A 466,863-nucleotide genomic window follows, 5' to 3' on the forward strand; every position below is an offset into this window, starting at 1 on the left:
AGATGGGTTTTACAAAGCTTAGGTATGGCATTTTCATTTAGCACTATTTTACCCTAGATATGTTTGAGTTTTCCAATGCTATCCTTGAACGCTGCTGTGGCATCATCCAGTGCCTTTCTTAATTTGCTTTCAGTTGACTCTGTTACAGGGGATGTGGATTAATCTATGAATCTGTAGTTCTCTCAGGTACAATGCTGGCCCTCCTGTTTTTTCCACATACAAGCACAATGTGGCTTGTCGATTGTTGTATTTCACTGTTACAAATGTCATTCACAAAGGAGTTATATTTCCTCCAGTTTAAGTTCTTAGTTTGACCCAGCAGCCTTCAGTTCAGTATCTTTGAAATGTCATTTAGAGTCATTTCGAGGGATGGCTGAAATAACTGAACCAGTGTCCAAAGCCATTTTATTTAATTTGCCAATCACTTCTGCTGTAAGTCATATTGCTTGTCTATTGTTAGTCTGTGACCTATTTTGTTCCATTTTCTGCAAGTTTCACATTTAAACCTGCACTGGTCTGATGTATATGAGCCACTGCCACAGCGGTACCATGACTTGTTCGGCTAGGCTGATTTCTGTTTAGACACTAAACTTTGTTCATGTTCACTTTCATTCCTGACTGCAACTCAATTGCATCTCTGTCAGCTGTTTCCATTGATACAGCTATTTCAACAGATTTTTAAATATGAATTGTGCTTCAGATCTCTCAGTGCATCATTAAGCCAATCACTGAACTGACACTGCTCAGATAATTTCTTCAATTTAGCCACATAGACAGAAATGGACTTCCCTTCCATATGATTTTGCTAATGCAACCCCAGTTGTTCAATCAGCAATGGTTTTGATTCTAGATGTTCCTGCATTACTTTCATGATACAGCAAGGCTCATCTTGGCTTGTTCAGTTGGAGTAGTTAAGTTTCTAAGCAAACTGTATGCCTTTAAAATCCAATGCGCTTAGCAAAATTGGCTCTTGCTTCTCCATAAACTTAGCTACAAAGCCATTAATTTTGTCATCCAAATCATTGTCATACAATGTAAGAAGAAGTGGTCCCAACACTGACCCCTGTGGAGCATCACTCTTCAGCGACAGCGAATCAGAAAGAGGTTCTATTTATTCCTTCTCTTTGCTTCTGCCAATCAGCCAATGCTAGTATTTCTCCTGTAATACCACGGGCTCTTCTTTTGTTAAGCAGCCTCATGAGTGGCACCCTGTCAAAATCACGTTCGTCAAAATCATATCCTTAACAATCAACTCCATCATCTTCCCCACCACCAAGGTCAGCTGACTGGCCTGTTCTTTCCTTTCTTCTGCCTCCTTCCCTTCTTGAAGAGTGGTGTGACATTTGCAATAGTCCATTCCCCTGGAACCATGCCAGAATCTATAGATTCTTGAGAGATCATTACTAATGCCTCTACAATCTCTTCAACTACCTCTTTCAGAACCCTGGGGTATAATCCATCTGGTCCAGGTGACTAATGTGTAGGTTCATCAGATGCACGGAGAGGGGGAGCTTGCTCTCCTTATTGTAATGCCAAGGCTTGCATATCTAGACAGTTAGGATGCAATATCTGTAGCCAACTCTGACTGATGGAGGCCTCAGCCATTATCTCGGTACCTACAAAAAACAAAGTCACACACCTTAATTACATCCCAGCGATACCCACCATCACGAAGGGCTCCGAGAGGCTCATGCATGCGTTAACCCCAGCTTCCCAGAAACCTCAATCCACTACAATTCAACCATTGTCGAAACAGCTCTACAGTAGATGCCATTATCAGGATGGCTCTCAGCCCAAAACATTTACTGTTTATTCCCCTCCATAGATACTGCCTGACCTGCTGAACTCTTCCAGCCTTTGATGTGTGCTGTGGAGGAATCCATTATGAATTCCAAAGCTCTACAATTCAGCCTATATGTAACTCCAAGCTCACCAACATACTACCTCATCAGAGGTAGATAGTCACTAAATGCCAGCATTGCTATCCACATCTAGTAAGTGAATTAATAAAGGATGGTATCAGACAACATCCCAGTGGTAGTTCTGAAGACTTCCACTGCAGAGCTTTCAGCACTCACAGCACTGGCACTAACACGTCAAGCTATGTCCTGCCTACAAAAAGTAAGACAAATTCAACCCCACTAATTACTAACCCAATCATCTGCAAAGCATCGAACACTGTCACCAACAGGGCTTTTATGAAACATCTATTCAGCAATAACTTGCACATTTATGCAGTAAGGGGTTTTTCCAGGACCTCTTCATTCCAGACTGCATCACAGCTTTGATCCAAAATGGACCAAAGAGCTGGATTCTTGAGGTGAGCTGAGAGTAACTGCTCTTAACATCAAGGCAACATCTGGCATCAAAGAGCTCTGGTAAAACTGTAGGCAGTGGGAATAAATGGGATAACACTCCAGTGGTTGCTCATCCCTTGCATCGAGGAAGATGTTTGTGGTTGTAGGAGGTCAATCACCTCAATCCCAGACATCCCTGTAGGGAATCTTAGGAGTGATGTCCCAAGCCAGCCATCTTCAACTGCCTTATCAATGATCTCCCTTCCATCAAAGGTCAGACATGGGGATTGCTGTTGATGACTGCACAACATTGAATTTTGGGTTGTAACTCCTCCACAGATAGGGTGACATGGTAGTTTAGCAGTTTACGCAATGCTATTATAATGCCAGCGACCTAGGCTTAATTCCAGCACTCTCTGTAAGGAGTTTGTACGTTCTTCCCATGTAAGTGTGGGCTTCCTCCAGGTGTCCTGGTTTCCTCCCACATCCCAAGGACGTACCGGTTGGTAGGTTAATTGGTCACGTGGGTGTAACTGGGCGGTGCAGGCTCATTGGGCCAGGAGAGCCTGTAACCATAAAAGTAAAAATAACCAAATATAAAGCACACCATCCAGCTCTCCAACCAGAGGGCACGCTTGTATAGACTGATAAGTGTCAAATAACATTTACACCACAGAAGTTCCGAACAGTGACATTCAATGGCATTACCACAGCTGAGTCCCCAACATCAACAAAATTAGTGTTAGCTTTGAAAAGGAACTCAACTGGACCATCAGCCACATAAACATCATAGTTACACGAGCATGTCAGGGCCCAAGTACCCTCAACTGGTGACTCATCTGACACCTAGAAGTCTATCTACCCTCTACAAACCTCATGTGAAGCACGTGATGGATTAGTTTCCATTTGCCAGGGTGAGTGATGCTACAATACTCATGTCGGAAGCTACCAGTTTCATCCATTCCATCCACCAAACTAAATATTCATTCGCCCCATTATAGCAGCACTGGGTGCCTCCTACAAAATGCAGATCAAACCATATCTTCAACCTCTACTGCAAGGTAGTACAGGGCAGCAGCACTCCGGAGACCTGTCACATGCAGGTCTTCCTCCAACAATCACATCTATTCTGATTTGGATATTACAAGATATTATTGCTGGTCGAAGTACTAGATCTCCTTATCCAACCAGGAGGAGGGCGGTGGTCCAAAACCTGGCTGATCACCACCTTCTCAACCATTAGGCAATATACACCAGCTTTGCCAGTGATGCCCACATCCCAAAATCCGATCTTACCAGTTATTCCCACAAATAGAAGCTGTTCCTGGAAAACTTTACCATCTGTAATGACTGTGAGGTGGCACATTGAAACAAATCTGGCTGAGCTCTAACCACTAGGGAGCAAGTTCAGAACTGCATCAGGAAATGGCAGAAAATGTGATGTGAAAGCTGTTTCCCTGCTAAAGAAATGTTTAGTGGAGATCAGCCGCGATCTCTCTGAACACCAGAGCAGTGTTTAGGGGTAAAGTGACTGCTCCTTTTTAGATTTTTAATGTTCAAACTCTGCAATTAGTCAGGCTCTAAAATTGCTCAAATTTGGGTCTCTATTGCTCCACTTTTCTGCTTAACCAATGCCTGACAACAGCCACCTTGTCCAAGTTACTTTAATTCCATGTGGAGCACGAAAACAATAAAAAAAGGAGATGCAATATTATCTGTTGTTAGTGATATTTTCAAATATGATGAAAAACACCAAAATATGCAAATTTATTTAATAATCTCAGTCTAATGTTATGAAGACCAAAGCCATTGTCTTGAGCTCGTAATCATGAAATCTGTTTTCACAACATCAGATCCATTCCTTCTCTGGCAACTGTCTATGACTGAATCAAACACTTTGCTACCTTAGTCATAAGGTGATTCTGATTTGAGGATTTTCCCACTATCTTCACCACCAGTAGAGCAGGCTGCCTTCATTTTCACCATTTTAGGCTACATCCACACTAGACCGGATAATTTTGAAAACGCCGGTTTCACGTAAAAATGATAGGCGTCCACACTATGTGTTTTTGAAAATATCTCTATCCACATTGAAACGGAGATTTTGGCGAATCTCCTCCTACTGCGCATGCGCAGGACACATCTACCAAAAACAAGCGACATGTTTGGTGCGTGTTTGTGTAGTTACAGACTTAAAAAACTTAAAATGACGGACAGCTGTTGGCTCTCACGCAGGAGAACTTAAAACTAAAAAAAAAACAAATACTGGAGCGTACAGAGGCAACTGACAGGGAGTTCATGGACAGATTGACCCGGCTGACAACGAACATTGAAAAACAAACTAACTCTGTTGCATTAATAAAGCACCTTGTTAAATGTATAAAACATGTCTGCATCAGTGTTAACTTGTATTTCCATACAATGTTACATTAGACTGTTACACATCTATTGTCAGAGAAGTACTTGCATAAATAGGCAAACCACCTTCATACGAGCAAGGGCAGAAAACAGGGCAAAGTGAGGACAGTATACTTAGTTATTCAGTAAGTTATGGGTCAAAGTATTTGGTGAGTACATTTCTAACTCTTCTGGCTTCAGTCTCTTTGCCGTCTGTTCTGAAATTGTTAGGTTGCGTTCAAGAAAACAATGAAATAACGCGCTACCGTCTGACAGCGTTTTCAAAAGTCTCCGGTTACCCCGTCCACACTGATCTGCCTGAGCAGTGTTTTCAAAAATACCCACCCTGGAAAGCGTTTCTATAAAGCTCCGGTTTTGGGGGACGAAAACGCCGTTTTAGTGTGGACGGAGGGTAAAAACAAAGAGAAAAAGCTTTGGTTATAGATTTATCCGGTGTAGTGTGGACGTAGCCTTGGTTCATCTACCACTCAAATACTCATTCACACCTGATTGCCTTCAGAACATAAACTCATTCACATCTCTGCTGTCAAGCTCTTAACAGGTATTATCCTATTCACCCAACAATGCAGTGCCATTGGCAATATTTATTTCCATTATATTCAAAAGAATGAGTTACCGAACAACATATAAACAGTGATGATACTGGAGTCCAGGGTGATTTGCAGACTAAGCCAAACCCATTCTCCTCTTTACACTGGCTATCTTCACTCTCCACCCTCAGTCCTGATATAGGGTTTCAACCAGAAACATCAATAATTCCTTTCCTCCCTCAAATGCCACTTAAGCCACTGAGTTTCTCTGGAAACACATACAAAATGCTGGTGGAATGCAGCAGGCCAGGCAGCATCTATAGGTAGAAGCACTGTTGCCGTTTCGTGCCGAGACCCTTCGTCAGGTCTCGAAGGGTCTCGGCCTGAAACATCAACAGTGCTTCTTCCTATAGATGCTGCCTGGTCTGCTGCGTTCCACCGGCATTTTGTGTGTGTTGCTTGAATTTCCAGCATCTGCAGAATTTCCTCGTGTTTGAGTTCCTCCGGCAGATTGTTTGATGTTCTCACAGGGAATAATTTGTTAAGTCATCTTTGATGCTAAGAAACTGACGAAGAAGAAGATTAATTATCACACACAAAGATAAATTCTCCCCACAGCTCAGAGTGTCAAATTATTGGCTACTATTGTCTTTGACATCAGCAATATCAAAATAAACAGAGTGATGATTTCTCTAGAAATATCACCTAAAGTATAAAGTTCATATTTTAAGCACCATACAGCACCTCCTCCTGTCAGATTTGCATTGTTTTTGTACTTATGCAACCAAGTTGCCTCCAAAATTCAATTTTTGATCACTTTCTCAATTTTCGCTTTAATAAACAAATTGTACATACAGAAGAATTTAATAAAAAATTAAGATTAAATTTTCAGGAATATTATTGTTGAGACCATATTTTGTGTGTATTATCTGAATCAACCAACTGAAATATATATTTGAATATTTTTCCAACCTTAACCACATCTTTAATGTGGACCTGAATTTCAATTGAAAGCAAGAAAATAATTGGCAACAAGTTCTAATTCTTGAGTAGGTCAGAGGACCTCTGGCTAAATTTATACTGTTGATCTTGGTTATAACAGACTGTCTGCTACCAAACTTTGCCAGCTTTGTATAATCAAATGTGAAGGGAATCAAACTTAAGACCATGTCTGGAAACAGCAGTGAGCTCAATAACAGTAAGTCCTGCATTGCCCCAGAGCCAGAATTTCCCTGTTGACTATCAAAGTACTTGCTTATAATTAAGAATATTAAATTGCATATAATTCTTAAGACTTCCAGAAAACTCATAATTTTGGAATCTTCATTTGGATTCAGCCCATAGCTTTCAGCATATTGGAAACATTTCAGGATTTATATACTACTCCATAATTACATTGCTGTCACTGTCCAGAGGAGCTTTTCAACTTATTAAAGTAAAAGTATTCTTTAAAGCCAATGGACTCATCAAAACAAGGTAATCATCTAATGTATGGGAACTCAGAGTTTAAGAGTCTAGAACCAGGATTTTTTTCCAAGTAAGGCTAAATAGTTAATCAAAATTTGGCCTAGCATTTTGAATTAAATTGGAACTAAGACTCCATTATATTCAACAAATTTTAAAAAGATGGAACTGGGCAACATTTTACAATATTGTGTACATTTAAAAACAGAAATGAATATCTGATTGAAAACAGACTTTAGAAAATATTAACCTCTGAATACTAAGCAAACTGAAATGGTGAAGCAACACACACAAAATGCCGGTGGAACGCAGCAGGCCAGGCAGCATCTATAGGGAGAAGCACTGTCGACGTTTCGGGCCGAGACCCTTCGTCAGGACTAACTGAAAGGAAAGATAGTAAGAGATTTGAAAGTAGGAGGAGGAGGGGAAAATGCAAAATGATAGGAGAAGACCGGAGGGGGTGGGGTGAAGCTGAGAGCCAGATGGGTGATTGGCGAAAGGGATACAGAGCTAGAGAAGGGAAAGGATGTGCAAGAAGGGAAGGGAAGGCAGAGTGATGGGCATTCTGATATGTCTATCCATGGCATCCTCTACTGTCAAGATGAAGCCAGACTAAGGTTGGAGGAACAACACCTTATATACCGGCTGGGTAGCCTCCAACCTGATGGCATGAACATTGACTTCTCTAACTTCCATTAATGCCCCTCCCCTTCTTACCCCATCCCTGATATATTTAGTTTTTTTTCTCTCTCTGCCCATCACTCTGCCTGTTCTCCATCTCCCTCTGGTGCTCCCCTCCCCCTTTCTTTCTCCATAGGCCTCCTGTCCCATGATCCTTTCCCTCCTCTAGCTCTGTATCCCTTTTGCCAATCACCTGTCTGGCTCTCAGCTTCACCCCACCCCCTCCGGTCTTCTCCTATCATTTTGCATTTTCCCCTCCCCCTCCTACTTTCAAATCTCTTAGTATCTTTCCTTTCAGTTAGTCCTGATGAAGGGTCTCGGCCCGAAACGTCAACAGCGCTTCTTATAGACGCTGCCTGGCCTGCTGCGTTCCACCAGCATTTTGTGTGTGTTGCTTGAATTTCCAGCGTCTGCGGATTTCCTCGTGTTTGCCTGAAATGGTGAATATGGTTTTAAAATCTGTTTACCATTGTGTACAAAATCCATGCTAATTGACTCACATTGTTTTCAGAATGATCAATGAAGACAAATAGTAAATGGAGGAGTATTATGTTCCCCATGAATATTTGATGCTTTGAGGAGTAATCACGAAGATGTTGCACAAACGAGGCAACTTCTTAACTATTATTCATCAAAGTTTTAGGAAATAAATGTCAATATAGGAATACTAAAGTAAATAAAAAATAAAGCAATTCTGTGGCATCCAAGATTGGTGATCAAGAACTCTACAAGAAGTCAAGGTATGACCTATGGAATGCTATTTTAAGAGCAAGAAAACTACTCTGATTGAAGTTAGAGACAGAATTGGGATGCACGTCAGCTCTGGCAGGGTTTGCAGGCCATTACATCCTACAAGACAAAACCTGACACCATGACAACAAAATTCTGGAGGAACTCAGCAGGCCAGGCAGCATCTATGGAAAAGAGTACGGTTGACATTTTGGGACGCGATCCTTCCACAGGACTGGAGAAAGAAAGATGAGGAGTAGAGTTAAAAGATGGGGGTGGGGGAGGGAGAAACACAAGGTGATAGGTGAAGCCAGGAGGGGGAGGGTGAAGTAAAGAGCTGGGAAGTTGATTGGTAAAAGAGATACAGGGCTGGAAAAGGGGGAATTAATAGGGGAGGTCAGAAGGCCATGGAAGAAAGAAAAGGGGGAGGAGCATGAGAGGGAGACAATAGGTAGGCAAGGAGATAAGGTGAGAGAGGGAAAAGCGGATGGGAAATGGTGAAGGGTTGGGGGGCAATTACTGGAAGTTTGAGTTCGAGATGACATCTCCTCCTCACTGACAATGAACACTGGTGCACCTTAAGGATGCGTGCTTAGCCCACTGTTCTACTCTCTCCACACCAATGACTGTGTGGTGAAGCACAGCTCAAATGCCATTTATAAATTTGCCAATGACACAACTATTGCTGGCAGAATTTCAGATGATGTTGTGGAGGCGTACAGAAGTGGGATAGATCATTTGATTGAATAGTGTCACAACAACAACCTGGCACTCAATGTCAGTAAAATCAAAGAAACTGATTGTGGTCTTCAGGAAGGGGAAGTTGAGAGAACTCATACCAGTCCTCATCGAGGGATCTGCAGTGGAAAGGGTGAGCAGTTTCAAGTTGTTGAGTGCCAACATCTCTGAACACCTATCTTGGTCCAAACATATTGATGCAATTACAAAGAAGGCATGACAGTGGCTATATTTTATTAGGAGTTTGAGGAGACTTGCTATGTTACCAAATATAAATTTCTATAGATGTACCATGGGGTACTTTCTAATGGGTTGTATCATTGTCTGATATGGTGGGGCTGCTTTAAAGAATTGGAAAAAGCTGCAGAGCATTGTAAAGTTAGCAAGCTCTGTCACTGCTATTAGCCTCCCCAGCATGAAGGCATCTTCAAAACACAATATTTCAAAAAGGCAGCATTGATCAGTAAGGACTCCCGTCACCCAGAACATACCCACATCTCATTGCTACCATCAAAGAGGAGGTACAGGAGTCTGAAGACACACACTGAATGTTTTAGGAACAGTTTCCTTCCCTCTGCGATCAGATTATCAAATGAACAATGAACTCATATGCACTATTTCACAGCCCATCTGCCCTCACTATTTTTCTTTTATTTTGCTCTCTTTTTGCACTACTTATTTAATTTATTTATAAAAACTATTTTCTTATTGTAATTTATAGTTATTTTTATTATTAGTGAATGCTGCAGCTGCACACCAACAGATTTCATGACATATTCTAGTGATACTAAACCTGATTCTGATTCTGGCAGAAGAAGGCTACAAAGGGAGTGTATCATAAATCATCAACCTATATTCATTTCTGCTCAAAATTCCGAATGAAGATGGTATAGGGAACAAGGTTCACACCTAGAACTCCTGGAATTGTATCTGGTAAACTACACAGGGTTTGCACCACTGTAGACTGTAATCATTTATAGGATACAAGATGCTGGAAATCCACAGCAGCACCTAGATCATTAATAGTAGATTTGTTGAGATATCCATTAGCGGTTATTCTGCGAGAGAGAACAGAGCTTCTATTCTGGGAGATGTTGGAACATTTCAGCCTCCCAAATCTGACTAAAAATTGCAGCAGGTGGGCAAGAAGGTTAGGAGGAAAGATTTTGGTCCCCTGACTTACGTAGTAGCATTGTTGTCATGGAAACTGCAAAGTAGGAAACAAACTGAAGCCTTCATGCTCACTATCAATATAAATACATGGACCAAGAAAAGATGCATGGATCTTTAGCTTGTACTACTTCATATTGCCCTTGTAACTTAGTGCATTGTGACAAAACCATTAAAAATTATGTAAGCAATGGCCTTTTGTGTTAATGTAAAATATATTTGATCCATAAGAATCAATCCATGTGACAAAAATACTGAAAGCATCAATGCACAATGCTCACGCATTAACCTGAGACATGAAGGGCTGTAATTGTAAAGACACTGTAATTGTTAATCTCCTGCATTTCTACACCACGGTGTTGCTGCCCAGATGGGGGAACTGCTGCATTGCAGGTATAAAAATAGAAACATTAATTCAGGAAACACTTAGTAGGCCAGACAACATCTGCAGAAAGAGAAACAGATAATGTTTCAGGTCAACGTCTCTTCATCTGAGTTGGGAAATAAATTGGCCTAAAGTTACAGAGAAGAATGTGGAAGGGAAGGAAAGCAGTATCTGTGATATAGTAAGATTGGGTTATCATTGGATTAAGTTGTAGACAAGGTCATCCTATTGATGCGGGTAGCTAGAGAGAAAGAGACACCTTGAACATAAATAGAGCAGTTGGAGAGTGGGAGCAAAAGCAAACAAAGGTACAAGTTGTGAATTGGAACCCCACAGGACATATTTGGTAGGTTATGCTTGGCAGAGAACATAATAAATGGACTGGCCAGTTCTGATACAGACAGCGAAAGTGAGTTACAATTTGGTATTGTATCCGAAAAACTGCAACACACCCAAATGGAAGATTAGGTCCTGTTTTGCAAGTTTACGCCAGTTTCTTTATGACAGCACAGGAGTCCATGTTGTAGATAGTGAAATCATCTTAAATCTTGACTCATTAAAGACCCATATAATATGATAAGGGGTACTTTGATTCAAGGAATTACAGCCGCTCAAAACCGCAAAAAGCAACATGGTGTCAAAAAGTTTGTTAGCACATTATACGAACATTAAGTTCATTGATTATTGAAGCAGAAAGGTTATGGTGAGGTTTGATAATGACAGACTGTGGACTCAGCTGCTAAAATGGGTTGCTGATAGCTGTGTGACAGCAATGGTTAATAAATTTACAGAACTACTTCAAAGTATAGGAATGCTTCAAAGGAAAATATCATTCCAAATTGGATGAGAGGTACCAGCCAGCCATATTTACTTCAAAAGCTAATGCGGTAGCTGCCAATGAAAAGCTACAGTAAACGGTAGGCTTGAATGGCTGAAGAAGGCAGAGATCACTGCATCACCGGACATTCCCGTCCTTGAGTATAAAGCTCGATGTGTGTGAATATGCCAGACAAGCTAAGGATCCATTTGGACTGAAAATGGTTCTGCAGATGAACCATTATCCAGTGAAGACAATTCGATATATCCTGCAAATCTGAGCAGAAGTGTTCTGAGTACATGATATTAAGAATGGGATTTAGCACTTAGAACTCAACAGCAAAGGAGTGTATCCTTTGAGATAAGTCGATGGAAGAAAAAATCCTTTGGATAAGCCCACACACAAAGATTGGACAAAACTGGTTATGGGCTTTCTGGTGTAAAGATCATATTGGAAAACATTATTGGCTTTGGAGAAGAAAATATTACAGAGGCGGGTGTAGAGCATGGCAAAAGGGTGAGAAACGCTGTAAAGAGTCAGAAGGTCATGGAGCTCTATTACACAGAAACAAGACCTTCAGTCCATCTAGTCCATGCCAACCTGGTTTTCTGCCTAATCCCATCTACCAGCACCAGGAAAATAGTCAGCCATGATTCTTTCATCCACTCGCCTATCCTAACTTCTCTTAAATATTGCAATTAATTCACATCCACCACTTCTGATAGTAGCTGATTCCATATTCACACCACCCTCAGGTTTCCCTTAAAAATTTCATCTTTCAATCTTAACCTACGACCACTAGTTCATGTCTCACCCATCCCCAGGGGGAAAAGCCTGCATGTATTTACGTCATCTATACCCCTCATAACTTTGTATACCTCTACAAGATCTCCCCTCATTCTCTTATGCTCCAGGCAATAAAGTCCTAACCTATTCAACCTTCCCTATAACTTGTGTCCTCAGTCCTAGCAAAAACAGTGTAAGTGTTATCTGCACTCTTTCAAACCTATTACTATCTTTCCTGTAGGTAGAGGGCCAGAAATGCACACAATAGTCCAGATTCAGCCTTAAAAACATCTTATAAAACTTCAATATAACATCCCAAGTATGTTGTGATTTGCGAAGACCAATATTCCAGAAGCTCTCTTCACAACCCTATATACGTGTGACACCACCATCAAGGAATGATGGAGGAGAGGCAGTTGAAAATGATTTTCACAGAAACTAAATGTCACAAGGAAGGAAGGAATATCCAATAGAGAGGCTCTAAGCAGATCCAGAGAAGGTAAAGGCAGTGGTCAAAAGTCAGAGCCAGACATGTGTTTCTGGAATCCATTGTTTCCCAGGATACATCAAACACAGAAGCAAATACCTGCTCCAGCCATGTGAGGTGCGTGAACCACTGAGACAGCTAATAATAAAAAACATGGCTCCAAGATTGAGGATGCAGTGGACAGCAAGGAAGACTACCAAAGCTTGCAGTTGGATCTGGACCAGCTGAAGTAAATGGGCTGAAAGTCACTTCACAAGTAGATAGGGTTGTAAAGAGAGCTTTTGGCACATTGGCCTTCTTAAATCAAAGTACAGAGTATCAGAGTATCAGGGATCTTATAATGGAGCTATATACGATGTTGGTGAGGCCTAAGTTGCAGGATTTTATTCCAAATGTAGGCAAGTGGGATTGTCTTAAACAGCAATTGTGGTTGGCATGGACCATTTGACCCAAAAAGGCCTATTTCCATACTGTATGTCTCTTTGACTCGATGCCAACCAGATGTCAGGAAAGAGCCAATGCTACAAACAGATGGCATAGGAAAGGGTCTTAGAGCAGCTACCAAGCAAGATCTCCAATCGATATTGTTCTAACATTTACTGAGCTGCTCAAACTGAAAAGGGGGCACATGGTTGTGATACTTGGACTTGAAACATTCATCAGTTTACATGTATTAATTTATTTACTTAGAATAAATCATTACTGTGTAGGTCACACTTGGGCTTGAAAGGTTCAATGTACACATGTAGGGGACATGAATGTGTGCGGTCTGAGCAGAAACTCTTTGACATGAATGCAAAGGAGAATTTTCACCAAAGCTCAATTGTCTAATTGGCTCCCTTAAGCACATCACAACACTCCCTGCAAGAACTGCCTGCCACTGTTAGTGAGAATGACCAAGCAGCTGGAGCTCCCTGATGGTCCTGCCCTGTATTTTCACTTTTCACCTGAGGGATTGATGTTCAGAGCTGAAGCAGCAGGAGTACAGAGTTCGAGGTACATTTATTACCAAAGTACATACGCATGCAGAATGCAACTCAAAGATTTGTCTTCTCCTGACAGCCACAAAACATAGAAAAGCCGGTCAAAGAGATACATCAGCATCAAGAACATCAATGCCTCCCCCCATGCGCAAAAAACAAATCTCCCAAACGGCAACAAGAAAGAACAAATGAAAACACAGAATATATAAACATAAAATCGAAAGTGCCCAATCAAAAGAGACCAACTGAGCTACAGTCCAATTCATAAACCGCAGACCTCCGACAGCATCAAGGGAGAGGGAGAGACCATTCGAATGTAGGCCATTCCCTCGGGAGCAGCAAGCGAGAGACCGCCTCAAGCAGACACCTTCCTCTTGCAGCAGCGAGCGAGAGGCTGGTAGATGGTGCTGAACACCCACTCGCCTTCCGCATAACACAATCTATGAGCAAAGAAACATCATCGCGTCTGGGGGGAGAGCTTGTCAGTCATTACACCGAACAGATCTGAATGCAAAACAGAAGGATTTCATGTAAAAATGTAATGTAAGGATGGCAATGGGGCAACGGTGTCAGTGCTTGAAGATGGGGTGCTGGTGGACCTCAGGTAAAGGTGGATGCAGAAACCCATCAGGCAATAGCTATCTGGTAACACTATATTATTCTCCCAACTTCCCGAAATGATGTGACTTTGATTTAACCACACCTTCTGCCATCCTGAAGCTTTTTTTTTTGTCCAGACTCTATACCCCAAATGTGGTTGCCAAGGCAATGGTTCACAACTCACATCAAGTGACATTGCAGGGTTTTGGATACGCGGGGATTCACTTAACCACTGTCCAGTGGAAAGCAACAGCATGCTGTAAAAATAGTCAAGTTGCCTCAGGGTGGAAGCAAAAGAAGGACAAGCAGATGCACACTTCGGCGGTCTGGGCAAATTGGAATGCATCAGCTCCGGGGTCCAGCCCAGAGGGCGATAGACCACCAAACCTGAACTGTATTGCTAACAACTGTAAGGTTGCTGAAGTTTAAATTTCCAGCAGGAGGAATCAGAGGAAGAAAGAGCGACAGCAAGCTTCAGACCAAAACAGAACATCTAAGGAGGTAGCAGCTTTTAACTCAAATCCAGCCATGACATCAACAAGAAACAATGCAGTTACCAAACAGTTGACATGACCTGGTTTTTATGTCAGTAGAGAGAATGGGTTTACATAGCACAGGGACAGGCATCATCTGAGGAAGGCTGGAGATTGAAGCCAATGATAAGCTCACAGAAAATATATCACAATCCCTTCTGTAGTTCAACCAGACCATGGGTGAACAATGACCACTGATAACCTGATCTGGGAGAATTGTGTATATATATTTTGCATCTGAAGCCATTGGAGATAATACTCAAGGGACGCAGCAGTATATGTTCAGAAATAGATTAAGTTGCATTGACACAAATATGGAATTTACTGGAATTCCCTATTCCAAAAATTATTGATTTCAGAAATATCCTGAAAGCAATAAAAGAGATGTTGCTAATTATATTCATATTGGTGTTGGTTTAATATTGCCATATGTACCAAGATTTCACGTCACATGCCAGTGATAATAAACCTGATTCTGATTCTGATTCTGAAGATACAAAGAAAAGCATGGCTTGCAAACTGTTCATACAGCCCAAAACATTGCATTAAGGTAGATCAAATTAAACAATAACAATACAAAATTAATTCTAAAAGGACATAACAAGAAGTACTACATTTAAAGAACAAATAGCCAATGGAGGCAGCATAACAAAACAGACAGAAGAGTTGAAAACCATTATCTCAAATAACATAGTTTAACAACTCTGTGTAAGCTCTTTCTATTTACCCATGTCCATAACTTATTGAAAGTGGCGTCACAGGGAGATAAGGTTGTAAAGAAAGCTTTCGGCACACTGGCCTTCATAAATGAAAGTATTGAGTACAGGAGATGGGATGTTATGATGAAGTTGTATAAGACGTTGGTGAGACCTAATTTGGAGTGTTGTGTACAGTTTTGGTCACCTACCTACAGGAAAGATGTAAATAAGGTTGAAAGAATACAGAGAAAATTTATGAGGATGTTGCGAGGATAGAAGGACCTGAGTTATAAGGAAAGATTGAACAGATTAGGACTATATTCTTTAGAATGAAGGAGATTGAGAGGAGCTTTGATAGAGGTATACAAAATTATGACGGCTATAGATAGGATAAATGCATGCAGGCTTTTTCTACTGAGGTCGGGTAGGACTACAACCAGAGGTCATGGGTTAAGGGTGAAAGTCAAAAAGTTTAAGGGGAACAGAGGGTTGTGAGAGTGAGCTGTCATCACAAGTGGTGCATGCGAGCTTGATTTCAACATTTAAGAAAAGTTTGAATAGATATGTGGCTGGTAGGGATATGGAGGGCTATGGTCCCAGTGCAGGTTATTGGTAGTAGGCGGTTTAAATGGTTTCTGCAATGACTAGATGGGCTGAAGGGCCTGTTTCTGTGCTGTACTTCTCTTTGACTCTATGAATGACCCCACACTGTGTGGAAATAAGTTAATTAGCAAATTACAATCCAGGTAATCAACTGCAGTTGCAATAATTATAATGGATTACACGTTACATTTCAGTAACCATGAAGTCACATTTCAGGTGGGAAAAACAGCACAATTTATTTTTCTGCACCTGTAATTGAAATTAGTCACCACATATTGACATGAAATACCTTATGCAATGAACAGACCCTGCAGACACAAAGCTGAATTTTCCAATACAGTGCATAGAACATAGAATATAGAGCAGTTCAGCACAGGGACAGACTCTGCTGCTCATGATGTCTCTGTCAACTATTATGCCAATCCATATCCCTTCCTTTCCTGCCTGTTCATGTGTCTGTCTAAGTACTTCCTAACTGTTACTATCATATCTGTCTTTAGCACTTGCCCTGGCAGCATGTTCCACTCACTTAACGCTCTCTGCGTAAAAGAATTTGCCTTGTGAACCTCCTTTAAATTTCCACCAGCCCTCACCTTAAAGGGATACCTTTTGACATTTGGCATTTCCACACAGTGAAGCAGAATCTGTCTATTTACTCTGCCTCCCATAATTTTACAAACGTCTATCGGATCGACCCTCAGCCTCTGACACTCCAGAGAAAACAGTCCAAGTCAGTCTACCCTCTCCTTTCAGATAGTACTTTTCTCCTTGTATGCACCCTTTCCAGGTCTGATGAAGACTTTGATTCTCTCATTCTATGTTGGGATGTTAATTTTTGGATTACAAACTATCTCTAACATTCAGTCATCAGGCCTTATCACAATGGATTCAATTAGCCATTCTTCCTTCAGTGACCCCAATAATCTTCATTTCAATCTAATTGGCTTGGGTAATATTCAGATATCCATGACAGTTGACATAATTGAGAATGAGGAACTTAGTCAGAGGAGGGATGTGCCTGTGGGCACCAAAACCCGATTTAGGAATTCTCCTCAGATAGTAAAGAGTTAGGCACTCTGCCTCAGTATTCAAGGAGCAGCTATTGGATGCTGAAGGCAAGATATGACACCTTGTAACTCATTGAATAAGAATCAAGGAAAATATGGGTCTCTTCCTGGTTCTATGCTAGTGCTGCTTGTGTCCATCCTCAACCACACTTTGGGAAAAGTAGAAAGAAGACAGAACAGAGGTGGAGGCAGGTCTGCAGCACCCTGCGGTTATGCACGAGCCAATTCTTCTCCGTTATTGCTACCACCAATAATTTACAGATAGCTTCTTTTACTTTTTTATCCTTTGATAGTCTCACAACTTATCATTCTTGGCCACTTGCCTAGATTTTTAAATTGACATACAGTCCACACAAACAATAGTGTTGTTTCATGTTGTCAAATCTTCCCATTTTGTCCCTATCATTCATTTATTACTATTCTCCTATTTATACAGTGTTGGCGTGCTTCCATGACCACCAACATCTGTAAATTAACCGTGGTAGATCTTAGCCTTGCCCCCCTGACTGCACAATTGAACTTGAGATCTTTCTTTGCACACTGCTCGGCTGTGGGTGTTTGGTGTGACTGTCTGACTGCAGTATCTATATTATTTATAAAGGGTCAGGGAGCAATCATTGTGCATATTGTCAGCCTAATAAGTACTTACTCTTGGCTCACTCACTGAGCACTTTAAGAAGCATTTCCAGTTTGGTTTGAACTTCTCTTGAACAACAACCCCGATGGCTGGTGTATGACAGTTTACAGTTTAGTTAATGTCCTTGCTGTACAGCAGGCAGATTATCTTGGATACAATATGAGATCCAAATCAGTTCCTTGCCAAAGAATTTTAATCCAAAATTATACATTTTTGCAGAAGGAAATATAAATGACATGCTGTTTACGTCAGACACTGTGTTCAGCATTAAAATAGAAATCTCTGCCCAGCACCTCAAACCATCAATAAACCTGTCCTGAGCAATTCACTTCCATTCTTCTGATTGCTTTGACTTCACCTACCATCATGTTTCTGTGAAGAACAATGATGATCAAACTGGTCTGAAATATACACGATTGTCATTATTTTATTCCTCTCTATTCAAACCACTTTATTAAAGAAGTTTTATTTTCATCTCTGTCCGGTCATTTCTGAGTATTGCTCAAAATAGGTGTAATGCTGGTGAGTTGGCTGCATGCATGGATCTGGCTGTTCCTAAGGTCAGTTCTCTCTGAAGTCCCAGAGAGCTGCTGGGAGGTAACTCTGGGAAGGCTGAGAACCAGTCCTCTACCTCAGGGAGTTAGCAAGGAGGCAGAGGCCAACATGAGAAGGGTAAAATCAGGCAGAGCAGTTGTGATTGGAGACTCGGTAGTTAAGGGGACAGACAGGAGATTCTGTGGCTGCAACAGAGACACCAGGATGGTGTGTCACCTCAAGGGTGCCAGAGAAGTTGCAGAACATTTTCAATGGGAAGGATGAGCAGCCAGAATTCATGGTTCACATTGGCCTCAATGACATAGGTAGGAAGGGGAAGACGTCCTGCACACTGAGCATAAGGAGTTGGGCTGAGAAGCAGGACCACGAAGGTACTAAACTCTGGATTATTCCAAGTGCAACATGCTAGTCAGGGTAGCAATAGAAATATGAATGTGTGGCTGTGGAACTGGTGCACGGTACATGGGTTTCAGGTCAGTGGATCATTGGAACCTCTTCTGGGGCAGGGGTGACTTGTACAGGATGGATGGCTTGCACCATGTTTGTAGGGAAACCAATATCCTGGCTGGGAAGTTTGCTACTGCCAGTTGATGGTTGAAACTAGTTTGGAAGGGGAATGAGAAGCAGAGCACCAGATCAGAAAGTAAAGGGATTGAGAGGAAGGTAGATGTCACGATCAGTAAGAATAGGCAAGACCTGGTGTTGGATACCCATTAAGGCCAGATACTGACCTTTCAGTGGGAGAAAGGTTAAGGAATGACCTGGATGAAAAGGTAGATGGTGGGGATAGTAAGTATGCAAATGATGCTGTCAACAGTGTAGAAGATTGGCAAAGGGTACAGCGGGGTATAGACCAATTGCAGATATGATTGGAGAAATGGCAGACGGTGTTTAATCCAGCCAAATATGGAGTATTGCACTTCAAGAGATCAATGTAAAGGAACAATACACTGTTTTTGGCAAAACCCTTAGCAGTGTTGATATGCAGAAGAATCTCGGAGTCCAAGTTCATAGTTCCCTGAAAGTGGCCTCTTAGGCTGATAGGGTGGTAAGGAAGGAATATGGCATGTTTGCCTTTGTTAGTCAAGGAACTTAGTTCAAGAGTCAAGAGGGGGCAGCTTTATAAAACTCTAGTTAGGCTGCATGTGGAGTATTGCATTCAATTCCGGTCGCCCCATTCCAGGGGAAACAGGTTGAAGCTTTAGAGACGGTATACAAGAGGCTTACGAGGATGCTAACTGGATCAGAGGACATGTGCTATAAGGAGAGGTTGAACACACTTGGGTTGTTTTCCTTGTTGAGGCAGAGGCTGAGAAGAGATGAGATCAGATAGAATTTTATAAGTTTAAGAGTGACATAGATAATGTTCTCAGTCAGTATCCGATTTTTCCCGAGAGTTGAAATGTCTGATATCAGAGAGCATACATTTAAGGTCATATGGGGCAAGTTCATAGGAGATGTGCTGGCTGAGGTTTTTTGACACAGAGTGGTGGATGCCTGGAATGCACTGCTTAGGATCGTGGTGGAGATGAATATGACAGAGGCATCCAAAGACTCTTAGATAGGTGAATGAATTTGCAGGAAGTGGAAGGACATGGACATAGAGTAGGCAACAGGGATTAATTAATTGGGTATTTGATTCCTGATTTAATTAGTTCAGCATAGCATTATGAGCCATTATGACTCTAAAGGCCATTTCCTGTGTTGTACTGCTCTATGCTTTTTGTTCTGTGTTCTATGTTCTATTGAATTATTTGCAGTGGAGGGAGTCAGTCTCACATGGACTACAATTGTTTTGGGAATTTTATGAGACCCCAATTGGACTATTAAAAACACTCGAGATTCCTGAGCTGAAATTTGACACTCATGATGAAACTATTACATTTTAATTATTTAGCTTTCAAAATCCGATAATCATGGCCAAAGTCAGCATTTATTATCCATGAACACTTGCCCTTGGGAAGGTGGTTGATGAGTTACCTTCGTGAATTATCTCATTCCTGGTGGCGAAGCTATTACACAATGCTCTTGGGATTTAGAACCAATAACAATGAAGGATCGGCAATATTTTTCTAAGTCAGAATGGCGTGTGACATGGAGGAGAATGGGCAAATGATGGTCACGTAGTCATAGAGCCGTAGAGTCATATGGCACGACAATAGGCAAATGGTCCATGCCAACCAAGATGCCTATCTAAGCCGGTCCCATTTGCACTCATTTGGCCCATAAATTTCTAAATCTTCCTTCTGCATGTACCCATCTACTTTTTAAATGCTGTTAACGTACCTACCTCAAATACTTCTTCTGGCAGCCTGTTCCTATACTGCCCACGCTCTGGCTGTGAATTTTCCCCTCAGGTTCTTACTAAATCTTCCTCAGTCCTGGGAAAAAGACTGTGCACATCCACCCTATCTAAGCTCCTCATAACTTATAAAACCTCTATAAGACCATTTTCTTATGGTTCAATGAATAAAATCGCAATATACTCAACCTCCCTCCATAACTCACTCAAGTCCTGGCAACATCCTCCTAAATCTCCTCTACATTCTTTACGGTTTAGTGGCATCTTTGCTGTATTAGGGCAATCAAAACTGAACACAATATTCCAGTTGTGGACTCGCAAGCATTTTGTGAAACTGTAACCCAACGTCCCAACTTCTATACCCAATGCCCTGCGGGCGATAGTATATTCAAAGATCTGTTAACCTGGTCCATATTGTTAGTAGAATTCACAGATTTGCGAGGTACTGCCAGAGGGACCAAGATGGTACATAATGCAGCTACTGTGTACTGTGTGTGGGGAGGGAATTCTTAGGGTGGTTGACTGGGTGCCAGTCAAGTGGGCTGCATTGTTGTTGAATGTGGAAAACTTCTTCATTGTTGTTGGAGCTGCACTGATCCAGGTGAGTGGAGAGTAATCCAGCGTTTTGCTTTGGGCTGTCAGGAGGTGAGTCTCTTGCTGCACGATACTCATTTCACAGTCAACCACATTAATACTCTTCCTCTATTCTACTAGATCTGACAAAGGGTCTTAGACCGAAGCATCGACTGTACTCTTTTCCATAGGTGCCGGCTGGCCTGCTGAGTTCCTTTAGCAGTTTGTCTGTGTTGCTTGGACTTGCAGATTCTGCAGATTCTCTTGTGTTTGTCATATTATTCCACCCATTGCTATAGAAAATTACAAGTAAGGAGAGTGGGAGCAAGCCACATAGATTATGATTGCCGTGGGAGTCCTATTTGGACATGTAAGCATATTCCAACATTTACCATCACCAGACAGGCACTGAGCGGACAAGCTGGACCACTGCCCTGATTTACAGGCTTTCTTGTTTTCTTGAACATCAGATAAGAAATAGACAACAAGCAGTTGAAAACAACCACCTGGTCATCATGGGCCCGACAACGTAGTTCTATGATATAATAAGTTAAAGAAGCAATGGGAAAAATCAGCCTGATATTTGTCTACTTTCTTACACAGTGGTACAGCACTTTGCTGCCTTTTGGCATTCAGCAGCCTGGATATGGATGGGGGAAATTTCACAAGAGCAAGGCAGAAGAATTGGATTTCTGCAGCTTGACCCCCAATATTCAGAATCCTGGATTAGCTTGGCTTTTGACCTTATATCCAAATTCAGAGAAGAGCAAATGTTAACACTGTCCCGTGTCTCAAAGGGACCTATAATGCCTCTTAGGACATGTAAGAAATCATGCTTTTTAATCCAGTGTATACAATAACTAAAACCAGATCATAAGTGAGAATAAAGAAACATTAGAATAACACATTTCTTGCCTATGCTCCTGGTCATTCACTTTCTTTGTATTAAGATCTACAGGAATGTGAGTTAATTGAAGGGAATAGAAGGCACTTGCTTGATAAATAATTATGTTCAAGGAAAGCAGCCCCACAGTGGTTTAAATATGACTCTAGAGCTCCACTGCTCTATCCTCATTAAACTTCATCACTTCCTCCGTCCCAAGGAGGGTGCATGCAGCTGTCTTTCAGACTCTTCAGGGTCTAATTATTGTGCCAGTGTTGTTCAGATGATTGGAGAACAAACTTATCCAGGACCAAAACCAATGAACGGACCTTCAGGAGATTATAAAATCAAAAATGAGAAACTACTGGAAATACTCATCAGGTCAATCCACATCTGGTGGAAGGGGAAAGCTTTACGACAAGGGCCCTTCATCAGGAGATGGCCATTTCTCACATGAGAGAAATTCTGCTTCAAGCATCCCCACCCGTCTATCACAACTCGTATCCCTGAAACTTTATCTCAGGATTAAGATGCCATCAGCACAGTGTCATAGAAACCTGGAGGGCTACAGCATGAAACAGGCCCTTCAGACCACTGAAACCACACAGACCATCGCACACCCATTGGGAATCACATAGACAGACCTTGCCAAATTGCATTCTGAAGGAATGTGATGGAACTGGTATAACTGTGAAAGAAGGGTCATTTATGAGAAGGTTATTTACGTGGGATGCAAAGCCTTGCTGCATCGGCGAGAAGCAAAGAAGAGAGCAGCAAGGCCTGATGTTGCAATTGATGTTAGGTGGGTGATGGCTGATAGCAGCCCTCCCCCCCTCACCCAATCCTGATGCAAGGTTTCAACCCGTAACATCGTCAGTTCCTCTGCCCTCTATGGGTGCTGCTTGACTCGCTTAGTTCCTCCAGCAGATTATTTGTTGTACTTCCCTGGGCCAGAGAGAACTTTCCCTTTCTGGTGCTACAGAATGAAAGAAAAACCTTGGGTCCCCTTCAACAAGACTACACTTGATGCTAATGAAGCCATGAACAAATGCATATTGACCAAGTCAGACCAAAAACAGCAATTCAACATCCTCTACCATTGTGTGTCCTGACCGTATAAAAGAGACTTGTGCATGACTCTGATAATTAATTAGGGGACCTACCGAACAACACCGAGGATGTAGTTATGTTGGGAATGGGGCAAGGCCAACTATTTTCCTGGAGTCAGGGCTACATTTCCACTAGCTTTGAGAAAAGATAGTTCAGTCCCAAATATCAGGCCTCCCCCATCTGGATCAATTCAGCCAAGAACTTAAGCTCTGGGCAAAAGACACCACCACACAGAGAAAGACATTTACCCTCATGGCTGTGTGATGTTTAAAATACATCATGCACTGGAAGGAGATTAATCCCCTATTAGTCCCAGCTCATTTATCAAGGCTGTCTTGCTTCAAATGGCCTGCTTGCATGTTCACCACACATAGCACACTGATATCATTCTCAGTTAATGTGGCCTCCAGCTGACCCCAGATTAGACTTCTTCAGCCTGAGTATTTAGTTATAGTCTTTCTAATTTAATGATTTCCAAGGCTGTATTTTTCAGTGCAGTATCAGAGGAGGAAGCAGCCTTTTCCAAAAGTTAATGATAAGAAAATAGGCCACCAGATAGAAAAGCAGCCCTACATCCTTCATGAAATGGAACGCCTATAGGTCTCATACGACCCAGCATAAATAATGCTCATGTGCTTGATGTCTCAGTGCAGACCATGGGCCTTGTTCTCTTTAAGGTATTTAAGCAGGACGAGCCAGAACATTTACAATAGAGATAAGTGGCTTATAACAACCAAGGCTCAAAGTAACATCACTTCTAAACATTTGTCTTGGACATGGCTTTTACTGCGAGGGAAGTTTCAACATAAACGATTAATGCACATGACCAGACTACATTTGCAAGGCAGGTTTGCTTTTCTCCAGAGACAAAGTACTTCTCCGATTATAATGTGGTTCAGTGTGGTTCCTCCCCAGCTGGAAATGTATGACAGTGCATCATCGCCTTCCTCATGATCTGCACTCCAGATCACTGTTGTAAAGCTACTTATTGAAACAACACCTCCCTGCTGCAACAGCAATCGATCTGAGTCATTTCCAAATTTTCTAATTGAGGTTGGTAAATATATGTCTTTGCCCCAAAGGATTTGGAGCAAAGACATACAAATGGAGTGAGGCAACTAATCAATGACTGAATAGTGGGGCAGGCAGAGTGACCCAGCAGTCCACATCTACTCCCAGCTTCTAACATCTCCAAATTTCTTCTCCATTGAGTCTGCTTTTATCGTTATGAGGAGAGAACTGAGAAAAATGATTTCGCTCAGTGAATGGAGAGGATCAAAGTCACTGCCTGAAAAGTGGACTCAGAAACTCTCACAATTTTTTAATAAATCCCCAGAAGAGCCTTAAACCACGGGATTATGGATCAAAAGCCAGCAAGTGAGATTAATCCAAGTTCAGTTTTGATAGGCATGCGACTGAAAGCTTCCTTCTGCACCATATCTTTCAGTGTTCCATGTTCTTAGCCTCCAGTTAGATGCCACATTAAAGTAAATGCATCTTCTGGTCAGTACTGGATCAAAGATATAAACTGAGATTTTGAGTGTGTTGGGATTCCCATTGCAATAGATTGACAGTATTTATCCACTTGATCGGGTTTATTTTACATATTTCAAATTAAATTTCAAATTCTTTTTAAATTAGCTTCATTTGTTCTGGGGTTAAAACAAATGGATTAGAATAACAAGATCCTTGTGTAATGTGACAAGATCCTTGTCTGATCAGACACTGGCAGGCTTTTTTTTTGGCTGGGAAACTTGGTGGATTTGCCTCAAGCCCTTCTGCCAAATATATTCTCCACAGCCAATTCAAGAAATGCCAGCAGCCCAGAGCTCTGTTACAGTGAAAAGGTCAAATAAGGCCTCATCAATTTCAGCATTCCCGCTGACAACTGGGAGCATTCTCTCTGCAAGAAATCGGACTGGGGAATTCAGTTAGGCTGGTGCAGTCAGCATGTAGGATTGGGAAGGGATCCAGACTGAAGCTGATGGATGAACCAGAAGGCAGAGTGTTGTCCAACTTTCATCTATCAATTGGTCTTGTGACTATTGTTGCAAATTCTGCCTCCCCTCACACATTGAACACTTCTCCATAACCATGCAAAGCACCATTGAACACTTGCCCCTAGGGGCAAGTCGACGTAATATGAACAAATTCATCCTGAAATTTAAGAAGGAGTGCCTAAAATCAGATGTATTGGTATTACAGTGGAATAAAGGGAATTACAGAGGCATGAGAGGGCAGTTGGCCAGAATAGATTGGAAAAGAACACTGGCAGGGATGATGGCAGAGGAGCAATGGCTGGAATTTCTGGAAATAATTGGGAAGGCACAGGATATATACATCCCAAAAAAGAAGAAGTATTCTAAAGAAAAGATGACAAAACCGTGGCTAACAAAAGAAGTCAAAGCCAACTTAAAAGACAAGGAGAGGGCATATAATAGAACAAAATGTAGTGGGAAGTTAGAGTAAACATGAGGAAATCTGCAGATGCTGGAAATTCAAGCAACACACACAAAATGCTGGTGGAACACAGCAGGCCAGGCAGCATCTATAGGGAGAAGCAATGTCGACGTTTCAGGCCGACATTGAAGGGTTCGAAGGGTCTTGGTCCGAAACGTCGACAGTGCTTCTCCCTATAGATGCTGCCTGGCCTGCTGTGTTCCACCAGCATTTTGTGTGTGTTGCTGGGAAGTTAAAGGATTGGGAAGCTTTCAAATACCAACAGAAGACAACTAAATGTCATTAAGAAGGTAAAGATGGAATAGAAAAGTAAGCTAACCAATAATATTAAGAGGATATCAAAAGTTTCCTCAGATACATAAAGTGTCAAAGAGAGGTGAGAGTGGATATTGGACCACTGGAACATGATGCTGGAGAGGTAGTAATGGGGGACAATGAAATGGCAGATGAACTGAATAAGTATTTTGCATCAGTCTTCACTGTGAAAGACTCAAGCAGTATGGTGGAAGTTCCAGGGTTCAGGGGCCATGAGGTGTGTGAAGCTACCACAACTAAAGAGAAGTTACCACAACTTGGGAAACTGAAAGGCATGAAGGTACTTAAATCACCTGGACCAGATGGTGTACTCCCCAGGATTCTGAAAGAGGTGGCTGAAGAGATTGTAGAGGCATTAGTAATGAACTTTCAGGAATCACTAGATTTTGGAATAGTTCTGGAAGATTGGAAAATTGCAAATGTCACCCCACTCTTCAAGAAGGGAGAGAGGCAGAAGAAAGGAAACTGTAGGCCAGTTATGCAGACCTCAATGTTGGAGTTGATTATTAAGGATATGGTCAAAGGGTACTTGGAGGGAAATAGTCAGCATGGTTTCCTCCAGGGAAAATCTTGCCTGACAAAGCTGTTGGAATTCTTTCAAGAAATAACCAGCAGGATAGACAAAGGAGATGTTGTGTAACTTGAATTTTCAGAAGACCTTTGATAAGGTGCCTCACATGAGGCTGCTTAACAAGCCACAAGCCAATGGTATTACAGGAAAGATTCTAGCATGGATAAAGCAGTGGCTGATTGGCAGGAGAGTGGGAGCAAAGGGAGCCTTTCCTAGTTGGCTGCTGGTGATCCACAGGGGCCTGAGTTGGAACCAATTCCTTTTATGTTGTATGTCAATGATTTGGGTGATTGAATTAACAGTGTTTTTACAAAGTTTGCAGACAATGTAAAGATAGGTAGAGGGGCAGGTATTTCTGAGAAAGTAGAGAGGCTACAGAAGGATTTAGACAGATTAGGAGAATGGGCAAAGAAGTGCCATATGAATACAAAGTCGGGAAGTGTATGGTCATGCAATTTGGTAGAGGAAATAAAACGATTGACGATTTTCTAAATGGAGAGAAAATACAAAAAAACTGCAGTGCAAAGGGACTTGGGAGACCTTGTGCAGGATTCCCTGAAGCTAATTTGCAGGTTGAGTCTGTGGTGAGGAAGGCAAATGCAATGCTAGCCTTCATTTCAAAAGAATATAAAAGCAAAAACGTAATGTTGAGACTTTATAAAACACTGGTGAGGCCTCACTTGGAGTATTGTGAGCAGGTTTGGCCCTCTTATCTTAGAAAGGACGTGCTGAATCTGGAAGGGGTCAAAAGGAGGTTCACAAAAATGATTCCAGGATTTAATGGCTGGTCATATGATGAGTATTTGATGGCTCCAGATCTGTATTCACTGGAATTCAGAAGAATGAGGGATGATCTCATTGAGACCTATCGAAAGTTGAAAGGCCTTGATAGAATGGATGTGGAGAGGATGTTTCCTACAGTGGGAGAGACTAAAACAAGAGGACACGACCTCACAATAGAGGGCATCCTTTTAGAACAGAGATGAGGAAGAACTTCTTCCGGCAGACAGTGGTGAATCTGTGGAATGCTTCGCCACTGGCAGCTGTGGAGGCAAAGTCTTTATGTATATTTAAGGCAGAGGTTGATAGATTCTTGATTGGTCAGGGTCTGAAGGCATATGGGGAGAAGGCAGGAGATTGGGTCTGAGGGGAAAATTGGATCAGCCATGATGAAAAGGTGGAGCACATTCAATGGGCCAAATGGCTTAATTTTGCTCCTACATCTTATGGTCTAACATCTCTTTCCACATATCCTTTCATCTTAAAGCCAGTAGGTTGTGAGTTTGAGTTGTTCTGAATTTGAATCTGCAAAGCACAGCATTATTAGTTATTTCATACTTAAATAAGATACTGACACAGTTTTTGATCTGGTGAAAGTAAATGAAAGTAACTGAAGAGCAAAACAGATCTCTCAATATCTTGGCCTATTTTTTCCTTAGTTAATAATATTAAAAACATAATCAATTATTTCCTCTTTGTAATTTGTAAGATATTGTTGTTTACAAAACGAAGGTCAAAATTACTTCATTAAAATGGAAATGCTAATTAGGCTTCCAAAAGAATCGATTGGATGAAAAGTTCCTGGGACATGACATAATCTGTTATTGGTAATTAGTTCCTGCAGCTGTCAGCATTTAGCCCAGCAGGTGTGATTTCTGTTACGGCTCTGAAAGGGACAATACAGCAAAACATATCCAGCCATTGGAAAGTGCTTTTTTTTAAGTTATTTGTATTTTAGGAGTTAGGCATGAATGGCAAGGACAGAAGTTATTGCTCAACCCTTAATTGTACTTGAGGAAGTGCTAGTCAGGTCAATCAAGAGTAACCCGCTATAATCCTGGCCTGTGTCTTATGAATGATGGAAAGTGTTCAGTGAATTGCTCAGCACAACGTGCCAACTTCACTTCTGCTATGACATCCATCTCTGAGATAGACATCATGATCTACTTGCATGGTAATTGCATTAATATAGCTGAGACTCCAAAGGGCAGGGACTAAGTGTGGTACTTCCGTGGCCACATGTAACTTGTCACTCATCATCATCATCAGCTCATGCCTAAGTATTGACTTTGCTGCAGGCAGGCAATGGAATGGTTCATTTTCAGAGGAGCTGAGAATGGAAACGAACACTGTTTAAACATCAGCAAAGACCTACACTTCTGATTTTATGATGGCAGGAAGGAGCTGAAAATGGTTGGGATAAGGACATACTCCTAGACCTAGTACAACAATGCACTGGGTCTGTGTGATTGACCTCCAGCAATCACAACCATCAACCTCTGTGTAATTTATGACTTCAACCAATGAGCATTGGCTACTGGTAGCAGCTCTACCGGAATTCATTGATGCCACACATAGTCAAATGCTGCCTTGATGTCAAAGACTTTTGCTCTCATTCACTTCAGGGACTGTGCTCTTTGATTTATGTTTGGATTGAAGCTGGGATGAAGTCTGTAATGGAGTGGGCTTGGAAAAACAAGGCACTGGGAAGCAAGTTTTTGTGAATGCATGACACCTAAAAGCACTTGTTGACTCCACCGCCACTTGGCTGATGATTCAGAATAGACTGACAAGGTGGTAATTAGCTAGTGTGGATTTGCCTGTTTTAATTTCTGAACTGGACATACCTAAGCAATTTTCTGTATAGCCAGGGACACAACAGTATATTGGTATGGATAACACAGTGCCATAGCAATGCTGGAAGACTGATGGAACAGTGCTGATTCCTTCCTTGAACAGCCATGACATGGTCTGAACCCAAGTATATCCAGCATTCAAAATCCTGAAGAAAGGTCTCAGCCCAAACCATTGACTGTTTATTCAGAAGGAAGACACAAGAGCAGCTGCGGATATCCTATCAGGATTTGCATTCCAAGGCAAGCATTAAGACACACAAAGTTCCTCTACTCTGGGTTAAGGCCAAGCAGCTGCAGAACACCATTGTGCTAGGAGCCATGCACGCAAACTTCTCGCAAGAACTATTAGTATTTCAAGACAAAGAAGCCCCTGGCTCATGCAGTGCACTTTCTATCATCTTGGTCATTATACTACTTATTTTTTAAATATATGTATTTCTTATTGTAATTTAAAGCCTTTGAATGGAAAATCCTACAGTAAGTGGTGGATACGACCGAGATCGTCATAGGTACAGCCCTGTCAACCATTGAGCACATCTACAAGAAAAGCTGTCGCAGGAAAGCGGCATCCATCATCAGGGACTCCCACCACCCAGAACATGCTGCCTTCTTACTGCTGCCATCGGGAAGAAGGTACAGGAGCCACGGGGCTCACCCCACCAGGTTCAGGAACAGTTACTACAACTCAACCATCAGACTCTTAAACCAAAAGGGATAACTTCACTTGCCCCATCATTGAAATGTTCCCCCAACCAATGGACTTACTTTTAAGAACTCTTCATCTCATGTTCTCAATATTTATTGCTTTATTTATTAATTATTATTTTTTTTGTATTTGTACAGTTTTGTTGTGTTCTGCACTCTGATTGAATGCACTAGTTGGGCAGTCTTTCATTGATTCTCTTATAGTTATTATTCTATAGATTTATTGAGAACGTCCACAAGAAAATGAATCCCAGGATTGAAGGTGGTGAGATAAATGTACTTTGATAATAAATTTACTCTAAACTTGGAACTTTAACAACTTTTTAATGTCTTGCACTGTACCTCTGCCACAATAAATTTCACGACATACAATATGTCAATGATAATAAGCCTGATTCTGATCCTAGCTCTGATTCCAACTTCTTGAACAATTAGAGAACTCGTACTCTAACTCAAGTTTGAGTCATACCCAGAATCTACCAACACCACATCTGCCAGTATTAACATGCGGCAGTTAGCATCGATCAGAGAATTTAATGGACCAACCACATCAAATTTATGATAGTGAGACCAATGACAGGTTGAGTATTCTGTAATGAGTATTTCACATCCTCACTGCCCTGTTACCCTTTAACTATCTAGCAGGCCCATTTCAGGACAACTCCAACTTGCTTGAAAGAGTGAAGCAATCAGCACTCAGCCCCAACCCTAACCTGTTCGGAATGCTATCTACTACCAGAAATCTGCTTTCATTCCATTTTTGGTACACCATGGTTATACACAATGCTTTGTAGCAACTTACCAAGTCTTCTTTGATAGCACCTCCCAACCCTGCAGCCTTGACCAGAAAGAAGCAGAAGAGCAGGGAGAACAACATACTGGGAGCTCCAGCCTGACTCAGATGGTCCTGATCTGGAAACATACTGCTGTTCATTCCTTGTCGCTGGGATTAAATTCGTGAAGTTCCTACCCAACAACACTCAGTGAGTACCATGACCCCAGGAGCTACAGAAGTTCACACTGCCTTCACACCTCCATCATAACATGTGGTACCATGAGAAAAGTGGCATACTCAGATGTAGTCTAGCAGATCAAACCTGGGCATCCGTGAGGGTCTGTGAGTGGTCAGCAGCAGCAGACCTCCACAGTCTGTACCTTCATGGACCTTGAATCTACTGGCTGCCATCAAACCAAGGAGCAACTGTGGTATGGTGAGAAATGCAGGAGGGTTTGACAGGAGCAGGATCAGTACACATGGATATGAAGTACCAGCCTTGCAAAGCAGCAACACACAGCTTCATGCACGTTGAGTGTACCACCAGACTGAAGGACAGCCTCTATCCCGCTTTTATAAGACTACTGAACGATCCCCCAATATGATAAGAATAAACTCTTGACCTCACAGTCTACCTTGTCATGAACTCGCACATTACTATCTACCTACTCTGTACTTCATCTGTAACTGTGACATCGTTCTGCAATTCTGTATTTTTCCCCTTATGCCTCCTCAATGCACTGATGTGATGAAATTATCTGCATGCATAACAAAGTCCAATGCAATTTTAATTTAGTCGCAGTCAATATCGGGAATGCATTCAGCATTATTGCCCCACAGACCTCGGTGAACAAACTCCTCATCCCTGGTCTAAATATGCAACTGTGCAATTGGGTGCATGACTTCTTAACAATCAGATCTCAGATCGTCAGGATGCTCCACCACCCCTCCCACCTCGTCATCCTCAACATGGATGCCAATGCAGGGCTGTATACGGAGCCCATTTCCGTACATTGTGCTCACGCACGACCAAATCACATTGCTAAGTTTGCCGAGGTGGGGCTCATCACCAACAATGTCGTGATGGCCTACAGACAGGAGGTGGAAGAGCTTGGGGCCTGGTGTCAGGCAAATAACCTCTCCCTTAATGTCAACAAGCCAAAGGTGGTGGTTATAGGCTTTGGGAGAACTCACATCGACAGCACAGCAGTGGAATCTGCCAGCATTTTCAAACTCCTGGGTATGCATATCTTGCACAGACCCAGAATGCATCTCACTCAATCAAGAAAGCTTACCAATGCCACTTCTTTCTGAGGAAGCTAAAGACACCTGGATTAATATCACCAGTACTCACGTCATTTTACAGATGAGCAAGAGAGAGCTCCCTAACAAGCTGCATCACTGTCTGGTACAGAAACTGCCCTGCCGTGGACAGGAAGGCTTTACAATGGATAGTGAAAATTGCACAAAACATCACCAGCACCAGCCTACCCACTTTCAAGAACATTAATACAGAAAGGTGTCGGAAAAGAGCCAGTAACACCATGAAGGTTCCCACCCACCCTGCTCGTGGACTGTTCATCCCACTTCCATCAGGGAGGAGGTTACACAGCATCCAGGCCAGGACCACAAGACTCAGAAACAGTTACTTTCCCCAAGCAGTAAGGCTGGTCAACACTCCACCCACTCACCCATCCCTCCACACCCCCATCCGCCACCACTTTAACATTTCCTGCCATTCATCTTACGTACAGTCACACCTGTGACTAGCGTCACTTTATCGACATACAGTCAATCTCTATGTAAGCTATCTTAATGTATTTATATTTATTGTGTTTTTTGACTATTATTGTGTTCTTTATCTTATTGTGGTTTTTTTCTGCTGCATCAGATCCAGAATAACAGTAATTCCATTCTCCTTTTCACTTGTGTGCTGGGAATGACATTAAACAATGTTGAATGTCGAATCATGAATCTTAATGCTGTTCTTTCATCCTCCTCCATATCTGTGCTTCTAACTTTCACTGATTATACTTTAAGTATGACCTATCCAAGTGACCCACCCCCTTTTCACCTAAATTCCACTCTTTGGTCACTTCTTATTGGATATCCTCCTTAGGTACTGCTCTGATGCTTTCCCTGAGCTGCAGTCAGCCACCCCCTCCTCATTTTCACACCATGCCCCTCATCCCTGAGACTTCTACGCCCCAGAACAGCGAGCTGCCAGTCACGCTCTTCCATCAACCACGTTTCCACAAATACAGCAGTTTAATCATCCCTTATGCTGAAACTCATTTATCTCATCCGTGACAACGGCAAGACCCCGCGTGCTGATTTCTAAGGAAAAGGCTGAAGAATTCACAACCATATGCAGCCAGGAGAATTGATAGAATGGTTCAGTTTGGCTTCCAATCCAAACTGATCACAGCAGGTAGCTTTCAGCCAACTTAGTTCCCTCATAATACGTCAAAAAGCTGATAAAGCAAAGGCTATTGGACCAAACAATATCATAACAGTTGTATTACTGTATCTGCTCCAGAACGAGCAGCGTCTCTTATCAAGCGGTTCTAGTACAGTCACAGTTACAACCCTGGCATCAAGCTGGAGAATTGTCCATATGTTCCCAAAAAACCCACAAATATGTCAATTTAAGATATTACTGCCCAGTCAGTCAGGCAAATCAGCAATATAACCAAGGCATCTTTAAACACCTTAACTATGGTTTTCAACCTCCTCATTCTCTGTCAATGGTCTGGTATTACAGAGCCTAGAATCCCACTCTAGGTTGTTACAAGAATAAGAAGTGAATTAAAATTGAGACACTCAGTCTCCTCAAGAGCTTCTATTGACTTCTACCCCCCCCCCCACCTGTTCAGTGTGAACTGCTGCACCACTCTTGAGTAAAACCAAAAGTTACAGCCAGGATTAATATTTAAGCTGATTTTACTTCATGCAACTTTTGTAGATTAAGAATTCTCAACAACTCTGTATTATTTTCCGTAAAATGTATTACATTCCTTCACTTTTGATTAATCCTAATGCTACAAACAATTGCTTGACTGATGGAAAATCACATGGTACCCTTGATTACCTGGGTCTGTATGAGAGCCATTGCTTCGCTTTATATTCCACACTGTGAAACGAAATGGATTTCACAGATGCTTATTGCACAGCAACTCATCCAGAGCAAAAAGGCAGAAAATTACTATTGAGTAACGTAAAGCTTGACGAGCAGAGCCAAACCAAATAGCAGAAGCTGCAGATGGCCAGGAATGTGAAGTAATGTAATAATAATGTATGATTTTACAAGCAGACTGCAACAAATACAACGTTTTGTGAGACCCAGCGTGAAGGCTCTCCAAGCCAGAACATGGAGTGGGACAAAGCGTTATTCTGGCCAAGCGATGCTGGCTGACACCTGACAAAACCAGCTTCTCCAAATATCAATCAAAGAAGCTAACAGCGTCCCCACCATTGAACTTTTCGTGAGAGGCAGCCACAGAGATTGGAGTTAAAATATTTTACAACGAAAGAAAAGCAGATTTAAGTATGTTTTTTAAATTCTGAAATTGGGCAAATAAAATCTGATTGGTTCAATGTAAAAAGACACATCTGTTCTTAGTGGTAACCTTTCCGTATATATTCCTCGAAATATTATACCTAGCTATATACGTACGTGCAGTTAAACTCAAACTCAGGCACACTCAGACTGCGAAAGATGAATTTAGGACGGTGGTCAGGAACGTGAGAGTTCATTGACTTGAAATGTTAACTCTCTCACTCTCCACAGATGGCACTTCACTTGCTGAGTATCTGCTGTGTTTACCTGAAATCTGAGATAACAGGAGACCAGCAGTCCACGGAGATTAGATAGGAAGAGGAGATGTGCTGCTTTTGCTGTGTGATCGGAGAAGGTCAACAGAGGTTTGGATATACAGGACTCCATAGTGGGCAGAGAGTAAACAATAGGGAAATGGAATAATTAAGCCTGGAGGTAATAAAAATAAAGGCAGAGCATTTTTGTAAAAGCTAGCTTTAGGGAGGGGCAAAGGTCACCAAATTTACAGAACATTATCCAGTTATCTATTATCAATCAACTGATAATAGATTGATTATCAGTGGCACGTTAAAGAGATAAACATTAAATGCTTAGAGAGCACACAGATGTCAAGAGAATGGAACTCACTGGATCTAAGCACTGAGGGATGCTTAACATTATCCTTATTTAATACATATCCTTTGCTGCATTAATGGAAATGTTTAGGATGGCAGCTGAGGCCCAACCTTTTCCTGGACTGTGGGGTCTTAATTCAGGATCAAAGGTCAGGATCTGGTGATGTCAGTCAGGTTGTGATGCTTTTTCAACTTGTTTGTTCACAAGAGCAGAAACCACAGGAAGAGGAGAGGTGGGCTTTGTCCGAATGGAGAGCCAAAGAGATCGCCAAGTTTTCCTGCATGGCATGATAAACAGAGGTATTCTTAGTTATACTTTCTTATAGAACAGGCAGCCAATCCACCGTCAATTCTTCGCCAAGTCTCGGAGCAATACCGATTTTTACAGATGCACCCCAGAAAGCATCCTTCCCAAATGCATCGTGGCTCAGTATTGCAACTAACCCGCACAAGACCGTGTTGGAAACCAGCCTGCCCTCTGTAGACTTTTCACTGCCGCAGCAAAGCAACCAGTGTAATCAAAGACCCCAACCACCCCTGACGTTCACTATTCCTCATGCCTGTCGGGAGAAGAGACAAAAGCCTGAACGCAGAGACAGGATAGCTTTCTGCCGCTCTTATAAGACTAATGAATGTTGTAGTATAATAGAGTAGACTACTGACCTCACAATCTACTTCATTCTGACCTTCTACCTTACCTTATAGTCTACCTGGACTGTATTTTCTGTGTAACTTTAAGACTTGCAATCTGTTAATATTTTACCTTGTACTATCTCAGTGCACTGCTTACTCATTTCAAGAAGTGACTTCTCTTAAAAAGATGTCCTCACAGACTAATGGGCAGGAAAAGACGATATGCTATTTCTCCCTGAATTCTAGATAAGTGTAGAGAGTAATATTGATGTACAAGTATAGCTTTAATCCAAGCTTGCAGATGACACTAAATTAGGAGAAAGAATATGTGGTGAAAATGGGTATCAGAAATTACAATGCATCATGGAGAGATTGAGCAGATGAACATAATTGTGGCAGAAGAAACTCAAGGTAAAGAATTGTGAGTTCATCCACTTTTGAGCTGTGGTGAACTACATATACTTGTCCGGATACGCCCCCTGCTGACTGCTCCTGTGGCTCCTCCCACAGACCCCGGTATAAAGGCGATTGAGGCCTAAGCCCGGCTCTCAGTCTCCAGGACGTAGTATGGTGGTCAACCACTGCTCGTTCCTTCTTCCAGTCAATAAAAGCCGATATCTTGCCTTTACATCTCAGAGAGAGTTATTGATGGTGCATCATGAACAAAGTAAGACAATTTGATTCTAAGTGCTGAGACCCTAGAAACCATACAACCATATATTCAAAACCGTAAAGGGTCTTGAATGGCAGAAACACAAATGATGTACAGGAACAAAATATTAATTTAATGGAATGTTAACCATTAATCCAAGTGGTTCAGTGAGGAGGAAGTTCAGCTTCAGTTGTACAGAGTTTTGTCATACCTCATCCAGAGTCTCCAGTTTGGTTCTGAATTCCACTAGAAGAATATGTAGAGCCTTAAGCCAAAGTAGCATAAGTTTACTGAAATGATACAACGTTAAAAAGGTAAGTTTTGTGGATGAGTTGTAGAATCTGAGTTTATTCCATCACAAATGGGGACAATTTTTATGGTGAGAGCTGAACGAATTGGGAATCAAATCTATAAACTTCACTTCACTCAAGTCACATAAAGTAAGAGGAATTCTCTCCCTAGGGGGTGAATGCTAGGCTATTTGAAGTTTTCAAGACCAAGATTAACAGATGAGGTAATCAGAGGATCTTGATCAAAGCTACATAATGAGATTAAGGTGCAATTCAGCTTTGATCTAATTTAATAGGCTCAAGGGGATGAATGCCTCACTCCTGTACCTATGTTCCATCGTCTTCACTCCTCTAACTTTGTTCAGTTCACCTTCAAAGATTTATTATTAGCTTATTTCTTTATATTTCATCACTGTAACTTTGATTGTAACTTCCGATATTAATGAAATGAAGAGAAATGTTTTCAATATTAGAACTAAATAGTATTAATATGTAGCTATGTGTAACAAGATAATATTCATCAGAACAGATCTAAACATTTTTTCAATCTGTATTTTTTCTGTCTATTGAACTTCAGCTAATTATTGCATAATACCAAAGATTCATTATGGTTGTAATTCAAAGAGAGTAACTAGAGGAAATTTAACATTGTATCTCCAAATATCACTGCTTCCATTACTTGTCAATTCTAGGAATGTCTGAAATTGGAAATGGTCAAATATGACTTTCTAATGTATGAACATATTCCAAATCATAAATTTAATGAAAGAGCATAGCTATAAACTTTTGATTGAAATGTTCAGAACTTTTTAGTGGAGGTGTTATAAGAAGTATTTTTGCATCATTAAAATTCTCACATGCTCCGGGAAGTGTTTGTGACTATATGATGTGTATCTTACTAAACATACACAAACTACCTCACATGGGCACTTGTGTTTGCAAATCTTTGATGATATTTTAGTTCACATGGTCTGAGCCAACTGTGTGGAACAATTCATGTGTTGCTCTCACAGTTGCCTTTTTGGCCCCCATGGGTCGCACACTGGAGCTGCTGGCTCACAGTGCCAAAGAAGTAGGTTCAGTGCTGACATCTAGAGCAGTGCGATGTTTGCACATTCTCCCTGTGACCCAGGTTTCATCCATGTTTCCACCCACATTCTAAAGGTTGCAGGTTGATAAGTTATCTGGCCATTGTAAAGTGCCCCTAGTGTGTGGGTGAGTGGTAGTGTCTGGGAAGATGATGAAAATGTGAAATTAACGTAGGATTGGTGTAAATGAGTTAATGGTCAGCATCGACTTGGTGGGTCAAAAGGCCTTTTTCCATGTTGTACCTTTCTTTGTCTCTATGAACATGAACAGCTTTCATTTTCTATTCTGAGTGAAAAGTAGTATTTAAACAACTGAATTAATACTATAGAAGTATAACAAACAAGATTACCATGCAGCTTTACAGCACCTCAAACATATTTTATATTGCACCCAAACTGACAACTGTTCCTTTGACTAGCTTTGGTTGACATTACATACAAGCCTAATCTTTTTATCCCAGAAGCTTTTGTACCTGCACAGGGGTACTAATTGAACCGTGAGCATATATACAATTATGAAAGCATCCTCTGTGGCTAACTGAAATTAGTGTAGAAATCAATGAAGTGGCAGTCTCTGACAAAAAAGACACGTTTTGTCTTTAGTCACAGATCCAGCCTGAGTCATTGCACAGTCCCATATCTGGAATAGACAAGAGACAGTAGGTGCAGGAGTAGGCCATTCGGCCCTTCTAGCCAGCACTGCCATTCACTGTGATCATGGCTGATCATACACAATCAGTACCCCGTTCCTGCCCTCTCCCCATATCCCTTGACCCCGCTATCTATAAGAGCTCTATCTAACTCTCTCTTGAATGCATCCAGAGACTTGGCCTCCACTGCCTTCTGGGGCAGAGCATTCCACATATCCACCACTCTCTGGGTGAAAAAGTTTTTCCGCATCTCTGTTCTAAATGGCCTACCCCTTATTCTTAAACTGTGGCCTCTGGTTCTGGACTCACCCATCAGTGGGAACATGCTTCCTGCCTCCAGCGTGTCCAATCCCTTAATAATCTTATATGTTTCAATCAGATCCCCTCTCATCCTTCTAAATTCCAGTGTATACAAGCCCAGTCGCTCCAATCTTTCAACATATGACAGTCCCGCCATTCCGGGAATTAACCTTGTGAACCTACGCTGCACTCCCTCAATTGCAAGAATGTCCTTCCTCAAATTTGGAGACCAAAACTGCACACAATACTCCAAGTGGGGTCTCACCAGGGCCCTGTACAGCTGCAGAAGGACCTCTTTATTCCTATACTCAATTCCTGTTGTTATAAGGGCCAGCATGCCATTAGCTTTCTTCACTGCCTGCTGTACCTGCATGCTTGCTTGCTTTCATTGACTGATGTACAAGAACACCTAGATCTCGTTGTACTTCCCCTTTTCCTAACTTGACTCCATTTAGATAGTAATCTGCCTTCCTGTTCTTGCCACCAAAGTGGATAACCTCACATTTATCCACATTAAACTGCATCTGCCATATATTTGCCCACTCACCCAACCTGTCCAAGTCACCCTGCATTCTCATAACATCCTCATGACATTTCACACTGCCACCCAGCTTTGTGTCATCGGCAAATTTGCTAATGTTACTTTTAATCCCTTCATCTAAATCATTAATGTATATTGTAAACAGCTGCAGTCCCAGCACCGAACCTTGCGGTACCCCACTGGTCACAGCCTGCCATTCCGAAAGGGACCCGTTAATTGCTACTCTTTGTTTCCTGTCAGCCAGCCAATTTTCAATCCATGTCAGTACTCTGCCCTCAATACCATGTGCCCTAATTTTGCCCACTAATCTCCTATGTGTGACTTTATCAAAAGCTTTCTGGAAGTCCAGGTACACTACATCCACTGGCTCTCCCTTGTCCATTTTCATAGTTACATCCTCAAAAAGCTCCAGAAGATTAGTCAAGTATGATTTTCCCCTCATAAATCCATGCTGACTTGGACTGATCCTTCTACTGCTATCCAAATGTGTCGTAATTTCCTCTTTTATAATTGACTCCAGCATCTTTCCCACCACTGACGTCAGGCTAACCGGTCTATAATTTCCTGGTTTCTCTCTCCCTCCTTTCTTGAAAAGTGGGACAACATTAGCCACCCTCCAATCAGCAGGAACTGTTCCTGAATCTATAGAACCTCGGAAAATGATTACTAATGCGTCCACGATTTCTAGAGCCACCTCTTTAAGTACCCTGGGATGCAGACCATCAGGTCCCAGGGACTTATCAGCCTTCAGACTCAACAGTCTATCCAACACCGTTTCTTGCCTAATATAAATTTCCTTCAGTTCATCCTTTACCCTAGTTCCTTTGGCCACTAACCCTCTACAGGACTGTCTTCCCTGGAACTTGTTCAACAATGGTACCTAATGATGTGGCATGTCTTCAAAAGAAAAGAATTAGCTTAATGGTGATATCAACATCACTTCCCTCATTCTCAGAGATGCCACAGTGTAAAGCAGGTTGACCACAGTGGAGATCAGCATGGTAGGAGTGTGAACAGGGGACTTTAAGTGATTGTTGTGCAGAAGCAAGTGAAGGTGGGAATGGATCTTCTCCAATTCCTTCTTAGTTGTCATTTCCCATCAGGAGGAATGTAGTTCAGGACTGGTTGGAGTCAAATGAGATAGATCCAGATAGTGTATACCATCAAATGTGGCTGCACAGTAAACAAGAGTGAAAATCCCTTTCCTAATCCAAAAAGCCAAGCCCAAAGTAATGCTTGGTTCCTCTCCTAACTCTGACTCCAGAGCATTAATTGAACCAGAGACATTACTGGGGTGATTTGCTCCAATAATGGGTAGGGCAATTTTCGAATGAGAGTTCTGAGAACCATTCTTAGTGACTGTTCTCTACATGTTCATGAATGTTGTAAAGTCAAACATGCACTTCCACAAGAAGATACATCTGCTTTAAATTCCTTCTGTTGTTATGTTGCTTCTTTGTCAAAAACATCTGGAAATTTGTCTTTGAACTCATTCCCCCTTCCTTTTGTGTTTACTTCCTGCCAGTTTGTTGCTGGTGTCTCACAGCCAGGCTGCAAATAATTCCAAGTGATTAAGTTTTTCTCTTCTGGGACTAAAGTCTCACACCCTATCTTTGAGTTGAATAGGAGAGGTTCCAATTTCTAATGCCAAATTGAGCCACTCTGATTACAGGCTAAGGATCATTTCAAGATTTTGCTTTTGATGTGCATATGTTATATCTTTAAAAATCTCTGTGTTATTTTATTGCTGGCTCTTTAAATACTCAGCACATCTTGCAAAAACAGCCGCAGGTGATGGTCTCGCCTGCAATGGTTTACCATGTGCAGTTTGTCTGGAGTGCTAATAAGTTCAAACTGTTCTGGATGCACTCAGTCAAAAACAGTAAGCTGCCCATCTCCTACAGTAAAGAGGAAAATCAAATGATAGTTTGCTGTAGGCGACTTCAGACAGACTGTAAATTTGATGAAAAGGCAGAGGATCATAAAAACATCATATAAAGACTGAATTACTCTTTTGTTGTTTTTTTTTAAAAATCTGCAATATCCTAATTCTGAATTTCTCTTTCTCCAAGCTAGTGTTGGTGCTGGCTTTGAAATGTAAACTGTGATTCCACTTATCAGAGGAGTGAGTTAAGAATGGGTAATTGATGTGTATTGCACAATAATGCATTGAGAATATCTGTATCCAGCACCAACTCCATACATTATATCGATCTAAACACATGCTTTGCAGGTTAGTCAGTTATACTGTACATATGCTACATTGCAGATGGGCACTTTTCTTGTACTGAATCTAGCCTTAAATTCCACACATGCCTTTGATTTACTTGAGAACACAGGAGTATGTTATCTTAGTGCTCTGGAATTTTCCACCATTACTTAGAATGTTGGCTTAGACATAATTGGACGAAGGAGAGCAGACTCTCAAAGTCGAATTGTGAGCAAGGGACTGCTTACATTGAGGTTTTTAACTGTTCTTTCCAACAGGCTCAAAAGAATCACATCACTACGACAACTTTAACCCACCCTTCAGTCCTCTTCCCTAACACTTGGACCTCCCTCCCCCCCCCCCCCTCCCCAAACCCTTCCCTAGTGCTTAAAGGCTGCAGTGTTCAGTATCAGTTTCTGTCAAATGCAGGCTTGGGATTTGTATGATGCACAACAGATAACGGCTGGGAGAACTTGCTCCAGCTGCTGCTGCCCCATCTGTGGAAGGAAGCAAGCAGTCATGGCTCCTAGTTTCATGTGAGGTAAGGCCTTGCTTATATCTGGTGCTCCTAATTGCACTCACATATGTTAATTGCTAAGTACACTGAAGATTTAAATAGGAGGGAAGCTCTCAGGTGTCCAGGGTTATTGACGTATCTCTGGATGGGCTGGCCTTTGAGTAGCCAGAACTGGTAAACAGATTCACAGCCCTACTGTGCTGGAACTCGAAATAATCACCTCATCAGGCATGTCACGCTGTGATTGGAGCAGTGCTAGATACACTCATGATTTGCTAATACAGTGATGAAAGAGTCGGCTGCCTTTGTCTGTGTGACAACCTCTGGTACTAATTGCAGTGAAGAAGCTCCATGGTAACAATTTCTTAATGTTGTTGTGTCTGTAACTTGTGAGTGTGTGAATGTAGTCTTCACTTACTGCTTCCAACATGTTCTTTCCCAGAGAATAAGATGGACATGGCTAATTATGATGCTTCAACATGCAGAATTATTGTTCCTTTATTCCTCTCCTTTTTTTCCCAATTCATTGAACATTTTGAGTTAATTATCTTGGCTCCCCCAGTGGCTGGCTGGGTCTAGGTGTCCTCTGGTGAGGTTCTCAGCCATCAGGAAAGCCACAGATTTCATCTTCTTAGGCAGTTGATCTCAGTGGGAGATGGCAATATGTTGGGGCAGTGTGGGGGAGAGGGGATGGAATACAGAGGTTATAAAATTCCATGCCTCTAAAAAGGGGAACCACGATTAGTCATGGTTCCTAAACTTTTGTCTATTCTTCAACTGTCTTACCCTTTCCAGCAATACAGTAACAAGCTCATTTATCTCACATAGTTCAGCAGAGACAGGCCTTTCAGTGCAGTGCCCCAATGTTGTCCATTATATTAATCCCAAATGTTGACAAACACATCACCACTACTTGGTATAAGCCGCTGTCAACAACTCTCCAGAGCCCTCTCTCCTGGGCCAGTCAGTCAAGTTATCCCCAGATGTGGTCCATCTTTAAGGATCCCTCTTCTCCAAGGGATGAGGTCTTTGGAGCTTCTGTTGGCATTTCTATAGCGCCGGGTTGCAGGATGGGGTTGCAAGCCCCATGTCCAACCCTCCTCCTTTTGCAGGCAGACTTGGGACCATCCATGGCAAAGTTACTAATTCCAATTGCCTGAGTTAATTCCATATCCTTCTGCGCCTTCCCCATTCAAGTACCTGCCCTGATGCCTCTTTAACATTTTTACTGCCCCTCCACCAATTCTTCTGGCAGTTCATTCCAGATACCAACTGCTCTTTAGAGGAAAATCTTATCCCTCAGGTCTTTGTTATATGGATGGATGGATTCCCTTGAGATAGATGGGGCATCTAAGTTAGCATGGAGCAGGGCCTATTTCTATGCTGTATGACTCTATAATTCTTTGACTCTAAACTCTCAGTCCAGATGAAGGACCTTACCTGAAACACTAACTATCCACTTCTGTTCACTGCCTGACTGGTGTTTCTCCAATATCTTATTTTCTCTTCCTTTAACCATTTTCCTTTCACCTTAAATCTGTGTCCTCTAGTTTTAGATATCCCTTGATTATTGCTAAAATATGAATGATAACTCATCATGAACATTAAAATCAAAGGATGTTATTGAATGACGTAGGCTAAAAATATTAGAGGGGACTCAACCTGCGATGCATTTTAAATATCATAATATGTTGTTTCTCTCATGTCATTTGCCCCTTGATTATCCCAATGGAATGCTTTAACTTTAAAACCAGAAACTACCACATGAGGCCTATCGACCTGTGTAAAGAGAGCGAGGGATTAGTTCATGTTTCAGGTGGGGGGTCCCTTTGACAGTTCTGATATAACGCCATGAATGGAGAGGGTAATCTTCAGCACATGAATGGACTCGCTGTCAACAGACCCAGAAATATCACGAGTAACATGTGAAACATGTGGCCCACAGTAATCCAGAGTGATGTCATTTATTTGACTACACACCAGGGACTGATCAGTTCCAGTGATAAAAATCCTCCGATCTCCCTGTTGGTACAAAACACAAGAAGCACCAAGATTTCGGGTGCTGACAACCATGACGGCTTTTTCAAATGCTGACCAGCTGAAGCATCCTGTTTTACACTTTGTGTTAACAGCATGCACAAGTTTGTCCTGCTTCTGAATATTTTTTTAAATTCCAGAAAATGAGTAGGTATTTTATAATACTTAGTAACTAGACTTCCTGAATGGTGTAAGGATATAATGGATATGTTGTCCTTGGAGGGATTTTGGATGAGCTTCCGTGAATGATTTAAGCTGGAATTCAGATACTAATTTGAGAAACAAACCAAGAAAGACAGACCCACTGAGGTTCGATTGGCTCCTCGTTGCCCAAACTATGTATTTGAATTGAGTCTTTCGTGTCCCCCCTCTAACCGGGTTGTAGTTTGCGATAGTTTCCAATCTGCTTTGATAGGTGGACACAAGCTCATCATGGAACTGATGTCTTCGGGCAGCCTGGAATTTCTATCCTCGCTATCAGCCACACCGTCAATGATTCACTGTTAATTTTAGGCATGAACTGTAATCATCCCTGGCGATGATCTATGCAAGTTAGCTTTTATCTCGTTTTATCCTCATTAATAGTTTAAATAACCTAACAGAAACAGAACCTTCCTCTGTCAGCCTAGAGAATGGGTTTCACTCCTCTTAGTCCAGTATATAACGTTAACACTCAGATGGAGTCTTTAAAAATTGTAAATTTAGACAAAATGTTAGAAGCACCCCAGAACTGTGTTCTGAAACAGGACTTGCATGACTCCTGTTGGTGACAGAGTCTGCTACATAATCAGTCCCACCGTATTTTCAGTGAGCTATTTATGTTAGAGCCCCAGCTCACCAAATAGATGTACAATGAAAGATGCATTATTTCAAAGAAGGGCAGGTAAATTATTCCTGATCAATCGTTTCCTCATGGAGCATTACCAAGAGAATATCACCGTTTCCTTACCGTATTTAACGTTTGCAGCAATTTGTTTATGCAAATTTGTTGCTGCTTTACTAAAGGATGATTACTATGATCGGTCACGTGGGCCACAGGTACAATTATTTTTTATTAATGCTTGTGATGTTTGACAATTTCCGTAAATTGTGCTTCTAGCGTAGGTGTAACTAGCTGGAGCTCTGTATTATGTGGCAGATTTTGCAAGAGTCTCAATTCCTTGGTTGCTGCTGCCACTGAATTTTCATTGTTCTCTTTGTACAGAGCTGTTTACAATCACGCATATGCTTCCCTTATATTTATTCTCCCTTTGTCAATTTTTCCATGATTTTGAGCACATTAACAATGACTGCTCCACAATCGCACTCAAACTTTCCATGAGGAAACCCTAGTTCAGGAGATTACACTTCCAAAAATGTTTCATTGGCTGCAAAGCAATTTGTGGCATCCTGCAATCCAGAAAAGTATTCCACAGATGTGATTTTTTTTTTTAAAAAACTTCCATAAGATCATCTTTCAGTTGTCTGTTTCAAGGTACTAAAAAGTACAACTTTTTCCAGCTCTTCTCCCTGACTCTGAGCTCAACAACTAAGCTTTCATAACCATCTAATGAAAAGAAATGCAGAAAAGAAGGGAGAAAATTTGCCTTGAACTCAGTCGGAAATAAGCCATCCTCTAATCTCAGATGGTAAACTGTAAATCAGATTGTTGAAAGCTGTTGATTTAGTGCTCGGTATTACAAAAAAAAGTTCAACATGAATCACATTAGCTTTTTGAGTCACTCTAGAAAATTGACTCAGCTTTCCTCCGCATGAGCCTCGCCTACATGCCCACTGGAATTTCTGCCTCATTTGGATCACTGAGGAAGAGATTAGTGCAACCTAACCCCCCAACCCTCTCCTCCAATGCTCCTGGGATAATGAGGCCTTCACAACAGTGCACCAGATTAGGTGTAACACACAGAGAAAATACTGGAGGAATTTAGCAAGATGGGCAGCATCTATGGAGGGAAATGAACAGCTGACCCTTCATCAAGACTGAAGATCCATACTCGCCTCTTAGGACAGGGCTCCCGTAGCACCCAGCATCTCAATCCCCACCGACGGATCTCACAATCAGTCTCCTCTCCACCTCTATTACACAGTTGCTGGTGCCTGTCACTACCACTGCACACCTTGGAGCCCAGCAGAATGTGTTTCCTGATTCAATACCACAACCCCAAGCGGGCAAAGCTGTTTCTCAATGTGTTTGTCTTTAAACTGTCTCACAATCTTAGAATCATGGAATCTTATAGCACAGAAATAGGCCCTTTTGGGCCCCCTCTTCCATGCCAACTGTGAATCTAATCGCATTTGACTGCATTGTGGTCATATTTCTCAACACCTTTCCTGTCCAAGCATCCATTCAGTTATTTTCTTTTAAGCTTTGTAATTGTATCTGCACGCAGCAACACCACTGGCAACACATGTATCAGTGAAATTATCTTCTTTTCACTCACAGAGAAATCATGCCCATGTCTTTTATCCTTGGAATATTTCACCTCAGAAATTAAACAGGTGTATCTGCACTGTATCAGCTGAAAGGAGATATATTCCTCATAGCATCCGCTCAGAACTCCATACTGTACTTCAGATCTTACTCTCTGCACAACTGCAACAAAGCTTTCTGTACTTCAAAGTCCTTGCAATAAAACCCAACATAACATTTGTCTTGCTGAATAGTGACTAATATATGGAGCTGTACAGGATGAAAGCAAGCTCTACAGCCCATCGTGTCTGTGGTGTCACTGACCATTGATCACTCATCTATCCCCATTTATTCTCCCCATATTACATCAGCATCCCCCCTGCCCAATTCCCAGTACATTAATTTTATGTTTTATATACAAGATGGCAAATTCCTCTAGATTGTAATATATAGTTTTATGCCAGTTAAAGAATCAGCTTTACCAATCTTCCTTTAAAGATGAAAAGGACTGCATTTTCCTAGAATACCTTCTGCTGCCTCATCAGAACCAAACTCCTGTCTGTGCAGGTACAACCTGTACAAAGGAACAGAATGATGGCTTCTGTCGATTGAAGTCAATAAGCAAGCCAGTACACAAGCCAGTGCAGTATGATCTGGAGAGTAAGCTGTTGCCTGTGCAGCAGGCTTCCTCTCCCCACTCAGCTGATGAATCCAAAAGAACTGCAAGGACCGATACAGATTGTTACAGGAGTCGCCAGTAAGCGACGTAGGACTGCTTTAGGGACCCAGCTCTGGATTTTTCTTCGGGATTTACTACTGAAGCCTTCCTCATGAGTAGTTATAGCTGTAAGGCAGCTCTGGTTTGAATTCAGAGTTTTCCTTCTCCTAGATGAGCTGCCAGTCATGGATGGCGAGCCCCATCTGCCCCTCCTCCAGTCAGTAGAAACAGCTCCACCAGGCCTAGTAGCTAAGCCACATGTGAAGGCCAGGAGCTGGACTTGGTTGTCAGAGGCTATGTGACATGTACACTGTTGGAAGCATTTAACACATAGTGGGAGTTTATCCACACTAGAATCAAACCCCCCACCACCACCCCAGGCCATGACAACTTTAAGGAATGAGGAACAGAATAGGTTCTATATAATGTCACCCTCTGGTGACTTATCACAGAATCACTTTAACCTTAAAAGTTAAGTAGCACTTTGCCTAGCAGTCTATGTGAAATGCAGAAAGATATTCCTTTCAAAATCTGTCAGTGTAAATCCAGACAAAAGTATAATTACATCAAAGCCTAAAGTTGCATTCTTACCCTTTATGGAATTGAATAGACTGGCTACCACAAATATTAATTTTATGTATAGTTATTTGTGTAGACTATAGCTCAGCATTTAATACCATCATTCCTACAATCCTGATTGAGAAGTTGCAAAACCAGGGCCTCTGCACCTCCCTCTGCAACTGGATCCTTGACTTGGAAGACCATAGTCTGTGCGGATTGATGATAACATATCCTCCTCACTGACGATCAACACTGGGGCACCTCAGGGCTGTGTGCTTAGCCCACTGCTCTACTCTCTATATACACGTAACTGTATGACTAGGCAGAGCTCAAATACCATCTATAAATTTGCTGACGATACAACCATTGTTGGTAGAATCTCAGGTGTTGACGAGAGGGTGTACAGGAGTGAGATATGCCAACTAGTAGAATGGTGCCGCAGCAACAACCTGGCACTCAGCGTCAGTAAGACGAAAGAGCTGAGTGTGGACTTCAGGAAGGGTAAGACAAAGGAACACATACCAATCCTCATAGAGGGATCAGAAGTGGAGAGAGTGAGCACCTTCAAGTTCCTGGCTGCCAAGATTTCTGAGGATCTACCCTGGTCCCAACATATCGATGTGATTATAAAGAAGGCAAGACATTCGGCTATACTTCACTAGGAGTTTGAAAAGATTTGGCAAGTCAACAAATGCACTCAAAGACTTCTATAGATGTACCGTGGAGAGCATTCTGACAGGCTGCATCACTGTCTGGTATGGAGGGGGGGGGGGGGGGTGGGGGGACTACTGCACAGGACTGAAAGAAGCTGCAGAAGGTTGTAAATCTAGTCAGCTCCATCTTGTGTACCAGCCTACAAGTACCCAGGACATCTTCAGGAAGCGGTGTCTCAGAAAGGCAGTGTTCATTATTAAGGACCTCCAGCACCCAGGGCATGCCCTTTTCTCACTGTTACCATCAGGTAGGAGATACAGAAGCCTGAAGGCACACACTCAGCGATTCAGGAACAGCTTCTTCCCCTCTGCCATCCAATTCCTAAATGGACATTGATCCCTTGGACATTACCTCACTTTTTTAATATGCAGTATTTCTGGTTTTTTTGCACTTTTTAAAATCTATTCAATATACATATACTGTAATTGATTTAGTTATTTATTATTATTATTTTTATATTTAAAAATTTTTTTTTTCTCTTCTAGATTATGTATTGCATTGAACTGCCACTGCTAAGTTAACAAAATTCACGTTAATAAACCTGATTCTGATTCTGAGTAGAAACTTATTGGTAAACTCTTCCACTGTACCAAAATTAAAATGACATTTTATTGGGTGAATGGCATTTTATTAGTTTTACTGCAAAAGCTATCTGCTCTTCCTCTATATTTCTCCTTCTATGTGTCAGAATCAGAATCAGGCTTAATACCACCAGCATAGAGTATGCCGTGAAATTTATAAATTACAATAAGAAGCATGTGCAAAAAAGAAAATTAAATTAAACAAATAGTACAAAACAAAAGGAAAAAAAGCTGTGGTAGTGTTCATGGGTTCATTGTCCACTCAGAATTCTGATGGCAGAGGGGAAGAAGCTGTTCTTGAAATGTTGAGTGTGTGTCTTCTGGCTCCTGTATCTCCTCCTTGATGGTAGCAATAAGAAGAGGGCATGGCTGGGTGATGGGGGTCATTAATGAAGGATGCCAACTTTTTAAGGCTTCGCCTTTTGAATGTGTCCTCGATGCTGAGGAGGCTAGAGGCCATAATGGAACTGGCAGAGTTTACAATTTACTGCAGCGACCTCTCCATACCAGTTAGAATGCTCTCCATGTTACATCTGTAGAAATTTTCTAGTGTCATTACTAACATACCAATTCTCCTCAAACTCCTAATAAAATATAGCTTCTTTGCAATTGCATCAACATGTTGGGCCCAGGATAGATCCTCAAAGATGTTGCCACCTAGGAACTTGAAAGTGCTCACCCTTTCCATTGTTGATCCGTCGATGAGGACTTCCTCGACTTCCCCTTTCTGAAGTCCACAATCAATTCCTTGGTGATACTGACGTTGAGCGCAAGGTTGTTCCTGCAACACCACTCAACCAGCAGATCTATCCTGCTCCTGTACGCCTCTTCATCACCATCTGAAATTCTGCCAACAGTAGTTGTGTTGTCGGCAAATTTATAGATGGCGTTTGTGCCACACCACTTGATCGTGGGTATAGAGAGAGTAGAGCAATGTGCTAAGCATGAATCCTTGAGGTGTGCCAGTGTTAATTGTCAGCGAGGAGGAGATGTTATTTCCGATCCGCGCAGATTGTGGTCTCCCAGTGAGGAAGTCAAGGATCCAGTTACAGAGGTCCAGGTTTTGAACCTTCTTGACTAGTACTAATTCTTAAAAAGATGTTGTTTTCTGAAGTACCCAGAGCTGTGACTGTGAGTCCTAACTGGGAATATCTGATGATTCCTGTTGGAGCTACACGCAAACAATAGCCTCTTAAAATTGCGCCATCTTAACTTTTTTTTTACCTCTTACATATTTACGTCCTCTCTTAAATTGTCCTGAATTCCACCTTGGTAACTATAGTAAATTATTGAGTCATCTTCTGTGTGAAAATTTTTCTTGAACTTCCTTTTTTGCTTTTATAGTGATAACTTGCATTCAATGTTATCGGCAAGTGGAAACAATTTTTCGTCATAGTGTAATGTTAGGAAGAGTTCCTTACTGATAAGGAAAATGTACCAATTCTGATTCTATCACTAGAGAATATACAGCATGGAAAGCTTTTACTAAAATTATTTCTTGGCAAATACTTCCTACTTTTGTATTTCACAGAAAAATGGTATACAGTGGATTCCAAATAATTGGATCACATTGGCACCAGTATATTTTGGCCCAATTAAGCGGCTATCCAATTAGCTGTTTCATGGAAATAGTTAAAAAGGTATAAAAAAAGACCATAAAGCTATGAGATATAGGAGAAGAATTAGGCCATTTGGTCCATCTAGCCTGCTCCGCTATTTCATCATGGCTGATCCATTTCCCTCTCAGCCCCGGTCACCTGCCTTCTCCCCGTATCCCTCCATGCCCTGACTAATTAAGAACCTATCAACCTCTACCTTAAATATACATAATGACTTGGCCTCTTCAGCTGCAGTGCGACCATGAATTCATCACTCTCTGGCTAAAGCAATTCCTCCTCATCTCTGTTCTAAATGGATGTCTCTCTATTCGGAGGCTGTGTCCTCTGGTCTACAACACCCCCATCATAGGAAACATCCTCTCCACAGGCACGATATCGAGGCCTTTCAATATTTGATAGGTTTCAATGAGATCCCTCCTCATTCTTCTGAGTTCCAACGAATACAGTTCCAGAGCCATCAAATGCTCTTCCTATGATAAGCTTTTCGATAAATTTCATGAACCTCCTTTGAACCCTCTCGAATGTCAGCACTTTCTTTCTTAGATAAGGGCCTAAAATTGCTCATAGTACTCCAAGTGAAGCCTCACCAGTGCTTTATAAAGCCTCAACATTACATGCTAACATTGTATTTGCCTTCCTCACCACTGACTCAACCTGCAAATTAACCTTTAGAGAATCCTGCATTAGGACTTCCAAGTCTGTTTGCACCTCAGATTTTTAAATTTTCTCTCCATTTAGAAAACAGTCTACACTTCTATCTTTTCTACCAAAGTGCATGACCACACACCCCCAACACTGTATTCCATCTGCCATTTCTTTGCCAATTGTCCTAATCTGTCTAAGTCCTTCTGTAGCTTCTCTGATTCCTCAACACTACCTGTCCCTCCACCTATCTTCACATCATCCTCAAACTTGGTCACAAAGCATCAACTCCATCATCCAAATCATTGACACATAATGTAAAAAGAATCAGTTCCAACATAGACTCCTGTGGAACACCACTAGCCACCTGTGCCAAACAGAAATGGTACCATTTAATCAGACTCTGCCTCCTACCAATCAGCCAATGCTCTATCAACACTAATATCTTTTCTGTAATACCATTCCCTCTTAGCTTATTAAGTAGCCTCATGTGTGGAACCTTGTCAATGGCCTTCTGAATATCCACGTAAACAACATACATTGATTCCCCTTTGTTTATCCTGCTTGTTATTTTTTCAAAGAATTCCAACAGATTTGTCAGGCAAGATTTTCCCTTAAGGAAACCATGTTGACTTCAGCCTATTTTGTCATGTGCCCTTAAGTGTCCTCAAATCACATCCTTAACAATCGATTCCAATATCTTCTCAACCACTGAGGTCAGACTAACTGGCCTAGAATTTCCTTTTACAAACTCTCTCCAAAGTGACATTTGCAATTATCCAGTCTTTCAGAACCATGCCAAAGTCTATTGATTCTTGAAAGACCATTGCTAATGTCTCTTCAGCCTCTTCTTTCAGAATACTGGGGAATAGGCTATCTTGTCCAGGTGACTTATTTACCTTTAGGCCTTTCTGTTTCCCAAGCACCTTCTCCCTGGTAATGCCAACTTCACTTACTTCTATCCCCTGATACTTTGAAACTTCTGCTATACTGCTAGAGTCTTCTACAGTGAAGACTCTTACGTAATTATTATTCAGTTTGGCCGCCATGTCCTTGTCCCCCATTACTACTTCTCCAGCATCATTTTCAGTGGTCCAATATCTACCCTCACCTCTCTTTTACACTTTATGTATCTGAAGAAATATTTGTATCCTCTTTAATATTATTGGCCTTTAGCTGTCTTCTGGTGGTTTTTAAAAGCTTCCCAATCTCTAAATGTCCATTAATTTTTACTCTACTATATGCCCTCCCTTTGGCTTTTATATTGGCTTTGACTTCTCCCCTTGTTAACCACAGTTGTATTATCCTGTCTTCAGAATACTTCTATATTTCTTCATTGGGATATAGCTATTCTGTGCCTTCCAAATTCTTCCTGAAACTCCAGCCATTGTTTATGTGCCATCATCCCTACTAGTGTTCCCTTCCAATCAATATCTATCTTCACCTCTCTCATGCCTTTGTAATTCCCTTTACTCCACTGTAATACTGATACATCTGACTTAATCAAAACCAGGTTTAATATCACTGGCATACATTTGTTGTTAACAAAACATAACAATCTGTTGTTATGTGGCCTTCTCTAATTGCAGGGTGAATGACATCATATTATGATCACTGGCCAATAAAGGTTCCATTACCTTATTAAGCTCTTTAATCAATACCAGTTCATTACACAACATCCAATCCAGAATAGCGGATCCCCTAGTGGGCTCAGACACAAGATGCTGTAAAAAGCCATCTCATAGGCATTCTACCAATTCTCCTTTTTGGGATTCAACAACCTAATTTTCCCAATCTATCTGCATATTGAAATTCTCCATGACTATTGTAATAATTACCCTTTTCACATACATTTTCTATCTCCCATTGCAATCTGTAGACCACATCTTTACTATTGTTTGGAGGTCTGTATATATAACCCCATCAGCATCTTATTACCCTTGCATTTCCATAGCTCTATCCAAAATGATTCTACACCTTCCAATCCTATGTCACCCATTTCTCATGATTTGATTTAATTGTTTACCAACAGAGCTTCCTAACCCTTCTGCCTACCTGCCTGTCCTTATGATACAATGTGTATCCTTGGACATTAAGCTCCAAGCTATAATCTTCTTTCAGCCATGATTCAGTGTTGCCCACAAAATACCATTCTATAATTGTATTATTAGTTCAACTGCATGCATTCAAATACCACACCTTCAGTCCTGTATTCATCACCCTTTTTGATTTTGTTCCCCTTTTACATTGAAACTCATCCCATTGACAACAATTTTGCCCCATCATCTGCCTCTCCTTGCTAGCAGTCTCACAACACAGTGCCTCTGTTTGTAAACCAACTACCCCATTATCAGCCCTATCACACCAGTTCCCACTCCCCTGCCAAATGAGTTTAAACCCTCCTGAAAAGCTGTAGCAAACCTACCTGCAAGGATATTGCCCCCCCCCCCCAGGTTCAGATGTAACCCATCCCTTTTGTAAAGTTTGTACTTTCCCCAGAAGACATCCCAATGATCCAGAAATCTGAACTCCTGCCGCCTGCACCAGTTCCGCAGCCACACATTCACCTGCCAAATCATCTGATTCTCACCCTCACTGGCGCGTGGCCCAGTCAGCAATCCAGAGATTACCACCCTGGAGGTCTTTCTACCTAGTTTCCTAAAACCTCTCTTTGGGAACTCCTCACCTTTCCTAATTACTGTATGTCATTGTTGCGAATATGTACCAAGACTTCTGGCTGCTCACCCTCCCCTTTTTAGAATGCCATGTCTGATCCAAGACATCCCTGATCCTGGCAACTAGGAGGCAACATACCATCCCGGTATCTCTATTGCTTCCACAGAATCTTGTCTCTATAACTATGGAAGCCTCTATCACTACTGCAGTCTTCTTCATCTCTCTTCTCTTTGAGAAACACGTCAAACTCAGTCCAGAGACCCGGTTGCTGCTAGTCCCTCCGGTAGTTCGTCCCCATCAATAGTATCCAAAGTGGTATACTTATCATGGAGGGGAACAGCCACAGTGGTCTTCTGCACTGGCTACCCATTTCCCCTCCAGTCACCCAGTTACCTGCCTCCTGCAAACTAGGGGTGACTAACTCCCTGTAGCTCCTACCTATCACCTCCTTATTCTTCCATATGAGTCGAAGGTCCAGTTCCTTAATGTGTTCAGGTGCAGCTCGGTGCACCTGGTGCAGGTGTGGTTATCCGGGAGGCTGGATGTCTCCCAGAATTCCCATGTCTCACATGCAGATCAAAACACAGCCCCTGGAGCCGTTCCCACTGCACTGACTCTGCCCTAACAGAAAACTACCATTTAACTGAGTTTCAAATTATGTATTTAAATGAAATACGGAACAAATACAGTACTTTAAAGCTGTCTATTATTTTCTAATAGTTACTAATGGAGGAATTCATCCAATGTACACTAGTGCATTATTTAAATTGACTGTAAATGAAGAAATCAGCACAGACACCTAATGCAGATAATAGACTGCCTCCAAATCTTCATTTTCAGGATGATCAGAATCCGAATCAGATTTAATTTCGCCGGCATATGTTGTGAAACTTGGTAACTTTACGGCATCAGTACAATGCAATACATGATAAATAAATATACAGAAAAAAACTCAGTTACATTAAGTATATACATACGTTTATTAAATAAAGTTAAAATAAGTAGTGCAAAATAACAGAAATAAAAAAGTGAGATAGTGTTCATGGGTTCAATGTCTATTTAGAAATAGGATGGCAGAGGGGAAGAAGCTGTTCCTGAATTGCTGAGTGCGTGCCTTCAGGCTTCTGTACCTCCTTTCTGACTGTAACAATGAGAAGAGGACATGTCCTGGGTGGTGGGGGTTCTCAATGATGGACGCTGCCTTCCTGAGGCACCGCTCCTTGAAGATGTCCTGGATACAACAGAGGCTGGTACCCATGATAGAGCTGACTAATTTTACAAGTTTCTGCAACTTATTTTGATTGTCAACACCTTCAAATTCTTCATAGTCATAACTTGCTGATGAAGCAAAATTGTTTCATTTTCACTCTCAGCCATTTCTTGCATCTCCAAGCCTCACTGCTTGAGACCACAGTGAGCAAAGCAGATCTGAATTATCTTACTGCTTATTTCTCTATTTTTTGAACACAAACACACAACAATTGATGCTTATTTAAAAACTGTTTTCTCTAAGCACAGTGTAATGGCTCATGTCCACACAAGAGCACATGTCTGATGATAGTTAGAAGCTGTTTGACCACAGTCCCCTGCACCAAATATGTGAATGGTATCCCAAATAAATGAAGGGAATCCTGGCTATTTTCTCGATTAGTTTTCATTCTTTAAGAGTTGTCCTAAATAAGTGCCTGCCCCAATTAAGCAGAATCCGCTGTATTTATGAATGGTGCAGTGACATCATCACAAAACCCCTGCCACAACCAAGCTCTTGCGAAGGCCTTGGAGAGTACTGTGAGTAAGGGTTATCAACTGGATTTCAAAGATCTACAATCCTTAAAGACATCCCAAAGTTCAAAGTAAATTTATTATCAAAGTACATATATGTCACCATATACAATCCTGACATGAAGAGTCCTTGAGAGTGAATCCATAGGTTGTGTGAAAATTTCAATAATGGGGGAAGAGAAACTGAGTGAAGTTATCCCCTTTGGTTCAAGCACCTGATATTTGAGGGGTAACAACTGTTCCTGAACCTGGTGGTGTGAGTCCTGAAGCTCTTTTACTTTTTTCCTGACGGCAGCAGCGAGAAGAGAGCATGTCCTGGGCAGTGGGGATCCCAGAAGATGGATGTTGCTTTCCTGCGACAGCATTTCATGGAGATGTGCTCAATAGTAGGGATGGCTTTACCTGTGATGAACTCGGCCATATCCACCCAGTTTTTGTAGGCTTTTCTGTTCAAGGGCATTGGTGTTTCCATACTAGGCTGTGATGCAGCCAGTCAGTATACTCTCTACCATAAATCTATAGAAGTCTGCCAAATCTTCGCAAGCTTCTAACAAAGTATAGGCACTGCCATGATTTCATTGTAATGGCACTTATATGCTGGGACAGATCCTCTGAAATGATAACACAAGGAATTCAAAACTGCTGACCCTCTCCACCTCTGATCCTCCTCTCCTTTTCTTCTCATTCCTCTCCTAAATGGACACTTACTCGGTCTTAATGCCCCTTATCCTAAATTCTCCATTTTGAGGGAGTAGTCTATTAGCATATTCAATTTTTTTAAATTACTTTTCATTCTGTTAAACTCCAGTAATTATAAAAAAAATCAAGAACTGCAGATGCTGGGAGGTTAAATTCCAAAGCAGAAATTGTGGAAATTGAGCAGGGCCTGTGGTATTTGTGAAGAAACAGAGCTGACATTTCAGCTCAATGAGCCTTCAAGTGAGTATCGGCTAGTCTCGCTTGAACCATTTGTTCCTGAATCATTCTAGTGAGACCATGGTGCACTGACTCTGGGCAAGTCTCCTCGAGTATGGAGATCAAACTAACTGGACCAACATTAAGGTTGAGTTTATTGTCATGTGCACAGGTGCAATGAAAACCCTACTCCCATCCCAGACATGCATCACAAAATACATAACATCCACAAAATTCCAACAACTTACTGTGAGAAGCTTGTGGAAGGCCACCCAAAATGTTTGACCCAAGTTGAACAATTTAAAGGGAATGCTACCAAATACTAACAAAGTGTATGTAAACTTCTGACCCACTGGGAAAGTGATGAAGGAAATAAAAGCTGAAATAAATCATTCTCTCTACTATTATTCTGACATTTCACATTCTTAAAATAAAGTAGTGATCCTAACTGTCCTAAGAAAGGTAATGTTTTCTGGGATTAAATGTCAGGAATTGTGAAAAACTGAGTTTAAATGTATTTGGCTAAGGTGTATGTAAACTTCTGACTTCAACTGTATATATAAAATTATATAAATTACTCACTTGAAGGGTCATAACCTGAAATGTTAGTATAGTTTCTCTCTTCACATATACTACTGGCCTGCTGAGTACTTAAGGCACATTTGTTTTTTAATTGTTTTAAAAGCCCGTCTTCATTGGCTTCAATGTACAGTATATGGGGATTCTAAAATATTGTGAAATACAAGAACATTTTGTTACTTCACTGAATTATCAGCTGAGTTTACACCAAAATCATAGAACGGGGTTTGAACACACAAACTTCTGGCTGAACGAGAGTGTTTCAAATTGAACCAAGCACTCTCTTACAATAGAATAGTGTTGCTGAATTTGACCATCAATCTTTATAAAAATAACTCACATGGTACACAAATATACTTCAGAATTCATTCAGGGGTAAAGCTCTATTCCTCATCAGCAGAATGTGCATGGATAGAAGTGATGGTCTAACTCATCCATTCTATGTGTCTGCATGTTCTAACAAAGTTTGCACTGTAGGTTAAGCCAAGCTGCTATTTTTAGAAATTCCTGCTAATATTGAGAACACACTGAACACAATGGGCACAGCGTCACTCTAGGGGAGGTGGCGTTGTGCCCAGGTTTCCATACAAACATACTGATTAATCAAATATATTATCTCCTAGGAATCAGAATCAAAATCAGGTTTATTACCCCTGGCATATTTGCCCTTTTGTGGCAGCAGTACACTGCAAGACACAAAAAAAAAATTACTATAGGTTACAAAAATAAGAAAGCAAACAAATAAATAAATGGATACATAGTGCGAAAGAAGAACTGCACAGTAGTGTTCATGGGATCATGGACCGTTCAGACATCTGACAACAGAAAGGCAGAAACTGTTCCTAAATTCTTAAGTATGGGTCTTCAGGCTCCTGTATCTCCTCATTGAGAGTATGTCCTGCTGGTGAGGGTCTTTATGATGAATACTGCCTTCTTAAGGCACCACCTCTTGAAGTTGTCCTTGATAGAGGGAAGGGATGGAACTGGCTTGGTCTGTAACCCTCTGCAACCCCTTTTGATCCTGAGCCTCCATATCAGGCAGTGATGCAACCAGTCAGAATGCTGCCCACGCTATATCTGTCAAAACATTCGAGTCTTTGGTGACAAACTGAGCAATAGACGGTTCTCTTAACAACTGCTGGTTGTTAACCAGCACGATTCAGCCAATAGCTCAACAGCTTTTAGTCAAACTGTGGTCCTTCCTAGACAAAAGGCCCATGTGAACTCAAGGCTACAGTCACCTGTTCTGCATTATCACCCTATGACCCTGGGCTCAATCAGCCTCTGAAGAAGGATTTCTTCACTTTGCTGGTATTCAACTGTTGTTATTCACTAATCAAATTTTGATTTACTTAGATTGCTAATTATGTGATTGAGAAGTTTTAAAGGATCATAGGTGCAAGGAAAACAAAGTTATCAAAAACAAAATAAATATTAACAAAAAGCACTGTCAGGCAACGTCTGTAAAGAGAATTGAAATTGAGAGATCAGCCAATTGCTCCCAATTTTACTGTTTTGTGTGCCTTTGTTGTTATAGGTGTGTTATGATTGGATAGCAGTTTTGCAAGGACTGAAACAAATCACTTTTGCATGAATTTGTTGATTCAAGAATATTCATGCTCTTGAATTTGTAACTATTTTTTCAGCAAAGAAAACATTGGCAAAAATCCATTTTTCATCAGAAGTACCTTCCCAGTTATTAAAGTGTGTCCGGACCTTTCTGTCTGCCCTCAGCCCTAACTGTGAACTATTCATTTATCAAGTATAGCAAATAAAAAAAGGTAATTTGTCTGACTTGGAGATACATTAGTAATTGAAAGAAGGGACATTTCAGGATGATTTGTTGATATTTATCTAATAAAATTTTGTCAACTGCTGTATAAATCATTAATGAATCTTAATGTGGATTATTAGGTAGGCCTTTATCTACCTTAATTTGAAAAATTCAGACATACTAATGCTGACTATTAAATCAGACCATAAGAGCATATTCACAAGAAACTGAGTCCAAAGTTAGTAAAGTTCAAGCCAGATAAGAGGTTAAAAGTACTTTTTTTCTTGCAGAATAAACTTGCACCAAATAGGCACAAACCCATTCTTTAAAATAACTCTGTAATAAGTGTCAAAGAACAGGATTGATGGGTTTCTGAAACAGTTTTCAGGACCTTGCCTGCAAAACAGAATGGCTTATAAGATGTTACATGAAACAGCAGTTTTCTGTCAGCTCTGAATATGTGGCGTGGGGAATGGATTAGAAAGGATATTGTTCGGCTAAGTTTAGGACAAAGGCACTGTGAGAAGTCCTCTAGATGCCGAGCCTGCTCCCCTTCAGATATGTTTCTGGCGCGACCATATTGTTGATTTTGATATGTGAAATCTAAGTACAGTAGAGGTGAACTTTGACAAAGTCAGCTGGGTCAGAATAGTCCATTTCAGCTCTTTGTAGAGCAAATTAATCTGTTCCCTTCTTCATTTCTCCCCCTTATGCCTCCACATTATTTTCCCTCAACTACCTGTCCAATTTCCTTTAAAAAACCATGACTCTATTCCCTTATACCAGATCACAATCACACTGTGAGTTAAAAAGCTTTCATTTGCATCTCACCTGGGCTTTTCCCTTTATGTCTGCTTCCCTTGGTCCTTGGTTTTTATGATAACAAGATAACTTCTACCATTTCTAAATCTCATTATTCTTTGTGTTTTTCTCAGATCTCTTTTCAAAGAGCTTCGTTCCAGTAACAACCATCCCAGCCTCTCCAGGTTAGCCTAATACATGATACCTGGAACCATTCTAGAAAATACCATCTGCCCTCTCTCACAGACATTCACACCCTTTCTACTAGAGCTGGAAGCAATTCATGCAAGAGCTCAGCCAAAACTGGTGTCCAGGGAATTATGGAGTGAGGTGAAGCCATTTACAATGGGTGGCTGGAGTTACCCGTCAGGCCAGAATGTAAACGATCCATGATTTCAACAGTATGAAAATGTACAAAAACCTTATCATCTTAAAATATTCCAATTATGTTGTTTTATACTCTTCACTTCAGCAGTAAAAAGGTTAAAATGAATATTTATAAATGACTTTAACTGAAGTCAGTTTGGACCTCGAATTCTATTCAGTATTTATGTTTGCCTTCTGTATTTGTCACACAATTGCTACATGCAGTATTTTTCCCCAATAGCCTTAAATGTCCTGGGTTGAATTTGCTTTGCCACCTTAAAATAGGATTAAAACAATGTTGTAGGATATTTTACTCTTCTGTATGAATGTAATAAAAAAACAAATTCTTTAGTTGTGAGGTCACGGTTCAGCATTGTGCCTCTCCTCGAGCAAAACTGTGCTAGTCAGCTTCAGCAGGGGCTGTTGTTTTGATCTGTGTCAGGATCTGCAGTTGCCATCATTTAGTCTAGTCAGTTCTTTTAAACAGTTGTACTGTAAGTAGCACTCCTCTGGCTACTGCGGAGTGTTGCTGTTTAACGAATGGAAGCAGTAGGTGAGAGAGTCTTCCAGGAGGCGCAAATGACGTTGGCAGATTGGTGAAGGACATTGGTCAGGAAAGCTATGTTCTTTTCTTTGGGTAAGGGGACAATGGAGACCCTACAGGAGTCCAGCTATGCTCTCCTGGCAGGAACTTTCCAAAGAGGAATTATACTACCTCAGAACTATCTGAGAGTTATCAGGATCCAGGACAAAAGAGGAGTTGAGGCTATTATAGAACAGCCATGATCATATTGAATGGTGAGATAGCAGGAGATGCCTATTTTCTTGTGTTCTTGACTTTAGTCTATCAATGGCCGGAGTGTTGGCAGAAGCCTTTAATGCAGGTAAATGCCTGTGCCCACTTTGTTTCCCCTTCTGGTCTAAAGGAAAGTAAGGTGAACTTGTCTCTCCTTAAATATGGAGTTTAGATGACTTCAGTAATGCACCAAGCAGCGAGATTTGCAGGAGATCAATTGAAGAGCCAGAAATTATCCGAAGGCTAGCAAGCTAAAAAATGGCCATAACCTTGACCTTCGCAGGTCAAAGATTGAGATTGGCTTTGAGGTCAAAGGACATACTGCTCAGAGTGACGATTAAGAATATAGTTAAGTGCTAAATAGCAGACTTTCAAGGGAAATGTCATGTGTAAAAGTTGGCTGTTCAGTGACTTAAAAAGAACTAATTTTTCAGATGTTGAGTTGAAAATCAGGTTGGAGATGAATCTTGGGCATAGCACTGCTGTTGTTGTAATTTTGGGGTTAGGTGTTCATCTAAGCCAGGCAGTAACTGTAAAGGCAAACCAAGATCCTACCAAAATTCAGGAGTCAGATTACCTCGCCCTTAAATTGACTTGATGAGCATGAAATTAATGACTCAATCCACCTCGGCTGATTTACTAATATGTGGATCTTGTCTTGGCCATTCTCCTGCATTTAGCTTCTATTCAGTGACAAGAATGCACAATAATTTTACTAAGCTATTTACTAAGCTACTTGGATAGCAAATCTGGTTATGGCAAGCAATCAAATCTTACTCCAACTCTTTAGAATCAAAGATAAAAATTAATTCTTGATCAGCCAATTGTTGGAAAATTCCAAATAGTTCATGCAGAAAAAAAATCATACAAATTCTTTTCCATAAAGTGTTGGCCACATTACTCACAACTAAAACCCACTGAAAATCGCATTTATATATCCCTACAATTATTGATCAATTTTGACCATAAATAAGTATGAAATATAAAGAAAAGCCCAAAGAAAAAATATGTGAGTTGCTCACAATCAAATCAAATTATCTTGCAAAATCAATTGCCATTTCAAGTTTAACTTCTGCAGTTGTTTCTACCCTTTGATTCCAGCAGTTATTACTGTGGGTGAGCAATAACCTTCAAGAACTTCCCACAGATACTGCTCGACCAGCAGAGCTCCTTCAGCAGATTATTTTGCACCAGATTCCAGCATCTGCAAATCTCCAATGTGTTCAAGAAAATAATCTGCTTTAAAAGTGTGACCAATTAAAAAGCTGGGGAAAAAGTCCCAAGAATTATCAAGGCATAACTTTGCCCCCACCCCACCACCTCAAATAGAGGAGCTGACTTAGAGTTCGTTTGCTATGCTGATAAAATTTGCTAGAAAAATCACAGAGGCTCCAATTTTCCAGGCTACCTGTGAGTCTACAGAAACTTAAGTGACTAAGGAGGACAATCTTTCAAGGAAATATCAGCCCCACAGATCTTAAAAATACAACAGGATGACAAGGGCCAGCAGCACATACAGTAGTGTGTCACTGTATGGCTGACACAGCCTTTGCATACAGGGCTCTTCAGAGAAGGGCGTGTGGTGTGGTGCAGATAACAGAACAATAGCAGTGTTTTGTTTAGGAAACAGCTGCAGGATGAAGGGGGAGTGCACTCTGAGAAGAGACTAGCTCGCAGCCTATTTTTCCAGACTCTGGTTTTATTCAGTTAGGTCACTTCAATGTGCAACAGCAGTTCCAATAGCAGAGTAAAGAACAACTCTTTCACCTCAGGTAAGGTTATCGTTGTTCAGTGTTTGCTAATTTGGGTAACAATTCTGACTGAACTTTCTCAGTCATTACAATATGACTTCATAACTTTATGAGGTTTCCTCAACTGTCTTCAACCAGAGAGTAAAGATCACTGAGGAACAGTAATAAGCCCTGTGCCAATGACAATGTATCATACTTTACACTGTGAGTGTCGTGAAAGCTCAGATAATCAGAATCCCATTAGTAGTCCCATTAATAGTCAGCAAAGAGGCGAGCACAGTTGCTTTGGACTCTGCAATGCACCCTGGTAATAAGAGAAACTAGACTCCCTTTGTCGTTGCAAATGAGCATCACTGATGCTTTGGTAAAAAGCATGGAAGAAATTATTTCTAAAAAAAATTGGCTCTGTTTGCATTGCATGAATTCGTTGAATTCTTTTATAATAACTGCTGATTTATTTATGTTTAATGGAATTATTATGAATATAATTCACTGTTAAAATTTACAGTAAAGTTTTCATAGCTTCCCTGTAGATACAGTGAACCATAATTTTATTTTATGGTTAAAGATGCCGCATGTTACTTTCATTGGCATCTATGCAGGGAAGCATTTCCACGGCTCACCTGCTCTGCTGAATCGTGATATTTCGTCCCTTGCGCTACCTTGTTATAGCCTTGCACCTTTTCTGTGACTGTAACACTTTATTCTGCAGTCTGTTTTTGTTTTCTCTTGTACTACCTCGATGCATTATTGTAATGAAATGGTCTGCATGGAAGTTTATCACTGTATCTCAGTGCATGAGGTAATAATAAATGAATTGAATTCCAACATATTTTGCTGATATTCCCACTCAAAAGAACATCTAAGTGATATTACAAGATGTTCTATTAAACGGTCTATGTGAAATGTTATCACTGTTTTCAGACAGTCCCTGCCCACTTACACTGGGGAATGATTCCACAACGGAGTCAATTTCCCCATTGCATGGTAACCAAAAATCTACCTCGTGTTTCCAGGCAGTTTATTCTACCCTGAAAATGTAAACTAGTGACTACTTTCTAGTGGTCACTGAGCAGGGCACCAACCCCATCTACATCATCCCGGCCTGGTACTGCAGTCACTGGATTGGATCAGGAAAATTATGCTCTTTAAATCAAATGTACAAGGATTGATAAAATTAGGCCTTGTTTATCTGGAGTTTATCACACTGATGGATATGGGATTAACTGGATTCTTCACAGAAGAACAGTTAAAATTCCATATGTGTGTAAATCACCAGGGAATAGGATTTGTGTTGTTTGTTTAACCCACCAGTGCAAGGGAAACTTCTAATCCTGGAGAAAATCAAATTCCATCCTTCTTTTCCACATGTATGCATTACCTTGAGTATCAAAGGTTCCACCTCTTCCAAACGCATATGATTACCTAACAAAGCCAAAAGAAACACAGAAACATCCCAGCTAACCTCTTGGAACTATATCCTCTACGTCCCCCCCATCAAGAGACCAAATACTTGTCCAGGAGATAACTCTGGCTCTGATTAACAGGGTGTCTGATGAATGATCTTGGCTCAAAACGTCGACTCTTTATTCCTCTCCAAAGATGCTGCCTGACCTTCTGAGTTCCTCCATGTGTTACCAGCATCTGCAGAATCTCTTGTGTTTATTCTGGCTCTGATAGTTCCCTTTCTCTATTCATTCTTCAAGTTGCTGATAAACTGCTCAGATCAAAGTGCCCTTGAGAGAGTTGTGTTATGTGGCCTTCTTGAATCAACACAGCCTTTTTAATTTGATAGTCGTTGCACGGCTGAATGGCTTACTTTGCTGGAATCACTTAAAGGCAGGCAGAGTTGATTAATTTAGTGAACCAATTGGATTAAGGCAACCTGATTGTTTCATAGAAAAGACTTGTTTTTAATAATTTCAAGTAACAGGGATTTTTGGAATGTTTGCTAAGGTTGGAAGGAGTGACACAGCAGTCTGTCTATCTCAGACTTTGTTTAAAAATGGTAGTGAGGTGCCCTGAGAAGGAAGATGGCAACACACACTTATGTGTGACTTTGGATTTGCCGTCATTCAATCTCTGCTGGAAAATGGAGCCGGAAAGATCAAAGCAGCTTGGATACCTCTGTCCTTGCTGGCTGGTGTGTGTGAAGTTGAATGCATAGAAATCTCTTTGATAAGACTTAGTCAGTTTTCCGAGTATTGCCTTTGGTTCATTGACCCATGGAAACAGCTTTATTGCAATAAACATACTTTTGTTGTGTATGTGACTTGTGCCAATAGAACTGACTCTGAGTTCCCCCCTCCCCCTGTTCACGGGGATTTTCTCTTTAACCTGGAAGGCCTTTTGTTCTGGTTTCCCCCACTTCCTTGGCTGTAAGAAGGTTATTAGTAACTCTAGTCAGTTGGTCTGACAGTCAGCACAAGTATTGTTCCTAGCATCTGAATTCATGTTCTTTTCCCCTGCTGTTTCCATGTTTCATATACTGTTCCCAGTTGAAAAGATAGGAAGCAGTCACTTTGCTCCAAGGAGTTGCTAAGGCGATCTCAGAATCTCTTTATTGTCAATGGACACTGGCTCTGTTGCTGTGCTGGCCATCAAATACCCATCAATACTAAATACAAAGGTCATCCCATCATCAACCTGATGCTGAGTTACCACCCATTCAGTGATAACTCTGTAGCTGTAGACACATTCCTCACCAGCCATGCCCGTCATAACTTTGTGTAGCTTAGTCAGATCTCCCCTCAGCATCTCCACTCCAAAGAAACAAAACAACTTACACAGTCCCCCCTCATAACTGAACTACTTCAATCCAGGCAGCATACTCATGAATGTTCTCTACACTCATCACATGTCTCATCACATCCAGACTGTGCTGTGGTAACCAGGACTATATGTAGTACCTTATCTGTTACATAACCAATGTTTTATAGAGATATACTATAATCTCCTTCATTTTAATTTTGTGCACCAGCTAATGAAGGGAAGCATTCTGTATACTATTTAATCCATTTTATGTACCTTTTCTGCTCCATTAGGAGATGTTTGGACATGTACACCAAGGGCCCTCTGTCTCTTAATGATCCTACCATTCTTTGTGTATGTCCTAGTCTATAAATTCTCCCATAAAATCTTACCACCTGCTGTGCTTCTTATCTTACCAACGGATCAATATAGTTTGGTAGTGAAAATTAATCTCTTCACTACACACACCAGCACCTTTCATGTTATAATCCAAATTACTCAACATACTTTCATTCAGATATTATAAAAAATAGCAAGGATCCCTCAACCAATCCCTGTAGCACACCTCAGGTGAAAGGCTTTCATTCACAAAGTTATTCCTTCACCATCACCCTCTGCTTCCCATCACCAGTTTCCCAAATTGCCAAGAAGCCCATAGGTTCTTAACCTTTGGACCAGTCTGAATACATTGGGACCCTAGATTAAGACCTTACCAAAGTCTGTAGAGAATTTATTAACATGCTACTCCCATCAACACAATTCAATATTCAATGAAATTAGACAAGGCTAACTTAGAGTCTTTTCAAAGCCCTGCTGACTATCTGTGATTTCTCCTCCAAGTGCCAAGTAATCTGAATTTTTCCATTTGTTTCTCAGTCACAGCTGGTAGACCCATGGGCTTGCAATTACCTGGCTGATCGCTACTGTCACACACGTGTGCATCTCACAGTAAACTCAACTCTGACTTTGACTGGACTGCCCTTCTCGAACAGAACAACTACATTTGCTGACCTCAAGTCATTTGGCTCCAATTATGTGGCCAGTGAATGTGGGAATATCTCTGTCAGAGCCTCAGCAATCTCTTCCCTTGTTTCCCCACTCATCTCCTGGGTCCTGGAGATTTATGCACCTTTAAACTGACTAAGACATCCAATACAACCTCTTTTCTTTTGTCGGTCCTAAGAGTATAGTACCACATTCTTTTAATATGAACTCATGTAATATTAATTAGGTATATTGTGATTATATGCAATACATTTTCAAAGGTTTTGGAAGGACTGGAGCATTTCAAGTCATCTAATCTGCACATGTTTGGCCTTACTCTGACAAATGGTGTAATGTCTAATAGTGTTTTATTCTATCTTCAGTGGTAGAAATCCAGAAGATGGCAGCTGTTGCCTCCTTCCTTTTGATGAGTGTTGTAAAATGTCACTGAATAGTGTTTATTTAGGTGTCTGTTCAAGGTATCAAGTTTATTGATGTGAGTGAAAGTGAAATAGGAATAAATAATCCACTTTTCTCCACCATTCCAGTTTGTGGCCTGCCTGAATCCAAATAAAGCTATTAAGGCACATTACAGCCTTCAAAACAAACTACGTTTTAATATACAACCCTCTGAAGCTTTCAGTTGTTGACCAATGCCAAACTACAGCCCAGTCAGAGCAGGATTGCTTTCTTTCGGGGATTTGAACCAGAGTTGTCTTCCAGCGGCATTTTATCTGATTGCAGTTTGTACTTTTCATCAGACTGCCAGCAAGAGAGCGAGATCAGAGGCAGGTTCATGTGTCTGCTGAGTGGAATGTGTGAGTTTGCAGATGCTGGGGGATGGGTCTATAGATATGGCACTGTAACTCCGAAAATGCATCTGCACATCTCTTTTAAAGGCAGCAAGCAAACTCCTTCCATATCAGCCTTCATCCTGCTCTGTGTTTGCAATTTTAGGAACAGCAATAGAGAAAGCAATTGAAGATGATGCAAATATTGGCATAGACTGCAAATTTTTATTTGATTTATTTTGAGATACAGCGCACAAGCCGCACTGCCCAGCAGCCCACCTATTTTACCTAGAAAATCAAGGGACAATTTACAATGACTAACCAGTACGTCTTGGGCCTGTGGGAGGAAACCAGAGCTCCCAGTGGAAACCCACGCATTCACAGGAAGGATGTATAAACTCCTTACAGACGAGGTTGGAGTTGAATTCCGGATTCTGATGCACCGAATGGTAATAACATCTTAGAACATAGAACATAGAACAATACAGCACAGTACAGGCCCTTTGGCCCACAATGTTGTACTGACCCTTAAACCCTGCCTCCCATATAACCCTCCACTTTAAATTCCTCCATATACCTGTCTAGTAGTCTCTTAAACTTCACTAGTGTATCTGCCTCTACCACTGACTCAGGTAGTGCATTCCACGCATCAACCACTCTCTGAGTAAAAAACATTCCTCTAATATCCCCCTTGAACTTTCCACCCCTTAACTTAAAGCCATGTCCTCGTGTATTGAGCAGTGGTGCCCTGGGGAAGAGATGCTGGCTGTCCACTCTATCTATTCCTCTTAATATCTTGTATGCTTCTATCATGTCCCCACTCATCCTCCTTCTCTCCAGAGAGTAAAGCCCTAGCTCCCTTAATCTCTGATCATAATCCATACTCTCTAAACCAGGCAGCATCCTGGTAAATCTCTTCTGTACCCTTTCCAGTGCTTCCACATCCTTCCTATAGTGAGGCGACCAGAACTGGACACAGTACTCTAAGTGTGGCCTAACCAGAGTTTTATAGAGCTGCATCATTACCTCACGACTCTTAAACTCTATCCCTCGATTTATGAAAGCTAACACTCCATAAGCTTTCTTAACTACCCTATCTACCTGTGAGGCAACTTTCAGGGATCTGTGGACATGTACCCCCAGATCCCTCTGCTCCTCCACACTTCCAAGTATCCTGCCATTTACTTTGTACTCTGCTTTGGAGTTTGTCCTTCCAAAGTGTACCACCTCACACTTCTCTGGGTTGAACTCCATCTGCCACTTCTCAGCCCACTTCTGCATCCTATCAATGTCTCTCTGCAATCTTCTACAATCCTCAACACTATCCACAACACCACCAATCTTTGAGTCATCTGCAAACTTGCCAACCCACCTTTCTACCCCACATCCAGGTCGTTAATAAAAATCACGAAAAGTAGAGGTCCCAGGACCGATCCTTGTGGGACACCACTAGTCACAACCCTCCAATCCAAATGTACTCCCTCCACCACGACCCTCTGCTTTCTACAGGCAAGCCAATTCTGAATTCACCTGGCCAAGCTTCCCTGGATCCCATGCCTTTTGACTTTCTGAATAATCCTACCTTGTGGTACCTTGTCAAATGTCTTACTAAAGTAGTCTTGCTAACTACTCAACAATGGCTGATGACGTGAAGATCTCTCATAGCCACTTACGTTTTTTTGTTCATATTTAAAGCTAATCCTGTGTTTTCCAACAGCAACCTGAGTGTAACTTTACAAGATTCTAGCTTGGATTAAACACCAACTCAGCTCATTAATAAGATGCAGTTGGTCCACTTTTTAAATAGCATTTGATTGAAGTGCTGAGTGCCCAGCAATGCAAATGAAGGCCAGTGAACAGCCATGGCCATTCCCCCACTATCAATAAGTAGCAACCTACTGTTAATAAAAGGGGAAACATCTGGGATTATTATGAACAGAATGACAAACGAATAAAAGAATACTTTTGAACATAGAACATAGAATATTCATGCACAGAGCAGGCCCATCATTCCGCGATGTTGTGCAAACTTTATAACCTACTCTAAGATAACACTTCCCTCCCACATAGCCCTGCATGTTTCTATCATCTATATGCCTATTTAAGAGTATCTGAAATGACTTTAATGTACCTGCCTCTACCACCACTTTTGCCAAGGTGTTTCACAAATCCACAACTCCTTGGATAAAAAACCTACCTCTGACATCCCCCATGTACTTTCCTCCTTAAAGTTATCCCCCCCTTCATGTTAGTCATTTCTGTCCTAGGAAAATGTCTCCAGCTATCTGCTCAAGTTATGCCTCTTATCAATTTATACACCTCTATCAAGTCACTTCTCATTCTCCTTCACTCCGAAGAGAAAATCCCTGGCTTGTTCAACCTGTTGTTATAAAATAAGATTGAAGTTAAATTAATATCCTGAGGAGTGTAGTAAGCAAAGGTTTGGTGGGGGAGTGGGCTCGTTACTTGAGAAGTGGTTAAGCAGACCGGGTCTATATTCTTGAGGGGAATGGGAGGCAATTTCATTGAAATATCCTTAATGTTATTAAGGTGCTTGACTGGGGGGACATTTCCTCTAAATTGGGTGTTTAGAACCAGGAGTCACAGCTTCAAAATCAAGGTTTGCTCAAGGCTGAGAGAAATAAAAATTGTTTACCCTGACAGAAGTGAATCTTTGGAAATCTCTACCCAAAATGGCTGTGGAGCATTTGTCATGGAATATGTTCAGGACAGATATCAATAAATGTGTGACTGAGAATAGCATGAGAATAGCATTAGTGCATGAGAATAACAAACTGATCTGAATGAACAGAGGATCAGACTCTTGGGAACAAATGCACTACTACTGCTTATACACAGTTCTCATGTTCTTATGTTATCAGCATGAGCCACAGAGCAGTATCGCCATCCGCCCACAAATGTGATATTGTTTTTTCCCCTTGTACTAAATCAATGCAATGATGTAAGGAGATGATCTGTGCGGATGGTATGCAAGCGAAGCTTTATTCACTATATCTTGGTACATGTGACAATAATAAACTAATTTTGACCAATTTATTTTATTTTCCTTTATCTCATTTTTTTGTGTCAGTCATAAAAATTCAATTGACCAAGTACGTCTCTAGTTATCCATTCTCCGTAAAAAAAAATGATTTGCTGATTTTACTCCCAAGTTACTAGTTCCCTTTTAAGATTAAATCCTTCACTTTCAGGTTTTCCCAGTAGAGGAAACAGACTATGGAATTTGTTAGCATTACAAACTCAACCGAATACAAACCAAGTTTGGTGAATAGGCACAGTAATCCTTCAAAACCAATACACCATCCTGAGGATCAAAATCCAAACCTAATCTCATGAGTGGTGGAGCGGGCACGAGGGTCAAAACAACCTACTTCTGCTTCTATTTCATGTGAACATGACTATTATAATAGAAGAGAGTGATAAAAACCATGTGAAGGAGCATTAGCTAAAATTAAGATCCATGAAATTGAAGGGAGCCTCAGGGAATGGTCAGAGAATCACAAGCCAGTGAGCCAGGATTATAAGGATGTTCATTTATTAATGTAGTGTGTCAAGAAGCAGGCTTTGAGAATACTGTTGGAGTTTAACATTATAAGACCATAAGACATAGGAGCAGTATTAGGCCATTTGGCCCATTGAGTCTGCTCGCCATTCAGTCATGGCTGATCCTCTTTTTTCCCTCTCCTCAGCCCCACTCCTCTGACCTCTCCTTTTAACCTTTAATGCCGTGGCCAATCAAGAACCTATCAATCTCCACCTTAAATACACCCAACGACCTGGCCTTTGATAGCAAATTCAACAAATTCACCTCCCTTTGGCTAAAGAAATTTCTCTGCATCTTTGTTTTAAATGGATGCCCCTCTATCCTGAGGCTGTGCCATCTTGTCCTCGAATCCCCCACCTTGGGAAACATGGCATTTCAACATTGAAAAGGTTTCAAAGAGTTTCAAACCTTTCATTCCCAGAAACATCATTGTGAACCTCCTCTGAAGCTCCTCCAATGCCAGCACATCATTTCTAAGATGAGGGGCCCAAAACTGTTCACGATACTCAAGGTGAGGCCTCACCAGTGCCTTATAAAGCCTCAGCATCACATCCCTGCTCTTGTATTCTAGACCTCTTGAAAAGAATGCTAACAGTGCATTTTCCTTCCTCACCACCAACTCAACCTGCAAGTTAACCTTTAGGTTGTTCTGCACAAAGACTCCCAAGTCTCTTTGCATCTCAGATTTTTGGATTTTCTCCCTGTATAGAAAATAGTTTGCACACTTATATCTTCTACCGAAGTGCATGACCACGCATTTTCCAACATCATATTTCATTAACCAATTACTTGCCCATTCTCCTAATCTGTCTAAATCCTTCTGCAACCTTCCTGTTTCCTCAACCATACCCACCCCTCCACCAATCTTTGTATCAACTGCAAACTTGGTAACAAAGCCAACTATTCCAACATCTAAACTATTGATATACAGCATAAAAAGAAACAGTCTTTATCAGGTGAGGTAGTCAATCTCAGAGATAAGAATGGCAGATGGAAATGCTGGAATATAAATGAACCTGGGTTTCAGCACCTAAATTACAGAGGAAGGTTGAACAAGTTAGGTCTTTATTCTTTGGAGCGTAGAAGGTTGAGGGGGGACTTGATAGAGGTATTTAAAATTATGAGGGGGATAGATAGATTTGACGTGGATAGGCTTTTTCCATTGAGAGTAGGGGAGATTCAAACATGAGGACATGAGTTGAGAGTTAGGGGGCAAAAGTTTAGGGGTAACACGAGGAGGAAGTTCTTTACTCAGAGAGTGGTAGCTGTGTGGAACGAGCTTCCAGTAGAAGTGGTAGAGGCAGGTTCGATATTGTCATTTAAAGTAAAATTGGATCAGTATATGGACAGGAAAGGAATGGAGGGTTATGGGCTGAGTGCGGGTCAGTGGCACTAGGTGAGAGTAAGCGTTCGGCACGGACTAGAAGGGCCGAGATGGCCTGTTTCTGTGCTGTAATTGTTATATGGTTATATGGTTAACTGAACATGGGGATTTGGACTTGAAAGCTCGACATTATTTACACACTGCAGTTACGTACTACAGTTAGATATCACAGGAATACTGTACTCAATTTCAGGCATCTTATTTTATAAGTTAATAGTAGATCTAAAGTGGAATCAATAGGAAAATGGTTCCATCGGAAGAGAGGTCTCAGCACATGAACAGCAGCTGGGACAATACAGTTTTGCGTCATTTCTGTAATGTTAAAAAATTAGATAATGAACTTTTTGTAGCCTTGAGCCACACAATCTTGGCCGCTGTGAAGACCATGACCTATACCTCAGCTTGACACCTCTATAACAGCTTTAGGTGTGACACAACCTTCTGTTCCACCAAGGTTACATTGCCCCCAACACTAACTCACTGGAAGCAGCTTCAACTTCACCTTGACGTACAGCTGGATTTCAAACTCTGCTCCATGGCTTTCCCCACAACGTTCACACAACTGTGTTACTTTCTCTCCCTGGATTGTGCTCTGCTTCCACTTGCTATGTTTTCATGCTGAACTCTGTTGTGAATTACCAGGTGTGTGATTCATCGGGGTTACTGAAACACCTTTTGTCAAAAGAGAACAGTCTACTCAACTCTATAAGAATACAACGGAATTATTTGAAATATGTGAAAACTCACTATAGTATACAGACCCCACCCTCCCACAGTCAAAATGGAGTATATAGGACTTTATAATCTCCTGTGTATAATATCCATATAAAACAATGGGGAAGATCATTCTTTCTAACAGCACACTGATTTTCTAAACTATGCACTTGCTAAGCATGCTTAATTCATTTATGCATGGGTGTCACAATTTCTGAAATGTCTCCTGGGTTTTGTAAGGTGCACCTGCATTGGAACACCAAAAGTGTGCAGCTTCTTGGGTGAAGCACTCTTGCAAGATCTATTTGCACACCTGTCACCTGTTCAAGGTCACACACCTGAAGAGTTATCACAATTAATCACTACCTACTCTTATCCTCTTAGACCTGTTTTCATTCCAGCAAGATAGCTGGTCAGATCCTATTTTAAAAGATGTTAATGAGTGCAAGTGAGATGTTTTCACAGAAAACCATTTCATGCCAGCCTGGCGCCAGCTGAATGGTTGCAAAAACACGTGATGTTGGATGAAGCATTGTGAAATCCTCACAGACCTAGTGTACATGTTAGCAATTGGATAGCAAGTGGCTGGGGCAGTTGGCACTGGCTTCACTCTATTTTTACTTTTTCTTCTGTTGTTTGTGAGTGAGCACTTGATATTCAGTGATAATAAAGGTAAATACTGTATATAATTTAGCACCACATCGAATATTCATGTGAGTCATTGTTTTCAGTAATGAGCAGGGTTAAATCTAATTATAGGAGCAGATTTACTGATGAAACTAGTGCTATGTGCATAGCTCTCAAAACAACCAAATACAAGCTGGATATAAAATGTTTGTCATCATTAGTGCAGCAGCAAAAGTTTTACTGAGAGCTAGGTGAGTTTATTTTCCTTTCCTTGATCTTTTATGAATATGCACAAAAGGTTATAATTTCACATTTACAGTGGCATGCAGAAGTTTGGGCACCCCTGGTCAAAATTCCTGTTACTGTGAATAGCTAAGCGAGTAAGAGATGACCTGATTTCCAAAAGGCATAAAGTTAAAGACGACACATTTCTTTAATATTTTAAGCAAGATTAATTTTTTATTTCCATCCCTTACAGTTTCAAAATAACAAAAAGGGCCCAAAGCAAAAGTTTGGGTACCCTGCATGGTCAGTACTTAGTAACACCCCCTTTGGTAAGTATCACAGCTTGTAAACGCTTTCTGTAGCCAGCCAAGTGTCTTTCAATTCTTGAAAAAGGCTTCTAGTTCTGTGAGATTCTTGGGCCGTCTTGCATGCACTGCTCTTTAGAAGTCTATCCACAGATTTTCGATGATGTTTAGCTCGGGGGACTGTGAGGACCATGGCAAAACCTTCAGCTTACGCCTCTTGAGGTAGTCCATTGTGGATTTTGAGGTGTGTTTAGTATCATTATCCTGTTGTAGAAGCCATCTTCTTTTCATCTTCAGCTTTTTTACAGACAGTGTGATGATTGCTTCCAGAATTTACTGGTATTTAATTGAGTTCATTCTTCCCTCTACCAGTGAAATGTTCCCCATGCCACTGGCTGTAAAAAAGCTGAAAGCCCAAAGCATGATTGATGCACTTCCATGCTTAACAGTTGGAGAGGTGTTCTTTTTATGAAATTCTGCACTCTTTTTCCTCCAAACATACCTTTGCTCATTGCGGCCAAAAAGTTCTATTTTAACTTCATCAGTCCACAGGACTTGTTTCCAAAATGCATCAGGCTTGTTTAGATGTTCCTTTGCAAACTTCTGATGCTGGATTTTGTGGTGAGGACGCAGGAAAGGTTTTCTGCTGATGACTCTTCCATGAAGGTCATATTTGTGCAGGTGTTGCTGCACAGTAGAACAGTGCACCATCATTCCAGAGTCTGCTAAATCTTCTTGAAGGTCTTTTGCAGTCAAACGGGGGTTTTCATTTGCCTTTCTAGCAATCCTACAAGCAGTTCTCTCGGAAAGTTTTCTTGGTCTTCCAGACCTCAACTTGACCTCCACCGTTCCTGTTAACTGCCATTTCTTAATTACAGTACGAACTCAGGAAACGGCTGCAGGAAACGCTTTTCTATCTTCTTATAGCCTTCTCCTGCTTTGTGGGCATCATTTATTTTAATTTTCAGAGTGCTAGGCTTAGAGGAGCCCATGGCTGCTGATTGTTGGGTCAAGGTTTGAGGAGTCAGGGTATTTATAAAGCTTTGAAATTTGCATCACCTGGCCTTTCTTAGTGATGACTGTGAACAAGCCATAGTTCTAACAAGCTAATTAAGGTCTGAGACCTTGGTAAAAGTTATCTGAGAGCTCAAATCTCTTGGGGTGCCCAAACGTTTGCATGGTGCTCCTTTCCTTTTTTCCACTCAAAAATTGCTCAAAAACAAAAATAATACACTAGCCTTGCTTAAAATATTGAAAAGAAGCTTTCATCTTTAACTTTATGACTTTTGGAGGTCAGTTCATCTTCTACTCACTTAACTATTCACAGTAACAGAGATTTTGATCATGGGTGCCCAAACTTTTGCATGACACTGCACCATGAAGTGCTTTGAATGGGTAGCAATGGCACACATCAAAATCTCCATCCCTGTCACATAGAACACACACCAGTCTGTGTCCACTCTATGACAAGACTCATTCTTTTTCCTTAAAAAGTCCATAATTATTGGTATTAATGTACTAATCAATGCTAATCCCTGCTCAGAAATTACCATGGCATGAGACACGAGAGAATATTTTAGAAGATTTGTGCATATGCTCTCAAAAAGGTTTGCCACTCCTGGCTTATGGGGAAAGTAGAATCTACTTTAAAGCTCTTTACTCACCATAAATAACTTACTTGTATTTCAATGGTTGATATTCTACAGGATTATAACCTGAATTTATCTTTTGTCTTTGATTTATCATTTCTCCATTAATGAACAAATTGACATCTGTGAATTTCTCTTCATGGAGTGGGCAAAGTTAAAACGAGAGGCTGGTAACTCCCTCTCAGCAAGTGTATTGACCAGCAGTTAGAATTCATGCTCACATTCTTTGCTGAAGGCACACAAGACAGGTGGTGGTGATAGGCAGGTGGTGGTGATAGGCGGGTGTTATTCTGAATCTAGGTCTGTGACCAGCGGTCTGCTAGGATCAGTATTGGGACCCACAGTGATTGCAACGTAAATTAATGATTTGGATGAAAATGGATTTTTAAGATTGCATATGTCATGGGAAATTGGTGGAGTTGTGGCTCTCAAATGCTGCAGCAGGATTTAAAACAATTGAAAATCTGGGCACAGGAACAAGGAGGAATCACCGAGGACTGTTACCACCCGGTACATGCCCTCTTCTCATTACTACCATCAGGGAGGAGGTGCAGGGGCATGATGACGCAAATTCAACATTTTAGAAACAGCTACTTCCCCTCCACCGCCAGGTTTCTGAACTGTTCATGACACCACCTCATTACTCTATTGTTTAATTATTCATATGAGGCAGTGATAATAAACCAAGGTGTGAGGGGTGATGCATTTTGGGGGTGTTCAAATGCAGGGAAATCTTGGAGTGCCAGGCCATAAGTGGAAGTGCTGAAGTCACTGAAGCATGAATCCAAAACATTCTGTTGCATCAGTTCCCAAAATGGAAATAAATTCTGAAGAACTAGTCTAATCTTGTCTGAGGAATATTAGCAATCATAAGGTCTGTTTATCATCAATGATAATGAAATGGAAATCTGGCACAAGTGCAGTTGGTCCAGCAGACAGTGAAGGTTCAGTCAGAAGAAATCACACTTGCCCTCAGAAAAGGATCTAAGCAGATTGTCATTCCAAAGGAGGGTATTAGGACATATCTAGCAGACTGAATTATTGAGGATATTATCACGTTTCAAGCTATTTTTAAAATAATAGTGCACAGACATATATTTCAGCTGAACAAATAGAAAAACATCCTTTGGATAAATGTTACTGTGATCCTAAGCAGGCAGAAGCTGCATTCATGAGGGAATTTGAATAAAGAGATACACTTTAACAAATTACTTTCAATGATTTCCAAAACAGTTTACTGTCAACAGAGTGTGATCACTCTGTCATATTCCTTGCTTGGGGAATTTCAGTGCTGGAGGACATGTTACATATGGGAATAACTGGAGGTACCAGGTTGCGTCCCATGTGGCACACTCAGTCATGAACTCATCACAATCCTCACTAATGACTAACAGCCTTGGATTACTGATAGACTCTGACAGTGTGAATCCCAGCCATAGCCACAGGTTCCTTTGCCTCCGTGTCCTGCATGAGACCCACGACAGGCCTTTCGGACTGGCCTCAATAGGCCGTGTCCTTCTCCAGGTCAGAGCACAGCTCACTGCCAGGGATACGTTCCCATCAGGTCATTCAGAGGAGCTGCACTGCATTGCCGTTGGGCACAGAACATGAGTGGAGGTGGACTCGGAGAAACCAGACCCTCACCCCTCAGGCCAGAGAGACTGCCGTTTATATGAAGTTCTATCAATATCTGTGTAAGAGTGAAACCAGCCGGGGCTTGCTCTCTTCACCCTGCTGTCATCAGGAAGGAGGAACAAGAGCCTTTTGTCCCACACCACCAGGTTCGGGAACAGTTACTATCAAAGTATGTGTATGTCACCATATACTACCTTGCGATTAATTTTCTTTCAGGCAAATAAAAAAATAGAATAAATTTGTGGAAAGTTCAAAGTAAATTTCAGTATCAAAGTACACACATGTCACCACACTCACCAAGATTTATTTTCCTTTGGGCATACTCAGCACGTTTATAGAATAGTAACTATGAAAGATCAGCCAGAGTGCAGAAGACAACAAACTGTGCAATTGCAAATATAAATAAATAGCAATAAATAACAAGAACATGAAATAAAACGATAAACAGTCCTTAAAGTGAGATCATTGGTTGTGGGAACATTTCAATGGATGGGCAAGTGAGTGTAGTTAACCTCTAATTCCCCACATTTTTAGTTAACTAGTTTATTTATAGTTAAAAACTATAAATAACAAAGACTGACAAACAACCAATGTGCAAAAGAAGACAAATCATACAATATAGAAAAAAATGTAAATAAATAATACAGAGAACATGAGTTGTAAAGTCCACGAAAGTGACTCCATAAGTTGTGGAGTCAGTTGCCTCACTTTCCCTTGTACAACTCCCAATAAATGTATTACTGTAACGTGTAACGGTTACTGTGCAATGCCAGCAAGTATTAACAGCTATTGTGAATGTTAGAGCCCAGTTCCTGTGTTCAAGGATTACAGCAGCTGCTGTGTTCATTTCCTACTGAGAGCAGTCTTATAATCAACAGGAACTGTCAGGCCGGCTCTTGCTGACCAGGAGCTTGTGCACACGAAGTGACCCTCCAGCTTTCTGAACACACATCTCATGCGCCTTAATCTCCCAGCTACTTAATGCCAAACGAACAGCTGTGCCTAGTTATTTCCTTCTGCGTTTCACTGACGCAAGTGTTCTTGATTCTGGACACCTGAGGCCAGCTACGTGAATTCAGCAGCGTGCAATCTCCCGATCTGTGGAATTACTCTGCAGTGTCCAGCGACCGCTGTAGAAGCCTCAGCGAAGTGGGTTAAACCTGGGGAATGAAATTTGCCCATTTGCCCGAGTGGCTGATGGATAACGAAGATGTGCTTCAGGGGATGTGAATTTAAAGTTCAAAGTAAATTTACTTCGAACTCTCACATCCCCTGAGGCATAAGGTGAGAGAGTGAAAGTCTGCCTTGGGCTGGACAATAAATCTGGTGAAGTCACTTCAGCTACCCATCAGATTCAGCTCCACTGACATCAGTTGACCTGCCTATGTAATGCTATTTGCCCAAGAATAGGTTAGAGCCAGTATAGTTCCACTCAGCCCTTTCTATCCAGAGCATTAGAACAGTCACTCAGCTTTCACCAGACCTGCTAGCTCACCTGCTTTTGCGCTCAGGAATCCATCTAGCTATGCTTCAGCTGAAGAATAAATCCACAGGACATCCTGCTTTTGTCCACAATGTCTGCAAGCCCAATTTCCCAGGAACTTGTTTAGGCCAACTTTCTTGCTTACGTCACCAGTTTCTAAAGGCAGAAATCACTTTGGATTTACCCTTGGAAACTTTTTCCAACATCCACACTAGAAAATCTATTCAATACCCACCCTCCCCTTCCCCAATGCCAGACTAATATTGAAAAGCATCTCCCAAAATGACAAAATCTGCAAGCAAGTTTAACTTTCTGGTGTCTTTACTTTAGCCTTATTTACAACCGGTGTCAAGCAGAATGAGGAATATCTCCCTTTGACAGAATTGGCCTTTGTTTTTCCATTGCAAGTATCAAGCATCGGCTTCTGGATCTCCCAGATCTTGTGAGGATCATGGACTCCAGCTCCAGTTTCTCTCTAAACCATTCCCACTGTATAATTATCACCCCTGGGCCAACATCTCTGAACTCCCTCATAAATACAGTAGTAGCATGGGCCCCCTTCGTCAGAAGGATTGTGTTGCTTTAGGTATGTGGCCCTCAGTGGGACATCACCCCAGTCTGAGCTGAGTGGGTTCTACTTCTCTGCTTTAAGCTTCCGCCACAGTGGTTGAGCAGTGAAGCAATTAGTTAGCTATGCAGATCATTCGAAGTGGCCACATAATCTGACTGATGTTATTGCTTATCGTGTTTGGACGGCTGCAGAACTGTAAATTAAAAGAATTTGCACTGTTGAAGCAGTAAGTTCAACATCAGCTTAGCACCATTTGCCGTTCATAAACAGAGAAGGAATTACACAAAGTTTCTTCTGTTACCTTATTGAGTGCAAATGAAAATCACTTCTCTTTCCATAATAAGATTGGCTGTACTCCAGAGGTAAACGGATTATTCACACTTGAGTTGAAATTGGCCCCTACTGCATCAGACTATGATTTCTGAAGTTATTAAAAAAATAACTTAAAATGGTAGACTGTGCAGTGAGGCTTAATTGCAGTGGAACAGAGGCAAGAACAGATTGGCTGAAGTGTGCAGCGTTTTGGAAAATGCCCAAAGCGTAGAACTTATGGAAGAAAAAGAACAATTTCAGATTCCAAAACGATTTAGAGTAAGCATTTGAAAGTTGAAATTGGATCAGATATAATATGCAGGTTGTCAACTGTGTGCAAATCTTGTGGTGTGTGTGTGTGTGTGTTCTGATTTAACTGCACGTTTTTTGTGTATTTGTGAAAAGCATTCAGAAAGCCTAGGTCAGTTTGATTACTTGGGCTATTTCCTGATGTATTTGGCAGTCACGCTTCATGTGGTTTTTCACTTTTTGTTTTATAAATGTAATTATCATAAAATAGTGCAGTGATTAATGAGGAGGATCATTGTGCCTGTCTCCATTTATGAACGAGCCGAAAGCTGGAAACTTAAAGTGAAAGAACTGAGTGAGGTGTGAAGTTGTGTGCACTGGATGGACTCAGTACACTCACCTTTAACTGGGTAATGAAGTGTATTCCAGTCTGATCTGCTGTGGCACCCATTGTGCCAGTGGCTTCCAATCCCTGCTCTTCCATTGGGCAGAGCAGCTGAGAATGGTGGCCAGGCTCTTAAGAATACTTCCAATGGGCTTTTAATAGAATACTACATAAAAACTGAATAAATGTAAAAAAAAAGACACATTTGTTAAAAGAAGCTTAAGCTAATGAACAGTCTGGCACAGAGTAAAGTAGTGGGATTAGCTGCACTGTCCTTCCAACCCCTTAGCTCCGTACAGTTCAGAAGAGCTTCAGTGATCAACAGTCTGAACTCCAGCAAGCTGAACTCTAGAGCTAAAACAAACTGCCAGAGGAACTCTAAGATCAAGGTGCTTCAGTAGAGGCAAAGGGGTAGTTGAGATTCCAGGTCAAAACCCTGCATCAGGATCCAAACCGAAATGTTGACTATCCCTTTGCCTCCGTAGATGCTGCTTGACCTGCTGAGCTCCTCCAGCAGATTGCTTTTAGCTCCAAGTCCCAGCGCCTGCAGTATCTTAATTCTCTCCATGCTGAACTTTGAAAATTGGAGGCTAGCTGGAGTCCACTCCTGATGAGATTCACTCATACTAAACGCATTCCTAATTTGCTTATGGGTCAGGAGAGCTGCTGGCATGACCAACATTTATCATCCATCCTTTATTCCCCTGAGAAAATACTGCCGCCCAGTGAGGTAACATTAGGAATTTGGACTGGCACTACTTTCAGCTGTACCTTAGTTGATTTTTATACACATTGACACAATCTATAATTGAAATTATACACAATAGATTTTCAATCAGCTGGTTTTCAAAAACATTAGTTATTTAAGTGCCTTTTCATTTCACTAGATTATCTTCATCGTGACAGCGACCAGGCTTCAAAACTGTTTTGTTTGTTGAAAGCACATTGAGGCATCATGAAACTACACAAGTGATGCAAAACATTTCTTACTAGAAGTTTAGTCTTGGTAGAGAAAACATGTATTGTATGTTTAAAAGAAGAGTACCCGTTGGGCCAAATAGCCCCGTTCTCAGTGATTTCTGTCCTTCCTTCTGACAAATCCATGCATCAATCTGTTGGCATTAGACTCAATGCATATGTGGCTGTGCCCATGACATTGGTCAGTCATTTCACTAATAGATCAGCAGATTCTATTAAGGATTGCATTGAAAGTACATACACCATGAAAGAAAAGGCTAAACCCAGAGGTTATTCATTTGAAACTTGGATTATGGCCTCAGCTGATCTCCTGATAATGTTAGTTGTCATTATCAACAAAATTAATCAGTGCGCTGATGTCTTGGAGTGAATAAGCTGACAGGATTTTATCCTGTACATCAGGATGTTCCAAATACAAAATCCTTCAGGATCATAGTACCAGGCAATGAACCTGGTCAAGTGACAGATCTCTCAGTGTGTGACAGTTCGGAGACAATGACTCCAACTCCCTGACCTTTGCCATGGCCGCAGTCAGCATAGGGGTAAAGAGCTTTGTTAGAGACAGATACATTAAAGAGACTCTTAGACAGACACATGGATGAAGGAAGAGTGGCGTGCTATATGGGAGAGAGGAGATTGATTACTCTTGGACATGAGATGCTGCAGATGCTGGAAATCCACAGCAACACACACAACAATGCTGCAGGAACTCAGAAGGCCAGGTAGCATCTATGGAAATCTGTGGAACTCTTTGGCACAGGAAGCCATGGAGGTCAGTTCTTTATGTATATTTAAGGCAGAGGTTGATAGATTCTTGATTGGTTAAGGCATGAAGGGATACGGGGAGAAGGTTGGAGATTGGGGTGAGAGGAAATTAGATCAGCCATGATGAAATGGCAGAGCAGACTCAATGGGCCAAATGGCCTAATTCTGTTCCTATATCTCATGGTCTTATGGAAAATAATAAACAGTCAACATTTCAGGCTGAGAAAAAGACTGGCACTACATCATAAACTAAAGGAACTGTACTGGGCTGTACATTTCTATGTTTTATGTTCTATGTTCTGAAGTGTCACAGCACAGAATCAGACCTTTCAATCCACTGTATCTAGTATACACAGTACCCCAAAAATGTTAGATAAGTTGTAGTGCATTTAAACATTGCCAGGTACAATGCTGTGGGCATCAGAGTCATGGCTGAAAGAAGATCACAGCTGGAAACTAAATAATCAATAGGATGCACAACCCATTGAAAAGACAGGCAGGTAGGCAGAGAAGCTGGGTGACTCCGTTAGTAAAAAATGAAATCAAATCCTCAGCAAGAAGTAACATTGAATTAGAAGGTGTAGAATCCTTGTAGATAGAGTTAAGAAACTGTACGGGTAAAAAGAACCTTACAGGAATTACTGTATATATTGGCCTCTCAATAGTAGGGAGAATGTAAAGTACAAATTACTACAGGAGATAGAAAAAGCATGAAAGAAAGGCAATGTTATATTGGTCATTGAAATTTTGATGTGCAGGTAGACTGGGGAAATTAGGTTGACACTGGATCCCAAGAGAAGGAATTTGTAGAATGCCTACTAGATATCTTTTTATCTAGTAGGAGATTTTGGTCAAGCTCATTAGGGAAAAATCAACTATAGATTTGGCATTGTGTAATGAACCAAATTTGATTAGGGAGCTTAAGGTAAAGGAACACTTAGGAGACAGTGATCATGATATGATAGAACTCGCCCTGCAGTTTCAGAGGGAGAAGCTAAAATCAGATGTATCAATGTTACAGATGATTAGAGGTAACTATAGACACATGAGAGAAGAGCTGGTGAAAGTTGATTGGAAGGGGACACTAACAGGGATGATCGTAGAACAGCAAAGGCTGAAGTTTCTGGGAGTCACAGACTAACTTCATCCCAAAGAAAAAGCATTGTAAAGAAATGACGAGGCTCCTGTGCCTGACAAGGGAAGACTGCATAAAAACAAAAGAGAGACCGTATAACATTGCAAAAAAAAATAGTGTGAAGCTATAGAATTGGGAAGCTTTTCAAAACCAACAACAGGCAACAAAAAACACAATAAAGGTAAAGAAAAGAGAAAACATGAAGGTAGGCTAGCCAAATTGAAAGAGAATACCAAAGGTTTTTTTTCAGATATATAACGAGTAAAAGAGACTTGAGAGTGGATCTTGAACTGCTGGAAGAAGATGCTGGAGAAGTAGTAATGGAGAACAAAGAAATGGTGAATGAAGTGCAGGAGAATGAGGGGAGATTTAAAGATGTAGACAAAATTATGAGGGGTATAGATAGGGTGAATGCATGTAGACCTTTTCCTTTCAAGTTGGGTGAGACTAGAACTAGAGGTCGTAGTTTAGGGTGAAAAGTGAAATAGTTAAAGGGAATTCTAAGGGGAACAACCTCACTCTGAGGGTGGTGCAAGGGTGGTATGTTCTGCCAATGGAAATGGTAAATGCAGGTTGAATAGTAACATTTGAAAGAAGTTTGTGTAGGTACGTGGATGAGAGAGATATGGAAAGTTATGATTCTGGGTGCAGGTAGGTGGGACTAGGCAGAAAACCTAACAGATACAGACTGTATGGGCTGAATGACCTGTTTATGTGCTGTAGTACTCTATGGCTCAATGATTCTATTATTCTACCTTTCCCTTCCCTGAATTCTCTAATAACAATGCCCTCCATAGTTAATACAGATAAGAAGCATTCATTGAAGACCTCACCTACATCCTCTGACTCCTTGTACGCATTGCCAGTATGGCCCTTAATGGTCCCTGATCCTTTCCTTGGTACTCCTCCTGTCTTTGTTATACTCACAAAATTCTTCAGGACTTTCCTTAATCTTGCCTGCCGTTGCCATTTTGTACCCATTTTTCACACTCTTAACTTCCGTTATAACTATCACCTTTCCTCTCCTTACACTTGTTTATACTCCTATAGGGTCTTTTCTGTTTTTAATAATCTGAAACCCTCACTAGTTCATTTTTGAATGCCTCCTACTGACTGCCTGTGGATAAATCTGCAAGTAGCTGCTTCCAGTTTACATTTACCAGGTCCTATTGAAATCATAGGACCCGAACTTAGGACTTCAATTTATGGTTCAATAAAAACCTTAAAACCTATAGAATTATGGTCACTATTTCTCCCACTGACACTTGATCCACTTGTCCAACTACATTCTCAAAGTGTAAATCCAAAATCAGCACTTTTCTAATCAATAGAAAATGCTTAACAGGTCAAACAGCATCTATGGAAAGAGTTCTGACAAAGGTTCTTCAACTTAAAATGCTTTCTCTTTCCACAGACGTTGCCTGACCTGTTGAGCATCATGCGGCCATGTCTGGAATGCCTTCCTTACATCACGCCACCTCTTCTTCACCCCTTTATCATGCTTCTTAAGATCTACTTCTTTCATTAATATCTAGAAATCTGCTGAGCTGTGTTCTGTATGAATCCAGTATCTGAGCCTTCAGAAGCCAAAGTTTCATCACTCTCTCACGTTTCAGTTCTAGATGGCCCATCCCTTATTGTCCACTAGTTCTGAGCTCAAAAGACCGGCAGGGAAAACATCCTCTCTATTTCAACACTATTAGACATTTCTGGAAATGTTATAGGTTTCTATGAGGTCCCTTCTCATTCTCCTGAATTCTAAAAACCATAGGTCCTTCCTGATCAATGCCTCCTCATATGACAGACCTGTCATGAATATTTTTTTTTTAATTACTGTATCTGTAAACCAGAAATAATAACAGAAACCCTAAGAAGTCATCTGTGAGAGGAGAAATTGTTAAAAGTTTCAGCTCCAGAATCCTTCATCAGAACTGGGAGAGAGAGAGAGCAACAAGTTTGTATTTTTTGAGGCAAAGAAGGTGGCCATGAAATGGATAGAAGGAAGTGAAGAGTAATTCCAAATAGGTTAATGAAAGCAGGTATGCATTATGCTTCTCTAACTGTGTAAAGTGGTGTTAAAAGTGAGGCTGTGGGACATGCCCAGCACCAGACTATACAGATAACATAAGAATAGCTGAGCTAAAATATGACCAGCAAAAATGGCCGGTTCTGATGCAGGCAGAAAGGAAGAGTGGGTTATTTACAGTTATAGAATTAAATTTTGAGTCCAGAAGGTGGCAACACACCCAGAAGGAAGAAGAGGTGTTGTTGCTTAAGCTTCCCTGGGCAGGAGGGCAAAGACAAATATGTCATAGTGGGAATGGGATCGTGGATTAAAGTGACAGGCACCAGAGAGCTCAGGGTCACTCTCCAAAGCCATTGCCCAGTATGTGTTTGGTTTCTCCAAAGTAGAGGAGATCATATTGTGAAAACCAAATACAAATCACTAGATTAGAGAAAGTGCAAGTGAATCGCTGCTTCATCTGGAAGGATTGTTTATATCCTTGGATGGTGGGAAGGGAAGATGTGAAATGACAAGTGTTTAATTCCCTGTGGTTGCATGGGAAATTGCCATAAGGTGAGAAGTGGTTGGTGAAGAATAGGGAGTGATCGCTTCAAAATGCTGAAAGGGGAGGAGAGGGAATATGTGTCTAGTTGGCACTGGTGGAAGTTGTTAAGGAAAACTGATTCAATGTGATGGCTGCTGGGAAAAGAACAGTGAAGTTCTGTCCTTGCTCTGCCCAGAAGGATAAGCTGTAAGACCAGAGATGTGAGAAACACTGAGATGTGACCAAGAGCTCTGTCTATTATGGTAGAGGGGAAGCTACAGTTTGGTAAGAACCATGAACGCAGCTGTTAACTATAGCTCATCTATTTCCCAGTCTAGTAAATCTTCACTCCCTCTATAGAACGAATGTAGTCTTTTATCCACAATATTCCAAATGTAGTCTCACCAAGATCCTACAGTATTATATTTAGATATCCTTACATTTGTACTTGTAAGTCCTTACATCACCTTTTCTCCTGTTTTGTTTTTACAGGTTTTTTGCACTTTTCAATGGCTGTACTTTTGCCCATAAAATGTCAAAGCATGCTGTTTTTGAAATTTGAAGTGGTACTAGAAATTTTAAAAACAAATGCAATTCCAAATAACAACCATTTGAAAAATTGCCGTCCCTATGAAACTTGCATCTAGACAATAATTGATGTCTTTGCACATGTAATAATGTGCATTCAGTATTTTTTAATTTAAAGGTATTTGCTTATTTGGACCGTTTGGGACCAGCACCTCTTCATGGACTGATGTTGCTGGTTTCAAGCGTAGTATGTTGAATCTGTCATTGCAGGTCCTGTATAACGCTGGTCAATGGACAGTGGCCAATCTGCACTACATTTCTAACTCTCCAGTCTACCTTAGCTATAGTGAATGAACTTGGGAACCAGCATTTGGTGTAGCACCCTGAAATGCACACTAATTGGCACAACAAAATCTCAGTAAGGAAAGGTCACTTAGCCAGGAGCGCTGGAATAAAGATGTCCAATAGTTTGAAAAAAAGGTATTTTCGCAAATTAGCACAAAGGTTCTGCTGGAGGTAAAGTCATATTCCTCCTAAATGGGGATAGTAAATTTTTCTGTCATTTTCTTGAGCCCTGCACTTTCATTCACAGAGACTCCAAACACGGGAGAAAAGGCCATAACAACTTTCTGTCTGGTTGAAGCTAGCAGCTCTGAATTCTTGTTCTACTGTGTTGGAGGCACAACAACAAGGAGATGTCATACTTGATTAGGGAAAACAACCTTAAACTTATTTCCAAGAAGCTTTATTCTTTCAGCCTTGGATTGTTTACAAGATTCACAAGCACTCTAAATGAACAGAGATATAGGATGCTGCTTCACTCCAACCACTGCTTAAAGGACCCTCTTTGCCTTCCAGTAATTTGACATCAACTATTGACCTCTGCACAACCTTTAGAAAGACAACCAAAGATTATTTGTCCCTGTTTGCTGTCACTTGCTTTCAAATGATAGAGCACTTTAAACGTTCGTCTAGTGAAATGCTAGATACTCCGTTGATCCCGCCCCCCTGCAACCGTCCAGTCTGATCCAAGTTAGCTTGTTATTTATGTCACAACCTGATCTTAAAATCTGAAAGAGACCATTCAGGAGTGGGATTAAGGAACACTTTCTCCACCCACCCCATGGAGTGGGAATCTGGAACTCTCTCCCCCACCAACAAAAGTCTGTGGATGCTGAGATAATTAAAACTCTTATGGACTGAAATTGACAGATTTCTGTTAGGAATGGAGAGAAGTGAAATTGCTTTCAGCTGTGGATCAGCCACAAGCACTTGAAAATATCCTTAAAGGAGTCACTGCATAAAGGGTAAGCAATACGTTTTGTGATTTTCTTTTTGAGAGAGAGGTGGCAGATAGTTTGTGAAAGAACTTCTAGTTCCACGGAAACCATGTTGGCAGAGCCCATTCCAAATGCTTACCGTACTCAGGATAACTGTCCTCTCTACCCTCTTAAAGATCATCTCAGCAGTAGAGACAACTGTTCTCCTGCATGTCCACAACACCACACCCTCTGCCAGCTCCTCCACTCAGCCCCCTGCCAGAAAGTTGTGCCAGTCGTCAGTCAAGAATTCCTGCTGCTGCCACAATTCCAGGCAAAGAAAAAACCTATGGGTCACACTGTCTCTGAGAGGGCATTGCACACACTGCCATCTCATCAGCTGCTGTAACAGCTCATTTTACCCTCCCAAGTGGCATCCTTTTAATTTTATCGATTACAATGAAGCAGTCATTTGATAGGCAAATATTTCACTTTTCCTTTCAATCAAGCTGATTTATTTTGCATAAATGATCCAGAAAATTGCCTTGTCAGTTGAGATAACATTGTAAATATGTAATTCCTACAAAGTTACCCATCTACACTGAAACGTTGAAGGTATTTATGTTGGTAACTATGACTATTGTAAGTGTATTTAGTCACCAATTGTTATCATTGCATGATGTTGTTCAGATATTGATGCACTATCAATAACTCTAAGAGACTGGAAGTGAACGATAGGCTTTTATTAACAGCGAGAACAGAGCATGACCATGTTGAAGACTGAGGGAGGAGCAGTGCCCCAATCGCCTTTATACAGGGGTCTGTGGGAGGAGCCACAGGAGCAGTCAACAGAGGGGCGTGTCCAGGCAGGTATACATGGTTTACCACAGATATACAGTACTGTGCAGAAATCCTAGGCACATATAGCTAGGGTGCCCAAGTCTTGTGCAGAGTACTGTATTTGCCAACATGGAGCAGAGAGAGAGCTTGTAAATCTGGCAGGAATGAAGGATGTTGGGAATGGCGAGGGTCGAGTGCCGTGGGAGGGGTGTGGGACAGGTGGCAGAGAAGATGTGCTTGGGGCATGGAGGATGGGGTTGGCACATACCCATCACTGAGAGATCAAGCAAAGGCATTTGAATCCAAACAATTAATTTATTGTTCATTGCACAATGTCTCTCTGGTGCTTCCCATTCCCTCCCCTCTCCCTTCCTCTTTTCCCAACCCTCATTCCCATCTCCCTGTCCCCTTCCCACTCTCAGTCCACAATAGAGACCTATATCAGAATCTGGTTTATGATCACTCAGAAATGTCTTGAAATTATTTTTTTTGCAGCAGTACAGTGCAATACATAAAATTACTACAGGACTGTGCAAAGGTTATAGTCGCTCTCTCTCTCTCTATATAATATATATATTCACCCAAGACTTTTGCACAGTACTGTAGTCACCAGAGAGTGACTGGATATAGATGTCTCAGCAGATGGTCATTGGTATTCAGCTTTACATGTATTCAGCTTTAAGTTTGGGATAAGATGGTCGCTGACACAATTCAAAGAAGGCCTGTGTATGGAAGTCATGATGCCCTACCTAGGAACAGACAGGTTCTGCAACATGAACATTCCCCTGTATAATATTGCACTGCTGTCCTGCCTTGTAGCAATAAGGAAATGTGTCTTCATAACTAACATGGTGGTTTCCAATTAGCTGATAACAAGACTGTCTGCAGACATGGTGTGGTGAACTACATATACCTGTCTGGACACGCCCCCTGCTGACTGCTCCTGTGGCCCCTCCCACTGACTGTGGCTCCTCCCACAGACCCTGGTATAAGGGCGATTGAGGCCTGAGCCCTGCCCTCAGTCTCCAGGATGTAGCATGGTAGTCAACTACTGCTTGTTCTTTCTTCCAGTCAATAAAAGCTGATATCTCGCCTCACATCTCAGAGAGTTATTGATGGTGCATCACATGGGCACTTCTTCACAATACCTAACTCACCTGTGCCCTTTCTGGAGAGATATTTGCCTCTTCCTGAAAATTCCAAGGCTGCACAGAGGCAGGTTAGAAAATTAGTCTCAACCATTGCTCTGTTGGCTGCACATGTGCCCTTTTATGAAAATTTTCTGATTCACTAAAATCAGAAAATGTTGGTGAAAATCTATTTCCCCTTCAGATATAGTATTTATATCTATGTCTGACTCTAATCCAGAAACTTGAGCAGCAAAATACAAGCTGACACACCAGGGCACTGTCAGGGGTGCTGTCTCTTAGGAGAGATAGATGCACAAAGAGCATCACTATTGTTGTTGGTGCCCTGAGCAACATTGTGTTTTTATTTAAACCAGCATCTTGACAAGTAGATTATCTAGTTGTTGCTGTGTGCAGGGAACTGTACAGAAAATAACGGTTAACATTCCTACTTTGCAATAGTGGATGCAATTCAAAACTTTACTGTTAGGTATTAAGAGCAACGAGGTATTCTAAGGCAGAGAAAGGAGCTCAATAAATGCAGGACTCTTGCCTTCTTCATTTTAGAACTGTTACTCCAGGCATCATATGTGAGTAGAGGTGAGATTGACGCACCAGTTATCTTCTCTCATATTTCCATTAGGTCACATGTAGGTTACACTTGTTCTCAATTATTTTGCACATAAGTTATTCTTTCATACAAAACAATGTTGTGTTTTCACTTCTGTGTTTGAGAGGACAGTGTAAGGTCCAGATATGGAGCAGCTCTTGGTGACATTAACTTTAGAGTTGCAGAATATGTCAGCCTAACAAAGCAGAGGGCCGCAATTAACATGGTTCTGTAATCCTTAGACCGCGATAACTTTTTTTTCTACCTTTGATGGAACATTAAAATACTTGGCAATGAAGAAACAAAGCAGGAAGTCTGCTTCTGAAAGTATTCGGCTGGAACTTGCCTCATTTTTCTGAGTATTTTTCGATTTCCCCAAGGAAAACATCAGTCAGCACTTTGTGCAGTGGGCTCTGACAGAAGCAGACTTAGGTCTACGTTTTTGCTTGCATTTTAGCCCAATGAAGATGCATACATCCAACTTATATTCTAAATGCCAGGATGTTTTCCTCAGGGAGCGTCTGCTAGCACGAAAACATGTAGGGCTCATGCACGTGGTAAAAATCATTTATATGCTTCAACCCATTTCCCATATATCTTTATAACGACTCAATAGATCCGAGGGAGAAATATATGTGCCTATCAGCATTGATTCTCCTGAAATGAAAAATTTTCTGTAAATTCTTGAATTGACATTTTTTATAAAAACATTTATTCAAAGGATTGCACAGGAACAGACCATTTGTCCCAACCAGTCTGCCAACATTTACAGTATGTTCCACTCATGCCTATGTTTTCTCCTCTAAACCCATCAGTGCAATCTTCTATTCCTATCACCTTAGCCTCTTGTTAAATGCATTTACACTGTTCACTTCAACCACTGCCAGAAGGTACATTACAACTACATTTTGAAAAACAAAGCACTTGTATCTAAATTCTCCATCTTACAATAATGGGCTCTTTCCTACAGGTGAAAATGATTCCCCTATCAAAAGCCTCCTCCGCTTTTGTCTCTCAAGAGCAAATAGCCCATTCTGTTCATCCTTTGCTGATATGCCCTTGCACTTCTAGTACTTTGGAAATCTTTTCTGTCACTTCTCACGCACCTCCACATCATTTTTATATGGTAACCAGAACAGTTATCAAAGCATAATCAAAACAAGGTTTGATATAGCATTATAATCCCTCTAAATTTTAATTCTTTACCTTTACTTAAACATCCTAGTGCTTAGTTTTCCTTTTTGCGGACTTGATAACTTGTGCGACAGCATGTGACCAGGGTACTTATACTCTACAATCTATTTGTTCCCATAATCTGAAACTTCTAAATAAGTGACCTGCCTATTCTTCCCATCAAAAATGTACAACATCTCATTTATTTCATCTGAATTTTATCTCCAATCAATTACCAATTGTATGAATTCATTAATGCCTCCTGACTTATTGAACTCTTCCTCAATATTGACTATCCTCAACTTCGGATATTGCACGGTTTTAGAATCGTAGGTTCACGCAGCACAGATACAGGCCCTTTGCCCTGCATTTGTCCGTGCTTAGCCCATATCCATCCAAACATTTCCTATCCATGTAAATGTCCAAGTACCTCTTTAAATGGTGTTAATGCATCTGCTTCAATTGCTTCCTCTAGCCCCAATTGTGTTTTTGAAGCCAGGGTCTAAATCATTGATATAAATGGTGGACAGCAGTTCTCCTAGCTTCAATCCCTGTACAACCCCACCAACCACCATTCCTCACTACAAATAGTCAAATCTGCACTTTCTACTGGTTTCTTTAAAGGCCAAGACAAAGTGCATTTGCTGCACTACCCTTATCTGCTCTCTCTGTTGCCTTCTGAAAAGAATTCATCAGTCATTAATTTACTGGGAGATTTAAGCATGTTGGCTGCAGGCTGCTTGTAGTGATTGTATTCACAAAATTTTATGTAGAAATTTCCAGACCCATAATCTTTGTCCTCCTGAATGCATTAGTTGACATGAAAAAAATCTCAGACATCTAGAATAAAATCTGCATGCCATCTATTTTATTATATTCTGAAAATAATTGCAGATGGGAGTGTACAGTAGGATTACATCACCTCTAGGTAACACAGAAATTACCTAAATATGATCTACTTGGATTTTTCACCTATAGCTGCACCTTCTGGCTCAGAATTGGAACCAGAATCAGGCTTATTATCACTGAATAAATTATCATGAATAAATGTTCTTCCCTTACCATCTCTAATGTGTGTAGGCCTCCGTTAGTCTCGATAGACCATGGATTTGCACCTTGGAAAGTTTCCAGGGCGCAAGCCTGGGCAAGGTTTTTTTTTTATGGAAGACTGGCAGTTGCCCAAGCTGCAAGTCTCCCCTCTCCATGCCACCAATGTTGTCCAAGGGAAGGGCATTAGGACCCATACAGCTTGGCACCGGTGTCGTCGCAGAGCAATGTGTGGTTAAGTGCCTTGCTCAAGGATACACACGCAAGCCTCAGCCAAGGCTTGAACTAGCGACCTTCAGATAACTAGACGAACGCCTTAACCACTTGACCACGCGCCAACACATCTCCAATACAACTACATCTAATAAAATAATCAAAGAGGATTAACACAACACATTTTCAATACATCTCAGACTTTCTTCCATGACATTATCCAGAAGGTTAGTTATTAACCTCATTGACACTTCCACAGTTCTGGTGAGATGGCAGCCCTGGTGAGAAAACAGGAAACCACTTGTCCTTTTGCAGCCAATTAAAACATTCCACCGAACAGGATCAGAGTTTGCCCAAATGGGTCAAATTACTGACAATATGCTACTTCCCTTTTCCTGCACTCAAGCAATTGCTCCAGCCCTGGTTTTTACATAGTTTATATAGTGTTACAAACACTGACTTTACAGAGAAGTACAGTTTTTGGTACAGCTTTACAGCCTTGTTGAAATGAAGCTTGTTATCACTGGATGTCCTGTAGATAGTTCAGGAATCTAGAATGTGTAGAGCATAAGAAAGCAGAAAGCCTGGCTGTCACTGTATAGTTTTTGATGTGTTTGTATTTGTCTACGTAAACTGACCTTACATTTTGGAGAAATTCATTAACACTGGTTTACCTCAGCTCGGTACCCAGGCTAATAAATGAGAAGATATTATTTCAATTCAAGAAAGTCTTTCAAATCTCAAAACACTTTTCAAGTGTAGCTCCACGTATTGGAGGAAACACAATACCCAGTTTTCCCAAGAAATGAATTTGGCCAAGGTGAATTGGATAATTACACTACACAAATAGAAATAGTGTCAGGATATTTAACTTCCAGCGGAAAAGACTTTTGGGGCCTCAGGTTAGGATCTCATTAGCAAAGTGGAGGGGGTGCAAAGATGAGAAGATGGATGCCAGCAATTCCCTCCTTCCTGAAAAGCATGTTCTTTCATCCATCCTTGATTGTGCGGGAATATAAAGCACACATTTGCTAAAATCAGTGTGCTTTGCACCCAAACATCCTTTAACACTGCTAATTAGGAGGGAAATCGTCCTAGTTGAACCTGTCTTTGCTGATTCCTGCCCTGTTCTTGAGGCTGCCATCCATCTTAAAAGATAAACTGCTGTTGTCAAAATACAAATTTATTTTTGACTTTTTTGAATTTTAAAAATAGTTTTGCCGCTTCCGCACTTAAAAACCAGGAAGCAGTAATTACTTTCCTCTCACTCATGTCCTGGTCAGATGTGGACTCCAATCAGCAGCCATTTGCCTGGGAAGCCTTTGTTCTCCCACCTCGTCTCTCTATTGGTGCAGTTCCTGCTGGCTGATCCTTTCACAGGGCTCCACACTCCCCCATCCATTCAAGCCTCCTTTATACCTACACAAACATATCTATTATCAGAATATGGCTATGTAAGAACTTGTCAAAATACAGCAGTAGTTCAACGGATCCTCAAGCCAGCCAATAAGACAGTGGCTGATCTGATTTTGACTTCAATTCCTATTTCCTATTCTCCTTGATTCCCCTAAAATGTAAAAACCTTTCTCAGCCTTGAACACGCTTCATGATTCAGACCTTTGGAATATAGAGTTCTTTGAGTCACAGCCTCTTCAGAAAAAAATAATTTCCCCTCATATCAGTCTTAATTATCAATCCTATCCTGAAATCACACCCATAATTCAAGATTCCCCTCTTGAGGAAACATCCTCCATACATTTCCGTTATCAAGCTACTCAGAGTCTTGGATATCTCGATCAGATCATTTTTTTGTGTTCCACAGAGTTCTGTCTCTGTTTAATCAGTCTTTCTGAACAAGACAGCCATTTCATGTTAGAAATCAGTTCAGTGAACTATCACCTGCACAGACAGTAAAGCACACAGCATCTAGATGAGTTAGCTGTAATGAGATTTCTCAACTTTTATCCTCTAGCCTGTCAGCAATAAAGGCCAATACCTCATTTCATGCAGTCTTAATGCAGGCAATTAGGATTAATATAAGTGGCAAATGGGATCAGGGCAAGGGAGCAGGTTTGGCAGTACGGCAGTGTAGCGGTTAGCAAAACACTTTACATTGCAAGCAGGAAGATCAGCGTCTGATTTCCATCTATATGGAAATTATGGATTTCCATTTATATGTCTATAAAGAGTTTATACGTTCTCACTGTGACCGTGTGGATTTCCGCTGGTTGCTCTATTTTTCTCCGACATTCCAAAGGCATTTGGCTAGGATTGGTGGATTGCAGACAGGCTAAGTTGGTGCCGGAACCGTGGTGACGCTTGTGGGCTGCCCAGTGCAACCCTCACTGATTTGATCAGATTTGACACAAATGCCATGTTCCAATGTGTGTTCTGACGTACGTGTAACAAATAAACCTAACCCTAATCTCTTTACCTTTATGCATGCAATGAGCAGTAGGGTGAGGTTCTGTGCTGTACAGTCCAATATCTCTTTAGCAAATAACTTTTGACATCAACATGTTAAGTTCCTCAGCTTTTTGTATGACGCCACAAAGTATCCAAGTGCAATTCTGTCCTTTCAAGACACAGTTGAGCCAAAATTTCCTTAAAGTAGGCCAATAAATGAATCTCAGGATTGTATGTGGTGACACAGATGATAAAATTTACTTTGAACTTTTGAAGGTGTGATGCCAGCATTTCTGCCAAGTAAACTAGTTTTGTCATTGATTCCATTCTCAACTTTGTTACGTTTTGTAACTCCAAAACATTAAACGAATTAAAAGAAGGACACAGGAGTCTTTGTGGTAGTGCCACAGCTTATGCAATTTATGTACTTCTACATACGAACTGCAAAGCATGATGTAGGCAACAAAGAATGCTTAATCAAGCAACATATTTACAATAGTACTCAAATATTACTGAAATATTAAATACATAACATTCCTTTCTGCTTAGCATTAAACACCATGCCCTGCTCACTTGAGGGGGACTTGTCATTTGACTAATTTGTGCCTGAGGAAAACAGCTGGGTTTACCATTGAAACATTGCAATCAGTATCTGTAAGTATTTGACTGTTAAGGCCCAAGGATAGAATGGATAGGTATAGCTCCAATTCAATAGAGAATGCATCTCAACTATATACATGGTACACACTACTATATACAGACATTCACAGTATACTAAATTTTAAATTGTACCATTCAGGCCTAAAGATTTAATCACTGTGGAGGATTTCTTACTCTTGTGGGATAATGTCTTTCCTGACAATGGGGCCACTCTGCTTGGCAGGTGAGACTTGTGGCTGTGAAATAACCTCAGGTTCTGGGGCTTCCTCCATGGTGGTTGTAGGAGTTGAATCTGAGACTGCAGGAAGTGGTTCTGATAGTGGTTTCTTCTCTAACGATCAGCTATGCTCTCCTCAACTGATCGATGTGCCGTCTCCAGATGATATCTCCCACAAACTCCACTGTGTAGGAGAGTGGCCCAGTTCTGTCCTGAATCTTTCCAACACCCTCTTTCGATCACCTCTGTAGTCCCTCACCAGAACTGCTTGTCCAGGAGTGAAACATCAAACCTGCTTGTTTGAGGAGCCTTCAATTCGTCTCATCCGTTGGTCCTGCATACTGTTTCTGAGATCGGGTTTGAGGAGATTCAAGTGCAAAACCAAGGCGGGGAGTAGCGGGACCGAGGAACAGCACAGCTGGTGAGTTGTTGGTTGTGGAGTGTGCTGCATTGTGATATACAAGGAGGAAATTGGCGAGCTTCAGGTTCAGTGTTAATGCGGAGTGTTCTGCTGGCATTGTTTATAGTGCACTCTTTAGACGCTGGACAAACTTTTCCACCAAACCATTTGCAGCTGGGTGAGATGGTGCAGATGTAATATGTCTTATTCCATTCATTTTTAGGAATGTCTGAAACTGCTTCCCTACAAACTGTGGTCCACTGGCACTGACTAAGTGCTCTGGAACACCAGTCTTTGCAAAGAGGCTTCTCAACATATCAACAGTGTGCGAGGTTGTAGTGGAGACTATTGCAAACACTTCTGGCCACTTTGTAGCTACATCCACTGCTACCAAGAAACTTACACCCATGAACGGTCCGGCAAAATTCACATGAATCTTCGGCCAGGGCAATGCAGGCCATTCCCAGGGATGGAAAGCACATTTCTAGGCATCTTTTGGACATGTTGTCATCCTGTCCAGCACATAGAAAGCTGCTTGATCTTCAGATTTATCAGGTCACCAGACAAAGCTTTGAGTCAACATTTTCATTTTAAACATGCCTAGATGACCAGCATAAACGTAGCTCCTCCCACACTTTATCTCTCAGCATGGCTGGTACAACAACTCTTAATCGCCACATAAGGCAAGTTCATCCCGGCGCTGGTAAAGATGGTGGAACTGAAGTTGCTACATTCCAACCATTTTGGGTGGCCGTGTAGACCTGAGACAGTGTAGGATCTGTTCTGGTTTCCCTCGGGGTCATCTCCGCCATGACAGAGAGACTTCCAATTTGTGTTAGGGAGAATATGTCAAGAGGAGTGTCCGTTTTTGTAAATTTTTTTCAGTATTACTTTCCCAAGGGCAAACGGGATAATCCATCTGCATTTCCATGATTAGTCATCCTCTTGAATTCAGTCTTGTAATTGTATCCACTGAGAAACAGAGCCCATTTGCTGCTGTTAGTGGAACTCCCTCCTGTGGATTGAAAACGGACACGAGCGGTTGATGATCAGTAATGAGGAATGGTGTCACAGAAAGGCAGTGTCCATTATTAAGGGCCCCTGGTATCCAGGGCATGTCCTTTTCTCACTATTACCATCAGGAAGGAGGTACAGAAGCCTGAAGGCACACACTCAGTGATTCAGGAACAGCTTCTTCACCTCTGCCATCTGATTCCTAAATGGACATTGAACCCATGAACACTACCTCACTCTTTTCATATATATTAGTTCTGTTTTGCACAATTTTTAATCTATTCAATATACATATGCTGTAATTGATTTACTTATTTATTTATGACCTCAGTCAGTCCGGATCAGAATCAGCATCTCCAACACCATCACACTGAGCACGATGGCCCCCCAGGGCTGTGTGCTCAGTCCACTGCTGTTCACTCTGCTGACCCACGACTGTGTTGCAACACACAGCTCGAACCACATCATCAAGTTCGCCGATGACATGACCGTGGTGGGTCTCATCAGCAAGAACGACGAGTCAGCTTACAGAGAGGAGGTGCAGCGGCTAATGGACTGGTGCAGAGTCAACAACCTGTCTCTGAATGTGGACAAAACAAAAGAGATGGTTGTTGACTTCAGGAGGGCACTGAGCGACCACTCTCCGCTGAACATCGACGGCTCCTCGGTAGAGATCGTTAAAAGCAGCAAATTTCTTGGTGTTCACCTGGCGGAGCATCTCACCTGGTCCCTCAACACCAGCTCCATAGCAAAGAAAGCCCAGCAGCGTCTCTACTTTCTGTGAAGTCTGAGGAAAGTCCATCTCCCATCCCCCATCCTCATCACATTCTACAGGGGTTGTATTGAGAACATCCTAAGCAGCTGCATCACTGCCTGGTTTGGAAATTGCACCATCTTGGATCGCAAGATCCTGCAGCAGATAGTGAGGTCAGCTGAGGAGATCATCAGGGTCTCTCTTCCCGCCATTATGGACATTTATACTATACGCTGCATCCGCAAAGCAAACAACATTATCAAGGACCCCACGCACCCCTCACACAAACTCTTCTCCCTCCTGCCATCTGGGAAAAGGCACCGAAGCATTCATGCTCTCATAACCAGACTGTGTAACAGTTTCTTCCCCCAAGCCATCAGACTCCTCAATGCCCAGAGTCTGGACTGACACCAACTTACTGCCCTCTACTGTGCCTATTGTCTTGTTTATTATTTATTGTAATACCTGCACTGTTTTGTGTACTTTATGCAGTCCTGGGTAGGTCTGTAGTCTAGTGTAGTTTTTTTTCTGTTTTGTTTTACGTCGTTCGGTGTAGTTTTTGTTCTGTTTCATGTAGCACCTTGGTCGTGAAAAACGTTGTCTCGGTTTTACTGTGTACTGTACCAGCAGCTATGGTCAAAATTACAATAAGAAAGTGACTTAACTTGAATATTTTTACCTTCTTTCTTCCATATTATGTATTGCATTGAACTGCTGCTGCTAAGTTAACAAATTTCACGACACGTGCCGGTGATAATAAACCTGATTCTGATTCTGATTCTGTTAAGGGTAAACCCTCTCATACAATTACTGGTGAAATGTTTTACACCCCAAACCAGACTCAAGGACTCTGTCAATCTGTGCATAATTTTTCTCTGCAATGGTAAAGGAACGTGATGCAAAGGCTGTGGGCCGTTCACTTCCATCACTCGTGTTTAATGACTGGACCAATACCATAAGGTGAGGCATCACAGACAAGCTTCACTGGATGTTGTGGATCATAATGTGTGAGTACGGTGTCTGATGTCACCATTTCCTTTGCCCTTTGGAAAGCCACCCCACACTGCTTTGTCCATCGCCATTTCTTCCCAATCTGCAGTAATGAGTTCAAATGGTGGAGCACAGTAGCCAGGTTTGGCAGGAACCTGTTACGGTAATTGACAAACCCTAAAAAAGCACTGCCACTGTGACACGTCCTTTGGCCTTGAGGCATCCACCACTGCTTGGATTTTCTCGGGACAATTGCATAATCCTTGTGCATCAGCACTGTGACCACAGTAAGTAATGCTTGGTTTAAAGAATTCACACTTGTTGCATCATGCTCTGAGCCAGCAATTTTCTATTTTTTTTTAAAGAATGTCTTGAGATTTTGGAGATGTTCCTTGTCATCCTCACCAGTAAAAATGATGTCATCAGCCTTGCAGCAGCTGGACCATTGCTTTCAGCCAGAGTGCAGGTGCACATGTTACTATAAAAATAAGCCTATTACAGTAATAAAGCCCTTTGTGAGTGTTTCTGGTGAGAAACACGTTGACTCTTCTTCCATCTCCTTAGTAGGCAGGCCTCAACTAAGTCCACTTTGCTGAAGTGTTTTCCTCCAGAAATGTTCGCAATGATACCCTCTACCCTGGGCAGGGGGTATTGAAAGGCTTTCAGTACTGGGTTGATGGTAGCCTTAAAATCACCACAGATTTTGACAGACACATTGTTGGAAAGGACGCCTTCAGCCTTCATATGATCTTAACTCACTGGCTACTTTATTATAGAAGGTATAAGGAACTGAACAGGCTTTGCAAAATTTGGGTGCAGCATATGCATTTAGCACTATTTTACCTTTGGTATGTTTGAGTTTTCCGATGCCATCCTTGAACACTGCTGTGGATTCACCCAGTATCTTTCTTAATTTGTTTTCAGTTGACTCTGTCGCAGGGGATGTGGCATGCAAATGGTGGATGGATCTCCAGTCGAGTTGCAATTGACTCAGAATGCTGGCCCTCCTATTTTTTTTTACCACATACAAGTCCAATGTGGCTTGTTGGTTGTTGTATTTCACAGTTACAAATGTCATTCCCATAGGAGATACCTTTTTCCTAGTATATGTTCTTAGCTGGAAATCTGTAGGCTTCAGTTTAATATCTTTGAAATGCCACTCAAAGTCACTTCATGGAATGACTGAAACATCCAGGCCAGTGTCCAATTCCACTTTAGTTAATTTGCTGTTCACTCCTAGTGTCTGAGGCCACAAACCAGGCACACCCGGGATCCTCTTCAGTTTGCGTATAAGGAGAAGGTGGGAGTGGAGGATGCTATCATGTATTTGCTGCACAAATCCCTCTCTCACCTGGATGGGGTCAGTGGTGCTGTGAGGATTACATTCCTGGACTTCTCTAGTGCCTTTAACACCATCCAGCCCAAGATCTTAAGGCACAAACTAACGGAGATGGGAGAAGACTCTCACATGGTGGATTGGATAGTGGACTACTTGACAGATAGACCTCAGTATGTGCGGTTGGGAGACAGGAGGTCTGACACGGTGGTCAGCAGCACAGGAGCGCCGCAGGGGACCGTGCTCTCTCCGGTCCTGTTCACCCTGTACACATCAGACTTCCAATATAACTCAGAGTCCTGCCATGTGCAGAAGTTCGCTGATGACACGGCCATAGTGGGGTGAGTCAGGAATGGACAGGAGGGAGAGTATAGGAAACTGATACAAGACTTTGTGATATGGTGCACCTCAAACTACCTGCGTCTCAATATCACCAAGACCAAGGAGATGGTGGTGGACTTTAGGAGATCTAGGTCTCATATGGAGCCAGTGATCATTAATGGAGAATGTGTGGAGCAGGTTAAGACCTACAAGTATCTGGGAGTACAGTTAGACGAGAAGCTAGACTGGACTGCCAACACAGATGCCTTGGGCAGGAAGGCACAGAGTCGACTGTACTTCCTTAGAAGGTTGGCGTCATTCAATGTTTGTAGTGAGATGCTGAAGATGTTCTATAGGTCAGTTGTGGAGAGCGCCCTCTTCTTTGTGGTGGCGTGTTGGGGAGGCAGCATTAAGAAGAGGGACGCCTCACGTCTTAATAAGCTGGTAAGGAAGGCGGGCTCTGTCGTGGGCAAAGTACTGGAGAGTATAACATCAGTAGCAGAGCGAAGGGCGCTGAGTAGGCTACGGTCAATTATGGAAAACCCTGAACATCCTCTACATAGCACCATCCAGAGACAGAGAAGCAGTTTCAGTGACAGGTTACTATCGATGCAATGCTCCTCAGACAGGATGAAGAGATCAATACTCCCCAATGCCATTCGGCTTTACAATTCAACCGCCAGGAGTAAGATATGTTAAAGTGCCGGGGTTAGGACTCAATGTATTTAAGTAAACTACTTAAGAACTTTTTAAAAGCTATTATTAATGCTTTTTGAGAGGGTGATTTTAGATGCATATCATATTTTTACTGAGTTAAGTATTGTATGTAATTAGTTTTGCTACAATAAGTGTATGGGACATTGGATAAAATGTTGAATTTCCCCATGGGGATGAATAAAGTATCTATCTATCTTTCTATCTAGTGCAAGTCATATTGCTTGCCTTTGTTAGATTTCATGTAGTAAATCTCAATGTGACCCAGCCCTGTGTCACTCCCATTATTATGGACAACGTGCAGCTTAGTGCTCCTTCTGAAACTGCCACTTGACTTTTTATCTATGTATCCAACTTAGTGGCATTTTCTGCAGTTTTCTCTTTTAAACCTGCATTGGTCTGGTGTATGTGAGCCACTGCTACAACGTTAACTTAATTTGTTTGTACAGGCTGTTTGCTGTTCAGACGTTGCAATTTTGTTTATGCTCACCTTCATTCCTCACTCCTACTCAATTACAGCTCTGTCTTCTGTTTCCATTAATACAGTAATTTCAACTGCTCTTTTAAATGGGTATGGTGCTTCAGTTAGGAGCCGGTTTTGAATGCTTTCTTGTAAGATTCTTCAAACTGAACTATCTCTCAGTTCATCATGAAGCCCATTGGTGAACTGACAATGCTCAGATAATCTCTTCAATTCAGCCACATACACTGAAATGGACTCCCCTTCCTTTTGATTCCACTTATGAAACCTAAAGTGTTCTGCAATCAACAATGGTTTTTGTTCTAAACATTCTTGCATGGCTTCCACAATATTAGCAAAGTTCATTTTGGCTGGTTTGGTTGAAGCAGTTAAACTTCGAAACAAACTGTATGCCTTTAAGCCCTATGCTCTCAGCAAATCTGGTACTCGCTTCCCATTGGCTATTCCATTTGCTCTCAAATACTGCTCAATTAGCTCCATATACATGAACCAGTTACATGATGAGCAATTGATTGCATCTATCTTTATAATCTAGCCAGCCATTTCGATGCTTTTTTTGTGATTATTATCACCTGGTACTCGCTGTTTATGAACTGGCGAATCCTTCCATTTTCTACCTTTTTTTAAACTCAGCCATGTCTTCCCTTCTGAAGAAACATGAAAAACAATTAACCGCTTGACTACACCTCTTAAAACTTGAGTATCTCACTGCACTTCCTGGATCAGTAGTCATCTCAGATTCATTTTTAAAATATTTTGTCACCACTATTATGTTTTATAACTCCAAAACATTAAACTAATAAAAGAGAGACACGGGAGTCCAAAATGTGAGTTTAACTTCTTGTTTACTTTAAGCAAGGCGCACACGCATCACGTGGTAGTGCCATAATGTATGCAATTTTCTTACTTTTACATATAACCCACAATGCAATATGTAAACAATAAGGAATGCTTAGTCAAGCAACATATTTACAACACTACTCAAATATTACTGGAATATTAAACACACAGCATTCCTGGCCACTTGTACCTGCAAAGCTAAACAGGAAAAACGGTCCAGTTGTGCAATCCAAACATACACCAAAAAAAAAACAAAGTTCAAAACCAGAGTTTCAAGGTGCACACTCCTTACACTGCCTGGAGCATTCCCTTATAGCTCAGCTTTCACTTCTACATGAACATCTGTCCATGTGTTCAGTGCCTTCAGCTGAGAGTAGCACACCTTAAGCAGAAATTTATGTGATGGTGAAGGGAACCAGTAGATTTAGTGAAAAGTAAAGAATCTCTCAAATAGAGATTGAAAGAAAGGACTATTACAGGACATAGGAATACAACATACAATTAGGAACCACAAATTGTGCGTCAATTTCTTTGAAACATAGTGATAAGAGTAAGTGAATAATATTTAGAAAGAGCACAATCTTCACCTCATTAGTAGATTATCACTACATCACAGTGCATGTTAAGGACAGCCAATGAAAATGACATCATGTTAAGATGATAAACAAAATATATATAATGATACAAGGCCCAGAATTCACTATTTGCTGATGCTGGGTCAGATCTGCCATCATCCAGTTACAATGTGTGTGGTCTCTTGAACCCTGAACTTCTCATGACGTTCAACACAACGATCACCAAATTGTGTCTCTGGGAATTTTCTCTGTATCAATGCTTTCTGCTATACTAGTTCTACTTTTTGGTATAGTAACTCATCCATACGCTGTTGTATAATTGGGTCAATAATGGAAAGCTTGGCCATTGGAAAGAAGCCTGTGCTTCCTTTTGTTGAAGCAGTATTTATGGAAGTGGAACCAGGGCATCACTATGACCTAACAGTGTATGACCCAATTACTATCATTGTCTTTGAGAAGCATCTCCCTAAAAATCATAGAGAAATCCCTCATGGATTCAAATTCGGATGCAGATTTATTTATCGCATGTACATTGAAACATACAGTGAAATGTGTTATTCGTGTTAACAACCAACATAACCTTGGGTTAGTCCGTAAGTGTCACCACATATTCTGGCACCAACACAGCATGCCCACAATGCTCAGCAGAAGATCTGACAGGGAAATCTATGCCTGTATAGAATGGGATTTGGCTGATGACTGTGTGACGTTGGTCTGAGTTTCTTCATGGAGATTCATTGATCTTGTTCCGTAACACTGTTTGGTTTGCTGGGGGAGGGACAGAACTTCTGAGAAGTTTTTTAAACCCACCACTGAAGGACGTGTAAATAGCTTAAGATAGTCACTGTTGGGCGAATTGCAATGGCAAATGTCACAGAGATAACTTAGCTTCAATGAAAAAGATTAACTGAGGCATTTGGGGGTTTTCAAACATTTGATCAAGTTGCAGGTTGACCCTGTTTAAGCTTCAAGGGACTGATAAAACTCTTGCTAATCTGTTGTCATTGGTTTTCTGCTGCACTGTTATGTGTCAGATGACACAGTTTAACACAGATCTGCTCTGAAAAAGCATATGGGACCTCTGTGAGGGATTTGTATTTGTGGTTGAGCTGAATACTTCTCTGTAAATTACTGAATTTGCATAGTCTGGTGATGGAACAAGGAGAAAGAATCTCCCATGTCACACTCCAAATTTCAAAACTCTGTGGCTTATTTTCTGCTCTAATCCAAAACAAGGCTGATTCAGCAGCCCAGATCCTGAAGCAGCCTCTCTATCACCCAAATCAAAGATTCCACATGATGATTACATCCCCCTGTTGAGACACAGCTGGACTCCACAGCTTAGTGAACTCCTGTTCACCTTACCCTGAATTAGGCAAACACTACAATTCCCCCAAAGATAAGTGCAAAAGCTTTAATTTGCACAGATCCACAAAGTGCTCATCAGCTTGTGGTTTGTCCAGAAAATCCCTGCTTTCTTTCAAGCAGAACGAAGATCAATGTCTTTACAAATCTGCCAGCCTCCATCGTGGTGGGCTGGATCTTGCTGGCGTGTGATGGCGAATCCAAATGGAACCGAAGCTGCTCAGCGATTTAAGCAGCTGGAAGTCCCAGGCTCTGATCCATGATACATGGAAATTGCATTGGGGAAGTAATTGTCAGGGCCTTCAGCTGGTTAGACCCTGGTCCAGGAGCCCTGTCCCATCAAGTTCAGTGGGGTTTTCACACTTCATGATTGGAAGCAAAAGAGTAGGTAAGATGCAATTGGTATTACTTCACTTTAATTTTTTTTAATCATTAGGAACTTCTTAATTTTTTATTTTTATAAATGTTTATTTATAAATGTTTATAAATGGACTAACAGACTGGTGCAGAGCCAACAACCTGTATCTTAATGTGAACAAAACAAAAGAGATGGTTATTGACTTCAGGAGGGCACAGAGCAACCACTCCCCGCTGAACGTCAACGACTCCTCGGTAGAGATCGTAAAGAGCACCAAATTTCTTGGTGTTCACCTGACAGAGAATCTCACCTGGTCCCTCAACACCAGCTCCATAGCAAAGAGAGCCCAGCAGCTTCTCTACTTTCTGCGAAGGCTGAGGAAAGTCCATCTCCCACCCCCCATCCTCATCACATTCTACAGGGGTTGTATTGAGAGCATCCTGAGCAGCTGCATCACTGCCTGGTTCGGAAATTGCACCATCTCGGATCGCAAGACCCTGCAGCGGATAGTGAGGTCAGCTGAGAAGATCATCGGGGTCTCTCTTCCCGCCATCACGGACATTTACACTACACGCTGCATCCGCAAAGGAAACAGCATTATGAAGGACCCCATGCACCCCTCATACAATCTTTTCTCCCTCCTGCCATCTGGGAAAAGGCTCCGAAGCATTCGGGCTCTCACGACCAGACTATGTAACAGTTTCTTCCCCCAAGCTATCAGACTCCTCAATACCCAGAGCCTGGACTGACCCCTTACTGCCCTATTGTCCTGTTTATTATTTATTGTAATGCCTGCACTGTTTTGTGCACTTTACGCAGTCCTGGGTAGGTCTGTAGTCTAGTGTAGCTTTCTCTGTGTTGTTTTTTTTATGTAGTTCAGTCTAGTTTTTGTACTGTGTCACGTAACACCATGGTTCTGAAAAACGTTCTCATTTTTACTATGTACTGTACCAGCAGTTATGGTCGAAATAACAATAAAAGTGACTTGACTTGACTTAAATTTTTCTCATTATTACTTTAAAATTGGATTCATTTAAAAATATCAAAATTTACAGCTTTTCCAAGTCAGTAAATTTGGGGCTGAGGCTGCAGGGCAATGCGATTGGTCCATTTGATCAGATCAATACTTTTTCCATGTAAATATGTGATGGACACTGCACTTGGATCAGGATGGTGGGCTACATTCCAAGCAGGGGCACTGAGCCAGTGAGTTCTATCCCAGCGAGTTCAGTGAGAGGGTGAATTTCTTCCTGGCTGCCTAATTCCTCATGCCTCCTCTAGCAGTAAAAACAGGAATTTTAACATCTTTGTGTTATTCTTACTGGTTAACAATAATAACAAAATGAAAATCCAAAAGCAATCAGCCTGGATTATGCTGTATATAATACTTGCAGTAAGTTCAAAGTTAAAAATTCAAGCTAAATTTATTTTCAAAGTACTTTTGTTACGATATACAACCTAGAGATTCAATTTTTTGCAGACATTTACAGGAAAAAGTAATAAAATTTACAAAAAAAAAGACATAAACAGATAAAGGTTGACAAACAGCCAGTGTGCAATGGTGGATCATGCTGAGAACATGAATTGTGGAGTCTTGAAAGTTAGTCTGTAGGTTCTGCATTCAGTCAGAGCAGTGGTGAGTGAAGTTACCTAGACCAGTTCAGGAGGCTGATGGTTGTGGGTAATGACTCTGCCTGAACCTGGGAGGTGTGGAACCTAAAGCTTCTGTACCTCTTGCCCGATGGTAGTAATGAGAATGGGACATGGCCTGCTGGAGGCTGGAGATCTTTGATGGATGCCGTTTCCTTGTGCAGTGCTCCATATAAATTTATTCAATGGTGGGGAGTGCTTTGCCTGTTATGGACGGGGTTGTGTCCACTGCCTTCTGTAGCCTTTTCCATTCCTGGGCATTGATGTTTCCATACAAGGCCGTGATGCATTAGATCTGTGACCCTAGAAATGACACACTGACACATCATAAGCAGTCAAGCCCTTCTGGTCATCAAAGGCCCTGCATAGATACAAAGCTTTCTTTCCTAGAAGTACTGACTCATGCTGGCACAAAATTCCAGGGCACTGGTAGCCTCCAGTACTTCACTTATTCAGCCGTTTCACAAGGATCTGCCTTTGTTCCAGTGGGACATTTGACAGGTGCAATCCAGATCCCACTAAAGTCACTGGATACAACATGAGTCTTTAACATGTTAGAGGGGAGGCAGTCTCTAGAATCTAGATAGTCTAGAATACCAGTGGCAGAGTCCTGGATTCCCCCTTCCACAGCTCTTAATCTCTTTCACCCTTTCACCTACCAGCTTCCCAGACCTTTACTTCATCCCTCCCCCCCCTCCCAGTTTCACCTATCACCTACCACCTTGCACATCTTCCTCCCCTCCCTCCAGCCTCTTGCTCTAACTTGTCATCTTTTTTCCTAGTCCTAATAAAGCGTCTCAGCCTGAAACATCGACTGTTTACTCATTTCCATAGATGCGGCCTGTCCTGCTGAGTTCACCCAGCATTTTGTGTGTGTTTCCCAGAGAAGCTAGTGTTTATGGTAATTAGTTATGGAGGCCAGTCTGAAGGTATTGTAGAAATCAAGCTAGACATCCATGCCAAGACTTTTGTGGAGGATTTCAGCAGCACTACTGGTAAAGATATTATTGAGGTGGTGACATCACTAAGATGACATTCAGTAACTCAGCTGAAGGGATGAATAGGAATGAGAAACTGCCCCAGCCTTATACAGCTTCCTCTTAAACTGGCTAACGTCCTGATTATAGCCTCTGAGTTGTCTCTCAATGAACAGTATGGAGTTCAACCTCAATGAAGACTGTCCAGAATGACATTTTACTTTAACATTCTTGTGTGAACAATTGTATATTTCTTAAGTACTTCATGATGTAAAAATAAGCCAGGATAACGTTAGGGTTAACAATAAGTCCTGCCACTTTTGACTGGAGGCTTTCCTCCTTTACTGAATGAAAGATGAAAGGCACAAAGACGAGGGGGAAATGCCTCCCACTAACTACTATTTCTGTCAGCTCTCATGTCACTTCAGAGCTATTAAGCTGGCAAGGATAGCAAATCCAGCCACAGTTTCCTTCATGAATGGCTGCCCATACTGAGCATGCTCAGCAGTCTCTTCATGCATTGCTTTACCACACACCCAAAAGGCAACAAGCAGGCAGGCAGGGTTTGAGCCGTACTCCTGGTAAGTAAGTAGCCCTTTTCCATTTACATCAGGAAATCAATCGCCAGTTGTATTGTACACAGTTGTGGAGCTGCTGCAAAGTTTAGCCAGGAACCTGAAAGCATCTGCTCACTTTGAAGGCACTGTAAATGAGTTAGTAAATACTTGCGTTAACTCAATATTTTATACCTTGCTGAACAGTTTGCTACTTAAAAGTAATAAAGACATTTTTAAACGAAGTATTTGTGTAGAACATTGCATTGTATTACAATTTGGTTTACTGTTGAATAAAAATGGAATGCTTTAGTATGCAAAATGATTTTATATTTAAAATCTGCTAGAGCTGAATCTGTTTAAAAGAAACAGATAGGATTTCATTCTGCCACACCATCAACAGCTGCAAAGGTAGTTTTCTTAGGGCTTAGTTTAAACCTGCCACTTACTTTGTTTATGATTTAAATGTCCATCACCAAAGGAAGCCCAGTGTGCAACTAATTAAGCCACTTTCTAATTTGGAGTGTGTACTTGTAAGGAGATTGCCAGGCTTGTGGTGATTTCCTGTCAAAAATATTGCTTGCTGGTTGAGCTACTCCATCAGGGCTAATACTTCAACCCCCTGGAAAACAATAAGATTGTCAGCAAGTTTGCCCTTTCTGCCAGTCCAGGTCAGAGATGTGTATGAAGAGAGGTGGAAGAGGCCAGGTGTGCAAGATTGTGTTAACTCCATGTTGCATGCTCTGAACGAAGGGTGATGTTGTGAGTACAGCAACAAATGAATATTTCAGAGAAAACTGGGAGAGACTAAAGCCTGGAAGTGGATGGCTTGCAGTTTTTTTCTTGGTTGAAGTACCCTTAATAATGCCCAAATCTCTGCAGCCCATTAAGGATGTGCCATTTAGCTTCTTCTCTGAATGTCTGTAAGCCTCAGCCCATCCAAGAGGACGTTTTTCCTCTTTTAGTATGCTCTTGGGTCAGGTGGCCAGCTTCATCATTGTTCGGATGACTGTGGACCTTCCATGTGCAAGATCTTGTCTCCGTCATGGGATTTCTGGGTTGAGTTTCTTTGCTCTCATAACAGAACAAACAAGTTAACTCAGATAATCATCATCTGCTTCATACAGTCACCTGGAACTAATACTTTCATTGTAGTTAACCACCTGCCTCTCACTATGGTCAAAACCAAATCAATTCTTATCAACCTGCTGACTTAAGTTAAAAGAAGCACCTAGAACAAAAAAAAATCAGATATCCCAATTCATCATTTTATTAGATATTAAGATACTGATTTGATTTGATGCAAACTCACTTCATTGTATGTTTCAATGTGCGTGACAATCTTTAATCTAATCTTTATCTCATTCCAATTCATTAGAATTTTAATTAGTATAAATAATTGTTCTTTTGCCTTTACAACCCGTCTCAATTAATTAATCTGCTGACAAAATGTAAGTCTTAAACCAAACTAACAAGTAGCAAGAGACCCTTTGTCTGGGCTCCGTCTATCCATTTCCCTCCACAGAGGCTGCCTGACCCATTGACTTCACCCAGCATCTTGTGTGTGTTGCTCAAAGTTTCCAGCAGTGTCCTGTGTCTCCAGCTTTTAAATGGAACTAACAAAAAGTGTTGAGACAGAGAATCACAGAAACATTGATCAATGCTGAAACCTGAACCCTCAGTGGTCAGAAAAGAAATCAGTGGTTTTCAAGGACAGAAAGAAAACAAAGCATTGTATTTAGTGCTGATGGTGGATGTGATTGGAATCATGTGACCAGTGATGTACTAGACCTGTTGGGAATGGTTTAAACTAATATGGTAGGGGAATGGGAACCAGTATGATCGAGCTGAGGATGAGCCAACAAGTTTGCAAGTAGATGATGGGTGTAACATGGACGTAAGGAAGGACAAGCTAATGACCAGGTACAAATGTAGACAGAGCAAAGAGTTAAATTGTACCACAGAAGCAAAATTCAAAAGGGTAAAGAATGCAGGACTGAAAATGCTATATTTAAATCCTCATAACATTTGGTAAAAGGTGGATGAACTGTTGGCGCAATTAGAGATTGGATGGTATGACATTGTGGGCGTCACTGAGTCGTGGCTGAAAGAAGGCCATAGATGGGAGCTTAACGTCAAAGAATATACTTTGTATCAAAAGGACAGGCAGGAAGGCATAGGCAGTTGATAAGAGATAGAATTCCATCTTTAGAAAGAGGTGACATAGGATCAGAGAATGTTGAATCTTTCTGGGTGGAGTTTAAGAAACTGCAAGGGTAAAAAACACATTATGGGAATCATATGGGGTTGAGTTTGAAAAGGGAGCTGGACTCAGAATCAGAATCAGGTTTATTATCACCGGCATGCGACGTGAAATTTGTTAACATAGCAGCAGCAGTTCAGTGCAATACATAAGAAAAAATAATAAATAAAATAAAAATAATAATAATAGTAAATATATAAGCGAATCAATTACAGTATATGTATATTGAATAGTTTACAAAACACGCAAAAAAACAGAAATACTGTATATTTTTTAAAAGGGAAGTAGTGTCCAAGGGTTCAATGTTCATTTAGGAATTGGATGGCAGAGGGGAAGAAACTGTTCCTGAATCACTGAGTGTGTGCCTCCTACCTGATGATAGCAATGAGAAAAGGGCATGCCCTGGGTGCTGGAGTCCTTAATAATGGATGCTGCCTTTCTGAGACGCCGCTCCCTGAGGATGTCCTGGGTACTTTGTAGGCTAGTACCCAAGATGGAGCTGAGTAGATTTACAACCTTCTGCAGCTTCTTTCGGTCCTGTGCAGTAGCCCCCCAATACCAGACCGTGATGCAGCCTGTCAGAATGCTCTCCACAGTACATCTATAGGGCATGTAATAAGGGTAATATCACGATTGTAATGGGGAACTTCAATATGCAAGAGGATTGGGAAAATCGGATTGGTGTCAGATCGTAAAAGAGGGAATTTGTTGATGCCTACAAGATGGCTTTGTAGAGCAGTTTGTGCTCGAGCCCACTCAGGGAAAGGCTATCTTAGATTGGGTGTTGTATAATAGCCCAGATCTTACTAGGGAGCTTAATGTAAAGGAATCCTTGGGAGGCAGTGATCATAAAATGATTGAATTCACACTGCAATTTGAGAGGGAGAGGCATAACTCACATGTATCCGTACCACAATGGAATAAAGGGAATTACAGAGGCATGAGAGAGGAGCTTGCCCATGTGGATTGGGGGAGGATGCTGGCGGAGGTGAAGCTTCCGGAAATAGTTCACAAGGCACAGGATAGATATGTCCCACAGAAGAAGAAGTTCTCAAATGGCAGGGCTAGGCAACCGTGGTTGACAAGTTAAGGACTACATAAAAGTCAAGGAAAGGGTATATGTGGTAGCAAAAGTGAGTGGGAGGTTGGATGATTGGGAAGCTTTTAAAATCCAACAAAAGCCAACTAAAAAATCTACAAGAAGGGAACAGATGAAATCTGAGGGCAAACTAGCCAATAATATAAAGCAGGATACTAAAAGTTTTTTTCAGTTCTATAAAGAGTAAAAGGGTGGTGAGAGTTGATATTGGACCACTGGAAAATGATGCTGGTGAGGTAGTAATGTGGGACAAAGATTAACTTAATGGGTACTTTGCAGCTATCTTCCCTGAGGAAGCCACTGAGGAACAGCCTCAGAATTTAGAGCAGAGATAAGGAGGAATTTTTTTAGCCAGAGAGTAGTGAATCTGTGGAATGTCCTGTCACAGACCATGGTGGAGGCCAAGTCCATGGGTATATTTAAAGTGGAAGTTGATAGTTTCCTGATTGGTCAAGGCATCAAAGGATATGGCAAGAAGGCAGGTGTATGGGGTTGAGTGGAATCTGGGATCAGCCATGATGGAATGGCAGAGCAGACTCGATGGACTGAATGGCCTAATTCTGCTCATATGTCTAATAGTCTTCTGGTCTTATAGTGTTATGTACTGAGACCTTCATCATTTACTACGTACTTCAACTACGTAAATATGAATGTAAGAGGAAAGTTTGCAGATCACATGAAAATTGACAAATTTTGACAAATTGACAAAGTTTTGTTGACAGTGAGAAAGGCAGTCTTAGGCTACAGGACAGTATTGGTCAGTTAATCAGGTGGACAGACAGACTTTAATGCTGCTAAGTGTGATGTGATACTCCTTGGAGCACTAATAATGATAGGATATACAAAATAAATGATGGGGTCTTGGGGATTATTGAGGAACAGAAGGATCCCTAAAGGTGGCAGTGACAGACAGATAAGGTGGTGAAACGAAGGCAGACGAGATACTTAACTGCATTAGCGAGGGCACAAAACTAGAGAAAGAGGTTATTGGCAATGGCCTCCCCACCATCAAGTACGTATATAGAAAAGGCCCGGAAAAGAGCCAGTAATATCATGAAGGATCCCATGCACACTGCTCATGGATTGTTTGTCCCACTCTCATCAGGGAGGAGTCGACATAACATCCACGCCAGGACAACCAGACTCAAAAATCGTTACTTTCCCCTAGCAGTAAGGTCGATGAACACCTCCTCCTATGAGCTCCACCACTATTATTTCCTGTCAGTCACCTTTGTACAGCCCAGTGTCACTTTATAGACATAAAGTTAATCTTGAACCTTCAAACATTTTAGGTCGTAGCTGGAAAACAGTGTACAGTTCAAGGACGGCACTAATTGAAGAATATAATTGTACTGGAGAGAGTGCAGAGGAAATTCACCGGGATGTTGCTTGAGATGGAGCATGAGGACAGACTGCACAGGCTGGCTTTGTTTTCCTTGGAGCAGTGGAGGTAGTGGGGCATCCTAATGCAAAATTATGAGGGGAAAAGATAGAATAGAAAGTAGCAAACTTTTCCCCACAGTAGAGAAGTCTAAAACTAAAAGGCATATGTTTAGGATGAAGAGTAAGATTTGCAGAGGGGATCTAAGGAAGAATTTGCTTCTGCTAAAGAGTGGTTGGAATCTAGCAAACAAATGTCTAAGTGGGTGGTGGAGGTAGGGACTCTTAAAGCATTTAAGAAGCATCTGGCTGAGCACTAGAATCACTAAGGCATGGAAGGCAGTAACTAACATGCCAGTGGTTGATACTAGAATGAATGGGAACTTGAGTTTAATGTGACATGGTGGTACTTCTTGTATTGTATGTGAGCCCATGATTTCTAGAGCACTCATCATAGAGTCGAACAGTATGGAAATGGGCCTTTCAGCCCAAATGGTCCATGCCAACCAGGATTCCTTTCTAAGCTAGCTCACCTGCCCTCATTTGGCCCACATCCCTCTAAATTTCTCCCATTCGTGTCCCTGTCCAAGTGCCTTTTAAATATTAACATCTCTGCCTCAGCCACTTCCTTTGGTAGCTCAATCGATATGCAGACCTTTCTCTTCATGAAAATATCACTCCTCAGGTTCCTATTAAATCTCTCCCTTCTCATCCTAGACCTATGCTGTCTAGTTCCTGATTCCGCAACTCTGGGGAAAATACTCTACCTATTCCCTCATGTGGTTATAGTACCTCCATAACATTATCCCTTATTTCCCTATGGTCCAAGGAAAATTATCCCTACTTGTTCAGCCTTTCTCCATAATTTTAGGCTTGGCAATATCCTCGTAAATTTCCTTTGCATTCTTTTCCCAACTTAATGGCCTCTTTCCTATAGCAGAGTGACCAAAACTGAATACAATATTCCAAATGTGGCCTCACCAACATGTTGCCCAATTGCAATACAACTTCTGTACTCAATGGCCTGACTGGTGAAGGCCTAAACACAAGAGATTCTGCAGATGCTGGAAATCCAAAGCAACACACACAAAATGCTGGGGGATCTCAGCAGGTCAGGCATCATCTGTGGAACGCTATACACACTTGATGTTTCGGGCTGAGACCTTTCAGGCCTGATGAAGGGTCTGGGCTTGAACCATTGACTGTTTATTCCATCGATGCTGCCTGACCTACTGAGTTCCTCCAGCATTTTATGTGATGAAGGTCTGTATGTCAAAAGTCTTCTTCATAACCCTGTCTGTTTGTGATGCCACTTTCTGGGAACCACGTAGATCATAAGACCAAAAGACATAAGAGCAGAATTTGGCCACTCAGCTGATTGAGTCTGCTCCACCATTCCATCATGGCAGATCCTGGATCCCATTGGACTCCACATACCTGCCTCCTCGCCATATCCTTTGATACCCTGACCGATCAGGAACTTATCAACTTCTGCTTTAAATATACCCACGGACTTGGCCTCCACTGCAGTCTGTGGCAGAGCGTTCCACAGATTCACTACTCTCTGGCTAAAAAAACTCCTCTGTAATTCAGTTCTAAAAGGTCGCTCCTCAATTTTGAGGTCGTACCTTCTAGTTCTGGATAGCCCCACCAGAGGAAACATCCTCTCCACATTCACCTTATCTAGTCCTTTCAATATTCGATAGGTTTCAATGAGATCCCCATGCATTCTTATAAATTCTCATGAGTACAGGCCAAAAGTTGGCAAACACTCTCATATGTTAAGCCTTTCATTCCCAGAATCATCCTCATGAACCTCCTCTCTCCAATGACAACACATACTTTCTGAGATATGGAACCCAAAACTGCTGACAATACTCCAAGTGTAGCATGACCAGTATCTTATAAAGGCTCAGCATTATCTCCTTGCTTTTATATTCTACTCCCCTTGAAATAAATGCCAACATTGCATTTGCCTTTTTTACCACAGATTCAACCTGTAAATTAAGCTTCTGGGAGTCTTGCATGAGGACTCCTAAGTCCCTCTGCACCTCTGATGTTTGAACCTTCTCCCTATTTAGATAATAACCTGCACTATTGTTCCTTTTACCAAAATGCATTATCATACATTTCTCAACACTGTATTCCATCTTCCAATTTTTTGTCCATTCTTCCAATTTGTCTAAGTCCTGCTGCAATCGCATTGCTTCCTCAGCCTATCTTCGTATCATCCACAAACTTTGCCACAAAGCCATCATTTCCATTATCCAAATCATTGACAAACAATGTGAAAAGTAGTAGTCCAAATGCAACAGTGACTAGTGGGGTACCGCAAGGCTCAGTGCTGGGACCCCAGTTGTTTACAATATATATTAATGATTTAGATGAGGGAATTAAATGCAGCATCTCCAGTTTTGCGGATGACACAAAGCTGGGCGGCGGTGTTAGCTGTGAGGAGGATGCTAAGAGGATGCAGGGTGACTTGGATAGGTTAGGTGAGTGGGAAAATTCATGGCAGATGCAATTTAATGTGGATAAATGTGAGGTAATCCACTTTGGTTGCAAGAACAGGAAAACAGATTATTATCTGAACGGTGGCCGATTAGGAAAAGGGGAGGTGCAACGAGACCTGGGTGTCATTGTACACCAGTCATTGAAAGTGGGCATGCAGGTACAGCAGGTGGTGAAAAAGGCAAATGATATGTTGCATTCATAGCAAAAGGATTTGAGTACAGGAGCAAGGAGGTTCTACTGCAGTTGTACAAGGCCTTGGTGAGACCGCACCTAGAATATTGTGTGTAGTTTTGGTCCCCTAATCTGAGGAAAGACATTCTCGCCATAGAGGGAGTACAGAGAAGGTTCACCAGATTGATTCCTGGGATGGCAGGACTTTCATATGAAGAAAGACTGGATCGACTAGGCTTATACTCACTGGAATTTAGAAGATTGAGGGGGGATCTTATTGAAACGTATAAAATTCTAAAGAGATTGGACAGGCTAGATGCAGGAAGATTGTTTCCGATGTTGGGGAAGTCCAGAACGAGGGGTCACAGTTTAAGGATAAAGGGGAAGCCTTTTAGGACCGAGATGAGGAAAAACTTCTTCACGCAGAGAGTGGTGAATCTGTGGAATTCTCTGCCGCAGGAAACAGTTCAGGCCGGTTCATTGGCTATATTTAAGAGAAAGTTAGATATGGCCCTTGTGGCTAAAGGGATCAGGGGGTATGGAGAGAAAGCAGGTACAGGGTTCTGAGTTGGATGATCAGCCATGATCATACTGAATGGCGGTGCAGGCTCGAAGGGCCGAATGGCCTACTCCTGCACCTATTTTCTATGTTTCTATGTACCTTGCACTTATCTGAAAACTATCAAACTTTTATAGCCAATGAAATATTATGTAACTTTCTTATTTTTGTAATTAAAAACAAGTCAATTAGATTTGTGCACTGCAAGTTTTGTCAAGTAACAAAGTAAAAAAAAGATGAGATTTTAGTGAAAATCAGAAATATGACAATATCTATAACAAAACCAGAAATGCTGAAATTACTCTGCAGATCAGGTGGTAACCATTCTGAGTGTTTCCAGCATTCTTTGTTTTCACCTATTTTAAACCTACTGAGTGATAATTAATTTCCTTGCATCCTCACAATAGTGCCACCGATCTCATGTACATCTCACAGAGCAGATGGGGGCATCATTTAATGTCACATCTGAAAGATATTACATCTGACAACACAGTACCTATTCGGCACTGCTCAGGAATGCAGCCCCAGATATTTGTTTTCAGATCTTTAACCTACAGCCATTTGATTTAGAAATGAGATTACTACTAACTGAGCCTCAGGTTGAATTGCAATTGAATCAATTCCAAGAAATAAACATAAGTTCAATTATCTAGGCTGTCACTTCTGTGCAATTCTGTGCGGGTGCTTCTCTATCAAAAGTAGCATCTTTCGAATGTGCATATCTGTTAAGTCCACAATGGGTTAATAATATATGAAGCTTTTCGTTGAGCATAAGACACGGGAGCAGGATTAGGCCATTTGGCCTGTAGAGTCTGTTCCACCATTTCATCATGGCCGATCCATTTTCCCTCTCAGCCCCAATCTCCTGTCTTCTCCTCATATCTCTTCCTACCCCGATTATTCAAGAATCTGTCAACTTCTGCCTTAAATATACATAACGACTTGGTCTCTGCAGCTGCCTGTGACAAAGAATTCCAGAGATTAACCACTCTCTGGTTCAAGAAATTCCTTCTCATCTCCATTCTAAAATGACTCCCCTCTATTCTGAAGCTGTGTCCTTTGGTCTTAGACTCTCCCACCATAGGAAACATCCTCTCCACATCCACTCTATCAAGGCCTTTCACCATTCGATAGGTTTCAATGAGGTCACTGCTCATTCTTCTGAATTGCAGTGAATGCAGGCCCAGAGGCTTCAAGCACTTTTCATAGGACAAGCCATTCAAACCTAGAATCACTTTCCTGAACTTCTTTTGAACCCTCTCCAGTCACAGCACATCCTTTCTAAGATAAAGGGCCCAAAACTGATCACAATACTCCAAGTGAGGCCTCACCAGCGCTTTATAAACATTACATCATTGCTTTCCTGCGAATGTGGTGAAGGTGTGGGATGTGGGGACTTCAAACAAATTCCCCACCATGATTTCTAGATTCCCTGGTTTGATAAACACAATGTCTTTTCTTTACCCTGAGTTTCCTTCTGTTCTTAAAATAAATGCAATAAATCTAGTCCATTGTATGTGAAGCTTCTTTTTCTTCTAAAATGTGTGACAGGAATTTGTTTCCTCTCCAACTCTGCTTTTGTATTCAATTCTCTAATTCAAAAACACCAAGAACAAAATATCACAGATTTGTTGCTTCATAATATCTGTAGTAAGTTATAATGGACACATGCTTCACTTTAAGTATCCATCCCATATCAGGACTTATTCTTTATACAAAGTATCTATTGGTTAGTGTTGACATACAGTTGGCCCCATACTCCTGTAGCATAAAGGACATTGGTGGACTCAACTATGTGTAGAAAAAATTAGCAAAATCAATATGACTGTTTCATACTCTTAATTATTGTAATACAAGAAACTCTAGAGTTGAATATTCACTAGGATGAACAGAAGTTAAAGTAAGGTCAAGTCCATTTTGCAATAGGATAATTTCATATTTCCTACCTACCTTGAGTATGATGGCAGCTCATCAGAACCCTTCACTATTCGTAGTGGAGTCAAACAAGGATGCGTGTTGGCCCCAACATTATTTGGCATCTTCTCTCTGCTACTGAAGCACGCGTTTGGGACGTCGACAGACATGCACACCAAGTCTGAAGGGCAGCTGTTCAACCCTGTGCACCTGAGAGCAAGAACAAAGGTGCAAGAGATCTTAATACGAGACATGCTTTTTGCTGATGACACTGCTATAACCTCACACACCAAACAGCAACTACAAACTCTCATGAACCGCTTCTCTAAGGCATGCAAGGACTTCGGGCTTACCATCAGCCTAAAGAAAACAAATGTTCTTGCCCAGAACGTAGTGGAGCCACCAGCCATTACCATTAACAATTACGATCTAGAAGTGGTCCACGAGTTCACATACTTGGGGTCGACCATTAGCGACACTCCCTCCCTCGATGCTGAAATCAACAGGCGTATCGGCAAAGCAGCATTGATCCTTGCTCGAATCTCCTTGCGGATCTGGGAGAATCCGAAACTCGCTACAAAGACCAAGACTGCCTTGTACAATGTATACGTTATCAGCACCCTCCTGTATGGTAACGAGACTTGGACCATCTACTCTAAGCCAGAGAGGAAACTCAATAGTTTTCACCTGCGTAGCCTTCGCCGCATCCTCAGCATCCCCTGGAGAGACAAAGTCCCAAACTCTGAGGTCCTCTCCCGCGCTGGACTTCCCACAATGTTCACACTTTTAAGACAATGCAGACAGTGCTGGCTGGGCCACATCCGTCATATGAAGAATGTCAGACTGCCAAAAGACATCCTCTACGGAGAGCTAGCAACAGGCAAGAGGAATATTGGTAGACCCCAGCTTCACTTCAAGGACCTCTGCCTTAAAAATCAACACAGAGTGCTGGGAGGTTACAGCAGATGACCGCAACAAATGGCGAGGTACTTTTCAGCAACACCTAGAGCAAGGCAAAGAGTGATCCTGAGTCAGTTTGAGGAGCGGAGAGCTAAACAGAGAGCACGGCGGACAGCGGACAACAATTCCACGATGCCCTACATGCAGCAACTGTGGCAGAGACTACCGTTCCAGGATTGGCCTCAATAGCCACAGTCAACGCTGCTCAACAAGCCAGTGACTACCAGAGGAGCAGTACCCATGGTTGACCACGACCAACAGAGGCCACACAACCTATTTTGGAAATCTAGTTGTCAAAACTATCCTTTCAAATAACTGAACTCTCCTGTTATATTCCTCCTCCTTTTCAAATCTGCTATTACTACACTGAAAGACTATCCAAGCCCACCTAGCCCTTCCTCCTACTCTTGCAAGCTTCAGTTTCAGCTTTTCTCTCCTCTCCATAGTCCCTGACCATGCTTTGGTCTCCAAATCTATCTCAATCTCCCCTGTAATTCTACATCTCTGCTTCTCCAACAACTTGTAATCCGAAGTAGTAATTTAAATAGCTGCGTCCTACCCACAAATCATTATCTTTAGTGAAATTGACACGTAAGTAGAGATACAAGTTATTATCAGGAAGCAGGAATGGTGGTGAAGAGCTGGGAAAGATTAAAAGGTGGAAATTCTAATTTTTATGGTCATAAACATTCTTAAAATCTTTGGTATAATAAAGAGACTAGATCAGGATTGTAATCTCATTTTGAGTTTTCTCTATTTTAGAAATGGTGTTTAAATTATAATCATTGTTTTATCAGGTATTAGTCTGATGCTTTTCCTTCAGACATGGTAGCAATTCAAATTCACACCTTATACATAGAAACATAGAAAACCTACAGCACAATACAGGCCCTTCGGCCCAAAAAGTTGTGCCAAACATGTCCCTACCTTAGAAATTATTAGGCTTACCTATAGCCCTCTATTTTTCTAAGCTCCATGTACCTATCCAAAAGTCTCTTAAAAGACCCCATTGTATTCGCCTCCACCACCATTGCCAGCAGCCCATTCCATGCACTCTCTGAGTAAAAAATTTACCCCTGACATCTCCTCTGTACCTACTCCCCAGCACCTTAAACTTGTGTCCTCTTGTGGCAACCATTTCACACCTGGGAAAAAGCTTCTGACTATCCACATGATCCACATGATCAACATATTGTGCTTTGTAATTATTTTTTGTCTATTTAATGTAATTAATTCTAATGATTATTATTATTCTTATGTAATAGAAATCTAAAATTCTTTCTAAAATATTAATTTGTTGAATAAATGAATGGAAATTTTTAATAAAATTATTCATACTGGAGGGTGAGATAATACTGCGCATCATGTGTTAAAATTAATTTTATATATATATACCACAAATAATTTAGGTATTCCTTATTGTAGTTTATGGCATTATTGTAGTTTTGAAACTATCAATATAATTTCAATTTATCAATACTAGTATAATCAAAGAGATCACAGTACTTTATAAAGTGCAAGAGATCATACAGTCTTGATGTGGTCTCTCTTCCAGGAGTCCTAGACACTTTTCACGGGAAGAAAGTGTCATGGGTTCTTTGTTCTGGAGTTGAATTTGTTTCTTTCTGCTGTTGCATTATTTTTGATGCAATTACATTGAATAAAAGGAAGTCACATGGAGTTCCTCTGCAAGAGCATAACCTGAGAAGCGGCCTAGATAGCACCAAACATTTGGAGAAGCTTGAAGTAAAGGAGGTTGAGAGGAAACTGAATGGAGGTAGAGAAGTTTGTAGCTGTTTTGGAAAGGAAAAGTGAAGAAGCGTATTTTCCTTATGGTCAATTGGTCCTTTTAATAAAGACCATAAGACACAGGAGCATAATTAGGCCATTTGGCCCATCTAGTCTGCTCAGCCATTCAATCATGGCTCCCCTCCATGTCCAATCAAGTACCAACCAAGCTCTGCCCAACAACCTGGCCTGCACAGCTGCCTGTGGTAAAAAAAAATTCCACAAATTCACCACCCTCTGTCTAAAAAAAATCATTAAGCAATTACCATCAACAGATCACTTGCAATACTAGAGGAAACAACACACTGGACCATTGTTACATCACCATCAAGAATGCCTACTGTGCTATTCCACGCCCTCACTTCGGGAAGTCTGATCACCTGGCTGTACTTCTACTCCCCGAGTATCGGCAGAGACTGAAGACAGCAGCACCAGTAGTGAGGACCAAGAAGGTATGGACAAGGAAAGCACAGGAATGCCTACAGGACTGCTTTGAATCGGTGGACTGGACTGTATTCAGGGATTCATCTTCGCACCTGGATGAGTTGCAGTTGTTACTGACTTCATTAAAACCTGAGTGGATGGCTGTGTGCCTGCAAAGACTTACTGTACATTCCCAAACCAAAAGCCGTAAATGAACCAGGAGGTACCTTGTCTGCTGACGACCTAATCTGTGGCACTCAAGTCAGGCAGCCCAGGGCCTCTTCAAAAAACCAGGTATGATTTGTGGAGGGCTATTTCAAGGGCAAAGAGACAATTTCGTACGAGGTTGGAGGCGACATCGGATGTACAACAACCCTGGCAGGGTCTGCGAGACATTACTTCCTACAAAGCAAAACCCAATAGCATGAATCGCAGCAAAGCTTCACTACCAGATGAACTCAATGCCTTCAAAGCCTACTTTGAAAGGGAGAATATAACTACAGCTGTGAAGATCCCTGCTGCACCTGATGACCCTATGATCTCTGTCTCAGAGGCCGATGTTAGGCTGTCTTTAAAGAGAGTGAACCCTCGCAAGGCGGAAGGTCCTGATGGAGTACCTGGTGAGGCTCTGAAAACCTGTGCCAACCAACTGGCGGGAGTATTCAAGGGCATTTTCAAATTTTCACTGCTACAGCCAGAAGTTCACCCTTGCTTCAAAAAGGCAACAGTTATACCAGTGTCCAAGAAGAATAATGTGAGTTGCCTTAATGACTATCACCCGGTAGCACTCACATCGACAGACAGACAGACATACTTTATTGATCCCAAGGGAAAATGGGTTTCGTTACAGTCACACCAACCAAGAATAGTGTAGGAATATAGCAATATAAAACCATAAATAATTAAATAATAATAAGTAAATTATGCCAAGTGGAAATAAGTCCAGGACCAGCCTATTGGCTCAGGGTGTCTGACACTCCGAGGGAGGAGTTGTAAAGTTTGATGGCCACAGGCAGGAATGACTTCCTATGATGCTCAGTGGTACATCTCAGTGGAATGAGTCTCTGGCTGAATGTACTCCTGTGCCTAACCAGTACATTATGGAGTGGATGGGAGACATTGTCCAAGATGGCATGCAACTTGGACAGCATCCTCTTTTCAGACACCACCATCAGAGAGTCCAGTTCCACCCCCACAACATCACTGGCCTTACGAATGAGTTTGTTGATTCTGTTGGTGTCTGCTACCCTCAGCCTACTGCCCCAGCACACAACAGCAAACATAATAGCACTGGCCACCACAGACTTGTACAACATCCTCAGCATCGTCTGGCAGATGTTAAAGGACCTCTGTCTCTTCAGAAAATAGAGATGGCTCTGACCCTTCTTGTAGACAGCCTCAGTGTACTTTGACCAGTCCAGTTTATTGTCAATTCATATCCCCAGGTATTTGTAATCCTCCACTATGTCCACACTGACCCCTTGGATGGAAACAGGGGTCACCAGTGCCTTAGCCCTCCTCAGGTCCACCACCAGCTCCTTAGTCTTTTTCACATTAAGCTGTAGATGATTCTGCTCGCACCATGTGACAAAGTTTCCCACTATAGCCCTGTACTCAGCCTCATCTCCCTTGCTGATGCATCCAACTATGGCAAAACTTTTGAAGATGGCAAGACTCTGTGCAGTAGTTGAAGCCCGAGGTGTAGATGGTGAAGAGAAAGGGAGACAGGACAGTCCCCTGTGGAGCCCCAGTGCTGCTGACCGCTCTGTCTGACACACAGTGATGAAATGCTTTGAGAGGTTGATCATGACTAGACTGAACTCCTGCCTCAGCAAGGACCTGGATCCATTTCAATTTGCCTATCGCCACGATAGGTCAACAGCAGATGCAATCTCAATGGCTCTCCACACGGCTTTAGACCACCTGGACAACACAAACACCAACATCAGGATGCTGTTCATTGACAATAGCTCAGTGTTTAAGACCATCATTTCACAATTCTGATTACGAAGTTACAGAACCTGGGCCTCTGTACCTCCCTCTGCAATTGGATCCTTGACTTCCTAACGGGAAGACCACAATCTGTGCGGATTGGTAATAACATATCCTCCTCACTGATGATCAACACTGGTGCACCTAAGGGGTGTGTGCTTAGCCCACTGCTCTACTCTCTATATACACATGACGGTGTGGCTAGGCATAGCTCAACTACCATCTATAAATTTGCTGATGATACAACCATTGTTGGTAGAATCTCAGGTGGTGACGAGAGGGTTACAGGAGTGAGATATGCCAACTAGTGGAGTGGTGCTGCAGCAACAACCTGGCACTCAATGTCAGTAAGACAAAAGAGTTGATTGTGGACTTCAGGAAGAGTAAGACAAAGGAACACATACCAATCCTCATAGAGGGATCAGAAGTGGAGAGAGTGAGCAGTTTCAATTACCTGGGTGTCAAGATCTTTGAGGACCTAACCTGGTCCCAACATATCAATGCAGTTATAAAGAAGGCAAGACAGCGACTGTACTTTATTAGGAGTTTGAAGAGAGTTGGTATGTCAACAAATACATTCAAAATCTTCTATAGATGTACCGTGGAGGCTGACAGGCTGGTATGGGAGGCTACTGCACAGGACCAAAAGAAGCTGCAGAGGGTTGTAAATTTAGTTGGCTCCATCTTGGGTATTAGCCTAAAAGTACCTCGGACATCTTCAAGGAGCAGTGTCTCAGAAAGGCACCATCCATAATTAAGGACCTCCAGCAACCAGGTCATGCCCTTTTCTCACTGTTACCATCAGGTAGGAGGTACAGAAGCCTGAAGGCACACACTCAGTGATTTAGGAACAGCTTCTTCCCCTCTGCCATCTGATTACATGGACATTGAATCCTTGGACACTACCCCACTTTTTAAATATAATTATTTCTGGCTTTTTTGCACAATTTTTAACCTATTCAATATACATATACTGCAATTGATTTACTTATTTATTTATATATTTTTCTTCTATATTATGTATTGCATTGAACTGCTGCTGCTAAGTTAACAAATTTCATGACACATGCCGGTGATAATAAACCTGAATCTGATTCTGATTCTGAAAGAAATTTCTCCGTATCTCTGTTTTAAATGGATGCATTTCTATCCTGAGGCTGTGCCCTCTTGTCCTAGACTCTCCACACCATGGGAAACATCCTTTCCACATCTACTCTGTCTAGGCCTTTCAACATTTTAAAGATTCATTGAGATTCCCCCTCACCCTTCTAAATTCCAACAAGTACAAATCCAGAGTTATCAAATGTTCTTCGTATGATAACTCTTCCTTAAGAACATAAAAATAGGAGCAAGAGTAGGCCATCTGGACCATTGAGTCAGCTCTGCCATTCAAAAAGATCATGGCTGTCTATATCTATCTATATCTCTCTGCAGATTCTCTATATCTTCTGCACAATTCCCAGAATCACTTCTGGACCCTCTCCAATGCCAGCACATCTTTTCTTAGATGAGGAGACCAAAACTGTTCACAGTACTCAAGGTGAGGCCTCACCAGTGCCTTATAAAGCCTCAGCATCACATCCCTGCTCTTATATTCAGGCCCTCTTGAAATGAATGTTTCATTGCATTTGCCTTCCTCACCACCAACTCTACCTGCATGTTAACCTTTAGGGTGTTCTGCACAAAGACTCCCAAGTGCTTTTGCATCTCAGATTTTTGTTTTTCTCCTCATTTAGAAAACAGTCTGCACATTTATTTCTTCTACCAATGTGCATGACCATGCATTTTTCAACATTGTAATTTAGTTGCCACTTTGTTGCCCATTCTCCTATTCTAAGTCCTCGTGCAGCCTTCCTGTTTCCTCAACACTACCTGCCCCTCCATCAATTCCAACAAAGCCATCTATTCCATCATCTAAATCATTGATATACAGCATAAAAAGAAGCTGTCCCAACACCGACCCCTGTGGAACAGCACTACTCACCAGCAGGGAACCAGAAAAGGATCCTTTTATTCCTACTCACAGCCTCTTACATTTATGCTGAAACAGACAGGATCTGCAAGTTACTGTAAATGGAAATCTGAAACAGAAAAGACTGGAAATATTCAGGTCACATATTATCTGAGGGAAGAGGAACAGATCCTTTGTTCAGGCATTCTCTTTGATTCCTCCTTCTCCCACTCTATCAGCAACTTAAAGCTAACTTGTTTTTTAATGTTTTCCCAGCTTTGATGAAAAAACTTCACCTGAAACATCAACTCTGTTTCTCTCTCCACAATTCTGCCTGACCCACTGGGTGGTTTTTTAAACTTTTGTCCTGAAACTCACTGCTTGGGCAAATGGTGATACGAGAATCGATTGGTACCATTGAAGTGAATTGTTTAGATACTTCAGAGAATAATCTGGAGAAAGGAGAATGGGCTGGGGATATTTCTGTATTAGGAGCCAGTACAGAATTGATGGGCTGAGTAGCCTCCTGTGCTTCAACAGTTCCATAATTCTCTCAGTATGAAGTGTAAACTTCTTACAGCCATCCTTTGAACATAGAGTTGAACTTTAGCTTTGATCCCTCCATGCCCTGCAGGGTGATTGAGGTAGTTTGGTTCTCTGGGTTTCTCATATTGCCCCTACATTTCACCAGCCATGTTACTGTTTGTACTGGATTTAGGATGATCTTCAGTCTCAGGATCATCATCATGATAGACCTACCAAAAATAAAAATCACAACCCATTTTCATCTGTCTACTCATAGACTGTGGTAAGTTGGTACCAATAAATATTGCAGCTGACTTTGCCAGGGTCAAAGTGGGACTGGACATCTACATCGGCACCTCCCTGAGGATGGAAGAAAAGAGAATGTTAGCACAGGTCACCTTTGGAAACGTTTCTTCAAAGTGCTTTTGGCTCCTTTAATAAATAGTCTAATAAATGGACTTAGGGAGTCAAAACAGTATTTGTAGTAGGGAGAACCTCTTGGAGCATCTGGGCTACTGAACCGTCTGGATGTGGTTTCATCTCTCAAATCATCATGCAGTTAATAAAAGAAGCTTGAATTTCACAATGCCCCAGGGTGTTTGACAACTAATTATATGTGGAAAAAATTATGATCACTCTTTTAACGCAGCAATCAATTTCCAGACAACAAGTTCCCCATACAACAGCAAGGCATTCAACTGGATAGCTGTTTGTGTTGGTTGCTGAAAGATTTGATCAAGTCACATGCCCTTTACAAATAGCAACATGGAATCTTTTGTGTCCATATAAGAAGACAAAGGCAACCACACTTTAAATGCTCACTCAGAAGTTGACTTGTCTGACAGCCAGAATATGGGTTCAGGTTCTTAGAATGAGATGCTTTTCTACCTTATAGGCAAGAGTACTGTTATTGAGTAACAATTCTAAATTCAAGATGGTGGTTGATGGAGAGGCTGGGGCCTTGCTGGAAGCTCCTGTCCGATGTTTATAGTTATTATCAGGTTCCCTGCAATTTTTCCATGGGTATACTGCCTTCACAAATAATTTATGTTGTGGGTTTCTTTCAAGCACAAAAAAAAATCAGGTTGAAATATCAGCCTGTCACTTGAGAAAGGAAGAAGACTATAGTTGCTGCTAATGTAGTTAAATCCCAGAGAGGGAGCCATGCCTTCAGGTGAAAAGAATAAGCAAAATAATCTGAAGAAATAATAAGTGCTAATTTTTTTATTATCAGTAGGGATCAAGCAGAATAGAACTACATGCTGGTTGATCTATTATAAATGCTATATGTCCAACAGAGTCAGAGAATCACACGGGTTATCAGAAAGTCTGGATCTAATCCACTGGCCTTCCATCTCCTCATGTCAGTGGTCCTAAATGCTGCCTGAAGAAACCCAGTGAATTCACTAAATACAAGATCCAGGCGATACTCTTCAAATCTTCCTGATGCTCCTGGAAGAGGCACTGAGATAAATATATATTAAGGCCAATTCAATCTGGCCCCTTGCTGTCTTTTGTGATTGGATTTCACAGAGCTGACTTGCAGCAGAGACATTTCTCTTGCAGTGCAGATTTGACCAACATTTAGAATCAGCACTGAAATAACTATCTTTTTTTTTAGTCTCCACTTATGCAGTTTAAAATTGTAATTGATTTAATTAGATATTTCCAAAAAAATCTATTTTTATACTTGTTCTATAAAGAAAATGTTGCAGCACAGAAAGATTATTCAGCCTGTTGTGACTGTGATCAAAGTCACTGCAGAGACACTGAATTTGCTGGTGTAGCTAAGTCTTTGTTCATCACAACAAGCAGGCATTGTTCTGGAGACCCTGTCTATAGAGTCTCCAAACTCAATACGACATCACATTTTAAACCCTTAAGATCAATGGTAACAGTAGGTGATTCAATAGAATTTATGCATATGCAAACATCTCATAGCCATTATTTTTCAGATCATATCTCTTAGTGTGTTTTTAACTTCAATTTACTGTTTGCAGCTTACAATAAGAACTGAAGACTGGTTCTTGCTTGAATTAATATCTGCTATATTCACATACAGTAACTCCAGAATACTTCCGAACACAGCCCATCTTTTTATTTTATTTAGGGATACAGCCCAGTAACATGTTCTTCCCATCCCAATCAGCCCATTACATCCATGTAACCGACTAACCTACTAACCCCTACAATGTGGGAAAGTGGGAGGAAACCTGGGCACCCAGAGGAAACCCACACAGTTACAGGGAGAACATACAAACTCCTTACAGAAAGCAACGGAATTAAACCTTTGTCGCTGGTGCTGTAGAGTGTTACGCACACTACAGCTCTTGCCCCTTCCAGCTTGCTGAAAGAGCTTTCTTATTAAACTCACTCTCATAAACTTTTTAATTAATTCTACTTTCTGATTTTCCCCCAACAGCCTGAAATGTCATTTTTAATTCAAGTATATGTCCAGTTTCGTTTTGAAAGTTGCTATTAAGTCTACTCCAGCACCCTTTCAAGTAGGACATACTAGATCATAAAAATCTGCTAGGAAAAAATAGTCATCTTAAGTCTTTCAAGATCCTTTTCCCACTCTCTTATACATAACTATGTTCATCGCTTCCTATTTCCATCAAACATCTTCATTGTTTTAAATGACACTGTAAAAGTTTCTCTGTTCTATCTAAGGTCATTGCAACTTCTCTGGATTCTCCATGCAACAAAAACTCTTCCTTTCTAGTAAATATCTTTTGCATCTTCTAATCAGATGCAATTTTTCAGCTGAGCTGTAAAAGACTTGACATGACTCCCTTTGTAATTTATATTTATATATAAAGCAAACAAATTGCATATTTTCATACTACTTTAGATTTCCAGCAAAAAGATACCTGCCCTCCAACCGTGACTCCATCAAACACTTACTCACACTAATCCTACATTAATGTCATTCCTCATTCTCCTGATGTGTTTTATCAACTCCTACACACCAAGGGCAACTTACAGTGACCAATTAACCTACCTATCCACACACCTCTGGGATATGGAGAAAAGCAGAGCACCTGGACGGAAGCAATGCTGTCATAGGAAAACCGTACAAACTATGTAGACAGCATCCAAGGTTAGGATTGAATGCAGGACTCGGACACTGTGAGGCAGCAGCTTTATTAGCACCTTCTGTGCCACACAGAAACGTTAAGCTTCCCGTTCCCTACGTTGTTCTTTTAAAAGTATACAGTTTTATTTATGTTTATACACTGGCAAATTAAAGGAGTTTAATCTCTCCTCCATTGTTGTATTAACTTTCAAAATATAATGCAGTCTTGCTTACTAAGTACAGGGCAATAATACACACAAGTATTTTTTTTGCAATTTGGCTTTAATCACTGTTGAAAATCTGCAACAATGCTGACAAACGGTGTGAATTCTGTAGAAAAGCTTTGATTATGGAAACCTGAAGAAGTTCAGAGACTTTTCAAGCAGAAGAAATGTACCTCAGACCCTTGATATCCGACCCTACTTTCTAAATGCAGCTTGGGTTTCTGTGCAATCGTCTCCTTGCTGACACATTCACTCATTCCATATATTCCATTATTTAACACCGACTTGTTCCAGAACTCTCTGAAACACCAATTTGAATCCTTGGAAGATGCTCACAAAACATTTGAAAATGACCACCTCAGCCCTCATTCCGTGAGCATGGAGGCCTTTTCTTAACACAGTTGGGTGGTCCCTGCATTACACTAGTTTGCAAATCCTCCCAGAGTGCTGTCAGAAACCAATCTGCCAGGGCAATCTGCCTAGAAAAATATGCCTCAACAAAAAGAAGCAGACAGAGTTTATAAACCAGAATTATAGTTCTCAAAGTACAAATTTATAATTATGTTATAGGAGACAGAATCACATGGCAAAAGTCAAATCCAGTTTAATTGCATTGTAAACAGAACTGGATAGACCCAGTTACATTGAAAATTGAGTAATCAAGTTAATTTATAACGGGGAAAAAATCCTCGTGTTTATCTCAGCAATATTTCAAAAGCTTCTGTTGATGCATGTTGGTCAATGTTTGTCACTGTACTGACTTAGTTACATTAGAATGAGTTTAATGAATTTGGCAGTCAATTCAATGAGAGAATTCATTGGTTATTCAGTTCTGTCGCCTGCAAGTTTGAGGAGTAGGCAGGCTCATGAGAACAAGAGCAATAATATATCAGAAACTGAGCAAAATTAAAGCTCCTGCCACAGAAACACCACGTGCAAAGTTGGGTATTTGCTGTTGAGGTTTCCAACTCTCATCCTTCTTTTGTATCAGACATTACCAGCTTTTTTAAGGGCAACTAAAGATACTCAAAATAGAGACACAAGAGAATGCAGATGCTGGAGTCTGGAGCAACACACAAAAAGATGGAGGAACTTCAGCAGCTGTAGAGGGAAATAGAATGTAGATGAAGGGTCTCGACCCAAAATGCCAACAGTCCATTTCTCCCTATAGATGCTGCCTGACCTCTGAGTATTTGCAACAGACACAAAATGCTGGAGGAGCTCAGCAGGCCAGACAGCATCTATAGAAAAAAGTGCAGTCAACGTTACAGGCCAAAACCCTTTAAAAAAGTCGACTGAGCTTCTTTTCTATAGGTGCTGCCTGGCTTGCTGAGTTCCTCCAACATTTTGTGTCTGTTGCTTGGATTTCCATCATCTGAAGATTTTCTCTTGCCGCTGACTCTTTGCAACTTTTTATGTGTTGCTCCAAAGATGTACACTTAGCTCTAGTCTTCCCGTGACACTCACAGTTTAATGCCCTTTATCAAGCTGAGTCTTGAAAAGATAAGATACAAAACATTACAGTGCCATCTTTTTGTCTGAAATGTTCACACACACAAGTATGTGTGTAGTTATAAATTTTCACACTGTATTCTCTTTTATAAATCTGGAAATTCTGATACTCTACTTGTAGAATCAGTAAAGTTTTCCTGTAAATGTCACATCTATTTCTCAACCACTCTTTCCAGGGTTCTGGAATTCACAAAAACTGACAGCAGTTTGCATGCATCAGTACATCAGGAAGCCAAGATTCACTTATAACACGTATCTTCATTTCAGTCCAGATTGAACACCACACTTTCAGCCGGTATAATGATTTTAAACCAATTTAGATTTTTTTTCCACCAAATTTATTGGCCCCTGTCATTCCTTTTCACTGAGATGAGAATTGTCCAGAATGCCTCCATTATCAGTGTGAAGAACCACAGGCCAGCCCTCAACCACCTTTATTCCAGCAATTTCTGTGATTATCACTGGCCAATCTCCAATCATTGACTTAACTAAAAAAAATATGAGGGCAATTCATTCTAAAGCACCCCTAGGTGTTCAGGAAGGATCGGCTAGGAAAGAGTACTGTGTCTTGAAGCACCTAAGTTATTGTTGGTCTAATATGAGTTTTATTTTGAAGTATGGCTTTCAGCATCAGTTCAAAACAGCTTCAGATTTTGTAAAGTGTCTAGCACTCACAGAGTTATTGCTCTATTTTCATCTTCAAAGTTCAAAGTAAAATTTATTATCAGAGTACCTGCATGTCACCACATACAACCCTGATATTCTTTTTTCTGCAGGCATACTTAACAAATCTATAGAACAGTAACTGTAAACAAGATCAATGAAAAACAAACTGCAACTGCAAATATAAGCAATAAATAACGAGAACATGAAACAACAAGCCAAAGGGTCCTTAAAGTGAGACCATCGGTTGTGGGAACACAGGAAATAGAATGAATGTAGCTACCCCCGTTTTTACAAGATCCTGATGGTTGAGAGGTAGTAATTGTTCTTGAACCTGGTTATATAAGTCCTACAGCACTTGTACCTCCTACCTGATGGCAGCAGTGAGAAAAGAACATGGCCTGGGTGGTGATGATCTTTGATGATGGGTGCTGCTTTTCTACTGCAACATTTCAGAAAAATGGTTCAGCACAGCCAAGAAGGGCCAAAAGGCCTGATTCTGTGCTGTAATGTTCTATGGTTCTATAGGTGTAGGTCAGTGGGTCTAGGCAGAAAAATGGTTCAGCACAGCCAAGAAGGGCCAAAAGGCCTGTTTCTGTGCTGTAATGTTCAATGGTTCTATAGGTGTAGGTCAGTGGGTCTAGGCAGAAAAATGGTTCAGCACAGCCAAGAAGGGCCAAAAGGCCTGTTTCTGTGCTGTAATGTTCAATGGTTCTATAGGTGTAGGTCAGTGGGTCTAGGCAGAAAAATGGTTCAGCACAGCCAAGAAGGGCCAAAAGGCCTGTTTCTGTGTTATAATGTTCTATGGTTCTATGTAGGTGTGCTCAATAGTTGGGAGGGCTTTACTTGTGATGTACTGGGCAGAATCCACTACCTTTTGTAGGATTTTCCACTTAAAGACATAGGTGTTCCTATTTCAGGCAGTAATGCAGCAAGTCAGTACACTTTTTACCACAAATCTATAGAAGTTTGCCAAGGTTTTTGATGACTTGCCAAATCTATGCAGACTTCTGAGGAAGCAGAGGCACTGCCACGCTTTCTTTCTGATTATATTCATATGATGAGTCCAGGACAGGTCCTCTGGGATAGTGACACCCAGGAATTTAATGATGCAGACTCTCCCCACCTCCAATGATCATCCGATGAATGGACCTCTGGTTTCCCCCTCTTGAAGTCTACAATCAGTTCCTTGTGGTCTTATTGACATTGAGTGAGAGTTTGTTGTTATCAAACCATTCAGCCAAATTTTCAATCGCCCTCCTGTATGCTGATCATCAGCACCTTTGATACGGCCCACAACAGTAGTGTCGTCAACAAACTTGTATATGGTGTTGGAGCTGTACTTAGCCATACAGTCAGAGGTGATAGGACATAGGCAAATTTTGGATTTATTGAATAATGATGCAACTCCAATGCTGTTAGAATATACAAACTAGACAGAATCAATAATGGAGATGATGGATTTGGAACACAGCAGAGGAGCAGGTCCTTTGGCTGATCATGTCTGTGATGCCAATTTAAACTAATCTCATCTGCCTGCACATGGCTGTACCTTCCTTCATAAATCTTCTTGAAACTTTCCCCTCTCACCTTAAAGTTATACATCTGAGAATCTGACATTCCCATCCTGTGAAGAGACTCTATCTACCCTATCTCTACTTCTTAAAAGTTTATATCCTTCTAATATGTCTCCCCCCAGCCCCCTTCACTCAGAGAAAACAATCCAAGTTTGTCCAACCTCTCCTTAGTGCTAATATTTTCTAATCCAGGCAACATTCTGGTGAATCTCTTCTGCAACCTTTCCAAAGCCTTCACACCCTTTCATAGAGTGGTAGCCAGAACTGGACACTATACTCCAAATGTGCCTAACATGACTTCACTAGAGGAACAACACTTCATATTCTACCTGGATAGTCTACAATCCAATGATATGAACACTGAGTTTTCCAATTTTAGGCAAACCTTCTCTCCAGTGGGTTGTTTACACCTTCCCTCATCCCTCCTTCCTCACTCCCTCTCTTTCCAAACATGTTCTGGTTCATTCATTTTCTTCCCTCTACATCAACCACCCCTTCCAGATCCCCATTACCCACCTAGTTCCCCTTTCCTTCCTGGTTTCATCCACCAGCCACATTTCACCAAAAGGCTCCGCCCACTGTGTCCAACCTTTACAATCCCATCCCCACACCTCACTCCATCTGTCTGTGATTGTTTCTCTCTCCCTTTGTCTGTCTCCAACTATCATTCACCTGCCACTGTCTCCCAACTTCAACCCCTCCCCTCCCCTACCTGCCTGTCATCTAGCATCCTCTGCAGTCCGCCAATCACCCGAGACTCCTGCCTCACCACCTCCTCTCTCTTCTTTACACCAGCCATCTTCCCACTCCACTTTTAGTCCTGATGCAGGGTTTCAACCTGTAACATGGACAATTATTTTCCTCTCACACATGTTGTGAATTCCTTCAGCAGATTGGTTTGTAGCTCCAGACCCTGCAGTTTTTTGTACCTTCCTTCCCCACTTTTATACCAAACGCCCTGACCAACGAAGGCAAGCTTGCCATGTGCTTTCTTCACCATTCACTTGTGTGAACACTTTCAGAGAGCTATGGATTTGCACCCCGAGATCCCTCTGTACATCAATGATCCTAATGGTCATTCCATTTACTGAATACTTTCCTCTTACACTTGACCTTCCAAACGTATTTGTCTAGACTAAACTCCATCTGCCATTTTTCAGCCCATATTTCTGACCTCCCCTACACAATACTGACTACCCCTATTAAGTCCATGCTTTTCCAGATGTGCCTAACAACCTTCTCCAATAATTTCCATACCATTGATATAAGCCTTGAGGGAAAGGAATGTCCTGTCCACATCTTGTCAGACCTCTGTGCACACCAACACCTGCCTGCCTCTTAAATGCCCCCTCATTCAGGCGCATCTAGGGATGGACAACAGCAGAAACATTGACCAGACAATTCAGCTCTTTGAACGTGCTCCACTACTCACTATGATCATGGCTGATCATCAGTCTCAATATAATATTCCTGGTCTTTCCCCATACCACTTAATCCCTTCAGGCTATGGAAATGCAACTATCCTTCTTAAATGAATTCAGTGACTTGGCTTCCACATCCCACTGTTGTAGTGAGTTCCACTGGTTCACCAGCATCTTTGTGAAGAATCTTCTCATTTTGTTCCAAAATATTTTGCCCTGTAGTCTGAGTCTATGACCTCTTGTTCTGGACACACCAGCCATGGAAACATCTTCTCCATATATAGTATGTCCAACCCTGCCAGATATTTTAAAGGTTCAATTCAACCTCCTCTCATTGTTCAAAACTCTAACAAATACAAATCTAATAGACATAACCTCTCCTCACACTGCTATCCTGCCATTCTTGGCAAGTGCATTCTTCCTCAAATAAAGAGACCAAAGTTGCTCATTGTGTCCCAGCTCCCATCAAGCCTATATAATCCAGCTGCATCAACTGTGTTACCATCCTGTGAGGAAGCAGCCAATACAGTATTTTTTTAAAAAGCCCATTTGGTGCATGCTAGCCTGCAATGGCATTTCCAGAAAGAACAGTAAAAAATAGCAAGCAGTCAGACATTTGTTTTGCATTTCATTGCTTGTGTGCTGATGTAACCAGCTGCCGTGCAAGCAGAGTGCTTTTTAAAAAATTGGGCAGCATGTTCAAAAAGTAAAAACATCACAGTGCTTCCAATGTGACTCCGCTGTGGCTGCAGATTACACTGCTTCAGCCAAAGCCTCATTTATTTTTATGCTGAACAAGTAATTCTGGTAGTTTCCTGACAATACTTTGCGAGTCATGTGCACATTGTGAGGTCCTGCTTTTGGTTCTGCTGTACTAATGACATTGGCTAGCATCCATACTAATTAACCTTGACGAGTGGGGGTCTGTTTAACCCAGTAGGAAACAATTGTTCTCTTGTATTTTGTTCAGACAAAGTCTTTTCCCAGTCCTACTGGCCTCACTGTGTCCTTCTTTCCCCTTCTTTGCACTGAAGGGCTCTGGGTTAAACAGATGGTTCCTCTTGAGCTCTTAGTGTCCATAATCTTCAAGGAGCATTTTTTTTTTCTCTTGCTCTCTCTTCAGAAATTCTACTGGAGCTACTTTTGTCTCATTCTAAGGCCAGGAAGAGAAATATGTAGGAAGTTTATGTTTAAACTGCAGCCACATTGAGGAAATGAGTAGATTGGTGGGGGTAGGGGCAGGTCTTGAGTCGATGGTCAGAAATACGATAATTAATTCTTACAATTTGGGATTCTTAGCAGTTCAGGAAGGACACGGACTTGGCATGTTTTTTTCTGTAATGTTTCCATGAAAGAGGCAGAGGCCATGAAAACACAGTGTGTGCTCCAGAATTCCTCACACGTTGCCAAACCAGAAGCATAATTCAGACTACGTCTGTGATCAATGATTACGTGTTCCTAGGCTAATGATATGTAGATAACCAAACACTTGCCTGATTTAATGCACTAAATAACAAGCGATTGGTTACAGTATTGTGTTTTGTGTCAGTCCTTCCAAAGCGGAACGATTAAATGAAGCGGCTGCTGGGAACCTCAGTTATCAGGCGCAAGCCTTTAAATGGGCACTCTGTTGAAATGAAGTGCTTTGCTGTAACATTTCATCCTTCACTCTGTGAACCATCTTGTTAATGCACCTAAGCCTTAACAAAATTATTTGAAGTTGCACAATGTTCAGTTGCTTGTAAGAAGGCAGTTTCAGTTAGTTGAGAGCTGAAGATTCAGGCCCAGTGTGGGTAGGGTTGAGTCATCTCTCTTTGCAAAAGGATTGCTTGAAGCTTTCGGGACAGGGCGTGGGGGATTTAGATGGTCATGTGAGCTTTGATGAAGTAGGTTATTGTACAGAAAACTGGAACATCATGATTGTTATTTACAGAGAAAAGCAAAGGTTATATCCAAATCTGTAAGGTACTTGGAAGACCATTAATAGCCATGAGAAGATCTCACAAAAAAAGTGCAAGACTGCAGTTAATCTAGCCAGGTTTGAAATGAGGGAACAGCAAGGAATCCAATTAACTCTTGACTGAAATTAGTTAAACAGTAGTTCCAAACTGTTGTAGCTGATTAAATATTATGTGGTTTCACTCTGTAATACTGCACATCAGCTTTTGACAGATTCTCCCCATTTCTCAACTGGTTAGTTAATCGTTCGAGAGTATGAAGACTTTTGTGGAACTGAACACTGAGCAGCTAAGAGAAGTTGGAGGAGCTGGGATCAAGAGAAATAAGTTTCTATTTGGGATATCATGAGTTTGGTTGCATTCATGTCATATTTAGAGAGTGCATTTGAACTGCCAGTCTTGAAAAATAAGTTTCATTGTAACACACCAATTTAAGACTGGCAGATTCACCAAGGACAGTGGCTGGACAGATCCCTAATGAGCTCTGTATACTGATAGCCAGGGGTTAATGGCACCAGCACAGCAAGTACACTATGATTTGATCAAAGCTCCATGATTGATATAAAGAAAGATACATTCTTTTGAAGCTTAACACAATGTATGGAAGGGCATCCACAGCTGAGTCACGAATCATAGATGTTAAGCAGTTCATGCCTGCTTTTAGCATACAGTTCCTTCAGAACCTAAATTACTGCCAGACGTATTACATGATCTGAAACAGGCTCATGTTGGGTTCCAATGTAACCACTACAGACCCCCCCAACCCTAAACAATCCAGACGCCAATCCTACTCATTACACAATTGTTGAGCTAGATGGAAATAAATAATTGTGTGCTCTGGTACCATAACTGCAGCTGAACAAATGATGGAAAGTTATCGCATACCTTTACCTCCTGCATGTTTGTAAACTTCTAACACACTATAAGTCATCTTCTTATGTATTAATTATGATACACCATGGTATTAACTTGTAAAGCTCTTTTTATTTTGTCATTATCTCATCTGAGATAATTACCCAACAACAAAGGGTATTAAATCAAGGAAGTAACTGACAGAAATGCAGAAATGCATTTAGTGGTCTACTTTATAATTCCGTTATAAATAAAAGGAAATTATTGATGATCAAAACAAGTGGATTAATAATCAACACACACACAAAGTTTTGGCAGAACTCAGCATCTATGCCGGGGAATAAACAGTCAATGTTTTGACCAAGACCCTGTTGAAGGGTCTCGGCCACTTGGACCAATGATCAAGACTGATGTTGCTCCAGATTCCAGCACCTTCAGTCCCTTGGATGAACAACGCAGGTGTGGCCAAGGTGGTCACTTTCATTTGTGGTTGGAGTACAGCTCTGTGAAACAGTATTTTACTTTCTCTTTCTTGTTTCCTTGAATCTTGGACAGAATATCTGGCAGGGATTGGCATGATTAGTTGAATGCCAGTGTGTACAATCCCTTTGATCTCAGTGTCCTTCCAGAGGAGCATCTGACACAATGACAAGCTCTAATTGGAGGCACTGACATACTGCACTGAAGGAAGTTAAAAAGTACAACATATTGTTTGTGAACTTTCAAAAACCAACATGACTGGTAACACTGTGAGTTAGCAAGCTTCCCTTCCATTTCCGCTGTCTGGCTTAGGTTTGAAATATGACTGATGAGACAGACATCTCTGGTGGCTGTCTGTCCTAGTTGACGTTAATTGGAGCAGCTTGTCTGAAAACATTTCTAATTGCACGTATTCACATCACAGAACTGAACAGGCTAAGCACTCCAAATTGTTCTCCCAACAAAGGGGAAGATGCCATTGGTTAAGGTGTTTGCTTGTGGCTTGTCAGCCTGGGCATTGCAAAGGGTACAGTAGCAAAGATGATAAGACCATAAAGATCATAAGACTATTGCAGCAGAATTAGGCTAGTCGGCCCATTGTGCCTGCTCTGTCATTCCATCATGGCTGATTTATTATTATTCTCAACCCCATGACTTTTGAAGCCCTTACTAATTAAGTTACTGCACTTGTATCCAGTGGAGTAATGTTAAGAGTCATAAGTTCAAATCCCAGTCAAACTGTAACTAGAGACTATAAATACAAGTACAGTGCATTCCAGTTAATTTGGCCGCTGGTTAATTGGGGCAACCGCTTATTTGGGACAATAGCCAGGATTCCCTTCATTTATTTAGAACACTAGGTCACTTAATTAGGACAGGAGACAGTTGCTAAACAGTTTCTAACTAGCATCAGTTATGTGCACTTGTGTGCCTATTAGACACTACACTGTGCTTAGAGTGAACAGTTTTTAAATAGCATCAGTTGCATGTGTTTGTGTCCAAAAAAGAGTGATTTTTGTCACTGATTGTTGCTGAGAAATAAGCAGTAAAACAATTCAGGTTTGTTTTGCTCACTGCGGTTTCAAGCATTCTGGCCTGGAGATGCAAGAAACAACCAGTGGTGATAATGAAACAATTTCACTACTTCAACAAGTTAGGAATTACAAAGAATTTTCGAAGCCATTGGCAATCACCTCGAATGTTACAATGAAAATGAAGATTTGGATGATGCAATGACTGAGAGCATTGTATGAAGGGAATCTGTTATCTGCACTAGGTGTCGGCAGTGATTTCCTTCAAATACAATCAATCAGAAGAACACGCCAGCATACATTGGATTAATTCCTCCATCAATAACTATTAAGAACTAATACTCAATTTCATAGTACTGTCGTAGTATTGGTAGTGTCCTAATTTGTTCTGTATTTAAGTACGTGATTTGTTACCAAGGTTAACAGTAATTTACCTTTTTGTATACCTTTTAAAGTATTTCCATGAAACTTTGGCTAACTGGGGCAGCTGCTTAATTGGGCCAAAATATACTAGGCCAGATGAGTCCCAAGTTAATTGTTATCCACTGTATTTAGGAAAATCTGAGGTGAGAAATTGACATCAGTAATGTTGACTGTGAAACTACTGCGTTGTCCTAAAAACCTACCTGGTCCAGGAAAGGAGTTATGTCATCTCCACGAGCTCAGATGACATATATGTCCCGGCAACCACCAGTTCAGGGGTTAATATGGACCGTGCTTGTCCTGTTGTTGGTCCACAACCTGTAGATAAGTAATGAAGACAATATACCTAGCATTTGGCTCTTTAGGATTCAGTCCAAATCTTAATAAACCAATGTCTCTTCCTTATTGAGAGAAAGCCCCATGCTGCCATATTTCCTTTCCTTTCCTTTCCTTTCCGTTAATCCAGCTGACTATTCTATTTTTGTGTCATCTCCAAGCACAGACACAATGGTCTCTCCACCTCGCACTCCATCAAAATAGCCAGACGCCGGCTTCCTCTGGAAAGCAGCATTTCCACTGGGAAAGGGTTAATGCACGTCTTGAGGAAACCAAATTGTCTTTCAGACAAAGGCTAAAACCAGGACATGGCTCAGATATTTTACAAAATATTTTTATTTCCTGATTACATAACACGCTTTTGGACCAGATCATCTTGTCATAATCGAGGAATCAGACTGGGGAAGAAGAAGGTTATTAGTGTTACACTAAGGCTGGAGGCTGATATCTGTACATCAAGCTACATGACTGCTACTGATGAAGAATCCTAGCAGTGGACTAGCTAAACTTGCTGTGCTTTGTGAAAATGGAATATAAACAAGATGCTTAACATTTAGTTCTTCTTGCTCCAGCTTGCAAATTTAATATTTTCTCTTTCATCTTTTATTCCTCAGAGAGTTAAATGCTACATATTACATTCTATGCACTTGATCTCACAGTCGTAATCTATGACATTTTTCTTTCTCTTTTCCATTGACATACAGACAGTGAGATGGGGGCATAATACAAGGGCATGAGAAGCAGATAAGATGACAAGGAGGCAGATACGATCAGTGGCCGCTTTATTAGATAGAGGAGTGGAAGCTGGTCCAATCTTCTGCTGCTGTCGCCCATCCACGTCAAGGTTTGGCATTCAGGGGTGCGCTTCTGCACACCGCTTTTGTAACACACGGTTATTTGAGTTATTGGCACCTTCCTGCCAGCTTGAACCAGTCTGGCCATTCTCCTCTGACCTCTCTCATCAACAAGGCATTTTCAGCCACAGAACTGCCGCTCACTGTTTTTTTTTTGTTTTTCCACAGCATTCTCTGTAAACTTTAGAGACTGTTGTGCGTGAAACTTCTAGGAGACAAGCAGTTTCTAAGATACTCAAACCACCCTGTCTGGCACCAGCAATCATTACATGATCAAAGTCACTTAGATTACATTTCTCTGCAATTGTAATGTTTGGTCTGAATAACAACTGAACCTTTTGACCATGTCTGCATGCTTTTATGCGTTTGAGTTGCTGCCACATGATTAGTTGATTAGATATTTGCATTAATGAGCAGGTGTACAGGTGTACCTAATGAAGTGTTCTGAGTGTAATTGGAAGGATTTGAAATGCCCTGGAACATTTGACAGTGTTAACTGCAGTTCGCTCTTGCTATATGTGATGGGAAGGCTTTGCCTTATGTTTCTTATATAACACAGAATTCTGAAATAATAGCATGCCTCACTCTAAATATAAAGATCAGCTTCCTCATCTTCTGCTAGATAAGGTTTTTCAAAGTAAGTTAATAATGAAATTAATCCACTTCTTTTACCGCAGTTTAACACTGTTGTTGAATTTTGACCATATTATTTGGAGAAAAATTATCAGTGCAAATGAATAGCAACAATATCTGTTAAATATTAGAACAATACTAATTTCAGTTTTAATCTTCTGTTCCTAACAGAGAATAGAAAAAGGGAAAGCAGGAATAGGTCTTTCTGCTCCTAACAGAGAAATGAAAACAGAAAAGCAGGAATAGCTCATTCGGTCCTTCATGCCTAACCTGCCAGTCAATGAGATTTTGGCTGATATTTTACCTCAGTGCCATTTTCCTGAACAAATCCATTACCTTAATTCCCTCAATATCCCCAAATCCATCATTCTCCATGAACTTACTTGGTTACTGAGGCTCCTTATCCTCGCTTTTGTTGGAAATTCCGAAGATCCACTACCCGCTGGGTGAAGAACTTCCTTCTCATCTCACTTTTCCTCCAAATCACTATTATCAATAGATGATAACAGATCATCTAACCTGGAACCACCTCTAAATAATCCTCATTAAAAGAATCTAGCAATCACTCAACTACAAATTCAAGCTAACTAGTCAATAGTTCCCAGTTTTATCTCTCCTTCTTTTCCTAAATAGTGGGATTATATTTGCTCTCTTCTCATCTGTGGGAACTCTTTTATAATGCATGCAATTTTGGAAGGAAACAACCAGAGCATCCATCATGTCTGCACTTTCCTACTTCCAAAACTTGGAGTGCAGGCTATCAGTATCTCAGGATTAATCACTTGTCAATCCTTTTCATCTTCCCAATACTGCTCTTCAAAATGAATACCATTTTCTTTCAATTATTTCTCTCTAGATCTGTTTCCACTGTTTCATGGAGACATTTTGCATTTTCTTCTCTGAAGAAAACAGACATAAAATAGGTGTTTAATTTTTCTCCCTATATCCTATTACCTGATTCTATAACAAACCACTAATCTTGTCATAGGGAATGTTTGCTGCTCCTATATCCCACTTCTTTTCTTCCCAATGTCTTTTCACCTGGAGTGACATAAGCCCCGGCTTTTTGAGCTTGAGTGACAGGTGATGTCACTGTGGTCCATCTGTGCGGCGACCGCCCCAGGGCTGAACAGAGTGCAGGCAGGGAGGGGCCAGGAGACAGATAAATAAAAGGGGGCAGCAATTATAGGATACCCTGAAGAAAAACTCACTCCTATTTCTTTACGTCAGTTCTGTGTACTGGTGGCAGATGAGATACCCTGAGTTCATTCAGAACCAGGACCAAAGGACTGGAGGTGTACAGCGCAGGCAGAGAAAGATCAGGTGGCCCTTAGCTTAAGAGGAATCTATATCTAGGGGAGAAAATGAATGTTTCTGTGAAGAAGTGATTCCACTTTGGTGTATTACCTATGGGTTGCCAGAGTCATGAATATCACTGAGAAAATAATGTAGAGCTGGAGGACATGGACTATCGCAGGCCCAATGGGACAGCTATAAAAAGGGACAAGGACCTGAGTTTGAGAAGCAGGATATTAAACATAGATATCTCCAAATTACCTTAGGTACCACTTGCTAGTGGGCACAGAAACAGGAGACAGCACAGAGGAAGGGTCTTGGATTCCTCAAGCACTGTGATGGGCTCTGAGGAAGGAGGGTCCTGTGTAATCTGCTGGAAGAGCTCAGCAGGTTGAGCAGCGTCTGTGTGTTGAAACCCTGTAGCAGTTTCCGAGCTGAAACGTGGACAATGCACTTCCTCCCACAGATGCTGTTTGACCAGCTGAGCTCCCCCAGCAGAATGCTTGTTGCTTCATTTGCCAGCATCTGTAGTTTGTGTCTGCTGTGTAAGCCAGATAGTCTGAAGTTCAACAGGGCTGGGATCATTGTCTTTGTTGTCTGGGAGAATTTAGCCTGGTAGGAGGTGGGAAACTGAGCATAGATCAAGTTCAAGTTCAGTTTATTGTCATTCAACCATACACATGTATACTGCCAAACGAAACAAGTTTCACAACACTGTACATGTATATAACTCACACACGTAACACAGAAAGTAATATTACCACAAATATTAACAAATAATAAGGTGTATTTATGACACAAGTTAATAAAGCAAACAGTATACCGTGACTGGTGCTTCATACACGTGATGAGACCTGGAAAGTGGCAGGGAGTTCAGAGGTCTTACAGCCTGGGGGAAGGAGTTGTTTCCCTTCCTAATAGTTCTGGTCCTAATGCTGATGATGGTGGTGGGGGGGGGGGGGGGGGGGGACACTGTTGGCCAGATGAGAGGGATCATTGACAATGCTAAGGGCCCTTCTTGTACCACACTCCTGATAAATATCTCTGACGGATGGAAGAGAGACCCCGATTATCCTCTCAGCAGTCCTCACAATCCTTTGTAGGGACTTGCAGTCAGATGCCTTGCAATTCCCATACCAGATGTTGATGCAGCTGGTCAGGACACTCTCAGTGGTGCTCCTGTACAAATGGTGAGAATGGAAGCTTGTTAGAACCTCTTAACTGAGGTTCTACACAGCTTTACATGAGTTAACCCTGGCTAGGGTCTTCCTCACATCAGCTGCAGCCAGACAGAGTGCCTGCTCCTCGGGAGGAATGAAAGCCTTCTGCACCAGCACATCGTTCCGTTTATCAACCTCAGCACAAAAGACATTCATTTTATAATTTACGCACAAAACAATTACCTCAATTTTCATTTCACCATGATAGATCTTTGCTCATTTCATGATCAGCAGCACCTGGGAACCTTCCCAGCACCTTGGGGAATTTTCCATTTGTGATGTCATGTCAGCACTAAAGAAAAAACAGATTTTGGAGGTTTTCAGATTTTGGAATTTCAGATAAGGGGTATTCAACCTGTAGTTGGTGTTCTTAACATCCAATGGAGTCTTGCAATCACAAGAAGTGTGTAAAGGATGAACAATTACACAATTAGCTGGAGCCAGAGTGGCTGCTGCAACCACCATCTTGAAGAAGATTCAAAAGTAGAAGAGATGGAAGTGAAAGGCAGAAAGTTACTGGGAGAATTTGAAAGGCAGAGGAATAGGCAACTGCAGCCAAGTGAATCGGTTGAGGAATATAGATTTGCAGGAGAATACTTAAGAAGGGGGCTCCAAAGGTATTCATAGCTGAAGGGTGGTAGTGGGGACGAGCTCCCATTGCTAAACAAATGCTCTTCATGGCGTGCGTCTCAAACAGCCTCTGACAACCAAGTCCAACTCCTGGCCTTCACGTGTGGCATAGTTCTTATGCCCGGCGGAGCTGTTCTCACTGACAGGAGAAGAGGCAAAGGCGGGCCACTGGCGCCTTAAAACCAGTTGCTCTGGGCAGATGAGGCTCGTTAACCATGGATGGTAGCTCATCTAGGAGAGGGAAACCACTGATTTCAAACCTCTGCTGCCTTGTGGCTATACCCGCTCACGGGAAAGACTTTGGGAGTAAACCCCAAGGAAAAATCCAGAGTCAGAGTCCCGAATGCGGCTGACTGCTGTACCCAGCACCGGCACGGCAGTTCCTGCGATGCTGCTGGCACCAAACTGTATCGACTTTCATTGTTCCTTTGGACCTGTCATCAGCATGGAGAGGGGGATCCCACTGCATGGGCAACAGACGGATCTTCTTATCAATTCTGCCCTGGCTTGCGCCCTGGAGAAGCCACTCCCAGTGACTACCAGGGGCACAGTACCCATGGTCGACCACAACCGACAGAGGCCACACACTTAAGAAGGGCCAAAAACAGTCATTAGATATCCTTGATAAGTAAAGTTAATTAAGAAGAAACATTATACAAGTGTATTAAGAGCAAAAGGGTAGGTTGGGGAAAGATTGGATTATCGATATAAAGGGGTATTGCTTCAATGGATAAGGACAAAACGGGTATTTTGGGGAACAAAGGGTAATTATTCTATGTGTAGAGCTCGGGGGTGTTGGCTAAGTAGTATATATTCACCCAGGGGAAGGATGTGAAGATGGTGAGGAATACATTCAATATCTGAACCATGTAACCCTTAAGAAGATGGAGGGAGTAAACACATAGAGGTAAATATATCCCCAGGGCCAGGTGTGATCAATAACAGAGAGCAATGGGGAATAAGAGAAGAGATTGCTGGGCCTTGTATGAGATTTTGACATCTTCATTTGCCAAAAGTGATCTAGCCAAAGTCCGGAGGAAAGCCAATAATGTTCCTTTATTTCAAACAGGAAATGAGGGAGGGGGGCAAATCACATAACTATTGGCAAAAATGCCTTGCATCAGTGGTAAGGAAAGTATTGGAAAAAATTCTATCGGATAGGATTTAGGTTCATTTGGAAAGATAGGGACTAATTATGGGAAGCCAGCATAGCGTTATGGGGGATAGGGGGGCAATACCTACTTCAATAATTTGACTAAGTTTTTTAAGGAGTTAATTAAGGAGATTGATGAAGGCAGTGTAGTAGATGTTAAAGCTATACTGACTTCCCCTAATCACTCCCTGTCTATGTGGACTTCAGGAAGGTATTTGATATACTTCCATATGCTAGGCTAAGTCAAGTCAAGTCAACTTTTATTGTCATTTTGACCATAACTGCTGGTACAGTGCATAGTAAAAATGAGACAACGTTTTTCAGGACCATGGTGTTACATGACACAGTACAAAAACTAGACTGAACTACGTAATAAAAAACAACACAGAGAAGGCTACACTAGACTACAAACCTACACTGGACTGCATAAAGTGCACAAAAACTTTACAATACACTTTACAAGTGCATTACAATAAATAATAAACAGGACAGTAGGGCAAGGTGTCAGTCCAGGCTTCGGGTACTGAGGAGTCTGATAGCTTGGGGGAAGAAACTGTTACATAGTCTGGTCGTGAGAGCCCAAATGCTTTGGAGCCTTTTCCCAGATGGCAGGAGGGAGAAGAGATTGTATGAGGGGTGCGTGGGGTCCTTCATAATGCTGCTTCCTTTCTGGATGCAGCGTGTAGTGTAAATGTCCATGATGGCGGGAAGAGAGACTCTGATGTTCTTCTCAGCTGACCTCACTATCCGCTGCAGGGTCTTGCGATCCGAGATGGTGCAATTTCCGAACCAGGCAGTGATGCAGCTGCTCAGGATGTTCTCAATACAACCCCTGTAGAATGTGATGAGGATGGGGGATGGGAGATGGACTTTCCTCAGCCTTCGCAGAAAGTAGAGACACTGCTGGGCTTTCTTTGCCATGGAGCTGGTGTTGAGCGACCAGGTGAGATTCTCCACCAGGTGAACACCAAGAAATTTGGTGCTGATTACGATCCCTACTGAGGAGCCGTCGATGTTCAGCGGGGAGTGGTCGCTCTGTGCCCTCCTGAAGTCAACAACCATCTCCTTTGTTTTGTAAGGTGGAGGGTACTGGCAGAAGGATGATTTTCTGATCGGAAATCTTTCACTAGTGGTGTACCCAGGACTGAAATTGGGATCTTTGCAGTCTGTGAAATGTAAAATTGACTTGGATGCTTATTTAAGTCACAAACTTTAATCATCTGGTGATCTCATAAGCTTATTTTAATTTAGAAAGAGTATGCAACAGTCAGACCTGTCCTAGGATGTAGTTCCTTTCTTATCATTAATTCGTAGAATGTACAATCTCCCGAGTTTTCAAAGGAGTTAAGTTCTGAAAGCTCTCTTGTTATGTAAAATTTAGTGCAGCAGAAGATAAAATAAACCTTTGACTATGCAGGGGAATATAATTTGGTGTTGATTATAAGAAATAAAATGACAGAAGTTAGTAAATCAATTCCCAATAAAATTGTAGTAAATTTTAGGCAAACCAAGCATGTTCTGACAGGCTGAAACTTGCACATCTTTCACCTAATCACCACTGCTGCCAGAGGTTTTTATATTTATTTTATATTGCTAAGTCAAAGGCTACTTCCCATTATCTTCATCAATAAGACAGCTAAATGTTTCTGTTTTTAGAACACAGAACTTAGGACAGTACAGGACAATATAGGGCCTTTGGCCAATGATATTATGCAGACCTTTTAACCTACGCCAAGATCAAATTAACTCTTCACTCCCACATCGTCCTCCATTTTTATTTCACCTATGTGCCATATTTTCTCAGATCTACGTTTGAAACACAATCTCCACATGTGTCCTCATCTCTTCATTGTAATAGATAAAACTTCTGTTAAGAAACAAATTAAATAAAGTAAAACCCTTCCCTTTAGTAAACTTTTATTTAGTGAATGCTTGCCATCCGGTGGGGACTTGTCACGCCTTCCATCAAATGCAGCTTAGGTTGTTGGGCTCGTATTAGAATATAGAACATAGAACATCAAACGATAGAGCAAAGGAACAGGCCTCTCAGCCCACAATATCTGCACCAAACACAATGCCAAAAGAAACTAAGAGTCTTCTGCTTGAACCTGAAACCTATCCCTCCATTCCTTGCATATTCACGTGTCTATCAAAACCTCTTAAACACCACAGTCATATCTGCCTCAACCATCATTTCTGGCACCAATCCCACTCTTTAACAAAAGTTGCTCAACACACCTCCTTTAAGCTTTTCCTCTGTCACCTTAAATGCATGTGTTCCAGTACCTGACCTTTCTACCCTGGGGAAAAGATTCTGACTGTCTCCCCTTTCCATGCCTCTCATTGTTATATAAACCTCTATCAGAACCAGTTAATAGTATACCTAGATAGATAGATAGATAGATAGATAGATACTTTATTCATCCCCATGGGGAAATTCAACTTTTTTCCAATGTCCCATACACTTGTTGTAGCAAAACTACCGTAGATTTCGCACTACAGAGCGCACCTGATTAAAAGCCGCTGGCTCTAATTTTAGAAATAAAATCAATTTTGTACTTGTACAAGCCGCACCGGATTTTAGGCCGCACTGGATTTTAGGCCACACCGGATTTTCGGCCGCAGGTGTCCCACATTGTAATATGAGATATTTACACAGAAAGATATTACACGTGAGGATTTTTTAACTTTTAATTAAATCCATATGGTAACATAAACAAATACATATTGCAAATGCCTTTTTTCGAACCGTGCCTGTAACGCGGCTACTTTTAAATATACGTTGCATATACTTTTTTACTGAACAACATTCCAATATCTCCTAACGACTGGTAAAAAATATATATACTGCAGCCTACCAGGAAAAGTTATTGATAGCCTTTAACTTAAAAGCAGCGTTTTGGCTCCGCCGCTCGCCCCCCGCCTTCCCGTTTATCGCAAACCGGCATTTTCCCACAAGACGCGGCGAAACCGGGTGTGACGTCATAGCATCCCGGGATGTAGTACAGAAAACAAATATAGTTAAAACACTTCTAACTTTAACTAACAAATGAATTACTAAGCAAAAATATTATAAACTAAATAACTGCCATAAAGGCAGCACAATGCTTTTCTTCGAGTGTTTTCCATGTTGATGAGGGTGAGTACAAATGACTGATTTACAATAATTTAATTGTGAAAATGCGCTTGATTTATCGTACAATTTCATTGGACTGTGAACTACTCATCAATTTTATTGGTCTACTGTTACGAGGCAAAATGTTTTTGGCGGCATGAAAAAAAATCATGCATTAGCCGCACCGTAGTAAAGGCCGCAGTGTTCAAAGCTGTTCAAAATGTGGGAAAAAAGTAGCGGCTTATAATCCGACATCTACGGTAATTACATACAATACTTAACTCAGTAAAAAATATAATATGCATCTAAATCACTATCTCAAAAAGCATTAATAATAGCTTTTAAAAAGTTCTTAAGTCCTGGCGGTAGAATTGTAAAGCCTAATGGCATTGGGGAGTATTGACCTCTTCATCCTGTCTGAGGAGCATTGCATCAATCCAATATTAACCAGGATATATGCAGTGAGAAAAGGTTTCAAGGGCACAACATTCTCTAATTGCACTCAAAAGGATTTTTTAGACCATATACACACAAAAATTGAAGGACATTAGTTTTTTTTGGGACTAAAGCTAATCCGGTGGAAGAAGTGCAGATTTAGCATCATTAAGGTAGTAACTTCCCCAACTTGAAAAACTATTTTAAAATGTTAGACTTCCATGGGGAAATTATGCAGGCAGTGGGAAAATGATCCCTCTTGTGTTTCTTGATCTCATTACTGGAGCTTCAATCGCACATGACCTGCCACTCTGATCTGGCCAACATCTTCACTAACCAGGTCCTACACCTGCCTTTATTGGGATCTCCCTCCTCCTTACACATTTTAATGGTTATGGGGTTATTACTTATGTTTGGTGGGGGGGTAGGCCAAGGTTGGTGGGGATGTGTGGGCTAGGGTCAGTAGAGGGTGTGTGGTAATCCCACTATGCATTAAAGAGATAAAAGGTACTAGACATGAGAGACTAAATGGCTTACTTTGTTTTTTCTTCCCGGGCTCATTCAGAATCAAAACAATAACCTATGTTTTGTGGCAGAAGGTGTGGTATGCTTCCTAATAAATAGCTGTGGGTAAAGATGGAGGTGGGAAATTATAGACAGCAGCAAGATGTAGATTAACTATCCTGAGGTCAGATGGATAGAACATCGATAGATGGAGTTTAATTCAGGGAAATGCGACGGTATGCAAATGGAAATATTCACTGAGGCAAGGGAAGGAGCAATAAATGAAATCATACTGAGAAGTACAGCTTACAGAGTGACATTGGAGTGCATGTCCACAAACCTTCAAGGATAACAGGATGGGTCAATGAGGCAGTTAAATGAAGATCATGAGCAAGCTTTCATTTAAAATAAGCAAGGGCATGGCATATAAGAACAGGAAGATTATAAACATTTCACTATAAAAATTTAACCACTGAACTTTCTTTTTCTTCAGGCCACAGATTAAGTGCAATTATGTAGTAATTAACTTACACCAAAAAATAAGCAGGGAACAGCATAAACTAATATACATTTGCCTTTCTGACATCACTAAGACATTTCACTCTGTCAGTCAGGAGGGAATGCGGAAAATCATCCTAAAATAGTAGATTTTCATCCTCATTTTCAGTCTGGCACATAATGATAAGCAGGCCATGGGAGTAACCAACAATATATTCAATCTCAGTGCAGACTGATGGAATCACAACATTGTACAGTGCAGAAATGGGCCCTGCAGCAAAATTCATCCATACTGACCATTCTACCTATATATGCTATTATCATTTGCCAACGTTAGAGACATTTCCCTCGACAGCTTTCCTATCTAAGTACTTGTCCAAGTGCCCTTTAAACACTGCAGTTGTACCTGCTTCCATCACTTCCTCTGGTAGTTCGTTCCAATTAACTACCACCCACTGTGTGAAAAACTTACCCCATAAATTTATTTACATTTCACCTTAACCCTATGACCTTCAGTTTTAGATTCACCACCAGGAAAGAAAAGACTCACAGTATCTATCCTATCTATAGCCCTCAAAATGTTTCAACCTCTGTAAAGTCATCCCTCAGCCTCCAACATTTCACTGTGAAGAAATGCAGCCTATCCAATCTCTCCTTATCAGTAGGGACACAAGACTGTGCAGATGCTGAAAGAAAGAGCTATTGGAGGAACTCAGCAAGTCAGGAAAAATCTGGAGTCAGCATTTTGGGTCGAGACCCTTTACCTGGGAGGTGTATGTAAGACTGCCTGACCACTGAATTCCTCCAATAGTTTGTTATTTTTCTCTCCTTATAAGTAAAGCCTTCCATTCCAGGCAACATCCCAGTGAACCTCTTCTGTACAGCGAATCAACACTGTACAACTGCAACATGAAGTCCCAACTCTTATACTCAATGCCTCAGTCTATGAAGGCAAGCATGACAAATGCCTCTTCACTACCTTATCCACTTGTGTTACCATTATCAGGGAGCTGTGAACTTGCATCCAAGCTCCCTCTGTAATTAACTACTGCCAAGGACTTTACCATTTACTCTTTATATCCTGTTAGTATTTTAAGTTCCAAGATGCATTACCTCACATTTGTCTGGATTAAGTTTCCATCAGCCAGTGCTTTGACCAACTTTCCAACTGATCTATGTTCCTCTCTATAGTTTCGGAGCCTCTTTTTATATTTACTACTCCAACAATGTTTGTGGTTTCAGCAAGCTTACTGATCAGTTCACGTACATTCTCATCCAAGCTATTTATATATATATGAAAAGTCCGAGCATCAAACTCTGCAGTACACCATTGGCTATAGACTTCCAGTAAGGAAAGCAAACTTCCACCACCACCCTCTGCCACCTATCACCAAGCCAATTTTGGATCCAGTTTGCCAACACCTAGGACCCCAACTTTGTGAACCAGCCTGCCATAAGGGTCTTTGTCAAAAGTGTTATGAGAGTCCATATTTACCATATCTACCACAGTGCCTTCATTAATTTTCTTAATTAACTCCTCCAAAAACTCAGTCACATTTGCGAGACAGGATTGATATCAAGCCTCAGCACTTTTTTCTGCGTTTATTACCACAATGCTGAAAGTCTGATTGCAGAAATAAGCTAATCTACAGGACAAATGGCATACTATGCAACTGCATTTTGCCTCCACTCCAAAACTAAGGTCACCCCAACTTGATCTGTAGAATGCAGATGGCACTTGTACATGCACCCATTTGGAGGTTGGACTCCAAGTCATCATCAATAAGAGAATGGGTACTACATAAAACGCGTTGAGTCTTCAATTAATCTGCCTCCACCAAACAACCTTCCACTTGACAAAATATGGACTGTTTTTTGGTTTCTCCAGAGTGACCTTTCAATAACTCGATTGAGGAAATGGATATATGAAGATCATGGTCATGTGATCCCTACTTATGAAGGGTCTCAGAGCACCGGAAGGATATAATCAATTCTCCTTCTGTGAAATCTTCCAAAACCTCTAACAAGATAAGCAACCTACATCAGCAACCGCTCCCAGGCCATCATTCCCAACACTGAAGTCCCAATTGCTCTCACCACTGGGCAGGCTACTCCACCACCATATCTAACATCAGCATCCTGAAACAGAATGTCCATTCTGAGCCCTGAGAGCTCACGGCACAACATTGCCAAATGGACTGAAACATTCTCAAAGTCTCCTTGAAACATCTCCAATGCTTCCTGAGAATCACTGTCTTACCAATAGCTCAAAATGATGAAGGAGCATTTGGAATGGCAGAAAGAACTTTGGGTCTATTCATCAGGAGAACAAAGAAACCCAGCATAAATAGTGGAACTATCACTTCATTATATAGCCACCCATCCCACTGACTACCTTCAGCCCATCTGTGGCAGGGTCTGTGGATTTCATATTGGTCTCACAAGTCACACCAGAACCCACCAAGTAGGATTGGGCTAAACATTCTTAAACCTGAGGGTTTCCCAGAAGAGGAAACAAAGAAAATACTGGCCATCAGTCAGAGTTGTCAACCATCAATCTCCAAGCATAAATTTAAATCCCACCATGGCAGCTGAGGAATTCAAGTAACAAAATAATTCTGCAATCCTAGCCTCAGTAATGGCAAACATAACATTGTGGGATTTTAGGAAAATCCCTTCAGATTCACGACTATCCTTGCCTGGTCTATACATATGAGATTCCAGATCTACCAGAGAGTTTGGTTCTAAACATTTTCTACAATTCAGCAGTAATTAACCTCTAACTTATTCTAATATCAATCTAATCCTTTCCTCCCACATAGACCCCTACTTTTCTTTCATCTATATGCATCTTAAATGTCCCTAATATACTGTACTTTCCTCTACCACACACCTGGCAGTGTAGAGGCAGATACAATCCCCACCACTCTTTGCGTAAAATATCTCTGACATCCCCATTATACCTTCCTTCAATCATCTTAAAATGATGACCCTTGTATTAGCCATATGCCCCTGAGAAAAGTCCCTGGATGTTCACTCTATCTATGCTCCTTATCACTGTGTATATTTTTAGCAAATCACCTCTCATCCTCCACTCCAGTGAGAAAAGTCCAAGCTTGTTCAATCTATCCTTATAAAACATTCATTCTAATCCAGACAGCATCCTGTTAAATCTCCACTGCATCCTCGCTAAAGCTTTCACGTCCTTCCTTTAACGAGGAGATACTCTAAGTGTGGTCTAGCCAGAGTTGCAACATTATCCGTGGCTCTTAAACTTATTCCCTTGACTAACGAAGGCCAACACATCATCTACCTTCTCAACCACCCTATCAACTTGCTCTGCATCTTGAGGGGATCTATGGTACCCAAGATTCCTCCATTTCTCAGTCTGCTAAGAACCCTGTATTCTGTCTTCAAGTTCGACTTTCCAAAGCGTATCACTGTAGACTTTACCAGATTGAACTCTATCTGCCACTTCACAACCAGTTCTGCATCCTATCGATGTGCTATCGTAACCTATGACAACCAGTACTCGAAAAATGTAGCTATGAGTAAGATAGGATAGGTCATGGTTATTTTCTTTGTAAATGAGGAGGTTGGGAGGAGCTTTTATTGATAGAATTTTCTAGAGTTATGAGGTCCTGATAATTGGTACTTGGTTTCTTATCATCATATGTACAGAGATATGATGAAAAGCTGTCTTTTGCATGCATCCAGGCAGATAGTTCCAAGCATAAATACATCAAAGTTGCACAAAAGGAAAAGCAGTAAGAGAATGCAAAATATAGTGTTACAGTAACGTAGCAAGTGCAGTGCAGGGGCATGAGGAGATGAAAAGTTCATCTTGCCCAATGGGACAAGGTAGGAGAGAGAAAGACTGGTGTGGGAGGGGGTCCTTGGATATACAGGAGGACTTACTTCCCTGAGTGAGAGCAAAAGCCAGGAGGCATACAGTACTATGCAAAAGTCTTGGGCACATATATATAGTTAGGGTGCCCAAGGATTTTGCACTGTACTGTGTTTCTCAACATGGAACGGACAGCAAGTTTGTAAATCTAGCATAACAAAGGATAAAGGAAGAGAAGATCTGCAGATGCTGGAAATCCAAGCAGCACACACAAAATGCTGGAGGAACTCAGCAGGAAAAAAAGTACAGTTGATGTTTTGGGCCGAGACCCTTCAGCAGGACTCCAGTCCTGACAAAGCATCTCAGTAATAAAGGATGCTGGGAATGGCAAGGGTGGAGACCCGCAGGAGGGGTGGGGGACAGGTGACACAGAAAGAATGCTGGGGTGGGGATAGCATGGGTGCAGACACACCCAGCCCTGAGACACCAGGCAAGGTCATTTGATTTCAAACATTTGGTTTATTGATCATTACAGAATGTCTCACTGGTGCTTCCCCTCTCCCTTACCCTTTTTCCAACCATGATTCCCCTCTCCCTGCTCCCTTCCCACTCTCAGTCCACAATAGAGACCCGTATCAAAATCAGGTTTATCATCACTCACATATGTCACAGAATTATTTTTTTTTTGCAGCAGTTCAGTGCAATACATAAAATTACTCCAGGACCGTGCAAAAGTATTAGGCACACTAACTATATACGTGCTTAAGACTTTTACACAGCACTGCAGATTTTAATATCTGGTCAAGGGATTAGAGGCTAGATTTGGAAATCTTTTCACCTAAATGATCAACGCAATATGCAAGTCACCGTCTGTAAAGAGCAGAAAATCTTCACCACATTTGAAACACGCTTGTCGAAATGATGGCCAAGTTATGATTTCAGGGCCATGGGCCTAGTGCAGAAAGGTGGTGTATCAGTGGATGGCTTTTCTTCAACTCACCATAATCCTTACAGACTGAAGGGTTTAATTCTGTCTTCGACAATTCTACGATATCACAGTAATCTGCACGGGAACTGCAATACAATGGAAAACTCAATTTTAACTCCAGGCCATGCTTAAATGAGCAACGTAAATCAGCAACTCACCCACTTCAACAGGGTTAACCATATTTTATAAAATCATATTGAGCAAGAGAGTCATTGAGTCATTCAATTGGCCAGAAACTCTCCTATTTTGGGTGGGAAGCAGGGAGAACTACATGGCTGGGAGGGACTCTGCCATCAGCAGTGAAGAAGCAGGATCATCTGTGACTGGGTTTCAGCAACAACATGTCAGGGGAAGTTTAAAACTCTGATGTCCTGCCCAGAGGATTACTTCTGCTAATTGCTTCCAATTAGTGAGTAATTTCAACTTGTGATTTATTTCCTGTTATTTATTCAAATTAAACAGACCAAATAATATTGATAGCTACTTTAAACTCAAATGTTGTCAGGAGTTTTGTCTTAAACTTGGAATAACTTCAAGTATATGCCCCGCAGTCCAGTAACTGTCATCTGCTCTCTGCTCCCCTAAAAGGATGAACATAAGGAAAATGGCACTTTTAAAGGTTGGGGGGGGGGGGGGGGGGTGCGAATGCCTGGTCTGTACTTTCAGTCCAGTAAGCCTCCAAATAATAGGCCTAAATAGTGATTTAGTCAATCTGTGCTGATGTATTGCAACTGAGCTAAGTGGAAATTGTGATCTTACTGTGTTCATGCCAAGTTTCATCACTGTTAGCACTGGTAATGTATACACAATGCATGTAATGGCTCAACAATAGCATGCATAGAACAAACCTCGCAGCAAAATCAGGAAAAATGATCCAGTTTGATTCAGGCCATAGTGTAGCTCAAATAACTCAACAGTAAATTATTAAACTTAATGCAGAAAACATCCCTCTACATTTCATGGAAAGAACACTGAGTAGTAATGGAAAAGTTAAGAAAGTCAGCCAAAGGTTGCCAAAACTGTGTTTTTATTAAAGAACCTTGGAGTTTTGGAACACAAGAGAAAGTGTGGACTCATTCAGCAGGTCCGGCAGCATCTGTGGAAATGTTTCAGGGCAGTGACCCTTTGTCATAACTAGGGGTGAGAGAAAATAGAGAAGGTGGGGGTGAAATGGATAGGACAAAAGAGAGGCCACGGTTGCCATGGGGATGTGTTGCAGAGGTGATTGGATTAATGGGAATAAGAACACAAACAAAGGACCCTGAAAAAAAGTTGTTAAAAGCAGGGTTGTGGGATATGGCCAATAGGTGAGACTGTGCTAACAGAGAAAGAAAATCTGATGCAACATCACAAACGGACACTTGTATAATGGACAGTTCTGATAAAGAGAGAATAAAGTTGTTGAATTTTATATCAAATACAGAAAGCTATAAAGTGCTCGGATAGAAAATAAGGTGTTGTTCTTCAAACTTACATTAGGCCTCATTACTACTTTGTTAGAGGCTACAAACATATGGGTCAGTGTGGGTGTTAAAAGGATTAAAGTGGCAGACAACAGTGAGTCACCCCAGTGGATTGATGCAGATGTTCTGCAGAACCAATCTGCAGTTCATTTCACCAGAGTAAAGACGGCCACGTTTTTTTAACACTGAATCCAGTACATTAGACTAGAAGAAATGCAAGTGAATCACTCCTTCACCTGAAAGGACTATTTGGGTCCCCAAATAAGAGTAGAGGTTTAAACAAAAGGTGTGCCTCTTCTGTACTTGCAAAGGAAAGTGGTGTTAAAAGGGGAGTGGGTAAGGAAGATCACACAGTGGATCATTTAGGATTGGTCCCAACCAAATGCTGAATGGGAGAAGAGGGGAAGATATGTCTGATGCAGACATCTTCCCAGAAGGTGGTGGAAATTGTGAAGGACAACTTTTGAACGTGGAGACTGGTAAGTATCTGGGGAGCTCTATCCAGGGGAGGACGGAATGAGAGCAAAAGTGCAGGGAAAATATGAGACATGATCAAAGATTGTTTAGATGTCTGTAGGCATCCTGAAGAGCCAATATAGAGTGGGTGCAGGGGGTGCTTTGTTAATGATCTCAGAGAATGAGCCCAGGGAATTCTTGTTTAATGATAGATAGATAGATAGATAGATAGATAGATAGATAGATAGATAGATAGATACTTTATTCATCCCCATGGGGAAATTCAACATTTTTTCCAATGTCCCATACACTTGTTGTAGCAAAAACTCATTACATACAATACTTAACTCAGTAATAATATGATATGCATCTAAATCACTAACTCAAAAAGCATTAATAATAGCTTTAAAAAAAAAGTTCTTAAGTCCTGGCAGTTGAATTGTAAAGCCTAATGGCATTGGGGAGTATTGACCTCTTCATCCTGTCTGAGGAGCATTGCATCGACAGTAACCTGTCGCTGAAACTGCTTCTCTGTCTCTGGATGGTGCTATGTAGAGGATGTTCAGGGTTTTCCATAATTGACCGTAGCCTACTCAGCGCCCTTCGCTCAGCTACCGATGTTAAACTCTCCAGTACTTTGCCCACGACAGAGCCCGCCTTCCTTATCAGCTTATTAAGACGTGAGGCGTCCTTCTTCTTAATGCTTCCTCCCCAACACGCCACCACAAAGAAGAGGGCGCTCTCAACAACTGACCTATAGAACATCTTCAGCATCTCACTGCAGACATTGAATGACGCCAACCTTCTAAGGAAGTACAGTCGACTCTGTGCCTTCCTGCACAAGGCATCTGTGTTGGCAGTCCAGTCTAGCTTCTCGTCCAACTGTACTCCCAGATACTTGTAGGTCTTAACCTGCTCCACACATTCTCCATTAATGATCACTGGCTCCATATGAGGCCTAGATCTCCTAAAGTCCACCACCATCTCCTTGGTCTTGGTGACATTGAGACGCAGGTAGTTTGAGTTGCACCATATCACAAAGTCCTGTATCAGTTTCCTATACTCCTCCTCCTGTCCATTCCTGACACACCCCACTATGGCCGTGTCATCAGCGAACTTCTGCACATGGCAGGACTCCGAGTTATATTGGAAGTCAGATGTGTACAGGGTGAACAGGACCGGAGAGAGTACGGTTCCCTGTGGCGCTCCTGTGCTGCTGACCACTGTGTCAGACCTACAGTCTCCCAACCGCACATACTGAGGTCTATCTGTCAAGTAGTCCACTATCCAATCCACCATGTGAGAGTCTACTCCCATCTCCGTTAGTTTGTGCTTTAAGATCTTGGGCTGGATGGTGTTAAAGGCACTAGGGAAGTCAAGGAATGTAATCCTCACAGCACAACTGACCCCATCTAGGTGAGAGAGTGATTTGTGCAGCAAATACGTGATAGCATCCTCCACTCCCACCTTCTCCTTATACGCAAACTGAAGCGGATCCCGGGCGTGCCTGGTTTGTGGCCTCAGATTCTGTATTATCAGCCGCTCCATGGTCTTCATCACGTGCGACGTCAAGGCAACAGGTCTGAAGTCATTCAACTCCTTTGGTTGTGGTTTCTTCGGTACCGGGACAATACAAGATGTTTTCCACTGTCTGGGTACTCTTCTCTGATCTAGACTCATGTTGAAGATGCGCTGTAGTGGTTCTCCCAGTTCAGTCGCACAGGCCCTCAGTAATCGTGGGGAAACTCCATCCGGTCCAGCCGCCTTGCTGGTACAGATCTTCCTCAGTTGACCTTCCACCTGTGCAGCCGTAAACCTGGGCGTGGGCCAGGTCTCCTGTGAGTGGATATTTTCCTGTGAGGGAAGTAAGCCTGGTGTGGAGTTCTGCAGTGAGGGTGAGATTGTGCTGTCGAACCTATTGAAGAAGTTGTTCAGCTGGTTCGCTTTCTCCACATCTCCACTTATGTTTGCCCCCCGCTTTGCACCACATCCGGTGATGATCTTCATCCCATCCCACACCTCCTTCATGCTTTTTTCCTGCAGCTTTTGTTCTAACTTTCTCCTATACTGCTCCTTTGCCCCCCTTATCTGTACTCTGAGTTCCTTCTGAACTCTTTTAAGCTCCAACCGATCACCATCTTTAAAGGCCCTCTTCTTCTGGTTTAGGAGGCCTTTGATGTGACTAGTGATCCAGGGCTTATTATTGGGATAGCAGCGAACAGTTCTAACAGGAACAACCGCATCCACACAAAAATTAATATAATGCCAATAATGCTTGGTTAAAGGGCTTAGTCTTGTCCACTACAGAGTAGCCCTGCGTGACTAAAGTTGCTCAGCCCAAGGAAACCAAGGTTTCACATTATTATGAATTTGTCGTGGTGTGTTGGCACAACATGCAACAAAAACACAACATTCAACAATTACAAATAGAGAATTATATAAAATTCAAGTTAGAAGTACGGATATGGAATAAATCTGCATAAATACATATAGTGCCTATAAAAAGTATTCACCCCCTTTGGAAGTTTTCATGTTTTATTGTTTTACATTGAATCACAGTGGATTTATTTGGCTTTTTTGACACTGATCAACAGGAAAGACTCTTCCATGTCATGGTGAAAGCAAATTTCTACAAATTAGTCTAAATTTATTACAATTATTAAACACAAAATAATTGATAGCGTAAGTATTCACCCTCTTCAAGTCGATGCTTAGTAGATGCACATTTGGCAGCAATTACAAACTTGAGTCTGTGTGGATCGGTTTCTGTCAGCTTTGCACATGTGGACACTGCCATTTTCCCCATTCATATTTGCAAAAACTGCTCAAGCTGTGTCAGATTGCACGAGGATTATGAGTGAACAGCCCTTTTCAAGTCCAGCCACAAAATCTCAATTTGATTGCAGTCTGGACTCTGACTTGGTCACTCCAGGACAATAACATTTATTCTTTTGGAGCCATTACTGTGTAACTTTTGGCTGTATGCTTAGGGTTATTGTCTTGCTGGAAAACAAATTTTTTCCCAAGTCGCAATTCTCTTGCAGAGTGCATCAGGTTTTTCTCCATGATTTGCCTGTATTTTGCTGCATTAATTTTATCCTTCACCTTCACAAACCTTCCAGGGCCTACTGTAGTGAAGCATCTCCACAGCATGATGCAGCCACCACCATGCTTCATGGTAGGGATGGTGTATTTTTGATGTTGTGCGGTGTTTGGCTTACACCAAACATAATGTTTAGTCTGGTGGCCAAAAAAGCTCAATTTTGGTTTCATCAGACCATAGAACCTTCTTCCAGCTGACTTCAGAATCTCTCACATGCCTTTTGGAAAACTCTAGCCGAGATTTCATTGGAGTTTTGTTTCAATTGTGGTTTTCTCTTTGCCACTCTCCCATAAATCTGTGACTGGTGAAGTACCCAGGCAATAGCTGTTATATGCGCAGTCTCTCCCATCTCAACCACTGAAGCATGTAACTCCGCCAGAGTTGTCATAGGCCTCCCTCACTAGTCACTTGCACAATCACTTAGTTTTTGAGGACAGCCTGCTGTAGGTAGATTTACAGCTGTGCCATATTCTTTCCATTTCTTGATGATTGACTTAACTGTACACCAAGGGATATTCAGCGACTTGGAAATTTTCTTGATTCCCACTCCTGATTTGTGCTTTTCAATAATCTTTTCGCATAGTTGTTTGAAGTGTTCTTTTGTCTTCATGGTGCAATTTTTACCAGGATACTGACTCAGCAGCAGTTGGAGCTTCCAGATACAGGTGTATTTTTTACTCAGTCAATTGAAACACACTTTGACTGCACACAGGTCTCCAAAAACAGATTTCCATTTAACTAATCGTGTGACTTCTAAAACCAGTTGGCTGCACTTGTGATGATTTGGTGTGTCATATTAAAAGGGGTGAATACTTATGCAATCAATTATTTTGTTTTATATTTGTAATTAATTTAGATTACATTGTAGAGATCTGCTTTCACTTTGACACAAAATAGTCATTTTCTGTTGATCAATGTTAAAAAAGCCAAGTTAAATCCCGTGATTCAATGTTGTAAAACAATAAAACATGAAAACTGCTGGGGGATGAATACTTTTTATGGGCACTGTAAATACCAGCATGGATTTATAACAGAGGCAGCATTATAGAAAGTAGTTTAGTGTTTACAGTGCAGTGAAGTGACTGAGGTAGTAAAGGGAGGTGTGTGTGTGTGTGTGTGTGGGGGGGGGGAGCTTGCTGGAATGATTGATCAGATTAACTGTCGGGGGAAGAAACTTGTAATGATGGCATGAAGTTTTTGTTTTAATAGCTTGACACTATTATTTAATGAATTCAATGAATTCATTAAATATTGCCCATTACGCCACATGTCTTCCATCTCTGGTGGTGTTCAGGGCTTCCTTCATCATGTCAGTAGCTTCCTCTTAGTTTTCACTTTTGTCAGCCATGCAGGTCCCAGGTGGAGGCGGGATTACTGCTGCACTCAGATGTAGAAGGAATCTTCATTGCTGTTTCTGCAACAATTTTGTTTTACCAGTCAGGGTTGACAACCCTGAACTGAACAGCCAAACCTGAAGGACCAGTGGACCACCTTTATTCTGGCCACTACCCTTTGACCTGTTTGACACGGGCGACCCTACCATGAGCCAAAGCATAAAACCCTGACGCCAGCCAACGTAGCTATCTGGATCACTGAGGCGTGAAAGCCTTCGAACCCTACAACAAAGTTGTGGTCCTCTTGGAGGGGTATTATCTAATATCTTGGCTATTGACAGTACTTTTTAGTAGCTTGTGTATAGACAGTAAGGACACAAAATCCATGGTCAACCCTGGCCAACAGAGGCCCACACCTTTACAGTGCTTTCCAGAAAGGAGTTTTTTGGAAAAGGCACTTTTGCTGGGTGGGTAGTAGATTTTGAGCAAAGACCCAAGGGATGGGCAGAAAAGTATAAACAACCCACTTCTGCCTGTCCACTGCCAATAATTCTCAAAAAAAAGACAATCCCAGCCTTTTCACACAATTGCATTCACAGTCACCCTCCTTACACCCTGCAAAATTATCAAACTTGATGTGCTTTGCCATTGCTAGGACTTCATATTAATTTGATTATGAATTTTCTTTAAAGTACGATCACAGTACTTTATTCTCCCACTTCACCAAGTTCCCCCACTTGAATGAATTCCAGCATCTGCACTCTGTTGAAATACACACAGTGTCAGGGCCTTGGTTAACAAGGGGTAGTTACATTGGAGGCAGCTTGGAGAAGGATCACTGCTCGCTGGATAAGGAGTTTGATCTGGGAGGAATATTTGGGCGTACTGGTGATATGTTCATTGGAGTTTAGAACAATGAGATGTTCCTGATGAAGGGCCTCAGCGTGAAACGTGGACTATTTACTCTTTTCCGTAGAAGCTGCCTGACCTGTTGAGTTCCTCCAGCATTTTGTGTGTGCGTTGCTTGGATTTCCAGCTCTGTAGATTTTCTCCTTTTTGTGAGAGGTCATTTATTGAAGGATCTCAAGAAGATAGGTATTAGAAGAATATTTACCTGTGGGGGAATCTAGAACTAGGGCAGAGTTTCAGACAATAGGTTGTATGTGCCCTTAATACAGTGCTAAAGGGAAGTTTCTTCTCTCATTGGTTTATCAATATTTGGAACTTTCTTCGTTGGAGAGTTGTGAGTTATATAGGGCTGAGAGAGACTTTTAGTCCATAGTCAAGGGTTATGTTCAATAAGCATGAAAGAGGAGATTAGACCAAGATTAGATCTTACTTAAACCATAGAACACTACAGCACAGTACAGGCCCTTCAGCCCTCCATGTTGTGCTGACCCATATAATCCTTTAAAAAAGTACTAAACCCACACTACATCCTAACCCTCCATTTTTCTTTCATCCATGTGCCTGTCCAAGAGGCTCTTAAATACCCCTAATGTTTTAGCCTCCACCACCATCCCTGGCAAGTCATACCAGGCACTCACAACCCTCTGTGTAAAAAACTTACCCCTGATGTCTCCCCTAAACTTTCCTCCCTTAATTTTGTACATATGCCCTCTGGTGTTTGCTATTGGTGCCCTGGGAAACAGGTACTGACTATCCACCCTATCTTTGCCTCCCATAATCTTGTAGACCTCTATCAAGTCCCCTCTCATTCTTCTACGCTCCAAAGAGAAAAGTCCCAGCTCTGCTAACCTTGCTTCATATGATTTGTTCTCCAATCCAGGCAACATCCTGGTAAATCTCCTCGGCACCCTCTCCATAGCTTCCACATCCTTCCTATAATGAGATGACCAGAATTGAACACAATACTCTTAAGTGCGGTCTCACCAGAGATTTGTAGAGTTGCAACATGACCTCTCTACTCTTGAACTCAATCCCCCTGTTAATGAAGCCTAGCATCCCATAGGCCTTCTTAACCACCCTATCAACCTGTGCAGTGACCTTGAGGGATGTATGGATTTGAACCCCAAGGTCCCTTTGTTCATCCATAATGGCAGAGCTAACTCAAGATGCCACTTGCCATCTCCTGTTCTTATCCCTCTTTTTATTCTTACTTGCATACTTACTTACTGCCCATTACACTGCTGGTGTTCAGGGCATCAGACCCCTCTCAGTCTGGCCTCTATTCTTTGACCTGTTTGATTGGATGACCCTATTAAGAGTCAAAGCACAAAGCCCTGACTCCAGCCAACATAGCTCTCTGGATCATTGAGGCACACAAGACTCCAAACCTTATGCCAAGGTTGTGGTCTTCTTGGATGCTTATTTGCATAGAAAGAAGGTAATTCAAGTGCCAGTGGGACTTGATTACATATTTAAGTAACTAGGAACCAGACTTCATCGGATAATTTATTTAAAATTTTCTTCTTCACCCTCATTTGTAAACACACAGTACACCACTTACATTTTCCCAAAGTCTTCCATGCTGTGAATCATTTTATCCAGTAACCCAAACAGATCAGCTGACCTCACCTCCAAGCACTTGTTGAGAGGATTCTATCAATAATGTTTTCTTTTACAAATTCCTTTTCATTGTTTCTGCCCAAATGTCAGTCACAAGCCTCCCTCACAAAGGAGCTGACTCAATTAACAGTCTCTGTACTGGTACTTCGCACCAGTTGCTCCTTGACTGGAATTTGAATGTATTAAATAACAAAGCCTCAGGCCTCAGCTGTATGCTGCACCCTCTGGAACGGCATCATGTTCCGTACTTTACACTGAGGTTACAATGTGCTTCGATCATTTGTATCATCTGGCACAGGAGGAGGGAGCTGACTGCTAAGTGACGCTTGCAGGAGAAGAAACACTGAGCTGTTAAATTTAGAGTGCAAACTGATTTGCTCTGTATTCTCCACACACCAGAAGAACTCAGCCAGTGGAGCCAGAGAGAGTTAAAACACAGAGGAGAGAATGCAGGTTGGCCTGGAAAAACATGTTCCTTGCTCCACTCCTCCAACGTTTAATACTAGCTATCTCCCTCCTACCTTTCAATCCATATGAAGGGCGTGCCTGACACACTGAGTTCCACATTGCTCCAGACTCGAGCATCTGCAGTCTCTTGTGTCTCCTCGGGTATGCTAAAGACAGTGGCTGACCTCAGTCTCAGAATCACGATGTGCGTATTTCACTTGGGTAAAACGGTTAATCGGTTATTCATTGTCACAGTTCCGAGACACAGTGAAAATCTTTGTCTTGGATGCCATCCGTACAGATTATTTCACTCCAACACTATGCTGTGGTAGTATATAAGGGAAAACAATAGCAGAATGCACGATAAAGTATTATAGTTCCAGAGAAAGAGCAGTTCAGACAGACAAGAAGGTGCAAGGCCATAATGTGGTAGAATATGAGGACAAGAGTGCATTCTGTCATACCAAGGAATTGTTCAGTACTCTTACAGCTGGGGGATAGTAACTGTCCTTGAGACTGGTGCTACATGCTTACAGGCTTTTGTACCTTTTGCCCAAGGGGAGAAGAGAGAACGTTTGGGTGGTCAGCTGCTTTACTGAGGTAGGAAGAACTGTAGGCAGAGTTCATGGGAGGAGGGGTGGTGGAGGCAGGCTGCTTTCTGTGAGCACACTTTCTGCATTTTTTTTTGCTGTCTCAGGCAGAGCAGTTGCTATACCAAGCCGCAATGCATCTGGATAGGATGCTGTCTATGGTGAGTCAATAAAAACTGTTGAGGTTCAAAGGGGACATCCCAGATTTCATTGGTGAACTTTCTTGGCTGCAACATCTAGATGGTGGGACCAAGGGAGGATATTGGTGATGCTCACTCTTAGGAATTTGAAGGACAATGATTTCTCTAATATTGAAATAGCCAAATATTTTCCATTTTTATGACTTTAATGCTGTCTTTGGTCCTTTACCTGTACTTCAGCAAAATACTGAGGCACAGAAAGTTTGCATAGAGCCCACTTATGTTGAAAGGCCCAGGCAGTCTTTTGCTGTGTTCCATTCTCTGTGTCTATAATTACTTCATTCCATTTTTAGGACCAATGCAACTCAGGATCTTTTGTCTTCTCTCATTAAAAACAAACTAAATCTTGCAGACAATCTACCAATTACAATGAAGTCAGATATCTTTCTCAGGCCATGCAATGATAGCACTGCACAATTCCATGGCAGATAGCATGGAATGGTGGATTTGTACAGCGCAGAAATAGCTTCTTTAGCCCATCATGTCCATGTCAACCTTTCTGCTCTTCTATACTCACCTCATTTGCTTGCATTAGGTCTATATCCTTCTATGGCTGTCCTATTTAAGTGTCTGTCTAAATATATCTTAAATGAAATATTTTCTGATTCCAACACAGCTCCTGGCAGTACAATTCAGATACCAACCATACTACGTATAAAATAAAAAGATCCCCACCAATCCCTTTTAAAACTCCTCCTTCTCAGCTTACACCTATGCCTTCTTCTAACTTTTTTTATATACACACACATACGTATGTATGTATGCATAGGAGATGATAAGAAAAAGGAGCAGAAGTAGGCCATTTGGCCCATCATGGCTGTCTATTTCCCTCTCAGCCCCAAACTCCTCCCTTCTCCGTATCCCTTCGTGCCCGGACTAATCATCAATCTATAAACCTTTGCCTTAAATAAATCCAGTGACCTGCCCTCCACAGCCACCTGTTTATTTATGTGTGTGAATATAAATAGACACACACACACACACACACACACACACACACACACACACACACACACACACACACACACACACACACACACACACACACACACACACACACACACACACACACACACACACACACACACACTTACTTTGAAGCCCCACACCAGGAAGCATCTAGCATCTGGGCTCCACGGCGTGGGGGTCTGGGATTCAGGTCCCAGTGATCAGTGATGGCAGCCCCAGGAGGGATGTTAGGCTGGACCCCTCACGCTTACACTACATCTGCCCATAAAGGAGAGTGAGATGAACACAAAGCGCCATGCTGGCTTGGACATCGCCCAGATTAACAAGATCCACGCCAATGGCTAGGGAACTGAGACCATCTGGTGAGAAATTGGCTACCGGAACAAACAATAAACCGACGAGACTGGGCAATGTGGAATTATTGGAATGCTGCTTTAACAGCAACCCACATGAGAGAGGATACATCAAGCACATTTGGGGATTCTGGCAACAGCGAAGACCATCATCTACATTCGCGGAAAAACAACCGGTTACCCAGCAATCAAACGTTGTCAACAGAGGATTGCTTTCACGTCTTTAACTGGATTGCCCAACCAACCAGACATAGTAATATTGGATAAGGAACAGAAGAAAGCAATAGTAATAAATGTAGCAATCCCAACTGAGGAATCCCAATTCTTCCATCAGGAAGAAAGAATACGAGAAGCTGGAGAAATACCAGGGCTTGGAAGATCAGATAGAAAGGATGTGGAATTTTAAAGCCAGAGTAATCCCAGGGGACACCTGAACTGGGAGAGTAGCTCCAACAAATCCTAGGAACAACATCTGAGATCTCGGTCCAGAAGAGCACATTACTAAGAACAGCAAGGATACAGTGTTGAACCCTCACGCTCCCAGGCCTCTGGTAGAGGACCCGAGATTGAGACATACATACTACCCGTAAGGGGTGAGGAGAAAATTATTTAGATATGTATATGCGTGTCTGTATATATCAGCAAAGGTCAACCCTCATCGTCCTTTGTTCCAGGAAAAGCAAGCCCAGCCTATCTGATCCCTCCCCATGGCCAAAGTCCACCAATCCAGATGACTTCCTGGTGCTTTGCACTCTCGACAACATCCTTCATCTCGTGCGGTGACCAAAAATGCACACAATACCAGTCGTATAAGGATATTGTCCTGATGTGGGTAAATAGGCAAAACACCATGGACTGGGTGGCCTGAGCAGGCTGTTTCTGTGCTATACAGCTCTATGACTCTGCTTAAAGTTCATTCTAACCAGTAAGTATAATATGCAACTTGCCATGCATGCAACTAAGCACAGGTAGCCCAAAGCTAAATTTAAATTGAAGGCTTTCTAGAGAATGTATCAGGTCTGTTATGCATGACCTCCAAACTTTGAAGACAGTTTTACTTGGAGATAGATAAGAGTCTAAGCTAATGAAGATTTTTCCCTTTGATCCTCACACGCTATCAGAATCAGTGAAGGCAGCAAGGAGTTGGCTACCCATTTACAAAAAAAACACAACGATGACATTGACATATCTGATAAGAGTGGAAAATATCTAAAAATATTGCAGCCTCATTTACCTATCACAACTTCACACTACTCTCTTCATTTGCTATTCAGAAAGTCTTGTGGTACAGCTTACTACATGGTAATAGCTTGCTGATATCCACTGCTGGTTAATATGTGAAGAATGCCTGGTTTATTCAGGATATTAGTAGATCCTTGATATCCGTGAATCTGGACCCCATCAACTTGCTCATTTCTTTTCTCTCCCAGACAGACAAATAATTACATGCATTTTTCTTTTACACAGATTTGTTTAAAGATTATACAACTCAAGAATGTAGAAAGGAGAATCTGAGTTTTTGCTCAACGTTGGAAATTCTACCAAACTATACTCCATGGATTAGAGTGCAGCCAAACATGCAGTCAGGTAAAGTTTGCAAACGGCGCTGGATTGGGTTTGGGGGGGGGGGGGGTGATGAAGGGTGGTTAATTTTCACATACACATAGTCCAAATGACAGCATCTACATAGCAGAGCAATTGCCACATTATACTTAGTCTGCCAGCTCTGAGGAATCTGAGCTAATTACACCCTACAACATGAAGGCTCCTGAACCAGCATGGAGAACATCCTTCACCACTGCTCTGAACTGATTCTATACCTACAGCCTACTTCCAAGGACTTCTTACGACCTATTTCCTCAGTATTAATTTCACATGTAGGTTGTTTTCTTTTGCACATTTCTTGTTTTTCAGCCTTTGTCTGTTTATAACAAAAGAGAAAATCTGCAGATGCTGGAAATCTAAAGCAACACACACAAAATGCTGGAGGAACTCAGCAGGCCGGGCAGCATCGATGGAAAAGAGCACAGTCGATGTTTCAGGCCGAGACCCTTCATTCGGACTGAAGAAGGATCTCAGCCCGAAATGTTGGCTGCACTCGTTTCCATAGATGCTTTCTAGCATGCTGAGTTCCTCCAGCATTTTGTGAGTGTTGCTTGTCTGTTTATTTATAGTTTTTCATTAAATTATCTTCTATTTCCTTCTTCTCCTGTAAATGTCTGCAAGAAAAAGGATCTCAAGGTAGTATATGGCAACAGATAATTTCTTTAATAATAAATTTACATTGACTTTAAACTTTGAACCCCAATGCTGAATGAAGACTAGGATCCTGGGGATACTAAATGATTATTTTAATAGAGTCATAGTGCTACAGTATGTAGCATGGAAATGGGTCTTTCAGCCTGGTCGTTTGTGCCAACCAAGTTGCCTGACTGGAACAGTATCAATTGCTTAACAATTATCCCAAATCCTCTCCATTCCATTTTCTTCCGTCAAATGGAAATCAAGTCACTCACACATCACTCCCAAACCTTGTCTTTCTTTTAAAAGGAAGCTGATTGTGATCTGAAGACTGATGAACCCTTCATTTCTGTTCTCTTCAATGGACAGTTATGTAGCACAAAGAAATGTACCAGGATAATATGTTTCTCCATCTATTTTTAATCTGTCCTTTCAGTCAGATTCAGATATAAACTCAGTGGCCACTTTATTAGGTACACCTGCTCATTTATGCAAATATCTGATCAGCTAATCAATGCATAAAAGCATGTAGATGTGGTCAAGAGGTTCACTAGTTGTTCAGAACAAACATCAGAATGGGGAAGAAATGTGATGTAGCTAACTTTGACCACGGTATGAGTGCTGGTGTCAGACAGGGTGGTTTGGGCATCTCAGAAACTGCTGATCTTCTGAGATCTTCAGTCTCGAGAGTTTACTGAGAATGGTGCAAACAAAAAACACCCAGTGAGCACTAGTTCTGTGGCATAAACAGCTTGTTAATGAGAGAGGACAGAAGACAATGTCTAGACTGATTCATACTGACAGGAAGGTGACAAGAGGTATCAAATAAAGAAGCCACGGAGTGTTATTGTCCACTAATTAGATGTTGGGCTTCAGAAAATATATTTAACATAAATAACAGTACGGTTAGCTCATGAATGGCAGTAAACTACACACATGAAAGCTGTCTTAGTCTCCACATAATTAGAAAACTGAAAATATGACTTTTTTTAGAATCATCATCAGTTCGTTTTCAAAAATTCTACGAATCCTATAGGGTTGTACAGTACAGAAAAAGGCCCTTCAGTGTCCATGTTCATGCTGACCACTGAGGCTATTTAGAATTAGAATAATCAGAACCAAAGTTATTACCACTGACCTAGTTAATGTGATATTTGCAGTAGTGGTATAGTGCAGATTTAAAATTGCTATTAATTACAAAGTATATCGTGCAAGAAACAAAGGAAAAATGAGGTAGTGTCCGTAGATTGAAGGACTACTCAGAAATCTGATGGTGTAGGGGAAGAAGCATTTTCTGAATTGTTGAATGTCGGTCTTTAGGTTCCTGATCTCTTCCACAATGGTAGTAATGAGGAGAGGTATGTACCAGAGGGTGAGGATCTTTGGTAATGGATGCCTCCTTTTTGAGGCGCTTGCTCCTGAAGACGTCCTCAATGGTGGGGAGGGTTATGACTGTGATGAAACTGGCTGAATCCTCAAACCTCTTCAGCCTCTTGTGATCCTGTGGATTAGGGCCTCTACACCAGGCTGTTACGCAACCAGACAGAATGCTCACCTATGAATCTTTGTTAACACACTAAATCTCCTCAAACTACTTACAAAGTAGAGCCAAGTGCCTTCGCCATGATTTCATCAATGTATTGGGCCCAGAATTGAGTTCCGAGATGTTGACACTCAGGAAGTTGAAATTGCTCACCCTTTCCACCACTACCTTCTCGACGAGGACTGCTGTGTGTTCTCCCAACTTCCTCTTCCTGAATTCCATAATAAATTCCCCGGTCTTGATGATGCTGACTGTGAGGTTGTTGTTGTGACATCACTCAACCAGCCAATCTAGCTTCATTCATCAATCCATTAAGTCCATTTTTAATAGCTGTCAACATTCTTGTCTTATCTATTTCCTCCTATCTTCCTCTCTCCCCTACCATTTTACTTAGCAATGCCAGCAAGTTGTCTTTATTAGTTTTATTGTTCTGATTGTGGATCTACACCCAGAATTCTAGCCAAGCCCTTTTCACGTGCATCTGTGTGTGTGTGTGTGTGTGCGTGCTTCCTGTTCTGTCTTAGTCACAACATCCTCAACATTTAATACCTCCACTTAAAGATAAGTCATCAAACTAATGCTGTGGTGCCTGTATCTGTGACCTCAGTACTGCGGACTACTGGGTACTATGCAGCATTGGGAAGAAGGAAGATCTGAAAGGCTGGTTCATCAGAAAGCCACCAGTGTTTTCTTTCCTTGACCACTCCTTCCGTGCCTTGCACCCCTTTTTCCTGAAGGTCTGCTCTTTGTCAAAGTAGAGACTTCACATGTTGCTTGCCCTAACCACGGAGATTCCTGTTCCTCTTGCCCTAACCACGGAGATTCCTGTTCCTCTCCATTGAAGGGCACCTCAGTCTTCAAAGGATATTCTGCCTGCTGTGAAAAGAAGGACAAAGGTCTGATAGTGATATGTCAATGAGATCACATGGTGAAGCTACATTAGCAAGAGGATGATTTTTCTCTGTGTTGAAGGTACATCTTGGGAGATTTAGAAGGGTTAAGAGGTGGTAGAGGCAGCTGAGAATTTTCTCAGTGCATTGAGAAATGAGTCACATTGTGAGCTGTATGCTTAACACGTGCTCAGTATACTCACCCTCTTTCAGCAGTCATCCCTTGTCATTTGCACTCTTCAAGTCAACTTCGACATTAAATGGATCTCCCTGTACAATTCCCTTCTCACGTTGACATTTTCTTTGAGGAACTCTATGTAAATCTATAATATATAAACCTATATAAAGTTATGAAGTTTTTTTTTGCTGATTGGGGATTCTTCCAGCCATCCTGTTGAGAGTTGCTGATTTTGCATCTTTTAAACCATTCAACATTTTAAGTTATGCAGGCATTCAAAATTGTGGGAGGGTTTGATGAGGAAGACGCTAAGAGGAATTATGGAAAATAAGATGATGTAAATGAATTGATAGCAAGAAATCTGGCAAGTTCAGACAGTCAGCCTGGTATGATCGGTTACTTGTTCCGGGTTAGACCACCCTTTACTCTTGGCATGCAATCAGCCCTAAAATTAGATAGTGAAGGAGATTTTATTTATATTGTTCTAACAAAGGTGCCTTTGTGTATTCTGATGCAGTACAAATAAATATTCTGCCACCTACATTTGCCACAGCGTGTTGCTGTTGAGTCATGCCTAGGGATGCATTAATATCGTACGCACATAACAGAACATCAGTGCTGATGGTTGAGATGCTACATTTTTATCAGAAAGTACGTGGTCTTTGTCGTTGTTTAAACGCATTATTGAGACTTTGTGTTTTAAAACCACAGAGCATAAAACAATACACTGCCATCTTGGTAATTCCCCTCCCACTTTCCGAACAGGCACTGCCTGTAAAGCAGAACTTGCCCAGTTCAAACACTCTCTATGCCATGGAAAATTGGTTTTATTTATTTAAGATAAATTGTTATATATTTATTAGCTTGACAGGTTAGCTATTAAAACATTTTTTTTATAAATTGCTTCTATTTATTATTAGTTCCAGTATTGGTTTAAATATTTACAAGTTTTATCAGTATTTTCTTGCTCCCAATGATCTATGACAACTTTCTCAGAGCTGAACTGTTCTACAGAAAAGAAATGCAGTTAGGTGGCCCAAAATAATGTCAGAAATTATTTTCAAATGTCTTTGATTTAAAATAAGATGTGTTATGGTATTCCATCTCATTGATTGGAATCATAGGAGCCCACAGGGAAGGTTGGACCATTTCCAACATACCAAAAACTAATGTCATAATTCACAGAATGACGTAGGTTGCAAGCCCATTTGCAGCAAATTCCATTAGTGACTCATCTCATTTTGCATCAGAATTGTAAACTAGCATGAAGGACACTTATCACCACAGATCAAAGTAAAAAAAAATCACTCCTAATCCAGCATGGGTTTTAATGGCTGAAGTTAATTTATCAGGTATTGTGTGGAATTTTAATGGGAAATGGAGTGACAGGGCTGAGGATGGGGCAGTTGATATACAAGCAGAGGCAATGTGTAGTGAGATTGTCAGGAAGGACAGGCAGATGATAGGGCAAAATTTTCAGTCAGTGTGATCAGCGGTAACGGGGGGACAAAATCAAAAAGGGTGATGAATACAGGACTGAAGGTGTTACATTTAAATGCACGCATTATATGGAATAATGTAGATGATCTTGTAGTGCAGTTACAGTTTGGCAGGTAGGACATTGTGGGCATCACTGAGTTCTGGCTGAAAGAAAATTACACTTGGGAGCTTAACATCTAAGGATACATATTATATTGAAAGGACAGGCAGGAAGACAGAGGAGGTGGTGTGGTTCTGTTGGTAAAACATGAAATCAAATCCTTAGAAAGAGGTGACATAGGATCAGAAGATATAGAATCTTTGTGGGTAGAGAAACTTCGAGGGTAGAAAGACATTGATGGGAATTATATACAGGCCTCAGAACAGTGGCCAGTATATTGGCTAAAAATTACAACAGGAGATAGAAAATGTATGTCAAAAGGGTAATATTACAATATCATGAGGGATTTCAGTATGCATGTAGATTAAGAAATCTAGGTTGGTGCTAGATCTCAAGAGAGAGAAATCATAGAATGCCTACAAGATGACTTTTTATAGCAGCTTGTGACTGGGCCCATGAAGGGATCAGCTATTCTGGATTGGATGTTGTGTAATGAACTAGTTTTGATTAGGGAGCTTAAGGTAAAGGAACCCTCAGGAGACAGAGATCATGATAGAATTCACCCTCCAATTTGCGAGGGAGGCACTAAAGTCAGATGTGTCAGTATTACAGTGGAATAAGGAGAATTATAGAAGCATGAGAGAGAAGCTGGCTAACGTTGATTAGAAGGAGACACTAGCAGGGATGACAGTAGAGCAGCAATGGCTGGGGTTTCTGGAAACAATTTTGAAGGCACAGGATAGATATATCCCAAAGAAGAAGAAATATTCTAAAGGCAGGATGACACATCTGTGGTTGACAAGGGAAGTTGAAGCCAACATAAAAGCGAAAGAGAGGGCATATAATAGTGCAAAAATGAGTGAGAATTTAGAGGATTGGGAAACTTTTAAAATCCAACTAAAAAGCCATAAAGAGGGAAAAGATGAAATATGAAGTTAAGCTAGCCAATAATATCAAAGAGGATACCAACGTTTTTTCAGATCTATAAAAAGCAGAAGAGAGTAGATATCGGACCACTGGAAAATGACACTGAAGAGTTAGTAATGGGGGACAAGGAAATAGTGGATGAACTGAATAAGTATTTTGCATCGGTTTTCACTGTGGAAAACACTAGCAGTACACTGGCGGTTTGAGAGTGTAAGAGAGCAAAAGTGAGTGCAGGTGCTATTACTAGGGAGAAGGTACTTGGGAAATTGAAAAGTCTGAGGTAGATAATTCACCTGGACCAGACAGATTATACCCCAGGGTTCGAAGGAGGTAGTTGAAAAGTTTGTGTGATTTTACAAGATTCAATAAATTCTGGCATGAATCCGGAGGATTGGAAAATTACACTCTTCAAGAATGGAGGGAGGCAGAAGAAAGGAAATTATAGGCCAGTTAGCCTGCCTTCAGTGGTTAGAAAGATGTTGGAAGTCAACTGTTAAGGATGGAGTTTTGGGTTACTTGAAGGAACTTTGCTGAAATAGGCTAATGTCACCATGGTTTCCCTTAAGGAAAATCTTGCCTGACAAATCTGTTGGAATTCTTTGAGGAAATAACAAGCAGGATAGACAAAGGGGAATCAGTGGATACTGTGTACTTGGATTTTCAGAAAGCCTTTGATGAGGTGCCACACCTGAGGCTGCTTAGCAGGATAAGAGCCCATGGTATTACAAGAAAGATACTAACCTAGATAGAGCATTAGCTGATTGGCAGGAGGCAAAAAGTGCAAATAAAGGGAACCTTTTCTGATTGGCTGCAGTGACTAGTGGGGTTCTACAGGGGTCTGTGTTGGAACCACTTCTTGTTAAGTTAAATGTCAGTGACTTGGATAACAGAATTGATGATTTTGTGGCCAAGTCTGCAGACAATATGAAGACAGGTGGAGGGGCAGATAATGTTGAGGGAGCAGGGAGGCTGCAGTAGGAGTTAAGACAGATTAGGAAAATGGGGAAAAAGTGGCAGATGGAATATAATGTTGGGAAGTGCCATGCACTTTGGTAGAAGGAATAAAAGCGTAAACTATTTTCTAAACAGAGAGAAAATTCAAAAATCAGAGATGCAAAGGGTGCAGGATTCTGTCAAGGTTAAGTCTGTGGAGAGGAAGGCATATGCACTGTTAGCATTCATTTCTGGAAGACTAGAATAAAAAACTGGGAAGTGTCTTATAAAGCCCTACTTGGAATATTTTGAGCAGTTTTGGGCTCCTTATCTAAGAAAGCATGTGCTGAAATTAGAGAGGTTCAAAGGAGTTTCACAAAAATGATTCCAGGAATGAAAGGCTTATCGTACGTGGAGCGTTTGTTGGCCCTGGGCCAGTCCTCGCTGGAATTTAGATGGATGGGGGGGGGGGGGGGGGAATCTCATTGAAACCTGGCTCCTTTCACCCCTTCTTATGCATTGAACTGATTCAGCTGAAGACTGGTTATGGCGATAGTGGGATCTCAGGAGGAAGCTGAGGAGGATCAACCATACTGTCTGAATACGATTGTGAATGATTCAGATACAGTATATCCTGGCACTCATTCATTGCTAAATTCTATCACTTTTGACCATGTGGACGTCCTTCATGAATCCTCTGATAGCCAGATGTTAAATTGTCTATTAGGTTTTATGGTTGGGTATAGCAGGACTGCAAAGATCTGATCTGACCTATTGGTTGTTGAATCACTTTGTTAATGGCAATTTCACGAAGTTTGCACCTCATTAACTATACACCATTTCTATACCTTTCTGCACCTCATAGTTACAGTAGAGTGAGGGATAGGCCAGAGTTTACGGATAACCATAAGTTTACAGATGCAATCCTGTCCTGGCTCATGGATGCCAAGTATTCAGCTGTTACATCTATTCTGAGTCAAACTTGTTTAGCATAATTGTAAAGCTGAACACAATTGAGGTTATCTTCACTGTAAAGTCAGGACTTTACTTCATTTGGAGCATCATATGATTACACCTATTAGTGCTGTCATTATTAAGGATCATCATCACCCAGCCTCTCCTGATTACTACCATCGGGAAGAAGATACAGGAGCCTAAAGGCACAAACTCAATGTTTAATGAACTGCTTCTTCCCTTCCATCATCACATTTCTGAACAGTCCATGAACTCATGTACACTACCTTGCTATTCCTCTTTCGCACCATTTAGTTTATTATTGTAACTTAGTCATTTTTTATGCTTTATACTGCCCTGCTGCCATCAAACAAAGATTTTCACAACATTTGTCCGTGATTCTACTGTAAAGATAAAAGAAACAGAAGCCAGAATATATGCCTCATGTCTGCTCTGCCATTCAATAAGATAATGGCTAGTTTCTTTCTCCTGTAGTAACTCCTTATTTCATGATTCTCAGGATATCCAAAAATACCTATCAATCCCTGCCTTGAATCGACTTAACAACTGAACCTCCACAACCACCTTCAGTGTAGAAATCCAAAGGCCTCCCACACTCTGGGTCAATAAATCCCTTCTAATCGCAGACAAAAATCGATGACTCACTGACTTTGGGAGTTTGATCCCTGATTCGAGACATCATAGCTGAACAAAATAGCAGCTCCACAATCTACATTGCTCATTCTTATAATAATGTTGTAATCTCAAAGGGATCTCTCTTATTCACAGTTTGCTTAACTTCTCCTCAGGACCCCTGACCCACATCAATGTGAACCCTTGTCACACTCTCAATATTGCTTGTAGATCTTTCATTCAGTAGGGAGACTATACTTGTATCTAAAATGTTAATCACATATTCAAGCCTTTCTTGTTCTTATGTTTAAATCTTATTTAGATCAAGGTCAATATATATAATTTATAATATATACCGGTAATTTGCCTTCTGAGTCATTTGTAGTACTGCATGTTAACTTCTAAACATTTGTGTACATGGACACTGTTTTTTAATATATTTTTCTACTAATATTGTGACATAACATTTTCCACATGCCAAGTCAAATCAAGTTTATCGTCATTTAGCTATATGCATGTCTATAAAGTATATAAGCATATAATGTATATAGAAACAAGGTAATGTTTCTTTGAAGGAGGGTGTAAAGCACAGTAGTACACATAACACTCCATAAGTTATAGAACATAGAATAGTACAGCATAGTACAGGCCCTTCGGCCCACAATGTTGTGCCTACCCTTAAACCCTGCTTCCCATATAACCCACCACCTTAAATTCCTCCATATACCTGTCTAGTAGTCTCTTAAATTTCACTAGTGTATCTGCCTCCACCACTGACTCAGGCAGTGCATTCCACACACCAACCACTCTCTGAGTAAAAAAACTTCCTCTAATATCCCCCTTGAATTTCCCACCCCTTACCTTAAAGCCACATCCTCTTGTATTGAGCAGTGGTGCCCTGGGAAAGAGGCGCTGGCTGTCCACTCTATCTATTCCTCTTAATATCTTGTATACCTCTATCATGTCTCCTCTCATCCTCCTCTCCAAAGAGTAAAGCCCTAGCTCCCTTAATCTCTGATCATAATGTATACTCTCTAAACCAGGCAGCATCCTGGTAAATCTCCTCTGTACCCTTTCCAATGCTTCTACATCCTTCCTATACTGAGGCTATCAGAACTGGACACAGTACTCTACGTGTGGCCTAACCAGAGTTTTATAGAGCTGCATCATTACACTGCGACTCTTAAACTCTATCCCTCGACTTATGAAAGCTAACACCCCATAAGCTTTCTTAACTACCCTATCTACCTGTGAGGCAACTTTCAGGGATCTGTGGACATGTACCCCCAGATCCCTCTGCTCCTCCACACTACCAAGTATCCTGCCATTTACTTTGTACTCTGCCTTGGAGTTTGTCCTTCCAAAGTGTACCACCTCACACTTCTCTGGGTTGAACTCCATCTGCCACTTCTCAGCCCACTTCTGCATCTTATCAATGTCTCTCTGCAATCTTTGACAATCCTCTACACTATCCACAACACCACCAATCTTTGTGTCGTCTGCAAACTTGCCAACCCAACTTTCTACCCCCACATCCAGGTCATTAATAAAAATCCAAAAAGTAGAGGTCCCAGAACCGATCCTTGTGGGACACCACTAGTCACAACCCTCCAATCCAAATGTACTCCCTCCACCACCACCCTCTGCTTTCTGCAGGCAAGCCAATTCTGAATCCACCTGGCCAAACTTCCCTGGATCCCATGCCTTCTGACTTTCTGAATAAGCTTACCATGTGGAACCTTGTCAAATGCCTTACTAAAATCCATGTAGATCACATCCACTACACTACCCTCATCTATATGCCTGGTCACCTCCTCAAAGAACTCTATCGGGCTTGTTAGGCATGATCTGCCCTTCACAAAGCCATACTGACTGTCCCTGATCAGACCATGATTCTCTAAATGCCCACAGATCCTATCTTTAAGAACCTTTTCCAATAGATTTCCCACCACAGACGTAAGGCTCACTGGTCTGTAATTACCTGGACTATCCCTACTACCTTTTTTGAACAAGGGGACAACATTCGCTTTCCTCCAATCCTTCGGTACCATTCCCGTGGACAACGAGGACATAAAGATCCTAGCCAGAGGCTCAGCAATCTCTTCCCTTGCCTCGTGGAGCAGCCTGGGGAACATTCCGTTAGGACCCCAGGATTCATCCGTCCTAATGTATTTTAACAATTCCAACACCTCCTCTCCCTTAATATCAACATGCTCCAGAACATCAACCTCACTCATATTGTCCTCACCGTCATCAAGTTCCCTCTCAGTGGTGAATACCGAAGCGAAGTTTTCATTGAGGACCTCGCTCACTTCCACAGCCTCCAGGCACATCTTCCCACTTTTATCTCTAAACAGTCCTACCTTCACTCCTGTCATCCTTTTGTTCTTCACATAATTGAAGAATGCCTTGGGGTTTTCCTTTACCCTATTCGCCAAGGCCTTCTCATGCCCTCTTCTTGCTCTCCTCTTATGAGAGCACCCTCTTACTCTTGTGAAAGTAAGGATAAAATCTACAGATGAATGACACATAAATAAAAAACGAAAGTGCATTAATATTAAATAATTGTAAGGTATGGAGTAGATTAACCATTGACACTTTGAATATGAAGCAGCAGAGAGTTCAGAAGCCTACTGACTTGAGGGGAGAACCTATGTCCTCATTTGCTATGCCCTCAGTCATCCACTTCTCCATCCTCTACACCCCTGAAGTCCTTCTGCATCCTGTATCCTCCTTGCAAATCACAGCTTTGTATCACCAGGAAATCTGGATATACTGCATTTGATCTTCTCATTCAATTATTGATAAAGGCTGCAAACAGCTGAGGCACAGCTCCAATGCAGCACTCCACTAGTCACAGCCTCCAACATAAAATTGGCTGAATTACTCCTACTGTGTTTTCTGTTCATTACTCAATCTTCCATCCATGCCAGCATAACCTCTAATTTTGTTTAATCATCCATACTGCACATTATCAAAACACTTATGAAAGGACACAAACATCAAATCTGCTAATCACCCAGATAGTTAAAACTTCAAGAAGCAAATAGATTTGTCATACTGTGTGATTCTACTGTCATATGTCCACATTGACCCTGCATAATCCTATTACGATTTTCAGAGCATTTTATTGTCACTATGTTGGAATCTCTCTGACCTGCAGTTCTTTATTTTCACACTCTCTTCCTTCTTAAAAAAATTGCATCACATTTGCATGACCCACACAGTTCCCCCAGCTTTCTGAGTACTGGTTCAAATTCCAGTATCTATAGTTTCCTATGTTTCAACCTTGATAGATAGATAGATAGATAGATAGATACTTTATTCATCCCCATGGGGAAATTCAACATTTTCCAATGTCCCATACACTTGTTGTAGCAAAACTAATTACATACAATACTTAACTCAGTAAAGAATATGATATGCATCTAAATCACTATCTCAAAAAGCATTAATAATAGCTTTTAAAAAGTTCTTAAGTCCTGGCGGTAGAATTGTAAAGCCTAATGGCATTGGGGAGTATTGACCTCTTCATCCTGTCTGAGGAGCATTGCATCGATAGTAACCTGTCGCTGAAACTGCTTCTCTGTCTCTGGATGGTGCTATGTAGAGGATGTTCAGAGTTTTCCATAATTGACCGTAGCCTACTCAGCGCCCTTCGCTCAGCTACCGATGTTAAACTCTCCAGTACTTTGCCCATGACAGAGTCCGCCTTCCTTACCAGCTTATTAAGACGTGAGGCGTCCCTCTTCTTAATGCTTCCTCCCCAACACGCCACCACAAAGAAGAGGGCGCTCTCCACAACTGACCTATAGAACATCTTCAGCATCTCACTACAGACATTGAATGACGCCAACCTTCTTAGGAAGTACAGTCGACTCTGTGCCTTCCTGCACAAGGCATCTGTGTTTGCAGTCCAGTCTAGCTTCTCGTCTAACTGTACTCCCAGATACTTGTAGGTCTTAACCTGCTCCACACATTCTCCATTAATGATCACTGGCTCCATATGAGGCCTAGATCTCCTAAAATCCACCACCATCTCCTTGGTCTTGGTGATATTGAAACGCAGACCTTTGAAGACCTGAATGTTTGCTTCCCTTGTTCTGTGTTTTTATCAACTATAAACTTCGCTTTATTTTAGATTCACTGCTATTATATTCCTCCATATCACATGTATTCTCACAATCCTGTATTCTCTTCTAGTCAGAACAACTGACTTTAACACCAGCTTTCAAATGTAGCCCCAAATTCTCCAGTCCCATTACTGTCATCAGCCACATTTTATTTTAAGAAGGTGAATACAAATGTTATTAATATTACAATTGTATAATTTTCAAAAATCATAGTTGATTTGATTGGTAACCACATGGGCATATGCATTTGAAGCAGAAGATGGCCACTCTGCCCCTCTAGACTGTTCTGCCTTTAAGAACATGGCTGATCAGATTGTAACATTAAACCACATATCCAGATTCAGATTATGCTTGACCAGAGGTTTTCATCACAGTAAACAAAGGTGCTTCCTAATGGTTTTCCTTGATCAGCTTTTGCTTATTTTAACTAATAGCATTTAATGTTCAGGTTGGAATTTCTATACATTTATCGGGCTGTTGTGAAATGGATCTCTTCAAATTCCGTCAGGGCAGTGGAGAAAGTCCAATTCAGAAATGTGTTCTGCAGTTTCCACAGTGATTATGTACACCTCACTGGAGAAACGGGGAGTTAGTGCGCGAAAGAGATCAGCAAAGGTTCACAACCCAACGGGAGCTAAAGCAGAATAAAGAGCCAAGGATAAGAGTAGAAACTTTCTGCACACAACCTTCCCTCTCCGCACACACATCCTCCTCCTGACAGTCATATACCAGGAGCAGTTGATGCATCTGAGCCAGAACTCAGTTCGGAAAATGAAGAGGAATCTCACTGAAATCCACCAGGTACCGAAAGGGCTGGAGAGTGTGACTGTGGAGAGGGTATCAGGAGGGGCGGGGATCTCAGCGTTGCCTTAGAAATCAAGAGATATCCCTTTAGAACTAAGATGAGGAGGAATTTCTTCAACCAGAGGGTAGTGAATCTGTGAGAATTCATTACTCATTGGATGTATTCAGGACATAAATTTTTAGGTTTTTGATTGCTAAGGGGGTTAAGGGCTACTGGGAGAATGTGACGGAAGAATCATGTCATTGAATTGTGGGGCGACTCCAGGCCAGGTGGCGTAATTCTGCTCCTAATCTCACGCGTCTGCAATACACCTCATCCCCTCCCACGCCCTCCTAACACTCCTCACCTCTCTTGACCCATCTCACTATGCCCCTGGCGCGCCATCTCCCCCCCCCCCGAAAAACCACACCCTCTCCCGACAGAGCTCATACCTCGACCACTTATGTTTACCGCACACCATACATCTTTGGCCATATCCGTCCCCGTTCGAGTTAATTAGTTATTATCGCGGTCAGTTGATGGCATCTGTTCACCTTGACTAACAGCTAAATGTAACATTGAGGTTATTTTCCTCCTCAGCTGCCTCGGTGTGGGGTTGCTGGACCTCTGACCCACGGAATTTTGTTTTACGTGCGGCTTTTAAAAATCGCGAGTTTTCCCTTTTTGGAGTGCCCATTAAGTGCTAAAAGCTGTTGTCAAAAGACAAGGCTCCGATGCCGAAACAACCGAGTCAGCAGCTCCCCTCATAGCTGCTTTCTGATAAAAGTGCAGCGAAATATTATCTGGAGGGAAACGGTGCAAACATATTTATAGTGGGTGTCTGAGTGTGTGCAGTTCAGCGCTACAAACTAGATTGCCACAGCGCGATTACGGGGTCAGGACCGGAGTAAAACTGAATCTTAGTAATGTCAGCAAACGGATTACTAACTGGTGAATCTCGGTAGAAAGAAGATGAACGTTCGGTTACATTCTGCTCTCCTTTTATGCACATACAGTGATGGCTTCTGCTGCAAAGCGGTGCGTCGGAGCTACCTGCTGTGACTGAAGCCTTTGGCAACATGTTCAGCGTGGAGGACCTCCTGATCTCTCATGGCTATCAACCCTCGAAGAGAAATGCAGGGGACAAGCCCCCGTCTTCCTCCTCCTCCGACAGTCTCGAACCCGGAGGCCACTCGGAAGTCAGGCGCAAGCCCGGGTGCGAAGGGGAGAGAGGCGGCGGCGGCGGCGGCGGTGACAGCGGTAGTAGGCAGCCCCGAGTGGAGGACGACCTGAGTGACGGCGAGGGCAGGCCGGTCGGTGGCGGCTGCTGTCCTCAGGTGCACCGTCTGCTCCCGCCGTCGGCCGACGGGAGCCGGTGAGTTGCCTAACTCTTAGAGTGTGCAGTGTGCTGGCATGAATGATGAGACAGTACTCTCGGACTTCCGAGTTCCTTCGCAGTGACCCCGTTGCATTTGCATAGCGCCTCGGGCAACTTTAAAGCCGGCCAAGTGATTTTCTTTTGCAGACGCAAGAGAATGCCAATACTGGAATATGGAGCAACAATCTGCTGCAGCAGCCCCGGGAGTCAGCGAGGGTCTAAGTGAAGGGCTAAGACCCGAAACATTCACTGTCACAGATGTTCAGTTTCTCCAGCAGTTTGTGTGTTTGTGCTTTTTAATGTGTGTAGGTTGGTCACCGTAGTGGTGATGGGGAATATTTACAAGGGTCGGGGCAGGGGGTGGTGGATATATGGAACAAACTGCCGGAGGAGTGATAGAAATGGGTATGATTACAACGTTTAAAATGCATTTGGAAAAGTACATGGATAGAAAAGGCTTAGAGGGACATCAAATGCAGATATACAGGACTAGTTCAGCTAGGCTGCTTGGACTGCATGAACCAAATAGCAGTTTCTTCCATGCAGTATAGTGTTATGACTGGATAAAGGACAGAGGGAAAAATTCCAGTGGTAAAAATACTAAAACCCTTGGAGGATTCCAGAGACCAACCCAGCATCAAAAAATCAAATCAATTTAATTATCATTCAAGCCATCTATGAAGGAGACAGCATGACAACAGGTGAAGAGGTGGTCCATTTAATAAGATCATGGACCATCTAACACTATCCTCAATTCCACCTTGCCACTCCCTTGTAGCTTGATTGTTTACTAGTTTCTGCCTTGAATGTATTTTTTATAAATGGCATTTATAACAAGAGGAATTGAGTATAGGAGTAAAGAGGTCCTTCTGCAGCTGTACAGGGCCCTGGTGAGACCCCACCTGGAGTATTGTGTGCAGTTTTGGTCTCCAAATTTGAGGAAGGACATTCTTGCTATTGAGGGAGTGCAGCGTAGGTTCACAAGGTTAATTCCCGGAATGGCGGGGCTGTCATATGTTGAAAGATTGGAGTGACTGGGCTTGTATACACTGGAATTTAGAAGGATGAGAGGGGATCTGATTGAAACATATAAGATTATTAAGGGATTGGACACGTTGGAGGCAGGAAGCATGTTCCCGCTGATGGGTGAGTCCAGAGCTAGAGGCCACAGTTTAAGAATAAGGGGTAGGCCGTTTAGAACAGAGATGCGGAAAAACTTTTTCACCCAGAGAGTGGTAGATATGTGGAATGCTCTGCCCCAGAAGGCAGTGGAGGCCAAGTCTCTGGATGCATTCAAGAGAGAGTTAGATAGAGCTCTTATAGATAGCGGGGTCAAGGGATATGGGGAGAGGGCAGGAACGGGGTACTGATTGTGTATGATCAGCCATGATCACAGTGAATGGCGGTGCTGGCTAGAAGGGCCGAATGGCCTACTCCACCTACTGTCTATTGTCTATTAACTGCCCCACCTCCATTACCATCTGAGGCAGTGAATCATCATCCACAGGAATCATCATCCACATTTCATCCTAAATGTGTTAACTCTAATTCTGAACACATTCCCCAATTCCTCATATCCTCGTGGGTGAGATAAGGTCATTTTTCCTTGACTGTATATGCATTTTTATTGAATATAGGCCTAGCCCACTCAGCCTCTCCCATCAACCGCTACATTCCAGAAATTAACACAGTGAACCTTCTCTGTGCAGCCTCTAATGCAAAACACGAATAATCCCAGGAATGGAAGGTTTAACATATGAGCAGTGTTTGATGGCCCTTACTCAATGGAGTTCAGAAGTTTGAGGTGGGATCTCATTGGAGACTGGAAGGCCTGGATAGAGTTGACAAGGAGAGATGTTTCCATTAGTGGAAGAGTCTAGGATCAGAATAAAGGGATGTTCTTTTAAAACTGAGATGAGGAATTTCTTCAGCCAGAGGGCTGAAGATCTGTCGAATCTGTTGCCACAGGAGGCCAAGTACTTGGGTGCATTTAAAGCAAAGGTTGACAGGTTCTGTACCGGTAAATGGTTTTGGGGAGAAGGTGGGTGAATGGGGATGAAAACGATCAGCCATGATTTTATAATATGGTTGAGAGGGATAATAAGTCGGCCATGACAGAATATCAGGCCACACTGGATGGGCCGAGTGGCCTAATTCTGCTGCTATGGTTTTATGTGATGTAACCCAGCAAGTATCAAGGAACTCTCTTGTTTGACAGCTTCTATGCCATGGAGATAGATTCACAATGGTGTACTGGTGGCATTACAGTTAACAGGAGGCCAGGAAATCTGGGATGACCCTATTTTCTTTTGTAATTTCCCACATCCATATTAATAATGGAGTACCTGGAATTTTACTTTCATCAACAACTTCAGCCTGCACTCTAAGGAAGTCCTAACGATCCAGCTAAACCGACGATCCTAATTCCTACCATTTGTTCAGAGTGAGGGAAGTCTGTACAGGGAATGAGATCTTCCAAATTGATCTTTGCCACATTTCCCCATGGATTTTGGTCAATCATCAAGCATCAATGAGATTCACAAGCTGAGCTCTGATTTTATTTGGATTCTGACTACGTGTTAACCATGGGATGCTGTTCCAGTAGATCATGCCAACCTCTTCAGGATAACCAGACCCTGAAGTGGGCCAATTAGGTTAATTAATTTTATTGAACAGTCAGTGGTGTCATGGGAAGAAATGGGAAGAGAACAAAGTTTTCTTGACAGCAGGAAATTCATGCCCAGCGCTGGGAGCATTAGCAGCTTTAAGTGACTGAAATCTTGAACTTGTGCTCTCTCCCAAAAGTCTGAGGATACTGGATCAGTTGAAATGTCCAACACTGAGTGATATAAACAATTAGGTATTAACTAATCTTCAAAAGATGTGAAACAATGGCATGTATATAAAAGTTGAGGGAGGTATAAATATAATTGAATTTGTTGCACAAGAATGACTTGGTCCTGTTTGCATTGCACTTTCTTATCCAGTCATTTGTCATATGTTATTGAGCAGTCTTGACAGGGAGGACGTGGACAGAATATTTCATGTTGTGGGAAAATGGGATATGAAAATGGGCTATCGTCCACTTAAGGCAGAGGTGAGGTATATATTTCACCAGAGGGTCATTAGTCATTGAGTCTCTTCAACAAAAAGCATTGGAAGCAGAATCTTTCTTTCAAGGCTGAGGAAGGTACTTTCAGTAGCCACTGTATTAGGTACACGAGTAGAATCCAGTCTGGGCTTCGGCTGTTGTAGTCCATCCACTTCAAGGTTTGATGTGCTGTGGATTCACAGGTGCTCTCCTTGTTGCCAAACATGGCTATTTGAATTACTGTTGCCTTTCTGTCAAGCTTGAACCAGTCTGGCCATTCTCCTCTGACCTCTCCTATTAATGTGGTATTTTCACCCACAAAACTGCTTCTCACTAGATGTTTTGCTTTGTTTTTTGTACCATTCTCTGTAATCTCCAGCGCAAGGGTTCCCAACCTTTTTATGCCACGGAGCCTTGCCATTAACCGAGGTTGTGGACCCCAGGCTGAGAACCCCCTGCTCTAGAGACTGTTGTGCATGAAAATCCCAGGAGATCAGAGATACTCAACTACTCCGCCTGACACCAACAATCATTCTACGGTCGAAGTCAATTTGATCTCATTTCTTCCCCCATTCTGATGTGTGGTCTCAACAACAAGAGAACTTCTTGACCATGTCAGCATGCTTTTATGCAGTGAGTTGCCTCCGCATAATTGGCTGATTAGATATTTGTGTGTAGTGAGCAGGGGTACCCAATACAGAGGCCATCAAGTTAGATACCTGATAATCAGAGGGGTAAGAAGTTACAGCAGAGATGAACTTACCATCAGATGAGCCGTAATTTTATTAAATGTAGAGTGGTCTCAGGGGCCCAAGTGGTTTAATCAAGAGCTCCTTATTTTAATTGATATGTACCTTCTTCAGCTTAAAGAAGTTCTCTGAATATTCTTCTTACATGCCTAATAAACTGAATCACAGAGGGGTTGGCAAGTGGTGGAATTTTCTGTTTCGCCCATGCCAAACATCCCACACTTCTAGATATCCACCTGCTCTCTTGGGCATTGAGCATCCCTCCAGCAACGAGTCCCTGAACTGAAATACCCAGTCTTTGCTTTGCACAGCCGGGAGATTGGCAAATTCTGATGCATTCTTAACTGTACCCAATAATATAAATGTTGTGTATTTTTGTTGATAAATACATGATAGTCAATACATGATAGTGAAGCCAAGGTTTTACAGCAAAGGTCATTAAGGAATAAAATAACAAAATACAGAGTCATTGAGTTGTACAGCAGAGAAATGGGGCCTTCAGCCCATGGACCTTTTTTGTCCATCTGTGCTAATTTGTCCATATTAAGTCCATACCCTTCTAGGTCTTGCCTATTTAAATGCTTCTCTAAATGTCCTTTAAATGTAGTAACTGTGTCCTTTGACGGCTAGTTCCAGTTAAAGTACAGGTGAGGGTGGGGCTTGGTTGTATTTTAGAAAATTGTCCATATTGTGAATTTCTTTATTGTAAAGCCGCATGAGGCTTACAAGGGAAGGTATGGTCTACATAAAAGTCAAGGACAGGGCATATAAGGTAGCAAAAGTGAGTGGGGAGTTGGGTGATTGGGAAGCTTTTAAAATCCAACAAAAGGCGACTAAAAAAAGCTATAAGAAGGGAAAAGATGAAATCTGAGGGCAAACTAGCCAATAATATAAAGCAGGATACTAAAAGTTTTTTCAGTTATATAAAGAGTAAAAAGGAGTTGAGAGTTGATATTGGACTACTGGAAAATGATACTGGTGAGGTAGTAATATGGGACAAAGAAATGGCAGATGAGCTTAATGGGTACTTTGCATCTGTCTTCACTGTGGAAGACACTAACAGTGTGCCAGAGGTCCATAAATGTCAGGGAGTATGAGTGAGTGTCTAGTGGGCAAGGCATCAGACTAGTAACCTGAAGGTCACTGGTTCGAGCCTCAGCTGAGGCAGCGTGTTTGTGTCCTTGAGCAAGGCACTTAACAACACATTGCTCTGCGATGTCACCGGTGCCAAGCTGCATGGGTCCTAGTGCCCTTCCCTTGGACAACATCGGTGGCATGGAGATGGGAAGGCCTGCAGCTTGGGCAACTGCCGGTCTCCCATACAACCCTGCCCAGGCCTGCGCCCTGTAAACTCCAGGCGCAGATCCATGGTCTCTCGAGACCGACGGATGCCACCAGCACCAGCATTGCTATAACAAATGAAAAAGTGGAAGGCAAACTCAAAGGTCTTAAGGTGGATAAGTCATCTGGACCAGATGGGCTACAGCCCAGAGTCCTAAGGAAGTTTGCTGAAGAGGTAACAGATGCATTGGTCATGATCTTTCAAGAATCATTTGATTCTGGCATGATCCCGGAGGACTGGAAGATTGCAAATATCACTCCACTCTTTAAGAAAGGAAGGAAGGCAAAAGAAAGGAAATTATAGGCCAGTTAGCCTAACTTTGGTGGTTGGGGAAGTGTTGGAGTCTATTACAGTATTAAGGATGAAGTTTTGGGTACTTGGAGACTAACAATAAAATAAGTCAAAGTCAGCATGGTTTCTCGATAGGGAAATCTTGCCTGACAAATCAGTTAGAGTTCTTTGAGGAAGTAACCAGCAGGGTGGACAAAGGAGAGGCAGTGGATGGCATTTAGTTGGATTTCCAGGAGGGCACAGCCTCAAGCTTGAAGTGTGACATTTTAGAAAAGTGGTGAGGAGGAAATTTTTTAGACAGTAGTAAATCTGTGGCATGGTCTGCCACAGGCTGTAGTGGTGGCCACGTCCATGGGTATATTTAAGGCCAAAGTTGATTGTTTCCTGATTGGTCAGGGAGTCAAAGAATATGGCAAGAAGGCAGGTGTATGGGGCTGAGTGGGATCCAGGATCAGCCATGATGCTGGTGAAGCTGACTCGATGGGCTGAATGGCCTAATTCTGTTCTTGTGACTTATGGGCTTGTCTATAATCTGAAAGTGCATCAAGTCACACAAACATCTTATTTTGCGTTTATTTATTTGTGTTTTTTCACAAATTCTGTAACAGTCAATTTCATTCCATATCTCAAATTTTTGGAGAAAGGCTTGTGAATTTTGTCAGTAAATTCCTGTAATACAGGGGTCATCTGTTTCCTGGTTCATTTCATTTAAATTGCTATAAGTTTGTATGTGTGTACAGTACTGTATTTGTCAACGTGGAGTTGAGACCGAGTCCGTAAACCTGGTGGAAGCAAACTATGTTGGGAATGGCGAGAGTGGAGTGCCGTGTCAGGGGTGTGGGATGAGTGGCAGAAGTGGAGTGCAGGGGAAGGGAAGGTGGTGTGGGTGCAGACACACCCAACCCTGAGACACCAGGCAAGGTCATTTGATTCCAAGCAACTGGTTTATTAATCATTACAGAACGTCCCTCAGTTGCTTCGTGTTTCCCGCTCCCTCCCTTCTCCCTGCCCCCTTCCCACTCTCAGTCCACAATAGAGACCCGTATCAGAATTAAGTTATTCGTCACTCACATGTGTCATGAAATTTGTTTTTTTTGTGGCAGCAGTACAGTTCAATGCATAAAATTACTACATTACTGTGCAAAGGACTGAGGCAACCTAGCTATATATATGTGGCCAAGACTTTTGCACAATGCTGTATGTCTTGATCTTTTAGGTACAAATGCAGGTTTCACGTGAAGTTGAGGTTAAGCTCCTCTAAGTTACATAAACAAAATACCTAACAATGGCACTAAGTTATTAAGGATGAGGGTCATCAGTACCCATGCTCACCAACTCCATGGGACACTACGCCTGTCCATTCTTAAGGAACACACAAAATGCTGGAGGAACTCAACAGGAAAGACAGCATCTATGGAGAGAAATAAACAGACGGCATTTTAAGCCGAGACCCCTCATCAGGTCTGGGGGGAAAAAGAGAGCAGAAGCCAAAATAAGGAAGTGAGGGGAGAGAGAGGAGTACCTACCCGCTTGTACTCATGACCTTCTTATTCTGCCTTCTGCCCCATCCCTTCCAATCCTGATGAAGGGTCTCTGCCTGGAATGTTGTCTGTTTACTTTTTTCCATAGATTCTGCCTTTCCTGCTGAGTTCCTCCAGCATTTTATGTGAGTTCCTCAAGCTTTCCGGTACATGCACAATCCCTTGTGTTGATGTCCATTCTTGCCGTGCTCTCTGGACAGTAGTCGGCCTTCTGAGTAATGTCTTTGTTACCATTGTGAAAATCCTGCGTGAGATTCATGTGATATTTCAGCTGTAATTCCCCTTACTGCTCAATTGTTCCTGCTTGCCAGGGTTACTCTTATACCCCTTTCCCAGTCCCCTCTGGCTGCAGACTGAATTGTGAACAATCGCTGCTGTGCCCTTGTCTCTGCCAATTTAATCTCCAAAGGGATTTGATTTGATAATCTTTGTAACTCTTCTAAATACCAGACAGTTCAAAAGTTCCTTTAGTGAAGAGATGTTTACACAACATCTCTGTTCTGCAGAATCTCCTCAAGTAATTGAAACCTGAAGATCCTCATCACAGTTATCAAAAACAGCAGCACTTGTATAGTTTGGGTATCAGCTATACAATTCTTTAGCCTTTAATTTACTAAGCTTTTCAAGCTTAGTTCTGTCTATGTTATAACTAGAGTTTTAGAAATACCTGAAAAGACCAATAGAAGTTTACTTGATGCTACGAGGACTTATCAGTGACTGGATTTCTGGAAAGCCTTGTTGCACTGTGTCAAGCTGTGGTGAGCTTTTTCAGAATCAGGGTTGTTGTTTTGTGACAGTGGTACAGTGCATGACATAAAATATTACCCAAAGTTGTAATAAAAATAAATAGTGAAAAGAGGACTAGTGAGGCAGTGTTCATGGACTGTTCGGAAATCTGATGGCAGAGGGGACAAAGTTGTTTCTTAAATGTTGAGTGTGGCTCATGGACTGCCTCCCTGATGGTACTGAGAAGAGGGCATGGCCAGGTGGTAAAAGTCCTTAATGGTGGTATCCTCGATGGTGGGGAAGGTTGTGTCCATAATGGAGCTGTCGGAGTCTACAACCTTCTGCAGCCAGTTTCAATCCTCTGGATTGGAGTTCCCACGAGGCAGTGATGCAACCAGTCAGAATTCTCTGTAGATATTTACCAGAGTCTATGGTAACGTACAAGATCTCCTCAACGTTCTAATGAATATAGCTGCTGGCGTGCCTTCCTGGTTGAATTTGTATCTTGGGTCCAGAATAGAATTGACTTGTACAGAGCTGGAGCTGACCCATCTTTCAATTTAGTTTTTTTTCTAAATCTCATGGACCAAAGTAATGTGATTTGTTGAAACCACCCCCCTCCCTCTGTGGCATAGCAATTCTGCATGTCAAGACTCTAATACTCACAAGGTCCCAATAACTTTGTTAACATCCTCCACCAGTTCCACAATGGGATGACTGCTCGGATGACCATAGGAGGACAAGAGTCCAAGGCCTTCCTTGTACGCACAGGGGTGAGGCAGGGGTGTGTGCTAGCACCAGTGCTCTTTAACATCTTCCTCTTGTGTGTTACCAAGCTTCTCCACAACAAGACTGAGGATAGCAGTGGTGTGGCAGTGGATGTCAGATTAGATGGCAACCTCTTTAACATCAGGAGGCTCCACGCAACCACCAAACTCCATAGAGAGCGGGTCCTGGAGCCACAGTATGCAGACGACTGTGCTCTTGTGGCCCACACTCCGGAGGATCTTCAGACTGTCCTTGCTGTGGCGGTGAGAGCGTACAGCAGGATGGGGCTGACTGTCAATACCACCAAGACAGAAGTGGCTTGCCAATGGAGTACTAGTGTCCCACCCACCCTACCTGCCTTCACTGTTGGTGATGAAAAGCTGTCAGTAGTGTCATCTTTCAAATATCTGGGGAGCATTCTCTCTGAGGATAGCGGCATTGACAACGACATCCAGAGCTGCATTAAACAGGCATCAGCTGCCTTTGGGAGACTCCAGCGTAGAGTCTTTCAGAACAGGAGCCTTCGTCCCTCCACAAAGGTCGCTGTATACCAAGCGGTCTGTGTCACCACTCTCCTTTATAGCTGTGAAGCTCGGGTAACCTACAGCCCTCACATCAAGTCCTTGGATTGCTTCCACATAAGCTGCCTTCAGCGCATCCTGGGAATTACCTGGCGTGAGCGGGTGCCTCACACTGAAATACTTGTAAAGACCAACTGCAGAAGTATTGAGGCCATGATCACCCAGCGTCAGCTGCAGTGGCTGGGGCACGTGATCAGGATGCCCCCATGTCGGCTACCCCGCAGAGTGTTATACAGCCAGCTACATCATGGCCGACACTCAGCTGGAGGGCTGAAGACGCGCTATAAGGATCAGATGAAGAATGTTTTAAGGAAGTGCAAGATCGGAACTGAGGACCTGGAGGATGTTGCTGCTGACCGTAACACTTGGCGACAGCTGTGTAAGGACGGGTTTCGTATTCTGGAGATGGAAAGAACAACCAGAAGACAGCAGAAGAGAGCCAGGAGAAATGCAGCCATGTTTGCCATCACTACCACCACAAACGCATATACATGTCCCACCTGCATTAGAACTTGTGGGTCCAGGATAGGACTGTATAGTCATCAAAGATCTCACCGTTAAAGGAGTGGACGTCGTCATCGGAGTCCGATGGACAACCAAAGAAGAAGACTCACAAGATAGAATAGTACAGTGGCTCCGAAAGACAAATGTGACGGTTAAAAATAGCTCATTGGAGCAGAACCGTTCACCGGCATGTGTGCTGTGCTTCACTGCATTTTTATCCCATTTCAGATATTGCACCATCATGCTGTGGGAAGAAGCATCAGTGGACGGGAATGAGAAATTCTCCCACTTTTCAATGCTTCAGGACAATCTTGCATAACTTGCTGGTGGTTATTATGCACAGATCACTGTCAAGGAGATATTTCAGAATTACATTTCCTTTTCTGCAATATCAAAGGGTGTCATCCTAACTTGGCTGTATTTACACTATACTTTGCACATTTTGTGAGTACTAACTGCTAATTAATATTGATACTTAAATGCAAGTACTGCAGCTGTCATACCAATCACTATAAAATGCAAAATAACAAACTCGGGAAAGCACAATAATTAGACGGGTAACTCAATCCAGCTGAGTATTTGTAAGGGAAAACTATAAAAGGAAACAAGGCAAGTGAGGAAATCAAATGGAGCTAAAATAGAAAGCTCAATTCTAGCACTGATGCAGTCATTAACAGGGGTTTCTGCAGATGCTAGAAATACTGAGCAACACATGCAAAATGCTGAAGGAAATCGGCATGTCGGAGCATCTATGGAGAGAAATGAAGAATTAGCATTTCAGGCTGAGACCATTCATCAGAGTCTCATTCCTCTCCTGCTGAGTTCCTGCAGCATTCTGTGTGTGTTACATTGATACAATAGGTTTGGTTATAGAGTCCTAGAACATGGAAACATAACCTTTGGGTCAGCCAAGATATTCAACTATTCTAGACCCACTTGTCCATGTTTGGTCCATATCCCCCTAAACTTTCCCCCTCTATGTACCTGTCCAAATACCTTTTAAATATTGTTAATGTACCTTCACCCTGCTCCAACAACGCCGTTTCCGCTGGCTGGGCCGCGTACACCGCATGTCAGATGGGAGGATCCCAGAAGACCTGCTGTATGGGGAACTGGCCTCCGGCAAGAGAGCACAAGGGCGGCCCCATCTTCATTTCAAAGATGTCTGCAAGAGAGACATGAAGTCACTGAACATGAACTTCGAGAGGTGGGAGGACATTGCAAGTGATTGCTCTCGCTGGAGGCTGGAACTACACAGAGGTCTGAAAAGAGGAGGAGAGAAGCTGAGGCTTGCTGCCGAAGAAAAGCGCACTCGCCGATAAAACAGCACCAAGACAACACCGGAGGATAGCGCCTTGAAGTACAGTCGCTGCAGCCGAGACTGTCACTCCCGTGTGGGCCTCTACAGCCACAACAGACGCTGCTCTACCAACACAGACTGAAACAAGACTTTCCAGGCGCAGATCCATGATCTTACAAGACTAACGGAAGCCATCAATGTACCTGCCTCATTCACTTCTTCTGTCAGCCCATTCCAGATACAACAGCCTTCTGGGGGAAGAGGTTGTCCCTCCGGTTCCAACTGAATCTCTTCCTGTTGCCATAAACCTGTGATTTAGTCCTTGATTTCCTAAGTCTGGGAAAAATATAGTGTGCACTTGTCCTGTCTATGCTCCTCATGTCTTTATACATTGGCAGTATTACAACTGTTGAAATTATTTACTGAAAGTACTATCACTGGCAAATCAGATCTAGTTATATTTTATCATCCATTTTTCCGTGCCCATCTTTAGATGATAGTGATGAATATCCTTCTGGTGAAGGTACTCACATAGGTATCTGGACAGGAAAGGAATGGAGGGTTTATGGGCTGAGTGCAGGTAGGTGGGAGCTAGGTGAGAGTAAGCGTTCGGCACGGACTAGGAAGGGCCGAGATGGCCTGTTTCCGTGCTGTAATTGTTATATGGTGATAATGCTAATGGGTAAGGAGTTTCACGCTTTAGAACCACCTGGTTGTTGTAAGCCCGGTGATGGTCCATGAGGAGCATTAGTGTTTTATTTGATCCATGCCAACACAGTGTCTAATCTCCAAACCATCCAGCCTTCGTCATTCCATGTTTCCCCTCGTCGTCTAGTTGGTCAGATGAGTTGGTTACACAATTCTATCTATAGAACAAGTCTCAGGAGTGTGGAGCTCTGACACTGCAAATATTTGCTAGAGTAGGTCAGGAGAAATTAGTTCCTCAGGCTGGGGAAATGCTGAACATAATGGCATAAGTTTACAATTCGAACGTGGCAATTTGGAATCGGGTTTAATATCACCGGCATATGTCGTGAAATTTGTTAACTTAGTGGCAGCACACGGTACAGAAAAAAAATCAATCAAGTAGAGTAAGAATATGTATATTAAATAATTAAATTAAAAATAGAGCAAAAACAAATAATAAAAAAATGAGGTTGTGATCAGGGGTTCAATGTCTATTTAAGAATCATATGGCAGAGGGGAAGAAGCTGTTCCTGAATCACTGAGTGTGTGATTCTGGTTAATAGTGGGAGGCAACTCCTCTCAAGCGTTGTTGGACATCTAGAAAATGATCCCTCCAAAATCTAAAGAGATTAGGCAAAACAAACATTTCAAAACTAGGATTACCAGGTTTGTTTCAGGTCAGGGATATGAAAGCAAGATGGGTAAATCAGGTTACGATTTGGAGTATCCCACAGAGAGCCTGGATGATCTGCTGTTTCTGCAATTTGTTAAACTCCCTGAATGTCACCCACCCGTCATCAGTTTCAGTTTTCCAGACAGCAATATGTGCCTCTTTGCAACTGGGGTGGGGGAAGCTTTAAGATTCATGGGCCTGGCAATCTCAGCAGAAGCTTGAGCTTTGATCATTGTCAATGGGAAAGCTATCAGCAGAGCAGCACCGAGCTGCAGTGTTGCTTTTGAGTGGTGGGTATTACTGCCTGGCTGGGTGTGTGCTGACACTAACCCTTCACAGGTGGCCTGGAAAGTGCTGAAATCCTGTGATTTCCACTGATTTTCAAAGTGATGGAAACAGCTGCATGTAATGGAGGCGGTGTTATTGATATTAATAGCTGGCAAACCTGAGCTCCAAACAAATTCCTTCCTTAAGAAGTGAGGAGCAGGCAGAGAGAGCAGCCCAGCTGAAGCACATTGTTTCTTGCCTTTGGGCAATCTCTCTGCAGCTGACAGCCATCAACACTTCAGCCTCTGTAAAATCAGAGAGCCATTTTTTTCATTCTGTTTCCCTCTTTTTATTGACTTTGTTCTCAGCGTACAATGAGGCCATTTGGCCCACAGTGCCTGTGCTAAGCTTCCCAATTAGCCTCATTTCCCCTGTCTTTCCTCATTCCTGATACTGGTTCTAAATAATTTTAAAATTTATTATTGACTTGCCTTTCAACACTCTTCTGTGTCATATCAACTTGCTATGTACAGTTTCCCTTTGCCTCCCTCCTTTTTTGTTTTTGCTTTATGTTTTCTCGGAGAGCAGGTGGTTGCTTTCCTTTTCCTTGCTCTACACACCTTTAGTGAGCCCTTTAAAGCATGCCTGATCTCCGGAATAAGTACATCCACTTCTGCTCGGGATCGGACCACAAGCAGCCTTCTCCGGTGCTGCAGCCAGAGGCCCAGTGTGAGGACTGCCAGCACTGATCCCCAGCTCTATCTCCGATAGGAAAAAGATGGCCTGCTGTGGTTGCTGTTCCTCACAGGCCCATTGAATAATCCTGAGTGTGCTTCTGAAAATAGACACAAAGCTAGTGTCAGTGAAAATGAACCAGAGGAGCTGAAAATAGTGATGCCAAGTCTTGGAGAAATAAATCTTGTATTAATCCCATTCGTATAAACTCTCCCCAGGTTCTACCATCCACTTGCACATGAGGGGCAATTTTTAGTGGCCTATTAAGTGGTAGAGGCAGATACAATTGCAATATTTTAAGGAAAGCATTTGGACAGGTTCTTGGAAAAGAAAAAAAAAGGGGATATAGGCCTAATGTAGACAAGTAGAATTGGCATAAATGGGCATCATAGGTAGCATGGGCAAGACAGGCCAAAGGGTTCATTTTGTGATGTTCATCACTACAACTCGAACTTGCGGGCAATTGGGGGGTGATGGTAAGTGCTGACGTGGGCCACTGTGAACAAATGCGTAACAAATAATATTCCTCGCGCTGTCCTGTACTCATGGCAATGTTCTGGGCCGAGGCTGGACATCCACTTATCCTGGACTCGTACTGTCAATGGCAAGGTATTCTTGTCTACAGCTGGCCCTTGTAAAGGCAGAGTTGCTTGAGGGAAATCTTTGGGCGTTTCTGCGGACTCCAGCACTCCACACCAGCATCAACCCTGGTATATTTGGAGATGAAAGTTCTGCATCCAGTGAAGATACATTGACCATTGGACAAGTGATTTTTTTTTTGTTTTTATGCTAAGTTCATCTGTCTCTGCCCCATTTGAAAGGCAGAAGTGAAATATGTCAGAAAACATGGAAATTAAAATATCAATGTGAAACCTTTCTGGAGATATGCCTCAAAAAGGAGTTGCATCCATTCAACAGTGACCTTGACTTTCATTCTTCTACTGCTGTCAATCCCTACTTTGCGTTCTCCAAGTCACCCTATGACAAAGGTAGTCAATGCCTCCAAATTGTCCTGTGACCGGCTTATTTAATAACATTGAACTTGGTTCAGTATTCCATTGAACTATGTATTTGTATCAGTTACTGTATTTTTTTCCGATGATGTTCAGAAGGAATAGGAAAGAGTTCTGTGCCAGCCAGGTGGAACACATCAGTCAGAATTTTTGCTTTCCTCTCATTTTGAGGTATGAATAGCAGTGAAATGTTACAACCACCTTTACAGGATAGCTTGATTATATGCTAATGCATATAAGAAACTGCCTTAGGATTCCCCCTTTGGAAATTCTGCTGCTGTTAATTGAACTATGTTGCACTGTTGGGCTCAGTAATTTCTTCAAGTTCACTTTGATCACCACTGAATATTGGGAAACTTTGAAGACCGATGGGATAAAATAAATGGGAAAAGATGCTATAGAGAGCAAAAATATCTTGTGGAAACATCTGTGCTCAAAACTCTGCAATAATGGCTTTAATTTCCTCAATTTCTCTGTTTTGGTGGGGAAAGGCCTTTTCTACCACCACTGTATTCTAGACTATGTCTTTGGTTCTATGGCTGACCCTGACAGTGGCTGAAATGAAGAGGGGTGAAGTGACAAGGTGATATTGGGTGATACCTGGTATAATGGTTTTGGGTGAGGTGTGGAGACCAATTTAAAATGGTGTGGTAGATGGAAAGGGTGTGTGGTCTGGTATGGAAATGGGTAGTGTATTAAAGAGTGAGGTAGGGAAATGTGAAGTGGGATTAGTGGGGTGGGATGGTGAGCAGGAGTGAGGTGGGAGGGGCACAGTTTGGCAATGATACATGAGTTGAGATGAGGAGTGACGTGCTATCAGTTGAGATGGGGGTAAGGTGGTCTGAGGTGTGTTTGGCTGAGGCTAGGTGGGGTGATGTGGCTTGGTGAAGTCTTGGTGGGGGTGAGGTGGTGTGTGTAGGGTTGGAGATACGGTAGCCAATGGGGTGGTGTAGTGATGAGGCAGCGGGTGGTTGGTGAGATGAGGCAGGGATGTGATGAGCTGGGTTTGGGGTGGACAGGTGGTGGAGTGAGATGAGGCGGGGGTATGAATCCAGAGGAGGGCAAGATGAGGTGGAGCAGTGGAGTGGTGGCAGGTGGCATGCTGGGTTGGGGAGAAGAAAAGTGGTGCTTGTGAAATCAAAGCTAGTTTTCTGAAGATGAGTTTTTGAAGCTTTCTCCATTTCTTTTGCACCTCCCCGTGAACTCCCTTTGCTGCTTCTACCAGTAGATAAGAATTGGATAGATTTGTTCCAGAATCTTCTTCTAACGAAGCATGATTTATTTTGTTTATCCTTCGAGTCGTTTCTTTCTGGAACCTATTAACCAAACTCCCCGGAGGAAGAGCCTTACACCTTGCCCTCCCTCTGGCCTTGTGGGCCTGTGCAAAACATTTCTGCACAATCCTCTACTAAAATGTGCTCAAATGTAAATGCATTAGCCGGCTGAGTCTGCCAAACCTTGGGTCTTTCAGCATATATTCTGTTACCAGCCAAGTGCTAAGGAAGTTAATTCCTTGTATATCACATTACAAGAAAAGAAGACCAAAGTTTCTCCTGACAAGAGATTGACCAATGTATTAGATTTCTAAGGATGGCCACTGCCTGGTGCACTGTATTGTGTTTACTGAACATTTACCTTCTATGTTGAACTTTTATTTCTCACAAACCCGTTCCTTTACCCTTTGTGTCTGTTCAGACCACCCGAACTGCATTATACTGAGCCTTCCTTTAACGGCAATGATTTGTTTAGATCCTTGGAAACTCTTTGAAGATACAGGTAGTGTTATAACAAAGTGGTGGAGAATTACAGTGGGTTAGTAACAAATAAAGAGATCCTAGAATTTAAGAAATGACTTGGAAGATAAAAAGAGCTGAGCATTCAGATACTGTGCCAAAGAAAGCTGAAAGAAGAAAGATATTCAAAGTGTAAGTTCATCATTCGTAATGCTGTTATTGTAGCCGTTAATTTTACTTATGAATAAAACTTGCTCCAAGTTTTTTTTCAAAAGTCTGTCTGATTTCTGAGCCAAGGTTATGCAGAAAGTGAAATAACGTAGCAAATGCATATAGCAGTCTGCCCACAGTGATAAAATCCCACCCAAAGAGTAGTGCAGGAAACTTGTGGGGGTGTTGCTTAGAAGGAATGGAGCTTCCCAGGTGCAATTGAGCTGGACCTCTTCACAGGACAACAGTGCATGACTTGGAGCCGGATTTGCGGATGGACTAACGGACATTTGTTTTAATAGGCTTGATTTCTCTTATAAATAGAACCAGACAGGCCGGGTCCTTTCTGTTTTGCTTTTCCAGACTTTCTCTTGCTCCAGTTACAGTCCAAGCACATGATTTGCTTGAGGTAAGAAATTACTTTGAAGGGATTTGCAAGGAGTGGGTTTGGGAGAGGGAACACAGTCTTCTGGGAACAGGCTGTGAACCAGGGAGATTGCGAAGAGAGATGAGTTCCTCTCTCTCCAAGCTAGATGAAGGTTAAATACGTGATTGCTCAAAAGTACTGTGTTTGATCTTATTTGGGTATTTTAATACTGCTTAATGATGCCAAATAATAGTGAAATAATGATAGAATGAAGATGCATTTGTACAAGTGAATATGAACAAAACCACCTGGATGTAATTATTGTGAATTGTTTTAATATAACACAAAATATCCAAGTATCGTGTTTGTGCAATATAAAGATTGGGGCTGAGTAACATGTACTGCTATTCATAAATGAGACATTTCATCTACATTTTGGTGATAAACCTCTAGGAGTTGAAGGGGGCCTTACACAATAGCTCTTATTGCAAATTTATGAGAATTTTTGTTTTTCACCGCTGCTCTTGCTGGAAATTTAAATGTTTAAATAATTAATGAAAACAGTATTTCTTTATTTTAATTTATTCAGAATCTGCTTTGTGTTTGCCTTAAAGATGTCATGGCAATATATTTTCTGACTTAATTCTTAGTGATCCAGGCTGAATACAATTTTCCCCGGAACACTTTGGGACATTTGTTATATAAAGTAATGTTAGTAGGGAAACTGTGCAGTAGTACATAGCGTAGGAATTCCCAGAGTGTCTCTGTTTGTGATTTATCCTGTATACCAGTCAGTGCTTTTATTTTCAACAAGACACAGTTCGTTCTCTTGCAGGATTTCAGAGAGTTTGAAAATGTTTCCATCCACTTTGTTACTTGTTGCAGTGCTTTCATTGTGAGATTCATCTGTTCTCCTCTCGATGGATTTTGGATGAACACAATATAAGCAATAGGAGCAGGAGTAGTCATAACACACAGGGCTTTTCAGCCATTTGGCAAAGTTACAGTTAACCTGATTATTGGCCACAATTCCACTTTTTCCTCTGCTCCCTGTAACCCTTGCTTCCCATGCATTCCAGAAATCTATCCACCTTCAATATATTAGTGTTTAGCTTAGATGGTACTTAAGAATATCATTATCAACTTTATGTGATGTGGGCGATCATGGTCCTCCATCTGCACTGTGACATTATTTTTCTTTTTAGATCTTTTTATTAATTTTTAAGCAAACATAAATGAAACATGAATACAGAGAGTTTGAGAGTACATAGTTAATAGTTTAAATAGACATTCAAATAGATGATAATCAGTATATAATAACCTCCCAAACTCATAGTATTTATGAACAAAAGAAACAAACCCCCCCCCAAAAAGAGAAAAAAAAAACACTAACCAACATGGGCATAATGTCAAATATATACAGTAGTGCCAATAACTCCAAACCTCCATCCAAATAATTAAGGATAATAAAAGTGAGGTTTAGGAAAAGACAATTTAACTCATATGAAAATGTTGAATAAATGGTCTCCAAGTTTCTTCAAATTTAACTGAAGGATCAAAGACAACACTTCTAATTTTTTCTAAGCTCAAACAAGAGATAGTTCGAGAAAACCACTGAAATATAGTTGGAAGCAAATTTTTCTAAAGAAGTGGTTTGCCATTGCCCTTTTCTGGGCCATGTCTTTTCAAGATGGTTGACCCCAGTCATTATCAATGCTCTTCAGAGATCGACTTGTTGTCAGTAGTCACATAACCAGCTGATATGCACCAGCTGCTCAAGCGACAATCCACCACCTGCTCCCATGGCTTCTTATGACTTTGACCAGCATGGGAGGGGGTTGGGGGCTGAGCAGGTGCTAAACCTTGCCTGAGTGTGATCTGCAGGTTAGCAGAGGGAAGGGGTGCCTTGCACCTCCTTTGGTAGAGATGTATCTTCACCCTGCTACCAAACGTAAGGAGATACAGTTCCAGAAACAGATCTAGATCCTGTGAGTGTTTGACAGGGTACATAGTCACACAACATTTTAAGCAGACCCTTCGCTCCAACAGGTCCATGTTGATCAGCAACGCCCATCTAAGCTAGTCCATTTAGAGGCTGTTTCCACAGGGGAATCAAAAGGGTATTACTTCTGGATAAAGAGTGCTACTTATGATGAAGGTGGGGAAGAACTTCTTCTCTGAGGTCTGTGGCTTCCTATGCCATTCAGGGCCCTACCACACTACAAAGCTGAGCCATGTTGCATCAGGCCGCCGTTGCTGTGGTGGGCACTGGCAGATTGCTGCCTTCAGTGTGCTCTGCTGCATTCTGCTCAGTATTGGTGCTCCCAGCGCAGGAAGGAAACCAATTCTATGCAAAGGCTATGCAAGGCTATTGAAATTCATTTTATTAAAAAAATAGTGGTGTCGTGAAACATTACAAAAGTGCGATGCTGGTGGTGTCGAAGCATTTAAAGGTGGATAAATCCCCTGGACTTGATCAGGTAAATCCAACAAAATAGTAGGAAGCATGAGAAGAAATTTCTAGGGTCCTTGGAGAGAGCTTTGATATTTTTGTTATTCATCAGAAGACTGGAGGGTGACTAATGTGCCTTTGGATAAGAAGTGCTGCAAGGACAAGCCTTTCAACGGTGTTGGGGATGTTACTAGAAGACATTCTGAGAGAGACAACTTATTTGCATTCAGCAAGGCAAGGAGTGAGTAGGGGTAGTCAGTTTGGCTTTATGTGTGTGTGAAATCCTGCCTCGTGAATCTCGCTGAGATTTTTTTAAGAGGTAACCAAGTAAGCTGGTCTGGAAGGTACGGATACCCGGAATCTAGGGTGAGTTAGCCAATTGGATACAGAATTGGTTTGGTGCTAGGAGTCAGAGAATGGTAGTGGAGAGTTGGTTTTCAAATTGGCGGACTGTGACTAGTGGTGTGCCGCATTGGTTGGACGATTTGAATTGCATTTTCTACAGCTGCGCTACTGCCTGATGAGGACTGTTGCACCATCAGTCTGCCGACCATGATGCTCAGGGACTTGGACTATATATATTGCGACTGTAGGTTTTTGCTGTTGTAGCTATATGTGCTCTGTGTGACTCTTGATGTTGTGGTTTGCACCTTGTGCCTGGAGGAACGCTGTTTTGTTTGGCTGTATTTATTTGTATGGTTGAATGACAGTTGAACGTGGTGCTGAGTTCCTTCTTGTTTGTCATTATATTACGACTTGCACGAGAATGCAGGTGTCATGATTATTAAGTCTACAGGTAACACCAACATTGGTGACATTGTGGGCAGTGAAGAAAGTTGTATAAATTTACAACAGGATATGAATCAACTGGGAAAGTGGCGAGTGGAATGGTAAATGGGATTTAACTCATACTGGAGCATAATAATGCATCTTGGGAAGATAAAATGAAGGTAGTACATACACACAGAATAGCAAGGTTCTGGGGTGTACTTTGGATCAGAGAGAGCCCTAGAGTAATATAGCACAATACCAGACCCTTTGGCTCAATTTGTCCACACTGTCCAAGATGTACATCTGAGCTAGTCCCATTTTCCTGCATTTGGCCCACGTCCCTCATTTCTATCCATTTGTCTTTCCAGTCTCTTTTTATAGGTTGTTACTGTACCTGCTTCCTGCCTCAACCACTTCATCTGGTAGCTCATTCCATATAAAGCCACTGTCTCTCTCAACTTAAGCCCATGCTCTCTAGTAAAAATGACTGTAAAAGCGACTGAGCGCATTCAGCCTCATAATTTTATACCCCTCTATAAGACCACACCTTTATTCCAAGGAATCAAGTCTTAACCTGCCCAACCTCTCCCTACAACTCGGGCCTTTAAGTGCTAACAACATTTCATAAGTTTTCTTTGCACTCTTTCCAGATTAATGACAACCTTTCTATAACAGTGCACAATACTCTTGACCAGAGGTTCCCAACTTTTGTTATGCCATGAACTAATACCAGTAACTGAGGGGTCTGTGGACCCCAGGTTGGAAATCCCTGCTCTGGATAGAGCTTAAGCAACCGTGGAGAGCATTCTGACAGGCTGCATCACTGTCTGGTATGGAGGGGCTACTGCACAGGACTGAAAGAAGCTGCAGAGGGTTGTAAATCTAGTCAGTTCCATATTGGGTACTAGCCTACAAAGTACCCAGGACATCTTCAGGGAACAGTGTCTCAGAAAGGCAGTGTCTATTATTAAGGACCTCCAGCACCCAGGCCATGCCCTTTTCTCACTGTTACCATCAGGTGGGAGGTACAGAAGCCTGAAGGCACACACTCAGCGATTCAGGAACAGCTCTTTCCCTTTTGCTATCCAATTCCTAAATGGACATTGAACCCTTGGACACTACCTCACATTTTTAATATACAATGTTTCTGTTTTTTGCACATTTTTAATCCATTCAATATATGTATACTGTAATTGATATTATTATTACTTTTTTCTTTTCTGTATTATGTATTGCATTGAACTGCTGCTGCTAAGTTAACAAATTTCATGTCACATGCCAGTGATAATAAACCTGATTCTGATACTGTACAACTGCAATTTAATATCCCAATTCCTGTACTCGATGCCTGACTGAAGACGTGATGAGGTATGGGTGCGGTATGCAGCTCCTTCAAAGTGGCAACGCCAGTAGACAGCATGGTAAAGTAGTTGTGTGGCATGCTTGCCTTTATTAACATTGAGTACAAGGGTTTCAGTTGTGCAAATCTTTGGTTAGACCAACCTGGAATATCATGTGCAGGTCTGGTTCACCACACAATGGTGTGATTAAGCTAAAGGGTTAAGAGAAGTTTCACATGGATGTTGCCTGTACTGGAGGACTGCTTTCCCTGGAGTAAAGGAGGATAAAGGGCAACTTTATAGAAGTTCGTAAAATTATGAGACTATAAGACATAGGAGTAGAATTAGGCCATTCCACCATGTCTGATTATTAACCCTCTCAACCCAATTCTCCTTCCTTCTCCCTATAATCTTTGACACCCTTATTAATCATTAAACTATCAACCTCCACTTTAAGTATATGCAGTGACTTGGCCTCCGCCGTCATCTATGGCAACAAATTCCACAGGTTCACCACTCTGGCTACAGGGGCTTAGGTAGTGTATGTGGTGGCAATCTTTATCTCAGGTAGGGTTTAGTCCAATACCAGAAGTTCAAAGGCTTCAAAGTTCAAAGTAAATTCATTATCGCAGTACATAAATGTCACCATACACTGCCCTGAGGTTTATTTTTTTGTGGGCATTTGCAGTAAATGCAAGAAACACAATAGAATCAATGAAAAGCCACACCCAAGAGGACGGCCAGGCTACCAATGTGAAAAGATGATAAAATGTGTGAAAACCACAAGAAAGGAAAAAAATAATAAATGAGTAATACATATGGAGAAAAGAACTCTTCATCTCCTGGAAAGTAAGTCCATCGGTTGTGGGAACTGTTCAGTGATGTGGCAGGTGAAGTTATCCGCTCTGGTTCAAGAACCTGCTAGTCGTGGGGTAATAACTACTCATGAGCCAACTGGCCTGGGTCTTGAGGCTCCTGTACCACCTTCCTGATGGCAGCAGAAAGAAGAGAGCATGGTCTGGATACATTAACACTGCTTTCCTATTGCCAGTGCTCTGTGTAGATGTGCTCGATGGTGGGGAGGTCTTTACCCATGATGAACTGGGCAGTATCCACAACTTTTTGTAGGCTGTTCCACTCAAGGGCATTAGTGTTTCCATATCAGCCTGTGTGATATAACCGAGCAATATACTCTCTTTCATATATCTATAAAAGTTTGTTAAAGATTTAGACAATAGACAATAGGTGCAGAAGTAAACCATTCAGCCCTTCGAGCCTGCACTGCCATTTTGAGATCATGGCTGATCAACTACTATCAATACCCAGTTCCTGCTTTGTCCCCATATCCCTTGATTCCCCTATCCATAAGATACCTATCTAACTCCTTCTTGAAAGCATCCAGAGAATTGGCCTCCACTACCTTCCGAGGCAGTGCATTCCAGACCCCCACAACTCTCTGGGAGAAGAAGTTTTTCCTTAACTCTGTCCTAAATGACCTACCCCTTATTCTCAAACCATGCCGTCTGGTACTGGATTCTCCCAACATCTGGAACATATTTCCTGCCTCTATCTTGTCCAATCCCTTAATAATCTTATATGTTTCAATCAGATCCCCTCTCAATCTCCTTAATTCCAGCGTGTACAAGCCCAGTCTCTCTAACCTCTCTGCGTAAGACAGTCCAGACATCCCAGAAATTAACCTCGTGAATCTACGCTGCACTTCCTCTACAGCCAGGATGTTCTTCCTTAACCCTGGAGACCAAAACTGTACACAATACTCCAGGTGTGGTCTCACCAGGGCTCTGTACAAATGCAAGAGGATTTCCTTGCTCTTGTACTCAATTCCCTTTGTAATAAAGGCCAACATTCCATTAGCCTTCTTCACTGCCTGCTGCACTTGCTCATTCACCTTCAGTGACTGATGAACAAGGACTCCTAGATCTCTTTGTATTTCTCCCTTACCTAACTCTACACTGTTCAGATAATAATCTGCCTTCCTGTTCTTACTCCCAAAGTGGATAACCTCACACTTATTCACATTAAACGTCATCTGCCAAGTATCTGCCCACTCACCCAGCCTATCCAAGTCACCCTGAATTCTCCTAACATCCTCATCACATGTCACACTGCCACCCAGCATAGTATCATCAGCAAATTTGCTGATGTTATTTTCAATGCCTTCATCCAAATCGTTGACGTAAATGGTAAACAGCTGTGGTCCCAATACCGAGCCCTGTGGCACCCCACTAGTCACCACCTGCCATTCCGAGAAACACCCATTCACCGCTACCCTTTGCTTTCTATCTGCCAACCAGTTTTCTATCCATGTCAATGTCTTCCCCCCGATGCCCTGAGCTTTGATTTTACCCACCAATCTCCTATGTGGGATTTAGATGACATGCTGAATTTTCACGAATTTCTAAGGAAGTAGAGGCCCTGCCATGCTTTCTCCATAATGGCACTGACATGCTGAACCCAGGACAGATCCTCTGAAATAATAACACTGAGGAATTTAAAATTGCTGAACTTTTCTGCCTCTACTCCCCGATGAGGACTGGTCTTCTGCTGGGTCTTGCTGACGTTGAGTGCGAGTTGGTTGTTGTGGCAACTAGTAAGGGTGTGATAGCCAAATTTTTGATCTCCCTCCTATGTGTTGACTTATCACCACCTTTCATTCAGCCAACGACAGCGGTGTCATCAGCAAACTTGTATAGGGCATTGAAGCTATGCTTCGTCTCACTGTCATAAGTATGAAGCAAGCAGAGCAGAGCACGTAGCTTTGTGGTTCACCTGTGCTGACGGAGGTTGTGGAGGAGGTATTGTTGCCAATCTGAATTGACTAGGATCTGCAAGTGATTTAGTTGCCCAAGCAGGCATTGAGGCCAAGGTCTTGAAGCTTATTGATTAGTTTTTTTGAGTTTAGACTTGGAGTATTAGGTTCAATTCTGGTCCCCCCCTCCCAGTTAATGAAGGATATAGAAGCTTTTGAGAGGGTGCAGGAAATTAACTCGAGTGCTGCCTACGTTAGTGAGCATGTCTTGTATGGATAGGCTGAGTGATCTAGTGTATTTCTCATTAGGATGAAGGAGGATGAGAGCTGACTTGATGGAGGTGAATAGGATGATACAAAGCGTAGTTAGAGTTGTCAGAAATGTTTTCCCCATGTTAGCAATGGCTAATACAAGGGCCTGCACTGTGTTGCACTGTTCTTTGTCAAGCTTCACTCCAGAAAATTTAGCAAACAGTATGTAATGACATCAATGCAACACAGAGAGGGTGCTGCACAAGTAATGGTGTTACCTTTCAAACGAATGTAAAAGACACGATGCTATTTAAAGAAGGACCCAGTAGCCAACGATTAAACCCTTGTGCACTGGTTATAGAGGCCTCTGCACTGTGGGAAGTTTATCACTGTCCTTTCCATGCTTTGTATAATTTTATATACATCGATCATGCCATTCCTCAGCCTTCTCGTTTGCAGGGAAAACAAACCCAGCCTATCTAGTCTCCTCTCATAATAGAGACACCTCATCCCAGACATCTTTGCGAATCTCCTCTGCAACTTCTTTGTAGCTACCTTGTCCTTTCTGTTCTGTGATGATCAAAATTGCATGCAATAAACCCTGTGTGGCCTCAGTAATATTTTATAAATATGTACCATTACTTCACTCATCTTGTGAAGACGATCGCTTGTGTGCCTTCTGAGCTACCCTACCTACCTGTGCTGCCACCTTCTGGGAGCTTTGGACTAGTGCACCAAGATCCCTCTGATCATCTGTACACCCTCGGGCCTTTGCTCAACCTCCCAAAATGCATCACTTTGCCCTTATCAAAATTAATTTATATCTGTCATTTCCCCAGATGTCAATTTACCAGATGATCAATGTTTTTATGAAGCCTGAGGCAATTCTATTCACCATCCATATCACTTCTAACTTTTGTGTCAGTAGCCATCTCCTGCATTAACAGCTAAGTGATTTATGAATATAGCAAACAGTACAGGTCCCAGTACCAAAACCAGTGTTAAGTCACTGGTCACGTGCTTCCAGTCATGAAAGCAAACCTATACTACTTGGATTCTGTTTACCTCAAAGCCCGTGTGCTCTAAGCTTTTAGACCTTGTCACAACCCTTTCAGTGTTGCTGGTGATCTTGGTGGACTTCATTCTATTCAGCTGATCCTCGTTTCTGTACAGATTAATATGTTTTGCCTTGTAACAAGTGTATGCTGCAGATGCAGTGCTTTAAAGGAGAATGACCACTGTATATTATGTACATTTTTTGGTTCTTGGTTGCCTGAGTGGACTCGCATGAAGAGAAATCCCTTCTGGTTATATGTAAGCACAATATACATACCAGAATTCAAGAAGTTCTATCTCAGAATACTTCTCTTGCTAATGAATGGCTTTTATAAGACCATAAGACATAGGAGCAGAATTAAGCCAGTTGGCCCTTCGAGTCTACTCTGCATTTCATCATGGCTGATTTATTATGTCTCTCAATCCCATTCTCCTGCCTTCTCCCCATAACATTTCATGCCCTGACTAATCAAGAATCTATCAACCACTCCTTTACATATACCCAATGTCTTGGACTCCACAGATTCACTACTCTCTGGCTAAATAAATTCTTCCTCATCTCTGTTTTAAATGGACGTCCATCTTTTCTGAGACTGCGCCCTCTGGTCCTTGACTCGCCCATTATAGGAAACATCCTCTCCACATCCACTCTATCCAGACTTTTCAATATTTGCTAGGTTTCAATGAGATCCCAGCTCGTTCTTCTAAACTCCAGCCCAGAGCCGTTAAATGCTCCTCATACGTTTCATTCCCGGAATCATTCCATTGGGCTCCTGGACTCTCTCCAATGCCAACACATTTATGGATGATACAAAGATAGGTGGAGTCACAGGTAGTGTTCTTATTTAAGCTTTCTTAGTTTCTTTTTCCTAAGAAAAGAAAAAGATAAAGATCCAAAACCACTCACGATACTCTTAAGTGCGGTCTGACCAATGCTTATGAAACCAAAGCATTGCATTCTTGTTCTTGCATTCTAGACCACACAAAATGAACGTTAACTTTGCATTTGCCTTCCTTACCACCAACTCCACCTGCAAGCTAACTTTAAGGAAGTCCTGGACAAGGACTCCCAAGTCAAAGTTCAAACTACGTTTATTATCAAAGCTACCAACCCTGTCTGTTGCTGTAAATGACCGAATCCAGACCTTGCGTACACCTCTGCAAGGAAAGCGCCACCTCACCATAGTCATCGTTTACGCCCCAACTCTGATAATCCCAGTGAAGTCAAGGAGGCAATCTACAGTGAGCTGAAAACCACCATCAGTAGTGTGGCAACTTCTGATAAGCTGCTGTTGCTGGGAAACTTTAATGCTTAGGTTGGCAAGGAGTCCACTGTGTGGCCTGGTGTGATTGGACGCCAAGGGGTTGGCAAGAGTAATGGTAACGGCCTACTGCTCCTCTCGATGTGCGCAGAATTCAAACTGTGCATTACTTACATACGGTTCAGATTGCCAGACAAGCTCAAATGCACATGGATGCATCCACGATCTAAAAGCTGGCATCTCATTGACCATGTCATCACCCGACAACGAGACATCTCTGGCAGTCGTATCACCAGAGTTAAGTGTGGAGCTGAGTGCTCAACTGATCATCAAATGGTGTGGTTGGATCTCTGTCTATCGATCGATCAAACCTGCACGCAGACTGAATGCTGCCAAACCACCCACACAGCTGAACACCACCAAACTGAAACACCATGAGTGTGCTGATGCCCTGAAATTCTCTATGCAAACTGCTCTAAGCAGACTGGTTGAGAATCCACCAGACGATATTACTGAGCACTGGAATGCCTTCAAAGAAACGGTCTACACTGCTGACCAGGACACCTCGGGGAAAGTCAAGCGCAAGCATCAGGACTGGTTTGATGACAGCAACCAATCTGTGCAGGACCTTCTAAGAGCTAAGGCAGCTGCACACCAGGCTCTTCTTCGACACCCAAACTCAAGTTCCAATAAACGTGCCTTTTTGAGTGAAAAATCAGCTTTGCAGAGGCAGCTCAGAGCTGTGAAACACCAGTGGCGGGCGAACAAGGCCAAGGAGTTACAAGCCTTCGCTGGCTGTAATGACTCAAGAAGCTTCTATGGAGGAATTAAGGTTGTGTATGGTCCATCAGAACAAGGCACCGCACAACTCCTGAGCAAGGACAGTACATCCAACTTCACTGAGACGTCAGAGCACATGAAGAGATGGCAAGAACACTTCCACGAGCTGCTGAACAGAGCAGGAACCATCACCGATGAAGCACCGGGTAGGGTACACCCTCGACCCATACGGTTCAAGCTAGATGCTCATGAAGATCATCCTTAGATGCTTGGTGTCCAACATCAGTGACAACATCCTTCCAGAAAGCCAGTGTGGTTTTCGAACAGGCCATAGTACAGTGGACATGATCTTCTCACTGAGGCAGCTCCAAGAGAAATATGTTGAGCAGCAGAGAAGTCTCTGTGTCACATTTGTTGATCTAATCAAAGCGTTTGACACTGTTGGTAGAGATGGCCTGTGGAAGCTCCTACCAAAATTTGGTTCCCTCCCCCCCCCCCCCCCCACGCCTAACCAACATCATCCGTCAGTTCCACGAAGGCATGGAAAGCCGTATCAACATGTGTGGTGAGTTGTCAGACCCATTTCCCATAAGCAACAGCGTAAAACAGGGTTGTGTTTTAGCTCCTACTCTGTTTGGACTATTCTTCGCTGCTGTTCTTCAGGATGCCACATCAGACCTGAAGTCAGGGGTCTTCCTACAAACGAGGGCTGATGGCGGCTCCTCAACCTCGCAAGACTGGGAGCAAAAACAAAACTCAGGGACATTGTGGCGCGTGAGCTACAGTTTGCTGATGACTGTGCACTAGTTACCCATTCTCTCGAAGATTTACAGGAGATCACCAGTCACTTTGCCAGTGCAGCCAAAAGCTTTGGACTGACAATCAGCCTGAAAAAGACGGCGGTTTTGTACCAACCGCTCGTGGCTCAAGCCATGAAGAACCAACTGACCTCATTGATGACACTCATCTCAAAGTTTTGCTACCTGGGCAGTGTAATAACATCCTCATCTTCTCTGGATGGAGAGATTGAGTCAAGAACCAGAAAAACTGCTTTGCCTTTGGTCAGCTGAAAGATCGAGTTTGGTCACAGAACATCAGGTTGGCCACCAAGCGCAAGGTATACAGGGCTGTTGTCATATCAGCCTTGCTATACGAATGTGAGATGTGGTGCCCATATTAGTGTCACTTACGCCGGCTTGACCAACATCACCTACTTTCTCTGATGAAGATCATCTGGTGAGACAAGGTCTCCAATACTGAGGTCCTCTCTTGAGCTGGACTGCCAGCAGTTTCAACCTTGATGACGTCAGCTCAACTGCTCAGGGCAGGACATGTTGTCAATCGGCCCAAAAAATATCTTCATAAAAGGGAAGTTTTTGAACTTTCCCCCATTTATAAAATATTTTATGCCTTTATTCATTCTACCAACATGCATGACCATGCACTTCCTGACACTCTATTCCATCTGCCACACCTTGCCCATTCTCCTTATCTGCAGACTCCTTGCTTGCTTAACACTTCCTGCCCCTTCACCTATCTTCATATTGTCCACAGAGCCAACAATTCTGTCATCCAAATCATTGATGTATAACATGAAAAGAAATGGTCCCAACATTGACCCCTGCAGAACATCTCTAGCCGCTGGTACTCTACCAGTTAAGGACCCCTTTATTCCCACTCTTTGCCTCCTGCCAGTCACCTAGTCTTCTATCCATGCCAGTATCTATCCTGTATTACCATGGATTACCTTGTTAAGCAACCTTATGTGAGACATCTTGTCAAAGGACTTCTGAAAATCCAAATAGATAACATCCACTGACTCACCTTTGTCTATCTTGCCTGTTAATTTCTCAGAGTTCCAATAGATTTGTCAGGCAAGATTTCACTTAAGGAAACCATGCTGACTTTGGCCTATTTTATTCTGTGCCTCCAGGAACCCTGAAACTTCATCCATACTAACGGATCCAACATCTACCCAACCACTGAAGTCAGGCTAGCTGGCCTATAATTTCCTTTTTACTGCCTCTCTTCCTTCTTAAAAAGTGGAATGACATTTGCAATTGTCCTGTCCTCTGGAACCATTCCAAAACCTAGTCATTCTTGAAAGATTAGTAGTAATGCATCCACCATCTCTTCAGCTACCCACAGTTCATAACCTGTGGTGTAGTGCATCTGGCTCATGTAACTTATCTACCTTCAGATCTGTCAGCTTCCCAAGCATTTTCTTTCTTCTTAGCGATAGCAACTACGCTCACTTCTGCCCATTGATACTCTTGAATTTCTGGCATACTGTTAATGTCTTGCACCGAGAAAACTGACACAAAATGCTTACTAAGTTGGTCTGTCATTTTTCTCTCCCCCATTACTCTGCTTCTTAGGGAGGCAGATTCTGGAATGGTGCAATAATAATAGGGTTGTTGTGACAGGAGACTTTTACTTTCCTAATTTTGACTGGCATCTCCTTAGAGCAAGGTGTTTGGATGGGGTTGATTTTGTTAGGTGTGTTAAGGTAGGTTTACTGATGCAATATGTAGATAAGCCAACTAGAGGAGAGACTGTACTTGATTTGGTATTGGGAAATGAACCTGGTCAGGTGTCAGATCTCGGTGGGAGAGCAGTTTGGAGATTGTGATCATAATTCTGTGTCCTTTACCATAGCACTAGAGAGGGATAGGAGCAGACAATTTGGGAAGACATTTAGTTGGGGTAGGGGGAAATATGATGTTATTAGGCAGGAACCTAAGAGCATAAATTGGGAGCAAGTGTTCTCAGGGAAATACACAGCAGAAATGTGGCAAATGTCAGGGAACATTTGTATGGTGTTCTGCATAGGTATGTTCCATTGAGGCAGGGAAAGGATGGTAGCGTAAAAGAACCATACTGTACAATGTTTAAGAATTAAAGAAAAGCTTATGAAAGGTTCAAGAAACAAGTTATTGATAGAGTTCTAGAAAATTGCCAGGAAGGAGCTGAAGAATGAAATTAGGAGAGCCAGAAGGGACCATGAGAAGGTCTTGATGAGCAAGATTAAGGAAAACCCCAAGGCATTCTATAAGTATGTGAAGAGCAAGAGGATGAGCTGTGTGAGAATAGGACCAATCAGGTGTGATAGTGGAAATGTGTACATGGAGTCAGAGGAGGTACTTAGTTTCAGTATTCACCAAGGAAATGGACCTTGGCAATTGTGGGGATGACTTAGTGGACTGAAATGCTTGAGCATATAGACATTAAGAAAGAGAATGTGCAGGAGCTTTTGAAAGCATTGAGTTAGATAAATTGCTGGGACCAGATGAGATATACCCCAGGCTACTGTGGGAAGAGTGGGGGGGGGGGGGGGTTAAGATTCCTGAGCATCTGGCAATGATCTTCACATCATCAATAGGGACAGGAGAAGTAGTGGAGGATTGAGGGTTGCAAGTGTTTAAGAAAGGGAGGAGAGATAACCCAGGAAATTATAGACCAATGAGTCTTATTTCAGTGGTGGGCAATTTGTTGGAGAAGATCCTGAGAGGCAGGATTTATGGACATTTGGACAGACATGATCTGATTGTGGATAGTCAGCATGACTTTGTCAAGGACAGGTTGTGCCTTAAGAGGCTGATTGAATTCTTTGAGGATGTAACAAAACATATTGATGAAGATAGAGCAGTGGATGTAGTGTATATGGATTTTAGTCAGGCATTTGATAAGGTTTCCCAGGCAAGGCTCATTCAGGAAGTAAGGAGACATGGGATCCAAGGAGACCTTGCTTTGTGGATCCAGAATTGGCTTGCCCACAAAAAGGCAAAGGGTGGTTGTAGACAATTCGTATTCTACATGGAGGTCGGTGAACAGAGGTGTTCTGTAGGGATCTGTTCTGGGACCCTTTCTCTTTGTGATTCTTATAAGTGACCTAGATGAAGAAGTAGAAGGGTGGGCTAGCAAGTTCACTGATGACACTAAGATTGGGGCTGTTGTGGATAGTCTGAAGGGTTGTCAGATGTTACAGTAGGACATTGATAGGATATAGAAGTGGGCTGAGAAGTGGCAGATGGAGTTCAACCCAGATAAGTGTGAGATGGTTCATTTTGGTAGGTCAAATTTGAAGACAGAATATAGTATTAATGGTAAGAATCTTGGCAGCGTAGAAGATCAGAGAGATCTTGGGATCAGTGTCCATAGGACACTCGAAGCTGCTTCACAGGCTGACAATGTTGTTAAGAAGGCGTATGATGTGTTGGCATTCATCAACCTTGGTGTTGCGTTCAGGAGCTGTAAGATAATGGTGCAGCTATATAAGACCTTTGTCAGAACCCACTTGGAGTACTGTGTTCGGTTCTGGTCACCTCACTACAGGAAAGATGTGGATACTATTGAGAGAGTGAAGACGAGATTTACGAGGATGTTGCCCGGAGTAGAGAGCTTACCTTATGAGAATAGGTTGAGTGAACTTGGTCTTTTGTCCTTGGAGTGACGAAGGATGAGAGGTGACCTGATAGAGGTGTACAAGATAATGAGAGGCATTGATCCTGTGGATAGCCAGAGGCTTTTTCCCAGGGCTGAAATGGCTAACACAAGGGGGCATAGTTTTAAGGTGCTTGGAAGTAAGTACAGAGGGAATGTCAGGGGTAAGTCCCACCTCCCTACCCCCCTCCCCTTCCCCCTTTCATTTCAAGTTAATCTTTCTTTGGGTAGGGGAATATTATTAAATGCTTTCTTTTCAATAAACCTTAATGCAAGCTAAAAACAAGTTGCTTAAGCAAAAAAAATGTTGGCACAATTCACCTCCTATGTGATTAAACATGAATCTTGTCGGCTTTGTTAATTTGGTGTATTATTTATAAAACTGGTTGTTCCCAGAGCTATTTTGCAAATCATTTGTGAGAAATTAGTAAGGCTTTCTTAACAAAATTCAAATTTCTCAAGTGTGAACCATAGTCTTCATCTATGTTACAGGTTAAACAGTGGTCCTTCATTGCCCTGTTCATCGAGGCCCAACTCGGGTAAAGATGTCACCTACTGGAAAAGAAGAGGACAAGACTTCAGTGTTTTACTAAATTATACAAATCGAGGAGGCTCAGAAGGAAGTAACATGATGAAAACTCAAACCATTCCGAAAACCGAAAAACAAGAGAGAGGATCACAAGATCAACTGATGAAGAACAAGCAGCAGGTGACAGAAGCAAGTAGACCAGATCAGCAAAAGAGTTGGATAGCAGAAGGTCAGAGTATGGTTGAGAGAGAGGTGTGCGAAGGCAAGTGGAGAGCGCCAATGGATCGGAAGTGTCAAAGCTTGGGGACCAAGGAATGGAAGTCAACTTTAGGAAGGCATTTGTCTGACAGTGATGGAAACGGGCTGAGACAAAATATGTTGCCCAAGATGGTTAGTGATGAAGTATTTCAAAGAGAAGGAATGGAATATGTTAAAAAAGGGAAGTCTCAGTCATTGCCTCGGGTCATTCCAGACAGCAATGGCAAGGAATTTCAGACAGGGCTCCATTACATAACAGCGTCTGGCTTTAATAGAAGCAGGCAGGAAAATCTGTGTTCAAACAATTTTCATGTGTTGCAAAACAGCAGTTCTTACTGTAATCCTCAAACAAGTTCAAAATGGAGGGAAACCGTCAGGCAGAGTACTCCGTTTACTCAACTGCCCAAAGCAAAGTTCAACAGACCACTGAAACCTCCCTCCTATGAACTGTATCAGCAAATTAGGAGAAGTTCAGAAATGATCCCTAGTCTCCTTGTGCCTGAAGCAAATGAAGGGCAAGGTGTGTATTTTGCCAAGGACACTGAAGTAGGTGCTGACCATAATAATTGTCCCCAAGTTCTTGCTAGTAGCAACTTGGAGCCTCCTGTCTATGTGCCTCCCCCATCCTATAAAACGCCACCTCATCAAAAAGTTGGTCAGATAGGTTTTGATAAAGTGCCTAGTTGTGACAACAATACATATCAACTCTCTCAGTCAGTAAGGACTCATACAGATCAGGCTCACTGGTGCTCAAAAAATGAGGAGAGCAATCAGACTGATGAAAGACAAGCTTATGTTGATCATGGTGCAAAGCAGCATTTGCTACAGGACAAGAATATGAATGATGAAGTAGGTAACGGTGTCCCTCATCCTCGGGAAAGCCACAACACGTCGCATAATGGATACGCCGATGATCAAAAGGCTTTTGTCAAGTACATACCATTTACTGATCCTCGGATTAGGCATATTACAGTAGTGCAATCTGACAAGCAGCTTGAAGAAATGGATTATAAGCAAGTACAATGGAATGCAACAGACCAAATTACGGATAGAAATAAGATGCTTGGGTCACCACACCATCATAGTGCCTTCTCTGTTCCATCAGGGTCACTTTACTCTACTCAGGCAGGCCTGAAGCCAATAACTGATCCTTCGGCCGCTAACAAATGGTTGGTGGCATGCAAGCCAGAGAGTGAGAACAGAACAAAGTTGGACCATTGTTACAAACCATTTGTAGTTAGCCAGTGCGAGCCCTCTTCAAGGATTATTTCAACCACAAACCATCCGGCACACTTTCCACAATCAAGTACCAAATCTGAAGGAAAACTGCAAGCAAACCAATGTTCTACTGAAACAGTGACCCAGGTAAAGAAATGGGAGCCAGATTCTCAGTGTTTTGACGTGCAAGGAAAGAAACAGCCAAAAAGAAGAATGACAGAAACAATATTTTGCCTCGTGTCCGTTCCACTCAGTAATTCCGAAGGAGGGTCAAATGAAAATGCCCTTAATAGTGACATAGGAAATGGAAATGTTGAAAAGTCCATGAGTGATAGCACTGGAAATTTAACTGAACAAAGTTTTTTGAGCATGTCCTCTTCTGACTTGGAGTTACAAGCATTGACTGGAAACATGATGTCAGAAAATGGGCTGAAGAAACTGGAGCCCTGGACTGAAGTCAGCAATAAACGCGCAGTCGGCTATAACTTTAACCAGCACAGAGTGTTGCGAGCCTTTGGCTCTTGGCCAGGTGACCAGTACAAAGATCAGGAAACACAAACAAGTTTCAGTAAAGGCCCTCGCTCTACTCAATCATTCACCAGTGCCATAAAAAATGTTGCCAAGGGCAACCAGAGTCACAGACAGAGCCACTCAGAATCTGAAACTCTTTTATTAGAGCAGGGGGATAAAGTAAGTACCGGTGCTCCTGCCATCTCTGACCAGAAACAGAAGCTCAGTAACCATCCAATACATGGTCAGACAAGCTTGCATCCATCCAAAAACAGTGCTTTCTCAAGGACAACACCTACACAATATCAGGTAATTAAACCACACAAAAATCAGCTGGAAGGAGCCTCAAAAAGCCCCTTTGAGAAAGGCAGAGATGTAAGTCCAGAAGAGCAGGCGGAAGAGAGCCGAACCTGTCCACAGACGTCATCCAACAATGGCAAAGCGCCTGTGGGCTTTGGGCAGTTTCTCCTGAAGCCTGTAAACCGGCGTCCTTGGGACGCAATCAGCGAGCTGGAAAATTTCAACAAAGAGATTCAGGAACAGGAGGAGAACAATCAGGCACCACAAAAGGAGAGTGAGCTTTCAACGCCCCAGTCGTTAAGTTCAGACATGGCCTTTCCAAGCACTCAAATGCCTTCCTGTGACAACTCTGAGCTGTTGGTGCCTGAAAAACTATTGGCCAATAGAAATACTTCCAAAGAAAACTTGGACTGTGGAATTAATAAACACTCCCCAGGTTATCCCAATATTACCCTTGAGGTACAGAAACCATTTCGAGTATCTGCCGACAACAACAGGCTGAGCAGCCAGCTGAGTAATCCCCTCCATAAACCTATCAGCAAAACAACAGCAAATACTAAAAGCAGCACAGTATTAAATGTATTTTCAGCAAAAAATGCACAGTTCACTAAATTAAACAATGAAAAGAATGTGGAGGACTCCAGTTGCAAAAGCCAACGCATAAACATCAATGGCGTTAGTAAGCCTATCTATCAACTGAGTGAAAGAAAGGCAGGCGAGATAATTGAAAATTCATTAGTCAGCAATAAGGCTGCAGGTAAAAGAAATGTGCCAGCTCCAGAAAGTGAATGTAATGGCATTACTAGAAAGATGTTCTCTCAATTTAACAGCGATGAGATTTATTCAGAAACTGATCTGAGCTCTTTAAATTCTTGCAAAAGCCCAAAACCACTCACTGACAACCTGGATGACCTCTTTGAGCGGAAAACAGTGAAAGGAATTTCCAAAAGTGAATCATTTGAAGAAAGAGCTGCCAGGATTTTAGGTATTGACGTGGCAGTGGAAGCCTTGATTTCCCCAACAAAGAAAGCTCAACATGAAGATAGAGAAAATGAGGCAAAGTCTTCCTCTGAAGAGGAGCTGGACAGTACCTGCAGTCATATGGCAAACAGTAAATGTACTTCAGGAGAAGTACTGGGGCACGGAGTGGGAAAAGTCTTAGAATCTGGCAAACAATTGGAATGGAAAGGCAGCCCAGTCTATGGAGCGTGGTTACCAAATGGAAATAATGTGCTCCAGAATAAATTTTCAAAGCATGTTACTGAAAGTAACAAAGAACTACAGTTGGGGAAAAGGGCCATCATCAATGAAATTTTTCATGAACCTTTCCAAGAGTTTTATAACTGGGCTGACAAAAATTGCTTCTTTGGCACCGAAAGCAAAGCCGTTTCTCTAACGGGTCCGGAGAGGAAAGGTCGAAACACTACAGGAATAATCGAAGCCTTGCAAGGTAAGCTTGCAGCGTCTCCCAGCCGCACAGCTCTGGATCGCTTGGCCCGTATGAAAGAAGTGGACTCGGTTTCCCGCATTAGACGCCTCAGCATCAAAAGTGCAGACTCTGGCGATGAGCTTGAGGAGGATAAATGTTGCACAGAGCGAAGGGATAAGGAAGGGCCTTGTGCACCAGTTCGAAAGGAAGACACACATGCAACAAAGGAAAGAATTGTATTGCTAGATCAGGATTTTGAATCTTTTGTGACTTCAGTCACAGCTGATGCTGAGAGCAAAGAGGCTAGAGGTAAGTTGTTATGAAGATCAACGTCTTAACTAAAATCATTGCATAAAATAATTAACATAGCCTTATTTTTAGTTCTAGTGTGCTAGTACAAGGTGTAAACTGAAATTAAGCCAGGTGTTATCCCACCAGTTCTCTTAGAGTGGCAAATAGCCACGATGATGCACAGTGCCAGAGGCTGCCTTGGTCAATGTCGCTGCAAATACTGTGGCCATTACAGAGACTTGGCTATCATAAGGGCTGCTGGATGTTCTGGGGTCAGATGTTTCAAAAGGAACGGGGAGGGAGATGAAAGAGGTGGGGAGTGGCATTGCTAATCGGGGATAGTATCACAGCTGCAAGAAGGGAGAAATCACACTATTCAGTATTCCACACACCCCTCCCCACCAATAGCAACAGAGACAGCAAGGAGCAGATTAGGAGGCATATTTTGGATAGATGCAACATCACCAGAGTTGTTGTTATGGGTGACTTCAGCTTCCTTACCAGTGTGGAAGAGCAGGGGCTTCTTGGAGTCCACGTCCATAGATCCCTCACAAGTTGTCACACAAGTTGGTAGAGTGATTAAGAAGGGGTATGTTGTGTTGGCCTTCATTCGTCGTAGGATTAAGTTCAAGAGCTGCAAGGTATTGTAGCTCTTTACGACACTAGTTAGACCACACTTGGAGTATTGCATTCCAGTTTCCTCATATATAGAAAGGAGATAGAAGCTTCAGAGAGGGTACGGAGGAGATTTACCATGATGCTGCCTGGATTAGAGCGCATTTCTTATGAGGATGGGTCAACTGAACTATGTCTTTTCACATTGGAGCAAAGGAGGCTGAGAGGTGACTTGATAGAGATGTTAAAAATAATGAGAGGCAGAGGTCGAGTGACCCGCCAGAATCTTTTCCCTAGGGTGGAAATAGCTAATATGAGGAGGCAACATATTAAGGTGACTGAATGAAAGTGTAGGGGAAGGTCAGAGGTAAGTTTTGTAATAGCTTGGGATGAGCTACCAGGGTATTGATAGAGGCAGATATATTCAGGACATTTGAGAGAGTCTTGGATAGACAAATAGAGGACTATGTGTAAGGAAGGAATTTGCTTGATCCTTAGTGTGGGTTATAAGGTTGGCACAACTTTGTTGGCTCTGCTGTGCTGCACTGCTTTATGTTCTGTGATAAAATGTCTGCCAGGTATATGCAGAACAAAGCTAACTAACACATTGTACCTCAAGCACCCAGCTAACACAAAGCTTTCAAATGACAGCCATTCAGAAACGGGAAAGGCCCTCAACAGCGCCGTGTAGAGGAAATGCCAGGTACCGACAGTTTAGTTGTTGGTTGATGTCCAATAAGCTGCTAAAGCAAATCAACGTATTTGTGCTGGTTACGCAGTTGTGAGACTTGTGTCTCTGGAGAGTGGCGGTGCAGCGGAAATCGAAGCAACATCTCCTGAGCTTGAGGCCACTTCACAATTTTCACATTAACACTTGAGGATACACAAGCCTGTGCCTCCTTTGGGAATATATCATTTAGTCAAATGAACAGAGGCCGTCTGCAGCATGACTTGTTGCAAGGAGGAGGAGTGGGAGGGGGAATGGCAGGGTAGGGTAATGGCCTTGGGCTTTACTGAAGTTTGAAGCAATGAGCCCACAATTAAAGCAGCTGAACGGAGCACCGCAACGGCACTGTTAGGGAATAATGGAATTCCTAGGTTATGTTATTGATATAAACTGTTAGAGTAGAAAACACGCCCAGGTGATTTGCCGGAGTGTAAGCAAATAAAATTTGCCATGAGCCACATAAGGCAGTACGAGTAACAGAAAAAGATGTTTCTCGAGGAAATTTTAAAGGGAGAAAGAGAAGGTGATAGACAAAGATGTAGAGAAAGAACTCCAAACTGGCAAAAATAACATTGGGATGTTTTTAAGACCTTTAACCTATGCGTGGGTTAAGATCTGTGTCTTAATTGGCATCTTAAATGGTGAATTGACTGTATTCTATGGACCAGCCAATTCTGAATCCAAGCGGAGAGAGGGTAGTGGTCGATGGGACTTACTCTGGTTCTGGTTCTGTGACTAATGGTATTCGGCAGGAATCTGTAGTGGAACCTTTGCTGTTTGAGATGTATCTGAATGACCTAGGGGAAAACTAGATGGGTGAGTTTGCAGGCATCATGAGGTTTGGTGGTAGTGTGGATAACCTAGATGACTCCAAATGATACAGTGGGATATAGATGAGTTGCAGGCATGGGCAGAGAAATAGAAGGTGGAGTTTAACCCGATCAAATGTTAAAGTGTTGCACTTTGGGAGATCAGATGTAAATGGCCAGTACACAATATATGGAAAGGCCCTTAACAATGTTTATGTACAGAGGGATCTTGGGTCAAAATCCATAGCTCCCTGAAAGTAACAACAAAGGTTGATAGACTGGTAAAGAGTGCATCTGGGTGCTTGCCTTCATAGGTGAGGAGCTGAGTTCAAGAGTTGGGAAGTTATATAGCAGCTTTAAAGAACTCTAGTTAAGCCCCATCTGGAGTATTGCTTCAATTTTGGATGCCCTATCATAGGAAAGATGTTGAGGCTTTGGAGAGGGTGCAGAAGAGGCTTACCAGGATGCTGCCTGGATTAGAGGGCATGTGCTGTAAGAAGAGGCAGAGGCTGACGGGAGACTGATAGAAGTTTATAAAATTATCAGAGACAATGAGAGTAGACAGAAATGAAATTAGGCTTATTATCACTGACATACATCATGAAGTTTGTTGCATTGTGGCAGAAATACAGTGCAAGACATGAATCTTACTGTAAGTTGTGCAAAACAGGAATAGTGATGTAATGTTTATGAACTGTTCAGAAACCGGATGGCAGAGGGGAAGAAGCTGTACCTAAAACCTTGAGTGTAGGTCTTCATGCCCCTATGACCCCTCCCCTATGGTAGTACCACAAAGGGGGCATGTTCCAGATGGTGATGGTCCTTAACGATGGATATCATATACTTGAGGCACTGTGTCTTGAAACCATGAACTCATTATCTGCTTTTTTCCATTAATTATCAATTAATAATAGTTCTATGCCTTGCACCGCCATGAAATAACAAATTTCATGACATCAGGCAGGGATAATTATTCTGATTCTGACAGCCAGTATCTTTTTCCAGGGATTGAAATGTCCAGTTCCAGAGGGCATGGACTTAATACGAGAGGGAGCAAGTTCAATGGAGATGTGCGGGCAAGATAGTGGTGGGTTCCTGTAATGTGATGCCAGGGCTAATAGTGGAGCAAGTACAGTGGAAGTGTTCAAGAGGCTCTTTGATAGGCATATGAATGTACAGGAAATGGAAGGATATTGACATTGAAAACAAGAGAAAATCTGCAAATGCTTGAAATCCAAACAAAACCCACAAAATGCTGGAGAAACTCAGCAGGCCAGGCAGCATCTATGGAAAAGAGTAAACCATCGACGTTTCGGGCCGAGACCCCTCGGCAGATTTTTTTCTCACCAGTCCTGCCAAAGGATCTCAGCACGAAATGTCGACTGTACTTTTTTCTGTAGATACTGCCTGGCTTGCGGAGTCCCTTCAGCGTTTTGTGTGTGTGGCTTGGATGTAGACGCGTAGGCAGAAAGGATTAGATGAATTGGGCATTTGATTACTGACATAAGGGCCAGTTCCTGTGCTATACTGTTCCATATTTGATGCGGAGTCCAGTCCCCAAGCATCAACAATACCCCCCTCCCACCACCTTGACATGAATGCTCCTCAACCCATGGAGTTCTTCCTACAGATTGTTTGTGGTTCCAGCTTGCAGTGCCAGCAGTCTGTGTGTGTCCAGTGAAATCTGAGGTGGTGTCAGAGAAAACATTGGGCTGCAGTAGATCCCCCACGGAGGGAGATTGCACTTCAGTTCAACAGAGCACAGGATAGAGTGTTGCTTACTATACTAACCTTAGTAAAGGAATGGAAATGGAGAAAGTTTACCATACTAGTTCGTGGAATGGCTGGGTTGAACTTAAGACACAAGAGATTCTGCAGATGCTCGAAATCCAGAGTAGCACACAAAATGCTGGAGGAACTCAATTTCGCTACTCTTTTACATCCAAGAGTTGGCTAGTGAGATACGGACAGCAACTGGATCCCAGGTAGTGCATGTTAGGCAGCATTTATGGAGAGGATCTATCTTTTTTGATGAAAGGTCTCAGCTTGAAATGTCGACTGTTTATTCCTCTCCCAATAGATGCTGTCTGACGTGAGCTCCACCAGCATTTTGTGTGAGCTGAATTTAAGAAAAGAGTGGACCAGGATTAGGCTGGTAACCACTGGAATTTTGAGCGGGGGTGGGGGGAACTTGATTGTCATTTAATGAGAGGTCTCAACAGAATGGATGTGAAAAGAGTGTTTACACAAGAGACCCTATAGAACTAGGAGCTACTATTCAAAGCTAAATGGTCACCTACTTAAGGTAGAGATGAGCACATTTTTCCCCTCAAAGTTTCTGGATTTTTAGAATTCTGTGCTTCCAAAGGTGCTGGAAGTAGGGACTTTAAGACAGAGTTGGATGGACTTTAATAAGCAAGAGTGTGAAACATTACCAGAAAATGCAGAGTTAAGGTTATAATCAGAGCAGCTGTGATTTTTGTTCATTGATTACATGTATGTTTGTATAACTGAAAGAACAAGGCCAATTTCACTACCCTTTTACATCCGAGTGTTGGCTAGTGAGATACGAACAGCAACTGGATTCCAGGTAGTGCAGAGTAGAAATCTCACCCCTGAAAGGTTTCAGATGGACTTTGACAGAATTCATTGTCTTCTGTCACAACTGTGGGGCATCTTAATTTTTTTTTCTCTGACATTCAATTGAAGTAAGTAAAAGAGAATAAGACTTAAAATTTGTTTTAAAAAGTTTATTTAAAAACTCACAATGCTCTTAGAATGGACATTGAACTAAAGTAAGATAATTAGAAAAGTAACTGGGTCTCCCAGCCACCTCCTAATCCCCAGGCCTAGAAAGTGTATTGCAATCAGTGAAGTCTGAGATCAGATGCAATGTTTGATCTGGTATAGAATTCACAGGCAATTGTTCAGCATACTGTATATTCAGTAGACCTGGCTTTGCCATTGGCCCCATAGCTTCTGCCATCAGTTGGTCATAGACTTCTTGCTTTGACAGAGTCTGCCTGGGAGTAAGATATTTCCTAACACCTGAATGTCAGTCATTCTGATCAGAACTGCTGTCTCTGCCCAGCAAGAATCTCCCCAAGATCTTTTCATGTACCCCTCGAAGGAGGAGAAGTAGGGAAATGGGCAAAGGACAATAGGGAAGAGATTCACACAACCTGCTGAGATTTCAGCTCCCAATAGTAGGCAATGAAATTCAGGAATGCATGAGAAGCAAAGGGACATAAATCTTATGGTCCCTGGATGAAGAAGTGTAGTGTGTATGAACTCGGTGATAGACTGTACAGCACAGTAACAGGCCCTTTGGCCCATTGTGTCCATGCTGACCTTTTGCCCATCTATGCTAATCCAGTTTGTCTGAATTACAATGGTATCATTCTGTACCCTCTCTATTTGAGAGTCTAAATGCCTCCTAAACCTAATAATTGGATCTGATTCCGCCACGTCCTCTGGCAGCACTTCCCAGATATCAATCTCTGCATTGCAAAAATAAATCTTGCACTTCACATCCCCTATAAAATTCCCCCCCCCTCACCTTAAACCTATGCTTTCTTGTTTTTGCTACCCTACTTTTAGCTAGCTGCATGTGATTAGAACCATATCTCAGAATAAGCTAGTGGTGGCAGTGAGCATTAAAGGATCCTTTGACTTCACATCCTCAGTCACAGAAGTACAGCCTTCTGCCATTTTCACCTGAATTGATATTACTTATTCCATAATAACGTCTGGCTGCGCCTACCAGAAGCAGAGATCATCCTAATCTCTGCTACAGCCCTTCAAAGCCCCCTTGAATTCAGCAGATTGCTCAAAAGCATTTGCCATGTCATTTTGCTGGAGTAGTGCATAATTCAGAAGGGAGAGAAGCTTTGATCAGTCCCTTGCCTCTCTATACCATCTGTGTGCCTTCTCCTAAAGTGCTCTGAAGCTAGTTATGACCATTTAAAAGGTTTTAGTTATTGTTGCAGCTCTTTATCTAGGAATGCACGTTTTCTAAGAATACATGTGAATTCACAGTGATATTATGCACATGACATGAGCCTCCAATGTAGCTTGAGTTAATGGCCCATTGTCATATGCAGAAGTAACAAAGTGGACCAGCAGCCCAAAGTTAGTGAGTTCACATCTCAATTCTAAAGATCTGTAAAATCAGACTGTGTGAATATGTGGAGCAATTTTGGAAGACATCCATGAGAATCTTCTGAATTGTTTTGAATCCCAACTGATGTCAGTCCTGCAATAGATGGTTGATTCCTAAAGTCCGTCCTAGTGAGAATTGTCAAACTGCATGTCCTAGCATTGGTTAAAATATTTTTGACTGAGGTTTTGTCAATGAGAGGTACAGCAAGGGCTAATTTTGATTTGTTTAGCCAGGCTTTCCACTTTACACAGCAGAAAGTAAATATTTAGGTAGTTGGTGACACAGATGGATAAATTGGATACAGAAACATAGATGCTGGAAAGCCAGAGTAACACACTCAAAGTGCTGGAGTAACTCAGCACGTCAGGCAACATGTATGGAGAGGAATAAAGACCCAACATTTCTGGCTGAGGCCCAGAAATTGCAATTGTACAAGACAGTAGAGTTGATGAAGGGTCTTGGCCCAAAATGTCAGGTCTTTATTGCTGATACAATGGAGTCTTGAAAGAGCCTCTTAGATAGATACGTGGAGCTTAAAAAAATAGAGGGCTGTGCACAAGGGAAATTCTAGGTAGTTTTCAGAGTAAGTTACACGGTTGGCACAACATTGTGAGCCGAAGGGCCTGTAATGTGCTGTAGATTTCTATGTTCCATGTTTACTCCTCTCCATAGATGCTGCCTGACCAGTTGAGTTCCTGCAGCATTTGGTTTATGTTACTCTGGATAAATTGAATTGTTGTGTTTGAAACATTGTTTTCTTCATTCACAATTTTGGCACTTCTGGGATAATATTACTTGAAAGGGAGTGTTAAAGAGCCTTCTTGAACTGCTGTAAGTCATGCAATATGATGAAGATGCTATTGGATAGCTAGCTCTAGTGATCTTACCCAGCAAAGATAATAGCTCTTATCTGTAACACTAATAGTAAAACAGAGTTGTCTATAAGTTATAGAACAGAAAATTTTAGGAGTAAAAAGATATGGTTCTCTCAAAGTGGTGTTGCAGGTAGACAGAGTGGTGAAGAAAGTGTTTGGCAGGCTTGCCTCCAGCAATCAGGGCGGTGAGTGGAGAAGTTTGGAGGTTACTTTGCAATTGAATCCGTCATTGGTGCATTTGGAATATTCTCTTCTGTTTTAGCAACTCTCCTACAGAGAAGATGCCAGTGGGCTGGAAAGAGTGCAGAGGAGAGTTATGAAGGTGTTGTTGGGACATGAAGGGCCAAATTGCAGAGATAGGTTGAGCATTTGTTTTTTTTATTGAGACATAGCACGCAGAAGGCCCTTCTGGCCCTTTAAGCTGTTCCGCCCAGAAATCCCACGATTTAATTCTAGCCTAATCATGGAGCAATTTACAATAGCCAATTAACCTACCAATCAATACATGTTTGGACCGTGGGAGAAAACCAGAGTACCCGGAGGAAACCAAGGTGGTCACAGGGAGAATGTACAAATCCTTACAGGCTGTGGCGGATTATGAATGCGGGTCACTGGCACAGTAAAGCATTGTGCTAACCGCTATGCTGCCGTACAACTTTACTCTTGGTGCATAACAGAATGATAACAGAACCTTAAATCATGAGTGACATAGATAGGACCCGCCAGCAGAAGTTGTGGATTCGGGTTTGATTCCAACGTTTGGATAAGAAGGGTATGATCCGGGTGCAGGTTGTTGGGGCTAGGCAGATTAATAGTTTGGCATGGTCTAGATGAGCTGAAGGGCCAGTTTCGGTGCTGTAGTATTTGATGATCCTGTAACTTTTTCTCCCAGTGGCTGGTCTGTACATGGAATGAGCTGCCAGAGGAGATGGTTGAGACCACTTCATTGACAACATTTAAAAGGCATTTGATTATGTATATGGATAGGAAAGGTATAGAGATATATGGACTAAACTCAGGCATATGGGATGAGCTCAGATTGGAATTTTGATTATCATGGATCAATTGGGCTGAAGAGCTTATTAGATGTTGTGTTACTCTAACTGATCCATTGTTAATAATGTTGTCCATCCCCAATTTCCCACTAGAAGGTGACCTAATGAACTGCCTTCTTAAATCTCTGTAGTCCTGTGGTGAAGGTGCTCCTGGAGCATTGTTGGGGAGGGAATTCCAGGACTGGACACAACATCAAATAGGAGCACATTATGTTCCTCCAGTAAGTCATTGGTAATGGAGAGAATGAACGTTAGCGGCGATGGATGAGGTACCAATCAAATAAGGTCTTTGTTCTAAACAGTGAATTTGAATTTGAAGTGTGCTTGAGTGCTGTTGGGCATGCGCTTCTAGAACGTAGAAACGTACATCACAAAATAGCCATGATAAGCGCGATGCCAATTTAAACGAATTCCAAACAATCTACTGGAGGAACTCAGTGAGTTGAACGGCTTCAGGGGGAGGAAAGAAATTATCAATGTTTTGAGTTAAAACCCTCCATCACAGCCTCTTGATTCCAGAATCTGCAGTCTCCGGTATCCCCACTAAACTAATCCCATCTACGTGCACGTGGTCTGTATCCCTTCATTTTCTCCCTATTCATGTACTTGTCGAAGTGTCTCTGAAGTGCTGCTTTTGAATGGATGGCTTTCCACCACTTCTGGTTGTACATTCCAGCAGGCTACCAGCCTGTCTAAAAATAACTTGTAAATCCTGAAACTTTCTCCCACTCAAAGAAAATGTATTATCAATGCAAACATTGTGCTACATATGTCACCTATAAATTCATTTCCTTGTGGCTATTCACAGTAAATATAAAGAAACACAATAAAATCTGCATACGTAGACAAATAACCAATGTGCAAAAGATGACAAACTGTGCAAATACAAAAGGAAAAACAAAATAATCAATAAATATTGAGAACATGAGTTGTAAAGTGCTTAAAAGTGAGCCAGCAGGTAGTGAAACCAGTTCAGTGTTGGCGGGAGTGAAGTTATCCACTCTGGTTCAGGGGCCTGTTGGTTGAAGGGTAGTAACTGTTCCTGAACCTGGTGGTGGGGCACCTAAGGCCCCTGTACTGCCTCCCTGATGTTCGCAGTCAGAGAGAGTATGGCCTGGATGGTAGGGGTCACTGCTTTCTGTGACAGTGCTCTTTGTAGATGTACTCAATGGTGGGGAGAGCTTTTCCTGTGATGGACTGGGCTGTATCCACTACGTTTTGTAGGCTTTTCCATTCAAGGGCACTGGTGCTTCCAAACCAGGCTGTGATGCAACACGTCAGTATATTCTCCACTATGTATCTATAGAAGATTTTCAAAGTTTTAGATGAAATTGTCGATTCTTCACAAACTTCTGAAATGATAATGCTGAGGAATTTAAAGTTATTGCCCTCTACGCCTCTGGCTCACGGACTTCCAGTTTCCTCCTCTTGTAGTCATTGATCAGCTCTTTGGTTTGCTGATGTTGAGCGAGAGGTTGCTTTTGTGGCACCATTCAGCCAGATTTTCGATTACCCTCCTATATGCCAATTCATCCCCACCTTTGATTCAGCCATTTGCCCCGGTGTGTGATGAACAGAGGCTGAGGTTATGGCAGCTCCAGGTTTCATGCCTATTGACTCACTTTCATTCTGAACGCTTTTATTTTGCACGATTTGTGTGTTATTTTCTCTGTCTCTCTCTCACTGTGCTTTGGGTGTTGGTCTCTTTTTTAAATTGGTTTCTTTCATGTTTCTTGTGGCTGACTGTAAGCAGCTGAATCTCAAGCTTGTATAGTTTATACATACTTTGATAATAAATGTCCTCTGAACGTTGAACAACAGTGGTGTCATCAGCAAACTCAAATATGGCATTGGAGCTGTGATTAGCTTTGCAGGCATAAGCACAAAGCAAGTAGATCGGGGGACTAAGCTCACGGCCTTGTGGTGCACCTGTGCTGATGCTGATTGTAGAGGGGATAATGTTGCCAATCCAAACTAACTGGGGTCTGCAAGTCAGGAAATCAAAGATCCAGTTACATAAGGAGGTTTTGAGGTTGATGCACCATCAATAACTCTCGGAGACTGGAAGCAAACGATAGGCTTTTACTAGCAGCAAAAAGGGAGCACGACATCTCGGAGACTGAGGGAGGAGCAGTGCCTCAATCGCCTTTATACAGGGGTCTGTGGGAGGAACCACAGGAGCAGTCAGCAGAGGGGTGTGTCCAGGCACGTATACATAGTTTACCACAGAGGTCTAGGTCTTGGCCCACTTAACTGAAAGCTATACACTGTAATATTTGTTATTTCCACCCTGGGGAAAATTCTGACTATCTATCCTGTCTCTGCCCCTCATCATTTTATTTATGCCTAACAGGTCACCTCTCAGCCTCCTATGCTCCTGAAAAGACAATCCCAACTTCTCCTGGTAGCTAATATTCTCTAGTCCATGCAACATTCCGGTGAACCTCTTTTGCATCCTCTCCAGAGCTTCTGCATACATCTTGTACTGCAGTGACTAGAACGGGAAGTTATCACCCTAAACTCTCATTCCCATTTTCAGAGAGCTATGGACTTTCACTTCAAGATGCCTCTGCATCAAAGTTACTAAGTCCTGCCATTTACTGCATTCTTTCCTCATATGCTTGACTTCCTAAAATACAACACCTTACACGTGTCCAGATTAAATAACACCTGCCATTTCTTTGCCCATACTTTTAACTGATCCATATCCTTCTGTATCCTTTGACAACCTTCCTCACTAATCACACCATTTTTGTGTCATTTGCAAAGTTACTACATGGCTCACACACATTTCTGTCCAAAATATTTATACACTTCTCAGTCAGTCCTAACACTGCTTCCAGTGGAACACCTCCAGTCAGAATAACATCCCTTCATCACTAGTCGTTATCTTCTACAGCCAAACTTCCATTATCCATCTCATTGACATACAACATAAAAAGACACTGTCCCACCACCAGTCCCTGCAGAACACACCTAGTCGGCACGGTCAGCCAGAATAGACCCTCTTTATTCCCACACTTTGTCTCCTGCTAGCTAGCCAACCTTCTATTCATGCAAGTATCTTTTCTGTGATACCATGGGCTCTTATCTTGTATAGCAGTCTCACATGCGGCACCGTTTCAAAGGTCTTCTGAAAATTCAAGTACACAACATCTACAGACTCTTCTTTATTTATCTTGCCTGTTACTTCCTCATAGTATTCCAACAAGTTTATCAGGCAAGATTTACCCTCAAGGAAACCGTTCCGTAGAGCAGTTGCCATACTGAGCCATTATACATCCAGATAGAAAGCTTTCTAAGGTGTATCACTTAAAAATTGGTAAGGGTCAATCAGGACATACTAAATTTCTTTAGCCTCCTGAGAAAGTTGGTGCATTGGTGAGCTGTCTTGACTGTGGTATCTATGTGGTTGGACTAGGATAGGCTGTCGGTGATAGGAACTTGTAGCTCTCAACTTCAACGTGATTGATGTGATCAGAAACACGTGCACTGCCCCACTCCCTGAAGTCAATGAGCAGCTCTTTTGTTTTGTTGAATTAAATACCATTTCCCATTTTCTGCTCTCGGGCTCAGGCCCTGCACGTTCAATCGGGTCTCCAATCCACACCAGCCCTGACCAGTGCTGCAGTACTTGCATTCCTGATGGTGCAGATGCTGGATCCTACAGGAACACCACAAAAAAATGCCAAGTCGTGCAGAGTTTTCAAAAGCACAACTCCCAAAGGTAAATTGCATGCTGTGGATTGTAGTGATTGAAGTCCAGAAAAAGTGTAATAAATAGAACAGTTAGTGGTCTTGTTTGCTGCCTGTAAACCGTCAATGTGACTCGTCAGCACCATCTTTACATTCTCATCATAAGCAGTATGTAACTGGTGAACAAAAAAGCTCAAACTGATCACAGTGGCATATTACTCTCCAGTCAGCAAAACACCCTTCCTACCATCAAGGTGATTTTGTATCCACTTAGCTAGCTCTCCCTGGGTCCCATACAATCTAATTTTACAGACCGACTCTCCTTGTAGGACCTTATTAGTGAGGCAGGGCAGTGTCCATCTGGATAATGTTCACTGCCCTGCCTTATTAATCCTCTTGATTACCTCTTCAAAGATCTCTGAACAGATTTGAGAGCTATGATTTCTTGCACACAAAGTCATGCTAACTAACCCCAGTTCAAACTTGCCAGTGCTAATAGCTCCCCTCTTGTATTTGCCAGCCTTGTCATGGCTAAAGTTTTGCAGCGGTCATCTGTGTGTGTCCTGTAGCACAGATATTGAGACTCAATCTGACTTTGACCTCGCCCAGGGATAGTCCAGACAGAAGATGGAAACGGTCTCTCCGCAGAATTTCCTTGTCTCAGTGATGAGATCCTTGGAAAACCTAAATCTGTGAGTAGGTTATCCATCAGAGATACCTAGCTAGGGGTCTGTTGGAGTCGTATCTTTGCTGGTGGACTCTACTTTACCTCCTGCTCTACTGTCCCCATTCCAACACATCATCAGTCTCGGCATACCAATGCCTGCAGTTATGGTTTGCAGCCAGCAGTGTTGCCACCGATGCTCGCGTGGAATGGGCATTGCAATAGTTCAAAGTAAAAGAAGTATGCAATCTGTCAACTGTCTCTATACTCAGGAAGATGTCTGAAGATTCTTCAAACATCTCTGAAGGTACCCGCCAGTTTCCCGACATCAGCAATGTGTCTCTTTTTTTTAAAATCTGGGAAAGCGTGTAATGTGATGTGTCCCCAGTTCTACTGAGCTGTTGCATGAGGATCATCAAAGTCAAAGTAAATTTATTGTCAACATCTATTCTCAGTGATGGATGCTACCTTTCAGGCATCACCTATTGAAGGTGTCCTTGGTGCGAGGGAAGCTAGAACCGATGATGTAGCTGGTTGAGTTTGCAACCATCTGCAGCTTTTTCCGACCCTGTGCAGTGGCTCCTCCATATCAGACGGTGATGCAACCAGGTAGAATGCAGCACTAAGTTATTAATAAGTCCCCTGATGTGTGACATTGAGTTTTGGAGTCCTTGAAAGAGAATCTGTAGGTTGTGGGATCAGTTCAGAATTGTGGTAAGTGAAGTTATCCACACCAGTTCAGGAGCCTGATGTCTGTATAGTAATAACTGTTCCTGAACCTGGTGGTGTGTGACCTAAGGTTTCTGTACCTCCTTCCCAATGGTAGTAGAGAGAAGAGATCATGGCCTGGATGGTAGGGCCCTTGATGATGGGTGCTGCTTTCTTGTGGCAGGGCTCCTTGTCAATGTGATCAATGCTGGGGAGGGCTTTTCCTATGACAGACTGGGCTGTATCCATCAATTTCTGCAGACTTCTCCACTCCTGGGCATTGACGTTTTCATACCAGGCTGTGAGACATAGTGCACAGTTTTCTGCTCCAATGAAGTTGGTACAAATGGAAAGCTTACTTTATCTGAATAATTATGTCAGGTGACATGTGCCCAACATGGGGGAACCATCAGGCTCACTATCAATAATACAGCACTGAAGTACTCAGACCAGTTTTGTGTCTGGTGCACTTCCACCCAGAAATGATCTCCAATGTAATCTGTTCCAGAAGAGGGAAACTGAATCACACAGTGCCAGGAAAAAGTGGGAGCTTCTATTGCTAGACAGATATTTCTTAAAAGCCTGTGAAAGGCTGATTTTTATTAAAGAGCTCCCCCAAGTACATTTTGCATGCAGTTCTTTCTATTATTTTGTGGAAATTCTAATTTTGCCAAACACACGTTTTCCTTAAGAGCGCAACCACGACTTCTACGTCAGCGCTGGCTTTGTAGCACCAACAAAGCGGCCACTTTGAGGCCAGTCTTGCTTTGTGTACTCATCTTTCCCAATACGACCTAATTGATATTTACCTAGAGTTCAACAGATAATCTATCCGAGCATTCTGTTTGCCAAACAATCCAATGACCCACTAAAGAAATCTAATGACACTGTTTATTTTGGCAGAAGTTTTAATTTATGAGTTGTGCACTGTAGACTCTCTCATCAAAACGATTGCTTTAATTTGTAGTGTGATATCCACAAAACTACGTGGACACCATGCTGGATTTTGGATATTCAACAAGTGCTTTGCTACGTAATGTAGCAAGCTGTGTAGGTTTTTAAAAATTGCTTGTGCCAGTTGATCCACTAAAGTGTCCATTTCATGTAACATTTTAAATACCTTTATAGTTTTTGACCCAACACCTTTCCAGAGAACATTTGCACTTTCTAGAGAACATTGAATATTTCTGTGCCAGGATGTCAAGTGGAATCCCTGTACACCAGCTCAGCTTCAGAGTGCTGTGCCTGATGTTTCAACATTCATTATTTTGGAATAACAGCTTGTTATGTGCCGTAAGGTACTTTAGGTTCAAAGTTTGTGCCTCAAAGTTCAGCCGGTGACATTGATGGTAATTTCACTTTATTTGGCATGAAACATAGCATGCGCATGACTAAGCATTCATCAAATCCTCATTGGTTGGGAGATTAATTGGATGCTCTATGTTTTCCCAGTGTGGATGGGTATTAGGAGAATTTGTGGGAGGGATAGTGAACGGGAATACAGGAGAAATGTCAGATGGGTGTTTGTTGGTTGGTGTTAGGCTAGTGGGCTGAAGGGCCCATTTCTGTGCTGTATAACTCTGTAATGGAGCCTAAGGTGAAGAGTTTGTGATAGACAGGACATTTTTACTCTATCTCTTATCTCTAAAGGGCAGGAGCCCAGATATTCCAGTGCTTGCCATTTCAACTTCTGTTCCTTTTAAAACTTCCTGAAGTTGCTGCTAGCTGCCTTAAATTTTTGTTTAGCTTCTTCATAATATGTGACGTGGGAACTCAAGCTTGCAATATTTGTTATCCTACAACAGAACGTGGTGTCATTCCGTGTGTATCCAGTAGAGGGCAGCTGATTATGGAGTTACCACAGCTTTGGAAACCAAATCACAGGGAAGCTGCAAGCGGGACTTCTGCGGGCAGCACTGATGTGGCACACAAAGAGCAAAGCAGTGAACTTCCAAAGGATGTCGTTTCTCTCAACATCACATTGTACTCAATTCCACATTCCGCAATGCGACCCTCGTCCTAACCTTGAGGCAATGACTCATGGTGGGCTTGGGATGGGATTCTGTGAGACCTTCTCAGTGACATCTGTGTGTTTAGCAACAGTCTCCCCACTCATAGTTAGAAATAATAATCAGACTGGTTCTCAAACAGATTGCATGCACGCCCATTTAATATTAAATAAAACAAATAGACTGATGACTCATATCCTTCTGAATATGAGTCAATAACAACAATTACATTAAAACAGGCTGGGAAATGAGAGCTTTTCCTTACACTGGAGGAACAAAGCATACTGCAAATAGACGAAACCTTAATCGCAATGCAAATGATCAAATCATGATTTATTTCAGATGAAGAACTTACTCCCAAAATGTTTGCAATTCAATTTCTGGTCCTCTTTCCAGCATGTAGTCCCAGTTCATCTCCAAAGCTGTGTTGGTTGTTAACACAAGCGAAGCATTTCCCTGTATGTTTTGATGTGCATGTGATAAATAAACCTGAATCTGAATGCCAGAGGCTAGTAGATTCTATTAATCTGTTCTACGACCCCACTGTGTAGGGCAGCAGTGCCTGGTGTCTCCACAGAGCCACGTTCAACCAGTATATCCTGGACGGAATCTCCAGTCTAGCATTTCTGTCGTACAATATAGAATAATTTTCTGTAATATGAGGCCGATGGTTAAAGGTGCTGAAGTGATGAAGGTGGCATCTTTTGGATGAAACCTTCAGTCACAAACTTTTTTCCCACTCAGATATGCCACAACAATTTAACGATAGTAAGTACTCATGGCTTCCTGTCTAACATCCTTCCTATGACCTAGATTGTCAAAGACAAAGGGCATTATCCTCCCAGGAAACAGTTGCTCATGCATATGAGATTCATGTTGGGATAGAGGAAACAGCGGTGTTTATTCCTTGCTACCCTGCCTTTTTCCAGGCTCATGACCCCCGTGCTCCATGGTGGCCTCCCCATTTCCCAATCAGCTCCTGATGCTCTGTAAAGAACTCATTGCTTTTCCCTGCCACTGGTCTTTATAGAAGTTTATAAACTTGTGAGAGGCATTGATAGATGGCGAGTACAGTTATCCCCAGAGTCAAAATGTCTACCACTAGAGGTCATGCATTTAGAGTGAGCAGGGCAAAGTTCAAAGGAGACGTAAGGCAGGATTTCTTTACGTGGAGTGTTGGGTTGCTGGTATGCATTGCTAGTAGTAATGATGGAGGCAGATATTACAGAGGCATTTAAAAGTTTCTCAGTTAGGTACATGAATATGCAGAGAATGGAGGGATCTGGGCCTTGTGCACACAGAAGGGATTAGAGCAACACACACAAAAAGCTGGAGGAACTCAGCAGGCCAGACAGCATCTATGGAAAAGCCTGAAATGTCGACTGTCTACTGTTTTCCATTGATACTGCTTGGCCTGCTGAGTTCCTCCAGTGTTTCATGTGTGTTGCTTGGACTTCCAGCATCTGCGGATTCTCTCTTGTTTGAGAAGCAATTAGATGTGATTATCATGATTAGTTCAGCCCAACATTGTGAACCAAAGGGCTTGTTCCTGCGTTCTGTGATCTCACCTGCTGAACTGATATTCCACCCCGACCTGAGCATTACCCTCAATGTAGATGGCATACCAGTTAGCGTAACACTTTATAGTACCAGTGTCAAGGGTTCAATTCCCGCCACCCTCTCTGAGGAGTTTGTACATTCTTCCCATCACCATGTGAGTATTTTCTGGTTGTGCCGGTTTCCTATGACATTCCAAAAGACGTACCAGTTAGTAAGAAGTTGGCATGCCATGTTGGTGCTGGAAGCATGGTGACACTTGCAGTCCCAGACTGTATTGATCATTGACACAAATTAAACATTTCACTGTGTTTCAATGTGCATGTGACAAGTAAAACTAATCTTTATTCTCCAAATCTTTAACTCTTCTCCCTCTACCTATCCCTCTTCTCCCCAAAAGCCACACTACTCTGTTCAAGAAGGCAGTTCATCACCACCTTCTCGAGGGCAAGTAGGGATGTATATAAATACTGGCTTAGCTGTGACGCCCACATCCCGTAAATAAAAGAACTGTCGCTATACTTGTGACATCGTGAATCAAGCAGGAAAACTAGTGCTGGTGGATGAAGATTCTCTGTAGTGGACCCCAGATTTGAAGGTGCAAATGAATGGAGTCATACAACATCGAAATGGGCCCTTTAGCCCAATTCATCCATGCTAACAAGATTCCCTTCTTCATTTGTCCTGTCTGCTTGCATTTCCTTCTAAACCTTTCCTATCCAGGTACCAGTCCAAGTACCTTTTAAATGTTGTTAATATACCTGTCTCAGCTGCCTCCTCTGGCAGCTCATTCCATACACTGTACTAAACACCCTCTGGGTGAAAACGTTGCCCCTCAGGTGCCCAAAACATTTCTTCACCACCCCTTCTCTCTCTGTGACACTATTTGCAAGGAACCATGTACTCTGTCCTCCAGTTTTACAACACTACTCAGGGCTTACCATTGACAGTAACTGTTCAACTGTGATTTGTCTTCCCAAATTGCAAAACCTTGCACTTATCCAATTTAACTTCCCACTTAACCAGCAAATCAAGAATCTCCTGTAATTTTTGCTAACCTTCTTCACTGCCCACTGTTTCACCTATTTTAGTGTCATATGCAAACTTGCCCACCCTGTACATTCTCATCCAAGCCATTGATAATAGATAACAAATAACAATGGGCCTAACGCCGACCCCTGAAGCACACATGAGTCATGGGTCTCCAGTCTGAAACCCAGCCTTCTACCCTCTGCTTCCTACTGTCAAGTCAATATGTATCCAATTAGCTAGATCTCCCTAGGTTCCAGGTTCATTGTCTGCCAGATAACACTGGAACAATGCACCAGAGATCATAATCAAAATCAGGTTTAATATCACTGGCAAATGTCATGAAATTTGTTAACGTACGGGCAGCAGAAAAATGATATAGGAGAAAAATAAGTAAATCAATTACAGTAAGTATAGATATATGTATTAAATAGTTAACTTAAAAATAGTGCAAAGCAGAAATAACAAAGTGAGGTAACGTTCAAGGGTTCAATGTCCATTTAGGAATTGGATGGCAGAGGGGGAGAAGCTGTTCCTGAATCACTGAGTGTGTGCCTTCAGGCTTCTGTACCTCCTACCTGATGGTAACAAAGAGAAGAGGACATGTCCTGGGTGATGGGGGTCCTTTCTGAGACACCACTCCTTGAAGATGCCTTGGATACTACAGAGGCTAGTATCCAAGATGGAGCTGACTAATTCTGTAGCTTTCAATCCTGGGCAGTAGCCCATCCACAGCCCCTCCCCCATACCAGACAGTGATGCAGCCTGTCTGACAACTCGTCACAGTACATTTGTAGAGGTCTTTAAGTTTCTTGGGTGACAAACCAAATTCCCTCAAACTCCAAATGAAATATAGCCACTGTCTTGCCTTTTTTAAAAATTGCATTGATATGTTTAGACTAGTTTAGATCCTCAGAGATCTTGACACTCAGGAACTTGAACTTGCTCAGTCTCTCCACTTCTGATCCCTCTGTGAGGATGGGTTTGTCATCCCTCCTCCAACCCTCTCTGAAGTCCACAATCAGCTCTTTGGTCTTAGTGAAATTGAGAGCAAGGTTTTTATGTGACACCACTCAACCAGCTGGTATATCACGCTCCTGTACGCCCTCTCATCTCCATTTGGGATTCTACAACAGTGGTTGGATCATCAGCAAATTTATAGATGGCATTTGAGCTATGCCTCGCCACAGTAGAGAGTAGAGCTGTGGGCTAAGCACACACCCCTGAGGTGTTGATGATGATGTATTATCGTCTACCAGCCAATGTTGGGGTACCTGGGGACAAAGCTAGCCCAGCAGGAAAAGATCACAGACAAACTCAATGCACAACAATTGGGCAAACATGGAGGCAATGGACACACAATTTTCTATTTGCCTGGCATTGAAGACCAAGCCACTCAACATACAAAGCATCTGAACTTTTCAATATACCTTCTGATGTGGATGAAGCAGACAAGATTGTTACAGATGATCTAATACTGACTATTATAATAATGAATCAGAATGGCTTGTTACCATGCTATGTGTAAATAAATAAGATCAAATAAATAAACAGTGCAAGAAAAAAGGAATAATTAGGCAGTGTTTGTGGATTCATGAGCTGTTCAGAAATCCACTGGCAGAGGGGAAGAAGCTGTTCCTGAATCATTGAGTGTGGACCTTCAGGCTTCTCTGCCTTCTCCCTGATGGTAGTAACGAGAAGGGAACATGTTGTGGGTGGTGAGATCCGTAGTGATAGATGCTGTTTTCTTCAGGCAATGCCTCTTGAACATGTCCTTGATGGTGGGGAGGTTTGTGCCCATAACGGAGCTGGCTGAGTTTACAACCCTCTGCCGCCTCCTGTTTTCCTCTGCGTTAGAGCGTCTATACCAGGATGTTGATTATAAAGAGCAACAGTTTCTTTGAGCCATTGGTTTGTGTGCTCCAAGGGAATGCCATTTTGTTTGGCTGCATTTACATGTATGATTGAGTGATAATTAAATTTGAACTTTAAGGATTATGTCATGTCAGTGAGGTGTAGCAGCATTCACACTAAGATCCTGGGTGGCAGTCCGAGACAAGTCACAGACTAAAGATGACTTAATTCACTTTGAGCTTCTTCTCTCTTGTATATTAGTCCACATGCTCTGCCAATGGATCTTTTGGGAATCCACAGAGAGCGCACTCCACCTTGAGGTTTTGAAAGGCACTAAAGAGAAGCCAGTCATTCTCCAGACTTGTCCTGGTGTTTTCTTCCCATCCCTTGAATGTCCTGGTATTACCCCGACCCTGGTTTTAATCATAACAACACACCAGTCATTGATAGAAACTGGAAACTGATTCATTAGTAAGTTTCTTGAGCTATATTAGACAGTTTTCATAACACAGCCATCTTAAAGCATGCCTTAGCAGAGTATTTTATCCTCAATATGTGTGTAATTACAAATAATACTGATTAGATCCATGATTTTAAGCTATCCAAATGATCTCATTGGGCCCAATCATGCAAGACGCATGCCAAAATCGCAAACCTGTATCTCATTAGTTCAAAACAGTTACAAAGTTATTTTCCTTATGTTTTTATTTCAATTCTTGGCTTTCCCTTGGTACACAAGGGCAAAGGAAGTTTCCCCGAGCAAAACAGCTGTTTGATTTCTAAGCTGAAGTCACCCACCTTATCACCACAGGCCCCAAAGTATTACCAGGATGCATCTTCACTCGTGATTGTTTTGCGCAGCGAGGTCGCTCACCCAAAGCAGTGCATGTTATTAAACTGAGCTCTGGTGCATGTCCAGGAGGTCTCCAGCGTGTCGGAGCATGAATGCTACAACTGGAGCAAGTTCAGTCCATTACACGCACTGACCGAAACAGAGACAGGCAACACAGACAGAGGGTTCGAGCACTGATCCTGTCTAAAAAATGCTGATCTCATATCTTACCATATATTCTTTCACAAACGGAGGCCATTTGCCTATCAAGCCCATTCAACTCTCAGACAAGGTCACCAAATCTTTCCCACTCTTATGTTCCAGTGACCGTTTCTCACTCACTTATCCATCAACTCCACCCGGAATCTATTATCACCCTTCTGGGGGGTAATTACCCAATTTGTTTTTCATCCCTTGGGGTGTGGGAGAAAACCAGGTAACCTTTGGAAAGACCAGATGAGATCTATCCCAGAGTGCTATGGTAGACAATGGAGGAGCTTACGGGAGCTCTGACAGATTTTTGCATCTTTGTTGGCCGCTGGTGAAGTACTAGAGGACTAACGTTCTTTTGTGTACTTATTTAAGAGAAGGAATAAGCCTGGTAACGGTAGACTTTCATTGGTGGTGGGGAAATCATTGGAGAAAATTCTAAGGAACAGGATTTATGTACATTTGGAAAGACAGTGACTGATTACGGATGGTGAGCATGGATTTGTGAGGGGGAAATCCTGTCTCACTAAGTTGATTGAGTTTTTTTGAGAAGGTTAACAAGAAGATTCATGAGGGTAAGAAATAGATGGTGTCAATCTGGAATTTAGACAAGATCCCCCTTGGTAGGTTGGTCTGAAAGGTTGACTTATGTGGGGTCAAAGGCAAATTGGTTAATTGGATCTAAAATTGGCTTGTTGATGGGAGGTAGAGGACAGTGGGCATTGCTGTTTGTGATTATATATCAATGACTTGGATGTGAATGTAGGAGGAATGATTAGTAAGTTTGCAGACAACATGAAGGTGGATGGACTTGAAGATGATGAGGAAGATTGTCTGAAGCTCTGGCAAGATAGTTGGATATAACATGGCAGATGGTCATGGCCACTGAGTGTCTTTCTATTGATTTAACCCGTAGCCTCCAGGGTTAATAAGCCCAGAACAGCAGAAGAGCACAAATAAACACTCAGTGGCCACTTTATTAGGTACACGAAGTATGCAATAAAGTGACCAATGAATATATACAGTACACAGACTAAAAGAGACATAGAAAGAGCAGGTAGTCAAAATATTTTGCTCATAGTAGGGATACTAAAAAGAAGAGGGCATAGTTTCAAAATGAGAGGTAGGAAATTTAAATGAGATCTTAGTGATAGTTTATTTTTGCATTGAGAGTTGATATCTGCAAAACACCGTTGAAATCCAAATACCATAGTATTTAGGAAGCATTCAAACAGACACTTCATAGGCAAGGTGAAGAAGGATATGGATCTAATGCAAGAAAGTAGCTTTGCTGTTGATGTGCTAAAAGGAATGGCGAGTGATTTCTGAGCTGTACATCTCTTTGACTCTATAAACCAGTAAGAGAAAGTTCAAATGACTGATGCTGCTTACTGATCCTTAAGTTGTTTAAGGAAGTGTAATATGCAGGCTTGGGTAGAAGGAGCAAGTTCTGTACAGCCACTACAGGTCAGGATCGAACCTCGATCACAGGGCTACCTGATGCGCCACTGTGCCACTTAATGCCATTTTGCATTTATGCAACTGCCCATCCTGCTTTTCAAAATGCTTTAGCACATTAGGTTACACATGCCGAGTTGTTAGCAGATCTGCAGCTGTAAGAATTTTGTGTGAAGCAGATGCTTGTGCAGTTTTCTTAAGTCTCACTTGCTTCCTGTTTTCCAGATGCATATGATCCCAGCAAGGTCGAGACCGTGTGAAAAAGGAGCGCACAAGAGCAAGGAGCTGTCAGGACAACATTGTGGATTTTACACTGTCGTTCACAAGTCTGCCTTTCATCAATTGCAAACATCTGGAACACCTTCCACAACTATGTTTATATTAACAAATACATTGATAAAATGCTGTGTCACTGCCAGGAAGAAATTGACTGTAAACTTTCTCTTCAATATCACAACCCAGCACATAGACACACAGTATAAATCCACCGATAACTTGGCACATGACCCACCTGCTCTGAGTCCAGCAGGCGGATGCAGGAGGTGACGAGAGGCCACGTTGGTTCAGTAAGAGGTGATCTACTGAAGTTGTGGTTGAGGCAGAATGAAGGCTCCCAAATGTGTGATGCCTGATCTGGAAATGCTAACACTGGACACCTGAAACGAAGGAAGAAGCTTCCCACCAATTACCTGAAGAGCACAAGTTTTTTAAAAAAATCCAGTCTTCTACTTTGAGGTTCCACGAACTGGACTTTATATCAAAACTCAGCAATATTACACTCAAAGTATTGTGTTGGATTTGCTTTCTCTCTGGTAGAGGCATTTGAACGTGCACGAATCTGCATTTAGTTTTTTCTGATTATTTGAAAGAAATGAACCTTTCCATCTACTGGAACTCTGAACCTGGATTTGTAATATTGGTCTAGTTAAGAATGGACTTGTTATTAATGTGTTTAAGACAGATCCAAGTTTCTGCAGAGCATTAGAAGATTAGACTTCAAGTACATGCCTGGACAGCTGCAGGCAGTATACAGGTGAAAGGAGAGTGTGTATGAAAGTTACAGGGATTTGGGATCTATAATTCAGAAAGCATTCAGCAATGTTAGGTCTGCTATCTGATCTTCTTTGGATAACAGAGTTCATTTGTTCATCATTTATTTTCCAAAGCTAGATATGTTGCACTAGCCGCAGTTATTACTGGATTCCATGGTCCCACTAGTGGGGACAAGTTCTAACCCTGCACTCCACTGTGCCTGGGATCGCTCTTGGATGGTGGGAATGAGGGAGGACACAGTGTCCCAGTAATGGAAACTCATGAATGGCAGTTAGAAATGAAACAGTTGGCGCAAAGTTACAGCTGAGTTAGAGACAAAGGAATACAGCACATGGTGAGCAATTACAGTTTGAATTCATTCGTACAGGGCATTAAAGATCAGTCACTTCCTGCAGCAACACTTGGCAAAGCTGTTCACATAGCATTCTTCAATAGCACTGTTCTGTCTGCAGTTGGGAAATGACAAGTAGATGGAACACCCTCCCCCAGTCTCACTCCAATCTCCTGTCTTCACTGCCAGTCCTATGAGACTCCCGATTTCCACTCACCGGAAATTCAAATGTCCAGCTCTCACCCGTTTTTCATTCTCCAATATGCAATTCACACTGGAACTCATGGGCATAGGTAGACACTGATCATTGCCTATTAACTAGTTCAGAAGGTCGGTGTGGACGAGCTGGCCGAAGGACATACCTTCATCCCGTATTCTCCATGATCTTCACTCTAACTGAAGGTCAGTACTTATCTTGCAGAATTTGCATTAGAGTTTTAGGCACGCAAATTAATACCGGTCATTAATCAGGAAATTAACTAGCATAACAGAAATGATGTGCTCATTTACATTTTGTAAAGTATATACTCCTGCTCAATGTTAATTTAAATATTTCTGACCTGCAGTGATTGTCTGCCTACTGGGAACTTTACAATTGGTGCACCCAAAGTTTTGTAAGCACCAATTGTTCGGTGCTGATCTCAACAGTAAACTTTACAGTGATGGATGATTCGGTGCGAATCTCACATCAACCGCTGTCATCCATCATCATTACACAGCTGAGATTGGATATCCAGCCTTTTCATTGCAGGAAATAATGAGCAATACAGAATGTGGTATTACTCAGATCATTCAATCCAATCTTGAAGATTGCTGATCTTAATGTAGCTGAGAAATGCTATAAAATCACTTGACAACACCACCTTGCAATTCTATAGCACTTTTAACATTCATTGGGCTATATTGGCTTTAAACGTAAGGTGAATATAATACGTGAAGGTCTTGCTAGTGCCTTTCTGAATTACTATACATTAATGAAGAAATGGCCTCAAAGATTTTGCTTTATATAAAATGTGTATATTTATTTTAATGTATACAGTATTATTAGATTAGAACTAACAACAGGATTATTAAATATCTTGTATTTTGATTATTGGGAAGAATCAAAAGACACAGGCCATTGAGTGTTAAGCAATGTGAGTATTTGATGTCATACTGAGTTTTCTTTCCTATTCACGGAAATGATGTGGTAGAGGGCTCGGTAGGGGACCCTCTCCATACCGACAAGAACTATGAGCTATGGAGCCTTTTCTTTTTAAGCTACAGATTCATCAGCCTCCCCTCACCCTCAGCATAGTGAGAAACTGCCAATGAATGCCGGCCTTTCTTGCAAAGGTCACATCCTAAGAAAGAACAAAAGTAATGTTAAATTCTATAATGTCGACATAAAATTCAGCCAATGATCCCTGTGTTTGCACGTAATTTACTTACCAGAGCGGATTTTATAAAAGCTGCCGGGGAGTGAGTGCAAAGGGAATTGCCTTGTCCCTAGATCATGCCAATGAACCAGATCTTGTAATCCTGTTTTTTTTAATGGAAAAGCACAAATAAATAGTGTTTACATTCTGACAGAGTGCCACCAAGTATACGTATATAAAATCTTGATATTGGATATTTATCAGTCAGTTATCTGTAACGAAAGGGCACAAAGTCCTCTTAACATTTCCATAGGATCAACCTTACAGTAATCTAAGCTTCTACCAATCACAAAACGCAATTAATTCTAATGCAGATGCCTGCTTCCTCTAGACAACATATTTGTTATTTTTCTGACATTTAAAGAAATAACACTTCTGAAAGAAACAATTTATGTTATACGTTTAATCTTTAAATGTCATGCCAGTCTGAGGTCAGCTTTTCTTTCTGAGCATATGGCTCACAGGCACTCTAAAGTTAATCAAAATTGACAGCAAGGCAAGTAGGCTTACAGGTGACTTAATATATAGAGAGAAATTGTATAGTTTAATGCATATCTTTGTATATAGTATGTATATTGGAAGCATATGAAGTGATGGTCAATAGTAGTTGAATTATATCCAATGACAAAAAGACTTCCAAAATAAAAGTTGATATAGATTCCTTGTACTCTGATTGGTTGTCTCAGGTCCCAGATTCCATTTCAGGGAAGTCACTTTCACAGGAATCCAGGAGTGAACCTATAGATGGATCTAGATAATTATTTATTTACTAGAAAAACTTATAAAGTGAAATTAATGGACCAGTTTCCTGTTCATCAAAGGCCAGTGTATTCACAGATTATAGTTTCGCCGTGCTGGTGCTAATCCACTTTAGGAAGTGTTGCACTTAATCGAACACACTTTAAACTTTATATATGAGTATATATTCTCGTTAACTGAGAGCGTGTTAATGCTCTCAATTTATCATCTCAAATTGCACCTCACACCACCACACTGATAATCTGGAGGTAAATCAACCCTATCTTATATAGCAAAAAATGCTGTACAGGCGCACTTAAACTATAAAGAGATAAAATATGCAATTGTGCCACAGATTTTGTTTACTATAATTGGAATGGACAAATATAATCATCTCTATACTTTGCTAGGATCCAAGTGACAATACTGGGATTGAAATACTAGCTTGTGCAAAACTTCAGATTGTTATACAGAATGCCAAATACAATGTAGGAGCGAAACCGGAAATGTATGTTTCATAGAATATTCCTCTTCTCTCCTCAAATGAAATTCAGCTACACGTTATCCGTGGCATGGGTCTGAAAGAGGAGCTGGATTATTGTCATTGCTTCCGGTGATACTATTTCCATAGCAAGGATTAGGTCTTCTTATGAATGCTTCATGGAGATGATGTTGATATTAGTAGACAAGTGGCCTAAAGAAACTAAACTGCAGTGTTTGTGTTGAGTAGAAGATGCATACAAGTGTCTCAGACAAACTCACAAGTGTCACATATCTTAGAAGCTTTTCCATTATTTTTTTGAAAATAAAAGCAGTTATTTTATTTTTTAAACCAAGGTATGTATTTGTATAGAAGCCAAGATCTGTGGAGGAAAGCAAGAGGGAATTTGCTTGTTTTCCCCCAAAATCTGAGATTAACTTCTATTTATCAGCTCAGTGTAAATACTAATTCACAGGCTACAATGTATCTTCACTGATGTATATTATTCTAGGTTATCCCTAAATAAAATATATGCATGAAACTTCTTTTAAATACCTCTTTTGTCGTATGTTATCCAATTTCTTCCTGTTTTTTTTTGTTTGAAAGCATACATTTTCCTCTGTTCATTCAATGGCTGAGCCTGACGAAGGGTCTCAGCCCGAAACGTCGACAGTGCTTCTCCCTATAGACGCTGCCTGGCCTGCTGCGTTCCACCAGCATTTTGTGTGTGTTGCAATGGCTGAGCCACCTGGTTGTTCAAGCTTGGAGTTGCAAGTTCAAATCTCAGCCTTCCCTTCTTCTATCGATTAAAAGAAGCAAGTTTGATAATGCATAGAGGGAAAAAAAGGAGACGCCCAAGACCTTCACTGACAATGCTGTGCTCTGGAGGACATAAGATAATGTCACTATAAGCATGGATAAATAAAATCAACTGACAATCAGCAAGATCAGCCGACATTATGGACTATCTTTTAACATAAAGAACTCTCCAAACTTGCATCTAAGGAAAAATTCCAGACGGCAATTGGCACTGGCTCAGCAGAGGTGAGCTGAGGTTCATGTGAAGAGGTAGGTTTTGAGAAATGGATTCAAGGAGGCAAGGTTTAAGCGATACATTTCAGGGTTTACAGTATGACCATGAGCTTGAGTCAAACCATGAATGTAAGATCATGACAAGTATTCCATAAATCTGCAACACTGTGGGTACTGTAAAAGCAAGCACTCAGGTGTGATTATCATGTTAAGCATCTTGATTTGTCTTTTGAGTTGAAATACAAACGATGGCACAAGCTTCAGTACTAAGATTCGGATCTATTAGTACACCTTGCGCATCAATCTGAAATTGATAAAGAACAGTAATGATGAAGTACAATAAGGATTGCATGCTCTAGACATTGCATTGTATCTGCTTTTCCCATCACAAAATGAAACACCTTGCAACATGCTGCCAGATTACCAAACACAGTGGGATGCCTGAGGCCACCAGGCTTTTATAGCAGTGAGTCAATTTGCATCTCATATCACCAGAAAGAAAGCTACGAACGCAAACAGCCTGCCATAGAACCATCAACACAAAAAGCACAGTATTCCAATAACCTTGAACCAATATTAACTCCAACAAAGAACAAGGAGAAACTCAGCATTTTGTGTATAGCCTCCATCAGGTTGGAGGCTACCCAGCCGGTATATAAGGTGTTGTTCTTCCAACCTGAGTTTGGATCCATATTATATACCAGCTGGGTAGCCTCCAACCTGATGGCATGAACATTGACTTCTCTAACTTCCGTTAATGCCCCTCCTCCCCTTCTTACCCCATCCCTGACATATTTAGTTGTTTTTTTTCTCTCTCTCTGCCCATCACTGCCTGTTCTCCATCTCCCTCTGTGCTCCCACCCTCCCCCTTTCTTTCTCCCTAGGCCTCCCGTCCCATGATCCTTTCCCTTCACCAGCTCTGTATCACTTTCGCCAATCACCTTTCCAGCTCTTAGCTTCATCCCACCCCCTCCGGTCTTCTCCTATCATTTTGCATTTCCCCCTCCCCCCACTACTTTCAAATCTCTTACTATCTTTCCTTTCAGTTAGTCCTGACGGAGGGTCTCGGCCCGAAACGTCAACGGTGCTTCTCCTTATGGATGCTGCCTGGCCTGCTGTGTTCCACCAGCATTTTGTGTGTGTTGTTTGAATTTCCAGCATCTGTAGATTTCCTCGTGTTTGCATTTTGTGTATGTTGCTTTAATTCTAATGAAAGTCGGCAAAGCAACCCATTATAGTCAGCCATATTAGCATTAGAAGATAAAGAAATTACATTTATCCAATACATTTCACAACCATCTGCGTACTTTTGAAATGTGTAACTAGCCATCTTGTTCACATCAGGATCCCATAAACAGTAATGACTTAATGACCTAATTATCTATTTTAATGACTTCGTCCAGGATGTGAGGGGACCTCCTATGCCCTTCTTCAATTAGTGAGATGACCTGTTTTTACTGAGAGTGCAACAGGTCTCATTAGAGATTTCATGATTAACATGGCATTATGTGCTCAGACCTTCTAACTTGGGGGCAACTGATGTTCCACAAAACAAAAAAAAAGCTGCAGATGTGGAAATCTGAAATAAAAAAGGAAATACTGGAAAAGTGAGGCAGCGTCTGCAGGGACAGAAACAGAACTAAAGTTTCAGGTCAGTTCTAATGAGTGTTCATCAATTTCAGGTCAATTCAAGTCAAGTCAAGTCACTTTTTATTGTCATTTCGACCATAACTGCTGGTACAGTACACAGTAAAAAGGAGACAATGTTTTTTCAGGACCATGGTGTTACATGACACAGTACAAAAATTAGACTGAACTACGTAAAAAGCAACACAGAAAAAAACTACCCAGGACTACATAAAGTGCACAAAACAGTGCAGGCATTACAATAAATAGTAAACAGGACAATAGGGCAGTAAGGGGTCAGTTCAGACTCTGGGTATTCAGGAGTCTGATAGCTTGGGGGAAGAAACTGTTACATAGTCTGGTCATGAGAGCCCGAATGCTTCGGTGCCTTTTCCCAGACGGCAGGAGGGAGAAGAGTTTGTATGAGGGGTGCGTGGGGTCCTTCATAATGCTGTTTCCTTTGCGGATGCAGCATGTAGTGTAAATATCCGTAATGGTGGGAAGAGAGACCCCAATGATCTTCTCAGTTTAAAGTGTCTTCAGAAATGCATCCTGATCTGCTGAACATTTCTAACTTTTCCAGGTTTTATTTATTCAGTGGTACAGGGCCGTAACAGCCCTTCCTACCCAACGAGCCGACACCACTCGATTACACCCATGTGACCAATTAATCTACTAACCCATCCACCTTTAGAATGTAGGAGGAAACTGGAGCAATCGGACGAAACCAAGGCGGTGAGAACGTACAACCCCCTTACAGACAGTGGCAGAATTGAACCTGTGTTACTGGCACTGTAACAGCATTACACTAAATGCCACACCAACCTGCCACCTGTATATAAGAGAGTTGCAGGTAGACAGAGAGAAACAAACTTTGTGCCTTTAAATTAATTTTTGATTAATTTTCCTTCTCAAGTATAAGTTCAGGGATATGTCCCGGAGCAACAAAGCTATTTAGCATCCACACACCATTGATTCAAAGTTCGGTTCCCACAGTTATCAAATGTCATATATATCAAGTATGTTTCACTACAATAAAACGGTCTGAATGAAGAAATCATGTAGACATATTTTTGCGATATAGGCATGAAACAGACTTGACAAAGACAATATTTAGGATTAGTCAGCCTTTATGATTTGCAGTCAATGCCATCCCACGGTTCTATGTGAAATGTTCACAGCTGTTCTTTGTAGCAGCAGTGTCTTGTCAAAAATAAATACAGTATGTCATGGAAAGGATAGAGAGCACTTGGGCAAATCAGAAACAGAAACCTTGTACTTTAAATGCAAGGGTTGTATATGAGCGATTAGATGCCTGAGGTCAGACTGTGAGTTTGTATGTCTTTAGATGAACTTCTAAAAGTTTATTCAGATTGGAATACTCACCATTTATCTAATTCAAGAATACTCATTATTTATGTTTTCTTACTGACATCGGATTCCAAAACAAATGAGCTCCATTATACTTTGAATCGGAGTCATACAGAGCAGAGACAGACTATTTGGCTGAGCTCCCATGCTGGAAGACACGTCCTCCCAAACAATCCCTTTAGTCCCATATCATTCGATCTTTCCTATCTAGGTACCTGTCCAAATATCTTAATTGTACCTACATCTGCAAGTTACTGGATAGAGTGGAGGTCCAGGATATTTCCATTAGTTGGACAGTCTAGGATCTGAAGGCATGGGCTCAGAATAAAGGGATGTTGCTCTAAACCTGAAATGAGAAGGAATTTCTTCAGCCACGAGTAGTGGATCTGTGGAACTCATTGCCACAGAGAGGTGGGAGGATGAGGTTACTGTATTTTTATAAGGCAGCGATGAATAGGTTCTTGATTGATAAGGGGGTTGAAGGTTGTAGTGAGAGGGCAGGAGAAATGAATTGAGAAAAAAATTCACCATGATTGAATGCAGAACAGTCTTGATGGATGGACTAATCTAATTCTGTGCCTATATTTCATCTTCCACTTGTCGTCTGTTCCAAAAACCCACTTCCTTCTGTTTCGAAAACTTGTCTCTCAGATCCCCTTTAAATCTTTCCCCTCTCACATTAAATCTATTCCCTCCAGTTTTAGACTCGCCTGCCCTGGGAAATCCATCTTATCTATGTGCCTCACAATTTCATAAACCTCCATATAATAACCCTTCAGCCTACTTTGCTCCAGAGGAAACTCTCCCAGCAGCATCCCTTTGAATTTCTTCTGCATCCTCTCCAGCGTAGCCTCATCTTTTCTATAGAATGGCGACCAGAAATGCTCACAAGATTCAAGTTGTTTAATGTCATTTCCAGCACACAAGCGTAAAAGGGAATGAAGTAAATGGTAATCTGGATCCGATGCAGCGTAGAAAAACGCACCAAGATACAGAACACAATAAATAAATAAATATAAATATATAAAATAGCTTATTTACATACACGATTATTACGTTAAGTATAGGAGGGTCTGTGCAAAAGATGACTCTGACAGGAAATGATAAAGCATTGGTGGTGGGCTGGGTTTGTGGGTGGGGGTGTCATTCAGCCTGACTGATTGGGGACAGTAATTGATTTTATGTCTGGTGGATGCTCTGCAGCCTTTTCCTTGATGGGAGTGGAACAAACAGTCCATGAGCAGGGTGGGAGGGTTCCTCATGATAACGCTGGCCTTTGTCCGGCACCTTTTGTTTAAATATAAAGAGGATCTGCAGAGTTAGTTTGTCGCACAGTGTGTGATGGTTAACTGGGATGGGCTGCTAGAGGAAGTGGGAAGAGGTAAATACAATTAAAATATTTAAGAGGCATTGGGACAAGAGTTGGATAGGAAGGGAGTGAAGCAATGTGGTCCTAATGCAGACAAATAGGAGTAATGCAGATAGATATCACTCTCACAAAATAATAGTGGAACGCAGCAGACCAGGCAGCATCTATAGGGAGAAGCACAATTGACATTTCGGGCCGAGACCCCCGTTGTCTGTCCTGATGAAGGGTCTCGGCCCGAAACGGTGACTGTACTTCTCCCTATAGGTGCTGCCTGGCCTGCTGCATTCTGCCAGAATTTTGTGTGTGTTGCTTGAATTTCCAGCGTCTGCAGATTTCCTCGTGTTTGCGTTTGCGGATATCACGCTCAACTGTTCCTGCATTGTGCAAGTCTGATTCTGTGAGTACCGCCTTGATACATTGATGAAACTGTAACTGAGAGGATTAATCTCTGGTCCATTCCTCCTGATGTACTCAGGAAAACAGGAGCAAACAGAAACTGCTCAATGCTGCTGAAGCTCCCCAATTCATTAGTGCTCATAGTGTTGCTTTGAATCGGAGTCATACAGAGCAGAGACAGACTATTTGGCTGAGCTCCCATGCTGGAAGACACGTCCTCCCAAACAATCCCTTTAGTCCCATATCATTCGATCTTTCCTATCTAGGTACCTGTCCAAATATCTTAATTGTACCTACATCTGCAAGTTACTGGATAGAGTGGAGGTCCAGGATATTTCCATTAGTTGGACAGTCTAGGATCTGAAGGCATGGGCTCAGAATAAAGGGATGTTGCTCTAAACCTGAAATGAGAAGGAATTTCTTCAGCCACGAGTAGTGGATCTGTGGAACTCATTGCCACAGAGAGGTGGGAGGATGAGGTTACTGTATTTTTATAAGGCAGCGATGAATAGGTTCTTGATTGATAAGGGGGTTGAAGGTTGTAGTGAGAGGGCAGGAGAAATGAATTGAGAAAAAAATTCACCATGATTGAATGCAGAACAGTCTTGATGGATGGACTAATCTAATTCTGTGCCTATATTTCATCTTCCACTTGTCGTCTGTTCCAAAAACCCACTTCCTTCTGTTTCGAAAACTTGTCTCTCAGATCCCCTTTAAATCTTTCCCCTCTCACATTAAATCTATTCCCTCCAGTTTTAGACTCGCCTGCCCTGGGAAATCCATCTTATCTATGTGCCTCACAATTTCATAAACCTCCATATAATAACCCTTCAGCCTACTTTGCTCCAGAGGAAACTCTCCCAGCAGCATCCCTTTGAATTTCTTCTGCATCCTCTCCAGCGTAGCCTCATCTTTTCTATAGAATGGCGACCAGAAATGCTCACAAGATTCAAGTTGTTTAATGTCATTTCCAGCACACAAGCGTAAAAGGGAATGAAGTAAATGGTAATCTGGATCCGATGCAGCGTAGAAAAACGCACCAAGATACAGAACACAATAAATAAATAAATATAAATATATAAAATAGCTTATTTACATACACGATTATTACGTTAAGTATAGGAGGGTCTGTGCAAAAGATGACTCTGACAGGAAATGATAAAGCATTGGTGGTGGGCTGGGTTTGTGGGTGGGGGTGTCATTCAGCCTGACTGATTGGGGACAGTAATTGATTTTATGTCTGGTGGATGCTCTGCAGCCTTTTCCTTGATGGGAGTGGAACAAACAGTCCATGAGCAGGGTGGGAGGGTTCCTCATGATAACGCTGGCCTTTGTCCGGCACCTTTTGTTTAAATATAAAGAGGATCTGCAGAGTTAGTTTGTCGCACAGTGTGTGATGGTTAACTGGGATGGGCTGCTAGAGGAAGTGGGAAGAGGTAAATACAATTAAAATATTTAAGAGGCATTGGGACAAGAGTTGGATAGGAAGGGAGTGAAGCAATGTGGTCCTAATGCAGACAAATAGGAGTAATGCAGATAGATATCACTCTCACAAAATAATAGTGGAACGCAGCAGACCAGGCAGCATCTATAGGGAGAAGCACAATTGACATTTCGGGCCGAGACCCCCGTTGTCTGTCCTGATGAAGGGTCTCGGCCCGAAACGGTGACTGTACTTCTCCCTATAGGTGCTGCCTGGCCTGCTGCATTCTGCCAGAATTTTGTGTGTGTTGCTTGAATTTCCAGCGTCTGCAGATTTCCTCGTGTTTGCGTTTGCGGATATCACGCTCAACTGTTCCTGCATTGTGCAAGTCTGATTCTGTGAGTACCGCCTTGATACATTGATGAAACTGTAACTGAGAGGATTAATCTCTGGTCCATTCCTCCTGATGTACTCAGGAAAACAGGAGCAAACAGAAACTGCTCAATGCTGCTGAAGCTCCCCAATTCATTAGTGCTCATAGTGTTGCTAAACTGTAAGACCATGATCACAGGAGCAAATTAGGCTATTTGTTCCATTACGTCTGTACCATCATTTGATCATGACTGATTTATTTTCCCTGTCAGCCCCATTCTCCTGCCTTCTCCCCATAAGCTCCCCAACATTTTTATGCAATAAAGCAAGGCGTCCATGGACCCCATGTAGGGAACCCCTGGTCTAGATGTTCTAGATGTCCCACTCTGCCTCCTGCCAGTCAGTCAAGCCTCTCTCCATGTTAGTGTCTTTCCAGTAATGCTAAATCTCAGGTTGGTCTAAATGTTATTTATCAATATTAGCTTCATATTTGTTACTGAGACTTAATCAGTCAGTCTCATTCTTGAGAGTTCCAATTGCCCTGGGCTCCCCGTTAGTGCAAAGAATTTGGGTATATCTAAAGCCAGCATCGACTGAATGGCTGAATGCCATCCTTCTGTGCCATAACTCCAGTGGTTTGAAAGAGTGCTTCCAAATAGCCTTGGTTCCATGTCTCTTTGTTCCAGTTTTTCTGCACGTATTGGACATCTTAAATAACACCACATAATCTTCTGTTTAAATTCACTCCATTAGAAATATAGGCCCAGACTGATAAATACCATTGATACTATTCAAACTAATAAAAATGTTGACAATTGTTTTAAAATTTAATGGGTGTATTTGGTGAAGAAATACTGGTTTCGTGCACCTCTGAATTTTATGGGGGAAAACACAAAAGACTCCTTATCCTGGAGAGAGAGTGTAAGCACTGACTCAAACCACATGATGATGAACAGCTGTGGGGAGGGCGTGAGGAGCCTGTGTGGATTACCATACACTCAGAGTTCACATGGAAAATCTTATTTGGAAAAGCGAAGGCAAAGCAAAAAAAAAAAATTGAGACTCAGCATTTTGCCACTCAGCTGGATCAGAGAAAGTTCATTTTAACTCGCTCTGGAAATCCAGTTTGATGTATGTGTCTGCATGGTTGTACACATAATTTACAAGAGAAAAAGTAATCATGGTAATGCCACAACTTTAAATTCTTTCAGTCAGCGGGATCCCATTTCGAACTGTTTCTGTATCCCAGAGGCACTGGAGGAATTTAACCGCACAAACTCTGGCACATATGTACATCATTTTATCTTATGCAAGCTACTTTATGGTATCAAGATGTTCTGTGTTTATATTCGAGAGTATCAATTTGCACTTCTTTTTCACCAACACACCCCAAAACATAAACACTAGCATCAGTATATACAGACAAACGTCAACTTGTTAAACCAACGGGTATGTCGGAGACATAAGAGAGTTGGAACTCGGAGTAACTAACAGTCTGCTGGAGAAACGCAGCGAGCGGAGCAGTATCTGTGGGGGTGAGGAACTGTCAATATTTTGAGTCCAAAGGTGGGTAGGGGCTAGGTAGCTTGATCCACCTACCCCCCCACACACAGACAACCCCACCATGCTCAACCTGCCTGCCACCTTCCACTTTTCCCCTGACCCCTGTCTCACCACCCCCCCATCCACTTTATACTGGCCATCTCTGCTCTCCACTGGTAGTCCTGATGCGGAGTTTTAACCCATAATGTTGTCAATTTCCTCCGTCCCTCACCCTTCACAGATGGTCTTAACAACTCTGTAGTAGATACAGCTGGGATGCATTAGGGAATGGCGTAAAGACCATTCCTCCTGAGAGAACGGTGAGTCCCATGGTGTCATCTTGATGTGACAACAATCCAGCGGTTTCATAGCCTTCTGCTCTTCCTCTTCAAACAGATCAGAATTGCTTGGAACTTTTGAAATTTTAACATTTATTCTAACAATATAAGTTCAGCAGTATTGCACTATATAAGAAGTGTGTAGGAGACAGGGGCCCCATAAATTTAAGTGGAATGTGGGAGAGGGTCAAAAACTTTAACAAGAATATGAGACATAGAGGGTCAATCAGTTTACAAAGAATGTGCGAGGCCCACTCCCAACCATTCTGTGATTTTTATTAGGGCTAAGCAGACACGTTCATAGAGAGTCATAGAGCAATGCAGCATGGGTACAGGACCTTTGGCCCCACCAGTTCATGCTGACCGTGGTGCCCACCCAGCTAGTCCAAATTCCCTGCATTCAGCCCAATCCTTCGAAGCCCTTCCCCTCCATGTATCTATCCAAATGTTTCTTGTCTGTCTCAACCACTTCCTCTGGCAGCTCAGTTCATATACTCACTGCCCTCTGCAGGAAAAAGTTGCCCCTCTTTCCTCTCTCATCCTAAGCCCATGCCCTCTAGGTGTGGACTCCCCCACCCTGGGAAAAAACTGTTACCGTCCAGCAAATCCATGACTGTCATAAATTTTAAACACTTCTATTACATTGCCCCTTATTTCCCCTCAATTCCAGTGAATATAGACCTAGCCCGGCCAACCTTCTCCTACAACTCAGACTCTCTAGTCCGGGCAACATAATGGGTATACTTAATGCTAAGGTTGATAGGTTCTTGATTAGTCAGAGCATCAAAGGTCCTGGAGAGAAGGCAGAAGAATAGGTTTGAGAGGGAAAATAAATCAGCCATGATTGAATGGCAGAGCAGATTCAATGGGCCAAAGAGCCTAATTCTGCCCCTATCACCTACTACTCGTTACACCACTGGCATTTAGGACAGCAATGAAGGTCCTCCATCTCTGTCTGTAGAGAAGTATTCATCACTGCTGTTTCCATAACAATTATTATTTGACCAGTCAGGATTGCGAGCCCGGAGCTGAACCCCTGAACCTGAGGCCTAGTGGATCACTCTTAGCTTGGCCTCTACCCTTTGACTTGTTTGACATGGATGGCCCTACCAAGAGACAAAACACAAGGCCCTGACTACAGCCAAGATAGCTCTCTGGGTCATTGTGGTACGCAAGCCTCCAAGCCCTACAACAAGGTTGTGGTCCTCTTATACAACCGCAACATAATAGCCATAAGACCATAAGGCATAGGAGCAGAATTAGGCCATTCAGCCCATCGAGTCCACTCCGTCATTTCATCATGGCTGATCCCAGATCCTGTTCAACCCCATACACCTGTCCTCTCACCATATCTCTTGATGCTCCGACCGATCAGGAATCTATCAACTTCCACTTTGAATATACCCACAGACTTGGCCTCCACCACAGTCTGTGGCAGAACATTCCCCGGATTCACCACTCTTTGGAAAAAAAAATTCCTCCTTACTTCTGTTCTAAAAGGTCGTCCCTCAATTTTGAGGCTGTGCCCTCTAGTTCAGGATACCCCCACCAGAGGAAACATCCTCTCCACATCCACCCTATCCAGTCTTTTCAACACTCAGTAGGTTTCAATGAGATCTCCCGTGTTCTTCTAAATTCCAGTGAGTACAGGCCCAAAGCTGCCAAACACTTCTCATATGTTAACCCCTTCATTCACGGAATCATCCTTGTGAACCTCCTCTGGACTCTCTCCAATGACATCACATCCTTTCTGAGATAAGGGCCCAAAACTGTTGACAATACTCTAGGTGTGGCCTGACTAGTGTCTTATAAAGCCTCAGCACTATCTCTGTGTTTTTATATTCTAGTTATATTCTAGTCCCCTTGAAATAAATGCCAACATTGCATTTGCCTTCTTTACCACAGACTCAACCTGTAAATTAACCTTCTGGGAGTCTTGCATGAGGACTCCTAAAGGCTGATTTATACTTGTGCATCACATCTACGCCATTGGTAACACGTACCCTACGCCGTGCCTATGCTGTACCCTATGCTGTAGGGTGATGTGCAACTCTCCAGAAAACTCACTCATGTGTCGCAGCAACGCAGACCACAACAACTGTGATTGGTCCACTTGGTAGCATTGCACTTCCTCCTATGCACTTGCGGTTGCTTCTTCTCCGCCATGTCTGTACACCAGTGTGAAATAGATGAACCAAATCATCAAATCTACTTGCCGACGTGTGAACAGGTTTGAAATGCATTTCCTCGTCCATGTCTCTCACCAAGAAACTCAACACAGTAGCATAGAAACCCCACTGCCAACTAGCGTTTTGGCGCACACCAACGCATGCTTGCTGCGGTGTAGAGCGACGCAGGAGCGAAAATCAAGGCTGCAGCATAATCCATAAGCACAAGTATAAAACAGCCTTCAGTCCCCCTGCACCTCCAATGTTTGAATTTTCTTCCCATTTAGGTAATAGTCTGCACTATCATTCCTTTTACCAAAATGCATTATCATACATTTCCCAAGACTGAATTCTATCTGCCAATTTTTTGCCCGTTCTTCCAATTTATCTATGTCCTGCTGCAATCGTTTTGCTTCCTCAGCACTACCTACCCCTCCACCTATCTTTGTATCATCCGCAAACTTTGCCACAAAGCCATCAATTCCATTATTTAAATCATTGATAAACGTTGTGAAAAGTAGCAGTCCCAGTACTGACCCCTGAGAACCACCACTAGTCAATGGCAGCCAATCAGAAAAAGGCCCCTTTTATTCCCACTCACTGCCTCCTGCCTGTCAGCCATTCCTCTATTCATGCCAGTATCTTTCCTGTAACATCATAGGATTTTATCTTGTTAAGCAGCTTCAGGTGAGGCACCTTTTCAAATGTCTTCTGAAATTAAGTAAATGACATCTACTACCTCTCCTTTGTCTACACTGCTTGTACTTCCTCGAAGAATTCTAACAGATTTATCAGAGAAGATTTTTCTTTACAGAAACCATGCTGACTGATTTATTTTATCATTAGTTTCCAAGTACCCCAAACCTCATTCTTAATAATAGACTCCAACACTTTCTCAACCACTGAGGTCAGGCTAACTGGCCTATAATTTCCTTTCTTTTGTCTTCCGCCTTTCTTAAAGAGTGGAGTGATATTTGCAATTTTCCAGTCTTCCAGGACCATGCCAGAATCAAATGATTCTTGAAAGATCATCACCAATGCATCTGTTATCTCTTCAACAACCTCTGTCAGGATGCTGGGATGTAGTCTATCTGGTCCGGGTGACTTATCCACCTTAAGACCTTTCAGTCTGCCTAGCACTTTTTCTTTTGTAATAGCAACGGCACTCACTCCTGATCCCTGACACTCACGGACCTCTGGCATACAGCTCGTGCCTTCCACAGTAAAGACTGAAGCAAAGAACTTATTAAGTTCATCTGCCATTTCTTTGCTCCCCATTACTACCGCACCAGCATCATTTGCCAGTGGTCCAATATCAACTCTCACCTCCCTTTTATTCTGTATATAACTGAAAAAAAAAAACACTTAGTTTCCTGCATTATATTATCGGCTAGTTTGCCCTCATATTTCATCTTTTCCTTCTTGTAGCTTTTTAGTTGCCCTTTGTTGGATTTTAAAAGCTTCCCAATCATCCAAATTACCACTCACTTTTGCTGCCTTATATGCCCTTTGCTTGGCTTTTATGCAGACCTGAAATTCCCTGGTCAGCCACGGTTGCCTACTCCTGCTGTCTCTTTCCCCAACTCCTTTCTTCAGTGCCCTGCCTGTTAGTGTGCTAAGTGCCTGTTTCAAAGTATGAAGTTTAAGATATAGTAGCCATTAAAACAAATGTGAACCAGACTTCATGACGGGTATTTCAACGTGATCTGGATCTCCACAGTAATAACGTTTCCTCATCTCAGGTGGACCTGCTTCGAATAAATGCACTGAGTCTGAGGACTCTGCAGGAGCAGGTTGTTCAATAATTGGCATGTCCTTACTTCTAGCCCTGAGGACCCACCCCACTTGTATCTCCAGCCACTGCTTTTGGAAATTGTTGCCAAGGTTGTCTCCACTGAGACAACTGAGGAATGAGTATCATACCAGTGAAATGCTGGAGAAAGTACTGCTGATAGTTTTACCACATTCTGTTTTTCATTGGAAGGGTTTCAGCAGCTCCCAGTGATTTTAGAAGTTGCCCAGTTAGGTCTTTTAATGTCAATAGAGAATCCCTTTAAATAATAAATAAAAAGACAATCAAGAGCAATGATGCGCTCCTAATTTTGCGGACACAGCCCATAATAGTCACAGATCATAGATTTGACCTTCAACTTCTGCAGGTTAGGGAGAAAATAGACATTGGTTAAATAATGACATCCTTTTAGGCCTGGTGTCAGAAAAATGTGCCCAATATATGGAAGTTCACAGTCAAATTTTCTGGTGTGTGCAGCTTCACCTGGAAGTGGTCACCAATGCTACCATCTCCAGGTTAAGTTGATGCCCATGTGTTTTGCATGCATGAAGAACAAATGCTAAACAGCCCACTTTCTTGCCATGAATTTGGTTGTAGCACTGATTAATGAATTTAAGCAGAAAGTGCGTTAATATGAAGTAATCTGTCAGTATTTCTTATCTTGTGATTGTGAGTTAAGTGCAAATTAATTCCCTCTAAACTGCAAGAATTTGGCAAACTTAAATCACGAGGCAATTATTATTCTTTTGAAGAGGAATATTAACTTTTGCTCATTAACTATAGTAGATCAAAGTATAAGAATCTCCATAGGGTCCTATCATAAATGTTGCAAAAATTCAGAATTCTCGAATAGTGCAAGAAAGTAAATTAAGGACATCAGAAAATTTGCAATAAGGGATTTTTTTTAACCGTGGAAATCTGAAAACAGAACAGAAGATGCTGGAAACAGAAGGTATCCATGGAAAGAAAAACAAGTTAATCTTTTCAGAATAGTTTTGATGCATTGTCTCTGATGTGAAATGTTAACTCATTCTCTCTTTCCATTGATGCTGATTGATCTTCTGAGCACTGTCAGCCCTTTCCATTTTTTTGCAATATAGAATTTAACTTACAAAGTACACAGCTCTCCTAGACTGTGCTCTGCCCACTCTTTCTCTATCCGCACCACCCAGGTTCCCTGAACTTTATGTATAATTCCTGTTTGAGTTAATATTTATGAATGTCCTCAATGTTCAATGCTGCCTGTTGATGGTCATTAATCCTACTTCGAACTGCTGTAGTTATTTTCTTTCGCTGTAGCCTTATGGAGGAAATTAATCATGAGCTTCTCCAAGTTGAGAGATTCACTTTGCAAAATCTCCTGGGAGAATCTCGCAGAAGAATTTCTCCAGATGAAAAGTATATTGCAGTTTTATACTCTTTAGTATGAAGATAACAGCAGGTGATTAAATGCACTTTCAATAATCATGTAGTTTACTTCAATAGTGTTGGGTGTAGGTAAACACTTCCATAGGATTACCTATTTATATTGTGAGCACATCTCAAATGCCACCCACTGACTTTTTAAATATTCAAATAATGTTTTGTTAGGAATAAAGACACAATAAATAGCTTTTTTTCACCACTGTAGTAAGACACGGCTTTCTGGATACATAAGCACCCCAAAATTGATTGCCAGAGCATGTATAAGTATTTGTGAGTGGCAGGATAACCAGTCCAGTCTCCTCCTGATCTCATTATATGGAATAATTTCATTCAATATAGTCTGCTTATACATTTGTCCCCTGTGTGATTTACAGTGGTATAAAACTCAGCATTTCCTATGCCTTGTAAGTTCATTTGAACAATTTGAAGTTTGTTCTGCTATTCGTGTAATTCCTGATTGATATTCCAACCCCTATCAATGCACTATTGAAACACTTACCTGAAATATATATTTCATTGCATATTAATCAAGGAATTTATATCCTGCTGCTACTTCTGGACCAAACAGGTTTTGACTAGGTTTCAGTCCCATCTCAGAGCCTTTGATCCCAGAACCAACTGTTTGCAGATTCTCTGATGATTGCTCAGGTCTTTTACAAAGTAGTCATGCAAATTCGTCCCTTGCCAGCACGTTGGATTGGTTGTCAGCATCCTTCGTTCTTTGCACAATGAGATGCATTAACTTGCTTTGAGGCCCTCCGTTGGTCAGGGTCGATCATGGAAGCTGAGTCCCAGTTGCCTACCTTATATACAAGCCGGGGCAGTGTGATATGGAGAGCAAGCTGTTACCCATGTAGCAGACTTCGCAGCTGATGAATGCAAAGGAGCTGCACAGACCGATGCGATTTAGTGCCAGTGGCGCTGCAGGAGTTGCAGTCAGCGTTGATCTCAATATAGGACTGCCCTAGGGATCCCGGCTCCGGATTTTTCCTCAGGGTTTACTCCCGAAGCCTTCCCCATGAGTGGGTATAGCCTCAAAGCTAAGCCACACGTGGAGGCTAGGAGCTGCACTTGATTGTCAGAGGCTATTTGAGATGGGAGCATTTAATAGGGTGGTGGAAGCTTAATCCCACTAGCACCCCTGACTATAACAACCTTAAGGAACCAGCCAAGCATAATGGTGCACAATTCTGATGTAATGTAATCCAGTCAGTCAGACATTGCAGCAGGTTTTGTGCCTCAGAGAAGTTGCCCAACCTATGATTCTGTGAAGACAATACTTGTAACAAGCTTAGGCACTGATGGAGGAGAGGTACATGCTTTGATCTGTGGCCAGCATTAAATAATGCCAGAACACAATGCCTACTGTGCATTCAGAGCTTATTTTCTCATTCAAGAAAAAGTGTTTGAAACCAGCTGAGTGTAATTATGGTATCAGACCAATTAATGGTTATAAAAGAAGGCCATGGCAAACTGGAGAGCAGATGGAGGATATTTCACATGCCAAGCAAAGGCCCATCCTTGATCATGTGTCATTTTGGTCAACAGAAATTCTCTCTGGAAAAAATATTTACCACTGAACCAACATTATTCTGTACATAAACTTACATCATAAAAATCACTTGATTTTGTCCACATACTTATTTCTATAATAGTAGCTATTACCTTATGGCAGAACTCATATTAACAAAATTCTCAGTTGTCAGAGATTCCAAGGCTGGAATTTTTTTCATTTCTATCAATCCCCATTTTAACCTGATGATGTAAGGCTCAAGAAAGCCATAATTTCATGAAGGAAAGCACCTGTTTGTCACATTATCAGGTCACAACAGGAAAGCATTGTACTTTTATAAAGTATTTATAATAACAGCATGTTGAAAGGTTCACTGTGAAAAAGCAATGGCCCAGAAAATAATATAGTTTGTCCCCTCGTTCTTCTGAATTCTGTTGAGTACAGGTCCAGGACCAATCAACACTCCTCAAAGGATAAGTCTTTCAATCCTGGAATCACTTTCATGAACATCTTTCGAACCCTCTCCAATGTTGGCACATCCTTTCTTCAATAAAGGGCCCAAAACTGCTCACAATTCACCAAGTGAAGCCTTACCGGTGCTTTATAAAGTTTCAACATTACACCCTTTCTTTTATATTCTAGTCCTCTTGAAATGAATACCAACATTGCATTTGCCATCTTCACCACAGATTCAATCTGTAAATTAACCTTTAGGGAATCCTGCACAAGGACTCCCAAGTCCCTTTGCAACTCAGATTTTTGCACTTTCTCTCCATTTAGAAAATAATCTACACTTTTATTTCTTCTATCAAAGTATATGACCATGCATTCCCGAAATTGTATTCCATCTGCCACTTTTTTGCCCATTCTCCCGATCTGTTTAAGTGCTTCTGCAGCCTTCCCGCTCACTCAAAACTACCTGACCCTCCACCTATCTTCGTATCACCCACAAACCTGACCAAAAAATCATCAATTTTCTGATCCAAATCATTGGCATAAAAACATAAAACAAAACAGTCCCAACATAGACCTCTGTGGAACATCACCAGTCGCTGGCAGCCAACCAGAAATGCTCCCTTAATTCTTACTCTTTGCCACCTGCCAATCAGCTGCAGCTTTATCCACGCTAGTATCTTTTCTGTAATACCATGGCTCTTAACTTGTTAAGCAGACTCATGTGTGGCACCTCGTCAAAGACCTTCCGAAAATCTGAGCACACAACATCCACCTTTGAGTATCCTTTGTCTATCCTGCTTGTTACTTCTTGAAAGAATTCCAACAGCTTTGTCAGCAAGAGACTCTCTTGAGAAACCATGCTGACTTCAGCCTATTTTACCATCTGCCTCCCAGTACCCCGAAACCACATCCTTAACCCCTCACACAAACTCTTCTCCCTCCTGCCATCTGGGAAAAGGCTCCGAAGCATTCAGGCTCTCACAACCAGACTATGTAACAGTTTCTTCCCCCAAGTCATCAGATTCCTCAATACCCAGAGCCTGGACTGTCTCCAACTCTACTGTGCCTATTGTCTTGTTTATTATTTATTGTAATGCCCGCACTGTTTTGTGCACTTTATGCAGATCTGGGTAGGTCTGTAGTCTAGTGGGGTTTTTTTTCTGTGTTGTTTTTATGTAGTTCAGTGTAGTTTTTGTACAGTTTCATGTAGCACCATGGTCCTGAAAAACGTTGTCTCATTTTTACTGTGTAAGGTACCAGTAGTTATGGTCAAAATGACAATAAAAAGTGATATGACTTGACTTAACAATCGACTCCAACATCCTCCCAACCACTGAGGTCAGACTAACTAGCCTATAATTTCCTTTCTTCTGCCTCACTCCCTTCTTGAAGAATGAAGTGACATTTGCAATTTTCCAGTCCTCTGGAGCCAAGCTTATTGGTCCCCTTTGGGTACAGATGTAACCCATCCCTTTTTTATCATACCTGGCCCAGAAGAGATTCCAATGATCCAGAAATCTGAAACCCTGCCTATTGAATATTGAAAGGTTAGTACGAATACCTCCACAGTTTCTTCAGCCAACTCTTTCAGAACCCTGGAGTGTACACCATCTGATCCAGGTGACTTATCATTCAGTTTCCCAAGAACCTTCTCCCTGTTAATGGCAAGTTCACTTACTTCTGCTTCCTGACACTCACAGACCCCTGGCTTACAGCTAGTGTTTTCCACAGAGAAAACCAATGCAGAATACTTATTCAGTTCATCTGCCATTCCTTTGACCTCCATTACTACCTCTCCTGCATCATTTTCCAGTGTCCCAATAACTACTCTCACCTCTCCTTTTCTCTTTATATACCTGAAGAAAATTCTGGTATCCTCTTTAATATTATTGACTAGCTTACATTTTTCCCTTTTAGTTACCTTCTCTTCATTTTTAAAAGCGTCTCAGTCCTCTAACTTCCCACTGTTTCTTGCTCCTTTTATGTCCTCTCTTTACTTTTAAGTTGGCTTTGACTTAATTTGTCAGTGACAGTTGCACCCATCCTGCCTTTAGAATACTTCTCCTTTGGGATGATCTCCTTGTCCGCCTTCCAAATTGCTCCCAGAATGTTCAGCCATTGCTGTTCTGCCATCATCCCTGCTAGTATCCCCTTCCAATCAACTTTAATCAGCTCCCTTCTCATGCCTCTGTAATTCCCTTTATTCCATATCTGACTTTAACTTCTCTTTCTCAAGTTGCAGGGTGAACTCTATCTATTACTGTCCCCAAGATTTTCTTTACCTTAAGCTCTTTAATCAATTCTGGTTCAATGCACAACACCCAGTCCCGAATAGCTGATCGATTGGTGGGCTCAACCATGAGCTGCTTTATAAAGCCATCTTGTAGGCATTCTACAATGAGTTCATCTACCTTATTCAACATACCACATGCATTCAAATATAACACCTTCATTCTGACAGTATATTCATCACCCTTTTTAATTTTCCCCACCCCCTTTGCAACTCATTCTGTTGACTAAAATTTTGCCCTGTTGTCAGCCTGTCCTCGCTCATAGTCTCACCACACACTGCCTCTATTTTTAAACCAACTGTCCCTTCCTCAGCCCTATCATTCTGGTTCCTATCCCCCTGCCAAATTTATTTAAGCCCTTCCGTACAGCTTTAACAAAGCTGTCCACTGCTTATTGGTCCCCCTTGGGTACAGATGTAACCCATCCCTTCTCTACAGATCATACCTGCCCCAGAAGAGATCCCAGTGATCCAGAAATCTGAAACACCTGCCTCCTGTGCAGTTATCTACCAAATGCTCCTATTGCTGCATAGGAATGCTGTGAAGCCAAACCAGGACATCCCTGACCCTGGCATCTGGGAGGGACCCGATGTCTCCATTGTGTCCACAGGATCTCATCTAATTCCTCTAACTATGGCATCCTCTATCACTTCTGCAGTCTTCCTCACCTCTCTTCTTTTCTGAGACAAGGTGCCAGACTCAGTGCCAGAGACCCAGTTGTTGCGGCTCCTCCATGGTATGTCATTCCCCTCAACAGTATACAAAACGGTATATTTATTATTGAGGGGAACAGCTAAGGCGTACTCTGTACTGGCTGCCCATTTTCTTTTCTTCACCTGACAGTCACCCAGTTTACCTGCCTCCTGCAATCTAGGGTTAACTACCTCCCTTTAGCTCCTATCTATCACTTCCTCAGTCTCCCAAATGAACCAAAAATCATCGGGCTGCAGCTCCAGCTTCTTAACAGATTCTCTGAGGAGCTGCAGCTCGGTGCACCTGGTGGAGATGTAGCTACCTAGGAAACTGCAGGTCTCCCAGAATTCCCACATCTCACACAAAGAACACAGCACAGCCCCTGGAGCCATGTTCACTGCGCTATCTGTGCCCTAATGGACGAGGAATGAAGAATAACGAAGAAGAAACTTTCGCAATATTTACCTCGCCCAAGCCCGATCTCGTCTATTCCTGATGAGCCAAAGCCTAAGCCTCTCTACTCTCAACACTGGCTCACTCACACAATGGCCACTCCGCTCTCCCCTGCCTCATTTTTATTTGCCGTTCACTGATTAGGCACAGTTCAAACTCTGAAAACTGCCATGAAGCATGACTTTTTTCATCTTCAGTTGCAGATCTTTGTGAAGTCACCTCTTTTTTCCACGCTCCTGCTCGCTGTTTGGGCACAATTCAAAACTGCTGCCACGAAAACGTGACTGCAGGAAGACTCACACGTTGGAATACTGGCAGGGCACCAGGTGAGAATGGCCATCTTTGACAGAGGTCAAAATGCCCTCATCCCTCCAAATCATGCCCATTTCAGCATGAGGGGAATTTGAAGAAAAGTAGATTCTGCTGAGTTATTCTAACTGGGCCTCTTATAATTTTATTCATCTCAACTCAGGCCTCCTCTCATCCTCCCCGATGCAAGAAAGACGATGTTAGCTCATTCAGTCTGGTCTCACAGCTGCAACCTCCCGGTCTTAGCAACACATTTGTAAATCTCCTCTCCTCTGCATCCTCTCCAGTGCTCTGTTGCCTTTCCAAACTGGTGGCCAGATCTCTTCTTGGGTGGACAGAAATGCTGTGACCGCCAGCAAAACCATGGAGGAGGTCTACTTTCTATACCAGTAAGAACACCTCAGTAGTAATGGCCGACTGCTCACCTCAGTTTTTAATGATGAAGTGCAGGCCTTTCTACTTACTGAGGGAGTTAACTGCCATTGTGATTGTTGCTGGTTATGTCTCCCCCAACCCGTGCAAGTGTTGGTGGGGCGAGGGGGTGGGGGTGTTGAGGGAGCTCTATAGTGCTATCTGTAAACTTCAAGCCATTCACCCTGGTGGTTTCTTGATTGTTGCTGGTGAGTTCAATAATTCCAATTTAACATACTTTTGCCAAAGTTCTACCAGCATGTTAACTTTGCAGCCAGAGGAGTAAATATATTAGATCTGGTCTACACCAATAAATGTTGAGACTACAAGGTTGCCCCTCACCGTCACTTTGGACACTCAGACCACGAATCCATACAGACCATTGGTTAAACAAGTCAAAGCACGTCGACTGGAACAAACTCGGGGAGGCGGCTACCTATGATCACATCAACATTGATCAATATGCAGGATCAGTGACTGGCTACATACTGCATCGAGAATGTTTCTGTGATTAAAAACTACACTGCCTGGGAAAATCAGAAATCCTGGTGTTTACAGGATTCCCTGTGAAAGCAGAGTAGCATATATCAGGCAGACGGGATGCAAGGTGGAAACCTGCATCAATGAGCATAGGAGGTGTATTCATTTGTATTCTCTGGAAAAATTAGTGGTGGCAGAACATTGCATTCACAGCGGTCATAGGATTGACCTCAACAGCACAAAACCACTGTGTCACACCAGTGGCTTTTGGGACCAAAAGGTGAAGGAAACCATTGAAATAATACTCAAGGAAAAGAATTTTAACAAAGATGAAGGTCTCACTTTAGGAGATCTAGGCCTCATATGGAGCCAGTGATCATTAATGGAGAATGTGTGGAGCAGGTTAAGACCTACAAGTATCTGGGAGTACAGTTAGACGAGAAGCTAGACTGGACTGCCAACACAGATGCCTTGTGCAGGAAGGCACAGAGTCGACTGTACTTCCTTAGAAGGTTGGCGTCATTCAATGTCTGTAGTGAGATGCTGAAGATGTTCTATAGGTCAGTTGTGGAGAGCGCCCTCTTCTTTGTGGTGGCGTGTTGGGGAGAAAGCATTAAGAAGAGGGACGCCTCACGTCTTAATAAGCTGGTAAGGAAGGCGGGCTCTGTCGTGGGCAAAGTACTGGAGAGTTTAACATCGGTAGCTGAGCGAAGGGCGCTGAGTAGGCTACGGTCAATTATGGAAAACTCTGAACATCCTCTACATAGCACCATCCAGAGACAGAGAAGCAGTTTCAGCGACAGGTTACTATCGATGCAATGCTCCTCAGACAGGATGAAGAGGTCAATACTCCCCAATGCCATTAGGCTTTACAATTCAACCGCTAGGACTTAAGAACTTTTTAAAAGCTACTATTAATGCTTTTTGAGATAGTGATTTAGATGCATATTATATTTTTTACTGAGTTAAGTATTGTATGTAATTAGTTTTGCTACAACAAGTGTATGGGACATTGGAAAAGAAGTTGAATTTCCCCATGGGGATGAATAAAGTATCTATCTATCTATCTATCTATCTATCTATCTATCTATCTATCTATCTATCTATCTATCTTTAAGTAAGAACTGGAATTTGATTATAAACAAGGAGGTACAGTAGGAACTTGATTGGGTGAGGATTAACTAAACAGGAGGGATGGATTTAGGGGTTATATATACCACCAGACTAGACATGTCCAGACATCATCCTTGATGAAAGTGGCAGACTTAGTCATTGAAACATCAATTAAAATCAATACCTATCCCTGTCTGGAAGCCCGAGAAGAGTTTATTCATCATATACGCCAGGAAAGCACAAGATCCTTTTTCAAGTCAAACCAGTTTACAGGCAGATCCAGACCTGGCCAGAAGGTGCCACCTCAGCACTGTAGATCTGTTTTGCAAGCATGGACTGCAGCAGACTCAGGGAGGAGGCTACCTACGATCACATCAACATTGATGAATACGCAGGATCGGTGTCTGGCTACATAGGAAAATGCACTGAGAATGTTTCTGTGATTACTGGTTACTGTGCTCCACCCTTGAACTCATTACTACAGATCAGGAAGAAATGGCGACGGACAAAGCAGAGTGAGGTGACTTTCCAAAATGTGAAAGAAATGGTGGCGTCAGACTCTGTACTCACACATTATGATCCACATCCGCCACTGAAGCTTGTCTATTACGCCTCAGCCTTTGGCATAGGTGCAGTCACATCGCCAAGAATACTGACTATACGAAGATTGGTGGAGGTGCAAAGAGACTGGGAGTCCTTGTGCTGGATTCCCTAGAGTTTACTTTGCAGGTTGAGCCTGTGGTGAGGAAGGCAAATGCAATGTTAGCATTCATTTCAAGAGGTCTAGAGTATAAAAACAAGGATATAATGTTGAGGCTTTTTAAAGCACTGGTGAGACCTCACTTGGAGTATTTTGAGAAGTTTTGAACCCCTTATCTAAGAAAGGATGTGCTGACGTTGGAGAGGGTTCAAAGGAGGTTCACAAAAATGATTCCAGGATTGAAAGGCTTGTCATGTAAGGAGTGTTTGATGGTTCTGGGCCTCTATTCACTGGAATTCAGAAGAATGAGGTGTGATCTCCTTGAAACCTGTCGAACATTGGAAGGTCTCAGTAGAGTGAATCTGAAGAGGATGCTTCCTGTGGTGGGAGAGTCTAAACCAGAAGACACAGCCTCAAAATAGAGGGGCATCCTTTTAAGTGGTGAATCTGTGGAATTCTTGCCACAGGCAGCTGTGGAGGCCATGTCATTGGGTATACTTAAGGTGGATTCTTGATTAGTCAGGGCATGAAGGGAGGAGAAGGCATGAGATTGGGGCTGAGAGGGAAATGGGCCAGCCATGATGAAATGGTGGAGCTAACTCAATGGGCCAAATGGCCTAATTCTGCTCCTTTATCATAGGTCTTACAGTCTTATGTTATGAGTGATGGAAGTGGACACACCACAGCTTTTGCGTCATGTTCCCTTACCACTGCAGAGAAAAAATACACACAGATTAAAACATAGGCCTTGAATCTGGTTTGGGGTGTAAAAATTTCAACCAATACTTCTGTGAGACAGAGTTTGTGCGCATTACTGATCATCAACCACTAAAGTCCATTTTCAATCAATAGAGGGGTCTTCCATTAACAACAGCAGCATGAATGCAGTGATGGGCTCGGTTTCTTGGAGGTCGCAGTTACAAGAATGAATTCAAGAGGACAACTAACCATGGAAGTGCTGATGGATTTCCCCAGGAAAAGAAAACACCTGTAAAATTGACAAAAGAGGACACTCCTCTTGATGAATTCTCCCTAACATGAATCAAATATCTCCTTATTACAGCAGAGATGATCCAAGGGGAAACTAAAAACGACCCCATAGGTTTATATGACAACCCGAAGTGGCAAGGATCTGCAGCAGAAATTCCAGTGCTCTCATCTTTACCAGCACAGGGATGAGCCTGACCTGGACAGATGTTGCCTTATGTGGAGATTGAGAGTCATCATACCATCCAAACTGAGAGCTAAAGAGTTGGAGGAGCTTCAGAACATGCCAGTCATGTAGACGTGGTGAAAATGAAAACCTTGGCTCGAAGCTCTGTCTGGTGGCCTGGGATAGATCCACAGATTGAGCAGCTTGCCATGCATTGCTCGAGATGCCAACACATCCAGGAGAAAACACAAAGTACACTGCAGATGCTGTGGTCAAATCAACACGTACAAACAAGCTGGATGAACTCAGCAGGTCGGGCAGCATCCGTTGAAATGAGCAGTCGTTTTGGGCCAAGACCTGACAAAGTTTGTACATCCAGAAGAAAGGTGTCTAGAGCTGACAAAACCATTTCCTGCAGTCCCAGGGTCAGCTCCTACAACCACTGCAGAGGAGGTCCCAGAGCATGAGATTGTTTCAAAGCCACAAATCTTACTTGCCAAGCAAAGTGAACTCCCTTCTCAGAAAAGATATTATCACACAAGAGTCAGAAATCACCTACAGCGATTAAATCTTTAGGCCTGAATGGGTCAATTTAACATTTACTATGCTGTGGATGTCTATGTAGTCATTGTATTATATCGTATACTGTACGTATATAGTGGTGTCCCTCAGAGATCTGTACTGGGTCCAATGTTGTTTGTCATATACATTAATGATCTGGATGATGGGGTGGTAAATTGTATTAGTAAGTATGTGGATAATACTAAGATAGGTGGCGTTGTGGATAATGAAGTAGGTTTTCAAAGCTTGCAGAGAGATTTAGACCAGTTAGAAGAGTGGGCTGAACGATGACAGATAGGGTTTAATGCTGATAAGTGTGAGGTGCTACATTTTGGTAGGACTAATCAAAATAGGACATACATGGTAAATGGTAGGGCATTGAGGAATGCAGTAGAACAGAGTGATCTAGGAATAATGGTGCATAGTTCCCGGAAGGTGGAATCTCATGTGGATAGGGTGGTGAAGAAAGCTTCTGGTATGCTGGCCTTTATAAATCAGAGCATTGAGTATAGGGGTTGGGATGTAACGTTAAAATTGTACAAGGCGTTGGTGACGCCAAATTTGGAGTATTGTGTACAGTTCTGGTCACCGAATTATAGGAAAGATATCAACAAAATAGTGAGTGTACAGAGGAGATTTACTAGAATGCTACCTGGGTTTCAGCACCTAAGTTACAGAGAAAGGTTGAACAAGTTAGGTCTTTAGTCTTTGGAGCGTAGAAGGTTGAGGGGCGACCTGATAGAGGTATTTAAAATTATGTGGGGGATAGATAGAGTTGACGTGGATAGGCTTTTTCCATTGAGAGTAGGGGAGATTCAAGCAAGAGGACATGAGTTGAGAGTTAGGGGGCAAAAGTTTAGGGCAACACGACGGGGAACTTCTTTACTCAAAGAGTGGTAGCTGTGTGGAACGAGCTTCCAGTAGAAGTGGTAGAGGCAGGTTTGATATTGTCATTTAAAAAAAATTGGATAAGTATATGGACAGGAAAGGAATGGAGGGTTATGGGCTGAGTGCAGGTCGGTGGGACTAGGTGAAAGTAAGCGTACGGCACGGACTAGAAGGGCCGAGATGGCCTATTTCCGTGCTGTAATTGTTATATGGTTATATATAAGTTGAGATGGATTCTGCATTGAATTGGAGTTTATAGCTAGGCAGTGTTGTATGTTTAATATTTCAATAATATTTAAGTAATAATTTAAATATATTGTGATGAGCCTTTGGGCCATGATGACAGACGGGAAAAGTTCATTAATCTCAGCAGCCAGTTTTATTGCAACAAGCACAAAAGCAGACCGGACACTATAACCTGGGAAGAGAAACCACTCAGTCTCATACAGACGGGGGAGGTGATGATCACACACCCCGGTTACGGACAGTGTGGCCCATAAACACAAAGCAAATAACTATATAACCTAAACTAAAATGTAACAGGAATGAACTTGAACATTCCACAATAATCCCACAAAAGCACCTTAAAGCAAAAACAATAAATGGTGCTGGCCACTAGGAATTCTAGTGTGGGCTGTCAACCACCCACCCCCCCCCCCCACCACCCCATCCCTGGAGTGCCACAATATTGTTTGATTAAGCATTCTTGTTCATTTAAATAATTGATTACAGGTTATGTAGAAGTCCAAGAATGGGATACGTCATTATGCCACCATGTCATATGCGCACACCTCACTAAAAATAAAAATGAAATTGAGACGCATGTATCCGGCTCTGCATTTTTCTTTCAATTAGTTTTATGTTTTAGAGTTACAAAACAAGACACCCAGGTGCTAAAAGAGGGGAAGACAGAGTGATGATGCATAACTAAGGACAACTTCGATTCTCTGGCATCTGCTTCAGGAAAGATGAGACCTTTTGTGAAATGAATGGGCTTTACTTAAACACAAATATACGACCAAAGGGTCAGATGGGTAAATAGGGAAGTGAAAAGCAATGTGAGATGGTGTGGTGAGCAGGCAAAGCAGCACAAGGAAGAGCCCAATAGCAAAGCAACAAACGCACACAATTACAAGATTACAAAAACAGTGTGCAGAAACTATACAGGAAGTAGAGGGAGAAGGTTAAATTGTTCAGTTGCAAGCAAGAAGGGAAAACGACAAACCAGAGGTTTTATTCTGGGCAACAAAGTAGAGGAAATGCAGTCGCACCGAATACAAGATAACAATAAAGCTTCCATGTTTCCCTCTCAGATCCCGCTGTTTGCAGCCTTCTCTTGCCTCCACCTATCATCTTGCATCCTGTGTCACTGTTTCCAGTCTTCCCTCCTCCAAATGCCTATCGGCCCTCCTCACCTGGAACTACGTATCATTCGCCAGCTCTTGCTTCATCCCTCTCCTTCTACTCTTTATATCGGCTATCTTCCCTCTTTACTTTCAGTACAGATGGAGGGTTTTGACCTGAAACACCCATTTCCCTCCATTAATGCTGTCTGACCTGCAGTTATTTTCCAGCAGTTTGTTTGTTGCTCCAGATTCCAATATCTGCAGTCCCTTCCGTCTCCTAAAGATACTGCACTGAGCATTACAACACTTGGAGTGTGTGTTCTAACCTTCTGGACTGCTCTTTCATGTATGGCCTTTTGTCAAAAAGTCCACATAGGCAACGCCTACCACCTTGCACTTATCAATCCTCTTGATCAGCTCTTCAGATAAGATGGTTTTCCATGCACAAAGCCGTGCTAATTATCCCTGCTCAGTCTTTGCCTTTCCAAATGCAGGTACGTAGATCCAAACCTTCAGAATCCCCTCCAGCAACATTCCCACCACTCACCATTCACCGGCCTGTTGTTCCCTGACTTGTCCTTGCAGCTGTTCTAAAGACACAACTTCAGCCACCTCCAGTCTTTCAGTACTTCACCCGTGGCTAGTGATGATACAAATATCTCTTCCTGTGCCCCACAAATGTCTTCCCTACCTTGTTCTAGGGATACACTTAACCATGCCCCAGGGGTTTTTGCAGTTTATGTGTTTCAGGAACGCCAGTGCCTCCTCATTTGTAATGTGGATATGTCTCAAGACATCATTACTCTTTCTCTATAAGTTCTGTGTCTTCCATAACTTACTCCACAGTAAATGCAGGTGAACATTTTTCAGTTAAGCTTCACCCATCTCCTGTGGCTCTACACGTAGATGACTCATTGATCAGTAAGGGGCCCTGCTTTCCCGCTGGAATCTTTTTGCTCATAATAATTTTATAGAATCTCCTAGATTTAATCTATCAGAACTATCTCATGTCCAGTATTGCCACCCTGATGTCCCTCTTGAGAACACCTTTCCATCCCTTATACACCACAAGAAATTCATTTGATCCCAGCTGCCTATACTTACATACAACTCTTTTTTTTCTTCCTGACCAAAGTTTCAATATCGCTCGCCAACCAGGGTCTAATCCTGCCAGGCTTGTCCATCACTCCAGTCCTGCCAGTCATGCCCAACACCACCGTGCATATCAAACATCTATACACCTCTTCTCTAGAAGTGTTCAAAGACTCTGCTTCCACCACCATTTGAAGAAGAGATGCCCAAACATTCATGATCCACTGACAGAAATGGTGACTCCTTGTGACCACTAGACCCAGATTCTTCAATGAGGAGTCATCCTCTCCATATCTACACTGTCAAAACTCCTCACATCCTTGAATGTTTCTGTGACTTTACCTCTCACTCTTCTAAGCTCAAGCACATGCAGACCTAGTCTTCCTAACCTACCCTCATGCACGTTCTGCCCATTCCATGTCTGCAGGACATGGGATGCCATATACTGGTATCTGGGCTGACTTCATTTATTAGCTGGGATGTAGAACAGGGGAGCTGGCAGGTTAGGTTGGGCTAAAGTTGAAGTATAATGTATAGTTCGAGTTCAAGTTTATTATCATCTGACTGTACATATATACTGCACAACCAAATGACCATGGTGCACCCACAATATATATTGCACACAGCACGTGAATCAAAATATTACCACAAATAAGTTATTAAAGTATAACTCAAAATGTATGTGAGGTGTGCATCACAGGTAAACAGTAAACAGTACAATAAGCAGCAAACAGCTTGCAGTCCTAGTAATGAGATCTCCGTGGTGACATGGGTGATTGGAGGAAAGTACAGGAGAGATGTCAGAAGTCAGTTCTTTGTACAGAGAGTGGTGGTTGCATTGAATTCCAGGGATGCTGGTAGAGGCAGAAACATTAAAAAAAAATTGGATAGGTATATGGACAGGAAAGGAATGGAGGGTTATAGGCTGAGGGCAGGTGGGTGGGACTAGGTGAGAGTAAGCATTCGGCATGGACTAGAAGGGCCGAGATGGCCTGTTTCCATGCTGTAATTGTTATATGTTATATGGTTATTAGGGGCATTTAAGATAGACTCAACGATGATTAAAAAATAGAGGGTTATGTAGAAGGGAGGGGTTAGATTGATCTTAGAGCTGGTTAAAAGGTTAACACAACCTCATTGCCGAAGAGCTGTGATGTTCTAAGTTCTGTCGTTTATGAATGTAAACTTGAAATTACTTGGGCTCCAATACAGTTTCAAGAAAAGAACCCAACATCAACCAGTAACAGCAGTGTCGCTGAATATTCATTAAATGAACAGTCTGCTTCCTTTCTGCTGCTCAGCAATAAATCTGGGAATAGGGAATGCCATTTTTTTGTGAAAAGAATTTCTTTCTCATATGTTTTGGAAAAAAGCTTAGGAGCAATTTTAAATGGGTATAGAATGCCAATAAGCTTGTGGACCCTCTCAGATTCTGTTTATGACTGCTGTTACATTCTTTAGTACTTCCTCTCATATTCTGACGAATATAAGGCATTGACTGAAAGAAAATGTAAAAAGGCAATAACAACTCGCACTTGGTAATAATTTTAATTGGACAGTGAAACAAGGGGAAGAGAGTGATTTGGGTTGACAGTAAAAGAAGATACAGACTGGAGAAGTGGTGGAAGCAGGTGTATACAAAAGGGGCAAAGCACACAAAATGCTGGAGGGACTCGGCTGGTCAGTCAGCATCTATGGAGGGGAATATTTCTGGCCAAGACCCTTCATCAGAACTGGAATGGAAGGGGGTAGGGAGCCAGAATAAGAAGAGGGGGTTGGAGGAGAAGTCATGGCAGGTGATAGGTGAAAATAGATGGGGGGGGGGGAGCATGAAGAGGTAAAGAGCTGAAAAAGACCAACAGATGGCCAGCACTAAAGGAATTAGTTAAAAATTTATGTTAGTCTGCTTGCCCTCCAAATACAAGAACATGAGAAGTAGGAGTAGGGAGGCCATGTCAAATTTTGATTCATGCTTGGTCCATCCTCAGTTGAAGTATCACGCTTACTCCAGGTTACTTCATTAGAGAAAACACGTGAAGGCATTAGAAAGGGTGCAGGGAAGATTTGGAAGTATAGTTTCTGGGATGAGGTTCTACAATAGCAAGACAGATTGGAGAGGCTGCATCTATTTACTTTAAAGAAGCAGATGAGGTTTGAAAGAAATGGATAAAATGATTTGAAGAAGGGATTGGAGAGATTTCCCATTGGTGAAAGAACTGGGGGTTGCAAGTATACAGGGAAGATAATTTATGCAACATGAGCATAAACAATTTTGTGCCTCAGTGTACTGTAGCCTTTCTGAGATTCAATGAGATGTCTCTTCTACCATTTGGTAAGAGTGTGGCTGATTTTGTACCACTTTACTGCCAAACCCAACAGTAACTGACCTCCACACTTGCACCCCCCCATTCCACTTTCACGCGTTAAAAATCTGTCAATCCGAAATAGCTATGTATCCACATGTTCTTCAAACATTTTTATACACTGTCCACCTGGAAAGTGAAATTGGGAATATTAAGGGTGCTGGATGGATTGTCAATCAAGTGAGCTCCCTTATCCACATAGCAAGCTATACAAGAATATTGCAAACTCTACCTTCATTGTCAGACATAAGGTAGCACACCTATTAAATTCAGGGGCAGCACACAATCTGTTGAAGGAACTCAGAGAGTCGAGCAGCATCTGCAGGGGGAGAGGAGTTGTCAGTGTTTTGAGTCAAAACGCTGCATTAGGTCCTGTTGCTTGACTCGCTAAGTTTCTCCAGCAGATCGCTTAATGCTTCAAATTCCAGCACCTGCAATCCCTTGTATCTCCTGAGAACTATCACATTGGTCCTTTGAGCATTTTAGCTGTAGTCTCTCTGCACTGCAAAAATAGAAAGGAATAATGCTTGAGTCTAAAGGATCAGGTGCCCAAAGCAGTAAGGCCAAATACTGCCAGTACATTCACAGAACTGGATGAACTTTCCAGAAAACAGGAGGAAGTTTGCAGGCAAATGCTTACAAGTGATCCCAGGGAGAAATATAGTTGAGAAGCAGATGACAGAAGGTGCAGTTGAATGCTAGGTTTTGAACTTTAATCTAAGATACTGATGCAACAAGGAATTAATACAAAAAATGTCTGAGAAAAATAAAATCTAGATTTCTTATGTGTGAAAGTGTATTTCAGTGCTTACATGGAAAGTCATTACGTGAAAGTATGTGCTTTATATGGGTTTGTTGACTTGTTGATTGTGTTCAGTATCAGTCACTGGTTTCCATTCAGAGATTCTGAGATGAAACACAACTCCTTGTCTATGTGTGGAAGTATTAAGTTCTGAATGCCTAGGCTTTTATAAACGCTTTTTGAGACTTTTGAGTCACATTTTCGATTGAAAGTGGATGATTGCTGCATGAATTAATGTGTTAGTTATACAGAGATATGTGGTCATTCTGCAGCCTTGTCTAAGTTCTATTATCTAGTTGTAAAACAATTGCATTAGGATTAGAAGTTGCTCTTGCTTCAGACTGTTTCAAGTTATAAAAAGGAATGAGTGACATGCGATGTCCTCCAGTTATAGGTACTTCTCCTTGAAGAAACCCCCAGCCACTGGAAGAAAAAAATACCAGCTTGTTGTAAATTAGCAGGTTTGTTTACAAGTATGCGCCTTTGTCTTTTCATGCATTTTTTCCTTGTTGTGTCTTGTTTTATAAGTGAAAAAGTATTGATCTTACTGCTGGAAGGAATGAGAATCTGAAGTCTATGGCAATACATGGTTATGATTATGATTAGTGGATATACTCAATGCAACTCACTAACAGATAGGAGATGCCCAGATCTTTAAAAATTGGCAACTACAAAGTTAGAATTTCATTTTGAGAAAAGCTTGAGGGCTACTGGTATGTACTCTCAAATGCTGTCTGTCTCAACTCTGAGGATGTTTTCTTTCTTAAGGAGCAATGATATAGGTTTTGGTTTCTACCAGTCTAATCAATTTTGGACTATTATTGTAAACTTCATGTGAACATTAAACATTGAAGAGCAATGTAAGAATTGACATTATTGAACTATTACCATTATACCATGGGTTAAATGATCCTTCCCACTGACAGCACACTGTTTAATTTTAGATGGGTATTTCCCTGCAGTGACAAATTAACCTTCAGACTCATAACCAGTGTCTCCCTGGATTCTGTTCCTCTCTTTATTACTTTGACAAGTGATAATAGCCTTTCAAATGTAAGGAGGGTAGCAAATGATCCAGCAGATTTAAGAATTTGAAACATTTCTGCAAATGTTATGAGACAGCATACTGACAGATAGAACATGGGATTTTTGCCTGTCTGAAATCTGGGTTTAACACGGTCATAGCTGATTCACAATAAACAAGTGGAAATTTGCTCGATGTCTAAGAAGATGATCAGATTAAGAATTTAGGGAATCATGCAGTGGGAGTGCAGACCACAGTGGAAAACGTCACTGATGAACTTTATTTCTGTTACTTCTGCCACAAACATGTTGCAACTCATGAACCTTTAAACATTATCTGTATTGTGTACGGTTCTGGTCACCGAATTATAGGAAAGATATCAACAAAATAGAGAGAGCACAGAGAAGATTTACTAGAATGTTACCTGGGTTTCAGCACTTAAATTACAGGGAAAGGTTGAACAAGTTAGGTCTTTATTCTTTGGAGCGCAGAAGGTTGAGGGGGGACTTGATAGAGGTATTTAAAATAATGAGGGGGATAGATCGAGTTGATGTGGATAGGCTTTTTCCATTGAGAGTAGGGGAGATTCAAACAAGAGGACATGAGTTGAGACCCAGGGGGCAAAAGTTTAAGGGCAACACGAGGGGGAATTTCTTTACTCAGAGAGTGGTAGCTGTGTGGAACGAGCTTCCAGTAGAAGTGGTAGAGGCAGGTTTGATATTGTCATTTAAAGTAAAATTGGATAGGTGTATGGACAGGAAAGGAATTGAGGGTTATGGGCTGAGTGCAGGTCAGTGGGACTAGGTGAGAGTAAGCGCTTGGCATGGACTAGAAGGGCCGAGATGGCCTGTTTCCGTGCTGTAATTGTTATATGGTTATATTATGACTATTGACTAATGTTAGTAATTTGGCTTTGCTACCAAATCTATATGTGTGGAATCATTTAATCAAAAGCACATTTACATTTGCATACTGAAGTGCAGAAACTCTTGGCTGACAGTGGCAATGTGTAGGGGTTTTATCTGGGGGGAAAGGTTTGAATGCCTTAACTTGAAAGTAGCAAGCAGGTGAAGACAACTTCGATCACTGACGACCCCCAGCTCCTAGCACTTGCCTTCTTGTCATTGCTACCATCAAAGATGAGGTGCAAGAGCCTGAAGTCGCACACTTAACATTTCAGGAATAACTTCTTCTCTTCCTCCGCCATCAGATTTCTGAATGGACAATGAACCCATGAATACGTTCTCAAAATTTTTTCTTTATTCGCTCTTGGTTTGCACTATTTATTTATTTTTCATATATATACTTCTAATTGCAATTTATAGATTTTATTACTATGTACTGCAATGTACAGCTGCTGCAAAATAACAAATTTAACAACAGATGTTGGTAACATTAAACCTGATTTTGATTCTGTTTCAATGGATCTATATTTGGATAAAGGAGCCCAATCATCTGCCTTGTTGTTAATCACAAAGTCACATTCCCATAGAGGCTATAAATGGATGTCATTAAGCTGGAAAGATTGCAGAAACGATTTACAAGAATGTTGCTGGGACTTGAGGGGTTTCAGAAAAGAGGGAGGTTGAACAATTTGAGACTATTTCACTGGAGCATAGGAGAATTGAGAGGGTGATTTTGTAAAGGTGTATAAAATTATGAGGGGCTTAAGTAGGCTGAATACAGCCAATCTTTTTCCCAGGGACGGGGAATCAAGATCTTGAGGACATAGGTAAAAGGGGAGAAATTTAATAGGAACTGAGAGGCAACTTCTTCATGCAGTAGGTGGTCAGTCTATGGAATGAGCTGTCAGAGGAGGTGGTTGAGGCAGATACATTAACAACATTTAAAAGGTGCTTGGACACTTAGAGGAACTGGAGAAGTTTAGAGCAACATGGAGCAAGCACAGGCTATTGCATCTAACTGAGATGGCATTCTTGGTCAGCATCAACCAAATGGGCTGAAGGTCCTGCTTTCAGGCTTGTATGATACTATAACTCTATGTACCTATGACCTTGAGGATTGGAAGGACAAACGAGAGAAAAGGACCGAGATGTTAACTGACTGAGATTTAATAGAGGTTACAGAGGTTAACCTCTATTAACTACCCTGTCTTATCCCACACCTACCTCACCCCATCAACACATTCCACCATTAGCCTTCCTATGTGCTTGTATTTCTCATCCCACCTTTAACTGTTACCCAGTTTTATAATTCCAGCACTAGGAAGGCAAATAATATCTTCAAGCTTTGTCAAAGACGACAATGCAACCAAAGGCCTTAAGCTAAAAAGCATGAAGCCGCTGATCAAAAGAATAAAACATGAGTCTAATTTTTGTGGACAAAGTAATTGCTAAAATCCTTGAATTTATTCTGAAAAGTGCATCAAAGAGAATGCTAGGCATGTTAAGTCTGAAATAGCTTCCTTGAATGCACCTTAATCAAGATTCAAGATTATTAATGTCATTTCCAGTACACATCAATAAAGGAGAACAAAATTCTCTGGATCCGATGCAGCACAAATTAAAGCCAATGAGATAAGGGTAAGATAAAAATTTATTCATCCCGAAGGAAATTGTGGTTACAAGGTTGTTCCGTCAGAACTATATATTCAAAATACAAAATGCAAGCATTGAGGTAGGAAAAGAATATAAAATCCACTTTAAAAGGCAGTAGAGCAAAATACAGGTGTGCAGTGAAACCGTATACTTATGTATTTAAGGACGAGGAGTTGTAGAGTCTTAGTGGCATTCAATGGTACACTTTGGTGGTGCACAAGAGCACAATAATAAAAAAAGCACAGTAAATATAATTGCATAAGATGACTTATATATGTAGATTGTATGTCCATAAAGTGACGCTAAGCACGGGAGTGTCTGTATGTCTGACAGGAAGTGATAAAGTAGTGGTGGGGGGGATATGGAGAGGTGGGTAAGTGGGTGGAGGTGCTGATCAGCCTTGCTGCTTGGGGAAACCAACTTTTTGAGTGTGGTGTTTCCGGCGTGGATGCTATGTAGCCTCCTCCCTATGTGAGTGGGGTCAACAATCCATGAGCCAGGTGAATGAGATCATTCATGATGTTACGGACCCTTTCCTGGCGCTTTTCTCTATAAAGGTCGTTGATGGTAGGTAGGCTGGTGTCAGCAATGGGCAACTTAGACTACGCTGTAGAGCGTTCCTGTTCACCACAGTGCATTTTCCATGCCGTGTTGTGATGCAGCGTGTCAGGAAGCTGCCTTCTGAGTATCTGTAGTAGGACCTGAGTATCTTATCTATAATTTCTCCTTCTATTGTCCTCTAACCTTTTTGATATTCATACTTTTGGATGACAGTTTGTAATTACAACTGAATGTCTTGAGACATACAACCCAGTAAGTTGGCTGAATTCCAGATATAAACACTAATTTGTTCATATCTCAGCTATTTAATTTTGATCTAATTCATAACAAGGAAAATGCATTTGTTAAATTCCCAGTCATTATTCCTACTTGTGTCATGTTGCCAAATTCCCTACATTAATGAGCCTGTCATTAACTTACCATTACTACTCTGAAAGTATTTCACTAAGTCATACAAATTATATGAAATAACCAGACTATGAATAAAAGGTCCCAGTTGTTGGTCTCAGAAATGTGAGTGCTGTGTTCTGTCACTAGTTCCTTTATTCTTGCCCCTTGACCAGAATGCTGCAAGCATTGGTAAATGGTTTTGCGAACTGGAGGATGGTAGAGGACTTAATGTATGTATTATGAATATGTACGCCTGAGGTCTATCCCCACTCATTACACTTACAATAGACCAGTAATATGATTATTCGCTGCTGTGCAGACTCAGGATTTTAGCAAATGATGGCAAAATAGAATCCTTTGATCTAGAGCAAAATAGTTCCTTCATTTGATGTTGAGATTATAATAAGCTGACACCAGAATTCCCTTTCTGACTCTGTGCTTCTCCTTGCTAAGAGCAAAATGCTGCATTATCCTGTTAATCGCGCTGAAGGTCAATCTGTCAATGACTCTATTCAAAATAATTTCCCGTAAATCACTAGCTTACCTCCCTGAAAGCAGTTCCAGTCCTAAAAGAAGTCCACTATTAACTTTTTCGGTTTAGCTGCACTCAACGCGAGAGATCGCTCGTTGGTGAGACAGCACGAAGTTTGAAAAGAGGTGTGGGTGATTTTCAGCCCTCTTCCAGCAGGCTGCAAACAGTGCGGGACAAGTAAAAAGAAAGGGGGTGTAAGTGGAGCAGACGTTGTTAGAATGAGGCAATGATAGAGCGGTCTGGCTTTGGCTTAACAGGCTTGGGAAGCAGGCAGATATTCTAAGTAAGTTTCTGGTAAGTTTTTTTTCAATGTACATATATAGCTAGTGCACTGAGAATAGGTCCAAAGGTGGAGAGATGTTCTTTGTGTGAGATATGGAAACACTGGGAGACCTCCAATCTCTCTGATAACTCTATCTGCATGAAGCGCATCGAGCTGCAGCTCCTTGGAGACTATATTAAGGAACTGGAGTTGAACTTCGTTGGCCTTTGGCTCAAACAGGAAAATGAGGAGGTGATAGATCGGAGGTTCAGGGAGGTAATCACCTTTAAACTGCAGGAGGCAGGTACTGGGTGACTGTCAGGAGAGGGAACGGGAATATGCAGTCAGTGCAGAGTACCCCTGTGGCCATTCCCCTCAGTAATAAATATACTCCTTTGGATAATTCTGGGGGGGGGAGGGAAACAACCTACCATGGGGAAGCAGCAGCGACTAGGTCTCTGGCATTGAGTCTGGCTCTGCAGCTCAGGAGGGAAGGGGGTAGAAGAGGAGTACAGTGGTGATAGGAAATTCCATAATTAGACAAGCAGAAAGCAGATTCTGTGGACATGAAAGAGGCACCCCAGTAGTATACATGAGGAAATCTGCAGATGCTGGAAATTCAAGCAACACACACAAAATCCTGGGGGAATGCAGCAGGCCAGGCAGCGACTATTGGAAGAAGTAATGTCAACGTTTCAGTCCTGACAAAGGGTCTCGGCCCGAAACATCGACATTGCTTCTTCCTATAGATGCTGCCTGGCCTGCTGCGTTCCACCAGCATTTTATGTGTGTTACCCCAGTAGTATGTTGCCTCCCAGGTGCCAGGGTCAGGGATGTCTCAGATTGGCTCCATGGCATTCTAAGGTTGAACAGCCAGTAGCTGTGGTACATATTGATGCCAATGACATAGGCAGGTAAAGGGAGAAGCTCCTGAAGAGAGAATATAGGGATTTAGGCATAAAGATGAAAAGCAGGACTTCCGGGGTAGGATTTCTGCCGGTTCCACATGCTCTAGTGAGAGCAAGAATAGGGTGATTTGGCATATGAATGTGTAGCTGAAGAATTGGTGCGGGGGTTTCAGATCTCTGGATCATTACGATCTCATCTGAGGAAGGTATGACAAAATGAATGGATTACACCTGAACCCAAGGGGGACCTTGTGGACCAGTTTGTTATAACTGTTGGGGGAGTGTTTAAACTAATTTGGCAGGGGAATAGAAAGCAGAGTGATAGGCTGAGGATGGGGCATTTGGTATACAGTTAGATGCAGTGTGTAGTGAGACTGAAATGATAGGCAAAGTTGAAGTCAATAGGATGAGTTAAGGTGTAACAGGGGGTCAGAAACAAAAAGGATGATAAAGACAGTACTGAAGGTGTTACCTTTGAATGCACACAGTATATGGAATAAGGTAAGTTATCTTGTAACACAGTTAGAAAATGGGAGTATTGTGGATGTCTCTGAGTCATGTCTAAAAGATGATCATAGTTGGAAGCTTAACATCCAAGGATACACTTTGTAAGCAGGGGAATAGGATGGCTCTGTTGGTAAAAAATTAAACCCAAGACCATAGGAAGAGGTGACATTGGATCAGAAGATGTAAAATCCTTGTGTGTAGAGTTAAGAAACTGCAAAGGTAAAAAGACCCTGATGGGAATTATATCCAGACCTTCAAACTGTAGCCAGGATGTTTGAAAGCTCAAGGTTCAAAGTAAATTTATTTTCAAAGTACATAATTCACCATATACAACCATGAGATTTATTTTCTTGCAGGCACTCAATAAATTGATAATAAAATAATAACCATAATGGAATCGATGAAAGACCGTAACAACTTTGCTGCTCAACCAGTGTGCAAAGGACAAAAAAACTGTGCAAATTTAAAAAGAAAAATACAATAATAATAATAATAATAATAAACTAATAAGCAATAAATATTCAGAACATGAGATGAAGAGTCCTAGAAAGTGAGTCCGTAAGTTGAGGGGACATTTCAATGATATACAAGTGACATTGAGTGAAGTTATCCCATTTGTTTCAAGAGCCTGATGTTTCAGGGGTAATAACTGTCACTGAACCTGGTGGTGTGAGCCCTATATAAATAGAAGAGAGCATGTCCTGGGTGGTGGGGGTCACTGGAGATGGATGCTGCTTTCCTGTGACAACATTTTGTGTAGATGTGCTCAAAAGCAGGGCGGGATTTGCCTGTGATGGACTGGGCCGTATCCACTACTTTATATAGGATGTTCCGTTCTAGGCCATTGGTGTCACCTTACCAGTCTGTGATGCAGCCAGTCAAAATCTCTCCACCACACATCTATAGAAACTTGGCAGAGTTTTAGATGCCATGCTGAGTCTTTGCAAGCTCCTAAGGATGTAGAAGCACTGCTGTGCTTTCTTTGTATTTGCACTACGTGCTGGGCCCAGGACAGGTCCTCTGGATTGATAACGCTGAGGAATTCAAAGTTGCTGACCTTCCCCACCTCTGATCCTCGAATGATCCTCATGGACTTCTGGTCTCCTCCTTCAGAAGTCAATAATAACCTCCTTGGTCTTGCTGACATTGAGTAAGAGGTTGTTGTTTTGGGATGACTCGGCCAGATTTTCAATCTCCTTCCTGGATGCCAGCTATTAATTACAACAGGAGATAAAAAGGTATGTAAAAAAAAAGGCAATTTTGGGGGATATCAATATGCAGGTAGATTGGGAAAATGAGGTTAGTGCTGGATGCCAAGAGAGGGAATTTGTAGAACGTCCATAAGATGGATTTACAGAACAACTTGTGGTTGAGCCCACTAGGAGAACGGCAATTCTGGATTGGAGTTATGTAATGATCCGGATTTGATAAGGCAGCTTAAGGTGAAGGAACCCTTAGGAAGCAGAGATCATAATATAATTGAATTCACATTACATTTGGAGAGGGTAAACTAGCCAATAATATAAAAGAGGATACCAAAAGATCTTTTTTAGACATAAAAAGAGTAAAATATAGACAAGAGTGGATCTTGGATTGGTGGAAAATGACACTGAAGAGATAGTAATGGTGGACAAAGAAATGGCAAATGAACTTAATAAGGATTTTGCTTCTGTCCTCACTGTGAAAGACACGAGCATTATGCCAGAAATTCAAGAGTGTCAGGGGCAGAAGTAAGCGTAATTGCTATTATTAAGGAGAAGATGATTGGGATAGTGAAAGGTCTGAAGGTAGATAGTCACCTCAACCAGATGGACTACAGCCGAGGGTTCTGAAAGAGGTAGCTGAAGAGAATGTGGGGGAATTGGTAATGATCTTTCATGAATCATTAGATTCTGGCATGGTTCCGGAGGACTAGAAAATTACAAATGTCATTCGACTCTTTAAAAAGGGAGGGAGGCTGAAGAAAGGAAATTAAAAGCCTGTTGGCCTGACTTCAGTAGTTGGGAAATAGTTGGTGTCCATCCTTAAGGATAAGGTTCTGAGGCATTTGGAAGCTCGTGATAAAGTAGGTCAAAATCAGCATGCTTTCCTTCCAGGGAAATCTTGCTTAAGAAATCTGTTTTAATTCTTTGAGGAAATAATAGGCAGGATAAAAAAAATAGAGTCACTGGATGTTGTTTACTTGGATTTTCAGAAGGCCTTTGACAAGGTTACACACATGAGGCTACTTAGCAAGATAAGAACCCATGGTATTATAAGAAAGGTACTAGCATGGACAGAAGATTGGCTGACTGGCAGGAGGCAAAGAATAGGAATAAAGGGGCTTATTCTGGTTGGGTGTCGGTGACCAGTGATGTTCAATCCAATGATTTGGATGACAGAAGTGATGGATTTGTGGCCAAGGTGGCAAATGATACAAAGATGGGGGAGGAGAAAGCAACGTTGAGGAAACGGGATCTGCAGAAGGACTTAGGCAGATTTGGAGAATGAGCAAAGAACTGCCAATGGAATATAGTGTCAGGAAGTATTTGTTCATGCAGATTGGTAGAGGGTTAAAGACCTTGCAACACACACAAAATGCTGGAGGAACTCAGCAGGCCAGGCAGCATCTATGGAAAAAAATATAGTCAACGTTTCAGGCCAAAACCCTTCGGCGGGACACAAAGTTTCAGCCCAAAATGTCGACTGTACTTTTCTCCATAGATGCTGCCTGGCCTGCTGAGTTTCTCCAGTACGTTGTATGTGTTGCTTGGATCTGCAGCTTTTCTCTTGTTTGTGAATAAAGGCACCAGTCTATTTTCTAAACAGGGAGAAAAGTGAAAAATCAGAGGAGCAAGTGAACTTGGGAGCCCTTGTGCAGGATTCCTTAAAGGTTAACTTGCAGGTAGAGTCACTGCAAATGCAATGTTCGCATTTATTTCAAGAGACTAGAATATAAAAGCAAGGATGTCATGCTGAGGTTTTATAGGGGATTGGTCAGTCTTCATTTGGAGTATTGCGAGCAGTTTTGGGCCTCCTATCTAAGAAAAATGTGCTGGCATTGGAAAGGGTCCAGAGGAGGTTCATGAGAATGATTCCAGGAATGAAAGAGTTAATGTATGAGGAGCGTTTGATGGCTCTGGGCCTGTACTCACTGAAATTTAGAAGAATGAGGGTGGATCTCATTGAAACCTATCAAATATTGAAAGGCCTAGATAGAGTGGGTGTGGAGAGAATATTGTCTATTGTGGGAGAGTCTGGGACCAGAGGGCACAGCCTCAGATTAGAGGAACATCCATTTAGAATAGAGATGAAGAGGAATTTCTTCAGCCAGAGGGTGGTGAATCTGTGAAATTCATTGCCCCAGATGGCTGTGGAAAAGGCCAAGTCATTAAATATATTTAAAGCAGACGTCAGCAGGTTCTTGAGAGGTCAGTGCATCAAAGTTTACAGGAAAAAGGCAGGAGAATGGGATGAGAGGGATAATAAATCAGCCATGATGGAATGGCAGAGCAGACTTGATGGGCCAAGTGGCCTAGTTCTGCTCCTGTCTTATGGTTTTATGTTATTTAAGTAAGAGATTGATAGGTTCCTGGTTGGTAAGTGACTATGGTGACAGTATCGCTCCCCAATTGTGATAACACAAATAATGAAGAAAAGTGATTTTAGAAGTTAAAAAATAATTAACTGTGCCGTATTTAAGCATCTGCTTTTTCTCCTGAGGTTTGTAGTCAGATCAATTTTCAATTTTTAGTTATTTCACTATAATTCAGAAGGGATGGTTGCCTTCTATGAAACAGAGTAACTTTCCAAAGCCTTGAGACATAAATAATAAAGACAATTCAGCCTATGTTAGTTAATTTGTTCCTACAAATGGTACATTGATATCTAGTGCAGAGTAGCAATGATGAATCAACACATGCATCCCAGCATCAAGTTACAGCACATGAAAGACAAGCTGTGCAAGCATCTGTCAGATGGGAAGCATATTAAACTCTTCACCCTTGGAAACAGTTACCAATAAACCTTCAAAACAGCATTACAAATATTACTAACCTTAAAAAAATTGTTCTAGGGAAAGAGTGTCCCTTAGCATATAAAAAAAGTTTGAAACATTAACCTTTTCTTTGCTCACATTTAGAAAAATGTGGACTAGCACAGCCAGCACAGGGCAGGTCATGTCTTTCAAACTTGTCGAGTTTTTTGAAGAGGTGACCAAGGCAATTGTTGAAGGGTGGGGAGGGGGTGCAGAAGATATTGTCTACATGGACCTTAGTGAAGTGTTTGACAAGGTTGCTCATGGAAGGCTGATCAGGAAAATTAAAATGTATTAGATCCACAGTGTTTGGATTCAGAATCTGCTTGCCCATAGTGATGGAGAGAGAGGCGCTACACCAGCTGGAGCTGGCTGGCGACTGATGGTCCACTGTGATGAGTGCTGAGACCTCGGCTGTTTAGAGTGTCTGCTTTGGAAGTATTGTGGCTGTCGTACAAATGCCTGCGTCTACCTAATGTTAACCAACCAAATGTAACTTGGACTTTAGTACGAGGGTTTTTGGCTAGGGACAAGATACTTAGGCAAGGGTTGGTAACCAGGTTTGCAGACACAAATATTGGTGGCATTGCAAACATTGAAGAAGGTCATCAAAGGATACAAAAGGACATAGATCAGTTACTGTTGCAGGCTGAGAAATGGCACAGAATATAGAATAGTACTGCACACGAACAGGCCCTTTAACCCACAATGTCTGCACCAAAGACAATGCCAGATTAAACTAAATCTCTTCTGCCCATTCATGCCCCATATACCTCCATTCCCTGCATATTCGTGTGTCTGTCTAATGCCACTTTTGTACCTGCTGGCACCCATTCCAGGTATTCAGCACTCTCTGTGCAAAAAAACTTTCCCTCAACCACGAGGAATTCTGCAGATGCTGGAAATCCAAAGCAACAAACACAAAATGGAGGAGCACAGCAGGCCAGACAGTATCTATGAAAAAGAGTAAACAGTCAATGTTTCTGGCTGAGACCCTTCATCAGGACTGCAAAGAAAAAAAGAGAAATCGGAGTAAGAAGATGGGTCGATGGAAGAAACACAAGTTGTTAGGTGATAGGTGAAACTGAAGGAGGGGGATGGGTGCTGGGAAGTTGATTGGTGAAAGGGAGAAAGGGCTGGAGGAGGGGGAATCTGATAGGAGAGTATAGAAGACCATGAAAGAAAGGGAAGGAGGAGGAGCACCGGATTGAGGTGATGTAAGGAGATAAGGTGAGGGGGGGGGGGGGAAACAAGAATGGAGAATGGTGAAGGTGGGGCAGGCAATTACCAGAAGTTCGAGAAATCAGTATTCATGCCATCAGGTCGGAGGCTAGCCGGACAGAATATAAGGTGTTGCTCCTCCATCCTGTGCATGGCCTCATTGTGGCAGTAGAGGAGGCCATGGACTTACATCTCAGAATGGGATGTGGAATTGAAATAGATGGCTACCGGGAGATTCCGTTTTCTCTGGCAGATTGAGGAAGGTGCTCAGCTTGGCGGTCCCCCAATCTACACCGGGTCTCTCCAACACCCCAGCAGCTGTGGATGCAGTAGATGACCCCAACAGTTTTTTAAATCTTGTTTATAAAGCAGATGGGGGTTTAATTCAGGAAGGTAAGAGGTGTCTCATTTTGGAAGATCAAATGTAAGGGGAACATTTACATTTAATGGGAGAAACCTTAACAGCATTGAAAGATCTTGGGATCCAAGTCCATACCTCCCTGAAAATAGCAATGCAAGTAGATGGAGTGGTAAAGCAGGCAAATAGCATGATTGCCTTTATCATTAAGGTTTAGAGTTTGAGTCAGAAAATCAAGTTGCAGTTGTATAAAACTTTTGCTAGGCCACACTTGCAGTATTGCATGCAATTCTGGCTGCTCATTAACAGGAAAGCTGTGGAAGGATGCCCATCACTCAAAACCTGCTCTCCTTTCACTGCTGCCATCAGGAGAAGGTGCAGGAACCTCAGAACTCACAGCACCAGGTTCAAGAACAGTTATTACCCCTCAACAATCAGGCTCTTGAACCAGAGGGATTCATTCAACATCACTCACCCCATCGCTAAACTGATCAAGGACACTCACGTTCTCAATCTTTATTGCTTATTTCTCTCTCTCTGTCTCTCTCTAACTCTCTCTCTTCCCCCCCCTCTCTTTATTTATCTATCTATCTATTTATTTATTTATTTATTTATTTTCTTCTGTATTTGCATAGTTTGTTGTTCTTTATTTATCCTGTCCTGTTGGGTACTGTCTTTCATTGATTCTTTTGTGTTTCTAAGGTTTACTGTGGATGCCTGCAAGAAAATGAATCTCTGGCTTGTATACGGTGACATATATGTACTTTGATAATAAATTTACTCTGAACTTTAAAAGAGTTAATGTATGAGGAGCTTTTGATGGCTCTGTGCCTGTTCACACTGGAGTACTGAAGATTGAGGGGCGATCTTATGGAAACCTATTGAATATTGACAGGCCTAGATAATGTGGGTGTGAGGAGGATGTTTCCTATAATGGAGGAGTTTAGGACCAAAGGGCAGAGCCTCATAATAGAGGGAAGTCCCTTTGGAAAAGCGATGAGCAAGAGTTTCTTTAGCTAGAGGGTAGTAAATTTGTGGAATTCGTTGCCATAGGTGGCTGTGTAGGCCAAGTCATTGGGTATATTTAAAGTGGAAGTTGATAGGTTATTGATTAGTCAAGGCTTCAAAGGTTTAAGGGAGGAGCAGGAGAACGACGTTGAGAAGGATAATAAATAAGCCACTTGGAATGGTGGAGCAGAGCTGACAGCCCGAAAGGCCTAATTCTGCTCCTATGTCTTATAGTCTAAATGCCCCTCCTCCACTTTCACAGTTCATGGACCAGAGGTCCCCAAGATTCACCAGCTGCATTTCTTCAGGGAAGCTTTGAGCACATTCTTTAATCTTTTCCTCACTAGGCCTGGTAATCTCTTATCAAGTTGAGATTGGAGTGTCAGTTTTGGAAGTCTTGTGCCTGTCATATGAATGCCTGCGCCTGCCTAATATTAACCAACTGAATGTAACTTGGACCACAAAGCAGGGTTTTTTGGCAGGAGAAAGGATATTTGTACTCCCACTGAATTTAGATGATTTTGGAGCAACAATGGTGGCATTTTCCAGTACATTGAGATGCCTGCTGTAGGTCTCTGAAGTAACATATAGTTCACTTATGCTTGTATATCATAATCCTTAACTAATTATCCTTAACAACTGTTTCATTGACCAATTAACCACTTTGAAATACTTTCAGCTCATGACATGCAAAATAAATGCAAATATATATTTACTTTCCAATGGCTAACGAATTTTCTGTCACTAAATTATGCCTTCTTTTCCTGGAAAACTACAGTAATAATAGAAACATCTTCCTTGGAAATCTTCAACTCATGCTAACTGCCAGTATAAACCACAATGACTATTTTTTACATTTGCAAAAGACTTGTTGAGCAGTTTTTACAGCCTCAAAATAATCCCACTGCTGCTATGATCAGCAAATACAGCTTGCACTGATTTAGCCCCTTGGATATAATAATGCATCCTAGGGTATTTCATAAGAGTGCTAAAGTTTGGCACCAAGCTATGTAACGATATACTATAATGGGTGGCAATAGCTTGGAAAAAGATATAAACATTTATGAGTGATTTAAAGAAAAATAACCAGAGTTAAGGATGACGTTTCGGGTGGAACTCCAAATAATAGAATCTGGGCAGTGGGCCACACAGCCATCTTTGGTGGAACTATTAAAATCTATGATGCACTAGAGATCAGAATTAAATCAGAACAGAGTCCTTTGAGAGCTGTAGGTCTGGAAGAAATTATAGAGATGGCAATGGACTGGATTACTAAGAGGTTTGCAAACAAGACTGAGAACTTTAAAAACTATGGCAATGTTTAACTGAGAGCTAGTGTAAGCCAATTGGCATGTGGTCATTGAAAGAGAGGTAGAAAAAGGGATGGTAATTTGCAAGGGCAGTGGGGGTTGCATGTGAATTTATTGCAGAGAGTGACAACAAATACAATTTTCAATGAGTGCAGACAGTGCCTGAGGACAGAGTCACACACACACGCACACAAATGGTTACAGACTAATATGTTGGAGTGATAGTTAAATAAACATAATTTTGCAATAAAGATGCAGAACAAAATAATTCCTCACAGTTATGACTGCATTATTTTCTTACTGGTTTCAATGAATTATTGGCACCTCTAATGTTTTCTTCTGGCTTTTTCTGCTACTCTGCGCTCCTCTGAACACTGATATTTTCAGAATAACAAATAATTTAGGAACTTAAGAAGCAGGAGCATTGGCCAGTCAGTTGCTCTTATCTGCTCCATGTTTTAATAAGATCACGCTGACCCGGTCTTCGTCCATTGTGCTCTCCCCATGTTTCTTTGACCTCCGTGTTGTTTAACTCTCTGTCAATTTCTGTCTTGAACATATTCAATGACTCCGGCTCCACAGCTTTCTGGGGTAAAGAATTCAAATGATTCACAATCCTTCCTAAGGAGTCGACCCCTTATTCTGAAATCATGCCTTTCAGATCCAGATACCCCCAATGCATGAGCCAACTGAGCAATAACCTGTCAATTCCTCTGAAAAACACACACAAATAAGATCTTATTTCAGTCTCCTTTACTCCAATGCAGTAAGTCCATCTTAATTGGTCTCGCTCATGCATCAATCCCTTGATCCAGGAATCAACAAAGTAAGCCTTTTCTAAATACGCACATCTTGGCTTAAATCCAGAGACCAAAACTGTGTGTGATACTCTAAATGCTGTCTGGCCAATGTCCTGTGTAGATGCATGAAAACTTCCATGTTTTTCTGTTCTATTGCCCCTTGCAATAAAGGCCAATTGCTTCCAAGTTGCTTGCTGTAGCTGTCTTCTAACCATTTGTGCTTTATGGACTAGGACCTTGGACCCCTTACTGAATGACAATCTGAAAATCACCCATTTTTACCTTCAGAGAATTGGTTACTCCTCTACCTTTGTCGATACGTTACTGCCAGTACCCTGTGTCCAAAAGCACTACATCTATTGATGAGGGGTTTCTGTTGGGTCATTATGAATAAAATCCACCCCATATGTTACATTCTCATAGCAAACTTATCAAACACAACTTCCCTTTCATAAAACCATGTTGACTCTGCTTGACTGGCATGCTATTTTCTAATTTCCTACTACTAACTCATTAATAATGGATTTCTGCATTTTCCCACGGACAAACGTTAGGTTAACTGGCCTACAATTTCCTTCCGTCCATCTCCCTCCTTTTCTAAGAGAGCCATAGCATTTATGTTTCACTTCTCTATGAACCCTTCTTAAACCAGTGAGTACAACACATGCGTCCATTGCCTCTGCAGCCATTTCTTAAAGACCCTGAGAGGCAGGTTGTCAGATGCAGGGTCTGGCCAGTTCTCAATATCTTTAGTTTGCCTTGTCCTTTTTTTCTGGTGACAGGGATTATTTTAAGTTCCTCCCTTTCATAGGTCCCTTGATTATTTAATGTCATGGGGATCAGAATCAGAATCAGGTTTATTATCACCGGCATGTGATGTGAAATTTGTTAACTTAGCAGCAGCGGTTCAGAGCAATACATAATCTAGCAGAGAGAGAGAAAAAAATAGTAATAAATAAACAAGTAAATCAATTACGTACATTGAATAAGTTACTTAAAATGTGCAAAAACAGAAATATCGTACATTTAAAAAAGTGAGGTAGTGTCTAAAGCTTCAAAGTCCATTCAGGAATCCAATGGCAGAGGGGAAGAAACTGTTCCTGAATCGCTGAGTGTGTGCCTTCAGGCTTCTGTATCTCCTACCTGATGGTAACAGTCAGAAAAGGACATGCCCTGGGTGCTGGAGGTCTTTAATAATGAACGCTGCCTTTCTGAGACACCACTCCCTGAAGATTTCCTGGGTACCTTGTAGGCTAGTGCCCAAGATGGAGCTGACTAGATTTACAATCTTCTGCAGCTTCTTTCAGTCCTGTGCAGTAGCTCCTCAATACCAGACAGTGATGCAGCCTGTCAGAATGCTCTCCATGGTACAACTATAGAAGTTTTTGAGTGTATTCATTGACATGCCAGATCGCTTCAAACTCCTAATAAAGTATAGCTGCTGTCTTACCTTTTTTGTGATTACATCAATGTGTTGGGACCAGGTTAGATCCTCAGAGATCTTGACACCCAGGAACTTGAAGCTGCTCACTCTCTCCACTTCTGATCCCCCTATGAGGATTGGTATATGTTCCTTCGTCTTACACTTCCTGAAGTCCACAATCAGCTCTTTCATCTTACTGACGTTGAGTGCCAGATTGTTGCATCATTCCACTAGTTGCTATATCTCGATCCTGCATACTTTCTTGTCACCACCTGAGATTCTACCCACAATGGTTGTATTGTCAGCAAATTTGTAGTTGGTATTTGAGCTATGCCTAGCCACGCTGTCATGTGTACATAGAGAATCGAGCAGTGGGCTAAGCACTGGTGTGCCAGTCAGTGTTAATCGTCAGCGACGAGGATATGTTATCACCAATCCGCACAGACTGTGGTCTTCCAGTTAGGAAGTCGAGCATCCAATTTCAGAGGGAGGTACAGAGGCCCAGGTTCTGCAACTTCTCAATCAAGATTGTGGGAATGAATCTTCAGCGACTCTTCTGTGAAAATAATTAATTATCCAAGGTAATTATTTAGAATTTCTTACTTTGCATTTAGAATTGCAATAACAAAGAAGGAACAGCGGCAGCTGTATCTCAGTAGGAGTTTGAGGAGAAATGGTATGTCACCAAAGACTCGCAAATTTCAACAGTGGAGAGCTTTCTGACTGCTTGCATCAGACCTCGTGTAGAAGCTCCAATATGCAGGGTGGTGATGCACCATCAATAACTCTCGGAGACGGGAGGCAAACGATAGGCTTTTATTAGCTGCAAGAGACCACCACACAACATCCTGTAGACTGAGCGAGGAGCAGTGCCTCCAACCGCCTTTATACAGGGGTCTGCGGGAGAAGCCATTGTCAGTGGGAGGAGCCACAGGAGCAGTCAGCGGGGGGGGGGGGGGGCGTGTCCAGACAGGTATATGTAGTTCACCACAGGTGGCAAGAGGCTGCAGAGGGCTGTAGAGCTCTTATGAGCACAACTTGCCCCACCATCAATGACATCTTCAAAAGACAGTGCCTCAGGAAGTCTACTTACCCTGACTAATTTACCAATAATTCTCTTTTGGCAACCAATCAGAAGTTGCACAATTCTCTTTCCTTTTATATACCTGTAGAAGCTCTTACTGACTACTTTATATTACTTGTTAGCTTTATTCCCATACTCTCTTTTTCACCTTATACGATTTTTTAAAAACTTTCTTTCCAGGAAAGTTTCAATCCTCCAGCCCACTACTAATCTTCAAGACACTAGATGCCTTTCCTTTCAATGCGACACCATCCTTAATTTCCTTCGTTAGCCATCGATGGAGCATATCCTAGCAGTATACCCAGAGTAATCATAGCCAATGAACAGGATAAAATCAACAAATGTATTTACACAGCAGGGGCCAGATCCTGCTGGAAAAATCATGGTGTGTTAATCACACATGCTGTTATTAATCAGCCAGAAAATTCAAGGGATTAAAAAATCTGCTTTCTGTGGCAACTTTCCAGAACTGGCTTGGCGATATTTATTCTAGCACTGGTCCCCCTGGCACAAGCAGTCTTGGAGCCCCAGTACTTTTAAGAGTATTTGGATTTATTAATGAATTTCCCATTTCTAGTTAATGTAGGATTGTAACTAAGGGCACAGGCTGTCTAACCATTGGTATTGGTGTAGCTTTATGTTTGCCAAATGCATCAAGATACAATGAACTGCTTTCGTCCTGCATACCCTCCGGACAGATCATGCCATGCATGATTACATCAAGGTGGCAAAAGCAAAAAAAATATACAGAGCAATACACATCCTGCTGATGGAGCTGCAGAATTTACAGCTGCAATTACAGACAAAGTGGAATGCGGATAAAGGAACGTAACCATGTAAGAATATTTTCCGCAACGTCAACAATTTCTGGTCCTGATCTTCAATCTTCATATCTGCAGCTGGTAATTACTTTCAGTCATTTAAGAAACTGCGTGGCTATAATACTTAATTTTCTTCTTATTTTTCCGCACTCTTTCCATACAAGCTTTTTGACTCTGTTTTTATTTAACTTTCTCTCTCTGATTTACCATTCATTAGGATCCAACTTCTAGCTTGCTGGTTAAGGACATGCACCTTTTCGTGTCCCTGGATGCTAAGGTACCACATTGTCATCATAAGCTAACCTTATGTATTTATGTTTATTGTGCTCTTTATGCTTATTGTTTTTATGCTGCATCAGATCTGCAATAATGTTATTTTGTTCTCCTTTACACTTGTGTACTGACCAATGAAAATAAACAACCTTGAATCTTGCAGCTTGAAGATTTTATCTCCGGTAAGTTACCCAACCAATATTTTTCCAGCTAGTTTCAGAAATGCCTTCGTTAACAGCAAATTTCTCAAAATCTCCTTCAAACAGAGAATGTCGCCATGAAGAAGTAAGACAATTATGCACAACATTCCTACAGAATGGCTCCAAGGTGAAGGAATTAAAAGGGCCAGTGGGAAAACCAGGAACCCTAACAGTGAGGAGGAGCCCGTCTCTGCCACCTGTCTTCCCTATATTTCCACGGTTTCTGGAAGGATTGCCAGGATCCTGAAGAAATACCAAATTAATACCATCCACAAGCCCATAAGGAAGCTGAAATTGCAACTTGTGCAGGTCAAAGACAACCTGTGACTGCATGGTGAAGGAAGTCATTGAAATAAAACTACAGGAAAAAGAAGTTTAACAAAGACGAAGGTCTCTCACTCTAAGTAAGAAGTGGAATTTGATTGTAAAGAAGGTGAGAGAGTGGAAACCTGATTGGATGAGGACTAAGCAAGCAGGCGGGACAGGCGATGGGGTATAAATACCACCGGACTAGACTTGCCTAGGCATCATCCCTGATGAAGATGGTAGAGCTTGTCATTGAAATCAATGCCTGTATCCGGCTAGAAGCCCAAGAAGAGTTTAAAGCATTGTGGCGACCCACTTCCTAGCGCACTCGAACTGGCTCACAAATAGCCAGCGCGCCGGCACAAAGGCCAGTCCCAAAAGGGCGCCAGGTCTGCTTCACCAACAAAGGGAAAAGCTTGCACGGGACTGTGAATACGTGCCCCCTACAGCATCCGCGCCCGGGGAGGGCGGGATCAGGGAGGCTTTAAAATGAAGCCGCAAAGTTCGAATAAAATCTTCTTTAACTGCAGTTTACCAACTCCGTGTCGTTATTTCAGCACTGCGTGTAGCACACCGCTACAATTGGTGACCCCGACGGTCCAAACGATATTTGGACTGGAGATGAATGACGCCACATCTGTTCATGCAGTTTTGTTGAAACTGCCAAGCTTCTGGACACTACGACCTCACCTGTGGTTCCAGCAAGCAGAAGCCCAATTCCCCATTCAGCAGATAACCTCAGAGGACACACGTTACTACTACGTGGTGAGCTCCCTCGACCAGGACACAGCGGCCCAGGTTGAGGAGTTCGTACAGTCTCCCCCAGCAGACGGCAAGTACACGGAATTCAAAGCCCTGCTCATAAGGACTTTCGGACTCTCACGGCGCGGGCGGGCTGCCCGCTTACTACACCTGGATGGTTTGGGGGACAGACCTCCATCGGCTTTGATGAATGAGATGCAGTCCCTGGCCGGAGGTCACAAGCCCTCCCTCATGTTTGAGCAGGCATTCCTGGAGCAGCTGCCCGGGGACATACGCCTGCTGCTGTCCGACGCGGATTTCAGCGACCCCCGGAAGGTGGCAGCCCGGGCGGACTTGCTGTGGAACGCCAAGAAGGTGAGTGGGGCGTCTGTCGCACAGATCACCAGGCCACGCTCCCAGCAGCAAACCAGACCCGGCCCAGCCACAGAGCCCGCTAACTCCAGACGCAGGGGTGGGGAGCCCAACGAACAATGGTGCTTCTACCACCAGCGGTGGGGCGCAGAAGCCCGCCGCTGTAGTCCGCCCTGCAAGTTCCCGGCAAACGCCAGGGCCAGCTGCTACTGATGGCTACGGCGGCTGGCCATCGGGATAGCCTCCTGTATGTGTGGGACAAGCAGTCAGGACGCCGTTTTTTGGTCGACACCGGTGCCAAGATCAGCGTCTTACCTCCGACGAGTTACGACACCCGCAACAGAGAACCGGGTCCCCCCCGAGGGCCGTGAATGGCAGAACAGTAAGGACCTATGGCACCCGTACGGTGCGGCTACAGTTCGGCTCCAGTCGGTTCACGTGGGACTTCACACTGGCCGCCGTAACCCAACCGCTTCTGGGTGCGGATTTTTTGCGGGCTCACAGCCTGCTGGTCGACCTGCCGAGGCAGAGGCTGGTCCACACCGAGACCTTTCAGACGTTCTCCCTGGGTGAAGCCTAGTTGCCAGCCCCACACCTAGACTCCATCACGCTGTCCGACAACGACTTCACCAGGGTCCTGGCGGATTTTCGATCAGTTCTGGCACCGCAGTTCACGGCAGCCATGCCCCAACACGGCGTACAGCACCACATCCCAGCCCAGGGACCACCCCTCCACGCCTGTGCTCGAAGGCTTCCCCCGGACAAGCTCCGACTGGCGAAGGAGGAGTTCAAGAGGATGGAGGAATTGGGGATCATATGGCGGTCCGACAGCCCATGGGCCTCCCCCCTGCACATGGTGCCCAAAGCGACAGGGGGCTGGAGACCATGCGGAGACTACCGCAGGCTGAACGAGGCTACAACACCGGACCGCTACCATGTGCCGCACATTCAGGATTTTGCAGCAAACCTGTACGGCGCACGGATCTTCTCCAAGGTAGACCTCATCCGCGGATACCATCAAATCCCGATGCATCCGGACGACGTCCCCAAAACGGCACTCATCACCCCGTTCGGCCTTTTCGAGTTCCTCCGCATGCCGTTCGGCCTGAAGAATGCCGCACAGACGTTCCAGCAGTTAATGGACGCGGTGGGACGTGACCTGGACTTCGCTTTCATCTATTTGGACGACATCCTCATAGCAAGCAGCAGTCGTCAGGAGCATCTGTCCCACCTCCGTCAACTCTACGCCTGACTGAGTGAATACGGTCTAACAATCAACCCGGCCAAATGCCAGTTCGGGCTCGACACCATCGACTTCCTGGGCCACAGGATTACTAAAGACAGGGCAACCCCTCTGCCCGCAAAGGTAGACACAGTCCGCCATTTTCCCCGACCCACCACAATCAAAGGCCTTCAGGAATTCGTGGGTATGGTAAATTTCTACCACCGCTTCCTCCCTTCAGCTGCCCGGATCATGCGCCTTGCTGTCCGGTCCGGGCAAGGACATTACCTGGGACGAGGTGTCCGCTGCCGCTTTCATTCAAACGAAGGATGCCTTGGCGAACACTGCGATGCTAGTGCACCCCAGAATGGACGTCCCTACCGCCCTCACAGTGGGCGCATCTAACACGGCAGTCGGTGGGGTACTGGAGCAACTCATTGCGGGTCGCTGGCAACCCCTGGCGTTTTTCAGCAAACACCTGTGACCGCCCGAGCTCAAATACAGTGCTTTCGACAGGGAACTGTTGGCGCTATACCTGGCAATCCGGCATTTCAGGTACTTCTTGGAAGGTAGGCCCTTCACCGCATTCACGGACCACAAACCGCTTACCTTTACATTCACAAAGGTGTCCGATCCCTGGTCGTCCCACCAGCAGCGCCATCTGTCCTACATCTCTGAATACACGACGGACGTCCGGCACGTCTCGGGTAAGGACAATGTTGTGGCGGATGCGCTCTCTCGCCCTAACATTCACGCCCTTTCCCAAGGGCTAGACTTTGAGGCGCTGGCAGAGGCGCAGCAGGCAGACGAGGAGATCCCTAGTTACAGAACCGCAGTCTCCGGTTTGCAGCTCCAGGACCTCCCTGTAGCCCCAGGTGAGAGGACCCTACTCTGTGACGTCGCCACCGGCCAGCCCCGTCCCGTTGTCCCGGCAAACTGGCGGCGCCGTGTTTTTGACTCCATTCATAACTTAGCGCACCCCTCCATCAGGCCAACCGTCTGGATGGTCTCCAGCAGGTTCGTTTGGCACGGTCTCCACAAGCAGGTCAATGGATGGGCCAAAACGTGCATGCACTGCCAGACGGCCAAGGTGCAGCGGCACACCAAAGCTCTGCCGCAGCAGTTCCACCCCACCCACCGGCGTTTCGGCCACATTCATGTGGATATCGTGGGCCCCCTGCCAGTGTCGCGAGGAGCGGTCCTCACTATCGTGGACCGGTTCACCAGATGGCCAGAGGCGATCCCGCTCACCGACACCACCTCTGAATCTTGCGCCCGGGCACTGATCGCCACCTGGGTATCTTGCTTTGGTGTACCGGCCCACATTACCTCCGACAGAGGCGCCCAGTTCACCTCCGGCCTGTGGTCAGCTATGGCCAGCCTTTTGGGGACACAGCTGCACCACACAACTGCCTACCACCCACAGTCGATCGGCCTGGTGGAGCGTTTCCACCGTCACCTGAATTCGGCTCTCATGGCCCGCCTGCGAGGAGCTAACTGGGCGGACGAGCTTCCCTGGGTCCTACTCAGCATCCGCACGGCGCCCAAAGACGATCTGCACACCTCGTCAGCCAAGTTGGTGTACGGCGCACCCCTGGTCGTTCCCGGGGAGTTCGTACCAGCCCCAAGGGGGCGAGAGGAAGAACCCGCAGCAGTCCTGGGCAGACTACGCGAGAGGCTCAGTGCCCTGGCCCCCATACCCACTTCACAGCATGGGCAGAACCCGACCTGCGTACCCAAAGACCTGCAGAACTGTAAGTTTGTGTTTGTACGAAGGGGCGGGCATCGGCCACCGCTACAGTGGCCCTACGAGGGGCCATTTGCGGTGCTCAGGAACAACGGGTCCACGTTCGTGCTGGACGTTGGGGGGAGAGAGGAGGTTTTCACGGTGGACCGACTCAAACCGGCCCATGTGGACTTGGCGCAACCGGTCAAGTTCCCGGCACCACGGTGCAGAGGCCGACCTCCCAAACAGGGTCCGGCCCAGACTGTGGACATTGCGGGGTGTATCGCCGGTTCTGGGGGGGGTTATGCGGCAACCCACTTCCTAGCGCACTCAAACCGGCTCACAAATAGCCAGCGCACCGGCACAAAGGCCAGTCCCAAAAGGGCGGCAGGTCTGCTTCACCAACAAAGGGAAAAGCCCGCGCGGGACTGTGAATACGTGCCCCCTACAGCATCCGCGCCCGGGGAGGGCGGGATCAGGGAGGCTTTAAAGCGAAGCCGCGAAGTTCGAATAAAATCTTCTTTAACTGCAGTTTACCGACTCCGTGTCGTTATTTCAGCGCTGCGTGTAGCACACCGCTACAGTATGACCTTTATGAGACAGAGAGATCCATTGGTATCACTCAGCCAGGGGTCAATTAGATAGAAGAATGAGGTGCAAACTTCTGAAAACTAAACCTGTGCAATTATGCATAGAAATTATACATGATCAGAGTGAAAACCAAGAAGGCATCAGAATATTTGACCCCTAAAACCACATCACAAATAAGAACAAAAAATATGCAGGAAATGAAAGGAGAAGGCAAATGGCCTTTGAAACAATGCACACAAAATGCAGGAAGAACTCGGCAGGTCAGGCAGCATCTATGGAAATGAATAAACAGTCATTCTTTCAGGGTAAAACCCTACTTGTGGACTGGAAAGGAAGGGAGAAGGTGCTGGGGAGATGGGAAGGAGGATGGCTAGATGATGATAGGTGAAGCCAGGTGCGTAGGAAGGGCAAAGGACTGAAGAGTAAGGAATCTATAGTAGAGGAAATTGGACCTCTGAGTCAGTTTCATTATTCAATGGGATCATGGCTGATCAGATATTGGATTCAGCCATTCTTTGCTGTCTGATTCCCAAAGCCCTCGGTCCTCAAATGTTCAAAAATCTAGGGAGAAGTTGAAGATGTCTCCAAAATGTTTCCATCTTTCAGGGTTCCTTTGAGGACCCTGACCTGGAGTTACACACTGAATGCAGTACTTTGCGGGAATGGGACCCGCTCTCGGGGTTTCACAACCGGCCATCGTTGTTTGGAGCACCAAAGTCTCGGCCTAAGAGTTCGGCTCAGATTCGGAAGCCTAGGACCTCGGGGCTCTGGCGGCAGGTGGATCGAGGGTTGGCGTCACAACAGGAGACCTGTGGGTCATCAGGGGAGTTGGAATATCTGAGACTGTATGGCTGGAGGCCCAAGATCTTTGAAACCTTCAGACACAGAGCTCAGAAAAAACGCGGTGGACTTTTAACATCGTAAACCAGTGAGTTGTTTGTTATGTCTCCCCACTCGCTGGGAAAACAGACAGACCTCTTTCTCCCTTATTAGGGAGAGAGAGGGCCTGTGGTATGTTGAATACCAGGTGAAACGCAAAGTCTTTGGGGTAATTGCAAGTCTGTGTCTCGTTGCTTTGCTCAGGCTTGAGAGCTTGGTGGCAGTGCCAGTGCTTTTTTTTGCTGGTGGGGGTAGGAGGGGGAGTTATTGCTCACTGCCGCTTACGAGTGGGAGGGAGGAGATCCTGGAGGTTCTTTGGGGTTTATACATTCATTCTTTGGGGCAATCCTCTGTTTTCGAGGATGGTTGCAAAGGAAAAGCATTTCAAGATGTGTATTGTATACATTTCTCTGACGTTAAATTGTACCTTTGAAATCTCCCGTCAGTTGGTCCACACAGAATCTGTGGACATGGACGGGGCCCTATCAAACGTTCTGTCTCCACGGCTCCTTGGGCTGGAGAATCTCAAAACTCACAAACGTCAGAGAGTATCATCCTGTAACCCACAACTCCAGCAACGCCACTAAATTCGGTCTCATCTGCAAAGGTACTTTTCACAGCTCCTTACATTTATACCCATGGTAAAGGTCCCAGTCACAGACTTTTAGTCACAATAAACAGCCCTCCACTGTAGTCCTCTGTGGCCCATCAGGCGGCAACCTTGTCATTTCTTTTTGTCTGTGATTTTTACAAGGGCAAGTTGCTAGCTCAACACTCAACCCGGCACGGATGGAATGCTTGCAAGGAGCCAGACAGATTCGAACCCGGGACCACTCGCCTCGGACTCCAGTGAGGATGTCACTACACCACCAGCCAGCTTATTATCAAGACAAATTTTGGAGCAATTTGTCCGGATCTAACAGCATGGACCATCCTCCCATGTAGGTCTTGTTGAAGCCCTTACTGAGGTCCATGTCATTGTCTTTTGTTACCTTGCAAATTCCAATGAATGTTCAACTCCAGTAAAGCAACAGACTCAGTTACTAACACAAAGATAACACCAGAGGCAAACTCCAACTCAGCACCCAGGCAGAAATAGTAGTAGTAGTGCGATGACTCGAGGCGAGTGCGATGTTCTCCTATTGGTGGGTCCTCACGCAGCTGCAGAGGCCGATCCGGCACAGCTTGGGCAGCAGCAAGTGGAGGCACAGTGGAAGTCATTCTCCCGTAGCTCAGCTCCCTCCTGAACTGATTTCCTCGAGGTGTATCTGTTGAGCGCAAGGTCTTCCCAGTTTTTGGACATGATTTTGATATAAGCACAGCAGCAAATTTAAACACGAGTCATTTTACACAGAGAGCTGGGTGCCTCGAACAGGCTGTCAGAGGTGGCAGTGGAATCAGTTGAAATAATGGCGTTTGTGAGGCTGCTGGATAGATATGAATATGCAGTGAATGCAGGGATATGGATCAAATGCAGGCAGAGCAGATCTAGTTTAATTTGGCACTGTTTGCCATAGGCATCATTGGCTGAAGGGCCTGTTCCTGTACTGTACTGTATGCTCTCTACGAAGGCAGTGCCAAATGCTTATTTGTTTGGGGTAGCACAGTTGTACAGCTGGTTGAGCTGCTGCCCCACAGTACCAGAGACTTGGGTTCCATCTTCACTTCAGGTGCTGCCTGTGCGGAGTTAGCACGTTCTCCCCGTGACAGTGTGGGGCTCCCCCCAAATTGCAAAGCTGTGGGGTGGAAGTTTAATTACCCACTATCAATTGCGTCTTGTGTGTACATGAGTGTTGGAATCTGCAGGAGTTAATGGGAGCGTGAAGAGAATAAAAATGGGTTTAATCTAGGATTGGTGTAAATGGGTGGTTAATGGCCAATGAAGACTCAGTGTGCCCAAGGTCCCATGTCCTTGCTGTATATCTCTGTGCTTCATCACTGCACCAGACCCAAGCTCCAACCTGGTGCCAAATACAATCACAACACCAAGTTCAAACACAGCAACAGGCACAAACACAGCACGAGCACAAACACAACACCAAATTCCAACACAATTCCAGACGGGGCACAGTCCAATAAGCAAAGTTCCCCACCAGTACTCCACATCTGCAGTCTAAGCACAGAAGATTAGCCCTCTAGAGTCTTTCTGATGGATGGTTGCCAGCAGTAATGTGCTGGACTTTGGGGAAACTTGCCATTCAGTTAAGCCTCTATGTACTTTGCTACTTGTGCACTTGCTGTTAGGCATGGGATTATTTGATTGCAGGAGCATGCACAAGATTTCATATTTGCTGATTTTTGGGGGGGGGGGGCAGCGGATATGAGTTCTTAATGAGATGAGAGCAGTGTGCATACACATATGTATAAGCTCATGTATATAATTTTTGTCCTGGATGCATACACCTTGTTAATCTGCCACTTCACACTTGTTCCGACCTCTTTCTTATAGAGGGACAAAGTGTAAAGTGGTTTACTGTGCCAGTTGCCTTCTGAATTAACCTGTTATGATCCTGTTATGCAGACTGGACAGAGTGCTGCCAATCAAGATAATTGACGAATATGGAGTTAAGTTGGGTGAATAGTGTTAGAATGGACATCAGCCATGATCTGAAAGAAAACCAGAACAAGCTTGAGGAGTTGATGACCATGAACTGTTCTCACGTTCCTAGAAGCCAAATGCTAATTTTGATCTTCTGCAACAGCCACTTCAGTTACAGAGGGGATCAGTAGGACATCTCAGTCAATACTGCAAAAAGCAATGGTCATTTTGACTAGTCCAGACAAAAGAGTATGCAGTGTCAGTTGTTGGACTGTAATACATTACTCCACATGAGAAAGTTCTCATGTAGGGTAATGCATGTTAGCGACAACTTGAATGACAGTAGGAATATGAGAGAATGCCTGAAAGTGGGGCTGGCAAACTGCGGGTTTCTGCAGTATCTCCAGGTATTGGCTGGTGAACATTCAAATGGTTCAGGTCTCAATTTTGGCCACTTCCACTCACTTTCATTGATAGGGAATGGGTGTGCTTCAGCGGGCAGTAGGTTTGCCCTCAGGACTGGATAAGTTTGAAGTCTTCATATTAATTTCCTAGTAGAGCAAATATTTCTCTGAAGGGCTTTAGGGTTTAGACAACCGTTCAAGAAGAACATTCTGGATTGATGAGGAACACTATATATCCAGGATGTATTGAGATGCAACACCTGTTATTGGATTCTCAGTAACCAAAACCCTCAAGAATGATTTTAGAAGCATCTTATTCCTAATCAACACAACTATAAAGTAATTCTGCCTCCGGTTCTACAGCTTCATGATAACTCAGCCGGAAGATCAGTCCGTTGTCCAAAGTGATCTTGGTGAATAAAGCCAGCTGCTTATGTGTTCATGCATGTAAACGGCAACACTTTTTAATCAGTGGGATACATGAGACCTTTATCATGAAGTTTTGAGCAGGGCAAACCTTCACATTACTCTGCAAATGGTTACGAGCATTGAGAGGTTGACTAACAGATGTCAACATGTGAAGAAACCCTCACAACCCCTCCCTCTATAAATAAATATTTGCCCTTGCCAAGGTGGCCAGGTTGATTCACCATGCAAAGTGATGAACAGCCTGTTGACTATTGGCAGACTGTTTAAAGCTGTTACACTATCTGAGCCTCCCGTCGTGCTCCAACAGCACTTCACGCCACCAGCCACTCACCATATATGGACTGACAAATCATATCAGTGCTGTTAGATTTGCCTTAACAGTAACTATTAGCTTGGTGGTTTTCCAAAGGCTGCTGATCGGGTCAAAGATAAAAATTCTAGTCTAGACAAATCTGCCTGGTCTGGTGGCAGCACACCCAATGTAGAAAGGTCAGCTGCCTCTCAACAAACTCTGAAAGAGCTCTCCTTCCAGCCAGAACAGGGGAAAACTGCCCAGAACCTCCCTTCTTGCAATATGGTGTCTAGCGTGCTGTGTGCTTCCAGAACTTTTGGTTTGAGTTTCAAGCTCTCCGCCTCAGAAAGTATTTATGCCATTTGCTTGTCATCGGCCCAGGTGGTTTGCCAGCTTACTGGCCAATTTTTGCTCAACAGCTGCTGCTTAAGTTTGTTAAATGACTGCTAATCTCTTTGAGAAGCAGGAGAGCGATCAGCTTGTTGACAGGTAGGTTGGAATTGGCCGTAGCTCTGCCCCTAAACCCAGTTCCAGAGGAGAAAGACAGTGTTTGGTGTGGAAAACATGAAACTCTTTTGTACAGCTGAGAACAAAATGCTGTTGAGGGCAAAAGAGAATGCATGAAGGAATGGCCCGGCACAGGAAGAACATCTTGGATTCTTTCTCCAAAAGTCAGCAGTGGAGATAAGCAAACATTTAATGCCTATAACTAATTTACTGGAATTATTTCCTTTGAACTGTCTCTCACAGCTTGCTGCTTTTTCTGTAAGTCCCCATTGATGCTGATCCCAGGTTCACATTTCAATCTTGTACCAATTTAGTTTGTTTTGACAACAGAATCTTTTGTTTTGATATGGTCCAACAGCTGTAATAAAAGGGTCACTGTCAGGTTAGTATTATTCTAGACTTGCCCTTGCCTCCTTTATGGCCCTCCAGGCAACAGACACTGACTCAAGGGAGTCAAAACCCATGTACGGAAAAACAAGGAAAAAGAGCACACGCTAAATAGTGATTAAATTACCATTAAGTGAGTTTAATCAAACCAATATTCATCAACAGGTCTCCAGACCAGTAACATTACAAATGAGCCACAGCACACGAACGTAACATAGATTTCAAAATCGGTTGCATTTATCAATGGAAGTTTGTCATTTGTTAATTCAAATGATGACAGTAAGAAAGGGTGGGCCGGGTGTTGATATGATTGGCTGGCCTGTGGGTGCTGACAAGCCTGAGTTGGCCATGGGGACGCTGCCTGCATCTCTCCGCAATGGTCTGCCTCAGCACAGTGGGCTGTGCTCCATTCCAGAGCAGCTTGGGGTCAGTTGTGACACTGACCACCCTGGTTTCCTGCCCAGAGTCAGCAGTACACCACTGAGCCCACTGAAGGGGTAGAAACAGGAAAACGTGATAAAAGAAACCTCAGCAGCAACTCACCTTCTTCCCTCTCGAATGCTCTATGTTCTAAGTTTGTGTGTATCTTAAAATAATACACAGCTAGAAGCCCAAATCCACAAATACTCCACAGCTACGAGCAGAGTCAAAACCTCCCAGGCCAAGAGGTTCAACGCTCCTGATTATGGACCTGTTCCACCTCATGCTCTGCCTCGTGGGATGGGAGGGTTAAAATCTTGGAAGAATTTCAGGGGCATTGAGAGGTGCAACATGGGAAAAGGCCTTACAGCCCACCAAGTCGGCACCGACCATCAACCACTTATTTACAAACTCCTACTTTAATCCCGTTTTTCTATTCTCCACACGTTCTCATTAACTTCTTCCAGATTATAACACACACGTTTCTGGGATGTGAAGGAAACTGGAGCACCCAGAGGAAATCCACACAGAACATGCAAACTCCACAGGCGTAGCCCTGGAGGTCAGGATTGAACAGAGGTCTCCAGCTCTGCAAGGTAGCACCTCTAGCAGCTCCGCTGCTGATCCAAAGGATTGTCGTTGCAAGTAGTCTTGGGAAATTGGTGAGGCCAGGCCAGGATTGCAATAATTCTCTCCATTGGAATTCTCTGCTGAAAGTATTTTACCTAAACAGGAAGACTAGTTGTTGCATGTAGTACTCTAGGCCACCATGGAACTTCATCCCACGCTGATTCCATAACTCCTAGAGGGGAAGAAAGGACATAAAATTGGTTTAAAAAAACCAAAATGTCAGTCAAGAATAATAAACACAAGAGACTCTTCAGATGCTGGAAATCTTGCACAACACACACAAATGCAGGGGGTCTCAGCAAGTCGGGCAGAATCAATGAAGGGAATAAACAGTCAATATTCTGGGCTGAGTCCTTTTGTCAGGTATCTTGGCCTGAAATGTCATCTGTTCATTCCCCTTTATAGATGCTGCCTGACTTGTTGAGTTCCTCCACCATTGTGTGTGTGATGGTCAGGTGTGCCATCAGCAGAATATCTATTCTGTGATGAATATCACTTTGGATAACAGTGCATTGAACAGTCATTTGAGTGAGACTGCCTACAAGGTCGATCTGAGCAATATTATCTTGCAGTGTAATATGAAGCACTATGTCGAAATGTCTCCACATGTGGAAGGTTTTGTCACATTTGAGGATTTTGGCCATCCTACTGGGAGACTTTGATGTCAAGAATCAAATTTGACTCAATTGGTTAAAGCCACAGGTCAATTGAGTTGAGAGATGAATTAAAGCAGATTGAGGTATTATACTGGTGTGTCTAAGGTGAGGTGAGTTTGCTTGGACTATACATGAACTACAAGTGAGATGACCCAGCCATTGAACTTCAGGATGTAAGCTAGTCAACTCCACTTCATATTCATCTGTTACGAACCCCGTAACTGGGTCACTTACCAGCAAAGATAGCGAGGTCCGTTGAAGTCTGATGGTACCATTTTTCAAAGTTTTTATTTATAAAGGGGGCACAAACGTAAGGTTAATACAAACATTCAGATAATATACGTCGTCAATACGTAATCTAAAGCGCGGGTATAGTAATAATCATCAATAAGAAGTAGCTCTATCGTTTGTCTAGGGGTAAAAAAGATTGTCCGATGGAAATATAAAAGTCTCTCAAGTTCATGCAGGCTTTAGCCTTTGAGGACCACTGGGTTTTCACTGGTTGAAGTGAGAGAGAGATTTGTGATAAGAGAAACTTGCCCAGTCTTTTAGGACGCAAACCGTTGAATCGGGAACGTTGGTTCCCCGTTGTTAGTTCGAAGTCCTTTTCGGTGTTATCAGCCACCTGCTCCCCAGGCCAGGGGAAACGGAACACACGTGGCTTCCGAATAGCTTCCCGTTATCACGGGAGCGATGAGCGATGGTGTCTCCTTCTGGAGCGTCTGAGGGGCCGTCTCTACAGCCCCTCTTTTTATCTGGACTCACAGGGTCTCAGATGTCAATCAGGTTGGGATGATGCAATCTCTCCTCGTAGCCCAGCCCACGTTGCCCTGAGAGCTGGCACGTAGTATAGGATCGCAATCCACAAAGGTGTCTCCAAGAAACAATGGCCAAATCCGTTGCTTTGTCTTGCTGAGGGCAGGACACATTCCAAAACCTTGAGGATTCTCTCTCATTTCCTGGGTCCAAGACCCGAATTAATAGCGATCTTGCGATTCTCAAGAAGGAGGGGGCTGGGATCATAACACATCAAACACATACTCCAACATGTCTTGGTCTAGGCTTAGGAAATAAGTCACAAGAAGGTGATTTTGCCAGTTAAGAACTGAGCCAGAAGGACTTATTATAAATAATATACCTCAGTGTAGAAGTACCAGACACCTTCATATACCTCTCCACAGAAGGAAATGACCTGAGACACAAGAAACTCTTCTGAGGAAGGTGTGTAGGAGCATATGTAACAGAAACAGCAGGAGACCATCCACTCCCTTATTGGCCATTCAGTCAGATCATAGCTGAAACTCTACTCAATGCCATTTTCCAACACCCATACATTGAAAGTTATCGATCTCTGCTTTCAGCAAATGCCTCCACAACAGTCTGAAATAGGCAATTTCCATCCTCAGAGATGAAAGTTCCCAACTCACTCTTAAATGCCCTTCTCCTTACTTTGACACAGAGACCCCTTATTCAAGAGCCTGGGGATTATTTTCTCTGCATATTCTCTGTTAAACACTGAGAATTTTGCATGCTAAGATGTATTGTTTTAAAAGAAAGGCTGAAGAACGAGATTTTTGTAAACCATGTTTCGATTTGGTTACAAACCAAGACAAATGGCAATGGCTTGCTGGATATGGCATCAGCACTTTGATGTATCCTGACATAAAAAATATTTACAAGGTTCTTTCTCCGGATCTACTTAGGCAGTAGTTTCAGTTCAGACAAGTTCTGGAAGCAGCAGCCTTTAAAGATCTTGGCTGCGCAACCTTGACATGTAGAAAGAAATCAATGTTTTTAGACAGGGCTGAAATGTTAGAGAGATGGTAATGAAAAAGAAAACACGATTTAAGTCCATTTTAAAACTGTTTTGGATGTCATATCTCTTGCTGCTGTGTGACTCATTGTAGCATTCCTTCTCGCTTAAAGCCAAAACAAACATTCTTCCCCATTTGCGGAGGTTTACAGATGGAGCCTGGAGAGCTGCTAAGATATGTACGTGTGCAGATGTGCTTTTACGTTCAAGTGAATGGGGAGGGAGGTGTGTGGAGTCTCCTGACATCACGTTACTTTATGGTAATGAAATAAGCAAATGGTAATAGGGAAGCTTCTCACTGTGAGCGGTATAATGAGAGAACTCAGAACGGACAGTGGGAGGGAGAGATTTATATTCCACAAGCAGTCTGACCCGAAGGACGCACAAGTAATAAAGTACCCCAAGTTAGTCATGGTGAGTGTCTTGAGTGGATGATAAATTTAACATATCTCCTCATTTCCCCGTTCATTGCACACACTGTATCTAAATAAAATGAAATCAAAACATAATGTTGAGTTATAAGGAGACAACAGCCATCTGGTAATCTCAAGAAGGAGCCTATCAAAAAAAAATCATCAGCAGTAAGACAGACTTTCACTCCATTAACACACACACACACAGGTAGAAGATTACATGCTGCTCACCTGTCATGCCCCAAGGCGCACGCTGTTCTCTGATGGGAGGGGTGGATCATTAGGGCCAGCAAGGCGGCATAGTGGTTAGCACAACGCTTTACAGTACCAGTGACCCTCCGCTGCCGGTAAGGAGTTTGTACATTCTCCCCGTGACTGCATGGTTTTCCTCCAGGTGCTCCGGTTTCCTCCCACAGTCCGAAGATGTACCTCCCATGTAGATCTCAATAAAATAAAATCAATTCCCTTCAAATATTCGCTCACTGTGCTGTTTCTTAATTATAACATGCATGAGGTGAACAGAAGTACGAGATGTTGAACTTTGGGAGATTAAATGTAAAAGAAAAGTGCACACTTACTGGCAGTACTAACAACACTGATGTTCAGGGGCATCTCTCGGTACAAATCCATAACTCTCTGAAAGCAGCTGAACAAGTTGAAAGGACAGTAATGATAGTGTATGGGGTGCTTGCCTTTATTGCTCGAGTCACTGAGTTCAAGAGTCAGGAAGTTATGTTGCAGTTTCATAAAACTCTGATGAGGCCACATCTGGAGTACTGCATTCAGTTCTGGTTGCTATGGATAAGGTGTAACAGGATGTGGCTTGGATTAGAGAGCATGCATTGTAAGGAGAATTCTGCTCCAGCCCAGTTGCAAGAGGAGCAGGGTTGGGCATGTGGCTAGCAACCCCATCCTGCAAAAACACCGAGCGGCAGAAACACCAACAGTAGCTCTAGATGCTTCATCCCTGGAAGAGGAGGGATCTTTAAAGATGGGGACAATTTGAAGCACTGGCCCAGGACAGAGGACTCTGATGAGGTGCTGTTAGTGGCCTATGCCCTGCTAGGGGTGATGGGCTTCAAAAGAAGCTGGTTAAACTCGAGTGGCAGAGGCTGAGGGAGATCTGAAAAAAGATTATAAAATTATGAGAGGCATGGATAGAGTGGGCAGCCAATATCTTTCTCCTGGGGACAGCCAGTATCTTTCTCCCAGGATTACCTTTAAATACCTACATCTAAAAAGCATGCATTTAAGATGAGAGGGAGAGTATTCCAAGGAGATGTGCAGGGCAAGATTTTTACACAGAGAATGGTGGATGTCTGGAATGGGATGCCAGGAGTAGTGGGGAAACCAAAGACAATAGAGGCATTCAAAAGGCTCTTAGACACTGTAAATGTGCAGAGAATGGCAAGATATCAACCATGTGCAGGCTAACGGGATTGAGCATCATTAGCTTAGCTATTTTGGCCTGTTTCAATACTGTTGTGTTATTCCTTCTTACATTTCAACAAGCAAAGAAAGTAGACACATAGCAGGAAAATGCATGAGCAAGTTTGAGATTCACCTGGGAAGTTCAATACAGGAGATATTCATCCGGTTCAGGTTCCTCTCATGCTTTCTTGGATTTTTTTTTAGGCTAAACAGTAAATATTATTCTCCTTTCTTCCATGGTTTATTTAATTTTTATTGAAGGACATCTTGGGTATTCACCTATCTTTTAGAGATAACTCTCTATCTTTTGAGTAAAGAATTCCCAATTGCATGTATTAGTTGTTGCCTTATATTTCGGACCCAAAGTTTGGATGCACGCAAGTGAAGCCATTCTCTTTATGTTTCCACCCAAAAAACACTCACAATCTTAAAGACCTCTGTCAGGCTGCACTTCAGACTTCTCTTTTCTAGACAAGAAGAAGGGCCCAGAACCTGATGGATATAATTTTTCACTTTAAAAATCTTGTATCTACCTTCTCTAAGGAATTTCCATACTCCACAATGCAGACATTAGAATGTAATATGCTCTTAGGAACTGAACACATTACAAGAGATAACTTTAGAGACAGTGTTATACCAGGCATTAACAATAGTTAAGAATTTATTGTCTTCAGTAAAAGATGTTAGAAATTTTCCTTCTGTTACAGTATGTGCCTTAAGAGATAGCAGCTGTAATAATTATTGCATGGAACTATTCACTGTATTGGAAGTAAAGTCTTACCAAGTCTCTTTACAAAGTTAATGTCATCACCATCCTTTTAGCAATAAAATCTGATGCTGTGATTTTGATAGCTTTGTTAATCTTAAATGATTCATGCCTCTGTCTTCATAGATCCCATGACTGCTTAACCCCTCGCAAACTCATTTTTTCCCAAGCAAAATATTGTAAGTGCAGGAAATTGTGAAATAGAAAAAGGAAAGTATTGAAATACTCAACAGACTCCCAGCTTCCCGGATGGCCACATCTGCGCCAGGTGTGCCGAGCTGCATTAGGGACTGCATTAGGGAACTGGAGATGTAGCTCGATGATTTTCGTCTGGTTAGGGAGAGTGAAGAGGTGATAGACAGGAGCTAGTCAGGTAGTCACACCGGGGCCTTGGGAGACAAATAAGTGGGTAATAGGAGAGGGAAGGGCAAGAGTCAGATACTAGAGAGCACCCATGCAGCTGACCCCCTTAACAGTAAGTACTCCTGTTTGAGTACTGTTGGAGTGGGGGGGGATACGGCCTACCTGGGGGAAGCGACAGTGGCCGTGACTCTGGCACAGTGTCTGGCCCTGTGGCTCAGAAGGGTAGGGAAAGGAAGAGGATGGAAGCAGTGACAGGGGACTCTATAGTTAGGGGGTCAGACAGGCAACTCTGTGGATGCAAGAGAGAAACACAGATGGTAGTTTGCCTCCCAGGTGCCAGGGTCCGGGATGTTTCTGATCGTGTCCACGATATCCTGAAGTGGGAAGGAGAACAGCCAGAGATCGTAATACATATTAGTACCAATGACATAGATAGGAAAAGGGAGGATGTCCTGAAAACAGACTACAGGGAGTCAGGAAGGAAGTTGAGAAGCAGGACCTCAAAGGTAACCATATAACCATTATAGCAAGGAAACAGGCCAATTCGGCCCTTCTAGTCCATGCCAAAAGCTTACTCTCACCTAGTCCCACTGACCCTCCATTCCTTTCCTGCCCATATACCTATCCAATTTTACTTTAAATGACAATATCAAACCTGCCTTTACCACTTCTACTGGAAGCTTGTTCTGCACAGCTACCACTCTCTGAGTAAAGAAGTTCCCCCTCATGTTGCCCCTAAACTTTTGCCCATTAACCCTCAACTCATGTCCTCTTGTTTGAATCTCCCCTACTCTCAATGGAAAAAGCCTATCCACGTCAACTCTATCTATCCCCCTCATAATTTAAAATACCTCTATCAAGTCCCCCCTCAACCTTCTATGCTCCAAAGAATAAAGACCTAACTTGTTCAATCTTTCTCTGTAACTTAGGTGCTGAAACCCAAGTAAATCTTCTCTGTACTCTCTCTATTTTGTTGACATCTTTCCTATAATTCGGTGACCAGAACTATACACAATACTCCAAATTTGCCTCACCAATGCCTTGTACAATTTTAACATTACATCCCAACTCCTATACTCAATGCTCTGATTTATAAATGCCAGCATTTCTTCACCACCCTATCCACATGAGATTCCACATTCAGGGAACTGTGCACCATTATTCCTAGATCCCTCTGTTCTACTGCATTCCTCAATGCCCTACCATTTACCATGTATGTCCTATTTTGATTAGTCCTACCAAAATGTAGCAACTCACACTTATCAACATTAAACTCCATCTGCCATCTTTCAGCCCACTCTTCTAACTGGCCTAAATCTCTCTGTAAGCTTTGCAATCCTACTTCATTATCAATAACGCCACCTATCTTAGTATTATCCACATACTTACTAATACAATTTACCACCCCGTCATCTAGATCATTAATGTATACGACAAACAACATTGGACCCAGTACGGATCCCTGAGGCACACCACCAGTCTCCGGCCTCCAACCTGACAAACAGTTATCCACCACTACTCTCTGTCATCTCCCATCCAGCCGCTATTGAATCCATTTTACTACTTCAATATTAATACCTAACGATTGAACCTTCCGTGTGGAACCTTGTCAAAAGCCTTACTGAAGTCCATATAGACAACATCCACTGCTTTACCCTCATCAACTTTCCTAGTAACCTCTTCAAAAGATTCAATAAGATTTGTCAAACATGACCTTCCACACACAAATCCATGTTGACTTCCTAATCAGACCCTGTCTATACAGATAATTAGATATACAATATATATACACGGAGTAATCTTGGAATTACTGCCTGTGCCACATGACAGTGAGTATAGGAATAGAATGAGGTGGAAGATAAATGCGTGGCTGAGGGATTGGAGTAGGGAGCAGTATTTCAGATTTCTGGATCATTAGGACCTCTTTTGGGGCAAGTGTGACCTGTACAAAATGGACGGGTAGCACTTGAATCTAAGGGGTCCAATAGCCTGGCAGGGAGGTTTGCTACAGCTATTGGGGAGAGTTTAAACTAGAATTGCTGGGGGGTGGGAACCGAACTGAAGAGATGGAGGAAGAGGCGGTTGGCTCACAGATAGAGATACCTTGTAGACAGTGTGAGAGGGAAGATAGGCAGGTGGTAGAGAAGGGACATGCTCAGACCGATGGTTTGAGATGTGTCTATTTTAATGCAAGAACTATTACAAACAAAGAGGACGAGCTTAGAGTGTGGATCAGTACCTGGAGCTATGATGTTGTGGTCATTATAGAGACTTGGATGACTCAGGGGCAGGAATGGCTATTTAGAACGCCAGGCTTTAGATGTTTCCGAAAGGACAGGGAGGGAGGCAAATGAGGTGGGAGCACGGCACTGTTGTTCAGAGATAGTGTCACAGCTGCAGAAAAGGTGGACGTCATGGAGGGATGTCTACAGGGTCTCTGTGCATGGAAGTTAGGAAGAGGAAGGGGTCAATAACTTTACTGGGTGTTTTTTATAGGCCACCCAATAGTAACAGGGATATCAAGGAGCAGATAGGGAAACAGATCCTGGAAAGGTGTAATAATAACAGGGTTGTTGTGGTGGGAGATTTTAATTTCCCAAATATTGTTTGACATCTCCCTAGAGCAGGCATGGGCAAACTACGGCCCGGGGGCCATATGCGGCCCGTTAAGCTTTTTAATCCAGCCCGCAGAACTTGATGAAATTATATTAATAAACCTTGTTAACATTTTTTCCCCGCAATTCTGGCGTTTTCCCAATAGATGACGCACTCTATATACATTGACCTTTGTTGAGGTGCAGCGTATTATTCCACATTTGCGCTTTACTCTTTGACCTCTCACCCCTTCTGTAAAGATGAGTGGAGCTAAGAAAAGAAAAGTGGATAGAGAATGTCGGGTGTTTAATAAGGAGTGGACAACTAAATATCTTTTTACCGAACACCGATCAACTGCTGTATGCCTGATATGCCAAGAGACTGTGGCGGTTTTTAAAGAATATAATATCAGCCGTCACTTTGCCACAAAACATGCCAACTATGCTAGCAACCAGTCAACAAAAGAACGGGAAGCTAATGCTCAGAGGTTGGCAGCTAATTTACAGGCTCAACAAAATTTTTTTCACCGTCAAACTGCCATTCATGAATCAAGTACCAAGGCGAGTTTTATGCTGTCATTCAAATTAGCAAAGGCCAGCAAGCCTCTGTCTGAAGGCGAGTTTTTAAAAGAATGTATGGTGGAGACAGCAGGTGTATTGTGTCCGGAGAGCAAAGACAAATTTGAAAAAATCAGTTTATCACGCAGGACAGTGACTCGCCGTGTGGAACTGATAGATGAAGATATAACCAGCGACTTAAATAAAAAGGCAGAGTCATTCACGTTATATTCATTAGCACTGGATGAAAGCAACGATGTAAAAGACACTGCTCAGCTCCTCATTTTTATCCGAGGAATTAACAATACTTTTGAAATAACGGAGGAGTTTTTGACAATGGAGTCTCTGAAAGGAAAAACAAGGGGAGAGGACTTGTATGACCGGGTGTCTGCTGTCATCGAAAATATGAAGCTCCCTTGGAGTAAACTTATCAACGTCACCACAGATGGATCTCCTAATTTGACAGGGAAAAATGTCGGCCTGCTGAGGAGAATACAGAATAAAGTGAAAGATGAAAATCCTGACCAGGATGTTATTTTCCTTCACTGCATCATCCACCAGGAATCTCTATGTAAATCGGTATCACAGCTGAATCATGTTGTGAATCCTGTCGTAAAACTTGTCAACTTTATACGTACAAGGGGACTTCAGCACCGTCAGTTCATCACGTTCCTGGAGGAAACTGATGCGGATCACCAGGACCTACTTTATCACTCCCGTGTCCGCTGGTTAAGTTTGGGCAAAGTGTTTCAACGAGTATGAGAGTTCAAAGAGGAGATCGGTGCATTTTTGGAGTTACTGAGGAAGGCCGGCGAATTTCCTGAGCTGAGCAACAAGAGCTGGCTTTGTGACTTTGCGTTTGCTGTGGATATATTTTCACACATGAATGAACTGAACGTGAAGCTACAGGGGAAGGATCAGTTTGTGCATGACATGTACACAAACGTGAAAGCCTTTAAATCCAAGCTGGCTTTTTTCTCCAGGCAAATTTTGAATAAGTTATTCACTCATTTTCCCACACTAGCCACGCTGGAAGAGGCCGGCGCAAATGTGAAAAAATACAGCGAGTCACTGGATGCGCTGCACAGAGAATTCTGCCGTCGCTTTTCTGATTTTGAAAAAATTGACAAGTCACTTCAGTTGGTGGCCTGTCCCGTCACAAGATCCTGAAACAGCACCAGAGGAGCTACAGCTGGAACTGATCGACCTTCAGTCTGACCCCGTCTTAAAAGAGAAGTTCAACTCTCTTAAACTGTATGACTTTTATGCTTCACTTGGTAAAGAGGTGTTTCCAAACCTCCGGAGGACGGCACAGAAGATGCTGGCGTTGTTCGGCTCGACCTATTTGTGTGAACAGGCGTTCAGCGTCATGAACATCAACAAAGCCAGCCACAGATCCAAGTTAACTGACCAACACCTCAGATCCATCCTGAGAATCACCACAACAAAACTAAATCCAGACTTTGATGCGCTGGCTAAAAAGGGACACCAACAACACTGTTCCCACTGAAATTAAAAATAAGTTTCTTCGTTGTGTTATGTAAAAAATGCATTTGAAAATATTTTTTTCAATAAGCCTTACATGTTACATGTCATTTCTGTTAAGTGATGGACATGAGTAGTGCGCAGGTGCACGTACATTCTCAAAATAAAAAAATGCGCTCCAGATCAAATAACACGCTCCGCATACTGGCGGGCTGTCACTGTTCTGTCCTTGTGCTGGTCGTTGTTGAGTTTTGGCACAGGGGACAATTGAATAAGAAGGAGCAGGACAAGTAGACCTGCATCTCCTACCGTTTTTGAAATAAAGACAGTCAGGAGGAGAGTGATGATGATAATATCTTGAAGGATAACAGAATTTTCAGTGCTTTAAAATAATAACTGTTACTATTAAAAAAGCTGTATTTTATTCATTTAATTTTCAGTGCTTTAAAAGTCATTTCAATAAATAGCTAAATACCATGGGTCTTCAAAGACAGATATTTTGTTGTAATGCATTTGTTCATTTTCAATTGAAATTAAAGCACATGTTTTCTACATATCCCTTGATATTTTATTTTCTCTTATGAGGTGTATTACCAAAACACTCTGTCCATCTGCTCCTGGTCTGGCCCCCCTGTCAAATTTTAGAACCCTTTGTGGCCCACAAGTCAAAAAGTTTGCCCACCCCTGCCCTAGAGCGAGGGGTTTAGATGGGGTGGAGTTTGTTAGATGTGTTCAGGAAGGTTTCTTGACACAATATGAAGATAAGCCTACAAGAGGAGAGGCTGTACTTGATCTGGTATTGGGAAATTAACCTGGTCAGATATCAGATCTCTCAGTGGGAAAGCATTTTGGAGATAACGATCACTATAGGATAAGTTTTTTACACAGGGGGTGGTGAGTATGTGGAATGGGCTGCTGGCGATGGTGGTGGAGGCAGATATGACAGGGTCTTTTAAGAGACTGGATAGGCACATGGAGCTTAGAAAAATAGAGGGCTATGTGTAACCCTAGGTAATGTTCGGCACAGCTTTGTGGTCCAAAGGGCCTGTATTGTGCTGTAGGCTTTCTATGTTTCTAGGGCAGAGAGAAATAGAGTGAACATTTCAGGTCAATGATTGTTCATCAGAGCAGACATTTATTTTCCAAGGCTTATATGACATGGCATACTTTACAAATGCACCATTGCACTATCATCTATATTGAAAATAACTTGTCCGATTTTATCTAGTTTAACTTGGAGCTGAGTTTTGTGTCATATATCACTGGAATTTCTGAAGGTTTGTTGTCAAATCTCTTACATAGAGTGCTCTGAACCAAACGTGCTATTCCAAAGACATCCTGACCAATGATTTGTATCAAGAGACTTGACAACAAATTTCCAGAAATTCCAGTGATACAAGGCATTCCCACATTCCCATCAGCTCCCCACAAATTCTACCCCTCACCTACACACCAGGAAAAGCTTACAGTGGCCAATTAAGCTACAAATGCACTGATCCTCAAGATGTGGGAAGAGATGGGAAGCCCATCTGGCCTTTGGGAGAATGTGCAAACTTCACACAGACATCATCGAGGTATAGGATTGAAGCTGGAACTTTGAGAAAGCAGGTCTACTTGCTTGAGCCACTGCAACACCCCTAAGAACAGTTCCCATATCCTAACAGAATTTATAAGCAAATATCACATACAAAATTTTGGAGGATCTCAGCAGGTCAGGTAGTATTTATGGAAAACAGTGAAGAGTCAACGTTTTGGACCAAGGCCCTTCTTCAGGGCGAAAAGTTGCTGTCTGACCTGCTGAGTTTCTCCAGCATTTTGTGTGAGTTGCTTTAGATTTCCAGCATCTGCAGACTTTCCTGTTTTTGTTATAAGCAAGTATGTTTGCCCTGTATTAACTTCCATGAATAACTTTATTGCCTAATTTTTGATTAACTTTTGTTAACTGAAAGGAAAGATAAAAGAAAATTACAGCAACAAGAAAAAAAATACGTGCTATGCATTTGTGAACTTTCTGGATGGTAAGTATTCCCTCATGAATAATTACTGTAAAATATTGATTCTAAAAAGAATTAACTAAAACACAGTTAACTTCGGTCCAAGCATTAATACTTCATTAATAGTTCTGAAAGAAGCAAATTATGTTAATAATATATGATATATTATACATTAAAACCCTTTTGTGTAATTGAACTTTCTGAGTTTCAAAGTAGAAATATCAGACAATGTAAGCCCATACTGTGAGTCCTGGGTGAAATACGAGACTCCCGCAGGATTGATTTGTGTTCTGGGGTCTGTCTTCGTACAAAGCACTGTTATGAGAAGGGGTCATATTTCAGTTCTGCAGATGCCTGCAGCAGTTTTATTTCAGTATTTCCTGAGGTTAAATTAAATTAGCAAAGTCCTGAGATTAGTCACTAAATAATTGTAGATGCCAACAAAAAAATGACAGCATTAATGCTTATTGAGAAAATGGACAGGAGACAACACAGGTAGAGGCAAGAGAACAAAGTAGACTGTTCATATTTTCCATATTTCCTTATGACAAAGGAGAAGGGCGTTTGGCCCATCAAGATTTTGCCAGCTCACAGAGAAATCCCTCCCCCACTAATTTTTACTGTGACATTTTCCCATCATCTCTCTGCAGATCCTACCATTTTTTTACACTAAGGACAATTTACAGTGTCCATCTGAGATGCTAGCCACAATTTCAGGAGAGCAGGAAGGGATTACTCAAGGAGATGAGGTAAGGAGAAGGTAAAGTAGAAGTTTAGTGAAGATAAAAGAGAGAGAACAGAGAAATTGGTAGAGTAAGTTTTAGATGGTAGGGTAGAGAAAGACAATGCAGGGATTAATGTGATTCTGAGGATGTTGGTTATGAGATCCAGAGCTCCAGGGCCCAATGCCTCAGTTTGTTGTTCTTTATCCAGGAAGCTCTTAAATTTTAGAAAAATTCCAAGAAAAGACTAGGTATCTCACTATAGTAAAAATTAATAACAATCTTTATGAATGTGGCACTTTATAGCACCCTAAATCTCAATCAAAATGATGAATTAACTTGTAATTGTGAGAGAGTTGTGGTAGATGGTTGCCTCTCTGAGTGGAGGCCTGTAACTAGAGGTGTGGCACAGTGTTGGGTACTTGGTCCATTGTTGTTTCTCATCTATATCAACTGATCAGAAAATTTGCAGATGACACCAATATTGGGGGTGTAGTGGACAGCAAGGAAGGCTGTTAAAGCTTGCAGTGGGATCTGTAACTGCTGGAAAAATGGGCTGAAAGTAGCAGATGGAATTTAATGGAGACAAATGTGAGATGTTGCACTTTGGGAGAACAAACCAGGGTGGGTCTTACACAGTGAATGGTAGGGCACTGAGGAGTGTGGTAGAACAGAGAGATCTAGAAATACAGATCCATACTTCCTTGAAAGTGGTATCAAAGGAGAGCTATTGGCACATAGCCCTTCATAGATCAAAATGTTGATTTCCTGAGTTGGGGTGTTACGTTGAAGTTGTATAAGATGTTGGTGAGATGTTGGTGGAGTATTGTGTGCAGTTCTAATCACCTACCTGCAGGAACGGAATGTAATGCCGTTCAATCACTGCTGATTTATTATCCCTTTCAACCCAATTCTCCTGTCTTCTCCCTGTAACCTTTGATACCCTGACCAATTCAAGGACCTACAATCCTCTGCTTTAAGTATATCCATGGACTTGGCATCCACAGCTGCCTGTGGCAATGAATTCCACAGATTCACCACCCTCTGTCTAAAGAAATTCCTCCTCATCTCTGCTCCAAATAGATGTCACTCTATTCTGAGGCTCTGCCCTCTGGTCCTAGACTCCCGCACTACAGGAAACAACCTCTCCACCTCCACTCTATTGTGACTTTTCAATGTTTCAATGAGATCACCCCTCATTCTTCTTAACCCCACGAGTATTGGCCTAGAGCCGTCAAGCACTCCTCATATGCTAATCCTTTCATTTGTCGAATCATTCTCGTGAAGTTCCTTTGGATCCTCTCCAATGCCAGCATATCTTTCCTTAGATAAGGGGCCCAAAGTTACTCACAGTACTCCAAGTGCGGTCTGACCAATGCCTTCCAAAGCCTTAGCTTTTATACTCCAACCCTCTCAAAATGAATGCTAACATTTGCCTTCCTAACTAACAAATCAACCTTGAAGTTAACCTTTAGGGAATCCTGCACAAAGACTCCTATGTCCTTTTGCACCTCTGATTTTTGAATTTGATTCCCATTTTGGAAAACAGTCTACACCTTTACTCCTTCTACCAAAGTGCATGACCATATACTTCCCTACACTATATTCCATCTGTCACTTCATTGCTCATTCTCCTGATCTAAGTCCTTCTGCAGACTCCCTGCTTCCTCAACACTGCCAGCCCCTCCATCTATCTTTGTATGGTCAGCAAACTTGACCACAAAGCCATCAATTCCATCATCCAAATCATTGCTGTGTGTCCCTATATCAACCTCTGCAGAACAGTCACCAGCAGCCAACCAGAACTCCTTTATTCCCACTCTTTGCCTCCTACCAGCGAACCGATCTTCTATCCATGCTATTTTTCCTCTAATTCCATGGACTCTTACCTTGTTAAGCAGCTTGCTGTGTGGCACCTTGTCAAAGGCCTTCTGAAAATACAAGTAAACAACATCCACTGATTCTCCTTTATCTACCCTGCATGTTATGTCCTTAAAGATTTTTAACAGATTTAGAAAATCCCCTTCAGAAAATTATGCTGACTTTGGCCTATTTAATCAGGTGCTTCCATGTACCCTGAAACCTCATCCATAATAATGGACTCCAACATCTTCCCAAGCACTGAAGTCAGAATAACTGGCTTATAGTTTCCTTTCTTCTGCCTCCTTCCCTTCTTCAGTAGTGGAGTGACATTTGCAAATTTCCAATCCTCTGGAACAATTCCAGAATCTACTGATTCTTGATAGATCTTTACTAATGCTTCCATAATCTCTTCAACTACCTTTTCAGAATCCTGGGCTGTAGTCCATCCGTTCCTGGTGACTTCTCTACCACCAGACCTCTCAGCTTCCCAAACACCTTCTCCTTAGTAAGAGCAAGTACACTCACTTCTGCCCCCGACACTCGAATTACTGGCATAATGCTAGTGTCTTCCACAGTGAAGGCTATAACACAAAATACTTACTAGTTTCATCTGCTGTGTCTTTGTTCCCCATGACTACCTCTCCAGGATCATTTGGAGTCGGGCAGCGACCAGTCAACAGAGAGGGATTCATTAGACAGGACGAATAGGAATAACGCAGGTGCATGTGCAAGCAGAGCGGCCATTTTTTAGCAGCTATTGTCTTGAGTGTGTCAGTCTTTAGAGTGTCTTTGGCTCACCAGACTGAGGTGAGGTCAAGCTCGGGCAAGGTAAAGTTTCTGGCAACTTTTCTTATCTCTTTATTCCTCATCCATTACGGGATAGTAATAGAGTGAAAACGGATCCAGAGGCAGTGTTTTGAACTCTGTGTGAGATGTGGGAAGTCTGAGAGACCTTGAATAAGAGATCTGAGAGATCTTGAATAAACACATCTGCACCAGGTGCACCAGGCTGTAGCTCCTGAGAGAATGTAATAAGGAACTGGAGCTGCAACTTGATGACCTTCTACTCGGGAGAACGAGGAGGTGATAGAAAGGAGCTACAGGGACGTAGTCACCCCTAGGTTGCAAGAGACAGGTAACTGGATAATTGACAGGAGAAAGAAGGGAAATGTACAGCTGGTGCAGAGTACACCTGTGGCCGTTCCCCTCAATAATAAGTGTATAACTTTAGATACTGTTGAAGGGGGTGACCTACGGGGGGAGCCACAGTGACTGGATCTCTAGTACTGGCTCTGGTGCTGTGGCTCAGAAGAGTGGAGAGATGAAGAGGACTGCAGTGTTGATAGGCGATTCCTCAGTCAGAGTAACGCAGACAAGATTCTATGAGCCCGAAAGAAACGCCCAGATGGTATGTGACCTCCCTGGTGCCAGGATCAAGGATGTCTCAGATCAGGACCGTGGCATTATCGAGGACAAAGGTGAGCAGCCAGAGGCCTTGTGCATATTGGCACCAATAACATAGGCAGACGAGGTGAGGAGGGTCTGAAGAAAGATTTTAGGGAGCTAGGTAGAAAGCTTAAAAAACAGGAACTCTGGATTGCTGCCTGCGGGTAAGAACCGGATGATTTGGCATGTGAATGTGTGACTAAGGGGATAGTGATTCAGATCTATGGATCACTGGGATCTCTTCTGGGAAAGGTACGACCTATATAAAAGGAAGTGGTTACACCTAAACCCAGAGAGGTCCAATATATTAGCAGGCAGGTTTGTTAAAGCTGTTTGGAAGGGTTTGAACTAATTTGGCAGGAGGATGGAACCAGAGTGACAGGGCTGAGGATGAAGTAGTTGATTTACAAACAGAGGCAATCTGTATTGAGACTCCTAGCAAGGAGAGGCTGATGACAGGGTAAAATTACAGACAACAGGATGAGTTGCAATGTAAAAGACAGACAAAATCAAAACATGTGAATACAGGACTGAAGGTGTTATACTCGAATGCACGCAGTATATGGAATAAAGTAGATGAACTCTGTAGCACAGTTACAGGTTGGTATATATGATGTTATATGCATCACTGAATCATGGCTGAAAGAAGATTATAGCTGTGAACTGAACGTACAAGGATACACATTGTATTGAAAGGACAGGCAGGTAGTCAAAGGGGGGTGTAGTGGCTCTTTTGGTAACTCAAGTCATTAGAAAGAAGTGACAAAGGGTCAGAAGGTGTTGAATATTTGTGGATAGAGCTAAGGAACTGCAAGGGAAAATGACCCCGATAGGAGTTGTGTACAGACCCTCAAGGATGTAGTAAGGATGTGGTCTACAAATTACATGTGAAATAGAAAAGGTATGTAAAACGGTCAATGTTACAATAGTCATGGGGGATTTCAACATGCAGGTAGATTGAAAAACTCAAATTGGTGCTGGATCCCAAGAGAGAGAATTTCTAAAGTGCCCATGAGATCGCTTTGTAGAGCAGTTCATGGTTGAGCTCACTAGGGGACCAGCTATTCTGGATTGCGCGTTGTGCAATGAACTGGAATTGATTAGAGAGCTTAAAGTAAATAACTCCTCAGGAAAAGGGATCATAATCTGATTGAATTCATCCTGAAATTTGAGAAGAAGAAGCTGTAACCCTTAGGTTCGGCCAGCGGCGTTAGTCTAGGGAAGACAGACTCTGGCCCCACCAAACATGTGAAATCTGAGATTCAAAATCTCTTGTTTGTGTGGATGCTGTGTGATCTGTTCCCCGTTACAAACTGGTACCACGAAATAACAGACAGTATACCATATGCAATTAAACAATTTAGCTTTAAAATTCTTAATTTGACTAAAGGGTTAGTAAAGAAATACAAAAAGAAAAGGGCCTATTTTAATGAAACAGAGTAATGTGCACTAGTTGGAGCTCACGTTTCCCTTCCATTGGTCCTCCATCGATTTCCCTGGGCTTCGTCAACTCCAAGTCCACTCCGTCCTGGTGTCTATGACCTCTCCATTCTGGCATCTTCTCTCTCCATCTTCCATTGATCGAAAGACCCAGATCACCTCATTCTCAGGCACACAACAAGAAAAAACTCTCCCTTCATTGGACGGTGCACATTCCAAAGCTCCCGTTATCTCTAGCCATAACCCAAACACCGCTGCTAGAGAAAATCTATTACATTGGCACTGCTTCTACAGAAAAACCATTACATTAGCAGTGAAACCATTCCTAGGGCGTTACAAAGCCAAATTCAGATGTATCAGTATTTCAGTACAGTCAAGGAAATTACTGAGGCATGAAAAAGGAGTTAGTCAAAATTGATTGGAAAAGAACACTGGCAGGGATGATGACAGAGTAGCAATGGCTGGAACTTCTAGAAGCAATTTGGAAGACATAAGGTATATACAACCCAAAGAGAAAGAAGTATTCTAAAGGGAAGATGACATAACCATGGCTAACAAGAGAAGTCAAAGCCAAAGTAAAGCAAAAATTAGTGGGAAGTTAGAGGATTGGGAAGCTCTTAAAAACCACCAGAGGGCAATGAAAAATGTCATTAAGGTGGCATACGAAAGTAAAATTAAAGAGGATACTAAAGTGGGAAGTTAGAGGATTGGGAAGCTCTTAAAAACCACCAGAGGGCAATGAAAAATGTCATTAAGGTGGAATACGAAAGTAAAATTAAAGAGGATACCAAAAGCTTCTTCAGATGCATAAAGTGCAAACGAGAGGTGAGAGTGGATATCAGATCACTGGAAAACAATGCTGGAGAGGTAGTAATGGGGGACAAGGAATTGGCAGACAAACTGCATAAGCATTTTGCATCAGTCTTCACTGTGAAAGACAACAGCAGTATGGTGGAAGTTCCAGGGGTCTAAATGGGAAAAGAAGTGGCAGATGGAATACAGTGTCAGGACATATATTGTCATGCACTGTGGTAGAAGAAATAAAAGGGTAAACTATTTTCTAATGGGGAGAAAATCCAAAAATCTAAGGTGCAAAGGGACTTGGGAGTCTTGGTGTAGGATTCCCTAAATGTTAGTTTGAAGGTTGAGTCTGCAGTGAGAAAGACAAAGGCGATGCTAGTATTCATTTCATGTGGAGGCTAAGTCTTTATGCATGTTTAAGGCAGAGGTTGATAAGCTCTTGATTGATCAAGGCATGAAGATATACAGGGAGAAGGCAAAAGACTGGGGCTGAGAGGAATAATGGATCAGCTATGATGAAATAGCAAAGTTGACTCGATGGGTCAAATGGCCTAATTCTGCTCCTATATCTTATGGTCTTATGGCTTATCATTTCCAATATCCACTCTCACCTGTCTTTTACTCAATAGTTCAATAGTTCCATTTAATATCAGAGAATGTATACAATAAACAAGCTGAAATTCTTACTCTCCGCAGATATCCTCAAAATAGAAGAAAAAACCCAAAGAATGAATGACAGAAAAAAGATGTAAGAACCCAAAGTGCCCTGTCCCCCTCCCACACACCAGCAGCTAACAGAATCAACACTCCCCCAAATTATTCTAGCATTCCCACCACCCACCATACAAAAACTGCAAAGCCCCCAAAGAGAGACCATGGGCTACAGTCCATCAAAAGTAACTGTTCACTCCAACATTTCGACATCCCACAGGCTCTCTTTGTATCCTCTTTAATAGTATTGCCTAGCTTACTTCATATTTCATCTCTTCTCTCATGCCTTTTTAGTTGCCTTCTGTTGGTTATTAAAAGCCTTCCTCTAACTTCCCACTAATTTCTGCTATAGTGTATGTCGTCTCTTTTGTTTTAGTGTTGTATTTCAGAATCAGAATCCGGTTTATTATCACCGGCATGTGCTGTGAAGTTTGTTAACTTATTGGTGTCACAGTTGCCTCATCCTTCCTTTAGAATACTTCTTCATCTTTGAGATGTATCTACCCTCTTCCTTCCAGATTTCCCTCAGGAACTCCAGCCACTGCTGTTCTGCAGTCATCCCTGTAGTGTCCCCTTCCAATCGACTTTGGCCAGCTTCTCTCTCATGCCTCTATAATTCCCTTTACTCCATTGTAATATTGATACCCCTGAATTTACCTTCTGGCTCTCAAACTGCAGTGTGAGTTGTATCATGAGCATTGTCAACTCTACTTTTCTTTACTTTAACCTCCCTAATCACATCCAGTTCATTACTCAACAATCAATTCAGTTTTGCATTTCCCCTGGAGAGCTCAACCACAAGCTACATCTTGTACAAATACTACAAGGTCCTCCTCTTGGGATCCAGCGCTAACCTAATTTTCCCAGTCTACCTGCATATTGAAAATCCCCCATGTCTATTATAATATTGTCCTTTTCACATGCCTTTTCTATCTCCCAATGTAACTTCTATCCTATATTCTGGCTACTATTCAGAGGCCTGTATACTGTATAACTTCCATCCAAGTCTTTGTACTCTTGCAGTTTTTTCACTCTACCCACAAGGATTCTACATCTTCTGATCTATGTCCGACTGTTATTTATGCATGATTCATCTCTAGATTTTATCCTTACCTTAAATTATTGTGCATTATGTGTGTTATGTGCCTTACCCCCCGGTTTGAAGAAACATATCACTTCTATAGACATTATATACTTTGCTTGCATGTATGTAGTTAAATGACAATGAACTTCACTTGACTTGACTGTATTTACATTTCTCAAGTCCTCCAAGTGAACCACAACCTTGGTAGGGTCACCCACGGCAGACAGGTCAAAGGGTAGAGGCCAGATTAAGAGTGGTCCGCTGGTCCTCTAAATTTGGGGGGTTTAGCTCAGGGCAAACAACACTGACTGGTCAAACAAAACTGTTACGGAAACAGCAATGAAGAATTCTTCTTCATCTGTGAGTGACGGTATTCCTGAGTCTCCACCCAGGACTCGCATGACTGACAGCAGTGAAAACTACAAGGAAGCCGCTGACATGGTGAGAAGAAGCCCGTGGCCAAGGACGGACAGGGATGGAGGACCTTCAGCGCTGGCCTAAAGCCAGCAGGCTTAATGGGCAGTGAGTAAATAAGCACATTTCTCAAGTGGCTGTTCAGTATTGGACAATGGAAGCATGAAGGCACAATGAATTATATGTTTATCATCGGCTGGCGCAGTTTATGTCATTGTCACCACACTTGATGCCATGAGGTTATTCACATTTCATATCTCAGATGTGAGAGCTATGAGGTTAAATTTGAAACCGAGGAAAGCATTCCTCTGAGTACAGTGTAGAATATCCTCAAAAATGTCCCTCATGGGTGTATTTGACACAAGTGCAAGCCATGTGTGCTAACCACAGAATATCTTTTATTCAGTTCCAGTTAGACCTTATGATAACCCCTACAGCTGTTGGATTTACAGTTAAACAGCATTGGGAATATTACAGTTTACTGACAGTGACATTATTGCAAATGGAAATACAACCTGGAAAAGAAAATGTATATTAATACGTTCCTATGTAGTTCTTATCTGGACTGCTTCAATTACCTCAGGACTGAGAAATGTGAACTCTTCTGAAGATGTTTTAGAATGGATATGCAAATCAAACAGACAACCTGATGAGAAGTGGAGGTGACAAGTTGGAAGCTGGACACAGAACTCAGTCTTGAGAGGGAAATGCGGGCTGCATTATAAATATTTCCATCAAGTGTTCAGCATGTGCCGCATTAAAAATTTAAAACAGAGGTGACACATTTGACGGAACGGTTTTTGCTGGAGGATTACTTCTGCAGCTACTGTGATGCATAGAGTCAAAGAAAGAAATGGAAACTATAAGAGTATTCAGGCCACTCAACCTGTGCCAGCCCAATAAAAGAACTCTGATGCAGATTTCTGTAGATGTGCAGTGGAGAGAATCCTGACTCAATGTATCCTGGCGTGGTATCGAAATGCAAATGCTCAAGAATGGAAAAGGCTACAAAATGCAGAGGATACAGCGCAGTCCATCACAGGAAAAGCCCTCCCCACTACCTGGCACATCAACAAGGAGTCCTGCTAGAAAAAAGCATTGTCAGGAACCCCCACCATCCAGTCCAAGCTCTCTTCTAGCTGCTGCCATCGGGAGGGAGGAACAAGAACCTCGGGTCCCACACCACCATGTTCAGGAACATTTATTGCTCTTCAATCATCAGACTCCTGAACCAGTGTGGGTAACTTCACTCACCTCAATACTGAACTGATACCATGGACCTATGGACTTACAAGGTCTCTGCAACTCATGTTCACGGTAGGGGCAGGGTGTGTGTGTGTGTGTGTGTGTGTGTGTGTGTGTGTGTGTGTGTGTGTGTGTGTGTGTGTGTGTGTGTGTGTGTGTGTGTGTGTGTGTGTGTGTGTGTGTGTGTGTGTGTGTGTGTTTATTCATTTGTATTTTTTGTATTTACAGTTTGTCATCTTTCGCAGATTGGTCGTTTGTTAGTCTTTGCATGTAGTTTTCCATTGAATCTATTGCGATGTTTTGTTCTACTGTAAATGCCTGCAAGAAGATGAATCCCAGGCTAGTATATGCTGACATATACGTACATACTTCAATATTTAACCAATCCATTTTGTCCTCTAGTCATATGTGCTAAACACAACAGAGTTGTACTGTAAGAAAACTTGCTTACTCTAGCCTAACATCAGCAGGTTAGTCCATAATGGAGGATGTGAACACTGGACACATTGAAACGAATAAGAAAGGACAAAAGCATTATGGCTTTGTGAAAGGAAAAAAAACGATAGTTGAACAATCTTCTGGAGTTCTTTAAAGACATGCCTCATAGATTAGATTTGGGACAAACTGCTGACGCAATGTTTTTAGATTTCCAGAAGGTTTTCCTTGACATTCCACACAAAAGGTTAGAGCACATGGGGGCACAAGAGACTGCAAATGCTGGAATCTGCAGCATTAAGCAACATGCTGGAGGAACTCAAGACTGTCAGGCAGCTACTGTGGAGGGAAATGAACAGTCAACCTTTTAGGTCAAAACCCTTCATGTAGACTGAAAGAGTAGAGGGCAGGTAGCCAGCATAAATAGGTGGAAGAGGTGATGGAATACAGGCAAGCTGGGAGAGCGGACAAGGATATAGCAGAAGGGATGCAATGCAGAAAAATATGAGATTATCCTCTTTTTGCACCAGACTGAGCATTTTTAAAGTGGTGAGAGACTGGGTGGTGTTGATGTTCATGGGAAACTGGAAAACAAATAAAACAGCAGATCTGAAACAAAAAAGAAAGAGAAATGCTGGAAGAACGCAGCCAATCAAGCAGCTTCTGTAGAAAGAGAAATCAGTCACCATTTCTGATCAGCAACACTTCCTCAGAAGAGGGAGACAGTAGAGCTTACTTTTTAAAACAGAACTGGGGTGGGGATTGAGGTCTGTTATGACCTCGGCCCCCTCCTTTGTGAGAATCGCAAGAGCCCTAGTCAAGGGGGGGTCAACTGACCCAAGAGGGGGAGAGACGTGCTGAATAGACACAGGAGATGGGAGAGAGAGAGGGAGATGTGCGGAAGATCATGTTCTCCCGAGAAACAGAATAAAGGCGACATTGACTATTGTCTCATGGAGACCACGTGAAAAGCCCTCGGGCAAAGTGGGCTGGTTGAGAGAGAGATCGCATCACCTGCAACCTGATTGACACCTGCGATCCCGTGAAGAAGTATAAAGGAGGGTCTGAGGGGGGGACAACCCTCAGACGCACCAAGGAGACACCAAGGAAGCACGATACCGATTCCCGTGGGAGCGGGAAGTCATTTTGAAGGAAGCCACGTGCGTTAGATTCCAAATTTTGAATCTGTGGCTAGAACCAATGGAAGACCGCTTTTAACTAACAACGGGGAAGCCTGCTCCCCTGATTCCAAGGATTTGCTCTGTAAAGACAACGGGCAAGTGTTTATCCTTTCTCAACCATCTCTCTCTCTCCACAACGTGAAACCCCAGCGGTTCCCAAAAGGGAAAAGCCTGCAGACTTCTGAGTGACTCTTTATATTTCAATTGGACTCAGTATTACCCCCTAGACAACTATAGAGCTTATTTCTGATTGATTATTATTACACCGGTGTTTTAGATTGAGTTTTGACGATGTATATGATCTGAATGTTGTGTATTAACCATACGTTTGTGCCCCTTTTTGAATAAAACGTTTGAAAATAGTAGCATCCGACTCAGCTGATCCCGCTATCTTTGCTGGTAAGTTACCTGGTTACGAGGTTACGTAACAGGTCTAAGACAAAGGTCTGTATGGAGATGGGTTACGACAGATCAGGTGATGAGTACTGATGTTAGGACAGCACAGAATCGTAGGAGTTAGCACAATCATATTACAGCGCCAGTTATCATTTATTCGTTTATTTATTTATTTATTCAGATACAACACGGAATAGGTCCTTCGACCCAAACCCCGATTTAACACTAGACTAATCACAATGACCAATTAACCCTCTAATAACATGTCTTTGAACTGCTGGAGGAAACACACACAGTGATGGGGGGAATGTACAAACTCCTTACAGGCAGCTGCGGGAATTGAACCCTGGTCACTGGTACTGTAAAGCATTGTGCTAACCACTTGTGGTGAACTACATATACCTGTCTGGACAAGCCCCCCCTGCTGACTGCTCCTGTGGCTCCTCCCACAGACCCCGGTATAAAGGTGATTGGGGCCTGAGCCCTGCCTCTCAGTCTCCAGGATGTAGCATGGTGGTCAATTGCTGCTTGTTCTTTCTTCCAGTCAATAAAAGCCGATATCTCGCCTCACGTCTCAGAGAGTTATTGATGGTGCATCACCACTACACTACCATACCATCCCATCATTGATCAGGATACAATTCCCACCACTGTCTGTAAGGAGTTTGTATGGTCACCCATAAATGCACGGGTTTCCTCCGGGTGTTCTTCTGCCCTACCACATTCCGAAGACGTATGGTTAGGGCTTGGGTTGGTAACCTGTGTGCATGCTGTGTTGCTGCCAGAAACATAGCGACATTTGCTGGCTGCCTGCAGTGTAATCTTCGTTAATTTGATTGATGCAAAATGACACTCAACACTGTATGTTTTGATGTACATGTGACAAATAAAGCTAATCTTTAATCTTTAAGGCATCTGAAGAAAACAAGTGAAAAAGGGACATTTGCACGATAATGGAAAATAATGATAGAGTCCAGCCCAAAAGTTTGTACACGTTATTGAAGATTAACATGCCAGTGTAACAAGTCAAGTCAAGTCAAGTCGCTTTTTATTGTCGTTTCGACCATAACCGCTGGTACAGCACACAGTAAAAACGAGACAACGTTTTTCAGGACCATGGTGCTACATGAACAATACAAAAACTACACTGAACTACGTAAACCAACACAAAAACTACACTATCTACAGACTGTACAGACTCCATAAAGAGCACAAAACAGTGCAGGCATTACAATAAATAATAAACAAGACAATAGGCACAGCAGAGGGCAGTAGGTTGGTAGTCCGATGGCTTGGGGGAAAATCTGTTACATAAATAAACAGCTGAATGGTGGCATCTGGGATTCCGTCTGTTTCTGTACTCCCGCCGAGTATTTCGTTGCCACAGATGTAGTCCAATTTATTGTCCATTGGAGAGCAGAATGGATGGGAGAGCCGGCCGGCTAGGGCTTGCTTTTCTCCTGGCACGGACTCCTGCCCGCTCGCCTCGCTTCCACTTCCTCGCACACCGCCTGATTCAGAGAACAAATGATAGCCTTTATTATGAAAGTATTTAAAAACAGGAGTATGGAAGCCTTACTCCTGATATAGGGGCACTGCTTAAAAGAAGGTTCATGAGGATGATTCCAGGAATGAAGGGCTTAACATATGAGGAGCGTTTGGCAGCTTTAGGCCTGTACTCACTGGAATTTAGAAGAATGCATGGGGATTTCATTAAAACCTACCGAATGTTATAAGGACTAGATAAGGTGGATGTGGAGAGGATGTTTAGTATGGTGGTGGTATCCAGAACTAGCGGACACTGCCTCAAAATTGAGGGGTGACCTTTTAGAACAGAAGTAAAGAGGAATTCTTTTAGACAAAGAGTGGTGAATCTGTGGAATGCTCTGCTACAGACTGCGGTAGAGTCCAAATCCATGGGTATATTCAAATGATGAAATGGCAGAGTGGACTAGATGGGCTGAATGGCCTGATTCAGCTCCTATGTCTTATGGTCTTATAGGCATCACAGTCAGCAAAAACAAGGTGGAACCATAAGTGCCCATTTCTGTACAGTGAGTTTCTAGACTGTGATACTATGAAAGCTACAAAATTCTTATAGATTGGATGCAGTGAGAACCAGACTGAGGAACCAGGAATTAGGGATAGTCCTAAAACAAAGGATGGACTGGGATAAGGAGAAATCTCAAATCTCAAAGGGTAGCCTATCTGGAATTCTCTGTCCTAACGGCTATGGAGGATCAGTTATTAATTTCATCAAAAACAGAAATCAGCAGCTTTCCAGATATCAACAGAATATAGGGATAGTACATGAAAATAGTGTTAAGATGGAAAATTAGATATGACCTCACGGATGGAGAACTGTTTGGCAAACAGGGAACAGAGACTAGGAATAAAGGGAACTTCCTTAAGGTGGAAGGAAGTGTGTGGTGGAGTACCACAGCGTTTCGTGCTTAGGCCCTGACTATTCACAAAAAAATCAATGAAACAGATGGGAGACCAAACATAGTATTTTCAAGTGTGCTATTAACATTAAACTTAGCTGGGTTGTAAATTGTGAGGGGGATGCCAAGAGATTACAAGGTGATTTAACAAATACAAGGCAGAGATGCAGTGGAAACAGGAGAAATGTGAATCTTTCTACTGCAGTAGGGAAAACGGAAAAGCAAGATTCTATTTAAATGGTGATAAACTGAGATTAGTTTACCTACAAAGTGAGTTGTGCACACTGGTCACTGAAAGCAAACATACATATACAGAAAGTGATTAAAACAGCCTTCATCAACAATAGAACACCGAACTGCAGAGGAACAGGCTCCTTGGCCCATTATGTCTGTACTAAACACTGATGACAAATTAACTGAATCTTTTCTGCCTGTACATAATCCATATCCCTCCATATTCATCAATCCAAGAGGTTTTGAGTAAGGATGTCTTAAAGTTCAAAGAACATTTTATTATCAAAGTATGTATAAATTACACAACCTTGAGATTCTTCTGCTTAACAGGCAGCCACAAAACAAGAAACACAAAAGAACCAATTTTAAAAAAAGACGAACACACAGTGAGCAGAGAGAGAAAATGAACAATCAAATCAGATCATGCAAACAATAAAGGAAGAAACAGGATACAGAGGGAATCGGAGTCTATAAAGCCGAAGCCAGGAGCAGCCAAATCGGGCCCCAGTCGCACTGCATCAGTACGCTTTAGGTTGCTTCTGGCCCATACTCATCCATTCCAAATCGATGCGTTGCTTAGATGGATCAAACCTCGCTCACCGTTTAGTTGGTCGGGCTCCAAAACAGCTCCGCTTCAGCTTTTCTCCACTCCGCTCGCTCCGCCCACATCTTTGATTCTGACTCCAACTCCCACTTCTCCTCAAACATGCCTCGAACACTCTCCAGCTCTGTCTTGCACCCGTATGCCTCAACCCTCAGATCAGCTTCACTTCCATTTGCCTCTTCATTGCTTGCAGTGATTGCTTACCAATATTTCCCATATAAAAAGTGTCATTAATAGAGAATTTAGTCAAATTTCTTGCTCTGAAAACCACCAGTAAGCTGTCACCCACATTCGGTGGCGCCATCTTAAACCATCTTACTACAAGCATGCAAGGCCCTTGAGGGACATTACTGGGTACTATGTGCAGGGGAGATTGGGTTAACTAGGCCTGCAGTGGTTATAGATGAGAAGAATGAGAGGGGATCTCATTGAAACATTCAACACTGAAACATTGACACCTCTTCAGAGACTGAATAAAGGAGGATACTTACCCTGACTGGTGAACATGGTGTCTAGCGTGGGGGTCACAGTCTCAGGATATGGAATAAGTCACTTAGGATAGCAATAAAAAGAAATTTCTTTATTTAAAGTATTGTACATCACCGAAGGTAGTTGAGGCCAATTTGCCAAATATATTTATGAAGAAGGCAGATCTATCTCTAGACACAAAAATAACATCAAATGATATGGGAAGAGAGTGGGAATATGATACTGAGGTAGAGAATCAGCCATGACTGTGTTGGTTGACAGTCAGTCAAAGGAATGAGTTGCTCCTATTTTCTATGTTTTAATGTTTCTATGATTTTGATGAATGTCCGAGCAGGCTTAAAGAGCCATCTGTCCTACTCCTGCTCCCGATTCTTGTGTTCTCATGTGATTTCAGCTCATTGTAGTACACTTAACTCCGCACATTCCCAAATCTGGAGTATCTCAAAATTTACTGGCACTGACAGCCCAGACAGTGATCAGAGGCAAATCTGCTTTGATTTATTCAATTTCTTTTTTTCAGAGTTATTATTGAATCTGCTTCCATCACTCTTACAGCCAGTGCCTTGTATATCACAGCACCCCGCAGCATAAAAACAGGCTCTCCAATCACTTCTGCTTCTAAGGCCTAAAATCTATCTCCTGTCTTCTGCTTCCCAGCTCTTCTATAGTGGGTCAGTTCCTGCTGACTTGTTTCAAAAATAACACATTTGGCTGGGTTAAACTCTGTCTCTCATTTATCCACCCATATCTGCAACTGATCTATATCCTGCTGTATTCTTTGCCAGTCTGTCTACGCTGTCCACAGCACCACCAATCTTCATATTATCTGCAAACTTACTAACCCACCCATCTACATTTTCAGCCAGGTCATTCATATACATCACAGACAGCAGAAGTCACAGTACAGATCCCTGTGGAACACCACTAATCACCGACCTCCAGCTAAAATAATTCCCTTCCACCTCCACTTTCTGTCTTTTTTGAGCAAGCCAGTTCTGAATACAAATGGTCAGTACACCATGCATCTTAATCTTCTGGATGAGTCGCCCCTGAGGGATCTTGTGAAACGCCTTACTAAAATCCATGTAGACAACATCCACAGCTCTACCTTCATCAATTACTTTTGTCATTTTTGACAACAAGCTCAAACAAGTTAAGTAATAGACAAATTGCCAGACCTCTCTAATTAGACAATGTTTTTCCAAATGTTTATAAATCCTATCCCTAAGAATTCTCTCCAGAAACTTCCCTACCAGTGATGTCAGACTTGCCGGTCTATGGTTTCCAGGATTATCCCTGGTTCCCTTCTTGAATAATGGGACAACACTAGCTACTCGCCAGTCCTCCAGAAACTCGCCTGTGGCTAGAGAGGACATGAAGATATTGATCAAGGTCCCAGCAATCTCTTCTCTTACCTCTGTCAATAACCTGGGCTATATCACCTCACCTTGAGTACTGTGAACAGTTGTGGGCTCCTCATAGAACCATAGAACATTACAGGCCTTTTGGCCCTTCTTGGCTGTGCCGAACCATTTTTCTGCCTAGTCCCACTGACCTGCACCTGGGCCATATCCCTCTAAGGAAAGATGTGATGGCATTGGAGAGGGCCCAGAGGTGGTTCACAAGGATGATTCCAGAAATGAAAGGGTTATCATACAAGGAACGTTTGATAGCTCTGGATCTGTACTTGCTGGAACTTAGAAGGATGTGAGGGGATCTTATTGAAACCTTTCGAATGTTAAAAGGCCTAGACAGAGTAGATGTGGAAAGGATGTTTCCCATGGTGGTGGAGTCTAGGGCAAGTGGGCACTTCCTAGAAGAGAGGGGCGTCCATTTAAAACAGAGATGCAGAGAAATTTCTTTCGCCCGAGGGTGGTGAACTTATGGAATCTTTTACCACAGGCAGCTGTTGCTGGGTGTATTTAAGACAGAGCTTGATAGGGTCTTGATTGGACATGGCATCAAAGATTTTAGGGAGAAGGCCGGGAACTGGGGCTGAGGAGGGGAAGAAAGGATCAGCCAAGATTGAATGGCAGAGCAGACTCAATGGGCCAAATACCCTAATTCTGCTCCTAAGTCTTATTCCCATCAGGTCCTTAAGAGACCCAAGATCACCTCTTCCTTTAGCTCAAAATGCCCTAGCATATCAATACTCTCTGCACTGATTTTGCTATCCTCCACATACTTCCCTTGGTGAATTCTGGTGTGAAGTGCTCATTGGTGACTTCACCCACATCTTTAGCATCCAAGCAAATATTCCCCCTTTATCAATGAATGGTTCTACCCTTTCCCTAGTTATCCTCTTGCTCTTGATGTATGTATAGATTGCCTTGGGTTCACTTTAATCCCACTTACCATGGGCTTTTCATTGCCCTCCTAGCTTTTCTGATGCCATTCCTGAGTTCTTTGCTGGCTTCTTTATAATCCTCAAGGGCTCTGTTTGTTTCTAACTTCCTAAGCTTTACATTTTTTTTTCATTTTTCTTCTTGACTAATTTCATCACTTCCTTCGACATCCATGGTTCTCTTACCTTGCCATCCTTGTCCCTCCCTCTAACTGGAACGTACCTGTCCTGTACCATGGGCAGTTAGTCTTTAAACATCCTCGACATGTCAGATGTGGACTTGCCCAAAAACAGCTGCTCGCAATTAGCTCTCCCTAGTTCCTGCCTAATGCTCTTGTAATTTGCCCTGCTCCAATTTAATACTCACCCTCAAGGCCCATACATATCCATATCTATAGCTATCTGAAAACTTAAGGATCTGTGGTCACTGTCCCCCTAACTGTTCACCCACTGAAAGGTCTGTCACCTGCCCAGGCTCATTACCCAACCCCAGGTCCAGTACAGTCCCCCCTCTGCTGGACTGCCTACATAGAGATTTAAGAAACCCTTCTAGATGTACCTAACATAGTCTGCCCCACCTACCCTTCTGGCACTCAGACGGTCCTGGTTTATGTTAGGAAGTTGAAGTCCCCCATGACAGTAAGTCTGTTGTTCTTATACCTTCCTTAATCTGCCTGCGTATCTGTTCCTCAATATCCCAGTGGCTATCGGGGTGTCTGTACTAGCAGAGTGATTGCACCCTTCCTATTTTTGAGTTCTACTCATATAGACTCAGTGGACAAGCTCTCCATTGTGTCCCCTTTCAGAGTAGCTGTAATATTGTCCCTGATTAGTAGTGCAACTTCCCCAGCACTTTTACCTCTTCTCTCTATTTTTTTCTAAACTATTGAATCCCTGGGACATTAAGCACCTATTTCAGTTCCTCTTTCAACCAAGTCCCTGTAATGGCTACGACATCATAGTTCCATGTACTGATCCATGCTCTGAGTTCATCATCTTCATCCATAATCCTCCTAGTATCAAAATGCACACATTTCAAACTAACAGTCCCGTCGTATCAATTTATTTGCTCCTGCCTGTTTTTACTGGCCCTAGCATTTAATTTCTTCTCCACCTCTCCACTCTCTGATCCAGCGTTCCAGTACCCATCCTCTTGCCAAACCTTCCTGAGTACCACTAGTGAACCTCCCAGCCAGGATATTGGTTCCCTCCAGTTAGGTTCAACCTGTCCCTCTTGTACAGGTCAACCCTGCCCCAGAAAGGGTTCCAATAATCCAAGAACCTGAAACCCTGCTTCCTACATCAGTTCCTCAGCCACTCATGCATCTGTACTATCATCCTATTCCAGCCCTGGCTAGCACGTGGCACCAGGAGAACTACCTTGGAGGTCCTTCTCCTCAGCCTCTTCCCAAACTCCCTAAACTCACTGCCTAGGACCCTTTCCTCCTTCCTACCTATGTCTGAGGGAGAAGACGTGAAGGAAGAGGACTGTGAATGTGCATCTGTAGTTGGTGAGTGAGAGGGAAGAATGGGGATTGATTTAGTGTTGTTGTTTGGCCACTTGCTGTTTTGTTGTGCTCCATGTAGTTTAGCCGAGCATTGTGGGACACATTTTGCTTGTGCCTGAATTTGTGGCGGCACATCCTTGGGTCATGCTGGTTGTTAAGGAAAGCCACATTTCATTGTGCGCTTCGATATACACGTGATAAATGAATCAGGATCTGAAGCTGAACAGGAAAGGTCCACTCAGTGATCAACACTTTATTTGTCTCGTGGTTATTGCACAAGGTGTCCTGCTGCTGACCAGTGTGTCACCGTGGTTTCTGCTTCATTTCCTTTTTTTGAGGAAAACAATCCATCCTTACATTTTTGTGGTAAAATTATTATTTCAGCTTTATCATTAAAGTTCCTCTCTGGCAGAGCCCCTTCCACGGATCACAGGGAACATCCACCGTAGAGTGCTGAGTCCAGAGTTTTACTTTCTCCAATTGGCTTCGAACATAAACTACTCTTCAAACGATGTCACATTCCACCTCTGCAAGCTGATTCACGTGCCTTCCCATGGCATTCATCTATTTAACTCCAGGCTTTTTGTGCATCTCACAGATATGCACAGGGAGTTCAGCATTCGGAGGGGGATTTTGAACAGATGGATGCTGTATCTATGCACACATCCTTAATGTGCTTAAAGTCCATTGGTCTGGGGGAGAGGCGTTGGGTCCTTGTTGGTACTTACGTTCATGCATCTACAGTCTGCTACACTAGGACCCCCACCTCCACCACCCCCCCCCCAACAACCACTGACCTGACAATGAAATCCACAATTAAACTTTGGTTGCCCCAGGAAATGCCCTTCAATTTTTCACTGATTAATGGAAAAGAGCACTCTACTCTGTTACACTTACAGTTTCCTGGCATCCGTACCAGAATAATAACCGGCTTGATCACCTAACCAAGTTTGCTGGATGTTATGCAGTTTACAGAGATTGATTGAAGTATTATGAATCTATTTAGTATTGAACCATTCTTCCCCGTGCCAAATTTAGATGACTCAGGAAATGCTTTTTCATATCCTTTGTCCTTGTGTAATTATTCAATAGTATTCAAAGCTGTGATTGATGTAACAGTTAATTGCAACTTGTATTTACACAGTTTGTGAAGAAATTAAGTGCTTCAAGGGGTAAAACTAAAGATAAAATACCGAGTTAAGAGAGAGAGTTTAGAGAGGGAGTTGGAAGCCTGATGGCTGGACAAAAGGAGGAAGAGAAGTAGAATAGGTGGTGGGTCTGAGGAACACAGGAACAGATGTGTTGGCCCATTCCATGCTGTGCTGAACTAATTAGACCAGAGACAGCTAATTCCATATGCTCCATATCCCCCTCCCCTTCTCTGCTCATTCATTTGCCTAACTAAAAGCCTCTTAAACACCTTATCATGTCTGCCTTCACCACCAACCCTGGCAGTGCATTCAAGGCACCCTCCCTCCATTCCCTGTGAAAAAAAATTGCCCACATGTTTCCTTGAACTTTTCTCCTCTCACCCCAATTGCATGCCCTCTGATGTCAGGCATTTTGACCCTGGAAAAATTATCAGTTGTGTATTTTATCTATGTGAAACCCCACTGGTTTCCTTAGTTGTGTAAGATCTGGGGAATACACACTCTGGTGCCACCAGTCGATGAGATTGAGACAGTTCTCCCACCCCAAACCCCGGTTTGTGTGGATGCTGTGTAATCTGTGACCCTGTTACAACTCAGTGCTGAGAAATAACAGACGGCACACTGCGTACAACTAATAGAATTATATTTATGAATCTTAACTTACCTAAAGGGTTAGTAAAGAAAAGAAAGAAAAAAATCAAAAAGGGCCCATTATAATTAAACCGTTAAATTTGCACAAGTTGAAGCTCTACTTTTCAAAAAATCATACATATTCACTGATCCTCAGTAGACCCCAGCACCTTGCTCCATCGAATCACAGTCCCCCATCGGGTCGAATCCTGCAACCGGTTCTCTCAAGCATCTTCTCTCTTCATCTCCTGCCGAACAAACCCCAGCTCACACCAGTGTCAGGCACATGACACGAAAACACACTCCCCTCATTGGACAACTCACATTCCAAAGCACCCATTATCTCTAACCATAACCCAAACACTGCTTCCACAGAAAGACCATTACATCAGCAGTGAAACCTTTCCCAGGGCATTATATATGCAATGCAGAATATGGACTGGGGAGTAGACATAAGAAAGTCCCCATTTCTACCTCAGTGTCTCAACCCAGTATGTTAACTGTCCATTTCCCTCCTGATGAAGAATCTGGGCGTGAAACATCAACTGTCCATTACCCTCCATAGCCAGTCCTGATGAAGTGTCTCAGCATGAAACATCAACTGTCCATTACCCTCCATAGCCAGTCCTGATGAAGTGTCTCAGCGTGAAACATCAACTGTCCATTACCCTCCAGAGTCAGTCCTGATGAAAGGTCTCGGTGTGAAACATTGACTGTCTATTACCCTCCAGAGTCAGACCTGCTGAAGTGTCTCAGCCTGAAACATTGACTGTCTATTACCCTCCAGAGCCAGTCCTGATGAAGTATCTCGGCCTGAGACATTGCCTGTCTATTACCCTCTAGAGCCAGTCCTGATGAAGTGTCTCAGGCAGAAACATCAATTGTCCATTACCCTCCAGAGCCAATCCTGATGTAAGGTCTCGGTGTGAAACATTGACTGTTCATTACCCTCCAGAGCCAGTCCTGATGAAGTGTCTTGGCCTGAAACATCAGTAGTCCATTGCTGCCTGGTGTGCTGAGTTCCTCCAGCAGTTTGCACGTTGCTCCAGATGAAATCAGAAGCAGACAGAAGTTAAGGGGGTAAGAAATATACCTGCCTAAGGAATAGTATTGGATTAGGGTACAGAAATGTAATTTTTTCTCGTATTTTTCTTGTAGTGTAACTTTCTTATGCTTACTTGTATTTTTATAAGATCACTTGAGTATATGTAATTGTTCAGTGAATTTTCCAGTAATTATGGTAAAGTTACTTCAGTGTTTTTCTAGAAGCTTCGTAGTTTTGTGTAGCAGGTGACACGCTGCTTGAATCCGGCTATTTCATACATTAATTGTTATCACTGGAATTCTGTTTATCTCTAGTGAACACGACTTCTTTTTTCTTTTTTTTTCCTTTCTTTTTTCATTCTTCATTCTTGTAACACTTAACAAAATGGCCATAAGGAAAGAGTTTTATTCTTGACTTTCAAAGAACCTTTGGATCGCAAAAACCACCAGGATCTAGCAATAGGTATTTAACTTAGAACTCAGTGCAGAATCGACCAGGATGCCAAGATCGTTGTGGTCTTTGTTCTTCTAGATGAACCTCATACCAGGTGAGTGACATTTGCAGTGGGTGGGGAGACCAATTGAGACTGAGTAGAGAGCCTTTGATTGTTTACATACTAAAGCTTATCGCATGCCTCCGAATTATGTCACAAAATGAGAGCACGGACAGGAGGCCAAGAATAAGAAATAGGCGGGTAAACTGGGTGACGCAGTCATGCAGCAGTTCGGACTCTGCTTTGCAGCTCCGTGATCCACGTTTCTTACCAATCTTCACCGTTACCTGCGCAGAGACTGCGCGTCTTCCCAGTGACCTCCTGAGTTCTTCCAGGTACTCCACCTCCCATCCAGATCTCAAAGACGAGCTGATTTATTATACGTTTCCCCGGGTTGCAGCAAGTGACATAAGAATCAAAGAGACTTGAGGGAGAATGAGCTACAGGGAACCAAGACACAGAATGTGAAAAGTGGGATTGCTCTGCTGGACCCAATGTGCTGAAGGGCCTCCTCTTGGTCTGTAAGAGGTAACAAGTAAGAAAGGTTGGAGGTGAAACGTGCTGCCCTCTGGATGGTGGTGAAATACTCCACGTTTTAGCTGAGGCAACAAACGATTTTCTGGAGGAATTCAGACTGATGTCTGATGTCAGGGGATCACATTAGTCAGCTGATCATTCTTAAGGAACTGAATGAAGTAGTATTTTCATTTGAAGGCCTATGGTGTAAAGTGCAATCTGGTGGATCAATGTTATTCAATGGTGGTGTTAAGTGGAAGAAACTCTCCAAACACAGGCCCTGAAAGGAAATTATGTGAAATCTTTAAATGATGTTCTATCCTGTCTGAGTGTAAATGCATATGTGGATCAGCGTTCTACAAATGAAAAGGAAGATGGTTACATTCTGCACAATCTAGTTTTACAGAGAATCCTCCTGACAACGGCTTTTATTTCTACTTCTCTGGACGGGCCAAGGTCTCAGGAAGCTCCTGTAATGGAAGCCCCAGGAATAGAAGATCAAGGCTTCGGGATTAAGAGGCAAGGCCACAGGAATGAAACTCCAGACCGGAATGTCAGAACCTTAGGAACGGATGAATAATGACCCATCAAGTACGCCACCAGGAATGGAAGGCCAAAGCCCCAGAATAGGCCCAGGAATAGGACCAAAGGCTTAAGCTGCTACAGTAATCAATATCCTTTTCAGAATTGTTCTAATTATTGCTTAATTTAATCATGTGTTATGTGAGAAACACTAACGTCTGTAGATGATAGAATTTGGAGTAAAAAAAACAGGTGGAGGAACTTAGCATGTCAAGCAGCATGTGGTGTTAAAGAGATGGCTGACATGTTGGGTCCAGACCCTGTATTAGGATTTTTTGTTGTAATGGATATTTTTTCTGCGGCATCCTAAGAAATTACTATGACTAGAAACTTATAAAAAGTGAACCATTCTGATTGTCAGCTGATGGCACTTGCACTCCAAATGACGTGAACATGTCTTCACTTTCTGCCTCTGCAGCCAACATGCATAATTTTAGCCGTAGGGTAACACATACAAATGCTGGAGGAGACCCAAGCTCCCCAAAATGTTGACCAGTTATTTCTTTCCAACAGTGCAGCCAGATCTGCTGAGATCCATCAGCAGTTTGTCTGTATTACTCTGGATTTCCAGCATCTGCAGAATCTCTTGTGCTTATATTTCAGTCATGTATTTTTAAAACTTCTTTTCATAATTTAATTCCATTTGCTTGCACTTCACTCTAATAAAAACAGATTTAAACCAGCGGGTGATGGTTTCAAGGATTTAGCCACTAGAAACTGAAGCAATATTTCATCATAATGTTTTTATTGGTCTCATACTATACTGTTCATTGTGTCTTTTATCTCAATGTATTAACTCACACAAAGTTTTTCTGATAAGCAATAGAGTACAATGGGGGCTGAAATTGCTCCGTTTCTAATCGGAAACCAAACAGGAACATTGCACTCTACTACAAAAGTGAACTAAGTTTATCTTGGAAGTGTTTTATGTGCTTGATAGAAAAATTGGGCATCCCATTATTCAAAGTTACATATCATTGGTTTGAGTTTGGAATCACTGTCAATTGGCTGTCTCTCAAGTGTAAATCCAGCAATTAATTCATTGCATTACATCAGAACAGGAAAACAGGCAGAGGGCAGGCAGTGAAGCCAGCTGGATTGTTCGTAGGTATAATCTACATTGACTCAAAGGATGAAGTGGCTTCCTCCTGTGCAGCAACCATTCAGTGATTCTACAATCTATGATAATAGCATGCAAATTGTTCTTCTAGGAGGTGGTGGAAGTGATTCAAGGCAAAGCACCCAAAATGGTCAGCAGGTCAGGCAGTATCTATGGAAATGAACGTAGACTGTTTGTTCATTCCCATAGATGCCTCCTGGCCTGCTGAGTTCCTCCGGCATTTTGTGTGTGTTTGATGCACCATCAATAACTTTCGGAGACGTGAGACGAGATATAGGCTTTTATTAGCTGGAAGAAAGAACAAGCAGCAAATGACCACCACACAACATCCTGGAGACTGAGGGAGGAGCCGTGCCTCCAATCGTCTTTATACCGGGGTCTGTGGGAGGAGCCACAGGAGCAGTCAGCAGAGGGGTGTGTCCAGACAGTTATCTGTAGTTCACCCCATTCACCCCCCCTTTGTTTTAAAAGAGAGTCCCCATGGGGCGAAGTTTCTTACAAGTATATTTACAGGTTAAGTTTATCAGGTGGTTGAATCTGTCGCTGCGATCTACGTAGCACCAGCTGTGATGGCACAGGTGACGGTGGTTGTGCTGGTTCCGGCCTGACTGGAGGTGTCAGCCCACTAGGCGTCAGTGATCCCTCATGTGTGTGCGAGGCGCCTGGTATGGGAGTGTCATGAGGAGTCTGTGTAGGGCTTGGTGTGCACGGTGTCACCTCGGGTACAGGGTTCATAGTTACCGTGGAGTGTTCAGGGTAGTGGTCTGCTGCTCCTGCGGGCGCCAGGTCGTGGACGGAGACTGTGTCCTCCCACCCATCAGGTAAGACCACGTAGGCATACTGGAGGTTCGCATGTAGTAGGTGAACCCTCTCGACCAGCGGGGAGTATTTATTGCTCCTCGCATGTTTCCGGAGCAGCACTGGCCCTGGGGATGTCAGCCAAGCCGGTAGGGTGGTCCCAGTGGCAGACTTCCTGATCCCTGTAACAAAGGCGTCTCGTACTAGCAGCTCCGCATGCTGTTCCGCCGTCAGTCCCTTGCAGTCGCAGGCCCGCACGAGTGTCTGTAGGGCTCGGAGAAACTCCCCGCTCGACTCGCCGTTCCGCTGCCGCCGCATCGCTAAGCGATGTCTTGCGTAGACGGTGTTCACTGGCCGCAGGTACAGTCTTTTGAGGGCGTCCAGTGCCCCTTGGTAGGTCGGCAGGTCCCTGATAAGGGAGAATACTTTCGGGCTGACCCTGGAAAGGAGGATTTTGTACATTGTGGCAGGCTCAGTCACGGGAATCACTTCCAAGTATGATTGGAAGCATGCAAGCCAGAGTTCAAAGGCAAGAGCTGCTTCTGGAGCTTGGGGGTCCAAGTCTAATTTTTCCGGATGCAAAATACTCTCCATGTTTTAAAACTTCCAGCCAATAAAATTGATGCACCATCAATAACTCTCGGAGACGTGAGGCGAGATATAGGCTTTTATTGGCTGGAAGAAAGAACAAGCAGCAAATGACCACCACACGACATCCTGGAGACTGAGGAAGGGGCTGTGCCTCCAATCGCCTTTATACCGGGGTCTGTGGGAGGAGCCACAGTCAGTGGGAGGGGCCACAGGAGCAGTCAGCGGGGGGGGGGGGGGGGGGGCGTGTCCAGACAGGTAAATGTAGTTCACCACAGTGTTGCTTTAGATTTCCAGCATCTGCAGGCTTGCTCGTGTTTATAAGGTGCTTCGAAGTAGCCGCAGTGTGCCTTGCAGGTGGTGTTCACCGTGGCAAAGAGAATCATGGCTTTGAATGGTGGATTGGGTATCAACTAAATAGGCTAATCTGTTCTGGATAATACCAAGACTTTTTTGGATTTACACATTAATAGTTAAATAGTAAATCTAATATAAATTAGGTCCTAGTCCTGCACCATGAGTAGTGTGGTGGGGCAGTCATTTATTTCCTCCTTGAAGCATAAGCACAAATTCTTTGCTTTAATACTTGGGTTCCCTCAACTAAGTAATTGTTGAAATGACACAGAGGACACATTGCTAAGAGGTAGCTCACTAAATGCAGTTGACTTGCTGTGCAATGATGGCCCAAGTGCAAAGGATAGTTCACCAAATTTTTAATAACTGCACAGAACAAAAGGAACTTAGTAAATGCTCTGCCAACAGGGCTATTAATTAAAATTCTCAAATTAACTAAAAATTAAAGCTGACACTCCAGCTCAGAAGCAGTAACGTAATAATAAATAAATTTTGCTCCTTAACAGCATTAATCTAAAGTGTGGTCCCAGAATGGGGACTAAGGTAAGCAGGTAGTGTTGCTATCGCTGTGCTTCGGTCAAGATTCAACAAGACTGAAACGAAAGGGAGTTAAATGCAACAAAGAATTTCTAATTGGCTGGAACGTGCATACTCACAAGCGTGAATGATGACCCTTTTGAACTTCCCACCCGCGAGGGCACACAGACTCCACAGCAGAGTGCGTGGTTGTGACAGCAGTGGATGGAGAATGCTAACTTTAACTTCTCCACATGCCTGCATCGAACTGCAATGAAGTTTTAAAAACTCCACTTTCGGTAAACAAAGTGTTCTCCAAATGGAATGGGAATTGACCCATGAACTAATTCAGTCTATTCTGCTCACCATCAAATTATCATGTTTCTTCTACTAAATGTTACATTCAAATGTTACATTTTCCATCTTTTTTAAAGATTCTAGTGAATAGGTTATGTGTAAGAATATTCCTAAAACCCATCTTCCCTTTATAGCTTTACAAAAGATATGATTTAGATTCATACGTCCATCTCCAGCTTTGCTTACTATCAATCATTCTCCCCTCAGTGTCTCGGAACCACATGCCTGCTCTCAGAAATCTTTGCTTTATATTACTCCACCTCACCCTTTCCTGTGAATTACTTCCAAAGCCTATTATAAACCTATCTCTTCTGATCTTTGTTCCCATTCTTTGCTCTCATCCAGTGTCTCCTTTCATCTCCTTTTATTAAGTTGAAAACCTTCTCCATTTATCACATTAAATTGAATGGATTCTTGTCATTACACCCAAAAGAAACTCCTGTGGAGGAGGATAAATTTTGGAGGAAACTGTACTCTGTAAAGTATCCCAAAACTCCAAGTGTTGAGATGACATTGACTGATCTGTAGCCTTTTCACTGACACAGCATGAATATTTTGATGAAAGTATTCATGACTTTCAGGTGAGTATTAAGCTGAATATTTTTTCTTTATGTCAAGAACTACATTTTCCATACAAGCTGATAAAGGTTTATGTTAATCCATCATAAAATGAAACATGAAAGCTTTTATTTCTTTAATCACCATACAAAGAATTACACAATCTTGGAACTAAAGTTATAAAAATTAATTACATCCATGATAGAGATGGAAGGCCAGAGAAATAATTAGCCGCAAAAACACTAGCTTAGGCTAAGTGCCTAAGATTATCTCATCATAAAACTTCAGAATTAAGGTAATTGAACAACACTTTACCAGATTTTCTTCACAATGAATACAATAAATCAGCCTGCAGAGAGAAAATAACTCTCTTCACCTGTTCTGGGAACTATTTTTTTTATTCTCGACTATGTGACCACAGGTTCTTAGAGGAAAAATGTTTAACCTAATGAAGCAAACACGAGGAAATCTGCAGATGCTGGTAATTCAAGCAACACACACAAAATGCTGGTGGAACGCAGCAGGCCAGGCAGCATCTATAGGATTGTACTTCTCCCTATAGATGCTGCCTGGCCTGTTGCACTCCACCAGCATTTTGTGTGTGTCGCCTTAACCTAATGACATTGTTTTAATTCTTCATCACATTAGGTCATCAGAGCAATCATTGCCTAGTTCACAGTGCCTTGCTGGAATAGTGCGCCTTGCACTATTATCCACAATCCACAATCTACCATTTTGAGAACCCAATCCCAGAGAAGCTATAGAAAAGGCAGTAAGTAGGAGGAGTGTGGGGTGGAGGTGGCTTGTGGTCAGGGGCGGAAATATGAAGCAAACTATTTAATCCACCTGGCATATTGAATAATAATCCCAGGGAAATTAACCATATTAAGAAGTAGTATTTATGTTATTCTTTTCACATACTTGCAATATCCTGAATGTTCTGTGTCCTATTAAGTATTTTTGAAGTGTAGTCATAAATACTCTGCAAGGAAATGCAATGTCTGATTTCCGCAAATCTTTTACTGTAATGGTGTTGGTTGAAGAATGAATGTTGGCTGAGGCACTAGGAAGAGTGCTTCGCTTCACCTTTGAATGGTACAGTGTTTATTCACTCACCAGTAATGCTAAGCAGGACCATTATTTCATATCTCATCTGAAAAACAGCCACCCAGGTATTATCACACCAGTGAAGTGTCTGCCTGATCTTCACCAGCTACCGTGCAGCTCACTGGACATGTTAACATCCTCTACAACAACCATTTTTGGTTTCCATGGCTGAATATAGAAGAAAAATTAAATTTGTTTGTATTTAATACTTTTAATACTTTCACTTAATATCATCGTTTAATATCTTCATTTAATACCATCATCCCCTCAAAACTAATCAGTAAACTGCAGGACCTGGGCCTCAATACCCCATTGTGCAGTTGGATCCTGGATTTGCTCACTTGCAGGCCCTTGTCAGCTAGGACTGGCAAAATATGAAGGGCCTGTGCTGTACTGTGCTGTACCATTCTGTGTTCTGTTCTAAAACATCTCCTCCACAGTATCCACCAGCACAGGTGCACCACAGGGATGTGTGCTTAGCCCCCTGCTCTGCTCGTTCTACAGCTATGACTGTGTGGCGAAGTACAGCTCCAGCACCATATACAAGTTTGCTGATGACACCACTGTTGTGGGCCTTTTCAAAGGTGGTGATGAATCACATACAGGAGGGAAATTGAGAATCTGGATGAGTGGCGTAATAACAGCAACTTCTCACTCAAGAAACTGATTGTAGACTTGTGGGATGGAAACCAGGGGTCCATGAGCCAGTAATCATCAGAGGATCAGAGGTGGAGAGGGTCAGTAACTTTAAGTTCCTGGGTGTCACCATCTCACAGGACCTGTCGTGGACCCATCATATAAATATTATTGCAAAAAAAGCATGACAGCGTCTCTACTTCCTCGGGAGTCTGCAGAGATTTTGCATGTCATGAAAAACCTTGGTAAACTTCTGTAGGCATCTAGTGGAAAGTGTACTGACTGGCTGCATTCCAGCCTGGGGTAGGAACACCGATGCCTTTGAGTGGAAATTCCTATGAAAGGTAGTGGATTTAGCACAGTACATGACGGCTAAAGCCCTCCCAATCATTGAGCACATCTACATGAAACGTTGCTGGGAAAAGTAGCATCCATCATCAAAAATCCTCACCACCCAGGCCATGCTCTTTTCTCACTGCTGCCATCAGGTAGAAGGTACAGGTGTCTCAGGACTCACACCACCAGGTTCAAGAACAGTTACCACCCCTCAACCATCAGGCTCTTGAACAAAAGGGAATAACTATACTCATTCTAATTCTGGTGTTCTCACAACCAAAGGTCTCACTTTAAGGACACTTTATCTTGTTATTTCATTCTCTCATTATTTAATGCTATCTATTTATATTTGCATTTGCACAGTTTATTGTTCATTGATCCTGTTTACAATTACTGTTCTATAGATTTGCTGAGTATGCCCACAGGAAAATGAATCTCAGGGTTGTATGTAGTGACATATATGTTCTGTGATAATAAATTTTACTTTGAACTTCAAACTTTTTGCTTATTAGGGATTTACTTCCAGTAGTTCCTGCATGTTACCATGATGTCACCAACTAAAAGTTCCTGAAATGGCTCAACATCACACAGGATGAAACTGAAACAGAGACAATTTGCTCTTGCAGTTCTGTGACAGGTGAAATTGTTCAGTGTGTTCAGGAAAATTTCCTCACACAATATATTGAAGGCCCTAACAGGGAGAGGACAAAGATTGGCCTGCTCTTGGGAAATGTGGCGGGACAAGTGACTGAGGCGACAGTGGGGGAGCACTTTGGAATCAGTGACTATAATTCTCTTAGTTTTAAATTAGTTATGAAAAGGGACAGATCTGATCCACCTGTTAAAGTTCTAAATTGAATAGAATATAGAACAGGTCAGGCTCTTTTCACCATGCTTTTCACCAACCTGATCCAAGATCAATCAAACCCTCCTTCTTACATAGCCCACCATTTGTACAATGGGGCAAGGCATATTTTGACAGTAGTAGATAAGAACTTGCAAAAGTGAATTGCGGCAAAGGGATATTTGGCAGGTGCGAGGCCTAAGAGTGAGATAGCATGCGTTCAAGATCTACATGTTCCCGTTAGAGTGAAGGGCAAGGCTGTCAGGGGTAGAGAACCCAGAAAGATGAAATGACATTTAGGCTCTGGTCTGGAAAGAAGGAGGCATGGAGCAGGTACATTCTGCTGGGATTAAGTGAATCCCAGGAGAAGTATAAGGTTGGCATGAGTATTCTCAATAAGGAAATCAGAAAGGCTAAAGAGAGCATGAGTTAGCTTTGGCAGAGAAGATGAAGAAAAATCCAAAAAGATTTTGTAGGCGTATTAAGGAGAGAAGAGTAACTAGGGAGAGAATAAGGCCCCTCAGATACCACTATAGACATATTTGTGTGGAGTTGTAGGAGACAGGTAAGGTTCTCAAAGAGTATTTCTCCTCTATCATTACCATGGAGAAGGATGTGAAGAGTTTTGACCCTGAGTTAGTTAATGGGGTTAGTCTACACTATGGCAGATGAAGTACTGGATGTCTTAAATTGTATGAAATTAGACAAATCTCCTGGGTCTAATCAGGTACTATATATCCAAGAATACTGTAGGAAGCTCAGTAAGAAATTGTGGGAACCCTGGATGAGATATGGGCACCTTTGTTAACGGTGAAGTGCTGGAAGACTGGAGAGTGACTAATGTGCTTTTATTTACAGAGGGCTACAAATTAAAACCTGGGAACTATAGACCAGTAAGCTTAAGCCCGTTGTATATAACTTACTAAAATGGACTCTGAGGAATAAGAGATATAAGCATTTGGAAAGACAAGGGTTGGTTATGGATAGTCAACGTGACTTTATGCATGGGAGATCCTGTTTCATGAAGTTGATTGAGTATTTTGAAGAATAACCAAGAAGGTCAACGAGGTCAGGGTAGTAAACAAATTTTCTCCCTATTTAGAAAATAGCCTATGACTTCATTCCTTCTACCAAAGTCTGTATTAGGTATTGGAACTCAAGCAAAATATCAAGTACTAATTAGCAAAGCATTTTTCTTTTGGATCACTTGAAACTTGAGTTTACTGGATTGGTGAAATATGAGCTTTTCTTCATGCTCGTAGGTCTGTATATTGAGGTCAAAGCAAACAGAAAAGCCAAGACAACTGACCTCTCCAAAAGACCCCTCCATCGCTAGAAATGATATTAATTTTGGGTCTTGAAATGTATGATATTCTAACACTAAAAAAGTAATGAGACGTCTCTTTTATGAGTGATGACTAGGTCTGTTTTGGATGGAATTCTTTGCGTCAATGGAGTAGGATATCAAATCACATTGGATGATCTATAAATAGCAGAATGATTCTGCACTATCATGCAAAGTGATGTCATATGTATGGTGTTGATTGCATTGCTAGTTTGCCAGACTGCGATAAAGCAATATCAAAATCAGAATTAGGTTTATTATCACCGGCATGTGAAGTGAAACTTGTTAACTTCACAGCAGCAGTTCAATGCAATACATAATATAGAATAAATAAATTACAGTATATGTATATTGGAGATTAAAAATCATGCAAGAACAGAAAAAACATACATTGAAAAAGTGAGGTAGTGTTCATGGTTCAATGTCCATTTAAGAATCAGATGGCAGAGGGGAAGAAGCTGTTTCTGAATCATTGAGTGTGTGCCTTCAGGCTTCTGTACCTCCTACCTAATGGTAACAGTGAGAAAAAGGCATGCCCTGGGTTCTGGAGGTCCTTAATAATGGATGTTGCCTTTCTGAGACACCGCTTCCTGAAGATGTCCAGGGTATTTTGTAGGCTAGTATCCAAGATGGAACTGACTAAATCTATGACCTTCTGCAGCTTCTTTCAGTCCTCTGCAGTAGCAGCCCCCTCCATACCAGACAGTGATTCAGCCTGTCAGAATGCTCTCTACAGTACATCTATAGAAGTTTTTGAGTGTATTTGTTGACATGCCAAATCTCTTAAAACTCCTAATGAAGTATAGTCGCTGTCTTGTAAGCATCGATATGTTGGGAGCAGGTTAGGTCCTCGGAGATCTTGACACCCAGGAACTTCAAATTGCTCACTCTCTCCACTTCTAATCCCTCTATGAGGATTGGTATGTGTTCCTTCATCTTATCCTTCCTGAAGTCCACAATCAGCTCTTTCATCTTACAAAGTACATTGAGTGCCAGGTTGTTGCTGCACTAGTTGGTATATCTCACTCCTGTACGCCCTCTCATCACCAACTGAGATTCTACCAACAATGGTTGTATCATCAGCAAATTTGGAGATGGTATTTGAGCGAAGCCTAGCCCTAGCCACATGGTCATGCATATATAGAGAGTAGAGCAGTGCGCTGAGCACACACCCCTGAGGTGCGCCAGTGTTGATCGTCAAGAGGAGGAGGTATTATCACCAATCTGCACAGATTGTAGTCTTCCAGTTAGGAAATCGAGGATCCAATTGCAGAGGGGGGTACAGAGGCCCAGGTTCTATAACTTATCACTCAGGATTGTGAGAATGATGGTGTTAAATGCTGAGCTATAGTCAATCATCAGCATCCTGACATAGGTGTTTGTATTGTCCAGATGGTCTAAGGCCGTGTGGAGAGCCATTGAGATTGTGTCTGCCATTGACCAATTGAAGCAATCAGCAAATTGCAGTGGGTCCAGGTCCTTGCTGAGGCAGGAGTTCATGATCATCCTCTCAAAGCATTTCATCCCTATAGATGTGAGAGCTACTGGATGATAGTCATTAAGGCAGCTCACATTATTCTTCTTAGGCACTGGTATAATTGTTGCCTTTTTGAAGCAAATGGGAACTTCCACCCATAGCAGTGAGAGTTTGAAAATGTCCTTGAATACTCCTGCCAGTTGGTTAGCACGAGAGTTCAGAGCCTTACCAGGTACTCCGTCGAGGCCTTCTGCCTTGCAAGGGTTCACCCTCCTTAAAGACCATCTTTATTTACTTGTATCTACTATTCATGGCTCCACTGTGCTCAAAATTCTGTAAAGAAATGGAAAGGCACATTATTTTTTGAACAAAAAACATGCTGGAGAATAGAATACAGTCCGTTTCTGGAAATGTGATGGTGCTTGGATCAGACGCTGAGAAATCTCTTATCAAAAGCAGGATACCTTGATCCCAAATTTACGTGAGAACTCTGTGTAACATCCATGAAACTTTGAATTCAGAATTAGGTTTGCATTATATTAGTTTTAATAGTTTGGCTGGTGTGATGAGCAGCATAAGAAATAGAGATGTAATGAGACTTGCCTTTGTTTTTCCTTAAAATCGAAGCAACATGTAAAATGGAGAACATATGTAAAAGCATGGAGGAACTTCTACCCAAATGTTGTACGCAATTTAGACTGGAGAAGGCATGAAACAACTTTAGACCCAATCATTGTGTATAATTTGGGCTGCTGGAGGTATGAAGCATCATCCTACCCAATCATTATACACAATATAAGCTGTGTAAGCCTGGAGCAACTTCATACCCAATCACTGTGCACATTTTGGGTTGCATCAAATATAGTTTCCTGTCAAGAGCACAAAGAACAAGTTTGGAAAGGTACAAAAATAACAGGGTTGTTGTCATGGGTGACTTTGACTTCTCTGATATTGATTGGTACCCCCTGGGTGCAAGATATTTAGATGGGGCACTATTTGTTATTTGCATCCAGGAAGGATTCCTGACATAATAGATCTCAAGCCGACTGCAAGAGAGCCCATATTGGATTAGCTACTAGGTAGTGAACTTGGTGTGGTGATAGATGTCTCAATGGGTAATCATTTCAGAGTCAGTGACCACAACTCTTGACTTTTAGCACAGCATTGGACAGGGAAAGGAGCAGACAAAATGCAGAAGAATTCAATCGGGGAGAGCTCAGGGAAATGTTCAATTGAAATCTGAAAGTTGTTCAGGGAACAATAGGTTTGTCTCATTGAGGCAGGGAAAGGGTGGTAGGGAGGCGGGACCATGATTGACATGAGAGGCAGAATATTCAGTCAAGAGAAAGAAGGAAGCATACTTAAGGTTTAGGAAGTAGGGATCAGGTAGGACTCCTGAGAGTTATGAGGTGGACAGGAAGCAGCTTAAGAACAGACTTACGTGAGCTAGAAGGAAACATGAGTAGGCCTTGGGAAGTAAGGCTAGGGAAATCCCAAGGTAGACTACGTGAAGAATAGGAAGATGACTAGAGTGAGGGCAGGACCAATCAGGCATAAAAGAGGGAGCATGTGAATAGAGTTTGAGGATGTAGCATCCTTAATGAATGGTTTGCTTCAGTTTTGACCAGCGAGGGTGACCTTGATGAATATGAGGGGTCAGCATAGAACAGGCTAATGTGCTGGAACCTGTTGAGGTTAAGAAAGGGGCACTATTGGAACTTCTGACAAACATGGGATATACCAGAAGGGATCTGTGGAAGCAAGGGTATGGAATGCCATTGATGATGATGCAGTTGTGCACATTCAAACACATTTACTTCTGTCAGCTGTGTTAAATCTAAAGTGGTTAAAATGTGTTGTAGGAATATCAATAAAAACGTCATTGAACAGACGTGACTCTTCCTGGGGGAAATAAAATGGGTCTTCAATTTATTGCAAGGTGAACTTGACATTTTTAAACCACACAATACTGGTGAAAGTCACATCAAATGATCTCTATGCTCTGTGTACAGTATACACTTAGTGAGAGGTAGTAAGTGCTGAACATTCACCTGAAAGTGGTGGTGAAGATGGACAGAGTGGAGATAAGGTATATGCTATGCTTGCCTCCATTGGCTGAGGCACTGAGTACAGGGTAGGAATGCCCTGTTACAGTAGAGTAAATTGTTGCTTAGGCCACATTTGGAGCGTTGTGTGTAGGTCTTGTCACAACATCATCAGAAGGATACAATTGAGCTGGAGAGGGTGCAGGAAAGATTCATAATAATGTTGCCCGGACTAGAAGACTTGAGCTGAAAGGAGAGTTTGTTTAGTCTGGGGCTGTTTGCCCTGGAAGCTGAGGGATGACTTCATAGAATCATGAAAAGCATTCAGAGTGTAGACACAGTAAGTCTTTTCCCCATGGTAGGGGAGTCTAAAACTGGAGGGTATCATTTTAAGTGAAAAGGGGAATGATTTAAAGGGATCCTGAGCACATGTTGTTTTCACACAGTGGATGATGAGTATACAGAGGCAGTGGTAGAGTAAGGTACAATTATATGTTAAAAATGGTTTTGGATAGGTACATGGATAGGAAAAGTTTCACGGGATAAGGTCCAAATGCAGGCAAACAAAATTACTCCATAAAAAATTCTTGGTTGACATGGACGAGTTGGTCCAAAGGGCTTGTTTCTATGCTGTATAAATATGACCGTCCATTAACCTGAAAACAGTTCCGTAGAAGGATTGGTGATGTCTCCTAACCAGGAAGTTCTCAATGTTTATAAATAAGGCACCAATCAAATTCAAAGCCAGTTTTGATTACCACCAGTAAAATCAGGAAATTTGCATTAATTTAATAATTTACAGGATCTGCAGTATAAAGTGAGCACTTAACTATTTGTATTGAAGCACTGTAAATAATGTTTTCCTTAGAGTAGGGCCGAGAAAGTACAGAAATTGCAATAAAGAAGCTGAGTGATCAACACTGAAGAGAATTAAATTCAATCCTGCCAAACAGCAGGAGAAGAAAAATAGTGAAGTTTCTCTGGCTTATGACAATCTCAGCACTTTAGCAACCTGGAATATTAAATCATGAATGACAAGGCAGAAAGAATAAAAGACAGGTTGGGTCCAGGTAATACGACAAATTTTGAAGGATTGTTTGTCTAAGTTAAATGTAAATTGTGTATTATGAAAAGCAAATATTTAATAAAATACTTGTTCAAAATTCACAGTTGGATAATTAATACTTATAGTCAAGCTCACAAATGCTAAGCTCCCTACTGTAATTAATATTTTGTGTCACAGCCAACCCTAGCTGTGCTTTGTATGTTTTATGCACCTTCTGAACACGTACTGTTTTAGCCATAAAACTGTCATATTATCCAAAATATCAAAAGTGCACTATCATATTTCAATAAACAACAGATTGTCATTTACTGATTTAAATACCAGTGCCTGAAAAGAGCTGGTAACTTGCCTCAATGACGATCACTAGCAGCACTTACATACACCGTAATAAAGTGCTTCAAGAAGTTAGCAAGTCCTGCCTGATGAATGACCTGCATCCGGTCCAATCTGCATGTCGCGACAACAGGTCAACAGCAGATGCCATGTCATTGGCCCTTTACTCAGCTCTGGAGCATCTGGACAATAAAGATGCATACGTCAGAAAGCTCTTCACTGACTACGGCTCGGCATTCGACACTATCATCCCCTTGAAACCCATCACTTAGCTTCGGGACCTACTTCTCATTGTGCAACTGGACCCTTGATTTTCTCACTGGCAGACGTACTTTATTACAGTATGGCAGCAACATCTCTTCCATCAGCACAGGTGTACCACAGGGTTGTGTGCTTCACCTCCGGGCTCTACTCTACTTCGATTACGTGGCTAAGTACAGCCCCAATGCCATATTTAAGTTTAATGATGCCACCTACGTTGTTGATCAAATCAAAGGAGGAAGAAGCTGAAGATCCATGATGCAGGCCTCAGAGGGGGAAAGGAAGTGGAGAGAGTCAGTAGGTTTAAAGTCCTTGGCATTAATATATCAGAGGATCTGTCCTGGGACCAGCATACAAATGTCATCACAAAGAAGGCACAATAGTCCCTCTGCTTTCTTTGAAGTTTGTGTAGATTCGACATGCTAGCAAAAACTTTGACAAGCTTCTGTTGACGCACAGTGGAGAGTATCACTGGTTGCATCAGGGCTAGGTATGGAAACACCGACGCCCAGGATGAAAAATGACCCAGAAACTGGAGACAGCCTAGTCCATTCACAAACTAGAGAAAATCTTCAGATGCTGGAGGTACTCAGCAGGTCAGGCAGCATCTATGGAAAAGAGTATCGTCAATGTTTCAGGTCGAGACCCTGGAGAAAAAGAGATGAGGAGTCAGCATAAAAAGTGGGGGGAGGGGAGGAAGAAACACAAGGTGATAGGTGAAACTGGGAGGAGGAGGGGTGAAATAAAGAGCTGGGAAGTTGATTGGTGAAAGAGATACAGGGCTGGAGAAGAGGGAATCTGATAGCAGAGATCAGAAGGCCATGGAAGGAAGAAAAGGGGAGGGGCACCAGAGTAAGGTGATGGACAGTAGGGAGATAAGGTGAGAGAGGGAAAGGGGGATGGGGAATGGTGAAGGGGGGGTGCCATGACCAGAAGTTTGAGAAATCAATGTTCATGCCATCAGGTTGGAGATGACCCAGACGGAATAGAAGGTGTTACTCCTCCAAGCTGAGAGTGGCCTCACTGTGAGAGTAGAGGAGTACTCCTGTATATCGGTGAGACCCGATGTAGATTGGGGAGACCACTTCACTGAGCACCTATGCTCCATTTTCCAGAAAAAATGGGATCTCCCAGTGTCCACTCATTTTAATTCCACTTCCCATTCTGTTTCTGACATGTCAGTCCATGGCTTCCTCTACAATCATGAACCATTCCAGAAACTAGTGATTCTTGAAAGCTCATTATTAATGCTTCAGCAATCTCTTTAGCCACCTCTTTCAGAACCCTGAAGTGTACACCATCTGGTCCAGGTGATTTATCTATCTTCAGCCTTTCGGTTTCCCAGGAATCTTCTCCATAGTAATGGCAAGTTCACACATTTCTGACTGCTGATACTGGAACTTCCAGCACATTGCTAGTGCCTTCCAGAGTGAAGACTGATGAAAAATACTTATCCAGTTCATTCTCCGTTTCCTTGTCCCCATTACTGCCACTCCAGCATTGCTTTCCAGCGGTTATCTACTCTCGCCTCTCTTTAACACTCTATGCATCTGAAAAACTTTTTGGTATCCTCTTTAATAGTTTAGGATAGCTTACATTTGTGTTCCATCTTTACCTTCTTAATGACTTTTTAGTTGCCTTATGCTGGCTTTTAAAAGCGCCCCATTCCTCTAACTTCCCGCTAATTTTTGCTCTATTATATGCTCTTCTTTGACTTTCATGTTGGCTTTGACTTCTCATGTTAGCCATAGTTGTGTCATCTTTCCTTCAGAATACTTCTCCCTCTTTGGGGTGTATATATCCTGTGCTTTCTGAATTGCTTCCAGAAATTCCAGCCATTGCTGCTCTGCCATCATCCCTGCCAGTGTTCTTTACCAATCAATTCTGGCCAACTCCACTCTCATGCCTCTGTAATTCCACTTGCTCCACTATAATACTGATACGTCTGACTTTAGCTTCTCAATCTCAGATTTCAAGGCGAAATCATTCATTTGATCACTTACCCCCAAGGGTTCTTTTACCTTAAGCTCTCAAATCAATTCTGGCTCAATGTACAATACCCAATCCAGAACAGCTGGTCCCCTAGTGGGCTTCATGCTTGGTCAATGCAGTCTCTTATATGCAATCTCTTAGTCTATGGAGCAGCTTGTGCTTCTAACATCAATTTACTGCTTACAATTTACAGAAAAACTGAAGGCTAATAGCAAGTTTCCTGAACTTATTTACATTTACAATAAGAACTGAAGCCTGATTCTTATTTTAATTGATATCTGCCATATTCATGTAACTCCAGAACACTCCCTTACACTTCCTCCCCTCTCCCACCAGTTGTTTCTGTCATTCAGCTCCCCCTTCTCCTCTAATGGTTCCCATTTTCACCTCCACTTCTTATCCACAATTTATTCAAATCCAGTTCTGGTAGCACCTTGTGTTCCTGTGCACCTCCCTCCAGAAGCTATCTCCCATTTTGACGTTGCTCTCACCCCACCTTGGTCCATCTGTTGCCTTTTTTCCATATTCCTTCTCTCTTTGCGGTCTCCATTGAGCATTCAGCAGCCACAATCTTCCAAATCCGCCCACGCTCTCCTCCCCTACTGGCACTACCTTCCTGTCATGCTACATCCCTCCGTAGTCCACCAATCACCTTGGACTCCTTTCTTGCCATTCCCCTCCTCCTCTCTCTGCTGGCCATCTTGCATTTCCAGTCCTGATGCAGGGGGTTTGACCCGAAACACTAACAACTTCGTTACCTCCCACTAAAGTTGTGCATCTCCCTGAGTTCTTCCAGGCTCCAGCATCTTCAGTCCCTTGTGTCTCCTGATGGTTCCGACTCCGTGTTACTTTTCATTTTAATTTTGCACCTTCCACTTACTTCATCAATGGATAACAATGCCAGATGTCGGCATGCAATCAGCTGCTAATCCATCCACGTATAATTACAGTTTGTGCTGTGTATTTCACATAACATGGTATTTTGATAAGATTGTATTGGAATCCCAGGCTTCAAATGATGCTTAATTGAAGTCTTTGCAATGCCAGTAAGAAACCCATCCAAAAATGGTCTGAGGCTCAATCTTCACATCCATGCTGAATTAACTGACCTTGTTCTAAGTGCTGGAACTGCATAACTCCTCGAGGATAAGGGGGAGAAACCTGGCAAAGATTCCTCCTCACGATCGCTATCCAGTGACCTCTGCTGAAAAGTATGCTCGTGTAGATATCAAGATTGTATACTATTCCCTTGCGTTAAATAACTGCCAGATCACACTGTCCTGGCTCACACATGGCCACGGGGGTGAATTGCTGGGCATGTTTCTAATCTGTTAGCTGGGGCTTTTCACCTCTTGTGTTCACAGCACGTCCTCCAGACTCCCCTTTGGAATTCTAATTTATCAACAAAGAGAATGTGCAGTATATTAAAAATTCTGACTTTTCTCCTCACTTATGCTGCTGAATTTATGGCTTTTACTGTCCTTGCAGAGAGAGGCCCAGAAGGAGTTTCAAACTGCTTTGAATTTTGTCTGAGTAAGGGGTTCAACACCAGATGTTCCCTAAAGTAGTAAAACTGATAACAGACCTTAATTAAAGCAAACTTTCAAATTAAAAATTGTGGTGTATTTCATAATAAACCCTATGATCATATCACTAGGGATCGATATACGCTGTAATCGATTTCTGACATTGGGGAGGAAAATTTACTACAAGGTTAACAATTCTTTAAAGCACATTTTAAAGAAAGGGAAGATCTTTCATTTGTGTAATAATGTGTGTGAACTCAGATAACCTGCAATTGTCTTACTGATTTGCTGTTGGTGTAGTGACTGTCTTAATTCAATGCAACTTGAAATTTTTTGGAAGATCAAATTAACAGAGCTAAAGTGTTCTTTCAGAACCAGAATCAACAAATGTAATTGCAAAAACTGAGCTGACTGATTAAAAATCTCCAAGATTGAAAACCTATCTTGGCAGTTACTTGGACTGCCCAATATGTGACTCCAGTCGCAATTCAATTTTATTTATCACATGTACGTCGAAACCATCAGTGAAATATGTCATTTGCACTAACAACCAACACACTCAAGTCTGTGCTACGGGCAGCCCACAAGAGTTGCCACGCACTCCAGTGCCAACATAGCATGCCCACAATGTTCATCAGAACAACACAGAAAACAACAAGCAACAGGAGAAACAAGCCCCAGTACTCCCTAACGCCCACCCACATACACAGTTCTTTAACCCCAGGACGGGCTCCAGCCTCCAGTAGACATGGACTCTGGCAGGCTGACACTGGACTTTGACCTCCCCAGCAGATTCACAGAGATTTGCAGTCTCACCTCCAACCAACAGCCCTCGACTTCCAGATTTATGATTCCACCCTTGGTCCTCAATCGTAGGACATCCCTATCATTGAATACTAGCCTTTGACTCTGGACTCACCACTGACTGGACCGAAACACTAGGCCTCAAACTCCGGTCTCACTGATTCACAAATTCAGAGGGTTATTGAAAATCGCTCCTCCTACCGTATGGAACTTCAAAACTGAAACCAACACTGCATTTAGCTGCTCTCTGAGACAAGATGGTAAAGCCAATCACTCTATCAACATGCCACAACAGTTCAGGAGTAAGACGTGCAATCATCTGTACACTATCTGCCTAATCTAGTTCTGCATAGCTTATTCTAACCAAAGCATTTCATCATAATGTTATTAACAACATATTTTCATATATTTTGGCATATATGTTCACTGAATTAGATTGTATATTTGACCCTAAACAAATAGGAGGCTGTTTAGATGCTTAAATCTGCAGTATGTTTAAAGATGAAGTTACCGTAGTGTTTGTGACTTGCTCAAAGATTTTGTCCTATTTACTGTATCTACCAAAAGAACTTTTGCTTTTATCCACCTTCCTAAGCCAGTGACATTTTGCAAACCATCAGATATCACCATCTCTCTCCTATTAAACTGGCTCAATAATTCAAACCACAAGCCCAGCTGTTCCTCTACTCAGACAGTCTACTTCCTTCAAACATCAGCTGTGGCTCAGCTGGTAGTATTTTCCATTTGTATCAGAAGATCTGAACACACTTCAAAACTACGGAGGGAAGATCGCACTGCTGAGGTGTCATCTTTCAGAGGAGCTATTACGAGTTTAGCTGCACCACAGTTCATGAGGGGACACTGGATTCCGAAGCGGAAGAAACAGTTCAAAAGAAGTGAGTGGTGGCAGTCGGGACATTCTGCATGCCACAGTTCCCGAGGAGCCATAGGATTGTGCATAAAGAGGCACTTGTTAAGGGCCAGTGTTAGAGGGGAGCGTTCAGGCTTTGGCGAGGAGAGGCAAAGGCTGCAGGTAGATTTTTTTTTCATTTTATTTTTTTTCTTTCTTACGGCACAGTCAGAGTGAGAAGGCAAGCAGGATAGTGGAATGCTCATCTTGGGAAATGTGGAAAGGCAGTTAGACCTCAATAGGTTTCAATAGGTACATTTAATGTCAGAGAAATACATACAATATGCATCCTTAAATTCTTTTTCTTCGCAAACATCCACAAAAACAGAGGAGTGCCCCAAAGAATGAATGACAGTTAAATGTTAGAACCCTAAAGTACTCCCCAGCTCCCCTCTCCCACGCATTAACAGCAACAAAGCAACAGCACCTCCCCCACCAGCAAAAAAGCATCGACACCCTCCACCGAGCACTCAAGCGTGCAGCAACGCATCAATAAAGACACAGACTTACAGTACCTCAAAGACTACTCATTCTGCTGGTAATTCCACATACCACAGGATCTTCCTGTCCCTAATTAGGGTAAGAGAGGTGCCCCCATTTCACAGTGAGAAGGGAGACATAACAAAACAACTCGCTTACTTATGGTGTTAAAAGACTGTTACGTAGTTTTTTCCGAGCTCTGTGCCCAAAGAACTCGGGTCTCCGAGCACACAGCCAGCAGCCGGCTCACTGTTTTCGATCTTCCGTCTCCCACGACACACCAGGCAGCGGCACTGGCCTCGAATCAGCCCGTCACCAGAGCCACGAAAATCCGGCACCCTGAAAGCACGCTAGTCTTCCAGGCCACGTCCTGGGCATATCGAAAAGTGTCTGGTCGTGAGGCCCTGAGAGCGGGTCCCATTTCCACAAAGAACCAAATTCAGCATGTAACTCCAGTTAGGGTCTTCAAAAGAACCCCGAAAAGGAAAAAATAGAAATACAGCTGTTTCCGAAGATGCAAGCCAAGGAGTCGCCGTTAGGTACCATCATCCTAAGCTCATCCAATGTCCCTGATAACTTCACCTGCAAGAGGTGCATCCAGTGGCAGCTTCTTTCAGTCTGTGTTAAGGAACTGGATGAATTTTGGATCATTAGGGAGGTTGAGAGGTGATTGACAGGAATTTCAGGGAGGTAGTCACACACAAAGTGCAGGACACAGGCAACTGTGGTGACTGTCGGGAAGGGCAGACAGGATAAGTAGCCAGTGCAGAGTACCTCCTCACAACAGATAAAACACTTTGGATACTGTCGGTGGGATTGACTTGGCAGGGGAAAGCCACATGGTCTGGTCTCTGGCACCGAGTCTGGCCCTGTGCATCAGAAGGAGAAGAGTCAAGCTGTGGTGACAGCAGATTCATTGGTTAGGGGAACAGACAGGAGGTTCTGTGGATGAGAATGAGATTCCTGGATGGTATGTTGCCTCCCAGATGCTAGGGTCAGAGACAACTCGGATCGATTCCACACATTCTGAAAAGGAAGGGTCAGAAGCCAGAAGTCGTGGTCCACATCCACACAAATCACATAGGTAGGATGGGTGACCAGGTCCTGCAAAGTGAGTTCATGGAGGTATGGGCTGCTGGCAATGGTGGTGGAAGCGGATATGATAGAGTCTTTTAAGAGACTTTTGGATGGGCACATGGAGCTTAGAAAAATAGAAGGCTGTACGTAAGCCTAGTAATTTCTGAGGTAGGGACATGCTCGGCACAACTTTGTGGGCTGAAGGGCCTGTATTGTGCATAATTGTGCTCAGGAAAGCCATCTCACAGGCAGACTGGCAATTCCAGACTAAACATGAATCAATGAAGGATGCGCAACAGCTGTGATAGGGCTTGAATACTATCACTTCTTTAAAGTTAAATCAAGCGACGTAGGAGACAGCAGAGCTTCACTTCCAGCTGAGCTCACTAACTTCCATGCTCACGTTGACCGTCAAAACATGGGGGGACCTTCATGAATCAAAATATTGAGGACAGGAGTTGGGATGTTAGGTTGAAGTTGTACAAGACATTGGTGAGGCCTAACTTGGAGTGTTGTGTGCAGTTTTGGTCACCTACCTGCAGGAAAGGTGTCAATAAGATTGAAAGAGTGCAGAGAAAACTTACAAGGATGCTGACAGGACTTGAGAATCTGAGGTGTAGGGAATGTTTGAATAGGTTAGGACCTTAGGGGAGATTTGATAGAGGTATACAAAATTATGAGGGGTGCAGATAGGGAAATGCAAGCAGGCTTTTTACTCTGAGATTGTGTGAGATTCAAACTAGTCGTCATGAGTTGGGGTGAAAGTTGAAATGTTTAAGGGGAGCAAGAGGAGCAATTTCTTCACTCAGACAGTAGTGAGAGTGTGGGATGAGTTGCCAGTGGAAGTGGTGGGATCTGCGTTCGGTTTCAACATTTATGGAAGGCTATGTTCCCCATGGGTGGGACTCGGCAGTTTAATAATTCAGCACAGACTAGATGGGCCAAAGAGACTTTCTGTGTTGTACCTTTCTATGACTATGACTCTAAAACAAGGTTCTGTTGTTCCTTTCAGAGAGGCAGAAAAGATTCTGTGGGAGGGACTGTATGTCTGGATCCCTGGTCAACGACTGCTCCTCACCCAAACCTCACTAACACAGGTATTTGCCTCCTCTGACATTGCTGTTTGATGGGGCTTGCTGCGTGTGAGCTTGTGACTGAGTTTCTACCAGTTCAAAAATAATGATATGTCAAAAGTGTATTATTACTCTGAAGCACTGTTGGGGATTCTGAAAGATCCTATATAAATGTATTCCTTTCTTTAATCAGCAGGCTGATTTTATTTCTCCCAAAACTAGCCTTGATAATAAAAGGATTAACTGACTAGGGCTAATGGAAAGGATTTTAAAACGTATTTTTATTTATTACCAGTGGAAATATTCAGGAAGTACATTCAATGAAGCTTCTTATTTTGACCAGCTTCCTGGTAAAGCTTATTGGATGTTGCGAAACAAATTATTTGATAATGCAGAGTAGAAGTTGTTTCTCATTATTTGGACAGCTGAGGGCTTAGCTGTAAAGTATAAGCAAAGATCTAGATTGACTCTATGACATTATAAACCCCTGTTAATTAACTGAAATGTCATCTGTTCTTTCAGTCCTTTGATAAAATGTTCTTCATCCTGACATTTATTTATACAGTTGAGACAAGGATATATATTTGGCCTAAGTTATTTCCATTTGCAAATGTTACCTATAAATGTGAGCAAATATTTACAACTCTAGCTAAACACCAGCATTCTGGTTATTAATATTTTCATCAACGGTATTAAAAAAATTAATCCACTAATTGCTGTTAACATTTCATTAATAGACAATAGACAGTAGGTGCAGGAGTAGGCCATTCAGCCCTTCGAGCCAGCACCGCCATTCACTGTGATCATGGCTGATCATCCACAATCAGTACCCTGTTCCTGCCCTCTCCCCATATCCCTTGACTCTGCTATCTTTAAGAGCTCTATCTAACTCTTTCTTGAAAGCATCCAGAGAATTGGCCTCCACTGCCTTCCGAGGCAGAGCATTCCATAGATCCACAACTCTCTGGGTGAAAAAGTTTTTCCTCAACTCTGTTCTAAATGGCATTAACTTAAATTAACTTATATAACTGGAATTGTACCTGATTAAACAATGAACATAATGTGTTTTAATGATTTTTTTCATATGCATATTGCACACAGGGAAAATGAATTTAACTGGGGACCACTATTTTGGTTAGATTCATGAGCTCGGTATGAAAGATGGCAGCTTTCTTTCAGTGGCATTTTAAATCCCTGTGGTTAAGAAAAGGATTATGATTAACAACCTAATGGAGTTTTCTTGGATCCACTCCTGTTGATGTTAACATTTTTATAAACAGTGAGTTACTTTACAGAGGCTACTGCTCTGGAGGTGAGAACATCCCAGACCGCAAGAAGGATTGAATTTAGTTTGCGGTTGTACTTCTGACATGAATTAAAGAAGCTATTGCTGGAAGTAAACATGTTACAAACCCTCATGGAAGACCAGCAATAAAGCCTCAGTCATCCACTTCTGCCTCTGGAACTATTCTCCCTCGTCCATCAATGCAATTACTTTTGCATGAGTAAATTCAAAAGCAGAATTAAGATTCACTGGAACAAGCGTTACAGATTTGTAGGAGGTTCTGGAAAAAGCTTTCTGTACAATTTATTTGTCTTTCCGGATGACTTAATTTGTCATACCAAACTCAACCTTGGCTGTCAGGCCCCCAAACCAAAGGGGATAGCTTCATTCAACTTCAATTATCCCATCAATGAAATGTTCCCACAACCTATGGACACACTCTCAAGCACTCTTCATCTCAGATTCTTGATATTAATTTCTTATTTGCTTATTTACAACAATAATAATAGTAATTATTATTATTGTTGGTGTTATTATTATTATTATTCATTTTTTCTCAGCTCAAGCAGGTAAAACTTAAGATACGGGCATAGCCAAGCATGCTCATTTAAATTTGCTAGGAACTTTCGGACTATTCAAGTCGTGTTTATTGTGACTTTCTGAAGATTTACATACAGTGCAGCCCTAATTGTTCAATGTTATTGTGTAGTGCCTTTGGAATGATTTCTACATTTATTATCTTGAATTTGTTGGTCTTTTATTTTGCAGTTTTGATATTTTTTGTGTTAACTTGTGACAAGGAACCCTTCTGTTTCTGGGAATAGGTCTCCAACTCTGAACCAAGGATGGGAGCTCAACATCCAGGGATATTCAATATTCGGGAGGAATAGACAGGAAAGAAAAGGAGGTGGGGTAACATTGCTGGTTAGAGAGGAGATTGATGCAATAGAAAGGAAGGACATTAGCCTGGAGGATGTGGAATCGATATGGGTAGAGCATAACACTAAGGGGCAGAAAACGCTGGTGGGAGATGTGTACAGGCCACCTAACAGTAGTAGTGAGGTTGGGGATGGCATTAAACAGGAAATTAGAAAGGCGTGCAATAAAGGAACAGTAGTTATAATGGGTGACTTCAATCTACATATAGATTGGGTGAACCAAATTGGTAAGGGTGCTGAGGAAGAGGACTTCTTGGAATGTATGCAGGATGGTTTTCTGAACCAACATGTCGAGGAACCAACTAGAGAGCAGGCCATTCTAGATTGGGTATTGAGCAATGAGGAAGGGTTAGTTAGCAATCTTGTCGTGCGAGGCCCCTTGGGTAAGAGTGACCATAATATGGTGGAATTCTTCATTAAGATGGAGAGTGACATAGTTCATTCAGAAACAAAGGGTCTGTACTTAAAGAAGGGTAACTTTGAAGGTATGAGACGTGAATTAGCTAAGATAGACTGGCAAATGATATTTCAAGGGTTGACGGTGGATATGCAATGGCAAGCATTTAAAGATCGCATGGATGAACTACAACAATTGTTCATCCCAGTTTGGCAAAAGAATAAACCAGGGAAGGTAGTGCACCCGTGGCTGACAAGGGAAATTAGGGATAGTATCAAGTCCAAAGAAGAAACATACAAATTAGCAAAAAAAAAGTGGCACACCTAAGGACTGGGAGAAATTCAGAGACCAGCAGAGGAGGACAAAGGGCTTAATTAGGAAAGGGAAAAAAGATTATGAGAGAAAGCTGGCAGGGAACATAAAAACTGACTGTAAAAGCTTTTATAGATATGTGAAAAGAAAAAGATTGGTCAAGACAAATGTAGGTCCTCTACAGTCAGAAACAGGTGAATTGATCATAGGGAACAAAGACATGGCAGACCAATTGAATAACTACTTTGGTTCTATCTTCACTAAGGAGGACATAAATAATCTTCTGGAAATAGTAAGGGACCGAGGGTCTAGTGAGATGGAGGAACTGAGGGAAATACATGTTAGTAGGGAAGTTGTGTTAGGTAAATTGAAGGGATTAAAGGCAGATAAATCCCCAGGGCCAGATGGTCTGCATCCCAGAGTGCTTAAGGAAGTAGCCCAAGAAATAGTGGATGCATTAGTGATAATTTTTCAAAACTCCTTAGATTCTGGATTAGTTCCTGAGGATTGGAGGGTGGCTAATGTAACCCCACTTTTTAAAAAAGGAGGGAGAGAGAAACCGGGGAATTATAGACCGGTTAGTCTGACATCGGTGGTGGGGAAAATGCTAGAGTCGGTTATCAAAGATGTGATAACAGCACATTTGGAAAGAGGTGAAATCATCGGACAAAGTCAACATGGATTTGTGAAAGGAAAATCATGTCTGACAAATCTTATAGAATTTTTTGAAGATGTAACTAGTAGAGTGGATAGGGGAGAGCCAGTGGATGTGGTATATTTAGATTTTCAAAAGGCTTTTGACAAGGTCCCACACAGGAGATTAGTGTGCAAACTTAAAGCACACGGTATTGGGGGTATGGTATTGATGTGAATAGAGAATTGGTTGGCAGACAGGAAGAAAAGTGTGGAAGTAAACGGGACCTTTTCAGAATGGCAGGCAGTGACTAGTGGGTACCGCAAGGCTCAGTGCTGGGACCCCCGTTGTTTACAATATATATTAATGATTTAGACAAGGGAATTAAATGCAGCATCTCCAAGTTTGTGGATGACACGAAGCTGGGCGGCAGTGTTAGCTGTGAGGAGGATGCTAAGAGGATGCAGGGTGACTGGGATAGGTTAGGTGAGTGGCCAAATTCATGGCAGATGCAATTTAATGTGGATAAATGTGAGGTTATCCACTTTGGTTGCAAGAACAGGAAAACAGATTATTATCTGAACGGTGGCCCATTAGGAAAAGGGGAGGTGTAACGAGACCTGGGTGTCATTGTACACCAGTCATTGAAGGTGGGCATGCAGGTACAGCAGGCGGTGAAAAAGGCAAATGGTATGTTGGCATTCATAGCAAAAGGATTTGAGTACAGGAGCAGGGAGGTTCTACGGCAGTTGTACAAGGCCTTGGTGAGACCGCACCTAGAGTATTGTGTGCAGTTTTGGTCCCCTAATCTGAGGAAAGACATTCTTGCCATAAAGGGAGTACAAAGGATGTTCACCAGATTGATTCCTGGGATGACAGGACTTTCATATGAAGAAAGACTGGATCGACTAGGCTTATACTCACTGGAATTTAGAAGATTGAGGGGGGATCTTATTGAAACGTATAAAATTCTAAAGGGATTGGACAGACTAGATGCAGGAAGATTGTTTCCGATGTTGGGGAAGTTCAGAACAAGGGGTCACAGTTTAAGGATAAAGGGGAAGCCTTTTAGAACCGAGATGAGGAAAAACTTTTTCACACAGAGAGTTGTGAATCTGTAGAATTCTCTGCCACAGGAAACAGTTGAGGCCGGTTCATTGGCTATATTTAAGAGGAAGTTAAATATGGCCCTTGTGGCTAAAGGGATCAGGGGGTATGGAGAGAAAGCAGGTACAGGGTTCTGAGTTGGATGATCAGCCATGATCATACTGAATGGCGGTACAGGCTCGAAGGGCCGAATGGCCTGCTCCTGCACCTATTTTCTATGTTTCTAACCAGGCGTTCAATGCTTTCTTGTCAACATCTAGTCTGCACAGATCATGGGGATGTCTTTCATGGAAGGTCACGCTCTTCCACTGGTTAAGTTTCTCTTTGATGAAGTTTGTCTTTGTCTGCTCTCATGTTAGTGTTTAGCTCTGTTACTTGATAATATACTCCCATTATGAACGTGTTTACTTCTAATCACCATTTCATGCATGTTTTTCTTTTCTTAACTGCTTTAGTGGTCTCAGCTGTAAGTGGATTGCTCCCGTGATAAATACTTGCAGCAGTCGCAGCCTGTGATGTTTGTGTGCTACTTTGAATAGTGGCTGTATCTTCTTTGGGTTTCCTGGGGGCTGCCACCTATTTAGCAGTGTACCACCAACAGTTCACTTACTGTCCTGACCAGCACTAGCTCCATGCATGCCCTGGCTGTTGTTATTATTATTTTTTTCTCAGATCAAGGCGGCAAAATCTGAGGTACAGCATAGCCAAACATGTTCATTTGTCAATTATTAGGAGCTTTCAGACTATCCTGGTGGTCTTTAGCATTGTGGTTTTCTGAAGATTTATATAAATATTACTGTGTAGCCTTAATTGATTAATGCTATTGTGTAGTGTCTTTGGCATGATACCAGTTGTATATATTACTATCGGGACAATGTTGATGTTCCATAGTCCTTCAATTTCCTCTTTTAATTCAGCATATTTCTGGTGTTTTTCACATATTGATTTCTGTAAGTTCTGTGTATTTGGAATGGCTATATCTATTAAATAATTTGTTCCTGCTTGTTCATCCTGTATTATTATATCGGGACAGTTATTATGGGTTGTCCTCTCTGTAATAAATGATCAGTCATAATGTAATTTGTCATATTCTGACTCTAAAACTGGACCAGGCTTGTATTTATAGTAAGGTGTAATTTATTTTATGAGTTTGTATTTTAATAAATGATGTTAGCCACTTGATTGTGCCTATGTAAGTAATCAGATAGAGTTAAACTGCTACAGGATCCTGTAATGTGTTGGATTGTTTCTGGTTTTTCTTGGCATTTTCTACATTTATCATCTTGAATTTGTTGGTCTTTTATTTTGTATTTTTGATATTTGTTTGTGTTAACCACCTGGTCCTGTATTGTCACAAGGAACTCTTCCATTTCTGGGAAGAGGTCTCCAACTCTGAACCAGGCGTTCAACGCTTCCTTGTCAACATCTAGTCTGCTTAGAACGTGGGGATGTTTTCCGTGGAAGGCCATGCTCTTCCATTGGTTAACTCTTCCTTTGTTGTATGATGTCACATCAGTCTCAAGTTCTATTACTCAATAATATACATGCATTATGAACGTGTTTAGGCTAGGGAGCCTAAGACTTTACTGTTCCTATTTACACAGTACTGTTGCTATTTACACTTACCCTCTATCAAACTCAAGTTTTAACTCTTCACATAATCACTGAGTATTTTCAAGACAGAGGTAGATAGATTTTAAGACTTTGAGAATCAAGAGAAATGTGGATGCTGCTTTCTGGTGACATTGCTTCTTGTAGATGTGCTCAATGGTGGGGAGAGCTTTACCCACCATTCCCCCCCCCCACAACATCCACTTGATTGAGGCCTTTCAACATTCTATAGTTGATAATGAGGTCATCCCTTATTCTTCTGAATTTCAGTGAGTAGAGGCCCAGAGCCATCAAATGCTCCTCAAATGATAAGCCTTTCAATCCCAGAACCACAAATACGCAGTTAAACAAATGGCCATCAACTTGATATACTTAGCTGATTTCCCCACAGATACTGACTGACCTGTGGAATATTTCCAGCATGTTGTGCTTCATTTTAAGTACTCACACTTACTAGGATGATCTGACCCTTCAGTTGAAATGGGGTCATTGCAGGAAAATGGTGCTGATGTAAAGGAGAAGCTATAATCCTAATGAATGGTAGAATAGCAAGAAGCCTGAATAGCCTCCTCCTGTTTCCCTTTCTTCTGTTCTACATCAGTGAAGCAGCTGCCAGTAGTCGTGTTACTAGAATTGGCTCCATTTCATTACCTAATGCAATAATCCCTGTAAGCAGCTCTGTTTTGCCAAAGATTAATATATTTAGTACATTATAGAAGAAATAAAAGCATAAATTATTTTCTAAATGGTGACTAAATTCAAAAATCTGAGATGCAAAGGGACTTGGGAGTCCTCGTGCAGGATTCGCTAAAGGTTAACTTGCTGGTTGAGTCTGTGGTGAGGAAGGCAAATGCAATGTTAGCATTCATTTTTGCGAGGACTAGAATATAAAAGCAAGGTTGTAATGTTGAGGCTTTATAAAGCACTGTTGAAGCCTCACTTGGAGCATTGTGGGCAGTTTTAGGCCCCTTATCTAAGAGAGGATGTGCTGACTTTGGAGAGGGTTCAAAGGAGGTTTGAAACCTGCAAGGAATGCCTGCAAAGAATCCATAGCACTTCCGTCCACAGTGATAAAGTGTTTTGCGAGGTTGGTGATGGAATATATCAACTCCTGCCTGAGAAGTGACTTGGATCCACTCCAATTTGTCTACCAGAACAGCAGGTCCACAGAACATGCCTTCTTGTTGGCTCTTCACTCCACTCTACGCTGAAACATCTGGACAATAAAGATGCACACATCAGGATGCTCCTTATTGACTTCAGCTCCACAATCAATACCATCATCCCCTCAAAACTGCTCAATAAGCTCCAAGACCTTGGCCTCAGTACCTCCTTGTGCAATTGGATCCTCAATTTCCTCAATTGCAACAGTCAGTTTCGATTGGCAACAACCTCTCCTCAACAATCTCCATTAACACAGGTGCACCACAAGGCTGTGTGCTTAGCCCCCTGCTCTACTCACTTTACACTTATGACTTGTTGGATAAGCATAGCTCATGGAGATATTCAAATTTGCTGACAACACCACTATTATAAGCCAAATCAAAGGTGGCGACGAATCAACATATAGGAGGGAGATTGAAAATCTGGCTGAGTGGTATCACAACTATAACCTCTTATTCAATGTCAGCAAGACCAAGGAGTAAATTATTGGCTTCAGGAGGAGGAAACCAGAGGTCCATGAGCTAGTCCTCCTCGGAAGATCAGAGATGGAGAGGGTCAGACAACTTTCAGTTCCTCAGTGTTATCATTTTGAAGGACCTGTCATAGGTATAGCTCGTAGGCGCAATTACGAAGAAAGCACACCATCACCTCTACTTCCTTAGGTGTTTGCAAAGATTCAGCATGATATTGACATTCTAAAACATTGACAAACTTCTATGGATGTGTGGTGGGGTGTATATTGACTGGCTGCATCGCAGCCTGGTATAGAAACACCAATGCCCTGGAAGGAGATCCCTACAAAAAGTGTGGATATGGCCCAGTCTATCACAGGAAAAGCCTTCCCCACCATTGAGCACATCTACATGGAGGCGTTATTGCAGGAAAGCAGCATCCATTGTCAGGGGCCCCACCACTCAGGTCATGCTCTCTTCTCCCTGGGAAGAAGCAAGAAGGTACAGGAGCCTCAGGACTCACACCACCAGGTTCAGGAGCCTCAGGACTCACACCACCAGGTTCAGGGACAGTTATTACCTGTCAACCATCAGCCTCTTGAACTAAAGGGGATAATTTCACTCAAGTTCCCTTGCCCCATAATTGAAATGTTCCCACCACCTATGCACTCACATTCAAAGATTCTTCATCTCATGTTCTCAAAATTTAGTGCCTAATTATTTTCTTTCCCTTCCTTTTTGTATTTGCACTATTTGGTGTCTTTTCCAAACTGGTTGAATGCCCAAGTTGTTGTGTTCTTTCATTGATTCTATTATGGATTTATGGAATATGTCCACAAGAAAACTAATCTCAGGGTTGTATATGATGATATACATTGAAGTGGAAACCCACAACAAAACACTGATCAGGAAAGAAAATTCACATTTAGGATTGGTTGTAACCTGATTCAACAAGTTTCAGTAGCACTAATGTAAACCTTAATCTGGTTCAATACTTAAATTAACTGAATTATTTAACGTGTTAACTGAAACAAAGTGTAGTGTTTACTATTTTCCTGACCTGGGGTGCATGAGTTTAGATCATAATTGGATCTATTGACTGTAAAATAAACTAGAGCAGAGGGAGTGTTGAACTAAGGTTATGTAATTATATATTGAATTGCGGAATTTAAATAGATGTAGAAATGTTCATGCAACTCAGAAATCCCACTGAACTGACAAAAATATTAAGGCAGCCCAAAACTGGTTAACAACTGAAACCCACAAGGGTTGGACTGAAAGAACTAATATGAAAGAAAGACAAGTTTCTTCAAATGGCATCAATTTAGAAGGAGTTAAGCGAAAAAAAATTACACAGCTGTAATGAGAGAGAAAACATGATCCCGGTTGTAATATTAGATTGTCAAATCGAACAACTGGTCACAGACGTCACATGGGCCTAGCAAGACCAATTGTAACAATCAGTTGGTGTTCCAGCAGCCAAAGAGAGGAAGCCATACTCAGGGAACACCACAGGGACAATAGTCATATTGTGGTGGAGTTGTGTTTAGGATCAGACTTTAAAAGAACAATGGGAGATTATTAAGCTTTAAGAAGTTAGATTATGAGGAGATTGGGAAATCAGCCTGGAAGCACAAATAGATTGACAGAGAAAATGAAGAACCGATCAGATTTAGAAACCCAATATGCAGAGCACAAAGCAGATACGTGTCACTGGCAGAAAGGGGAAGAAATGAAAAACCTCAATGTGACCAACAATTACAGCAATGCAGCAAATAAACCGAAGTAAAAGGAGATGGGCCCCACAATTACTGTACATTGACAAGACAGTGCCCACGTGCCCTCCAACTCTTACCAGTGTGTAGGCAGTAGGAAGAGCAGCATTTGTTTACACCAGGTGGCTGTAAAAACATCAAGAGCCATCCCAAAAAAAATGTTGGTGAGTTGCCAAATTGCCGACACCGCCTCATCCACTTCATTTCAGGAAATTCTGCAATCGGCCTGAGGCAAGAGGCCCATCCAGAATTTCAGATTCTTCAGTCAGTGATGCATCAAAATGTCACAGGGTCCAAGGCAAGTTGCTTCAAATTTGTGTTGGAAAGTAACACTTGCTACAACAACTAAGTTGCTCAGCCTATTTCTATACATAAAGGAGTCACACATATCACTGTAGTGTGAGAGCTCCACTGTGTATATTTTCCTGCTTACAGTTTCTCTCCATTATCAAGCCTGCTTTTCATGTTAAAGAAATTTGCCTTGACTGTGATGTTTAATTTTTTGAAGCCTCAGCCAATATTGACTGTTAGTAAATTAACAACAGCCTTAAGATAGTGTGTGCCTCAGCAAGAGATAGAGAAGCAAAGACAGGACGTTGGAAAGAATATAAAATTATTTGATTGATGTGATAGATTGAATCATGAAGAGTAGATATATAAAAAAATCTTAAACATGAGGAAGTCTGCAGATGCTGGAAATCCAAAGCAATACACACAAAATGCTGGAGGAACTGAGCAGGTCAGGCAGCACATATGGAAATGAATAAACAGTCAACGTTTCGAGCTGAGACCTTTCTTCAGGGCTGGAAAGGAAAGCGCCAGAATAAAAAGGTTGAAGGGCAGGAGGATAGCTAGAAAATGATAGGTGAAGCCAGGTGAGTTGGAAAGATAAAGGGGTGGAGAAGAAGGAATCTGATAGGAGAGAGGACCACCAGAGAAAGGGAAGGGGAAGAGAACCCAGGGTGAGGTGATAGGTAGTTGAGAAGAGATAAGAAGCCAGAGTGGCGAATAAAAGAAGAGGGGTGGGGGAGGGACTTTTTTTTTACCAAAATCAGAATCAGGTTTATTATCACCAGCATGTGACATGAAATTTGTTAACTTAGCCGCAGCAGTTCAATGAAATACATAATCTAGCAGAGAGAGGAAAAAAATAATAAATAAAATAAAGGATAATAAATAAACAAGTAAACCAATTACACATATTGAATAGATTATTTAAAAATGTGCTAAAACAGAAATACTGTATATTAAAAAAGTGAGGTACTGTACAAAGCTTCAAAGTCCATTCAGGAATCGGGTGGCAGAGGGGAGAAGCTGTTCCTGAATCACTGAGTGTGTGCCTTCAAGCTTCTGAACCTCCTACCTGATGGTAACAGTGAGAAAAGGGCATGCCCTGGGTGCTGGAGGTCCTTAATAATGGACGCTGCCTTTCTGAGACACCGCTTCCTAAAGATGTCCTGGGTACTTTGTAGGCTAGTACCCAAGATGGAGCTGACTAGATTTACAACCTTCTGCAGCTTCTTTCAGTCCTGTGCAGTAGCCCCTCCATACCAGACAGCGATACAGCCTGTCAGAATGCTCTCCACTGTACAACTATAGAAGTTTTTGAATATATTTATTGACATGCCAAATCGCTTCAGACTCCTAATAAAGTATAGCCTCTGTCTTGCCTTCTTTATAACTACATCGATATGTTGGGACCAGTTTAGACCCTCAGAGATCTTGACACCCAGGAACTTGAAGGTGCTCACTCTCTCCACTTCTGATCCCTCTATGAGGATTGGTATGTGTTCCTTTGTCTTACCCTTCCTGAAGTCCACAATCAACTCTTTCGTCTTACTGACGTTGAGTGCCAGGTTGTTGCTGTGACACCACTCCACTAGTTGGCATATCTCACTCCTGTACGCCCTCTCATCACCACCTGAGATTCTACCAACAATGGTTGTATCATCAGAAAATTTATAGATGGTATTTGAGCGATGCCTGTTCACACAGTCATGTGAAATCAGAGAGTAGAGCAGTGGGCTAAGCACACACCTCTGAGGTGCACCAGTGTTGATCGTCAGCGACGAGGATATGTTATCACCAATCCGCACAGACTGTGGTCTTCCAGTTAGGAAATCGAGTAACCAATTACAGAGGGAAGTACGGAGGCCCAGGTTTTGCAAATTCTCAATCAGGATTGTGGGAATGATGGTATTAAATGCTGAGCTATAGTCGATGAACAACATCCCAACGTAGGTGTTTATGTTGTCCAGGTGGTCTAAAACCATGTGAAGAGCCATAGAGATTGCATCTGCCATTGACCTATTGTGGCGATAGGCAAATTTCAGTGGGTCCAGGTCCTTGCTGAGGCAGGAGTTCAGTCTCATCATGTCCAACCTCTTAAAGCATTTCATCACTGTCGATGTGAGTGCTACCGGGTGATAGTCGTTAAGGCAGCCCACATTATTCTTCTTTGGTATAATTGTTGCCTTTTTAAAGCAAGTGGGAACTTCAGCCCGTAGAAGTGAGAGGTTGAAAATGTCCTTGAAATCTCCTGCTAGTTAGCTGGCACAGGTTTTCAGAGCCTTACCAGGTACTCCATCTGGACCTTCCACCTTGTGAGGGTTCACTCTCTTTAAAGGCAGTCTAACATCGTTCTCTGAGATGGAGATCACAGGGTTATCAGGTGCAGCAGGGATCTTCACAGCTGTAGTTGTGTTCTCCCTTTCAAAGCGTGCATAGGAGGTGTTGAGTTCTTCTGGTAGTGAAGCATCACTGCCATTCATACTATTGGGTTTCGCTTTGTCCCTGCCAGAGTTGCCGTGCATCTGATATCACCTCCAACCTCATTTGAAATTCTCCCTTCACCCTTGAAATAGCACTCCGCAAATCATACCTGGTTTTCTGGTCCAGGCCTAGGTCGCCAGACTTGAATGCCACCCATCTAGCCTTCAGCAGACGACGTACCTCCCGGTTCATCCACGGCTTTTGGTTTGGGAATGTACAGTAAGTCTTTGTGGGCACACACTCATCCACACAGGTTTTAATGAAGTTGGTAGCAACATACTCATCCAGATTCAAAGATGAATCCCTGAATACAGTCCATTCCACTGATTCAAAGCAGTCCTGTAGGCGCTCCTGTGCTTCCCTTGTCCAAACCTTCTTGGTCCTCACTGCTGGTGCCGCAGTCTTCAGTCTCTGCCTATACTCGGGGAGTAGAAGTACAGCCAGGTGATCAGACTTCCTGAAGTGAGGGCGTGGAATAGCATGGTAGACATTCTTGATGGTGGTGTAACAATGGTCCATTTGCCAGCTTTTTCAATGCCACACAAGGCAGCCAAAAATGGTGCCCACAATTCTAATGCTGTACAACGCACGCACAAGCTACTTTTCTGATGGATATGATGTCTACTGTATACTACCATTTTACAGAAGACACAGCCTTGTTCCTGTACTCCAGTAAGAGTGACATGATCTGGTCATATCACCAGTTCAGTAATTCTTTAGCTTCGTACTTAGTCATTAGAGGCGACAGAGAGGTTTTGCCTCAATGCTTAAACTTCACGGCAAATTTGCAACAAGGAGAAATCAATATTAAAAGAAATCTACTTTTTACGCATTTTGCAAGTTTTTAGTTGAAGTTGATGTTCCAAGTTCCGTGAACGTCTGTGGTTCCAAAATGTGTAATTGCACTATCTTACATTGTGGTATTTTTCTGAATGTAATTTAATTAGCTGTGCTAGTTTAAGCTCATTAATTTCTCTTACACTATAACAAAATAAACAAAGTAATTAATCATCTCTTTAAAAATTTTTGATTTCCATTAAAATAGCCTTTAAAGTTTATTTGTCTTGTAGTATATGATGGTTACAGTAACAGTGCTATCTTTAAAATTTATAACATCTTTTAATTTATCAAACTTCTCAATTTTTAACAATAAACTGTTGCTCAATTAACTCATAATGACACCAGAAACAGTGAAGAAACAAGTATATTCAATAAGAGAATTCCTTCCCAGATTTGCTTCCAAAATTTCTATGTCCCCAGTTAGAATGAAACAAGATTTGTTAATATGAATTGGAGCATTCACTCCTTCAACTAACAGCAATGGATCCTTATCAAGAGGCTGTTGGCATTTTTCCTTGATGCCTGGTAACCTCAAAGCAGTGTATCTAAAGTCAACCTTGGTGAATTGAGATATTTTATAAAGGGTACTGTTACATTTGTAGATCCATGGAGCATTGTAATTGGGTATTGTGGTCAGATTTTCAGACACAAAATATATCACAATCAAAACCAGAATGTGAAAACAGGAAGTGGCATATGTAACCTGTTTTCCATCAGAAAAAATGTAATTGCTAGTTTCTCCATATTGGGAAAGTGATTTCCTTTAACATTTAATTATTCTGAATCCGGTGGCTCAATTTTCCCACAGCTATTACTGAAGAGTAAATTTTATTCTAAAACTCAACTTGCTAATTTATTGACTCTAAACTGTAAAAGCATCTTATACAAATTTATTGGGATTACATTTGAGTGAAACTTTTGAAATGAATATATGGAATTTCTGCTGACTTTGAAATGCATGAAACTACCAGAGATTTTTGAAATTTGAAATGGAACACTAAAGCAGAGGTTGCAAAGTAAATTTTACCCTTGTTTCAGTGCTCTGCAGTTTGACACTGCATGGAAATAGGAACTGCAAACAAGTCCAGGGACTGCTATCTCAGCTCGTATTTATTCCAAACTAATACCAGCAAGATTTATTTAACATCTGGGGAAGGAATTGTTCAAGTGTAGGGGTAGAAAATCTGGAATAAATTGTGCTTAAGCCATTGCTCCACATAGATTGCAAATTTGCCGTGAAGTTAAGCAATGAGGCAAAACCTCTCTGTCGCCTCTAATGACTAAGTACGAAGTTAAAGAATTACTGAACTGGTGATATGACCAGATCATATCACTCTTACTGGAGTACAGGAACAAGGCTGTGTATTCTGTAAAATGGCAGTATACAGTAGACATCATATCCATCAGAAAAGTAGCTTGTGCGTGCGTTGTACAGCATTAGAATTGTGGGCACCATTTTTGGCTGCCTTGTGTGGCATTGAAAAAGCTGGCAAATGGAATGAGTTCCAGGACCTCTCCTCATTGCTGGTCTGACGTTTGGTGGAGTTGCCTGCCATTCTCTTCATCAGCCACTTTCTGACTTCTACTTGCCAATAAAGCATGTCCTTCACCTCAGTTCTGGTATCTCCTGGTGTACGTATATACTGGGCAGTCACGCCATTCAGTGATCCAACCCCATCAAGATCTTTCAGTGCAACTGAGCAATCTGTAGCTGAGTAAAATCCAGGCCTTTTCTGTCTCTTTGGTTCAGTTCAGGACTCTGGAGTAGGGTAGGGTAGGAACAACTTTCATATCCCTCTTCCTTTACTTCTTCATCTTAATCCTCATGCTACCCCCACCAAAGGATAGACGATGACTTGCTTCCATTCTGGTTTCCTGGGTCCTGAGATGGATAATGAGGTCAACAAGAGTGTTGCAGGGTCTTCCACATAGTAGTGTGCTCCTTCTCCACTTTGACCAGCCAAAGGCCAGAAATTCCCAGGAGTCAGTGGAATGTTGTATTTCTCCAAAGAGGCGATGAACAAATTCTTAATCCTTTTGTTTTCTGTCTACTTGGCAATTTCTTCCAATGACAGTGTTTGAAACAGAGTGTATCTGGTACCCCGGGTGCAGCCCCCTCTATATCAGTGAAACCCAACGAAAACTAGGGGATGGCTATGTTGTACATCTCTGTTCGGTCCGTTTCAAAAGGCAGGATTCTCTGGCTGAATACATATTTTAATGTAACTTTCATTCTCATTCTAACATCTCTTTCCAGGGCTTCCTCTGCTACAATGATGAGGCTAAACTCAGGTTGGAGAAGCAACACCTCATATTCTGTCTGGGAAGCCTCCAGCCCAATGGCATGAACATCAATTTCACTAACTTCCAGTTATTTCATCTGCCTCCCCCACCCCCATCTTTTTTACCATTGCCCATTCTGGTTACCCTCTCAGCCCTTCTCTCCTCACCTGTCGATCTCCTCCTCCTCCCCTTTCTTCCATGGTTCACTGCCCACTGTAATAGCATCACGCTAACCATTGCGCAGTCTCTGATAGATATTGAAAGGCCGGAATAACTGCTGCTTGGTAGACATTTGGGCTTTTAACAAAAGTTGTGCTGGCCCCTTCAAAGGAACATTATTAATGTCTGCTTTTGCCAAGCTGTAACCTCTGTGCTCTGGAAAGTAGTCCACATTTCCAAATGTCTTGCCAGGAGTTTTAATAGGTAATCATCTCCAACAATCAATGAAAATCTCAGCTAGCACAAACTGGATGCAGAACTGATTCAAATAACATTTCAATGCAAACGAGTTATTCCACCTGCATTTCAACCATCATGTCTCAAGATCATCATCCTCTGTTTTCTGGCCCCATCCAGGCTAACCCATTTTCTCTCAGAGGCTCTATACTTATTATTACTAAGCAAAGTCAAAAGTCATTTCAGGTGAAGCTAGATCCCTGAAAAAACACTAGTCAGTTTATTTGCTTCTGTGATGCTGACAGAACACAGAACAAGCATGAGCGAACCAAAGCAAAGTACATTCCTATTTGTGAAATTTAAAGCAGTGGGAATTACATCTGCAGTTTAATGATGTTTATTAGGAAATGAAAGTTGGCAGGGAGGAGCTGAGCTTAGTTTCTGTTCCTTTTGCCAAACACAAGATAGCAATTTAGAGTTATAGAAGGTGAGATTGATATGGTCAGTACCACTGAGCTGAAACAATAAAAATCCAGGAAAATCTGCAACAACTTCTGGATCACCATTAACACTTGCTTTAATTTTCCACAGTCTGCAATTTGTGGAACAATATCAGCTTGATCTGAGAAAAACATGAATGCAGTAGCCCAATGTCCAACAGACTGAATGTTGCTAAAAATGGATTTTATTGAGAAAGGAAAACAACAATAGTTGTATTATTTATAAAACAATAAATGAATATACACATCAAGATTTGTGGCATTTCTTACATTAGCTCTCTTCCTTCGAAATAGAGCCCACTGACAAGTTAACACATAGAAATTAGCATTAAATGTTATCCACATTTTTGTATGCAAAATTGATAGAAACTGTCAGGAAATGTTGAGGATTCTTGACCCAAACACAGAGCAGAAGAGACGATTTAGTGGTGAGCGATAACTTTAATACTGAACTACAAATTACCAAGCCACAAGGGTCCACAAAACAAGGTAGAATGGATACTTAACACAACAGGGCAACAAGGTAACTGAAGACTAGGAGCAACTATCCAAGGCTGGCTGGTTTATATGAGTGGACAAGGATTGTGGATGAGAGCAGGGTTTAAGTAGGCTGCCGGTGATGAATTGGAAATAAGGGGCAGATGATTCCTGTTAGCTGCATGGAGAATGGAAGGTGCCTGCCTTTGCAGGCTTGACAGGAACCCCCCCCCCCCACCTTTCCTGTGGCTGGCACATGATGACCCAGGGTGATCTCCAGTGAAACTCTTCGATGAGTGATGCAGAATGAAAATGAGACATTCATGTAACTTATCTACATACCCCTGGATCAATTCTCTATCCTCCTCACTCATCTTTGCATTATCAGCAAACTTGGATGTATTACACAGTGCCCTCGAACAAATTACTGATATGGATTATGAGTACTGGCCACTAATTTGTCATAACCTTGCCATCCAAAGTGACCTGTTTGTTCCAGCCCTCTACTTTAAGTATGTTAACCAGTCCACAAATTATCTCATCGGCCACACCACATTTGAAGTATCTAAGAAAGGATGTTCTGGAATTGGAGAGAATCCAGAGGAGGTTTACGAGAATGACACTGGGAATGAAAGTGTTAATGTAGGAGGAGCATTTGATGGCTTGGGTCTGTACTTGCTGGAATTTAGAAGAATAATATGAGGGGGAGGGGTCACACTGGAACCTATAAAACATTGGGAGGTCTACGGAGAGTGGACATGAAAAGAATGTTTCCAATGGTAGGAGAGTCTAGGACCAGAGAGCACCATCCCAGAATACAAGAATAGCCCTTTACAGCAGAGATGAGAAGGAATTTGTTTCGCCAGATGGTAGTGCAACTATGGAATTCATTACCGAGGAGGGCTAAGGCGCCCATGTCATTGGGTATATTTAAACCGGTGAGTGATAGGTTCTTGATTAGTCAGGGCATCAAAGGTTATGAGAAGGCAGGAGAATGGGGTTGAGAGGAAAAATAAATCAGCTACTAAGAAATGACACTGTTTCCTCGGTGGGCTGAATGCGAGAATTCTTCTCCTACCTCTTATCGTCTTCAAAGGTTTCAAAAGGTGCAATTAATGTCAGAGAAATGTATACAATATACATCCTGAAATCTTTTTCTTCTCAACCATCCATGAAACCAGAGGAGTGCCCCAAAGGATGAATGAGTTAAATGAGCCTCTCAGCTCCCCCTCCCACACGTAAGCAGCAGCAAAGCAATGCTCCCCCCCATACACAAAAAAAGCATCGGTGCCCCCCCCCCACCAAGCACTCAAGCATGAAGCAAAACCTCAATAAAGACACAGACTTGCAGTATCCCAAAGTCAAAGTCTAATCCCGTAATTCAGCATACCACAGGCTCTCTGTCTCCCTAATAAGGGAAAAGATGTATCTCCATTTCACAGTGAGAGGAGAGACATGGCAAACAACTTGCTGATTTACAATGTTAGAAGTCCGTTGTATCGCCTTTTCTGAGCTCTGTGCCCAAAGAACTCGGGCTTCTGGACACACAGCAAGAGATCTTCCATCTTCCACGAGACACCAATTTCTTCCAGAGGCACTGACCTCAAGTCTGCCACCTCCAGAGCCACAAAATACTAAAACTCCAAAGGCTAGCTAATTTTCTAGGCTGTGTCCTTGGTATATCGAATAACGGCAAGTCGTGAGACCCCAAGAGCTGGTCCCATTCCCGCAAAGAACTGGAGTCAGTGTGTAACTCCAGGTCAGGGTCTTCAAAAGAACCCCGAAAGGGAAAAATAGAGATATTAATGATAGAAAATAGAGCAGTTTCCAAAGATGCAGGCAAAGGAATCACTGTTAGGCACCGTTGTCTCCTAAACTCCACCCCTTATCATCTTATTGTCTATTTTACCACTGATTCTTTGTGCTTTTACTTCATTTAATAACCCACATTTTCATCAACTCCCTGAAGATTCTTCCATTTACCTACGCACTAGGGTAATTTATAGTGGTCAGTTAACCTAGCCCACATGCCTTTGGGATGTTTGAGAGAACTGGAGCGCCTAGAGGAATTCCACGTGGTTACAAGTGAAGTGTGCAGAATCTACACAAACGACATCCAAGATCAGCTTTAAACCCAGGTTTCTGGCATCACGAAGCAGCAACTCCCCTAACTGTTGACACTCCCAACCCTATTAACACTTTCAAAGCAATATGTTACCATTTAATTAATAATAGTGAAACCCCCTGGTTTCCCTGGCTGCGTAAGTCGAGGGAAGACAACCTCCGGCTCCACCAAACTCGTGAGATTGAGGCAGTCTTCCACTCCAAACCCTACTTTGTGTGGATGCTGTGTAATTTTCTATCTGTTACAAATTAGTGCCATGAAATAACAGACAGTACACCGCATATGATTAAAACATTATACTTATGAATCTTAATTTGTCTAAAGGGTTAGTGAAAAAAAGAAAAAAGAAAAGGACCCATTTTAATGAAACAGTCAAATGTGCAGAAGTTGGAGCTCGAAGTTTCTCCATAGTCACCGATCCTCGATCAATCTCACCCTGGGCTTCATTGAAAAACATTCCTACTCTGGGTCGAATCCTACCACCTCTTCTCTCCTGCATCTTCCCTCTTCCTCTCCTCTCAAACAAAAGCCCAAAACCCAATCTTAGTGTCCCTCACCAGAGGAACCTCCCCTTAATTCCTAGTTGGATGGAACACATTTCTCCTCATCATTTATCTCCAACGATTACTCAAACAGGCTGAAAGCAGAACAGACCGCTCTTACAGAGCTGCTAAATGAAATACATACAGCATAACAGGAAAAATATGAACCAGGGCATTACAACAGATTACAGCATTTCAGCTATTAATAATGTCAATTTAACTGGTCTGTATGACCCCCCCACTTTCTCTCTCCTACCTTCCTTAATTAATAGGGATATATTTGTACCTTCCAACCTAGTATCTATAAAGATGACTAAACGTCTCTATTTCTATTTATTTCTCAACTTTGGATTATAGGTCACTAGCTCCTGGCATTTAACAGCTTTCAATCCTATTGATTTCTCCCATGCAATTTTATTACCAGTGATAATTTCTTTGAGCTCCTCATTCAAATACTTACAGATCTCATTATTTCCAGCAATTTTTCTGTGTGCTTTCTTCCGCGATTTGTTTTGGAGCAACACAGTAGGAGCTCAATGGGTCAGGCAGATTCTATGGGGGAAAACCAACCATGAATGTTTCAGGTCGAAGTCTTTCACCAGGACTGGAAAGAAGGAGAGGAGATAGCCAGTATAAAAAGGTAAGGGGGCAGGGGCAGAGCAGGAGCTGGAGGGTAATAGATGGCTCCAGGTGAGAGGATGATAGACAGGTGAAGGAAGGGAGGAGTGGGACTGAAGTAAACAGCTGCAAGATGTTTAACTTGTTTAATTTCTCTGCCATTTTTTTTTAATTCCCTGATATAATTTCACCTGTAATTTTCAACCAAATGTCCCTGCCTTGTCAATCAGTCAATAATCCCCAGTCACAGCAAGTTTGATCTCACACAATGATTTCAAGTCATGCATTCATGATGACTAGCATTTCCCAGCTGTTATGCAGGATAATTTTAATCAGTTCCTTCAAGGAGCACTGTAAGGACAGGTGCTCAACTAAAAGTTCACACAGACCAGCTGTCATTCCAAATAATTCACAGTGGAATGAATGTCGAGCAGCATTTTGTGTCTCTGTACATAAATGATGAAAATGGCTTACTAACCACCGTTTAGAAGTTAACAAAATGATTAAAGCATGGGCAAAGAGCACAGTAACAATGTCAAAATGGCAACTTCAATATTAATTGTAAGGGAAGTCTTTAAAACAATTTAATGAATCCAGTGAAGTGTATGGTTGTTTTTATCAATAAAGTGGCGCCCATTAAATGGTCAGTGGTGGTAACTGAATGGCTAAGAGCAAAGGAAATATATATTAAAGGCAAATACAGGCTGCAGTTAGCTCTGCACTGATAGATGTTGCCCACAGCCCAACCTATAAATCCACAGATACTCCGCTCTGATGAACATGTTTGAATAAAACAACATGGGCTTTAAATTAACATATAGTAATCTCTCACTTATGTTGTATTTGTGCATCCAGAATTCTCGTGCCAGCAGAAAAAAAATTCAAGTATAGTAGAAAATAATTGTGAAATGAAGTTGTGGCAACAACAACCTCCTTGAAGATTTGGCACTTGAGTCCAATCACTCATTTAATTTATTATTGCTGTATTTTACATTAATATTATTTATTCTTATAGTATAAGGAGCGGCAAGGTAGCGTAGTGGTTAGCACAAAATCTTTACAGCGCCAGTGACCCGAGTCTGCTGCCTGTAAGGAGTTTGTACGTTCCTCCTATGACGACGTGGGTTTCCTCCCACAGTCCAAAGGCGTACGTTACTTGGTCATTGTAAATTGCCCCGTGATTAGGCTCGGATTAAATTGGGGGATTGCTGGGTGATACTGCTTGAAGGGCCTATTCCGCACTGCATCTCAATAAAAAGATAAAGAATATTTAAACACTGTTATTTAAAAGATTATGAATATGACAAAAACAAAAAGTGCTGTAAATGCTCAGCAGACCAGGCAAAAACTGTGGGAAGAGAAATCGAATTAACTTTTCAGACCGAAGACCCTCAGTCGTGACAAAGTGTCTCTGACCGGAATCGTTGACTGTTTCTCTTCCCACAGATGTTGTCTGGCCTGCTAAGTATTTATAACATTTTTCAAGCAGGTTTTCTTATGTTCACCTATGGAGATGATATATAGAGTAGTTTGGCAACGTACTTAAAAGCGTATACAAATAATACTAATGTGTGATTCACTGCAATGTCTTCTTGGGCAATTCTCATGCAAAGACAAAGCCAAAGTTGAGTTTATTGTCATATTCACAAGTACATGAATGCATGGGTGCAGTGAAAATCTTTCGTGAAACAGCAGCACAGGCACATAAAATCACATACACTCAGTGGCCACTTTATTAGGGACCTCCTGTGCCGAGTGAAGAGACCACAGTGTGTATGTTCACGGTCTTTTGGTGCTGTAGCCCATCCACTTCAAGATTCGATGTGTTGTGCATTCAGAGATGCTCCTCTGCACACCAGTGATGTAACATGTGGTTATTTGAGTTACTGTCATCTTGAACCACTGTGGCCATTCTGCTCTGACTGCTCTCATCAACAAGGCATTTTTACCCACAGAACTGATGCTCTGTAAGCTCTAGAGCATATATGTCAAACTCAAGGCCCGCAGGCCAAATCCGGCCCGCGGTAGAATTATCTTTGGCCCGCGAGATAATATCTAATTACTATTAAAGCTGGCCCCAGTAATCGAAGCGCCTATGGCGTATGATATGGCTAATGCTGAGTTTATTCAGGTACCAGGTTTTCAGGGTTTTTAGTGTTTATTTGGCAGTCTTGCTCGGCAGTCTTCTTCATAAGAAACGGAATTTTGTAAAGTGAAACACTTTGTAGTTATAGCAGAGACTGAGACACATGAGAGCAGGCTGAAAAAACGGAGGCAACGAAAGCTGCGTTCGCACGCGTCCGACTGATCCGGCCCGCATGAAGCTGCATTTTGCTCAATCCGGCCCATGACCTAAAATGAGTTTGACACCCCTGCTCTAGAGACTGCTGTGCATGAAGATCCCAGGAGAGCTACAGTTTGAGATACTCAAACCACTCAGTCTAGCACCAAAAAATCATTCCATGGTCAAAGTCACGTAGATCACACTTCTTCCCCACTCTGATGTTTGGCCTGAACAACAACTGAACCTCTTGGCCTTGTCTGCATGTTCTTATGCACTTAGTTGCTGATACATGATTGGTTGATTAACGAGCAAATGTACATGTGTACCTAATAAAGTGGCCACCGAGTGTGTGCAGCATTCACGGATAAAAATAAATTTAAAACATAAATTAAACAACTTTTTCAAAAAAGAATACAATTATGACAAAATAAAGCCCATTTTAATGCAAAGTGATCAAAATGGTCATTGGGTTGCTGAAAACTGTAGTGATTTTGGTTGTGCTGGCTGGTTCAGGAACTGAATGGATGAAAGGAAGTAGCTGTTCTTGAACCCACTTGTGTGGACCTTCAGCCAGAAAATAGCTACAAAGAGATGATGGATATTGCCTTCTTGAGCCAGTGCCTCCTGTAGATATGAGACCATAGACACAGGAGCAGAATTAGGCCATTCTGCCCAGCAGGTCTACTCTACCATTTCATCATAGCTAATCCATTTCACTCTTATCCCACTCTCCTGCTTTCTCCCCATAACCTTTCATGCCCTGACTAACCAAGAATTTATCAACCTCCACCTTAAATACACCCAATGACCTGTCCTCCACTGCCGCCTGTGACAACGAATTCTATAGATTCACCACCCTTTGGCTAAGCTCGTATCTGAAGCTATGTCCTTTGGTCCTAGATTCCCCCACTACAGGAAACATTCTCCCCACGTACACTCTACCTAAACCATTCAATAGGTTTCAGTGAGATCCTCCTTCATTCTTCTAAATTCCCAAAGGCCCAGAGCTATCGGCCGCTCCTCATACAATAAGCCTTTTATTCCTGGAATCACTCTTGTGACCCTCCTCTGAACCCTCTGCAAGGTCAGCACATCCTTTCTTAAGTAAGGGGACAAAAACTGCTTACAATACTCCGGCCTTCTAAAGCTTCAGCACTGCACCCTTGCTTTTACATTCTAGTCCTCTTGAAATGAATGCTAACATTGCATTTGCCTTTCTCACCACCAACTCAACCTACAAATTAACCTTTAGTGAATCCTGCTTGATACATTGGGCAGAGCCCACCTCTCTCTGCAGCTTCTTACAATCCTGCACGTTGGAATTGCAATAATGTTCAGCTTGCCAAATTGCAATCGTCGTATTCTTACAAGCAGCACCTCCTTCTCACTAGTCCCCATGGATGGCTGAGAGTATTATCTGCAAAGGTCTTCTTCCTCCTAGCAGTCTCAGTAGACTGCACGAACAATAACAGTGCAATCAGAAATTCTGCTCTCATACGCTCTATAGAAATATCCTCACTTTCCCTTGTAGCTCAGGGTCACATGTTAAGCCTGATTATACTTCCAGCTGTGTTGTAACCTGTCAATCAGATCGCATTATGCCTTCCTTCACCAGAGAGCTGAGCTCCAACATCCTGCAGCCATCTGCACAAGCTCATTAAATGGCTTTTTTTCTTTGTTCCCTAATGGACTCCCTTTGCCTTTGTGAATTTGATGAGCTATTTTGTGCCTCTGGTGAAGTTAACGGAGTATCCTGAAGTATGGCTCAGCCAATATTTCTTACAAACATGACAGGTTCAAGGGCACTTGTGGTAGGATTAACAGTTTAATGTTTCAGATCAATGTCCCTTTATCAGAATTAGGAGGTGTTGGAGATCAAACAGCTTTTATACAGATGTTAAACCTGGAGTAAAGGAATGCAGCAGGCCAAAGTCAGAGTTCCCATATGTGGGGGACAGAGAATTATAATGACAGGTGACTGGGGCTCTAAAACTTTTCATAAGAGCTCAATCCCTCTTTGCACGGTTGCTGACTGACCCTGTGAATATTTCCAGTATTTTCTAGCTTTTAATGCTATACGTTGTCTTGAAAAACAAACAAAGGAAAGACATCAGCCCTCTTTCAGAATTCTGAAAACAGATTGAATTGAATTATAAAACTTGTCAAAGGTACTTTTCATTTTATAATAGCAATGGCCATCACTCCTGCTCCCTGACACTCACGGACCTCTGGCACACAGCTAGTGTCTTCCACAGTGAAGACACTGATGCACCATCAATAACTCTCGGAGACGTGAGGCGAGATATAGGCTTTTATTGGCTGGAAGAGAGCAGTCAGCAGCAAGAGATCCCCATATGACATCCTGGAGACTGAGGGAGGAGCCGTGCCTCCAATCGCCTTTATACAGGGGTCTGTGGGAGGAGCCACAGGAGCAGTCAGCAGAGGGGCGTGTCCAGACAGGTATATGTAGTTCACCACAGACACTATGAAATACCTATTAAGTTCATCTGTCATTTCTTTGTCCCCCATTACTACCTCACCAGCATCATTTTCCTGTGGTCCAATATCAACTCTCACCTCCCTTTTACTCTTTATATAACTGAAAAGACTTTTGGTATGCTGCTTTATATTATTGGTTAGTTTGCCTTCATACTTCTTTTCCCTTCTTATAGCTTTTTAAGTTGCCTTTTGTTGGATTTTAAAAGCTTCCCTATCATCCAACTTCCCACTCACTTTTGCTACCTTATATTCCCTTTTAGAACATAGAACAATACAGTACAGTACAGGCCCTTTGGCCCACAATGTTGTGCTGACCCTTAAACCCTGCCTCCCATATAACCCCACCCCCACCTTAAATTCCTCCATATACCTGTCTAGTAGTCTCTTAAATTTCATGAGTGTATCTGCCTCCACCACTGACTCAGGCAGTGCATTCCATACACCAAACACCGAGTAAAAAAACCTTCCTCTAATATCCCCTGCATTTTCCACCCTTTACCTTAAAGCCATGTCCTCTTGTACTGAGCAGTGGTGCCCTGGGGAAGAGGCGCTGGCTGTCCACTCTACCTATTCCTCTTAATATCTTGTACACCTCTATCATGTCTCCTCTCATCCTCCTTCTCTCCAAAGAGTAAAGCCCTAGCTCCCTTAATCTCTGATCTTAATGCATACTCTCTGAACCAGGCAGCATCCTGGTAAATCTCCTCTGTACCCTTTCCAATGCTTCCACATCCTTCCTATAGTGAGGCGACCAGAACTGGACACAGTACTCCAAGTGTGGCCTAACCAGCGTTTGATAGAGCTGCATCAATACCCCGCAACTCTTAAACTCTATCCCTCAACTTATTAAAGCTAATACCGCATAAGCTTTCTTAACTACCCTGTCTACCTGTGAGGCAACTTTCAGGGATCTGTGGACATGTACCCCCAGATACCTCTGCTCCTCCACACTACCAAGTATCCTGCCATTTACTTTGTACTCTGCCTTGGAGTTTGTCCTTCCAAAGTGTACCACCTCACACTTCTCTGGGTTGAACTCCATCTGCCACTTCTCAGCCCACTTCTGCATCCTATCAATGTCTCTCTGCAATCTTCAACAATCCTCAGCATTATCCATAACACCACCAACCATTGTGTCATCTGCAAACTTGCCAACCCACCCTTCTACCCCCACATCCAGGTTGTTAATAACAATCACGAAAAGTAGAGGTCCCAGAACAGATCCTTGTGGGATACCACTAGTCACAACCCTCCAATCTGAATATACTCGCTCCACCACGACCCTTTGCTTTCTGCAGGCAAGGCAATTCTGAATCCATCTGGCCAAACTTCCCTGGATCCCATGCCTCCTGACTTTCTGAATAAGCCTACCATGTGGAACCTTGTCAAATGCCTTACTAAAATCCATGTAGATCACATCCACTGCACTACCCTCATCTATATGCCTGGTCACCTCCTCAAAGAACTCTATCAGGCTTGTTAGGCATGATCTGCCCTTCACAAAGCCATGCTGACTGTCTCTGATCAGACCATGATTCTCTAAATGCCCATAGATCCTATCTCTAAGAATCTTTTCCAACAGCTTTCCCACCACAGACGCAAGGCTCACTGGTCTATAATTACCCGGACTATCCCTACTACCTTTTTTGAACAAGGGGACAACAGTTACCTCCCTCCAATCCTCCGGTACCATTCCCAATAACAAGGACATAAAAATTCTAGCCAGAGGCTCAGCAATCTGTTCCCTCGCCTCATGGAGCAGTCTGGGGAATATTCAGTCAGGCCCCAGGGACTTATCCATCCTAGTGTATTCTAACAACTCCAACACCTCCTCTCCCTTAATATCAACATGCTCCAGAACATCAACCTCACTCATATTGTCCTCACCATCATCAAGTTCCCTCTCAGTGGTGAATACCGAAGAGAAGTATTCATTGAGGACCTCACTCACTTCCACAGCCTCCAGGCACATCTTCCCACCTTTATCTTTAATCTGTCCTATATTCAATCCTGTCAACTTTTTGTTAGAAACATAGAAAATAGGTGCAGGAGTAGGCCATTCGGCCCTTCGAACCTGCACCGCTATTCAGTATGATCATGGCTGATCATCCAACTCAGAACCCTGTACCTGCTTTCTCTCCATACCCCCGATCCCTTTAACCACAAGGGCCATATCTAACTTCCTCTTAAATATAGCCAATGAACCGGCCTCAACTGTTTCCTGTGGCAGAGAATTCTACAGATTCACCACTCTGTGTGAAGAAGTTTTTCCTCATCTGGGTCCTAAAAGGCTTCCCCTTTATCCTTAAACTGTGACCCCTCGTTCTGGACTTCCCCAACATCGGAAACAATCTTCCTGCATCTAGCCTGTCCAATCCCTTTAGAATTTTATACGTTTCAATAAGATCCCCCCTCAATCTTCTAAATTCCAGCGAGTATAAGCCTAGTCGATCCAGTCTTTCTTCATATGAAAGTCCTGTCATCCCAGGAATCAATCTGGTGAACATCCTTTGTACTCCCTCTATGGCAAGAATGTCTTTCCTCAGATTAGGGGACCAAAACTGCACACAATACTCTAGGTGCGGTCTCACCAAGGCCTTATACAACTGCAGTAGAACCTCCCTGCTCCTGTACTCAAATCCTTTTGCTATGAATGCCAACATACCATTTGCCTTTTTCACCGCCTGCTGTACCTGCATGCCCACCTTCAATGACTGGTGTACAATGACACCCAGGTCTCGTTGCATCTCCCCTTTTCCTAATCGGCCACCGTTCAGATAATAATCTGTTTTCCTGTTCTTGCAACCAAAGTGGATAACCTCACATTTATCCACATTAAATTGCATCTGCCATGAATTTGCCCACTCACCTAACCTATCCCAGTCACCCTGCATCCTCTTAGCATCCTCCTCACAGCTAACACCGCCGCCCAGCTTCGTGTCATCCCCAAACTTGGAGATGCTGCATTTAATTCCCTTGTCTAAATCATTAATATATATTGTAAACAACTGGGGTCCCAGCACTGAGCCTTGCGGTACCCCACTAGTCACTGCCTGCCATTCTGAAAAGGTCCCGTTTATTCCCACTCTTTGCCTCCTGTCTGCCAACCAATTCTCTATCCACATCAATACCATACCCCCAATACCGCGTGCTTTAAACTTGCACACTAATCTCCTGTGTGGGACCTTGTCAAAAGCCTTTTGAAAATCTAAACATACCACATTCACTGGCTCTCCCCTATCCACTCTACTAGTTACATCTTCAAAAAATTCTATAAGATTCGTCAGACATGATTTTCCTTTCACAAATCCATGCCGACTTTGTCCGATGATTTCACCTCTTTCCAAATGTGCTGTTATCACATCTTTGATAACCGACTCTAGCATTTTCCCCACCACCGATGTCAGACTAACCGGTCTATAATTCCCCAGTTTCTCTCTCCCTCCTTTTTTAAAAAGTGGGGTTACATTAGCCACCCTCCAATCCTCAGGAACTAATCCAGAATCTAAGGAGTTTTGAAAAATTATCACTAATGCATCCACTATTTCTTGGGCTACTTCCTTAAACACTCTGGGATGCAGACCATCTGGCCCTGGGGATTTATCTGCCTTTAATCCCTTCAATTTACCTAACACCACTTTCCTACTAACATGTATTTCCCTCAGTTCCTCCATCTCACTAGACCCTCGGTCCCTTACTATTTCCAGAAGATTATTTATGTCCTCCTTAGTGAAGACAGAACCAAAGTAGTTATTCAATTTGTCTGCCATGTCTTTGTTCCCCATGATCAATTCACCTGTTTCTGACTGTAAAGGACCTACATTTGTCTTGACCAATCTTTTTCTTTTCATGTATCTATAAAAGCTTTTACAGTCAGTTTTTATGTTCCCTGCCAGCTTTCTCTCAATTTTTTTTTACCTTTCCTAATTAAGCCCTTTGTCCTCCTCTGCTCATCTCTGAATTTCTCCGAGTCCTCAGGTGTGCCACTTTTTTTTGCTAATTTATATGTTTCTTCTTTGGACTTGATACTATCCCTAATTTCCCTTGTCAGCCACGGGTGCACTACCTTCCCTGGTTTATTCTTTTGTCAAACTGGGATGAACCATTGCTGTAGTTCATCCATGCGATCTTTAAATGCTTGCCATTGCATATCCACCATCAACCCTTGAAATATCATTTGCCAGTCTATCTTAACTAATTCACATCTCATACCTTCAAAGTTACCCTTCTTTAAGTTCAGAACCTTTGTTTCTGAATGAACTATGTCACTCTCCATCTTAATGAAGAATTCCACCATATTATGGTCATATTATGGACCTGCGTCTCAATATCACCAAGACCAAGGAGATGGTGGTGGACTTTAGGAGATCTAGGCCTCATATGGAGCCAGTGATCATTAATGGAGAATGTGTGGAGCAGGTTAAGACCTACAAGTATCTGGGAGTACAGTTAGACGAGAAGCTAGACTGGACTGCCAACACAGATGCCTTGTGCAGGAAGGCACAGAGTCGACTGTACTTCCTAAGAAGGTTGGCGTCATTCAATGTCTGTAGTGAGATGCTGAAGATGTTCTATAGGTCAGTTGTGGAGAGCGCCCTCTTCTTTGTGGTGGCGTGTTGGGGAGGAAGCATTAAGAAGAGGGACGCCTCACGTCTTAATAAACTGGTAAGGAAGGCGGGCTCTGTCGTGGGCAAAGTACTGGAGAGTTTAACATCGGTAGCTGAGCGAAGGGCGCTGAGTAGGCTACGGTCAATTATGGATAACTCTGAACATCCTCTACATCGCACCATCCAGAGACAGAGAAGCAGTTTCAGAGACAGGTTACTATCGATGCAATGCTCCTCAGACAGGATGAAGAGGTCAATACTCCCCAATGCCATTAGGCTTTACAATTCTACCGCCAGGACTTAAAAACTTTTTAAAAGCTATTATTAATGCTTTTTGAGATAGTGATTTAGATGCATATCATATTTTTTTTACTGAGTTAAGTATTGTATGTAAGTAGTTTTGCTACAACAAGTGTATGGGACATTGGAAAAAAAGTTGAATTTCCCCATGGGGATGAATAAAGTATCTATCTATCTATCTATCTATCTATCTTACCCAAGGGACCTCGCACGATAAGATTGCTAACTAACCCTTCCTCATTGCTCAATACCCAATCTAGAATGGCCTGCTCTCTAGTTGGTTCCTCGACATGTTGGTTCAGAAAACCATCCCGCATACATTCCAAGAAATCCTCTTCCTCAGCACCCTTACTAATTTGGTTCACCCAATCTATATGTAGATTGAAGTCACCCATTATAACTACTGTTCCTTTATTGCACGCATTTCTAATTTCCTGTTTAATGCCATCCCCAACCTCACTACTACTGTTAGGTGGCCTGTACACAACTCCCACCAGCGTTTTCTGCCCCTTAGTGTTATGCAGCTCTACCCATATCGATTCCGCATCCTCCAGGCTAATGTCCTTCCTTTCTATTGCGTTAATCTCCTCTCTAACCAGCAATGCTACCCCACCTCCTTTTCTTTCCTGTCTATCCCTCCTGAATATTGAATATCCCTGGATGTTGAGCTCCCATCCTTGGTCACCCTGGAGCCATGTCTCTGTGATCCCAACTATATCGTATTCATTAATAACTATCTGCACGTTCAATTCATCCACCTTGTTACAAATGCTCCTCGCATTGACACACAAAGCCTTCAGGCTTGTTTTTACAACACTCTTAGCGCTTATACAATTATGTTGAAAAGTGGCTCTTTTTGCTTTTTGCCCTGGATTTGCCTGCCTGCTACTTTTACTTTTCACCTTACTACTTTTTGCTTCTACCCTCATTTTACACCCCTCTGTCTCTCTGCACTTGTTCCCATCCCCCTGCTACATTAGTTTAAAGCCTCCTGAACAGCAGTAGCAAACGCTCCCCCTAGAACATTGGTTCCAGTCCAGCCCAGGTGCAGACCGTCCTGTTTATACCGGTCCCACCTCCCCCAGAACTGGTTCCAATGCCCCAGAAATTTGAATTCCTCCCCCTTGCACCATTTTTCAAGCCACGTATTCATCTGAAATATCCTCCTATTTCTACTCTGACTAGTACATGGCACTGGTAGCAACCCAGAGATCATTACCTTTGTGGTCCTACTTTTTAGTTTATCTCCTAACTCCCTAAATTCACCTTGTAGGACCTCATCCCGTTTTTTTTACCTGTATCGTTGGTACCTATGTGCACCACGACCACTGGCTGTTCACTCTCCCATTCCAGAATGTCCTGCAGCCGCTCAGAGACATCCTTGACCTTTGCACCAGGGAGGCAACATACCATCCTGGAGTCTCGTTTGCAGCCGCAGAAACACCTATCTATTCCCCTTACAATCGAATCCCCTATCACTATAGCTCTCCCACTCATTTTCCTTCCCTCCTGTGCCGCAGAGCCACCCATGGTGCAATGAACTCGGCTGCTGCTGCCTTCCCCTGATGAGACATCTCCCCCAACAGTATCCAAAACAGTATATCTGTTTAGGAGGGAGATGACCTCAGGGGACTCCTGCACTACCTGCCTACTGCTACACTGTCTAGTGGCCACCCCTTCCCTTTCTGCCTGTGTAGCCTTTACCTGCGGTGTGGCCAACTCACTGAACCTGCTATTCACGACTTTCTCAGCATCACGGATGCTCCAGTATGAATCTAATCGCAGCTCCAGACACTCAATACGGCCTGCCAGAAGCTGCAGTTGGACACACTTCCTGCACACATAGTCGTCAGGGACACTGGAAGTATCCCTGATTTCCCACATGCTGCAGGATGAACAAACCACAGGCTGATCTCAGCTGCCATGACCTACCCAATACTTGCCTCAACTTTTGAAACTTTCTCCTTTGAAAGGAACTTACCCGGCCTTACCTCACTTGGAGTGAAGCTCGTCCTCAGCCTCTTCTTGTCGAAGCCTCAAATCTCCACTCCTTCACTAGCCCACCAACTCACTGGTCACTTTCCACAGGCTGCTCCACTTGAGCTACCCCTCTATTTATTTGTTTGAGCTTTTCAAACTGCTTGGTGACCTGACCTCGATTGCTCAATCAGCTGCTTTCTGCTGAGTCTGAGCTATTCAAATCTTGATTGTCTAATCACCGGCTTTCTGCTGAGCTATTCAAATCTTGATTGACTTGATTGCACAGTCCAACTGCCAAAACTGCCAGAATCTCTCGAGTCAAAGCCTCAAATCTTCTCCTTCACTGGCCCACTCACTCACTGGCCGCCTTCCATATAATTGTTCTTCACATAATTGAAGAATGCCTTGGGGTTTTCCTTTACCCTACTCGCCAAGGCCTTCTCATGCCCCTTCTTGTTCTTCTCAGCCCCTTCTTAAGCTTTCTTGCTACCTTATATTCCTCAATAGACTCATCTGATCCTTGCTTCCTAAACCTCACATATGCTGCCTTCTTCCATCTAACTAGATTCTCCACCTCACTTGTCACCTCACTTTTCTTCCCTTAACTTTTGTCACCTTAACTTCCTACCCCATGGTTGCCTACCCCTACCATTTGAGAGCAACTTCTTCTGTGAACTTCTTCTTGTGAACTATTCCCAGAAACTTCAGACACCTTTGTTTCTGCCTTCCACGATTTGTTGGATTTATTCCTTTTTCACTTCTGATACATTAAGGACACTTATGACCGCTGATATTTTATCTACATAGGTAGTTTCATAATCTCCCTAAAAACTTGAAAAACATCAGTCTGACAATGTACAGACTGACAGACCTACTCAATATTGATTGCTACTAGAAAATTGATTGCAAATGGGGCACCATGGGAGCATAATGGTCAGTGTGAAACTATTACCATAAGACCATAAAAGATTGGAGCAGAATTAGACTACTTGGCCCATCGAGTCTACTCTGCCATTTCATCGTAGCTGATCCAATTTTCCTCTCAGCTCCAATCACCTGCCTTCTCTCCTTACCCCTTCATGCTATGACCAATCAAGAATCTATCAACTTGCCTTAAATATACCCATTGACTTGGCCTCCATAGCTGCCTGTAGCATAGGATTTCACAGATTCACCACTCCCTGGCTAAAGAAATTCCTCATTGCCTCTGTTCTAAAAGGTTGCCACCCTTATTCTGAGGCTATGTTTTCTAGTCTTAGACTCTCCACCATAGGAAACATCCTCTCTAGATCCACTCCTTCAAGGCTTTTCACCATTCAATAGATTTCAATGAGGTCATCCTCATTCTTCTGAATTCTAGTTGCTACAGGCCCATAGACATCAAACACTCTTCATATGGCAAGCCGTTCAATCCTGGAAGCTTTTTCGTGAACCTCCTTTGAACTCTCCCCAGTTTCAGCAGATTCTTTCCAAGATAAAGGGCCCAAACCTGCTCACAATATTCCAAGTGAGGCCTCACCAGTGTTTTTAAAAATATCAACATTACATCCTTACTTTGATATTTTAGTGTTCTTGAAATGAATGCTAACATTGCATTTGCCTTCCTCACCACAGGCTCAACCTGTCCCTTGTCCCCCCAAGACTCCCAAGTCCCTTGGCACCTCAGTTTTGTGTATTTTCTCTCCATTTAGAAAATAGTCAACCCTTTCATTTCTTCTACCAAAGTGCATGACCATACACTTACTGACACTGTATTCCATCTGCCATTTCTTTGCCTATTCTCCTAATCTGTCTAAAACCTTCTGTAGCCTCTCCACTTCTTAACAATTACCTGCCCCTTCACCTATCTCCATATCAGCTGCAACCTTTGCAACAAAGCCATCAATTCCATCATCCAAACCACTGGCATACAACGTAAAACAAATTGATCCCAACACAGACCCTTGTGGAACACCTCTAGCCACTGGCAGCCAATCAGAAAAGGCTCCCTTTATTCCCACTCTTTGCCTCCTGCCAATCAGCCATTGCTTTATCCATGCTAGAATATTTCCTGTAATACCATGGGCTCGTAGCTTGTTAAGCAACCTCAGGTGTGGCACCTTGTCAAAGGCCTTCTGAAAATCCAAGTGCACAACATCTCCGATTCTCCTCTGTTACTTCTTCAAAAAGTTCCAATAGATTGATCAGGAATGATATTCCCTTGAGGAAACCATGCTGACTATTGCCTATTTTATCATGTGCCTCCAATTACCCTAAGACCTCATCCTTAATAATCGACGCCAACATCTTCCCAACCACTGAGGTCAGACTAACTGGCCTGTACTTTCCTTTCTTCTGCCTCTCTCCCTTCTTGAAGAGTGGAGTGATATTTGCAATTTTCCAGTCCTCCAGAACCATTCTAGAACCTAGAGATTCTTGAAAGATTACTTATAATGCCGCCATGATCTCTTCAGCCACCTCTTTCAGAACCCTGGGATGTACACCATCTGGTTCAGGTGACTAATCTACCTTCAGACCTTTCACTTTCCCAAGAACCTTCTCTTTAGTTATAGTAACTTCACACACATCATGCCCTCGACACCTGTACTTCCACAGTGAAGCCTGATGAAAAATACTTATTCAGTTCATCCGCCATTTCCTTGTCCCCCATTACTACCTCTCCAGCATTGACTTCCGTCGGTTATCTACTCTCGCCTCTCTTTAACACTCTATGTATCTGAAGAAACTTTCGGCATCCTCTTTAATATTTTAGGCTAGCTTATGTTCGTATTCCATCTTTACCTTCTTAATCGCTCTTTTAGTTGCCTTCTGTTGGTTTTTAAAAGCTCCCTAATCCTTTAACTTCCCACTAATTTTTACTCTGTTATATGCCCTCTCTTTGGCTTTTATGGTGGCTTTGACTTCTCACATTAATCATGGTTGTGTCATTTTTTGTTTAGAATACTGCTTCCTCTTTGGTGTATATATAACCTGTGCCTCCTGAATTGCTTCCAGAAATTACAGCCATTGTTGCTCTGTTGTCATTCCTGTCAATGTTTGTTTACAATCAATTCTGGCCAACTCCTCTCTCGTGCCTTGGTAATTCCCTTTACTCCACTGAAATACTGATTCATCTGACTTTCGCTTCTCCTTCTCAAATTTCAGGGTGAATTTGATAATATTCTGATTACTTATCCCAAAGGGTTCTTTTACCTTAAGCTCTCTAATTCTGGTTCCTTGCACAACGCCCAATCCAGAACATATGATTCCTCCAATGGGCTCAACCACTAGCTGCTCCAAAAACCATCTTGTAGAAATTCCCCCTCCTGAAATTAAGGACCCACCTGATTTTATAAATCTACCTGCATATTGAAGTTTTTCATGACTATTGCAACATTGTTCTTTTGGCATGCATTTTCTACCTCTTGTAATTTGTAGGCTTTGTCCTTACCACTGTTTGGGGGTCTGTATACAACTCCCATCAGGGTCTTTTTATTCTTGCAGTTCCTTAGCTCTACCCACAATGATTTAGCACCTTCTGACCCTATGTGACCTCTTTCTAATGACTTGATTTCATTTTTTTACCAACAAAGCAACGCTGACCCCTTTTCCTTCCTGTCTGTCCTTACAATAGAATGTGTATCTCTGGACATTAATTTCCCAGCTATGATCTTCCAGTCAGTGCTGCCTACAACATCACACATGCCAATCTGCAACTGTGCTGAAATTTCTTCTATCTTATTCTGTATACTGTGCACATTCAGATGCAACACCTTCAGTCCCGTATTCACCCTTTTCGATTTTGACCTGTTGACTGCAATTTTGCCCTATCAACAGCCTCTCCTCATTACACATTGCCTCAGTTTGTAAACCGGCTACCTCATCTTCAGCACTGTTATGCGCTTTTCCTACAATACTTTTTGCAGTGAAATATAGGCAGCTCGTGACAGTAGTTGCACCATGGTCAACCTTTTGATTCCTAACTTCGTCTGAATTCTTACCAACACCTGCCTCCACAACCCCTCCACTAACTGTTCTGACACTCTGGTTCCCACCCCCCTGCAGCTCTAGTTTAAACCCCACCATGCAGCATTAACTTTACAGCTCAAGGCATCGGAGTTTGGGGCTCGGTACCGGCATCTTCGGTAAACAAGTTTACATGTTCCTTCCTATGCGCGTATGGGTTTCCTCTGGGTCTTTCAGTTTCCTCCCAGTGTCCAAAGACATGCAGGTTAGTAGGTTAATTGGTTATTGTGATTAGGCTAGGTTTAAATCGATAGGTTGCTGGGCAGGGGCAGCTCAAAGGGGGTAAAAGGGCCTGTTCGATGCTTAATAACGAGACGCTCTTGCAAGTGAAACCAGTTTTTGCATTTAAGATAATGTGGACTCAGATATGATGAATGTAACTGGAAATCCAGCAGGCGGCAGATGGCAATGAGGTGTTTTTTAAAGGCTAACAATAATCAAGTTTCCATCTGTTGTTCAACCTTGTTTTATCCCTATAGATCAGAACTCATAGAGTTCAGCTAAACATGCCAAAGATTATTATTTCTCAGTAACAATATGGAAAGTTGAATTTATCCACTTAATTTCCCTAACAAGCTAGAAGAACAAATGACCAGATGCTAATTAAGCTGCCAATATAGATTTCTAACAATACAATCTTTTTCTAGAATTGTTCGGCAAAGTTTGGAAGAGTCAGCTTATTTTTTTATATCTCATTGCTTCACCTACTAAATGTGGAGAACCTCCTGGGACAATGCTGGTCATTGTCAGGCAAATTATCCGGATATAGGAAGGTTATGATGATGACAGGAGGCAATTGGTAGTGGGGCATGGGTGCACAGTTTGTGAAATGGTCTGGCCCTTTTGCCTCTCTCCCTGGGCTTCTGTGTGTTCCCCATCCCAAATACTAGCTCTCCATTTTGAGCAAGTGTAGACCAAGGCCTCCCTGACAGCTCAGAAGAGCAGCTCAGTATGGACTTGATGGGCTGAAGGGCCTGGTTCTGCGCTGTAGTGCTGTATGGTTTTATGACTTTCTCAGGCAATGCATTCCAGATACTCAAGTTCAAGTTCAGTTCATTGTCATTTCAATCATACATAATTCAACCAAACAAAACAACATTCCTCCAGACCAAAGTACACAATGCAGTACATATAACTCACACACACACACACACACACACACACACACACACACACACACACACACACACACACACACACAAAGTAATATTATCACAAATAAATTATCGAATAATAAGGTGCATTTACATCACAAGTTAAAAAATAAACTGTATAATGCTACTGGTGCATCATGCATGATGAGATCTGGGTGGTGGCAGGAAGTTCAGTAGTCTCACAGCCTGGGGGAAGAAGGTACTTCCCATCCTAACAGTTCTTGTTCTAATGCTACAGTACTCCCTACCTGATGGTGGGCGGGGGGGGGGGGGATCGGGTGGTCAAAGATGTTGTTGGACTGATGGGGAAAAATCATCGACAATGCTAAGGGCCTGCGCACGTATCACTCCTGGCAAGCATTTCAAATGGGTGGAAAAGAGACCCTGATGATCTTCTCAATATTCCTCACAATCCCCTGTAGCGAGTTGCAGTCAGATGTCTTGCAATTCCCATACCAGACTGTGAAGCAGCTGGTCAGTACACTCACAGAGGTGCTTATGGAAAAATTGGTTAGAATGGGGGTGGGAGGCAGTCTCACTAGTCTCGATTTCCTCGGGAAGTGGAGACACTGTTGTGCATTTGAGACTAAAGAAATGTCATTGAAGGACCAGGTGAGATCGTCTGCTATGTGCACTTCCAGAAGTTTGGTGCTCCTAACTCTCTCCATGGAGGAGCCATTTATGTGCAGTGAGAAGTGATCGGGCTGCACCTTTCTAAAATCCACAACCATCTCTTTAGTCTTGTCCACATTGAGACTGAAGTTGTTGTGTTATCACTATTCTACAGCCACTCTGTACGCCATCTTGTCATTGTTGTTAACGAGGCCAGCCACTGTTGTGTGATCGGTGAGCTTGATGATTCAGCTGGAATTGAAGCTAGCAGTACAGTCACGCACCAGCAGCAGCCTGAGCTCGCAGCCCTGGGATACATTGGTGCTCAGCATGATTGAACTAGAGCTGTTGCTGCCAACGTGGGACTGCCCATGGTCTTTCTGTCGAGAGGTCCAAGATCCAGTTACAGAGAGAGGTGTCGAGTCCCAAAGAGGACAGTTTACCCACCAGCTTCTGAGGGATGATTGAGCTGAAATCGATAAGCAGCATCCGGACATACGAGGCACCATTTTCCAGATGGGACAAGATGGAACAAAGGGCAAAGGCTAAGGCAACATTAATGGACTGATCCGAGTGTGAACTGCAGAGTCCAATGTAGCAGGAAGACAGGATTTAACATGATCCATAGCCAGCCGCTCAAAGCACTTCGTTATTGATGAGGTCAGTGCCTCTGGATGGTAGTCTTAGGCACTGGGATGTTTGTGGTTGCCTTGACACCTGAGGGAACAGTGGACTGCTCCAGAGAGATGATGAAGATGTCTGTTAGAACCTCTGTTCACTGGGCTGCACAGTCCCTCAGCACCCGAACAGGTACGTTATCAGGCCCCGCAGCTTTACACGATCTAGGCTCCTCCTCACATCAGCTGCAGCCAGACAATGTGCCAGTTCCTTGGGGGGAAGGTGGGTATTCCTCACTGGCTCATCATTCCCTGTATTAAATCATGCATAAAAGAAATTCAGCCTATCAGGAACAAAGGCATCGCTGTCATTGGACTTATCGTCCATTACGTCTGAATGCCCTGCCGTATGTATCTTGTGTCTCTCGTGTCACAGGAATGACTGTTTACTCTCCATCAGTAATCCTGTTTTGCCGTCTCGATGGCACAGGGAAGTGCAGCGCTTGCTGAACTGAGAGATGTCTCGTACGCCAATATGAAGGCAACATCCCAATATTCTGATGAAGGGTTTCGGCCCGAAACGTCGTCACTACCTCCTCCCATAGGTGCTGTCTGGCCTGCTGAGTTCTGCCAGCATTTTGTGTTTTTACCCCAATATCTCAGCCGATCCCAGACCTCTGCTGTCAACAAACACGAGAAAATCTGCTGGAGATCCGAAGCAACACACACACAAAATGCTGGAGGAACTCAGCAGGCCAGGCAGCACCGATGGAAAGGAGCAAACAGTCAACGTTTCGGGCCTAGAAGTGTGTTGCTCTGCTGTCAACCTTGGCTTTGGATTTGCCCTCACAGAGGTGTGTTTAATTACAATGACTTCCTCAATACACTTCTCTATAGAGCTAGTCACAGAAGCCGCGTATTCATCAATGATGATGTCATGGTCATAGGTAGCCACCTTCCTGAACATGTTCCTTTTTTTAAAAGCAGTCCTGCAATGCTGAGGTTGCTCCTTCTGGGTCTGGCCAGGTCCTCATTTCCCTTTCAACTGGTTTGACACATCTGTATGCAGGAATTAGCATAACGGATAAGTGATCAGAGTATTCAAGGTAGGGCAAGGAGCTGCTTTATAAGCACCACAGATGCTGGTATAAAGCAGGTATAATGTGTTCTTACCTATGGTAGCAAAGTCAACACGCTGGTAGAATTTAGGCAGGACTATTTTTAAGCCAGCGTGGTTGAAGTCATCAGCAACAATAAAGAAGACGTCAAGGTATGTGCTTTGATGGACCACAGAGCTCATGCAGTGCTTCCCCATTTCACCAGCGTTAGCACAGGGTGGGGGTGTGGGAGGAGGAAGATGTATAGAACCACAATCACAATGGCAGTGAATTCCCTCAGTAAATAGAAGGGCCTGCACTTCATTATTAAAAATTACCAGAGGTGAACAGTGAATCATCACTACCAAAGCATTCATATACTAGTTATTATTAATACAGATACATAGCCCTCCCTTGCAGATCTTACCAGAAATCCCTTGATTTCTGTCAGTCTGAAAAGAGATAAAACCTCTAGCTGGACAGCTATTTCAGGTTGGTACACTGGAGTCATGCCTCCATCAAGAACAGTCTCTCGCTGATTCTGTCGCAAATCATAAGACATAGGAGCAGGATTAGGCCATCTGGCCCATCGAGCCTGCTCCGCCATTCAATCATGGCTGATCCTTTTTTCCCAATTCCTCCCCCTCGAACCCAGTTCCCGGCCTTCTACCTGCAACCTTTGATGCCTTGTCCAATCAAGAACCTATCAATCTCTGCCTTAAATACATCCAACAACGTGGCCTCCACAGCTGCACGTGGCAACAAATTCCACAAATTCACCACACTGGCTAAAGAAATTTCTCCGCATTTCTGTTTTAAATGGACACCCCTCTATCCTCAGGGTGTGCCCTCTTGTCCTTGACTCTCCCACCATGGGAAACATCCTTTCCACATCTACTCTGTCTGGGCCTTTCAACATTCGAAAGGTTTCAATGAGATCCCCACTCATCCTTCTGAATTCCAGCGAGTACAGACCCAGAGACATCAAATGTTCCTCGTATAACTCTTCCATTCCTGGAATCATCCTTGTGAACCTCCTCTGGACCCTCTCCAATGCCAGCACATCTTTTCTAAGATGAGGGGCCCAAAACTGTTCACAATACTGAAGGTGAGGCCTCACCAGTGCCTTATAAAGCTTCAGCATCACATCCTTGCTCTTGTATTCTAGACCTCTTGAAATGAATGCTAACATGGCATTTGCCTTCCTCACCACCAACTCAACCTACAAGTTAGCTTTCAGGGTGTTCTGTACAAGGACTCCCAAGACACTTTGCATCTCAGATTTTTGGATTTTCTCCCCATTTAGAAAATAGTCTGCACATTTACTTCTACTACCAAAGTGCATGACCGTGCATTTTCCAACATTATATTTTATTTGGCACTTTCTTGCCCATTCTCCTAATCTGTCTAAGTCCTTCTGCATCCACCTGTTTCCTCAATACTACCTGCCCCCCCCCCCACTAATCTTCATATCACCTGCAAACCTGGCAGCAAAGCCATCTATTCCATCATCTAAGTCATTTATATACAGTATAAAAAGAAGCGGTCCCAACACCGACCCCGCGGAACACCACATGGATAATTGTGTTTATTTTCTAGCAATCGAATGCTTGAAAGCAGACTAGATGGGGAGGCTAGACTGCAGGATTTCATCTTTAGTCTCACATGAATACCAGCACACTTTCCATACTTCTGTTGCCTTGGACACCTCTTCAAATGCCTTCTACCCAGCATGGCTGGAGCAGGTGATGGCGCAGTACGCAGTAAATCCACACTGCCCAGCATCTTCAATATCCAGTGTTACGTACCCACGGGTATCTTGTACTTGTCACGTGACACTGGTGTTGAAGATATGCTGGACCTAAGGTAGTGGTCTTGTGATGGTGGAGTGATGTCATTTTCCCACCAGTAGAGGTCGTGTGACAGGTTTTTTTTACAGGGTATAAAAGGAGAACCCCTCCCTGTGAGGAGGGGCAGTTCGTGGCTGGATTTGCCATTTTGATTCCATGCCACTGCGTGGTCAATCTTATGACGCAGTTTTATTTAATGCCTAAAGTTTAAAAGGTCATTGCCGGCAGTTTCTTTATAATACTTCCAGTTAAAAATCAGTGGAGAGTGAAGATCGGAGTTCGGGAGCTAAAAGGTCAAGGAAAGTCGATTTCGATGGTGAAACAGGTTCGACCTTGTTTGATCCTCATTCGGAAGGAATTTGTTGGCTGTGCCCGTGTTAACCCCTGCAAATAATAGCAGAAAGGGTTGGGTACAGTTTTGTAAAGGAAAGGTCAGTGCCTTTAAGCTGTTTCATTTTCATCTTCGTAAATTCTCCGGGAAAAGTATAGTTCGACTGGGAACCGCAACAACACGACATGAAAGAAAATTTAAATCGTCTAAAAAGTCTCTCCTTTAATGGACTGTAAGCATTTTGAACTTTTGTAGTACTACTTTGAAGAACTGTTTTTGCAACATCACTTTAAGAACTGTTTTCGCTTTATTCCTTTAAGAACAATTTAAGCTGCCGCACAGCAGCTGATTTCCGGTTACGTTAGTTGTTTGTTTACTTTTGGGGGTTTGTTTTTCAGTGTTTAATAAATGTTTTATTTGTTACAAAAAACCCTGCCTCACATATATTTATTGTTGCTGAATCAGTAACGTAAATATGGCGGCTATATCTGGGAAGAACCATTTTTGAGTTTACATGCTTGTCATATTTTGAATCGCTGTTTTGGAAAAGGGGAATACTCGGTTCTTTTGTTTGATTGGCTTCTGAGTGGTATTCGGCAACAATGAATATTGATGAGTTTCTGGCTTCGCCAGACACAGAGTTATTAGCGAAGGTGAGAAAAAAAAGAGGTGTCTGAGATAGCTAGTAGATTGGAACTTAAAGGTATTTCGAGGTCTACATCAAAGGCTCTAATACAGAGAAAAATCGCGTCACACTATGTAGATTCGGGTGATTTTGATGAATCGATTTTAGAGTTGTTTCCAATAAGTAATCTAGAGATGCAGTTGCAAATCGAACAAATGAAGTTGGAACAAAGCAAAGCAGAATTGGAGCGTTGTAGGTTAGAAGCTGAAAATAAAAAGAGGGAAATTGAATATGCGATGGTGGAATTAAGGTCTGAGAATCAGTTTTCTGGTTCTAGAAAACCGTTTGTTGTTAGTCAAGAAATTAAATTGGTCCCTCCATTTAGTGAAACAGAAGTAGAATGATATTTCCAACATTTTGAAACGATTGCTCAGATTTCAGAGTGGCCAAAAGATAAATGGTCAGTGTTGTTACAGAGTGTAATTAAAGGCAAAGCACAACAAGTTTATACAGCTTTAACTGCTGCGCAAGCACTTGATCATGATATTGTGAAATAGCTGATTTTGAAAGCATATGAATTGGTTCCAGAAGCGTGTAGAGAAAGATTCAGAAGTCTGTGGAAAAAACTTATGTGGAATTTGCCTATGATAAGGCTGTGTGTTTTGAGAGATGGGTTTCCTCTAAAAATGTAAATGGGGGCTATAATAAATTGAAAGAGCTGATTTTAATGGAGGAATTTAAAAGAAGCATCCCTGTTGAAGTAAGGACCTACTTAAATGAGAGGGATACTGATACATTGCAGGACTCTGCTAGATTAGCTGATGAGTATGTTTTAATCCATAAGAATACATTTCCTTAGGGCAGAATTTTTAAGAGGAAAAATAACAGAGACTCAAGGTAAATCAGAAATTAAATCAGAAGTTAATGAGAAAGATAAGGAGAAAGGAAAACCTGTGAAGGAAAGACAGTTTGGTCCTATTTGTAACTATTGTAAGAAACCTGGCCATGTACTAGCTAACTGTTTCCAATTGGAAAAAGAAAGAGAAGGAAGCAGTCCCAGATGCTTGTGTGCAACATACTGAAACACCTGTAAAATTACAGGGTTTGATAAACACAAATGAAGTTTTGTTAGAGTCTGACCAAGTTAAAAAGGGATATGATCATTTTATAACTGAAGGGTTTGTATCGTTGAAAGAAGGATCTACTCTGGTGCCAATAAAAATCCTTAGGAATACTGGAGCTTCTCAATCACTGATGTTAGACAGTGTATTGAAGTTTAATGAAGAGTCTGATACTGGTGAAGTAAATTATATACGAGGTGTTGGGAGTGCCTTTATGCCTGTACATTTGCATAAAGTAAATTTAAAGTCAGGGTTAGTTACAGGACTTGTTAAAGTAGGATTACAGCCTAGATTACCTGTGAAGGATATTTCTTTATTGTTAGGTAATGGCAGGTGGACAAGTTTTTCCTGAAGTGCATTTGACAATGGAGTCAGAGGAACCACAGATGAATTCTAACACAGATTCTTCCTGTGTTGTGACTAGAGCTATGGCTAAAAAGATTGATGTGCAGAATGAGGTTGTTACTCATGACTGTTCAACTCAGGATTCGAGTTTTGAGGATGTGTCAGAGACGTTCTTACCTTCATTGTTTGAACAAGATTCTTGGAGTAAGTCTGACTATGAAGATTTATCTCTGTCTCGGAAGGAGATGATAGCGGAGCAGACTAGGGACCCTGAGATTATAAAATTAAGACAACAAGCTCTACCAGATAGTGAGATTGAGAAGGTGCAGTAGGATATTATTTTGAAAAAGGAGTGTTGATGAGGAAGTGGAGATCGCCTACAATTCCTGCAAGTGATGAATGGAATATTGTTTACCAGGTAGTTGTCCCTAAAGTTTATCGAAATGAGATTTTGACTTTAGCTCATAGTGTGCCCTTAGGTGGACATCAAGGGGTAAGGAAAACTGAGGACAAGATTTTGAAACATTTTTACTGGCCTGGTCTAAGAAAAGATGTGGCGATGTTTTGTAGAACGTGCCATACTTGTCAAATTGTGGGTAAACCAAATCAAGTTACACCAGTGGCTCCATTACAACCTATTCCAGCATTTGGTGAACCATTTTCTAAAATTATTATAGACTGTGTTGGTCCATTACCAAAAACAAAAACTGGTTATCAGTACTTGTTGACTATCATGTGCACTTCGTCTAGGTTTCCAGAGGCAGTACCACTTAGGAATATAACAGCTAAAAATGTGATAAAGGCTCTTATAAAATTTTTTACTTATTTTGGGTTGCCTAAGGAAATACAATCTGATCAAGGCAGTAATTTTATGTCTGGATTGTTTCAACAGATAGTTTATAAATTAGGAGCTAAGCAAATCACTTCGTCTGCATACCATCCAGAATCGCAAGGTGCCTTGGAGAGGTTTCATTCTACCCTCAAGAATATGATTAGGACATATTGTGTGGAAAATGAAAGTGATTGGGATGAGGGTATAAACTTTTATTTGCAGTAAGGGAATCGGTACAAGAATCCTTAGGTTTCAGTCCATTTGAACTTGTATTTGGGCATAGAGTTAGAGGACCTTTAGCTTTATTAAAAGAACAGCGGATTAGTAAGGAAGTACACACTAATTCGTTAGACTATATTTTGAAATTTAAGGACAGGTTACATAAAGCTTGTAGCTTAGCCAAGGAAAATTTAAAACTGGCTCAGGAGAAAATGAAAACTTGGTACGATAAAGAAGCTAGGATGAGGATGTTTAAGCCTGGAGATAAGGTGCTGGTTCTTTTCCCAGTGCAAACAAATCCTTTACAAGCTAGATTTCATGGTCCTTATGAAATTGTGTCTAAAATCAATGATGTGGATTACGTGATAACAACTCCAGATCGTAGAAGGCCAACACAACTTTGCCATATAAATATGATAAAACCATATTATGAGAAACAGTCTGCTACTGTGACTGTTGTGGTTAATGATAATGAATTTGATTTAACTAGGAACATGATAGATGATTCATCTGAATTTCATTCTAAATCCAACATTGTTTCTGTCAGGTTACCAAACTCAACCATTTACAGCCAGAGCAGAAACAGCAGATGAAGAAATTAATTTTTAAATATAAGGATTTGTTTCCAGATATTCTGAGAAGGACTACTATAGCTTCACATGATGTAGATGTTAGAGATGCCAAACCCATTAAACAACACCCATATAGAATGAACATAGAAAAATGTGAACTTTCTGAGAAAGAAATTAAATATATGTTAGAGAATAATATTATTAGACCTTCTAACTCGAATTGGAGTTCACCCTGTGTTATGGTGCCAAAACCAGATGGTAGTATTAGGTTTTGTACGGACTATAGGAAGGTGAATGCTGTAACGAAAACAGATGCATATCCAATTCCTAGAGTAGATGATTGTGTAGATAAAGTTGGAAAAGCAAAGTTCCTTACAAAGATTGATTTATTGAAAGGGTATTGGTGTGTTCCACTAACAGACAGAGGTAGAGAGATTTCTGCATTTGTAACTCCATCTGAGCTATATGAATATAATGTTCTTCCATTTGGGATGAAGAATGCCCCAGGTACTTTCCAGAGGATGATTAACTCTGTGATTCAGGGATTGAAAGATACAGATGCTTATATTGATGATTTAGTGACAGGAAATGATACTTGGGAAGCACACATTAGCGGTGGAGAAATTGTTTGAAAGGCTTTCAAAAGCTAACTTAACTATTAATTTAGCTAAGAGTGAATTTGGACATGCCACTGTGACTTACCGTGGTTATGTTGTGGGTCAAGGTAAGGTAGCTCCTGTTCAGGCAAAAGTTCGGGCAATTTTAGAGATTCCCACTCCAACGGGAAAAAAAAACTCTCGGGAGATTCTTGGGAATGGTAGGATATTATTGAAAATTTTGTAAGAATTTTGCTAATGTTGCCCTTCCATTAACTAACCTCTTGAAGAAGAATGAGAAGTTTGTGTGGACAGTGCCTTGTCAAGAAGCATTTGAGAAATTGAAAACTATGATATGTCAACAACCTGTGCTCAAGGCACATGACTTTGAAAAACCTTTTTCATTAGCTGTAGATGCTAGTGATGAGGCTGTAGGAGTAGTTTTAATGCAAAGGAATGAGGATGATGAGGTTTATCATCCAGTAGCTTACTTTTCTAAGAAATTTAATAAGCATCAAAGAAACTATTTGACAATAGAGAAGGAATTGTTATCTCTTGTTTTAGCTTTAGAACATTTTGATGTATATGTTGGTACAACTCAAAAACCACTTATTGTTTACACTGATCATAATCCATTAGTGTTTCTGAGTAAGATGAGAAACAAAAACAGGTTATTAAATTGGAATTTGATGTTACAAGAGTACAATATTGTGGTAACTCATCTTAAAGGTAAAGATAATGTGGTTGCTGATTGTCTATCTCGATGTTGAATGTACAATGTAATTTTTTTTGGAGTGTTTTTTTTACAATTGTAACACTCCTACTGTATTGTAAGTTGTAAGATGTTATATGATGATACTATGTATACTGTGTATGTTATAAAATTTATACATTTGTTTTTTTTTCTTGTAAGTAATTGTTAAAATTTTGTTCTTGACAGACCAAATTTTTTTTTTGGAGGGAGGTGTTACGTACCTGTGGATATCTTGTACTTGTCACGTGACAGTAGTGTTGAAGATATGCTGGACCTAAGGTAGTGGTCTTGTGATGGGGGAGTGATGTCATTTTCCTGCCAGTAGAGGTCATGTGACAGTTTTTTTTACAGGGTATAAAAGGAGGACCACTCCCTGTGAGGAGGGGGGCAGTTCGTGGCTGGATTTGCCATTTTGACTCCATGCCACTGCGTGATCCAATATTATGATGCAGTTTCGTTGAAAGGTGGAGTTTTATTTAATGCCTAAAGTTTAAAAGGTCATTGCCGGCAGTTTCTTTATAATACTGCCAGTTAAAAATCAGTGGAGAGTGAAGATTGGAGTTTGGGAGCAAAAAGATCGAGGAAAGTCGATTTTGATGGTGAAACAGGTTCGACCTTGTTTGATCCTCATTCGGAAGGAATTTGTTGGCTGTGCCCATGTTAACCCCTGCAAATAATAGCAGAAAGGGTTGGGTACAGTTTTGTAAAGGAAAGGTCAGTGCCTTTAAGCTGTTTCATTTTCATCTTCATAAATTCTCTCGGAAAAGTATAGTTCGACTGGGAACCGCAACAACACAACGTGAAAGAAAATTTAAATCGTCTAAAAAGTCTCTCCTTTAATGGACTGTAAGCATTTTGAACTTTTGCAATACTACTTTGAAGAACTGTTTTTGCAACATCACTTTAAGAACTGTTTTCGCTTTATTCCTTTAAGAACTGTTTAAGGTGCCACACAGCAGCTGATTTCCGGTTACGTTAGTTGTTTGTTTACTTTTGGGGGTTTGTTTTTCAGTGTTTAATAAATGTTTTATTTGTTATAAAAAACCCTGCCTCACATATATATTTATTGTTGCTGAATCCGTAACACCAGCGACCCGCTATCGTGGTAGACTTGTCGCATGGTAATATCCAACAGTGTCTTGGAATTATAGAAAGTCATAAGGGACGAGCAATTACACCATTAGTTGGAGCAGGAGTAGCCACTGCAACTGGGTGCACCATCATCTTCATCATTCTTTGGTTCTCATCAGTGCTGCGGTTAAAAAGTAAGGTGACAAACAGGTGTCAAGGTGTAGGAGCAGGGCAATTGGCTGCAGGATGTCAATGATGAAACCTCCAAGAACTTTGCCAACTAAAACAGGCATCCTCATCAGCACAACTTCCAGTCCTGAGCAATATGAGGCCTTATGACGTTTTAATTCTTTGGCCCCATGTTTATAAAACTGTATCTAGGCCGAACCGAATGGGAAATAGAGCATTGGAACTGGTGCACTCCACTGGGGCCGGCGTGGCACAGCATTTGGGTTGGCGTTAGTGCTGCCCACCCACAGTGTTTGCTTGGCAGGATCATATATTTTGTGTGATTGTGTTTTACCAATATCCTACACGTGCTTGCTTCTTGCACGTACAAGGTCCAGGCCTCAGGCCATGGTCTCGCCTCTTTACAGCTGCCTTCTCCTTTTCAGTTGGTTCAGGGATGTGCTTAAAATTCCCTTGGAGATGTGGAACATTCCCACTGACCCTGGAACTCTCTAGCCCACACTGAGCTCAAAGTAGAGGAGAAGCATTTAGGATGTCCTCGCACCACAAACCAAGGAGAGGATCTGGGACAATCCTGCCTGACAACCAGATACCAGTCTGCACATTTTGTTGAATGGAAACAGTGGGCTAGAGAACCACCTAGCCAAGCAAAGGCTTAGATTGACAGGGTGAGAAAACTTCACGTGGTTGACAGTAGTGATCACCGGCAAGTCCAGCAGTTTCCACAGAGGGAAATAAACAGTCGACATCTTAGGCCGAGACCCTTCAACAGGACTGGAAAGGAAAGAGGCAGAGACGTAGCTCAAAGAAACATTGCAGTGGAGCAGCAAATCAAGCATTCACTTCCATTTTAAATATTTCTTATGTATTAGCTCCCAGCATGTGACATTTGACACCATGCAGAAAATTCTGGAAATTCACCACACTCCACAAGAAGAAATTTCAATACATCTCAGTTTTTTAATGACCAGCTCCTCATCCTGGTGCTTTCTGCCCTTGTTCAAGAAGCTCCCACAAGTGAACATATCCCAGCATCTAAGGTTTTAGCTGAACATAGTTGAATATTCCAAGCTCCACTTCCTTTACCTACATAAACAAGCATAACAGAAGCTTTAGCTTCCCAGATAAGTATGGCAAAGCAAGCAACATGGATAGAGTTCTGTTCAATCTGATCTAAGAGAGCTTTATGTCACAGTTAAACCCAGAGCATCTCAGCAGTGAATTCCTCATATTTATTGCAAATGGTGATTTTTTTGTCCCAGTTTGTGGTGGCCCAGGTCAGAGCTCAACTAATCAAGAGAGAGACATGAACGGTGATCTTAGCCCAGTCTGTAGAATACAGACACGGCTGGAACTCGATGTGTAAGGCAACTGCAACAGGAAGTTGCGGCATTGAGTTGAAGATCCATTGAAGCATTCAGGCACAGGAATCTGGGGTTTGGGGGAGGAAGTTGACAGGCGTGGAGTTGCTGCAGAGAGTTGGATGAAAATGGTAGACAAATGGTCAACAGTTTCCTGCTGCTTGTGCCAGCGGACAACTTTTTTGATTTGAGCATATTCTGTTAGGTCGATCATTGGCTCACTCGTTCTGTCAGCAAGTGGAGAGGGGGCTTGACCCAAAAGCATAGCAGTGGAGACGGTTCTGTGGTGAGCAATAACTTTAACACAGAGTGCAAAATAACAAGCTGGAAAACAAAAGAGAACTGAAACTAATCACAACAGGCAACAAGGTAAACTTTAGGCAGGGAGAGTGAAAGCTAGAAGTAACTGGCTGTGTCCAACTGTTTTGATGAGTGAACAAGGCATTTGGGTGAGAACTGGGGTTAGGTAGGCTGCAGGTGATGAGTCTAGAACAAACAGCAGGTGAATCCTATTAGCTGGGTGGAGATTGGGAGCTGCTTGCATATGCAGGCTGGAGTAGGCCTGACAGAAAATGTATTTTTTTAAATAGCAAGAATTTCTGTTTAGAGACATAGAAACTTAAGGGCAGGAGTAAGCCATTTATCTCCTACTGCCTGCAAACATTTAGTGGGAAAATGTCTGATCCTCTGAACAATATTCCTGCTCAAGTCCTGATTTTCAAATGCATTGCTCGCAGATGTGATGGTCCCAGTGGGAAATAGCAGCCAGCTGGCTGGAGAGAACAGGATTCCAGACAGTAGGAATGGGTCCTGGCACTCAAGCAAATGATTAGGATCAAGAAAGTTTCTCAGTCATGGAGAAATTACAGAGCACAGAATCATGCTCTTCAGGGTTTGTTTTAACATTTGTTACCTGAAGCATACCAGTAATCTCACCGAGCAAACTACATATAATATACAATTCACAACGCATTCCAGGCATTGCACAGGCATTGTTCACCTCTCCAGTAAAATATATTAATCCAATAATCATATCATGGAAAGGACACATTTGCCTTCTGTTTCTGTGACAATACACAGGGAAAGAAAGACAAACAACCTTGTTGTTGTAAACTGCCTTTCACCTTAACTTATTTGGCAGCCAATATATATTTTTAAAGAGTATTAATTGTTATAAAAGGAGCACATTGCTGATTTGAAGACCATGATGACAGCTTTACATAGCACACATGTGTGAATAGTTAAAAACACAAGAGTTTACTTGATTTACTTTAGGGAGCTGAAATATAATGCAAGACCTTTGTTCAGGAGTTTATAAGATAAATTCACCAATATTGTACTGCTATTGGGAGGCCCTCTGGAATAGGAGAGTGTTTTCACAATGGTGTACAATGCAGCTGCGTTGCTGCTCAGAACACTACACATAGAATCAATGATCTTTTCTTCATTTAAGATGGAAAAAAATAGGTGAAATAAATATACAGTTCAAGGAGATTGTTATGATATTAATAGACATCTCACTGTGTTTTCCATTTACAACTAGTATCACCTCACCCAATCCCCATTTCCAATCTCAGCAGAATACTATTGAAATTTTGGAATAATTTCTCTCTAATCAAAAGAAGAAATCAGTTTTACTAAAAATCAAATCAAATTCATTCACAATATTTCTCATATTTCATTTTAACAATATTGAAATAAAAATGGAGGCTTTCAAGACTCAAACCTACTAGTGAAAAACCCAGAGATATTTTAGCCTAAATTATCAGTGTTTGCTCATTGTTGCCTTCATATTGATAACATGAGAATTTGTGATAGCTTTATACCTAAATGTAATGGACAGTTTGAAACACATTTACTTTTGATAGGTGTACTTCCAGGCTTAAAAGGCAATGGAGCGTTGTCGCAGGAAAGCAGCACCCATCTCACCACCCAGACCATGCTCTCTTCTCACTGCTGCCATCAAGAAGATGGTACAGGAGTCTTAGAACTCATACCATCAGCTTCAGGAACAAATATTACCTTCAACCAGCAGACACTTGAACCAGAGGGGATAACTTCACTTGCTCCATCACTGAACTATTCCACAACCAACACTTCATCTCATGTTCTTCGTGTTTATTACTTATTTATTATTATTACTTCTTTTTCTTTCTTTTTGCATTTGCACAGCTTGCTGCCTTCTGCACACTGGCTGTTCCTCCTGTTGATGCAGTCTTTCATTGATTCTATTATGCTATTGGATTAATTGAATATGGCCACAAGAAAATGAATCTCAGGGTTGTATATGGTGACATATATATATTTTGATAATAAATTTACTTTAACTTTGATATGCCAGTGATAGTAAACCCAATTCTGATTTATGGGTCCTTCCTACACCTCAAAATGGCTTAGACATTTGTCTAATTAACAAGTCACCGTGCATCTGAAAATCTGGTCTGTGGTGCAAATTTCTTGGACCAGTCATAATGTTAAAATGCTGACTATTTATTCATTTATGTATACAAAACACTTAATCCTTTCATGTACGAGAAGATTCTTCTTTTTTTCTGAATGACTTGAAAGTCATAAGCTATAGTATTCTATAAGAATGCTTTCTTCTCCCTCACCTTTGTTTAAAGTGTTTGATTATTCAAAAATAAATTCTGTCATCTTGATGAACAAAAGTATTTCTTCAAAATTCACATTTCCAGGCAACTTTTCTGCTTTTGAAACTGCAATTTACCAGCTCTCAGCAGTTTGTACCAGGCCAAGAAACTTTGACAAAGAACTGATGGCCCACAGTAACTTAGTTAACATTTTATGTTTCCTCTAAAGAACATTTGTGTCAATATTGCTCATTTCCGTGATTAGCTCCATATAAACCATCATTTAATAATGATTAACAATTTACATGTTCTTTATGTCATCCCTACGCAGACAATAGGAGGCAATGTATCAGAACTTGAGGGGTGCGGGCATTTACGTGCTCGCTCAAGTGTGACAAAAAAGCACCTGCATAGATCCCCAAAACTTTCAATGTGTTGTTTTGTCAATTTTGTTTTAAGAACCAGTTGAGGAAATTGTAATGTCCAGCTTCAAATGCTGAGATCTGCTGTGAAATTCTTAATAAGAGTTCAAAAGGAAAACAAAGATTAAGCATAATTTCACTGAACTCCATCATTACAGATATACCTGATGCACCATCAATAACTCTTGGAGATGTGAGGCGAGATATAGGCTTTTATTAGCTGGAAGAGAGCAGTCAGCAGCAAGAGATCACCATACGACATCCTGGAGACTGAGGGAGCAGCAGTGCCTCCAATCGCCTTTATACAGGGGTCTGTGGGAGGAGCCACAGGAGCAGTCAGCAGGGGGGGTGTGTACAGACAGGTATATGTAGTTCACCACAATACCCACACCTCAAGGATGGAGTTTAAGATGCAGCTCATCGCCAACCATTTATGGGTAAGTAGGGAAAGTAATTAAGGTAAGGCAACATCAGATGCACGACAACTCTGGCAGGGTCTGCAAGACATTACTTCCTACAAAGCGAAACCCAATAGCATGAATAACAATGATGCTTCACTACCAGATGAACTCAACGCCTTCTATGCATGCTTTGAAACATGCATGCTACTACAGCTGTGAAGTTCCCTGCTGCACCTGATGACCCTGTGATCTCCGTCTCAGAGGCCAATGTTAGCCTGTCTTTAAAGAAAGTGAACCCTCACATGGTGGAAGGTCCCAATGGAGTACCTGGTAAGACTCTGAAAACCTATGCCAACCAACTGGCGGGAGTACTCAAAGACATTTTTAACCTCTCACTGCTATGGGCGGAAGTTCCCACTTACACCAGTGCCTAAGAAGAATAATGTGAGCTGCCTTAATGACTATCACCCAGTAGCACTCACATCTATAGTGATGAAATGCTTTGAGAGGTTGGTCATGACTAGACTGAACTCCTGTCTCAGCAAGGACCTGGACCCATTGCAATTTGACTACCACCACAATAGGTCAATGGCAGATGCAATCTCAATGGCTCTCCACATGGCTTTAGACCACCTGGACAACACAAACACCAACATCAGGATGCTGTTCATCGACTATAGTTCAGTATTAATACCATCATTCCCACAATCCTGATTGAGAAGTTACAGAACCTGAGCCTCTGTACCTCCCTCTGCAACTGGATCCTCAACTTCCTAAATGGAAGACCACAATCTCCTCGCTGACGATCACTGGCACACCTCAGGGGTGCGTGCTTAGCCCACTGCTCTACTCTCTATATACACATGACTGTGTGGCTAGGCATAGCCCAAATACCATCTATAAATTGTCAGACAATACAACCATTGCTGATAGAATCTCAGGTCATACAGGAGTGAGACATGCCAACTAGTGGAGCGGTGCCACAGCAACAACCTGGCACTCAACATCAGTAAGACGAAAGAGCTGATAGTGGACTACAGGAAGGGTAAGATGAAGGAACACATACCAGTCCTCATAGAGGGATCAGAAGTGGAGAGAGTGAGCAGCTTCAAATTCCTAGGTGTCAAGATCTCTGAGGATCTAACCTGGTCACAACTTATCGATATAGTCATAAAGAAGGCAAGATAGTGGCTATACTTTATTAGGAGTTTGAAGAGATTTGGCATGTCAACAAATACATTCAAAAACTTCTATAGTTGTACTGTGGAGAGCATTCTGACAGGCTGCATCACTGTCTGGTATGGAGGGACTACTGCACAGGACCGAAAGAAGCTGCAGAAGGTTGTAAATCTAGTCAGCTCCATCTTGGGTACTAGCCTAAAAAGTACCCAGGACATCTTCAAGGAGCGGTGTCTCAGAAAGGCAGCGTCCATTATTAAGGACCTCTAGCACCCAGGGCATGCCCTTTTCTCACTGTTACCATCAGGTAGGAGGTACAGAAGCCTGAAGACCCACACTCAGTGATTCAGGAACAGCTTCTTCCCCTCTGCCATCTGATTCCTAAATGGACATTGAATCTTTGGACACAAACTCACTTTTTAAATATACAGTATTCCTGTTTTTGCACGTTTTTTAATCTATTCAATATACAGTATGTATACCATAATTGATTTACTTTTTTTAATATTTTTTTCCTCTCTGCTAGATTATGTATTGCATTGAACTGCTGCTGCTAAGTTAACAAATTTCACATCACATGCCAGTGATAATAAACCTGATTCTGAAGTTTGATTAATATGCAAAGCCCTTATCCCTTGAAGGAATGAAAAAAACTAAGATTATATGATCCTACAGGCGAGTGAATTTATTGGTTTTGAGGCAGGAGGTGTTGAAATGTTTCTCCCATTCCCAACATGCCTGCTGCATATCACTGGAGACTTGCTACGTTTTAAGCAGCCCTACCTCAAAGCCAATATCCACACAAAGTTCAATTTATCCATCGCCACTTCCCCTACTTAAACAGTACCTTTGTTATTTCTGGTTTATCTCTAAAACTTGCCCATCAATGTCTAAATTTCGCCACACTCACTGACAGGCACAAGTTTTACTCCCCAACAGTTCTTCAGTGCCTAGCCAATAAACCTGCGGAATGAAATACAAAAAGATGTGCCCTTTTTTTTAAAATAGAGATTGTTTTTTTAAATCTAGAATTAATACGGAAAATGCTGGAAGTATTCAGTAGGTCAGGCAGCTCCTGTGGGAAGAGAATGGGGTGGAAGTTACTTTATTAGATCTGGGAAAGTGGAAAAATAAGTTAGAAGAAAAAAGCTTGGAGGAAGGATGGATCGAACAAGTCAAAATAGACGAGTGGTGATCCTGCCAGAGAGAAAAGTGGAGAATTTCTTCAAAGTTGACATTGCTGGAAGAGAAGTGGGAGTAGGGATTCCCACCCATTAACTGAGGGGTCCATGGACCCCTGATTGAGAATGAATTTAACAGTTAATGACAAAAAAAACCCTGCAGATTCTGGAGAAAGAATCATACAGCACAGAAATTTGGCCCACCATCTCCATGTCAACCTTTATGCTAATCTACACTAATACTATTTTTCCCACTTTATTGAATTGACTTTGTTTCTTACATCCTTCACATACATGAGTAAAAATCTGTACGTTACATCTCCATCTAAATAATCAATCATAATAATTTATAATAAATAGAACAGTCAATGTAACATAGAATACACTCAAATCAGCATGAGTTCATCAGTCTGATGGCCTGGTGGAAGAAGCTGTCCCGGAGCCTGGTGGTTCTGGCTTTTATGCTGTGGTACCGTTTCCCAGAAGGTAGCAGCTGGAATAGATTGCAGTTGGAATAGCTTGGGTCCCAATGATCCTACGGGCCCTTTTTACACACCTTTCTTTGTAGATGTCCTGAATCATGGGAAGTTCACAACTACAGATGCACTGGACTGTCCGCACCACTCTCTGCGGAGTCCTGCGATTGAGGGAAGTACAGTTCCCATACCAGGCAGTGATGCAGCCAGTCAGGATGCTCTCAATTGTGCCCCTGTAGGAAGTTCTTGGGATTTGGGAGCCCAAACCAAACTTCCTCAACCGTCTGAGGTGAAAGAGCCACTAGATAGATAGATAGATACTTTATTCATCCCCATGGGGAAATTCAACTTTTTTTTCCAATGTCCCATACACTTGTTGTATCAAAACTAATTACATACAATACTTAACTCAGTAAAAAATATGATATGCATCTAAATCACTATCTCAAAAAGCATTAATAATAGCTTTTAAAAGTTCTTAAGTCCTGGCGGTTGAATTGTAAAGCCTAATGGCATTGGGGAGTATTGACCTCTTCATCCTGTCTGAGGAGCATTGCATCGATAGTAACCTGTCGCTGAAACTGCTTCTCTGTCTCTGGATGGTGCTATGTAGAGGATGTTCAGAGTTTTCCATAATTGACCGTAGCCTACTCAGCGCCCTTCGCTCAGCTACCGATGTTAAACTCTCCAGTACTTTGCCCACGACAGAGCCCGCCTTCCTTACCAGCTTATTAAGACGTGAGGCGTCCCTCTTCTTAATGCTTCCTCCCCAACACGCCACCACAAAGAAGAGGGCGCTCCCCACAACTGACCTATAGAACATCTTCAGCATCTCACTACAGACATTGAATGACGCCAACCTTCTAAGGAAGTACAGTCGACTCTGTGCCTTCCTGCACAAGGCATCTGTGTTGGCAGTCCAGTCTAGCTTCTCGTCTAACTGTACTCCCAGATACTTGTAGGTCTTAACCTGCTCCACACATTCTCCATTAATGATCACTGGCTCCATATGAGGCCTAGATCTCCTAAAGTCCACCACCATCTCCTTGGTCTTGGTGATATTGAGACGCAGGTAGTTTGAGTTGCACCATATCACAAAGTCCTGTATCAGTTTCCTATACTCCTCCTCCTGTCCATTCCTGACACACCCCACTATGGCCGTGTCATCAGCGAACTTCTGCACATGGCAGGACCCCGAGTTATATTGGAAGTCTGATGTGTACAGGGTGAACAGGACCGGAGAGAGTACGGTTCCCTGCGGCGCTCCTGTGCTGCTTACCACCGTGTCAGACCTACAGTCTCCCAACCGCACATACTGAGGTCTATCTGTCAAGTAGTCCACTATCCAATCCACCATGTGAGAGTCTACTCCCATCTTCGTTAGTTTGTGCCTTAAGATCTTGGGCTGGATGGTGCTAAAGGCACTAGAGAAGTCAAGGAATGTAATCCTCACAGCACAACTGACAGACACTATTGTGTCTTTTTCACCACACAGCTGGTGTGTACGGACCACATGAAGTCCTCAGTGATGTGGATGCCAAGGAACTTAAAGCTGTTTTCCCTCTCAACCCCAGATCCATTGATGTCAACAGGGGTTAGCCCGTTTCCATTCCTCCTGTAATCCACAACCAGCTTCTTTGTTTTGCAACATTGAGAGAGAAGTTGTTTTCTTGACACCACTGTATCAGAGAGATGACTTCTTACCTGTAGGCCACCTCGTTATTGTTTGAGACAAGGCCAATCATTGTAGTGTAGTTGGCAAATTTAATTAGCAGATTGGTGCTGTGGGTGGTGATACAGTCATGGGTATACAGAGAGTAAAGGAAGGGACTTAGTACACAGCCCTGAGGGGCTCCTGTATTGAGAGTCAGAAACATCTCCACAATCTCCATCAGCACAGAAGCACTGTAGGGATGTGTACTTAGCCCCCTGTTCTACTAGCTTTACACCTAGGAGAGTGGCCAAGTACAGCTCCAACACCATATACAAGTTTGCTGATGACACAACCATTGTGGACTGTATCAAGTGGTCATAAATCAGCATACAGGAGGGAGACTGAAAATTTATAACAACCTCTCACTCAGCGTCAATAAGACTAAAGAACTTTTTGCAGATTTCAGGAGAGGGAAACCAGAGGTCCATGAGCCAGTAATCAGAGGATCAGAGGTGGAGAGGGTCAGTATCTTTAAATTCCTGAGCGTCACTATCTCAGACAACCTGTATTGGACCCATTGTATAAACATAATAGAAAATAAAACACAATAGCACCTCTGCTTCCTCAGGAGTCTGCAGAGATTCCGCATGTCATTGAAAACCTTGACAAACTTCTATAGATACGTGGTGGAAAGTGTGTTGACTGGCTGCATTACGGCCTGGTGTGACAACACCAATGCTCGAGTGGAAAATCCTACAAAAGCTTGCGGATTTGGCCCAATACATCACAGGCAAAGCCTTACCAACCTTGAACATATCCACAAGAAACGTAGCTGTATCTACATAGAAAAGCAGCATCTATCAGAGAACTTCACCACCCAGGCCATGCTGTTTTCTTGCTGTTGCCATCAGGTAGGTCTATAGAACACTATGGCACAGGAAACAGGCCATTTGGCCCTTCTAGTCTGTGCTGAAACTTCATTCCGCTAGTCCCATTGACCTGCACCCAGTCCATAACCCTCTAGACCTCTCCCATCCATGTATCTATCCAATTTATTCTTAAAACTTAAGAATGAGCCCACATTTACCACATCAGATGGCAGCTCATTCTACACTCCCACCACTCTGAGTGAAGAAGTTGCCCCTAATATTCCCCCTAAGCCTTTCCTCGTCGCCCTAAAGCCATGTCCTCTCGTATTTATCTCTCCTAATCTAAGTGTAAAGAGACTACTTGCATTTACTCTGTCTATACCCCTCATAATTTTGTAAACCTCTATCAAATCCCCCCTCATTATTCTACGCTCCAAGGAATAAAGTCCTAACCTGTTCAATCTTTCCCTGTAACTCAACTCCTGAAGACCCGGCAACATCCTAGTAAATCTTCTTTGCACTCTTTCAATCTTACTGATATCCTTCCTATAGTTAGGTGACCCGAACTGCGCACAATACTCCAAATGTGGCCTCACCAATGTGTTATACAACCTCACCATAACATCCCAACTCATATACTCAATACTTTGATTTATGAATGCCAGGATGCCAAAAGCCTTCTTTACAACCCTGTCTACCTGTGACGCCACTTTCAAGGAATTATGTAACTGAACTCCAAGATCCCTTTGTTCCTCTGCACTCCTCAGTGCCCTACCATTTACTGTGTATGTCCTATCTTGACTTGTCCTTCCAAAATGCATCACCTCACACTTGTCTGCATTAAATTCCATCTGCTATTTTCTGACCCATTTTTCCAGTTGGTCCAGATCCCTCTGCAAGCTTTGAAAGCCTTCCTCGCTGTCCACAACGCCATCAATCTTAGTGTCATCAGCAAACTTGCTGATCCAATTTACCACATTATCATCTAGATCATTGATATAGACAACAAACAGCAATGGTCCCAGCACAAATCCCTGAGGCACACCACTATTCACAGACCTCCAGTCTGAGAAGCAATCATCCACTACCACTCTCTGTCTTCTCCCACACAGCCAATTTCGAATCCAGTTTACAACCTCTCCATGGATACCCAGTGTCTGAACCTTCTGAACTAGCCTCCTATGTGGGACCTTGTCAAATGCTGTAGGACCTTGTCAAATGCTGTGCAACCTTGTCAAAATAGAAGGCACAAGCGCCTCAGGACTCGCACCACCAGGTTCAAGAACAGTTACTACCCCTCTGCCATCAGGCTCTTGAACTACATCCTTTCTGTTTCCGGTGTTCTCACAACCAATGATCTCACTTTAGGGATTCTTCAGCTTGTTATTTCATGCTCTTGTTATTTATTGCCATATATTTATATATCCATTTGCACAGTTTGTTGTTCACTGATCCTGTTTACAGCTACTGTTCTATAGACTTGTTGGGTATGCCCGCAGTAAAAGAATCTCAGGATTGTATGTGGTGACATGTATGTACTCTGATAATAAATTTTACTTTGAACTTTGAAATATACCCAATGACTCTGCCTCCCCAGCTCCCTGTGGAAATGAATGCCACACATTCACCACTATCTGGCTAAAGAAATTCCTTATCTCTGTTCTAAATAAATGTATCTCTATTCTGAAGCTATGCCTCTGGTCTTAAACTCTCCCATCATAGGAAACACCTTCCCTGCATCCACTTATTGAGGCCTTCAACATTCAATGGGCTTCAAAGAGATCCCCTCTCATTCTTCTGAATTCCAGTCAGTACAGGTGCAGAGCCATCAAACGTTCCTCATATGATAAGTCTTTCAATCCCAGAATCATCTTCGAGAGCCTCCTTTGAACCCTCGCCAATGGCAGTACATCCTTTCTTGGATAAGGGGCCCAAAACTGCTCACAATTCTCAAGTGAGACTTCGCCAGTGCCTCATTAAGCCTCAACATTACATCCTTGCTTTTATATTCTAATCCTCTTGAAATGAATGCTAACATTGCATTTGCCTTCCTCACCACTGACTCAACCTGCAAATTAACCTTTAGGGAATCTGCATGAAGACTCCCAAGTACCTTTGCACCTCAGTTTTTTTTAATTCTCTCCATTTAGAAAATAGTCCACACTTTTATTTCTCTACCAAAGTTTATGACCATACACTTCCCAAATCTGTATTCCATCTGCCTCTTCTTTGCCTGTTCTTCTAATATGGGCAAGTCCTTCTGCTTCCTCAACACCATCTGCCCCTCCTTCTCTCTTTGTATTGTCTGCAAACTTGGCCACAGCCATCAATTCCATCATCCAGATCATTGACGTAACACAAAAAGCAGCAGTCCCATCACCAACTTTGCAGCACACCACTAATTAATGGCAGCCAACCAGAAAAAGCCCCCTTTATTCCCAATGTTTTCCTTCTGCCAGTTAGCCAATCTTCTATCCATTCTGGTACCTTTCCTGTAATACTATAGGTTCTTTTCTTCTTAAGCAGCCTCATATGTGTCATCATGTCAAAAAAAAACTTCTGAAAATCCAAATAAACAACATCCACAGGCTCTCCTTTGTCTATCTTGCCTGTTATTTCCTCAAACAATTCCAACAGATTTGTCATGCAAGATTTCCCCTTTAGAAAATCATGCTGCCTTTGCACTATTTTATGACCTAGAAAGGAAAAGGAAGGAGGTTCTGAAGAGAGAATCTTGGAAGGTAGGTAGATTGCTGAAAAGCATCACCTTCAGGGTAATATGCCTGCTCGGGTAAGAATAGGATAATTTAGTAAATGAATGCTCGGCTGAAGAACTGGTGCAGAGGGCAGGGGTTCAGACTTCTGGATCATTGGGATCTCCTCTGGGGAACCCACGCCCTGTACAAAAGGGATAGTTTACACCAGAACCAAAGGGGGACAAATATCCTTGCAGACAGGTTTGCTCGAGCTGTTCAGGAAGGTTTAAACTAATTTGGCAGAGGGATGGGAAACAAAGTGATAGATCTTACGATGGGGTAGTTGGTTTACAAACAAAGACAGAGTGTGTAGTGAGACGGCTAGCGAGGTAAGGCTGATGATAGGGCAAAATTGCAGTTAACGGGATGAGTTGCAGTGTAAAAGGGGGACAAAAATCAAAAAAGGTGATGAATCCAGGACTGAGGGGATTATATTTAAATGTACACAGTATAGAGAATGAGACAGATGCACTTGTAGCACAATTACGGATTGGCATGTATGATGTTGTGGCATCACTGAATCATGGCTGAGAGACTATAGCTTGGAGGTTAATGTCCAAGGATACACATTGTATCAAAAGGGCAGGCAGGAGGTTAGAGGGGGTGAGGTGCCTTTGTTGGCAAGAAAATGAACCCAAATCATTAGGAAAGAGGTGATGTAGGATCGGAAGGTGTAGAGTCGTTTTGGGCAGATCCAAGGAACTGCTTTTCTCCCCCCACTTCGTAGGTCAATGATTTCGACGAAGGAATTGGTGGCTTTGTGACCAGGTACATAGACCATACAAAGATAGGTGGAGGGGCAAGTAGTGTTGAGAAAGCAGGGTGTCTGCAGAAGGACTTGGACAGATTGGGGCAATGGGCAGAGAAGTATCAGATGGAATGCAAGGCAATATATGTTCATGCTCTTTGAAAGAAGGATTAAAGGCCTGGACTACTTTCTAAATGGGGAGAAAACTCAAAAACCTGAGGTGCAGAGGGACTTGGGAGACCTTGTGCAGGATTCCCTAAAGGTTAACTTGCCGGTTGAGTCGGTGGTAAGGAAGGCAAATGCAATGTTAGCATTCATTTTGAGCGGATTAGAATACATAAACAAGGAGGGAATGCTGGGGTTTTATATGGTATTGGCCAAACCGCACTTGAGTATTGTTGAGCAATTTTGGGCCCCTTATCTCAGAAAAAGTGTGCTGGCATTGGAGAGGGTCCAAAGTTCAAAAGAATGGTCCCAGGAATGAGGGGCTTAACATATGAGGAGCATTTGATAACTCTAGTCTTGTACCTGCTGGAGTTCTAGATAATAACAAGGGATCTCATTGCAACCTATCAAATATTGAAAGGTATGGATGAAGGGGATGTGGGGATGATGTTTCCTAAAGTGCAGGAGTCTAGGACCAGTGGACACAGCCTCAGAATTGAGGAATGTCCGTTCAGAACAGAGATGCAGAAACATTCCTTTTTCCAGAGAGTGGTGAATCTGCGGAATTTATTGCCACTGATGGCTGTGCAGGCCATGTCATGGGGTATATTTATGGCAGAAATTGATATGTTCTTGATTAATTAGGGCATGAAAGATCACAGGAAGAAGGCAGAAGAATGGCATTGAGAAGGATAACAATGATGAGATGGCGGAGTAGACTCAGTGGGCCTAATGGCCTAATTCTGCTCCTATGTCTTGTAGTTTTATGCAGATGCACAAGGCCACAGATATACACACACCGCACTGATTATTTTTAGTGGAATAAATTTAAAGAACAGAAGTTAAGTTTAGAACTTTGCTCTGACCACACGTAGAGAACTATTGCAGTTCTATTATCTCTAATACACAAAGGCTCTGCAAGCACCAGAGAAAGGACTGAGAGCTGGTGCACTGTCAGGTACAAATGAGCAGCTGCAAGCTCCTTTCTCGTGAGAAAGAGAGCAGCAAGAGATTACCTGACTGGACCTTTAGAAACAAAAAGGATTTTACAAGGCAGGTAAAAAAGAAATTAATATAGGACTACCACAAAAATTACTAACTGCAAGCAACACAGAATTTATTTCTGATGGCATATTTGAAGACCTCATATAAAAAATAAACAATTTAGCATCTATTTGGTTGCATCATCAACATTATGCGACTACTGTCATCTCACCTGCAAGAGCTGAAATAACTTGTTAAATAAAGCAAAGCTACTTCTTGCTTAATTATCAGTTCCACTAATGCACCAGCACACCAGCTCAGACGGAGTTTCCCATATATAATTTTCACAAAATATGCCACACTAATTTACAAGAAGATGTTCACATAAAACAAGTTGACCTACGAGACTGCAAATACTGGAATTTGGAGCAAGAAACAAATTGGTAGAAGAACTCAGTAGGTCAAGCAGCATCTAAGGGGGAAGGAGGTGGTTGACTTCTCAGCTCTAGACCCTGTGCCAAAGTCCTGAAGCAGGGTCTCGACCCAAACATTGACCATCCCCTTACTTTCACAGATTCTGCATGACTTATTGAGTTCCTCCAACAGTTTGTTGTTGCTCTATGTTCAAGAAAGCACTTAGCATCAGAACATTGTTACATGGAGATGCAGTTAAAAGTTGTTTGTGTGGACAAATATTGCTAGCCACGGATAAAGGTAGGTAGCCAGAGCAGTCAATTGCATGGTTTGCGACTGACCTGGACATGGTTGTGCCCAAGGACAGATCCATAGTAAGACACCAGTAAATGTTCTCCCCTCTTCACCTGGCTTCCTTTGGTCGAAGACCAGGACAATAGGACTGAAGTGCACCCAAAGATTGGAAGCCTTTAATAGGTCAGACAGCTGTGGAAAGAGAAGCAGGCCTATGACTCTTGTTGGAGACTCCTCACCAGAACTAGGGGAGAGAGAAAGCAAGCAACACACACGAACTCTGGAGAAACTCAGCAGGCCAGGCAGCATCCATGGAAAAAGAGTATTGCCGAAGGGTCGCGGCCTGAAACGTCAACTGTACTCTTTTCCAATGATGCTGCCTGGCCTGTTGAGTTCCTCCTCATTTTGTCTGAATTGAATTTCCAGCATCTGCAGATTTTCTGTTTTTTGAGAGAGAAAAAAAAGTTAAAAGTTTTAGGGAGGGTGAGGAGGGATAGATAAGATCCAACAGGAAGAGACCAGGGTCACCTGATGATTCCCTGTTCTTCGAGAGGTTCTTAAAGCAGCATTTCCCTTCACTATTACTTCTTAGCTTAATTTGTAGGTGGCCTTAATCCTTACAGGAATGCTGGTATGTTATCTGAATCTTAAAATTTCTATATACTGGAAATCTGAAATAAAAACAAAATATTCTGAAACACACCAGTCAGGCAGCATCTGTGGAGTGTGAAACAGCTAACATTCAGTTGTCAATCTCTGCACAGACAGACTGATCTAACAGCCCTCTGCAGCACTCCTCAAAATTCTCTTCTACTTACATTTCTTAGTTTTACTTGTCCATTTGTTAGTGTTCTTTTTCAAAGTGACTTCGCATGCCTGACACTGAACTCCCAAAACTGTTACAACATTCTGCTGGTACCTCTCTCAGAAGCCTGGGATGCAGTCCATCCAGATCAAATGACTTACTGACCTTTAGATCTGTCAGCTTCACAAGTACCTTCTCCCTAGTAATAGTGATTGCACTCATTTCTATCTCCTGACACTCTAAAAATTCTGGCATGTTGCTGGTGTTTTCTGCAAGACCATAAGACACAGGAGCATAATTAGGCCATTTGATCCGTCGAGTCTGCTCTGCCATTCAAACATGGCTGATTTATTATCCATCTCAAACCCATTCTCCTGCCTTCTCCCCATAGCCTTTGGTGCCCTAAACAAGAACCTAATAAGCCCAATGATTGGGCCTCCACAGCTGTCTGGCAGTGAATTTCACATATCCACTACACTGTGGCCAGAGAAATTCCTCCACGTATCTGTTCTAAAATGATGTCCATATCTTCAGAGGTTATGCCTTCTGGTCCTAGGCATCCACACCATTGGAAACATCCTCTCAATGTTCACGCTATCTTGACGTTTCAATATTCAATACATTTCTCTGCTCCCCATTCTCACTTTTCCAGGAGTCCCATGTCCCTCCTGACCTCTTTCACCCTTTAGATATCTGAAAAAATCTCTGGAATCCCATTCTAGATTTTTGGTTGGCTTAACTTCATATTTCACCTTTTCTCTTTTTATTGCTTTTTTAGTTTCCTTCTGTTAAAAAACTTTCCAATCCTCTGGCTTCCCACTAATTTCACACTATTTTATGCTTTTTTAAAAACCTTTTTGCAGTCTTTGACAGATGCAGCCCAACCAGATTTTTATAACCTCGACTCTTGAGCTCATATCATGTACTTTCTTTACCCACTATCAACCTGTGCAGGCACTTTCAGGGAACTACAGACTTGGACGCCAAGATCTCTCTGTGCACCAATACTGTTAATGGTCTTCCCATTAACATTGTACTGGTCCTTTATATTTGATCTCCCAAAGTGCAACACCTCAAATTTGGCTGGATTAAGTTCTATCTGCCATTTCTCTGCAACCAAGCTTATATTCTATCTTTTTACAGTCTTTTACACTATCCACGACATCATCTTTGTATCATCTGAAAATTTACCTACCCACCAAGCCATTTATAGACTGTATATATCACCATCAGCAGTACAGATCCCTGCAGAGCACTACAAATCATGGACTTCCAGCTAGAATAAGTCAAATAAGATGCAAAATTAATCTTAAAAAGCAGCAAATCACAAACTAAGTAGCTCTAAAATGATCAGCAGCACAATTAATTGTTTTGAATGCAGTTACTTCAAATTTTATGTATAACAACTGAGTGATTTATATTTTCACAAGGAATGTCATGAATCGGTTAATTTATAATTAACATTATAATCATAAATACAAGTGCTGTAAATCTCTAAGAGCTCAATAAAGACTGTGCTGTTTCAGAATGTGCACGTTATTTTTGTGCATATTTATAGCTATCACAGCAGACAACCACTGTTTTGATTCGGAGTCTTTACAGTCCTCTCAACTGAAATCATCCTGGATTTTTCAACTCCCTCTTCTATACTGAGAATGAAAGGAAAAATTATTGCATTGTAATGTAAAATAGTGGATGAATTATAGATATGTATGAAGCCCTTTATCCGATGAGGAATTCTCTTAATCAAATAGGAATGTGAAAATACGAGTATTTCTAGGACTCAAGTCAAGGATTTTGCTTCTCCTTATCAATTCGCAATATCACAAAGGCGTTTTCCAGTACTCCTTCTATTTAGCTATTATCTTTCCTGGGCCCTGGAAGACACAAATGTGAAATATTGTAAGTTTGCCAAGCTAGTTGGCTTGGCTCACAAGAGTGAGTAAATCACCCACATCTTTCTGTTGAAATGAGAAGTGATCAACATATTATGTTTGGTTTATAGGTTTTTCTTGACTCTCTTCCACTACCTTGTCTTCATAGGCTGAGCTATTAAGAGTTTTTCAGATGGCAAATGTATAAATCACTTATTAAACGGCACTTGTGTGAATTTTAGTCATCAATATTGTGTAAAGTTATGGTCAACTCACTATAGAGACTCACTTGGTCTATAGTTTGCAAGATTATCTTTATTTCCCTTCTTGAAGGATGAAACAAGATTAGGCACTTATCAGTCCTCTAGGACCTCACCTGTGGCGAGAGAGGAAATAAAAGTGTTGGTCAAGGCACCAGCCATCTCATCTCTTGCTTTGGGTATATTAGCATCAGACCCTTGGAATTTATCAATGATAATGTTCCTTAAGAGTCCCAACACTACTTCCTTCTTTATCTTGAAATACCCTGCCAAATTAGCACACTGCACACTCACTTCCCCGACATCCTTCACCTTGGTGAACACTGATACAAAGTACTCATTTAGTACCTCACCCTCATCCCCTGATTCCATGCACATTCCCCCTCCTTAATTCTTGCACGGTCCTACCTACTCCTTGGTTATCCACACAAACACGAGGAAATCTGCGGATGCTGGAAATTCAAGCAACACACAAAATGCTGGTGGAACACAGCAGGCCAGGCAGCATCTATAGGAAGAAGTACAATCGACATTTCGGGCCGAGACCCTTCATCAGGAATAACTAAAAGAAGAGATAGTAAGAGATTTGAAAGCGGGAGGGGGAGAGGGAAGATCCGAAATAATAGGAGAAGACAGGAGGGGGTGGGGTGAAGCTAAGAGCTGGAAAGTTGATTGGCAAAAGGGATACAGAGCTAGAGAAGGGGAAGGATCATGGGACAGGAGGTCCAGGGAGAAAGAAAGGGGGAGGGGAGCACCAGAGGGAGATGGAGAACAGGCAAGGAGTGATTGTGGGAGGAGCAGAGAGAGAAAAGAAAAAGAAGAGGAATAAATAGATAGATAGATAGATAGATAGATAGATAGATAAGGGATGGGGTAAAAAGGGGAGGAGGGGCATTAGCAGAAGCTAGAGAAATTAATGTTCATGCCATCAGGTTGGAGGCTACCCAGACAGAATATAAGGTGTTGTTCCTCCAACCTGAGTGTGGCTTCATCTTGACAGTAGAGGAGGCCATGGATTGACATATCAGAATGGGAATGGAACTTGGAATTAAAATGTGTGGCCACTGGGAGATCCTGTTTTCTCTGGCAGACAGAGCGTAGGTGTTCAGCGAAACAGTTTCCCAGTCTGCGTCAGGCCTCACCAATATATAAAAGGCCGCACCGGGAGCACCGGACGCAGTATACCACACCAGCCGACTCACCCGGAAGGACTGTCTGAGGCCCTGAATGGTGGTGAGGGAGGAAGTGTAAGAGTAAGTGTAGCACTTGTTCCGCTTACAAGCATAAGTGCCAGGAGGGAGATCGGTCTGAAGGGATGGGGGAGATGAATGGACAAGGGAGTCACGTAGGGAGCGATCCCTGTGGAAAGCAGAATGGGGGGGAGTGAAAGATATGCTTGGTGGTGGGATCCCGTTGGAGGTGACGGAGTTACGGAGAATTATATGTTGGACATGGAGGCTGGTGGGGTGGTAGAGAGGACAAGGGGAACCCTATCCCAAGAGGGGTGGCGGGAGGATGGGATGAGAACAGATGTGCGTGAAATGGGAGAGATGCCTAGCAGAGTTGATGTTGGAGGAAGGGAAGCCCCTTTCTTTAAAAAAGGAAGACATCTCCTTCATCCTGGAATGAAAAGCCTCATCCTGAGAGCAGATGCAGTGGAGACAGAGGAATTGCGAGAAGGGGATGGCATTTGGGCCCTTGCTGAACTCCTGTCACACAGAGTCAGGAGGCCAAGTGCAAGTGTTTAAACAATCATTCAGATTAATGGGAATCCAATTGACTATCATGTCCATACTGGCAAATCCTAATTTTTGGTCCATAGTTGATGTCTCTCCTATTTTGTGCATAGTGGGTAGTTCTCTGGCTTTCTGAATATTGTGTCCCTGATATTCGGGTGCAAACATTACTTGGCCACACTGAACTGGACATCAAGGCCACAGGCATTTTTCAATGCTAAAATTTGTGAATGACATTACCAAAATGGTTTAAGTAGCCAATCCCGTGCATCCCATGCATAAGATTTATTGTTTAACAGTATCCCCAAGTGAGTTTCTGTTGATGTTTGTTGAGCATTCAGGGAATTGTTTAATTATGTAAAATATAGCTCCAGGGCTGGAGAATTAAAGGGAGGAAGTTATGTTCCAGAAGTGCACAGTCTTGGTCAGACTCCATCTGGAAATTCACTCAGCTTTAGGCTTTGCATCTTGGTGACTTTCTAGCAGTTTCTGAGCACAAAGTCACCCCTATGCCCCCGAAGCTTAAAGAGTTAACATACGAGCTCACTTTACATAAACATGTTTTGAAATTCCTAGAGAGTAAAATATTGGGATTTGATTTGATCTAAGCTGTTTAAAACGTCAAAACAATTGAATAGGGTAGGTACAGAGAAACATTTCTGATCACGGAAGAACCGAAAGTGCCAAGACTTTATTTTTAAATTAGATTTTGGAGATTTGGGAGTAAAGTTAAAAATCCTTTTACATACAAAAGGCAGCAGAGTACATTTGCTGCCCTTCCTCATACTCTGTCTCCATCCTACCTCACTAGTCTAATGACTCTTGGGATAACTGGAATTTTTGAGACTGAGGTTGAGGCATTATTAGTTTAGTGAATGGATATGGAGCTACAATGGATAAAGGCATAATGTGTTAGTCATACACAGAGGTCCATGCTGTATAAACAATCGTCGTGGCTCCCAACTGATCGGATACTAAACTCCAGGGGACTTCCATATTACAGCAGTTTATGCCACAGAAGTTTGCCTGGATGGAATTCACAAACCTCTACCAAAAATTCAGCCTCAAGGACAATATGTAGGAAAAAAAACAAATAAATAAATGTAATTTTTTCCCCTCAATGTGCATGTCTTGGCATATGCACAGAAGATGTGGCTTCATATCATGGAAAACTGTGATGCAGAGTTTTATAGGACCACATCAGCCCCCACCCTCTCACCACTCCACTTTCCCCTGTAGCTCCAGGGTCATCTGTATTTGATGAAAGATGCTGTGTCCTTGATTTAGACAGCGCTCCAAAAATCATGGCACTGTGATACAACAAACTAGCAGAATTACAGTAGGTTTTGTAAAGAATTGACAAATAGAAACAAAATTAAAAACATTAAATATTTTTTATGATTCAAAATAGCTGAAAGCATGTGGAATTAATTAAAACCTCGATTCATTTCATGAGAAAATTTAAACAAAACCTACTCTCCTCCCTTTGCCCTTCCACCCTCTCTAGAGCATCTACATTGTTTCAGACCAAACTTATGGCCAATGTTAATTGTCTCAATGTTTCCACCCACTGTCTTATTTTAATGTTTTCCTGTATGAACTAATAGCTCACAAAGTCCCAACTGGAGAATTATTATTAAATCTGCTGAAACTGCACTTCCTGTCATTGTCAATCTCAAATGTTGCAGTTGTTTCAGTACCTATGGCCTTTGGATTTGTAAGGGAAAGAGTACAGGTCTTCCGGACTCTGTCATCCTTTGAATGCAAGCTGCTGCTGTTGAAAACCAATTAGTATCTTACAGAGGATGAATACCAGTTCTCTGAGACCTTCCATCAACTGTCCCAGGCCACTACTGAAAAAAAGGACCATTCTTTCCAAAACTGCCACTGGTTTCATTCTCTGGAGGTTCAACCACATAGCCTCAAAAACATGTAAGACTTACCCACAAAGGCTGGTATATGTCTAGGGGAAAAGGAGATCCAGCCACACACCAACCCCGCCTCCCGTACACGCAGGTGCTGTGAGAATCGAGTTTATGCCTCGCTCCCGCCGACAGTATCAAACCCACAACAAATACCGTTATGAAATACAATTTAAAGAGTTTACTAAAGTTAAAAGAGTATTAGGCAATACAATATATATACAAGGAAAAAAAACAAAAGGCGCCAACTTATCAAAGTTCAGTCAGGGTAGTGCACTCGTTGGAGCTCAACCAGCGAACGATTCGACCCCTCGTCGCTTGCCTCCGACTTCAACGTCTTCCACCTCGGACTCCCCGGTGGTCTTCCGAGAGCACGTCCACCTTCCTCGGCGTCTCCCTCCCGACTGCCTTCACACCCCAAGCCTGCGCAACCCCTCCCCCAAGTTCCCAACCTCACAAAACACAATAACATTCCCCATTGATTAACAAATGAATACAATTACCATATCAGCCATTCTAAAGCGAAACAACGGCGAGAGAAACACTTATCAGACAAAGAAGCATTCCTACTCGTAACAAACCAAAGAAGCCATTTTGAGTAACATACACAGGGCATTGTACAAACAGGCTGCTTTCCAAAGCTGGAGGGTAATGGTAGACCTCCTTGTATCAGCCGGCTCATGCCCATAGAACATATCCCTTTATAACTGCCAAAATATGTTTCACCCATATTCCAGATGCCTCCACTTGCATCCACAAGGAGTAGCATTCAGGTGGTATTGATGATGTTTCTCAACCCCGCTGGTTCAAATTCAATCCTGGTCTGCTGCTGCCTGTGTAGAATTTACACATTCTCCCTGTGACAGTGTGGGTTCCCTTCCACATCCCAAGCAGACATTCAGGCTCATAGTTTAATTGGTCCTTGTAAAATTGCCCCTAACTGAGTTGTATTATTTAGGGAGAAGCTGATAGGAACATAGGGAAAATAAGATGGCAATTGTGCAGGATTAGTAGAGATGATCGCTTGATGGCTGGCACAGGCTCAGTGCCCAGGAGAGACTGTTTCCAAGCCATATGATGAATAAGTTGTGTATAGGTTATGTATAAGCTATTATATAGCTTTCTTCTTCTCAATGTTTCATTTCTACTGCTCTCTCGATATTTTCATCCCCAACCAGGACAGCCTGATGGCCAAACATATCTATGTCTATATTTATGTCATATCAAAACGTTTGTCAACAGCCTGAACTAATTCTCACATTGAATAATTAATCCATTTTCCAAACTCACTGTCTTTAAATAAAAGCGACCATTAGAAACCTGAGTCATCACTATGCCTGCCTTACCATGGAACACAGAGAACCTTCTTTGGTTTGGGCCTGCTTAGGTCTCCTCCCTCACCTTGTTTTCCTCACAGTGATGACTTTATCTGTGCCGCTTTCTGCTTTCTCCCTTTGTGCTTTGATAATTTACAGCAGATTGCCTGTTATTCTGTGCATAGCTTTTCCCTCATAACCATATGTCTGTAATCAACTGTTCATTGACATGGAATTGGGGGGGGGGGGGGGGTGTGTGTGTGTGTGTGTGTGTGTGTGTGTGTGTGTGTGTGTGTGTGTGTGTGTGTGTGTGTGTGTGTGTGTGTGTGTGTGTGTGTGTGTGTGTGTGTGAGAGAGAGAGAGAGAGAGAGAGGACAATGTGCCCAGCAGGGGTACACGCGCATTCTGATACTAATTAAAAGCACATTAGGAGTACGTGTGTTTTCATGTCAGTATATAACATGCTTGTCAAATATGCCCCCAAAAAGCAGCCAAATATTTATTCCTACTTGCACCCCTACAAGGAACTTGCAGAACTTGAAACTCATTTGAAAAGCAGGAGCTTGCAAGCAGGAATCTCTGATATCACAAAAGGTATTGAAAAGCATGCATTAGGACATCCAGATAATACCTAGGCCAGTGAAAACAGGCATTTTTATCATTGGTTCGAATTGTTCAAAAGACTTTCAAAATGTTGTTTACAGAAGTCATTTCATAAGTCCATTTCCTTATCTGCTTCCTTCATGCTCTTTAGAATTGCATATTGTAACAGAACTGCCAATGGTGTAATAAAGCATAGCCGCAGGATGTAAGTGTATTCAGTATGCAAACAGGGAGAAACACGTTGAATGTCTTATCTAAGTGCATGCAGTGTGGGCTGTAACACTACATTATGTGCAACATCTTGACTGGTGGAGTATAAGGTAAATTCAACTATCCACGGTTCTTTGAAAAGCCAATAAAATACATTAGAATGGCTGAGAGCTCAAAAACTATTCAAAATAATCTGGGTTATTATTCAATTTAACATGAATTCTGACAATGTCCTGCGGCTTGTGAAGAGGATTCTGATATAAAAAAATACTTGGCAGACTTCCAAACTGTTGAAAGTCAACATGTCTTTTTTAGTGCCAGATTAAACATTGCATTCAGCACGGATACCAGTTCTGCTCTAATTGAAGTGAAGTAAAACACAAAAAGAAAATTATAGTTTGAAAGCTGTTCAAATATTGACCTACGTCTATTGTTTACTCTTTGTGAAAATATGTTGCAAAGAAAAATGGATTTCTTGTCAAAGTCTCCAGTATTGTTGCTTTGATTTCATAATAACTTTAACTATTAAAGGAGCTGAATTCAACAAAAAATGGAATACATACAGTGTAAATAATTCAAAGGTCTAACTTAGTAATGTCACGCTGTCATTAAGTACTAGCTCTTACTATATACAGCCCCAATGTCAGTGTGACTTACAGAACTATTGGGACCATATAAGGTACATGTGCACACATCGGCTCTCCCACCATTTGAGGCTGTGATCCTGTGACACTAAAATGCAAATCAGATATAAACCTAGTTGGGCCACTAAACAAAGTAAGTTGCAGGTCAGTAACAAAAAGTAAATGGCTGATTTCCCATATTACAGTGATATTTATTTTCAGATACAAGGGATGACATGGGCTTTTTTTTTGTTTTATGTTTATTTTAATGCTGTGCATTCCACTTTAGGATTCAGACAGGTTGTGTTTTTAATCTTTATATAACAGTGATTCAGAGAGCTGCCTTTCCCCCGAGGTATTGCATTAGAGCTCACGTAACCTAATGAGCATCGACTATGCGTTTGGCGCAAATACTCTATTACACTTCTGAAACATCATTGTTTGGTAAGTGCTTCCCAACATTACAACAGTGACTACACTTCCAAAAATGCTTTGTTCGCTATAAGATGTTTCAGTGTACCCAAAGTTAGGGAAAGGTGCACAGCTAAGGATTTCCTTAAGTTAACAATTAAAGGATGCCTGGTTTGTTTTGCTGTTAGACTTAACAAGCATAATGTCAATGATTTAAACTTGTTCAGACGATAGCATAAAACCTATTGCACCACACAGGGACATCTGAACAGTGAGCTGCCTTTCTCAGTAATTTAAAAAGCACTCATCTTCTTTAAGATGGCTGTACTATGTCAAACAAGTTATCACCTCAAGATCAGACTGGGGCAGTTGTCAGTAAGATAAGTTCAGGAAGGTATAGCAGATTGTACCACTGAAAGATAAATTAACACTTGGCAGACATCTTTGACTGTATTATGTACAGAGTTTGTGAGAGTGTGGCAAAGCTTCTACCAGTTACAAGCTCGGAGTAATTGCAGGCCTGTTTTCATCATAAGACCTGACTTCCATATTAGAGGAGGCTCATTGCCTGAAAAAGGCAAATGCTTTGGACATCTGGTGGTGGACTCCTTTTGAAATGAGGTGCAAATTGACCCCATGCCATCTCCAACATAATTGCAATCCCATTGAATTCCAGCATGCTCAGCCTGCAGCAGCCGGTAATGTACGTGCACTTTCTTGAGTCAGCTCTTTGCTTTGTTATTCCAAAGAGCGTTTTTACATTTTAACTTCATTGTTTGCTCAATGAAAGAAAGATACCCATTAGACAGTTCATGATATTCACACTGCCTCAACTAGTCTTGTTACTGTATCAGGAGAATTGTTGTCTCATGCAAAACTAAGTACAATTCCCTCACCATGAAGTAAAAAAATCATAGAGGTATGAATGTTTGCCCTGAGCTATTATAACAGAGCTCAGCACTTTAACCGTCTGAGTACTGAAAGTGATCAGAGCTGCATGCTCCTACCATATGTGAGAAGTTATATCATTCTGGTGGCATTTCCCTCCATTGTAACTTTACTTCTTTAATTGTACAACACTTTTGGAAGACATGAGGTTGTGATGCTGTTCAGTATTCTTAGTTTTGTGTAAGGCCGTGGAATAAGCTTCTTCAATGACCATGTAAGCACATCAGTTACACTGTAACATGAAATTTTCATATTATTTGCAGAGGACCATTTCTGTTGACAGGATTGTGGCATGGTACTTTTTAATTATTGAAAGAAATTGCTTTTTCTTGATGGAAAATTCTACTGACATTAGGAAATAATTTGTCTTTGGCTGCAGTGGCTAAATGGGATGTGAGCCTGCTGTGCACTCGTGCTCACTTCTGTACCTACCTCAGAACAACTTTTTAAATATATTGAAAGCTAATTTGTGAAATGGAGATCCAGAAGTTAGTCTTGAAAGGACCTGTGTTGGGACAGATCAATGGTCCCTATGAAAAAAATTTCTGAGGGAGGTGAGCTCTCACGTATATAATGCTCCCCAAATAAGAAAGGGAAGTTGCTGCAACCTGAGGCCCTCTGTTGGTCCGGGGTCAACTATGTATGTTGCGTCCCAGCTGTCTACGTGATATACCAGCCAGTACGCAAGCCAGAGCAGTATGATGTGGAGAGCAAGCTGTTGCCCACGTAGCAGGTCCCTCTCCATGAGGCTGACAAATGCGAGGGAACTGCAGAGACCGATACAGCTTAGCATCAGTGGCATCGCAGGAATTGCCAGTCAGCGTTGAACTCAACGTAGGATTGCCTTAGGGACTGCAGATTTTTTTCTCGGGGTTTTGGAATTTTTTTCTCCTGAGGCCTTCCCCACGTGTGGGTATAGCTGCAAGGTAGGAGAGATTTGAGATCAGAGATTTCATTCTCCTACATGAGCTGTCAATCATGGCCGACGAGCCCCATCTGCCACAAAGAGTACATCACTTTGAGGTACTGGAAGGGGAAAGTTGATCCGAAGGATTATGATTGCGTCAGCAAGTTGGTGAATGGTGGAAGCCTCCTCACTGAGAGGATACCAAGGTGGATTTAAAATCAAGCACAAAAAAATCAAAATGTTAACTTTAGATCCTGTCTGGACAATGATATTTACTGATCCCACCAGGAGTGCAAAGTACAACTCCCTCAAACACAGCCGTACTATTGCCTTTCTCTGCTGCCACATTTATCCTTGACCAGCTTTACACTTGCACTCTTACCACCTTGGTCATGCTTATTGTTCCTATCTTTCTATTGGCAAACCATGAACAGTTGGCTCAAACATTAGAATGAGCATCAGCCTGCATGGAACCACATATGTTTAATAAATCGGTAGTAGTAGGCAGCCGTCGATCCCAGGGGATCACGGGTTTGCGCCTCTGGTGGGCTGCGGCCTCTCCAGGGCGCATGCCTGGATGATAAGATTTGAAGAACCGGCTGTTTCCCATGCAGCGGGTTCCCCCTCTCCACGTCACTGATGTAGTCCAAGGGAAGGGCAAGTACTAATACAGCTTGGCACCAGTGTCATCACAGAGGCTGCCAGAGTGAAGTTGTAAACAACATCAAACTGCCTTAGGGACTGTGAAGTACTTTGAGCTGCAGCTCCTTAGAGATCATGTAAAGGAACTGGAGCTACAGGTGACCTTCTTTGACACAGATGACCTTCAACTCAGAGAGGAAAATGAGGAGATGATAGATAGGAGTTACAGGGAGAAAGAAACCCCTAAGATGCAGGAGGTATGTACTTGGATGACTGTCGGGAGAGCAAAAGAGAAAAGGCGGAAATGCTGTCTACCCCCGTGGCCATTCCCCTCAATAATGTGTTTGCTTTGGATGTCGCTGAGGGGAGAGGGGGATGACCTACTGTGGAAGCCTTTGCAAACAGGACTGTGGCACTGAGTCTGGCTCTCTGGCTCAGATGGGAAAGGGGAGAAAGAGGAGTGTAGAGATAGGGGATTCCATAGTTAGAGGAGCAGACAGGAGATTCTGTGGACGTGAAAGAGACACCCGGATGGCAGGTTGCCTCTCAGATGCCAAGGTGAAGGATATTGCAGATCAGGTCCATAGCATTATAAAGACAGAGAACACACAGCAGGAAGTCCTGGTACATTTTGCTATCAATGACATAGATGGGAAAAGGAAAGAGGTAATAGAATAATAGAAAGATACAGCACAGATAAAGGCCTTTCAGCCCATCTAGTCCATATCATACCATTTAAATTGCCTAATCCCATCGAATATAGAAGGGAGAATCTCAGGAGTTAGGTTGAAAGCAGAAAAGCAGAACCTCCAGGGTAGTAATCGCTGGATTGCTGTTGGTGCCATGCGCCAGTTAGGTAAGAATAGGATGATTGGGAGATTAATGTGTGGCTGAGGAGCGGGGTTTCAGATTTATGGATCATTAAGATCTCTTCTGGGAAGGTATGACTTGTACAAAAAAGATATGTTACACCTGAGCCCAAGGGGAACCAATATCCTTGTTGACAAGTTTTCTAGAGCTGTTGGGGAGGGTTTAAACTAATTCGGCAGAGGAATGGGAGCCAGAGAGATAGGGCTGAGGGTGGGGCAGTTGGTGTACAACCATATGCAGTGTTTAGCGAGGCTGTGAGGTTGGACAGGCAGATGAGAGAACAAAATTGCAGTCAGTGGGATGGATTGAAGGGTGATGAATACGGGATTGAAGGTGATATATTTGAATGCACTTAGTAGACAGAATGAGGTAAAGGATCCTGTAGCACAGTTAGAGATTGGCAGGTATGACATTGTGGGCATCACTGAGTCGCGGCTGAAAGAAAGTCATATTTGGCATATTTCCTGGCAAAGAGTCTTGGCCCGAAACATCGACTGTACTTTTTCCCATAGTGGCTGCCTGGCCTGCTGAGCTCCTCCAGCATTTTGTGTGTGTTTCACTTTTTACATTCTTTTTGAATCTCCCTTTGTAATTTGTAACTCACATCCTGGCTACTATTCAGAAGCCTGTATCTAACTCCCATCAGAGTCTTTTACCCTTGCAGTGTCTATGAGATGGCTCTTTAGGGCAGCTTGTGGTTGAGCCCACTGGGGGATTAACTATTCTGGATTGGGTGCTGTGTAATGAACTGGATTTGATTTGGGAGCTTAAGGTAAAGAAATCCTCAGGAGACAGGAATCATAGTATAATAGAATTCATCCTGCAATTTGAGAGGGAGAAGCTAAAGTCAGTATTACAATGGAAAAAGGAAATTACAGAAGCATAAGAGAATAGCTAGCCAACTAGAAGAGAGGTTGTACTTGATCTGGTATTGGGAAATGAACCTGGTCAGGTGTCAGATCTCTCAGTGGGAGAGCATTTTGGAGTTAGTAATCATAACTCTATCTTCTTTAACATAGCACTGGAGAAGGATAGGAGCAGAAAATTTGGGAAAACATTTGATTAGGGTGGGGGAAATATGATGGTATTAGGCAGGAACTTGGGAGTGTAAATTGGGAGCAGATGTTCTCAGGGAAATGCACGGCGGAAACGTGGCAACTGTCCAGGGAACATTTGCATGGCATTCTGCATTGGTATGTTCCATTGAGGCAGGGAAAGGGTGGTAGAGTTAAAGAACCATGGCGTACAAAGGATATAGAAAATCTAGTCAAGAAGAAAAGAAAAGCTTATGAAAGATTCAAGAAACTAGGTACTGCTAGAGCTCTAGAAAATTACAAGGGTGCCAGGAAGGAGCTCAGGATTGAAATTAGGAGAGCTGGAAAGAGCCATGAGAAGGACTTGGCGAGCAGGATTAAGGAAGACTCTAAGACATTCTACAAGTATGTGAAGAGCAAGAGGATGAGCCGTGTGAGAATAGGACCTATCAGGTGTAAAAATGGAGACATGTGCATGGAGCCGGAGGAGATAGCGGGGGGTACTTAATGAATATTTTACTTTCAGTATTCAACAGTGGTAATTGGTAATTGTGGGAATGTCTTACAGCAGGCTGAAACGCTTGAGTGTATAGACATTAAAAAGAGGATGTGCTGGAGGTTTTGAAAGATATTAGTTTAGATAAGTCGCTGGGACCAGCTGAGATGTGGGAAGCGAGAGAAGAGATTGCTGAGCCTGTGGTGGTGATCTTTGCATCATCAATAGTGACAGGAGAAGTACCAGAGGATTGGAAGATTGCAAATGTTGTTCCCTTGTTCAAGAAAGGGCGTAGAGATAACCCAGGAAATTATAGACCAGCGAGTCTTACTTCAGTGGTGAGTAAGATGTTAGAGGAGATCCTGAGAGGCAGAATTTTTCAGCATTTGGAGAGACATAATCTGATTAAGGATAGTCAGCATAGCTTTGTTAAGGGCAGGTCATGCCTTACGAGCCTGATTGAATTCTTTGAGGATGTAACAAAACACATTGATGAAGGTAGAGTTGTGGATGTGGATGTAGTGTGTATGGATTTCAGTAAGGCATTTGATCAGGTTTCCCATGCAAGGCACATTCAGAAAGTAATGAGGCATGGGATCTAAGGAGACCTTGCTTTGTGAATCCAATTTGGCTTGACTACAGAAGGCAAAGTGTGGTTGTGGATGGTTTGTGTTTTGTGTGGAGGACAGTGACAAGTGGTGCTCCGCAGAAATCTGTTCCGGGAATTTTATAGATGATCTGGATGGGGAAGTAGAAGGGTAAGTTTGTAAGTTTGCTGGTGACACAAAAGTTGAGGGTGTTGTGAATGTTTCACCTTGAGTATTGTGAACAGTTTTGGGCCCCTCATCTTAGAAAAGATGGGCTGGCATTGGAGAGGGTCCAGAGGAGGTTCACAAGGATGATTCCAGGAATGAAAGGGTTATCATACGAGATATGTTTGATGGCCCTGGGTCTGTACTCGCTGGAATTCAGAAGGATGAGGGTGGATCTCATTGAAACCTTTCAAATGTTGAAAGGCCTAGACAGAGTAGATGTGGAAAGGATGTTTCCCATGGTGGGAGAGTCTAGGACAAGCGGGTACAGCCTCAGGATAAAGGGACACCCTTTCAAAACAGATGCGGAGAAATTTCTTTAGCCAAAGGGTGGTGAATTTATGGAACTTGTTGCCATGTGCAGCTGTGGAAGCCATGTCGTTGGGTGTATTTAAGGCAGAGATTGATAGGTTCTTGATTGGACAAGGCATCAAAGGTCACAGGGAAAAGTCCGGGAACTGGGGTTGAGGAGGACCAAAAAGCAAAGGATTGGCCATGATTGAATGGTGGAGCAGACTCAATGGGCTAGATGGCCTAATTCTGCTCCTATGTCTTATGGATAGTCTGGGGTATTGTCAGAGGTTACAGCGGGACATTGATAGGATACAGAACTGGGCTGAGAAGTAGCAGATGGAGTTCAACCCAGATAAGTGTGAAGTAGTTCATTTCGGTAGGTCAAATTTGAAGACAGAATATAATATTAATGGTAAGACTCTTGGTAGAGTGGAGGATCAGCGAGATCTTGGGGACCATGTCCATAGGATCTTCAAATCTGCTGCACAGGTTGACAGTGTTATTAAGAAGGCGTGTGGTGTGCTGGCCTTCATCAACCATGGGATTGAGTTCAATGAGGCAATGCTACAGCTATATAAGACCTTAGTTAGACCCCACTTGGAATATTGTGTTCAGTTCTGATCATCATGACAGGAAGGATATGGATACTATAGAAAGAGTGCAGAGGAGATTTACAAGGATGTTGGCCTGGATTGGGGAGCATGCCTTTTGAGAATAGGTTGAGTGAACTTGGCCTTTTCTCCTTGTAGCGATGGAGGATGAGAGGTGACCTGATAGAGGTGTATAAGATAATGAGAGGCATTGATCATGTGGATCACCAGAGGCTTTATCCCAGAGCAAAAATGGCTAACACAAGGGGGCATAGTTTTAAGGTGCTTGGAAGTAGGTACAGAGGGGATGTCAGAGGTAAGTTTTTCCTACTGAGAGCGGTGGGTGCATGGGATGCACTGCCAGCGAAGGTGGTAGAAGTGGATACAATAGGGTCTTTTAAGAGACTTTTGGATAGGAACATGGAGCTAAGAAAAATAGAGAGCCTTGCAGTAGGGAAATTCTAGGCAGCTTCTAGAGTAGGTTAAATGGTCGGCACAACATTGTGGGCCAATGGGCCTGCAATGCACTGTATATTTTCTATGTTTCTATGTTTCTAAAGTTGAGTGAAAGGGTTGATAGCAGAACAGCAATGGCAGGTGTTTCTGACATTAATTCGGAAGATGCAGAATAAGTACACCCAAAGATAAAGAAGTACTCTAAAGAGAGGTTGATGCAACTATGATTAACAAGGGAAATCAAAGCAAAAAAGAGAGCATATAACATAGTAAAAAAAAATTAGTGGGAAGTGAGAGAATTGGGAAGTTTTTGAAAACCAACAGAAGACAACAAAAATGGCAAAAAGAGAGAAAAGATTAAATGTGAAAGTAAGCTAGCCAGTAATATAAAAACAAGATATCTTAAGTATTTTCTAGATATATCAAGAGTAAAAGTGCAGTGAGAGCAGATATTGGACTGCTGGCAAATACCACTGGAGAGGTAGTAATGGGGACAAAGAAATGGCAGACAAACTTAAGAAGTAGTTTATGTCAGTCTTCACACTGAAAGACACTAGCAATATTTCAGAAATTCAAGAGTGTTGGAGGTCAGAAATAGGTGTCATTACAATTACTAAGGAGACGGTGCTTGGGAAGCTAAAAAGTCTGAAGGTAGGTAAGTCACCTGGACCAGATGGACTACACCACGGGGTTCTGAAAGAGGGAGCTGAAGAGATTGTAGAAGAATTAGTAATAATCTATCAAGAATCATTAAATTCTGTAATAGTTCTGAAGGACTGGAAAATTATAAATATCACTTCATTCATTAAGAAGGGAGGGAGGCAGAAGAAAGGAAATTATAGGCCAGTTAGTCTGACCTTCATTGTTGGGAAGATATTAAGGATGAGGTTTCCCTGTATGTGGAGGCACATAATAAAATAGGCCAAAGTTAGCATGGTTTCCTTAAGGAGAAATTTTCCCTGAAAAATCTGTTGGAATTCTTTGAGGAAATAACAGACAAGATAGATAAAGGAAAATCGGTGGATGTTGGATACTTGGATTTTCAGAAGGCCTTTAACAAGGTGCTGCACATGAGGCTGCTTAACAAGATAAGAATCCACGGTATTACAGGATGCTAGCATGGATATAAGATTGACTGAATGGCAGGAGGCAAAGAGTGGGAATAAAGGGGGCCTTTGCCGCCTGGCTGCTGGTGAATAGTGGTATTCTGCAGGTGTTGGCGTTAGGACAACTTCTTTTTCATTATATGTCAATGATTTGGATGACAGAATTGATAGCTTTGTGTCTAAGTGTAAAGGCCAAGTGATTGGGTATATTTAAGGTGGTGGTTGATAGGTTCTTAATTAGTCTTGGTGTCAAAGGTTACAGAGAAGGCAGGAGAATGGGGTTGAGAGAGATCAGCCATGATGGATTGGCAGAGCAGACTCAAAGTACTAAGTACAAAGTACATTATCAAAGTAGGTACACTATATACAACCTTGAGATTTGTCTTCCTAAAGGCAGCCACAATACAAAGAAACCCAATAGAACCCTTTAAAGGGACCTTCAAAAACCTAATGTCCAAAAAAAGAACAAATTGTGCAAATAATAAAAAGTAAATAAGTAACACTCAGAACTAAAGTTCACAAAGGTGAGTCCACAGCAATGAAGCCTCGATGGGTCAAATGGCCTAATTCTGTTCCTACAGCTTATGGTCTCATGGGAGGGATGAACAGCCAAAGGTCGTGGTACATATAAATACCAATGATATGAGATGAAGTTCTGCAAATGGATTTTAAGGAGCTAGGTAAAAAGCTAAAAAGAGGTTGTGTCCTCAGGATTACTAACTGTGCCATCAGCTAGTGAGGTGAGAAATAAATTCATATTGCAGTTGAATATTTGGCTAAGGTGCCGATGCAGGAGGGAGAGCTTCAGTTTTATGGATCATTGGGCTCTCTTCCAGGGCGGGTGGGATTTGTACAAACAAGACAGTTTGCATCTGAACTGGAGGGGAACCAATTTCCTCACTGGGAGGTTTGCTAGTGTTACTCAGGAGGGTTTATATTAGGGTAACGGGGTGGGAACCATAGCTGGTAGTGGGGTTGAGAGCAAGAAAGACAATACGACAAGTAAAACTAAAAGGAAGGACAGTAAATGATAAACTAAGAAATGTGGGGATCTGATAGACTGAAACATGTTTATTTCTATGCTGAGTACAATAGGTAGAGGATGAATTAGAGCCTGGATCCGTACATGGAATTATAATGCTGTTGCCATTACAGAGATATTGTCGCATGAGGGACAGGATTGGCAGCTCAACATTCCTGGGTTTCGTTGTCTTAGACGTGATAGAGAGCGGAATAGAGAGGCAGAAGGGGTTGTGCTATCATTAAGGGAGAACTTAACAGCAGGTACTCAGAGAGGAGACACTAGAAGGTACATCTACAGAGGCAATTTGTGTGGAGCTCTGAAATAAGAAAGGTGAAATTACTGTACACTTATAGGCCACCCAACTGCCACCAAGAGGTAGAGGAACAGATAGCTAGGTGCAGAAACAACAGGATTATCATAGTTCGGGGCATTACCTTCCCCACTATTGATTGAAACTGCCTTAATAAAAGAAGTTTAGATGGGGCAGGATATCTTCATTGCATCCAAGAAGGGTCCTTTAAACTGTATGTGTGAGTTCAACTAGAGAGGGAAAACTGTTAGATCAAGTTTTGGGAAATGAGTCCAGCCAAGTCACAGATCTGATAGTGGGTGAACATTTTGGAATAGTGACCACAATTTATTATGTTTAAAGAGCATTATGAGTAAAGATGAAATCCAATCTTGCAAGAAGGTATTAAAGTGGTGAAGGGCAAATAAGGAGCATTGTTTGGGAGCTGCTGCTGTAGGGCAAGACCATGTCTGACGTGTGGGAGTTGTTAACAACCAGCTGATCAAAGTTCAGTGTTAGCATGTTGCGGGAAGGAGTAAGGAAAAGGATAGTAAGGTGGGGTAACCTTGGATGAGCCTGGGATTCAGAAATTTAGTCAGGAAGAAAAAGCAAGCATATGTAAGATCAGACTGGTCCTCTATAGAATACAAAGATAGCAGGGAAGTGTTCAACCAAGTGATTAGGAAGGCCAAAAGGGCAGAACAAACTTGGGCTGTTCTCCCTTGAGCGTCAGAGGCTGAGGAGAGATTGTTTTTAAGATTATAAGAGGCATAGCTGGTAGACAGTCTGAATCTTTTCCCCGGGGTAGAAATGTCAAAGACTAGAGGACATGTTTTTAAGTTTAGTGGGGATAAGATTAAAAGTGACATGAAGGGTAAGTACCGGTATTTTATGCAAAGAGTGGTAGGTGCCTGGACTAGAGTACCAGGGATTGTGGTGGAAGCAGGCAGTTTGGTGGAGATAAGAGATACACACAAAATGTGAAGGGAATTTAGGGATATGGATGATATACAAGAGAAGGATACTCAGTATAAATTGACATCAAGAACAGCACATCATAGGCCAAATGGTCTGTCCTCTGTTGTACTCTTCTATGTTACTCCATCTACAAGTTCTCAGATGACACTATCACTGTGGGCCAGATCTCAAATAATGATAATACAGAGTATGAAAAGGAAATCCAGAGTCTAGTAGGTATGATATCAGGACAGTAACCTTTCCCTCAATGTCAGTAAAATAAAAAAGCTAATCATTGACTCAAGAAGGGGGACTGTGCATATGCTCCTGTTTACATTACTGAGATCAAGGGGGTTGAGAACTTCAAATTCCTAGGTATAAACATTACCAATAGCATGTCCTGATCCAACCAGAGGGATGCTATGGCCAAAAAAGCTCACCCGTGCCTCTACTGGTATTTAGTATTTCTCCATTGACCCTCACCAATTTTTATCAATGAGAATCAAACAGAAAGCATCCTGAATACTGTAGATACATCACAAATTGGTAAAGTAACTATTCTACCTATGAACACAAGAAATTGAAGAGAATTATGGACAAATCTCAGTCATCACAAAAAGCAACCTCTCCTCCATGGACTCTATCAGCACTTCCCTTTGTTTCAGAAAAGTAGAAAACATAATCAAAGACCAATCCCAAATGTTAATGAGCTCTTGACCTCATATCTACCTCCTGATGACCCTTGCACCTTATTATCTACCAGCACAACACTGTCTCTGTAACTGTAATACTATATTCTGCTTTCTGTTATTGTTACCTTGATGTACTTATGTTTTGAAATTATCTGTTTGGACAGCATACAAAACTAAAGTTTTCTTTGTATCTTGGTACACATGACAATAATATATACTAATGTATACAAATTCCAGTTCTAAATTATGCTTTTTTAACAATAATCGCAGTTCTTGCAAATTAAGTAGTGGCTTGAGAACTGGTATACTTAGCTATTGTCAAATGTTTTCTGAAATATTGGATAAATATGGTTGTTCTATCTGTGTAAGTAGATGGCTGAAGAACAGAATACCACAGCTCTTGTGATGTTGAATATTATGGCTATATTTGAGTTTGGAAAGCAACCTTATTAGGGAGTAATCTCGTGATTGGTTCTTTTTGTAAATGCAGACAGGTCATAGATAAATTGATAAAAACTCTACAACAGTGTTCCGTTGCATTAAGCCCAAATGTGGCCTAAATATTATCATGTCAGCCATTAATTAAATACCAGAGATACATCCTGTGCACAAAAAAACAGGAGTCAACCTTACGTGGAATTGAATTCTCACTCTGCTTGCTTCCAAGGGGATCACAGTATTAGCTTGAGTTTGAGATTATTGAAAATGAGTTCAGTAGGTTGTACTATGGTATAATTTTTGTTTGTTTTCTTTGACCTACTTCCAAACTTCGCTATCTGTGAAATCAACCTCATTGTTTCATCAAAATAATTGCATTTCATTATTGTTCTTGTAATAGAGTAAACATGGTGTAAATATTTAAGTCAAGTGAGTAAAATTAAAGCAGAGAAGTGTCATGATTTATGCTACTTTTGAGAATACTTTTCTATTAGCATAATATGTATTTTAATACTGTTGTTGGATGCTTTGATCAAGGAGTCTTTCATATTCTTTGAGGAAAACTGGCATTGTGTTTTGTGAAAATGGGCAGTATCAAAATCAATCTATAAAAATCTTTTCCCTTTTACCATAAATCTAAAACTTCCAGTTTTAGTTCCCACCAACATGAGAAAGAAACTATGAGCATCCACCTTAGCAACATATTTTCTGACTTACAAACCCTCCTTTGCTTAAGGGAAAAATGTTCCATGGTATCAAGTCTTTCCTTATAACTCCGGCCTTCCAGTCCTAGCAACATCCTTGTAAATCTTCTCTGCACCCTCTTTAGTTTAATCACAGTTTAATTCAGTTTAATTAATTTTTAGGTAATTGTCTCTAACTGGGCTCCGGCAAACAAAGAGTACCATTCCAGCTTTTTAACCTTAATAGTACTTTAATCCAGTCCTGAATCAGTGTCCAACATGGTGACAACATCAGATTAGGAAGCCATTGACCTCTGAAAAACCTTCTGACTCTTTCCAGTGGGAGAGTTACTGCTGACAAGACCAGCGGTGTTAAAGTGAAGACCCAGAGGAAACAGAGCAGCAAATGCAGATACTAAATTTTAAATCTTGCCTGCCCCTGATTGTGAGAGTTGAATTCTTTTCCTTCAATAGTTAAATAGTCTGCAGGCTTCAACATGTATAAAGAGCACCATTTTTTTTCATTCTTTTGCATTCATTCCTGGCGCCTTTACATGTTTTCACTGGGCAATACCACTCGTGCTTTGTTTATGTTGCAAGTTTACTTCCAAAGAAAGCCAAAGGTTTCACCGTCTGTGGAATCTGATGTTGCAGTCACTGGACCAGCTATTTGCCACAATCTCTGGGGAAGATTTGTCATATCGTCAGCCAGTCTCCACTCCTCACTAAGCTCTCTGAGCCAGCAAATGTAACTGATGGCCTATGGCAGAATGGAAAATTTTTGCTCACGTGTGCTGCTCGTGATCTCAACATAAAACCTATGGAACGGAATTCAGTCTTTATGCCAGGCACAATGCTACGAATCTAATTCCTCATCCAAACAGGAATCCCGATGCTCATCCAAACTTTGGCTGTGTTTTTCATCTACATATCCTGGACAAGTTGGTGCTGTTTCCATAGGCGACCCATCCTCCTACAGGATCATTTGCCCAAGCCCCAAGAGTAGGGTGAGGGTTGCATGAGTGGGACTATGACCATCTATATCAGAGAATGGTGGTGTTGTAGTCAAGTTTGAATAGGAATTACTTTATTATTGTCATATGTACCAAGATACAGTGAAAAGCTTGCCTTGCATACCCCTCATACAGATCAGATCATTACCCAGTACATTGAACTAGAACAAAGTAAAACAATAACAGAATGCAGAATAAAGCATCACAGCTACAGAGAAAATGCAGTGTAAGATCATAATGAGGTAGATTGTGAGGTCAACAGACCATCTTATTGTTTTAGGGGGCCATTCAATAGTCTTATTACAATGAGTTAGAAGCTGTTCTTCAGCCTGGTTGTACGTGCTTTCTGGCATGTGTATCTTCTGCCTGATGGAAGAGGGAAAAGAGAGAATGTCAGGAGTGGATAGGATCTTTGATTATTCTGGCTGCTTGGTTGTAAAATGAATAGAACACATATCAAATTTTACCTCTCCCTTTTGTTGCTTTCTTATTGCTTCTAGCTCCCGTGGAATGAAACAAAGAGGTTTATTGTGTTCTTACTTTCCACTTAAGATCCGGTGACATGCTGGTCAGTTTGTTTAAATCTGTGTCAGAGTTGAAGTCAGGTGCTCCAAGAAACAAGAATCCCACAACACAACAGAAAGCAAAACCCTTATGATTGTAAACTTGATATTATACTGACTGCCTTCATGAATCTTAGAAAGTGAAGAACAATTTTTTTGAAATAAAAGAACATAGCTAGGCTTCAGGTGATCTGTTTCTTTTAACTTTTGGTCTGCTTTTGATTTTAATGTGGCAACTTCCAAATGAGATAGGTTGAAGTGATAATAAAGATAAAATCTTGCAAGAAGATGATTCTATTTCAGATTTTAATTAATTTAGCAGTAGGGAATATTCTCTGATCTTTTAATCCAAATATGCTGAACATAAATATTTTTTCTGGCACTTAGAGATTATGATGGAAATTATTCTCTTAATTTTGTCCTGGCTCAGAATGCAAAGTCTACGTTTCCAGATAACAAGGAAATAATATCCGCATTCAATGTGATGCTCCGGCGGCACGCAATCACTGAAAAACTCAGCCAATAAAATTATTTAATTTGCTTATCTGCCTCCTTTCTATTTATAAGTACAGTATTTCCTAGAATATTTTTATAAAGAGTTTGATTCATTTTGTTCCATTTTCCCTGTTTTGCCTCCAGGCCAGGTATACTGTAAGCAGGGAAAGCACAGTGGCACAGCAGGTAGTTACTGCTGCCTCACAATTCCAGAATCATGGTTCATTCCTGGCATCCAGTGCTGTGAGTGTAGAATATGCAAGATCCTCCTGAGCTTAACTGGCCCCTCTGCTTTTCCCCCACATCCCAAAGATACGCAGATTAGTAGTTTAACAGGCAGCATTAAATTGCTTTTAATGTAGATGGGTAGTAGAACCGAGAGGGTGTTGAATCAAGAGAGAAATCAAGAGGCATGTGAAAGAGGCTAGGTTACTGGGAAATAGGGATTGTTCTGAAAATTGGCAGAGACTCAGTGGGGTGAAAGGCTTTTTCTATATCATAGGACAGCACGATGAAATAATGCATCTTTGGCATCAGTAAAGGTAGCTTCGTATGGTTACACACCTCAGAACATTCATCACAGTAAGTCATTGTTATTTGTAAGATCCATGTTTGCCAATGAGCAAAATTCTCAGAATGTGTAGTTACTGATAGTTCTCATCCAATCACAACACCATAAGTTCAAAGTAAATTTAAAGTCCAAAAGTTCAAAGCACATAAATGTCACCATATGCTACCCTGAGATTAATTTTCTTGCAGGCATTCACAATAGAACAGAAATTACAATAGAATCAATGAAAAACTACACAAGGCTGACAAATAACTGATGTGCAAAAGATGACAAACTGTGCAAATACAAATAAGTCAAGTTCAATTTCAAATTCAAGTTTAATTCTCATTCAACCATACACAAATACACATGAATACAGCCAAATGAATCACGCACTCTTCCGAGGCCCAAGTGCAAAATACAGTACAGACAGTCATACACAGCACAAGGCACACATAGCACATATAAGATAGCAGTAAACATATGGTCACACTAAATAATATAATATAACCCAAGCCCTGAGTGTCATGTCTTGTAGGTTGTTGGTTGTTGTCGGCAAGAACAAGCCAGCAGCAGTCTCAGATAAATGCAATCCAGCTTCTCTTCCACAGAGCAAACACTGGAGAGCAGCTTCTCTTCCACAGAGCAAACACTGGAGGGCAGCTTGTTTTCCACAGAGCAAACACTGGAGGGCAGCTTCTCTTCCACAGAGCAAACACTAGAGGGCAGCTTCTCTTCCACAGAGCAAACACTGGAGGGCAGCTTCTCTTCCACAGAGCAAACACTGGAGAGCAGCTTCTCTTCCACAGAGCAAACACTGGAGGGCAGCTTGTTTTCCACAGAGCAAACACTGGAGGGCAGCTTCTCTTCCACAGAGCAAACACTGGAGAGCAGCTTCTCTTCCACAGAGCAAACACTGGAGAGCAGCACTGGCAGAAAAGGCCAGCCCTCAACTGGCATGGAGTTCAATGCACCTGCCAAGCCTCTGTTCACTCCCATACTGCCTTCAGCAGTTCTCCCCAAATGGATACAACAGGCAACCCGCGGCTTGCGGCCCAGCTCGTGCTACAACTGGGGTTGACTCAGCCACCTTTCACCCTCCTTCCCTCTCTCGGTCTTGCCAATGAACCAGAGAACTGGACTTACAGTATTCTATATTACCAAAGTCCAACCGTGTCTTGTGATCACAAGAAAAGACAATCACTGGTGGCAACGCGGTTCACACCAAGTCCAACTGCATTGCTACCGATGTAGGCCTGCAGCACTCGATGTTTTTGAGAAACAGCAGCATCTTCTGATTGTTTAAAAAAGACATAAAGGACAAACAATTGCATCTTTGATTGGACCCGAAGTGGTCCCTGCAACCATATGCATCACCATCTTACTGGACCTTATTTTAAATAAATGAAACAATAAATAAATCAGTAAGTAAGTAATACTGAGAACATGAGTAGTAGAGTCCTTGAGAGTGAGTCCATAGGTTGTGGAATCAGTTCAGAGTTGAGTTATTCACACTACTTCAGGAGCCAAAACACATCACTGGCTAGCCCTCAAGCTGAACAGGCAGGAATTATTGTTGATTCTGAAAAACATGTGAAGTACCTACTCTAGAAGCACTGACTGGATTAGTTCTAATTCTGGCAAGCTGAGTGAACAACCATCCAACTGGCCACTTGTGTTTGTATACAGCAAGTAAGGGTAGCACTATTGACTCCTGAATAACAATCACTTGAGGTAGATTCACTCCACACTTTAGAACTTACAGCATAAATTAAAGTATATTTGATAATATTTGGAACCTAAAGACTTAGTCAGCTGCCTTCTTTGGAAGTGAACCGGTAACATAAGCACAAAGCCAGTTATATTACAAAATGAAAATGGCTTTGTGCAATGACTGGGAACTGGCAAAGGCTGCTCAATCTTAACAAAGCCAATTGAACTTGGATGGCAGGAGCAATGCTGCAGTTATCCCAAGCTGTTGTTAAACCTTTAGCTTAGATTTCTGAAATGTTACCAACATACTGAAGATAAAGCATATTCAAGCACAGAAATGGAAGAAACAAATGTGTACGGATTTATCAGGCAAGATTAGGATTAGAGATTTTCTTCCCCTCTGATAACATAAAACTTACATCTGAAGTAGTTAAAACAATATTTAATAGTAAAAATCGAATTGTTGAGGGGCATAACATCTGTGACTTGCCTCTCCCTGCACTGGGCTGGGATTAAACACTGATAAAAAACATAATCTATGTCTGCATTACCTCAAGATTCACTTATTCCAGAGGTCCCCTGCCTGGAATTTTAATTTGCACTCACCAGAAGCATGAGCTCATCCACAATTCATGTATTTAAATAAATCTGGAAATAAAGCTAGGCTCGGTGATGATAACCACTAAACTACCAGATTAACATAATAAGACCATCTGGTTCACTAATATCCTTCAGGAAGAAAATCTGTCACCCTTATCTAGTCTAGTCATATGTGACTCCAGGCACACCAATGTGTTTGTTTCTTTTCTTCCTCTTCAGATCTGGAGTGATTAGCGATGGCCAATAAATATTGACATTTCCAGCATAGCAAACAAAACAAAAACCTGCATTGTAGGTCGCATGAATAAAGCAACATCTCATTTGCTCATTACTCTGTGGTCCTTGATCTGCTTTGACGTTTTGTAAGCCTAAATTAAAATAGCAATCCTCTGTCTTCACTTCATCAATGCTTCCACGCACACATCCCTCTTTATCTCTTGCTATCACCCACAGGGCACGATGTTAGAAGTGTGATGAAGTATTCTTCACTTACATGGATGAGTGCGGTTTAAAGAATACTCAAAATGCTCAGCAACATCTAATACCACTGATTGCCAGCTGGGGCAGTTACGTATCCTAAGGGGGCATTAGGGGAAATAGAAGTCATCAGGGGTTTCAAGATTCTTGGGGAGGGTGGGGGACAGTAAGCAGTGCCATAACATGAGACACAAGATCTGACCAACCATGTCAACTTGCTGTCGTCGTCAACATCCAATAGGCATTCCCAGTTTGTGTTAACTTTTTAATTTTAATTTAGCCCTGTTAATGATGGATAAATACATACAGTATGATCTCTATGTCTGAAGGCAGTGAAGCCTTCAATTCTAATCCTGCTCAGAAACAGAAAGTGTGTCAATACAATGTTACACACCTAGAGTATGGATTTATTCCATTCCTGTGAAATCAGCGACACCCCATGTATCTTATTTGTAATATTGTACTGTCTAATGAAGCCACGAAGCCAAAGGTTGCAAAAACTTTTCCATAAAAGACATCTTGAAAAGCCTATTTATGGTATTACTCAGATCCAGAAGATGAAAGAAGCATTTGAAAAGCTTGGGAAGCAAGATCACTTTTACGTGGAGTTGTGGCATACCTAGCCAATCTGTATGACAAAATGAACATTTTAAATATGAATCTACACAGTGGTAATTTCCATTTAATCAGGCAAAAAGTGCAGTGTGCACTTTTAGCAGAAACATGGAAATATATGAGCAAAACATTGGGAGTAGAATGTTCTCATAGTTTCCCTGCATGGAAAGTACGCACACATGGTGATTTGCAAGAGTACTGCTTACACCTGCAGTCACTGAAGAAGGATTTTCAGAATCAATTCAAGGATTTGAATGATCTGGAAACTCCGGTCTGGGTAATCAACCCATTTCTTTGCAAAGTGGAAGAACAGTAAGAGCCCCTGCAAGAAGAAATTATCGAAATTCAGAGTGATGAAAAGCAAAAATTTTGTGGTATGTGGCTACAACTGTCATACAAAGTTTCCTGGTCTTTGGAGTAGAGCCAACCTGGTCCTCATTGTATTTCCATCCTCCTACCCTGGTGAAAGAGGCTTCAGTGCAAGTGAACCACATACTCACAAAAAACAGAAACCGCATGGACATTGTTATGTGTGGGCACTTGAAGCTTTTGCTGTCACAACTTGAACCAGGTATTTCAACTCTTGCTAAAGACCATCAAGCTCAAGGATCACATTGATATTGAAGCTGCTGTACAGCGCACGGGTACTGTGTAGGCTAAGTATAAAGACAAATAAAAACTTAAAGCAGAATCATTTTTTTCATGTTAGCATGTGGTAAACATGTTTTTACACCATGGGGGAACTGGAAAGTATATTATGCCTAAGAGGGATGTTGGCAAGTATGAAGGTGCTTCAGAGGGGTGTTGGGAAGTATGAAGGTGCTTTAGAGGGGTGTTGGCAAATATGCAGGTGCTTTAGGGAGGCTTTGGCAAGTATGAAGGCGCTTTAGGGGGTCTTTGGCTGAAATAGGTTTGGAAACTCTGATCTAATACAGAGAAGCTTGTTTGATTGGCATCGTATTCACAAACCATGGTATTCATTGCCAGTGACACCCATACCCTGTAAGTAAGTTTAAAGCACTCCCTGGAAAGCCCTTTGTGCTTGCCCATTCCATCCTCTTCCCTTACCCAACTTCCCTTGTTGTGTCCTTGGCAGCCATGTACTTGATCTTGAATTCCGTAAGTACATCTAACTATATCTCTCTTGCTCTAAGAAAGTACATAAGACTAAACAAGTTTTCAATTAACTGCCCCTACGTACCCTTTTGCAGCTCAATATCAAATTGTAATTTACAACCCTTGTTAATGACTCCAAGGTGTTCTGATACATATGGATGCTAGGTTCTATTCACCCCGCTGCCTGTAAGGAGTTTGTATGTTCTCCCCACAACGATGTGGGTTTTCTCCAGGAGCTCTGGTTTCCTCCCACAATCCCAAAGACAAGCCTGTTGCTAGGTTAATTGTTTGTTGTAAATTGTCCCGTGATTAGGCTAGGATTAAATCGGGGGATTGCTGAACAGTGGGGATCGAGAGGACGGTAGGATGTACTCGGCGCTGTATTTCAATAAATAAACAATACACATGGGTGCTAGACAAATGGATGCTATGTAGGAGGGAAGGTTTAGATTGATCTTAGTGTAGGTTAAAAGGTCGGTACAATATTGTTGGCCAAAGTGCCTGCACTGTGCTGTAATGTTCACTGTTTTATGTTCTAATACATTGAAGGTGTTATTTAAATAGAATTTCTTGTCACAAAGAGAAGTGCAGATTGAAAGTATTGAAACAAAAACAGAAAGCACCAGAAACATGAGCAGACAGGTCATGGCAGAATCTCTAGGAGAAAAGGTTAGGGCTGGTGTCATTGAATGTGGAATCTAATTTACATTCATTACTTCGGATAAAAAACAATAGGAACAACTTGTGTGCTGATGCAGGGTTTCATTCGGAAACACTAACAGTCCCTTTATCCCCACAGATGCTGCCTGACCTGTGGAGATCCTCCAACACATTGCTTGTTGCTCCAGATTCCAGCATCTGTAGGCTCTTGTGCTCCTTCTCAACAATATGAAAATGACAGATTAAGCATTTGAGTGGTCTGGAGAAAGGAACTAATTGTAACGCATACCAAAAGGACTTCCAAGCTCTTCACTGAATAGTACCAAGAGATCTTTTTACTCACCTGAACACTGAGAAGCCCCGGTTTAATTTTATCTACAGAAATATGGTTTGTGTGATATTCTCTGAAGTGAATTGTTGAGCCCACATCTTGTCACTCAGAGGCAAAGATGCTACCACTATGCCTAAGACGGCAACTAATTTGTAAGGGGAGATGTTCACAGTTAGAACACAGACATAACTTAATTTATTTCTGATAAATGCAGCATGTCTGAACAATTTTTACAAGATACTTTACATATGTAATGTAATAAAATGTTGTAACTCCCCATCATGAAGATTAATTATTTTGTCTGCTTATATTCAGGTATTAATATCCGCAGACAAACAATTTACACCTTTCCAACCTAATCTTCTTCCCATCCGAACTACGGTGAAAAAACACAACATTCTTCTAGGTTTGGCGGCCACATATTTGAGATTATATTGTCTTTTTCTTTTTAAATTTTAAAGTTCTGTTTTATTCACTAATGCCCTCCAATGTGGGATTTTCTGAAAAACAAGTTTTTACTCCTTTCTTCACAAATTTGTAACGTAAGAAAAATAAGTCAGTAAGTACCTGCATTGCTATTTTAATAAAAAGAAAAGATACTCTAAAGTTCAAAGTAAATTTAGTATCCAAGCACAGAACTGTGCAAAAGTTCAAAGTTCAAAGTAAAGTTAATTATCAGAGTACATATGTGTTTTCCTGCAGGCATATGCAACAAATCTATAGAACGGTAACTGTAAACAGGATTACAGAACAACAAGCTGTGCAAATGCAAATATAAGTAAACAGCATGAAATAACAAGATAAAGAGTCCTTAAAGTGATATTATCGGTTGTGAGAAATTAGAAGTAGAATGAGTGTAGTTATCCTCTTTTGTTCAAAAGCCTAACAACTGAGGGGTAGTATTGTAACTATGCATGAACCTGGTGGTGCGAGTCCTGAGGCACTTGTACTTTCTACCTGTTGGCCACAGTGAGAAAAGAGCATGACCTGGGTGATGAGGATCTTTGGTGATAAATGCTGCTTTTCTACGACTATGTTTCATGTAGATGTGCTTAATAGTTTGGAGGGCTTTACCCAGGATGTATTTTTGTAGCCTCAGTCTTAGGCACATATGAAAAAATTCTGTAAAGTGAAGATGCTTTCAAAAATAATGAAATGAGAAGTGTCTAAATATCAAAAAAACTATAAAAAGCAGTAACTGTAAAAAAGCTAGACCAAATCAATATTTGGTGTGACCACCTTTTGCCTTTAAAGTTGCATAAATTCTTTTAGCTACACTGTTGTGCAGTTTTATAAGAAAATTAGCTGGTAGGTCATTTCAAGCAACTTGGAGAACTTGCCACAGTTCTTCGCCAGATTCTGGCTGTCTCGCTGGCTCCTGTCTCTCCAGATAATCACAAACGACCTCAGTGATGTTGAGATCTGGGCGCTGTGGAGGCTATCTGAAACCATATAAACCATCTAGGGTGCGTATGATTTTTGCACAGTACTGTACATGTATGTCACCAAATACAACTTTGAGATCTGTTTTCTTGCAGACACACACAGTAAATTCAAGAAACACAACAGAATCAATTAAATACCACACGCATCAGAACAGACAAACAACCAACGTGCGAAAGACAATAAACTGTGCAAATATGAAAGAGAAAGAAAATAATAATAATAAATAAATAAGCAATATATATCAGGAACATGGGATGAAGTGTTATTCAAAATGAGTTCACAAGTGGTAGGAACACTTTAAAAGTGGGGCAGGTGAAGTTGAGTGAAGTTATTTCCTCTAATTCTAGAGATACTTTAATCTTTCTTGGGGTAACTAGCAAAGATTGATGACTGGCTATTAATTCAGAAAGAATGCTGTTTATGGGTCTTATTCCTGAATGTTTCAATTCAACGTCAAGCTTTAATTAATACTTTCCACAAGAAAGCATGGAATATGTAAAGACTATTGTAGGACCACAAGTTTGGATCTAAATCATAGGGAACACATTTCTATAAATCAATGCACATGAGATTGAGATGCAATTGAATTGAATAGAATTGACTTTATTTCTTACATCCTTCACATGCATGAGGAGTAAAAATCTTTACATTACGTCTCCTTTTAAATGTGCAATGTGCACTCGTAGTAATTTATAATAATCTATAATAAATAGAACAGTCACTGTAATATAGACTACACTCAAGTCACCGTGAGTTATCAGTCTGATGGCCTGGTGGAAGAAGTTGTCCCGGAGCTTGCTGGTCCTGGGTTTTATGCTGCGGTACCGCTTCCTGGATGCTAGCAGCTAGAATAGATTGTGGTTGGGATGGCTTGAGTCCCCAATGATCCTACGGGCCCTTTTTACACACCTGTCTTTGTAAATGTCCTGAATCATGGGAAGTTCACAACTACAGATGCACTGGGCTATCCACACCACTCTCTATAGAACCTGTGATTAAGGGAGATACAGTTCCCATACCAGGCAGTGATGCAGCCAGTCAGGATGCTCTCATTTGTGTCCCTGAGGAAAGTTCTTAGAGCTTGGGGGCCCATACTGAACTTCCTCAACCATCTGAGGTGAAAGAGACGCTGTTGTGCCTTTTTCACCACACAGCTGGTGTGTACAGACTATAAGAGGTCCTTGGTGATGTGGATGCTGAGGAACCTGAAACTGTTTGCCCTCTCAACTCCAGATCCATTGATGTCAATAGGGGTTAGCCCATCTCCATTCCTCCTGTAATCCACAACCAGCTCCTTTGCTTTTGCGACATTGAGGGAAATGTTGTTTTCTTGACACTACTGCATCAGAGAGATGATTTTTTTCCCCTGTAGACCTCATAACTGCTGCACTCCTATTGAGCACTCCTGGAGATGCAGACTGGGCTTCACCAGGGAGTGTGCAGCAATTTCTCAACAATAGGCTGTCATGCTATCAGATGTCTTGGCCCTCAGCTTTGGAACCTTGCTTACATCTTTCCACTCCCCTTCTCATTCAAAATGCTCCTTTATCTGATTACACTCCTGTGAAGCATGATTTACTATGTTCCAGATGTTATATAAATTAAGTTGCTTGCTGCCAAAGAAGTTAGTGTTATATTTTCATATTACAGCTATTGGCGGTGACAACATCAAATAAACCTTGATCGATTTGTTAAAATTTGCACCAGCCTGACTTACCATATAATCATATAACAATTACAGCACGGAAATAGGCCATCTCGGCCCTTCTAGTCCGTGCCAAACGCTTACTCTCACCTAGTTCCACTGACCCGCACTCAGTCCATAACCCACTGTTGAATCCTTTTACTACTTCAGTATTAATACCTAACGATTGAACCTTCCTAACTAACCTTCCATGTGGAACCTTGTCAAAGGCCTTACTGAAGTCCATATAGACAACATCCACTGCTTTACCCTCGTCAACTTTCCTAGTAACCTCTTCAAAAAATTCAATAAGATTTGTCAAACATGACCTCCCACATACAAATCCATGTTGACTGCTCCTAATCAAACTCTGTCTATCCAGATACTTATATATACCATCTCTAAGAATACTTTCCGTTAATTTACCCACCACTGAAGTCAAACTTACAGGCCTACCTACTGCTCCTAATTGTTTAAAGTCACATTTTACCCTGAAAATAAAATAGCTTTGGATTTAGCAACTTTAATGATTCTGCAAAGTGGTTATTTAAAACTAATTAAAATACTCAATACATATATTAAAAAGGGAAAGTTGAATTAAAAGTGAATTTTCATTATTTACTGGGTATTAAGTCTGCAGCAGCTCATTTTGAATACGCTTTTCTCCGATCCCCTGGGTAATGGGTTATTGGGCAGTGCTTATATAAACTAATAATCTACAGGAGAAATGCAGCAGGTCGAGCAGTATCAGTGGTGGGCAAGGTGTAGAGAAGGAACTGTCAAAGTTTCACATCAAAACCCTGCATCAGGACTGAGAGTGAAGAGAGTTCCTCTTGTTGGTCCATGGTCTCTACTTGTGCAATGATGAGGCCACTCTCAGGGTGGAGGAGCACCACCTTACATTCTATCTGTGTAGCCTCCAAACTGACAGCATGAATATCAATTTCTCCTTCTGGAAATAAATTTCCCTGCCCCTCTCCTGCTCTTATTGATTACCTGACTGGCAGACCACAGTACGTGCACTTGCAACACTATGTGTCAGACAGAGTGATCAGCAGCACTGGGGCTCCACAGGGGACTGTCCTGTCTCCCTTTCTCTTCACCATCTACACCTCGGACTTCAACTACTGCACAGAATCTTGCCATCTTCAGAAGTTTTCTGATGACTCTGTCATAGTTGGATGCATCAGCAAGGGAGATGAGGCTGAGTACAAGGCTACGGTGGAAAACTTTGTCACATGGTGCAAGCAGAATCATCTGCAGCTTAATGTGAAAAAGACTAAGGAGCTGGTGGTGGACCTGAGGAGGGCTAAGGCACCGGTGACCCCTGTTTCCATCCAAGGGGTCAGTGTGGACATGGTGGAGGATTACAAATACCTGGGGATACGAATGGACAATAAACTGGACTGGTCAAAGAACACTGAGGCTGTCTACAAGAAGGGTCAGAGCCGTCTCTATTTCCTGAGGAGACTGAGGTCCTTTAACATCTTCTAGACGATGCTGAGGATGTTCTACGAGTCTGTGGTGGCCAGTGCTATCATGTTTGCTGTTATGTGTTGGGGCAACAGGCTGAGGGTAGCAGACACCAACAAAATCAGCAAACTCATTTGTAAGGCCAGTGATGTTGTTGGGGTGGAACTGGACTCTCTGACGGTGGTGTCTGAAAAGAGGATGCTGTCCAAGTTGCATGCCATTTTGGACAATGACTCCCATCCACTCCATAATGTACTGGTTAGGCACAGGAGTACATTCAGCCAGAGATTCATTCCACCGAGATGTAACACTGAGCGTCATAGGAAGTCATTCCTACCTGTGGCCATCAAACTTTACAACTCTTCCCTCGGAGTGTCAGACACCCTGAGCCAATAGGCTGGTCCTGGACTTATTTCCACTGGGCATGATTAACTTATTATTATTTAATTTTTATGGCTTTATATTGCTATATTTCTACACTATTCTTGGTTAGTATGGCTGTAACGAAACCCAGTTTCCCTCGGGATCAATAAAGTATGTCTGTCTGTCTGTCTGTTCTATTCCCCACTCTGGACTCTTCTCATCTGCTTACCATCTCCCCCTGGGTTTCTTCCTCCTTTCCTTTCTCCTGTTGCCCATTCTCCTCTCCTATCATATTCCTTACTCTCCAGCCCTTTATCTTTCCTACCCACCTGGCTTCATCTATCACCTTCTCGCTATCCTCCTTCCCTTCCTCCTTCTTTTTTATTCTGGCATCTTCCCCCTTCCTTTCCAGCCCAAAACATTGACTGTTTATTCATTTCCATAGATGCTGCCCGACCTGCTGAGTTCCTCCAACACTTTGTGTGTGTTGCTTTAGATCACCAGCATCTGCAGAATTCCTTGTGTTTGCGTAGTGAAAGGGTTGATAGTCAGTACGATGGAGATGGTGAGTGGTGAGACAGAGGCCAAGGTGATCTGTGGCCTGGGGGAGGGATGCTGGACAGGGAGATTGAGGCAGATAGAGGAGGGAATTCGGTAGTGAGGATACAGAGGCAGCTGGATGATAGATAAAAGCATGCAGAAAAGAAGATGCTGCAGGAGGTGAAAGTGGAGACAGCTGCAGGATGATGAGGAGCTGGTACACAAAGGCTACCAGTGCTTATACCAAATATGTCAAGTGGCACAGCTATTACACACGATCCTGAGGGGTTTTTCTCACATTCTAATCCTTGCGTTCTGGCAGTTTATCAGTAAGTATTTGACTGAACCTATTGTATCTCCCAAGCTATTGTTCACTATAAATGAAGAGACTGTTGTCTTAAATACTACACAATGTCTCACACAAATGGGTGATTCTGCAAAAGTCGATGTATAGTGTCTTTGAAAATGCCTGTCCTTTGGAATCACAAAGTTAAATTGCTTGAAGTAAACAGAACTGACGGTCAATCAATATTTAATTGCTTATTAATAGGTTACACATTGGAAGGTACTGGCAAACTTCCAACTCTAGATTAGATAAAATTGTAGAATGAAATGGTTGACAAACTTGCTCTGTTTTATAAACCTTTAGCACTTTTAAGTGTGATATTAGATGTGAAAATTAGCTTCTCAAAGTTACTGTCTTTGCAGGTTGATTATGAGTTGAATAATGAATTAGAGATAAGGTTGGAGGTGTGGTATCCAGTTTCATGGAAACAGTGGGAGTGGGAACTGGATAACTCACAGAATTGGGCTTGGTTTAATTGTTTACCAGCATCCCCATGTAGGTTTGCATGGATTCTCCTAGCTGTTAATATGCAATGCTTTTCTAATAACTGCTGTGTGCAGTCAGTTCCAACTACGCTATTAATTGAGTACACTTCCTTCAATTACCTACCATCCTTTGTGTTCATATACTGTACTTCACACACAATTTAACACCTTTGCAAGTCTCTCTACTACAGCTGGTGTATGGCAGACCCAGCAACTAATCAACAATGCACGCTACAGAACATTCACCAATATGTTTCCCTGTTCCTTGGAAGAGGAGATGTCACATGACAAATGGCAGTAGGAAAGAACTCAAAGAGAATAAACATGCTTTAACTCTCAATGATGAGGGAATGCTGGCTAATGTGGGAACAAATGCAGCACAGGCCATGGCTACTGATAGCATGATCAATGATAAGCGTAACTACACATTTCAGATTTTTACCGTTTTATAGAAAGAGGGCATTCAGCCCATTGAATCCATGTTGGCTCTCGGTGCCTAATCTACTTACTCTCTTCTCATCATTTCTGATACAAAATTCTCACACACACTTTGCCCTCTCCCTTCACCACAACCTAAAGTTTTCTTTTACCATTTAACTAGTTTCTGCTCTTCAGCAGTAAAAGAGAAACAGGACAATGGAGGCGATGAGACATCATCAGAAATCTTACGTTCTTGGTCAGCAGCTCAGATACTGAAACTGCACATTTTTAAAAATCTGGCATAGAGGGAAGAACACACTGTGGTGAGAATCTGAGCATGTATACTGTACATAAGGCAGGGTGGTTGGAAAGGATAAGGCAGATGCCAGTTTACCAGAGGGCAAGGTTGTACACTAATTCTGCTGCATAGAATTGGTTGAAAATCCTGATGAATCATTAAATAGACATTTCTACAGAATATGGCTGATGGGCATGCAACTGTGCGGTTTACTGCAGGAAGCTTGCACACAATAACAAGCTCAGAATTGATCCATAGTTTCTATGCTGAGGTTCAGCCCCCTCATCACACCTGCAGAACCCATCATGATCCAACAGCTAATGGCAACTAACTTGGCAGAGGGATGAGATTCGGAGTAATAAGGCTATGGATGAGGCAGTTAGAATACAAACAGAGGCAATGCATAGTGAGACTGCTGCAAGGACTGGCTGATGATAAGGCAAAATTGCAGTCAATGGAATAAGTTTCAATTTTAAAAGGGGCCAAAATTAAAAAGGTGATAAATGCAAGACTATAGTTGTTATATTTGAATACACGCAGTATACGGAATTAAGTAGATGAACTTGTAGCACAGTTAGAAATTGGCAGGTACGATGCTGTGCGCATAACTGAGACATGGCTGAAAGAAAATTATATCTGGCAGCTTAACGTACGAGGATACACATTTTATCGAAAGGACAGGCAGGTAGGCAGAGTGGGTGGGTGGTAATAGTCATAGGGATTTCAATATGCAGGTAGATTGGGAAAATCTGGTTGGTGCTGGATTCCAAGAGGTGGAGTTTGTGGAATGCATACAAGATGAGTTTTCAGAGCAACTCATGGTTTAGCCCACTGGGGGGATCAACTATTCTGGATTGGGTGTTGTGCAATGAATTGGAATTGATCAGAGAGCCTAAAGTAAGGGAACCATTAGGGGTCAGTGATCATAATATGATAGAATTCACCCTGCAATTTGAGAGGGAGAAGCTAAAGTCAGATGAATCAATATTACAGTGGAATAAAGGCTATTACAAAGGCATGAGAGAGGAGTTGGCCAAAGCTGATTGTGAAAAAAAAAATACACTGGCAGGGATGACATCAGAGCAGCAATGGAAGTGATTCAGAAGGTGCAGGGTAGATACTCCCAAAGAAGATGTAGTATTCTAAAGGCAGGATGATGCAATTGTGGTTGACAAGGGAAGTCAAAACCAACATAAAGACCAAAGAAAGGGCATATAATACAGCAACAATTAGTGGGAAGTTAAAGGATTAAGAAATTTCTAAAAACCAGCAGAAGGCAACTAAAAAGACATAAAGATGGAAAGGATTAAATTCAAAGGTAAGCTTGTCAATAATATTAAAGAGAATACTAAATGTTTCTTCAGATATATCAAGAGTAAAGGAGAGGTGAGAATAGATATTGGACCACTGGAAATCAATGCTGGAGAGGTAGTAATGGGGGACAAGGAAGTGGCGGATGAACTGAATAAGTATATTGCACCAGTCTTCACTGTGGAAGACAGAAGCAGTATGCCGGAAGTTCGAGTGTGTCAGAGGGCAGAAGTGAGTGAAGTTGCCAAAATTAAGGAGAGGGGTGTTAGATAGCCAACCAGAAAGGTCTGAAAGTAGATAAATTAACTGGGTCAGAAGGACTACATCCAGGGTTCTGAAAGAGGTGGCTGAAGAGATTGTGGAGGCATTATTAATGATCTTTCAAGAATCAATAGACTCTGAGATTGTTCTGGAGGATTGGAAACTTGCAAATGTCACTCCGTTCTTCAAGAAAGGAGAGAGGCAGTAGAAAGGAAATTATATGCCAGATAGTCTGACCTCACTGGTTGAGAAGATGTTGGAGTCAATTGTTAAGGATATGGTTTTGGGCAGTTGGAGGCACAGGAAGAAATAGGCCATAGTCAGCATAGTTTGTTTAAGGGAAAATCTTGCCTGATAAATCTGTTGAAAATCTTTGAAGAAATAACAAAGGAGCAATGGTAGATGTTGTGTACTTGGATTTTCAGAAGGCCTTTGACAAGGTGGTACACATGAGGGTGCTTAGAAAGTTAAGAGTCCATAGTATTACAAGGAAAGATACAAGTATGGATAGAACATTGGCTGATTGGTAGGAGTTAAAGAGTAGGAATAAAGAGAGCCTTTTTTGGTTGGGTACAGGGAGCTAGTGGTGTGCCACAGAGGTCTGTGTTGGGACTGCTTCTTTTTATGCTACATGTCAATGATTTAGATGACAGAATCGATGATTTTGTAGCCAAGTTTGCAGACGATATGAGGATAGGTGGAGGGGCAGGTAGTGTTGAGGAAACAGGGAGTCTGCAGAAGGATTTGGACAGATTAGGAGAATGGCAAAGAAGTGACAGATGGAATACAGTGTCAGGAGGTGCACGGTTATGCAGTTTAGTGGAATAAATAAAACTGTAGACAATTTTCTAAATGGGGAGAAAATTCAAAAATCCAAGGTGCAATGGTATTTGGGAGTCCTGGTGCAGGATTCCCTAA

General features: G+C 42.1%; 1 protein-coding gene and 1 long non-coding RNA gene across 10 annotated transcripts; one reads left to right on the forward strand and one right to left on the reverse strand.

Annotated features, from left to right (window-relative positions):
- Positions 1 to 41,377: 41,377 nt before the first annotated feature.
- Positions 41,378 to 363,793, forward strand: jcada (junctional cadherin 5 associated a). 9 transcript variants are annotated; one of them, XR_012100039.1, is made up of 7 exons: positions 62,187 to 62,301; positions 166,926 to 167,045; positions 181,291 to 181,649; positions 213,849 to 217,909; positions 240,377 to 241,937; positions 276,039 to 276,111; positions 301,497 to 301,511. XR_012100039.1 is itself a non-coding variant. In XM_073054753.1 (5 exons), the coding sequence occupies exons 3-5, from the start codon at positions 181,354 to 181,356 to the stop codon at positions 240,409 to 240,411; spliced, it is 4,392 nt and encodes a 1,463-aa protein (XP_072910854.1). In that variant the 5' UTR covers positions 41,378 to 41,585; positions 166,926 to 167,045; positions 181,291 to 181,353; the 3' UTR covers positions 240,412 to 244,724. The 9 variants fall into 9 exon arrangements, 7 of the variants coding, with proteins under 7 accessions (XP_072910854.1, XP_072910853.1, XP_072910859.1 ...); XR_012100038.1 differs by lacking the exons at positions 276,039 to 276,111; positions 301,497 to 301,511 and adding an exon at positions 363,744 to 363,793; XM_073054753.1 differs by lacking the exons at positions 62,187 to 62,301; positions 276,039 to 276,111; positions 301,497 to 301,511 and adding an exon at positions 41,378 to 41,585 and having other exon boundaries at positions 240,377 to 244,724.
- On the reverse strand, positions 102,876 to 180,982 carry LOC140732310 (uncharacterized). The gene is made up of 3 exons (XR_012100040.1): positions 180,727 to 180,982; positions 117,683 to 117,856; positions 102,876 to 104,569 (listed from the first exon to the last, which is right to left on the reverse strand). It is a non-coding gene; the product is annotated as an uncharacterized lncRNA (long non-coding RNA).
- Positions 363,794 to 466,863: the final 103,070 nt, after the last annotated feature.

Source organism: Hemitrygon akajei, chromosome 8 (assembly GCF_048418815.1).
Source record: "Hemitrygon akajei chromosome 8, sHemAka1.3, whole genome shotgun sequence".
NCBI classification, from domain to species: Eukaryota; Metazoa; Chordata; class Chondrichthyes; order Myliobatiformes; family Dasyatidae; genus Hemitrygon; species Hemitrygon akajei.

What these genes read in the sequence shown, in the direction of transcription:
- jcada (XM_073054753.1), top strand. Translation starts at nt 181,354, where the DNA reads ATGTTCAGCGTGGAGGACCTCCTGATCTCTCATGGCTATCAACCCTCG. An exon ending in CCGTCGGCCGACGGGAGCCG is followed by an intron (nt 181,650 to 213,848) that starts GTGAGTTGCCTA and finishes TCTATGTTACAG; the next exon opens with GTTAAACAGTGGTCCTTCAT. An exon ending in TGAGAGCAAAGAGGCTAGAG is followed by an intron (nt 217,910 to 240,376) that starts GTAAGTTGTTAT and finishes CCTGTTTTCCAG; the next exon opens with ATGCATATGATCCCAGCAAG.